At 47.4% G+C, this 448,597-nt stretch overlaps 7 protein-coding genes across 36 annotated transcripts in view; 2 read left to right on the top strand and 5 right to left on the bottom strand.

Annotated features, from left to right (window-relative positions):
* The first annotated feature begins 1,939 nt into the window (after positions 1 to 1,939).
* Positions 1,940 to 281,960, top strand: MRPS5 (mitochondrial ribosomal protein S5). 9 transcript variants are annotated; one of them, XM_005293563.5, is made up of 12 exons: positions 1,940 to 1,995; positions 90,758 to 90,825; positions 212,658 to 212,795; positions 231,778 to 231,903; positions 232,997 to 233,230; positions 242,355 to 242,389; positions 260,574 to 260,664; positions 265,394 to 265,440; positions 266,311 to 266,368; positions 269,454 to 269,516; positions 279,689 to 279,825; positions 281,389 to 281,960. In XM_005293563.5, the coding sequence occupies exons 1-12, from the start codon at positions 1,955 to 1,957 to the stop codon at positions 281,611 to 281,613; spliced, it is 1,263 nt and encodes a 420-aa protein (XP_005293620.2). In that variant the 5' UTR covers positions 1,940 to 1,954; the 3' UTR covers positions 281,614 to 281,960. The 9 variants fall into 9 exon arrangements, 4 of the variants coding, with proteins under 4 accessions (XP_005293620.2, XP_042708653.1, XP_065446980.1 ...); XM_042852719.2 differs by lacking the exons at positions 1,940 to 1,995; positions 90,758 to 90,825 and adding an exon at positions 133,870 to 133,927; XM_065590908.1 differs by lacking the exons at positions 1,940 to 1,995; positions 90,758 to 90,825 and adding an exon at positions 192,909 to 193,230.
* On the bottom strand, positions 198,847 to 201,377 carry LOC135982702 (uncharacterized). Its single transcript, XM_065590909.1, has 2 exons — positions 200,411 to 201,377; positions 198,847 to 199,416 (listed from the first exon to the last, which is right to left on the bottom strand). Exons 1-2 carry the CDS (start codon positions 200,985 to 200,987, stop codon positions 198,941 to 198,943), a joined length of 1,053 nt encoding a protein of 350 aa, XP_065446981.1. The 5' UTR covers positions 200,988 to 201,377; the 3' UTR covers positions 198,847 to 198,940.
* A 41,814-nt stretch (positions 281,961 to 323,774) lies between the features above and the next one.
* Positions 323,775 to 357,071, bottom strand: MAL (mal, T cell differentiation protein). 2 transcript variants are annotated; one of them, XM_042852722.2, is made up of 4 exons: positions 356,878 to 357,071; positions 329,185 to 329,352; positions 326,370 to 326,507; positions 323,775 to 325,549 (listed from the first exon to the last, which is right to left on the bottom strand). In XM_042852722.2, exons 1-4 carry the CDS (start codon positions 356,923 to 356,925, stop codon positions 325,475 to 325,477), a joined length of 429 nt encoding a protein of 142 aa, XP_042708656.2. In that variant the 5' UTR covers positions 356,926 to 357,071; the 3' UTR covers positions 323,775 to 325,474. The 2 variants fall into 2 exon arrangements, with proteins under 2 accessions (XP_042708656.2, XP_005293612.2); XM_005293555.4 differs by lacking the exon at positions 356,878 to 357,071 and adding an exon at positions 351,029 to 351,311.
* A 9,136-nt stretch (positions 357,072 to 366,207) lies between these two features.
* Positions 366,208 to 374,901, bottom strand: LOC101942738 (serine/arginine-rich splicing factor 7-like). Its single transcript, XM_008167068.4, has 9 exons — positions 374,738 to 374,901; positions 374,261 to 374,441; positions 373,992 to 374,168; positions 373,043 to 373,117; positions 372,827 to 372,928; positions 372,112 to 372,159; positions 370,552 to 370,587; positions 369,314 to 369,356; positions 366,208 to 366,501 (listed from the first exon to the last, which is right to left on the bottom strand). The coding sequence occupies exons 1-9, from the start codon at positions 374,763 to 374,765 to the stop codon at positions 366,469 to 366,471; spliced, it is 723 nt and encodes a 240-aa protein (XP_008165290.2). The 5' UTR covers positions 374,766 to 374,901; the 3' UTR covers positions 366,208 to 366,468.
* Positions 374,902 to 378,116: 3,215 nt separating this feature from the next.
* Positions 378,117 to 387,678, bottom strand: GEMIN6 (gem nuclear organelle associated protein 6). The gene is made up of 3 exons (XM_005293554.5): positions 387,540 to 387,678; positions 385,242 to 385,387; positions 378,117 to 378,638 (listed from the first exon to the last, which is right to left on the bottom strand). Exons 2-3 carry the CDS (start codon positions 385,367 to 385,369, stop codon positions 378,263 to 378,265), a joined length of 504 nt encoding a protein of 167 aa, XP_005293611.2. The 5' UTR covers positions 385,370 to 385,387; positions 387,540 to 387,678; the 3' UTR covers positions 378,117 to 378,262.
* A 2,211-nt stretch (positions 387,679 to 389,889) lies between these two features.
* Positions 389,890 to 406,733, top strand: LOC101941843 (serine/arginine-rich splicing factor 7). 4 transcript variants are annotated; one of them, XM_065590881.1, is made up of 10 exons: positions 389,890 to 390,182; positions 395,863 to 396,043; positions 397,379 to 397,555; positions 398,422 to 398,496; positions 398,580 to 398,681; positions 399,553 to 399,606; positions 402,941 to 402,985; positions 403,546 to 403,581; positions 404,413 to 404,447; positions 404,892 to 405,031. In XM_065590881.1, exons 1-9 carry the CDS (start codon positions 390,155 to 390,157, stop codon positions 404,426 to 404,428), a joined length of 714 nt encoding a protein of 237 aa, XP_065446953.1. In that variant the 5' UTR covers positions 389,890 to 390,154; the 3' UTR covers positions 404,429 to 404,447; positions 404,892 to 405,031. The 4 variants fall into 4 exon arrangements, with proteins under 4 accessions (XP_065446953.1, XP_008165291.1, XP_065446954.1 ...); XM_008167069.4 differs by lacking the exon at positions 404,413 to 404,447 and having other exon boundaries at positions 404,892 to 406,733; XM_065590882.1 differs by lacking the exon at positions 402,941 to 402,985.
* Positions 406,734 to 408,993: 2,260 nt separating this feature from the next.
* The window catches only part of GALM (galactose mutarotase), a 69,001-nt gene continuing 29,397 nt past the window's right edge, over positions 408,994 to 448,597 (bottom strand). For 3 of the 18 annotated variants that reach the window (XM_042852726.2, XM_065590876.1, XM_065590879.1), the window contains exons 2-8: positions 438,521 to 438,738; positions 433,899 to 434,053; positions 429,188 to 429,394; positions 426,254 to 426,335; positions 412,742 to 412,883; positions 411,489 to 411,663; positions 408,994 to 410,615 (exon numbers count right to left, since the gene is read on the bottom strand). In XM_042852726.2, the coding sequence (XP_042708660.2) occupies positions 410,538 to 410,615; positions 411,489 to 411,663; positions 412,742 to 412,883; positions 426,254 to 426,335; positions 429,188 to 429,394; positions 433,899 to 434,053; positions 438,521 to 438,716 (1,035 nt within the window). In that variant the 5' untranslated portion in view covers positions 438,717 to 438,738 and the 3' untranslated portion in view covers positions 408,994 to 410,537. Of the gene's footprint in view, positions 410,616 to 411,488; positions 411,664 to 412,741; positions 413,016 to 426,253; positions 426,336 to 429,187; positions 429,395 to 433,898; positions 434,054 to 438,520; positions 438,739 to 438,921; positions 439,124 to 441,271; positions 441,440 to 448,597 lie in introns of those variants that run through there. The other 15 variants (XM_065590871.1, XM_065590872.1, XM_065590867.1 and 12 more) reach the window with 13 other exon arrangements.

Genomic DNA, 448,597 nt, shown 5'->3' with positions numbered 1-448,597 from the left:
TTCTCTGTGTTGCTTTTACCTGAAGGATAAAAGTGCGTGCTTAGGAAGAGTTGTGCGGTAATTATAGCAGCCGGCAATCACACTGTTATCAGTCTCTGGAGAGGGGGGCAAAACAGGCCTGCTTACGCAGTCTGTCTTGGTGGGGAGGAGGAGAGAGACATGGGTCTCTGCCAGGGGAGCCAGAGGCCTGAGAGGTGTGCCCGTGCTGGGCCTTGGAGGGGGAATATGGGGGCAGGTGCCCTGCACTATGACAACTACCTTTAAAATTATATCTGAGGTGCCTGCAGAATTTCCACCAGATGTAGCAGAAGCCAGGGTCCTCGCTATGGCAGGCATTGGCCCATGCTAACTATTTGCATTGCATTAGCACCTAGAGTCCCCAGCTGGGGCCTTGTGCTGGGAATTGCACAGAGAGAGTGAGAGACGCTCCCAGAGCTCATGGTCTCAATGGACAAGACATAAAAAGGGCCTGAGGGGAGTGAGAGGCAAAGTGGCTGGCCCAAGGGCACAGTGTACAGGTAGGAGGAGAATGCAGGTTCCCGGAGTCCCAGTCCTGTGCTCTAGCCACTAGATCCCAGGCCCTGAGCTAGTTGCTACATCATCACTGGCAGACTAGAAGTCAGAAAGGATGGGCTTCTCCGCTTGCTTTCGGTAACACTCTTCCCGGCAGATACAAACCCTTTCCCCGCCCCCGTTAGCTTCATAGTGATTCCACCGTGATGCAGCATTAGTTGTACAGACATTTTCTAAAGAAGATTTGATGGAAGCCTTTGATCTTTCCTTCTCAGTCTCGCACTCGCTCTCTCTTTAGAAACGTTCGTTTAAAGAAACGGAGCATGGAGTCCATTTTTCTTTCTTCTCCTCATTCCTAGGGGCTAACCATAAAAACATTAAACGCCCACCGTACTTACCATTTATCTGTCCTTAGACTAAATGTTCCTTGTAGAAACTCATTTTAAAAGGTCATTCTGGCTCCCAGTTTCTTTTTCTTATGTCCCTGGTATGTTATTGCTTCTCATTTAAAAAAGAAGAACTAACTGCTAGTCTCACTTCTCTGGCTAGGTACAGTAATAACTGTAAAAACCCAGACTATTCAATTCCCTTTGTTTCTTCCATCTCCAGCCAGGTGTTCTAATCCCTGTGTTAAGAGCAGTAAACTCTCCCATTTCTCATAGACAAATGCCACCTTACAGCTCAGTATGGAGAGAAACATTAGCTTGTCTCCGTAAGCCGGGGTCTGAATGAGCTCTCCCCTGCCATCTGTTGATGAACTGGGGGAGAAGACCTCAGGAGCAGACCTCATTTGCATAAACACACCTACTTTCCCTAGGTGATCAGCAGACTGGCCTGCCTCACCAAAATGATCAATTTTGATTGGGGTTAAAATTCACTTTAGGCTTGAACACAGTGGTAGTGAATATCCTTATTGTATGACTAAAGGACAGCAAAACTGTGCTTAACGTGCCCTCACTCAGGAGGTCACCCTAACTGGAACCTCCCTCACGAAGCAGGGCGTAGTGATGCCAAAGCCAAATGAAAGTTGACTATATCTCTGTTTCTATCTATGTGAGGGGGTGGGTTGTGTTTAAAAAATCTTAGATGCTTTTCCCCCTCCCTCACCCCTGCTTCTTCTCATGTTTGAAGATAAAGCTGCTTAAGTTCAACTTAGAGTTGTTGTTCCTGCTCCCTGATTACTAGAAGTGAAATTGCTGATGAGCAGGTCTCTTAGGCTGAGCCTTAAAGCTGGTGTGGGGACAGTATTGTGGTGAACGCCAATGCAGAGACTGCAGTAGTAAGATTCCCTGCTACCTAGTGAAATCCTGAAGACCGGAAATCACTGTGAACTGGGTTAAGTGGTAGAACCTCAGAACAAGCGAGGCAGAGATAGCAGCAGTGGTAGTGACAAAGGCATTGCTTGAAACCCACCATCTTCAGGGGCAGGAGGTGAACTCCCATGAACGCACCCTGGAATTCTGGGACTTTGCACAACAAACAGTGAGTTGGATACAGCAGAGGGAAAGGGGGAGGGGCATGTTAAAGGGATGTTTTTCTGTCGGACTTTCCCACTGCAAGGTGGGAAACTTAGGCAAAGGACTACTGCTCAAGGTATTGTGTGTTATGGTTTGCATATTTTTGAATCACTGTTTTGGTGTCTTACCAAATTAGTGCTGAGTTCCCTCTCCCTCTTTTGTTACACAGAGACTCAGTGCGTGCAAGCAGCAAAGTATTGTCTCTTACAGGCACTCGGGATAGTAGTTCGTTTTTCCAGGCTTCCTGGGGGAGCTCAAGCAGGTTTGGTTTTGTAATGTTAAGAGGAACCCCTGTATATTGAACCCAGCCTTTGTTGCTGGCAGTGACACCACTGGCCAGAAGGGTTGTATCTCTGTAGATGAGCCATAAAACACTTTGAGCTACAATTTTCAGTCTTCCACTTCTCATTGTACAAAGGTTTTTAGATGGGAGAAGTGGAGTAGCCATAGTCTGTGCAACGTGAAGATTATTCTCTAAAAAGAAACTGCAATTCAGGCATGACTCACACAGCAAAATGTCCCACCCACAGTGTTATCTAGAATTGGTTGAAATATTTGTGGGTTGTTGTTTTTTTTGTTTGTTTTGTTTTTCTTGAAATTCAAGTACCACAATATTTTAGTCAAAAAACTCCAAAATATTTAAGCAGCAAACCAACATATTTCAACTTGGAAATGCTGCCGCAGTGCCTCATGGGAGTTGTAGTCCTGGTGACTCATGCTCCCATTCTCCTTTACAGACTGGGCTCCCTCATCAAACTACATCTCCCATAATGCACTACAGTGTCCCCTCTTGAAGATAGGAGATGCATATTATGGGAGTCCACAGCTGAGGTGCATCATAGGAGATGTAATCTGGTTAGGAAGCCCTGCCCAAACAGGAGAATCGGGACATGAAACAACTGAAGTAAAGTCTACTATTTTATTCTTCCTGTGTTCAGGGAAAGAGAATTGTCCGTAAATAAACATAAAAGAGAATTCTCTGTAAATAAACAGGACTGCACCAAAGACACCTTACTCCAACTTCAATTTCTCCTCCCAACAGAACTTACCTGTGCAGCCCTGAATATTGGCTAACTGCTCAGGTCAAAAAGGGGTAACATGATTTTTTTAAATCTGATTTTTAAGCCTGTCTTATCATTTTGGGGGCCTGACTCATGATTTTTGAACCCTTGGGGTCTGCAATCCTGCAGAGAGAGAAAAGCTCATTATAAGGTAACAAAGCAGTCGTTAATAATAAGCAAATAAAGCAACACAATGCAACAAACCTGAGGCCTGAAACACATTTCACAAGATATGCTTCAGCTTTGCCCACACAAGAACCAGTGGAGTATAAGTGAAGTGGGTCACTAGTATTGGAGCTCAGTGCTTCCCTAAGCAGCTCTCTTATTGCCATTGAGGACTGACCTGCTTTTCAGTTCTTTTGATTCTGGTGATACAAAACTTTCCTCATTGTAATAAATAAATAATTAAAAAAAAAATCCTGCAATTCTTTAACAGCTCTAGCTCCAAAATACTGAGTAGGGGCCAAAGCTGAAATCTGGCATTCTTTAAAATGGAGGAAAACTAACTAACTAAACAAGCTAATCTCAGAGAACACTGAAATAAATCAACACCACGCAGAGCCTTCCAGACAGACTCTGTGTGAACTGCACCACACAGGTGTTTCAAGACAACCTTCCACGAGTCAGCAGTTCTGTGTCCTTGTAAAAGCGTCCCCATGTAGCAGTCCCTCACAATCAGAGAGATTGTCCATGGAAAGAAGCAGCAGGCTGAGTCAGAGGCTGTTAGCACAGAAACCAGGGAGGTTCTTTTGTGCTGCTCTACATTACAAATTTGATCTGTTACACAGAAAAATTCCCTGGTAATTTCTTAGCGGTTTAGGCTGAGATTTCAAAGATTTGGATGTGCAATTTCCAGTAAAATTGATGGAACTGGGCATACAAATCTCTTAATCAGCTCAAAAAAACCCTCAGGATGAAATCCTGGCTCCACTGAAGTCAATGGGGCCAGAATTTCACCCTTTGCCTTTATCCCTGTGAGCTCAGCTCAGCAAAGTACTTCAGCGGTTGCGTACCTTTATGTAGGTGGCTCAGTCCCATGGAAGTCAGTGGGCTGGTGCACCTGCTTCAAGTTAGGCACGTGTGTAAGTGCTCTGCAAAACTGGGGCCTTTGTAATCTCTGGTGAACCTGGTATTGGCCGGACGTTCCTGGGACTCTAGACTGACTTCCCTCCCTTTATCGCTTGAAAACGCTGAGGAGGGAATTCTCTCTGGAGTTTTTAATGGCAGCCTCAGATTGCTGCTGCACAGTTTGACATCCCAGCGGCATATCAACACAATCCTGGAGATTCACACATCCCCTTACAGCCTTCACCCTGCTTGGCTGCAGTCTTTTCCATGCCGCTTGTGGCAGTGCACCTGGTAGCATTTGTCTTGCTGACCTTCATTTCTACAGTCTCCCAGGTATTGCTAGTGCATGGGAGCACGGTGAGGTTGGCATGAGCCTATGTGCCAGGAGCTGCTGGGCTGTAGAGGTGAATTCTAGCATACCTGTGCATAAGCTGTGGCATGAAGGGAACATCTATGCTGCAATTAAAAACCTGCGGGACCCAGTGTGAGTCTGGGTCAATGGACTCTGGCTTGTGGGCCTTGGGCTAACAATCTCAGTGTAGCGTAGGCTAACAATCAGAGCGTGGGCTCTGAGACCTGCTCCTCTGACAGGGTTCCAGTCTGAGCCCCCCTGTCTACACTGCAATGTTTAGTCCCACAGCCCGAGACCCAGGAGCCCAAACCAGCTGCCCAGGGCAGCGTGGCTGTGCCGCAGGTCTTTCATTGCAGTGTAAACCTACCCTAAGGGCCAGGCTCCCATCTAGGTGCTAAAACAAGTGACCAGAATGTCCTCCCCTGCTGCTGGTACAAAGAGCTTCCCCCTCGCACCCGAGCAGGAGGTGTGCACCGCAACTTCCGCTCAGTCACCTCCCTCCTTGAGTCCTGCCCACTGCAGAGCCGTGCCCTGAGTCCCACACACAGACCCAGACGGTGCATGAACTCTCGGGCAATCTTCTGGGTGCAAGCAAGTGCAGAGCACAGCGGTCAGTCACAAGTGCGAACGATTGTCTGGAATCGCATAACGTCACACTGAGTGTGAAGCACAGAGCGTGCAGTACCAGGACGTGTCTCTCAGACACCTGGAGCCCTGGCATCTAAGCATTAGCCCAAGCTAAGGAGCAGAGCCCATTCCTAAAGGGCGTTGCTGGTGATGGCAGAGCTGCCAACCCTCCCTAAATTTTAGTAATCCTCTGGATTTTTTATATGGAATTACAAAATTGCTAGCTCAGGTTTAAATCTATTTGCATGCCTACGTGTGTGTGTGCGGTGCTTAGGTCAGTGTAACTCCGTTGCTCAGGGGGTGGATCTGAGACTAAGTTGTGGCTTTTGGAAATCAAGATAAAAACTCCAGCTGATCCCGCTTGCACTTTGTGCTGAGCTGAGGCCTGATTCAGCTGGTGCTGAACCTCCCCTGGCAGCAGCAGCTGCTTTATTGAAATCGTTACCATTGCTTGGTTTTGATTAGAGGAAGGCTTTGAACACGGGGCTGCAGCTGAGGAGTGCGCAGGAAGAAGCAGCACGAGCATAGCTTTGCCCTCCCTTATCCCTGGGCTGGCTGAGTGCTGACCAGTCCCACAGTGTAATTCAGAGCAGCCTTGAGGCTTCTGTAAATTGCGCTGGCTGCCAATGGCTTGTACAATGGGAGTATAGTCTTGTGACGGAGGCATCGAGGCCAGGCTTCAGGAGATCTGGCTTCAATTCCCAGCTGTGCCACAGATGTCCTGGGTGACCTTGGAGAAATCACTTAATCTCTTCCTGTCTCAGTTTCCCCTCTGTCAACTGGGGGCAGTAATTCTTCCTGTCTCTGTCTTGTCTACTCAGACCGTAACCTCCTCAAGGCAAAGACCGTCTCTTATCAGAGAGCCCAGAACCATGAGGCCTTGACCCCCATCAGCACTGCTCTAATACAAATAATTAATGTACTCCCAGCAGATGGGTTTGCTGGGGGGCAGGGAAGACTGCAGGAAGGGCTGGGGACGTGGGAGCTGGGATGCTGGCTCTCTGCCCTTTGGGGCTTGCTCGACACTAGGGAGATCCCGCCGGGAATGGCGACAGCTGCGTCAGCGCCCTTTGCACTGCTGGCCTAGCACACGGCAGTCTGCATGCAGCAGGGATTCGGGGCCATTCTTCCTCCCGCTCCCGGAGCCAGGGAAATGTGACGCAGATGCTGGCTGGGTTCAGCTTCTGCCCTGAGCACAGCGGAGCCAGGGGGAGAATGACACGCAGCCCTGCCCCAGCCGCCAGGCAGCGCCAGGCTCGCACAGCAGGGTCTGTGGCTGGGGACTCTGCAAAGGAGGAGGTGGCTTTCCCCTGCCCCTTCAGGGACCCATGGGATGAGGCCTGTGTTAGGAAATGGTGTCTGTGGTATCTGAGGCGCACAGCACGGCAGGGTGCTGGACGGGGGCTTTTCCCCCGTTCGGTTCCTCTCCACAATGCACCACAGAGGACAGGTGGCCTGAGGGAAGGAGCCTGGCTCCCTCTCACCTCCCCCATCATGGATTCTGACACCGTGCACAGGGTCCCAGGGACGGACTCCTCCATTCCCACGCAAAGCCGAGAGACCCAGGCACTCACGGACAGGGAGGGTAGCCCAGTGCTAAGGGCACTTGGCTAAGGAGAGCTGGGAGTCAAGTTCCTGCCTTGCCAAAACTCGCACAGGAAGGCTGTGGCAAGTCACTTAGCCTCACTGTGCCTCGGTTTCCCCTCTGTACAATCGGGATAGTCACCTTTCCCTGCCTCCCCTGGGTGCTGTGAGGGCAGATAAATGAAAGCCAATCAGGTGCTTGGACATTGTGGCAATGGGGGGGCCAGGCAAGTCCTTTTGTGCTCCCTGTATGTGTCTCCCAGTGCATATCTGGCCCATGGGACATCACTTACTGTGCATCTATCCACTGGCCTGCAGCCTGGTGAACACAATGGATGGAAATATTTCCGCAGGCATTTATTCTGAATGGGCCCTGCAGCCTGCTAGCCCTGTTATGCTGTTTCACTCCTTCTCTCATTACCGTGAGTGTAAAATTGCTCTTTTCCAAGAGCACCGTGGCATGTATCAAAATGTGCTGATTGGAGGCATTCAGGAAAATGTGCCATGCAGAATCTAAATGCTACAGTCAAATGAAAGCACCACATCCTGCTGTTGGATGGCTGCACTTCAGCATTAAAAAAACTCAGCATATCTCAAATCATCTCCTCCAAATCCCACCTCGCTCATAGGCTCTGGCACAACTGTCTGGGCCAGCCTTGGGGTGAGACTGTGACCGGGACTGGTGGAGTGGTAAAAAAGAATGATAATGAGATAGAATGGGCAGCACAGGACAGCGCTTGAGGGTCTGGGGATCCTGGGCCCACAACTGTGCAGGGGAGACTCCCACTCACACTACAAGGAAACTAGGACCAGGTTTCTTTAACAGATTCATAAGGTTTAAGGTCAGAAGGGACCACTGTGATCATCTTGTCTGACCTCCTTCAATTTCCCCCAGCCGACTCCTGTTTGAACTAAAGCAGAGTTTTTAGAAAAACATCCCATCTTGATTTAAAGATTGTCAGTGGTTGAGAATCCACCACAATCCTTGGTAAATTGCTCTCACTGTTAGAAATTTATGCTCTCTTTCCAGTCCGAATTTATCTAGCTTCAATTTCCAGCCACTGGATCGGGTTAGACCTTTCTCTGCTAGATTGAAGGGCCCATTATTAAATATTTGTTCCCCATGTAGCTATTTATAGACTGTCATCAAATCACCCCTTCACCTTCTCTCTGTTAAGCTAAACAGATGGAGCTCCTTCAGTCTGTCACCATAAGGCAGGTTTTCCAATCCTTTAATCATGCTCATGGCTCTTCTCTAAACCTGTTCCAATTTATCAACATCCTTCTTGACTTATGGACACCAGAGCTGGATGCAGCATTCCAGCAGTGGCTGAACCAGTGCCAAACACAGAAGTAAAATAGCCTCTTGACTCCTACTCGAGATTCCGCTGTTTAGGCATCCAAGGAGTGCATTAGCCCTTTTGGCCACAGCATCCACCAGGAGCTCACGTTCAGCAGATGGCCCCCAAGTATTTTTAGTCAGTGCTTTCCAGGAGAGAGTCCCCAGACTCATAAGTATGGCCTACAATCCTTGTTCCTAGATCTGTACATTTACATTTGGCATAGACAATGGGCGCCAGAACTACAACTCCCATGAAGCAAGGCACCAGAGCAAAATTAAGTTTAATGGTTCTTTTCAAATCAGTTTAAAAAAAACCCCAGCATATTCTGATTTGGGGCTAACTGAGCTGAAATGAAATATTTCATTTCAGTTTTCCCAACAGAAAATCGAAAATTTTCAGCAAAATCAGAAATTTCCCAGGGTCAGGGTTATGTATGGCCTACTTAACCGCATTTTCTGTCGGAAAGTCGTGCCTGACCGGCTCTAGGTGACACGTCCGTCAGAGCTGGCCTGCTTCGATTGGTGCACGCCTGCCCCCTTCCGGTTTGCTTTCAGATTGGCTTGGCGCAGGCCCCCTGAGGGAGGATGCTCCAGTGGCTAGCGAGGGAAAGGAGGATCTGAGAGAGATTTCCCCCCCGCCCCCTTTCTTCTCTTCATCCCCAGATCCGCTCCCAGTATTGTATCCTGACCTTCAAAGGGCTTTGATTCCGGCTGAGTAGCTGAATCTGCCCATTGGCTCCAGCGGGAGCTGCATCAGGCCCTGCCGGGCGTCAAGGAAAGAGAGATTTTAACAAACAGGAAATCTGCATTATTCCAGTTTCTTATTCTGCCAACCACAGGGCTGTCTGGGGCTGCAGAAGGATCCGCCATGCCCATGGGCTGGCTAACAGCAGACGGTGCGCAAACGCAGCCTGGGAGCGCTGCTGCCTGTTTGTTCGCAAAGACATTTTCAAATGTCCAGTGCACTTGGTCATCAGTTTGGCATGGCCAGACCAGAAGGCTGCAGACCCTTGGAGCCACAGGAGTCAGGCTGACGGCCTGCCGCGGATCAAGGCTCTGCATTCATGTCAGTTCTTCATAGCAAGCAGGGAGTTTGTGCGCCTCCGATTTTGGATGTTCAGCCTGAGCCACCCAAAACCCTTGGTCGCTTTGGAAACTCTGAGCCTGAGGTAAAGCAGAGCTGCACTCGTGTAGAACAGCCAGTCACGGGATAGAGTTCATGGAACCCTAGTCCCAATGGGCACCTCTGCCTTATTCCATCTCCCTGCCTATCTCGTGTCCAACAATAGCATCGAAGCGCGGCCCAAACATTTAACAGCAGCTATCTCAATTGCTCTCGGCGGGAGCTTGATTAGTGTATAGTCTGTGCGGTGCATCCATGTGTAACAGGGAGAGCAAGCAGGCGGGCTGTGTCTGAGGAACATGGTGAGTTCTGCATTTACTGTGGACTGAGGACAGCTCCCTAGCTGCTGGCATCGCTTGCTGGAGTGAGCGCCAGAGTCTAGGTCCCGCTCCTGGAGGATCTGGAAGGGCGTGTTCACAGAGGGAAAGACGCTCTCGCAGCTAGCTGGCCATGTGCCATGGCGGGCTTTGGAGAGCGAAAGAGAGAGGCCTGTCACTGGCCGGGCAGTGCAGAGAGCAGAGCCATGGCACAGCACGCGTTGCTAAGCAGCCAGGCTACACGAGTTGGTTCTTTTTCAAAGTGCATGACGGAGCTGATCGCGAAAGGGGGGCGAGGGGGTTAGCGGCAAATGTCAATGTTCTGTTGAAACACTGAAAACCGCAGCAAGTGACAACCGCAGTTTTCAATGGAAAGTGGCCAGAACCCAGATGGTTGGTTTGGCTGATTGGTTGGTTTGTATGATGAAAACAATCAAGACTTTTCAAAGCAAGCTGAGGCGCTCTGTGACAGTGTTTGTGTTTCTGAAAGCCCCATTTTCCAACAGACAAGCATTCTCACGGGGAAAAGCTGAGCCCCTCTGACATGTGGCTTGACTCCTCGGCAATGTGCGGTGCTAGGAGCAAGCAGCGACGCCAGGGTTGTGCCGATCATTGAGCCAGACCTAGGTGGGATAAACCGGTGCATAATCTGTGGGTCCGTGGGAGATGGAAGTGGGTGGGTTTTGCCCTCATGGCACAACCAGCCTAGCTCAGGTCCAGAAACACACCACATCTTCCTTTTGAGCATTTCTGCTTCTTTGAACAAGTGTAAATGACCAAACGAGGTGCAAGGCTGCGGAGAATCGGGCCCCTCTTACTACCGCACTGTGTGAGTAATGTTTTGGAAGGTGCCCTCAAGTGGCATTATTACACATGGCCTTCCAAATTCTTCCTCTTCATGCACAAGCAAGTTTTGACTCTGGGAAAGACAAGCCATGTTGTTAGTTGTGGGCCACTCAAGGTTCTGTGTAGGCTAGAGGCAGTGATCCTTGAAGAGGAAGCTGGGTGAGCAACAGGAGAATTGCCTCTCTGCCTTGGTCACTAATTAGAGTCAATTTGGGAGGGCAGAGTTGCTCTCCGGGAATCAGCCAGTGGGGCAGGGCTGAGATCCTGGAATGAAGGGTTTGCCCTGCATGCTGCTTGACCACCTCTGTTCCAGGACTGGGGTATGTGTGTAATTAAAACAAGTTACACTAGACTTTGCTTCACTGACTCGGAAGGCCCTGGGTAGTTGCTATCACTGGGCAGAAGGGGCAACAACACTAACAGTAACTCTCTCTCACATAGCGCTTTTCATCCGGAGATCTCAAAGCACTTGATAAGGGAGGACAGGATCATTATCCTCATTTTGCAGATGAGGAAACTGAGGCATTGGGAGGGGAAATGACTTCCTAAGGTCAGCCAGCAGGTGAGTGTCAGAGTTAGGACTGGAACCCAGGTGTCCTGCATTCCAGGCCCCAGGATATCATGTGACTCCTGGTCAATGTCATTTTAGGATTTCTAGGTTTCATTCTATCTTTTCATTGTTGTCCTGATGGCACGTGGAGCTGTAACTAACTCGGATGCAGAGGCTGGAATTGTCTTGCCATTTCAAGCTATGCAGCTTCCCTGTTCCCTATTCTCCGTTCTCTGTGCTGTTAGCCTAACCAGCTTGGGGTCAGCCTCAGTGCTCTCACCCAGGTTTTCTCAGTCCTTCTAGTCTCATTTCTCTGATCCTTTCCAGTGTAAGATCTGTGGTCAGCCCAGTATTTTTGCCTCTGGGTGACAGATTTCCCGCAACTCTAGCACAGCCACGTCTCCTTTCTTTGTCATTTCCGTCATATCCCTTCCTTCTGGTGTGGTGGTCGTGCTCAGTCAGTTTCTTCGGGCGGCTTTCCTTTCCACTGCTTTCCACAATACCAGCACTCTGCCTGAACAAGGACAGTTACAATTAGGGATATGACAGTCTCTTTTTGCTTCGGAATTGGGCTGGAAGCACAAATGTTGACCTGAATAGCTGCCACGGACCCTGATAAGAAGTTGTCTCATTTGGCTAACACAGTGAAGTGCTTAATGGAAAAAAAAGCTCTTGTAGGAAATATCCATTGGCAGCCTAAATCCAGCTTGGCTGAAAATGCTGGAGAGAACCTTGGGTGAGATAAGCCTCTTTACACAGGAGGATAACATGTTAGTTGATAGGTCCATCAATGGCTATTAGCCAGGAGGGGCAGGGGTGGTGTCCCTAGCCTCTGTTTGCCAGAAGCTGGGAATGGGCAACAGGGGATGGATCACTTGATGATTCCCTGTTCTGTACATTCCCTCTGGGGCACCTGGATTGGCCACTGTTGGAAGACAGGATACTGGGCTAGAGGGACCACTGGTCTGACCCAGTCTGGCTGCTTTTATGTTCAAATTTAGTCTCTAGAAAGCCTGTTATGAATGTTTCCAATATTCTTACTTGATATCAGTTGAATCTCTGTTCTCTGATAATACTTGTTCTTGGTTTTGCCATAAGTACAGCTCAGTACCATGAGTAGGGGAGAGCCATGGTCTCAGGTTTCACTGAGAAGCTGTGGTGTATTATTGCTTTGGGAACAGCAGCCTGGTTATTCTGTGAGCGTCCCAGGGCTGGTGTGTGCAGAGAGGGCGAGGCTGGCAGAGACCTGGGAGGCAGTGCTTGTTGCCAGAACCTGGGGTTTGCAGGCATAGATGAAACTTCCTCCTGCTCAGGGCAGGTGGGATGAGGTGCCTCACAACCCTGGGTGCGACCTGGAGCACCCTGACAAAGCAGGACCTCATGGGAGCCCTCTCCTGCCCTGCCTGGCTCCTGGGGAGGGGCAGAAACACGCAGGGCTTGTGACAAAATCTCAGTCCAGCTCAAAGCCACCTTATCCCTATTCCTGTGACAGGATGGCTTGGCCTTTAAGCTGAGGATGCTACCTGCTGTCGGTCCACGAGGCTGGCCAGGAGCGTGGGATGTCTGCAGACATAAAAATGGCCAAGAAGGGTACTTGGACATGTGGTGATGGGAGCAGCACAAGAACCTAAAGAGAACAGGCCGGCATGTAGCCTTTGGAAAGGAAACTACCACAAGGGTGTCCTCCTCCTTCCTGCTGGAAAAAGCTGTTTACTGCCCACGTATTGTTCGCCCCCTTTAATGTACATAATACTCAGCCCATTTACCAGGCACAAAACCTCCTTATGAAAGGGAGTTACTCTGCATCCACAGCTGCTGCTTTTCATACCTGCAAGTTTCAGGGCCTTTAATTCTCTCTCTCTAATCTCGGACGGCCATGTGGGCTGATCAGTCCATAGGACCTAAGCAGCCACTATTGTTTGTGGGAATTCAGTGTACGTGTGGCAATTTTCTCTACAGGAGCTGTTCTATTGTGTGCTGTAACTGTGTATTACAAACAATACACCACAGGATGGTAAAGGCATTCTGTAGTGTACTGGCAGTGTGCAGGAGGTGATGCTGTAAGAATCCACTCGCTCCAGGCACTATAATTGCTCCGATTTCGTTTTCCTTGTTTTTGGTTTTCTTTTTATTTGAAGGTCACTTAATGCATAATAAGGAAGGCTGAGAAAACAATCTGTACTCTTCCCACTTGCAGTGCTGTGCACAGAACATTGTCCTGCTGAAGTAACTGACTCTGACTGGGCTATAAAACCAGTCTCTGGAGCATTGGTTTTACACCGTCCCTGACTTCAGTGGAGTCCCCCTTGATTTCTGCTGATGTCACTTCACTCGGGATCAGGCTTTACTGCTCGAAGATGATCACGCCTGTTGCTGAATGCTCCAGCTGTGGCGAGAGACATAAATGTCACCTTACATATCACTCCCCCGGGGCCCTAGAATGTCACCATAACAGAAACCACATCCACGCAGTTGTGGACTACACTGAGTTATAGGCACAGACCTGAGCAAGGGACGGTGCATACAGTGCATCACCCCAGGAGTACCCCAGGAAAGCCAGTTCCCTCCCTGCCTTTGCGCCTGGCCTGTAACAGCGACACATGGCGGATATGGTGGGGGCCCAGAACCCAGGCTCCTCACTTGCCGGCATTAGAGCCGGTCGGGAATCTTCCATTGAAACGTCTTTCTGCAAAATTGAAATTTCCACGGCACCCTGGGTTCCTGATCTGCCATGTGAGCCTCTCTGTGACGCCCAATAAGACTTCAATACCGGGCAAAGCGGTTGAAACTGTAGTAAAGAACAAAATTGTCAGACACCTAGATGAACATAATTTGTTGGGGAATAGTCAACATGGTTTTTGTAAAGGGAAATCATGCCTCACCAATCTACTGAGGTGGTCAACAAGCATGAAGACAAGGGGGATCCAGTGGATATAGTGTATTTAGATTTTCAGAAAGCCTTTGACAAGGTCCCTCACCAAAGGCTCTTAAGAAAAGTAAGCTGTCATGGGATAAGAGGGAAGGTTCTCTCATGGATCAGTAACTGGTTAAAAGATAGTAAACAAAGGGTAGGAATAAATGGTCAGTTTTCAGAATGGAGACCGGTAAATAGTGGTGTCCCCCAGCGGTCTGTACCTTTTCAACATATTCATAAATCATCTGGAAAAACGGGTAAACAGTGAGGTGGCAAAATTTGCAGATGATACAAAACCATTCAAGATAGTTAAGTCCCGCAGACTGCAAAGAGCTACAAAAGGATCTCTCAAAACTGGGTGAATTGGGCAACAAAATGGCCGATGAAATTAAATGTTGATAAATGCAAAGTGATGCACATTGGAAAGCATAATCCCAACTATACATATAAAATAATGGGGTCTACATTAGCTGTTACCACTCAAGAAAGATCTTGGAGTCATTGTGGATAGTTCTCTGAAAACATCCACTCAATGTGCAGCAGCAGTCAAAAAAGCAAACAGAATGTTAGGAATCATTAAGAAAGAGAGAGAGAAGAAGACAGAAAATATCATATCACCTCTATATAAATTCATGGTACACCCATATCTTGAATACTGAGTGCAGATGTGGTTGCCCCATCTCAAAAAAGATATATTGGAATTGGAAAAGGTTCAGAAAAGGGCAAAAAAGGTTATATGGGGTACACAACAGCTTCCGTATGAGGACAGATTAATAAGACTGGGACTTTTCAGCTTGGAAAAGAGATGACTAAGGGGGGATATGATAGAGGTCTATAAAATCATGACTGGTGTGGAGAAAGTAAATAAGGAAGTGTTATTTACTCCTTCTCATAACACAAGAACTAGGGGTCACCAAATGAAATTAATAGACAGCAGGTTTAAAACAAACAAAAGGAAGTATTTTTTTCAGTCAACCTGTGGAACTCCTTGCCAGAGGATGTTGCGAAGGCCAAAGACTATAACGGGGTTCACAAAAGAACTAAGTAAATTCATGGAGGATAGGTCCATCAATGGCTGTTAACCAGGATGGGCAGGGATAATGTCCCTAGCCTCTGTTTGCCAGAAGCTGGGAATTGGCAACGGGGGATGGATCACTTGATGATTACCTGTTCTGTTCATTCCCTCTGGGGCACTTGTCATTGGCCACTGTTGGAAGACAAGATACTGGGCTAGATGGACCCAGTGTGGCCATTCTTATGTTCCTAAGTAACACATCTGAATAGTTTTATTTCAGACCTGACCTAATCCTTACGTGATGTGATGCATTTAACTTCAGATGCAGCAAATAAGTAAACTTAGCAAAAGCATTTTCAGTGTCACTTGCAGCAACCTTTGAGACAGGAAGCTCCTATTTATTTATGATCTCCTGATGTCTGGAGGAAGATTTCAGACTCCTACAGCTACAGGCCAGAAGCGATGATTAGATCGTGTAGTCTGACCTCCTGTATATCACAAGCCAGAGCATTTCATCAGTTACTCCTGTACTGAGCCCAACTACTTGTATTTGACTAAAGCAGGTCTTCCGGAAAGGCATCCGCTCTTGATCTGAAGACCTAAAGAGACGGACAATCCACCACTATGCTTGATAGTTTGTCCCGGTGGTTAATCACCCTCGCTGTCAACATTTTGTGTCTGATAATTTTTGATTTGATGATGCTGGCTTCAGCTTTCAGCCACTGGTTCTTGTTCTGCCTTTCTGCACTCGGTTAAAGAGCCCTGTAGTACAGTGACCCTTCTTCCGCGCTGCTTGTTGAACAGGGGAAATGCAAAGTATCTGAAGAATAGAGGACCAGTTTCAGGTATTCATTTTTTCTTCGGCTAGAGAGAATTGCTGACAGTTCAAATTATGTTCTTACCTAGGGCATGGGTGTTGGAACTAGGGGTGCTGGAGCTAGGGATGTTGGGGTTACATTTTAAAAAATCATGACAAGTTCTACTGGGCAACCCCCCTCACCCCCGTGAGCTCTATTCAATTCAGAGTACAATGTTTTTACAAAACTTAAGATTCGCTTCTCACTTATGCCACTTTTGCCCAGGTCCACATCCAGGCCCAGATTCAGCACAGGACTGAGCCATCCAAAGCACGGATGGATTTAAGTTTGTGTCTAAAGTTAGGCATGTGCTTAAGTGCTATGCTGAATGGGGCCCCACTAACATCAGCGGATCTATTGCTGATTTATAGCAGTGCAGCTGAGAAGAGCTAGGCCTCAGTAAAGTGCTGTAAGAGGGTAATTATTAATGAGGTTGATGGAGAGCAAAGGTAACTTAAATGCACGGCAAAATCATGGAGCAGGTCCTCAAGGAATCCATTTTGAAGCTTTTGGAGGAGAGGAGGGTGATCAGGAACAGTCAACATGGATTCACCAAGGGCAAGTCATGTCTGACCAACCTGATTGCCTTCTATGATGAGATAACTGGCTCTGTGGATATGGGGAAAGCAGTGGACGTGATACATCTTGACTTTAGCAAAGCTTTTGATACGGTCTCCCACAGTATTCTTGCCTGCAAGTTAAAGAAGTATGGATTAGATGAATGGACTATAAGCTGGATAGAAAGCTGGATAGATCGTCAGGCTCAATGGGTAGTGATCAACGGCTCGGTGTCTAGTTGGCAGCCAGTATTAAGCGGAGTGCCCCAGGGGTCGGTCCTGGGGCCGGTTTTGTTCAACATCTTTATTAATGATCTGGATGATGGGATGGATGACATTAAGATGGGGGGAGAGGTAAATACACTGGAGGGTAGGGATAGGGTCCAGAGTGACCTAGACAAATTGGAGGATTGGGCCAAAAGAAATCTGATGAGGTTCAACAAGGACAAGTGCAGAGTCCTGCACTTAGGAAGGAAGAATCCCATGCACCGCTCCAGGCTGGGGACCGACTGGCTAAGCAGCAGTTCTGCAGAAAAAGACCTAGGGGGTTACAGTGGACAAGAAGCTGGATATGAGTCAACAGTGTGCCCATGTTGCCAAGAAGGCTAACGGCATATTGGGCTGCATTAGTAGGAGCATTGCCAGCAGATTGAGGGAAGTGATTATTCCCCTCTATACGGCACTGGTGAGTTCACATCTGGAGTATTGTGTCCAGTTTTGGTCCCCCCGCTACAGAAGGGATGTGGCCAAATTGGAGAGAGTCCAGCAGAGGACAACAAAAATGATTAGGGGACTGGGGCACATGACTTACGAGGAGAGGCTGAGGGAACTGGGGTTATTTAATCTGCAGAAGAGAAAAGTGACGGGGGGATTGATAGCAGCCTTCAATTACCTGAAGGGGGGTTCCAAAGAGGATGGAGCTCGGCTGTTCTCAGTGGTGGCAGATGACAGAACCAGAAGCAATGGTCTCAAGTTGCAGGGGGGAGGTCTTAGGTTGGATATTAGGAAACACTATTTCACTAGGAGGGTGGTGAAGCACTGGAATGCGTTACCTAGGGAGGTGGTGGAGTCTCCTTCCTTAGAGGTTTTTAAGACCCAGCTTGACAAAGCCCTGGCTGGGATGATTTAGCTGGGAATTGGTCCTGCTTTGAGCAGGGGGTTGGACTAAATGACCTCCTGAGGTCCCTTCCAACCCTGATATTCTGTGATTCTAGGATCTAATAAAGAATGGGTGATTCGTTAACATACGAACTGGGGCCAGATCCCCGTCTGATGTAAATTGGCCCTAGTCCATTAAGTCAGTGGGGCCAGGATCCTGAGCTGGTGTAAATCAGCATGGCTCCATTGATTTCAGTGGGGGCCAGGTACCCAGCCGGGGTTGATTGGCGAAGCTCCCCCGATGCCCATAGACCTGTGCTGGGTTACAGGGGCTGAGGATCTGGCCTGTGACCTCGATTTTTCCTTAAACAACTTTTAGGTTGAAGAAGGTTCAGTGAACTTTCCTTTTTTCTCAGCCCCCTCCCCCCGGTTTCTGATGCCAGTTGAGGGGTCAAAATGATGCAACAGAGAGTTGTTTTGGTCTTAGCTGGAAAAATGAAACAAGCCAAAACTGGAAATATTGCAAGAGAATGTGTCCGCGTAGAAGGGTAGGGCTGGAAGGGACCTGGAGAGGTCATTTAGTCAAGTCCCCTGCACTCATGGAAGGACTAAGTATTATCTAGACCATCCCTGACAGCTGTTTGTCCAACCTGCTCTTAAAAATCCCCAATGATGGAGATTCCACAACCTCCCTAGGCAATTTATTCCAGTGCTTAACCACCCTAACGGTTAGGAAGTTTTTTCTAATGTCCAACCTAAACCACCCTTGCTGCAATTCGAGGTCTTGGCGTCTCCACTCCATCAAGGTTCAGCTATGTCTGGATAAGATCCGAATGAGTTGTTGAACTTTTGGGTGTTTATCCAATGTGACCTTTTTCAGGGTCAAGTCATCACTGCTTGTAGGCAAAGAAATTGTCAAAAAAGAGAGCTGTGCCACTGAACTCTGAATGAATTCACGTGCTCAGTTCATATGTCTAACAACATTTACTAACGGTCTCTCTCTGCTCATGGAAATCCTGCTTCTCCTGACACTTCTGGAGGACATAAATGGATGATGGCTTCCAAAGGGGTAGATTGTTTTCATGAATGTTCACATTATTATTATTGTTACAGTAGCACTAAGAGGCCCCCAGCTGCGTTTGGGGAGCCCCAGCGTGCAAGGTGTTGTGCAAACACAGAGTAGACAGCTTCTGCTTCAAAGAACTTACAGTCTAACCAGGCCCGACAGACAAAGGCTGGGAGAGGAAACTGAGGCACAGTAAGGCGAAGAGACTAGAGTTGTGTGACTAACTGGTGTGTTGATTCATTCACTGGTAGTTCCAAGAAAACCCCATCAGTTTAGGTTAAACCAAAAGCATATTTTGTAGGAATTTTTGGCAATTAAAAAAACTCATAAACATTTCCCTTTGGAGTCAGCCGCCTGGTTCCATTGGAGACAAAAGGAAACCTTTGTCAGGGTGAGCATGTGTAACAAAAGCAAAGGAAATGAAGGGCTGCGGTCAGATGCGAAAGAAGACGGTGGTGCTTCCCCCCAACACCCAGTGGTGAGAGCACTGAGGACGGGGAACCTCACACTCAGCGGCCAGGCCTGGAACCAGCCATTCCCCTTTCTAAGGCCATGCCCTAACCATCAGGTGACAGAGCACGCTGCAGGTCAGAGGGGATGAGGGCTCGTGGCATCTTAGCCTCCATTAGTTTAATAGGGCAGAATTCTGCATCAAACTCTCCAATGTTCTTAATGTGTCTCAGAGTGCCTGTGTTCTGCTCAGCTGAATTAGGTTAGATTACTCCTGGACTCAGTTCTCTCATGCAAGGGGCGGGCACTATAAATAGTACTAACGAGACTGCCTTTGTTGTCTTGGCTATACATATGATTAGTGAGCATCAAGCTAAATTAATTAAGATAGCCTTAATTTAATTTTAACCTTCCAAATGTTCCGAAATAGAGAAGACAATTTAATTACAACTCCAATGCGGCTGAGACAGGATATCTGAGTTTACCCTTATGGCCCATTCAGATATCAAACAGGCGGTAGATTTACCTTTTTGGATAGCGTCGCTGTAGGGCACTGAGACACAGAATGAAAGGAAATGCCGGCGGGAACCAGCACGGTATGCTGCACATGAATGTGAGATGGAAAAGTGTGCAATCAAATATTGAAACAGTGGGGAATAGCTGGAGCAGAACTACTGCCTGGGTAATGCTACTTACCATAGACTAGGGAGGCATGGCTGGGAAATTAGACACAGAATACAGTGCCCACAAGAATGGAGCCACCTAAGAACAATTCCTGTGAGCTTATCGTGAATGCAGCGATATTTGGTGGTGTTTGTCTTAAAGCCCTGGCTTCTGCAGGCATGTGATTACGTGAGAATTTCAGCTTGCATTAGAAGGAAAAGCAAGTTTCTAGCCTTCAAGGTTGCTGAAAAAAACTTGAAAATGTGGCCTGAGTGCCACTTTATAATGATTTTAAAATCTCATAGTTTATAAACCAATCCCATGATTTGGGGGGGAGGGGCTGACTCTTGGTTTTTGAATGCCTGGGGTTGGCCATACTGCAGTGCCCTACAGGCAGCCGCCCATCTGCTATGTGTGATGTAGCTGCAGCCTCGTTCCAGGTGTCTAATTCAAAACAAATCAATGACTGCGAGTGTGGATATTTCCATTGAACCTTCCTAGACTTATTAAAATGATGTATTCTAATTCCTCACAAACTAAACCGAAATAATCAAACACGCCATTCATTATAGAATGGAAAAATTCTCAGCGCATGTCGGGCTTTGCACACACAGACTTTCATTGCATATGGATTCTCTGTACCTAAGAAATCCAATGTAGATCAGTCAGTTCCTACTGGAAATAAATAGCCATCAGCCAAGAGTAGGGTCTTGGCAGGAAGGTGGTGCTTGATGGAACCGTTACGTATTTGGGAGTCTGTGCCAATGCAGGCTAATCAACTAATAACCCCAGGATGAACATGAAGAGAACTCATTAATAGATTGTTATTGATTGGAGTTATGTTTTCAAAACGCAGCCGAGAGGGGTTTCTTCCTGAACAGAACTCGATCCAAGGCTGCCAATTTACCGCTTGGCAGTTTAGGATAATTTCACAGATGATCACAGACCTCATCAGCCTTTGAGACCATAGGCTGGTTTGTTCACGCCCACTTTGAGAGCCATTTAGGCTGGTCCTGAGTCACAGCTGTCCAGATTCTGTCTATACGACAGCACCTCTACTTGTGTAGATCCAGCATACACCGACAGGAGCCTTGGAGAGACTGAAGCATCTTAACAAGCACCCCCCAACTCCCCGGGGCAGCCTCCCATGCGTGCACACACCCACTCACACACCCCAGGGCACCTCCCGTGCGTGCACACACCCACTCACACACGCCAGGGCAGCCTCCCTCGTCTGCACAAAGGGAGACCAGCCCATGGCCGTGCCCTTCACCCCTGCTTTCTTTGGGATGGCTCCTGCCAGTGCTGGAGCTGGCCTGGAGCAATCTGGTACTTGGAGAGCACCGTGGCTGGCCCCAGGCTGACTGCAGATGGGGGAGGTTCTTTGTGCATCCCCCAATGGGCAGCCTCTGTCTGGGCGCGATTCTTGGCGTGCCACTGCCTAATGATGAGGGGGTGGCCCTACCCAGCATGCGTGGGGCTGGCGGAGGTGGCAGCTGAAGGAATGCGTGTGAGCTGCTACTGGGGCAAGGCAGCGGGGTGCAATGGTTAGAGCACTGCCCTGGGACTCTGTTCTATTCCCTGCCCCTCCCTGTGCATCCGGTTCCCCTCCCGCCTGCTGCTTGTCCCGGCTATGTAGATTGTCAGCACATCAGGGCAGTGTGTGTGTGCAGCACCCAGCCCGGAGTTAGGCGCTACCCTAGACAAATAACAACCATCAGAGTAATAGGGGCAGCAACAACTTAAAAAAATCACGCTTGTGTGTGACCATTCATTGCTACCATTGCTACACCACACAGCTAGGCCTGGCGGAGAGGAGAGGAGAAATCACTTCCCCCTCGTTCCAGAGCCAGATTTCAGTCCATAAGTAACATTGCAGGGGTTTGGGTCACTGTGGAGTGTACCGCGTTTCAATAGGTTAGCAAGGAGCATGGCAGCTTCTGCTGTACTGACCCCTTCTCATCGGTCATGGATCCTAGAGCTTGCTGGAAAGTTTGCACAAACCCTTTAGCCAGGCCCTCTTGTGCCGGGCGCTGTGCTGCGGAGGTGATAGGTCTAATGCCACTGTTCTTCATGAAGTGCTGAAACTCTTCTGAACTAAACCGAGACCCGTTATCACTCTGCTTTTTCTGGCAGGCCAGTGCCTGCAAAAAACATAGATGTTTCTCTGCTGTCTGCGCAACTGTGGTGATCTTCGTGCAGAAAACTTCCAGCCATTGGGAATGGGCCTCCACAACTCCTAGACGCATCGGTCCCAAAAACGGTCCTGCAAGGTCAATATGCAGCCATTGCCAGGGAGTTGATGTCATTCACAGGGGTGAAATGGCACTGGGGTAGGCCTGCACTGCACCCGTTGGTATCCCAAACATTCCTTAGCCACCAGACAAAACTTCCTGTACTCTTTATACCTTCCTTTTCGCTGCTTTCCCTGCGCCACCTTCACCAGCCAGCTGCCTCGCTATGCAATTGACACCAGTTTAGAGACGTGTAACTTGCATGACCATTTAAGCCACCACTGAATTTGGTCTCCAGGCAGGAATAGAGAATGCCTGCTTACCAAATCCAGTGCAAAATGCTGCTAATAGATTTAATACCTTTCTCTCCATCTTTAAACAAGATCTACATGAATTTTGGAGACTTGAATGTGGCCTAGACGTGTTAAATCAACCCTCGCTGGATCAATCGCTGCCTGCCGATCCGGCGGGTAGTGTAGACATACCCAAAGACTCCAAGATCTCTTTCTTGAGTTGTAACCGCTAATTTAGACCCCATCATTTTGTCTGTATAGTTGGAATTATGTTTTGCAATGTGCATTACTTTGCAATTATCAACATTGAATTTCATCTGCCATTTTGTTGCCCAGTCAATCGGTTTTGTGAGATCTCTTTGTAGCTCTTTGCAGTCTGTTTGGGACTTAACTATCTTGAGTGGTTTTGTATCATCTGCAAATTTTGCCACCTTACTGTTCACTCCTTTTTCCAGATCATTTATAAATATGTTGAATAGGACTGGTCCCTGTACAGACCCCTGGGGGACACCACTATTTACCTCTCTCCATTCTGAAAACTGACCATTTATTCCTACCCTTTGTTTCCTATCTTTTAACCAGTTACTGATCCATGGGAGAACCTTCCCATTATCCCATGGCAGCTTACTTTGCTTAAGAGCCTTTGATGAGGGACCTTGTCAAAGGCTTTCTGAAAATCTAAGTACACTATATCCACTGGATCCCCCTTGTCCACATGCTTGTTGACCCCCCTCAAAGAATTCTAGTAGATTAGTGAGGCATGATTTCCCTTTACAAAAACCATGTTGACTCTTCTCCAACAAATTATGTTCATCTGACAAGTTTGCCCAGTACTGAAGTCAGGTTTACCGGCCTGTAATTGCTGGGATCACCTCTGGAGCCCTTTTTAAAAATTGGCGTCACATTAGCTATCCTCCAGTCATTTGGTACAGAAGCTGATTTAAATGATAGATTACAGATAACCATTAGTAGTCCAGCAATTTCACATTAGAGTTTCTTCAGAATTCTTGAGTGAATACCATCTGGTCCTGGTGACGTAAACTAAACAGTAATATCAGTTTGTTCCAAAACCACCTCTAGTGACACCTCAATCTGGGACAGTGCCTCAGATTTGTCACCCAAAAAGAATGGCTCAGGTTTGGGAATCTCCCTCACATCCTCAGCTGTGAAGACCGATGCAAAGAATTCATTTAGTTTCTCCGTAATGGCCTTATTGTCCTTGAGTGCTCCTTTAGCATCTCGACCGTCCAGTGGTCCCACTAGTTGTTTAGCAGCTTCCTGTGTCTGATGTACTTAAAAAAATTTTTGCTATCACTTTTTGAGTCTTTAGCTAGTTGTTCTTCAAATTCTTTTTTGGCCTTCCTAATTATATTTTTACATTTCACTTGCCAGAGTTTATGCTCCTGTCTATTTTCCTCACTTCAACTTTTTAAAAGATGCCTTTTTGTCTCTCACTATTTTTTACTTTGCTGTTTAGCCATGGTGGCTCTTTTTTTTGGTTCTCTGACCATGTTTTTTAATTTGGGGTATACATTTAAGTTATGCCTCTATTGTGGTGTCTTTATGATGTTTCCATGCAGCTTGCAGGGATTTCACTTTTTATGCTGTACCTTTTAATTTCTGTTTAACTTCCTCATTTTTGTGTAATTCCCCTTTCTGAAATTAAATGCTACCATGTTGGGCTGCTTTGGTGTTTTTCCCCACCACAAGGATGTTACATTTAATTATATTAGGGTCACTATTACCAAGCAGTCCAGGTATAATCACTTCTTGGACCAGATCCTGTGCTCCACTTAGGACTAAATCAAGAATTGCCTCTCCTCTTGTGGGTTCCAGGACTAGCTGCTCAAAGAAGCAGTCATTAAATTATCATTGATGGAAATATTTTTGTTGGTTTGTGTGTGCGATGAAATCGATGTTTAGTGATATTTATCGATAAAGATCTTCGCCTTCCAAACCTACTTAATTGTATGCCTTGCAGTTCCGTGCTGAGAGTTACTCTGTGTTAAGAAACTTCTGCAACATCTCACCTGCTCTCTTAGAAAGGCATGAGCTACAGAAGAAGCAGCATCTCTGGACTGTATTCTAAGTGTTGAATCATTCAGAAAGCTGCCCCTTTTGTTTCCCTGATCTGGCTCAGGGTCCTATAAAATTCCAGTCCAAAGGCATAGCAGTGCGAGGGCACAGGAGTGTCGAGAAGAGACCCAAACGCTCTGAGATGCACATTTTGGCACTTCTGTAAGTAGCCAAACCTTAGACTAAGTGGTGGGGAGGGTGAGTACAGAGTCAGGGGAGGAGGAGACCTTGCTCACTGTTATAGAACAAAGGTTTATAGCCAGAAACAAGGGATTGGAAAGTCAGCTCTGGCACAACCTGAAATACAGTGGCCCAAGAGCAGCACTGAACTACCGCAGGATTTGCTTTGCTTTAGCTCTTTTCATATATAGTATAATTTGCAGTAAATCTGAACCCATTCTGCTGTCTAAATTCGCATGCCCTTGACTAGAAACCAGCTGAGAACTGCTGGAGTCTGATCTTCTGATGAGGACAGCGCAATCAAAACATGATTTATTTTAATTTACACACTAGTTGACTTGATCTCACACTCCTGGGAACACTGGCGCTCCCTTGGCAGGGAACGACTGCGTTCACTCTACCTTCTAAACACAGCACTCGCTCCCACCATCCCACCTAGGCTGGGCGGCTCCTCAGGGCACAGGGTTATTCTTCAAACATAAACTCAGGCAAAGCATCAAAACCAAGCCGCTCCTCACGCCCTCCAGTCCCCATGCTTTCAGCTCCCAGGGGCTTCTCCCCTGACACATCCATCCCTGCAGTCCCCATGCTCCAGAGCCTACTACAGGAACCCACCTGCAGCTCCCTCCCCGCCCTGCAGTCTCTCAGCCCTTCATAGGGACGGCCTGACCCCTTCCTAGCTGGGTCTGATGCTGAGACATGTCTGGCTGGTCCCAGACCCCCTGACCCTTTCAAAGGGCAGGTCATCCAGTGACACCCCCATCTCCCATTCATTCTGAGGTGGGGGCGTAAACAAAAGTAAATTCCAACTTGTTCCTGCTTTGGAAACTTGCAAAGTGATTTGAGATTTTTTTGTTTCTGTAACGGATCTGATTTTCTAATGTTCAAAATGTGTTGGTTTTAAAAAGAAATAACGGCCATACCGGGTCAGACCAATGGCCCATCCAGCCCAGCATCTTGTTTTCCGACAGTGGCCAATGCCAGGTGCCCCAGAGGGAGTGAACCTAACAGGGCAATTACTGAGGGATCCATCCCCTGTTGTCCAGTCCCAGCTTCAGGCAGTCAGGGGCTAGGGATGCCCAGAGCACGGGGTTGCAGCCCTGCCTATCTTGGCTAATAGCCATTGATGGACCTGTCCTCCATGAACTTACCTAGTTCTTTATTGAACCATGTTATAGTCTTGGCCTTCACAACATGCCCCGGCAACGCGTTCCCGCTGTGCGCTGTGTGCAGAAGTACTTCCTTTTGTTTGTTTTAAACCTGCTGCCTATTAATTAAAAGTGCTGAGAGTGGGAGCTGAGGCCAGCCTGCCCAGGAGCAGTCGGGTTCTGCTGGCTAATGGCTGGAGGGGCGGGACCATTTCTTGTAGCAGTCACAGGAACAGAAGATGCACCCGCCAGGCTAGCGCCAGGAGCAGCAGGGCTATATCGTGGGCGGAAGGATGGCCTGGGAGCTGGAGCAAGACCGGACTTTTCTACCCACTGCCTCTAGCCTGTGCGTAATGTAGAACTCTGCTGTCAGAACAAACCCACATGGGATGCTCTGGCAGGGCTGCCTGCGAGAGCAGGGACTGGACTTGTTGACCCAGCGGGTCCTTTCCAGCCTAGGCAGGTTCCAATCCAGGCTTGCCAGAGGCTTCCTGGGTGATGATGGGCATGTTCCCCATCTGGCCAATGGGTAACATGGCCCTGCCTCGCAGGGTGCTGTGGATAAACCCATTACAGGAAGTGAAGAGCCCAGAGTCTGTGCTAGGGGTGGGAGATGAGTGCCATTGGCTGTATCGATCTGCTCGGCCTCCGCCGCACAGAGATCCCTGCAGCTCCCCCACCCCGTGACCTCCTCCACCTCGCTGGCTCCAGGGCCTGGCGCTGAGCAGAGCTGAGCACCCCAGCGTCCACGGAGAGGCTCTGGACAGGCAGGAGCCGTGGCACCATCTTTTCCAAGAGGCCGGGGGAGGGCTGGGGCACTGGCTGGGATAGGCCTCTTGCCCCACTCATGTAGCCGCTGGTGGCTCTGATCCAGCCGCCTGCCCTCCTCTATGGGCACCGACTAAGCTCCAGGCCTGCTGATGGGGGCTGCAAAGGAGTAATTGCCCAGGGGCCCCAGTGATTTAAAAGAGTCTGGGGGGCCCTGGCTGCTGCTGCTGGCACCACAGCGGAGCTAAGGCAGGTTTCCTTCCTGCCCTCACTCTGCGCCGCTCCCGGAGAAGCCAGAATAGCCCTGCGGCGGGCGGGCAGTGGATCTCCATGCGCTGCCCCACCCCCAGTGCTGACTCCACAGCTCTCATTGGCCGGGGCGTATGGAGACTGCGGGGGGGTGCCTTGGGCAGTGGTGAACGGAGACCCCCGGTGCCCATCGCCTAGGAGCCGCTGCCACAGGGGTGAGCCGGTCGCTTTGGGGAGCCACCCGAGGTAGCATCATAGAATATCAGGGTTGGAAGGGACCTCAGGAGGTCATCTAGTCCAACCTCCTGCTCAAAGCAGGACCAACCCCAACTAAATCATCCCAGCCAGGGCTTTGTCAAGCCGGGCCTTAAAAACCTCCAAGGATGGAGATTCCACCACCTCCCTAGGGAACCCATTCCAGTGCTTCACCACCCTCCTAGTGAAATAGTGTTTCCTAATATCCAACCTAGACCTCCCCCACTGCAACTTGAGACCATTGCTCCTTGTTCTGTCATCTGCCACCACTGAGAACAGCCGAGCACCATCCTCTTTGGAATCCCCCTTCAGGTAGTTGAAGGCTGCTATCAAATCCCCCCTCACTTTTCTCTTCTGCAGACTAAATAAGCCCAGTTCCCTCAGCCTTGTAAGTCATGTGCCCCAGCCCCCTGACCATTTTCATTGCCCTCCGATGGACTCTTTCCAATTTGTCCACATCCTTTCTCCTGTGGGGGGCCCAGGAGACTGGATGCAGTACTCCAGGTGTGGCTTCGCCAATGCCGAATAGAGGGGAATAATCACTTCCCTCAATCTGCTGGCAATGCTCCTACTAATGCAGCCCAATATGCCGTTAGCCTTCTTGGCAACAAGGGCACACTGCTGACTCAAATCCAGCTTCTCGTCCACTGTAACCCCCAGGTCATTTTCTGCAGAACTGCTGCTTAGCCAATCGGTCCCCAGCCTATAGCAGTGCCTGGGATTCTTCCGTCCTAAGTGCAGGACTCTGGACTTGTCCTTGTTGAACCTCATCAGATTTCTTTTGGCCCAATCCTCTAATTTGTCTAGGTCCCTCTGTATCCTATCCCTACCCTCCAGCGTATCTACCACTCCTCCCAGTTTAGTGTCATCTGAAAACTTGCTGAGAGTGCAGTCCACACTATCCTCCAGATCATTAATGAAGATATTGAACACAACCAGCCCCAGGATCAACCCTTGGGGCACTCTGCTTGATACCGGCTGCCAACTAGATATGGAGCCGTTGATCACTACCCGTTGAGCCCGATGATCTAGCCAGCTTTCTATCCACCTTATAGTCCATTCATCCAGCCCATACTTCTTTAACTTGCTGGCAAGAATACTGTGGGAGACCGTATGAAAAGCTTTGCTAAAGTCAAGGAACAACACGTCCACTTCTTTCCCCAAATCCACAGAGCCAGTTGTGTCATCATAGAAGGCAATCAGGTTGGTCAGGCATGACTTGCCCTTGGTGAATTCATGTTGACTGTTCCTGATCACCCTCCTCTCCTCCAAGTGCTTCAAAATGGATTCCTTGAGGATCTGCTCCATGATATTTCCAGGGACTGAGGTGAGGCTGACCGGTCTATAGTTCCCCGGGGTCGTTGTCTTCCCTTTTTTAAAGATGGGCACTATATTTGCCTTTTGCCAATTGTCTGGGACCTCCCCCGATCACCACGAGTTTTCAAAGATACTGGCCAATGGCTCTGCAATCACATCAGCCAATTCCCTCAGCACCCTTGGATGCATTAGATCTGGTCCCATGGATTTGTGCATGTCCAGCTTTTCTAAATAGTTGTTAACCTTTTCTTTCACCACTGAAGGCTGCTCACCTCCTCCCCATACTATGTTGCCCAGGACAGCAGTGTGGGAGTTGACCTTATCTGTGAAGACGGAGGCAAAAAAAGCATTGACTACTTCAGCTTTTTCCACATCATCTGTCACTAGGATGCCTCCCCCATTCATTAAGGGTCCCACACTTTCACTGACCCTTTCCTTGTTGCTAACGTACCTGTAGAAACCCTTCTTGCTCTCTTCCTTGCTAGCTGCAACTCCAGTTGTGCTTTGGCCTTCCTGATTAAACCCCCGCATGCTCGAGCAATATTTTTATAGTCCTCCCTAGTCATCTGTCCAAGTTTCCACTTCTTGTAAACTTCCTTTTTGTGTTTAAGCTCACTGAAGATTTCACTGTTAAGCCAAGCTGGTCGCCTACCATATTTTCTATTCTTTCTGCACATCGGGATGGTTTGTTCCTGTGCCCTCAATAAGGCTTCTTTAAAATTCAGCCAGTTCTCCTGGACTCCTTTCCCCCTCGTATTAGCCTCCCAGGGGATCCTGCTCATCAGTTCCCTGAGGGAGTCAAAGTCTGCTTTTCTGAAGCGCTGACTCTCTCCTGTACCCCCAACCCTCTGCCCCGGGCTAGAGCCCGCACCCCACATCCAATTTCCCTCCCAGAGCCAGACCCTGCACCCCCTCCTGCACCCCAAACCCTGCCCCAGCCTGGTGAAAGCGAGTGAGGGTGCGGGAGAGCGACTGACAGAGGGAGAGAGGATGGAGTGAGCATGGGACGGGGCTTCAGAGAAGGGGTAGGACAGGGCGTGGCCTCAGGGAAGGGGCAGGGCAGGGGCCAGGCAAGGGTCTTTGGGTTTGTATGATTAGACAGTTGGCAGCCCTTCCGGGCAGGCACACGGAAGCCCTGGCCGTGCCAGGACAGTGCACCCAGCAGCGCAGCCGGCAGCTCGCCAGGCCCCAGCCAGCGCAGGAGCAGCGCCCCCAAATGTCAGGCGGACCGTGTCCGTGCATGGGGGCCCATTGGCTGCTCTGCCCTGGGGCCCGGGATTGCTGTCAGCGGCCTGCTGAGCAGTGCTGGAGTCTCTCGCCTGCTGTAAAGCGTCTGTTATCCCTGGCCGGTTCACACTCAGCCGGGGCAAAGTCACACCCTGGCTTCTGCCACCTGCTGGTGAAACTCCGTATAACACCTCATCCCCAGCAACGGCAGGGCTTGCTAAAGTGAGCGCCCAGCCTTCCTGCTGTGTCCCCCAAACTCCCCCAGCCGTTCCCCAGGGTTTGTAATGTGACACAGCAATCACGCACACACGGCTGCACCCGCACATCCGGCGGCAAAGTTACTCTGCTGACTGTGCAACACTATTCTGTCCAAGAGCAGGGGAGTACCTTGGTTCTCTAATTAACGACCTCTGCTACCTAACGTTTCACCGCGTGCACTTCAGCAAAACCAAACACACACAGTAAAAGTGGAACGGGACCTAAGAGCCCTTATGGTGTAGGGGTTGTACATGCAAAGCGCTTTACATTTTGATCATCCCCATATTAATTACAGAACACTGCAGTCTGCTTTCATTGTTCAGTGCCAGGCTGCCCAATTAACGTACGTATTTCTGCAGCACAGGCTAGTAACTGTACATTCCCTTTTTTGTCATACTAATATTGATTACAAAATAAATACACCTTGCACTTATATAGCGCTTTTCACATGTAGATCTCTACTGACCTCACGTTACCAAGGAGGCCAATATTATTATCTGCATTTTACAGCTGGGGAAACTGAGGCACAGAGCAGGGATGTGACTTACAATCACCTAGCAGGCCAGTGGCAGAGGTGGAAAGGGAACGCAGCCCTGAGGGTAAGCAAATGTATTTGTTGTAATGTATCACAATAATGTATCACACGCTGGGTAATTGCATGAGAGGCCTCCATGCCTGTAAAATGAAACTGACTCGTTATTAAGAGAACTATTTACAGAGGTGCTGCACCTGTAGCCAGTGCTCCACCCCTGTGCACACGGATTAATTTACTGGTGCTGCTGCCTCCAAATTCTTCCCTTCTGCAACTTGTGCTCCTCTCTCCAAGTCCCATGCAGATTGCGACCGTATTCACCATTGTATTTATCAAAGGAAACCATGCTTGTGCGCATTGAATTATGTCACTGAGAGGTCCTAGATTATGCCAAAGATTCCAAAAATTAGATCTAGGGGTCGCTGATTCAGAAGTCCTAGCCCTCTGTAGCTAAAACTTGCACAGCACTTAGCAGCTATAATCTCTGCAGTATACATTGGTCTTCATGGTCCCAGTGAGACTATAAACATCATGGACTTTGACATGCAGCCAGCCCCCCATCATGGCTCCTACTCCGCACCAGTCCCTAAAGCCATCTGCTCCCTCTGCCTGCAGGTTCACCTGGCAAGGGCTGCTATGGCGACAGTTACAAAAGCTGTCTGCCTATATGTACATAACTAATAGCTACAGTGCTGGAAGATGGTGCTCAGGCATGTGTAGCACCGTTCCTGAATGTTGTAGGACCAGGGGTGAAAGTAACTTAAAGGACCTCCTGGTACGCCGGAGTCCTGAGTGGGGGGTGGGGCCTCAACCAGAAGGGGCGGGGCCTCAGCCAGAAGGCCCTTTAAATTGAGATTTAAAGGGCCTGGAGCTGCAGTAGCGGCAGCTGGAAACTCTGGGTCCTTTAAATCACCGCCGGAGCGGGAGCTGTGGTGGCGGCTGGGAGCCCCAGGGCTCTGGCAGCAATTTAAAGGGCTTGGGGTTCCACTGCGGTAGCGGTGGCCAGAGCCCCTGGCCCTTTAAATCACCATCAGAGCCCTGTTGCCGGAGCTCCAGGGTAGCGGCCGCAGCTGGGAGCCCCAGGGCTCCGGCGGCGATTTAATGGGCCCTGGGCTCCCAGCCGCCACAGCTACCCCGGGGCTCCGGCAGCAGGGCTCTGCAGCGATTTAAAGGGCCCAGGGCTCCGTCCGCTGCCAGGAGCCCCAAGCCCTTTAAATCGCTAGCCGGGGGAAGCTGCCCCCTGCCGGTATGGTCGGTGATGTACCGGCTCTTGCCAGTAGGCCGTGCCGTGCCGGACTGGTTTACTTTCACCTCTGTGACAGTAGGACCCATGTAATTCCTTCAGGCTGTGCAGTGCAAATGGCTGCTTTGAGAAGCTCATATCATCAGCTCTTAACAGTTGCTCCTAAGCCCTTCTTCCGAGCAGGCGTGTGGCTTGGGAAAAGGGAGTGTGTCCAGAACAGGTCTACACATTGATATCCTCAGCTGCTGGAGGGGCCCCTTGGGACAATGGGCACACAGCAGCCATGAGCCGGCATCAGGATTGGTGGTCAGAAAGGTGGTTTAAACCATCTTTGCACCACCCTCACCCAAGCTGCTCTAGGTGTAGAAGGCCAGACCCTGGGATCTGGTCCAAAGTGCTTTGTTGGGAAATCTGGGGCTTGTGCTGCTGCAAGCGAGGCTGGTCACATTATTCCCTGGGAATGGTATTTGTTGCAAACGCGGCTCTTGGTTCTGTTTGTGACCCTGATTTCTAGGGAGGTATTCATTAGCTGTGAATATTTGCCACATGGTTTACATGAGCCCATTAGGCTCTGGATTCTTGGTTTGCAGGGTGTGATATTTTACCTACCCAGTGGTAAGAGTGAATGATTTCACTGCTCCTTGGAGAAGTGAACCTTTTTAACCAAGAGAGTGACACAGAGAAAATACTGACTAGTTAATAACATCTAGCAAATAAACAACACGTTTCAGCTGAGAAATAATCTGTGCTAACATTCCTGCAACTTTCAGGGGTCATAAAATATTCCCCGATGCCCTGGTGGTTATCTAAATACTGGTGAACGATGAGCAATCCCCTACATGAAAATCAGTGGAGCAGTGAATTCCATTTAATTATGGAATATTCACTAATCTCATCTGTAGCATTTACCCAGCTCTATCCACACATGTGACTCAGCCTGTGTAAGGGAGTTAAATAAACTCTATGGTCTCAGAAACTGATCTTGGGAGTTCCACTAACTGTGCATGTTGATCATGCAGCAGTTTCCTTCCATGCATTTTTCCAGAATTCAGAGCAGTTATTTCCAAGAATGTTGTTTGCCACTTCCCAGTTATCTGTGGGGAGCCCCGGGCCCTTTAAATCTCAGCGCCTGGCACAACGAAGCTCTGATCTTGACTGGGACTGTGAGGCACTATAATAGAATCAGAATCTCAGGGTTGGAAGAGACCTCAGGAGGTCATCTAATCCAATCCCCTCCTCAAAGCAGGACCAACCCCAACTAAATCATAGTATGGTAATATAAATCTTAAATAATACGCAGTTCTTGAGAAAAATTAACCCTAGATCTTGGGATAAATGTTAGCTATTGAAAGAAGATCAGCTGTTCCTCTTCAGACAGCTACCTAATTAACCTAATGCCCGAACTGTCTTCCATTTCCCAATGTGATTGAAAGCATTCTGCAAATGGAGAAGGTTATGGGTGTGGAAATATGGGGCAGTCAATGCTAATTCTGTAATTAACATAGAAAAATAATGAAGGAGAAGAACACATTAACGCAGTGGGATTTACATATAGGAACTATTCAAGCTTAGACCCTTTCTCCTTTAGTTCATGTCAGTGGCTTATCTGGTTTTCTACAGTTACAATTTTGTACAATGGTATGAGATAGTTAAGGTTTGCAAATGAGGTTAGAAGCCCAAAAGCTCAGAAATGCAAATTAGAATATTAGCCTTATCCCAGCTGCCTCACAATGTGCGATCCACTGGAGCCCCTAGATCTGGCGGCGCCCCGCAGGGGCAGAGCTGGGAGAGGTGTTGGCGATGCGCCATTTTCCTTACATGGCAGGTTCTTCCTTGCAGAGAACCTGCAAGTTAAGGAAATGAAAAACAGCACACGCCCCTACCTGCCTGCCTCTGGCCAATTCCACTGGGTAACTCACTTCGCCAGCCACGGAGAGCCTGCGTGCTTTTTAAAGCCGGAGTCTACCCCCCCCCCCCCCCCCGCACACAGCTGGAATGGGTGACTCAGTCCCTCTCGCTCAGCCGCCTCCAGTCCCTGGCCTCTCCAGCCCCAAACCGCACGGCTCACTGCAGAGGTGCCTGGCTAGCGAGCAGGCTCTGCGACACCTCACTGCATGCCTAGCGCAGGCAGCAGCCACCGAAGCACAGCAGCGGCGCAGAGCCCTACCAAACTCGACAGTAAAGCACACAGAGGGCTTGTCCTTTGCCCCCCAAAGGTAACCAATAGCAGCAAGCCAGCAGTGCCCTGGAGATGCTCCCCAGCTGGGTGACTCCATTGTGTCGCATTGTCCCTGTTTGGCAGGCTGGCCAGACCACTGGCAGGGAGACGTCTCTAGTGGCTCTGCTGGCGAACGCGGAATACGTGGCCGGGGTGCACTAGCATTTAAGAGTGAGAGCGAGGGCCGTTGGCAGATAATTCAGGTACCCTAGGAGAGGGCAGCCCAGGAAAGTTGCGGGAAGCACATTCTGTGTCTTCTCACAGCGGTGCCACATAGATTAAGGGGTGGCTCTTCGGCTACGGGGAACCGACGGGCTCCTTTAGCGTCAATGGGCAAAGTATTTGTAATGAACCACGCCAAGAAAGACAGAAGAGCACTGTTCTGTTCAGATTATGCTACTGCCAGTAGTGTCTGAGTGCCGTCTAGCAGGGCATGATGGGGATGTCTACCCTGCGATAAAAGACCCGTGGCATGGCTGTGGTTGGCCCTGCTCAGCGGACTGGATTCATGCTGCAGGGCTATAAAATTGCAGTGTCGCCATTCGGGATCTGAGACCCCCCAAGAGAGGTGGGTCTCGGAGCCCAGCCGCCTGCATTGCTATATTTATCCCAGGAGCCCGGGGCAGCTGAGACTCAGTGCCCCAGATTGTTTATCGACGTGTAGACGTGACATCAAAACATCTTAGAGAGACACTTCTTGTGTCCTTCTTACAACACTCCTGCTAATACAGCCCAGAACAATGTTCGGTTTTTTGCAACAGCGTTACACTGTTGAATCGTATTTCGCTTGTGGTCCACTATGACCCCCAGATCCCTTTCCGCAGTACTCCTTCCTAGTCAGTCATTTCCCATTTTGTATGTGTGCAACTGATTGTTCCTTCGTAAGTGGAGTACTTTGCATTTTATCATTTTTCTGTGCAAGCTCATTTGAGAGCGTGGTGATTGTCTTGTTTCACCCACATAGCTGTTATTGGGGCACTTAGTGCACCGGAGGAGATACGCCACCTGTTGTGATTTCTGTACTGCGTAAGTGACAATACAAACTTAGTTTGTTCAGTTGTCTAGCAACCTGTGCTTCAACCTTGAGTGGAGCTCACTGCATGTGATTGTAGGAATGACCTTAGTAAAAGGATGTTTCCAATGCAACACAAGAGAAAATTGCAATAGAAAACAGGTTCCATAGAGAATGAATGTGTTCATTAGTTCTATTACATATGTCCCTTAATCAACATTTCACAGCACAGCAGAGTCCTTTGGAATAAATGAATCTGTTAAAGGAACACATCCCGTTAGACTATAATAAGAACCATAACTTACATTTATAGAGCACCCATAAGTGGTCCCCCAGTGCCCTACAAACTCCAGATCAGACTGACTTAGCTCAGGGCTGCAATGCAGACCCTCCTGGGGTGAAACGCAGCAGCTGTTTAAGGGGCGTATCACCCTGACACAAATGATAGGTTCTTCGTTTGCTGCCCTAAACAAATGGAAATGACGCTGTAGGGGACATGATGAGATGTGGAGTATTATTGCTGCTTGGCCTGAATACCGGGGTTAACACGCCAGTGCTGGCAAAGGGCCATATGAACATCAGCCACCGGATGAACTCAGGTCTCAGCTTTCCATTTCATCCAGCAGAGCTCTCGGCTGCGCCGTGCTCTTAACGCCAGGCTGTACGTGTTTCACTCCAGAGTCAGAGGGGCTTCTATTGATTACAAACACCGCCTGGGGGTCGGGGAGCCTGTCTGTAGTTAAAGGGGCTACTAGAACCAGCAGAGACGCTACAGCTATGCTTTCCTTTCGCCAGGAGTGGGGCTGGCGTAGAGAGAACCAGGGTTTGCCCTACACCCGGGGAGCTGGTCTCACTGAGCGCTTGCCCCCTTTGCATGGGTGGGTTTGCTTTGCAAAAAGGGGCCATGTGGACTGAAGAGTTGGGAGCAGAGTTCTGATCTGGCTGTTTCACACTCCGCACGGGTATAAATGACAACACAGGGGCCGGGCAGTGGAGAATGTGGCTCAAGATTTGCAAACAATGGGTGTTTCTGCTGATGCATTGTTCAGCTTTATACACCTAGCCTGTGAGCATTGGCACAGCACAGTGGAGCAGCAGAGCTCACCGTAAACAGAGCGGTACTGCTCCATTTGATAGTGAAACTGAGTGAGAAATAAGTAGGCTTCAGTGAGAAGCTCCAGTCATTTTGATAAATTGGCTCTACCGATAAATGACTTGGGAGGTTGACTCTGGGTTCACTGACCATCTCTGTGCTAATCATTACTTATTTGTATTGCTGATTCTGGAAGGTTGTTGTATTTACCTCCAGGATACCCTTGCGTTGTGAATGAGCTGGCTGTCTGTTAGTGAAAGTGGGACTAGTTGACTCAGCGACGATATTTTTCACTCTGTAGCTGCTGCAGTATCTGCATTAGGAGAGAGTGGCTCTGTCTCCTTCTAGTGGCTGGGCTTTGTAAGAGGTTTGAGAAGTGTGCCAGTGCTTCAACATAAGGAATTTGGGAGCAGAAGTCCCACTAACTTCCATCTGAGGTGCTTTTGAAAATCTCCTCCTTTATTTTAACTAGAGTTGTGTGTCTCAATTTCCTAGCTGGCTTCAAAAACCTCAGTCCTTCCCCTCAAGATGTCTGGAAGCCCATATTTCTAATGCTACAGCTCCTGGGGGGGGTTCAATCGCAAGTAGGGCTGGTGATATATTGTCATGTTTTTGTTATTTATTCTGATGATGAAAAATGTCAAAGAACTTGAATCCGTCTTTCAAACCAAGATATCAACATGACTTGATTAAGATATGTAGGTGCCTTTTATGGAGAGAAAATACCAGGGATTAGAAAACTCTTTAATTTCCGGTGGCTCTAGTTTGGTCTTTATGGAACATAGCTGCTTTCAGGGTGAAAATGTGTGTATGTACGGAACAGCTGCATGATTTGGAAATTGGTTATTGGGACACATCTTTTGTAGCAGGTGACTGGAAAAGCAAAGGGCAAACCACAATTTCCAGAATGAGAGAGAGTGCAAAGCTTATAAGAGATTTACAGTTATCACTACAAAGGCCAGCACTTAGTAGATCTTGAAAACTAATGGCAAATAAATCAGGAATAATTAAAAATAATAAAATCCACCATTTAAAGTGTGACAGGGTGCCACCTGATGTTCCGGGGTACCACTGAGCCCACCTGTTCCACCGGCCTGGGCTCCCACACCCTGTCCTGCTGAGCCAGGCCCTCAACCTCCTCCAGCACACACAGGTAGGGACATACCCAGCTGTGGAAAGACACACACACACACACACTCTCTCTCTCTGAGAGCAGCTCCGCATGGGAAAGTTCAGCTAAGGAACTGCCCAGCACTCAAGTACATTCCCCCTCTAAAGTGTAAACCCAAAATTGTATCGTCTGGTGCTGCAGAGAGAATTGTACAGCGTAAGCTCATTGAAACTCTCTCCCTCCCTCAATGTGGAGGAAGCTATGCACAGCTTCTTGCCCCCCAGTTATGAATTCCACAAACTGGTTTCAGAGAAAACAAGTTTATTAACTACAAAAGCTAGATTTTAAGTGATTATAAGGGTTAGCAAACAGTTCAAAGCAGATTACCCAGCAAATAAAACAAAAACGCAATATAAGCCTATGATACTAAAGAAACTGGTTACAAGTAGCACTTTCTCACTCTAAATGTTGTTTTAGGCAGATTGCAGAGTTTCTTGAAGGCAAACTGCTCTTGCTTGCAGCTTAGAACTCCCGGTATTTCTTTTTCAGGCCAGACACCTTCCCAACCTGGGCTCGGCTCTTCTCCCCACACCCTCTGTCTTTGTTTCTTAGATGTTCAGAGCAGTCATCCTGGACGAGGATTCAGTGAAGAACGAACCTGATTGTCACTCCCCTGCCTCAAATAGTATTTACATATGGCAGGAACCCTTTGTTTTCTAGTGTGGTTCTCCCCTACCCCTGGGAAAAAATACTGGTATTCTAGCATAGAGTCCAGTACCAGATGACTTAATCACATGACCCTGAGTGTCAAAGCAGTCATGAGTCACAGGCTGTTTGTAGCATCCCAGGAAAGCTTCTCAGGAAAGTGGGAGATTAGAATTTTCAAAGTCCCATTGTTTTCCTTAATGGTTCATTGACCGGTCCCCAACTAGTCAGCCAGACTGATTGCATTTTGTCTGGTGGGCGTTCCCCAGGTGCAAACACTTTTGTAGTACAGATGTATAGTAAATATTCCTAACTTTAGATAAAAAAAAGATACATGCATACAAATAGGATAATCGTATTCAGCAAATCATAACCTTTCCAATGATTCCTCACATGACCGATCTTGCATAAAGTACATTATGATTATGACACAATCATATCATAATATTACTATGAAAAATATGGGATGTAGTGTCACAGTGTTTTTTGTTGTTGTTGTTGTTTTATTTAAAAATTACTAAAATGTGAGCAGATGTGTTTTCCAACCTGCTCTAAAACATAGTTCACACATGTACTGTCAACTCACCCCTGAAAGTCATGACCCCAGAGATTAACGACAAGATCATGTCTGAGCTGTATGTTACGTTCTCCCCAGGAGTGGTTACTGCTAGGGCTCCTCCCACAAGACTGCTCAGCCCACACCCTAGATCTTCACAGGTCTTAGAGAGTTTTGACAATTTTACAGCAAGAAAAACTGTCTCTGACTCAGGAATGAACTTGCCCAGCCTGGGTGCCTCTGGCAGGTGTAATTTTGAGGGAAATTTCACATTAGAGGGAAGAAGGAGGCAATGTTTCTCTAGTGACAGGCTGATTTGAAGGTGCTCAGGGGTCTGGAATGTTAGATGAGTCCAGGGAGTAGTGAGTAGGGGATGTAGCACTGACCTGTGCTACATTACAGAGGTGTTTGACTCGTGTACATAACTACAAACCAGCTCTCATTGACTATTCCACAATACATGCACTTTCACTCTGGAGGATAAGTAGAAAGTAGGTAAAAAATATTAAATGTCAGTCATTTCTTCCAATCTGTGGGATACCAGAGTGTACGGGATGGTATTTTAATATCAGCACGTCTCCTGAGATGTGTGCGTGCACCTGCTAATCACTGAGCTAGATTTGCTCTTAAGACGCTAGTCGAGTAAGGCCCACAGCACTCAGAGCCTGGCTCATTTGAACAACACAGCTGGAGTTGACAACTTAGGCCCGAGCTTTTTAAAGTTAGTGCTGTAATTATGGCCAAGTGTGCGGCTGAATGCTGCCATGCTGAACGCCTCCCCCTTGCTCTGAGCGATCCAAGCATTTGTACCAGGGCACTGGGCGCTTGAGTCATAATTTCTGACTTCCCTTCTCCTGCTTGCTTGAGAAAAGGAGGGCATGCTGGGGTTATGTGAGGGTTGGGACAAATCCTTAGTGAGCCTGTTCCAGCCAAAGGCTCTGCCTTCTCATTGTTCTGCTGCAAAGTGGCTCCGGGTAACTCATTTTACTGTCACATATATGGGCAGTAGAATCAAGCCGACTTTACCCCCTTGGCTGGGCCTTTGATCAAGCTGCTTTGCGTGGGGTTCAGTGTGTGACTGTTCTTGAAGCAGGGACATAGAATTAGATTTGAATTCAACAGGGCTGTATTTCAAAGGATTATTGTGCTCTCTCCTGTGGCAAAGAGCTTTCTAACGATGGCAGTGCATGGCTGGGCTGATCCTTCCCTGATTCTGCTCAGAAGGTTGGCTTTAGTATTTGCCTTGCCTCGCCTCGCTTGTTTGTTTTATTCCCCCATTGTTGTTTCATCCTTTGTGAGCTCTTTGAGGCAGGGACTGTCTTCTCCTTGCCCGTGTGTACAGCACCTAGCACAGAGCTGGCCTGATCCTGAGCGGGGCTCTGGGCTCTACCCCTTGGTGGGGTACTGACCTGATGCACATGCTCTTGTGCTTCCTACAGGCAGGCCAGGCCGGGGGGATCTCTCTCTTCCTGTGCCACGGGCACAGACCCAGCTCCCGCCTCTGAACCCTCCTGGGTTGCCGCCTTCTCACCCCTGGCAGCATCTGCCCCAACTGTGCTCCCCTTTACTCCCCCGCCCAGTGCCACCCTTCACCTCACACCCATCCCTGCTCTTCTCCTCTTGTCTCGAACTCCCGCTCCAGCTCCACCCACCCCTCCGGCTCCCGCCTCCCACCCAGGCCTGTATCTCTCCAACGGAGCTGCCCTCTCCAACAGGGGCTCCTCCCTCCGTCATGCTCCCAGCCCTGGATCACGCCGGGGCAGTGGCGGGGGGGTGTTGGGCTTCTCCTGTCCCAATCCTGCCACTCCCAACTCCTTTCCTCCTTCCCAAGCTTTCTCCTCTTTCGGGCAGCACAGCATCCAACTCTCCTCTGCGCTGCCACCTCCCACCCACCCACCCAGCAGGCCGTTCTCATCCTCCCAGACCTGTCAGCTGCCTTCAGCTCCCTCAGCCATACTCTTCCTCTCCATACTTGTCCTCCCTTGGCTGCCATGGCCCTGTCCTCTCCTGGGTCTCTCTCTTCCTCTTTAATCGTGCCTCCACTGTGGGTCCTCCTCATCCCACCTCTAGCTGTCTGTAGGGATGGCACAGGGCTCCATCCTTGGTCCCCTTCTCTTCTCCCTCTGCACAAATCTCATCCGCACACACATCTAGCTCCCATCTCTATGCCAATGACTCGGAGATTTACCGCTCTGTGCCAGACCAGCCTCCTTCAGTCCAAACTAAAATCTCAGCCTGTCTCTGACGTCTCCTTGTGGGTGTCCAGCCACCATCACCATGGCTACAACGGAGCTCTTAATCGCCACACCCCCCCAAGCTCTACCCCCATCCTTTCTCGATGACTGTGGACAACATCTCCATCCTGCCTGTCACTCAGTCCAGACCCTGGGCTGCATCTTCGTGTCTCTCTCTCCCTCAGTGCTCATACCCAGGCTGTGTCCTGCCGATTCTTCCTGCAGAACGTCTTTCATGCGGCCATCCCCGTCCACCCACACATTTCTCACCTGGGCTCTCCTCATCTCAATTACTGCCACAGCTTCTGCCGGGCCTTGACAGAGGCAGTCTTGCCTCACTCACATCCTGCCGGAATGCTGCTGCAAAGACCATTTTCCAGGCTTCTTGCTTCGACCCATAATCCCTCCGCTTGCATCCCTCCACTGGCTCTTCCATCTGCACGCCACCAGATACACACTACTTGTCTTCACTTTCAGGCCTTTTATGACCAAGCCCCACCTGCCTGTCATCTCTGAGGGCCTGAGGCATTGGACTTCATTCCAGAAATGTCGTCAGTCTTGACTGAACAGTTTTAAAAATTTCCAGCAAGCATCTTTGTGCTTTCTCCCATACCGCCCCTCACGCTAATGCTTGGATGGAGATCCCCATAAACATCTATTCGACGTTGGTGAGGCCTCATGTGGAGTACTGTGTCCAGTTTTGGACCCCACACTACAAGAAGGATGTGGAAAAATTGGAAAGAGTCCAGCGGAGGGCAACAAAAATGAATAGGGGGTTGGAGCACATGACTTATGAGGAGAGGCTGAGGGAACTGGGATTGTTTAGTCTGCAGAAGAGAAGAATGAGGGGAGATTTGATAGCTACTTTCAACTACCTGAAAGGGGGTTCCAAAGAGGATGGAGCTCGGCTGTTCTCAGTGGTGGCAGATGACAGAACAAGAAGCAATGGTCTCAAGTTGCAGTGGGGGAGGTCTAGGTTGGATATGAGGAAACACTATTTCACTAGGAGGGTGGTGAAGCACTGGAATGGGTTCCCTAGGGAGGTGGTGGAATCTCCTTCCTTAGAGGTTTTTAAGGTCAGGCTTGACAAAGCCCTGGCTGGGATGATTTAGTTGGGAATTGGTCCTGCTTTGAGCAGGGGGTTGGACTAGATGACCTCCTGAGGTCCCTTCCAACCCTGATATTCTATGATCTGCAAAGCTACCTCATTGGCCTTCTTCAGATCCATCCTTAAAACTCTTCTCTGTTGTGATGCCTACAAAAAACTCAACAAGGATTGGGCTGTGGTGGCTGCTTTTCATGCTGACCAATAGTGTCTCCCTCTTTCCTGTGCTTCATCCATCTATTCGTTATATCCACCTGTTATCTGTAGTCTGACACTCAGATTGTAACTGTACAGGCCAGGGACCGTCTGCAATATCTTGGTACAGAGCTTAGCACAATGGGGCCCTGGCCTCTACATGCTACCGCAATGTAAATAATAATCAAATCGACCTCACCATGGACTGTACCAAAAGAAAAGGCCTTTCTGGGGCCCACCAAAAAGATTTTGGTGCTGGCAAGTGATAACTCTTGGCATTGTCCCAGCAACAGGATAAAGCCATCTAGAAATAAGGAAGGCTGTAGAATGGGGCACTTACTCGGATCTTGACTAGAATCCATCTAACTTTGGGTTGTGGCTTTCATATTAAATAGGACAGTGGGATATGGTGCTTTGCCACCTCTCCGATGCAATTATTCAGTTTACTATGAAAACTAAAAGTTCTTCCCAATGAAATACTGCAGTTCGCCAGCTTTCTGATAAGGAAGATCCTTATATTGCCATTGAAACACAGCTCAGCTTCATTTGGAAGGGAGGCCAAGACAAATGTGTCTCCAAGAAGTCGTGTGGTTGGAATTTTATTTTTGCAGTTTATTCTGCGGTCTCTCTTAACCCAAATAATAAATATGTCAAAGAGGCAAAAGAAGAATGTAAACACAGGTTCCACAGAGACAATTTTGGGGCCTGTTCGTTTATTTAGGAAAAAGACTGAACAATCTTCCTCAATTTCCATATTAGGTATCATCTGATAAGTATTAAAAAGAAAAATAAACGTAAGATGCCCTAAGTCCCGTGGTGCAAGCATACCAGGCCTGGTGAAATGTGTATTTATACATTGGATGTCCTGTGTCCATGTACAAGCAACCCCATCAACCAGAGCTAGAGACGCATACCAACAATACATCCATTTGATCTCATTCACAGTGGAGGGGGCCCAGAAGGGTCAGCACTGAGATCTGGGTACATGTTAAACACCGCCGTGTTCTCTATTGATGATGATGGTATTTCAGCAGGGGAAGCAGAGGTTGGCTATTTCCTATCTAAGAAAACTGAGTGAAAAGGCCCCGATTCAGCAAAGCACTTAAGCACAGACATCACATGCCCTGCGCTCCATCCCTACTTGGTACACGTGACTGGGATGGACCTGCACATGTACATACCACTATGTTTGTGCGCAAGGCCCCAATTCACGAACACATGTCAGCATGTGCTTAAAGGTAAGCATATGCTTAGGCAGCCTTCCTGAATTAGGGACGCATTCCTGAAGCAGTAAATGTAAGTTCTTTGCTGAAGCAGGGCCAGAGAGGGGAGGACTGGTGTGAAGAAAGATCTGACCCAGAGCCTGCCGACATTTTGGTTTGCCATAATATTTATATGGCATGTTGGAGGGTATATTCAGGAGTGCCGCACTAATGCTTGCTGTTCGCTACTTAATCAGACACGCAAATCTAGCAACAATTATCCTACCAAACTTTTGCCATTTGGGGCATTTTTACCTTCCAAATGTTGCTGTACAACAAAATTTGGGAAAAAATCTCTTTCCTCTCCTACAAAGCATCCAGAAATTGAAGTGTCCAGGGTTGGAACGCCTTTCCATTCAGCAGCAGGTTCTGTTTTCAGCTAAGCTATGGGCTCCTTTGTGCTGCGACCTGCTTTGGAGGAGAAACTGAAGAAAAATGGAAAGTTTTTCAGCACGATGGGCCCAATTTCAATTTAAATACAACCTTCCAGAAGCTTCACCTTTCTGAATATATAGCTCGCCCCCTGCTCAGAGTGCAAGTCTCCACCATGTTAGCATTTCCTCTTGCATGCTGGAAGGAAAGATGTTCCATTCAGAACACACCTAAAAGAGTGTAAAAGGCAAGGATTGCAATGGGTTAATATAGTCTGGAATTCTGCATCTAGAATCTCACACCGTAACAGTCGCTTTCTGTTTTCCAGTTGTTCATGTCGCGTAAGCAGGATTGACAATAATACCCTATCCCCTAGGTTAGGTGCTTTCTGGACAGACCAGAAGGGAAGAACCCTGGCCTAAGGAACACACAAGCTAAGGGCAGACAGACAAATAGGCAGAGGTTAGGGGAAGGGGAATAGCAAAGAGGGAGTTTTTATTTTAACCTGTAGCTTGATGCTCTAACCCCTCACCCTGCCCCCTCTTTCCCCAGGCATGGTCAGCCGTTGAACAGTTTAATACCCTGAACACAACCAGAAACAGACAGGAAGCAATGGAGCAGCACAGGCCGCAGGGAGCTCGTTCAGTGTTGGCATAATGATGATTGGGGCAGGCAGGAAATTCCGAAGCGCGGGTACAGAGGGGGGTGTCCCACGAACTCGGTGTACTGCACCTTGTCAAGTGAACGGCCAAGGTGAAATGTTTGACAGCATCCATCTCACATGCTGGAGGCTTCACAAAACGTGACCTGATGGTACCTGGTATAAAACTCCAGCTGGTCACATCCACTGGACCGCCCGCCGCAGAACGACCATCCGCTCACTAACCCTGATGCCTGCATGGAAAAGGGGGCTCTGCAAGTCCCAAAGCCAAGGGGCCTCTATGGAGAGCCCGCCAGCAGCCTTGTCCCGTTCAAAGAGCGGGGACGCAGCTGATGATAGCTGTGGCAGCGTGTCACGGGGACAGAGGCGATGTCTCTCACGTAGGCAGGTCCCAAGTTCATGGAGGTTTCATCCAACCCCTTGAACACACCCAGAAACTCCCTGGCAGAGTAAAGAGCACTGGGGTCTTAGCAGGAGTAGCACCTAATGGCCCCAGCTGGGCTCAGGGCCCAGGGGCTAGCAGCGGCACATACACATAGTAAGAGACAGTCCCTGCCATGCAGCGCTCAGTGTCCCCATTGGACAGCTGTGGAAGCTAGGCCCAGAGCCGCTGGTTCAGGAAAGGAGGCGAAGTGCTTTCCGAACAGGGGCCAGGGAGATTAAGTGCCTTGCCCATGGTCAGCTGGGGAGTCTATGATCGAGCTGGGACCTGAACCTAGACCCTGGGTCCTAGTTCAGTGCCTTCACGGCAAGGTGATCAGTCCTCTGTGTCATGTACGCTCCCCAAGACATACCACTTACTAAGCGGGTGGCCACATCCTGCGTTTTCCAAATGGACTCCATGTGTAGTCCCAGGTAACGCATCTCATTGAATGCTAATCTCAGCAGAACTAAGGCGAGAGTAACGATGGCAAAGTCCACATCCAACAAGAACCCATGAACAAGCCTGTGCTCTTGGCCAAGACAGCTCCCTGGCTTAGAGTTTATAATGCTCATGGCTAGTCCTCCAAACTGCCACGGATTTAGAAAAATATGGAAAAGCACAGTACAGATTAGAGCGGTCGTGTTTCTCCTAAAACATTTCCTGCCAAAACACGCACACTCGTCCACTTTGGATGCTTTTATTTTTTTATCCACAAAAAGCCACTTCTGCATGGCATTTCAAGGGAAGCAGGAATAAAGATGAAGTAAGCCACCAGGAAGGAAACATTTGAAAAAAGCAGTTGCCCATCAAATTGCATCTCGTGAGATGAGAGAGACGTTTTGGGGAAATGCTAACCGTCTGACAGGAAAATTCGCACTCATTTACTAAGTGCATCAGGATTAGGGCCTGATGCAAAACCCACTGAAATACATAGGAAGACTCCCATTGATTTCCCAGCAGTGGGGGCCGTAGGGGCCTCGCCATGTCTGTGAAAACAGGGACTGACCAGCCAATGATATGCCTGAAAGGATGGAAAGCAAAAAGCTGTGAGCAGCCGTGGTGGTGATATGCAGAGGGCCTGCTGTTCCTTCACGCCTAGAATCTATTCTCTGCCGGATGGGATTTAAACCTGGGAGCGCAGCCCAACCAAAACTAACCAATTATCTAAAAGCTTGTTGGGAAGGCAGAACAGTTCCTCTTCTGCTTCCTTGTACGAGCTACACCCTTTCATCAACGGCATGGTGCAGCTGATGGTGGCGTTTGCTCTCCATGCAGACTGTTATTGTTCTGCCCAATACAAAGGCGAACTTGTTACAGAAAATGGGGTGCCTGACCGGGACATGCTGGTGGAAATGGATACATCCGTTGATGAACATGGCGGGCTTGATCAGGTGCAGAGCAGGTATGGAGCGCTTTGGATCTACTGTCATCACAAGGAAATAACAGGTGAATTCAGTTACTCCCATGTAGGGAGAAGCAAATTCCTGATCGCCTCGCGAACAGCTAGTTCTGGATGGGAGACTCTCCTGTCCCCTTAGTCTTCAAACACACTTCCGAGCTGATCCGCCAATAAATACCGGCGTCGGTGTTATGGTTGGGCCCTTTGGGCACTGACCACGCAGCAAGTTTCTGCCGTGAGTGTAATCAGCAAAGGCCACCGATCGCTAAAAATGTGTTTTGTCCAAACAGTGCCTAATTAATCATTAATAGGAGCTCCTCTGGCACACAGCTCCATCCCTGAATCCCCTTTGGCACACGGGCTGTGGTTGCCTAAGAAGTCCGTTGTGAAACTGCTATTTTGGCCTTTCCTGTCCCATCTGCAATGGCAGTGTGAGGGCTGTGGAGCTGCTCTGCAATCCGCTATGAATGCTGTGAGTTGACCTGGGTCGTGGAACGTTTGCTGTACAGGAACTCCTCACTTAAAGTCGTCTTGGTTAACGTTGTTCCATTGTTACGTTGCTGATCAATTAGGAAACATGCTCATTTAAAGTTGCACAATGCTCCCTTATAACATTGTTTGGCAGCCGCCTGCTTTGTCCACTGCTTGCAGAAAGAGCAGCCGGTTGCAGCTAGTTGGGGTGGACCGGCAGCCCCCCATCAGCTCCCCACTCCCTTAAGTTCCCTGTGCAGCAGCCGCCCAGTAAGCTATCAATTGCCAGCAGTTCAGCTGCCGCTTCCCCCACTGCACTGTGTTGCTCCTGCCTCCTGCTTGCTGTGTGGGAGGGGGGGTAATATCAGGGTGTCCCCCCTCCCCCCATTCCTCCCACCCCCTTACTCCTTCTGTATATAGAGCAGGGTGGGGACAGGACAGGGCTCAGCAGGGAGAGAGCCTCAGCTGCTGTCTCAACTTTGTGATCTTTTTAAAGGCAATGTACTTAGAGTGGGGTCAGCCTTAAAGAGGCAATGCACATCTCTCTGTCCCATGATGCGCGCTGCGCCGCCTTCACACGCTGCCAGCTTCAGTTTCAGACACCGTTGTCTTCCGTTTCCTTCCCTCTTTGTCCTCAAGGCCTCTCTCAATCTCAGACTGCCAAGGTTCTCGTCCTAAAGAGAAGAAATGGCACTGATCTAGATCATCATACACTACCCACTGACCCCAGCATCATCCTCAGTGGGACCTTCCCCTCTGTTGTTATCTGGACAGGTGATCTGCTAGGTCACTCCAATCTCTGGGACGCAGCCTTACCCCGCACTCCTGGGGTTATAGCCTCTGGCATGTAAGCTGCTCCCAGCTATTGCAACCGAATGACACTAGCCAGTATCTCCAGTCCCAGACACAACCCTAGGAACTTCTGTCCCGCAGTGTCCAGTTATGCCCGCTGGACGCTGCAAGTTTATATTAGTTCATCAATTTAACAAAGAAATTGATATGTACCAGGCTTGTTTTCCCAAGGGGAGTTTCTGCCACGCTTCAAACCAAACGCACTACTTCAGGTAGAATAAACAAACAGAGTTAACTATGAACGATCAATTTTAAGTGATTATAAGTCAAAGCACAACAAGTCAGAGTTGGTCAAATGAAATAAAAGCAAAACGCATTCTAAGTGGATCTTAACACTTTAAGTGCCCTTACAAACTTAGATGCTTCTCACCAGAGGCTGACTGGTTGCCCTTCAGCCAGGCTCTCCCCTTTGATCAGCGCTTCAGTCGCTTGGTGGTGGTGTCTGTAGATGGAAGTGGAAGAGAGGAAGAGCATGGCCAACGTCTCTCCCTTTTATCATGTTCCTTCTTCCCTCTTGGCTTTGACACCCCCCCTTCAGAGTCAGGTGAGCATTACCTCATTGCAGTCCCACACTGACCAAGGGAAGGGAGGTGACTCACTCAAGAGTCCAACAGGTCCTTTGTTGCTGCCAAAGCCAGTGTCCTTTGTTCCTATGAGGCTGTGCTGGGTTTGTCGCATACCTGCCCTGATGAAGTGTGAACTGCCCCTCTGCTCCTGGAGGGTTTTTGCCTGGGCTTGTTTTAAGCCATGAGGACACATTTTCAGCCTCATAACTATATACATGAAATTACAACCTATAACATTACTATAACATTATTATAACAACCATGCTCAGTGCATCATGAGCCTTCCGAAGATACCCGACATGACAAACTGCACTGGATACCGCACAACCATATTATAAGGATGAACATGGGGGTGCTGGGTGTTCCCCTGAGGTACAGAACGTCACAGTAGGCCACAGGTTTGATCGTGCTGAGAGTGCAGCACCAGTTCCATGCCACAAGAGCCTCATGTCAGGAAGTTACAGCCTTTGCATAACTGGGAGAGCGTGGATGAAGCGGGCAGAGGATGAAGCGGGCAGAGGATGGAAGTTCTGTTTTCTGAAGGATTTTTGAATGACATCAAAAATTTTGAAATTCTCCACAAAAGAAAATTCTGGGGAAAAAATAGTTTCAGGTCAAGCAAAATGTTTTGTTTTGATGTCGACTTTTACAATTTTTTGTATTTTGCAGTAAAATATCAAATACAAAATTCAAAATGAAAACTCGTTTCAAACTGAAAAATCAGTGTTTTGTTCCAAAATTGTCAAAATGAAATTCTAGTGAAATTGACCCAATTTCACGAAGCATTTTGATTTTGACAGAACCACAACTGCGATGGACTACGGTTCTCCAGCCAGCTCCACTATCAAGTTCCTGCCAGGGATTCAAGTATTTCTTTATTCACCGAATCAAAAAATCTCTGCATGCAGCCGCCCTTGAGTGACTGGTAGTAGGAGCCCTGTCTCCTCCTGAAACTCACTTCAGAGCACAAGCTCTCCTCTAGGCCACAGGGCTCAGAACAAATGCAGAAGGTCTGGGATGTGTCCACTATGGAGAATCTTTACCATGGCCAGGAGAGAAACCCTTGCTAAATACTCCACTACTTGCCAACCCACCTTCAGTCATTCAGAAGAACAAGCTGGGGAAAAAGCCATCTCAGAGAACCCTTTGAATGTGATGTATTGACAAAATCATTTCTACATCTGGGATTCCATTGTTTTATTTATCATTTTAATGTAATCCCATTTTATGTGACGCCCACGATGAAATTAACTTTTTTAAAAAAGAGAGAGAACTTCTGGCAGCTGCTCAGAGAAGTGATTAAAATTTAAAAGGCAATTTGCCAGTAGAAGAAAACAAAATAAAGTCATTATTTACAGTGACTACATTTTATAATGAAGTGTGAAATTAATTTTCTTAATGATTTTGATATTTATGAACCTTACCGATGCAATAAAGCTTCCATTTTTAACAGAAAGAAAGACCCACTCTGAGAGTGACGCAGAAATTAACATGGAGTGGGCAAATCTGGACTCAACCCTGGCAACAGCTCTTCTCCAAAAAAATAAGTTTCCCTGCCTCCTGTGGACAAAACGTCTTTGCAGCTCAGTCTGATATTTCCCAAACTCATGGGCCTAGGGGCATCGTCTCTGTTCGTGACTCCTTGGGAAAAACTTCCACTGACTTCAGTGGAGACAGGATTTTGCCCCAATGCGCCCATAAAGGAGGAGACCTTTTCAGTACTTGCCAAGTATCACTTAACACTCCTGGAACAGAGCCCACCAGCTCGTTCCAGGCCAGGTGGTCAGGAGAGTATTGTTCATAGGCCTGCAACTTTGCAAATAGGGGGCCTTGAAAGGAGGAGTTATAAGACAAGGTAATTGCAGGCATGAAAGACACGAAGTTGCCAGAAGACACTGATCTCAGACTCGCGGAAGCTATAACTCAAGGGAGAGTGCCAGACACCCGAGAGAAGCAGCAGCTTGATTGACAGGCTGTCAGATACAGGGTCTCTGAGTCCGATAACAGAGAGAAACAGCTCCACACTGTCGTAAGAAGAGCGTACAGCTCAGGGGTAGAGGACCGACAAACTCTGACAGCCCGCCTCTGCCCCTCCTGGGGCGCCTCAGACCCCTCTCCCCAAGGGGGCTGCAGCAGAGTCCCAACTCAGAGGCTGAGTTTTTCTAGGTCAACGTCCACCACCGGATCATGGGAGACCTTTCTCGGCTAGACTGAAGATCCCATTATCAAATATGTGCTCCCCACATAGGCACTTACAGACTGTCATCAAGCCACGCCTGAACCTTCTCTCTGCTAAGCTAAACAGACGGAGCTCCTTGGGCAGGTTTTCTAATCCTTTAACCATTCCAGCGTATCAGTGTCCTTCTTGAACTGTGGACATCAGCCCCGGACACAGCATTCCGGCAGCAGTCATACCCATACCAAATACAGAGGTAAAACAACCTCTCTCCTTGAGATCCCCTTGTTTGTGCATCCCAAGTGCCTGTCCCTGTTCCAATGATATTTATTTATACACAATGGAATAACTTGAAGAGGAGAGAGCTGCCCTAAAATATCCCACTAGCTAGGACAGTCTTCCACAGTGTGGGAGACCCAAGCTTAAAGCCCTTCTCCACATCAGGCAGAGGTTTAACTGGCCATGCATCTCCAATGCAAAAAGTGAGCATCCAAGCCACTGGTCTGAAGGCTAAAAGGCAGCCCACTGTTGCCACCATCACCTCCTCCCTTGGATAGTTTGTGAATAATGCCTAAATTCTGCCCCATGCCCAAAAAAAGAAAAATTGGCCAAAAGTATTCAGTGACTTTGTGTCAATTTTGCAAATAGTTTCAGTTTGACTGAAATTGCATTTTTCAGTGAATAAAGTATCCACCCAAAGCATTCACCCAGTTACCTACTGGTCCTGTAACAGGACTGATGATTGTGGGGCACTTGGCATGTCTCCACCGTCACGCCATCATCATGGTTCCGATGTTTATGCCAGAGGAGATGATATCCCCTGGCATTCCAATCAATTCATCCAATCCTGCTTTGTGAACATCGGAGGCCTGGGGGTCAGAAAAGGCCTGGCTGTAATCACGGTACAGGCAGGGCCGGTGCAACCCATTAGGCGACCTAGGCGGTCGCCGAGGGCACTAACATTTGGGGGGCGGCGACCATGGCCGCCGGATCTTCGGCCGCCCCGGTCGTCGTCGGTATTTCGGGGGTGGGACCTTCTGCCGCCTCTGTCGGGGGTGGCATTTTGGGGGCAGGACCTTCCGCCGCCCAGGGCAGCAGAAAAGCTGGCGGCGCTCCTGGGTACAGGTCAACTTTTACTCCTTTGGACTTTGGAACATCAGTCCATTCTTCTGTGTGCTCTCTAGGGCAGGGCTGTCTTTGTGTTCTTTGGTTAGGCAGTGGGGTCCTAATCCTTGTTTGGGACCCCTAGGCCCTGCTGCAATAGCAATAACCACACAGACAGACAGCCTGTATTTTCCATTTGAGTAACTAGACTTTAGTGGGCCAGATTCCCTCGGACGTGTACTGTTGCGCTTGCTACACACATGCATCAGTATAACTCACGGGGGACTTTGCCCACTGCCTCTTGAAACGTGAGCCAATGTCAGCACAGCGATCCTTTCCTGCGGTAGCGAAATGGCCCCGTTTCTCCGTTCCTGAGCACCAGAATATTGTGACCATATCTGTCATGACAACTCCCTATGAGGTGGAGCTGTGCTATTATCCCCTGTGGACCAGTCGAGAGCTGAGGCCCGGAGAGGCGAAGTGATGGTCACGCAGAGAACAAGAAATGAAACCCAGGGGTCTGGTTAACATCCTGCCTCATGGTCCATCCTTCTCCTCCCATCGCTCGAGGAGTGACTTGTGTTTGCTACTGTGTCTTTCCAGCGTCAGTCATTAAGGGACAGGCAAACATAGCTTTTTAGCACATCCTTCAAGCAGGAATCTCCTGCTGATGACAATTTAAGGATAAGACCGGCAGACAATGTTACAGAGGGCGTGAGAGACTGTTTTTCCTTGTGCCTAAACAGCCCCTGTCCACACCGAGACAACCTGTCCGAAAATGCCATGATGCAGGAAGCAAAACCCTCTCGGGACAATTGAGTTTATGCCTCTCTTTTCCAAGAAGAGATTATATGGCGGGAGACCAGCTCAGAGCGAATTAACATTACAGAAGTAATAAAGCAAGTTTAAACCTGTTCCTGTTCATCTGGCAAGTGCTTTCAGGCTAATAATGGAAAGGGCAGCAATATTATGGCCTTTTCCATTGTTCTGTAAAACTGCACTTCATTAAATTGCAACCTTTCTACAAGGCCTAAATAATAAACTATAGTCAGTAGCAGTATAAAAGCACTTCAATATTTTATAGTAGCTAGGACTGCCAGCTATCTATAATTACAGCCAGTTCTTGGACTAGAGGGAAATGCCTTAATTTTCTTAATGTTTCATGCATGGAAAAACAATCCAGTTTCTCCTTTCTTGGTAATTGCATCGACTGGCGCTAGCTGGGTGCACTTTTCCAAATTATAACCAAGCCGGGCCAATGGCGGGTCGGAGTAAAACCCTTTCACAGCTAACTGCTTTTCCTTGCCGCGGCTAATGGCACCAAGATAAGAATCTTCCCTGAGCCGCAATTATGGTCTGGACCCCTCATTCCGCATTCATAGACCTTAAATCTTGATTAAGTTTTGGCTGGGTCAGCTGGAAAGTAATAAGGCTTAGAGCTCTGCACTGCGCTGTGAGTGCTTCCCGTGGGTCAGCCTGCCTGCCCTGCATTGCCGGGCACCGTGCCACAGGACGGGGGCTGCCTGCTGGGGGCAGGAGCAGAGGGTCCCCTTCCCTCCCTGCTGCTCAGGAGTCAGATTTCAGCTGAGGGAGGGAGAGAGGGCCGCTCTTCTGGGTCCAAGCAGGGTTCGCAAGAGGGGGAAGAACCACCCTGAGCTGCTGGCCCTCTGCGCTCCCTCCTCCCATCTTGTGGATAGTGTGTGGGGCTGGCAGAGTGACCCACCCCATCTGAAGCCTGCTGGGCCTCCCCCACTCCCTGGAGGGAAGGAGCAGGGCACGAATGGGTGTCCTGGGTGGCAGCCACCGCCTCCATCGTCCTAAGGCAGGGCAGCGTGTGTGGGGAGATCCAGCATGCCTGGGCGGGGGACAGCCAGTGCTAGTTGGGAGGGGACCTGCATTCATGGCATGTTGGGGGACAGGCTGGCATGACTGTTTAGTAGAGGGCAAGGCTGGTATCAGTTGCGGGGGGGGGAGCTGTTTTGGTTGTTGGTTTTTGGAAGGGCTGCATTAATCGGAGGCTGCATTCATTGTGTGGGGGAATTCATGAGTTGAGTTTGGGAGTCCCCTGAGCAAGAACTACTCCCCCTTCCTAAGCTCACTGTCCCTGGGGCCCCACAAGAAGCCTGGGCAAGGACTCACTCTCTGGGCAGGATTTGCCACCCCGAACCTCCACAACTAGACCCCAAATGGCTGCAAGGCGGAACACCAGTGCTTGGCTGGGTACACGCCAGCTTACAGTGGTACAGAGGGCATGTTAGGGGGTGAATCCAAGAAACCCGTTTTTCCACTTGTAACAGGCCACCCTCCTCCCTCTCCTCACCCACCAGTTCACCCGTTACAATTGGCAACACCGGTTTGGTACTAAAAAAAGGGATAATGTGTCACTTACGGCGCAATGCCCATGGAAAGCCAGCGCTCCACTTTTGGCCATGTGTTACTCAGGGTGCTGGCATGTGGCGCGCACAGGAACAGGCTGATGGATGAGCAATGGGAAACTCCAAAGCAATGAAAGGAAACTACAAAGTGTAGTTAAACCCTGGGACTTGTTGACACAGGAGGTCACTGAGGCCAAGAACTTAAAAAGACTCAAAAAGGGATTGGCCAGTTACATGGATGTCCGGAACAGCCAGAGTTGTTAGGCTGTAGGGTAATTCCATGTTCCTAGGTATGCTGAAGAGTGTAACCTATGACCGATGAAGTCTTTGAGTTGAGGCAAAAGAGAGGGAGGTGTTGGCCTGACGTTCTTGTTTGGACAAGCGTCTCTGAATTTGTGTTTTGGATCCCCGCCCTTCAGTCAGCTCCATGTGGAGTGAGTCCTGTGCCCACAGAGAGTCCCACAAATTCCCAGCTTCTGCACTGACTGCGAGGAATATGTCTCCCACCCGCCATCTCCAGCAGAAACGCCTGGCCGCGTCCATATGGTAACTAAAACACACCCTGCCCAAATGCTGCACAGCACGCCTTGCTCTGCTGGGGAGAGACGGAGTGAGACGCATGTGACAGATGTTAGTCTCTCGCCTAATGCCCTGGCTGGGAGGTGCCCAGATGCTGTGGTGATGAGGGTAGCACAAGACCCTAGACAGAAGAGAACAGAACTCTGCACAAAGGCCTTGTCTACTTGGTCACCACCCCATGCTGCTCTCTGGCATGCCTCCCTTTGGGCTATCGTCTGTGTTTGCCCTGTGCAGAGCATGTCTCCCTTCTGAACAACGCACAGGAGACGGTTGTGAGCTGGTAAATGCACGTCCATTTGCTCCTAGTCCAGCTCCAGACTAATACAGTGGTCTCGTGTGAGCAGCCCTGCTGCTCGCTGTGTCCTGGTTGGGCTCAAGCAGGGGTTGCAGGGCCAAGCAGTTGGGAAGTTTTCCTCACAGTGGCTTTTATTCCCAACTATTCTGCCTGGGGCCACCGTTTCAAGCAGGCACAGCTCCCTACTTTCAACACCGAAAACCCCTTTTTCTTCTTGGCAGCCACAACACCCCCGGTTGGATGCAGCTTCTGCTCTCTGGATGTGCTTTTGCAGCTTCCGGGGGAGGCTCACAAAGGCCATGTGGTACCTCGACTCCCGTTAATGGCCCTAGGTGCCCTTTGAGCCTTCGAGAATCTCCCCTTTAAGCCCTCCAATTGTCCCCCCCCAAAATCCAAAGGCAGTCCATGAGCCCCAAAGACCAGCCCTGCTCCTCACTCTGGATTGGATTAGATCATGGCTCAGAATGTATCGTACCCATTCCACAAGCTGCAGCTGAAGTTAGGGCCCGCGCCTACAGACGACAATGAGAGTGGACCCAGCCTAAGTGAGCAGCGTGCTCAATATCTGAGCTCCGTTTGTCTTCTGCGCCAGACCCCAGCTGCTGCTCCTCTCTTTATTCCTCGCCCAGCCCGTGGCAATGACACAACACAAAGGAGAGTCTGGTTTCAAAGCAGGCATCGCACGCTTGACCGTGTACTCCAGCACGCGACACTCCCGTGTGTGATTTGGGGTTTGAACTAGTGGCCTGAGCCCAGCAAAGAAGGGCTTCCAAGAGCGTGAAAGGCCTAGATGCAAAAAAAGGGGGGAGGGGGAAGAGAACATTTACTGAAACAAAATAATATCTGTCAGTCATTGTTTCAGAATGACCATGCCAGATTTGAGCAAGGTGACTGCTAGTAGCTGAATTCATAGCCTCTGGCAATAGTGCATGCTAGGGAAAATGATGACTGGTGGGGTGTTGTAACTCAGCGTCATTAATGCTAGAATAAATCCAAGTGACCTTCAAAAAAGTGATCAAAGCCCTTAATCCAGAATGACTCAACAGAATTCAGTGTGTAACCCAGCATGATGAACTAGCAGGTTGAGTCAGGGCGTGTCTACACGGTGTGTTAGCCTGCACTAGAGGGGTGTAAATTCCAGTGTGCCCTTGTGTGTCACCCACTACCTGTGCACACTAAGAGTTCCCTAATGTGCATGAATGCAGACCTGCTTCTAACAGTACTACATTAACTCACAGCCAGAGAACTTTTAGTGCATGCCAGCAGGGTCCACATGGGCCAGTTAGTGTGCAACACGCTAGTATTTATACCCTTGAATGTGTAGACAAGCCCTTAATAACCATAGCCAGGGAAACCAGAGTCTACGCACTGCCATGTTGTTTTGGGGTTGATTCTAATGCTAGCTTTGTCAGCCTGCTACAGATCAAGTGTTACGTACCTGTCAACTTTTTTCCCTGAACAGCTAGGTTGTAACTGACAATTCCTCCCCTGAAATCATATTTTCCATCGTTATCAAATGAAAGGTGTGCTGTTCCTGCTGCGTTAAATAAACCCATTGTCTCTCTGCCAGCCCTTAGCTCCATCTTGTGCTTTTGTTCATCAGAATTTTGAAAATGTCAAGTGCTAATAAAAACAAGCAAACCTTACTTTGCCTCTGAAAGCTCTGCTGCATTCTGTCCTGCTCCCCTGTGCCTGCAGTAGTAACTGACCGATGGTTTGGCAAATGCTGGCCTCTTGCTGAGACAGTTCTGGTTATCCCCTCTGCCCACTGTCTGATGAACAAGTGTATACAGTGCACAGTAATCGCAACACACATCAAGTTCTCTGGCAGAAGAAATGGATGATACCCCATTGAAATCAATAGAGCTGAGCCATTTTCATCCGCAGGGAATCTCTCTCTCTCTCTCTCTCTCTCTCTCTCAAACTAATGGTAAGAAAATTCAAGAATTCTTCTGAACTAGGAAACCAGAATTTTCTTTATATGAGTAAAAAAAAAACAACGGGGGGGGAGGATAAAAAAAGTTTTGAGACATTTTTTTTTTAACATTTTCACTTGCTACAAAAAGCAGTTTTGTACAAATGTGAAGATTAATTAGGATGCAGAATGCAAGATCTTGTTTATGTGAACATATTTGTTGAAAGTTTATGAAGGCTGAATATTGCAGTAATTGACGCGTGCTCGTATTTTAATTTCTCATGAATGCCATCTGGCCTGGTACAGTTGCTCTGTTACTGCACTGTTATTTCATACCATAAGTGGTTTATTATTTTATGCTTATTCTTTTGCAACCATAAAAAAAGAGGGAAGGTAAGAATGTACTCTGAGGAAGTCTACACCTTCTCAAACCAGTCCATACATACTGTAACTAAAGGACCAAATCTGCATTAATAGATAGATGGACACAGTATGCTAGTTTTGTCTAATACTATTCAATGAGTATTAGATCTGGGCAGAAAATGGGAAAAAATTTGCAATTGAGCCTGGACTCAGTTTCCAAAAAGGTATTTATTTTTTTCCCTCAATCAAAATCTTGATATTTGAAATTTTTTAAACCTGCTCTGTAGCTGTTTGAAAAATAAGTAGGATACTTTTTCGTGAAAATGTTAGAAAGAAAGATTTTCTTTTTCTTTCTTTCAAGCTGAAATATGGAAAATCTCTATGGAATATGATATTCAGTGATGGTCACCATTTTTCATCAGATAATTTATTTACACACTTTTTCCCCCCTGCTTTTTGACCAGCCCTAGAGTGGGTTGAATAGTCTGTGTAAAACATATCTGTGAAATTCATTGAAAATATTCAACCAGCTCCAGTGTTGCTAATCTCTGTTTCTTCTCTCACTTACATAAATCAGGAGAACCCCCATTAGTTGAACTTAACAGATACTCCGGTATTAGAAGAACGCCAGTCAGAGAAGAAGATGCTACCTGCTCCCTCAGGGCCTCAGTCTCTTCTCACTGACAGTGCACTCTCATCAGGTGCTACAGGATGGAAATTACTTAGTCTTAAATGGAGGTGACCATCTCCTCTGTGCTACATTCCTAAGCAGCCATCTTTTTTCTAGTCCTTTTTCTTCTTGTTCACCACCATCATCCTATGGTCTTCTCAGAAGCACACTGAAAAATCGACTGTAATCCTACTGTTAACGTCCTTCCCTCCACCTGTGTCCTTCTTTGTCAGTGTTCATAAACCCCCTTTTTGTACTGTCCTTTCCCTCTGGCAGACATTAGCTCACATTTTTGCTACATCCTCCTTAGGGCTAGTGCTTTTAGAAAACCTGTTGTTTATAATTTCAGAAGCTATTACAAAAATAACAGTATGCAAGACACGAGCCGTATCACTGCAACTCACTTACCTCATAACCATTATGTACAATTAATCTTATCACCAATATTAAAGGCCACTAACCATTTTGGCAAAAGAACTCACAGAGGAAATGAAACCAGTTTATTAATCACTAGTCAAATGTTAAACCTCAGCATTCTAACAGGAGGCTCATCTGCATATATATATATATAATAATCTGTATGCATATTGCTGTAAGGGCCCAGGCCTGGGAGTTTCTGCTACATCCCAGCCTCCGCCCTGTGTCTGCTGAAAGCCAGTTGGCTGATGCTAGTAGGACCCCAGCCTTAGCCAAGGCACCACCCACAGGAGCCCTGACTGGAGGGTCGCCCGGCTCCACTGATTGATCCAACCAGGCTATTTCAGCCAGGAGGTCACCCTGTTCCTGGCTCCTGCCTCACGCCTGCCTTTGCTCCGGTTCCCACCGTGCTCCTGCTCTGTGCTTAATCCTTCCCTCTCCTCCAGTTCCTGCCCTTACACCTCACCTCCAGTCCCGGCTCTGGCTTGTTGGCTCTGGCATTTGGTATCTGACCTCCGCTCTGACCCTCAGTTTCTATTCCTGGTTCTGACTCTGGCTTGACCCCGGCTCTGGTAACTGGCAGTTGATTCTAGTGCTGACCCTTGGCTTTGTTCCCTGACCTGGGTGCCTGCTCAACCCACTAGACCTGACTCCTGCTGTGACTGCTAGGCCAGACTGCCTATGTCTTGGTCCATAACAGCTGCATGTATATCATGATATGTTGTGATGGGGTGTCCCTGGCCTCTGCAGGTGCCTACAGGAGGCCCTGTGGTTCTACTACACCCTGCCCCAGGAAGCACCTAATTGGAGCCCAGCAAGGGGCAGTTGCTGGCTGGGACCAGAGGGGCAAGGAAAAGTGCTTCTCTCTGTCCAAAGGAGCTTGAGGGAGAGCCAGAGTTGGTCTCTGACTGCATTTTGCTTTGTTGGGTTTTCAGGGGAGAGAGGACCTAAGAACCTTAGCCCTGAGATAAGGGTGAAGCTAAAAGAGGCCGGGTAGGAAGAGGCCCAGGGAAGAAGCAGCAAGGAATTGAAATCAAGCAGTGCGTAGCTGCTACTTATAGGGTCCCTGGGGTGAAACCTGGCATAGTGGTAAAGTGACCCTAAGAATGGGACAGGACCAGGGCCGGTGCAAGAAAGTTTCGTGCCCTAGGCAAAACTTCCACCTTGCTCCCCCCCACATCCCTGCGGCAGCTCCCCCCCCCCCCCCCCCCGCGGCAGCTCCCCACCCCAGCTCACCTCTGCTCTGCCTCCTCCCTGAGCATGCCGCCTCTGCTCTAATTCTTCTCTCCTCCCAGGCTTGTGGCACCGATCAGCTGATTGGCGCCGCAAGCCTGGGAGACGGGAGAAGTGGAACAGTGACAACGCGCTCGGGGAGGGGGCGTAGGAACGCTGTAAAAAAAATTGGGGGCACTGCTTTTTGGCGCCCCCAAATCTTGGCGCCCTAGGCAACCGCCTAGTTTGCCTTAATGGTAGCACCGGCCCTGGACGAGACGGGACTGATTTGAAAGTCTGAAAATGTAAAGCCCCTGGTGAGGGCAATGGGGCTGTTCATTTATTGGACTCTCTGCTGCCCAGGTAAGGGTCAGTTTGGACTCTGTGACTTGGCCAGAGGGTTAAGGAGCCCTCTGCCAAGCTCAGCTGGCAGCCTTCATGGAATGCCAAGGTGAGAAAAGAACTGCAGTACAGCACCCAGTTTCTAGGAAGTGCTAAAGAGGTGAGTGCCCCTGTCACGTGTATATAACGTGTGCGTGTGTATACACACACGCACTCATTTGCAGGACATCAAAACTATAAGAGAGTTTAAAATCTCTTATTCATAATCACCTTAATATCTTACAGAAAGAGAGCCTCTTGACTAATTTTGGAGAGATCAGAAACTCCTTACAGCCATCATTGAAGGTCATCTGCCTAATCAAAGAATAAGTGTTTTTAATTTTCTATAGACAAGTGTAGGTTTTGCAGGATACAGAATTGAGGTGGAAAAACCTAAAGCAGTAATCTCCTGACCAGCACTGGTTAGAACAGAATCTTCCACCAAAGTGTTTTTCAACAGAAAAAGCAATTTCTGCAAAACCAAAATTTTCCCTGGGAAAAATTCAATTTTGCCAAGAAATTGAGTCTCGTCTGCATGAGTCTCATTCATTGGACTACATCTTCCATGATGCACTGCAGTCTTCCCTCTGATTCAGCTGATGTGGTGCATCATGGGAGTCGTGACCACAGTGCATTTGGGATGAAAATAAATTTTGAAATATCAGAATTTCCTGTGGCAGAGAAATTCTAATTTTTGACCAGCTCTGGTTGTAATTTCTTTCTTTCTTGCCTGTAAGTCCTTAGAAAGATCAATAAAGATATTGTGATAATAGACACTAGTCACTTTTTCTCCCATAACTGATGAGTAATCATTTCCCTACCTGACACAGAGGCAGAAACTACAATTACAGTAGAAGAAAAACATGTTGTGAGATTTAGACAGAAGTGAAGTTTTATCTGCTATCTTGATTACCTTGAATACTTGGAGAACTGTGTCCGAAGTAGCTGTAGAATTAATAGAAGAGGATCTTAAATCAGAAATGTCTTCCCCTCCAGATACTTCCAGAATCTCAATCTCCTGCTATTCATTCCATTAGGAGAGCTCAATTTTGTAATTGACTAATCTTGGGCTTTTGACAAGTTGCTTAGTTGGGATGAGATTCTTATTTGCCCTCTTGATGTTGGGCTGTTCTGGGGGCCGGACAGGCCCCCAGCATAACTGAGATAGCTCTGCGGGCCTGTCCTACCCATGGCAGCCACCCCAAGCTCTCAGATGGGCTGCAGCCCTGCCCAGCATTTCCACAGCATTGCATGCTGCTGCCACCTGATCCCAGCATGCCCTCTCCCACTGCTGCCCTGCCCCTTGCATGTCCCTTTGGGTGGACATTGCCAGGCAGTTCTCCGAAAGCAGCCTTATGGTTGTCTTCTGCATCGGGGAAATTCTCCCCTGTCCAGATCTGGAGCTTCTAGGGCCCCTCTATACTACTCACAGAATAAAGGGGCTGGAGATGGGTGTGGGGCTCACCTCTGTTCTGGGTACAGTTCTATTTGTCTTTCTTGTCTTTTTAGATAATAAGATCTTTGTGTCAAGGACAATCTTTTATTCTGTCTGTACTGTGCCTAGCACAATGCTGTCCTGATCTTGTTTGGGGATTCCAGCACTATTGCAATATAAATATCAATATATAATCCACCTTGCATTTCTCTCAGGCATTACATCACCCCTTGATTATTCGACTCTCCAATTGCAATGCAAAGAGCACCTTGGTTACTTATCTTCCTGGCTGGGCAACTGACTTCTAAATAGAGTGGAAGTGGTTTTTTGCCAATAATTGTTCAATAAATATTAGAATGAACACTATTAGGAAGTGTCACCATGGCGAGTAAAGAGGTTTAAAGTGTTTGTAGAACCATTTGAGGCAGCACCTGAAGAAACCGAGATCAAAGTTCAGCTAGAATTGTTTGACTTCTAGCATTTTCAGCAACGTTTTATATAAAACTTATTGAACTTCAACAGTGATTTTGTCCACTTTTAGTACGTGCTCAAGGACTTTCTGGAGTGGGGGGGTGTAGCGAGGCGGTGTGGTTCCCCGCCGCCCCGGGGAGGGACGAGCTCTGGCCAAACCCTTCTACAGGGTAGGTTTACAAGTTAGACACTTCAGAGCTTTGCTGAATTGAAGTGCTAATGTTTAACTCCAGTGTTTCATGCAATGATCATTTGCCACAGTCACACACAAGCAGGACACTAGAGTCAATCTAGCTATTTGTCCAGGGTATCGGGTGTATGAGCTAGCCACATTGTCCCATAACTATGTTGCTAAATGCAATCTTTTGGCAAAACACTTGAACAGCTGGTGTGGTGGCCAATGCTTTTTCCTGAATATAGAGTTTGAAAAGGAAGGCAGACTGGTCTGGAAAACATGTCTTATAGTGGAGACTTTGAGACAATCTGTTTAGCTTATCAAAAAGAAAATCAAGACTGCAGTAGGGAGAAAAGGGGCTCGTTAGCCTAATGAAGAAAGTCTGAACAAGAGCCAATGGCTGGAGGTTAAAACCAGATACATTCAAAGTGGAAATAAGGCTCAGAATTATTATAACTGTGACCATCCTACCCAGGAAAGTGGTGGATTCTCCACCTCTTGGTGTCTTCAGGGCTAGGCCAGCTGCCTTTCTGGATGAGTTGCTTTAGCCAGATGTAAATTAGCGGGCTCAGTACTGGGGTAATGGTTGAGGCTCTCTGGCCTGTGATAAGCAGGAGGTCAGACTAGATGATCTAATGGTGCATTTTCGCCTTAAAAATCTGTGAATCTGATGGTTAAAGGCCGTGGCCCGAGACACAGGAGCTCACTGCTCAGCTCCCAGCTCTGCTTCCAACTTCGTCTGGGACCTTGGGCAAGTCGCTTGTCTCCATGACTCAGACAGGGGCCTGAGGCGCAAAGAAGTTAATACTCCCTGGGCTGGGAGTATTTGTCTCTTTAGATAGGAAGCTCTTTGGTGGAAGGGACAGTTTGCGGTGGGGTTGAGCCTGAAGACCAGCCGTCTCCAGGCAGGTCAATGACCCCGCTGGGTTGTGATAGGGAGTTTATGCAGCACTTAGGACAATGGGACCCTGGTTCGAGGGGGTGGGGGGTGTTCTAGGTGCTACAGAACAAAATAACAACACCACCTGAATCTTTCCAAGCCCGAAAGCATTGGCATTGTCACCTCTACAGAGGCTTTATTACTAATGCTTTAACAGGTGTGGCCCCCACACACACACTCCCCCCCACCCCCAGGTGTTAAGGATTAGGAATGCCCGCATTTTAAAAAGATGTTCACTTGATGTAGAAAAATTAATAAAAGCAATTAGGGAAAACCCAGCCAAGCCGCTGCCCCCTGGCCGAAGACAGCGGGGCGTATTGTCCCCCCATTGCTGGCATTTCACCAGGCAGGCTGGGTGTTCTCCTGGGAAAAGAGCTCCCCAGGCAGGGCCCTGTTGCGAGCGGCTGCTGTGGGCACGCAGCAGTGTGTGGGTGGAAATGGCAGGCTGCCTAACGGAAAGCGTCGTCTTGCTCCAAGAACAGATTGCTCTCATTCCGAGAACACCTGCGAGAGCCAAATAACAACCCGCTGGAGTAACGCCGCCAGCGCCGAACCACCTGACCCAGGCGCCTAGTCCTGCTGCCCGGACGCAGGGGCAGAACCGACTGACGGGGTCCTGGGGAAAAAGCTCCCAAAGTGGCCAGTGCCCAGAGCTTAACAGCTTTGGGCCCAAAGGCTGTAATGAAGCAAAAGCCCCTTGCCCAGCACTTGCACAGCTCTGCACAGAAGCTGTAGTACCAACACTCCATCAAAACCCTATATCCTGGCTAAACAGTGGTGAGTTCCAGCTGCTTCAGAGTAAGGTGTGAGGACGCTTGTGGCTGTTTTATAATCCTTGCTTTTGGAATGCTGGATGCTCGCAAGGGTCAGAGAAAATAAATGACCAATTGTTATATAATGATTGGTGGATTGATTGATTGAGGAAGTTTTAGCAGTTTTACAAATCCTTGCCATGTAAATATCCGAACGTCCTGTGTGAATTGGGAATTCACAGCCGTCCCAGCACCAGGGTCCTAGGACTAGTTCCACACCAATTGAGCCCTTTGATTCCCAAGAATTTCAGAGCTGTGGCGTCTATCAGAACTCTCGCTTTAATTTCGGACGTCTCTCCTCTTGTAGTGTCGTCATGTGCTGTCCTCAAGCAGCACTCTGGAGATAGTGCTTAATTATAAAGAATTAGGGATGAACTAGCCTAGGTACGTAACATGCCTGCAGTTCTCTGGGCGTCTTCCTTGATTTGGGATCTTTCCATTGGTACAGACACCTCCAGCTTCCCTGGGTCTCCTTCGTCACATAGCTCATCTTGTTCAACCCCATCTGTTTCTCATCCAGTTAAAGTTTTTCTTGGTCACTCTGCAGAATACTACACGCTATGTCATGGGGCTTTGGAGCATCTTTTTGCTACAGACCAGCTGAAGACTTTGTGACCTTGACTTCCAATCAAATCAATAGATGATTCCCAGTATATGCTCTTACGTTTCATAGAATCATAGAATATCCGGGTTGGAAGGGACCTCAGGAGGTCATCTAGTCCAACCCCCTGCTCAAAGCAGGACCAATTCCCAACTAAATCATCCCAGCCAGGGCTTTGTCAAGCCTGACCTTAAAACCTCTAAGGAAGGAGATTCCACCATCTCCCTAGGTAACCCATTCCAGTGCTTCACCACCCTCCTAGTGAAATAGTGTTTCCTAATATCCAACCTAAACCTCCCCCACTGCAACTTGAGACCTTTACTCCTTGTTCTGTCATCTGGTACCACTGAGAACAGCCGAGCTCCATCCTCTTTGGAACCCCCTTTCAGGTAGTTGAAAGTAGCTATCAAATCCCCCTCATTCTGCAGACTAAACAATCCCAGTTCCCTCAGCTTCTCCTCATAAGTCATGTGCTCCAACCCCCTAATCATTTTTGTTGCCCTCCGCTGGACTCTCTCCAATTTTTCCACATCCCCTCTGTAGTGCAGGGCCCAAAACTGGACACAATACTCCAGATGAGGCCTCACCAATGCCGCATAGAGGGGAATGATCACATCCCTCAATCTGCTGGCGATGCCCCTACTTATACAGCCCGAAATGCCGTTAGCCTTCTTGGCAACAAGGGCACACTGTTGACTCATATCCAGCTTCTCGTTCACTGTGACCCCTAGGTCCTTTTCTGCAGAACTGCTTCCCAGCCACTCGGTCCCTAGTCTGTAGCAGTGCATGTGATTCTTCCGTCTTCTGCACTTTTCTTTGTTGAACCTCATCAGATTTCTTTTGGCCCAATCCTCTATGGCTTGGTCTACACTAAACCCCCAAATCGAAGTAAGGTACGCAACTTCAGCTACGTGAATAACGTAGCTGAAGTCGACGTACCTTAGTTCGAACTTACCGCCGTCCAGACCCGGCAGGCAGGCTCCCCCGTCGACTCCGCGTACTCCTCGCGGCGAGCAGGATTACCGGAGTCGACGGGGAGCACTTCTGAGTTTGATTTATCGCGTCCAGACAAGACGCGATAAATCGAACCCAGAAGTTCGATTGCCTGCCGCCGAACCAGCGCGGTAAGTATAGACAAGCCCTAATTTGTCTAGGTCCCTCTGTATCCGATCCCTACCCTCCAGCATATCTACCACCCCTCCCAGTTTAGTGTCATCTGCAAACTTGCTGAGGGTGAAATCCATCCCATCATCCAGATCATTAATGAGGGCTTCAATCTGCAAACCAATCAATGGGGGCCATAAAAGGGCCAATCTGAGGGTATGTATACACACCGCAGTTTAGACACTTCCTACATCAATGAAAGGGTTTTTTTCCATTGACGAAGTTAATCCACCGCTCTGAGAGGCAGGGGTTGACCTAACTAGAGTGCTCAGGGTGTGAAAGTTTTCACAACCTGCAGTGCCATAGCTAGGCCACACCATGTTTAAGTGTAGACCAGACCTCAGTCAGATTCCCAGGGGATATGATGGAGGAAGTACGGTCACTTCCTGGGAGCCTTTGGTATGATCCTCAGAAAAACGGTGACATGCCTCCTAATGTACGTGAACAGAAGAGTGGATTAGCATCTTGCAATGGGCATTTGAAGGTGCAAACCAGAGTAAACTGATTAAATTGTGTGATCTTTCCCTGCATCTCCTCAGATCGATCTAATAAAAATAGACTTTCAAGGCCTCATCCTGAGTGTTATCAAGTTCTGTGGACTGTAACGGCTCTGAGGAGGCTCAGTCCATGATAGAGTCAGCTGCTAAATAACAGTTCAGCCCAGACATGGGATGTGAGAAATGTTTCTGATATCGACCATTCGCCACTGTATCAAAGTGATAAATGACTGGCTGCTGGCCCGGCTGATCTCCTGGGTATTGAGTGAGGGAGTTTTCCTTTTAGTCGGGTTCAAAGCCTTTTCCTTATTGATCATCCTCCTACTTTTCAAGCTGCATTTACTTAATTATACATCAGCCTTTGATAATTAGACACCTGCTTTGTCAGCAGCAGAAAGAGACAATGGATTAAAATTCTGGTCAAATAGACTCAATAACTAGTGCACGTTGAAATTAGTGTAATCATAAAATTAGCATGAGAATTGATGCTTCGAACAAAATCCCTCCCAATGTACACAGGGACTTTATATTGAAAGGAATTAGTTTGTTCCACCATATATTAGACAGTTCGTAAGCCATCTTCAGACATGCTTCTTCTGTAGCTTAAGGTTGGAAATCAAAGAGAATGAAAAATGTCTTAAAAATTAATATAACTGAGAACGGAGTAGACGTGAATCCAACTTCTGCAGTGCCAAGGTCTGAAATAAAACAGCTTAACTCAAGGATTTGTAGGAAAAATGTAAAGCACTTCAACTGCTTCTATAGTTTCCAGTTAATGCATGAAACAATCTAGATTCTCACCTAACTAATGTCCTAAAGACGTCAGCAGATCATTTTCATAGCACCATGCTGGGAGTTACTTTCCCTATAATACAGTAACAATAAATGACTTGACTAAAAATGGCAGGGTAGCCTAGTGGATAGAGCACTAGACTGGCCTGGCCTGCTAGATGACCTTCATCAAGTCATGTCACTGTTCCGTGCGTCAGTTTCCCCACCTATAAAGTGGGGAGACTGACCTGCTTTATAAAGTGCTTTCAGAGCTACTGATGAAAAGCATCCTATAAGAGCTACTTCTACTACATATTCTAGCTCCCATTAGAGAGGAAAGATAGTCTTCTCATTAAGGTATTGGTCTGGGACTTGAGCTCTGAGTTCAGTCCCCAGCTCTCCAACAGATGGAGGCAAATGACTTAACCTTTGTCTCTCAGTTCCCCCTCTGAGCAATGGGAATACAAATAATTCCTTTACCCATCTGGTCTCTTTAGGCTTTGAGGCAGGGACTGTCTCATATTGTGTGTATGTGCAGCATCTGGCACAGTGGTTCTCAACCAGGGCTACGCGTACCCTTGGGGGGATGCAGAGATCTTCTGGGGGTACATCAACTCATCTAGCTATTTGCCTAGTTTTACCACAGTCTCCATAAAAAGCACTCGTGAAGTCCATACAAACTAACATTTCATACAGAAAATGACTTGTTTGTACAGCTCTAGATACACCACCAGTCTTTCTCCACCTGGGATCCATTTATTTCATAATTATATGGTAAAAATGAGAAAGTCAGCAATTTTTCAGTAATAGTGGCTGTGACACTTTTGTATTTTTTATGTCCGATTTTGTAAGCAAGTAGTTTTTAAGTGAGGTGAAACTTGGGGTACACAAGACAAATCAGCCTCCTGAAAGGGGTACAGAAGCCTGGGAAGGCTAAGAACCAGCACACTGGGGCACTGGTCTCAGTTTGGGCTTCTAGCTGCTGCTGCTCTAATATTATTATTAATAATTTGTACTGTAGTCGTCTCAGAGTTCCTATTGCCTGTAGTTAGTGGCAGCCCAACAGCTGGGCTGGGAGGGTCGATGAGAACTGGTGGCAGAGCTGTTCAGGAGCAGCACTGAATTGCCCTGGGCTGGTTCTGCTCCCTGCTCTCAGCATCTCATTCTGGGGTTACTAACCCCCGCACCTTTCCGCTCTGCTTCGTGGGCAGCCATGGCACTGTGCTCATCTGAAAGGCATCAGCGACCCTGCTGCGTGTGCTCCTGGCTCAGCAGGCATTTGTGGTCCTCTCACCCTCCCAGAGCTTCCTGGAGAGCAGTAACAGCTAGAAACCCCCCCCCACCCCACCCCACGAGGGAGAGTTCCTCTAGCCTTCTTTCCACCGTGTGTGTGCTTAGAGAACACTAGATGTTTTTCTTTCTGCTTTGCCATTAAATCCAGATTTATTTGAGGATCAAAACTCTTCTGTTGCAGGAAGAAAGTAGCTGCTTCTGTGTTAAGTCTTGGTAAGAGCTGATAGGCTCGATCTCCACTTAGTGTAAATTAGCATCTTAATGAAGCTCCACTGATTTATGCCAGTTGAGGACCTGGCCCCATAAGTTTAAAAACTTCATAGACTTTAAGGCCAGAAGTGACAATCGTGATCATCTAGTCTGATTTCCTGCACATTGCAGGCCCCAGAACCTCACCCATCCACTCCTGTAATAGACCCATAACCTCTGGCTGCGTTACTGACACCCTCAAATCATGGTTTAAAGACTTCAAGTTACACAGAATCCACCATTTACTCTAGTTTAAATCTGCAAGTGACCCATGCCCCATGGTGCAAAGGAAGGTAAAAAAAACCCAGGGTCTCTGCCAATCTGACCCGGGGGAAATTCCTTCCCAACCTCAAACATGGTGATCAGTGACACCGAGCATATGAGTGAGACCCACCAGCCAGACACCTGGGAAAGAATTCACTGTCGTAACTCTGAGCCCTCCCCATCTAGTGTCCCATCACCGGCTGTTGGAGATATTTGTTGCTAGCAGTCTCCGATTGGCTCCATGCCATTGTAGGCAGTCTCATCGTACCAGCCCCTCCATAAACTTAGGCTCAGATTTGAGTGGACTAATTTCTATTCTTATTATATATAACAGAATCACATTTTGTAGGCACAGAACTGTGCCCAGTCCTGGCAGGGAGACAATACTAAGTACTGCTTTAATATCTGACATTTATATACAGCAATGACATTCGAAACGATCTCAAAATGCTTCACAAACTTTGTAAGTTAGAGATGCCAGAACCAGAACTCTGGCTCTAACCCCCTTCAAACAGTGGGAGCCTCTGAGCTCAAACCGTTCTTTTGTCTTGTAAGAAAGAAAGTCGTAGTTGAAAATGGAATTCAGTAACTACCAGCTAACACCATAAACAATATGGTCACATTCTCACAGACACTAGCTCCTATCTAGGCACTATGACAAGTGGCCAGATTTTCAAAATTTTTCAGCACACGTGTGTTGGGTGCAGGGCTGTTTTGAAAATCTGTCGACACATGTCCCTGTAGGGGCTATTAGGTGCTGAGCAATTTTGAAAATATGTCCCCTTTCCTATACCTAAACCCCAGAATGTATTTAAAAAATCAAAACATTAGTAGCTAAGGAAACCAGCCAGTTTCCCACTCCTACGTAATCTTTTATCACTCTTAATCATCTCCAGTGATTTATGATCCTATTCTACCACCTGATACGGGGGGGAGGGGGAGTGCCATTTGTCTGTAGCTTTGAATAATACATAACTACACTGTTGATCACACACATTTTCAACAACAAGAGACAATATTTCTATCATCAGTTAGTCAATAATAACAATGACCCATCTTCTGCCCAGCTGTGGGCTGATCATCTAGGCCTGGTTTGTTTCTTCCTAGAAGGGAAATAAATGATGCAGAGACCCCGAGGATCTGATTTCCAACAACAGAGGTCCCTTTACACCACTCTGGCATGTAAAGGGACTTTAGAGTAGTTTACGCCCACTTAGCATAAATTAGATTTAGGCCTTGAATGCTCCTCATTTGTTTTAAGAACATGAGAACGGCCAGACTAGGTCAGACCAAAGGTCCATCTAGCCCAGTACCCTGTCTTCCGACAGTGGCCAATGCCGGGTGCTTTGGAGGGAATGAACAGAACAGAGCAACCAGCAAGCAATCCATCCTCTGTCGTCCACTCCCGGCTTCTGGCAATCAGAGGCTAGTTGCCTCTCTGACCATCTTGGCTAACAGCCATTGATGGACCTATCCTCCAGGAACTTATCTAGTTATTTTTTGAACCCAGTTATACTTTTGACCTTCACTACATCCCCTGGCAATGAGTTCCACAGGCTGACTGTGCTTTGTGTGAAGAGGTTCTTCCTAATCATAGAATCATAGAGCTGGAAGGGACCTCGAGAGGTCATCTAGTCCAGTCCCCTGCACTCAAGGCAGGACTAAGTATTATCTAGACTATTCCTGACAAGTGTTTGTCCAACCTGCTCTTAAAAATCCCCAATGATGGAGATTCTACAACCTCCCTGGGCAATTTATTCTAGTGCTTAACCACACTGACAGTTAGGAAGTTTTCCTAATGTCCAACCTAAACAGCCTTTGCTGCAATTTAAGCCAATTGCTTTAGGTCCTATCCTCAGAGGTTAAAGAGAACAATTTTTCTCCCTCCTCCTTGTAACAACCTTTTACATACTTGAAAACTGTTATTATGTCCCCTCTGTCTTCTTTTCTCCAGACTAAACAAACCCAATTTTTGCAACCTTCCCTCATAGGTCATGTTTTCCAGACCTTTAATATTTTTTGTTGCTCTTCTCTGGACGTTCTCAAATTTGTCCACATCTTTCCTGAAATGTGACGCCCAGAACTGGACACACTATGCCAGTTGAGGCCTAATCAACGTTGAGTAGAGTGGAAGAATTACTTCTCGTGTCTTGCTTACAACACTCCTGCTGATACAGCCCAGAATGACGTTTGCTTTTTTTTTTTTGCAAGTGTTACACTGTCGATTCAGATTTAGCTTGTGATCCACTCTGACCCCCAGATCCTTTTCTGCAGTACTCCTTCCTAGGCAGTCATTTCCCATTTTGTGTATGTGCAACGGATTGTTCCTTGCTAAGAGGAGTACTTTTATTCATCTGCTGGTTTCTGAGCTGCACCCAGATCACGTTTTCAAGCTTTCCTCCACAACCATGAGGGCTAGAAATTTTTTTTAAAGGAAAGCTGAGAGTCTCGCCCAATCTCAGGACTCCAGGGGATGGGGCTTCATGAATCACACCAAATGTCTCGAAACTCTCAATACAATCTGGAGAGAGGGCATCACCGCTGTCTGAAGGTCTCTTTGGCAATAAGCATGTGACTTTCAAGCTATTCATTGGCAACCAGTGGGAGCTCCTGTACGCTTTGTGCATTTCTTTCTATTTCCCTAATCTCACCATCAAGGCCTTGACTTTGACCTCATGGTTTCTTTTAGGCACTCATTTGTGGACAATAGAAATGTATCCAATGGTAAAACGAGAAGGATTCCCATAAAGTACCATTGCTTATAACAGTGCCACCATTAACTCTTGCAGGGTGCCCAGAGAACTGGCCTTGGAACACCTGGCAGCAACATCCCTCGGATTGGTCCTCTCCCTGTTCAGGGTGACTCTCAGTCTGGCCCTTCTTTACACCCTACTCCTCTTCCTCTGTCTCTCTCTTAGCTGTCCTCAATGGGGGAGCTGAGCCATATTATTACTTGGACAGTCATTCAGTCCTTAACCAAAGGTGTCCCTCATTTGCCCCGTGTGGGAACGCTCACCAAGTGTCCAGCCTGGTGACTCAACCTGCAGCTACTCACACGCTGCCACAGGCCCCAGTTTAGCAAAGAATTTAGAGATGTTCTTAACTCCAGCCACAGGATTAAGTCTCATGTAAGTGCTTAAAATTAAGGAAGTGCTGACTCCATGCCATTGTGAGCCAACCCACTAGAGAAATCAGGCCCCTTCAGAAAGACAAGCCAGGATTTTTCAGACCATGGGCCACCGCACAAGTTCTGGGTTTCTTCAGAATTGTGTTTACAAAGCCAGTAGGTTGGGGCTTCATGCAATTTGCAGCCAAATGTATCTTCTCAAGGGCAAGTAAACCAATGAAGCAGACAATCACCTCTTTGCCTGGTCTAATACTGAGAATCCACTCTAGACAATACACTGTACTTCAAATCCAAATCGAGATTCTGCCTTGAATAGACAGGAATCTCCGTCACCCTCATTGGCAATTAATTGGGCATTTAAAACCACAATGGAATGGAAAGAATTCAATGCCTCCTTATCTGTGTGTAGATGTTACAGAAGGGCATGTTCAAATGTCTTATAATGGTCACCATTTGGAACAAGTACTTCCTGAACAGCAAATCAACTGAACTATGCATGCACGCTGAATTTTGAGTAATGCAAATAGCACTTTATTTGTGTTGCCAGGCAAATGATAATATCTGTTGTCTTTTAAGTGGGGTTCTTACAACCCTATTTCCATATATAGCTCCTGCTAAGCCTATTGAAATGGGCTTTGTTGGAACACTCTGTGATATTGCTGACAAGATCACTTTTGTTTCTCCATTGCAAATTGGTTTTCATGCCGATTTTCTGAAACTCTGGTTGGCCTGTGCTGAGTAGCAGCTTGCTGCAGCCAGTGTGCAGTTTGCCAGAAAGATAAAAGCAAGATTTGATTCCTCCCCACCCCCAGAGAGGGCTCTATTATAACCAGCCATAGCGTGGTTGAGGGCTCGTGTGCTGTGGGAATTCCAGTTCTGATTCAGACATCTTTAGACATGTTACTTTTGACAAGAGATTAGTCTAGTCTTTTCTTCATGGACCCAGTTCAGCAAAGCACATGCTTAATGCTCACTCATGGTAGTGGATACTACACTCAGTAGCCAGCTTGGCCCCTAAGGTATAAACTCTTCAGGTCAGTAACCACCCTCATTATGGGCTGGAATATATTTCATCTCACTTATAGTAAATGATGGAAAGCTACTCTCCCCTACTACTCTTCCCTCACACATTTCTTCAGCAGGACCCCTGGGGTGGAGGGGGCCCATATGCAAGGAGGGGGAGATGTTCCACTTTAATGTTTGAGACAATCTAACTTGAATCTCCAAGCAAACCTGCGGTGGCTGTGGGCCTTAAACGCCAAACTGTGGGGGCTTCCATTCGTACAGCTCCTTGGGAACAGAATCCTGCAGGTTCCACAGAGTTCTGCTCTCCTGTCTGTTACAAACCTCGAAAGAACTCCACTTTTATGTAGGAACAATGCAATAGGAATGAAGCAAACGGCTGATATTTTCCAGCAGCATCAGCAATTATTATTTGAAACGATCTACTGCCCATTGGGCTCAAGGCTCATTTTTCAAAGATAAGATGAGTTAAAACACATACGAACAAATAACATCAATGAGAGAATTTTCTGCATCAATCCCGGCATCGTGGAATTGGGTCTCATCTCTCTGTGGGAAAAATTCCTGTACGTTGTTGTCAGCTTTATTTAACTTGAGTCGTGTTTCAGATGAGAATATTGGTGGATTCTTCCGCTATTTTTTAGGGGAGGAAAGGAGGGATAAAGAATGGGTCTATGGTTAGGATCTAGATGAACTTAATAGGAATCCCGTTGATTATTAAAGACATTTAGCATCCTGAAGGAGGCACTGAACACCCAGTGTCATTATGAGGGTCTCACCCTTTGCTATCACAAGCTGGCAGCAAAGGGTCCTGCCTTACCCAATTATATCCATTTCTTTACTTCTTCTTAACGTAGCTGTTTGGTCTTAGCTGTAAACCAACCATGGAGGAAGGGGAGGAGAGGCCTTTGAGGCTACTTAGTGCTGTGACTGGTTTTCCCAGGAGTTCACTTCTTTTTAAGATGTGTTACTGCTCTGAGCTTGACTCCCGCAACACAAGGCACGGCTGAATTTCACAGCGCCGGCTCCCACGGGGGCCTAAATTCAGCTGCCAGCCCCCTTAGAAAGCATAGGAGGAACCAGCTGGAGCCTGGGGGTTGCCCCACGTGGCTATGGAGCAGCAGGCTGGCATTGTTCGGCACTGAGGTGGGTGTGGTACAATGCAGCCTTCTTGGCCCATCTCCCTCCATTTCTAGCTATGTATTTCCAGGGCTCCTCCTGTGTGACCTGAGACTTGCCTATGCCTTGTGCAGGCACAGAGATGAATTTCACTCTGGGTGATTATAAAATAAATCCTAGAGCTGGAGGGGTCCTCGAGAGCTCAGCTAGTCCAGCCCCTCGTGCTGAGGCAGGACCAAGTATCCCTAGACCCGCCCTGACAGGTGTTTGTCCAACCGGTTCTTAAAAACCTCCAGTGACGGAGATTCCACAGCCTCCCTCGGTAACCGATTCCTGAGCTTAACGACCCTGAGAGTTAGGAAGTTTTTCCTGATAGCCAGCCTAAATCTGCCTTGCTGCAAACTTGATTGTCTCTTGTCCTATCCTCAGTGACCATGGAGAACTATTGATCACCACCCTCTTTATAACAACCTTTTATTTATTTGAAGACTGTTATCAGAGCACCCCCCCCCCCCAGTCCACTATAAACACTCCCAGTTCATTTAACCTTTCCTCATAGGTAGGCCTGGAAGAATTATACTTTTATTGGTAAATGTTGGTAAACATTTCACCATCCACACACACATGGATTAAAAAAAATATTTCCATCGATAATAATTGAAATGTACATATTAACAAAGTAAAAAAAAATGCTGCTTGAGAACTTACTAGAGTTTGATTACAGGATATTTACTTTGTATATTTTGGCATGTGATGCTGGCAATTTGTATTTTGACGGTTAAAACTGTAACTTATTGAATCTCAATATCTACAGTCATTAAATCGTTACTGTCTGATGTCCCCCCACCCCCCTAATTTCCCAGGCCTGTGAAAATGTCAATAGATAAAAATAGCAAAAATGCTTAATGCTTAATTTTGCTCAACTGTGCATTTAAATTGATAAAAAATTAAAATATGCTTAAATAATGGTATTATCCATTGAAATCATTTAAAAAAAATCTGCCACGCCTACTCATAGGCCAGGTTTTCTAAACCTCTTTTCATTAAATAATGTATATGATCCAATAATTTCTCTAAATCATCTGAACCATAGCTCCGTTTTCAGGTGATTTGTCAGGGAAGATTGCTCTGCTCTAAGCCATATCTAAGTTCATTCTTAACTTTAGATACTGCTGTGATAGGCTCTGGCAGCAGAATACCTACCACAAAGGATCTCTGGAAAGGCCCTCTTCTGTGCTGCACGGGGCAGTGATATTTCAAGCGATGAATGTTCAAAGCCATGGGACAGCTTCCTGGGAGGGGACAGATCACTTCCTCCCCTGGCCGGGGAAGGATGCAGATTGTTCAGATTTATCATGGAGCAGAGAAATGTCAATTACAATGCACCTAAACGAGGGAAATCAAGAGATCAGACCTTCCTCTGCTGTGAAGATGTAGATTCTCACTGTAATTCATTTTTCCTTTTGGTGGGTGTGGTTTGTTTGGGTTTTTTTTTAATTTTTTTATTTTCCTCTTATTTTAAGAGGATAGAAAGTCCAGTCGGTTGAGGAGAGCTGCAGGGATATGCACAGTCCCGTGGCAAGGACATGCCAAAGCTACTTGTAAGCCCTTGGTTCCTGTGTTCTGCTCTCCCTACGCTGAACATGAACATCTGCTTCTGATGCTTTTCTATTCTTTTAAAAATGCAGTTTCATTTCAAGTGGTTCCAAGCATCCATCCTCTTTTTGCTGAAACACAAAAACCCTCCTGAAAACATCTGGAAATTGGCAAGATGATACAAAAGTAAGGACTGTTTTTAAGAATGACTAATCATTTGTAGTTAAGTGCAGCTGTCACTTTGTTCAAAGCCCCAATATTAGTAAAAAAGAAAATCAGTCATAAGTATGCTCAGAAGGGAGATGACTCTGGCTTTGAGTGATGCACTCCTTTTTATGTGTATTTTACAATTCATTTAAAAGAATCTAGACGCTTCGTTTTGAAACACACAATGCATCATAGTCCATAGAAAAGCCAAGGCTCTGCAGAACACCTAGAATGAGACAAAGCATTCGGTCATGCGGTAGCACCTACCCCCATACCACCATCTGAACACTCACAAGGCACAGCATGCATATGGGACCTGATCCAGCGCCCGTTCAAAGAGCAATTTTGATTGGTTTGAGTCAATGTTCTTTTGAAATGTTGATTTTCAGTCCTCCACCTCCCCCTAAATAAAAGGAGTTCATGAAATATTTTGTGGGTTATATAGAGCCAGATGAAAATTGAAAAAAATCCAACATCTAAAAAAAAAAAAACCCCCTCTCCCCAATTTTTTTTTTTTAATCAGCTCTTCCTATTGAATTCAGTGGGAATCCTATTTACTGTCGTGAGTGCAGGATCTGGTCTATAAATCAGGATTGAAAGCACAGCCCTTTTTAATACTCCCCCCTCCTCTCCTCCCCCGTTTCTTATTTGAGCAGAATGCAGACGAAGCAGCAAACCCTGAACGTATTATATTGTTGTTGGGATGCACGAGAAACCGCCCAAAATATATATCTGCAAAACTCAGTAAATGACACTCGCTGGTGCTACAGAAAAAACAAACCATTCGTAATGCAGGATCCCAGGTTTCAGTGAATTGCTTTTATGTAACAAAAACATCGACATCACAATAGTGAATGAACCTGCCCCAGGACACCTAAACTCTGTGTGACTCCATGTATGTCTCTAGACTTGTTCCCACTATGTACCTGCAGGGTCCCCAAGATGGCTCGATGCCACATTCCTTTGTTAGTTTATTTTTTTTACACAACCCTATTGTTAACTCTAACGGGTTTTTTCACAGCTCTTCCATGTTCAACTCTAGCCCAAATACAAGGATCTTCTGTACCTGGAATGTGCGACCTAGCTTCCCTCTTAGCAGTCGAATGGCTTTCTTCCTGGTTGTGTATTTGCTGGACCTGGGTGACACTTCTGTGAAAAATACAGATTCAGTGACACCAAAATGTTTTGTGAATTTGGGTATTTGAGACTGACGTGGCCAATGCTGACTGGTCCTGCCGGGTCCCACAGCATCCTGGAGAGATGGGACAGTTCGCATCCAGGGATGGTGTAAAAAATAAGGCAATTCCCCAACTGCTCTCTATTCATCCTGACTCTGAAAATGCGTTATTAGAGATTGGGACTGGAGAGCGTCTGTACTAGCCCACACAAGAGGGAGAACAAGGACCCTTTCCCCCTAATGCCCTGTCCAGGAACCAGGAACTACTTCTGTCCTGTGCTGCTGGTCTGGAGGGACTGGGGGATTCAATCACTGGCAAGTTTGAGTAGCAGCCGTGCTAGAAATCCCACCAGGGAAGGTGCAAGGGTGACCTCCTGCTCGGTCCACGCTGGCCATGAAGGTGGGCCAGCATCTGGGTAGTGCGTGCTGCAGCTGTTACAAGGGTAGTAATGTGTAATCGCCCGGCACTCACGCAGACATGGCATCCGCACCAGTGACCAGGGCCCCGAGTCACTGCTGCCTTTGAGCTCTGCTCAGCACCAGACCCTGTGTGAGACTTTGCCATCCCAACCCCGGCTGTGAGTTAGAGCATCTTGGGGGGTTGCACTGACTTGCACCCAGCTGCCCATGAACCTCGGGGCCATGGTGGCAGGCAGGAATAGCCGGAGTGCGACAGAGCTCTCACCATGCTGCTTCCAGGCTGGAGGAGCAGCACCCTGGCATGAGCTCTATGCCTGGCAGAGCCGCCTGCGATGCAGGGAAATTCCCCACTGGCAAAGCACTGCGGTGTACGTCTCCTTTGTGCTGGCGGAGCTGCCGCAATGGATTTGTAGGGCAATGTGAACACTGCAGGGGCAGGACATCACTGCTGCAGGCTGAGGCTTAGAGCCCCAACCAGCCCGGGGGCGATTCTTGCAGGTTCTACGTCTAGAACTGTCTGGATGTGCTCAGTTATGGCTCACCCCGGCTATCTATGGGCATCTGAGCGGGAGGTAGAAATATCACATGTGAGTCAGCACTGCAGCCCCTCCGTACTTAGCTTTTGTTGAGGTGGCACATAACTTATCAGTGCTGGTTTTTAAATAGCTTACGAGTAGATTACAGGGGGTTGACTTTAAAGGGGTATTTACCTTGTTGTGTAAAGTATTCTCCTCCCTTCTGGATAGTGTATTTTCTCGTCCATATATAAGAGATGCGTTGTTGTTGTTTTTTAATAATCATATTGGAGAGTTTTGCAAAACCAGCATTTTAAAAACTAATCAGATGGAAATCCTGCCTGCGTAAGTGAGCTAACGCAGCAGCTCCTGAAAGACTCTTTCAAAGACACAGGAAACCGTTGGGGAGTGTGGGGGGAATCTCATGGAGCAGCATTTTTGAAATAAGCCAGTCCATTGCACATAAACGAATCCGAGCAGTGGGGTGTCAGTGTAGGGCTCTAGAGACCAGGAACCGAGCAACGCCAGGCTCAGAGCGGGAGCGGAACGAGTTACAAGCTGAGGTGAAGTAGCCTGCAGGTCACACGTGAGGCCAAGCCCGGTGGCGGATGTCCACGGACACACCAACCCGCTGTCGGGAGCGTGGAAGTGGGGACTACACTAGGACAATGACAGCTGGGGAATTCGGCTCCTGAGGCTCATCGAGGCGATGGTGAATGTGCGCGCACCTCACTGGAGAGACTGGTCCCGTGCTGTAAGCAGGGGACGAGGGAGGCAGGAGAACACGGTCACCTCAAGTCTAGCTGCTGTACTTTGGCCTGACTCGGACGGTCACTCACAAACTAAAGACGTTTGCACAACAGCACCCTGAGGAGCAAACTGATGAGTGTGCCTGGTACCAGGAGTCTGTACTGGCTGCCGGCCCAGGCTCCAAGGTCACAGTTCTCACCGCTGAACCCTAAACAATCTAGTGTCCCAATTCCTCGCCCCAGGCAGTCCTGGGGACAAAGCTCAGGGCCTGCAGGCCTCTCCCACAGGATCTAAGCAAGTAATAACACTGCTAGCCTGACACTTGCATGCACCAGCCTCTCCCCACAGCCAGGGCGTGTCACTAGAGGGTCTGTCTCACAGACCATCCCTTTCCCTCATCCCAGGAACACTCTGGGCAATGAAACCCAGCCAGGTCTGATCTTGCTGGGGCTGGCTCCAGGGCATTCTCCGAGCAGCTCTGGAGTCCACTGCCATCAGCCATCGCGCCGAGTCTGCCTCTCACAACTTTCAGGACTCCCCTCTCTCCTGGCCATTCGTATCAGATCCACAGCACTGCCTCAGCAATGTCCACTGAGCTCCAACTACCAGTGAGTAAGCCGTCTGCATGCCTGGAGGAGAACAAGCTCCTTCCTGCTCCAGAAGGTTTCTGGAGAGTGGTTCCATATACCTAAGTGATGGCATCTAACGAACAATAATCACTGCATTCCCAGCAGTGCCGCTGACTCCTGGTGTGACCTGTTGCAAATGACTTCCCCTCTCTGTACCTCACTTCTCCCATCCGTGAAATGGGGCATTAAACTCCCCTGGCAGGGGTATTGGTGAAAGTGAATGACTCCTCATCTCTGGTTTGCAGAACCTCAGACAGAAGGTGCAACATGAAGCAAAGTGATTATTTTGTTACATTCTTCCTCCTGTGAACACTACAGGGACACGCATCTTGTGGTGGCTTCGGCCTTATGTTCAGCAGGTTGTGGGGAGGGAGCGGTGTGTTAACACTTGTGACACTTTCTGATTTGCAAGCATTGGTGTAATCTGATGGGACATGGTGCAAGGAGATGCACATGTCATGTTGAATCACAAATGCAGTACCTTGAGAACCATGCCTCTGGAGGGCCCCAGGTCACAGTACTTAGCACTGTCATAGCCTGAGCTCATTATCTGCAGGGAGCCAGCAGTGACAACAGGATTTCAGAACATCTCACACATCCAGGCTACCCAAGCATGAAACCACAGTGCATGAAATGTTGTCAACTGATGCTCTTTCCAAGTAGCTGAAGGAGACCTGTTTGCTTTTCATATACCAGTGCAAATGGGTGGTGGGGACTTTTTCAGATAAATGGTGCCAATTACATGGAAATGGGAATAAACGAAAGTATTTCTAAATGAATACGTGAACGAATGATTATTTCTCCTGACCCAAATAGCAACAGTGGTAATATCCTAAATAAATTCCACCGCATTCGGCTTGGATTGCGGTTGGAATTTTACTTCGGCTCAGGGATTATTGACTCGTATATTTCACTGGCTGAGCACTGGGTATGAAAATGCCTCTTTCATGAATAACTGTGTTAATCATTTATGGTTTTGTTTTACATCTCATTAATTAATTTAATTTCAAAGTACATTAGCATTTCCCCACTGGAGTAAATTATCTGTGGCATCTAGGGCTTGGTTTTGCAAGCATAGTTATGTCAGTGAGACGTATAGGAAAAAATCACATCCCTTAACCCACATAGCGCTGCTGGCAAATTCGGCCGCATCTCCTCCATCCCCATGTGCATGTAACTAGACGAACAACAGAGTTCTTTTGTCAACATAGCGTATGTTCTTTGGGCTGTTTGGCCAGCATGCGCTGTGTCTCCATAGCCATACCAGGCATGGCTTTGTAGTGTACACAAGCCCTAGGTTTTCAGCTGAATCCTGGTCCCCGGAGAATGTAAGAACCAATGGTGACATTCATTGTTGCTTCTGGGGCTAGAAGTAGCACTTGGAAGAATTTCAGACCTGTGTTAACTAGATCGCTTTGAAGTGAAAGTTCATTTTCAATGGCCTCTTACGAATACCCAGGAGCAAAGAGAAACAGTGAAGAAGCAAAGCCAGGGAGAAATGTGGAATAATCAAGACTTTTCAGGTTTAGCGGGAGGCTGGTTGAATAAAGCTATCGAGGGAGGCTTTCTTTGGGGGAGAGTCTTCTGCCTTACCTGAGCAGTGTTTTACTCCTTGAGCCCTTCCATTGGGTTCAGTGGGACAGCTCCTGGATGGATTTGTCAGGTAGGCCCATGTTAGAGCACATTGAATTAGCCCTATCTGGAGTTGGACAACTTGTGAAACTGCTCGGAGTGAGTAAGAGTGGCAGACTCCAGCCACGGAAAATTGAATGTTTCCAATTTCCTGTTGCTGCCCAGGGTGAAGTGACACCTTGTCATCTTACTGTCTTGTTTTTAAGGCCTTCCTTGGTTCATTGGGCACACTGGCAAGAGAGTTCTTTCCAATCACAGCACAATTATCTTGGTGCACTCAGACTCCACGGCTAGTCTCTGCTCCATCCACATCAAGGTTCATCACGTAAACAATACTCAAGAGCTTCTCTCTTAACTCTGGATTTCCAGTTCCCGCACAAAGTGATTCCCATGGGCGGTTTATAGATGCCAACAAGAGACGTTGTGGGCAGTTTTCTGAGACTGTTTTGGGGTTGCCATTGGACAAGCAAAACACAACAGTAAAAACTGCCAAAACTTTAACCAAAATACAGCCTCCGAAGCCTGCCTATGCTCAGCCCAGTGAGAGACTGTTCACGGAGTCCTTCTAAGCCAATGATATTCTATCCCGGCCCGTGGTACCTTCGCTTGCAGGACGGGCAGCAGAACTACTTGACTATCTCACAAACACGCCTCCCACGTGGGAATTGTCCTTTAGTGTGCCCCTGAGAGACTTGCCTGGGAAGGTGAGATTGTAAATCGCCCACTGAAGATGAAGAATTATGCACACTCTGTTGGATGCACTGAAATCAATAGAGGCTGAGGGTGCGTCAGGAGGTGCACAGTACCTTGCCATGGTGGGCCAATCGATGCTAAGTGAATCCATATCCTAATGACATAAATCATTGCCTAATTAAAGCTCCGACACCACAGGGGATTTGTTTACAACACTTTCTTTGTAGCCGGTCGTGATGTATGCCTGTGTAGTATAAATATTTCAGAACAGAGCCTAACAGTGACCTGCAAATCCTTTCTAAAATGCCCTTCATGCCAGCAGCATTATCTGTGGGGTTTCCCAAGGGCTCAGCACTGGCCCTATTGAAGTCGGCAGAAGTTTACCCATTGACCCCCCTCTCCCCCCCGGGGTAGAGTTTAGAGGGGCAGCCGGGTTAGTCTGCATCCACAAAAACAACGAGGTGGCACCTTAAAGACTAACAGAATTATTTGGACATAAGCTTTCGTGCGTAAAAACCCCACTTCTTCAGATGCCTGGAGTCTCCATGTGGGTTTTTTACCCACGAAAGTTTATGCCCAAATAAATCTGTTAGTCTTCAAGGTGCCAGCGGACTCCTTGTTGTTTTCACGGGGCTATAGCTGGCTGTGCTGAAAAGCTCAACCCATTGTGCTGGGTCCCTCAGTGGTTGCCTCAGAAGAGCCTTCAGCTTAGAGTGTAACATTTTCTTGGTTTTCTTCTTAATTTTTAACATTCTCACATTCCGAAGCTGATTTAAACTTGCACCATCTGCAGTGCTCTCTACATCACGTCTCTTCTGCCTCACTCCTGACGTAGCTGTTCTGCCGTTCTTCGCTTTTTCTCTGTCCCTTTGCCGTGGGGACTGAGTCTTCCATGTATCCTGACCCTTCCCGCCCCACTGGACACCACTGCTTCACTTGGTCTTGTTCTCAAATTTGGCATTACCGTTTCCTTTTGTCTTCGCTCAGAACACATCAAATGTTCTGAGAGCCCATGTGAAAAGGGCACTATGCAGCTATACAGGGCCAGATACAGTCTGGTATAAATCAGCATCGCCCCATTAACATCAGTAATGCTACACCAGCTGAGGATCTAGCCCACAGGACTTGATCTTTCTTCACCTTTTACTTCATCTGACTAACATCTGGGATTTTCAAAGGCGCCGAAGGGAGTTAGGCACCCAGATCCTATTAAAATCCAATGGCTTTGGGGCATCCTACTCCCCTCATCTTACTTAGGCTAGGGCGAGGCAGAAAAGCATTCTGTTTGGTTTGGGAACAGACTGGCTTTCCCAAGGGGTGTTTGTTTTGATCTGGAATGAAGCCAGGAACTTCTGAAACTTTCCCTGGAAAGCAGAGCTAGAGCGAGTTCTCCTCTGCCCAGAGTAGCCAACAGCTTGCTGGCAGGGCACTGACCAGGGATGGGGGGACCCAGGGGCAACCCCTGAACTACTTCAGGAGCTTGAGCCTGTAGCATCTCCTGGGCCCTAACGGCTGGGCTGGAGAGACAACCTTGCTTGCTGCCAACGTCTATTTAACGATGGACACAGAGGGGAACAGCGCCAGTGACTGGGGAACTGCCGGACTCAGGGTCACGGCCCTGCTCCAAAGCAGGCAGGTGGGTCTCCCACATACCAGGCAAGGTCCCGAACCGGCAGGCTGTTCTGTGGCGCTGGCTCTTTCCCTGCGGGATCTGAAACCCCTTCCCAGTGGATCATTCGTCCACCCTGCAGGTTTGCATAAGCCCGTCAGTGCTGACAGGACGCCATTGTCTGATGCGGGGCGGGGGGAGAGACTTCTCACCAGCTCTACCCAGGGAGCCTTTGAAAACCCCATCCTAAAAAGTCGGCCCCAGCCCCACCGGTGCCATAATCTCTCAATCAGGCTGCGTTTGTCCAGGTCCAAGTCAGTGAAATCAGAGTGCTAAGGCCAGTTCACAGACACAACAGAGATGCTGCATGCCTTAACTGGGACCCTCTCTGTCCCAATGGCCCGAAGGCCAGTCACTTTGGGATGTCATGGTGGGGAGCGACAGAGAGGGCAAATACCTGGTATTCCAGAACGTGTGGTGGTTTCTCAGTAATTGCAGAGACCGAGGGACGTAATTTCCTCCGTTTGTAGAAGTAGAAGGTCGGTTTAATGGGCTGTTGTTTGTTGGATGGAAAAATTGGAAAGAGTCCAGCGGAGGGCAACAAAAATGATTAGGGGGCTGGAGCACATGATTTATGAGGAGAGGCTAGGGAATTGGGATTGTTTAGTCTGCAAAAGAGAAGAATGAGGGGGGATTTGATAGCTGTTTTCAACTACCTGAAAGGGGGTTCCAAAGAGGATGGAGCTCGGCTGTTCTTAGTGGTGGCAGATGACAGAACAAGGAGTAATGGTCTCAAGTTGCAGTGGGGGAGGTCTAGGTTGGATATTAGGAAACACTATTTCACTAGGAGGGTGGTGAAGCACTGGAATGGGTTACCTAGGGAGGTGGTGGAATCTCCATCCTTAGAGGTTTTAAGGTCAGGCTTGACAAAGCCTTTGTTGGGATGATTTAGTTGGGGATTGGTCCTGCTTTGAACAGGGGGTTGGAGTAGATGATCTCCTGAGGTCCCTTCCATGATTTTTACTGTCCATGTCAATTTCCCTCTGGAAATTGTACTCAGCAATTCACCATACATCATTTCTACACGTTCATATGGAGAGAGAGATCTATATATATAACACCCCAACAAAGTAAATATATAAAGTTAAAGACCAATAACACCCTTTGACAATTCTATTCTTAGGTATATCTCCATATATCTCATAGAACTGGAAGGGACCCTGAAAGGTCATCAAGTCCAGCCCCCTGCCTTCATTAGCAGGACCAAGTACTGATTTTGCCCCAGATCCCTAATTGGCCCCCTCAAGAATTGAACTCACAACCCAGGGTTTAGCAGGCCAATGCTCAAACCAGTGAGCTATCCCTCCCCCGCAAACTAGAAATGAGCCAGATCTCAGGAACGCTACGTTCGTTTCCTGCCCTTCCCTGTTGGGACAGGGGTTTAAATCTTGGTTTTGTCACAAGTACAAACATGCTCTGTCGTCCCCACCTGCTTCAGCCCCTGTCCTGCCCCCACTGGAGTTAATGGCAGAACAGCCACTGGCTCTCAGGACTGATCAGACCATGATTAAATGTCTGTCCACATCTCGAACCCACCACCCAGTGTGGTGCCATTAGCAACCTCTGCTCAGGAAAGGGTCGGTTTGAAAGAGCTGGATGGGTGCCTGGGTAGCGCTGTGTGAGAGCGCTCACTGTGATGACTCTCTGGGTACCCAGGCTGTGAGTTGCCTTGTTACCCCCACCCTGCATCCAGCGAGAGAGAGACTTGCTTGTGCTTAGCTGGGTGTCAGCTCTGACACCTCCAGCCTGTGGGCCACCCAAACGATCTCCTCTGGGCTCTGCCAGCCCTTACCGTGCCTTGCAGGTTCAGAGTAGGTACATCCCCGAGGGCCTTCAAAGTGTTCCCCTGTAGTGCCAGCTCCTTCCCCATTGACACAGAAACACCATGTTCTCCTCTCCAGAGCAGACAGGTATGAGCCACGCCTGGGGAAAGTGGAGGAGGGTTTTGTGGTTTAGTTCTCGCCGAGCTGTCCATGAATGTGACTGAGGTTTCAAAGAGCCAGGTAAGGACTTTGGATGCCCAGGTCTCATCGATTTGAATGGGAATTGGGTTCCAAATCCCTTAGGGGCTTTAAAATCTCAGCCTGTGTGTCCATAAACCTGCCTTGAAGCTCTGGGTTCAGGGCACCGGAAGTTTGTGAGTTAGCACAGCCCCTCTTGGCGGCATTGTATCAACGCCCTGTTCACTTGAGCTCTGCAGGGACTCATCGGCAAGGGGCAGCTTTACTCGGACTTATGGTTGTTAATGGAAGCCACTCTGCTAAAAGCCCATGCTTGGAAAACCTGGGGATTTAAGTCTATTTAAGTTGCTAACAAGCGCTGGGATTCTGGGCATTGGGAATATTCTGGGAGTTTGGGTAGTTCTGTTAATGACCTGGAGAGAACTGAAGAGAACTGTCTCTCAATAACCTTCAAAGAGCCTCGCAGTTGGGAATGAAGGATCCTTTGAGGTCTATCACTGTATTAGTTCATTTTGAGAGCCAAGGTCATGTGGGGTAAAGCTTCTACAGAACAAACCATAGGCAGAAAAGACAATCCAGCTGATTCTATCATGGGCTGTTTTTCATCTTTCCAGAAGCCGGCCTTACAGCATTCCATATTTAGTTATTAGTCAAACCCCTGAGTTAATTGACATGAGTGAAAACTACATCAGACAAGAGAGCCTCCAGGTAAGATTTCTGAAGTCATGAGCATGACGTGTGTGCTTTTTAATAGGCCCACTTAGTCATTCTTTTAAATTGTATCCTTATCTCTGTCAGTCTCCATGCAGACGGATAGTGGTGGTGCAGGGGGATTGACTAGATTCAGAGCCTTTTATCTTCTGAATAGTTTGTAGCTGGCAGCACAACAGGTGTAGCTTTCAAATGTAGTTAAGAAAAAGAGTTTTTTGACTCAACAGCCAGGCTGGCGCTAATTCAACAGCGAGGCTTTCCAGAGGGTTTGCCGATGTGCAAATCAAATAACTGAAATCATTCTGTTTGTTACCCTTGCAATTTGCTGCCAATTAAGGTTTAATAGTTAATTACCAGCTCATTAAGATTGCGACTAAAAATGACACTGAACGTTGGCTCTTAAAGGCAGAATTTCAAGGGGGAAACCCATGCGTGTATCACGAGGTCTGCAAGTTCAGAGCAGCCCGAGTCTAGAAGCTAATGGCGTGTGATTGAGTCTAGCTACTAGTTACCTTGCGTGCTCACCATGAGGTGTTACACCAGATTCCATTTTAAATAAACTGAGGAAAGAGGTCCTGTGACTAGTGCACTACAATGGGAGTCAGAAGACCTGGATACGCATTCCAGTGCTGGCGAGAACGGGGCAAGTCACTCATGCCAGATCCTCACAGGTATTTAGGTGCCTAACTCCCATTGAAATCAATGATTGATTTCCGTGGCAGCTGCCTCAGTACCCTGGAGAATCTGGGTCTTACTCTCCACCAGCGAAAGGGGGATCCTCAAACTTCTTCCACCCTCGCTCTGGCTCAACGAGTCACACGCTAAACTGGTGGTGGCGGGGACTGTCTCTTACTATATCTATGTGCAGCACCTAGCACATGAGGGCCCTGATCTCGGGGGTGGGGATCTTAGCTTGGCTGGAGTCTCGAGCAGTTACAGAAATACCGGTTGCTGCTGCTAATCATCGTCATCATCAGCCACTTTATTTAAGCCATATTGTAAATTATTAAATGTCTAGTTCCTTAATCCCCCAGCCCTTTTTTCTTGGCGGGGGAAGGGAGGGACATTGAGATTTGAGAAATAAATGAAGGCCAGCGAAGAACAATGCTCTCTCCTAGAGTCCAGGAATAGCCAGAGTGGACTAGAGATCGTGGTGCGCATCTGTACATATGGGAGCACTTGCTTGGCAAAACGCAGCAGAACCATGCTTTCGAGAGAGATGTCAACGCGCCTTGAACATCTGAATTTAGAAAAGAACTGGGGACTCCCCCCCTTTCTAATTTGTGGGCCTCAGTTATGTGCTCACATCAAATCCTTGTATGTCGGAGGAGCACTTAGCCACCTACACTGCGTATGTGATGCCTCTTTGGGCCTCAAACTTATTCGGTTAAAAATGGAAGATAAGAGTATGAGGTCTCAACGACTCTTGGTAAAAGGAGAATCCTAACTAACTTACAAGTCCACCTCAGAAACGTTCAGACGGGGATCAACGCTCACGTCACACTCCCCAGCAGTACCCGGCCCGGGACCGGGAAGCTAATGATCTGGCTGTTGTGAAAGGCTACCGGTGTGGTGCTTCTGCTTTCTCCTGTTGATATCACTCGGCTGCGTGCATGTGTTCCCTCTGTTTGCTGCCCCAGCGCTGCGCAGATAGCTGACACAGCAGACCCAACGAGAACCCCCAATGACCACAGAGTCTAGTAAGGTACAAAGGCACCTCGGCCAGGTTTATTGCGATCTCGGACACAATTGCAGTTCCCTGTAGGTTTCTGAGCCTAATTCAGGGCATACTACGAGAAAAGTGCCTCTTGGCAAGGATTCGGCTCAGTGGCGGGACTTTCCACTGCTCCCGTGGCCGGACAAAGACACCACCCCAGGGACACATTCTGGGGAGGGATAGCTCAGTGGTTTGAGCATTGGCCTGCTAAACCCAGGGTTGTGAGTTCAATCCTTGAGGGGGCCACTTAGGGATCTGGGGCAAAAATCAGTACTTGGTCCTGCTATTGAAGGCAGGGGGCTGGACTCTATGACCTTTCAAGGTCCCTTCCAGTTCTAGGAGATGGGATATCTCCATTAATTTATACACAGGTACAAACAAGTTACACATCACTCCTGACGTATTGAGGTGCAACCCCTCTACGTAGTAAGGTACAACCCCTCTATGCAGTAAGGTGCCGCCTCGCACCTTGTACCTGTTGGTTCGATCAAAACAACTCTATCCATCATTTTACCCTATTGCCCCTGTCATTGGGATGGGTCGGTCTGTTCCATGTTATCTGTGGAATGTTCCCGTATGGTATGTCTTGGTACCATGTTTATACTGTAACTATGGTAAATGAATATGTATTTCTGCAACATCAGCCCTTTCCTTGCCAGCTTTTGTGAGCAGGGCCTGCCTCTTGCTCACAGCTTAACTTTGCTTTCTATGCTAGCAAAGCCTTGACCATTACTTTAGTTTGGTTCAGGCCTCATACTGGGCCTTCATTAGGCCTTCCCTATGTTGCCTTCACTTACTACACTGGCCAGCGGACCAAATCCAGTGATGAATCCTGAAGCACGTTGCGCATACACTAAGAAGATTATCAAACAAATGGCCTGACCCTGCTCCCAACTAAATCAGTAGCAAAATGGACTTTCGTGGGATTAAAACTAAATCGGTCGAGAAAGGTTGTTGTTTATTTATCCTGTTATTTCTGTGTCCAATAGAACGCTCTATCCTGTTACATTAGCCGACAAGTAGTTCAGGGCAATAAGATCCTCTATAGGACTATAGGGCCTAACCTGAGCCTAGGTGAACAATGGTTTTAAATTGAGTTTTGATGTTAGAACTCCACCAGAGAGGTCCTTTGGGGCCATCTGCCTGTCCCAAGTCAGGATAAAGGAGGAGGGTTGGGCGTGGGGCTAGCAACTCCACCCCGTAAAAAAAAATTAATTTGCTACAGAAACGCCAACAATAGAGATAACAGAGACTTTTAGCCTGGAAAAAGTCAGTCTAACGAGATAAATCAATTAACAGCAGGATACCAAGGTAGGAGAAATAACTTTTGAAGTGGTAAGAGATTTATCTCGTTAGACTGACTTAACACTTGGTAAAGCTACCCAAATCCTTTCATGTATTTATACCTGCTCTTGTATCTTTTACTTCATACATCTGATGAAGTGGGTTCTAGCCCACGAAAGCTTATGCCCAAATAAATTTGTCAGTCTGTAAGGTGCCACAAGGACTCCTCTTTTTTTTTTTTTTTTTTTTTTTTTTGCTGACTAATACAGCTACCACTGAAACCTGTCACTCATAGTAGGAGGGTCTTGGGGCACCCGCCGCACAGGTGATAAATTAATAACGACAGCAGAGCTAGGTCTTACTTTCTAAAAGAGCTGCAGTAGTTCAACCCCCCCTCCCCGAACTTGAAGCAGGAATTAAATGAGATGGTCTCTGGCCTGTATTCTGCAGGAGGTCAGACTACAGGATCACAAGAATCCCTCATTTAATTCCTGCATCCAATTGAATAGCATGGTTGAGTTCCTGCAGATCTTTTAGAAAAACACCCTCAGTGATGCTCAAAATTAAAATCCCTGAAACCCTGGCTGCCCCCACAAACAGACAAACTGCCCTGCCCCAGGGTCAGGATTGACACTGAAAAGAGAAGAACCAGAGCCTCCATGAAGTCCACTAACCTCTTGGCTCCTGTTTTCAGACGCAAGGCGCTCAGATACCGCAGGGAGGGTTGGGAATATAAACCCTATAGCTAGGCAGATGCACGGACGGCTCTGTGTGTTTGTGCCTGTGTCAGAGAAGCACCAAGCCCACTGGCTCTTCTCCTTGGCTCCCCTCTAGTGCTGGCTGGAGAAACAGGGGGCTGCACATGCTGCCAGCCTATTCTCAGGCCTCCCCCACACTGCAGTGAGGCAGCAGGGATGTTGCTGATCAGACACGTTCATCCGGCTCCCGCTGGACTCCTGTTTGTGAGCAGAGATCAGACAAGCCAGCCCCCGCTGCCGCTCCCTGGGGGCACCCGCCATGCCTAGGAAGGAGATGGCTGCCATCGGCACAGACACCACCGTCCGTCTCCTGTCAATGGCTGCATCCCGTGGAGAGCTGCCTTCGCTCACCGGGGGGAGAGGGGCCCAGGGGTGACCGGAGGCATTAAATAAGGGCTTGACCACACATTCTAAAGGCCCGTTAGCCCAGAAGTCCCGTGCGTCGCCTGTCATCCGCCAGGTCTCCAGCACGGGGCCCAGCCTTGCTGGGGTTAAAGTAAAAATGCAAATCACTTATTTGCTACTGAATCAGTAATTAATTTATTTCTGAATATTTTTTCATGATGCATTTTTGTTCTGGTGCAGCCAGCTCCATTGATAGATCAGTCTATTAGACTTCAGTGAGAGCAGGCTTTGGGCTAAACTAAGGTCTACTGAAAATCTCACCCTAAGTTCTTTATCATTCCTATGGTGTGGCTAACTGAGGCACTCAGCTAGGGCGGGGCTAACCATGCAAACAAACTGCCGTGAACGTTATTCATGTTTTTAAACAAATTTTACTTCACTTGTGTCCATGCTTCTTTCACATTCACTTTCTGCAAGTGCATTGCAGTGACCCCACTTATTCACCCAGGTATCTGGGGAAAGCAAATTTCCGTTGCTATTCTGGAAGTGTGTGTGCACCCATCCAATCAGGGGATGGAAACAATCCTATGAATTTATCCAGCCAATCATAAATAAGCTTGAGTTTGGGATACTAGAGATCAATTTGTAGAGTCAAAAATTCAAAAGGATAATACACTCAATCACGTCAGAAAACAAATATAATTCCAGGAAATTACAAACCACTTAAAGATGTTATGTGAGGAGAAAATGAGACCATGTTCCTGAGATAAGTTGTTCACTAAAAATTATTTGCTCGGCTTTAGTATTAATCTTGAAGCTCTGGTATAGCTGCTGTCTTCCAAAGACTCAGCATCAGACATTTTGCCACATACAAAGGCTGCTGCCCTGAAAATGATTTCCACCTGCAGCTAGAGACAGCAGTAGTCTGGGTCCATTTCTTCTTAAAACGTTAACCAGCAAAAAGTGGTACCAATCCAATTGGCAGATTCCATGGGATACATAGTAACTAATGGATGTCTATTATCCCCTTACATTCTTAAAGGTTAAATTTCTCTTCCCAGTTCCTAAAATGGATGTTATGAAGGCCAAGATTATAACAGGGTTCAAAAAAGAACTAGATAAATTCATGGAGGATAGATCCATCAATGGGTAGTAACCAGGATGGGCAAGGAGGGTGTCCCTAGCCTCTGTTTGCCAGCCGCTGGGAATAAGCGACAGGGGATGGATCACTTGAGGATTCCCTGTTCTGTTCATTCCCTCTGGGGCACCTGGCATTGGCCACTGTCGGAAGACAGGACACTGGGCTGGATGGACCATTGATCTGACCCAGTATGGCCGCTCTTATGGTGTTGTAAAATAAAATGACCTATTGGGGGTTTGCTCAAAATGAGCCATTTATTTAGAAACACAAAGACAATCGGCAACTTAAAATGCAACAGCCGGGGATATTTTATTTGTTTGTTCCTGGCCTCCAAGTGGAGATGTTTTTATTTAATTTTTAAAAGACTCTAGAGTAATTAAACGAGTGACAAGAGATGTGTTACATTGCCATGCCAAATGTGATTCCGACAAACTGTCGCTGGAAAATATCTGTGGTGACAATTCCAAATTCCTCCCAATCTATTATTAAAGCTGGTTGATTTTTCACCCCTCAGCCTGGAGAGCTAGACATTGTTTCCGATCTAGAGAAATACAATTACTGCAGTGGATTTGTTCTGTTCTGTTCTAGCGCATGGAGGTCGCAGAGCATGTGGACAGCTGATGGCATCGACCTTGAGAAAGCAACTCAGTTCTCAGGTAACGTGTTTTCTGCTCTTTTCGGTGGTGGGTGTTAAACTCCTGGGCATGGGCAGGCAAACGGGGAGAGCCATATCTCAGACCATGTCTACCAGACGGGCGGTAGCTGTATTCTGCACGCTGACAGACCTGGGCAGCTGTCATCCCCATTGTATCAACTGCAAATTGGGAGCTTTTGTAAGCCACCCCCACAGCTTATCACCGGCCACTGGGACACCACATCTGGAATCTACAGTCTGTTTCCTCTTGCATCCCTTTCCATTAGTCCAGCCGTGCCTGGGCCCAGAACGAACTGGGGCGAGGGGTTGTCACTGCCTGTCCTGTATCCCTGGGGGCCTCACAGTGCTTTGCTGCTGTAGCTCCCAGCCTAGTGACATGCCGGTCACTCCCTGTGGGTAGCTCTGTGTACCGCTGCAGCCCTGGTCCAGCAGCCAGCCACCAACACATCAGCCACCCTCTGGCTTCTACCAGCATAGTTACGACCAGCAAGGTGGCCTCAGCACACTCCTAGTCCTGAATTTCCCCCAAACCGTGTGCCCTGTAGCATCCAGCCCTCCCCTGGGAAGCTCAGAGAAATAATAAGGTTTGTTGCTCCTGTACAGGGACAAAACTACATCCCATCTTTAACTGGGTGTAAATACACCCTCCCCTTTAGACACGGCACTGTGAGTTGGTTTATGGTCAATGAAAAGGTCTTATTAACAAAACATGCCTAGGATTCAGTGAGTTCAAGTACGAGGAATTAAGATAGAAAGAGTTACAAATAAAACAAAACAAAACCCGCTTCTAAAACTTACTCCAGCAAGATGCAGGCTTTGTTCAGAATGGTTTCTCTCACCAGTCATTCTTCTTCCCAGCCAGGGCTGACTTTCCCGCAGTCAGGACCTTCCACAGAAGTAACAGTTGCCGGCTCCCCTTGGCCTAAGTGAAAGACCTTTGCCTAAGCAAGTTTCTCACCTGTGTTCAGTTCAGAGACTTCCACCACCCCTGGGCTGAAGGGCCCACCTTCATCAACATGCAAGAGCTCTGGCCTCTTGTGTCTGTCTCACGATGGATGCTAAAGGTGGCTTCTGTCTTTGCTTCTATCTCCCAAAGTTCAGTGACTTTGGCCATGCCTACACCAGCAAAACTTTTGTTGCTCGGGGCTGTGAAAAAAGCACCCCCGGAGCAACGCAAGTTTTGCCAGCATAAGTGCTCATGTGCACAACACTAGGTCAACGGGAGATGCTCTCCCACCGACACAGCTACGGCCGCTCGTTGAGATGGTTTTATCATCTCGACGGAGCCTGGTGTGAAGGGAGCTCCACACTCTTTCTTCTCCCGCTTGATAGCTCCATAGCTTTGTTTATCTAATATGTACAAATGGACCTTCGTTGTCTCTGCCTGACGACTGGGCTGGTCAGAGACTCAAAAGTGATTTCCTGCAGCTAGGCAGACCTCTTAGCAGCTCCCCCTGACCTGCCTGGCTTGACCACAGTTTAGTTGTCACGCCAGGGTACGTCCATAGCTCTTAATAAATCACACAAGAGTATTATTGACCAGCGAGTTATTAGCCTACAAATGACACCTCACCAGGCATATTTGGTACAAAGATCATGACCAGGGTGTGTGGGGTGTGAACACAAGGGTGCTTCGCGTCCTAGCTCCCCCAGGTAGGACCTGCTGCGGGTTATGACAGATCTGCCAGGGAAATCACGCCAGTTCCCATCTGGCCTGCTCATCTCCCAGCGCTCCCACGCTGGCCTTTGCACCATATTGCCACTGTCATGATCTTCCTTTCCTGCCATTCGGAGCATGTTGCCCTCATCCCAATTCTTGGGGACTCAATGGACGGGGCGTTTGCTGCTCTAACTCCTCACCCTCTCCTGCAAGGCTCTGCGTGCTGCTACCTCTGCCTGCATTGGGGTTTAGTTTAAATGTGTCCACTCCGGAGAGGGGCGGCAGGTCCAGCTATTCAGCATCAATTCGGCAGACGGTCCCTCACTCCCGCTCGGAGCGAAGGACCTTCCGCCGAATTGTCGCCGCAGATCGCGGATTTTTTTTTTTTTTTTTTTTTTTGGCTGCTTGGGGCAGCCAAAACCCTGGAGCCGGCCCTGCCCAGCAATAGCTAAAAAGGCTTTCAATTTTTTAAAATATAGTTATATTGCAAGATCAAGTAATTGATTCATAGAGTCCAAAGCCAGAAGGGACCATTGTGACCATCTAGTCTGACTTCCTGCATAACACAGACCAGAGAACTTCCCTGAAATAATTCCTCTTTGAACAAGGCCAGATCCTTTAGAAAAACATCCAGTCTTGATTTAAAAATTGCCAGTGATGGAGAACCCACCACAGCCTCTGGTAAATTGTTCCAATGGTTAATTACCCTCACTGTGAAAAATTTCTACCTTATTTCTAGTCTAAATTTGTAGGCTCCATTTTCAAATAAAAATATTTAAAAACATTTGAGCTCATTAGTTTTGAAAACATCTGCTAGTATCTATGCACACATTAACTTGTATCCTGTATTACTGCTCAGTACGCAAATTCAGTACGGCCAGGAGCTGTGACCATTCCATTGACCATGGCAGTAACCATTGCATTGTCATTCAGGGAACACTATAACCCATATTAAGGTTCCCAGTTTAGGGAATTTCACTCCTTGTCCCCTTCAGACTGTCTCTCACTGCACTTTGATATGCTATGATAGAGGGGCAGTGACAGCTTCTCTTCTCTACTGTGATGAGAAAAAAGAATTGTGTTCTCTGGGAGTCAGTGCTCTTGGTTGTTAATTACATCTCGTGGACAATGTCAGCTTAAGGATAATCCGTTTGATGAAATGTTGGGCCAAATGCTTCTTGCACTTACACTAGAGCAAACCTCTTGACTTCAGTGGAGTTGCAAGGTGTCCTAGAAAAAAGAATTTGCTCCACGGTGCACAGAATTAAATGCTACATGGAGCCAGCAATGGACACCACGTGAATTCTTAAGAGTGTGTTTGCAACTATCTCCCATCCAAATAGGCTAAGACACTATCGCTTATTGTCTCATCCAGAATTAAAACAAAAAACAGATTAACCATCTCCCAAGCTCTTCTGTAAACAAAATGCAACCCGGCTGTCTCATGCTATCTTTCCAGCTAATGCCACATTAGATGAGCTTGTGTCCATCGGTTCCCTGCCTTGTGGAAGCAATAGGCCTGCTGGCATATGAAGTGGTCACTTTTACAATTTATTCCCACAATATACTGGGAGCTTTCCCTGTCCCAAGGACCTCACAGTCTAAGGACAGACAGACAAGTAGACTGAGGTTAGGGGAGGGGGAACAACAACAGGAAAGTTATATACAAGCCAACTCCATTTGCTGTCTGCAGCATGGCAGAACTGGATCAGTAGGAGGGGTGTAAATGTCGTGAAGGCGGGGACACAGATGAGCTGGGGCGTTGGTGCCATGCAGAAGGCGCGCTGGGGAAGACAGCAATGAGACGGGTGTGTGAAGCACTGACAAACAAGTAGATAAGGCCAGTAATGTTGGTGGAGCAGAGGGGCAGGGAGGGCCCCACGAGACAAGGGAGCATAAAGAGGGGTAGAGCTGCACAGACCTTTCCAGGTGGTGACAAGACACTTAAATTCAGCTTAGGCTTGGATTGTTTGGCAAATCTTTTCTTGGATTGCAAGGGCTCTATCCCCGCTGCCATGAAGACATTACCAGAGAGGAGGCCCAGTTTTAAAGTACAACACGTGGCTGCTGGTTGTGCTGGGACGGTAATTCTATTCCCTATGCTGTAAATGATTGCTCTTTTAGAGCTCTTCTGCTGCAGAAACTCTGGTGCTACGTAATGAGCACTAATTAGGAGTTTGATCTTTAGGTTTGTCGTTTGGGGGGATTTTTCCAGCTTCTTATGCAGCTGCTAATGAGGAAGCTACTTGCTAACCTCTCTGCTGCTCCAGGCAGGTTTGCAACACAAATGTTCACACAGTCGGAATGCTCACGTGTTCTTGGTGATTTCACTACACAAGTGACTGTGAAGCACCTTCGCATGGCACCCTCGGCTTATTAAACACAAGCAATGGAGAATACTGACCTCTGCAAAGTGCACAGGGACTGAACAGGGAAGGTCTTGTTTTTACCTGCAGTGTGGGGTTATTGAAATGTATTTATCTGGCTTATTTCTAGACTCTCCGCACCACGGTATCTGCATTTTGACAAATACCAGGTAAGGTGAGAGTCAGAAACACCTTCAGTGGCAGAAGGAAATGGAATCTGGGCTCACTGCTTTTTCTTCTCTCTGTTGCCTAGTTCCAGGGTGGCTAGGTGCTGATCACCCTGGGACTCTCCTTAGCCATCCCGTTGTGAGAGGAGAGGGAGCTGTAATAACCCCCCAGTCTAATTCTGGCCAGGATTCCCAGCTCCAGGGCTAGCACATTTTGTCTCAGTCTGACACGCCACAGCTTCTCCTGGGCTCACCTGCCTTGGACACCAGACAAGATATGGCAGAGGGACCTTGGCTTGCCCACCCTGGATGTTAGGCCAAACACTGTGCTGGTTTCCCGGTTTGCCAGCCCTGGAAGCTAGGCCAAACACTGCACGGGGTTTCTGGTTCATCTGCTCCAATTGAATCACCATGGAGTGGGGTCTCTCTTTGTCCATCCAGCACTGCAGGTCAAACATTTTGAAAGCCCCACCCCCGGCAGCAACCACACACCAACCTGCCAGTGACTGGCACTGCCTAGAGATGTGCGCAGCATTCGAGTGGCTCCAGGGAACCGGCTCCCAGGAGCAGGGGATGCAGCAAGGCTCCAGGCTCCCCTGGCTGCCAGCCACACCCTGCAGGCCTCTCTGCACTGGTCCCCAGGTGACGTCAGGCCTGCGGTGGCTAGGAACTCGCCCCACCAGGATGAGGGATCCATCGGCTCCCACGGTGCCACTGTCTCCATTGAGCTGCAGCTCCGCTCCGGGCCCTGGGGAGACTCGGGGAGACTCAGTTTTCAGGCTGCGGAGCGTGGGAGTGTTTAATCATGGTGGTGCGACAGCTCGTCACTGATTCTGTCGGCACCCAGCGCATGCTGCCATCGCAATACGAATCGTCAGGTTTATTGCAGAGTCGTGTGGAGTGCAGGAGAGTCTGAGAGCAACATAGTAACCATCCTCATTAACGGCTCCCCGGCAGCCTTTTCATGTAGGTGCCCAGCGGAGATGCGTTGATTAGAGAGAGGCGATGGATTTAAAAAATAATTGAACTTACTCAAGTGCTGTTCCTCCCTCCTACCCAATTCTGAACCTTCTTTAATGACTGCATCTACAAGTAAATAGGGCTGTCCACAGGGTGGTTGTCCGCTGTCCGAACCTTCCCTTTGCATTAGTGCCGAGGGCTTTCCCAAGGCCAGAAATGGTCCAGATCTCCTTCCTTCCCCTCCAGCAGGGTTCTCTTCTCTTCCTCCCTTTTCCTTCGCCCTCTTTTCACTCCCCTTGGAAGATCATCCCCCAGACTGATGCAGTGGTCTGCAGCTGTTCAATAATGCGTTGAGACAGCAGACAACATGGGGTCCCGTTCTCTGCTACGTGTGAGCTGGGGAAAGCCCTGGTTCTAGACTGACCAGGGTGAGGGTTTGTGGCAGGGACAGCGACGGAAAATCAAAGACGCTGGCGTTAGGCCCAAGGATGTTCTTTGGGGATTGAGCTCTGGATAGGCTCCAGGGAGGGAACAGCAGCGGGTGGGGGAGAAGATTCATGAGTGCAGCTGTGGCCCTGTAAAGCCTTGGAAACCCAGCTCCCTAGCTGAGTGAGAGCAGAGGGGGAAGCGGTGTCAGGTGGACAGCCCTTCCTGGGAAGGGAACCGTGACTACGGAGCAGACCAGTTCAGTTCAGTGCCCTGAGCACGAGGGCTGTTACATTGATTTGGGCATAGCCAGGAGGCGACAAAGGGAATAAAATGCAAAGGGTCCTGAGACCTGCAAAATGAAATGAGAAGAAAAACAAACAGCCAGAGGAAGGGCTGTGCCTCTGGTTCTGGGCTGGGGCTCTGGAGAGCTGGGCTCCAGGGGCACCATTGTTCAGTGTCTCAGGCGGGACCCTGGGCCTGTTCAGAACAGCCATTTTTCAGACCGGAACCTGTCTCTTGCTGTGCATCGGCAGCACCCAGCACAACGGGGCCCTTCAGGCGGTGCCCTCGTGTAAATCACAATAAAACACTCGGAGCAGGTAAGGCATTACCCAGACCTTTGAGAGCCTTTTGAAATGAACGATGGATCACAGGGCCAATCGGCTCTGTGTAGTTTGCTTATTTTAAAACAAAGAAGAGAGCAAACAGCTCTGTCCTTAAGATTTCCCTGCAGGCAACTGTACCTCTCTCTCACCCAAAGTTTGGTTCCAAATAGGTCCTTTTGGCATCCTTACTGCTGGTTTTACAACTTGGTAAAATGAGTAAGAAGTATTTGACTTCTGATACAATCAGGAAAGACTTTCTGCACATTCCAGCTTTTTCTGATAAATTGATCCAGCTTCTTATTTAAGTTTCTGAACCTCCACTTGGAAAATTGCAATTTTAGTACAGCATAAAGTTTCTATCAGTATAACCCTCCTGCCTTACCTTGAGGAGTGGAACACACATGATAGAGAGCAGCCTAGTTTAAAGGATTCTCTTTATGCCCTGAAAACATCCTAAAGGCTATAATTATGGACTCTCAATCTTCATGTAAGGTGTCATCATTCATGCTACTTTCTTCATTTGTAATGTTCTGAAACTGTTCTTGGGGCTTAGTTTGAGAACACTTTGTATGACTATTAATAGCCACACAACACAATAAATTCCTTTTGCCTATCGTTACTGGAAGGCTGGGTAAATTTTTTTCCTGTGGGGAAAAACATACGCTCAGAAATGCACAGTATGTATTTCAAAAGGTTTAAGATGGCATGAGGATTTTGTTGAAGGATTTAGCTTTATCTGGAAACTGAGCTGCGATTAAACCCTCCTGAAATGTGCCATCAGAAATGCATGGCAGGATATTATTAGAACCATTAGACTTGGTGCTTGTCAAGAGAGCTGCAGCAAGAAAAAAGGGAGTTTTGACATCTCACCCTGGCTTGAAGAGATACTAATGCGTGACTATGATAATGAAGGAGAGAGGCTATTAGGTTTCTCAACAGTGGGTTGAGTTCTGCTGTGCACGTTATCCTCTGAAAGGGAAAGAATCTTGTTTCTGTGCTGGAGCTACAAACCCTATACAGTCACCCAGCAATTTCTTCCAGGCAGAGGCTTCAAAGAGTTAAATCCCACCGCAATTGAAAAATCAAAACATTGGTAAGTTTCGTTTGTTTCTTTGTTACTGACTGGCATTAACAGTGAACGGTCCCCAGAAATGTTGTTTGCCAAGATGCTTCTTTCCGACGGGCCAGACACTCAGCTGGCGCAATTGGAGTCACTCCAGTGAAGTCAGTGAGACTTTGCTGAATTCACACCAGCTGGGGATCTTACCTGTGGTTTGTCACTGTGCTGGCAACGCTTGTCACGTCTTTCATGCTTTCTGCAGAAGTGGATGTTGCACCAAAGCTAGCTTAGCAGGGCTGAGTCACGCAACAATGAATCCAACTTCGATCTCTTTCTTCCCAGGAACTGACATATGCCCAAGTGACATTCAGAGCTACATTTGCAAAGGAAGGTGCAACCCATGTGTGACACACACTCATTTTCACATGCAGACTGGGTGACGTGACTGCCTGCACAAATGGGCAGGTACGCTTGCAGCTACCTGATTTCAACATGCAAATACAGACAGGGTTGTAAATACAGCTGTTTGTGGGTGGAACAAGTGCGCGCGCATTTTTGCAGGGGCACGCTTTCCTTTGAAGTTTTGTTCCACAGTTACAGTACTCAATTATCACAGTGCTGGCGGATGCTCTGACGTCAGTGACCAAAGCGAAACCAGGGTTTATAGGTGCATTTTTCCTCCCTTCCTTCTGAGTATCCTCTGCACTCCGCAGACAGATCATTCTCTGCTGATATCCCCACCCACAGCACTAAGGGCCTGCCACATAACCACGTTCTGGACAGCAGCAATGGACTCCCCGTATGTCAGGACCAAGTGGATAAGATCCGTCCTATCGGTGCCATGCATTACCTGCTCAGAGGGGTCCGTCCTGCTCAGAACATGGCCTTTGCAGCATTCCTAGCCCTCAGTGCAAGATACCAGGATCAGGAGATGAACTTAAATCTGAATGAAAAACTCATTTGATCTCTCCAGCCTCAGACCACATCCTTATACAACAAGAGTAGCTGCTCCACACACCCAGTGGCCCAATCCTTAGTCATGGTATGAGTTTTACAATATTGATGTGTGGGTTTGTTTTTGTTTTTTAATATGTGCTTTTGCGGGCTTATGGCATGATATATTTTTATAATGTTGACCATTTGTTCTGGGCCTCTGTGACGGGTTGGATCACACCCTGAGGGCCTCTGCTGGAGGCCTCATGGCCCTGCTACACTCCTCCCCAGAAAAGGGCAGTGGAGAGGGTCCTCCAAACTGCCTAGAGCGGCTGTGTGGGAAGCAGCCAATCAGGGCCCAGCAGGCTACTATAAGAAGAGCTGCAGGGCCAGCTTGAGATCAGTTCCTGGCTAGAACTGGAGGAGTGTGGATGGTGTCCCTGGCTGATCTTGGACAGAGCCGTACTGGCAGACTGGAGTGGGGGAGGGAGTGAATGTGAAGGGGCTCTGGGCTGGCTGCTGGGACTCAACCTGAGATAAGGGTGAAGAATGTGCTGGAGCTACTGGAAAGTGGCCTGTGAATTGTAGCAGTGACACCATTTATTTAAAGGAATGTGGTGGATGGCTGCTCTCTGTAGGGTCCCTGGGCTGGGACCTGGTGCAGAGGATGGGCCGGGTCCCCCCTTCCCCCCCCCCACTCACCAGCCACTGGGATAGTGGCCTGGACTCTGATACACCCCAGAAGGGGAACTGAATTATTCTAGTGGCCCAGCTGAAGAGCTGGGGCCAGAAAGGACCAGAGAAACGAAGAGCTGTGCCCCCACACCAGGGCCAGGACTACTCGAAGAGCAGGGATAGTTCAAGGGGACCCAGAAGGGGCTGAGACCCCATTCACCCCAGGTACTGCGATAGGCCCTGATGGACCAATTGAGTGAGCCCAGGGATAGGGCTGCAGATGTAGGGACCTTACAGAGGGCACTGAGCTAGGTCCCCTGCTAGACATATATCCTGGAAGGGTTTCATTTATCTCACACACAGACTGTGTGTGACTCGGCGGGAGGGTTGAGTGGCTGAAGACTCACCACAAAGCAGAGAGAAAGTGCAGGCCAAGAGGGTGCTCACGAGAGGTGAGTGCACCCCATTACAGCCTCACGCTCATTAGCTCTTTGCTCTCCTAGTGAGGGAGCAATGAAGGTTTGGCATCCTGGTTGTGGACAGGAGGTGGGCGATGGGGGTAGGGGATAATGCGCCTGTTTTCTGCTGGCTTCTTTCTTTACATGCTGACTCTGGATCATAGAATCATAGAATCTCAGGGTTGGAAGGGACCTCAGGAGGTATCTAGTCCAACCCCCTGCTCAAAGCAGGACCAATCCCCAACTAAATCATCCCAGCCAGGGCTTTGTCAAGCCGGGCCTTAAAGACCTCTAAAGATGGAGATTCCACCACCTCCCTAGGTAACCCATTCCAGTGCTTCACCACCCTCCTAGTGAAAAAGTTTTTCCTAATATCCAACCTAAACCTCCCACACTGCAACTTGAGACCATTGCTCCTTGTTGTGTCAATGTTTGAGGCTGGGATTTTCACATGAGTCTATAGGAGTTAGGTGCTCAACACATTGTGATTTGGGCACCCAGCTCCCTTAGCCTCCTTTGAAAATCCCAACCTGAATGCTTCTCTATGTCTGTGTGTACATGATGGGAAGCGGGAGCCAGCCTGTGGAGCTGTGAGACTTTGGTGTGCAGCCTTCGGAGCAGACCTGGCCCCTGGCCGGTTATTCTAGGCCAGGAGTCGAAAGCCATGTCAGGCACAGGGTTCCTTTATTGCACAAAACTTTGGTTTCAAAATGCCTCAAAATCTCCTGAAATGTAGAAAAATTGCAGTGTCATTCCCTCACCACCGCGCCCTACAATCTCCCCACACTTTCCTTCTTGGTTCTGGTCCAGTTCCCTTTGGGCAGCAGAGAGAGACGTGCCTGACTCTACACAGGACAGTGCTGCAGCTGAGTCACTTAAACAGCGATAGCGCCTCCTCCACCCCCACTCCTGCCCCTCTTCTGCCCTCCTCTCCCAGCCCTGGCTGTACCAATGAATGGAGCTGATCATCGGATAAAGTCTAGATCCTAGAGAAAGAAAAGACTCGATCGCAGCCCATGTCCTTTCTCACCCACACCGGCTGCTATGATTCAAGTAACTAAGGGAAGGTGAGCAACGCACTCGTCATCTGGCAGGAGGAAAATCATCTCTGACAATACTCTAGATTATGGAAACATTTAGCGAGGTGACAGCTAAAATGGTCTCTCTCTTTTTGCAATTTCATGAAGCCAACAAACTTTGTTTTCCTAGGCATGTCTAAGGTGCTCATCACTCTACTATCTGCTGGCATAAGACAGAATCACTAGTTTTGCTCAGTTCAACCGTTTTCCAATAGCCCCACCTGGTATTTGAGTTACTCATTGCTCTGACCAAAGGCTCCATTCTCACAGTGCAGTCATTTCTCATTCCCATTACTTAATGCTCCCTTTCTGCTCAGAATACATCACATCAACCCAGCTCCTGCACGAAAGAGAAATGATCTTCCTCACAGATCTCTGAAGCGCTAAAGAGCAGCTGTGAATGCACGTTCCCACCAGACCAGTCCCTCCTAGTCTGTAAAGTCTCGTTCCATTCCATAGCGATAAAACACCTTGTGTGTGAGAAGTAGAAACTTGCCACATCAGACATCCCGTTGCTCCACTCTCTGGCTACACACGTTTAACACGGATATAACTGATTGCAGTAGAAAAGGGAGCCCCACGGGGTCAGGGCTTTTCACGGCTTTGTAATGCGAGTTTCACCAGTCACAGCACAGCAGTGAAACATAAGGGCATTATTCTGCTGTGACTTGGGGGTACAGAGGAACCCCTTTTGGCAGCAACTTATCATTCCTGTTGTTTCTTGTTCATATGCCTAGATTCTTAAGCCAGAAGAGACCATTCTGAGCATTTACTCTGACCTCCTGTACAACAGACCACAGGACAGCCCCAAAATAAGTTGAGAAAGGTTATTTGCTACAGCGGCTAGTGTCATTTCAGTTAGCTCTGCCTTTAACAAAACAGCAAAGGAAAAGTGCGCCCATTTCGCTCTGCGTCACAATGTAAAAGTTCACAGCTTAAGCAGCTCTTGTCACTAGGGACAAACCATGAAATACATCTCTCCCCCTCCCTCGAAGTTAAACACAAGCAGCATTTTGGAATTTATTGTTGGAAACAACCATCTTGTGGACAAGTGACATCTAGAGCTGCCCACGTTTCTTTCAGCTAATAGATCAGTCATCAAGAAATGAATTTTTCAGTGCTTCAGGTCAAATTCGACTAATCATTTTCGTCAAGAAGAAAACTGAAAAAAAAATGTTGAAATGTTTTGACTATTTTGAAATTTTTTGTTTCAACTTTTCATTGTGAAAAAGCATTTTGAATCAAATTTGGCCCATTAAAAACAAACACCAAAAAAAAGGTTAAAAAATGCCCCAAAAGGCTGAATTAACTAGAGATTGGTGAACCTGCTCTGGGTTTGGGGAATCTGGGGATCTGTTAGCTCCGGCAGTAGAGGATCATGTAGTAAGACCCTAAGATCCCAGGTTTGAACCCAACTGGTGACAATCTGCCTAGGGCATCAGGAATTTTTTGTAATCGGCTTCAGTTCAAATCAAACCAGATCTCCCCCCTCCCCCCCCAGATTTGTTGGTTTGGTCCCCGAACCAAAAAAACCATTATTCTCCCAGCATAAGTGATGTCTCCAGTCCTATTAGAACCTGATGGAGAAGTCTGTATGCCAGTTCCCAGCCTGCTCTGATACGGGCTTGATGGTCAGAATAAAACTGTAACATCCAAGCAGAAACCCATAACAACTATTTACACATTGCATTTTACAATGCCAGGACTTTACGTGTAAAGTGGTTGTTTTAAATCTCGGTGACATGTCACTCACATGATTAAAATGAGACGGAGAGAATTTTAATGAAATTGGGCCATTTTGACTGATTGCTGCCATATCTTATTAATTGCCTGCAGCCTCACTACTGCCGCTCTAATTTCACAGCTCCCATCTGTACCATATTTGGTTAACCACTGCCATTTTTAATTCACAGATGTTAATAGGGAATTTATTACAGCCACACTTATCTGACTGGGGCCAGTTTTAGCTCATTGCTGATACCTTTAGCTTACTGCCAAGTTTCTTTCCTTTTGATCCACTGTTTTCAATCCATTTGCTACTAGTTTCCATTTGTCACACAGATTTAGGGTGGGCTTTTCAGAGCTGCCTCTGGGATTTAGAATTTAAATGAAAATCAATGGGAATTAAGTGTCTAAATCTCTAGTCCGCGTTGAAAATCTCAGCCTCGATTATTGTCATGTATTCCCTTTAATTCACTTTCCCATGGTCAGTATTAAATAATCACCACCAGTCATTACCTCATCTCCAGGCCTGGGGACTGCAGTTATTGCCTGTTGTAAGGAAGGAAACCTTTGTGGGACAGAATATTGCCTTTCTAAAAGAGCCCGCTGTGCTTCGTGTGCTAAGATACTGCAGTGAGCAGTGCCTGGATAGATCGCGCAGTCATTCAGGGCATCCCCCAGAGTCCATTCCAGTCAAAGAGGGGTTGTCTACTGAATTCAATGGGCTTTGGCTCAGGCCCTCAGAAGCCCAATTCCTTGTGCCATCACTTCATCCCTTCACCAGCACCCGCTGAGTCCGCTCCTACTCCCACGGTTTTCTGCACAGCCCCAGCCACTTCTTCTCAAAATAACTCCCCCCCCCCCCGCCATTGTCTTCTTTGTGGTGCAGCTATGGTCTGGCCAGGGTACGAGACTGGGAGGAGGAGAGATGGGGTCATAGGCTGGTTGGCCCTTTCAGGGGAGTTGGGTCAGTCTTGCCTGAGAAGTAGCAGTTATCCCCCAGCTGATGGGTGGTGGCTTAATTGCCATTCCTGAGCCCAGCTGTGGAAGGGTCCGGCAGCCCTAGAGAGAGAGGAGAACTCAGCTGGGAAAGACCCAGGAGAGGACCAAGGGGAGTCCCCGCTCTCTGGGAGGGGGCCTGGCGAAGGCAGGCTGCAGAGAAGCACAGGGAGCTGGAGGAAGCAGCAAGGTCCATGGGAGAAGCTACCTGTGCTAAATGAAGGGGTGGGGGGTAGCTCCCTTTATGGACACCCAGCCAGCCAGATAGCTACAAAATCCCTGTTAGTAGATGTTCTCTACTTGCTTTACCTGTAAAGGGTTAAAAAAGCCCATAGGTAAAAGGGAGTGGGCACCTGACCATAAGAGCCAATGGGAGGGCGAGAACTTTTTAAAATGGGGAAAAAACTTCCCCGTTGTCTGTCTGTGGGTGTTCTCCTGGACAACAGGGACAGGGCTGGACTATGCGGTAAGACGCTTTAAGCCAAGTATGAAAAACCATCAAATCATACCTAGAAGCTACTCATTTGAAAGCCCAGATATGTAAGTAGATCAGGGAATGTCTAGGAAGACACGATTAGGTTTATCTCTTTTATTTCTTTATGGCTTGTGGACTCCTCTGTGCTAACCCCCAAATGCTTTTGTTTTGCTTGTAACCATTAAGCTGGACCTCAAGAAAATCATTCTTTATGCTTTATTATATTTGCTCTTTTTAAATCTAGCAATAGCCTAAGTTCCAGATGTATTTTCTTTCTTTTTGTTTTTAATAAAATTTACCTTTTTTAAGAACAGGATGGGGTTTTTGTGTCCTAAGAGGCTTGTGCATATGCTATTTAATTAGCTGATGGCAACAGCTGATTTCCTTTGTTTTCTTTCTCAGCTCTTCCCTGGGAGGGGGGTGAAAGGGCTTGAGGGTACCCCACAGGGAGGAATTCCCAAGTGCTCCTTCCTGGGTTCAAAGGGTTTTTTTGCATTTGGGTGGTGGCAGCATCTACCCATCCAAGTCAGAGAGAAGCTGTAACCTTGGGAGTTTAATACACGCCTGGAGTGGCCAGTATTAATTTTTAGAATCCATGTGGGCCCCCACCTTCTGCACTCGAAGAGCCAGAGTGGGGAATCAGCCTTGGCACTGCCAGAGTCCCCGTGAGGGGCGGCCGGGGGCAGGTGGACCTGCTCAGAGGAGCCTAGAGGGAAAAGCCCCGGGAGGCAGTACTCCTCCTGAGGAGAGATAAAAGAACTCCACAGGCCTCGGGACTGTGGAGCAGGGAACTGCAGGATAGCCTGAGGGGCAGAAGGACCCATCCCTGGACGTTTCTTTGGAGTCTGTAGCTGGATTCTAGTTACACCGGGAGCTTAAACATACCCTGGCTGAAGGGCTGAATGTGAGACAGGCCATTGTGGGGACAAAGACTTGGTCCCCATGAGGCGCTAGAGACAGGGACCCTGCAACGCTACGTTCTGATGGCAGGGAGTGGGACCGCTTACCCAGGGCTATACATGTCTGTGTATAACTCAGGGTGTTTCTATTTACATCATGTTAGCTGGCAGCAGGAGAAGGTTGTTTTCCTGGCGCAGGGAATGGGTGACTGGCACCGTGCGCTGGGTTTGGGGGATGATCAGGGGGAGTCCAGCCAGGTTCTCTTTCCCTTCACCCCACCCCCCCCCACCTCCAAACAAGTGTGTTGTGTAACTGGGCCTACAAATATACCCTAATTGTGAGCCCAGCTGTGAGAAGAAAGTGACAGTTAATCAGACATCACAAAAATCTACAACCACAAAGGTTGATGGAGGGGCGGGGGGAAGGTACAAAAGGGAAACAGGCTGAATTAGTCCAAGCAAAAAGGCCTCCTGATATAACTCCAGGACTGTTACGATCATGCCTGGTAAATAGAAGAAGTGTTGGGCCGGAAACTAATGGACCAAAATTGGTGTGGCGAAAACTAGGCCAAACTGGTGGACGAAATAGGACTGGCTGTTCCACCAGGCATTGCCTTTTGGGGTCCTTCAAAGAACAGACTTTTGGGGGGAAAACTGCCTGGGAGCTGTCTAACAACAAGGGCTGGCTGGGTGACAGGTGGATCAGGAAGGAGTGAGCATCACCGTTCTGTCTTCTGGGACGTGGGCTCCACCGTTACACCACTGGTCCTTTGTCTTCCTGATCCCGAGAGAGATCTTGACCAGACCGGGCCAGAGAGCACGAGCCAATGACATCGCCAACTCCACCAGCACTGGCTAAATTCCAAATATGTCCTGGGGTGTGAGACTTTGTCTCTTGCTCTCACGCCCCCCACTCCCATGAGTCCTTTTCCTTCCCCCACCTTATTTCTTCTCTTTGCTGTCCTTCTCCTTTGGCCCAATCTAATGGTATAGCCAGCCAAAAGTGCATGGTTTGCAAAGCTGCTCTAAGCCCATGACCAGAGAGGCAGCTAAAAGCAATGCCCCTAGGCTGGGACAAGTTTGCCAGGTCTCAGAGTGGCTGATAAGACCATGTACTGGGCCTGATCAGACCCCATGCTGTGCCTCTGTTTCTCCAGCAGTGAGGTTGCAAGTCTGAGTCAACAGTCGACTCAGAAATTGCATCGTCTATCTTTGCTGCTCTTGTCTCTTCTCTTTTGTGTGTTTTTGTCTCGTGTGGTCTTCCAGAATGCAGAATCGGACTTTAACACCAACAGCTCCAGCCCATCTCAGCTGTTCTCCAAAAAGGACAGTTGTTACCTTAATGCCATACAAGAGAGTGTCAAACAAGGGAGGTTTTTTTTCTTATATAAACTTTCTACAGCTAATGGGAAAGGGAGCAAGGAATATGGTTACACTAAAAGCCTTATTTAATGCTTCACACTTCAAAAGATTTAACTGCTTTTCCTTCTCTTTCTGTGGCTTTATTAAAAGGTTGGAATATTTTGAATGGTGTGTTTGCCATGGTATTAAGCCAGCTGAGGTCTCTGTTTAAAATTGTTTAGGTTGTATAGTGACAGGGTCATTTTTAACACCTTTGACGCTCTGGTCCCAGATCGTCCACTGAAATTAATGCAGCAGGTGTCCCCCCAGGAGGGAGTGGGCTGCTGGGGCCAGAGAGTGGTCAAGAGGCGCTCAACCTGCTCTTTCCTTTTCCCCACCTTCAGAGATGGGGGAGCTCCTGCCACATGGTGCCCCCGGAGGATGGTGATGGGCCACTGGGGCCATGCACTGCATCTGCAAGGGGTGGAAAGAACCCCTTCCCATCAGGGGCCAGAGTGCTATGTCAAGAACAGGTAGTCCAGCATCACAAGAAAGATCACGGCAGCGTGGGAAAGGAAAGTCACGTACTCTCCCCAGGCAATCAGAGTCTCTTGGTCAGTGAGCAGCATTTGAAAAACCTAGAATGTGTCCAGAACCAACTCACCACGAAAAAATACTTGAGAAAATCAACTGTCTGGAGTCAGAATAATCTTCTCTGCACAGAACTGAGTACGTGCCAAGAAACTCTGGCAACCCACCCACTCTCAACAGAGATCGTCACAGAGACAAAGTGGGTGAGGGAATATCTTTGATTGGACCAACTTCCTCCCCAGTGGACTCACCATCTATAACCCTCTGCCCACTACATACAACAACAGGCATTACCCCAGCCCCTTGGTGTCTCTAATACCCTGGGAGCAGCATGGCCGCTACAACCACACTGCAACAGAAATCTTAATAGTGACAGATGATGATGATGATGATATTGACTAGAAACGTCACCAGCGCTATTACATTTCAAAGAGGCCTGTACCAGTTATTATTAATTTTGTTTTCCCTTTGGAAGGCTGTTGTGATGCTTTGAGGTCCCAAAGAAATCCCAGTTTAGTGTCCTGAAATAATACAGAGAGTCACTGAAATACTGGCATTCATTTCTGTTAGTTTAAAGTGCTCATTTTAACAGGTGGATGGTCTCAGTGTTTATCCCTGTTTCTATGGTAGCAGCACCACTTGACAGCTCCGCATCAGACCTCATCTTACAATAGACATAATGAGCTTTCCAGTGATGTCTGATGTGCAGATTTGTACCGAGGGTACGTTAAGTTGACCCAGTGGGTGATGTCTGCCGCTCACCTGGGTAGTGTGGCAGCATCTCCCCCTGGTGCAAACGGCTCCACGGGAGTGGAGAGGACCAGTGCGCTGGGGCTGTGGACTTGCACGCAGCGAGGCATGGAGAAGACCGGCTCCCCCAGCCCCATTCAGGGATGCTCAGATTGGATATTTGCAGTCTGGGGAAAATGTGGAACTCTCAGCAACTGTGAGGCTGCATGTTGGAAGCCATGGGTAAATTAGAGCTCATTTGCATTTCTAAGGGCTCTGGAGGCCAATTAATCCCTCACCTAATCTGCCAGCATGTTATGCTGTCATTTTTTTGCACAGCCTTCGGTGCTACAACTGCCAAGGTTTATTTTTGTACTGAATCAAGACCTACGTAATTGAATTAGTTTGCTACAGTGCAATATTTACTAGGCCATCAGGAAATGAGACAAGGGACCTCTCCTTCCTCCCGGAGCCAACATTAACACGAAATGGAGTAGTGGAGCGGCAATAAAACCAGAGCTACTTGCAAATACAAGGATGTGAGTCAGATAAATTTCAGTTTCAGTCCATTTCCATTCCTAAGGAGCCACAGTTTAGTAGCTGGAGAATTAAAATTAGCCCATTCATCCTAGAGCAAGGTTAAATAGCTGTGATAGATGGCAAGCAGTAAGAACACATAGAAAGAAGCCAGTTGGAGGGTGTGACGGGTTGGATCACAGAAACCCTCTTGGGAGCTGCCACCCAATGTGCCAAGACTACTTCTGCTCCTGTTTTCCCTGCCAGCTCAGGACCCCAGCACCCTGTCTTGCTGAGCCAGACACTCCCGTCTGCTCCAACACAGACCCAGGGTCTGAATTACTTGCCCCAAAGCTGCAGGTTTACCTGAAAGCAGCTAACAGAGGTGTGCTTGTTTTTAGCATTCAGATGCCCAAATCCCAATGGGGTCTAAACCCAAATAAATCCATTTTACCCTGTATAAAGCTTATACAGGGTAAACCTATACATTGTTCGCCCTCTATAACACTGATAGAGAGATATGTATAGTTGTTTGCTCCCCCAGGTATTAATACATACTCTGAGTTAATTAATAAGTAAGAAGTGATTTTTATTAAATACAGAAAGTAGGATTTAAGTGGTTCCAAGTAGTAACAGACAGAACAAAGTAAGTCACCAAGCAAAATAAAATAAAACATGTAAATCTATGTCTAATCAAACTGAATACAGATAATCTCACCCTCAGAGATGCTTCAGTAATTTTTTTCCTCAGACTGGACACCTTCCAGGCCTGGGCACAATTCTTTCCCCTGGTACAACTCTTGTTCCAGCTCAGGTGGGAGCTAGGGGATTCTTCATGATGACCCCTCCTCTTTGTTCTGTTGCACCCCTTTATATATCTTTTGCATAAGGCAGGAATCCTTTGATCACATGTCACTGCAAGACTTCATTACCCACTTGCCAGCACACACGTATACAAGAAGATTCAGGTAAAACAGCCATCTACAGACAATGGTCCTGGTTAATGGGAGTCATCAAGATTCCAAACCACCATTAATGGCCCACACTTTGCATAATTACAATAGGCCCTCAGAGTTATATTTCATATTTCTAGTTTCAGATACAAGAGTGGTACATTTCTACAAATAGAATGATCACACTCAGTAGATTATAAGCTGTGTAATGATACCTTACAAGAGACCTTTTGCCTGAAGCATATTCCAGTTACATCATATTCACTCATTAGCATGTTTTTATAAAACCATATAGACTGCGAGGTCACAGAGGGGAAATGAGCAAGGGAAGATGTTATGCAGTGGTTGGGCTGCCTGGATGTATGTGCTGGATACAGAAGCTGGCTAGTTCTTCCATGCTGCATAAATGTGCGATGCTAACAAAGGGCTTGATTCTTCCCCACTGCTACGACTGGCTGCTGTAGTCCAGGAAGGGCTGTTTTAACTAATCAGAGCCAGGAGGCATGACCAGGGGGTGATCAGGTGCATTATCAGCTGGAGAAAAAGTTTCGGTCTTCAATCTTTATTGACCCCCCAAAATGTTTTTTTTTTTTGTCAAAACAGCAGTTTTGGTGAGAAATGTCCATTTTTAATGAAAATGTTCAGGGTTTTTTTTGGCATCAAACAAAAATATGGAAAATGTTTGGCGGGGGGGGGGGAAGTTAACTGAAAATTGGAAAATTTCAGCCACTTGAGCAAAACTGTTGGTAAAAATTTCAAATGTGGGTTTCTAGGATTGCAAACAGAAATACAGCGAAATGCTCTGGATGGAACTGTCCCAGGAGTGTCCCGGGGTGAATGGAGTCCGGCTGGAGCTGGGAATTCTACGAGAGATGCAGTAGTTAAAAGAGAGAGTCTTGTCTTGTCACAAATCACTGGGATTGACAGGGGGGCCCATTACACACTCATCAGACCTAGCTCTTAGCTGGGAGTGCTCATTCCTTCCACTGCAGGGACCCCGGGGGGCAAAGCACTGAGCTGGGTCACACAGGAGCGCAGACCAAAGGCTCATAAAAGCCTCTTCAGGCCTTAAACTCTCTGGGTTTTAAAATGGCGCTGCAGTGACAGTGGCTGAATGGGCCTAACAGCTTAGGGTTGCCAACTTTCTCTTCTGAACATCCTTGCCCCACTCCCTGCCCCGCCCCTTTCCCAAGGCCACACCCCTGCTCACTCCATTCCACTCCCCCCATTGCTCGCTCTCCCCCACTCTGGCTCGCTCACTTTCACCGGGCTGGGGGAGGAGGTTGGGATGTGAGGGTGGGGAGTGGCAGTGAGGGCTCTGGCTGCAGCTTCGGGCTCTGTGGTGGGGCCAGAAATGAGGGGTTCAGGGTGCAGGAGAGGGATCTCGGCTGGGGCAGGGGGTTGGGATGCAGGGGAGTGAGGGCTCTGGCTGGGGGGTGTGGGCTCTGGGGTGGGGCCAGGGTTTGGGGTGCAGGAGGGTGTGCGGGCTTCAGGCAGCGCTTATCTCAGGTGGCTCCCGGGAAGCTGCCGGCATCTCCCTCTGGTTCCTAAGCAGAGGCGTGACCACGTGGCTCTCCATGTTGCCTACGCCTGTAGGCATCACCCACTCAGCTCCTATTAGCCGTGGTTCCTGGCCAATGGGAGCAGCTGAGCTGGCGCTGGGTGTGGGGGCAGCGCGCAGAGCCCCCGTGGCCATCCCTGGCTAGGATCCAGAGGGAGATGCCGGCAGCTTCCCGGGAGTTGCACGGAGCCGGGTAGGGAGCCTGCCTGCGCTGCTGACCGGACTTTTAATGACGATGCTGACCGGAGCCGCCAGGGTCCCTTTTTGACCAGGTGTTCCAGTCAAAAACCAGACACCTGGCAACCCTACAATTGCCGTCAGGGGAACTGTGGCTCCAGAGACAACCTCAAGCCTGGCTGAAGCCAGTGACTCTGCCAAGCAGCCTCCTCTAGGCTCAGCAGATGGAGCAAACAATCCTCTTCTTGTAGTGAAAATTGCGGGCGGGGGGGTCAGGGGTGGGGGGATTGGAACTGCCTAAGGCTCTGGGCGGCCTGACTGGGCAGAGCTAAACCATGCAGACGGAGGCAGGGGCTAGGCTAGCGGTTATTTGCTGTGGGTGTGGGAAACAGAGAGCCTGGAGAAGCAGTTGTGAGCATGACCCTGGCAGAAAGTAAAGCCGGAGGGTTTCTTGGGCACAAAGCATGGCAGACCTGGGGATTGTGAGCAAAGAGCCTGCCTGCAGTTTGTGTCTGCTGCATTCAGGGCAACAGGACTTGGTGTAACCTGTTTATTTACAAAAAAGGTACACCAAGACTGTACCTGGCTTGTATCACTGACTGCTCCTTCCAGTGGAAACAGGGCCCCAAGGCCCCTCAGTGAGCTAACCCTCAGGCCAACAGGGCAACCATTTTGCACTCACAGGAGCTCTGTCTGGGGGAGAGAGCTTTGTACTTTAAAAAAAAACTTTATTTTTATTGCTTTTATATAAAATATAAGCATATCATGAAAGAAAACCTATATCACGATGTAAGCAGAGTCAGGATGAGCTCTACCCTGACATCTGGTGGTGAATTATGGCGAGGGTGGAAAAGAACTCCAGGGGCTGATCTTGTTTGCATAGGCACACCCACTTGCCTGGCATGAAACCACAGCAACTCAAAGTGGTTACTTTGGCTGGTGTGGGATCCCCAGTTTCTCTGTTATTGGGGCAGGAAGAATAAAGTTTTGTTACCCTGATTCTGTGAATCAAGGCCAGTGGAACTGTTGTATGACAGAAGGACTGAGTGAGTCATTCACCATTACCTAAGTAGCATTTGCTTGTCAAGGGGCATGGGTTACAAAACCCAGTGAATTGAGAGAGGATGGGGACAGGTATTTGTACCTGATGGTGTGGCCCCCTCCCCGAGGGGGGTTGAAACACCAATTGCACTACCTCCTCTCTCCACTGTTGAATGTCAGAGCTAACTTTGATTCCCTTAGGAGTCTAGTTACAGACTGCTGAGCTGAGTTCACTTTGGGCCAATAGTGCACCAGCACTGGGGCTCCCCTACTACTAGCTGAAATCACTAAGAGCTGAAATCACAAAAGAGCTAAAGCTATTTAAGAGCTGAGATCACTGAGGCTGTGTTAACTAGTGGGGGAGCCTGAAGCTAACTTGCTAAGCTAACTTAGCTTAGCGGGGGTGAGCGGAGCGGAGCGGCTCACAGGTCGGTGAGCGGAGCAGCTGGAGGAGCAGCTAGCAGAGCAGAGCAGAGCCTTGTGGGAGCGGCCCAAGGGATGGGCGGAGCGGAGCGGCTCACAGGTCGGTGAGCGGAGTGGTGCAGCTCACAGGTCGGTGAGCGGAGCGGCTCACAGGTCAGTGAGCGGAGCGGAGCAGCGCGGCTCACAGGTCGGTGAGCAGAGCGGAGCAGCTGCCAGAGCAGTTCGTGGGACTGCGGGTGGAGTGGAGCAGTTCGTGGTGAAGGCTGCAGTGGAACCCCACGGAGAAGCAGCCGGTTGGCCTCGGATCATGTAAGGTGCCCCTTAACACCCTGCTCACCCCCCCCCCTTTGAACTCTGGGGCTGCACTGATCATGGACAGAGACTTTGGGGGGTTGTCGGACTTTTGTGATTCTTGGGTTGCTGGACCCAAGAGACTTTGGGATTGGTGGACTTTTGGGACTTTGGTGATTCTTGGGTCGCTGGTTTCAAGAACCAACGGGAGAGGACACGGCCCAATTTGCTGGGGTGGGTCTTCGCTCATGGTTTGGTCTAAAAACTCTAGTTGTGGTGTTTTCCCATTTAATGCTGATGTTGTTTACCTCATGTTATTAAACATTTTCTGTTACACTCAGACTCCGTGCTTGCGAGAGGGGAAGTATTGCCTCTTAGAGGTGCCCAGGGGGTGGTATGTAATTGTCCCAGGTCACTGGGTGGGGGCTCGAGCCGGTTTTGCATTGCGTTATTGAAACGGAACCCCTAGATACAGAACCCGGCCCTTGTTGCTGCCAACTTAGATGGGCAGAAGGGTTACATTTTCATACACAAGGTGGAAATAGCATAGACATAATAATGTTCAATGTTCCTTATTTGCAAAACCTGAAAAGAAACCTGTCATTCTCCCCACTTCACCCAAACCCAGAACAGTCATACAGGGCATTAATTATTAAAGTGACTAACTAGATAAATAAGTGAGAACATGGTCTACAAGTAGCAAGGATTAATATACACTAAACTGCAAAGGTATGCAGTAGTTTCATGTGTGACCAGATGTCCTCTTATTTTTTCCCAAGCGTTTCTAGTAGACAGAGTCATTTTTTCCATTAATGCCGTAGCAGAGAGCTCGCTAAGCCAGTCTGTGTATGAGGGAGGAATTGCAGAGTTCCATCTTTTATCTACTAGGATAGTTTCTGCAATCCATTTCTGAATGCTAGCTGGTAACACCCACTCATCCCGCGCCCCAAAAACAGGCAAGCTTGGAGAAGAGCAAAGAGTGAGACTGAACATTTTTGAGCAGTATAGTATGAGTTAGAGTTTGGTAGATTGGTAACGCACAGCAGCACTGGAGATGCAAAGAGCCAAATGCCCATCTCCATACCTGTATGTTTGAGAGACCACTGAATCTAGGAGTCCAGAATTTTACAGGTATTTAAACGCTCTGGAGTTCAGTAGTACAGTACTTGTTTAACATCTTGTTCTGCAAGAATTGCAAGACTAAAGAACATGCTGTATCTTTCACATGAAGCCAGATATCTTCCCAGGTTTCTGTTGAGATAGTAAGGCTAAGTTCTTTTTCCCATTTTTCTTTGAAACTGCGACTGAAAGCATATTGCAAAGCATTAAGTCACCTATAAGTAATTCCTACAAAGTGACTTTTGCTTCCATATTTCTTAATGTTTTCTTCTAGAGAAGATTTGAAACAAACCAGCCGGCCCCTATCTGTGCAGGAAGCCTTGAGCATAGTCACAGAAAGAAAGAACTGTGAGACAGCAACAGCTGGTATTTGTTACACATGTAAGTGAAGAGCCAGTCTATATTTTTGTTAATCCTTTTTCTATCCAAATTGTCTTAAGCATGGAGTTCGCCTTGATCCTGAGGCACGGGTTATCCCACAGTAGTACAAAAGGAGAATTAGTAAGATCAGATGCTGAAACCATCTTAAGGTGTTGTAGGGTGTCCTGTGTAGACGCAAAGATTGGATTTTTCCTTAAGGCTGTGGGGAGCCTCTTGAGGTACAGAAAAGAAGAGAGGGCATAACTAAATTTTTGATCTCAAACTAAGCCAGAATGCATACAGAGCTGCTAGAGGGGAACTGCCTTACAATAGGATGTATTTGGAACGCTACATAATCTAGATCAGCTGTTCTCAAACTGTTGGTTGGGACCCCAAAGTGGGTCATGACCCCATTTTAATGGGGTCACCAGGGCTGACTTAGACTTGCTGGGGCCTGGGGCTGAAGCCTGAACCCCACTGTCCAGGGCCGAAGCCAAAGCCGGAGGGCTTCAGCCCTGGGCGGCGGGGTCAGGTTACAGGCCCTTGCCTGGGGCTGAAGCCCTTGAGCTTCAGCTTTGCCCCCCCACACCCGCCCCCCCGCCCAGAGCGGTGGGGCTCAGGCTTGGGCCCCACACCCGGGGCAGCACGGCTTGGGCAGGCTCAGGCTTCAGTCCCCCCTCCTGGGGTCGTGAAGTAATTTTTATTGTCAGAAGGGGGTCACGGTGCTATGAAGTTTGAGACGAACCCCTGATATAGATACAAATCAGGCAATCCCTGATTGTGTGACTAACAAGGCTGGTTTTTATTCCATATAAATTGCATGATAAGCCGATACATTTGAGCAAAGAAAAAGGGAGAGACTTTGAAAGGCAACAGACTACTGACACACGTCAATCTTGGGCAGATGCTCCTGGGGGCTCCATCTGTTCTCCTCTTTAAGGTCAGCGGGAGGAGACCCCATTGCTCCACATTCTTGGACATTTTATTTTACTATTTAGTCCATATTTGTAGAAACTATTTTGTTTTGTTCATCTTCCACAGTGACTATAGACTTAACAAAAAGAGTAAAATAACAATATGAGAACGGCCAGACTGGGTCAGACCCGTGCTCCATCTAGCCCAGTGTCCTGTCTTCTGACAGTGACCAGGGCAAGATGCTCCAGAGGGAATGAACAGAACAGGGCAATTATCGAATAATCCATCCCTGTCCGCCACTCCCAGCTTCTGCAATCAAAGCTTTAGGGACACCCAGGGCATGGGGCTGCATCCCAGCGAATAGACATCGATGGACTTATACTTTATCAGCTTGTCTAGTTCTTTTTTGAACCCTGTTATAGCCTTGGCCTTCACAAAATCCTCTGGCAAAGAGTTCCACAGGTTGACAGTGTGGTGTTTTGGTTTTGTGGGGGGGAGGGGTGTGGGTGGTTTTTGTTTTAGTCCTATTATTGTTTTTTGGTTTTGGTTGTTTGTTTGTTTGTTTTTAAAGTTGGGGTATACATTTAGTTTTAGCTTCTGTTATGGTGTTTTTAAAGAGTTTCCATGCAGCTTGCAGGCATTTCACCCTTGTGACTGTTCCTTTTAATTTCTGTTTAACTAGCCTCCTCATGTTTGTGTAGTTCCCCTTTTTGGAATTAAATGCTACTGTGGTGGGTTTCTTTGGTATTTTCCTCCCTACCCATATGTTAAATTTAATTACATTGTGGTCACTATTGCAGAGCAGTTTAAGGTTGTTATTACGAGCGGTAATGCCACGCTTGGTTTCAGCCGGTTATGTTTCTCAGCTGACACCTCTTCCAAGAGAGAAACCGGGCCATGAACTTGACCAGTGACTCAGAAAATGAATATCTTCACTTCCATCTATCTGAGGGTTACATCTTAATCCTTTTGCTGCTGGTGGTTTTCCATTTGAACAGCTGCATGAATATGGTATTGGAATGCCCCTAGTAGAAAAGGGGGAGCTTTGGAAAAACCCTCTTGGCTAGAAAGCGCTTTAAAAAATAAATAATCAAACCTTCCTAGCCTAAGGAGAGGTCAGCTAAAGTGAACGGGGAAATGTTTTTAAGTGAAGAAAGAAAAGAGGGGAAATCTTGAAACATGCCAAGGAGAAGCCGGAAAGCTCTGGCTCGTTCTGGTAAGAGATGGGAATGTCAGTACGGAACTAACCACAAGCTCTGACAGGTTACGAGATGCCCCCCAAGCCACATTCATTCCAACGGCAGAACCTGACAACAGCTGATAGGAAGACCTCACTCATGCTTGGTCAACCGAGGCCTGCTCCAAAGCACAGTGAGGTCAATGGGAAAACTCCTCCTCCCGACTGTAATGCCCTTTGGGTCGGGGCGGTGAGTTATATGGGCCCGTGCTGCCCGGGCTCCAGCAATATTCAGGGCCCCGGGTCCTGGCTCCACCAATGTTCAGGGCCAGCCCTGCCCGCTGCCCCCACATATCTCCCCCGGAGTGTCTCCCAACCCCATGCACCTTCCCCCGAGTGTCCCCCGGCTCCGCGTGCCGCCCCCACATGTCCCTGCCTGCCCTGGGCAGCGAGCGGCTGCCCCCTGCCACTCCGTGCTGTGCTCCCTCGACGGCCACTGCCGCCTACAAGGGAGCGGCACCGGGGGCAGGCTGAGGTGGCTGCTGCTCCTGCAGAGGGAGGGGAGGAGGCGCATGGCAGCCCCCACGTTCCCCCTCCCCCCGGCAGGTGACTCCAAGTTGACTCCGGGGATGGGGCTGGACCTCCTGAGCAACAGCCTGGGGGGCTTGGGAGAGTGTCATGCAGGGGGGGCTGGGGAGGGGGCCCTCTCTCCCCCTCCCCCGGAGCTCGTTGCTGCTGGCGGGGGGAGGGCTGGGGGGAGTCCTCCTCTCTGGCCCCCCGCCCCAGCCCCAAGGCAGCCTGTCTGCTGCACCCTAAACTCCTTATCTCTGGCCCAGCCCCATGCCCCACACACCCTCCTGTACCCCAACCCTCTATCCCAGCCCAGAGCTTGCACCCAGCACCCAACCCCCCTCCTGCACCCAGCACCCAACCCCCCTCCTGCACCCAGCACCCTGCACCCAGCACCCCACACCCCCTCCTGTCCCCAACCTTCTGGCCAACAGCTCTGAGCCTGCACCCAGCACCCAAACCTCTTCCCAGAGCTTTCACCCAGCACCCCAAACTCCCTCCCACACCCCAACCCTCTGACCCAGCCCAGAGCCTGCACCCCTCCCACACCGAAACTCCGTCCCAGAGCCCGCACCCCTCCCACACCCAAACCCTCTCCAGGAGCCTGCACCCCACACCCCGTCCTGTACCCCAGTCCTCTATCCCAGCCCAGAGCCCGCACCCAGCACCCAAACCTCCTCCCAGAGCTTGCACCCAGCACCCAACCCCCCTCCTGCACCCAGCACCCCACACCCACTCCTGCACCCAGCACCCCACACCCCCTCCCGTCCCCAACCTTCTGGCCAACAGCTCTGAGCCTGCACCCAGCACCCAAACCTCTTCCCAGAGCTCCCTCCCACACTGAAACTCCGTCCCAGAGCCCGCACCCCTCCCACACCCAAACCCTCTCTAAGAGCCTGCATCCCACACCCCCTCCTGTACCCCAATCCTCTGTCCCAGCCCAGAGCCCGCACCCCTCTGACACCCAAGCTCCGTCCCAGAGCCCGCACCCCTACTGCACCCAAACTTCCTCCCAGAGCCTTAGGCAGGTGTGGGTGGGGGCGGGACTTGGACCCATTCTGGGCACCACCAAAAATTATACAAACCTGCCACCCCTACTTTGGATCTGGCCCCTGCTGAATGAAGGGATAGTAAAAATATCTCCATATCAGGTGCTAGTCAGTCGTGCATCAGGAATATTCCACATACTGAGTTCTAAGGCTTTTTATTGTGGTTGACATTGGGGGTGGGGTTAAAAAGAACCTGAGGGTCCTATGAACACACTTCCCATTGAAAGGCAAGCCAAGATGTGCTCCTAAATCTCTTCAGCGTGTTGGGAAATCTTCCCCCTCTGCTGTGTGTGGACTTACCGGGTTTTTCATGCAACAAAACTGTGTGGATAAAAATCTATTCCAGTACAAGCAGCAGAGAGTCCTGTGGCACCTTATAGACTAACAGACGTATTGGAGCATGAGCTATCGTGGGTGAATACCCACCTCTTCGGATGCATGCATGTATTCTCCCACGAAAGCTCATGCTCCAATACGTCTGTTAGTCTATAAGGTGCCACAGGACTCTTTGCTGCTTTTACAGATCCAGACTAACACCGCTACCCCTCTGATACTATTCCAGTACAGTGCATCAAGCCATGCTGTGAGAGCTGTCCAATGATACAGTCAGGTATCATTATTATTATGACCTTCAGAGATCACTTGAATCCTCAGTATATGGCAAAAACAATTGGAGGCTTCTGCTGGCCCTTAGATTTACCCCTTACGCTGTCCCTCACAATTAACTTCTTTTCCTTGCTTTGGCCAGTGTTGATGTGAGATTCATGTTGTCAGAGGAAAACTGGCCCATCTTTTGATGTAGATTTGAGACTTGCTCTGTGAGCTACACATTAATGAATCATTGCAGCCATGAGTAGAAAAACTAACCGGTGCTGGAGGCTGCGCTTCACTTTGTCTTGGTGACATCTGTCTTCTGCGCTTTGACATTCTTCCCTTTCCTGCTAGTGTGTTCCTGTAGACGGTGTTTGAGGCAAGCTTGACAAGCTGAGGGGCTGCCTCAGGTCACTTTGCCATTGAAACTACAGAAAGGAACCCCCAGGAGGAATTATTCGGTGCCCTTTGCCTTTTGACATTAGAGCCAAGCATCCATTGAGAGAGAGAAGAGGCCTGGCGATTTTGTCTCCATCCCATTCGGAGGCATTCCTATGTTCTCCTTTAGGAGGCAAAGCTTTGGGGATTTATTGTTTGTTTGTTTCTGTGGCACAAGATCAATTTATTTTTATTTACGTACGACTCTTTCCTGTCCTTTCAAGCGTAGCGCGAATTGGCTCAAACACTGAGCCCACAACACAATAACCTGATCCTTTGTGATGCTCTGTGACGGGCTCAGCATTGGCTCTAAAGTTTGGGTCACTTATTTCCTCTGAACAAGGTGACCCCTGATTAAAGTCAGTCAGCTTCTCAGAGGATGGCTGCCTTTTCCTTGGATTAAATAAGAAAATGCTTTATAGCTACCTTGGGGCTCCAAAAACTGTAAAAATCATAAATTCTGCCATATTCAACCCTACTGCGTGATTCATTGGCTCACAGAGCGATCTCGGTGTCTTTCTCATGGCTTGGGACACGCACATGCACGCGCCTCCTCCTCCCCCCATTCACTGTTATACATCCCCACAGCATCCAGAGAGTCTCTTGCGAGTGAGCAGCGTCAGTTTGGTGGCTGCCATGTGTGACAGGGTGCTGGCCATTGAAGGCAATCTCTCCAGCACTGCCTGGCTCCTGGTTGTTGGTCCCAGGACTTAAGGGATCTGTGGCTGTTTATATAATCAGTGGGCCTTGCTGAGCAGGAGAGACTGGGAGGGTGGCAACTGGAGATGAGGTACTGGGTCTCTCCAGTCCAAGCACCTGGAAAAGAGCCTACAGAGACAGCCAATGGGCTGGCTGAGTCCCTTAAGGGGGCTGCATGGGATGGGGTTGGTATTGCTCTGGCTAGAGAGCCAGGCAAGGCCCAGGCCCGAGAGGGAAGCTGAGGCCTTGGCTACACAGCAAAGGTGTGGAAGTAGCCTTGAGGAAAGTGCAGTGGGCAGAATTTGGGGCTGGGGTTGGACCATTTGCATCCAGGAGCACCGCGAGCTTTTTTGCCACCCTAGGCGGCGGAAGGTCCCGCCCCCAAAATACCACCGATGACCGGGGCGGCCGAAGATCCGGCCGCCGCGGTCGCCGCCCCCCAAATGTTAGCACCCTAAGCGACCGCCTAGGTCACCTAATGGGTTGTGCTGGCCCTGTTTGCATCATTTCCTAGAGCCCGAGATGGGAGCTGCCCAGTTGGCCAGGAGGCATCACTGGGGGGTGTTGCTGTTGAGCCCTGGAGAGGGGAGAGGAGTTCCCAGGTTCATAAAGACCCTCGAAGGAGACCTGGTGATCCAGAGCGAGACCCAGGCTGGAGATGGGGTGTCTGTCTTTTCTTCTAGTTGCTGTCACTAGGTGTGGGAACGGGAACCTCCCGGCAGTGCAGCTAACCACTGGGGTGTCAGCGCTGCTGCGTCTGCGTCTCCTGTGCACACCAGCTCAGAGGGAGGGAGATGCCCACCCCAGGCAGGGAGTCACATTATGATTGAAGATGCAGGAGGACTCCAGGGCCAGCACCCGGGGAAACTGTGACTTGGTCTCCTCCCCCAGCTGTAGATACTGAAGAGGACTCACTGCACCCAGACAGCTACTCCAGCTGGGAGTTCCTAACTGTCTGCAAAACAGCCTCTTCTCCACCGGAGCTGCCGGGCTCCCGGCTCTGCTCCCCACACCCACACCCCCGGTCCTGCTGGCCAAGGTGCAGACTGGGGTTACCGGACGGGTACAAGGCCCGTGGCTTCTTGCCTGACATATAGAATAGGCACAGCTATGCTGAGCTGGCTTGCTTGATACGTGCAAACACACGCCTCGTGGGGAGATGCAGGGAGTAGCCATGAATATCCAACCATAGGATCGGGCCCTGAAGGGGGCCAAAGAGAGGTGCTGATACAGAACTACTTTAGGCAGTCAATAGTGAGAATTGTTTAACACATTCTTAGCGTTCCGGACACTCGTCAGAAGGGAAGCTGTCTCACTTGGTTAAAAGCACCATTGTTGTAGCCCTGTTGGTCCCAGGACATTGCTGGAAAGCAGCAGTTTTGGGTCAAGGCTGCAGCCAGAGGGGCTGGGTGATCTGTGGCTGGCTTGTAAATGTTTGTGCACATCACGGGCTAGTCGCATGCATGGAGCTTGACTGTTTGCAATGAGAGGCCAGCTGGGGTAAAACCAGGCAACGTCGCGAATGGATTGGAGCATTTGGACAGGTTTCGAAGGCAGACAGGCTTGTGGAGGTTAATGATCAGATATTTCAAAGCTCACATACCTAGAAGCCAAACATTCTGGTTTAACAGATTGTGCCCTATTAAATCAAAGCAGTGGATCGGCAGTGGCTCAGCCTACCGAAATATCACATTATGAACAGCACTGTCAGCACTGTGCGACAATGTAACCATTTGTCACACTCTCAGATACTTTCACTAAATTCTTAATAAGCTCCTTGTTTCTGCTCCTCCATCACCGGTTTTGAGTATATCCCATAGGAAACAGCATTCGCTTGACAGAAGTACAGACTCATTTACTGAGATTATAATTAACCCTACTTTGTCCATTTTTTATTTTATTTTTTTAAAGATATATAAAGTTCTCCTGCAATCTAATATCAAATGCCAGAGCGTAATAAAAAATTTCCATCTCCCGCAGGAAATTAATAAATCATAACTGTTTACTTATTTTTTCCTCACTGGGTTAAACTGGAGATCAAACTAATCATAAGCAACAATGTAAATTGGCAACTCTAATCAAGAAACAGATACGTGTAGCATAGCAACCAAAGTTTGTCAGAAAGCCCTTTTGAACAAAGGAAGTGCTTGCAGAAACCATGCCATGTGTGAAAGTGTTTCTGTTATTGATGGTGCAACCAAGCTCAAATCGTGATATGTCACTTCACATCTAATGTTTGAATCTTTTTAATGAGGTGGGCAGAGCAGATGTAGCTCTGTCCAAAAACCTGTGGGCCAAAAGCAAATAAAGATTCCTAAGTGACAGCAATATTCATGGATTCATTTCGAGAAGTCAAGTGCTTACTGTAAAACCAGGGAATGTAAATTGAAAGGACAAATCTTAGAATGGCTCATGAGGAATTATAAACACATTTACCTTGAGAGGAAAGAACTGCATGCTTCACCTCAGCGTGCTCCAAACTCCGACACCTGGGGAGTTTGTGTTATCTGGGGATATTCTGTTCTCTGACTGTTTTAGAGAGACACATTCTGCACTCAGCACAGGAGTAAATGTGAGGCAGAGAAGAATCAGGTGCATTATCTGTTTATTCTGAGCGGTATCTGGCTGTTACTGTCTAACTGTGTCCTTGTGCTCCCCCGACTGCGTGTATCCATCTGTTGCCCTAGTTTGTATTTAGCTTGTCAGCGCTTTGGGTAGGGGCTGTCTCTTTGTTCTGTTTGTACAGTGCTGGGAAGGTATAAGGGCTACCCTTCCTCTGGGCTCAGAGGCCTGTGGCTGGCTGATTAACACTGCCCACTGCACCTGGGAAAACACCTGCAGCTTAACTGGCTGATCCTAATTAACGGAGGAGCCGGCAGTGGAGAGGAGGAGCTGTAACACAAGCCCGAGGCTAGAGCTGTGGCTGGGAGGAACAGCTCCCAGAGACAAAACGGGACAGAAGGCAAACTGGGGGAAGTCTTGTTATCACAAAGCTCAGAGGTAAGAGACAGGAACTTTGGGGTGATGAACTTAGGTGGGTGGAGGGACAGATTTGAGAAAGTTTTGATTGCGTTTGTTGAGGAGACTTGAAATAACAGACATTAATCACCACAACTAACCCTGCTGGAAACTCCCTTGCTTGGGCTCTGAGAAGGTGCTAGGCAGCATTACCCAGGGAAGGTGCTGGCCCAGCCAGGAGAGCGTGCTGGAGGACAGTCCTGATCTCTGATGAGCCCCAAGGGGGGCTGGCCCATGACTGGGGTCCTAGACACCAGGGTAACACACACAACTACTATATTACTGGCCCTGCTGTGTGAAAACTGCTCTCTAGCTTAATGTCCTTGTCAAAATCTATGGGCCTGATTCTGATTACATTCAGGCCATTTGACTCTGCTCTGGCAGGGAAAAGGGGCCTTAAAGGTCGAGTAAACTATATTTCTACCCAGCCTGGGTAGATCTTCACAAGCCTTTTTCACCTCAGGTTAGCTGATGGCTGTGATTAAGCCACCAGGCCGCCCTGCCTCCCAGTTGAACTACTGAACATCTCTGTACCTTGGTTATCCTACCAGAAAACAGGGCTAACAACAATAATGGTCTGTCTTTGTATATTGCTTTATCCTCTGACTCTCTCAGCACTTTGCAGAGGTGAGTAAGTGTAACCCACACACCTCTTGGGTGGGGTGTCTGTCCCATCTAGTGGCACTGATGAGAGAGAGAGTGCCGTAGAGGCTCATGCACTAAGCTCTAGAGGTCCCAGGTTCGATCCCGCCTGCCGACGACTGGCGTCTGTTGTTGTTATCTAAGCATTATTAGTGTGGGTTTTTTACAGTTGAACTAAGTAGAAAGCCCTGAAGCCGTGTCTAAAATGCACAATAGTCTGGGGATGAATCTGCCACCTCACCCAGCCAAGTGCTGTCACCAACTGCTGCGGGGATCTTCTGCAGACTGCCTGCGTTACCCCATCTGGAATGGGAGGCAGAGCTGGGAGTAGTGCTGGGAGTTTGCATTCAATGAGGGTTTTGAAGGGCAGTGTGACGGCGGTATAGACCCCTCACTGATGAGGGCGGTGTCAGAGAGCCCCGTGTGTGGCTCTGGCCCTGTCTGCGGGGGCAGCTCTGCGGCTCCGACTCTGTCAGTTATGTAGGGTAAGGAGGAGGTGTTTTAAAAGGAGGGAACTCCAGTCAGCAGCGGGGAAGAGATGGCCCAGAGCAAGAGCAAGTCCTGAGGCTACAGGGGGACTCCCATCCAGGAGATGTCCTCTCTGACCCTGCGGGGAGTGCAGAAACTCCCAGGGGAAGCCTGACAGAGTAAGCCCAATTTAGCAGCCCAGAAAACCACTGTGCAGACACCCTCTGAAGTAAGAAGTTACAACTGGCCTTTTCCCCTTTGAGGGGCTCCAGGAAGAAGTTATTCTGGGGTGTCCTGGATCTCACAAAATGGAAAATGTTGGTAATATTTTTGACCCCATGTGCCTCAGTTTCCCCCATGTTTTGCAAGTGTAGGGGGGTGTTTGCTCCCTGGGCAGGTTGAGAGACAGGTCTGAATGTTGTCTAGGCCTCTGAGCCTAAATGGGTCATTGAAAAAAGACTGGCCGAGGCGGACCCCATATTGGTGCAACTGATCAAGGAGGTCAGACAGAGCCTGAACCATGGGGCCCACTACAGGCTGGCTGGGCACTGGGCTGACCAGAATGATCTGTGCCTTCACTGCCAGTTCTCTGTGTGACCCTAAGGACTTCCTAGGCTGTATGCAAGACAGGGCCGCCCCAAGCAGTGAAGCGGGGGGGTGGAGGGGAGATAAAGCACTTTGGCGGCAGCTCAATTGCGCTGTTTCATTCTTCTGCGGCAATTTGGCGGTGGGTCCTTCGCTCCCTCTCTTCTTCTTCAGCGGCACTTCGGTAGCAGCTCAAAGAGGAAGAGAGGGTCTGAGGGACCTGCCTCTGAAGACCCAGACGTGCCACCCCAAGCACCAGCTTCCTTCGCTGGTTCCTGGAGCCGGCCCTGACTGTTTTGATAATGCTGTTTGAGTGTCACTGCAAATGCCTGGCAAGGTGCATTAATCCCTGTAGAGTGGACAAGTCTCTGCCAGGAGCCTGTCTCCGCTGGACTCACGGAACGGAGCTCGTGATGTGAGCTGCCAAGGTTCAGCCTCAGGAGGCAGTGAGGCAGCCTGACCTACCCTGGAGGAAGGGCGAGACGCTTGGGGGTCTGGTGCACTTTAGAGGTTCCTTCTAGAGATTGTTCCCAAGCTGGGGGCCCAGCACCCATCCTGTGGATCCATGGCACTGAGACATTTAACTTTTTACTTTTGATCCCCTAGCAGAAGAGACTTAAGCCCGCAAAAGACAGGGTCTCCTTGCAAGAAATCAGGAATTGGGAGCTGTGTGTATAACTGGGCATGGCCAGGGTTTCCCACCACCTGCGAGGGAAAAACCCGAGGGGACTCTTTCGGAGGCGGGACTCTAGCACGACTGTTATGATGGGCAGCCTTGGCCCAGTGGGTAGGGACCTGCTCTAGGACTGGGTTTCAGTCTTGGCTGGCCTAGTCCACTCAGTTCACTTCACCTCCCACCCTTTGTTTATGGAGCTGGTAAGCTCTTCAGGGCACAGACTCATGGGGTTTGTGTGTGTGTATACAGCATCTAGCACGCTGGGGCTTCTAGGGGCTTCTGTAATATAAATAATCTTCGGGAGAAGTATTGGCTCTGGACCCGGGCAAGTTGGCCGAGGCCACAGTCTGGTGTGGAGTGCAAGAGGAGGCAACATTTTACTAGACCCTAGAGTTTACTTTCTACTTTGGAAGAGTAGCCCAGGCTGCAGGTTTCCTGACGAATGCTGTTGGGAGTCCCCCATTTCATCTCTTCCCCCCACACCCACGCGTCTGCATTGGTTGATTTAAAAACAAAACACAGATCCATAGAGTAAGACCAGAATGGCCCATTTTGATCCTCTAATGTGACTTCCTGGATAACACAAGCCACAGCATTTCACCCAGCGGTTCTTGCAGTGCAGAGAATTTTTCCTCTCCATGTTTTAGGTTAACATTGCTGAGCGCAGTAACTTACAGTTCAACCAGAGCCTATCTTTTTAGAAAGACCCTCCAATCTAGATTTAAACACTTCAAGTGTTGATGAATTTTCCACTCTCCTTGGTAAACAGTGATGATGGCTAATTACCCCCACTGCATCTTGTTTCCAATGTGTATGTTCCTATCATCTGCTCTCAGCCACTGTTTTGTTTTGCCTTTGTCTGCTCGTTAGAAGAAATTGTGTTTTCATCTGTCACACGGCCCTACCAGAGCCGCCCTGGGTGGGCACTCACCTGCCCGCTGTGGTTGGGGCCCCTCACACTGGGCCCAGGCTCTCGTAAGCTTCCCTCAGCCCATGACACTCTTTCCTGGGCCTTTCTGTCATGCTTCCTAGGCCTAGGGTCTGTCTGTTGTTCCTTCATGGAAATGGGGCCTGGCAGCCCTGCTGTCCTCGGCCCTGTGTGCAAGTGCTGCCCCCCCCCCCCCCCCCGCCTTTGGAGTAGCTTAAACAACACTTTCCCAGAGCTCCAACTTAGGTATATCTCCATATATTAATCTCCTAGAACTGGAAGGGACCTTGAAAGGTCATTGAGTCCAGCCCCCTGCCTTCACTAGCAGGACCAAGTAGTGATTTTGCCCCAGATCCCTAAGTGGCCCCCTCAAGGACAGAACACTGGGGGGGGCTCTGGGTTTACAGTCTGGGGACACGTGATAGGTGAAGCAAACAGACATCCAGGCTTTGCAGAAGTTTCTCGACACAATTCCTCTTTATTTTAGATAATTTTATCTGGATCTAATAAACCGCCTGTATGCATTTCCCTGCTTCCATTTCCTCACCACTCAGGAGTATTCTCGGGCTTGTGTCTGAGTCTTCTAGGGTGTCCTGTGGGGTTGCCACAACATTTTTAGTCAGGCACGCAATTCTACATTTGCAAGCAAAATGGCCTCCCCCATGTGACATGACCTCGTGTGCACTGCAGGTACAAGGTCACACTGTGCCGAGGATGCCACATTTTCTACCAAACGGTGTTGGCCATGCACGTGTTGAGGGCTGGATGGAACCGTGCCATGGGGATCTGTAACCCACATGCCTCCAGAGTGTGGTGTTCTGTCCCCTCTAGTGGGGGGAGGGGGGGGCAAACAAATGAGTCTGTTCTAAGCCTTGGCTAACAGCCCTATGGCTTTTCGCTCATGCAGTAAACTCCAGAGGCCCCAGGTTCGATCCTGCCCGCTGATGACCAGGGTCTGTCGGTGTTACACATAGCCTCTCCTGGGGTGTGCAATGCGTAGGCAGATGGCGCACGCAAGTTCTAAATCCCCCTCCTGCAGCTCACGGTTTCTCCTCCAAATCATGAAGTGCCTCTCCCTTCCCTGTGAGAGATCTATCTTATATCCTCCAGCCCCCTTTGTCAAGTGACCTCCTGGACACCCTTGTCAGGGTATCGAAGTCCCTCACTGCCTTCCCCCTAGAGCTCAGACTTGAAAAACAGGTAAGCCATCTCTTTGTCCAAGGGTGCTCCATTTGACTAGACGATCATCAAAGTTTAATTATCCTCTATTGTTGGCCCTGCACCAGCTGCAAGAATTTCTCCTGTTTATGGTTTTAGCTCAATGGGGAGACAAAAGGCAGCAAAGAAGGTGAACAAGCCCCATGTTCAACATGGAGTTTGCAGTCTGACATAGATACAGGCTCCCCAGTATAAACCAGAATTCAGAAGCTGTACACAGGCAGATTCCCACACTATCATTTTGGGTGTAGCAACGAGCCTGTATGCGATTGCCTGGGGTTCTCCTTTTCCACGTGGAAAGGAAAATTTTTGCACATGCATCATAAAATGCATGAAGTTGATTCCTCCAGGCACATTAACGGTCTGTAGCAGTAAATCCTGTCTGAGGGATGCTTGTCAATCACATGTTAGACAGTGCGGGGGAGGGATAGCTCAGTGGTTTGAGCATTGGCCTGCTAAACGCAGGATTGTGAGTTCAATCCTTGAGATGGCCACTTAGGGATCTGTGGCAAAATCTGTACTTGGTCCTGCTAGTGAAGGCAGGGGGCTGGACTTGTTGACCTTTCAAGGTCCCTTCCAGTTCTAGGAGATAGGATATCTCCATTAATTTATTTTATAATTTGACAGTCAAGAGTCAACGTAATCATTTCTCTCTATCCAGATTGGGGGAGCCGGGGGCTGACACTTACAGCTGGGTGAGCTTGTGAGGTTTGACTTGCTGGCGCTGTAGATCACTTAGTCCCTGCTGCCTGCTCTTATCTGGAAAGCTGCCGCTTTCAGGCAGCGTCTTGTTTCATAGCACCCCAGCTGATCAACACAACACTTGTTCCGAAGCGCCAGCGAGGTGGAGTGCGGCTGAGCACAGATGCGGTGTGAGAGCGCACGGGCTGGCTGACACGTCCTGGTGTTGGTTTAATGACTAGAGTTTGCTCAAGTGACTGTAGAGCTGGGAAAGGATGAGCTGAAGCTGTATTTTTCTAGGGTTCTCGGACTTGTTCCACCTCAAGGCAGCCAAGTTTGCAGACTTCTCTAGGGTCACAAATTCCTTCCCTTCCACCCCCTCTTCCCCAGGACTCCTCCCCAGAGAGCTGTGCCTTCCACTAGCCTCCCCATTACCCAGACTGACACTGGGGCAGGGTGATACTGGTGCGAAACGTGCCCCTGTCCCTCTGAATCCATCTGATGTTGGGTGCACAGAAAGCCTCGCCCACTTTGTCCAAGCCCCACAGTCTCCACACAGCCCCCCACTCTATCCATGGGCTCACCCGGCACCCACACATACACCCCAACCATAGAAGTAAGAAGGGCCATACTGGGTCAGACCAGTAGCCTGTCTCCTGACGCTGGCCGGTGCCAGATGCTTCAGAGGGATTGAATATGGCAATTTCCAGTGATCCATCCCCTGTTATCCAGTCCCTGCTTCTGGCAGTCAGAGGTTTAGGGATACTCGGAGCATGGGGTTGCATTCCTAACCGTATTGGCTAATAGCCATGGAACTTACGAACTTGTCTAATTCTTTTTTGAACCCAGTTATACTTTTGAGCTTCACAACATCCCCTGGCAATGAGTTCCACGGGTTGACTGTAGTACTTCCTTTTGTTTATTTTAAACTTGCTGCCTATTAATTTCATTGGCGACCCCTGGTTCTTGTGTTATGTGAAAGGGTAAATAAAACTCCATTCCATTCCTGATTGTGTAGACTTCTGTCGTAGCCCCACCCTTAGCTATTCCCTCTCTTAATATTCATAGATAGTGAGTCCAAAAGGCACCATTAGATCATCTAGTCTGAGAGCCTGTAGAGCACAGGCCAGAGAATTTCACCCACTCACCCCTGTATTGAGCCCCATAACTTGTCTCTGGCTAATGCAGCTCTTTCAGGAGGCATCCCATCTGGATTTGAGACACTCTGGTTTAAAAAATAAATAAATTGTGCCTTATTTCTAATTTGAATTTGTCTGGCTTTAACATCCAGCCATTGGTTCTTGTTCAGCCTTTTGGTATTGCGTTAAAAAGCCCTAGAGGATCACAATGGTCCTCGGGATCTGTGAATGTGGTCATTAACTCTCCTGTACCTTTCCCTCCTACAAAGCAAGAAGATGGGTTACTGAAGAACTGCACTTACGGCCTTTCATACAAGCATGTTGGCCTTCACCTCTTTTAATTAAAAAGGATTTATACCCCAGGTCCTGAAACAGTCAAGGGATGAGGCAAAAAAGGTCAACACCACTTTAACATGGAGACACTTCTCACATTACGTCAAACTGATGATGCTGAATGGAAATCTGTCATCCTGTAACCTTTTCTGCCAACATTAATTTGAGTTACAAATATAGTTAAAAGAAATTAAATGCAATAGGGCCCTAGCTCAGGAAAATATTTATGCCTGTGCTTTAAATCTCATAGAAAGCGATGGAATTTATCACCCACTTCCAATTAAGCACTGTGCTTAGATGCTATTCCTGAAGAAGTCTTTCCTGAACTGTAAAACACTGGTATCCTCCTGGAGCCCTGTCTACATAGACATTGCTACCACCCGTGTAACTGAACCAGTGGGAGCAGCAGGATCAATTGGCGAAAGAAGCCTAGACTGCTCCAGCGCTCAGGGGAGCATGTTTGCTGCACCCTTCTTTGACGGAGCACAACGCGTTCTCTCTCAGCACAGCTGCTTGTGCCCGTTCGCACACCCCACAGAGCTGAGCAGAGTCTCCTTCGTACAGTGAAGGAACTAATGCTGGGTGGACAGAACTTGATTTAGCAATCCTAGGTGGGCCTGTGGGGAAAAATAAACCGGTGGCAAACTTTCAACCCTAGCCATTGGCAGAGGGGAAATGAGATGAATGATTAGGTACTGGTCTGTTTTAAGGACATGCTAGGAGCCTTCGCCATGGAGCAGGACCAGGCGGTGCTCAGTGCGGTACAAACACACAACAGACGGTCCCTGCCTCCACGAGCTCACAGTCTAAACAAGGCGAGGGGTGGGTGAGTGAGAGGGGGAGGGAGCTGAAATGAAAGCTAAGATGAGCCCGGCCTTCTCTGGCTGCCCAAATGGTGTAGTGAGGAGAGGAGTCCCTTTATGGGGGGCAAAGACAGTGGCATTGGAAATGACCGTGAGCAGTAAAAGTCTGCTCTTCCCCTGCAGAAGCAGGGGAGCTCTGTGCTCCCAGCTCCACAAACAAACAGAAGAAACTGTTTCCTCCCTTATCAGAAATCCTGCTGATTCATCCGCTCCATAAAGTGTCATGCACTTCCATAGCACCATGCATGATGTAACTGCTCAAAGCATTCAGATATGACAGAGGTTATTGGGGCCTTGTCTCTGTTTTTGCTTGTGTTCCTCCTTGCCTCTAGTTTGGATCCTAATTGAAAAAGTAATGCTGGCGCAGTCAGGGAAAAATCCACCCACCGCGCTTCAAAGTTGTGGGTTTTTCCATTTTATGTCTCGCGTCAGACTTTGCCTCTGAACCGCCGCATCGGTTCTGCCCTGAATACTAATGAGTATAATACAGAGCATCCGTCACAGCCGAGTTCTGCTACAGAACCTCTCGCTGCAGAAGGCAACAGTTCTTCAGTCTCTGTGAAGTCATCTTAAAGGGGTGCTGCATCCGTTCTGTTCAGCCAGACGGTCCAGCGACTCGGAGGGGAAGAAGCACTTCTGCTTGTGAACAAATAGCTTAGTCTTGCGTGTCTCAATTTCCTCTCTTGGCTCAGGCAGGCCCACAGATCCTGAGACTGGTTTTCAGCGCTGGTTTTGTAGGAGGGGAGAAACTGGGCTGGTTTGAGATGCAGACTTGGCTCCTCCCACTGAACAGAATAATAATATTACAGCAACACCTAGGAGCCCTCGCCAGGGGCCAGGACCCATTGCGCTGGGTGGTGTGCAAACGCAAGAAAAAGACAGTCCCCGCTTCTAAAGGGACTGCAATAACGTAATGTAATAACCCCCCAGCATACTGAACCTCCTGCAGAGTAGAGGTTGCTTGAAGGAGTAAAACAACCCTCGATGCCCTCAAACAATGTACATCAAATTGTGGTGATCCAAGAAGGAAAGCTTTCAAGTAAAAAAACCAAACGCTCTCTTCTTGGCTCGGGCTGATTCGTGGATTGTGACAGTAGAAATTTTATAGCAGTGCTCACACAGGAGGGAGCTGGGTTATATACTGGGGACTCGTCTATGCGAGATTTGTTTTGCTGACACACTACAGCATGCTGTGCCCTGCAGCAGATGTTTGTATGTCGGACTGGCAGTAGCCACAGAACGTATGTGTAAAGTGAAGGGGGTCACTTTACAGACTTCCTCCTACGGACCAGCAGCCTTTCGGGGTCAGGATGCTGTCACTGTTCTCATTCAATGGGCTTTAGAGACAAAAATCCTGTTTTTAATAATGCCACTGTTGCAAAACTCAGGTGACTAACCTGGATATCAGTGGGGGTGGGACTGGGGTAACCTATACCGTGTACTATCTAGTCAGAGAGCACCTCTCCATCTTTCCCTTCCCCTTGGTGGGAGGGCAATATTCTCCTCTCCAGTCCGCACCAGGTATTTATCATCTGCAGGTTTCTTCTTGTTAAGTCTGGATTTGTCTGTGCTGCGTTTACACTGAAAGGGTGCAGAGAACTTTTTTTCTCCATGCCTGGCTGGTGTGTCCTGCTCAGATGGTGAGGGTCATGCCAACCACCAGATGTGGGGTCAGGAGGGAATTTCCTGCAGGCCAGATTGGCTGACACATTGAAGATTTTTGCACCTTCCTTTGCAGCAAGTGGCATGGATCATCTTCTAGGATAACCTGGGCTTTCTCTAGCCTACTCCATTCCTTGCCGTCACAGGGGGCTGGGGGACCCCGCAGTCTCTCCTGTCCTCTGCCTGTGGCAGTTAGTGTCCCAAGGACTTGAAATGCTCTAGTCTAACTACAGTCTGTGGGCTCAACGTGGGGGTAGCTGGGTGACGTCTAATGGTCTGTGAGAGGCAGGAGGGCAGACGATGATCGATTGGCCCCGTCTGGTCTTACGCTCTGAAATTCAGCCTCGTTCAGAGCCTACGTGGGCGACCCTGCAAACTAGCCGTCCTCGCGCAGTCAGGCTGAGAGTTCCCACAGCCGCTGCAGGGCTTGGATGCTCATCCCAGTGCATGGAGCTTCCGAATGGCTTCAGCCGCTGTGAAATCGCCACCTGGCAAAGCGAAACCCAACCGCTCGGGGTGTGAGGTTGCCTGGACGCTCGCAGCCCCCTGGGATTAGGGAGCTGAGGACCATTCACAGCACTGCAGTCAGTAAATGCGGGAGAACTTTTCTGTGGCCTCAAAACCAGGAGGTGGCTCCCTGGGGTGGGCTCTGGTGCAGGCTCACACAGGCTATAGAGCATCATAACTAGGATAGCTGGTATCCCTGCAGCTAGGACTCTGGTGGAGCACTTGAGTAGTCTAGTGGCCAAGGCCCTGAACCAGGCATCTGGGGACCTGGGTTCTATTCTGGGCTCTGCTGTGTGATATTGTATCTGCAGCTTCCTCCGTGTTGAGACTGCAAACTCCTTGGAGCAGGGAGTGTTTTTCATCCTGCGCTTGTACAGTTCTCACTGCAGCGGGGCCCCGACTGCAGCCCTGGTCGCTTGGTGCCATTGTGGTGATAGTGCCGGGGCAGCCATCTTGCTGAAAAGTGAGGCCAGCTGTGAAAGTCTAATGGTGAAGAGTGAGAACAGGTTTCCAGCCTGCTTTACCAATGGCTTAGCAATTCTGGCAAAGAGCACTGATGCTTAAAAAAGGCTGGATTTTTAAATAATAAACACCAGTGGTTTTATTCTGACCACTAGGCCCCTAATGGGACAGGAACTAGTGTATGGTCTTCTCCATTGGGGTCTCGCACATCACTTGTCCACAGGGTGCCCAGTTCCATCGCTAAATCCCCAAATGCCGATCATATTAACTTTTTTGGGGAAATTGTATTTCATGACTTGATCTTCTGATGTTTGAACTCTTCGATTGTGACGCAGAGCAAAATGAGCACATTTTCCTTTGCTGTTCTATTGAAGGACAGAGCTAACGGAAATGACACTAGCCAATGTAGCAAATAAACTTTAACAGGCATGATAAGCCACTGTGATGCCAAGTGGGAGTTCCCCTGCACCCCAGAGTCACAGCAGAATAATGCCGTTATGTTTCACTGGTGTGTTGTGATTGTGAAACTCGCATTACAAAGCCATGAAAAGCCCTGACCCCGTGGGGCTCCCTTTTCTACTGCAATCAGTTATATCCGTGTTAAACGTGTGTAGCCAGAGAGTGGAGCAACGGGATGTCTGATGTGGCAAGTTGCCAGTTCTCTCTCACAAGGTGTTTCGCTCCATTCCATGGTGATAAGACTTTACAGACCGGGAGGGACCGGTCTGGTGCGAACGCACATTCACAGCTGCTCTTTAGTGCTTCAGAGATCTGTGAGGAAGATCATTTCTCTTTCATGCAGGAGCTGGGTTGATGTGATGTATTATGAGCAAAAAGGGAGCATTAAATAATGGAAATGAGAAATGACTGCAGTGTGAGAAGAGAACAGAACAGTGAGTAGAGCAAATACCATGTGGGGCTGTCGGGAAAACTGTTGAACTGTGCAAAACTAGTGACTTCTCTTCAGTTTTATGCCAGCATATGCGATCCTGATGAGGACCTTAGAAATCCCTGGAGAATCAAAAAATAATTTTCTGGCTTCATAAAATACCTAAATGTGGCTTTTCTTGCAATCTCCCTCAGGGTTTTCATAACTAAAACTCTCCTGATTTTTCCAGAAATGAAACAGTCATAGCTGGTTTTCCACTGCTGGGATAACAACATCCACCTTTTATTAGCATTACTTGTGTGTGTGGTATGAGGTAGAAGGGGTGGGTGGTATGAAGTGAGAAGGAAGAGGAAATCTAGAGACTCTAGATTCCTTTCCTATTGCTATTGTCCTTCTTTCGACATTTGCCTTGAGTGCAGGGGACAGGACTGGATGACCTCTTGAGCCGAGGTCCCTTCTAGTCCTACACTTCAATGATTCTGTGACTTTTCCTACAAAGCCACATGCTGTAGGAGATTTAAATGGTAGGTGCCATCTGCTGTAGGTCACTGTAAAGTGTCTATTAGTCTTGGAAGAATTGAAGGTCTTTTAAAGGAACTCTGTGTTCTTTAGTAGAACTCGCCCTGCAGGGCAGCTGGAATTTCAGGGGCCCAGAATTGTAGTGCACAAGGTACTCCAAAAAGTGAAGCATCGAAGTTCTCTGGCCATCGAACTTCTCCAGCAAGTGAAACCTGAGACAGACAGATCTGCTGGTGTCAAGGGTATGATTAGAACTAAGCCATACTTCAGATAAATATTGTGCACTAAGACTAATTCTAATGCCTTTAGGAAACTGTTTGGAATGTATTGAAACATGACAAGCTGCAGTGTTGAATATTTTAGACAGTCACAATTACTCAGTACAACACCATATAATTGTTAGAACAAGACATAGTGGCAGGTTTCTAGACACGAGGTCACCCTTATTAAGCGATTGCTTCTATTAAGAGGCTGTCCCACTCCTCTTTCTGCTCCAACAGAAGATCACCCCCATTAACCAAGTGATTATTTTTTGTCAGTCACACGGGCGATCAACTAAGACAGGTTTGTGCAAACCCTAGTGGCACGTAGTGTCTGCAGGTTTCTTGCAATTGGGATGGTTGATACTTTGCTGTCTGAAGTGATCTGAAGTGTGTCTACTTGAGCAATGGTTTTCGGTTATATGTAATTGCTGTGTAGATTGATTTCCCCCCCCCCCCCCAAATCTGTATTAATCCAGGAAACAAATAAAATCCCTAGAGTGAGGGACTCATGAGTGTGCTCAGAACAACTGCGCTACAGAATGCCTTAACCATAAGATGCACACTAGAATTCTTCCTTTTTTGTTTTGCGCACCAGTTTAGTGGGATCCAACTTCAAGGGTTTACACCTGGCCCTGGTTCAAAGATTTCTGCTGAGATGGGTGAAAGATCTTTGAAATGCACAGAAATGCAACTTAAAAGAAGGAAATTTAATACATTATTTCTTTTTATCGTGGTAGCACCTGGAGACCACGGTCTCTTTGTGCTAAGCACTGCACAAACATGACAAATCTGAGTAAAATTTAACAATATATCCAGTCGCATTGTTGTCAATATTAGAGCCTCTGTTGCTCTAGGCACTCTGCAAACACATGGTGAGAGACAGTCTGAAGAACTGGCAATCTAAATAGACCGGAAGGAGAGAGGCTGTGAAGGGGGGAAACAGCTTATCCCAAATCCCAAGCAGGTCAATGGCAAAGCCAGGCTGGAACCCAGATCACCTGAGCCCCACACCGGTATCTACCTGCTGCACTGCACCATATCTGCTGTAAGTCTGGAACAGAACCGTAGTCATGTCTCCAAGACAACATCCAATGTGCTAAGGCAGACTTAACAATGAGACTCGTCAGGACGCAGAGGGTATGGGCCTGGTTCTGCAGCACTGAAGTAAATCGTTGCTTTGGCAGCAGGCGCAGGCCCTATAAGAAAAGGGTAGATGCACATTGAGTCACGGAGACTTGATGCACAGAATTCCCAGAGTAACGCTGTAACACTAACAGCCTTGAGGGTCCGAGACGCTGGGTTCAGTGACGTCCCGGGTAATGCTTTCATACTCAGCACTGCAAGCTTGGGGCCTGTCCAGCGGGACTTCTCTCTTAGAACATAGATAGAGGCACTTGTGTGGGGTTTCCACGCTGCCAGGTGGTTTAGGAGCATACTGCCTTTCAATGGGACTTGTGCTCCTAAGTCACTTAGATGCTTTGGAAACCCCACTTTTTTATTTCCAGCTGTCATTTATTCTGTGAATCTTCTCTTTATTTTCGGCCATAGGCCAAGTACCCTTTTGATTTAAGACCACTTAAATTGGTTGGACAGGGCGTTAGCTGTTAACTGACAGAGGTAAGCGCGTCTTAGTAGTCCGGGGCAGGTGGTGTTTGTTTATTCTGGCTATATCTTCGCTGCAGAAAGAGGGGTGTGTTTCACAGTGAGTGAGCTCTCTGAGGGTACGGTCCCAGTGGAGACAAGGCTCATGTAGCTAGTTACAATCAGAGGCTCTGTGTAGCTAGTTATGGTCAGCGCTATACCCCCCCCCCCACCTGGGATTGACCTCGACTGGCTACGCAGAGGTAAGAGCTCCCTGTGCCTGGTCTCCACTAGGAACTTGCATTGCGATGCCTTGAGTTAGCGATCGCCGTGTAAAACACCCCTATGGATCGCAGTGAAGACGCTGGGTCAGCTGACGCAATAGCTCCAGCAGGGCTTACTCACATAACCCAGAGTCTGAATGAGCTCTCCGCCGGGAGGGACCAGACTTCAGGAGCAGACTCGGTTTGCATAGACATGCTTACTTTGCCTAGGTGATCAGCAGACACGCCCAGTCAGCAATGGAGGATCCCCGTACCTACAGGTATCCATGAGACAGCTGTTCTTCATGATACACCTTCCCAATACCGACCAGAATTCACAAGCTGTCCAGACATGTTCCCAGATTGTCACAGTTGGTCAACACCATCCTCAAGATCATATTCTGAATATAACCTAACTTTCTAATGAGGACAAATTGGGAGGATGCAGTTTGAACATAAGAATGGTAATACTGGGTCAGACCAAAGGTCCATCTAGCCCAGTGTCCTGTCTTCCAACAGTGGCCAATGCCAGGTGCCCCAGAGGGAATGAACAGAACAGGGAATCCATCAAGTGATCCATCCCGTCACCCATTCCCAGCTTCTGGCAAACAGAGGCTAGGGACACCATCCCGGCCCATGCTGGCAAATAGCCATTGATGGACCTATCCTCCATGAACTTATCTAGTTCTTTTTTGAACCCTCTTCTAGTCTTGGCCTTCACAACATCCTCTGGCAAAAAGTTCCAAAGGTTGACCGTGTGTTGTGTGAAGAAATACTTCCTTTTGTTTGTTTTAAACCTGCTGCCTATTAATTTCATTTGGTGACCCCTAGTTCTTGTGTTTTGAGAAGGAGTAAATAACACTTCCTTATTTACTTTCTCCACAGTCATGATTTTGTAGACCTCTATCATATCCCCCCCCCCTTAGTCGTCTCTTTTCCAAGCTGAAAAGTCCCAGTCTTTCTTATCTCGCCTCATAAGGAAGCTGTTCCATATCCCTGATCATTTTTGTTGCCATTTTCTGAACTTTTTCCTATTCCACTATATCTTTTTTGCAATGGGGTGACCACACCTGCACTCAGTATTCAAGATGTGGGTGTACCATGGATTTATATAGAGGCAATATGATATTTTCTGTCTTATCTATCCCTTTCTTAATGATTCCCAACATTCTGTTCGCTTTTTTTGACTGCCGCTGCACATTGAGTGGATGTTTTCAGAGAACTATCCAGAATGACACCAAGATCTTTCTTGAGTGGTGGTAACTAATTTAGACTCCATCATTTTATATGTATAGTTAGGATTATGTCTTCCAATGTGCATTTCTTTGCATTTATCAACAATGAATTTCATCTGCCATTTTGTTGCCCAGTCACTCAATTTTGAGAGATCCTTCTGTAGCTCTTCACCGTCAGCTTTGCACTTAACTGTCTTGAGTAGTTTTGTATCATCTGCAAATTTTGCCACCACACTGTTTACCGCTTTCCCCAGATCATTTATGAATATGTGGAATAGGACGGGGCCCAGTACAGACCCTGGGGGACACCACTATTTACTTCCCTCCATTCGGAAAACTGACTCTTCCTACCCTTTTGTTTCCCATCTTTTAACCAGTTAAGAGGGTCGCCAGATCTGCTGCCGCACAAGCGACACCCATTTTGGACAAATGCTGACTGCAGATACAGCCAGAAAGGAAAGGCATTTCTTCAACATTCTCACCTCTTTCTCCCCACACCCATTCCCACTCAGAGAATTCTGCTGTCCCTTCTTTATAGGTTGCTATTGTACTGAAATGAGACAAGACAGTAAATGCTTCCTTCCCCCACAGGGAAACCCGACTACAGGAAAGCACCATTACCACAGACATGTTCTGCCACCACCTAAAATACTATTTCCCTCCTCTGACACAGTAAACATTTCCCGCTGTCCACCTTAGACATGTACTTGATGGACTGGACCACACAGAATGACTTCTTCTTTTTTATTCTTTAATTGCACTGTGTCCAAAGCTAGGACATCAAGTGTAAATAATGGATTCCTTAGACTATTTGTAGTGTGGGCCATAAATCAACTACCTTAAGTTTGGTTTATTAATTAAAGTCTACAGTTAATAGCACAAACGGAATAGTGATCTATACCGATCTGGGGTACCAGGCCTGCCCGCTCACACAGCGTCAGAGCCGACCTCTAACCAAAGTGTTTATATAGACTCCAAAAAAAGAACAGGAGTACTTGTGGCACCTTAGAGACTAACAAATTTATTAGAGCATAAGCTTTCGTGGACTACAGCCCACTTCTTCGGATGCATATATAGACTCCTTCTCCCTTGTTTGTCCTATATTATGCTTTTTGTGGTTAGTCCATTCACCAGTACACATCTACCTTGCAGCCAATTGTCTAGACCAGACGTGGGCAAACTATGGCCCGCGGGCCACATCCGGCCGGTGGGACCGTCCTGCCCAGCCCCTGAGCTCCACCTGGGGAGCCTAGTCCCCGGCCCCACCCTTGCTGTCCCCCGCAATCAGTTGCGCTCTGGCCCGGTGCTCCCGCTGGGCAGCGCAGCTGGCTTTGGCCTGGTGTCACGGCTGCGAGCTCCTGCTGCTGGTAAGGGAGCACGGGGAGTCCTGGGGGGCAGTCAGGGAGGAGGGGGCGGTTGGATGGGGCGGAGTTCTGGGGAGGCAGTCAGGGGATGGGGAACAGGGAGGGTTGGGAGTGGGAGTCCCGGGGGGCCTGTCAAAGGGTGTGGATAGGGGTCGGGGCAGTCAGGGGACAGGGAGCAGGGGGGTTGGATAGGGGGTGGGGGTCCCAGGAGGGGGTGGTCAGGGAACAAGGAACAGGGGGGTTTGGATGGGTTGGGAGTTCTGAGGGGGCAGTCGGGGGGTGGGAAGTGGCAGGGGCCAGGCTGTTTGGGGAGGCACAGCCTTCCCTACCCGGCCCTCCATACAGTTGCACAACCCTAATGTGGCCCTCAGGCCAAAAACTTTGCCCACCCCTGGTCTAGACAGTTACATTTTCATTATGCCCTAATACGGACCAAATTTCCAGTGTACAAAAGGTCACAACTGTTCTGACCTACTTTCACATGGGTTTAAAACAAGTCTTGAACCAATCCTTATTAAATGTCGTATTCCATTATTTTTGCCTTTTTGTTGTTTTTATCCACTTATTCCTTTCCTGTGGCTTCCATTATAACTTAAAGCAGGTTGTAAAAATAGGTCATATAAAGGTCATGCTTTTAAAGATATTTCCATTTAACAGGCAGTTTAGCTTTTATTTGATATCCGTTCTATGTTGTCTCTCTTTGCATAACTTTTTGCACAGCTTTCTGGGAATTCTTTAGCATAGCATAATAGATGCGATGGGTTTAGGCCTTTATATGCCAGCACAAGGAAAGAAACCTCCTCGGTGATTCAAGGAAATCTGTCAAGCAAACATTTTTATATCTAAGGGAGAATGAAACCAACACAGAAGCTTATCACCCCAGTTCTTTACACCACAGTTATCAGCACTTCAAGCTGTTCCCTATGTTCAGAGCACAGCCGCCATCTGAGTTCAGGGCTCTGTCTCTCACATAAGAGATGACAACTGCAGTCACGTGACACTGCATTTTGCCCAGATGCCATGCCTGCTCCTTGCCCTGGGCAAGTCCAGCAAGAGCAGTGAGAAGATATACAGCGAGGCCAAACCATAGGAAAAAGGAATGTCCCCTCCTTGTCATTGTATTGCTGCTGTGTGAACTGGTAAGGGAAACAACATTGGCAGCAGAATTCTTTCGCTGACAAGCCAAGATGAGCTCCTTTACTCTGTGCCTGAATGGCACATGGAGAAGGATAATCTGTACTGTCGCCGGAATATATTGCATCTTGTCTCCTTTGAGTCTCAGTTAGAGCAAAGACAAGACATTGTTTTAAATTCTTCTAAATCCATTCCCATTTATAACCTCCCCCACATCCTTTCCAGTTACAGCATGTGGAAAGGGCAAACATTGCAGAAAATTATAACTTGTTCCAGTTTTCAAGTGTGTTTTGGTCCACATGACCTTGCATTTTTCCTTCCTGCAAATTTTGGATGATGAAATTTTAATCTTGAATGTTTGGTTGAAAAGCAAACTTCTGACATGAAGACTCCCCAGATGCAACGTGGAAGTGCTCACGGTGGCTTTGATCCTTCAAATACTTATGCACAATTGTGTCACCAGGATCAGGGCCTATGGAAATTACACTATGGAAAGGGCCTATGGAAAGCACCACCATGTGAGTTATGTGGCCAATCACAACTAATCAACACCACTTTATTATCAAATCTGGAATATCTGAAAACTGACACTTAGTGTCTGAACTGATTGCAGAGTTAAGGGGAAAAAATCACAAGCTATTTGAATGCCTTTAAGGAAATTGCCATCTGTTCCTGGGCTTTATGTGAGCAGAAAAAGTGGCTGAATTCATTGAACAAATTAATCCATAGGAAATTATTTGCCAAACTCTAATCACTGTAATTGTAATTGTAGCCACGTCAGTCCCAGATATTAGCGAGACAAGTGGCTGAGGGAATATCTTTTACTGGACCATGTTTCATTGGTGAGAGACAAGCTTTTGAGCTCTGTAGGGCCGATGCTTGAAAATTTCACCCTTAATTACAATATCTTTCCTCCATTTAATAAACCTCATTTCTAATACCTGAGCTAGCAAGAAAATACAGCAAAAGAATGTGTTACGTAATGGAACCTCTGAAGTGTGTCCATTGCAATGCCCAGAGGTGGAAGCATGTGCAGTATTTGAAAAACATGGAAGCAATGGGAAGAAAGGAGTATGTGGATCCTATAAGTCAGTAGCAAATTTTGCTGACCTTTTGAAAGTCTAAGTTTGTAAGAAGCATTCAAAAGCAAATACTGTGTGCTTCTAAAGGAAACACATGTTCTGCTGCATTCCAGTGTTTATTTCTGGCATCTATTCAAAAAGGCATTTATAGATCTTTTTTGAAGTAAAGTCTAATCTTGGAATAAATCAGTTTAATGAACCAAACCCAAAACAATTTTTGCATTTTGCATCTAGCAAAACAAAGAATAAAATCACTGTGATTATTTCCTGAAATCTCACACAGACGCAGCTTAATAACATCTGCTGCTTCCTTGGCAAGGAGGAGGAAAAAAAAAGGCAGCTCAAAGCAGAATCTTTTCTGAGAAGTTATGGGCTTAAAAATAAATATCTCCTATTCCTCCAGAACAGTGTTCTGTCTCTACAGTGGTGACCCGTAAAATGACAGCATGTACCCACAATTACCTGACTGAGATACAAATTGTAATCTCCTGTCTGTACAGTATTTTGTATTCAATACTGAAGAGAACACCTGCTGTGAGCTGGTAACAAATAGCTAATAAAACATCACCATCATCAAATTCTGCTAATGATACCAGAGTCATTTGCTGCCTTTCGTACAGGAGTACGGGCCACAATATACTGAAATTCAACGTCCTTATGAGAAGAAAGGTACGGAAAACTACAGGGTGACACTAAATGCTGGAAAGTGGCAGGTCAGTCAAATGAAGATGCATGTCTTAAAAGGCCCTAAACTCGAATGTTGAAATCCTTACATTTTTGGCTTGCAGACTACCTCAGAATGCCATAACTAAGCTTGTCAGAATTTGATTGTTTGTTTGTTTTTTACTTTAATCATTCCAACAGATATCAATTGCTTATTTTTAAATATTTTATTTAAACTTTCAGAGTTGCAGGAAATTATGGGGCAGTCAGACAATTATTCAGTGAGAGAGAAGACTCATTCAAAAAGCTTTACAACCGTTAAAACCCAAATTGTCAACATCACGTCAAAGTATACAAAGTTAATCAAATCCTAATGAGTTCTCAAGCAACATTTTTCTTACTTTGCCTATTTGTAAATTTTTGATTATCCTCTATGGAAATATTTTTCCTCGTTTGTGTGTGAGTATAGTGAAATCAACACTTACCAAGAAAAGCCTAATCCTTCCAAGACTAACCATAAGGGAGAAAAGGCATGCATTCCTCAGAATGCAAAAGGAAGCAGGAAGTCAGGAAATAAGGTAGGGTAAACAGCAAGGTTCAAGATAATAATTGAGCCGAAGAGGTAGCTGGGGAGTGGCTGTGACCACTTCTTATCATGCTGACCAGCACCATCTGATTGTCCTTCATATGCCTGTTGTCTCTTGTCTTCTCTTTAGTCCTGTCCCAAAGAGTTTACAACCTATCTCTGTGTTATGTTTATACAGTGCCTAGCGCACAGCCCTCTGTATGCTACCGCAATATGAATTATAGTGATAAATAACCCTTCAGGAGATGGAAAGCCAGCTACAGTGAAGACCACACAAAGGTGCACCCCGCAGCTGGCAGTGTGTAAGAGGGAAATCAGGAGGACTAACATGGAATTTGAAGAGCAAATAGACAAAAGATACACTTTGACCATTTTTAATTGGTTCATGTATCAGAAGCAGGAAGCCTGTGAGATCCACCAGGAGGTACAGGGGCTGGGGGGAAGGAATTAAAGAAGATGAAGACCTTTCAGAGAAGCTAAATGATTTCTTTTGCATATCGTCAGAGACCGTTGGGGAGATACCAACCTGAGCGTATCCTTTTCCTGGGTAATAGAGATGAGACAGTTAATGATTGAAGTGTCAGAAGAAGAGGTACTGGAAAAAATTGCTACAGTGAGGAACAGCGAGTCACTGGGACTGATGGTACTTCCACGAGCTTTGAAGGAAGTTCAAGATGAATGCACTGAGCTCTCATTAGCTATGGTGCTGCAGTACTGGGCAGTAGCACATGTTGTGCTTATTTTTTTAGAACTGTGATGGTATGATCCTGGGGGTTACAGAGCAGTCCGCCTTCTAGCGAACAAGTTAATTGGGTAAAAGGACAATTTAAATCCGTATTCTAGAACACCCAGATCGCAGACACCATTCAGCACAGCTCTTGTAGACAAACCATGTAAACCAGGTGAGAGTAAAATGCTGTTGTGGATTGGAAACTGTTCAGAAGCAAAAATAAAACACACAAACCAACCCAACCCAGAGTAGGAGGAACTAGTCAAATTTTTCATCCTGGCAACAAGTGAGCAGTCGGTTGCCTCAGGGTTCGGTAGCAGAGCTGCCGTTTAATGTTTGTTTATAATCTTGAAATGGGCGCTGCTGAATTGTTTTGAGGTGGGGGGAAAAACGCTCTTCCATGATCCCTCGGGAGATTGACGCTAGCAAACTCCAGTTTGGCTGGCTTTGGTGATCATATGGAGCCTTTTGGCCCCGTGTAAGGGGCAGCTTAGAACGGCGAGTGATTGCAGTGAGACGCAGGAGGCAGGACAGTGAGGTAGAGTGGCAATTCTGTAAGCAGCTGGCATTTCACGGAGCGAGATGCATTGTGAAGTCAGCCATTGCCTAGTGCCAAGCCAATGCTGAACCAACGAATTGATAAGAATTCAGAGTGGGTGTGAAGGAACCAAGGTGTTTTTTTAAAAAAAGGGCAAAATCACCCTAACCAATCCAACAGTTCTTTTGTAGTAGCGAAGGGAGAGAGATGTCAGACGCTCCTCACTGAAACCAGCAAGACCTTCACTGTCTGTGGAAGTTTTAACTTTTTATTGCTAACTGCTCCGGTTTAATTGACTACACTAATTAGTGCAGAGACCTGCAGGACAAACTGCAATTGAGCTAGCAGGGTAGAGCTAGTGGTGGGAGTGGCTAGCCCTCCGGAGTCCAATCCCACCCAGGCTGGAGTTCATTTTAAATCCAATTGATTTACATCACTAGTCAGGAAGACTTGATTTAATCATAGATTTCTACATCAAAGTGCATTCTTGTTGGTTGTTATAACCTTAATACATATTCTTCACAACTCAGAGATTAGATGTAGGTTTCATTTTTAGAAGGTACATGCTATATACTTTTTTAAGTGATTTATTTTGAAAACGTTTCAGGTGAGTTTTACAGCTATATCAGAAAATGAATGGTTGTTCGGTTATTTCATTTACCAAAGGTAATTGAAGCAGATATTTATGAAGTCCTTGTGAGGTGAACTATCTCCAATTCAACAGGTTAATCATTAATATTTGGAGGATTTTCTTGCCATGCTGTATTAGGAGGAGAACATCACCAGACAGATATTTAAATTGTTCTATTTAACTAAAACAACAACATTATGTATTCTGGATTTTTTTTCTTCAACAGCAAACATATAATTTTTTAACAAAACAAGCATATGAATTTTGAATGTTTAACAAAATTCAAAGTTTTTTTTTTTTTAAATCAGGCTTGCTTTTGTTAAAATTGTTAACTAAATAGTTAATTTTTTAAAAAATATATATTTTATTTGACTGTGTCAAGCAGGTCAACAGGAGAATTAGTCCAAAGGAAGAAAATATTCTTTCTACACCGGCAGAAGCTACTGCTGTTAAAAGTGAGATTATCATTTCAACAGTCTCTGAATCCAAGGGTGTATGGTTCACCCTTAGCTCTGAAGTTTATTCTAGTTGGCATTATGGAGGGATGATTGCTGGATGTCTGTGTCATAGCCAACTCCTCTTCTTCAGCAGTTGAGGTTTGACCCTGGTACCGAATACTTGCAAGAAAATGAGCTGGAGATAGTGCTTGTCCCATTCATTTTTCTAATGCTTGTAATTTAACTCTGTCATTCCAAATTGAGAAATCGTTTGGAACCTGAAAAAGCAGGAAGGCTTGTTTTTCTCTTCCAGATTATGAACAAACAGGAAAATGAAGGTGAAGACGACCGAGTTAGCTGCAGAAGCCAATATTTTAAGTTTCTCATGTTGACCTGGCTGACACAGTCCTCCTGTTGCTCATCCACCGCCCACCTCTCTTCAAAGGGCAGGAGAAGCAAAAGGAGCCTACAGCAAGCCGGAGCTCCTTTCACAGCTCGCTTCTCCCATTAGCAGCTCCAGGATCTGCTGCCCTGACGGCAGGGTCGGGCTGGGCTGGGTTGGTACTGCTGTTGGGCTGGGCCACCTGAATCCATTGAATCGGGGTTACTGGGGGATTGATCGGTCATGCCCCGGGGTGGTTTCACTGCAGAGAGGAAGTAGCATTGAAAAGGATGGATCTCTGACAGGCTGGTGCCTTCTGTGGACTTGCTTGGCCAGCTGCGGATGGTTTGCAATAGACCAGCATCTGCTGGCCACGGTGGGGGCCCTGAGATCCACACGCAGGAATTGCTGCCTGACGCCCCAGGGGCTCACTGGTAACTGTGAAACTCCAGTAGCTTCACACACATGGAAGAAATTTTTTTAAAGGTTTTTAAAATTCATCCTTCACAAGAGGATATAAAACTCGTGCATGAAAGCCATAGCTTCTGTAGAGTAGTACAACATACTCCTGTGAAACAAGTCCTGTCCTTTGGCCTGAGAGAGCTTGTCTTCGGAGCCGTCTTTGAGAAAGGTCCCGTATTTAACACTTTATTCCCACATCTACAATAACGTCTAACTAAAAAGAAAGAAGAATGGCATACCCTAGGGATTAGGCTTTCAGCTAGATTGCAATTAAATGCACCATGCAGAGATCACAGTAAGAGTTTCTGTTAAAGGCCTGATCCTGATCTCCTGACTCATGCAAAGCTCCCTTGGGTGTCAAGGGGAGATTTGCTGGAGTGCCGAACAAAGAATTGGGCCCTCACTCCCTTTTCTCTTGTGCTTGTTTAAGCCTGTCCTCAGGATCAAAGAGCAGGCTCTTGGTTTGTGCAAATGTGCATCTCCCCAGCCTCATTACTTTTTAACTTGCTGCTTCCCCAGTTGACTTGTTTACTAGAATTTCCTTTTTTTAAATTCCTTTCATCCCGAACTCCCAGAGCACTTTTCTCAGATTAATTCATTACAAGGCATGAGAACCCATGCCAAGCCTGCTACCAGGCCCTGTTTGAGGGCAAAGGCTGCCCCCAGCAGCCCATGAGGAGGGGCCCAGGGAGAATACCCATCCCTGGCTGCAGTCAGAGGAGGCGGCGGACCTGGCCGCACCGCCAGCCTGGGCCGTTGTGTGGCGGGCCGGAGGGCGATGCAGACTAACCAGGAGCTCTCACTAGGTTTATTCTCTGCTGCACTTTGTTTCATTTACACACCACCTCATCTGGGGGCTGGGCCGTGCTGTGGTACGGGGCAGGGGTAGCTACGGGAGGCTGGGCACAGAGAGACCTTGTGTCTTCCTCAACATCCTCATCGCTCTGCCAGGGCGTAACTGCTCCTGCCTTCAGTGGGGCATGGAACTAGCCTCCCTTATCTTCCATAAACTCGCCTCCCTTCCCCGGGTCCCAGCTGTGTGGGAGCCAGGAGGGGAGAGCCAGGCCTCCTGCTACTGTGTGTGCCTTGCTCCCAGGGAGGAGGTGTCGGGGCCATGGCCCCTTCTCCCTGCCCTGGGGCTGCGATGGTGGCTAGACGTCCTCAGGGCCGTTATTTCCTCCCACCCCACCGGGGTGATTACATAAGGTGAGTCACCAGCTAGCCCTATAGGAAGGATTGGAAAAGGAACCTCTTAGTTACTATGTGCTCATAACCTAGCTGCATGTTAAATTCATGGGAAATTTCCCAAACCTGATTATTGAATTCATCCAAAATGCTACTTGAATTCATCCAAATTCACCTGGAAAGGAGACTCCTTTAAAGAATGCACCAAACCTTGCATTTTTCGCAACCTGTCAGCCAGCCACTAAAAGGTGTGCATTAGTTTTGCTCTCTCTGTCTGCTGCTGTCTCCATGGAATGGTCTAAAGCAGAATTGGAATGAGTATCAGTGCACTTCCAATGCATCTATTAATTTGTGTCATTATTTACTGGCCAATTTATATCCAACATGAGTGCTTCTCATAAGAGCCAAGAAATGTAAACTTGCCTGCAGCCTGGAGAAAACAGCTGGAAATGACTGCAGCAATTCTCAGCATCAGGATTCCCCTGCTCAGGCCCTGAACTAACTATACACTGGGTTTTGTACCTAGTTTGAAAGGACTGAAGCACTGGGCACATCTGCAATAGGTTTAACTGAATCTCTTGCCCATTTTTAGACTAGCGAGTGACTTCATTGTTTGTTACTTCATGACTGTTTTCAACAATACACATCTGGATCCTGGAGTAGATTGGAATCTGGTTGGGAATGTAAACAAAGTGCTTTCTAAAGAGATTTTAGTGGTAAAAAACATTGGAATGAAGACTCCATATTCCTGATGGTCTACAGGAGGCACGAGTGCTTTCTATTGCTAGAATTTCACAAAATGATCTGCCAGCATTTAAAGGCATGGCACATCTGAGATATGCTAAGGTTATGACACTGCGTAGGCTCAATTAAAGCTAGAAATTGCAGGCCTCATTTTCAGTGGTTTTCCTCAATTGCACTTGCAAATTTTGCAGGTGCTATTAAGAAAATTTCCTGATCATTTGGACCTTCACATACTATGTGAATAGCTACACAAGGCAGTGTAGCTGCCACATGGGGCCACAACAGGGGTACCCCTAACTCACCCAGCAATATCGTCAATTTATCCAGCTACACACTCAACCCAGCAGAAGAGTCTGTCCTATCTCGGGGACTCTCCTTTTGCCCCAGCACCCCCACGAACATGATACAGTTCTGTGGTGATCTGGAAGCCTACTTTCGCCGCCTCCGACTCAAAGAATACTTTCATGATAACACTGAACAGCGCACTGATACACAGATACCCTCCCACCAACAACACAGGAAGAAGAACTCCACATGGACTCCTCCTGAGGGTCGAAATGACAGTCTGGACCTATACATAGAATGCTTCCGCCGACGTGCACAGGCAGAAATTGTGGAAAAACAACATCGCTTGCCTCATAACCTAAGTCGTGCAGAACGCAATGCCATCCACAGCCTCAGAAACCACCCTGACATTATCATCAAAGAGGCTGATAAAGGAGGTGCTGTTGTCATCATGAACAGGTCTGACTACCAGAAGGAGGCTGCCAGACAACTCTCCAATACCCAATTCTACAGGCCGCTTTCCTCAGATCCCACTGAGGAATACACTAAGAAACTACACCATCTACTCAGGACACTCCCTACACTAACACAGGAACAAATCAACATACCCTTAGAGCCCCGACCGGGGTTATTCTATCTACTACCTAAGATCCACAAACCTGGAAATCCTGGACGCCCCATCATCTCGGGCATTGGCACTCTCACTGAAGGACTGTCTGGATATGTGGACTCCCTACTCAGACCCTACGCCACCAGCACTCCCAGCTATCTCCGTGACACCACAGATTTCCTGAGGAAACTACAATGCATTGGTGACCTCCCAGAAAACACCATCCTAGCCACCATGGATGTAGAGGCTCTCTACACAAACATCCCACATACAGATGGAATACAAGCTGTCAGGAACAGTATCCCTGATGATGACACAGCACAACTTATTGCTGAGCTCTGTGACTTTATCCTCACGCACAATTATTTCAAATTTGGTGACAATATATACCTCCAGACCAGTGGCACCGCTATGGGCACCCGCATGGCCCCACAATATGCCAACATTTTTATGGCTGACCTGGAACAACGCTTCCTCAGCTCCCGTCCACTCATGCCCCTTCTCTACCTACGCTATATTGATGACATCTTCATCATCTGGACCCATGGGAAGGAGGCCCTGGAAGAATTCCACCATGCTTTCAACAGCTTCCACCCCACCATCAACCTCAGCCTGGACCAATCTACACGGGAGGTCCACTTCCTGGACACCACCGTACAAATAAGCGATGGCCACATTAACACCACCCTATACCGAAAGCCCACCGACCGCTACGCCTACCTTCATGCCTCCAGCTTCCACCCCGGTCACACCACACGATCCATCGTCTACAGCCAAGCACTGAGGTACAATCGCATCTGCTCCAACCCCTCAGACAGAGACCAACACCTACAAGATCTTCACCAAGCATTCTCAAAACTACGATACCCACACAAGGAAATAAAGAAACAAATCAACAGAGCCAGACGTGTACCCAGAAGCCTCCTGCTACAAGACAGGCCCAGAAGAGAAACCAACAGAACTCCACTGGCCATCACCTACAGTCCTCAGCTTAAACCTCTCCAACGCATCATCAGTGATCTACAACCCATCCTGGACAATGATCCCTCACTTTCACAGACCTTGGGAGGCAGGCCAGTCCTCGCCCACAGACAACCTGCCAACCTTAAGCATATTCTCACCAGCAACCACGCACCGCGCCATAACAACTCTAACTCAGGAACCAACCCATGCAACAAACCTCGATGCCAACTCTGCCCACATATCTACACCAGCAACACCATCACTGGACCTAACCAGATCAGCTACAACATCACCGGCTCATTCACCTGCACGTCCACCAATGTTATATATGCCATCATATGCCAGCAATGCCCCTCTGCTATGTACATTGGCCAAACTGGACAGTCACTACGCAAGAGGATAAATGGACACAAGTCAGATATCAGGAATGGCAATATACAAAAACCTGTAGGAGAACACTTCAACCTCCCTGGCCACACAATAGCAGATGTTAAGGTAGCCATCTTACAGCAAAAAAACTTCAGGACCAGACTCCAAAGAGAAACTGCTGAGCTCCAGTTCATTTGCAAATTTGACACCATCAGATCAGGATTAAACAAAGACTGTGAATGGCTATCCAACTACAGAAACAGTTTCTCCTCCCTTGGTATTCACACCTCAACTGCTAGCAGAGCACCTCACCCTCCCTGATTGAACTAACCTCGTTATCTCCACACTGATATATACCTGCCTCTGGAGATTTCCATTACTTGCATCTGAAGAAGTGAGGTTCTTACCCACGAAAGCTTATGCTCCCAGTACTTCTGTTAGTCTCAAAGGTGCCACAGGACCCTCTGTTGCTTTTTACAGATTCAGACTAACACGGCTACCCCTCTGATAGCTACACAATGGTAATTTAATCGCTTCTAGGTTCTGCAGCAGTAGAATTAAGCACTCTGGTCTTGATTTAGCCATTGACCTGCACCATGTGTTTCATGTGCACCTGTGCAAAGGGCGTGTAAATTATGACCATTCTGAATGACCTATATTCAGAGAGTGGCAGTGGTTTAACTAAACAGATTCAAAATTGATCTGCTGAAACCCCAGTGCAAATCCCTCCCAGAGCCACAATTAAACCAGTTTAACCTTGAGACCGAATTATGCAAACCCAATGTTAAGGGAGCTAGTTTTAGTGCATCTGTGTTAGGGGTTAGCACAAGTTTACATTGATTGAATCAATGTAGTTCAACCAGTGCGACTTTATTATTGGAGACCAACCCTTAGCAGCATTTTATGCTCCCTTTGCTCTGCAGTAAATGATGGCACAGTGCAACAGCGATTCTGGCACAGCGTAAATCTTGGCTCTATATAGTAAATACACACTGAGAACTACGTTAAAAGAAGGTTATTTAGGTTGCAAAGTCAAGCACTCAAAAGTGAGGCAACGACAGAAGTAGGGAAGCCTGAGCAACCTTCATTCTTCCCCTTGTGCAGATGCGTTCTGATGCAGGTTTTGATTGCAATAACATATATTACTTGTTCCCACAGAAAAAAACAATATTTCTTATGGAGGAAATTTCTTTTTTTCCCTGCTAACAGCGTATTACATTTGAATATTGTGCGATGTGAACTCCCGCCGAGGTGTTGAAATGAGAAATGCTGACAACCACAAAGTGGCTGCATAGTACTCTGCATGACACTTCACTAGAGGTTGGTGCTCTTGGTAATTTTCTTAGGGAAGCAAGAAATGTTCGGTAAGGATTTGCCATGTGTAAACATACACAATACCTGCTATTATGATGATGACAGAGAATGGCCTAATTATAAAGTAGGGATTTTGCTATTAGTGTTCTCTAGAAGAGATTCTGCAGAAGGATCAAGACAAGACCCTGTATTTGCAACATTTCGACAGAGTATCAAAGGACTAAAACTTTAAAATGTTCAATGAGTAAGTGGTATATAATTAGCCAATGTTCTTAATTACCAAATATCTAAATACAAGACATATTAGTATCTAGAGCTGTGAATGTGTGGCCAATTGTCAAATTTCCTCTTGCATCAGGAGACTAGAAAAGGGAAATATGCTTCAGGTCTCAATACACAACACAAAAATCTGTGTTTATGCCTGTGATGGGTATTCATTCCACACAAGGCAGAGCAGGTTAAATTAGGTTAATTGACCTGACAGGCTGCATCTGGGGAGAACCAGGGATTGAAAGGCTGATGGAGGATGGAGCCAGGAAGTTGGTAGCAGAAAGGAACCGCAGGGGCAGGAGTCTGCGATCACTCCCTGGGAGGAGGGAGTTTGGGCTGGTAAACCCAGAGAAGGGGGAGTCAGAAGATGTAGGAAGGAATTCCAGGAAAACAGCAACAGGGTCTAGGAGACCAAGTCCCTAGACTGGGACCCGGAGTAGTGGGCAGGCCGGGGTTCCCCTACCAGCCACTGGGGAAGTGGCACATACTGGGCAGCAAAGTGGAAGCCTGCCCGGGCCAATCGTCTGATAGGACTTCGCTGCCCTGGCAGAGGAGGACTCTAGTGACCTGGCTGGCGGGCCAAGCCACAGAGAGAGCACCCTGAGTCGGGGGGGGGGGGGTAGGGCTCTTGAGTGAACAGGAGAAGGGGGTGTCAGACCTGGAGGGAGCTAATCCCCAGAGCTGCCAGAAGGAGATGCCCTTGCGGTGAGTGGACCCCCTGATAATGCCAAAGCCAAATAAATATCTAAAGTAATTCAAAAAGCAGTGGATCAGGGATACTAAAGCAAAAAGCATTTGTGTTTTCTCCTGGTGGTGTTATTGCCTGACACGTAAGTTACAGTGGTAGTGTCCATACACCTGATCTGGTAGTGAGGGGAGAACCCAATGGCTTGTGTCCTGGTTCGTTAATGTTACTTCTCAGATAGTTTGCGCTGTTGTAGCTGTGTTGGTCCCAGAATAGGAGAGAGACAAGGTGGGTGAGATCTATTTTTTTTTTTTTTTTTTTTTTTTTTTTGGATTTATTTATATTTTTTTTTTATTGGACCAACTTCTGCAGAAGAGCTCAATGGAGCTGGAAAGCTGGTCCAATAAAAGATATTCCTTCACCCACGTTTTCTCTCTCTCATTACTTCCTAGACTCCTTTAGAAGACTTACCTTTTCTGGAAGGGGATGTTTAACTCCTCTTAGCATTGTCTGCAAGTGTGGGGACGTGAGTGAGAACATGAGATCTGACATTTCCTTTCCCTTTGTCTCTGGGGCGGAATGCAGAGGTGACGTGCAGCCGTTCAGAGTGGAGGGGCACAATTTAAAGGTTCTGGGATGGCACGTGACTGCCCCACGGAGGTTTTCAAACCGTGGGGCATGCCCCCCTAGGGGGATGTGGAGGAACATTGTGGAGGGAGGGGGTGAGCAGCAATGCCAGGCGGCTCAGGCCAGCGACGCCAGGCGCAGGGCTCTGGAAAGGAGCGGCACCTCCAGCCCCTGACTCACCACAGTGGGCCCCCTAGCCTGGCTGGGTTGATGGGGCATGTGACCTCCCCCACTTGACCCCTCCCTCATGCGTTGCTTCACAGAATGTGACCTATTGGGTAGAGCAGTGGCTCTCAGCCAGACGTCTTCCGGGGGTACATCAGCCCATCTAGACATTTGCCTAGTTTTACAACAGGCCACATAAAAAGCACTAACCAAGTCAGTACAAACTAACATTTCATACTGACAATGACTTGTTCATACTGCTCTATACATTGAAATGTAAGTACAATATTTATATTCCACTTGATTTATTTTATAATTCTATGGTAAAAATTAAAGTAAACCACTTTTCACTAATAATGTGTTGACAGTTTTTTTTTATTTTTTTTATTTCTATGTCTGATTTTATAAGCGAGTAGTTTTTAGGTGAGGTGAAACTTGGGGGTACGCAGGACCCGTCAGACTCCTGGAAGGGTACAGTACTTGGAAAGGCTGAGAGCCACTGGGGTAGAGCAGTGTGTTGGTAGCGAGATCGACACCCAACTCTGGGACAGTGTGCGCTCTGGGAGTCTAGGAGACAGACTCTCGCATTCTGTTTGCAGCTCATCTACTGATTTGGGTGACCTTGGCTAGATCATCTGTTTGCCCAACTGTTCATAACACTAGAAAATTAACATGCCGTGGTATGGGGCAGGGCTAGATCCATTGTTCACAAAGGCCTGGATGCACAAACGGAATTAAGCACCTAAGTCCCAGTTTCAGGATCACGACACAAAACTCCCCCACTGGCCCCTGTAGGTGCCTAAACTCGCTCAGCAACACCTACGTTTTCAGGTAAAAGTTCCTTAGGCATCCACCTTTCACCCTCTGAGCATGTGCACTGCTGCCGCCTTCTTGGCATCTGTACAGTGACGCGATCTCCCACCTAAGCCCCAGACCAATTCACAAACTGGGGGAAGATGCGGCCTAAGTCAGTCGGCATACTCAGCAATCACCTAAGGGATGCAGCTCATTCAGAATCTGGCCAGTGGAGGAGGAGGTGGTGCCCACTTATAACTTATAGCCCAATGGTCAGAGTATGTGCGAGACCCAGGTTCAGTTCTCCCTTCCCCCATTGCTAGATGGTGGAAAGGATTTCAAGAGGGGGCTCCCACCTCTCAGCAGAGCACTGAACTATGGGATAGTCTGATGTGGGGCTCCCTCCGTCTCTCCTGTGGAAGCAGTTCCTCTCTGGATAACTAATGACAGTGATTGGAGCAGGGGGACTTGACCCTGGATCTCCCACCTCCCAAGTGGGTGCCCTGGGCTACGGAGTCAGTGTGACTCTCTCGCCGGCCCCGGGAGCTGTTCACATATTTACCCACCATGGAACAGTCATTGGGGCAAGGAGAGAGAGAGGATGACTCTGAGTGCTGTAACCACTGGGTGAAAGTTATAAGGCGGGTGGCTGCAGCCCCGATTCCTCCTCGGCGTCTTGCTAAAAGGGGATGGGTGCCTGACCCCAAAGAGGGCTCCCAGCTGAAAGCAAATTAATCAAAAGCCTGGAAATCCTGGCTGGTTCACACCATTTTGGTTCCACCTGCTTTGCCACAGTCCTAAAGCAGTGGATGCTGCCTGGGGGCTGGTCTACGCTACAAAGTGAGGTCGGCTTAACTACAGTGCTCAGGGCTGTGAAAATGTCCCACCCCGAGCAATGTAGTTAAGCCGACCTAAGCCTCAGTGTAGACACTGCTAGGTCACTGGAAGAATTCTTCCATCAACCTAGCTACTGCCTAGAGGTGGCATGGGGGTCACATCCCCACCCCAGATTTGCTGCTTGGCTTGTACTGAGCATGCTCCTGCCCCACTATCGGCCGGCACAGGTCGTGTCTCCTACTGGATTGACTACAGGGATGGAAGAGCCCCTCTGAGGCTGTAGTAAGTGTCTGCCCGACAGTGCTGCCCCAGTGTAGCTGCAGCTGTGCCTCTGTAGTGTCTCTAGTGTAGACACAGCCTAAGCTCCCCCACGACTGCTGGAGCTAAAATGGGATGCACACCAATGCTGTAAATGGCTTATGAGAATAGTGCTTTAAATTTCAGCTTTGAATGATCCCTACATGTAACTCAGAGGCCCTCAACTTCTGCTTGGTTTCCTACCCAAACGAGGTGAACCCAATGCCTTTCCAGTGGTTCTCCCCCCCCCAAATAACAAACTCTCCCTGTTAACTCCACCATCGCCCAGGTTCACTCGGTGACTGTTCCAGGGAAGCTCTGGATTTCGTTTATGCGAGGTTCAGTTACAAACATTTCCAGTGGCGCACACTCCGTGGTTTGTTCCGGCAAGATATAGAGGGTTATTTCTTTGCATGAGAATTCGCTTTGCTCCTTTCTCCAAGTGTCTGAGTGCATCAACTTTAGTTTTGCTGTACTCGGCAAGAAAAGTTATTCCCAGCTGAGCAGTTTCATTTGTTAAACTACCGTGTCTGCCTGGGCCGGTGCCCAGCGAGATGGGAATGCATGTACAGAAGCCTGTTCTTTTCATGGCCTTGGAGATGCAAGCCCCAGAGCTAGGTGCCTTGGCTCCCCCTCTAGGAGAAAGGGGGAGAAGGAAGAGGAAGAGGTTCTTTGCTCCAGACTGGTTTCAGCTGCCTAAATGTTAGTGCAGTCGCATGAATGGTTTTTTAGCCGTATTTGGATTTGTTCTAGGTGTCATGTGTGGGGATGCATGTTAAACTGGACTGGTAGGGAAATACATGAAAGGGGGGAATACAGAGAGACACCGTGGGGCAAGCTGGACCCTGATCTAAATACACAGTGAGCTCAGCCGTGGTATTCAAGCCCAAAGTGGTCGTGGGGGTCAGGAGCTTGCAGTGTCTTGTTCTAGGCACCGAATGCAGAGAGCAGAGGGTCCTGGACGGAGTCTTGCACTGCACCGGAGAAAGAGTTCGGAGCATCCCGTCGAGCTGACAAGTAGCCCTGAGCGGGAGGGAGCAGAGACAGCAGCCGCCTGCCTGAGCATTGTGCAGCCAACACCACCCGATATTTCACAGCAAGTCCAGGGGGTCTGCTAGCTTCCTTGCTGCTACTGAGCCCAACTAGGGTGCAGGAGTGGTGGCTTGGCTCCGTTCTGATTGTTTGTTGGGGTCTGGAAGGGAGGGTTGATCTAACCGGAGTTTCTGTGCTTCAAGGACCCCCTCAATCGAATGCTGACCGTGATTGCAGATGGGACTGGTGTTCTGCATCTGCAGTGACTGGCCAGGACTCCTGCATCTTCCGCTTCATTTCCTGAGCTAGCCTGTGGCTTTCCTCTTTTCCCTGTGCAGGGACCGGTGCGTTACCAGCTCCTGGGTGCTGTGTGAGTGGGGCAGGGACACCACGAAGCTGCCAGTGTGTGACTCAAACAATTAATGCTGTGTGACAAAGGACCTGGAGATCCTCTTCACAAACAAGTTGATACATTTTGGACAATACACTGAAGATCTTTATTGTTAAAAGTCAAAATATCCACACACTCACCAACGAACGAACAAACCGACTCGTCGCCCTGTTATTGTACCAGCACCGGCAGAGGGCAACATACAAACAAAAGTCCTTGCCGTTCTCCAGAGCTGGATACTGAGCTGGATCCTGGTCCTGAACGGGGAGGTGCATGGGTGGGTCTCCACGGATGTTCATGGCTCTCTGCACAGGCCCACCTCCCATTGCAGAATCGGGGGCTTGGGAGCTGGGGCTCACACCCGCCTGAGGCAGCTAGGGCAGCATTGCCAGGCAGCTGTTACATGAATTTCCTTGGATTCTGCAAACTGACTTATTGCACAGGAAAGGTTTAGACCAGGGGTAGGCAACCTATGGCACGCGGGCCAAAGGCGGCACGTGAGCTGATTTTCAGTGGCACTCACACTGCCCTGGTCCTGGACACCGGTCCGGGGGCTCTGCATTTTAATCTAATTTTAAATGAAGCTTCTTGAACATTTTAAAAGCCTTATTTACTTTACATATAACAATAGTTTAGTTATATATTAAAGACTTATAGAAAGAGACCTTATAAAAACATTAAAATGTATTACTGGCACCGGGGCCGGCTCTAGCATTTTTGTTGCCCCAAGCAGTGCAAAAAAAAAAAAAAAAGCCGCGATCGCGGCGGCAGCTCTACCACCGCTTCATTCTACGGCGGCGATTCGGCAGCAGGTCCTTTGCTCCCAAAGGGAGTGACGGCCCCGCCGCCGAAAGGGCTGCACGGGCCGCCCCCCTCTTCATTGGCCGCCCCAGGCACCTGCTTGCTAGGCTGGTGCCTGGAGCCGGCCCTGACTGGCACGCGAAACCTTAAATTAGAGTGAATAAATGAAGACTCGGCACACCACTTCTGAAAGGTTGCCGACCCCTGGTTTAGACACATCCTTGTGGAGCCGTTGGCTCTTCTCATAGCCACCCAGAAAGAGGGGCTACAGGACAGTGTACTGGTTTCCTGATCCGTGGCACCCTGCAGTACACACCCACAAGGACTTTGCTTGGGGGTGCCTGGCTCACCCCAAGAATGCTTTTGAGTTCTGCATCTTCCACTGCTGATCGTGGTTCGGCCTGTACAAGGACAGGAGGAGAGCAATTAGGTAGTTAAGTAGTGGAAAAGAAAATCCATTATACTTCATTTGGAGCACAGCGGGTCAGCGTTAATCATCAGGGCTGCATGCGAAATCAGACCCTGCTGTGTTAGAACCAAAGAGTGTAAAAGCCAGACTGAGAATATAAAACCCCAGTGAGTGTGAATGAGGTGCATCTTGTACTAGTCCGACTCAGGCAGGAAAGCGTGGGGCGAAGGAACCTCCCCCACACTAAATGAGATTTTGGTGGGTAGCGAAGGGATGAACCCTATAACAGAAACTAAGATGAGCCCCCTGAGGGCAAGATGGGGCCTAGGAGAGCTCAGGGGAAGAAACGCCTTTCCCCTGAGAGAGGAGGGGACATGCATAACAGTGCTGAGGGCTAGCAGTGGAGCCAGCACTTGGGTTGCTAGGACCTGTTTGGTTCCCTGGAGAAGGCCTAATTGGACAGAGATGTACCTGATTACCGGGCCAGGGAGCCCATGCGCCCTGGAATAAGGAAGGTGTACAGAAGGGCACAGGAAGGAGTGTTGGGTGGGATGAGAAGGAGAGACACAGAGGGCTAGGAGGCCTGGCAAAGGGGCCTGACTAGATACTTTACGCCTCTGACTCTAGTCTTTACTAGAGTCTACTTTACTTTACTCCCCCGACTGCCATTTGGAGAAGGGGCTAAAAAGTTGAGATCCAGTGTAAAGGGCTGGTGACACTGCCATGCATTGGTGGAGGGGTTCAAACACTGTCCATGAACTACACAGCAGTGTTTGAGCAGTCTGTCTTTGGGGAGGGGCTGTCAGAACGCCACCCTCTCACGCACATGTTTACACAAACCAGGAGCCCAATCTTTGATCCTGATTACAGACTTAAACAGGCATAAAAGAAAAGGGAGTGAGGACCGAGTCCTGCATGTGGCATTCAGGCAAATCTTCCACTGAGGTCCGAGGGACGTCTGCATGACTCAGGAGAGCAGGATCAGCCCTTTAACAGAAACTCCTAATGTGATCGCTGCATGGCGCATTTAATTGTGATCTAGTGGAAGGCTTAATCCCTATGGTGTGCTGTTCTTCTTGTAGTTTAATTCTACTCAAGGATGGGTCCAAAGAAAAGCTCTGCTGGGCCAGAGGACAGGACTTGTAGTACATGATGAATTCCTACTGTGCTATGTAAAAGTCTTGTATCCTAACACGAAGGATGAATTTTAAGTTTTGCAAAACTTCTTCCGTCAGTGTTGAGTTACAGGAGCACCATTTCCTCTCACTGGTGCTAGTGCAAGTCCCTGTTCTCCCCCTTGACAATCACTCAGACTCCTCGGGCAGTGCGTCACTTCCTTTGCTCCAGACAGCTCTCATCACCTGCACATTATTTCACTGCACGACAACTTTCACCAGAATATTCTCAGTACTGAGTGTGCCAGCGGGGTTGTGGAAAGTTGATTGTGGACGAGTTGTTGAACTTATTCCTGAACAGGGCCAGGCAGTAATACAATTACAGGCATGATCTGCTGCAGTATGCCGGGAGAAAAGCATGCAGTGGTGATCATTTTACATTTTTATCAACATTTGGCTGTAGGTCACATTGCACACCATTGCGTGATGCTTAGATGACGATGTAGTTAATCCCCAGCAGAAGTGAACAGGAAAATCTCACAAACTGATTCATATACTGTATTGTTCTTGAATTATCTGTTCACACATTAGAGGTGGTTGGGAATTTGCCATCAAAATCTGTGGGTTTTTGGGGGTGGAAAATGTAGTTTCCTTAAATTTGAAATTTTTCTGCAGAAAACTTCATTTTTGCACAAAAATTTCAAAATGGAAATGATCTTTTAGTTTGGGATGTGTCAGCATTAATCTTTCTGTCCTGGCACAGTGCTTCAGGGGAGTTGTAGTTTGGTCTTCCATCGGATTGAACCAGCACAGTGCACCATTGGAGTCCCATGTTTGTGGTGCAGTGTGGGAGATCCAGTCCAGCCTGTCCTGTGGGGAAAATAGCATGTGGTCAGGTAATTAAAGACCGTCTCATAATGCATACGCACAAGGGGTAGGAGTGGAGGGCGAATGAAAGTTGCACAATCAACCTTAATTCTGGCATTTCCTAATTTTTGAGCGCTTGACTTTGCAACCTGACTATTATTTTAATGTACCTCTTCCCTTTGGGTGATGGGGTGTGTAAAACCCGCCCTCTAGCGGCCACATAGGGCTTAATGAAAAGTTACTTCCCCAGCGATGACTGAGCGGCTGACGAGCACCAGCCAGGCTGCGGAGTGGGGCAGCTGCCAGAGGGGCCAGGGACTAGCCCGCACAGGTTGCTCAGCAGTAGCCTGGCCAGAAGCCACTGCAGGACAGAGCCAGAGGCCGGCCCTTGGGAACGGGGGCAAGACTGCTGGTTAATAGACAGAGGGACATTTCTTTCCCTACTACTCTATGAGGGCGCGAGAAGGAGGCCAGGCTCCTGGAGGCCCATGTGGTCAGGCCTTGGAGGGACTATTATAGGGTGAAGGAGTAGCTGGCGGAGACCAGGAAACTGAGCAATTAAAGGGCCAAGGTATCCTAACCCCTGCGTTAAAGGGCGAAGGAACAAAGCCCCTTCCCAGCTGTGTTTAGTGGGCAGGTGTTGGGCGGTAGAGGTGGCTTGTGACATACAGGAGGTCAGAGTAGGTGATATGGTTGTCCCTTCTGGCCTTGAGAGAGAGAGAGAGAGAGAGAGAGAGAGAGAGAGAGAGTGTGTGTGTGCGCGCGCAAGTTCTGTGGTGCACCTGTGACCACATGACCCTTCTACCAGGTGTTGTCAGGAGCAAGAAGGGCTGGGTTTGGATATCCAGGGGTCCCACCAGCTAGAGTCCCACACAGCATTTTTGGACTCACTAAATCCCTTCCCTGGCAGCCCGTGATAGGCAGTACTTCCCCGCGTGCACGCACCGGTCTGTGGATGAAACAAAGAAAACTGTATGGGCGGCGGGGAGGACCATACACTGCATCCATGTGGGAAAACACTGCCACAGTCTATCTAAACCAATGATAAATACACCCATTGACAGCAGTCTATTATCTCTGTTCCCCAAGGTCCACGTCCAATAGACAAACGTCCTTTGCCCTTCCCCAGTCACTGCACCCTGCTGAGTGTGGAGCGGTGGGTGGTGCAGCCCAGCAGTGCTGCAGTGCCCTCTGCCGGGCAGCTCTCCAGTCCCAAGGCTGAACCACCTCACCCAGCCCTAGAGTTGTCAGCTTTAGTTAAAGGCTGGATAGAAGAGGCCTCACCAGAGTTCACTCTTGTACCCTGCCAAGAGGCTGCCTCTGCATCGCCTCCCATTTCAGAGGCTTCCCAGCAGCATAGGACCCTCACTGGAGAGAAACCCATAGCGTATAAGCCAGTGGTTCGCAATACGCGGCCCAATCAGCACACAGCTGCTGCAGTCCATGTGACATCCTCGGGGCCATTCAGATAGTGTGTCTATGGTGAGTGGATGTGACCCATAGAGAGCTGCATATGTGGCCCACAATGGTAAATTGGTTGAGAACCACTGATCTAAGGACACTTAAGCAGAGTCCTTGATGCGTTTTCTCTTCCCTCCGTTCAGCTCCTCAAGCCAGCCACCTCTGCGCTGTGTACAGTGAGGGTGACTCCCAAGTGTCCCTGGAGGAATTCTGAGTAGAAAACTTATGCAAACCAAGGTCTCTCTGCAGCTGTACTTCCCCCGGTTCACCAACAGATGGGAGAAGAAATCTCCTTACCTAGAGCGCAGTGACAGGGGCTACAGTTAGAAGGAATGACAGAGCCTCCAGCCACGGGCTGGCCTGCCTCTCTGGGGAAAGAGAGAGGAATGCAGACAATCTGAACTGGGGTCTGGGTGAAGAATTCTGTGTCCGTGGATTTGTGACCGGTACTTACAATCCCCTCGTTCTGGGATATAAGTGGATGCCTTTGTCATGCAGAAACCCTGCATTCTTCACAGCTGCTTCCATCTGACTGCAGCATTTCCCACGTAAAGTCAGTTTCCTGGGCCCCGTATCTCAGTACGCAGCACTCCGCTATTTAAACTTTGTCACTCTCAATTGTGTGTGTGTCTGTTTCTCCTCAAAAGCAGACACAGTTTCCATTACATTTAATCTGCCCTAAACCTGCCAGGCAGACGTACCGTCGCTCTGCATTAACCTAGTGCCTTGCACAGGTATAAGGGACTGAATTCTAAGGGCAAGTTGAAAGAGATGGCTTGCAGTAATGAGGATGTCTGGATTACTGACTGATGACAGGGGTGGGCTTGCTGGTAGATTAGACAATCATGCATGTGATCCCAAAGCAGCAGTCACTAAACTCTTGCATGGAAGTTTTAAAACAAAAAGAGTGGATCAGCTATCCATGTGCAGTAAAGAAGAACTGTGTCTAGGCACGATATGGATAATAACGCTCAGTGCCACCGTATGATCTCTGTTCTGTGGCACAAACCAGCTTCGTCGCCTGTGGGCTGCAATACTTTGTGTTGTTGGGTTGAGTGTGGGGATGCTGGGTGGTGTGGGTGGCTTGTGATATACAGGAGGTCAAACAAGATGATCTGATGGTTCCTTCTGACCTTAAACTCTATGACTCTAGGCTGTAAAAGCACAGTAATAAAAATCCACCCGTCCCAATTACAAGTTACTGCAAAGGTGTAATCTGGATGGAGCTCCAGTAGCATAAATGCTAATTCATTCGTGTCTGTAAAGTTCTCTAGAGATTCTCTCATGGCAGGTGCTGTCAGAAGTTGTAGCTGCTGCTGATTATTATTGCTATCATACAGCTGTGATGGGGCATTCCCCCCCCCCCACTCTAGCCCTGGAGGGGTTAATACAGGCAAGAGAGGCCAGTTAGCCATAGGCTGCACCTGCAGGGGAGCTAGGACGCAGTGAGGCTGAATTGGGGATGAAGCAGAGGGGGTGTCTATAAAGCAGGGAGCCGGCAGCAGGGAAGGGGCCCGTAGTGAGGAAGCTGCAGACACATTCCCTGGTACGAGGCGGGAGAGCAGGAGCCTGTCCCAGGAGTGTGGGGAGCAGTCCAGGGAAGGAGCAGTAAGGGCTGGGAGAGGAAAGAGCTGAGCTGCTGGGGGAAGGTCCCTGGATTGGAGTCTGGTGTAGATGGCAGGCCCAGGTGGTTCCCCTACAAGCCACTGCAGGAGCTGGGCAGCCTGTCTGGGGGGTGCCAGGGACGGTTTGGAAGGAGACTTTGATAATACCTGGGAAGGGGGGACTTGAGTGTGACTCGGCTGGGGGGCTGAGCCCTGAAGGGGAAAGCGCTGCAGCTCTGGGAGCACGAGAGAGGGCACAGAGTGAGCGAGTTGGACAAGGGGCTGAGTAACTGCAGGAGGGGGCGTCAGACTGTGTGGGGAGCTAACCCCCAGATGGGACACTAGGAGGCGCCAGAGCAGTACGAGAGTGCGCCCTGTTACAACACCTTTATCGGGTTGTATATTTATGGGGGCTCCTCGGGGGCGGTGTCTATCTGAACAAAAAGGGAGAGGGTATGGACTAGAGGACAGATGATTACACCCAAGAGATGACTTCACACTGCAAATATTGTTTGGATTCAGTAGAACCTGGTGCAATGGATGATTTATAAAACAGCCATAGAGCATTAAAGGACAGGCCTTGTGTTACAAGGTTGACTTGGATCCAGTCTCTCTGCCCTGAGCATTCAACTTCAGAAATGTACTTCCCTCTCCCCCATGGGGCCAACGTTTCATTGAGCTCCAGGGCACGTAACAAGCAAAGATCCAGCAAGACCGTCTCCCTGCAGCAATTTCCAGAGCCGGGCCAATGAGGGATGGAGTAACACGCTGTAGTACAGCCAGCTGAACACACTGTCCTCTGTCAGCCGACTCTCACAGTGACTGAAACAGGAACCCCCCAGAACAGGCACCACAACTCAGCGTACACAGCTATTGGCCAGGGCCATGTGACTGTCTAAGTAAAAATGTCATTCGCTGAGCAGCAAAAGACAAGAGCTGATCTGTGAGTTCCTCAGGGGATGGGCCATTCCTTCCTGTCTGTCTGGAAGTGCCCAGCACGCAGGGCGGGGGCCTGCCATAAATACACAAATAACAATCATTGGAACATGGCCACTAATGACCCGTCCCATGGGCTGCCTGCAGTGATTTCAATGGCAGCATCCTGATTTATGCCAATGAAGGATCTTGTCCAGGGTGTCCTCCTAAAGCCAAGCAATCCCTGGACAATCAGCGGGCTCCATTTCCAAGGTTTAAAAAACAGCTTGTAATCTCAAAGGCTGGTGCTTTGCCCCGTCGGGTGATAAAGGCAGGACGACCGCCCCATTCGAACCAGGAGGTGAAGCAGCGAGTGATGGTCCCCATCAGCGTAGCAATAACTCATTTCACAGCATAGCCCCAAGATAAGGTGGGTTCCCGTGGATGCACGGATAGGTGAGCTGTATGTTAGAGGAGCTTCCATCCCACCCGTGGATTTTCCCAAGAGCTGGCGATGGCCCCAAGCCTGGAAATGCCTGTCCCAGACCTTCAGCCAAGTACAAGAGAGTCAGCAGAAAAGAGACAGGCCAAAAGGAGGAGTGAGGCCAAGCCACACCACAGGGAGCAGAACAAACAGCCAGAGAGATCCTTGCAGAAATAACAGCAGTCCCTGCTGGGGTTCTGGGCTCACGGCCTAAACCATTTGAGTCTGGGATTATAGTCCAGGATGCAGAACAGGTGGGAGGATCCAGCGTAGATCCCAGTATATCTCAATGCAGTAAAGTATTTTCTGTCAGCTCTGCAAATACCTGCCTTTAGGAGACATTGCTGCTGGTCTAACTCCCTCCTCTCTCACTTCTGTTCCTCCTGTCCACTCTGGTATCTTCGTGCCACTCAAGCACTGCAAAGGGACTGAATTCTGGCTTTAAGAGGGCAACTCTGTGGTAAGAGTATTCCCTATTATATATAGGCCCTGATTCTCACGTATACTGTCACTTTATGCCACTGTAGTAAATATCCTGTAGAATCATAGAAGCGTAGAACTGGAAGGGACCTCGCTAGGTCATCTAGTCCAGGCCCCTGTACTCATGGCAGGACCAAGTAATAACTACACTGTTCTTACGGGTGTTTGTCTAACCTGCTTTTAACAACATCCAGTGATGGAGATTCCACAACCTCCCAGGGCAGTTTAAACACTGGAACAACCACGTCCCTGACAGTTAGGAACATTTTCCTAATGTCCAAACTAAACCGCCCTTGCTGCAATTTAAGCCTATTGCTTCTTGTCCTAGCCTCAGAGGTTAAAGAGAACAATTTTTCACCCTCTTCCTTGTAACAACATTTTATGTACTTGAAAACGGTGATCCTGTCCATACAAGGTTGTTACTTCCACTTCACCTTGCCAGGGAGGTGCAAAGGGGCCTTAGTGTGAATGAGAATCAGCCCATCGTTTCCAAGAGAGTCGGTAAATCTTTGGAGGACTGTGTATTGTGGGGTATAATCACCAACTTGAGGAAGGGCTGGCTCTCAATGGAAATTGACAGTGCCCTCTGACTCATGCCTTGGACGCCTGTGTGCATTCCCACGTTCTCTCCAGTGGTGGATGGAATAAGTTCAGATGGAGACGGGTCACCTGAATGTAAACACTGATTTGAGAGCACAAAGGGAAAATATTTGACAACCGTAGAGAGGGGGCGGGTCTGTGGATGCACACTCTGTGCCTTCCTCAAGCAGCTCAGAGAGTGTGTTCTGAGTTCCAGGCTAGGGCACAGCAGGGCATATTTCATTAACTGCAGCACTAATGGGGAGATTTACTTAACTGCTGTTGTGGCAAAGAGAGATGGATGTATCCTAGAGAACAGTTAAGGGTTGATTTAAAGATTTCCTTTTCCAAGTAATCACGCACCGAGATGGATAACTTTGGATGCTGAAATCTTTCACAGACAAAAGAGAAGAGCTTCAGGTGAGCTCGCTGGGATCAGACGTGCTCTCCCTCACTCCCCTGAGCGGGTGTGTAAAGAGCACCGCACAGTGTGTGCCTTTTGTGTGACAATACAGTCAACTTGCAGAAATGGTCGTAGGAACATAGCAGAACACAGGGCTGCAAGGGAGCTCTGGGGTCAGGGAGGCCTCTCCCTGCTTGTCAGGCTGCCTGACTGTGAGTGCCAATCTCAGGGCAGACTGTCAGAAACAGGGCTGACACCCCAAACTGGTAGTGTGTTCTATAATTAGATTTCACCAAGCCAGTAACAAATGTGAACTCCTGGATCACTATAACAGTCTTACCATGGAGTCAGTCTCCTTAGACTCTCCAGTCTATCTTGCCACCCAGGCAAACTGGACTTAGTGATAAATGGTCACACCAAAAGTCACACCATATTCAGATTGCTTTCAGTTCCAAGAGACCAGTCAGTCACTTACCCCAGATCAATTGGTACTCTAGATCTTACACCAAAAACAGCGCCTATAGCCAATCCTGTAATAAACTAGCTAAAGGTTTATTAACTAGGAAGAAGGAAGAAGAGTTAGGCCTTGTCTACACTGGCACTTTACAGCACTGACACTTTCTCGCTCAGGGATGTGAAAAAACACCCTCCTGAGCACTGCAGTGTAGACAATGCACCGGCGCTGGGAGCTACTCCCCTCGTGGAGGTGGGTTTTTTACAGCGCTGGGAGACTACACAACCGCGGCAGCACTTTAACGTTGCTAGTGAAGACGCACTCTTATTTACAGGTTAAAGCCAGAAAACATATACGCTCCAATGAGTTACCAACTCAGTCCTGAGTGACAGAGCTGTAGTGATCTGTCCACTCAAAGTGTCTTCCAGGACAGCCCCAGGAGGCAGCCCTGGGGATCTCTGGCTTCAGTTTAGAGTCTCTGGCCCTTCAGAGTTCAAACAGCCAAAAAGATAAAAAATCTTCACATCAATTATTTTTATTTTCCTCTTCCAGCATTCAAAGTGATGGGAGGAGGCCTTCTGCACGTACTCCCATGGGTGCCACAGGGCCATTAACCAACCCTTTGTGCTGGGATGATCCTTGATAGCCCATCTGATGTTGATGATCCTTCTGGAGAGGCAGGGGGAGGATTCCTGTGCCTGGGTTCAGAGCAAATATTTTCAAAGTTATAAAGCCAAACGTGCATATTTCCTGATAGCCGGGAGCAGCGACATTATCCGTGAGATTAGTGCAGGCACCAACTTACCGGCATTTCCGAGTCTGAACACTAAATACAGTCTTCTAAGAGTAACATCCAGATGATGCGGTCTGGGCTGCAGCTACGAGGTTGTCAGTTCTTAGCTAACGCCTGCAGCCTGGGCTAGAGCTGGCATCTAGCCTGCCAGCGTCACACTATCACAAGCAGCCCCGGCCTATGAGTCAATTCATAAACTTAGCAAGCTCCATCTTCAGGCTAGTTATGCTGTTCACCCCCCTCCACACTCCTCCTGTTGGGGGCTGTTCCAGACCCTCACTCCTCTGACAGCTGGAACCCTCCTTTTAATTTCCTGCCTCAGTTTACCCAGGCCAGTTTGTACCCTTTTGTTCTTGTGCCAGCAGTCTTTTCACTTCAATAGCCTTTCACCCTCCCTGGTGCTTCTCCCTTCCTCCCCCAATGTATTTACAGAGAGCATCCGATCCCCTCTCGGCCTTCCAGTGCCTGTGCGAAGGCATTAATGCTTCCCTCTCTCTGCTGGAAACCCCTCGCCTGACACATCCCCGGCTTGCACTAGCCTTTCTCACACCCACAGCGCACTGGTGGCTCATAGCCCTCCTGGGACTGACTCATACACCCAGTCCCCTTGGTTGCGGTCAGGCCAATGTGTAACTGTACTTTAAGGTCACCTGTATATGTTTAGGTGCAGCAGTGGGCGGACAGCGGCTGGCACTCCGGTAACAGCACATCTTCGCTGTGTACGGCCCTCAGTCTGGGCTGCGGCTGCAGGGATGGCACAGCTGTGAGCCAGCCACATGGCGCTCTCCCTGCACTAGTGTCCGGCGCAGCCGAATCCCCCAAGGTGCAAGGTCCCTGCCTTGCACTGCTCAGCCTCTCCCTCCTTGCAGTGAGTTAGGGATCTGCTCCCCGCTTGAATCTTCTCCACGGTCCTGCTCTGCAGAGATGAGCTGCCCTCATTTTAACTCTGTCCTGCCCTAGGCCGCAAAGAGACGTCAAATCAGGGACAGGTTCAGCTTGCTCTGGGGGCAGATAAAAACCCAGCTGGCATTCTGGGGGCGGAGAGCTACGAGCCTTGTGTGCCTTGTGCTGATCCCAGGAATGACCTGCCCCTGCTGTGCCAGCAGCACGAGGCTGTTCTCAGGCGGGAGCCCAGCTGATGCTCTCGGGACGCGGTGGGGCTGGCAGATGCAGTGACTGCAGGTGCTTTGGTGGGCCGGTTTCTGTTCTGAGTGTGAGAATTAGCACCTCACCCCGGCTCAGCACACGCAGGGCCAGGGCTGGGCCGGGAGGAGGGCTGTCCTGGACGATCAGAAGGGTTTGGAGAAGGAGTTCCTGAGTCACAGCCCTCTGAGAGCAGAGACGGTTCTCGCCGGTCCAAACAGCTGCTAGTGTTTTGTCTGTCAGAGCCAGGGGCTTGGATCTCAGCTTAGCGGGGACCTTCCTGCCAGCTCCCTCCTCTCCCTGCCCCCTTCGGCCCTACATCCCAGCCCCTAGCAGCATGGAGCCGAGAGAGACAAAAAAGTCCCTCTGACTCCCCTTCCCTTGAGAGGCAGGACTGCCCAATAGGGAGGCTGTTATCTGGGACTAAGGAGAGGCAGGTTCAATCCCCTGCTCTGCACTGGACTTCCCATGTGGCCTGAGCAGGGATGCAGCCTTGCTGCGCCTTCGTTCCCCACCTGTCTGATGGTGCTGGGGGGGCTAATGAGCGAAGGGCTGTGCGGGGCTGAGGTACCGGGTAATGGCGGCCATCTGGCAGCGAACTAGATAGGAACTGGGAAGGGAGGGAGAGACAATGAGGATGTAGGGGGAGGAGTGGGGCTGGGGACTCACCTGTCTGTAGGGGTTGGGGGTAAGGAAGATGATGATGGGGGTGGGGACAAACAGGCTGCAAGGCACCTTGTCCCTCTCCTCGTTGTGCAGCTCTGGGAACCAGCACAGCAGCACCAGCGGCCCAGGGGAAAGCCGTTGTGATTGCTGGGCAGGGAAGGAGGACTTGGTGCCTAGTGATCATTATTTCCGGTTTACTAAAGAGTAAACTCAGCAGACTGAGATCACAAGAGGGAATCTACCGGAATAGCTAGTTTTAATGTTTTGACAAATAGAGGGAAAAGTTTTTCCAGACTTGTTTTCACTTTATCCCAGTAATATTCCTATTTCAAGTTTCCAGAATCTCGCTTTTCCTCCTCGGGAAACGCACATGCAAGGATTTCTGTGGCTTCAGGGTGACTGCAAAGTTGTTTGTGGCTCAGAGCATCGCTAACACCTAAAGCAGGGCAGGCACCACTTTCCTAGCATTGCGTTACAAGGAGCCAGGTTCACCAGCCCACATCTGCTCCAATGGCACTTAGCTTACTCCATTAAAGACCAAATCATTTGGCCTCTTGTTAGCAGGTGAAACCACACACAAATCTGAGCTTGGGTCTTGGCAGGTAAGTAAAGAGGGAAATGACTTTGAAGTAGCTTGGGTTTAGTATATATTAATTGTGTACATTTCAGTGCCATGAATATCAGATCTTAACAACTTGGTTTCCTAAACAGTATCTTAAATGTTGATAAAGGATTTTAATATTAAAGTCCGGATAGTTTACATTGCCACGAATAGAGTCTGTCCTGTTATTAATGGTGCAACTTAACGTTACCTGATTAGTGTGGAGTGGGCATTTCCAATAACAGGAATACTTTTCCATTACTGCTAGCTGGTCCTACGGAGCAGGTACCCCATGTTTTGTGAGCAGTGATGTTCTACAGCTCACTGCCATTAAGACTGATTGATTGCACTGACAGATTATCTCAAGCACTTAGATCTCACCCTGAACATTTAACAAAACGCATTTCTTGTCCTTTCCCTCTCTGGTTATGTGTGCAGATTGGCTAACTGTTTACAGAAAGAATAATTACCCCAGCATGGTCCTGAGCTAATGTTATTCTAGCCTTGACAAGTTTTCCACTACCCTACATCACGCCTTTTCCCTTGAAAAATTATCAGATATCACTAAAACCACCAGTAAAGAAAAAAAACCATAAATAGTGTAGGTGCGTTCAGCATGAATGAATTACAGACATAACACCATCATTGCTGCCTTCCTCATCATTTTCCCGGTGCTCATCTGCTCTGCACCGTTGGCTTGCCGGCAGTGAGCTCTGCTGTAGTTCAGGGACCAGCCAACTTTCACCTCAGCCTTATGTTGCTGTTTTTTATCTCTGTTCCTTCTGAAGCAGTTTCTCCTGGTCTTTGGCAAGATCCCAAGTCCTCCTGCAATTGTATCAGTGGCATGTTCGAAACAGCCTGGGTACAATGCAATGCAACGCAAAGGTACGTCTCCGAAACAAGTCCATTGAGCAAATATTCCCAAGCGCTGCCTCGGGTTTCCGCTGTGCCTTTCTAACCGTAATTATGAACAGGGACCACGGGGGATAATTTCAAAGACACGTGGGGGAGGTGGGCGCCCAATGCCCATGGGAGCTGGCTGCCTAACTGCCCTTTCTGTCTCTGATACTCTTCCCCATTAGAGCCCTTCAGAGACCACTCAGTGAAACAAAGCAAATCTGTCAGGCTGCGTCTGCGCTCCCAGCTAGGGGTGTGATTTCCCCTGCTTGTGCCCACGCCTGTGGAGAGCTAGCGTGAGTCACAAAGTCGATGCAGTGGCAGGGCTAGTGGCTGAGGCGGGCCAAGTATTTACTTGCCTGAAACCGGCGGGTAAGTACTTGGCACGACTCAGCCGTGTCTCCGCTGCCACCACCCGGGCTGCTGCGGCTAGCCTGCTCTTCGTCCTCAGGTTATCTCGCTGACAGCTAGCACCAGTGTGTGTGCGTGAGCAGGGGAATCACTCCCTTTGCTGGGCCTGTCGACGGTGCCCCCATGCTCAGGGTCCAGTGCTGATCTCATGCTGGTTCCTCCATCTGCCTTCTCTCACTTGCTCCCTCCAGATGCTCAGTTGGGGCGAGAGCCTTCTGCACTTGGGAAGAGGCTGTACAGGGTCAAGTTACCTTAGCAAAAAAAACAAGGAGTCCTTGTGGCACCTTAGAGACTAACAAATTTATTTGGGCATAACCCACTTCATCAGATGTAGGAAGTAAAAGATACAGGAGCAGGTATAAATACATGAAAGGATGTGGGTAGCTTTACCAAGTGTTAGGTACACGGCTGCCACTGAAAGTTACATCAGGTAGATTTACTGGTGACCTTCATTCTTCTGGTTCTCTAACAGGAGCTATAGGGCAGATGGCCACATGGCTGCACTGAGCCAAAGGATATGATTATATAGAGAGCATGTCAGCTCTTTGGAGCAGGGAGCACGTGTTTGTACAGCGCCTAGCACAGTGGAGTCCGGGCTGTGATGGGGACTCCTAGGCACTACCACAGTAAACATAAAACACACTGAATACCCAACACAGTACGTGCCAGATGTTATTTATATAATTATAACCATTTCATAGGGAAAACACAGTTTTAAATGATCGTAACTGTAAAGAGATTTTCTAAATGCGAATTTTAACATATCTATTTTTAAGTTCTTATATTTTTTTCCACTTTTTAAAGACTAAGGAAAGTCCCACAGATTCTGAGGATCATTGCCTGTGTTTGAGTCTTGTCCTTTGAGGGTCTGGGCCTGCAGCCCTGGCATGTGTAAGTTCTCTTTATTCGTGCAAGTAATCCCGTTGGGGTGAATTAACCTACTGCTCATTTAAGTAAGGGGTTGCCATGTCAGGCGTATCCTCAGCTACTGACTGCCGGCTCCTGTTTCAAACAATGAGAACAAATTAAGTGAAAGTTTTAAACCATCAGCACTTTAACATTTGTTATAGTTTTATTGACCCTGTATCCATTTGCCTTCCCCAGCCATCAGCTGAGAGTCAGAATCTGTTTATTAATTTAAGATGCTGCGTGCTTGTAGACATTAAAGTATCATTTTCCAAACGGTTCCTAAGGCCTGGACTATAGAAAAGAAGAAGAAAATGTAGCTAGGAAAGTCTTGTTAAATCCTTTTGGTTGTTCCCTTTTCAAAGAGCTTAAAGGACAACATCTTTTATTAAAGGTTCTAAAACATGCCCCTTATGACTAAACCCACTACCTCTCCTGGAGCCTTTCCCATCCTGTTGGTTGAATGAATTTAAAAACGATTTTCAGGCATGCATAATTTACTTTAAAAAATTAACATTTCATGTCACTACATTAGACAGGATGGGCCGGCCTACCCAGGATACAGACGGGCATGGCTGAAAACTATACACAAGTTTCAAGAATTCATATATTATTCATTTTAAAAGATAGAAAATGAGCAGTATCCAGCATTGGGACTTTACTGTTCGTGAGTGGTTGTGTATAAAACTAAGGGCTAGAACTGGTCAAAATGTTTCCAATGGAAAGGTTGATGTCAAAATCGAAATGTTCCATGGGAATGTGCTGACTTTGATAAAATTTTGTTTTAAAAAATAACAGAATGAAGCCCTTTGATAAGGCTGATTAAAACCTTAAAACCAGAATGTTTCGATTTTTCATTTCAATCAGATATTTTTATTTTTGTATTTTATATTAGTATTTTGTAAAATGATCCAAAATACAATTTAAAAATATCTAATACCGTAATATTACGGGCTTAAACTGCAACAAGGGAGGTCTAGGTTGGACAATAGGAAAAAGTTCCTAACTGTCAGGGTGGTTAAACACTGGAACAAATTGCCTAGGGAGGTTGTGGAATCTCCATCTCTGGAGATATTTAAGAGTAGATTAGATAAATGTCTATCAGGGATGGTCTAGACAGTATTTGGTCCTGCCATGCGGGCAGGGGACTGGACTCTATGACCTCTCAAGGTCCCTTCCAGTCCTAGAATCTATGAATCTATGAATATACAAATAAAACAATGTCAAAATCAAACCAAAACCAAAAGACTGGTCCTGATTTCCTAACAATCAGATTAGCTGCCACTTTCCTTTCCATGTGTCTGTACTGTCCCCCTACATTCTCTAGGGAGGAGAGGACTGACCCAAGAGAACTCAAACCCCTTTGACAGTATGGAGCACAGTCTGATGGACACTTCATTTGTCTCATGGGTTACGTGTCACTCAGAGACTGGGAAAAGTTCACTCCATTCTTTTTCAGGCCCTTCCTGTTTCCAGAGGGATCATGCTGGCCACAGCTAAGGGAAGGGAGAAGCAGCACGTATTGTTTTTCCAGGGCAGGGCTAGCTCTGGCTTTTTTGCCGCCCCAGGCAAAAAAGCCTCCTGCCGCCCCCCCCGCCTCCCAGCGGGGAGCGGGGCAGGGGAGGGCGCCGAGCCCGGCCGCGGCCCCGCTCTCCCCGACCGGCCGGAGCACTGGGAGGAGGGCGACGAGCCCGGCTGCGGCCCCGCTCTCCCCGGCTGAGCGCCGCCCCCCTCCAAGTGCCGCCCCAAGCACATGCTTGGAGGACTCGTGCCTGGAGCCGGCCCTGTTCCAGGGAGTCTGAGATTTGTCAACAGTGGACCTGCCTCATCAGCCTGAGAGGTTTCATACCAGATTAAAATCAAATGATTGTTTATTGGGTTTGAAGATGAATGTTAAAGTCATTTGCTGTAATATGTACTAAAGCCCCAGGGTATAACGGCTGGCATGCTCCTCGATACATGACAATATGCTTTTGAGTGAGATGGATAACTAGGCTACAGTATTTATTACCCTCAGTGGCAGGATCACCAAAGTACGTTAATTAAATGAGCTTCCAGCTAAAACGTGTCTGCTTCAAAACCTGCCTCATTATCCACTGAGAGATTTTTCAAATTCCTCCTCTTTCCAAATAACCTATCGAAAATGAATCTGCCAAAAATTCCTCTGTGCAGGGATCAATATATTTGTAATGGAAACGACCTTGATATCCCTGCAGGATAATAACAATCGCGGGCACACATTCACACACTTCCTTGCAGTGAAAAAAATCACTTTTCAGTAGTCTCTGCAGCACACAACTAATGTATTTAATTCAAACTACCTGCAGGGCATGGCTGTAGGCGCTCTTACATAATTCAAAGCATACTAAATTAGGCCCCAATCCTGCCGACAGCTATGTGCCTCTTCATGTGTGAGTAGCCCCAGTGAAGTCAGTGCAAGAACGATTCAAGGTCAGGGAAACATGCCTTACAATGAGAGACTAAAACAGCTCAGCGTATTTAGATTCGTGAAGAGAAGGTTAAAACAAGAGGCAGCTTGATCACAGTCTATAATTACCTGCACTGGAAGAAAATTGCTGATAGTGGAGAGCTATTTATCAAGCACGCAAAGACATAACAGGATCCAGGACTTCCGTCATCCCTTGGCATGTTCATCGGCCTTCCCCGCTGCAGCAGCTTGGATCAAAGACATGTACGCTCTGACCACCTTCTGCATGCAGTGATATACCTCCACCCCCATCCTCGCCTTCACCTCCGCCTCTCTCAGGCCAACACTCCCAACCCCCAGTTCACTTAGGGGGTACCCGTCCCATGTGCTCAATGCCTTCCCCGCCGCCAGACCCATCTTTGACAGGTAGATTAGCAAAGGAATTCACCCGCACGTGGCCAGTGAGCAGGGCGCTCCCAGGTGAGAGGAAGCCAGGAGCTGAGCATCTATGGGAGACAAAAGGTGGGACCTGCCTGCCTCTGGAGCCAGGGCGATGGAGTAGGCCGCACAGCACCCATGGTCTTGTGCCCAAATGTCCTGCGCCAGCAGCCGAACACTAGCACTTGGCAATGCTGCCTTGTGGCAGGGGTGTAGGAGGTGGATGAATGTGGCTGTTTAAAATGCTGAGCCGAGTCATTTCCAGCGAACAAGGCGGTTGTTCCATTACTGGTACGTACGCTGAGTTTTTTAAGTTAGGTTGCCCCGTCCGTCCCAGTCTCACTGCATTGTCTGGCAGAGGGGATTTCTTCAAAGCAGACAAGACACAAATCACTGTGGCAGATCAATCAGGCAGCATCATCTGTAATGGCTGGGAACAGCAGGGCAGACAGAGAATAACACAGTATGCTTTCTTCACCGAAGAACAAGCAACGGGGATAGATAAACATGCAAGATCTATATGCACAGCTGTCTCTAGCCCTCTGGTTAGAGGCCCATGGATGTCTCATGGAAAATGTTGAAAGACTCTTCACTTATATTGCATATTGACTGCAATTTGCTAACCCCTCCTTTTGTTGCGAGTGATATTTGCACGAAAATAGCTTCTTTATTCTGGAGAGCCCATCTGCTCCTGTTGCTTATAGGCCTCTGGTGATGCCGACATCTCACATGGCGGAGCTCAGGGTAAGCAGAAGGAGCAGGGGAACTCAAACAAGCACTAAGACTTCATGTTTCCGGCTTGAGCTGGTTGCAGAGTGGAATTTGGAGGGGACCAATTTCTCTGGGGAAGATTAGGCCAGTAGCATTTCCTGCGGTACTGGGTGTGCTGGGGGGGGGGGGGGGGGGGGGGGGGGGCTTTGTCCCACAACCTCCCGTAGGATCCAGGCCCCTCTGGGATGGCGAAGGCAGCAGGGAAGTGCTGGAATCACTGCTGATGGAGATTGTCCGTGCTTCCCTTAGATAGGAGCAGGCATCAGCTTCACCCAAGGGAGCAGTTGTGTGGTTGTTCCTCAAGGAAGCAGCACTTGTGGCTGGCGGCCTGGCTAACTGTCACCCAGAATCCGTCCTCGGTTCCTGGCTCAGCCTGTACAGAGAGCTCTCACGGCACAGTACCCAGAGGCCCAGGCTGGCTCCAGAGCTGGGCATGGCATAGAGGTGCTGGTGGAGGCTCTCCTGCTGACGGCTGGAGGCCAGATCTCCCTGCTGACGCTGTCAGGCCCCTCGGCAGCGCTGAGCATGAGGCACTGGTGACTGGAGTGGGACGGGCTGCTCTGTGCTGGTGCTGCTCTTTCCCTGGGGGAGGGGAGAGGTGGCGGGCAAGTCGCTCCTCCTCCCTCGGGCGCTGGCTTGTGGGGTTCCGCGGGACCCGGCCTGTCTCCCCTTCTGGACACCGGGTACCTAGGCAGCTCGGAGGCACAGGCTGCCGGGCTGCCAGGGAGCTGATGTCACTCAGCTCTGCATCCCGGTCGCCCGTGCCCCAGCCAGCGGCGATGAAGGACGCCTGGCCGCGTCTGCAGTGTGCCTGGGCGTGGATGCGGGCACATGGGCTGATGCTCAGGCCAGGCGAGGCAGAGGTGATGCTGGCCAGAAGGGATGGGCAGGCCGAGGTTTCTCTTTCCTGCCGTTTGTCACTCACCTTCGCACGCTGGGGTTGTGCTGCATCTCCGCGCTGCTGTTCAGCAATCACAGGGCAGCAGCGTCCAGCGCGGGCAGTGTTGCCCATCTGCGCCAGACTAGGCAACGCTGCCCATTTCCTTCGGCTCTTGGCCATGCAAGATTTCTAGCAGCAAGACAGAGCTGGCCCTTGGCACTGCCCCGGGGCCACTCAGAAGGACGCTGTAACACCCTGAGGCCCTTCAATGCTGCCACTCAGCCTGGGGGTGCCGTTGATGGTGGCAGAATAACACCCACCTATTTGGTTTGGGGGCAGGGGACTATCATCTCTCTGGCCCATGGGACAAGCAGGAAGCCACTGGCCTGGGCATGCTCCGTGGTAACCGGCACGTTGCAAAAATACAGGATGAAGTACAGTGCAATGCGAGAAATGAGGTCCTGGCAATGTACGTGGACACCTCACTCTGAAACACCAGGGCTTCTTTCCGGCCTGAGGCCAGGAGACAGGACCCACTGGACACCAAACCACATCCATATGTTGGCTGAGAGCACACAGGGTGCCCAGGGACCCTCGCCATGCCAATGGCAGCTGTGCGAAAGCAGCAGTCCAGCTGTGGGCAGGGGCCTCGCGGGAGCCTGGAGGCCTTTGCCGTGGAAGCATTGTCCCCAGGTTCCAGGATTCAGCTGGGCGAGGGCTCCACAGACAGACCCACCACCAGTAACCAGCAGAACAGCCCTGGCTGTCCTGGCAGCATAAGTGACGTGGCTGGTCCTGCTTCAGTCATCTCCTTAGAGCATGCAGAGAAGATTGTCGCCACTACAATCCTGCTGTGGCAGGGCAGTGGGTTGGGCCCTACTTTAAAGGTGCCTCAATCAGTGTTTCCATGTTTTCCCCTGTGTTTTGGGTGTTCCATCGTCTACTTTCCCATCTGGAGGCTGTTTGCCAAAATTCCCAGCTGCCCTCTTGCAACCTCTTGCATAGCTCTAGTCATGATGACATCGAATACTAATAAAGGCCTCCAGCCAGCTTAAAATCCTTGGGGCTCCCAGGGCACCGAGATCAACTATCATTATAGTTATCCTTGGACTCCGAAGAAACCCAGTTTTTGGGCAGCTTGGGTCCAGGAGAGGTTTTTAATCATTTTATAAAAGGATCAGAATATTTTCTGACTGTGGAGATTCAACAACTGCCATGTGTTACCAATATAATCAGAAGCCTATTCCACCTTGCTTACTGACCATCTGATCCGTCTGACTGATACTCAGTCTGTCTGATATCTTGTGACTCATTCAGAATAGCATGCAAATGCTCTGCATATAAAGTCTGAATGTATCATTCTATTTTATGCTCAATAAATGCACTTGATTTTTTCAAAGTTCTTTGTCTGGGGCTCTCGTTTTCTTTTTCATTTCTTGAGTGAACTTTACCAACACCAACAAACATAAAATCATAGGAATGCAGGGCTAGAAGGGACCTCAAGAGGTCATCTGCACCATCCCCCTGTGCTGAGTGCGTTCTATGTGCATAGTGATATCTGTGGCACACCATCTTCCTCTGTTGTACATGGGGAAAACAGTTCCTCCAGCAGAATTATTTTGGAAAAGAACTAACATGTCCCATGTCTTCAGACACCGCTTTCTTACCCGCATCATGAAGGGGGCTCGAGTTGAATTGTGCAGCAGTGATGGACAAGCCGCCAAGACCTAGTACATTTGTATATTGATAAAACAGTTCTGTAGAAAGCAAATTCTGTTTTATGGTCCTCTGGCCAAGCTGCCATAGCTCACATGTGGCTAAAAGCAATGAATGCTGATGTTGCAACACATCTGACTTTACTATCGGAATCATTCCTCTTCCCCCAGTAGTGTTGGCATCAGAATTATCACCTGCGCAACCCCAGCCGTATCAGCTCCAAATCGTGAGGAGAAAGCTTGTTTAGCAATTCTCATCCAGGACAGGGGTGTTAGTGGCGCTCCTTGCTCAGCCCCTCCTCACCCTCCATACCTTTCCTATCACCCATTCGCTGCATTCAAGTTCCATGACTGGCCTCAAAGCAGAGCATAAACCTCTTTTCAGAATCCGCCCACTGCCAAACTATCCCAGCTCTCCTTGTGTCACTTCACTCATTCCAGAGAGACAAGGTGCGGGAGGTGATATCCCTCATTGGACCAACTTCTGTTGGTGAGAGAGACCAGCTTTTGCGCTTACGCAGAGCTCTTCTGGGGAAGGAACTCCCAGCGTCACAGCAAAATGTAAGGTGGAACGGATTGTTTAGCACATGTTCTAAGGGACTCTTCAAGGTGGAGTGGCCTGTTAACACCTCTGCAGTTATGGGACAAAAAGGGGGGTTAGTGGGTTACAGATTGTTGTAATAAGCCATACATCCAGTGTCTCTGTTCAGTCCATGATTTTTAGCATCTACCAGAGTAATAAATTTAAGCTCCCAGGCTTGTCTTTTGAAAGTGCTGTGCGGAGGAGCCTGTCATCTCTGGTGAGGCTCTGCAGGGGTCTGTCCTGGGTCTGGTACTAATCAATATTTTCATTAATTACGTGGATGATTGAATGGAGAGTATGCTTATAAAATTTTGTGATGACACCAAGCTGGGAGGGGTTGCAAGCACTTTGGAGGACAGGATTAGAAGGTTGGAGAATTTTAGTCTGATGTCAACAAGACGTAATTCAATAAAGACAAGTACAAAGTACCACTCTTAGGAAGGAAACATCACATGCATAAATACAAAATGGGGACTAAATGGCTTGGCAGTCGTACTCCTTACAGGGTCTGGGTTATTGGAGCAGGCTGACTGGCTCCTGGGTCTTCCACCTCCCAAAACGAGAGCCCTGGACACCAGCATGCAGAGTCATTCACGTTCGGTCTCTGCCCCAGTGACTCCTGAACCTGCTCTGCTATGGATAAATACTCAGCAGGCAGGCCAGAGGAAGTCCCACATCAGACTAGCCCCTGGACCTCAGGCAGAGGCAGGTATTGAGCGTGGGTTTCCTACATCCCAGGCATGTGCCCGAACCATTGGCTGGAAGTTATAAGGTGGTCCCTCCCTCTCCCACCTCCTCCTCTGGCTGTTTTCTATGGAGTGAGGCAGGCACCAAAGGCTCCTGGCCCCAGGAGAGAGCTCCCCGTCTCTTGGATCACGGGCAGAGATGAGCACCTCCTTGCAGCCTGGATTTGGAGCCCTGCTCCGTCTGAGTCCCTGCCCTCTCATCGGCATCTCCCATTGACCAGCATGGGCCGCTTCCCTCGAGCACGCGACTTTTGTGGATCACACTGGTAGGCACCTATTTCCCCCAATCGTTGTACGGGAGCCCAGGCCCCGAGCCCAGGCTCTGTGGGTCACAGCAGTGTTCCTGTGACTTCTAGGCAGCTAACAGGTGTTGAACCGCTACGTTCCTCCAGTAAGATCAGTGGGAGCTGTGGAGCTAAATCTCCTGACAGGGTTGGACACCTCCGCCTCCAAGTCGACATGTAGGGATGTGGACCCAGCGTCTCAAAGGTATTTAGGTGCCTTACTCCGAGGAGCTGGGCCCTGCTGGAGTATTTAGTCCCAGTGCACAGGCGTGGCAGGGAGGGAGCATGGCCCAGCAAACACTACCTAGGCCTGGCCGTCGGGACACCTGGGTTCTATCCCCCGCTCTGTCCCAGGGTTGGGCTGTAGGTTGGGCTAAGCTGGGTCTCGGTTGCCTCGCTTGGAGGTGTGGCAGTGGGAGCTAGTTTGGCGTCTCTCAGTCGGGCGCAGGCAGCACAGCTGGTGTACAGGGATGCAATGCCATGGGTCGGTGGCAGCATCCTGCTGGGGCTCCGCGGAGAGCATGAGAAACTGGAGCTTTGTCAGAGCCTATGTTTGTGCTGAGCCCTCTCCAGAAGGCTGCCTGACCTGTTCACAGGGTGCCCACACCAGCCTCTGCAGGTCTGTATCCCTCTGAGCCCCCAGGTCTCTCAGCACCTGCCAGGAGCCCATCCACACGCTCCCCCGGGCCCGTGTGTGGGGGAGGCAGGCTGAGGTATTACCCCTCGTTCCCACGGGGGCGTGAGGACAGGGGCTCTGTTCTCCGTGGGGCTCCCTGCGTGGAGTTCCAGGCATCCCTGGGATCTGAGGCTGCAGATGGGGATATAGACTTTGCCCATCCATCTTCCTGGGAGCAGCTTTCTCTGCAGCTAGCAAAGCTGGGTTCACAGTGCGCCCTGGAGGCTGCACACCAATGATCAGAGTAAATATTTTAACAATTCACATTAATGAAACTGACTCTGGGAGCCTTAAAGAAAATGGCCACCGCGGTGTCCGTCAGAACGTTTTAGGAGCGAAGAGACCCATTTCCCCAGCAGCAATTGCCCTGAACTAGACCAGTGATATGATTAAAGTTTGCCCGGAGACTATTTTAGCAGTTCATTAAACATAGCTGTATATTGTGTGCAGCATTAAAGCAATTCACTTAGTAATTAACCAAATGTGTGATAAGCCTTTTCGACTAACGTTGCTTATAGTGTGTCTGCCATTAATCATGCATCTCAATCTCACATAGTTATACAGTCAGCATAGAGATGGAGGGATTTCCCCAACACCTGTTAGCCCACGGGGTAAATCTACTCGCCCCAATGAAAAATAGCTGGTGGAGGAGCTGACCTCTTTAACTACAGCACCCGCAAGCAGCTGTAACGCATGCAGCTAACCGGACGCTGGGCTGGATCCCCCTTCCCTACTTCTCCCCTCTTCTCCTCTCCCTCAAACACAAATCATGGGTCTTTCCGGCTTGTTCCTTCACTCCCCCACTGTCCGCTTAGAACCTCCACACTTTCCTTCCCAGCTCTGAGTTCCGTTCCCCGCCTTCTCCTCCCACTTCCCCCTAAGGATCTGGCTCTCTCTGTCCCCTCGCTCATTTTTAGTGCATCCTCCCTCTTGGGTACCCACCAATGCTGGGCACCTGCCAATTGCCCCACGCACCCTTTAGCTCTCACATTTTGACAAAATTCCTAGCCAGCTCTGTGGGCTGCACTACTGTGAATACAGGGTAGCCCCACTGGATTTAATGCAGTTTTCGGACCCCCTTTCACTCTTTCCCAGCACCTTGTACAATCATTTATACCACGGTGAAGTGTGTGGAAACAGTCCCAGAGCAGAATGGTAGCATTGTACACTTACTTTACATTGATGCAAATGCCTGCACAAGGTGTAGGGAAAGAGTGACTCAAAGACCCGCAGAACTATGGATTGACACCACTGTATCAGAGGTCAAAATCTGAGCTGGTACGTCACAGTTTTGTCACGCCTCAGTTCCCATAAGAAACGCAGTTTGGCAATGATTGTTTTAGCCTGGCTGGCTTGTGTTTTTCCTGTAATGAAGACATTCTACAAAGTTCAGAATTTAGTAAATAACAGAGCAAGACTGGGAGCTTTTAATGACAAAAGTCTTAAGTGTTTAATACCATTTGGTAGCTAGCCTTTAGCTTTCTTCTCTTTGATTCACGGAAAGGCATTTTGCATGGTAATGATAAGTGGTAATACTGTATCTGCTAAGAAGCACTTAGATGGGGATAAGTCATTACTTATATGGGTTAATGTTCTGTTGGGTATTAAACTTTGAAAATGGCTCCCTATTAACTTCCCAGGCATTGACAGCACCATATTACCAGTGAAGTGTTGTAGAGCCATCGTTTAAATACTCTGAGTCAAAATCCAACATCCAAACATGAAGATTCTAGGAATTGTCATTCTAAGAATCGTCATTAGCAGCCCTCATTTACTAAACAGTTGATGAAATGTCACTATATTTGATTGTGAGTGGGCAAACCGGATTGTATGAATATTAATAACTATCATTTATTTCAGCTCATCCAAAGGTTTGATTTGTCTCCCTTGTTAAATGTAGGAAATGTAATGTGTAACTATGGAAACCTTCAAACCACTGATTGCAAGTTCCTGGGGGAGAGAAAGGGCTGGAATTACACCAGCCAGCAGATTCAGCTCAGCTCGCCAATGCTGGGAAGACTCGTTTACTGGTGACTTTTGTTTATTTTTAAATTAACATAAAATGTCTGCACATGTCTGAACCCTGCTTCAGTCCAAAGCTTAGGTTGGGGACTACAAATGAATCATGACCGGTCATATCCTGCCTCCTCTCCTGCATAAGAACCTCCCTCCATTGGAGCCTCCATATGCTCTTTTATGGAGATACTTTCTTTTACTCTGTGCACTTCACGAGCACTTGGTATATAGTCATTTCACTATCTTCTTCTTATGAATTATTTGTATTATGGTAATGCCTAGAGGTCCTAACTGAGATCAAGGCCCCTTTGTGCTAGGCGCTGTACATATAGACAGGCCCTGTCCTATAGAGCTTAGGCCCAGATCCACAAAGGGACTTGGGATGCTGAGCATTGTGTCGCCTGATTTTAGGCACCTAGAAAATCCCAGGAACAACACTGGGATCCACAAAGCCTGAGCTGTGCACCTGGGCTTCCTATACGATGAATGGACAGAGAGAAATGCCCGAGACTGCAGTTCACAAGGGTGGGGAGCCACTGGGAGCTGCTGATGAGAGGAGTATGATGGAGATAGAAGGTTCCCTGCAACCTGGCCTCAGATGCCTATCTCTGCTAGCGATCCACAAACCGGGGGAAGATAGGTGCTCCCCCGGCCAGGGCCCAATCTGCTAGGTGGACTCAGAGGCTGCCTAGCTCCATATGAAACAGCCAGGGGAGGGGGAAAAAGGGCGGGCTCTCCCTTATAGCCCAATGGTGATGGTAATCACCTGGGAGATCCCCAGTACCACTCCCCCCTCTGCCTCAGGGGGAGAAGGGATTTGAACAGGGATCTGCCACCTCCAGGTGTGTGCTCCAATGACTCTCGTGCTCGCTGGCCCAATTCATGTTCCATCCGTCAATTCAAATGAAAGCAGTTCAGCAGGAGAGACTGAGGCAGCCCCACACCAGCCTGTTCCCATAGCCAGGGAGCGTCTCCCCTAGCCAAGGGGATACCATAACCCCTGGGCTATAAGGGAGCATGCCCGCCCCTCCCTTCAGCTGTTTTCTGTAGAGCTAGACGGCCTTGGCCATACCAACTGCATCAGGGCCACGCAGCGTCTGTCATCCCCAGGTTCTTGGATCGCTCTGGGCCTGAGGCAGAAGATAGGACTCCGGGCTCCTAGAGGGAGGCAGCAGTGTGCATGCTCAGAGAGAGAAACGCAGACAGCAAGGGGACTTTTCCTGCAAACCCTGAGGTGCCGAGTGAGGTTAGGTGCCCACAGGGTGAGGTGGCAGCCGAACGGGAGTTTTGTGGATTGCAGCGGTGCCTAAAAATGGGACATAGGCCCCTAAAGTTAAGTACCATTGTGGAGCCAGTCCCTACAGGCTAATGAGACAGCCAGAAAAAGGTGGTGGTGGGGAGTGAATAGAAGTGCTGTCACAGGGTGGCTGGCCCTTTAAAGGAAGCAGGCCCAGTGACCTGGGCCAGGACAGGTGCTCCCAGTTTGGCCAATTAAGAGGGCAGGGCTGGGGCAGCACCTGGGGCTACACAGGACCAGGGAAGGCAGAAGGTAACTGAGGGGTTTGTGGGGTGACCTCCCTAAGCTGGAGGGTCAGGGGAGGGTTGAGTTGATGGCAGCAGAGAGTTGCCTGCTGGCTTCCAAGCTAGAGGGGGCTAAATGCAGGAGTGACCCACGGCTGGCCTCTCCACACTGGGGTGGGCTCAGGGCCCCCTGCTGGGCTGGGCTGAGCTGAGAGGAACAGCAGGAGCGATGGGTGCTCCCCGGAGGGGGAGAACTGCCAGCAGAGCAGCTGGGGGGTTCCTGTTGGGAAAGGCAGGGATGCGCTGCAGGTGGAGGGGCTGGGCTGGGTGTCCTGATAAAAGGCCAGGAGAGTATTGGAGAAGAGCTGGGGGGTTGAAGGTGCTGGAGTGTCTATGGTAGAGGTTCTCAGACTGTGGTCTGTGGACAGTTTCCTCTAAGGTATGTGCCTGGGTGGCCGTACATGAGAGAATAAAGGGCCCCCCACCTAATTAGGCGTGGTGCCACTAATTAGGTGCCTGGACCGTGGAGAAGATGCACATGTAAGGTGAGGTGGTGGCCTTGGGAGGGGACAGTGGGGTGAGAAGAGGGAGTGGGGGGAATTTGGGACATGCAGGGCTGCGGTGGCCAGAGAAAGAGGCAACTTTCCCCAGCTCCAGGGCTGTGGTGGGGGAGAGTGGGCTTGGGGACTGCTGTGGTGGGGGAGAGAGGGCACATCCATCCATTAGAAAGATAAGACTACCAATATTAAAATATGAGTTGTGTGCTTTTATTTGTAGAACAAAAAAAATTAGTATCAAGTTTTTTTTAATATATCTAGTGCCTTTATCTAACAGTACAAACATTTGGAAAGATCATTAAGTGGTCCGCCGAGACCCTCAGCAGTTTTCAAGGGGTCCGTGGGGAAGAAAGTTTGAGAACCGCTATGCTATGGGGACCAACTGAAAGCTAAAGTTTGCTTTATTTGCACTGGGTGTGATAGATGGACAATGTGCTTCGAGGCTCTTGCTGTGGACTCTTTGCACGAGGTTTTGTTACAAACTAGCCCCAAGCCAGGGTTTTACTGTGTCAACAGGGCTTGTCATGGAGTCCTTAGGAGCCTGAAGGGAAGTGGGGTGATAAACCCTGGTGTTAGGGTACCCAGCTGCAAGGGGTGCTTGGGAGGAATTGTTGACAAGCACAGAGATGGGTGATGTGCCCACGGTCACCCAAGCAAGTCAGTCGCAGAAGCTGAACCCAGGTCTCCTGACTCCCAGCTCAGTGCGCTATCTATGGGATCATGCCGTGTCTCTGCTGACAGTACATCAGACAGGAAATGCAATTGGCGGACGTGGTCACCTTGCTCTCCCATGTCCTCGGTGGGGTGCTCTCATGCATGTTCTTTCCAGACCTAGAAGCAGGTGCTTCTCAGAGACTGCAACATAAGCTGAAACTGAGCAAGCCACCAGAAGGCTGTGGGACACTCATGATGGAAAACGCAGCCGGTACTACGATGCTCAGCGTGGGGATTACCTGGACAGAGAGATTGAAAATAGGACCCAGTGACTTTGGTTTTTATAGTTTGGCTCCCTTTCTTTGAATCAGAACAAACAGCTATTACATAATCCTCTAAAAGAGCAGAGGAGTCCCAGAGTTTTATTAATTGTTAACTACAATCCTCAATAGCTACACAAAGGAGGGTGGGCCTATGAGGAGAAGGACCTAGGGGTCCTTGTAGACCGCAGGATGACTATGAGTCGACAATGTGACGTGGCGGTGAAAAAAGCCAATGCTGTCTTGGGATGCATTAGGCGAGGTATATCTAGTAGGGATAAGGAGGTCCTGCTTCCGTTGTACAAGGCGCTGGTGAGACCTCATTTGGAGTACTGTGTGCAGTTCTGGTCTCCCATGTTTAAAAAAGATGAACTCAAACTAGAACGGGTGCAGAGAAGGGCCACTAGGATGATCAGAGGAATGGAAAACCTGTCGTATGAAAGGAGACTAGAGGAGCTTGGGTTGTTTAGTCTGACAAAGCGAAGGCTGAGAGGGGATATGATTGCTATCTTTAAATATATTAGAGGGATTAATACAAGGGAGGGAGAAGAATTATTCCAGCTTAGTACTAACGTGGATACAAGAACGAATGGATATAAACTGGCCGTGGGGAAGTTCAGGCTTGAAATTAGACGAAGGTTTCTGACCGTCAGAGGGGTGAAATATTGGAACGGCCTTCCGAGGGAAACGGTGGGGGCGACGGACCTGTCTGGTTTTAAGATTAAGTTAGATAAATTTATGGAGGGAATGGTTTAATGGTAAAACATAGTAGTCAAGGAATACCAAGCAATGGTAGGTAAATAGTATAATGGCTAACAGGGGTCGGGCTGGAGACTCTTGCCTATATGCTCGGGGTCTTACTGATCGCCATATTTGGGGTCGGGAAGGAATTTTCCTCCAGGGCAGATTGGCTGAGCCTCTGGAGGTTTTTCGCCTTCCTCCGCAGCATGGGGCAGGGATCTCTAGCAGGAGGGTCTCTGCCGATTGAAGTCACTAAAAACAGGATTGGGGACTTCAACAGCAGAGTCCAGGGAAGGGGTAGGGACGGTTTTATGGCCTGCAGCATGCAGGGGGTCAGACTAGATGATCATAATGGTCCCTTCTGACCTTAAAGTCTATGAGTCTATGAGTCTATGCTGCTTGCTCCTTAGATAGTCTTCTTCCAATGGCATTGTACTGCCTCTTTAAGGAGGTCTGGCTGATATTTGCTTTTTGGTGGTGTCTGGGTTTCCATGGAGATCATATTTTGCTTTCTCATGCGAAGCTCTTGCTGGGTGACAGTGGGAAGCCTGGCTAGTGTATCTGCAAAACCGCTTTGCATCCTTTTTCCTTCTTTAATGGGGTTAAGTCTGGCTTGGATCCCTGCAGGGATGGAGGTAATGCAGCTCTGCTAATGCACACCAGAAAGGGAAAGAGCCCGTGTGGTTCACGGCTGCTTCTGGAGTTGAGAGAAATTCTCTTTCCTGTCTATGCTGCTTCCCGAGTGGCCAGGGAACTGCTTGGAATTGTTGGTTTTATTTCCTTCACTCTGAAGAGTTTGTGTTTTCACTGTACCCTGAGTAACAGGAGATCCTGTCTCTGCTATGCTGAAGAGCTGGCGTTAGTCTGACTTTCTGAGGGAGGGATCTCTGTATCTTAGACGCTTACACCCAAATCCTCTTCCTAGAAGGCAGGCTCGTACCCAGGCAGTTCTCAGGACTTCCTCCAGGCCTGGAATCTCTCTCTCCTCCTTGAGCTGCAGGCCATACCTCCTGACTGAGGATCTGGAAGCACCCACACCCCTCCTTCCCCCAATGGCTGCATAGTGCGAGAGTTAAAAGAACAGATGGCGCAGAAAGCAACTCTGCAAGAAACTGCTCCAGGCTTAGAACCCTGCTGTAGGCTGGGGGAATGTGAAACCTGGAATGCTGCAGCTCCCTTGTTCTGCAAGCTGCTCAGAGTAGCCTCAAAGCCCATCCCACGTGGTACTGAGGCCAACTCTGGCGGCCCTGGACCAGGAACTCAAGTAGTTCCTCTAGATCTGAAAAAGGACCTCCGCTGGGTTCCTCCACGAGAAAGGGGCACTGGCACCAAGGGTCCAGCACTGTCAAATGGCTTTCCTTCACATGCTAAGTCCTAGGGATCCGCATTACTGGAGGGCCTAGAGCCACCCTTAGAACCCAGAAAGCTGTAACAAAGACCTCCCTGCTAATGTTTCCTCCTCCTCTTCTGCCACAGTGCTGAGTGCCTCAGCGTGGAGAGAGACTCACAGTGCCCTGTCCTCTTACCGCTGTGCTTGAGGGAAGGGCAGAGAGGAACCAAGGATTCTGCAAAGACTGGGCTCGGCTGAGACCCAGCAAGTGCCCTGATATGAACGCACAAGGTATTACACCTTCCCCCCAAACACCTGTGGAGAAACAGAATTTACAGACAGGGCTTCTTCCTTTTCTGGGGGAAGCCCAGGAAAGCAAATACAAACCCTTCCAGGATACAAATCTCAAGTTCCCCCATGTTTATGGCATGCAGTGCTGATTTTGCACAGCAGTCCGAATGGCACAACGCCGACTTCTCCAGCTACCCAAACGCTTCCCCATCTGTAACAATCAAACCCTGAAACCAACCCAAAACCCAAACAACCCCACCCAACAAGAGGTTATACACCGAACACACACAAGCGCCAGAGCCTCCATGAAGTCCATTAGGGACTTCCCGATTGCTTTTGAGTTTATATGGAAGTGTAATGGGGTTGGGACTCACCACCATGGCGCCTCCTACTGGTTGTTCCAGGAATTAGCTCAGTCCAGTAGAGCTACCACCTGAATTTATCAGCAGTGCTGCTGGGGAGGGGTAGCTGAGTTTCAGTCATTGGAGGGTTATCAGCTCAGATTCACAGATGGACCTTCTTCCAAACCTGCAACAATGCTCTACCTGGGATGCTCAGCGTAGGTAAGCATGGAATCTGCCTCTGCCTCCTTCCCTTGCCTTTGCCTTGATGTTGAGAGCAATGCTTAGATGTTCCAAGACCTTAAATTTCTTTTCTAGGTGGTAATCCTAATGTTTGTCTATTGAGTCATTCTATAAGCCTTTATGGCAATGAAAGAGATTCAAGAAAAACTGGTGTGGAAACAAAAACCAACAAACTTTCAAAGCATTCCTGCTCCATCCAGCAACTTCCCCTAGGAAGAAAGAAACAGAACCTTCCCTCATCCCCATCTAAAGTCCTAAGGGCCTGATCCAAAACCTGTTGGAGTCAATGGGAGTGGACGTTAGCCCAAGCCCTAGTTTAGAGATACCATATTTCTTCTTGCACATCTTAAATTGCTATTAAGGAAAAACAAAGGCAGCATAATGCATCTAGTTTGCAATACAATTATTATAACAGAAAAGTGTTCTTCAGGAAATAGCTTTAAAACAATATACAGATTTACAGACAATATACAATACAAATGAGCATTAATGTTAGCAGCTGTCAAAAATTTACCATATTGCCAGAACAAAGAGCAGAGAGAGAAACATTTGAGTTAAGAAATACAAAAACCTAATCCAAATTACACTGAATATTTTGTGTGCTGGCATTACAAATTCCACTCTTCATCCTTTAATGGAAAAGGCAGTCTGTCTTTGAATGTTTTTCTAGACTCCATTATCATACTCCGTTGTCTTACTCTCTGGGGTAATACAATTCAACACATCAATCATTAATACTGTTTTAAATTTGTACAGCAATTCAATTTTCACTTTTAAAAAAATAGATTAAACTAAACTGCAAAAGTTATATGCCCAGACAACAACCCTACTGTAACTGATTTAGTTTTTCATACTGTCAGGTCATCAACTGTAATTGAATTTCCATCTATCAGGCTACTGAAAATAAATAGCTGATAACATAATTGTGCTAACACTGTTTCAATATTCACCAGACAAAAGGCTGGGGAGAGGGTCGGTGCCAAACATCCCCACCTTCTCTCCTTGTGCCTTACAGGTGTCTCTGCATATCAGAGAGCTCGGACTGTAAATCTGCCCTCTCCTTCCACAGCCCACCTTTTGATGTTTTGGAGGTGGCTCTCTCATCCAGTCAATGTCCTGCAGTTGGCTGGTCTGACAAACAACAGAGAGTCCATCAGCCCAGTGAGAGGCTGACACTCCTGAAGCCAAGAGACGTGAATGGAGGTGGACAGATATCTATCGGGGAAGGGGAGGGAGACAATAATTGGGTGGTCATGGATGAGAGAGTGCGGGCGTATTGAGCCTCTCTGACTGCCCCATAATAATCACAAGTTCCCCGCCCTCCCCATATCGGAGATTCTGTTCTTATAATGGGGATTGAATGCTTCTCAGGGTCCCCCACACACCCTGCCCTGACAGCATCAGAGTGCTCAGCAGGCCTCCCCAGGGATAGAAGCTATACTCCTATTCTTTGCCATTTAGATGGACGTGAAATGGAACGAATTATACTGCTCCCCATCCCCCAGGTGTGCTTCTGCAGGGTTAGCCAGATGAACCTAACCTTTCCCCTGGGCTAAAGCATGGCTTCGTACGTTAGCCTGATGTCCCGAGGGAGCTTTTCAAGCATGCTAAGCTAACTCGACTGAGCTACTGCAATTGAAAACCATTCTGCCCTTCCGTGCAGGGCCCTCGAGTCATGTTAAACCAGTCCAGCAGTGGGTGAGTGTGCCTGTCTGCTATGAGTTTTGTGAGAGTTTAAGAATCCACAAATGTGCTGCTACACTTTGCCTTGTCTCAGGCAAGGACCCAAACACGTGGATAGCAATGTGTTCCTGTGGTGATCCCACAAGATACTGCTGCACTGGGATTCTCTTTGTCCCAGGGGACCCTTTTTTGCCATGCAAATATTTCATCTCCACACGCATGGAGAAAGGACTAGCCTTTCACTACGTAGCTGTCCTCCCTCCATGTCTAAGCTGTAGCCTTTTGGTAGGATGAGGGAGTTTACCTAGTTGTTGCCTGTGCTGTACTTGTTCTGTTGATAAGGAAAGTGCTGTCGCACTACAGAAGCAGAAATATTCACTTTACTAATAAATCTCATACAAGAGACAGAGTCTGCTCCTTTTAAAATTACATCTTGGAGTTGAATGTACAGAGGACCGTTCCAGGAAGTGGATTTCCGGGCTGAACAATGCTCTTCCTCCATTTTTTCACATACGATCTATAGTATGACAACAAGAGACCAGCTAGCAAAGCAATATACAGTAATTCTCCTTGACAAAGGACAAAATATAGTCACCTCTACTTTCCTGACATCAGTTGTTGCAATATAACAAGATGCAGAGTAGTTGAGCAGTGGTTGTGCAAGTGGCAAAATTTTGTTATGTAACTACTTAGTAACAGGCAATTTATCTTTCTCCTGTAACTAAATTATGTATAACAAGTCCATTTCCCAGTTGGCTATCCTGTGCACCATTAATCAGAGAGGGAAATTAATTTTATATATCAAAATGAAGAACGGAAGTACAGAGGTGAGAATATTTGATACAAATTTGCTCATCAGAAATTATTTTATATTCACCTGCATTGTAAGTATTTAAGGACTGAAGTATTGTCATCTAGATACTATAAGACTGGGCATATTAAAAGTACCTAAGATGGATAGAAATCCTGTTTATATTAATAAAATGTCTTCCATCAGTTTTCTGCCAGCCTATATGATGTCACTGCTCTGCAAGAAATTTTTCTTATACTTTTTCAATATTTTCCCCAACATATAAAGCAATCATCATGCTACTCTCTGAATAGAGCATTGATAAGTAATGGAATGAGTGATTGTTTGGTACATTCCAGATAATCTTCAAGGCATCTGCTTCTATTCACTAAAACAAATTATTTATTACTATTTAACACATCTCTCGTAATTAATAAGTACAGTAGCTCTGTATAAGAAAATGCCTTTTATTAATGGGATCTTGACTGATAAATCCATTGATTATCAGCTAGGAAAAGCAGTATGGAAAGTGTCTGATCTGAATAATTTCAGCTCAACTTTCCTAGCAGAAAAATGTATCTGAAAAAGCAGGAACTAATTCCTCTTTTAAAAATGTCTTTAATGTATAAAATACACATATCGGTAGCTATCCTAACAAAAGTCACAACGGTATCCCAATGGACTCAGGGACAGTTGAAATGAGTGCAGGATGAACAATCACTGTGGGTAAAATGGTGCTCCCCTGAAGTCAATGAGAATAGTGTCACTGACTTCAGTAGGAACAGGACAGGACATAGTGGGCATTAGTATTCACACAAAATGTTACGTACCCAGAATAATCTCTTTATTTAATTTGATTAGATAAAACCCAAGAAAAACTGCTGCAATTGACTATTGCTGAGCTCACACTGCATTTCTCATGCTGGGTTTCTGTTCTGGATTTTTTTTTGGTGTCCTTTGTCTGATTTCTCTCCTGGATGTCTAGATTTCCTTGTGTGATTTCTAGAGTACTGAATTTCTGTATTTTCATATTTATGTGGGTATGTCTATATTTGTTAGCATCTGTTTTTTGTTACGTTTTCTCTTCTGCATTTCATAATATCTTCTCTGAAGGTGCAAACCTCAAACTGGTCAGTTCAGCCCCGTAGTTTCCTTTGCTCACCCTGCCTTCGCTAGCAGGCCCAAGAAATTTTGCCCCAGATCCCTAAGTGGCCCCTCTCAAGGACTGAGCTCACAACCCTGGGTTTAGCAGGCCAGTGCTCAAACCACTGAGCTATCCCTCCCCCATTCTTTCTACTATCTCCATGTGGCTAGGAGATTCTGTACAGTTATGCACAGGACTTTGCCACCTCCTCTCTGAACTACAGCAATGCCATACACCTGGGCATCCAGCCAGCGGGAAGGTCCCACTAGGAAGGAATGCAGCCTCTCTCCAGGACTTCAGCAACAAGGCCCCTGCGCCTGCTTCAAATCTGTCCCCTATGCGCTGTGCTCCCTTCCCATCGACTATTGAGTCAAATTCAAGGTTTGGGATCCAGAGCCTCCAAGTAATTTCGGTTCCTAACGTAGGGTTACCATACGTCCTCTTTTTCCCGGACATGTCCAGCTTTTCGGCACTCAAACCCCCGTCCGGGGGGAATTGCCAAAAAGCCGAACATGTCCGGGAAAATGGCGGCTCTGCTCCTCCCCTGACTCTTCGGCTCTGTTTAAGAGCCGAGCTGCCCGCGCGCTACCGGCTTCGGGCAGCCCCCTTGCCTCCGGACCCTGCGCCGCCGGAGCCCGGGAGGGGAAGTGCCCAGCTGGGGGCGCAGGGTCCGGAGGCATAGGGGCTGCCTGAAGCCCGAGCGCTACCGGCTTCACGGTTTGCCGGGCAGTCTCCAGACCCTGCGCCCCCGGCTGGGCGCTTCCCCTCCCGGGCTCCAGCTGCGCTGGGGAAGCACCGGCCGGGGGCGCAGGGTCTGGGGGCTGCCTGGAAAACCGTGAAGCCGGTAGCGCTGGGGCAGCCCTTTCCGCGTGGCTGGGAGTGGGAGGGAGGAGGGGGCGGAGTTAGGGCGGGGAAGGGGCGGAGTTGGGGTGGGGCTAGGGGTGGGGGAAATGGGCGGGGCCAGGGCCCGTGGAGGGTCCTTCTTTTTTTATTTATTAGCTATGGTAACCCTAGCTAACGTGGGCTGACTTCGAGGGAATCCCGGACCCCGGCCCGTCGGCGACCCCGGCCTGGCTGTGTCGGCCCCGTGGCCGGACCCAGCAGCGCTAGAAGAGCGGGTCCAGGCCTGGCACGAGGCCTGGGCTTCACAGCTGGGCGCCCTTGACCCATGGAACTTTCCAGCACAAGGGGGGGCGGGAAACAGGGGGAGGGGGCGGGCCAGCCCCTGCCAGGAGTCCCAGGCCCAGGGCACCAGAGAGCCCATCCCCCTCCTTCCACAGAGCGCAGCCCCGCCCCACAATCCCCGCACCCAATGAGAGTGGGGGGAGGGACTAAGCCGGACTCCGCCCTACACCTGCTGCCCGCGGAGTCACGTGATTGTGCCGGTCGCTGCGAGAGTCACGTGGAAGCGGGTTAACCGTCCTCTATGCGCGGCTAGTGAGGTCCTGATGCAAGGCCCCCAAGTAGGGCTGTCCGTCCCGTTGCCTGTAGCCCCCATGCGGGCACTGTCAGGGGAGGGCGCGGGCCGTTGTTTAACCCCTTTGTCTTTCCCCGGTCGGGGGAACGGTTCGCTGTGACACACAGCTCCCCCCCTCCCGCCGAGGTATCTTTCCTGTCAGGCACTGGGTAGGGCCACTACCTACGGTGGCCGAGAGGGGCAGGAGCCGGCAGGGAGATGGCGGCGAGCTGGCTGTGTGGCTCTGGTGCCCTGAGAGCTGTGTGGCGAGGTGAGGCTCCTCGTGCCGCGCACTGGCGGGAGGGCAGCGGCTCCCTGCCCGGCGTTACCCGCCCGAGCGCGGAGCCGGCTCGGGGATCGGGCCCCGATAGCTCAGTGGGTTGAGCCTTGGCCTGTTCAAACCCAGGGCTGTGAGTCGCTCCCGACGCGCGCCGCTGCCCTTGGCGGGCCGGTGTCCCGGGCTGAGCGCGCGGGTACGGCCCCGCTGCTGCTGCTCGCGCGGGGTGTAACGGGCTCCGCCGTGTAAGTTACCGCTGCTGGGCGCGCTGCGCTTCGCCGCCTGTGCCCGGGCCCTGCCCGCCTGCGCCCTGTGCCCCAGCCCTGCCCGCCTGCACCCCGGCCCTGCGCCCCAGCAATGCCTGCAGTGTGCCCGCCTGCACCCCGGCCCTGCCCGCCTGCGCCCCGGCCCCGTGCCCCAGCAGTGTGCCCGCCTGCGCCCCGGCCCTGTGCCCCAGCAGTGCCTGTAGTGTGCCCGCCTGTGCCCCGGCCCTGCCCGCCTGCACCCCGGCCCTGCCCGCCTGCACCCCGGCCCTGTGCCCCAGCAGTGCCTGCAGTGTGCCCGCCTGCACCCCGGCCCTGTGCCCCAGCAGTGCCTGCAGTGTGCCCGCCTGCGCCCCGGCCCTGTGCCCCAGCAGTGCCTGCAGTGTGCCCGCCTGCACCCTGGCCCTGCCCGCCTGCGCCCCGGCCCTGTGCCCCAGCAGTGCCTGCAGTGTGCCCGCCTGCGCCCCGGCCCTGTGCCCCAGCAGTGCCTGCAGTGTGCCCGCCTGCACCCTGGCCCTGCCCGCCTGCGCCCCGGCCCTGTGCCCCAGCAATGCCTGCAGTGTGCCCGCCTGCACCCCGGCCCTGCCCGCCTGCACCCCGGCCCTGTGCCCCAGCAATGCCTGCAGTGTGCCCGCCTGCACCCCGGCCCTGCCCGCCTGCACCCCGGCCCTGCCCGCCTGCGCCCCGGCCCTGTGCCCCAGCAATGCCTGCAGTGTGCCCGCCTGCACCCCGGCCCTGCCCGCCTGCGCCCCGGCCCTGCCCGCCTGCGCCCCGGCCCTGTGCCCCAGCAATGCCTGCAGTGTGCCCGCCTGCACCCCGGCCCTGCCCGCCTGCACCCCGGCCCTGCCCGCCTGCACCCCGGCCCTGTGCCCCAGCAGTGCCTGCAGTGTGCCCGCCTTCGGCCCTGCCCGCCTGCACCCCGGCCCTGTGCCCCAGCAATGCCTGCAGTGTGCCCGCCTGCGCCTCGGCCCTGCCCGCCTGTGCCCCAGCAGTGCCTGCAGTGTGCCCGCCTGCGCCCAGGCCCTGTGCCCCAGCAGTGCCTGCAGTGTGTGTGCCCGCCTGTGCCTCGGCCCTGCCCGCCTGCACCCCGGCCCTGTGCCCCTGCAGTGTGCCCGCCTTCGGCCCTGCCCGCCTGCACCCCGGCCCTGTGCCCCAGCAATGCCTGCAGTGTGCCCGCCTGCGCCTCGGCCCTGTGCCCCAGCAGTGCCTGCAGTGTGCCCGCGTGCGCCCCGGCCCATCCCCCCTTCGCTTCCCCATCCCATCCCCCTTTGCTTCCCCACTATCCCCTGCTGCATCCCCCACCCCCTACTCCCCCATCCCTTTCTTTTCCCCCTGCCCTATCCCACCCTTCCCCACTGTCTCTACCCCCCAGCTCCACCCTGCCCCCCTTGGGCACTCATCATTGTATAGGAAACAGGTGAGCACCAGGATCCAGGAGGTGGCATCCAGCTACCCAGGTAGCAACCCAGGAGCCCACCCTGCTTCCCGCCCTTGCTGCCAGCTCTGCGCTTGTAGAAATCGGGTTGGGGTGGGGGAATGGCACATGACCTTGTGTGCCCCACATGCCTTGCCTCTGTTTGGGGGGGGCAATGCCCCCTCTGCACCTCCCCAAACTACACCCATGGGCAAGAAGGTATAACAAACAAAAAAGATGTAGTAAGGTGCATTTTATTTTCAAAAGTATATTAAATGGAAAGTTGTCACAATTAAATACAGTACAGAACTCTTCCTTTATATTGTAGGGGTAAGGCTTTAGAGGTGTGATACCACAGATATTTAAGTTAGCTAGAAGACTTAGTCCTGGGGGGAGTAAATATTGGGTAAACTTTTCAAACCTTTCTGCAAAGATCTTATTCCTTCCCTTAGCTGTCTCCTAGAGTGGGGCTCACAGTAACTTAGATAGATGCCTTTAAATTATTCCTCAGCTGACAGTAAACTAGACAGTGTACTTGCTAAGCATCTCAGGGTAATAACTTAAAGGGATTGGTCAAGTTTGATTGAGGACAAAGCTGAAATGGAGCGATGAGAAACTCTCCAAGGATTTTGAGAGTACACGTCACAGGTTAAGAAGGCAGAGTTCCTCCTCAGTGTTTTCCCCCAAAGAGGCCCCAACCTTTATTATCATTTTTTACTCTCGTGCATGCTCTTCCATGCAGGGCTTCCCTGTCTTTAACTTAGTTTCAGGAAGTACCAGAGTTACATGATTTATGTTGTATATTTTGAACATCTCTAAATTTCTCAGTCATGAGCCTCACAAATTATCAGCGTGTTCCACCATTTCGTGACATCATCTGTTAATTCTCTCCCCTTATGCATTTTTAAAAAACTATTGTACTAGTTCAAAGGCCATGGGATGAGCCTATCAATCTCTACACCAATCCTAAAGCTGTTGTAAGTCTCTCTAGCTTTTTGGAGGCCTGAGAAGTCAGAGTAAAAGAGTGGGAATTAGCTCATTTTTAAGAGCTATCTTTCTCTCCCCTCCCACCCTTTTCCCCCGATATCCCTGAGCATTTTAGTTGGATCTTGGTTTCTTTCTCTGATTTCTCCAATACATCTGACTTTTCTCTGTCAGCCTGTTGCAGATTCATCATTATTGATCTTCCAGACTTTAAATGGCTGGAAGAGTGGCTATTTTGTGCTGCTCAGGGTTGGTCTCTAAGGGAGTAGGCAATATTATCTGCTTCCAGAACAAAAGATTTATTGTTTGAGAGGAGACTTGTCCCTATAAAGATTAAAAAAATCTGAGGAGGAGGAATGAAAATAGTGTTCAGAGGAAATGAAGGATCACGTTCACTCAGTACCTTAAAGAATGTTGCTGGGGAATTGGGCAGATTCTGGTTTGTCACAGGAAGGGTATCACTGCATCTTACAACAGCTGGTGCACAGAGTTTGTTAGATGTGTAATTACTTGAGTTATGCATCTCATGCTACAATCTGGTCTCAGCTAGTTACAGTTTTTACAGGAAAAAGTCTTTAATTTTCTCTTAGGTGCTGTTATTAGCCAATGCACATTCCTAGGGCGTCTACTTAGGCCTTGTCTACACTACGAGAGTAGTTCGATTTTACTTGCATCGAATTTTTGTAATCGATATTGCAAAGTCGAACGTGTGTGTCCACACTAAGGACAGTAATTCGACTTTGTGCGTCCACACTAACGGTGATAGCGTCGACATTCGAAGCGGTGCACTGTGGTCAGCTATCCCACAGTTCCCGCAGTCCCCTCTGCCCATTGGAATTCTGGGTGTAGCCGGCAATGCCTTCTGGGTAACAAAATGAGTCGAGGGTGCTTTTGGGAAACTGTCGTCATCCGTCCATCACTCCCGCCCTCCCTCCCTGAAAGCGCCGGCGGGAAAACAGTTCGCGCGCTTTTCCAGTCATTGACAGCGCGGACGCCACTGTACTCCGAGCATGGAGCCCGCTGCGACCATCGCTGCAGTTGTGGCCGCTCTCAACGTCTCGCAGCTTATCATAAAGGTTTCCCTGAGGCAGATGCAGAAAAGTCAGGCAAGGAGGCTACGGCACCGCGGTGATGTCCTGAAGTCTGAGAGTAGCACAGACCTGTCAGAAAGCAGGCGACCCAGCGCCGAGGACATCACAGTGGCAATGGGTCATGTTGATGCCGTGGAACGGCGATTCTGGGCACGGGAGACAAGCACTGAGTGGTGGGACCGCATAGTGCTGCAGGTCTGGGATGAATCCCAGTGGCTGCGAAACTTTCGCATGCGGAAGGGAACTTTCCTGGAACTTTGTGAGTTGCTGTCCCCTGCCCTGAAGCGCAGTGACACCCGGTTGCGAGCTGCACTGAGTGTACAGAAGCGAGTGGCCATAGCCCTGTGGAAGCTTGCAACGCCAGACAGCTACCGGTCAGTCGCGAACCAGTTTGGGGTGGGCAAATCTACCGTGGGGGTTGTTGTGATGCAAGTAGCGAAGGCAATCGTTGATGTACTGCTGCCAAAGGTAGTGACCCTGGGAAACGTGGAGGCGATCATAGATGGCTTCGCAGCGATGGGATTCCCAAACTGCGGTGGGGCCATAGATGGAACTCACATCCCTATCCTGGCACCGGACCACCAGGCCACCCAGTACATTAACCGAAAGGGATACTTTTCCATGGTGCTGCAAGCACTGGTGGACCACAGGGGACGTTTTACCAACATCTACGTGGGATGGCCGGGCAAGGTTCATGACGCTCGTGTTTTCAGGAACTCTGGTCTGTTTAGACGGCTGCAACAAGGTATTTACTTCCCGGACCACAAAATAACTGTTGGGGATGTGGAGATGCCTATAGTCATCCTCGGGGACCCAGCCTACCCGCTAATGCCCTGGCTCATGAAGCCCTATACTGGCGCCCTGGACACTGAAAAAGAACTCTTCAACTACCGGCTGAGCAAGTGCAGAATGGTGGTGGAGTGTGCTTTTGGCCGTCTCAAGGGGAGATGGAGAAGCTTACTGACTCGCTGTGATCTCAGCGAAACCAATATCCCCATTGTTATAGCAGCTTGCTGTGTGCTCCACAATCTCTGTGAGAGCAAGGGGGAGACCTTTATGGCGGGGTGGGAGGTTGAGGAAAATAGCCTGGCTGGTGATTACTCACAGCCAGACAGCCGGGCGATTAGAAGAGACCAGCGGGAAGCGCTGTGCATCCGGGAGGCTTTGAAAGCAAAGTTCCTGAGTGAGCAGGGTAACCTGTGATTTTATAGTTTGTGTACTGAGAAGCTAAACCTGCCCCCGTTTCTTTACCCAGGTAATGTTGACTATCCTATCCAGTTACATACCCCCTTCACCCCCCCTCCAACACACGTGTCGAAATAAAAATAGTTCTACTTTGTTAAAGCACACCGTTTTCTTTAATACTGTTTTAGCGGGAATTTTTTAAAACTGGGACGCAGACTGTGGTGCGGGGCGGGTCTAGTGTTGTGATGCGAATGCAGCTTCTAAACTCAAGGATTGACAGGCTCCGCTGCGGTGGGATGCTTGTTTCAACGGAGCCTGTCACCCCTCCTGATCGGGACTGTGTGTATGGGAGGTCTATTTGACTTTGTGGCAGGGGGAGGACGGTTACAGATCCCATGCTGTGTGGCTCTGTGATCCTGTCTAAGGACCGGCGCTTAAGATCTGTAACTGCCCTCCCCCGCCACAAAGTCACAGAGCAACCCACCCCCCCCAACATTACATCAAAACAACCTCCCAGACTAACCGGGGCAACTAGTCACTGCATCACTGCACTGTGTATGTGCCCTGCTGCTGTGCCTGCCCCCGACTATGTACCCTGCCAAAGGAGACTGTCCTGTCCAATTTCCAACCCCCTTTCCCCTCCTCCTCCAAAAGAACATGATTGAAACAGTAGTTAACAGAAACGATTTTTTTATTATCAACTACACATGGCATTGGGAGGTGAAACTTGGACGTGGGCTTGTGTCAGGCGGGAAGGAAAGAACTTTTCAAATTTTGGGAAATGAGAGCCTTCTGCTACTAGAGCTCTCTGCAGGGGTGGAGTGAGAGTTAGCAGGGACTCTGCCGCCTCTCCTTCTTTGCACTTTGGGTGAGGTGGGTATGGGACTTGGTGGCGGGGGAGGGCGGTTAGAGATGGACTGCAGCGGGGCTCTGTCCTCCTGCCTCCGTTCCTGCAGAACATCCACAAGGCGCCGGAGCGTGTCCGTTTGCTCCCTCAGTAGTCCAAGCAGCGTTTGAGTCGCCTGCTGGTCTTCCTGCCGCCACCTCTCCTCCCGATCCATGTTGGCTTGGTGCATTCGGGTCAAGTTCTCCCGCCACTGGGTCTGCTGTGCTGCCTGGGCTTGGGAAGAGGCCATAAGCTCAGAGAACATGTCCTCCCGTGTCCTCTTCTTCCTACGCCTAATCCGCGCTAGCCTCTGGGAGTGTGATTCCAGGCTAGGTTGTGAGACAGTCGCAGACGGGGCTGTGGAAATGGGAAAAAGGGAGTGAATTCCTCTGAAAGATAAATGTAGTTGTGAACAAAGAACATAGTCTTTCTCTGTGAACAAGACCATGCACAGCACCTTTCACATGCGCACTCAGCACAAGGTCGAATTCTCGGCCTTCGCATTCTGTGCCTGGGGTCTTGAACAGCACATTTGAGAAGCGAGGCAGCACAACGGAATTTCTGTTGCAGGCAGACATGGTAAGCCGTACACTTGTGGCAGTTTAAAACTTTTATATTACCACTGGCCTCATTTCACATTTAAATCAATGTCAGTCCCTGCTGCCAGCAATCCGGCAAGCGGGAACTCTGCCCCTGTCCCACCCCCTCGCGGCTGTCCCCGGGAATGATCCCTTTCGGCTGCCCCTCTCCCGCCTCCACCGCGTGGCTGCAAACCAGCGGTGACAGTTCTGTAAAGGAACGGGAAAGCAGTCCCAACACTAACATTCCCCTACCTAATTAAAAGCAGGTCACCATGGCCGACATCACCCTGATGAGGATCTCCGAGAGCGACAAAGAGAGAATGCTCCGGGAAAGCCTCCAAAGACCAGGGCCGTATGCCGCCCTGCTGTGCAGAGCAATGATCCCCGAGTACCTGATAATCTCGTGGCGCGGCAACGTGTCGTACTTCGGAGGACCCAATAAGGCCGCTCTCCCCAAGAACCTCATGCAACGGCTTTCAAGTTACCTCCAGGAGAGCTTCATCGAGATGTCCCAGGAGGATTACTGCTCTATCCCCGCACATATAGACCGCATTTTACTGTAGCTGCAGTAGCAGGGAATACACAGTAGAGCGGCTTGTGCAGGACAATCACTGAAAACCGGACATTGCTAGATTTCTTTTCAAAACTTGCACTGCCCCTTACTAAACCGTTAAGCGCCTAGGGCACACTAATCATGAACAACCCATTCTTTTAATTGTTAATATTCCTGTTTTGTTAAAAATAAATGTTTAGATGTTTACAACACTTACTGGCTGATCCTTCACCAGATTCTGTGTCCGGGGTAATGGCTGGGGACGCTTCGTAGGGGATCTCTGTAAGGGTGATGAAGAGATCCTGGCTGTCGGGGAAATCAGCGTTGTGAGAGCTGCCAACTGCCTCGCCCTCCTCATCTCCTTCCTCATCTTCCCCGTCCCCTAACATGTCTGAGGAACCGGCCGTGGACAGTATCCCATCCTCAGAGTCCACGGTCACTGGTGGGGTAGTGGTGGCGGCAGCACCGAGGATGGAATGCAGTGCCTCGTAGAAACGGGATGTCTGGGGATGGGATCCGGAGCGTCCGTTTGCCTCTTTGGTCTTCTGGTAGCCTTGTCTCAGCTCCTTGATTTTCACGCGGCACTGCGTTGCATCCCGGCTGTATCCTCTCTCTGCCATGTCTTTAGAGATCTTCTCGTAGATCTTTGCATTCCTTCTTTTGGATCGCAGCTCGGAAAGCACGGACTCATCGCCCCACACAGCGATGAGATCCAAGACTTCACGATCAGTCCATGCTGGGGCTCTCTTTCTATTCCCAGACTGCACGGCCATCACTGCTGGAGAGCTCTGCATCGTTGCCAGTGCTGCTGTGCTCGCCACGATGTCCAGACAGGAAATGAGATTCAAACTGGCCAGACAGGAAAAGGAATTCAAATTCAAATTTTCCCGGGGCTTTTCCTGTGTGGCTGGTCAGAGCATCCGAGCTCGCACTGCTGTCCAGAGCGTCAACAGAGTGGTGCACTGTGGGATAGCTCCCGGAGCTATTAGCGTCGATTTCCATCCACACCTAGCCTAATTCGACATGGCCATGTCGAATTTAGCGCTACTCCCCTCGTCGGGGAGGAGTACAGAAGTCGAATTAAAGAGACCTCTATGTCGAACTAAATAGCATCGCAGTGTGGACGGGTGCAGGGTTAATTCGATTTAACGGCGCTAACTTCGGCATAAACGCCTAGTGTAGACCAGGCCTTAGTATTGTAAAGGAATGCCTGTTAACATTTTTTACTTCGATTTTCACGTAGGGTTCCACTACATGAAAGTTAATACACGTACATTTGGGGGGGGAAAGGTTGCACCATTTGCATAGTGATAAGTACTGCCAGAGACTGAGACTAAGGCTATGCCTAGACTACCGCTTATGTCAGTATAATTTACATCGCTCGGGGGTGGGAATAAGCCACCTCCCTCAGCAACATAAGTTACACCAACCTAAGCACCGGTATGGACAGCGCTTTGTTGGCAGGAGAGCTTCTCCCACTGACATAGCTGCTGGTGGATTAATTAAATTGACTGGCGAGCTCTCTCCCGTCAGCTTAGAGCGGCTCCACTAGAGATCTTACAGCGGCACAGCTGTGTGGCTGAAAGCTCTCTGGAGTAGCCATAGCCCCAGCTGAATCCTAAAAGCCAGATAAAGAGGGGAAACACCCAGGAAAGCATTATCAAAGTTATTTTTAAACAGTGTTTAGATTTGTTGTTGCTCTTTGAAAGGGAGGGCCTTGAGGGGAGGCTCCAGCACACCTTTCTCTCTGGCGTCCCGGTTTGGACTCAGAAAGCTGGACAGCCAGTGGGTACTTTCCTGCCTTTCTGAGAGTGCTTCCTCCCCCTCGTCAAAGGCAAAGTAAAGTTTTCAACTAGCCTGGCTACAGCCATAGTCCTTTGGAAGCTTCCAACAGAATGAAACAAGGCTGTTAGTATCAGAGGGGTAGCCGTGTTAGTCTGAATCTGTAAAAAGCAACAGAGGGTCCTGTGGCACTTTTAAGACTAACGGAAGTATTGGGAGCATAAGCTTTCGTGGGTAAGAACCTCACTTCTTCAGATGCAAGTAATGGAAATTTCCAGAGGCAGGTATAAATCAGTCTGGAGATAACGAGGTTAGTTCAATCAGGGAGGGTGAGGTGCTCTGCTAGCAGTTGAGGCTATTAGTGAATTTCTGCTCCTTCCTCCTCAGAATGGTGTAAAATAAAGTAATGCCCATCCTGTAGCAAAGCTGGAAATAACCTCAAATCCACCAGGAGACGTGCAATCAGGCCAATTGTGTTTCCTTCGTTGGGGCAAACCTTTCCCCTCATCTGGTCACACTGGGTTGCTCATCCATTTGTAGGAACAGACCTCTTCCCTAGAGGTGATCTGGGAAGGCTGAAAGGCTGCAGCTGCTTCCTAGATCTGCTGATTAATGCTCGTCTCCTCATTGTGGAGCTCCAGGGCTTTCTGACCTGACCATCCTCCTGTCCCCCTGAGGGCCTATACAGGTGGTGTACCCTGTCACAGGCTTGTGTTTTAAACTTGCATTTCCTAAGGAGAAGGCAAATTGCTCAAGTTTCATCATAAAAGTTCACATTCTTAATAAAAAGGAAGAGTTTGTACCAGTGGGCTTCAAAGCTTTACATTGATTGAGCACTTGTGACTTTCTGGAGTGTATGAGATGATGTAAAAAACTACAAGTGACTGTGAAATAACTGCACAGTTGTGGATAACTGCACTGGGTGTTACTTTGGGACTTCCGTGCTTAGTGTATTCTTTCTGTTCAAAACACAACAGTTTGCATATTGGTTTCTGCGCAGAAGAAATATGGAATAGAAATAGAAGGTAAACGAGTTTGTTGACCAACAAAAGTTAAGTACGATTAAATATTTTCAAAATAGCTGTCTTGGAATTTTATCAATACATCTGAGATTTCCACGTACATTAACTTCTTGAACATTAGAGTTATTTCAGATTGGAGCTTTCCATTCAGGACCCTGGAATAACACCTAGCCAATTTTAACTAAGCAATAAAAATCTTGATAGGTCTTTGAAAAATAAATCTTACCAGTGCAGATCATGCTGCTTAAACCAGCTTCATGCAGTCTTTCTTCTTACAAGGACAGACTTTGTTAAGAATGGTTTTCTGTATTTAATTTGTGTAGAAAATAATTACAGCAGTAGAGGGGATTATTAAACTGCTGCTGACTGTAAAAATTAATTAGTGCTCAGATTCTGCAGATCACCACATTCCATAGTGAAATAAATTTCCTGAATGTTGAGTACATTTGCTCTCAAAAATATATTGAGATGGTAGTTAGAATGGAAAGCGATTTACAATCTGCAGACATTACATAGTCCTTATGACCAAATTCCTAGATCCTGAGTGTTAAACAGATTTATTGTTAAAGTAAAGGCAGATATTACATAGCTCAAGGGTTCTCAACCTTTTTCTTTCTGAGGGTCCCGCAACATGCTATACAAATTCCACAGCCCGCCTATGCCACAACAACTGTTCTTCTGCATATCCGGTAGGTTAAAAGCCAGGGCCAGCATTAAGAGGTAGCAAGCAGGGCAGTTGCCCAGGGCCCCACGCCATGGGCTGGGGCCCACAAAACTAAGTTGCTTGGGCTTTGGTTTTAGCCCTGGGTGGTAGGGCTCGGGCTTTGGCTTTCTGCCCTGGGCCATAGCAAGTCTAACGCTGGCCCTGCTCTCTGGTTTATTTGGCGGGCCCCCTGAAATCTGCTCATGGCCCCTCTGGGGGCCCTGGACCCCTGGTTGAGAACTGCTGCCGTAGTTTACAGTAAATGGGTGTGGAGGTACAAAAGCCTTTCATCAGAAAGACAGCTGTGTTACAAAGCAGATTCTTGTAGCTGTCACTTTGCATAAACAATAGTTATTTTCTGTATGTTTTCCCTTATCCAGATCAGAATATTTTTATTCATCTTTAATTTTACTCATGTTTGTACGTATCTTGAGACTAGATTTCCAGCCATTGCTGTTACTTTGGGGGGAGAAAAATTGAGTAGCCATGTTTTTATTATGTAAATTTTTAGCCTGGAATGCGTTTGTTACTGAGGAATCAGGGTGCATAAGGGCTTGTCTTCACTGCATTGTTAGTCTGACCTATAAAGATTTCCTCATAACCTGATTCCCATCCACACATAAGTCTGTAGCTCAAGTTAAGAGATGCTTTAAGCTAGAGATAGCTGGTTCATAAGGGGGTATGGGTTGAAGCCGAAGTGCTGCTGACACTGAAGTTTATAGTGCACAGCGGATGCAGCAACTTGAGTTACAATTCATCAGCTGCTAATACAAACACCGTGGGTATATCTACACAGCATAAGAATATAAGAACGGCCATACTGTGTCAGACTAGTGGTCCATCTAGTCCAATATCTTGTCTTCCAACAGTGGCCAGTGTCAGATGCTCCAGGGGGAATGAACAGAACAGAGCAACTACCTAGTGATCCATCCTCTCTCGTCTAGTCCCAGCATCTGGCAGTCAGAGGCTTAGGGATACCCAAAGCATGGGGTTGCGTCCCTGACTATCTTGGCTAATAGCTGCTGATGCACCTGTCCTCCAGGAATGTATCTAATTCTTGTTTTTAATCCAGTCATAGTTTTGGCCCTCACAATATCCCCTGATGAGTTACACTGGTAGACTCTGCATTGTTTGAAGAAGTACTTCCTTTCGTTTGTTTTAAACCTGCTGCCTATTAATTTCATTGGATGACTCCTTGTTCTTGTGTTATGTGAAGGGGTAAATAACACTTCCTTATTCATTTTCTCCATCCTTTTCATGATTTTATAGACCTCCGTCATATTTCCCCTTAGTCATCTCTTGTCCAGGCTGAACAGTCCCAGTCCTTTTAATTTCTCCTCATATGGAAGCTGTTCCATGCTCCTAATCAGTCAGTTTTGTTACCCTTCTCTGTACCTTTTCCAATTCCAATATATCTTTTTTGTGATGGGGTGACCAGAACTGCACACAATATTTAAGATATGGGAATAGCAAGGGTTTTTATAGTGGCATTTTGATATCTACTGTTTTATCTATCCCTTCCTAATGGTTCCTAACATTCCATTTGCTTTTTTGACTGCCGCTGCACATTGGATGTTTTCAGAGAACTATCCACAATGACTCCAAGATCTTTCTTGAGTGGTAACGGCTAATGTAGACCACATCATTTTATATGTAAAGTTGGGATTATGTTTTCCAATGTACATCACTTTGCATTTATCAACATTTAATTTCATCTGCCATTTTATTGCCCAGTCACCCAATTTTGTGAGATCCCTTTGTAACTTTTTGCAGTCAGCTTTGGATTTAACTGTCTTGAGTAAATGTGTATGGCTGCAAACATTGCCATCTCACTGTTTACCCCCTTTTCCAGAACATTTATGAATATGTTGAATAGGACAGGTCCCAGTACAGATCCTTGGGGGACCTCCCTATTTACCTCTCTCCACTGTGAAAACTTACCATTTAATTCCTACCCTTTGTTTCCCAACTTTTAACCAGTTACTGATCCAGGAGAGGACCTTTCCTCTTATCCCATGACTGCTTACTTTGCTTATGAGCCTTTGGTGTGAGAGACCTTGTCAAAGGCTTTCTGAAGGTCCAAGTACATTGTATCCCCTGGTTCATCCTTGTCCACATTTTGTTGATCCCCCTTCAAAGAATTTTAATAGATTGATGAGGCATGATTTCCCTTTACAAAAGTCATGTTGACTCTTCCCCAACATATTGAGTTCATCTGTGTCTGATAATTCTGTTCTTTACTATAATTTCAGCCAGTTAGCATGGTACTGAAATTAGGTATACTGGCCTGTAATTGCCAGGATCACCTCTGGAGCCTGTTTTAAAAATTGGTGTTACATTAGCTGTCCTCCAGTCATCTGGTACAGAGGCTGATTTAAGTGATAGCTTATGTACTGCAGTTAGTAGTTCAGCAATTTCACATTTGATTCCCTTCATAGCTCTTGGGCGAATACGATCTGGTTCTGGTGATTTATTACTTTTAATGTATCAATTTGTTCCTCCACTGTTGACAACTCATTCTGGGACAGCGCCTCAGATTTGTCACCTAAAAAGAATGGCTCAGGTGTGGGAATTTCCTTCACATCCTCTATATCAGTGAAGATCAATGCAAATAATTCATTTAGCTTCTCTGCAATGGCCTTGTCTTCTCTGAACGCTCCTTTAGCATCTCTATTGTTCAGAGGCTCCACTGATTGATTGGCAAGCTTCCTGCTTTGGATGTACGTAAAAAAACTTTTTTTGTGAGTTTTTGTGTCTTTTGCTAGTTGCTCTTCAAATTCTTCTTTGGCCTGCCTATTTATACTGTTACACTTGTCTTGTCAGAGTTTATGCTCCTTTCTGTTTATCTCACTAGGATGTTACTTACAATTTTTAAAGGATATCTTTTGGAATCTAACTGCCTCTTTTACTCTATTGTTCAGCCCTAGTGGCATTTTTTGGGGGGGGATCCTCTCACTACCTTTTTTTATTTGGGGTACACATTTAATTTGAGCCTCTGTTACGGTGTTTTTAAAAAGTTTCCATGCAGCTAGCAGGCATTTCGCTTTTGTAACTGTTCCTTTCCGTTTCAGTAGCTTCCTCATTTTTGTGTAGTTCCTCTTTTTTGAAGTTGAATGCTACTGTGGTGAACTTCTTTGATATCCCACACACCCAGGAATGTTAAATTTAATTACATTATGGTTTCTGTTACTGAGCAGTTCAGCTATATTCACCTCTTGTACCAGATCTTGCTAAATCAAGAGTTACCTCTCCCCTTGTGGGTTCCAGGACTAACTGCTCCAAAAAGCCGTTATTAATGGTGTCTAGAAATTTTATCTCTTATCCTGTCCTGAGGTGACATGTTTCCAGTCAACATGGGGATATTGAAATCCTGTATTATTATTATTGTTTTTTTTATTTTTGTAGCCTCTCTAATCTCTGTGAGCATTTCACAGTCACCATCAGGTGGTCGATAGTACATTCCTACTGCTATACTCTTACTATTCAAGCATGGAACTTCTATCCATAGAGATTCTATGGTACAGTTTGAGTCATTTAAGATATTTAGTATATTTGACTTTATGCTTTCTTTCACATAGTGCCACTCCCTCACCAGCACAACTACTCTGTCATTCCTATATATTTTATACCTTGGCATTACTATGTCCCATTAATTATCATTGTTCCACCAAGGTTCTGTGATGCCTTTTATACCAATATCTTCATTTAATACGAGGCACTCAAATTCACCCATCTTAGTATTTAGACTTCTAGTATTTGTATACAAGCACTTATAAAATGTGTCAATATTTAGTAAGCGCTTGTATACTAGAAATCTAAATACTAACATGGGTGAATTTAAGTGCCTGGTAGGATGCTTCCCAACGCCAGTAGACTTACATGCACTTGTTCTGCTTGAGGTAGTGGGCTAAAAACAGCAGAGTGGTCATTGGGAGCTTGGGCTAGCCACACGAGAACATACGCGGGGGCCAGGGGGGATCATGCACAGGCAGCTAGCCTGAGCCACTGCAGCCATATTTGCTGCTTTTAGCACACTAGCACGAGCAGAGCTAGCATGTGTCTGCCTGCCCACACTGGGAACATGTACCCAAGAGGAGTTTTGTAGTGTGGTCCCTTTCACTCACTAGGCTAGTTCCAGTGGACTAAGTAGAGCAGGGTTTTATTTTTTTGTCAAGGTCCACATTTCCTAGTCAAGGTCCAGACTCCAGAGACACATTTTTCACACTGAAATAATAGTAATGATGATAATAAGTAAATAAAAAGATTTCACAGTCTGTTCAAAAGCGTCTGGCAGTCTGGATTTGGCCCATGGTCCGCCTACTCACCACCCCTGATCTAGAGAATACTAACTTGAGCTAACTGTTGCTGTGAAGACAGGCCTTAAGATTAGTGCACAACCTTAGCTGCTGTATAGTATGTTTACAATCTAGAAGTATGCAGTGACAGCATGTTTTTTGGTTTTTTTATTATAGAGCAGAAAACCCATTAAGTATGCATTCCTTTCTGCTCTGACTTGTCCTCTGCTGTTGTTGCTTTCTTGAAATGTCTCCTTGGTCTCAAGAGAGCCAGGGTCCCAATTAAATTCTGAATAGCTTATGACCATGTGTAGGAAATGCTTTAGTCTGAAATAATTAAAAAATAAATAAATCCAGACATAGGTGCTGCCCTTTTGAAAAGTTACAGGAAGTAGTGTGTACGACATGGCAACTAATGTATATATCTCCATTTCAAAATGTTGTTTTACATAGAGATGTGACTTTCCAGACTATTTCCCCTCCACAAATATTTTCCCTGTTTGTCTCTGCTTTTTAAAATGTCTATTCCCTCGGTGGGAGTATGTGCACAGCAGTGTGTGGGTATATTAAATACCAGCATTCAGAGATTCAGGACGTGGGAATGATGCTTTTCTGCTGTATCTTCCTCTGTTCCACTGCAATTCAGAGACCAAAATATTCAGAATATTGTCATCAAAGCCACTTTGGGTCCCTCGATACCTAATTTTGATTTTCAACTCAAGGCTGGAATTCTCTAGATGTAAGGGCTTGTCTACACTTACAGCGCAGCATCGGCGCAGCTGTGCCACTGTCGCACTTGGTGCAGCTGCCTATGCTGACAGGAGAAGGCCATCCGTCAACATAGCACTGTCTGCACCGGGGTTAGGTCGGTATAACTACGCTGCTCTGGGGGGTGGATTTTCTACACCCTGGAGCGTCTTAGTTATACCAACATAAGTTCCTAGTGTAGACCAGGCTTAATTATCATAAATTGCACCCTGGTAGCTAGCTGCCTCTGTACGAAGCATTCAGGGGAGCCAGAATTTCACCCAGGATGCTTAGAAAGTGCTGCTAGGAGTAGGGAGGGCCAGGAATAGTATTACCTTTTCTCCCCTGGCAGCTGGCTCCCGATCACCAGGCCTCCTGAGACCCATCAGACTTCTCCCATGTCCAGCTTCCTTTTATTGCTACGATGCCAGTGTTCATCTGGTTTCTTTTCTTCCCTCTTTTGATGCTTTACTGACTTTCTACTCGTCTACAATCTCCTGCTCTCATCCTAGCTGAATTCAGTTTCCATATTGATAACCCAGCTGGTTCCACTGCCTGCTGCTTTCCCTTGCTAATCTAGTTTTTGAGATTCATTTTTGGGCTAATTCCCTTGTTCACTTTTAATCCCTCTTGAACAGTTTTTTTTTTTTTTTTTTTTTGAATAACCAAACACTGTTATTCCCTGATCTCATTGTCTTTGCATTCACTTTCTTTGACTACCATGAGCCCTTTGGAGTTAGAATGAAGCAGACTTATTTAGCGTGTGGAATTTTTTTTAATCGACTTAAAATCTACAATAGCAAAGGAACGTAGCAGGGACATTTTTGCTAATGAATATGCTTCCTTTGCTCTTCTATGATTTGTTTCCAAATGAATGCTTTTCATTTTTCTTATTGTGCTCTACAGTACAGTGCCATATTGTGTGATCATGATCATTTTGATCCATGAAGGACATTTACAACCAAATTAGTTAAGATGCAAATGACCAGTACCACACAGCAGCTTATTCACTCTGATACACAATCTAAGAACAAAATCTAGCCCTGAATGTCTGTGCTGTCCGAGGTCCCAAAAACTGTTTTTTAATCTACTGATTGGACGTCCCTCTTAATGTGACTAAACATAAAATACTCCTGATTATGCACAAACTGTCCAAATAAGGCAGCTTTTTTTACAGAATGAAAAATCGGAGTTTACTTAAATGCTGATCATCATTTCTACTGAGGATTTTTTTTTATCAGTAGAGAATGTACTCAGGTATATGGAAAGCTCATTATTACTGAATTGGAAGAATTGTAAAGTTTGGAGAAGAATTAATTGTTCTATTGGTGAAGTAGCATTTGTGGTGTGACAAGATTAATAAACGAGGTAAGAGGGCAGAATGGTATTGCAAATAGTTTTGAAATGATTTTATTGATAGGTTACAGCTGTGGAAGATTTAGGAGTGTAACAAGGGAAATTAGAAATATTACAACATAATATGAAACGAAATTAGTTTGTAGATTAAATGACTAACTTTTTAAAAGTAATCTCTCTAATTTGCATGAGACTCAAAGATAAAATAAATCATTCATATAATTGCCATGAACAGTTGTCCTAAGATTAATTGTTCATCTAATGTAGATTTACTGCTTGTCATTTTCAAAAAAAAAAAAGGGGGGGAGGCGGGGGGAGAAGCAGCAGCTTGAAAATACAAAACTTTAGCCCAGAAGTATGGGCTTTTGTTTAGTTCAGGTTCTAATAAACAGATTATTTAACTGAATATTCTCTTTGCACACCCAACACACCTATTAATTCAGTAGGACTTTGGGATGTATAAGGAATGCAGGATTTGAATGGTAGCCAATATATCTTGTATGCATTTCAAATTATGCTTTAATGGGTTGTTTTAATATGTTTGATTTGTACTGGATTCCCTAATGACTTAACTAGGATTTTAAGAATAAACAGGTCACTTTTCTATTGCTATTATTTTTTTAGTATCTATTTATGGACAACTTTTTATTTTGCAGAAATTTACAGGAGCTCAGAATATTTTCATAATGGACTTTTTAGCAGTCAAACGAACTTTCCTCAGAAATAACTTATTTTCATTTAAATAAGACTTAAAGTAACATATTAATTTAAATAAAATATTAAGATAATTTTTTTAAAATCTGCTGATACAGGGCCCAGTTAAATTAATAAATTGTCATTTGTCTAGGTGAATTAATTACCCTACCTTTTGAGAAATGGACCACTAGATCAATAGTATTGGAAGATAACAGTATATGGCAACGATCAATGCTTATTTTGTACTTTTAAAATCTAGTAGGAAAGGCTGAATTTAAGAATCCAATTTCTTTATGAGGAAGTAGTTTGTTTTGGATTTAGCTGGTTAATGAATAGCTATATTTGGATGGTCTCTTTCAAGGTCAGCACACTGTGAACCCATTTTTATTTCATTTTCTTCAACATGCATACTGTTTTAGTGTATGTGGTTTATTTTAGTAATAAACAATAGCAAATTCAAATGACCTATGTCAGCTCAAATTTAAAGACATGCAACCCCACACTAGGATGTAAATAAAAATAGGCTCGACTTCCATTACTTTGGGCAAAAGCCTGAGAGAACAAAATTTATCCTGTACCCTGAAGGTCAGCAGACTTAGGAAGTGAATTCAAGTCATATACCTTCCTTTTGACAACACTCTGCCCCCTACACCAGCCATTCACATCTAGGGGCTCTGGGAGAAGGCAAGTCTGTTCAGCAAATACTATATAGGTGTAGCCCTGTAGTGTCAATGCAGCATACAGCAACAGAAAGGGTTTTTTCTGTCCTGTAGGAGCATCACCTCCCCAGACAACATTAGTTACAGCAACGGAAGCACTTTTCCATTGGTATGGCTGCATCTATACTGGGGGTTATGTCAGTCAGAAACTTGGGGGGTTTTACTCCCCTGGCTGATGTAGCTATATCGATGTAATTGTAGACCAAGCCAGAGAGGTAGAGTAGATCAGGTCCTGTCAGTCGCTATATGGCACCTTCTCTTGTACAATGTAGGGCTTTAAAAGTCAGTACTAGCACCTTGAATTGCAGCTAAAACCAAATAAGGAGGCCGGAGCACTCCCTGGATACTGATTTAATATGCTCTCTGTAGCTAGCACAATTAATAAAACAGCTGCTGTTTTCTGCATCAGCTGCACTTTCTGAGCGATCTTCAAGATATGACCCCTTGTGTAGTGCATTGCATTAATCCAGTCTGTGGGTGACAAGGACATGAATAATTGGCTAGGTCTGCATGAGAAAGAAATGGTCACCTTTGTACCAAATGTAGTGGGGGGAGGCATTTTTGGCCACTTCAGCTATGGGTGGATCTGGAAGCACAACCAAAATTGACAAAAGGTGGGAAGGTCCTTTCAGTTATGGGGAGACATTCTCCTGCCACACTTTCTAAATGTTCCTTCTCAACCTGTCTTATTATATGTAACCTATAGGATTCCTTACTAAATTAAGATATGATCCTCATTAACATTTTAGGCAGGCATTAGAATAGCACTCTTCAATGGGCTGACTTTGTCCTCAGATTTTCTTTAGAGGGTGCATATATCTTGGAATGTGTTTATTATTTACTATTGTCACGTACCTGATGGATGGAGAATATCCCTCCTTTTCTAGAGGCTGTTTGTAATCTCTGCTAGTGATATGGAAGAAGTCTTCTGCCGATTATTTTTAAACATATCAATGTATGTTGTGTGGTACCTATCATTACTTCTCCCCAAGTACCTCACCTTGTGCAGTCCAGGGACAGAAGGTGGAAGTCTGCTGAGATAATTGTGGGTTTCTTAAAGAAATCAACCTTTTTAAGTCTTTATGACTGATTCATTCAACCTGAAAATAAAAATATCTTCACAATTTTGCATCTTCCTCCACAGGCTGTCTCTCGTTACCAGCGAATAGGAGTGGCTGTCGCTATACGAACCTGGCATGGGCTCTACAGACTCATTGTTACATTTCTGCTCCATGTAGCGTGACAATACAACAATGCAGGCAAGGCAGCTTTTTCAACAAATGTAAGTCTTGAAAAAAGACCACTTTTTATATAACACGAGCAGTTTGTCTAACTCTCTTTTGTTTTTTATATTGACTCTGTCAACATGAAAATCCCATTTTGTATTAACGTTTTGCATCTACAATAGTTACAAACATCAACTAAGATTACTACAGCTGAAAAGCTAGTGGGGGACAGGAAACTTTTTATTTTCTTTTCTTCTTTTTTCCTCCCTCCATTTACTTTGTACATTTGACAGTGCCTTGTTGATAGGGTCAGTTGAATAGTTTTCCCTATATAGTCAGGGTCCAGTCCAACTCCCAGTGAAGTCTTTGGATTTTTTTTAGTCAATTAAAAAAACAAAAGATGACAATATCCATCTAATCATCTGCCCAGCTACAACATTAGATCCCAACCCTGCAAAGACTTACACATGTGCTTAACTGTACACACTGAATACTTCCACTGGAGCCAACACAACTGCTCGCAGGGCATTAAGTTAATCTTGCACAAGTGTTTGCAGGATCGGGTTTTAAGTAACTGATTGGCTTATCTCCATTCTTCTAATTTATACACACTTCCGCTGGTAAAAGGATGTATTTATTTTAAACTGTTTTAAGTGAATTAATATGACAAAGATGTAGCATAACAAGCTATTACAGTGTGCTTATTTTGTGAATTAGATATTTTCTTAGTTGCCTACATATTGATTCCATACAAATCCATGAATAGATGTTTTCTAGGGTAGAAAGTTTTTCACCAGCAGCTATTTCAGTCTTTAGGTGACTGGATTAAAAAAACCCACTGTTTTTATGACAGCTTATTGTTTGACTCTGTACGTTCTTAAACAAACTGAACTTTGACCATTTTTTAAAAATAATTAAACTAATTAGTATCGAGTAAGGGATAATCTCTTCTTGACTCACAAGAATTTAAGCATACAACTTCTTCAGGCATCAGATGAAACAGAAGCTGTTGGGTGCCTCTGATAGCCAGCATCCAAAGTTGCAGTCATTCCTACAGCCCGGCTGGCTGCATAAAATGTGAGGGGTAGCTACATGTGTGGGTGTCGCATGAGATGCCGGAAGTCTGGTGATTCTGTAAAAAGTGGTGAATTGAGTTTTTAAGTTGGCCCTGTCAGTTTGTAAGACCCTTAATGCTGTAGGCCCTGGGTACATTGCAGAGTGCCTCCCTTTGCCTCTTCCAGAGAGTTTCCTGCATGTTAGGGATGCTTTTGCTGCTATTTATATCATTGGGCTTTCAGTAGCATGTCTTGCTGTGGTGAACTTTAGGGCTTGACACTTCCTCTCCTTTCATATTCATCCTAACCCATCTCTCCTCTCTTTTAAAATGTCCCTAAAATGTTCTTTCTGGAAAAGAAAGTAGACGGCTGCTGATCCTGTAGTTCTCTCCCTCTAAACCTTTTTGCCTCTTTCTCTTTAGAAGACTTCCTTGATTAGCTTAATCAAAACACCTTCAACATTCAAACTGATGTGCTTTGTATATTTAACATTGTACAGTGCCCAAGTCCTTTGGCAGTTCAGGTGTATTAAAAATAATATTAAAAATGCAAATATGAACACTTTATATAAAACACACTTTTCAAGTGAAATGTCAACCAAAATGACTGTCAGTGCTGTTCTGTCTCATCATTAAAGGGTTACTTCTCTCACCACATATTTTTAAAAACATTAACTACCTAGTAGCAAGATCATTTGTACCTCCAGATTGACCTTTAAAAATAGTAATTCCAGTTAAGAGGAATTGCAATTATCTTAGACAGCTTGAAGTCCAAATCCAGACAGCTGGATATCCCTTTCTGATCATACAGCATTTAGGGTTTTTCTTCCTGTCCACTGGCACATCTCAGTGCGGTTTATAATAAGGTAATTTTAAAAGCTGTGGTGTGTTGTCCCAAGTTTTGCCTTTTCCTCTTGGAAAGCGGTTAGGTCTGATTTTCAAATGTGCCTAGTGATTGTGCTTGTCCAGCTTGAGACATTCTGGAAGCGTCTGATTTTCAGAAAGTGCTGAACCCCTTCCCTCCGGAAAGCAGGGCCCTTTTCAGTATCTTGTGTTGGGCACCCAAAATTTGAGCCACTCTAGATCAGCAGTCTCTGAATATAGTTCTTTACCTAGCCATCATGGCTACTGGGACGTAGGTCAGTGCAAGGCACTCAATAGTCTCTGGTTCCTCCTGTACTGTGGGTTGGCTGTGTGGATTCTGAGCTTAGGTTACCACCATCCTGTCTGTCAATGGATAGAATCTCTTTAGGAGGATGTTTGTAATCCTTTGAAACAATTTGTTTTCATACCCTTAGACATCAGTAAAAATCAGAGTCAGAGGTTGCCTGTAGCTATCACGCTCATTACTAAAATGTAAACTTGTAGTTACAAAACTGAGTCTGTTTATTCAAAATAGAAAGAGAATTGTCTCAACAAAGTTTTAAAAAATATTCCTTATGGGCCAAAATCTGTGTGCTTTATACGTTGGAGTTCATAGATAGTAACCCTTCTTGTTGGTGCCATCTGGATACCAAATGGAAATCATTACTTGAACACAGTTTGCTTTTATAATAATTACAAGGCATAGTCTAGCCTGGGGTCGCAACCTGCGGCATGCGTGCCAAAGGCGGCACACAAACTGATTTTTAGTGGCACTCTGCTGGCAGCCGGGATCCTGGCCGCCGCCGCCGCCCCCGCTCAGCCCGCTGCCGGCCTGGATGGACGGAACCCCAGGCCGGCAGCGGGCTGAGTGGGGCCGGTGGCTGGGACCCCGCCTGGCAGGGGCCAGCAGACAGAACCCCAGACCGGCAGCGGGCTGAACAGCTCAGCCTGCTGCCGATCTGGGGTTCCGTCCGCTGGCCCCAGTAAATGTAAAATGTATTACTGGCACGCGAAACCTTAAAATTACAGTAAATAAATGAAGACTTGGCACACCACTTCTTAAAGGTTGCTGGCCCTGGTCTAGCCATTCTTGGAGCACAGTTCTGGCAACAATGAGGAGAAAGCCTGGCCCAGTGATTAGAAACCGAGACAAGGGATCAGGAGTACCAACGGCTGTTTGACCTTAAACAAGCCACTTACCCTCTCTCTGCCTTAGTTTTCCCATCTGTAAAAGGAAGGGAAATAATTTTCACCTACTTCACAGGGGTATTCTGTGATGCTCAGTTAATTGTAAAGTGCTTTCAGATCTTTAGGTGAGAAGAGCTATAGAAATTCAAAATATGATAGTAATTTAAGTATTAAAGCTGAAGTTGATTATATGTGAGGAAAAAGTTCAAAATTTTGTCAGGCTGCATCGAAAGCAGATTGTTCAGAAACAAGGTTGCTTGGTATGGTCCCAATTCTGTACGTTATTACAATGCGTGGGCAGACCCTCTTGCACCCACATGGAGCTCCGCTGATCTCAACCCAGCTTCTGCTATAGAGAATGTGATCTAGTTGGTCACCACACATACACATTCTGGAACGGCCCAGAGACCCAAACACTCTGGATGCACACAAGCGTACAGAAAAATCTTTGACATACATCAATAAAAGCTCAGCCTGTTACATTCTGGGGGTCACTTCCCCCGGCAGCTCTTCAGAACAGAAAAGAGTGATCTTTAACAGCTGCAAGCAAATGCATTCCTTCATCATAGTCCATGAAGAAAATTCTACAACTGAATCGTGATCTCAGACCTTGTATTTTCTTTAACAAGTCACAATTCTAATATGATTGAGAATTGGTTCAAAGACCAGAGGGCTTGAGCTGATGGAGCCTCAGGCAGCAGAGACAAGTAACTGCAGCCTAAACACTAAAACTACTTGGCAATACACCCAGAGAGAATATCAACCTGTTATCCAGAATTATACCTGTGCAGAGTGACTTCAGCTCCAATCAGCCATACCCCTTCAGTTGCTTCAGCAAACACATCTTCCACATCTGCTTATGTATCAAAGTATAATACTGCAGTGAACACTCGCGTATAACTGTGCTACATAAAAATGCTCTGTCATCCTTATGGGATATGGGAAAGGGGAAAACTTAAAGCTTTTCCTTACTAGAGTATACCACCCTCCTAGGCTATGTAATACATGAGAAAGGTGGCCACTTCCATTGTTTCTAAATCAAGTGGGAATAAATCAGTCCAGGAACATAAAATTATATTGAATATACCAATCGCTGATTCAGGAGGCTGTGCTAACTAAAAATAATTTTATTTGGTATAAAACTTGGCATTTGGCTTCTTTCTAGAAACATCAGTTCACATATCTACTTTTTTATTAGATTATACTCTAAATATCTCCTTTTCATCCAGATGAGTTTTCTTTGTCCTAGTTCTTTCATTTGTGTCTGACCCAACTTAAAAGGAACAGAATCTGGGAAAATAGTAATCATTCCTTTCCATATTAAAAGTGGAAAGTTCTTTTGAGAACAGAGCATGTCTACTCCAGATGCTCTTAAATTGCTCCAGTTAGGAGAGAGACAGTTACTGACTACTTTTATCAGTAATAATATAAACAACTACATTTGTTCAACACTGAAGATCTCTAAAATCAGGAAAAGCCAGAGTTAAATTTCAACAGTGATGTTTCACAACCTGCCTGCTTTGTTATGTATATTGATTTAAATGCTATATGTTTAGTCAGAAAAACAGGAATGGGGGGAAAAACCCATGTTTATAGCTGAGTTAATTATGCTGTTGGAACCTTGAACTTCCTGACTGATTTTTAACTATACAAGCTAACTTTGTGTTAACAGTTCAGTGCATTTCAGATTTTTTTAAAGAGGAAAAGGACCCGATTGGCAGACCTAACTAATGCTACAGTGCCCAAATCCCCTTATTGGTGTCAGGGAGGTCACTTCCTTGTCCCCCTTTATTTAAAAAAAACAAAAACAAAAAAAACACCTTAACACTGGAAAGTTTTAACCATCTTTTTTTGTAATGAGGTCAACCAGAGTGACCTTCAAAGTATTGTACCATGAGTACAGCATCCATTAGTGAAGTTCAGGATCCGATTTTCTATTTTAAGCTGCTATTCAGAAATAATATGTTTCCACTGTTTGACAAAGTAAAGTATTCATTGCAGTTTTCATTTGTTATTAAAGTGACAAGAGTTAGTATATAGCTAGATAGGCTTGTAGTTGGATTTGATCAGGGTTTGGATCATGGATTCGGTCTTTAAATGTTTAGGTTAAGAATTCAATCTCTAAATAGCATTCCCTTTGGGCAAATCACTGAACCTTTAATGTTTATAACGAGCTTTGATATCCTCAGATGGAACATGCTATTGAAGTGCAAAGTATTGTTCATCTACAGTGGGGCAAGATTATTCACTGTGCTGCATGCAGGAGCAGGAAAGCATCTTTCAGGATAGCTTTTTCCAACTCTAAAATCTTCTCATGATACTGTAAAACAGCACAATTACATTGGTCTACAATTTTTGAGAAGTCGTCTGCTTCAGAGATAAAATGTGCTATTTATTATGTATTTTGATATGCTGAATTCAAATATGACAATTAAAACAACTGATTGGCTACTGTTTCTAAGATATTTAAGTTTTTACATTTTATGTCTATGTATATTGTGTAGATAGTAGAGTTTTAATCATAAATTGTAAACCTAGGTCTTTTCATGTGTTTATGGTTGCTTTACATGATAATATTTCACCTGTCCTGTTTATGTAACACTTTAAAAATCAGCAACAGGGTTATATAAATAAAATTTATTATGAAACAAAAGGCAAAAAACTATGTACATAGTTAAGTCCTATTCAGTGTCTGCTCGGTGCTTCTTGGCTTGTCTCTTGTATTCATTGAATGGAGCATCTCTTGTCACTGTCCAGCAATAGTCTGCAAGCATTGATGGGCTCCATTTGCCCTGATAGCGTTTCTCCATTGTTGCAATGTCCTGGTGAAATCGCTCACCATGCTCGTCGCTCACTGCTCCGCAGTTTGGTGGAAAAAAATCGAGATGAGAGTGCAAAAAATGTATCTTTAGTGACATGTTGCAACCAAGGCTTTTGTATGCCTTGAGGAGGTTTTCCACCAACAACCTGTAGTGGTCTGCCTTGTTGTTTCTGAGAAAATTGATTGCCACTAACTGGAAGGCTTTCCATGCCGGCTTTTCCTTGCCACGCAGTGCATGGTCAAATGCATCATCTCGAAGAAGTTCATGAATCTGAGGACCAACAAAGACACCTTCCTTTATCTTAGCTTCGCTTAACCTTGGAAATTTTCCACGGAGGTACTTGAAAGCTGCTTGTGTTTTGTCAATGGCCTTGACAAAGTTCTTCATCAGACCCAGCTTGATGTGTAAGGGCAGTAACAAAATCTTCCTTGATTCAACAAGTGGTGGATGCTGCACACTTTTCCCCAGGCTCCAATGACTGTCGGAGTGGCCAATCTTTCTTGATGTAGTGGGAATCTCTTGCACGACTATCCCATTCGCAGAGAAAACAGCAGTACTTTGTGTATCCAGTCTGCAGACCAAGCAAGAGAGCAACAACCTTCAAATCGCCACAAAGCTGCCACTGATGTTGGTCATAGTTTATGCACCTCAAAAGTTGTTTCATATTGTCATAGGTTTCCTTCATATGGACTGCATGACCAACTGGAATTGATGGCAAAACATTGCCGTTATGCAGTAAAACAGCCTTAAGACTCGTCTTCGATGAATCAATGAACAGTCTCCACTCATCTGGATCGTGAACGATGTTGAGGGCTGCCATCACACCATCGATGTTGTTGCAGGCTACAAGATCACCTTCCATGAAGAAGAATGGGACAAGATCCTTTTGACGGTCACGGAACATGGAAACCCTAACATCACCTGCCAGGAGATTCCACTGCTGTAGTCTGGAGCCCAACAGCTCTGCCTTACTCTTGGGTAGTTCCAAATCCCTGACAAGGTCATTCAGTTCACCTTGTGTTATGAAGTGTGGTTCAGAGGAGGAGGATGGGAGAAAATGTGGGTCCTGTGACATTGATGGTTCAGGACCAGAAGTTTCATCCTCTTCCTCGTCTGACTCAAGTGAGAAGGATTCTGGTGCATCAGGAACCGGCAGTCCTTCTCCGTGGGGTACTGGGCGTATAGCTGATGGAATGTTTGGATAATGCACAGTCCACTTTTTCTTCTTTGACACACCTTTCCCAACTGGAGGCACCATGCAGAAGTAACAATTGCTGGTATGATCTGTTGGCTCTCTCCAAAACTTTGGCACTGCAAAAGGCATAGATTTCCTTTTCCTGTTCAACCACTGGCGAAGATTTGTTGCACAAGTGTTGCAGCATATGTGTGGGGCCCACCTCTTGTCCTGATCTCCAATTTTGCAGCCAAAATAAAGGTGATAGGCTTTCTTAACCATAGTGCTTATACTGCGCTTTTGTGATGCAAAAGTCACTTCACCACAAACATAGCAGAAGTTATCTGCACTGTTCACACAAGTACGAGGCATCTCTGCTCACTTTGGCTAAACAGAAATGTGTCCCTTTGCAAAATCAAACACTGACAAATCAGAGAGCACAACACTGTGTGATTTCTAGAGCTGATCTAGGGCAATTTGTTCAGCAGAGTGATGTAAGCTTCATTATGATTGCATCATCCATGACTTCTAGGAATAACATGATGCAATTCATAGCATGTATGACGCAATACCAGCCTCAGATTGCATCATTCATTGTTTTGCCTAAAAAGCAAGTACTGTCCAAACCCAGTCATAGATTTATTCATAGATCCAGTCAAAGATGTATTTTAGTCATTTCTGGTTTAAATTGAGATCCCTTCCCTTTATAACTCACTTATCCTCCGCCATTCCCAAGTCAAGGGTCGTATATACTGACCCAATAGCATATCTTGAAAACTAGAGCCAATCAACAATTTTAAGCATCATTTTCGTTCTCAGTGACTCAGAACTAGTAAAGTTTGACTACATTTATTTCAGAAGCGTTTTGGCTGTAGAGCAGTGTTATAAGTAGGAAGTAGCTCCTGGGCATCAGGAAATTGCCCATAACTCCGTGAGAATAGTTTCCCGTAGGTAATGTAAGAACAATAATCAGCTAGATTTGTATAGAATGCATCTGTTTTAAACACCATATCTAAACTATAGTTATTCAGTAAATCAATAATGAAATCCAGTTTGTTTGGGGGGTTTTAAGTGACATCACTAAAGTTTTATAAACAGGCAGGTTTATAAATTGTCTCCATGACACATCATCAGGATGCAGAGAAGGCAACTCAGGTTTGTTTGTCTGTGAGAAGCCATTGGTAATCAGGGTAGATGTTATTACCAAAGTATCTTCTGAGTCTGCAAGGTGGAGAGTGCAGGCATTCTCACACACCCCCCAGAACCTCTTGCCTGGCAATGAGTATAGCAGTGAATGAAAACAGACAAACAGAAGCAGTTGCTCAGCATGTGACACTGAGGAATAGAAGCTAGTGTCCTGATCCTGCAAAGAGTTGTGTGCATGCAGACCTTGCACCTGAGCAGTGTCCCATTGACTTCAGTGTGGGGGAGAGGGTCCTCCTAGGTGTTTGGACTGAAGTGAAGTTAAAGTATGCTGTTTAAATATAGTTCGAGCACTTTCATAGCTCTTTTGGTGTCTGGGATTTGATGTGGGCCTCCACTCTCCACCCTGCCCGCAAACAAAGCATATATACAGGGCAACCTCCATCTTTTCATGGTGTGTGTGTGTGTGTGTATATCTTCCTACTGTATTTTCCTCTCCATGCATCTGATGAAGTGGGTTTTAGCCCACAAAAGCTTATGCCCAAATACATTTGTTAGTCTCTCAGGTGCCACAAGGACTCCTTGTTGTTTTTGCTGATACAGACTAACACAGCTACCACTCTGAAACCAGCTTCCTCAAACTTTCTGAATGTTCAGAAGCTCTGCCAGCCCCTTGGGTATACCCGAGCTGTCCCTAAGTGCAATTTTTGAGTGATTTGGTAGCATGCTGTCTAGAATGTAATATACATTCCAAAGTTTCTAGGATAGACAGTAGGGGAGATGGCCAAAGATGAGCTCTTCAGAGATCTCCAAAGCTATGCAATGAAATCTTCAGAGGTTGAGAGTGGAGTTACCAGGGAAAAAAATAGAACATTTATGAGTGTGTTTTGTGTGTCTTTTTTTTTTTTTTAACTTTTCATTTTATAGCAATTTCCATCTGAGGAACTCTCTAAGTCAGTGTTCCCAAACTTTTTGAGGCACCCAATCAGCTGCGTTTTGTCTCTTTGTGACTCACAATTACACATATTTACCCTGTGCCCTGCCATCTGCCATTTTGTTGCCCAGTCACCCAGTTTTGAGAGATCCTTTTGTAGCTCTTCGCAGTTGGCCTGGAACTTAACTATTTTGAGTAGTTTGTAACTAGGAACTAGTGCTGCAGGTGAGTGCACTATGTGCTTGCTCTCCAACTCACATGCCTCCAGGGTCTCTTCTCAACCTGCTAAAGTATTTTAAAGATTTCCACAAGCATCTTTAAACAGCCTTTGAGAGAGCTTCACAATTAGCTTGCTACTTTTTAAGAATCTAGTTGTAAAGATTTCTATTTAATGCTGCTTTTGGGACTAAAACAATCAAGAAGAGTTAATGTTATGAATCCAGCTGGCTAAGTTTTTGAAAATCCTCTAAAGGGTAAATCTGTGCTTATCCTTCCTCAAACCTCCACGGGGAATTCTGCAAACAATTTTTGGTTATTACCCCAGGATTATGGAGGGAAATAGAATCAATCCACATCTTTGTCTGTTTTCAGTGGTAGGCTTCCATTCTGGGATCAGACAGTTAGTGTAATGATAAAGCTAAGTATTGTGCTTGCAAATAAGCATTTCATGTGCAATTTAAAAATGACACTTAAATCATTTGCTTCAGAATTTTTCTTGTCTATTCAGTTGAGAGATGTAGGATTTGGTTCTGTGCCAGCTGATCTGTATAATGCTTTGAGTTTACTTAGCACCTTTTATCCAAAGATCTCAGAGTGCTTTATAGATGTGAATATAAAGGGCGTCTCATGAGTGGGAATGGGCACAGAAGAAAAGGCCCAGATTATAAAGGCATTATACATTTCCTCAACATTGCAAACCTTAAGTGACTTAGGTGCTCAACTTCCATTTTCAGAAGTGACTTCAGTGATTTAGGCTTAGCTTCTTGAGTGCTTGTCAGTCTTGAAAATGGTACTTAGCCATCTAACTCGCTTCAGCTTTGCAGTGCTGAGTGGAACAGTGCTTCAGATTTTAGAAATTTGGATTTGAGTGATTAGCTGACAGCCACACATGAAGCTAATGTCAGATTAAAGAATAGAAAACAGAATTTTCTAATCATGCAGCTCTCTCATATGCTATATTAGTATTGAGAAGCAAACACTATTCTCTCCTGTCCTGATTCTTCACTGTTGTAGGACTTAAATAGAAGCAAAAGTTAATTAGTTTTTTTTTCTAGCCAGCTTTGTTACTAGTGTGTGATGAATGTACCCCAGAATTCAGGTGATCTAAACAACTTCAGTGGCTTTGAGGTCACCTTACTTGGACTGCCAGCAATTTCAGGCCCCATCAGCACTAATTTCCACCATCTTAGAAAACCATAATTAAAAATAGCTGCAGCTAACATAGATGTGTTGGTTTATGTGGACTGGCATAATGTGGTGTAAACTGGGCTCCCAAGTGTCATGCATTTGATAGCCCTGTCACACCAGAGCTTCAGTTATGTCTTCTGGTTGCTGGAAGCCACAGTAGCGCCTACCAAGCGGGCAGGTATGCGCTCTCTCTCGTGCTGCTCCCCCTGCTGGATCCCAGCGCTGGAGGAAGTGAAGGAGTGAGCTGTCTGTCCAGAATTGGCACCCAACTCCCTTGCCTTGCCTGCTGCCTCCTGAGCCAGCTGCATCTGGCTCTCCCCAAGAAACGTCCCCCATCCCAGTCTCTAACAGCAATCCCAGCAGCTACCCATGCCCTAACAGCCAGACACTCCACTCTACCCTAGCATCCCACCCACACAGCTGCCTCACCCTCCCCTAGCAACCCTACTCACCGCTCCAGGCTGAAGTCACTGCTTGGAGCAGGGTGTTGACCATAACCTCAGTTCTTGTATAGGCAAACTTTAAAATATGCAAATTAGCTCATTACGTAATTTTATAAAATGTTACACATGGAGCTGTGCAAAACTTGGCAGCTATGTAATGATCATCTAGAATGAAAATCAGTCTAGAGATGTAGTCTCTTGTGTGGTGTTTACGGCTGGCAAATCCATGTTAGCTGAAATAGTTTTTAAAAGCTGTTCCAATAAGGTGTAGGAAAGTGTCAACTGGACTTTAAGATGATCATGTCTTTCACGGAAATTTCCTTTTAATCCTTTTTTTTTTTTTTTTTAAGTATGCTTGTTAATGGAACATTTCCACAATTTACATTTGTTTAATGCTGTTAAATCCAAACTAAACACTCTAAAGGCAAGTATTTTTCATCTGTGCCTTTCCTGGAGGTTTATAGTATGGTGTTCTCTACATTAATTTGATAAAAAGCTTTATTGCTGCTTGTTGGAATACAGCCTCTAACTACAGCCTTAGCTTTTGCCAAGAATGGAAAATGCTGAATTTCTTGTTCTGATTTTTCCTGTGGTAGGGCAGGCTCTGGCTTACTGAAAAATCAAACTAGAAATCTGATATATTACTGGGGTGGCCCTAGTTAGCTCTGTTTTGATTTCCATTTCAAGCTTTGCTTTTGCTTTTTATTGCCTTTTCTTGCAAGCACAGTAATCTTTTCAGTACTGTTGTTGGTTTGTTTGGTAGTGATATTTTACTGTATTTGCTGCCACCTGCAGGCTGCCCTGACAGAGAGCTTTAATTTCTGATTTAAATATTAGAAATTTTGCTCTGATTGCCGTATCTATTGTAACTTCTCTTCTATATGTTTATCTTTCTAGATCTAGGTTTAGAATTCTATTGGCGCACTGTCAGCAACATTCTGTGAGGAAAGGGAAGAGGCATTTCACTAACTTTGCTTTTCTAACCAGTAGCAGTCAGGAGATCTTTGTTCTTTCCAGCTCTCTTCAGGAATTTCAGTAGGCAAGACTCCAGAGTTCCTCTCTTGTGAAGGGAGGATAAACTTTGAACATTCTGTACTAAACTAATTGTTGGTAAAAATCAACTGGCTTTCCCAGCTTCACACCTGAGATTGATTTGGCTCACTAGCATCTTAGTATGTCTGTTATGAGACATTTCAGAATTTGTTTTCTGACTTGTTTGCAGTGTGGAGGGCTGCCAGGTTGTCTCCTGGTTTTGAATGTTATGTGAAGGATAATACAGAGGCGGAAATAAGATTGACTTTTAACTGTTCATTTCCATACTTGCAAGTGTTGTATCCTAATTTCAACCTTAACTCCAATTTTAGTTTTACAAGAAGTTTGGAAATTGCCTCTAATTTGGGTTTTTGACTTATCTCTGGGCATCAAGACTATATAAGCTATAAATGTTGACACTCTTTAAATTATGGTGATTTTTTTTTTTCCTTTTGCTTGGGTAGATTCCATTTTTCTCTAATAGGATTATATTGTACACTCAATCAATTCCTTATCTTAGCTTCTGCTTTTTGGGTTATGCTTCTCTTATGATGTTGCTTTGTTTCCTAACTGCAAAATTTCATATACCAAATCTTTTGGGGTGGTTGGCTATTTATATTGCAAATCTGATACTTCAGTCCATTGTATGTCGGTTGTATAACAATAAGAAACTAATTACAAGTGGAAAAATAAATCACAGCACATATACACTTATGTCTCCATGGAAAAATTCAGGACCTTCTGCAAGCTTTGTAGCTAGCTAGGAGATCTAATTCTCAGATATTAGATAAGAGAATCAATATTCTTTAAAGCACTCTATACTGTCACAGTAGGAAGTGCTTTGTCAGACCTGGAGCAGCAGTTCCTATTGTGACAGTGTACTGTTAGAGGGAATTGATTCTCTTATAGGCTTGTTACTGTAGAATAAAGAGGAAATCAACTGTTTCTAGTGATGATTCATGTATGAGAAGGCAGGTGGTGTGACAAGTGGATCTGTGGATACAGCATGCAGGGGTGTTGAGAGGAAGTAGTGTGTTGATAAGGGAAGGAAATAAGTTCACAACTGCTGAAAGGAAAAATGAGGCAGAGCTTCATAGAAGTCCTGGGGAGTTGAGAACGTGTTTGAGAAACTGGGGAAGCCCACCGAGAACTGCTGGGGGCAGTAGAAAGGGAGAAGAGCAGACACTTGAGAGATGCACATAAAGAGAATTATTGTTCACAGCATTAAGGAGCATTAGGAGGGGCTATATGGAATACTTGTGCACAAAAGATGTTTACTCCTTTAGAAAAGACTAGGACAATTTAAATAATAAGTACCCCTCTTCCCTGTTGTTGCCCCAAGGTTTATTCTCTCTGTCAAACATGTTTTCATTGCAATGCATGGGACTTTGTGTTGGGTATTCTCAAGTATTCTTAAATGGTGCATGTTAGAAGCATTTCTTATGTACAGTGCTGCTTGGACCATTGAAATACTGTGCTGTACAATAAAAACCTACTGCACTGCTGCAGAAAGCTTACCAGAGATACGTAAATTCAAAATGGCCACAACTTTAGACTCTTGAAAATAGAGCCTTGCAGAACAGCATAGATGCGGTGTGCTTACAATAGTCTTAAATAGAATGGTGATGGATACAGAAAAATCAGTTGTTAGAGTGGAGGATATTGCAATATATCCTGTAGTTCATCCTGTCAATACATTTTCTCCTTGAAGTAGACTATACACCCCTGTACTTTAGAATCATTGGTTTTGAACAACTCTTGATTATGGAGAGGCCATTTTGAATTTTTGAGCATTTACAGTAATTATTGGGAGAACTTATTTATTGAGGCAATATACCAAGAGCGTTATGACAGAATATTTTTAGGTATCAGATTTGGTGCATATGTAAACCTTTAACACTGAGACACAGTCATTAATTTTCAGAGTCAGGCCATAAACATTAGGCCATTTCTGTGAAATATAGCACTTTACATTTTCCAACACTGTGATACCCCACTATGGCTCTGAATATTAGCTTGCTAACGTAAAGTATCCGAACCAGGATTATGTGCTTACAGAAAAAGGGCTCATTGTTGATCACCTCTTAGCAGAAGCTGGAAATGTGTGGTAAGATTTATGTGCAATCTTTCTGTTATTGTCATTTCTACTGTATCTGTTTTGCAACTCTTGGGGTATGTCTTCACTAGCGCTATAGGGTGTAAAGTCCAGCTCAAGGAGGCATATCCAGAAGAGGCTATTTATCCTAAAGTCCTTTCTTTATCTCCTGGTCTCTGGAGAATCCAGTTTGAAGCAGTATAGGCAATGTTTTCAGTAGGTGGTACCTCTTGGGAAGTGTTACAGCCTGAGTGGATTAGTTTAATCACCTTCCACTGATCTTAGTTCCTGGAGGAACTGTGGTCCTCCTCCCCCATGGAATTACACACAGTCCCTGGCCCACAACGGTACATACACTTAATACAGTAACATCTCCCAAAGCTATTGCAGGAAATTGCCATTTATGTTATGGGAAATACTGTAAGTGCAAATTGAAGAAGTGATCATGCAAATTGGGTGTGTTTTGCATTAAGAACAAATGAGTAGGGGTTTTCAAGGCTCCTGGTGAAAAGAATTGCTAATATTTAGAACAACCACAAATTATTTTGACTGGTTAGTTTTGGTGGAACAAAGTTACCATCTTCTGAAGATAATTTTTTCTGACATTGAGATTGTAACAGTTCTCTTTGATTGAAATAGTCTCTCGCTATCTGTGCATCAGTGATGAGACTATTCAACACCTTCCTTCAATGCAGATTATTGATTTGAGGGCAGTTAAATTGTGTCAGAAAGAATGTGTATATTAAAAATTAAATGCAGTATAATGGTCTCATTAATTGCACACATGCATAGTAAGTAGCAGGTATGTAATGTAATTGGTAGAAAGGTTAAGTATACTAGCTAACATTTCAATCTCAGCAGATTGTTTTAGAAAGATTTGTGAATTTAAGTGTTCCTGTTAGGTGCCATGACCACTTTGGAGGCTGAAATCCTCTTCTCATTACAGCATAAATACAGTCCTCTTTCCCCACTCTTTCCAATTTGTAACCTCAGCTCTGATCTAGAAGGCCACCTCTGTAGATGGGTAAGTTACTCATTCCGTACTCTGGCAATACATGACCTTTTTCTGAATCTGTCAGCAAGGCTGCCAGTTGTGGTGATGGACTGTGAAAACCAATTCTACTAGGAAGCAGAATTTTGTTTCACTGTGGTCCCTGAACAATCTCTGGTAATTCTGTTCTGTATATGCTCTTATACCATGCTTAGCACTGTAGTATCCAAGCCCCTTTCACTAGTGCATTAAGCAATGTGACTAACATCTATCCTAGTGTTCTCTCCTCCTCTACCTAGGCGGAAGAAGTTACACAGTGGAGTGCGTGTGTGTGTGTACACATGATACTATGTGTTTTTTAAAGAATGCAAGGGCAAACAAATGCACCTTGCACTTAGAGGGGAAGGTCTTTCATTCCTATGGGAGTTCATTCCACAGTCTTGGGCCAGCCCTTGAAAAAGCTCTGTCTTGTCTTTGTTATTATACATCTGGACCCAGAGTAAACCAGTATCAGTTACCTAAAGATTCTATATCCCATTACAAACCAAGCAACCCATTGTCTCTAAAGACGCGATGTCATATTTCAGCTAACGACTTGTACGTTTTAATTTTTTTGAATCCCCTTTTATTTGCTTGGGGGGGGATGGGGGAAAGTATTTGAAATGCAAAACTGTCGGGGGGTTTTGTGTGTGTGATGACTTACAAATAGCTAAAATATTTGTACACTTAGAGTAAATGTGTCCATAAAAATGTATTCTCAGCTGAAACTGATACGGTTGGCCTAGAAATAAACATTTGTTATAGAACCCCTATAAAGATGAGTTTATAAAGAGAATATAGATTTCCAACTATAATGGCGCTAGCAAGCATTACTACTCTGGAATAAAACACATTTACCATGGCATGTTCACTAACCTTTTTAAAAATGTATCAACAATATTAGTTTCTTTGAGTCCCTGCTGTTAAAATCTGCTACATGACTGATTTGGCATCAGACAGTATTCAGCAAAAGTTGTTTTCAAGTGGAAAAAATTCCACCTATTAAACAATATTTAATCTTTCTATGAAATTAACTACTTCTCTCACAAATACTAATATTGATACATGTGTGGTTCCCTCCACATCCCCAACTAATCTTTCTTCTTTGTTTATGCTTTGGGGGAGCTGGGATTCTTCCTTTTCAAATGAGCTAAGAAATATGTCTTTAATCTTGGTAGATTGTGAGAGATTGGACTTAAAAATTGCGATGATGTTAGTTTTTCTGCAATCTTAGATAATGTTTGGGTGTTACCAATTTGTGTTCTAATTTTCATCTCCCTCCAAAGTAAGTACAGCTGGGCTTGTGGTCCAAGGACAGTCTGGTGTCACAAGATGGGGTATTAAAAAATTTGACCTGCACAAAACCACAAACAAATAATGCACCTTTTGCAGCCCGTGGCAATATAACCTTTATAGCATACCATATCTATGTATTGCATCCTATTAACATTTCTGTGAAAACATGAGGCTTTGCAACTGGAGCTATTTTAGCAGTAGGAGAATGAAGCCGGCACATACCAGCCTTATCTTACTGAATTTAAATAAATACAAAATAAAGATAAGCCACAAATCGTTAGGAAGATGCATGTGTATCCTCAGGAATTACAAATACATTGTATGAGTAAAGGCAATGGCAGGTTATGGGCGTTCTATGCTGGCTGCACCCTTGCTTTCTGCATTGCAGAACTTCACTGGTGCCATTGTCTGGGGATCTGTGAGCCCGTATTGAGAATAAGGCAGGATATCTCTTTCCAGGATTGGGGATCTTCAGCAGCTATTTTGTGTTGCTTTTTAGACAAGTCGCTTCTGTCCAACTGAACTATTTTTCTTCCTCTGATTGCTGGTATTCAGACTGCTACTTTAGAGAGAGAAACCCAGAATGTGGTCCAGCCTGAGACAGGAGATTTAATTTACAGTAGTGATGTCTCTTGCGGGCTGAGGCATTTGAGAGTTGTTTCCAGGTCACTGTTGATGGTCAGGCTCATTCATTCTCAGGAGTTGAAGCAATTGTCTGACTGTATTCCTGATTATCTTCTTTACTGGATTCTGGCCTAGTTGGGAGAAAAACTGGCTTTATAACATGTTGTGAATATCTTCGTCACATCATTTGAGTTTTAATTTAAAAAACAAAAAAACAAATCCTGACTTTTAGAAAAGACCTGTGTTTCAGCTTTATGTAATGGTAACCTCAGTTAGTAAAAATGCATGCCAGCCATGTTTTCAGGTCTTGGTCTGAACGTGAAGATGGTTACTTCCCATGCCTTATGGCACAGCAGATGTGCCCAGACAGGATATACAGCAGGCTGTGAAATTAATTTGTTTTTCTGAATGTGTCTTGTTCAGTTCTATGATGATGCTCTGTAAAGCATCACACCTTAATGAGAGGTGGAAGGAAGGATGTAAAGGATGGGAGAACCCTGTATTTCATCAGTGTATGAAAGCATTAACTGATATAATGAAAGGAGCATAAACTCTGGAAGGCAAGTATAAAAGTGTAATTAGGCAGGCCAAAAAAATTGAAGACTAGCTAGTAAAGACACACAATCTAACAGCAAAAATATGTGTAAGTACATCAGAAGCAGGAAGCCTGCCAAACAGTCATTGGGGCCACTAGATAATCACAGTGCTAAAGAAATACTCAAGGAAGACAAGACCGTTGCAGAGAAGCTAAATTAATTCTTTGCATCAGTTTTCACTGCAGAGCATGTGAGGGAGATTCCCATACCTGAGCCATTCTATTTAGGTGACAAATTTTAGGAATGTCTCAGATTTTAGGGGTCAATAGAGGAGATTTAGGAACAAATTGATAAACTAAACAGTGTTACGTCACCTTGACCAGGTGGTGTTCACCCAAGAGTTGTGAAGGAATTCAAATATAAAATTGCAGAACTAACTGTGATGTGTAACCTATCACTTAAATCACCTTCAGTACCAGATGACTGGAGGATAACTAAGGTGACACCAATTTTTCAAAAAGGCTGCAGAGATGATCCTGGTAATTACTGTAAGCCTCACTTCAGTAACAGGCAAATTGGTTGAAACTATAGTAAAGAATAGAATGATCAGACATCTAGATGAACATGATATGTTGGGGAAGAGTCAACATGGTTTTGTAAAGGGAAATCATGCCTCATCATTCACAGATTCTTAAATATCATCCGTATGTATATCTCACAATGATTGAGAGGATCAGTATGCCACAAGCTTTCTTGAGAGCTGTCAGATGACATCGTTTATGAATAAATACCATGGAAGTGGTGTGCTAGATGTAGTGATTTGGTAAGGCCTGCTAGGAGTTGCTGTTACAAAACAGTGAACTCTTTGCCAGCTGGCACCAATGGGTCGCTGTGTCACAGAGAGCAGTTACTGCTATTGCCAATGTCAGTTACTAGCGAATGATCTTGTTTTGTTCCTGTCTTGTGCTACCAAGGCCATTAAAACATTACACTGTCTAGGAACGGTGTTGATTTAAAAACAAAATTCAAAATAGATTTTAAACCCAGTGCTCAACTGGGTACCTTCCTTACCACAGTACTTATGTGGTTTCACCTCCTCTGCAGTGGCAATGCAAACCATGTTAGAAACCATTGTTGTTTTGAACAGTGTTTAAACAGAGTTCCATTAATTTGTTTTGCGACCCAATGCACACAGGGCCAAAAAGAGAGTAGTGGTGAGAGAGAAGGATACAGGCAGAAGATACAAGCTTGCTTAAATGGGCGTTAATGGGGGGGAGGGGTGTTATGCATTCCCAGAATGGATCACCTAAGGGTTATCATCTTGAATATTTTGTTCAGTAATGTTACCAATATTAATTATTCTGATACCATACTTACAAAAGCCATTTCATTACAGTGACAGCTGATGAGCTGTGGAAAGGGGTTTTGGCAGAGACCGGTGCTGGAGCAAGGAAGGGAAGAGGAAAGCGAACCAAGAAAAAGATTAGGAGGGATCTCAATAGAGGCCAGGTCATTGGTGAAGGTAAATACATAAATAACTATAGGACTGATAAATGTGTTGCTCTTACTATTCATAGTGTTTTTGGTTTGTAATTAGGGTTGCCAACTTTCTAATTGCACAAAACCGAACACCCTTTCCCCGCCCCTTCTCCGAGGCCACACCCCCGCTCACTCCATCTCCCACTCCCTCCATCGCTCGTTCTCCTGCACCCTCACTCACTTTCACCAGGCTGGGGCAGGGGGTTGGGGTGCAGGAGGGGGGTAAGGACTCTGGCTGGGGGTGTGGGCTCTAGGATGGGTCTGGGGATAAGGGGTTTGGGGTACAGTAGGGGGCGTGGGCTCCGGGAGGGAGTTTGGGTGCGGGAGAGGGCTCAGGGCTGGGGCAGGGGGTTGAGTTGCGGGAAGGGGTGAGGGGTGTGGGCTCTGGGTGGGAGTTTGGGTGCAGGAGGAGGCTCACGGATGGGATAGGGTGTTGGCGTGCAGGAGGGGGTTCAGCATACGGGCTCTGGCCCAGCAGCACTTACCTCAGGCAGCTCCTGGAAGTGGCCTGCATGTCTGGCTCCTAGGCGAAGGGGACAGTGGGCTCTGTGTACTGCCCGCCCCCCGCAGGCACCGCCCCTGCAGCACCCATTGTCCACTGTTCCCAGCCAATAGGAGCTGCAGAGCCAGCGCTTGGGGTAGGGGCAGCACGCAGGGCCCCCATTGCTGCCCCTAAGCCTAAGAGCTGGACATGCTGGCTGCTTCCAAGAGCTGTGTGGAGCCAGGGCAGGGCATTCTAGTCAAAAACCAGATGCCTGACAACCCTATTTGTAATACTTTTTATAAACAGTGCAGTTAGCACATTGGCATTAATTTCTTTGGAGTTACGACAGTGTGAGATGAGCGCTCTCTCTCTCTCTTTCCTTTTTTCTTAGGTGATTTTGATAATGATGCTCCATTTCACATAGCTGAATTTCCAGCTTTTAATACAAATTCTGTCTTGTGAAAAGCAGTTGAAATATAAGTGAATATTAAAACATCCATTTTATTAGATTCACCTTATGTACTGTTGCGTTTTAATCTTTAATTTTGCATTAAATGCGAGGGAACTCTTTTCATGTTTTGCTTTTCTTAAGGACGTTCTGGTTTCCTTTGGCCTGGTCTCAATACTCCTATAATGAAAAGTGGGGTAGTCCAGACAATTGGTCAACGAGACAAAGAGGAGCAGGAGAAGGTGCAGTCTGAAATTATCCGGAAGAGGGATGAGTGGGAGAAGAGAAGAAAAACAAAGGTGAAGAGAGAGAGAGGCTGGACTGGAAATTCCTGGGGAGGCATCAGTCTGGGACCCCCTGAGCCAGGTCCTAATGGAGGTAAGAAGAGTGAATGTAATTACCTTCTTAGAGAGAGGCAGGGGAAGAAGAATCCATACTTTCTCAGCATTTTACATTTCTTTATAATTATTCTCCTCTATATTAGGAACTATAAGAATTTCTATACACAAACCCAGGCAGTTAAACTGAAGAGTTAGTAATCGTAACTGGACTGACAGTTGTTACATTAATGCTCAGCACTAGTTGACTGCTTCTCAGTTAAACTTTTGTGAGTCTTAAAATGTGAAAACACTTTTTGTCTGTCTTACCTCAGCAGCCCTGAGTACAAGATGTAGCCATATTTGTAGTGTTCCCATTAGCTTAGTAACAGAAATAAAGATTTCATGTTAGCATAAGCAAGGAAAGAATAGCTAATAAAATGTCATATTAGAAATACAAATTATAGGAGATAAGTATAAGGCTATCACCTTGCATATTTAAACTTCTTACCCAAACTCAAGGCCCCGTGCAGTTTGTGGCAAGGTAAGGCTAAATTCTGTTTCATGTCCTAGATCAGTGGTGAGCAACCCGCAGGCCACATGCAGCCCATCAGGATAAGCTAATTGCAGGCGTGAAACGTTTTGTGGACATTGAGCGTCCGCAGGCACGGCGCCCCACGGCTCCCAGTGGCCAGGGCTTGTCGTTCACGGCCAATAGGAGCTGTGGAAGGTGGCGGAACCCAGGAACGTGCTGGCTGCCATTTTGCGCAGATCCCATTGGCTGGGAACAGCGAACTGCGGCCACTGGGAGCTGTGGGGGTCCGTGCCTGCGGACGGTCAACGTCCGCAAAATGTCTCGCGGCCCGCCAGCAGATTACCCTGATGGGCCGCATGCAGGCTGCAGGTTGCCCACCACTGTCCTAGAGTCTCTCCAACAGTCTTTTGTGGTAACTAGAAATTCTACAACAGCTTCATTTAGAACAAAAAAGTTTTTAACAAATTAAATATGAAAACAAGTAACACTCAGCAGAATAATGTCTGTGAAACAGTTAACGTTGACATTTATATTGTCATGTTTAGGTTTTTCTGGTAATATTCCATTGAGATTTACCAGACAGTTCACATTTCTCTGCAGGATTGTTTCAGGCTCTCTGCAGGTTCAGATGTAATTGCACCTATTAAACTTGATTGATGTTTTCAAAGTTTTCTTCACACCCATAAGAGCTAGTAGCATCATTTCTTTTCCTAAACTAAAGTCTAGCTTCTGGAGCATATTTCTGCAGCAAGGGATGGATTCTGTGGCAAATTTAATGGCTGCAGAATACACGGAACCCTTCCCAAATTATGCATATTGAGGTTTTCTAATCTTCTCTCAAGTCACTTCTTTCAGCCCCCCCAATCAGTTTGTGGGTTTTTGTTTTGTATAAACTCCTTCCAGTTTGCCAATACTTTCCAGTAATATGCTGCATGGGACGCCATATAATGTTCCAAGGGTGCATTTGCACCAAAACCATGGAAACTGGAACCATTACCTCACTGTTCTGTGAGGTTATGCCTCTCTGTCTGTTCAGATTTATCTACAGGTTGCCCACCACTGCCTTAGAGGTAATGGTGGATCTTCCATTACTCAAAGACTTTAAGACAAGATTAGACATCTTTCTAAAATACGCACTCTAGCTCAATCACAAGGCTTGATGGAGGGCTCCTTGGGTGACATTTTCAGACCTGTGATGTGCGGATCATCCTAGATTATCCGAATGGTCACTTCAAGCCTAATCCAAACGTCACAGCTAATCGCTGGGACAGCATCTGTTTTGGCAATGTATACGTTCTCATACCGCCATGTAAGGTGGTGAAATGACTCAACTGGGAAAATAAATCGATCAGCAAGGCCTTTTCCTGAGGGAAGGTTAGGAGGAGTGGGTTATTTATACCTTTCTATAGAAGGCAGGGATGGAGGGCCGTGTGTTCGCCCGCACTGCCAAGTTCTGCTCAGACAGGTTCTGCAGCCAGGTATGTGCAGTGTGGCTCTGTGGAGGCAATGCATTAAGGACAAGAATTGCTGTTGGTAACCATGTCTCTTGTTCACTGTGCTGTCTGATTCAGCCATCTATAGAAGCTTAGCTCCACAAATGCTTGTTTAAGAGTGGTTTGGTATTTGAAAATTCTCTCACCTGCCATATGAGAGGCCTACTGACTCCTTTTCCTTTAGAATGTAAGCTCTTCATGGCAGGAACCGTGCGTCTTTCATGGCTAGGAAGAGTACAGCTTATTGTGGGCATAACCAGAAACAAATTATTATTAATGTTTAAAATAGTCAGATAAGAGAGTTAATTTAGTGTTCAGTAAGTTCTGAAACAGGAACCTTGGTAAAGATGTGACCAGTCCTATTGGCAAGGTCCATCACCAAGAGAATTTGTTAGAGTTTATAAAGTGAATCTTGGCATTTGCCAAAGGCTGTGCCAAAGAGACTTGCTTACTGTTCCTTTCCCCGAAGTGGGTGTTAGAGCACAGGCCAGTCATAGAATCATAGAATATCAGAGTTGGAAGGGACCTCAAGAGGTCATCTAGTCCAACCCCCTGCTCAAAGCAGGACCAATTCCCAGCTAAATCATCCCAGCCAGGGCTTTGTTAAGCCGGGCCTTAAAAACCTCCAAGGAAGGAGACTCCACCACCTCCCTAGGTAACGCATTCCAGTGTTTCACCACCCTCCTAGTGAAATAGTTTTTCCTGATATCCAACCTGGACCTCCCCCACTGCAACTTGAGACCATTGCTCCTTGTTCTGTCATCTACCACCACTGAGAACAGCCGAGCTCCATCCTCTTTGGAACCCCCTTTCAGGTAGTTGAAGGCTGCTATCAAATCCCCCCTCATTCTTCTCTTCTGGAGACTAAACAATCCCAGTTCTCTCAGCCTCTCCTCATAAGTCATGTGCTCCAGACCCCTAATCATTTTTGTTGCCCTCTGCTGGACTCTTTCCAATTTTTCCACATCCTTCTTGTAGTGTGGGGCCCAAAACTGGACACAGTATTCCAGATGAGGCCTCACCAATGTCGAATAAAGGGGAACGATCACGTCCCTCGATCTGCTGGCAATGCCCCTACTTATACAGCCCAAAATGCCGTTAGCCTTCTTGGCAACAAGAGCACACTGTTGACTCATATCCAGCTTCTCGTCCACTGTGACCCCTAGGTCCTTTTCAGCAGAACTGCTACCTAGCCATTCGGTCCCTAGTCTGTAGCAGTGCATGGGATTCTTCCGTCCTAAGTGCAGGACTCTGCACTTGTCCTTGTTGAACCTCATCAGGTTTTTTTCTGCCCAATCCTCTAATTTGTCTAGGTCCCTCTGTATCCGATCCCTACCCTCTAGTGTATCTACCACGCCTCCTAGTTTAGTGTCATCTGCAAACTTGCTGAGAGTGCAGTCCACACCATCCTCCAGATCATTAATAAAGATATTAAACAAAACCGGCCCCAGGACCGACCCTTGGGGCACTCCACTTGAAAGTCAAAAGGATCTGACTGCATTTCTGCTTCGTTTGTATCCTTTCTGCCCTAGCTTTCATGAGCCAAGTGAACAGTAGCCGAGGGTAATGGTACAGAATACTCAAAATTCTGCCATGCTCTTGGATTTGCTTTTGTCCCTTATGAGACATTTCTGAAATGGAATTCTGTTTTCAAAAGTAACTTGCAGAGGGGAAGCTTACATTTATTCATATAATTTATATGGGGAAAAGAAGGGTCATGCCCTTTGGTGCCCCAGGTGTAGCACACACCTGGCCAGTGTTTTCTTATCACCATTCTGAAAAGACTAAATCATGAATGTTATGTGAAATGTTTAGTTTTGTAAAGATTGCTTCCTGACTCCTACAGGGCAGAAAAATGATGCTATAGTTGCATTTGACTGATTTACAGAGAAATGTTTCAGGCAGCCCTTTAAATTGAATACCCTTTAAAGTATTGCACTAACATATTATGGTTGATTTGAAGTGACAAGACTTTTTTCCCTGTAGTTGTATAGAAATCTGGATCAAATAAGTCTCATGGTTGCTTGCTTGTTTGCTTGAATCATCGTAGATTGTCTAATATTATATCATTCAAAATATTCTAAAATAATACTAGAGAATAGTGTAGACATGATGGAAGGGAGCCATTTATAGAATTGTTACATCCTCTAGCAATATGACCGTTTCCAATCAATGCATATATGTTCAGTTCACTTAGGGTAGTCATCTGAGTAACAGTTATGCAAGTGGGCAGTTCATGCATGCAAATGATGAAATACACAAATGGATCGTCACTGGAACATACTGTGCACAATTGTTTATTCCCCCAGCATTTCTTCAACAGTGAAGAGCTCGGAAGAATAGAGTGTGCAACTTTGGTCCTGGAATGAGTACAGAGTTTGGATCTCTCAAGAATTGAGTAATGGTGCCCCAAGAGTTTCAGTTTGAATTGAGAGAGGAAGGCTGGTCTTGTCGTCAAGGCACTGTACTGAATTTCAGGATACCTGGGTTCTGTCTCCAGCTCTGCCCCAGACTGAGTGCCTTTGAGCAAGTCACTTAACCTCTCTGTGCCTCACTACTTCTTCCAGAGATTGCACATGTCAGGCCACGGCAGGCGTGCGCACACCCTGGGCACAGACATCAGAGACTTGTTTTTCTCAGCAGTATCTGTTGAGGTGGCTTGAGCACCCTCTGTTACCATACGCCACTGCGGGCTGGTGTCAGAGCAGAGCCACCCACCTCATTTCCTCCTTAATGCCAGTGATGGCTGTCAGAGTGAATCCAGGCTTGAGTGATTCACGTACTTCCCTCACTCCGCTTTCTACATATCTGTACTTTAGTAGCTTGTTGGCTATAGTTAGTTTTAGTCAATTTTTGATAGTTTTAGGGCTAGGTGTCTGATTTTGGTCTCTCTTGACCCTTTTTTCTTGGTACTGGGACCAGTACTGGAAATATGCCTTGCTCATCAGGGTTTAAGTTCTGCAGGATCTGCACAAAGCCTGTGCCAGTCAGTGACCAGCATCCCTCCTGCCTGAAATGTTTGGGAGAATCCCACATTAGTGACAAATGTCACATCTGGAAAAGCTTCAAGCCCTGCCCAAAAAGCGAGAGAGTGGTGAGGCTTAAGGGCTTGCTCGTGGAAGCAGCACTTCGACCCCCATCAGAGTCGTCACACAGGGAAAACGCCTCAACTACATCAGCTTTGGTACAGAGCACCCCACCCGACATGTTTGCAGTTCCTTGGTCCCATTCTTCGGTACTGAAGAAAAGACTCGGACCTTCCTCAGGTTCTGCCTCTTGTTCTTCTGTGTCAGTACCAAAGCAAGACAGAGGCAGACACTCCACAAAGCATTTGTGAGAAAGGCCATCTCTGGAACGCTCATCACCTCCCAAGGGGGATCTCCACCTTCGAGGCCTGTGTCAGGTCTGTTGAGGTTTCCCGTAAAGGTCATTAACAAAGCCAGCAGGCAGTGCCGCACCCAGCCACCTCAGGCACATATGCAGCTGCAAGAAACATGTTTAGTCACTCTACTGGTATTGTTGGCAGCAGAAGGTCTGCAACCCATGCCAATGCCTGGGGCTCATAGCTCACTGCACTGAGATCCTGCAGCACGGTTACCCAAGCCTCCCCTGAAGCTTGTCTTGTCAAGAGGAAAGCCTCCTCTATTTCCCTGCTACCGCCATCCCTGGGCTCAGGCTGTCTTTCAGCCCCTCTTCTGTCAGAGGCATCTGACTCCTCAGGCTCAGAGGTGAGGTCATTTCTGTCCCATCCAGGACACAGCACTCTCCTCCCCCTGCCCCCCTATCAGAGTCATTGGCACCACGGTGCCATATGGCAAACCTGACGTTGGGCCCCAGCTAAAGGTCAATGCCCTGGGTAAGGAGGGGTCCCAGACCCATACCAGTGGCCATTCTGGTAACCATGGGGCATTCCTCCTCCAGCCAGGTCCTGCCCTCAATGCTCCTGGCGCACTGGAGACACGGGCACCAAACGCACTACCCTCCAGACCCCGGTGCAGAGACTGGTTCCGGGCACCAAGAGTACTGTTCTCCCATATCTGCTACTGAGACAGGTTCCGAGCAGCTGGAACTCATGCTAGCAACCACGTCAAATGCCTGCTGCCTCCTCGTCTTTATCATCAGCTGAGGCTGTTGGGCCCTCAAATTACTCACCATGTCAGAGGACCACAGAGCCCATCAACAGCTTTTAAAAAGTGGCCTTTGTACTTGGCATTCAGGCAAAAGAAGTGTCCGAAAGGTCTCACCAGTTGATGGACATCCTGATATCGATGACCCTGGCTAGGGTGACTCTACGAGTTAATTAAACCATCCTGGAGCCAGTCATGGCTCTTTGGGAGGCACCCTCCTCCCTGTCCCCTGCAGCCAAATGAGCCCAGAGGAGGTGCTTTGTCCCCTCTAAGGGGTATGAACATTTTTACTCTCACCAGGCTCTCCTGTGGTGGCAGCTGCCAATGAGAAGGAAAGGCAGGGACATCGAGCTTCCACGCCAAAAAGCAAAGGCTCAAAGAGGCTGGATCTGTTTGGTTGCAAGCTTTATTCTTCAGGAAGCTGCAACTCAGGATTGCAAACCAGCAGGCACCCCTGAGTCGCCATGACTTCACTTTCTGGGAGAACATTAAGAAGTTCAAAGACAAGTTACCCGAGGAGTGTAGACAAGAGTTTGCAGCGATGAGTGAGGAGGGTAAACTGATCGCCAGAACTGCCCTCCAAAACAGTTTTGGATGATAGTTTGGATATGAGAAGGCATTTATGGTTGCAGTCAACTGGGTTTTCCCTAGAGGTCCAACTCACGATCCAAGACCTCCCTTTTGAAGGCCCCTGTCTGTTTTCAGAGAAAATGGATGACAGAATTCATAGCCTCAGAGATTCCAGGGTGACCGACAATCAAATCCCTTGGAATCTATACTCCAGTGATTGGGCGGGGGGGAAAGCAATTTCTTCCACAGTAGCCATTCAGACACCAGAGTTCTGCTCCCTGATCCCAAAATCCACCAAGAAAAATGGAAAGGGATTATAGGAGGTGCCCACCATGGCCCTCTTCAGCATCAGTGGGCTCATACCATCCACCCACCCCCTTCCAAACAGGCATTTTGATGGGATACTCAAGGACAGTGAGTGTACCAGCCACCTTAGTTCCATCTGCTCCCCATCTTTTATTTACCAATCGCTTATCTCATTTCCTAAGTGGTGGGGCCACATAACATCAGATTGGTAGGTCTCAATCACGGTGGAATGGGGGCATGCCATCCAGTTCATTTCTATCCCGCCCCCTTTCCCCATCCGTCTTCAGGGACCACTGTCACGAGATTGCCCTTCAACGGGGGTCCACTCTTTTCTTCAGGCAGGGACCATAGAGGAAGTTCCAATTTCCCTCAGGGGAAAAGGCTTCTATTCCCACTACTTCCTGATCACCAAAGCAAAAGGGGGTCTCAGGCCTAGTTTAGATCTGAACAAATTCCTGAAGAAAATAAAATTCAAGCGCTGGTCCCTATGTGAATTCCACACGTAGGATACGCGTGCACCCAGATCCAGAGATTTTAACAAGCAGCGTCCATTAGCCCAACACCCGTGCATGGGGTGCACGCACACCTACAGTGGAATGGACATGTATCCAGCACATCTTGAAGAACAACAGTTACGGGAAGGTAGGTAACCGCTTTTCCCCATCTCTACAAAGGAGATAATTCTACTTCCTCCTTCCACTCTGTCTTGGCTATTTTGATTTATAAGATCTTTGTGGCAGGGACCATCTCTTAGTTACACAATGGATCCTGGTTTTGGTTGGAGCCTCAAGGCATTAGTGTAAAACAAATTATTGTTTTGGAGAGAGATCTGGTGTTAATTATAGAAGTTAAAGTTATAATAACTTACAAGTTTGCCATTTGATCTGGCATTTTCCAAGCTTAGTCTGAGCCCAGATGTTTCTGGGGCAGGGGTGAAGGAAAAGGTAAGTGGTTTGAACCAGGTCTGTTTAACTATTGAGTTGTTACAAGTATGGTGGGGTGGGGAACATGTTTGTTCCATTTAAGTAAATGTCACAATTTATTTTTTTTTCACAACTCTCTAATTTTAAATTTTCAAACTAATTTAAGACTAGAACTTAACATGTTTTTTACAAAAAATGGAATGCTGACATTTGAAGTTGAAATACATCGCAGTATTGTAGTTAGTTATCACCATAGTTCCAATGCACCAGCGACTTCAGTCAAAACTCATTCTGTACTGATGTCTTGTGCATCTGTAGAGCTTCCATGCGCAGCAGGAGGAAACTGCTCTCCTCAGTGTAGAAATATGTGCTGAGTGCCCCAAATAATTAGAATGAGATAAGTGGTTAGTACGTTTATAACACCTCTGTTCCGTTTATATTGTAACTCCATGAAGTCTAGACTCACTATGCGTCCCCCCCTTCTGCTCCGTAAGATGTGTGCTTTGCTTCTGACATCGTACTACACAACCTTGCTGACAAGGCAAGTTCCATGTTATTTTTAACAATAGTGCATGGTTCCAAAACTTGATATTTTATCCTACCCAATGGGAAATAAAATAAGAATATTAAGAAACTTACAGAATTATGTTGTATTGTAAGCAAACAGCAAAACCTCCCAGGATTGATCTTGTCTTGATAGGCTTGTTTCAGTGAGGTGGCATGGCAAATGTGTTATCAGCATGATGCATGCTGGTCTTCTCAAAGGGCAGAGGCCAGTAATCCACAACAAACCCGAACTTTGTGTACCCTGAAATGGAAAACTAAAGGTACATCTGATGAAGTGGGTTCTAGCTCATGAAAGCTTATGCCCAAATACATTTGTTAGTCTCTAAGGTGCCACAAGGACTCCTCGTTGTTATTACTCTATAAATGTACTGAATGCCTGTCTTATTTTGAATTTAGGGAGCATACATTTCTAAATGAATTTGATCATTTAAAAATATCTTTGCAGATCACTCTAAAGAAAACAAGCAGTGGACTTTAGTTTAGTGTATATAAATTGCAAGCCATGCCCAGAGTCTGCATGCTGCAGGGATTATAAATTAATTTGTATAAGAAGCTTTGTCCCTTTGTAATATTATATCACCTGTCATCACAGGTCGCCCTAGTGCTGTATTGATAATTAGGAGCAAATAAATGAAGTACATATTTGTTTCTTTTCTCCCAACAGAAACTTATGAAGACTTTGACTCCAGGGTAATTGAGGTAAGTGCTGCAAAAATCTTCAAGGATTTATATTTTTAAATATAAAATAATTACATTTAAATCCTACACTTTAATTATTGGCCTCTGATCAATCCGCTTTATTGTGATGGAAGGTAGACTGACTGAGGGAAATATGAAACAATGTTCTATTTCAGATGCATAATAAAATCTGCCTTTCTTTTAACTGATGTTTGATCTTCTGTGCTATACAGATAGTATCTAATTCAGAGGCAGCTTTGTATGACATTGAAAAGACAAATGTTTGAAGATAAAGCTTGTGCCTAGTTCTTCCTTAAGCTAAAGCAGGTTGGTTGAAGAGACTTTCTCATGTCCCCTGTTCTCTCCTACTACAAAACAAAGTTCCATATAGCAAATACCAGCAGTTCTCAAATTGTGGCTCAGGATCCCAAAGTATTTTAATGGGGTCGCCGGGGCCTGCATTAGACTTACTGGGACCCAGGGCTGAAGCTGAAGCCCGATCTCCACCCCTACCTGGGGTGGCAGGGCTCGGGCTCCCTCCCTCATCCCCCACCCTCCCAGGTCATGTAGTAACTTTGTCGTCAGAAGTGGGTTGTGATGCAGTGAAGTTTGAGAACCCCTGGCAAATACTATAGCTCCATTTGTGAAGGCGCAGAAGCAAAAAGACAAGTCCGTTATAAGAGGTGTGCATGGTCGGTCCCCTCCCTTTTTTTAAAACCAGACAAGCCAGGAAGTTTTGTTGTTGTTTTTTAATCTCCCAAATGCCTTACCTGATGTGCCTCAGACCTTCTAGGGGAAACTCTGACCTGGCATAAACTCAAGCATGTGAAATTTCAGGTTGATTTAAGGTGGTGTTGGTAACCACAATCCTAAGGCTGATAACACTGCTCTACAGCCAAAATGCTTCTGAAATAAATGTAGTCAAATTTTACTAATTCTGGGTCACTGAGAACGAAAATGATGCTTAAAATTGTTGATTGGCTCTAGTTTTCAAGATATGCTATTGGGTCAGTATATACGACCCTTGACTTGGGAATGGCGGAGGATAAGTGAGTTATAAAGGGAAGGGATCTCAATTTAAACCAGAAATGACTAAAATACATCTTTGACTGGATCTATGAATAAATCTATGACTGGGTTTGGACAGTACTTGCTTTTTAGGCAAAACAATGAATGATGCAATCTGAAGCTGGTAGTGCGTCATACATGCTATGAATTGCATCATGTTATTCCTAGAAGTCATGGATGATGCAAGCATAACGAAGCTTACATCACTCTGCTGAACAAATTGCCCTAGATCAGCTCTAGAAATCATACAGTGTCGTGCTCTCTTATTTGTCAGTGTTTGATTTTGCAAAGGGACACATTTCTGTTTAGCCAAAGTGAGCAGAGATGCCTCGTACTTGTGTGAACAGTGCAGATAACTTCTGTGAAGTGACTTTTGCATCACAAAAGCGCAGTATAACCACTATGGTTAAGAAAGCCTATCACCTTTATTTTGGCTGCAAAATTGGAGATCAGGACAAGAGGTGGGCCCCACACATATGCTGCAACACTTGTGCAACAAATCTTCGCCAGTGGTTGAACAGGAAAAGGAAATCTATGCCTTTTGCAGTGCCAATGATTTGGAGAGAGCCAACAGATCATACCAGCAATTGTTACTTCTGCATGGTGCCTCCAGTTGGGAAAGGTGTGTCAAAGAAGAAAAAGTGGACTGTGCATTATCCAAGCATTCCATCAGCTATACGCCCAGTTTGTTTCATAGTAAATTTTATGTATATAACCCTTTTGCTGATTTTTAAAGTGTTACATAAACAGGACAGGTGAAATATTATCATGTAAAGCAACCATAAACACATGAAAAGATTTAGGTTTACAATTTATGATTAAAACTCTACTATCTACAAACTATACATAGACATAAAATGTAAAACCTTAAATATCTTAGAAACAGTAGCCAATCAGTTGTTTTAATTGTCATATTTGAATTCAGCACATCAAAATACATAATAAATAGCACATTTTATCTCTGAAGCAGACGACTTCTCAAAAATTGTAGACCAGTGTAATGGAAGGTTAGCCTTCAACCTTAATAATAGAGATGCTCTTGTGTCAGCATATATTTTCTAATTGGATATAATTTTAGTACCTTTTAAATTGTTGAGGAAAAGATGTTAACGCCTACCTATATTTACTTCCACTGGTCTTTTTATGTCGTCTTGATAAGCAAGCTACAACACTGTCTGTAGTTCCCACTATCTAGTTTAGTCTTGACACCGTAGATTCCCTTAGACCTACCTCTCAGTCTTTAGTCACGGTGAAATATTTTGGAATTATTCTGAATCTTCTTCAACTTCATGATTGGTTGCTTTTTTCTACATCTTTGGAATTTTTTTAAGAGCAGTTACATTAAAATATATGGAGAGATATCTATCTCCTAGAACTGGAAGGGACCTTGAAAGGTCATAGAATCCAGCCCCCTGCCAGGACCAAGTACTGATTTTGCCACAGATCCCTAAGTGGCCCCCGCAAGGATTGAACTCACAACCCTGGGTTTAGCAGGCCAGTGCTCAAACCACTGAGCTAACCCTCCCCCTATCATGGTGAATGTTAGCCTGGCACCCAACTTCAGATTACTTTGTAAAAATAAAGTGATCCAAAAGCCTGTGAGAGCAAAAACTCATGTATAATCCTTATTGAGTTCATGCCACAGCATTTTAACACTGGTGAGGAAGATAGATTGTATTACTGTTCTTTTTTCTAATGTTGGGGATCAGGGACCTACAGAAAGTGTAAAACACTTATTGGGCTTTCGGCACTACATCATATTCTATAGAGCAATGATTCTCGCGTCTGAAATGTTGTGTGTGGATGGAGAATGTTATAGACGAGGAAAATTACATGTGCTATCTGCAATTATGACCTATATCCAAGAATTCAGCTTGAAGGGCCTTACAAGCTATTTTCAAGATGGTTCTCAAAAATAAGTTGCATGAAATATGTATATTTGTTAGATTGTTTCTTTTATTTTATTTTATTTGTGTGTGTATTTCTACACACAATATTGTTGGTTGTTGTAAGGCTTAATTAGTTCACATTTGTGTACAAAGTGAGGAGGTAGTGAGAAGTGGTATTGGTTACTAAACCCAGATTGCTATCGAAATATTCTCTAACTGATGGCAAAACTTTAGGCTAAGCGTTATGCATCCAAGTTCCTCACCAGCCATGTTTTTAGGGAACTGGTAGGAGAAAATGATTTTAAACGATTTAAAACTTAATTTCAATTTGAAAACAAAATATTACAAAAATGGAGACTTTGTGGTGGGGAGGTATAAAGTTTTTATTGCACAGGTCTGGAATGACCTCATTATTTATCAATGGTGAAGTTATTAATGAATTATGCAATTCATCCAAAAGTAGTGGACGTTAACACTTAACACCACACAACACCATGCCATCACATATCATGTTTATGCCCCCCATTTGTCTTATATTAGTCTCTCTCTGTTCCATTTGAAATGCTTTAGTTGCTATGGAAACAATGACATTGCATTGGCAGTATTTAGTGATATCCTTAGATACGGAACAAAGTCGATGTCTGTGACTCATTTGCCACCAGTTCACATGCAATATTGTGTCCTTCAGAATGGATAGCAACTGTTTGAATGCCAAAAATGTTTTGCCCTCTATTAGCATGCTCCCCCTTTCTCCCCTGACTGCAATGAGGTTGAGGCTGGGGCAGTGGCTTGGATCTCCATCAGAGGTCAGTAGTTCTTGGACAGCTGTGCCCTTAGTGTCTCAGACCCCTTGAGAGGGCCTGAGCCACCTGCCTCTGAAATTCGTCCTCTTTTTAAGGTGTCTCAAGTTGGGCTCCCAAAAACTCGGCTCACAGAATCACTAGTCACTAGTTGTGACAATCACGGCCCATTTTTATTCCTTTAAAAATAGTCCTGCTTCTCCTTGTAGGGTTACCATATGTCCGGATTTTCCCGGACATGTCCGGCTTTTTGGGCCTCAAATTCCCGTCCGGGAGGAAATCCCAAAAAGCCGGACATGTCCGGGAAAATAGGGAGGGAGGGCCCGGCGGTGCTCGGCCGGGAGCCAGGGGCCAGCGCCCCAGAGCCCAAGCTGAGCCGGATGGGAGACACCAGGTCAGAGCCTCTTGGCCTGGGCCGCCCGGCTGCTGGAGGGAGCCGCTTGGCCAGGGGGGCCTGGACTGGGCCGCGCCGCACGCAGCCCCAGCTTACCTGCTGCCTCCCTGTTTCAGGCTTCCCGCGAAAATTTGATTCGCGGGAAGCAGGAGAGGGGGAGGAGCAGGGGGCGGAGCGTTCAGGGGAAGGAGCGGAGTTGGGGCGGGGCCGGGGCCCCGTGGAGTGTCCTCCTTTTTTAAAATTAAAATGTGGCAACCTGTTCATGGGTAAGTAAGGAGGGAAGGTCAATTATGTGCTGATTGTGGCAGCTTACTGTAGACCAGTGAACCAGCCACTGGGGCCACATGAAATGGCAGGTTCTAGCAGCTTTTCAAAGCAGTAAACCAGGCCAATGACCCTTTTATGAGGCTGCACAGTGGGACCAGACAGCTCTGAAGAGAATTCTTCAGAGGGAGTTTCCAGCAGGAAATTGGGAGAGGAAAAGGTACTCCAAAGTCATAAACCATCATAATGGCCTCTGAAATCTTGTATTTTAAAATGCTGCATAATTTCAAGAGCATAATCTTTTCACTGCCACTTTAAAACAAACTTTCATATGTTATTTTAAAAACAGGTAAAAGTGCTTCTTAACAAAGTTGCTTCAATTCCAAGTTAACTGATGTTTACAGAACAGAGGTGAATAATGAAAATTGGCAGACTCTGAAGTACAGTGGAGCTGACTGGCCTGTAACAGGATTTGTGCACATGCATAAATCTTTGATTTTTAATTGCAAATAAAGTTCTCTTCACCTCATTAGAATTCGATATGTGATTACAAATTTCACACCGTGTGTTTTTTCAGAAGAATTTAATGTAATGACCTGATCCAAAATATAAATATACTATGCAGCTTTTTAAGACGCACCCACCATTGGGCAGCTGCAGACTCTGGCACCGTGGAACGCCCTATAGAAAGCCTTCTTTCTGTCCTGCAGCTGGGACTGGCACACATACTTAGAGGAAAACAAATCCATAGAACAATTCCTTGCCTGCCAGAAGGCCTGTACTCCAGTTCCCCAATGCACCCAGCTCCTGGAGCACCTACAGTAGGTATAGTGCAGATCTCCAATGTGGACCCCAATGGGAAGACAGATCAGATCAATGTAATTGACAAATTTACCTGGGAAGGAAGAGCAGAGTCTTTGGTACCGTACCATCCCCTCTCCATAAAATAGTAATCCACTGCTGCTGACGGGTTCCCTATAACTGAGTGCTTCCTTCCCCACGTGACTAGCTTTCCCCCGTTTGGACCAGGGCTGGAGGGACACTCGTTCCCAGGACTGAGTGTGATTTCCGTGAAGGGGTCTCAGCAGAATCTCTGCTGCTGCTATTCACAAGCAGGTGGCCTCAGGTGGCTGCAGAAGGCTGTGCAGAGCGAGCAGCCAGGGAGGTTCTTGGCGCTGGATGGGCCCTGCAGAATGTGACTAGCATAGCTTTGGCATATGAATAATATGAATAATATAATGATAAGTACCAAGCATGTATCTAATATTTTATGATAGCATGTCATTCTGGAAAGCTGGCTACAGGCTGCAGCTAAGGGTTCTCTTGATGCATCTTCCAGCGATAGTCCTGAACACACTGCGGCAGGATGGTGCTTGTCAGTGACTTCTGGCCAGTTAACTACATATGAATTTCTGCAGCTGAGATATTTTCTAACTATAGAGTTGTGCATCGGCCTCTTAGACTATAGGCCCAATGAAAAGCTTGTGTCTCTCCCAGAGCTATCATAGTTTTCGTTACAAGAACATTCCCACTTGATAAGTATCCAGCAGTTTCATTATTAAATTCAGTAGATTTCTAACTCCATTTCTAATCGTGATCTGAGTGGTGGGGGATAAGCAAGGACATTACACACCCCTTAATCCACAGCAGTTCTCTTTGAAGACTTTGGGAGATTTGCACAAAGATCAAGTGTGGAATATGGCTCTTATACCTGGGTTCTAGTTCAGGCTGTGCCACTGGCTTGCTTCGGCAAGTCACGTACCTGCTCTGTGCATCTGTTTTCCCATCTGTAAATGATGATGATTCTGATCTTCTTTGTATAGCACTTTGAGATCTATAAAACCTGGGAAGTAGTAGTATTCTGATTATATAGTAACTAAACTTTCACTTATTTAAGTGTCTTGTCACATTCGGGGGTAAACAAGGCTTGCTTTTAGGACCATCACTGTGTTTCTGCCCTTTTTCTCTTCCCTTCCTCCTCCCTGTCTGTCTTCTTCTCTCAACACTTTCCCCCAAGCAGCAGCTCCCACTTCCCTCCTGCACTCTTCCCTTATTCTATATGCTAATGTGATCAGCAGTGAAATAGTTAAATGTCCACAGTAGGCTTTACAATTAATATCCCAGAGAGATGAACAGGATAACGGAGTGCCTCACACAGTTTGTTGCTTCAGGGTGTTTGCTGAGTCTGATGACAACACCGCATTGGTGTAAACGCCATTCACACTGAGAAGTCATCTTCGCAACCATTAGGACCGAAACACTATTCATATTTTTTAAATAAAAGCTGAGATTCAGCAGATTCTGTACCTGTCATGGGACCACCCCAGTAAATCAAATGTGTGTTTACACTGGTGCGTAAGTTATTTCTTATGAGCACCATTGTTTTAATAGAATCGTAGAAACAGAGGGCTAGAAGGGCCCTCAAGAGGTCATCGTCCGGTCCAGCCCCCACGCTCAGGCAGTATACGATCTCTGACCGGTGTCTAACCCGTTCCTAAAAATGATAGTACAATAAACAGTTTTTGCAGTATCAGAAGCTGATTGCCCACTGTAATGCCTTTTTTGTTTTTCTCTTCACACTGTCTTTAAAGAAAAAGGCAGGTGACCAATGCCAGGTTAAACTTCCTAGGGCTTGGTCTACACTAAACCCCCAAATCGAACTAAGGTACGCAACTTCAGCTACGTGAATAACGTAGCTGAAGTCGACGTACCTTAGTTCGAACTTACCGCCGTCCAGACCCGGCAGGCAGGCTCCCCCGTCGACTCCGCGTACTCCTCGCGGCGAGCAGGATTACCGGAGTCGACGGGGAGCACTTCTGAGTTCGATTTATCGCGTCCAGACTAGACGCGATAAATCGAACCCAGAAGTTCGATTGCCTGCCGCCGAACCAGCGCGTAAGTATAGACAAGCCCTAGGAAGTGCATGCATTTCACAACATACAGCTATTCAGGATAACCTATTGATTCAGCTGCATCCACTATCAAGAAAAAAGTCTGTATGGGTAGTAAATGTGCAAGCCTGTACATGTTAACCCATGTAACGCAGAAAAGAAGCATAAATGGTTAGTGTGGAGTTTGAACATATAAGTCACCCCCACACTCATGTAGATAGTAGACCTCCGTGCAGAATGCTCTCTTTGGGAGCTTCCACCATATGTCCTGAAATGCTATACACTGGCAGATAGGACGCTGTTCTCAAAGCTCTGTTCTTTTCTTTTCATGTCTCTTCTGTGCACTTTTCAATGCTGTCCTTTATGCCTGGAGCCATATTCGCTTCCCGATTCTCGGGCCACCTCTCTTCGTTCACGCAAGTCTCTCTAAAAACAAACAGCAGCTTCAGCAGGCTGACAAGCGAGTTTATAAATAAACCCAATAAGTTGGATGATGCAGCCTTCAGACTGTTCATCTATTGGAAAAGCTCTGAGGGGAATTTACCTATAGAAGTCAGCTGGGAGAGAAGGCAAATATTGGCTACCAAACACCTGTCAGTTAAGAAGGGAAGGAGGACACCCTCCCCCAATCCTGACACACCCTCAGAAGGTACGTAGTGTGTTGGGTGGAGGACCCAAGTGAGACTTGCTCCTGACCCTGTCCCTTTTGCCAGCTCTTCAGGGCTTAACGCAGCACCAGTCCTGCAATAATCTTCATGCTTCCTGCACAGTTTGGGGTAAGAGACAGGATGCATGAATTATATGGCCCCATTACGGTCTAATTTAAATGAGGAATAGCTACTGTAAGATAGGTCAGTGGCTCTCAATGTTTCCAGACTTCTGTACCCCTTTCAGGAGGCTGATTTGTCTTGTGTACCCCCAAGTTTCACCTCATTTAAAAATTACTTGCTTACAAAATCAGACCTAAAAATACAAAAGTGTCACACCACACTGTTACTGAAAAATGGCTTGCTTTCTCATTTTTACAATATAATTATAAAATAAATCAATTGGAATATAAATATTGTACTTACCTTTCAGTGTATAGTATATAGAGCAGTATAAACAAGTCATTGTTTGTATGAAATTTCAGTTTGTACTGACTTTGCTAGTTCTTCTTATGTAGCCTGTTGTAAAACAAGACAAATGTCTAGATGAGTTGATGTACCACATGGAAGACCTGTGCGTATCCCATGGGGTACGCATATCCGTGGTTGAGAACCACTGAGAATAGGGAATACAAAAAGTCTTTTAACAACAATACTTTCACATAGACTTCTAAAAGTTACTTGTATTTTATCTAGTGGTTTAAAAAACAATGTGGAAGCAGAAGTTCAGATACTTGTTGTTGTACCAGGGATATCATCTGTGGATGCAAGAGGCAATTTTCTGTCTGATTATTTTTAGCTGTCTCTTGCCTCCCTGTCTTGTCCATTTGTGTCACCTCTTCTAAATCTGTAGCCAGTTGCCTCTTGGTTGAAATGGTACTGGCACATCTTGTGATATATTTTTCCATACAGAAATGTTGAATTCAGAACCCATATTCATCAGCATTTGAAAACTAAAGAGAGGAAGATTTGAGGTGAAAATAGGAAGCTCTCTTTTTGACTCCATTGAAATACATTGGGTGGACAGAGTGGGAGAAACTGAGATTTTTTGCTAATATTGGAATAGCATTTTAGAACCACCTTAGCAACTAACAAAAATGTCTTGTGTGATTGAAAGGGGGAGGGGATGGCACACTGGAAATTACATCTGAGTTAACACACTGACAGAACATTGTTCATTAATCTGAAAATGATATACAATTATAACAGTCCCATTTAAAATGTTATTTCAAGCAACTTTACAGCCTGCTTTAGCTCTCTACAAAGAAAGGGACAAAAGCACTTCCCCAGACTGTGTACACTGGTTCACCAACCCCTTCTTCACCCAAATGTGCAGTTAGCTAAAGCTGTTATGACAGCTGTATTCCTGAGCAGCCATCCGATGGTCCCTGTCCTCCTCTGATAAATTGGTCACTGCTCTTTGGACTTAATTTTCTCCTCATGCCCTTGCTGAGAGGATCATCCAATGGGAAAGTGACTGGCTGTCTGTATTATTGCCATCAGCTACCCCGGCTATTAGATTGTTCGTCTGTTCTTGTGTGAGGTCTCCTGGGGGACCTGGGCGCTGCATTTTCAGACATGCTTAGAATCCACAGTTCTCTTTGACTTCAGTTGGAGTTATAAATGTTCTGCACATCTGAAAAGCCAGCCCAAGTTGTCTCAAGTTGGACATCCAAAATCAGAGCCCACTTTTGAAAATGTGGGTGACTGTTCTGTAGTCACACAGGAAGTATGTGGCAGAGTATGGGAATAGAACCTAAGAATCCTGATTTGATATTGTCTCCTTGTTTACTTGTATTCTCTACTCTGTCCATCTGTCTTTTTTCTAGTTAAATTGTAAGCTCTTTGGGGGCAGGGACTATTGTTTTGTTCTGTTTGTTCAGCACCTAGTGTGGTGTGGTCCTGGTCCATGACCAGGGCTTGTAGGCACTATAGTAATAAGCCACTAGACCACGCTTCTTCCTTCTCGGTTTCAAAGGAGGAAATTTAAAAATCAATAACTCCAAAGTTGGAAACATTTTAGAATTGATTTTCACCCAAAGTGAGCTTCAGTAGCTGTGTTCCCAACTCTAGACAGGGAGCTCTATCATGGATGCATTGACAAACTCTTTACTGCTGGGTGCTGAAATAACACTAGAATTGTTCCATTCCTCTTTCTTCACTAAGAAAAAAATAAGCCTATCTATGTATAAAAGTTCGAAAATGTTTAGTCTCCACAGATTGCCAGATCGCCTATATGACTTACATGAAATATCTTGATTGATTAAAGTGTTGTGATGTTTTGTCGGGTTACACAAAATAGTTTTTTGCTTTATTTAGATAGATGATGTGTGTCCAAAGAGTGTTGCTTCACTGAGTTTTAATTCACATAGCCCTTGTGAAGTTTTGCTGAATTGCTGTTTTCTGAAGATATTTCATCTTTGCTGTTGTGAGTAAACTAACTGAGGATTCATCGTAGAGTGTGGTATAATCAATAAATCATATGCCAGATGTAGTCATTCTGCACGTTAAGTCATATTTTACACCACTCGGTGCAGATTTTAGACTTGTTTTTCTGGGTTATAATTGCTAGAAGTTAAGTTCCATCTGTTTTCCCTCAAAGGAAGGGGGATGAGCAGAAGTTCCCTTTGACTTAACACTTCCATGTCATCTATTCCTTTGTGAAGGCAATTCTTTCTCCTACATAGTTGCCTGAAATAAACGGACTTCATTCCTGAGAATAAATTTACATGACACGTTGGTCATGGCAGTTGATTAGGATTGCCTCCGAGAGCACTAATGCTTTGAGAAAATAATATGAATGTGTGGTCTAAAAGGCTTTAGCTAGTAAATGAAGATCAGTCTCAATGCTAGCAGTATCTCACTTTCTGTGACTCTGTTCACCTGTGTGTGATTGCACAACCCTTACGTAAGAGGAGCTCAGGAACTAGGGCGCTTCACGGTGGTGACATGCTGTCTCACTCCTCAGCTTTCCATGCCCATAGCCCCACTCTTTTATACTTTAGCAGAAAGTAATGAAACAGTGAACAACATATCCTCACTCTGCTGAGCCCTAATTTCCCTGCAGGTAAACCAGGATCCCTTAGACAGGTCGAAACCCCACTAAGAGGAGCCACCCTGACAGGCTGGTTTAAAAAAAACCCAAAACAATACCTGGTAGGAAATGTCCTTTCTGTCCCCAGAGTTGAGCAGTTACCCAAGCAGCCAAAATGAAGAGTGCACAAGGAAGCATCCTCCCCTTTGTGCTCGCACAGCTGAACCCTTTACTGACTTCTGTATGGCATGGAGGCACCTGCTACCAAGTTAGGAACACTTTTCCCAGCATTGCCGGGGAGGGGAAGAGGCATCATCTCACTTTCCTCGCTGGTCCGTCACCGCCCAGGTGGAGCTCCCCTGTAGCAGTGAAATAGACCACGCCTTCTCATATGGCTCTTCAGTTCATGAATATCCTGGGGATCGGCAAAGCACAAAATTCTTAAAAACCATGAGATACATTTTTCTTAAAACTGTGGGTGGAAGTTTGTGGATTTCTAAATTTATTTTCTAACAAGTGTGTCAAAATAGAATTTATTTTAATTTAGTCACACCTCCGTTGCAGTATGTAGTTAAAACTAAAATATTCTAACAGCACCCGAGAGTTCTTTGCTTTTGTTTAGCTTCATGGTGTACTGTTGCAAGTGGCTTTTGCTCTTACAGTTCCATGTTTCAGTTGATTGCCAGTTTGGATACTACAGAGAAGGTTTTAGGTAATGTTGGGGCCTTCCGTGTATGTTATGTTAGATGGGTTTTTTTGTTTGTTTGTTTTGTTTTTTACAGTCAAGGTATAGCTATTAGATTAAATTATAAAACTAGCCATTGCACCATACAGTACTATCGCAGTTAAAGTCTGTTTATATCTGCTTCATTTGAACAGGAAAAAATGTTTTTAGGAGCAGCAGGAGGCTGTGTGGTTTTAATAGAGTATTATGAATTTCAGCTGATAACAGTAAGAATGGTGGGTCGTTTAAGAGATCTGTCATCAGCAGCAAAGGTTGTTGGTATCCAAGGCCAGCTATAAACTGAAGTAGATAATTGAGTCCCATCATTTATATGGTAAGGAGCCTGGGTTTTGAAATAAACAAGTCTTGTTAGTATTCATACTTTAAATAGATGGCATACCTAGTGCTTCATTTGTATGCATTTTCTGTTTTTGTCATTCGTATTATCCTGTGCTGCTGCTGTCAGGGTGAAAGGACGGGGTGAAAGCTAACCCGCAAGGCTGTTTAATTTTATCCTTCATTTGCCATGCTTTTGTCAGCAGTTCTCTGGAAGTTAAATATACTGCTTTGCAAGAACCTTTTTATGAACAAAGTTGCAGCCTTACCAATGTTTTGTGAACAACAACAACAACAAAATGTTACCCTACTGTGAACACTGGCTGTGTTTAGCTACTGAAAGAGAGTAGTAATATTTGGAGGTAGTGCCATTTAGCAAAAGAAAAAGCTGGCTTAACTTTTCCCTAAATATGAATTAAGATACAAACGTGCTGAGGTTTCCAGTGAGCCGGCTCAGAGATCGTCACAAAGAAATACTGGCCTACTCTGAGTATTAAAGGGTAGGACTGGGTGTTGTTTCAAGATGTGATTTCTAGTCCTGGCCCTCCTGTGTGATTTTGAGCTAGTGACTTAAACTCCCTCCCTGTACCTCACTTTCCCCATCTGCCAATAATACTTCCAGTTTCACAGAGATGTTGTCAGGCTCACTTCGTTGTTTGCTGAATGCTTTGAGATCCTAGACTGGCAGGTTCAAAAAAAGCCAAAAGTGACAGTGGTGCTTATTACTTAAATTTTGAGCTAATGAGGATTAATAGCTACAGTTATGTTTGACAGAGATTACATGTGCTATTGTTACACCTGTAAATACAAGAGCTCTTTTCTTTTGTCATCTGTAATAAAATTAACTCATTTTCTTTCCTCACAACACGGGGCCTTCAGTGAACCGTGTGGCCACTTAGTAAATGCAATGCATAACAGTGTTCTGCAGTACTGCAGTGCCTTGCAGTTTAGCAGGGTCAAAATTAGAAAGCGAGACTTAGTATGCATGAAATAAATCAGGGTGGCGTCAAAGCTTGTAAGGTGAAGTCAGAGTTCCTTTGACTCTTACACACAGGCAAAGGGAAGCTTTAGAAGGAACCAGAGTGTAGTAATAAACAAATGCCCTTTATCAAGGGCAGACTGGTTGTTTTGCTTGACACTGAAGCTGCCTCTGCCATTTGTAGAAACTCTCTGCCTTCTGATCATTTACTCTTGTTTTCAGATTTTTGAGTTTTCGTTGCTTCTCTTTGATCATTGTCAGTTCAGTTGAGGAATTTTGTATAGGTCTGGCAACCTTTTAGCTGGGTCCTAGATCAATAATGCAACCCCTCCGAAATGTTGGATTCTTTCTACACATGTAATATCCTTTTCAGTGAGACACAAATCTGAAAGTTTCAGCAAAGCACAGTGCTGTTTCTTTTCTAACCATTGGCGTATGTTTCAGTGGGTTAGTTACAGGGAAGTGTGCATTTGAATAAGCAGTTTGGTACACAGAATATACCTAATATTATACAGGAAAATAAAGTACACAGGAAGCAACACAAGGATATTAACAATAACACACTCGAAGCAAGAAGCCAACCCTGTATATGGTAGAAAGCAAACATGTAAATGTTACAGTCTGTATATAGAGTTTGGTGTGACATAAGTTAGGGCTTGTCTACATTAGTTTGCACTAGCAAGGGTGTAAATTCTAGTGCATGCTAGCGTGTTGCACACAAACTGGCCAGTGTGGACCCTGTTGGCGCACACTAAAAGTTCCCAATTTCCCACACTTTCACTATCAACGGTTCAGTTCAACTTGTGGAAGCAACAGTGGCCAAACACCAGTATTTTAACCAGCATGTCCCCTGCTCAGCATCACTGGCAGCATGTCAACACCAGTGGAGCTGCACTGATGGTAGTACAGCAGTGGGAAATTTGAAGAAAACTGCTACATGAGACCCTTACGCATAATTCCTGTAGTTTTTTGGACTAGCTTGAAACACAAAGCTGAGTAGTCTGTGGATGCAACATGAAAATACAGTCAATGTCAGCATGCTTTAATCCAGTATTTCTCAACCTTTTTGATACTAGGGACTGGCTTGCTGCCTTCCTAAACTGTGTCAGAGAGACCTCCGGGACCGGTGCCAGTCCACAGACTGCTCGTTGAGCAACACTGCTCTAATCTGCATAACATTGCTAACAAAACCTGCATCCTGCATTGTTCTAATCATTCATGTCTGCATCTTCTAAGTAGAAATATATTTTCGTTATGCTATTAAAGATTGTTACTGTGATGTAAGTTGGTGTTTAAAGGTCATTGTTTCAATTAACCTTGAGCCACCTAGCAATAATTAGCATGTGTTTAAAGTGAATGTTTTCGGTTTTTAAATAATCTCTCTGATAGAGTAGGTGGGGTTTTTAACTAATTTTATTACTGCTCCTCCCACAACAGGATTTTTTTCTGGCAAAAATGAAACTTCTTATTAACTATTACATTATTAATGCATAGAATCACAGATTACAACTTTTTCGTAAGTCACTGAATGTTAAGGTTTTCTAGACAATGCTTTTACAAATGGCACAATGAAAGAAAAATATTGCAAAAGTGAAATGTGGCATGAAATTGCAGTGTCTGCGATGTTTGACATTTTTGACTGAAAAATTATAAGGTACACGTGAAATTTCTTGAGTAATAATTCACTTCAAATGAGATGTTGGCTCACACTTGCTTTTCAAATATCATAGCTTTGGCATTGTCTTCAGAATAAATGGAAAGTCGTCTTTTCTCTGGATAATGTTGACAATGTCCGTCAGATACAATGAAAAGCATTTCCTATGTTTTTTTTTTTTAAACCACCTTTGAGAACAGCACCCGAAATGTTACCAATAAGAGAATGAGAGGTCACAGCCATAAACTAAGCTTTTTCAGATAGTTTGGGGGTTAGAATTTGGTCTGTCTGTAAAATAGGGTTTTTCTGATGCCAATTGCAATTTGTATTTTTATAAACAAATCTTCCTACCTTCATCATTCAGCCTCCCAGCCTATAAATCGTTGGCTTGGGATGTTTGAGAGATTGCGAGTGGAACATTAAACTATGAAGTAATTTACAGTTTGGTAGCCTGGAATGTGGTTCTGACTTACAGATCCTCCTATGAAAATAAACAAAAACAATTTCTGATATGACTTCTATGGATATGCCTTCATTGCAGCGGTAACGCAGATGATCAACACTTGGGTTATCCCAGCTCAGGTGTGAAGCGAGGCACACTTGAGTTACTGGGTCCACTCTGGTGCTGCACTTACTCATGTGGGTCTCTAGGACTTATGTGGGCACATCATATAGTTCTTAGTGCTGCAGTGAGCTGAGACCCTCTGATTCTTTCCGAGCAAATTGTGGGAGAGTTTGTCTGTCCTGGGCACACACGGGGAATTGTAGGAAGGCATTGGAGTAGCTTAGCCTGCGTCCTCACTGCAAAGTGCATGGGTTACCTGAGTGAAAGCAGCACTTGGGCTTTAGCCTATATTACCAGTCAGGCCAACTAGCCTGAGTTGAAAACACCACCACGCTTGGGTCAGAAGTTTATTCTATGGATGGGTCTAGGGGCAAATAAGAGCATGAGTTACTTCTGCAGCTTCTCTTTAGGCTATAGCATCCCGATTTGTACTGCCATTATTCCTCCGTTGAAACTGTAGCTATTCCTTCCTTTTTATAAATAAATATTTTATGTGGTTTGGTTTGGTTTTTCAAAGAGGTGCTCTGTTATTTTCATTTCTCCAGAGAAAGCTGAATTTAAATGTGTTAGCACTGAATAATGAATGAAGTGAGGAGAATCAATTCAAGATACATACACTGTGACTAAGGTTGACAATATATCAGTGTACAGATTTTAAAGGTTAGCATTAAAACTGGGTTGAATCAAGGTCTAATAAATGGGTAATTGTGACTTGATTTCAGTCGCTTTTTTGAGCTGTGCTGTTTATAAAAGTGACAAGCTGTTAATTCTGTATTAATTAATTCCATTGTCTCATAATGATGTGCTTTCAGCTGCATAGTCTAATTCCTAAGTAGGGAGGGGAATACTGTGGACTGTGTTCCAGAAAAGGGATGTGTTCTTTGATTTAATAAGGCAAAGGGAGAAAGATAGGTAGAATCTAAGGACACTGATGTTCTAACAGTCATGGCTGTCTGTTCACATTACCAAGCTTGAAAGGCCTTTACAGAGTTTGAAGAGAGATGTGATCGCTCTGATTCTGATGGGTGACTGAACACATTTTCCTTCAGAGCTGCTCAGAAACAGCTGACAAGTACAGTTTTCGAAATTGTTCTTCTTAAGGAGCCCATTCCATGTGTTGTGATTGCCACCTCCTGGAGAAGGGAGAAAAACAAGGTCTTCGTAGATACTTGTAATCCCAGCTTTTTGAGCCTAGGCATATCCACCTTTGTATGTGCACGCACATGTTAGGAATGTGGTTTAAGCACACACACCATTGCATGCAGAGCAAACGTATATTTTAGATACAGCATGAAGAGCAGCTTTCGTTGTCAGAATCATAGCATTTAAGGCAAGAAGGAACACCAAATCACCTCCTGTATGTCACAAGTCTCCAGCACCATCCAGCACTCACTCACTAAACCCAACAACCAAAATTAGACAGAAGTATTACAGCCCACAGGAGAATAGGCTATTATGTGACACACAAAGAGAGAGAGATAGAGAGAGAGTAGGAGAGGCTGAGGTGCACCTTTCATTCTACTTCAGCTTGTTTTCTGTTGTTCCATATTATTACAGGGTTTCTTTCCTATATCAAATTACCTGCATGGGTCTGTATTTCTGTCTTTCTGTCTTTCTTTCAAGGATCTTTGCTGATCAGGCCATTCCTGCCAAATATAAGTCAAAGGAAAAACTACTAACTTGTAACAAGCTGTTAGTAAAGCTTAGAGTATGTAAAGATGATGCATCTCTAGAATGTGTGCATCTTGAATTTAACATAATTACTGTAATGAAAACCAAGGGGTTTTCAGAGGGTCTCACTCTTGGGCTGTTCCCTTTGAAGCCAATGGGAGTTTTCCTTTGTATGTCAGGGGGAACAGAATGAGGCCAACGCAGGGTGCTTTTTGGAAATCCTCCCCCAAATGTTGCTGCTACGAGACTGACTTCTTGAGACACTAATACAATTATTAAAAGGATTGTGCTTCTTGAAATATGCTTGTATTAATTGTAATTCAGCTGTTGGTGCTATACTGTAAAGGAATCATATTGGTGTTTCCAGAAAGTGTACCTTCGTACAGGGTATCTCTTCTTCCCCCCCCCCCTTTTCCAAAAGGACAAGGAAAGCCTATCCTGGGAAATGAATGGCAAAAAAAACTCTCTCTCCATGCAATATGGTAATATTGAGGTACTAAATCAGGAAATACCAGTAGGTGATATAAAAAAACCTCAAGTAGCAAAGGGTGGGAGAAAGGAACCATTACCCCATTTTACAGATGGGAACTTGGGCGCAGACGTGAAGTAATTGCAAGAGGGAGTCTGGCAGAGCCAGGAAGTGGGTTCCATTGCAGTACTGCGGATTTTTGTGTCCAATTCTTCTGAAATCAGTGATATTTTCACTGTACTTGGAAGTATGTGTAGAGTTTGTATTAGTATCTTTACCCCTGGAAATCAGATTAGCTGCCACTGCCTCAGTAAGTAATTTGGGATCCCAGTCTTCAAATGGTATAAAGCAATAACCTGCCTTGAGCAGTTTCTATGAGAGAGCTTCTAACATGTGTCAGTTTGAGGTGGGAAGCAAGACGTTAATGTCTTTTTACATTTTCATTAATTTTCTTTCTTTGCTGTGATATTTCTTAAGCAGGATGCTTGAAATTAAGTGTGAAGTTGATCATAATACAGGATGTTCATTTATTATGTAACTAAACAGTACAGAGGAGATCACAGAAAATGTTCCTTTTGCTTTAGTGAAGCCACACTGTAATGCTTATTTTATGTTGTTGTGCACTAGTTAATACAGTAACAGAATTTTTAGCAGACTTAAATCTTTAAAGTCAGTTCCCATTCTATATAATATTCATTCACAAAAATGTAGCATGTGTCTAAGCTCTTCTCTTACAAATCTGTCTTTTTAGTAAAGTGATTAATTTTTTTTTAAGAAGACAAAGTGCCTCATAGCAAACTGCTTTGTTTTTTTCCATCAGGTGAAACATGTATTTAATATGACAGCAAAGGAAGGCAGAAGAAGATCAGTTAGTGCCCTAGTGGTTGTTGGAAATGGAAATGGGGCTGCAGGTAGGTGTAATTATAATGTATTTGAAAGGTGCCAAGTGAATGATGCTGGGATAGGGCTGTGGGAAGCATGTTGTTCAAAGGGATGTTTATTAATCTGATTGGTTTTTAAACAACAAATTCATTTTGGGGGTGGAATATTAACGTCCATATCAATATACCAAGAGAAAGAACAGTAGAATCAAGGTTTACAATGGAAATGTACAATCAGTGATGATTATGAAAAAAATGCCCATCAAGGACACTTCTATTTTCTTTTACACAAAATAAAGTAATATACTAATAAGATTAGAGTATAATTGTCAGTTATAACAGCCACTCTTATTTAATTCCTGAGTGACAAAGGCAGTATCACTGGCAGATCAAAATGGAGTATGTGATTTCCTTTTCATGCTGTTCCTTTTTGCTTTGGGGCATCACATTATTTATGATTAAAAAGAACCTCCAAAGCTTTATGACGTTGAGTGGTTTGGAGTGTTCATTAGAACAATTAAAGTCATTAAGAAAGGGGGACCAAACTTATGGCAATTTCCATGTTCTGAAAATAGGTTTTACCTTCTCTAGTACATGCCACACTTGCTGTAACCAGTGTATGACAGGATGGTAGGACTGATTCCTGTACCCTTACGAGTTTTTTCCCAGTTAGGCAACTGGATAGAAGGTTATTTCTTTTTGTTTTTCTCATCCTGTACCTCAGTATAATCTGTCCAAAGTATTATTTCTTCCATCTGAAATTTAATGCCTGATTTACTTTATTATAGGATAAGTCTACATTTACTTTATTATAGGATAAGTCTGTAACATTTTCTATGCTACCTTCTTGCTCACACTAAACTTTGTTACTTTATAGAAATTTACTCTTTTAAAAAAAAAAAATCCAGTTTCTGATGGAGTTCTCTTTAAATAGTACATCCAGGAATGTTAATGAAAAATAAAATACTTTGATGAAACCCTGGAAGTGTAGTCAATGGCAAGACTTCCGTTGACATCAGCAGCTCAGGGTTTTACCAGTTTTGTTTTACTTCTCCCCTGCAGATATTTATATCGGTTTCTTCAACATGGAAGAAAATTACTATGTATTAGGGCATCAACGAAACTAACTGTAGATAAAGTGCTGTCAGTTGCACAAAGCAAACTGAAAAAAATAGAAACCTCAGATTGTGATGGGTCTAATAATTATTGGCTGTGGACAGGTGCATTTGAAGACAAGTATTTACAAGCTTCTCAATACAAGAAGAAGGGAAGACTAGAGGCTGGCTAGAGGGGAGTGGTTGGCTTAATTTTCCTCAGAGTGGATCTCAGCTTTCAAACGTTTGGGAAATGCTGCATTAAAGTCAGGGCGAGGATTCCTTCTTCAAAGGAGACATTAGCAATCTAAGTCAGACAAGGCCCCAATCACACGTACCTTTTCTTTGCAAACAAAAGGGGAAGTGTATTAAGTCTCCCTGTGTGCCCATATGCAAATGAGGGAATTTGGGGGAAAATATACAACCAGTTCAGCTGAACCAGTGTTAGCACTGATGGGAGCCCTAATGTAGACAAAGCTCCAATGGTTTCTGATGTCTTCAACACTTCATTGAACTTACTGAGGAGACGGGCTAATTAATAAAGGTAAAAAATGCTGAAATCCACCAGAGACTTGTCTACACTTGAGCTCCTGCTACTTCAGCTGGACTAGAGAGCAAATCTCTTCCTAAAATTATATAGGGTAGGCAAAGGCAATGTGCCCAGTACTTCACGTAGTGTGAATGGGTGTCTCAGGAATCCAGCACCATGCATCATGAAAAACCTTCTCCTAACCTTTTTTTGATCATTAAAAATGGCTAAAGAAATATTCTCATTTAAACCCCCTTTGTGCTGATGATGTCATTGCCTAGTGAATAGAATTGACCTCTGACACCTGGTCAACACACAGTTTTTATACTGCTATAATTGTCATGTAGGAGGGTGATTTTTACTGATAGAGTTAAACCAATCCAACCCATAGTGTGGATTCAGTTATACCCGTATAGAAGTGCCTTATGCGGGTTTATTCTTATTCCCCTTCCCATACGGGAACAGCTATACTGATATAAAGCACCTTTGTGCACCTTTTATATGCGCAGTAAGGTGCTATACTACTTTAACTATACCACTATTCAGCTTCTTATGTAGACAAGCCCTCTTAGCTGGTTTTCTTTGCCCCCGCGAAGAGAAAAATAAATCAGAGTACTCTTCACAGCACATTTTTAATGTAAAACAAAGGGAAAACATTCCATAAGGCTGCTAGGCCTATAAACACTTGTATTTTTCACTTTGTATTTTAAAACTTAGATGCCAACAGACAGTAAGTGTGCACTGGAAATATAAAGTTGAGCCAGAAAACTACACATGCTTTCTAAATAAATGCAAGTTTCATCTCTAAAGGTTCTGTTTCATCTGGTCAGTTACAAAAATTTAACAGTGCCTGCTCACTTCAGTAGCCAGGGTTTGCGTGAGACATTTGTTGAAGCATTGGACTAAACTGTGAGGACAAAGTAATACTAGACAGACTTAGCGTTTTGTCATAATGAGATCTCCAAACAAACTGCACGGCTGCCCTTTGTTACGCTGCGATTATTTATTCTTTGCCAGTTCTGCTTCATGGGAATCAGCTTGACTCTCTTTAAATTATATAATAAAAGAGTTAACCTTTTGCATGCAGGACAAGCTTTATTTAACAAGCATTCTTGAAAATATAATGCTATCAGTTGTTTTCTTAAAAAAAAAAAAAAAAAAAAAAAGGTTTCCTCCCCATTTTGTGGGTGGTTCCCACGTACATTGGGCTGTAACTGGAGTGCCAAAGGGACTTGGAGAGAATAGAAACGGGAGGAATTAAACTGAGATTCAGCCTGGAAAATGCAAGGTAATGGTGTTGGTAAAACCTAGCAAGAAGTAGGAGCCAGGGGTGTATTGTAAGGGTGACAGCGGACAGGACGTTACATACGAGTGTATTGTTATATGGCTGCAATAAAAGCAGTTCAGTTTTGGAGACATACGCAAAGAGTTCACGTCACAGAAGTAAATGGTCTCGTTTTATTATGGGCAGAGCAAGTAGCACCACCTATTATTAAGGTTGCCTGATATGTCCCAGTATATGTCCCTATTTTCAATTGCTTAAAACTTGGCTAGACTCTAACCATGTAGGATGAGATTTTCCATGCGGGGTGTCTATCTCAGGCTGAATATTTTTTTTGAAAATTACAGCCAAAGTACTTCAGCCATTTCTGAGATCAAGGCTAAAGGAAAATACTTAGTTTTGCCCATGTTGAAATAGTCTACCAGCCTTCCATGCTCTTGCCCTTCCATTCCATGATAAACATAGTATGTGATCATTCAATTAAAGATGGTTCCATGATGCATACGTATCATAGCGCCATTGGTTCGGGCATTTCCTAGCTTTTGAATCCTTGACTTCGCAACCTTCATGTTTGTATGTCTCATGTACATACACAAAACTACATTACATGAACATTAAGGTACCAAAGTCCAGCACTCAGAAGTTAGGAAATGCCAGAATTAAGGTGCATCCATGGCATCTGCACAGAATTAAGGCCATCTGGAATCAGATAGTGATAGTAAGATTTTCTGTGTTAATGAGGCCAACTTTGACCATCTGATTATTCATTTCTCCCATACCTATCTCCACACTTTCTTCCATGCTACCCCCTCCCAACTGAGTCCACAATGCTACCGCCTGCTTCAGATCCTCTCTCAAGACCTGCCTTTGCTGTGATTCATGCAAGAAGTGAGTGGTGGGCCTGCTCACACTGACTTCAGTGGGCTTTGGTCCAGGTCCTAGAGCAGGGTTACAACCCCCATCACCTGCCAAAACAACAACAACAAAAACTAAAATATCCCAAATCCATGATTTGGAACCACCCCTTGTGCATGTTGTCAGCCTACGTAATTGTAATATAGCCTATAACCCTCATCCTCTCTCCTGTTGTCTGTCACTCTCAGTTGTCTTCTCTTAAGCTGACTCTTTGCTTTTCGGCACAAGCATTGTCTATTGACAGTACCACAGTACTAATAAAAATAGGACTAGATCCCGGAATTCAGTGAAGTTCTTGTACTATCTTTTTTCTGTTAGCTATAGTAACAGCATGTACTAGAATGTACGAGGAAGGTTCAGGGTTTCTTATCTTAACTTGTTTATGTGCTTTGCTGCTGTTTCTCTCTGTTGGTAAAACTTGATTTTCATATTCCCCATGTTTGGCTCTGTACAGTCACCCTATTTAGCCACTCTTACCTCTTGTTTTTGGTTCCACTGTTTTTTTTTTTTTTACTATTGCAGCTATTATGCCTGTTTTGTTTTCTGTTCCCCCACTTCCAAAAAGTTGGCAGGTGTCTTGAAGCTCTTTAAACAGAGGGGTCCCTCTTGGACACAACAGTAAGGTATGAGGGATTGGTTGGAACAAATGGATGTGGGAAATCTCTTTCCTTGGCCAACCTGATTTGACTTTGATTGTTACAACAATACTGCATCCAGTTGTTAGATAGTTGTAAATGTTACATTTTTATGGGTCTTTTTCTTGTCCATTTCTTTCATATGTCTAATTCAGTGGAGTGGAAATAACAGGTGCTGAGGTTAGGGTAGTAGAAATGACATGTTTAATCACATAGCTCTCGCTGAACCCCTGTAAGAGGAGTAAGTATGTACTGTTTACATTGTGTATATGTTTTTAATAATGCATCTACTTGTCTCTCTCAGGTTTTGCAGTGGGGAAAGCAAGTGACAGGATGACAGCTTTAAGAAAAGTATGTAATTTAAAAAGTAAATGTAAATATTTCATACCTGTTGTAGTTATCAAATATAGAAATGTTTGTAAGTATCAGTGTTTAGTAAACACTATTAATAGAGTTTTGCCTGGATACAAAATAAATAGTTTGTTCGTTTTAGTAATAGGTTCACTTATTCATGGGTGTCCCAAATTGGATACTACTATCTCTTGCAGTTGACATGTTGTATTTCGAAAAAATACATGAACAGGGATGGCTCTGGTAACTTTATATGCATTGTTCCCAGTTACTTTCATTTCAGAGTTGCAGTATCTTTGAAAGAAGGAAAAATCTTTATTAAAAAATCTAATTTAAATTTTTTTTTCTGACTGCTTTTTTGTGTGTGTTTTTATTTTGGTTAGGGGTTGCTTTTGTTGTTGTTCTTTTTTTAGGACAAATACCCTTGTCTGTAGAGTTTCAGGTTACAATTTAAGACTTCTAATGCTCAGGCACCCCAGTCAGCATAGGTTTTTTGTTTTTCTCTGAAGCATAGTGGCTTTCTCAAGTCTTCCCTAGATTTTAGAATGACACATGGTTTCCAGGAATCCTGCTCATATGTTGTAACGCCCAGCGCAGTTGTCATCAACAGTAATGATAAAATAACCAAACTTGGATACCACTGTTACTGAGTGAAGATAAATCTATGTGAGACTGCATCCACTTAGTCGAAAACATTTTATTTGATTAGAATTGTTGAAATTCAGTATGGCATCGAGGTGGGCGAAAAGTGACTCTCGTTTTCCTGAGTGTAGTTTTGTTTGGATGAACAGCTGCAGATTTGAGGTACTCCAGTCAAAGTAACTTTAACAATTATTGTAAGAAGAAATATTTTGCTTGTTTGTTTTCTAGGCAAAGAACAGAGCAATTCACTATTTACACTATGTAGAGCGATATCAAAACTACACAAGTAAGTACGAAGGGTTTTTTGTTTTTTTTAGACTCCTCCTTTAAAAGTTTCAAACTGGTGTTAAAAACACCAACCTGCAGCCAGCTGTTACAAAAGGAAACATAATAACTAAACTTTTTCTTGCCTGAACGTATTACATTGTAATTCTGCTTGTGTTGTTCCATTCCTTCAGTGTGCTCTCTTAAATCTCAGCCCCAGACTGTTCTGGCTAGACATATTGATCGTGTCAGATAGTTCCGTGCCGACCGCTGTGCAAAAATAGTCACCATTATCTGGGATGAATATCCAGTTTACCCTTTATTTTCATTCAGTCTCAAATCAACAGTTATAGGAAGATCAACAAAGCGAAGTTGTGGCTTGGTCTCATAATATGGGTTGCTCTTCCCCATGCACTAAACTGGGAGATTTTTTTTTTCCCCCCCAAGTTTAAAATTTGAATCTCGAAAACCTAAGAGATGGCAAGACTTTCAGACTCGTTAAAACTCTTATAGCGTTTACAGCTCGTGTAGATCTATGCGAGCACAATTTGACCTCTGCTGGGCCTGCACCTTGTATAAGTCACCTGCTTCCTATAGCTGACTTGCTGGCCCCGTGCCCTTCTCAAACCACTTCACTTTTCCTAAGCACCCCAGCAAGTCACGGTCTCTTCCTGCAGGCCTCTGGAAAAGGGAATGTTGGCATCTGGTGCATTAGGGCGGGAGGAGTTCAGCGTTTGATGCTCTTTGGTAACTCCAGAGTAACTCAAGTTCTCAGGAGATTAGCCCCACAGCAGGCAGAGTGTCCTCCCATATGTGTGTCGCATGCTAGCACAGTGGGCCTGATCCTGATTGGGACTCTGGGCATTACCATGAAGAAAAATAATCTTCCTGCACACCTCCTGCCACCTTAGGAGAGATCCTGTGTCCAGCAGAGCTCCTGAGTGTGCAGGAAGGAGTCCTGGTGCTGTCCAGGCAAACCGTGGTAGATTACAGCATTGAACTATGGCCATCACTTTGCACTAAGCAGGTTTCAGAGTCTTCTAGTGTGAAGCGATGTATGATTTTTCCTCATGTTCTGTTTAAAAGACCCAAGGAATTCTAGACAGAAAACAACATTAAGAGAATGTGAACATTGCGTGGTCGAACATTCAAATAAAAACACAAAGCCAAAGCTCAGGTTGCCCACAAAACAGGCTTCACTGTTGTTGCTTCTCAAATAATGCAATTTAATGACGTATAAAATGTTTTCTAACCTTAAATACGTGTGTAGTATCTTCTAGTACTGTGTACTGCTCTCTTTATACCAGACAGTCAGTGAAAAACATTAGTATACAGCTCTATAGAATAAATCATTATTACACAAAGCATTATACATAATGCTACGATTTTGTCACGTAGGTCGCAGAAGTCATGGAATCCGTGACTTCCACCCCGGGGGCTGGGAGCTACAGGGTCCTGATGCCTCCCGCAGCGGCAGGGAGCTGCAAGGTACCCCTGCTACCTGAGGCAGTGGGCCCCCAAGTTCCCAGCCACCATGGGCAGTGGGGGTACCCCACAACTCCTAGCCTCTGCGAGGGACGGGGATCCCTACAGCTCCCCGCCAGCCGCTCTTCTGCAGACCACACAAAGGGTCTTGCTATATAATGGAAAAAGATCAGCAGTGGTGTCACACCCAGAGTTTTAGGACATGGGAGCTACTTACTAGTCTGGCACCCGACATCAGTGTTAGTTCCTTAAACCTAGTTGTGCCCATCCTGTCACAAATGGAGATGAGTAGTAGGGTTTTGGAGGGTGAATTAGATGCTCCAGTTAATAAGAATGGGAGGAGTGTCGGGCACATAAGCATCCAGCTGAAACTCCTTTCCCCCCTCATCCTGCCACTCTTTATGGTTTACTTGTAAGAAATATTTTTCTCTGAATGATGTCGTGTGAAAGGCCCTTGGGAGCAGGAGTAAGGACTATACATCAAGCACTGCAGAATGTCCAAAGGAAACAACGTGAAAACATGGAGTAATCTCTTTCAGTTGTAGTAATCTTGGGTGGTGTTTGTATCCGGTATCATTAAAAAAATTTCAGACAGAAGTGATTTTGTTAAATTTACCATCTCCTTTTAAGTCGATAAAATAAAGCTCTGGGGTCCCCTTGGGGCTTATTCTGAGGCCAGTGATAATTCCACAGCTGTAGTCTGGGGCCATGTTACCAGCTGGCAGTTCTAGCGCCCTGCAGAGCAGCACAGGACTCTTCCGCTGAGCCATCTTCAGCCCAAGTGCTAGAACCCCCGCCCTAGAGGTGCTGAGTTGCTCTGGGTACGCTGACACTGCATTTTAAGACCATGGTGGTGAGTCTCGGAGCCCGTGTCTGCCGGGTAGACGGTGCAGCTCAGGCTCTGAAACTCACCCTTCATCGCCGGGCTTCAGCACCCGAGCTCCAGCCCAAGCCAACTGTCTTCACAGCTGTGTTCAGTGCCATAGCATGAGCCCAGCGAGCCTGAGTCTGTCGACCCAGGCTCTGAGACTCGCTGCCACAGGTTTTAAAATGCAGTGCAGATGTATCCTCTGAGGTTAGGTCCTATGTGTCCAGCTAGCTCCAGCCAAGCACTAAGGGGATTTGGATTGTGTCTCAGGAATAAAGCAACCTAAGGTCTTGGGACAGTGGATAACTTGCAGGGAAACCCTAGGAACAGCCAAGCTTGGGGAGAAATCTTAGGCTGAGGGTTTTTCAGGGGGTTTTGTTTTGTTTTTTTTGGGTGGGGTGGGAGGTTGTTTGTTACCACTAAACCTAAATCCCAGGAAGGAGGTAAGTTTGCGCCATATATAAACACTGTGCAAAGCAGGGTGGGATCATAACCTGCTTATTAACACTCTGTATTTTGCAAGTGACTGTTGATTCTGTCTATATAATATTGCAGTAATATTTGCTGTTGTAAAAAGGTCATTTTGTTTTAGAATTTTATCTAGATGTGTCCTTCTGTTAAAATTCTTAAAAGAGAGTAAGCTATAATTTTCTTATCAGAGTTCTGGACTCTGTATATGTTGATATTCTGTAATTTCGTTGAATTGCATAATTCTTAGAGAATTATACTGTAACAATATTATTTTTATTTTCAGTTTACCATGATATTACAACAACTTTTAAAAGAACAACCATCCGGATGAAAAAGCAAAACAAAGGTAATTAAAAACTGGCTTGGCACTTCTAAGCATTATTTACCAGCTCATTCGTGTTCCTTTGACAAAGGAAAAACATACATACTGAAGTTAATTATTCTTTGATGTAATGCCGTCATAAAAATACAGCCATTATATTTTAACTGCTGTTGGTTGCCAATTCCGTACGTTAAAACTACCGGCCGTTGTCATGTCACTATCATATATTTAAATCCTTGGTCTCCTCTCTTCCTGGTCCAATTTCCCTCCCATCATCCCTGCCTCTTCCTCCTCTCGGCACCCAATTTGTCTCCCCCAGCTACCTCAATTTTCTCTCCCTCCACCTTCCTCGGGGTCTCCTCCATGCTACCTGGGTGTGGGAACTGCTCTGGTGCTGGCTGGAGTTCAGGACCATTTTCCACCAGGAAATGATTAGCAACAAAGACCATTCGAGCCAGTGTAGGTGATATACTCTCCCCGGCTTACCCACTTGGTTTGTGCTCTGGTAACATGTCATCCCAGTTGTTTGCTCCCCTGTCTCCTCCCTTAGGGGGTGCTCTCCTGAGCCACCTCCTGAACTGTGTTAAGCTGGCATATTGATGCTGTTCTTTGAGATTTGGATGTGCCTCATGCATGAGAGATTGGAGTCTTTTGAATAGGAGTGTCCATCAGGGCCACACGTGCACCTTGCTCCTCGTGTTTCCATGCAAGGACATAAAGGGCAGGGTGGCTGCGACCCTTCCTCAGGTCCCTCTTACTGCCTGTGGCTGTGAGAGAGAACCTGGTGAATGTGCAACCTGCTACTCTCTTCTGAGCTTCAAAACTTGTTCCTTTTTGTCACTAATTTGGTCAAGAAACTTTGTCTTCACCCCTTTTCTTCCGCACATTGGATGTTTCCAAAACAAAGAAGCAGAAACGCTCCAGTACCCCCTTACAACAGGCTTGGGGCCTCGTGCTGCCCGCCACATCTCATGGATGTCTAAGCGATCGGGGTTCCTGCCCATCTTGAGATGAACTCATCCCCCTCGCTGACAGGCACAGCCAGTGCTTCTCCTGCCTAGGAAGGACCATATACCTGTCCTTGTCCTCAGGGACCCACACGTCCCGGGACACTCAGCTCAAGTTACACCTGCTAGAACAATCCGTGTGAGTCACTTTGGACCCAGAGGAAACAGCAAGCGCAAAAGCAGAGCTTAGAATGAGCCTCCACCTGCATTCCCTGGAACACACACCATATCCTGGGATCAGGGAGGAAAAAGCAGCAAAAGGGTCATCAACAAAGCCCCAGCAGTAGGTGCAGCACCTATGCTCAGGATGGAAAGGCTGATGCCGAGAGGCCAAGCCAGACCATGCAGAGACCATGCAGAATCATCTAGTAAGAAGGGTACAAAACACTACTTCGCCAAAGACAAAACATCTGAGACCCTCCATCAACACTGGGATTGTTCCAAAAAAAGAGAGCCAAATCCAACCCAGTGCCAAGGAGCTGTCTGTGGAGGAATTGGTCTCTGGAGGGGACATTCTCTGCACCAAAGTGGGGACGAGCACTGAGTCTGTGTCACTCCCTGACACCAGCATTTCAGAGACATGCTCCTCTTCACCCTGCCGACCTACTCCTCCTCACTGGCATCAAGTGGGAGTCCCTCTCCCCTACCCTCAGAGGGTGACCCCCAGGAGAGTACTGCGGGGCTCTAAACAAGGGCCCTTCAGTAGATAAGGTGAGATTTGCACTGGGCCAGCCACAACATCGGCCAGGCCAGTACCCCACAGTATGCTTCTTTGGCCATATTGGTCTTATCGGGGACCATCGCTGCATGTATCCTGGAGCAGATTGCCTTTTGCACATCCCGGACAAGGAGGAGACCCTGTTCTCCAGGGGCATCGTTAGCCAGGCCACCCACACAGGAGCTGGCTATTGCTCCACACAAGCAGGAGATAGTGGAGAGACAGCCGCAACCCCCCGTCTCCACCTGAGGACCCAGCCTCATTGCCTGACAAGGCAGTTACACCAGCCCCTATGCTGAGCACCGATGAACTCAAGGCATTCCAAAATCTCCTGTCCCATATTTCAGAGATCCTGGACTCTAAATGAGTGGAAGAGAGATACCAGGTGTCGTGAAGGGCTTTGAACATTTCTAGGCCCACTCAAAACCAGGATCCCCAGTGGTGGTATTAGTGCAGGAGAAGGCAAAGTCTGCAGAGGGCACGGCTAAGGGTAAAGACCTCTTTGGGCACAAAGCATTCTCCTCTGCCTCACTGCCACGCCGGGTTGCAAACTACCAGGCCTTGTTTGCAAAACATAACTTCCTCACTTAGGTAAGGGTCGCTCCCTTCCTGTCTCAGATCCCACAGGAGAACGGAGAGAAGCTAAAAGAAATCATGGGTGGGCCAAATGGTCACTAAAATCATGGCCATCGTCCGACACAGCTGCGAGGTCAGTGCCCATGTCTGTCATGATGAGGCAAGATCATGGGTTCTAACGTCCAGTATATCAACGGCAGTTCAAGCCCCCAGAGAGGATCTGCCCTTTGAAGGGATGGGAAGGTCTTTAGCAGCAGAACAGACAACGCTCTCCATTCACTGAAAGACTCAAGGGCTGTGCCGGTCTTGGGTGTTTCGGAATACTGACTTCCTCATCAGAAAACACATAAACCAAGCAGAGCCAGAGGACATCCCCTTACTGTTGGGGCTGACCGTCCAAATAGTGACCCAGGAGAAGCCCCCGATATGCCAGAGGCCACCTGTAGTCACTGTCCTCCACCGTACACCCTGGGCCCTCACAGGGGCAGTGGGGTTGATGGCAGTACTGGCTAAGGCTGCCACCGCCTTTGGGAGCTGCCTGACCCCTTTCTTTTAACTGATTGGTTCAGGTGGAACTCTGAGACCCTTTGGAGAGCCATGCTCACACATGCTGGAAGAAAAAAACATCGCCTACCCTACAAGTTCTGCGAGAGGTGGTTGTCAGTGTAGATCCCACAACCTGCCCTCTATTCCCACTTCTGAGTCCTCAGCTAACCAGGGCTGCAGTCTGCGCGAGCGCTGAAGGAGAGTCCTGCCCTCCCACCAGGAGGCACAGGCCATGTGCAGCCACGACACACGCTGCTGTTCAAAAGACTCTGATATCGCGTGCACGAGGCGTGTGCACACCTGCTGCAGGATCCGCGCTGCCTGCAGCACTTGGAAGAACCACAGTTTTATTGTAGGGTGGGTAACCGTTCTTTCTCATGACTTACCTAATTCCCAGACCTCATGTATTTATACCAACCCCTGACCATGTCTGGATGCACTCCAGCCGTATGTTCTGATGTCTCACTAACGTAGACTGTAAGGCCTTGGCTACACTTACCGGCAAGTTCGACGGCTGGAAATCGAACTTCTGGGTTCGACTTATCGCGTCTAGTCTGGACGCGATAAGTCGAACCCGGAAGTGCTCGCCGTCGACTGCGGTACTCCAGCTCGCCGAGAGGAGTACCGCGGAGTCGACGGGGGAGCCTGCCTGCCGAGTGTGGACCAAGGTAAGTTTCAACTAATTCGAAATAAGGTACTTCGAACTTCAGCTACGTTATTCACGTAGCTGAAGTTGCGTACCTTAGTTCGAATTAGGGGGGGTAGTGTAGACCAAGCCTAACACAGATATCTTTAGGAGGGGCTTGTTTAAACTCTTAGCATTTTAACATGCAGCCATTCAGCTTATTGTTGTTTATTTTCAACATATTTAGTTTTATATTCTAAGTACCTTCTATTTTAAAACAAACAAACATTCATTATGTCATAAGTTGGCAGTAAAGGCCAAATTTATAGTTTCTGGCATAGACCTGACTTAATCTGGAAGGACATAATTTGAGTTGTTTATGATTGCTTTCAGAGGTGAACAAATACAGTCAGTAAAGGAAATCACATTCATAGAGGACAGGTTTAGACTACTGCTGAGTGACTAATCAGTGCTCTAACTGCAATAGACAGTAGGGATACAAATACAGCTATATGGTCCCTTCTTTGTTTATAACCCCCATTTCATGATAGCAATAAGTTTCCAACTACCAATGTGTTCTCAAGGGTTGTTATGTTTCCTGAGTAGTAGAAATCACTTGGGGATTGGTTCACAGTAAGCCAGAGGCCTGCAGTAGTCCAGAAATACTGCCCATTGTGTTCAGTTGCTTAATTATTTCAATATTCACAGATTAACCATATTTTTAGTAGGCTGGTACATTGAAGCTTTGCAAGTACCGTTTGATTTTGTTGCTTACATGTTTGTTCTGTACTGTCATATTACAACAGTTGCTAATATACAAAGTTATTAGCATAACATGCATTCTGTTAGCATCTAAAAATTAGTGTGAATCCTATACTACTTTTGTAGGGTGAAAAACTTATTTTTTCAGTAAGACTTCTGTTAATGTGAAAGTGAAATCTTAATATGGGTTAGAATATTATTTATAAAGCAGCAGATACAGAGTCAAATTGTCCCCCGCATTTAGATTCCTACGGCTCCATTGAATTTAATCAGGTTATACGTTTATAAATAAATAAAATTTTCCCTGTAGTGTTCCAGGCTAGGCAGTACAAAGAAATCTCAATATCCCTTGCAATATTTTAAAGCAAAAATGTCCAAACACCAGCAGGAATGCTACTGAACTAAACACTTGAGCAAACTGTTATGAACAAATGCTGTTATTAATGTAAAATATCAATGTAAAGCTCTCATTTGGAACAATTAGATTCTCCCTATGAGAAACAAAACAAGACATTCCTTCCTTATCTCTGTCATGCTGTCTGGAGTGGCTCACAACCATGAGTGCCTATCTCAGGGCAGACTGTCAGAAACAGGACTGACACCCCAAACTGGTAGTGTGTTCTATAATTAGATTTCACCAAGCCAGTGACAAATGGGAACTCCTAGATCACTATAACAGTTTTACCCTGGAGTCAGACAGTCTCCTTAGACTCTCCAGTCTGTCTTGCCACCCAGGCAAGCTGGACTTAGTGATAAATTGTCACTTACATCAAAAATCACACCACATTCAGGTTGCTCCCAGTCCCAAGAGACCAGTCACTTATCCCAGGTCAGTTGGTGCCCCAGATCTTACGCCAAAGACAGCGTCTGTAGCAATCCTGTAATAAACTAGCTAAAGGTTTATTAACTAGGAAAAAGAAGTGTTATTTACAGAGAGCAAACACATACACACAAATGAGTTGTGATCCAAATCCCAAGAGTGACGGATTTGTAATGATCTGTCAATTTGAAATGTCTTTCAGGGCAAATCCAGGGATAAACCTGGGTGAGCTCTCGGTTCAATTCAGAGTCTCTGGGCCTGTAAAAATTCTCTTGTGACCCTGTTTTATCTTTTACAGTCAGGCTTGGTCTGTACTACAGAGTTAGGTCAACATAAGGCAGCTTACAGCGACCTAATTATGCGAGTGTCTGCATACAATGCTGCTTCCGCCGAAGTAAGTGGCCCTCTACACCGACATTATAACTCCACTTCCACGAGCGGCGTAGCACTTTCTGTCAATGTAGCTTGGGCGACACCGTGTCTGTGTAGACACTGCTTTGCTTGCATTGGCTGTTGGCTGTCGGCCCCAAGCTGTCTCAGATATCCTCCTGTATTATGATGGGTCGATCGCAAAACAAACCCTAGCCTTTTCCCCATCTAACGTTTCTTCCAGAAATGGTCCTCTAGTAGTTTAACGTCCGACTGACACCCTGCCCATTCTTCGTATATGTGATAACCCCTGACGGATCATGCTTATAGCAGGAAATGTAGATGTATGTTTTTTGTTCTGTGTACGTATGTGTGTAAGGGGAGATGGGTGCCATACTCCCATTTGTGTCCTTAAAAACCTCCCCCTAAATGTATACATCTGCCTGTGTCCCACATTAAACAGTATGGCCTATTCTTTCCCAATAGGATGAGATCATGAATCCATAATAATGCTTTGTGCCTTTGGATCATTTGGCCTTCCTCCTGACCCCAGAATGGTACCTACCAGTCCTTCCATAACACTTCTCTAGAAGAATTCTAGATCCGGTTATAAAAATCAAAGCCGTATTCTGTTTATAGTAAGCAAAAATAGCATTTATTGGCAATTTACAGAGTAGAAAATATACCAGAAATAAAAACTTGATTAAGAAATATGTTTTAGCACCCATCTTATGAAAACAAGCTCTGATTTTATGTCTCTAGGGCAGTAGAAGAAACACAAAGTTTACAGAATGTTTCTCTTCTATTTGGCCTGTCCGTGTGACATTTCATCCTGGAAGGAATGTGAATATGCACAGCCAGACAACTTTTATAGTATTCCCTCAGCTGTCAGACAGTGTCGCTTGTTGCAATATACAAATGTTTGATTTCATTATTGCTCTAGCAATACAGTATCCATTCTTTGCTCTGAAGTGTTACCCAAGAGGACATTTACTGTTCTTTGATTATTTTTAGACTACACAAGATTTCATTTTCTTTCTCATCCAGTTATAGCATTTGTTGATTTTTTTCTATACAATATGCTTTGTGTTATATCTTCTCTTTGTATTGTGTCTGCAGTTCTAATTGCACAAAACATTTATACATATTCAAGTATCCTTTGCTAGAGAAAACAATCTCCTCATCCTGTTTTTTAACCGATTGGTCTAGGGCACACATTTCTTGAAGCATTTTCAACGCTGCATGAAATATTCATACTAGTGACTACTATGTTCTGGACAAACCCTATTTGGGATGAAATTAGAAGTATAATTCTAATTTAACATTTAAAATATTAGATCGTGTGTGTGTGTGTGTGTGTGTGTGTATATATATATATATATATATATATATAAAATTGTCAGAATGTTGTTGTAAATCAGTGTTACAAATCTCGTGTCTATGCTGGTTCCTTGGCCATATTAGCTAATGGTATCTGTGGGGTTCTATAGATGTTTAAAGTCCTACTATGCATATGCTACCTCAACCCATGCTTAGCATTACAGAAGCTAAATCCAAAGCTTTAACAGAGTAAGCTTTCTTCCCCATTAAAACAGTCATGATTGTAACCTACAAGAATAGTCACAGTGAAATAGGTGCATGACTTGTAAGCTAATTTCTAAGATTAACTGAACAGGCAAAATGCCAAATCATTTGTAAAATGCAGCAATATGGCCATGAAGCACTATAGCAATGTCCTATGGCTATCTTTAATATAGAGGAAAAGTTACAACACTTCAAAACCTCCACTGTAGTAATAATGCCATGAGGCAAGGCATATGCAGATTCATCTTCCATAAGGTATCTTTTCTCCCTACTTGGTAACAGCACTCTAGCTCCTATTTCTGTGTCCTGAAGCCTCTTGTTTTGCAGTATTAAAGTTGGTGAGGTACTTTATAAACTCCTTCCCCATTAATTTACAGCATTTCTCTCAATAAATGGTCACAAAAGACAAAAATTTTGAGATTTTTAGTACAAAATGTGTAAACTAAGCTCAATATTGTTTTGAGTATATTTAGTTTTTTTCTCTTCTTAATTTCTTACTTTCCTTAGCTAAGCTACCTTCATAACTGTAATTTGTTAGAACGTGTATGTAACATCTAATTCTCATAGTCTAATAGTAAATATTAGACAATCAAAAGTCTGTGGTTAAAGAGAACTTTTTATTATGGAGACAGTTAAAACCTAAATGCAATCTTTGCTTTAAAAAATTCATTTAAGTTATATTTGAGGGTGGCAGTATTTTCTTACCTTCTGATCTGTATTTGCTTAGTTACCCAGAGAATGTAACAGTTAATTTCATTAACATGTTGTACTTGAGTTTTATTAATTAGAGCCCTGAACGTTTATTTTATTACCAGGAATTAACTTCAAATGGCTTCCTTTTATGACTAGCTTATATCTTTGTTTGGCATGTGACAAATGTTGAGTAGTTTTTAGGCTCCTTTAAAAGCTATGCTTTTAAGTGGCTCCACTGATTAACCTACGATAACATAATGTGGCGCTCTCCAGAGCCCATCCCCACCCTCACATTTACAGAGTTGCTGCTTTGCAGATGGAATACTTGTGCTCAATTTATGTTGGGAAAAAATCTTGGCCCGTGGTGGATTGTCTAAATTGCAAGACTGATTTTCATCCATTAAAAACCTACAGAAAGCTATATGTTGACTAAGGTGGGAGAAAGACAAGAAACAAAGCCAGGGAAATGGAATATTGTGGACCATTAATAAAAGAAAAGGATTTATAACCTTTCAAAGACCATTCAGATGTAATTGATTCTGTCTTTGAGCATAAAATCAGCGCTTTCTCAAACGGCGGAAGAATAGCGTCAGATGAGTATAATTTGTTTTCCAATTATAGGTTAAAAGAAGAAGAAAATGTTAATGTAGTAAAACCTGCAGTATTGTAATAAATTTTTTCCCCCCATTTACTCAGCAACAAGACTGTCCCGCAGAGTGGAGTAATCTATAAGAGCTGTCTTGGCAGGTTTTAAATAAAATATTTAAATCTATTGCACACAGGTTTTAAAGATTTATAGACCTAGGTCACATGAAACAGATCTTACTGGAGAACTAAATAAAAAAAAAACAAAACCTTTCAGTAAAATACAGCAAGTTTTAGTAAAACCTTTGCAATTAGTACTAATGCATTATAATTATGCAGTAGAATCAATACAGAGTTTACATCCATCCACCCAACTACTCAGCTTGTTTTTCTTTGAATGCCTCGCCAATCTACTAGAATTCTTTGAAGGGGTCAAGAAGCGTGACCCAGTGGATATTGTGTACTTGGACTTTCAAAAATCCTCTGACAAGGTCCCTCACCAAAAGCTCTCAAGCAAAATAAGCAGTCATGGTATATGGGGGAAGATCCTCTCCTGGATCAGTAACTGATTAAAAGATAGGAAGAAAAGAGTAGGAATAAGTGGTCAGTTTTCATAGTGGAGCGAGGTAAATAGCGGTGTCCCCCAGCGTCTGTACTGGGACCAGTGCCATTCTACATATTCATAAATGATCTGGAAAAGAGGTAAACAGGTGGCAAAATTTGCAGATGATACAAAACTACTCAAGATAGTTAAGTCCCAGGCCAACTGTGAAGAGTTACAAAAGGATCTCACAACACTGGGTGACTGGGCAACAAAATGGTAGATGAAATTCTATGTTGATAAATGCAAAGAAATGCACATTGTAAAACGTAATCCCAACTATACATATAAAATGATGGGGTCTAAATTAGCCGTTCCCACTCAAGAAAGAGATCTTGGAGTCATTGTGGATAGTTCTCTGAAGACATCCACTCAATGTGCAGTGGCAGTCAAAAAAGCGAACAGAATGTTGGCAATCATTAAAAAAGGGATAGATAATAACACAGAAAATATCGTATTGCCTCTATAAATCCTTGGTATGCCCACATCTTGAATACTGTGTGCAGATGTGGTCGTCCCATCTCAAAAAAGATGTATTGGAATTGGAAAAGGTTCTGAAAAGGGCAACAGAAATTATTAGGGATATGGAACAGCTTCCATATGAGGAGCGATTAATAAGACTGGGACTTTTCAGCTTGGAAAAGCGAGGACTAAAGGGGGATATGATAGATGTCTATAAAATCATGACTGGTATGGAGAAAGTAAATAAGTGTTATTTATGCCTTCTCATTACACAAGAACTAGGGGTCACCAAATGAAATTAATAGGCAGCAGGTTTAAAACAAACAAAAAGAAGTATTTCTTCACACAACGCACAGTCAACCTGTGGAACTCCTTGCCAGAGGATGTTGTGAAGGCCAAGACTATAACAGGGTTCAAAGAAGAACTAGATAAATTCATGGAGGATAGGTCCATCAATGGTTATTAGCCAGGATGGGGTGAGATGGCGTCACTAGCCTCTGTTTGCCAGAAGCTGGGAATGAGCGACAGGGGATGGATCACATGATGATTACCTGTTCTGTTCACACACACAGAGATGGGACACTGGGCTAGATGGACCTTTGGTCTGACCCATTATGGCCGTTCTTATGTTCTTATTTCCATCAACATGACTATGAAGAATGTGGAGGATAATAAATCTGCAATATTTTATCCTCAAAAGAAGATTCTGAATGCTTTCGCTCTTCACAATCTAATTGCATGCCATTTTTAGGCTACCACTGGCTGGTCTGTGGTATCCTAGTTTTTTTTATTCAAGTTGTAATGATTTTACTAGCTTTCACGTGTCATTTACATCTGATTTTTTCCAGGGCATGGTCTTCATTGCCATCGAGCCATCATTACCATCTGCAAGCTGATTGGGATTACAGACCTATATGCCAAACTTTCTGGATCCAACAATCTACTTAACCTCACCAGAGCTCTCTTTAAGGGTTTAGCAAAGCAGGTAAATTTTACAGTCTGTACTTGCAGTCGTATTTGCGATGGTCAAAAGGTGAAATATAATCTATACTTTGATATAGAACAGAATAAATTCTAGGTTCCAAAAGTAACAAAGTTCAATTGAATTCTACAATTCCAGGAGAAAACAGAGTTTGAATTTCAATCTCCTCTTTCCACTCCCTCAGCAGTCATTAGTCACTTACAGCTGTCCATCAGCAACTCTTATGCATTCAAGCATAAAGTGCCTCAAGGGGAAATCTGAATTTGGGGGATTAATTTGCTTTTGTCAGTGACATTTAAAAAAGTGCAAACAGATAAAGCCTTAATCCTACTTTTATTGCTGTTATTTCATCAGTCACATTTTGGGTTGTCTCTGTTGGTGTACTGAACACAATCATTGCCTCTCCTGAGAGTGTAGCTACGGTGCCTGAGAACTAGTGGGCAGGAGGCTGTAGTCCTGACTGCTGTGGTCCAGTCCATAGTCAGCTGACATTTTAAATATAGTCTGCAAAAAAAAAAAAAAATACAATTCTCACATTTTCTACTTTAATCTGTTGCTAGTCTAGTTAAAAAATTGCAGGTGCTTCTTACAGCTTTTTTTAAACAATACTATTGTAGATTATCCATGGGTTGTAAGAAGCTCAAGTGATTTAGGAGCGTTGGCCCTATTGACTGAAGCACTTTTGGAAATATGTTCCTTAGCTAGCAGGACTGAAAAGTAGCAAAATGTTTGAATGAAAGGAAAGAAAGGCCCATTTGGGGTATCGATGCTTTAAGAGATGTTTATTAAATTAGTTCTTTTTGGTACACTGAACGGGCAGCAGAGGTGTTTGCTGCTATAAGTGAATACCTATTCTGAAGAATGAGGCTTTAATGAATAATTTTTCTTGGTGGTGGGGGAAAGATTGAAAATCAAATGAACAGAATTTCTTTGAATAACAAAAGTTACTACCTTGAAAATTGTGTGCCGTGGACAGCACAGCTACTTTGTTGTTGTTGAAGCAACAAGATTTCTATTAAACTGCCTTGTGTCTTCAGGCTAATGGCATGTGTACTTTGGCCATGGGACGCTTACCATACGACATCTAACATCCAGTTACCTGCCCATCCGTGAGAGCTACTTCCTGGGGGACATTCATTTAATGTAACTAATCTTCAGTCAGTTCTTGGCAGGGTAGGACTATTCGGCCCTGTCACACGTATAATAAACAGTGCTTTTGGTATGTTGCCACATTTTGTTACTGTCCCACTGCACGCCTTCATCATAGGCCAGTAGCCTTTCCAGAAAGCGGTACTGCTGGGAATGACCCTACAGTGCCAGCAGATCAGCAGTCCAAGGACTACAGCATCGCATTCCCTGGATGTTCTACACACGCTTACGTGTTCCAGGAATCATTTCTTTAGTTTACATACAACATCTGAAAAACTGACACTTTCTGGTATGGAGGTAAATACAGAATGGAAATTATTCTATAGATAGATCAAATAGGCTGAACTTGTCTTGGTTCAGTTCTTTCTTGTGAAATTTATAGAATCTTTCTCTTTTTTTTTTAAACCCCTCAAACAGGAAACCCATCAAGAGCTAGCAGATAAGAAAAGCCTCTACGTGGTAGAATTCCGTGAGGAGTGTGGCCCCCTGCCGACCGTAGTTGCTTCACCTAATGGAGATGTCAGAAAGGAACCAGAGCCTATAGATGAGGTTCCCAATACCAAGCTGGAATGGAGCGAAGTGAGAGTAGCTCAAGGAATGAAACGTTCTTCCTGGGCACATGTCAAAAGGACAGTGTGGTGAAGAGCTGGGATCTGCCCATGCCAATATTCAAAGAGGTACCGCAGCACAAACCCAGAGAAAGTCCAGCTCAGACCGATGATATGGCTAGACGTGCACTTCAGCACCATTTTGTGTTACTGCTGCTCTGCCTTGGATGCTCACAGTCTCGTTGGCTTTTCTGCAAACTTCTCTTGCCATCCACATTCAGCTAATGAACAATCTGAATGTAAATGGCTGATGTGCAGCCATGCTGATCTCATATGCACCAGGTCTCTGCTGCTATCCTCAGACCTGGTCTGTCATCAGGAAACCCTAGTTTTTTCTTTACAGCTATTTAGGAAACTATTAAAAACATTACTAAAATAAAACCCAATCATTCTCCTAATTTAATGTGCTGCGTTTTTCCCCAAAGCTGTTTAAATTTCTGTATGTGCTTTTAGAGTTCAGCATGTTGTGCAAGGATAGATGTTAGTACATGGACTCTCTGCACCTCTGTACCATGGAATCTTGTCCTGAGTGGGAGGGTAGGGATCGTTGTGAAATTAGAGGGGCAGAAGTGTTGACAGGGAGGCGTGTAGGATGAAGGGAAGCCGAGGGCTGGGGCAGAGTTGCTAGAGGTGAGACGGAAGATGTACTTGGGGGAGGGGGATGAGGACGGACAACAGGAGGAAGGAGAAATGGTTTGAGCAGTGCCAGAGGATGGCAGGGGGGTTGGGGAGATGGTGATAGGAGGAGGGCCGCAGAGTGAGGTGTGATGAATCAGTAGCAGGAGCTATCCGTGTCTAGGCCGGTGTTTCTTGAGCTTGTTGACCCCTCAGTCAAAGTAAATAATAATCATTCACAACCCCCTGACATTTACCATAAAAGAGTGATAGAGATATCGGTGCTAAGCCAGTATATTTGATTTATGTGCGTGGTGTGGGAGGTTGACAAAGAATAGTTGGACCTTGAACGGGAAGGTTGCATGGGGAGTGGGGAATTCAGATTTTTTTGCTTTAGATTGTAATACATTTTTTTAATGATTCCTGACACTTGCCTTTCATGGCCCACTAGTGAGAGAGACATCTCTAGACCAGAGCAATGGAGCAGGCTAGCTGTGGCACAAAGATGAGCTGCGGGAGAAGTCATTTGGCAGCCAGCGAGGCAACCAGGGAGCAAGTCAGTCCTGGAACCAGCTGGGGTAACTGTTAACACAGATGAGGACGTTTCACCACATGGTAAAGGGTACAAATGTCTGAGGGGTGAGCCTTCCTCCCAAACCACCTTGCATTCCCCTCTGCTGCTTGGGAGAGCATCCTGCTTGGCTGGCGTTAGCAATGCAGCTTGAACTGGTACAGCCCACCCCACTGTCCACTCTCAGCCTGGCCCTAGCCTTCCCGGTTGCAGTGAGGATGGCCGCAGAGGAGCTCTGAGGTCACCAGCAGGGGCTAACAGTCTGTAGGCCTTCAAGTGCTGGTCCCGATCTGTATTCCACACATGGCTATGCACATGCGCCCGAGTACGGAAATTCCTGCAAGCAGTGTCTATTGGGCCCCCCCCATGCACAGCTGGTCTCCTGCTCCCAACCGAGAGCATAAGAGGTAGTGCAGGCCGACGCATCTCCAGTCCCTCGTTACCACCATGTGGCCTGAGTCAGAATTCTGTGTCCTCCCTTCCTTCAGCTCCTTTGTAGACCCTGTAAATACAATTGCCAATAGATTTATCCTTCTGAGCCTGCTAGCTAGTAGTTTATAGTATAGTTAGTATAGTGCATTTTCCCCCCTTCCTGGAGATTCCCTGCCCGGGTCTGGGACTATGCTCAGAGTCCCAGGCTTCAAGCATTGTCTCTTTTGCCCTCACTCCTTTCCTATCAGCAGCGAACATCAGCGCTGCCTCTGTCTGGATCAGACTCGTACCTCTGCAACGTGCAGTATTTGTCGCTTGCTCCTACCCAGAACTCGAGAATCTCCTGAGCTTCACCTGAGTCACTACCTGATGGAGAAGGCTGTGAGACCCTTCTTCAGTCCGAGCCGGGGAGACACACTCGCCCGCCCACCCCACCCCCCCCCAGTACATCAGCCTGAACTGGCAGTCAGTACCCCTCTAAGTCCATGCTTATGAGTGGAGCCTCCAGTACCCAAGTCCAAAGACTCTTCATCTAGGGCTTCCCATGAGAATACAGGGCACTCTCAGCACAGATCCTCATTGAGGACTGTCCAGAAGAGACATACTCCTTCCCGTTGGGGTCAGGTGAGCCTTTGTGCACAGACCCTAAGGAACTGGCTCTGCTGAAAACACCTGGACTGGAGGGTGAAGTACGTAGAAAGAAAGATCCTCCGATTCTATCAGTCATGCTGGCACCAGAGCGGAAGGACAGACATCTGCTGGTTCTGTCTACAAGTGCAGGTCCAGACTCCTCATTGGTGCCACCTGGTTTGTTCAAGGACCACTCTGCCTCCAAGGGCGCAGCAGTTCCATCAGACTTGACTGCCAGAATCTCCCGGACACGAGGACGTACGGAGACTTCCACAACACCAGAAGATATGTTCCTCCCTTATCAGCGGTCTCCCCTCCAGCACAGCCCTAGTGAGGGATGTTACTACACCAGAGAAGGATACTACTGCAGTGTCCCAGGAGCCGTCTTACCCCCAGCTCTCTGACAGGAGTGCTCCAGTACTGACAGCCCCTCCACTACCGGAGGAGCAGTTCACAGACTCGGACGAGTCTGGTCACTCCTGTCTCTCCATGGAGAGAGTTGAGCCCTGATGGACATTTGAGGAGTGACACTCCCTATCCCTCCAGGTCAGACTTCCTCAGGGACCACTGATACTGAATCCTTTAGGGTTCTCCTCAACCAGCTGCCCCTCTTTCTGGCCATGTTGCTCTAAAGGGGCCATGGGCTGCAGCTCCTGGGGCAGTGCTTTCCTGTTGTCCTTGGCAAATGACCTTAGATACGCCTTTCCTCCTAGTCCGCTGCTTCCACATGTCATAAGAAAGGTACATTACGACGGGGCCAGCATCATTCTCCTAGCACCAAACTGGCCCAGGCAGTTTTGGTTCATGGAGTCCCTGACAATGTCTGCCCCGCTCCCCTCCCAAATCAGATCAACACCTTCCTGAACCTCCTAACTCAGGACAGGGGCAGAATCAAGCACCCCAATCCAGACTCACTCCACCTCACGGCCTGGTTTGTGATGCGTGTCCGGAATAGAATGTTCCTGCTTGACTCCTGTTCAGGCTATCCTTACCCGAAATAGGAAAGATTCAACTAGGATCTGCTGCCGGCCAAATGGAGGTGTTTCTCTGCCTGGGCGCAGATTAGTCAACACTCTCCAGCCACTGCAAGGATTCTGATTGTTTTAGATTATCCCAAGAGACCTCAGGTCTCTCCATTAGTTTGATGCGAGTCCCCCTCTCAGCAATGAGTGCCTTCCTCCCTCCGATAGAAGGACACTGTTTTCACTCAGCCAGTTACAGTACGTTTTATGAAGGGCCTAACTAGGACCTTCCCACCACTGATCAAACCTACACCTCAGTGGGACCTGAATCTCTCCTGTCAACACTCACCAGACCTCCGTTTGAACCCTTAATGACATTCTCCATGTCCCACCCGTCCAGGAAGGTTGCATTTCTGGTGACTACTGCTTCGGCCAGAAGAGTCAGCGAGCCGGGAGCCATCCTGGCAGACCCTTTCTACACTGAAGGACAAAGTTTCCCTTATCTTGCATCCTAAATTTCTCCCCCAGGTTGTTTCTGAATTCCACATTTCCCACAGTCTCCGCTTACCTGTCTTCTTTCCAAAGCGCCATGCTTCTACCTAGGAGAAAAGACTTCACTCCCTCAGCGTCCGGCATGCCCTGGCGCTCTACCTGCAAAGGACCAAACCAGTCAGAAAGTCACCAAGACTTTTTATCACTATAGCAGAAAGATCGCGTGGGCAAGCTATATCCTCTGAAAGAATTTCTAAGTGGGTTTCGGGATGCATCCGAGCGTGCTGCGGGTTAGCACACATCCTTCTCCTAACATTGTCCGCTCACTCCACAAGAGCACAGGCTGCCTTTACAGCATCCCAACAGCAGGTCGCGGTACAAGACATTTGCAGGACGGCCACCAGGAGCTCCAGACACACATTCGTGACACACTGTGCCTTAGATCACGCCTCAGCTGCGGACGCAGCCGTGGGATCTGCAGTGCTGCAAGCATCTGCCGTTGGCTTCCTCACACCCGCCTCCAGTCTGAGCACTGCTTGTCAATCACCTGCAAGTGGAACACACACAGGGAGCGGTCCTCCAAGAAGAAATAGAGGTTATTTACTGTAACTGGAAGTTCTTCCTGATGTGTGGTCCTTATCTGTATTCCACTACCCGCCCCCCATCTCCTCTGCTTCAGGTCCTCTTGGATTTGCAGTACAATGAGGAGCTGGAGAGGTGATGGCCCACACTGGCTGTAATACGCTCAGTCAGGAGCACGAGGTGACCTGTTGTCCTGTCTCAAGGCAGCATCCTGGGTTCCTTTCTACTTCTAGGTGCTTCAGCCATTCCTGACGAGACAGGATCCCCCACGGACACTATGCACCATGGAATTAAATGTGCTGCATTGTGACGTAGCCTATGTGTTATGCTTATAAGACGCACACGGTATCTTTTTCAGGGAAAAAGGCAATACGCTGCATTTATTGAGAATGCGTCTGTTAGCATATGCTTTTCAGTCTCTCTCTCTCTCTCTCTCTCTATCTCACACAGACACACACACACGCGCGCGCGCACCAGTCGATGTTACCAGTCCAAAGTCTGGATCAATCTAGTGGCCAGCCAGAGTGGTCACAGAGGGGAGCCGGGTTCTGTCGGTCGCGATCAGATGCGCCTTGGAGTTGTGGCAAAACAAACCCAAAGTCCCATGGCAAAGAACCCTGTTCTTATAGTCCTTTTTCTCAGTTGAATTCTGTGGATTTTGCTGTGTCATTTATGACCGGTTACATCCTTAATTGGTGTTACCTTTTGATGTTAATATTCCAAAGCACCTCCAGGGTCATCCTTTCCTGGTTTCGATTTAATCAATTGTCTTGTCTTTAGGGGTGCCAGCCTCCACCTCAGGGTCGTCAATCTGACCTTCCTCAATTATGGATGCACATTGATGGTTCTCTGGTGTCCTTAAGTCTCTTCACTCCTCCCTTGACCATCTGACTTTAACAATGGCCTTATCTTTTTCTGATGCATACACTCCTTATTCACACAAACAGACTTTTAAAGAGACCTTCAAAGGTATACAAACAGCCGTGTTCCATGTTGAGCAAAAAAGACATTGTAAATTAAACCTTACTATATCTTGTGACCAAAACAGTTCACATTGGGGGCCCGGGCCTTCAACATGCCTCTAATCTCATTAACATAGACACAATACAAGATCCCGTCTCTTGCTTACTAGACCTTAAAACAAAGAAATGTATATTTAACTAAAGGGCCTAATTTGTAATGCATATAGGAAACAAGACCCCATAGTAAACATTGTAACTTATCCTAAAACAGAGGGTGACCATAATCAGCCATAAGGATTGTTCTGGTCTGTCCCTGACCAATTGCGGACCAATAAAGACTGGAGGGCTTAACATCAGTACAGACGCTGGCAGTCTGTCAGATGCGTTTCTACCAGTGTCCCAGACCGTCATTCCTCTCTGCTATTCAAAAAGGTGGCTGGCAGGATAATCAAATCATATATAAATGCATTTAATACATACTACATTATTATAACCGGCAATCATTATAACCTCTGATACAAATATAAAATCCTACGCCTACATATGGGGCTCAGATTCATCACTGTATCCTCAGGGGAACATTTGTAGGACCTCCTTTGGGGCCCTAGGGACCCCATCTCGGGAAACGTTCTCCTATGTGGCCATCCAAGCTGGTTGCCGGGGCTCAGACCCTGAAATACTCAGAGCTCCATGGCTCCATAGTGCTCTCCCAGACAGCCCATGCTGGCCTCCCTGTTTCCAATCCTCCTGCTCTTTGAGGCTGGGGCCTTCTTTCTGTTCTGTGTTCGTACAGCACCTCACACGGCACAGGCCTGGTTCATGGCTAAGGCTCCTAGGTGTTACTTCAGTAAAAATAACGGGTGTGCCTGAGGCCTGTTGGAGAAAGTACAATACTCACACCAGCCTTTGAATGAATGCATACTGGCACCCTTACCACCGCAGCTCACAACCAGAGGGGCACGAGGAGCAGTTTCTGGGGGCGGTTGGTTGTTGTCCACGGTGAGCCGGCTGCTTGTCTAGTACTGTCTCCTCGTTTTCCAACTGCCCAATCACAGGAGAAACTAAAAATACATGAAACACATTTGTACTGTGGCCTTTCCATGTAAGCCGTTGCTGCTGCTGCCGTCAGGCCCTTACGGGCTCGCGAACGGAAGGGGAGCGTCCATGACCTGCTGTAAGCCATTCTGTGAAAAAAGGTGAGAACTGACTTACTCGCCGTCCGTTCTGTTCAGAACGATCGCCGTGGCTGAAACACAGCAGCCATTGTATACGATTTGTGTGTCTAGTGACAGCCTCACTAAACCCCCCGAGTGTTTTTAGTGCACCTTGTCTTTACTGCCACAACCCAGTGTTGTATGACACACCTTTCAAGAGTATCCTGCAAACTTGTATTTGTGGCATTGACGTGGGTATGATGTAAATGCTGTGGTCTCCTAAAGACTGCAGTGAGATGGATGCATTTGGACTTGGTTTTCTTAGTCTAGGCTTCTCCAGCTCTGGTTAGCTGAACAGTGAACACTCCTCAGAATTCTAATCTATGGGATGAGCACCGGGCCTGAGAGACTCCGAGCTTTGCTAGCTAAAGGAAGATATCGCACTCATATCCCGCCCCATCAAACATTGCTTAGCTATATAGATAAAAATTGCACCAATTGTATTTACTACGGATTTTCCCTGTGGTTTTAAGTACAACTGCTGGGGAAAGGCAATAAGAAGCAAGGGCGATACCTATTAGTTTCACCACTGAGAACATTTGTCTGTGTTTCACCTTAGATTAGACCAAGCAATGTAGCTAAAATTGCTTGGATGCACTTTAATTTGCCTCTGTCTTCAGCAATAACTGCTCACTCAGTCACTGCACAAATAATATTATTTGAACTAGCTGACTTCAGCTGTTTCCACTGCACCAAACCAACCGCATCATCCTCCCACTGTGTCTGATCCCCTTCAGGTAACGGAGACTGTGTAAAACACTCAGATATAACAAGTGCCGTGGATTCTTGTGACTTCATTTCCTCTTCAGCAGCAAATGGGAAGTCAAAAGCAAACTCAGGATCCAGACGTCTTCGCTGGGTGATTGCCCATGTCCATTCCACGTCAGGGGTTGAACACCCAGTGAGGGGTGGAGATTTTTCCCTCAGCAGTACTTGCTGAGGCAGCATATGCACCCTTGCCTCTGTGCCAGATTATAAAGGGCACAGCCACCTCGACCCATCTCAGGTCCTTCTCACAGCCCAGGATCGTTGGTGGAGCCTGTTCTCTTGCTTTTGTAAGTTTTCCTCCCATTTGTCCATTTTTGCACATCTTTGGTGCCCATTTAATCATAGTTTGAGTGTTTCCGTGTTAAGTTTCCTTTTAGAGAGTTCATAGGCTTCAGTTTCATAGAATCACAGAATATCAGGGTAGGAAGGGACCTGAGGAGGTCATCTGGTCCAACCCCCAGCTCAAAGCAGGACCAATCCCCAGCCAGATTTTTGCCCCGATCCCTAAATGGCCCCCTCCAGGATCGAACTCACAACCCTGCGTTTAGCAGGCCAATGCTCAAACCACTGAGCTATGCCTCCCTGCTGTAGGTTCTGGTTCTGGGACATGCTTCGGTCACGGGGCTTCAAACCTGTCTTGTCTGTAAAAAGCTGTTGCCAGCCCCGGACCGGCACACCAGTTGCCTGAAGCGTCGGGGGGGAATCGTGTCATAGATTTGTAGAGACTTCAAGTTGCGGACCAAGAAAGAGGGAGACCAGACTGAAGTTCTGCTGATGGAGGCAGATGTGAACCTCCCTGCTCAGAACATGCACCAAGCACTTCAACTTCAGTGAGGCGCACTCTTGCTCTCCTGGCTGTCCCAGCACCAGTTGCCTGCCCCACTACCAGGGAAGACACATTGGGCCTCCAAGGAAACCTCCAGGAGACCCAGGGGTGGGGTTGGGGATTGGGGTTTTTTGTTTTCAGTTTTGGGTGGTTTTTACCCTTTGGGAGTTTTGTACTGCTTTTGTTTTCAATGAATCTCGCTACATTTCGAAACAAAAAGTTGCAACGTTTCGCTTTGAGAATGTCAGAGCAAATGTTTTGGCTTTTTCCAAAACAATCTTTTGGGCTGAAACTATTCATGGAATTGGCTAATAGTTTTGGTCGACCCCAAACTGTATTTGTCCAAAAATGTTTGCCCTGCTCTCTTCACCTGTCTGCTCAAGTGGCTGTGCGCCGTGCCATGTACCTGCTGTGCATCACTGGAACGCCCCAACGCAGCCAGGCCAGACCGGGGAATCCACCCGATGTATGTGAAAGAACCAGGCAATTGTAAGAAGGACTTTGAGCCCCGTCCTAGAGCTGATCTCTTGCTCTGTCGGGACTCCCATTGCACCAAGCTTGTATTGCTGATTTATGAACGTCATGCACAAAACATGAGCCAATTGCTATTCCTAGAGAAAGCTGACTGTAAAATGAGATTCAGCAATAACCCCGAAATATGCTGGGGAGCTGGATCTAATTTTCTGAGCAATCGTTCGCTTTCAAACCTGCGGCTCAGGAGAAGATTGGAGGGCTTAATTCAAACCCTTCCCTGAAGGCTTTTCAGTAAAGTGATTGTGGGTACAAAATATGCATACCTGTCTGGAGCAGTGAGTATAATATTACAATAAAAAAGCTATTTTCTAATTTTCTGGGAATGATCAGCACAAACTTAATGGTTTCTGTAGCTGCAGCCTGTCAGCTGGCATGTTAAGGCGGCGAGATCTGATATCAAAACAATTTGTTGCTTTTAAGTGTAATGGAACCACCTTTTGCATTACAGAAAACAATTTAATTCAGCCAAATAAAAGAGAAAAGGAAAGCGGAGCATACGAGAAACTCAGGTTACAATCCCAGTCACATAGTAACAAATCACAATGGCTTTCCAATATGCTGACATCACATTTCCCGTCCAAGAAAATTGCAACGCAGTCTCTACTGACAGGCCGAGCCCTGAAATTGAAATACAGTGACCATTTAACATTCCATTCAGACAAGACACTGCAGTAATGGAGCCGTTGGCCTGAAATGTTGGTTGTTACTGGCTTTGCACTATTTTAAAATGTTCTGTACATTGTTTCCTGGTTTCAAAAAATAAAATAGCTCAAAAAACCTGATCACACTGTAAAAGAATAGAGGTGTTCACAGCGCTGATCCGAGTCCGTCCGTCCCCCGACCGGGACACGACTCCAAACGCATGTGTTCCAAGTGGTGAATTCATGCAAAAGGCCCTTCGAGTTTCCCTAACTAGCTGTTATTGCTGCTCTCACTGTTCCTGTGCGTCAGCACACGTCTATGACCTTCCCTAGGACTGTCCGTGTTGTAACCGTGCTGGTCCCAAGACGCTCGGGAGACAAGGTGGGTGAGGTATTGTCATTTATTGAACCGTTACATGAGCATGAGGCTCATTGAAGCTATCTACCTAGCTAGCTATTTATCCCCATGCACACCCCTCTGTCTGTCTGTCTGTCTCCAAGCATTCAGTGACGGTGGAGCAGGGTGCCTAATTGAAACAATAAAGAGCCTACAGAATGATTTAATAATAATCAGCTGAACCTGACTTCCCACTGCGACATTGGCGAAAAGGGTGAGTGTGAGCCTTAGGTGTACAGAACAGTGGAATCTTGACTAGAGATAGCGAGGTTCTGTTATCTCTGTATTTGGCACTTGTGCAGCCACTGTTGAAATACTGCGTCCAGGTCTAGTGCCCGCAGTTCTCAAGGAGGATGTTGTTAAACTGGAGACAGTTCAGAGAAGAGCCATGAGAACGATTAAAGGCCTTCTAGTGATAGACTCGAGGAGCTCAAATCTATTTAGTTTAACACAGAAAAGGTTGAGGGGGGCTTGTTCACAATCTGTAAGTACCTACATGGGAACAGATACTTGATAATGGGCTCTTCTGTCTAGCAGAGACAGGTCTGACACCATCCAGTGGCTGGAAGTTGAAGCTAGACATATTTTTACTAGAAATAAAGATGGGATGTTTCTCTAGAAGTTCTGCTCTAGGAATTATTTTGGGGCAGTTCTCTGGCCTGTGCTGTACAGGAGTTTAGACTAAATGATCGCCATTGTCCCGTCTCACCATAGGATCTCTGGATCTATAATCCATTTTTAGCAAATATTCAAATTGACACACCAGAAAGAAGGGGGAGCTACAAGAGAAGGTTTCGCCTCCAGTCTTTTTCCAACCTAAAGAGCCATTCAGATTTTGTAAACGAGTCCAGTAAACTTTAAATCATGGCTTGAATGTCCCCAATAAATAAGCTCTGCCAGGTATTCACTGCCAGGGGCAGTATGCGAGGCGCTCGCTGCCAGGGGCGGTATGCGAGGCGCTCGCTGCCAGGGGCGGTATGCGAGGCGCTCGCTGCCAGGGGCGGTATGCGAGGCGCTCGCTGCCAGGGGCGGTATGGGAGGCGCTCGCTGCTAGGGGCGGTATGGGAGGCGCTCGCTGCCAGGGGCGGTATGCGAGGTGCCAGGGGCAGTATGGGAGGCGCTCGCTGCCAGGGGCAGTATGGGAGGCGCTCGCTGCCAGGGGCAGTATGGGAGGCGCTCGCTGCCAGGGGCACTTTGCGAGGCGCTCGCTGCCAGGGGCAGTATGCGAGGCGCTCGCTGCCAGGGGCAGTATGCGAGGCGCTCGCTGCCAGGGGCAGTATGCGAGGCGCTCGCTGCCAGGGGCAGTATGCGAGGCGCTCGCTGCCAGGGGCAGTATGCGAGGCGCTCGCTGCCAGGGGCACTTTGCGAGGCGCTCGCTGCCAGGGGCAGTATGGGAGGCGCTCGCTGCTAGGGGCAGTATGGGAGGCGCTCGCTGCCAGGGGCAGTATGGGAGGCGCTCGCTGCCAGGGGCACTTTGCGAGGCGCTCGCTGCCAGGGGCAGTATGCGAGGCGCTCGCTGCCAGGGGCAGTATGCGAGGCGCTCGCTGCCAGGGGCACTTTGCGAGGCGCTCGCTGCCAGGGGCAGTATGCGAGGCGCTCGCTGCCAGGGGCAGTATGCGAGGCGCTCGCTGCCAGGGGCACTTTGCGAGGCGCTCGCTGCCAGGGGCGGTATGCGAGGCGCTCGCTGCTAGGGGCGGTATGGGAGGCGCTCGCTGCCAGGGGCGGTATGGGAGGCGCTCGCTGCCAGGGGCAGTATGGGAGGCGCTCGCTGCCAGGGGCAGTATGCGAGGCGCTCGCTGCCAGGGGCAGTATGTGAGGTGCTCGCTGCCAGGGGCACTTTGCGAGGCGCTCGCTGCCAGGGGCGGTATGCGAGGCGCTCGCTGCTAGGGGCGGTATGCGAGGCGCTCGCTGCCAGGGGCGGTATGCGAGGCGCTCGCTGCCAGGGGCGGTATGCGAGGCGCTCGCTGCCAGGGGCGGTATGCGAGGCGCTCGCTGCCAGGGGCGGTATGCGAGGCGCTCGCTGCCAGGGGCGGTATGCGAGGCGCTCGCTGCCAGGGGCGGTATGGGAGGCGCTCGCTGCCAGGGGCGGTATGGGAGGCGCTCGCTGCCAGGGGCGGTATGCGAGATGCTCGCTGCTAGGGGCGGTATGCGAGGTGCTCGCTGCTAGGGGCGGTATGCGAGATGCTCGCTGCTAGGGGCGGTATGTGAGGTGCTCGCTGCTAGGGGCGGTATGCGAGATGCTCGCTGCTAGAGGCAGTATGTGAGGCGCTCGCTGCTAGGGGCGGTATGCGAGATGCTCGCTGCTAGGGGCAGTATGTGAGGCGCTCACTGCTAGGTGTATCCTGTTTGGAACTTCATCCATTGACAGTTGGGAGCCCAGGAAAAATAGAGGCCAATGCAGCTGAACCTGAACTGGGCAAAATGGCAGCAATCTTCTGACTACACCCAGAGGTAGGATTCATTGTCATTGCCGTGTTGTGGTCCAGGCAAGGGCTCATTTGGTACAGATGATGTTCATTATTTAGGAGGTTCTTTACAACATGGTTATGGGTCTGCAAAGTTGAAAGCAAGTCAGCCCCATAGGCAGAGGATTTAGAAAATACAGGCTCTGGAAATCCAGGATGATGGTGACTTTTGAAAACAGCCTCTGAGCGTTGGACAGTCGAGATCAGCAGCTTTACAATGACTGCATTGCGTCCCAGGGGAACCAGTTGTAACTGTGATGGATGCCAAGAGCATCAACCCAACTGCCTAGGAGATGGCTGTACTGCGGCTGGGTCAGTTTGAAGTTGCTGGGCCTTCACGCTCCATCTCCAGAGCTCATGAAGCATGACGTGCGAGTCCCATAGAAGCAGCTGCGTTGTCAGCTACGTCAGGAACACTGTGAAAGGAGAAGTACTTGATGCCTTCCACAGACAAGCCTCCTGACCCAGGCTGGCAGGCTCGCTGCTGAGCCCAGACCTGGCTCCGCCAGCGGGTGCATCTGTTCTCCCCAGCCCAAGGAGCCAGTGAGTTGTACCTGGACTGTTACCTCCAGCACCAGTCTAAGGAGAGAGAGGAGCCAAAGGGAGGATGGGCCAGGAGAAAGATGCAGGAGAGGCAGTCAGCTCACAGCGGATCCCTCTGCCAAGGGGCGTTGGGACCTGAGTCCTGGAAAACTCCACAGTTCTAAATAACACCACCAGGGAAACAGAGTCGTGCTGAACAGCAGAGGGCTCAGGCAGGTGTCCCTTCCACCTGCAGAGACAGGCAGGGTTGGAGTGGAGGGAGGATGAGCTTGTGGCTAACGCACTGGACTGGGATATGGGAGAGCTGGGGTCATTCCTTGCCTCTACCACTGACTCCCTGCATGGCCCTGGCCAAGTCACTGCCCTGTGCCTCAGTTCCCCCCACACAAACTGTGAGTGCAATATCCTTCCTTTCTCCCCCTCTGTCTCGGCTGTGTGGATTGTAAACTCCTCATGGCAACGACCGTGCCCTGCTCTCGCCGCACAGAGCACAGCCCCGCGGGGCCTTGCGCTCAGCTGGGCTTGTGGCCACTGCTGACATGGCAACGGCCCGTCTCAAAAGACCGTGGTATCCGTGCCAGGGCACTTCACTTGCTGCGTGTCGTGCTGCAGCGTCGCAAGCGGCTAAAACCCCAATTCTCGAGGGACGGTGCTTGCCCCGATACCGCAGGTGGAAAGCACAGGCCAGAGGATGAAGCTGGTGCATTATTAGTGCTTGAGGCCTGCTGTACTTTCCTCCCTTTCTCAACCACCTCTCTCCACCCTCTAATGCCGTGGTGCAGCATGGCCTGTTGCTGGCTGCATCTTCCCGCTCTGTGGTGTCGAAGCTGAAAGTTTTTGAGTCCCTCTTACAAACGTCCTTGAGCCTCGGTTGGCCCAGTGGCCTGCGAGAACCCGCAAGTTTTCCAGAGCACTCCAACTCCAGGTGCCTCCTCTTGTGGGGCCATGGTGAGACCCCTGGGCCTGCTTTTCGAAGGGCAAAGCTCCCGTCGATGCCAGCAGGAGCCAGGGGATGAGCTCCCCTCCCTGCTATGACCCCCGCAGCCCATCACTCTCAGAGCGCCGCGGGCACTGCAGTGGGGCAGCTACAATACGCAGCCCAGGCTTGTGATGCAACAAGCCTGCGTTCAAGCAGTGGGAGGGGGGGCGCATCAGCGCCAGGCCCCATCCAGAGCAGACCTGAGCCCCCAGAACCCACTAACATGGCAGCTCACACTTCAGCTTGGCCACCGTGCTCCTAGATGCGCTTTCGGACACCATAACCTCAGGAGCGCATGTGGCCACGGCACCGCACGCCCTCGTGCCTGCGCTGACCTCTCCCTGGAGTGGCGCTTGGATGCTCACACGACAATGGCCAGCCAGGGGAGACTGCGGCTGTCAAGTTCTGAGGCCGGTGATGGTCCGGCACAGCCCCTTGTTCTGCAATGACATGCCGCTCCTGGGCCCGGGGAGCCTGTCTGATGCGACAGCTCCTAGGTTCTCGCTCAGGCCAGCCCTGAGCGCTGCCGGGCTGTCTAGGGCGAGCTGGTCGGGAAGTGGGTAGGGCAGAGATCACTGCTGCAGCACTCGGCTTTTATTTGTAGCCCAGAAGTCGGTGTGGTGAGCCCGGCAAGGCACAGAGAGGCAGTCCTGAGGGGTTGCGTTCCAGCAGAGAAAGGAGGCGCTGGGAGGACCTAGGGAGAAGCCAGAGGCTTGGGGACCAGAAACGAGGCCGTGTTAAGCACAGGCTGCAGGAAAGCAGCAGAAGGGGCTCGGAGGGAGGCAGTGGCCCAGAGAAACAGCAGCGCATCTGAAGGAGCAGAACTCGCTGCTTAACACCAGGTCCCTGGCCTGGAACCCAGAGCACTTCTCACAGTGCCCAGGAATCCTGTCGTGCTGCCCCTGGCTGCACAAAGCTGGCTTGTTTTGCTGACTTGCTTTGTGACATATGCAGAGCCGGGGAGTGAGTCATTTTCACATGAGATGGCTGAAATCTGACAGCTGCAGGGATGGTACATTTATTCCAATCTGCAGAGGAGACCATTCCGTAGCTATCAAAACCAATCCATCAAATATTCTAGCAGTGCAGCTCCAGTGAGACCTAGTGCTGAGTAAGGACTTCTGTCAAACCCTGAAAGCAAGGAAACTCCAGGAGCATCCCAGGCAATCCAGAATTCTTGGAGCCCAAAGTCATGATACGTACAAACATGATAGCATGTCAAACACAGGTCAGGCTGGCAAAGTGTCGGCAAAACCACCCAGCTGACCTACCTCTCCGTGTCAGCGTGAAGGCAGCAACGATCGGAGTGGTCATTATTATCTCCAGGACAGCATCAGACCGCAGACATTGCCCAGGCAGAACGAATTCTGTCATGTCCTGGCAACCCAGGGGAAGGGATAGCTCAGTGGTTTGAGCATTGGTCTGCTAAACCCAGGGTTAAGAGTTCAATCCTTGAGGGGGCCACTTAGGGATCTAGGGCAAACATCTGTCTAGGGATTGGTCCTGCTTTGAGCAGGGGGTTGGACTAGATACCTCCTGAGGTCCCTTCCAACCCTGAAATGGTTTAAAAAAAAAAAAACAGTAGTATCCAATGAAATGAAAATAATTAACATCAAAGGCAGATGGGCTTTGTGTTAAATTTCACAAGATCGCACCAATTAAAGAGGTCCCCTGGGACTGGAATCCACACTCCGTAGTCGCACTAAAGAACACACTGGGACAGCAAGAGAAGAGAGCAGATGAGCCTATCGTTCTGGCCCTGAACTCAGCCCCAGGAGATCTAGGTTCACATTGTGGCTCTGCCACAGAGTCCTGGAGAGACACTGGGCATGTCACATCATCTCTCTGGGCCTCAGTTTCCCCATCTGTAAAACAAGGATAACAATACACCATTGTGCAGCACTCTGAGTCCTCCTGCTGCAGAGCACTGGATGGTGTTTGTTTTCCCTGTGCCTCAGCCCCACATTTTCACCATGGGGCTAACAAATATTGCAGGTGTCTGCCTGTCCATTGAGCCGGTAAGGTCTGCAGGGCAGTGATTGTCTCTTCCTATGAGCACCCACCACAATGAAGCCCTAGGCTCCAGCTTGGTCCATCCAGCCCAGTCTCGCCCATGGCCAGCACCAGCTGCTTCAGAGGAAGGTGTGTCAAACCCCGCAGTAGCAGATGTGGGACATGTTCTGTCTCTGTTTAAGCCCTAAAGCAGGAGGTTTAATATCCCTTCTAGGAGGGGTGGGCATGAGCAGCTCTAGCACTTGTTGTAGGTGGATCTAGTATAACTCTGGGTGTAGTGGGTTGGGGTTTGAGGGAACAGTAAATCTCCCTCTGCTGGATAGCGCCCCACCCCCACCTTTCACAGCAACCCCGGCCTCTGCACCCATTCTGACACTGCATTTATTCGGGGGGTGTCAGCACCAAGGCGCAGACTGCACAGCATGCAACTGGAAATCCAGGGGATAGTTTAGGTTTCCTTGAGGGGACACTCCGACTAATGCGCCCAGAAAATCAGAGCACCTGCCAAGTAACCAAATCAAAAGCGCAGTCCCCTAGAAAAGCAAACGCTAGGAGCCTGAGCCGGCTGAGTGCCTCCTGATGGAATTGGGCCTCCTCTCTCCCAGTGAGGTCAGCAGGAGTTGAGAGCGCTCCGCACCTCGCAGCCCAGTGCTCGGATCACACCCTGTACCTGCGCAGCTGAACTTCCCATTTCCTGCTTGCAACTTAATCATCTGATCCACGACGCACCTGTGTGCACAAACATACCACACACGCTCTCTCCCTACTCATCTAGGAAGTATAAAGAACCTCTGATTTCCCAGACAGGCTGAAACTTCTCTCCCACTAGTCACAAGAGAGAAACGCTTGCAAGCAGCATGGAAACTATGTTACGGGTAGTTACTCTCTGGAGCAGGTTTCCAAGGGAAGTTGTGCAATCCCCATCATTGAAGGTTTTTTTAGAACAAGTAACACCTGTCAGGGCTGGTCTAGGTTTACTGGGTCCCGCCTCAGTACAGGGGGCTGGACTGGATGACTTCTTGAGGTAGAGGGTTCTGTATCCAGCGATTTAATCCCCTGATAAAAAGCACCTAAAAATCATGCGTCTCACACTGAGGATGTTCCTGTCCTGCAAAATAGGACTTTTTATAATATTCAGAAATACTTTGTCCTTCCTGTTTAACATTATAAGCAATTCGTTGGGCCGTTAAAGATACAGTACTCTCCACAAAGCAAGCGGTGTCAGTGTAAAACTCTGCTGACACTGATAGAGATGTCATCCACTCTATAACTTCCTCAGCAGATGTTTGCTTTAATAATTGTGTTTTATCCAAGCATATGAGAGCTAATCCTCTCTGACTTAAATCGCTCAGGTGGTTTTCCACAACAGTTAAGTACGAGTAAACATTAACATCTGCATTAGCTGGATTAAACATTCTCATCAGTTGGTTCAAACACTGCAGCAGCTCCTTATGAATCACCACAGAGCACTTTTATTCACTGCCTGTGTTGTCATGGCTGGGGTGCTTGTGCTCTCTGCTATTTAATTCAGGGCTCCTTTCTCACACGGTTTCAGCAGGCTGCAAAGATGACACAGAATCAAATTGTTGATGGTCTTCGACAAAGTTCCCTTGTTCCTGTAACGCCAGTCTTTTTAAACTGTCTAATTCCCCTCCAATTTCTCAGGTCTCCTTTCAACATTACGTAAGCATTTAAAGAATCCTGCAGGTTCTTCCTCATACCAATCAATTCTTCTCTGGCCTCCACTCTTTTCATTATTGCATCCTTCTCTTTACTGATTAAATCACTCTGAGCAACTCTCATTTGCACTTCTAATTGCAGTCACACTGAGGGTCTGTCTCTACGTACAGCAGTGCAGCGGCTGTACTAATACATCTGTGCCGCTGCAGTGCGTCTGGGGAAGACGCTCTGCGCCAATGGGAGAAAGCATAAAAAACCCACCTCTGCGAGCGGCAGAAGCTGTGTCAGCGGGAGAAGCAGTCCTGCCGACATAGCGCTGTGCACACGAGCGTTTATGCCAGAGATCACTGATCGTTACCTGTTCTGTTCACTCCCTCTGGGGCACCTGGCATTGGCCGCTGTCGGAAGACAGGACACAGGGCTAGATGGACCTTTGGTCTGACCCAGTCTGGCCGGTCTCATGTTCTTATAACATGTCGCTCAGGGGGTGGTTTATTCACACCCCGAGTGACATAAATTGCAGCAGCGTAACCTGTAGAGTAGACAGAGCCTGATAGTTGTTTGTCTGTCTCTCTTTCCTTTCTCAAGTTTAAATAGGCTAACGCCAGTGCCTCCTTTTCTTTCCTAAGTCTGCTAGGTCTTGTAACAGCTCTTCATATTCCTGACTTGCAGTCTGATACGCTATCCTTTGGCTACTCCAGTCCCTCCTGGGTCTCGCTCAGAATGTTTCTCATCCAAGTCATGTCCCTGGCGCTTTCTCACCATCTCCTGTCCAAGTCCGTCTGCAAGACACCTACATTTCCTCTGAATCGACCATTCTCTGCCAGTACACTCTCTGGTTCTTGTGACACAGGCGCTCTCTGTGCTTCAGAGCTTTGTTTCTCTTTTTTTCAGAACCGGGAACTTTTCCACATATGCATATAAACCCAATAAACTCTCTTACTCCAAGCTACCTTTTATGCTCTTTAATGAAGTGGCAAAATAAAACGGGTGTGCTACAACCTGGCTTTAAAGGTTTATTTTTGTGTATTAAGCAACCCTAGAGGTAAAAAAAAAAGTCTTACTCAAAACAGACTTTGCTTTCAGAAATATGACAAATGAATTTGGTATGATAAAAATGTTAAACTCTACCATCCTGCGCATGAAAGCCCATAGTACCTACCTTCGGCTGAAATTATTCAATACATCAATGCTCAATTTATTCTGATTTTACTAACATTCAAATAGTTGTACTGATACGATTTTTCATATTTGACAAGAAATAATGCCAAGCCAATTTAAATCCAAGCGATAATAAGTTTTAAGTTTGTTTTGTTTATAACTGTGATTTTATGAACAAATGTCCAACTTTAGGTGTAATTGGCTCATAAAAGAGAGGGATTATGTTGTGACTATTGGCCCTACAAAATGTACCCCTATTGTAAGCTTAAATGTAAACAGGGAGCAAAAGTTCATAAAATGTTACAATAACCTGTAATTTTTGCCTACTTGGCAAAAAAATAAAAATAGGATATTTGATGTTGAATGTTATAAAAAGATACAAGAAAACCAGACAAATAAACTGGATTAGTCTAAACCAAAAAGACCTAATATAATTCAAGGACTGCTGAAATGATGTTTGTTAAAAACAGCCAGAAGTTAATGAAACAAAATTGGGGTGACAGAATTGGTGGACAAAATAATGAAGATGATGAACTATGCAACACACTTTTCCCCTTTCTGGGTTTCTTAAAAAGAGACTTTGAAAAAACATCAGCTCTCTCTCTCTCTCTCATCTCCCGTCCCACCTTGCATCCCAGCTCATCTCAGTTCATCTCGTCTTCTCTGACCCCCGCCAGAAGGAGCAGATCAGACGGAAAGACTTTCTTCCTTTGAGGAATTTTTCACCGGCGAGTGCTGAAAGTCATCACATTGTCCAGGCATCCAGCCCCCAGACCACCTGTGGGGATCCCTAATTACCAGCACCACAAAGGCACGTGAGTTCCTGTCTCATTCGCTCCCATTGTGGTGGTGGTTTCTGCCCCACCGTTTAATCCTCCCAGCCTATTTCGTTCTCAGCTTTTCATCAAATCCTGAAATCAACTACATTGCATTCATCCAAACCTGCCTTGTCTAAGGAGAAAGGCTCCACCCAGATGACGGCCCTGACCAGACCGTAACTAGCCAGGGTCCAAGCAGCATGTGTCATGGTCAACTTGCCAGCCAAGGCATCCACTCGTAGCTAACCAGTGATCCCATGCCCCAAAAACATCAACAAAAACCGTATTTCCCCCCTCTTCTCTGTCCTGTCTCCTCCACCTTGGGTCTGTTTGTTCTTTAAGAACAGGATAAGTGAATGCCCTTCAGATAAAGATGGGGAGTAAAATTAACTTTTTCCTTTTCATCAAAGGAAAGTTGCTGTGAAGATAAGAGAGACTGATGTATTGACTCCAAAAGAAACAAGACTGTGATCAGGTGTGACTGGGTTTTGCATGATCACTCAGCCCCAGTTTCGCTGTAAATGCTTGTTTTAATCTCTCATGTTCAATCAAACTTTCAATTTGCGTGAATGATTTTGGGTGTTTGCCAAGTAACCGAGTAAAATCAGAGGCTGTTTAAAAATAACCCCGAATGCGCCTATTGCTGTGTAATGTCAGGCAGTGAACCTGTAACTCTAGGGGCCTTTAACATCATTAGCCCTATACCAGCCCTCATGGCTGCTTGCCATGGGCCATCTCTGGCCACGTCAGGAATGAGTTGCCAAGCTGCACCCTGTGACTCTCTGCAGGCCCCCAGAGAGGGGAGAGCTGCTGCTTTAGACTGGCCTCTGGGCCTGTCAATTTGACTTCACAGACTGGGCTGTTCTTGCCTAAGCCATGTGAACCCTGTTGGTATTGCTCCTGGGGCTTCGGATACCGTCATCTGTTGGACAGCAAGAGCCAGCCTCGCTTCCTCGTGACTGCGCTACAGACGGGGTAATTTTCTTCCTAGTAAAATAAACCCTCGTCCAATATTTCAAAAGAAAGGCACGGGGGCATAAACCCTGCCTGCCTCTGCGTGGCTTCTAGACAGGTCCCAATCTGTCTGAAAGCTGATCAGAAATCCCAGAGCCTGCCTCTCGCATGCAAAGGCCTGGCTGAACTGCCGAGGCTGGGAAGAAATCAGAGCGGCTATATCAGAAGCAGCGCAGGGAGACGGCTGTTCCCACGTTCCCTCCCGGCCTCAGGCCCTTGGAAAATAATGTTCGTTTCTTTCCCGAGGGCTTTTTACTTTCTATCAGGGTGGTTTTAATTCTCAGACATGGAGTTAGGAATTAAGGAACTACCAGATTCAATCAGAACAAGGTGCCTTTGGCCCAGGCTCCAGTCTCCAACAGTGGTCAGCGACCACTGCTCCAGAGGAAGGTGAAGAAATCCCATGGCAGGCAGTGGTGAGAGGATCCGTTTGGCACCGGCTCCGCTCCTGTAGGATGAAGAGCGCAAGAGCTGCTAGGGGTGGTCCCAGGAGGCTTCCGGAGGCAATGAAGAAAAGGGGGACCGGCTGCATGGGAACTGAGGCCAAGCTGGCTGCAGTCCGTGCTGCAAGGGTCGGAAGAGCAGTTATGGTCAGGGTGAGCAGAGGCTGCCCCTGCCAGAGGCTTGGGTGGCTCAGCCAGTTAGCAGGCGTGGGAAAAGACAGAGATTAAAGGACTGGCCCAAGGCTGTACAATGAGTCTGTGTCGGAGGAGGGAGCAGAATTCCCACCGGCTGGCTCTCATGGTTGATCTGAGCTCACCAGATCGCTCTGCCACTGTGGGCCAGCTGAGAGGGATGTTCTCCTCTCAACACTGGACGATTTACACTGATGATGGCACTGGGAGTTGTCTCTACAAAATTGTCCATGTCACTAGTTGACTCTAGGGAGTGTTTCATGTTCTGCATATTGGGAATAACATGAGAGGGTTCTGTTGTTCTAAAACTAAATTGGCTCTCCAGCCATGTGCACGCAGACTGACTTCCAGTGCCGCCGCCAATCATCTCCATCCTGCCACCTGTGCTCCCTCCAAGTTCCATGCAGGTTTCTACATGTACCATGAATACGCTTCCCCTGTGAGTGGGCCAACAGGACCAGTGGTAATATTTCATAGCATACCTTTTATCACGCACACTGTTGTTTGTTTTCACTCAGTCCCATGTCAGTGTTGGCTTGTTGGTATGGGTTTTATGATCCATTTCCTCATAGCATGGGGTGGGGTGTCTCCGGCCAGGGAAGGGCTGAGGTAAATATGGTGCAATACAAAGTTATGTGGCTACCACAGATATGCAAAACCCAGCGATAGCATTTCTGTGTCAGAGGTAAGGGGTGTTGCCCCAAATTGTCTCTGTCCTTCTGGGCAGCACTGTTGCTTTCTAGTCATTGCAGTGTGGTGCTGCCGTCACCTTGGTGAGGAGGAGCAAGAACCAGCCAGTCTCTCAGCAGCTGGTGCTCTGGGCAGACACGCAGCGTATTAGCCATTAGCGTATTACATTTCTATGCTCTTGTGATCGTGAAACTCCTCTTGCTGAACATGAAGGCATCCTCTTTTGTGTCCTATCGCTGGAAAGAAACAACCCTGGCTCTTAGCCGCTGTGACCTGCCATTGCCTTGCCCAGAATGATTGTGATTTGAATACTAGAAATTCTTGGCTCTTCCGCAGTGTCAATCCGTTTGGACTCCATTCACGGTCAGTCTGCTCTGAGGAGAGAGTGGCTGCTGTACTCTGCATCCAGGGACGGTGCTTAGGCATGGAAAGGTGCAGTACACAGATAACAGGCACAATAGAAAACCTCTTAGCTACCCACAGCCCAGCCTGGGCTTATCTCTGTAGGCCAGGAGTGAAATGAGCAGGTTGGCATAGTCCCCAGTCTGGGCCATTGCAGCCTGTGGGCCAGATCCCCAGCTGGGGTCGTGGGCAGAGCCGCATGGAAATCACCTGCCTGCATTCGAGTCCCAGGAGCTGTGCATGACACCAGCTGAGCAGCAGGCCCTGCGTATTTGTCTGGTGTATCCCTGTGTCATTGTCTCCTGGGATGGCGTTATCCTTTCACGTCACGCGTCGGTTTATTTTTCCAAGCATAAGCAGCCAACATTGTCAGAGCACTATAGCCATTGTTACACTGAGAAATTGTATGGCGGTGATAGTGTTTTGATTTGCACAGCTGGGGCTTCGCTCTAACGTGAATTGTCAGCACTCTGGAGTGGGACAGAGTTGACCTGCGGTCTGTTCCCAGCTCTGCCGCTGGCAAGTCACTTCCCCACACAATGCCTCAGTTTCCCCATCTGGAAAAACGTAACATCCTTTGTAAAATGCTTGGAGAGCTACCAATAGAAAGTGCTATCTGAGAGCCAGGTATTGTGAGTGGCCTGGTGCCATGCATTGGGATAGGTATTGTGAGTGGCCTGGTGCCATGCATTGGGATAGGTAGTGTGAGGGGCCTGGTGCCAGGCATTGGGATAGGTAGTGTGAGGGGCCTGGTGCCAGGCATTGGGATAGGTAGTGTGAGGGGCCTGGTGCCAGGCATTGGGATAGGTAGTGTGAGGGGCCTGGTGCCAGGCATTGGGATAGGTAGTGTGAGGGGCCTGGTGCCAGGCATTGGGATAGGTAGTGTGAGGGGCCTGGTGCCAGGCGTTGGGATAGGTAGTGTGAGCGGCCTGGTGCCAGGCGTTGGGATAGGTATTGTGAGCGGCCTGGTGCCAGGCGTTGGGATAGGTATTGTGAGCGGCCTGGTGCCAGGCGTTGGGATAGGTATTGTGAGCGGCCTGGTGCCAGGCGTTGGGATAGGTAGTGTGAGCGGCCTGGTGCCAGGCGTTGGGATAGGTAGTGTGAGGGGCCTGGTGCCAGGCGTTGGGATAGGTAGTGTGAGCGGCCTGGTGCCAGGCGTTGGGATAGGTAGTGTGAGCGGCCTGGTGCCAGGCGTTGGGATAGGTAGTGTGAGCGGCCTGGTGCCAGGCGTTGGGATAGGTAGTGTGAGCGGCCTGGTGCCAGGCGTTGGGATAGGTAGTGTGAGGGGCCTGGTGCCAGGCGTTGGGATAGGTAGTGTGAGGGGCCTGGTGCCAGGCGTTGGGATAGGTAGTGTGAGGGGCCTGGTGCCAGGCGTTGGGATAGGTAGTGTGAGGGGCCTGGTGCCAGGCGTTGGGATAGGTAGTGTGAGGGGCCTGGTGCCAGGCGTTGGGATAGGTAGTGTGAGCGGCCTGGTGCCAGGCGTTGGGATAGGTAGTGTGAGCGGCCTGGTGCCAGGCGTTGGGATAGGTAGTGTGAGCGGCCTGGTGCCAGGCGTTGGGATAGGTAGTGTGAGCGGCCTGGTGCCAGGCGTTGGGATAGGTAGTGTGAGCGGCCTGGTGCCAGGCATTGGGATAGGTCGGGCTTTCATTTTACTTCAGTGTAAATGGCATTTCTCTACGCTGAAGTTCACTAGCAGCAGATCTCACTGTCCTACAATCAGATTATTATTATTTATATTGCAATAGCACCTAGAGCCCCCAGGCAAGGTCAGGGCCCCTTTATCTGTAAAAATACAGAACGAGAGACAATCCCTGCCTGGAACAATTTAAACAGAAAAGCGTGGGAGGGAAAGTGACAGAGCAGATAGAGCTGGGACGAGACTCCTGGTCTTCATGGTCTCAAGCCAGTGTCTAGCTCCCGATTCCCAGGATCTCATTGTGCGCTCACTCTCCATGGGGCTGAGACAGATACGGCTGGCTGGAGGGTTTTGGTTTGTTTTTCCCCAAGAGGTCGGGGTGGGTGGGGAAGGACGTGTACAGCAATACAATTTTAGAATTCAGTCATCTAAAAATTCAGGAACTGACCTCAGTTGCCAAGACTTATTAATGATGAACCGGGAACCCTCTGAGGTGGAACTGAGGGGCAAAGTGATTATTATAAATGTGTTAGCGTGAGGCAGCCGGAAAGGGGTCATAGGAATGCTGCTGATAGGCCAGAAGGTGGCAGACATGCTATACAGGAGGTTAAACTATCCACAAATGAAGTGGCTTTGGGAGTGCAACTTCTCTCCCACCAAGGGACAAGGCACTGCAGCACTCCAAGGAAATAGGACCTCTTTAGTGCACTCGCTGGTAGCACTACCTAGATGGTAACTCTCCAATGCCGTCACCTCTGAGGTTGACCCTTGGGCTCTGATCCAAATCTGGTGAAATCACTGGGTGTCGCCCCAGCAAGCTCAGTGGGCTTTGAATGCAGCTTTTGGTCTCTGGCCAAAGGTGACTTTTTCCGGCATGTTTGAGCACAATCCCTGCGGCAGGTTTAGTCTGAGAAGAAGGTGACAAAACACATTTTTCACATGGCAAAAAAACTCAAGGTACTTTTCAGAGTATCTAAAAACAGATTTTACACTTAAAATGTTCCAGGTCTGTAATGTGTATAGAATAGAGGCCTTGGGCCACGAGAAGGAAATTAGTTGTGGGAAAGGGAAGTTTTGAGCATTTGGGGCCATGACCTGGTGCATTTGGAGTAGAAAACTGTTAACGTTTATGACAAAAAAAAAAATCTCAGATCTGGATGCAGAAAGGGTTAATTTTCATCCACTTTACTGGACTGTGAAATAGGAGTGTTCGAATCCGAGTTATATTTTTAACCTATTGGATTTAAGAACATGACAAAAGAGAGGCAGAGTTTTCTAGTTTTAACCTCAGCTTTATGGTTTTTAACATCCACCACTCTGCATGTCACCTCTGTTTTTATCCTTGCCTTCAAGCTGCTAACGGAGCAGTATTGTTAATCCCGTTGGACTAACGCTATGCAAATAAGTTATCATCCCACAAATGGTTTGCAAAAGAAAGCAAGCAAGGACACAGCTGTCTTGCAAAGTCATGATGTCCCTATAATTAGTGGTTTTCTCTGAAACTATCCCAAAGCTGAGACTGTATTCAGATTTTTGTAACATATTTTACCTGCGGTGACAGGTGAAGTGACCAAAAAGAGTATTTATTTAAAAAGCACTTTTTCTTCCAAAAATGAAATGGTAACACTTCAACTCCTTTGAAGGTATCATTAAATAATTAATAGTTAGACCTAATCCTTGAGGTTTCACACACTCCTTTTGCTAAATCCATATTTCGCATGACTCTGCTATGACCTAGGCACGCTCTCCATCGCTTCCATGTATTTCTATGAGGTGCCCACAAGAGGGGGCTTCCGAGACGGTTATAAACATAACCAGACAATGAATTAAAAAGCCACATTGGTCTCTGCAGCGCCCCAAAGGGTCCTGCTGGTGTCGGGGAAGTGGGACGACTATGCTGAGATCACAGCTGGATGGCCAAGGGCAGGCTCTTGTGCATTTTGGGAAACCAAAAGGTTTCCTCTTTCTGGTCCAACGAGGCCAGCTTAAAAATATTACCCATGCGTCGCCTGATCAAAGCTCTGAAATGCCTCTGGCCATAAGTTCACCAAACAGCACTGCAGGCCTTGGACACTCCTCCCCAGGCAGGCTGCTGAGGGCCGGGGCAGAAGAAACACCTAGCAGGGCCCTGACACACAACGAATGGACCCTCGCATCCCCATGCCTTCCAGTGGGCAATAGCATGGTTTTAACCCAGTGCGTGAAAAATAGCATAGGCCCAAATACATCCCTGTGCATGTTAATGAATGTCTGTGGGCATTCCGAGTAATACTTCCCCCTGCAATGCAGTGTGTGCCCCATTGTGCCTAGCAGCCCTACGTACTCCAGTGAATACCTCCCCCTTGTGACGCTGCACTCCATGTGTTATACAAAAATATGTTTATAAGTGTGGATATGATGTAACAGGAATATGCTTTATGCAAAAGGTCTCTTGTAAGGTATCATTACAAAGCTTATGATCTGAGTGTGATCATCCTATTTGTATGTATGTATGTATGTATCATTCTTGTAGCTAAAACTAGAAATATGAAGTACAACTCTGAGGGCCTATTGTAATTATGCAAAGTGTGGGCAATTAATAGTGGTTTAGAATCTTGATGGCTCACATTGTCTAGGACAAGTGACTGTAGATGGCTCTGTTTACCTGCAAGTTTCCACTGCATACGTGGTGCGGGCCAGTCCTGGAGGAATGGAAGGAGGCTCATAGGATGTGATCATGTCACCTGACCTGGAATCCATTTTTAACCTGGTACTTTTCCATTTAGAAGGCGGGATGGGAACCCAGAGAGAGACTAAAGGATTCCCGCCTTGTGCCAAAGCTATAAAAGGAGGTGGAACAGAACAAAGGGGTCCCAGTCATGTGGAATCCCCTGCTTTTCACCTAAGATGCCTGCTGGAACTAACAAGGTCTGTACCTGGGGAAAGGATTGGGCCTAGACTAGGAAGGAGTCTAGTCTGTGAAAGAAGCTTACTGGGATATTTCTGAGGGTGAGATTTACTTGTATTCCGTTTCTTAATGTATTAGGCTTAGGCTTGCGTGTTTTGTTTTATTTTGCTTGGTGACTTACTTTGTTCTGTCTGTTATTACTTGAAACCACTTAAATCCTACTTTTTATACTTAATAAACTCACTTTTGTTTATTAATTAACCCATAGTAAGTGATTAATACCTGGGGGAGCAAACAGCTGTGCATATCTATCAGTGTTATAGAGGGCAGACAATTTGAGTTTACCCTGTATATGCTTTATACAGAGTAAAATGGATTTATTTAGGGTTTGGATCCCATTGGGAACTGGGTGTCTGGGTGCTGGAGATAGGAGCACTTGCTAAGCCATTTTCAGTTAAGTCTGCAGCTTTGGGGGGCGTGGTTCAGACCCTGGGTCTGTGTTGCAGCAGGCTTGTGTGTCTGGCTCAACATGGTAGGGTTCTGGAGTCCCAAACTGGCAGAGAAAACAGGCTCAGAGGTAGTCTCAGCACATCAGGTGACAGTCCCAAGGGGGTCTCTGTGACCGAACCTGTCACAACCCTGCAATGCAATGTGTGCCCCGTTGTACCAAGCGGCCCTACGCACTCCAATGAATACTTCCTACTAAATAGCAATGAATGCCCCATTAGGCAGCCCCATGCATCCTAATGTGAACAATGTCATGCTTTTAACTCAGTGGGGGCTGAGTTAGCAGCAGGGTTATGGTGAAAAGTTCGCATTAGCGCTAGGGTTGGGGTTGGTGCTAGGGTCAGGGTTAGGGCTGGGATAGAGTGACAGGATTAACACTTGTAGGATTAACACTCACTCCTCAAGGCAGTCACTTCCACCACCACCCAGCGATGCGTGTCCCAACACAGTCAGGTTCTGACTCAACACAGTCACAGCAAGGTGAAAGCTGAATAGTTTCCCAGAGGGCGGAGCTCTGGGACTGCCGGGTGTGTCGATCTGTGGGTGCAAGGGGGTAGGAGGTTGGAGTTGCATGAAGTCGGGGTGCTTTTTGGTGTCTGAAGGTGAAAGCCTAATGGAGTGTTGGTGTGTTATCAACAGCATGGCAGGCGATGTGACAGTGGCGGAGGATGCTGAAGATGTTTAACTGGTTATTTCCATGTGTTTAAGGTCTGGGATTGGGGGTGTGGCCTGAAGGATCCTGGACCGGTTTGGGGTTAGGGTTAGATTCAGCATTAGCTGCAGTGTTGGGGTTTGTTTGTAGCTGGAGTTAGCGGTAGGGTTTGGTTGCTAGTTCAAGCTGAGATTAGAATTCGAGTGCTGGTTAGGGTAAGGACGAGTGTTAGGGGTTCAGAACCATCAGCCAGCTACGAACCACCTCCACCACTGTGCTGAGTGACCCGGGGAAGATGCAGTGCAGACAACACAACTTTCAGAAGGATCAGAAATCTCGCTCCACAATAACTACTAGGACGAGAGCCAGGCCAGCAGAGGACAGAGCTACCTCAGCAGGGAGCCCAAGGCTTAGGACTCTCTCCCACTAGAGTTGAGAATGACCATGAATGCCACCACCTCTTGGAGAAGCTAAGCTCTCTGCTCTAGCGCTCTCGTACTGGCATCGTTCATTGTTACTGACGTACATACGCAGCCTTCCCGCCCCGGGGACGGGGGGACAACAGCTTGTAGTGGAGCCAGATAGCGTTGGAAGGTGCTGAGACACCGCAGGGATGAGAGTGGTAGAAATGGCCCCTTAGAGAGACAGACTGGAGTGACAGGAACGTTCCTGGTGAGGAGTAAGGTGCACTGGAGAATAGTGTGGAAAAGCCTCCATATCATCAGGCTGCCGTAACTTTGATCTGGAGCACAGTGTGCAGGGCATGGGACTTTATTTCATCAACCAAGTTAGGCATTAAAGGCCAGTCCAGCAAGGCACTCCCATTGCCTGAGCAGGGTTAGCATCTTGCAGGATTGCCCCATGGCATCTTCTCTGAGAGCACAGAAATGTTGATGCTTGTAACCTTCCCACCGCCGGGTAGTTAAAAGCCCATTTAAGGTGCAAATGTCTCCCCGGAAGATGGAATAACCTTTTTTCTGCAGTCTGATTACTTTGTGTTGAACGTACACAGTCTATTTCATGGCTGGTTTGTGTGATTCACTGTGTTACTCTAGTTATGGTCTGAAATGCCGACCTGCTCCTTTGGGTTTAAGAAACAGCTACATTATGAAAGAAAATAAACCAGCACCCTGGTGAGATGCTGACATGAACACACAGCTCAATGTTTGCTCTCTGATGTAACATGGACACATCAAACACAGCTGAAAAGAGAGTGTCAGGGGGAAAAAATCCCCTCCAGTAAAGTCCCTTTATGCTTGCCAAAGACGCCCCTCTGCGGTGTACTTGCAGTCGCTGTACAAACAAAGTGACAAGCTGAACCAATGCTAGCAAATTGACACTCAACATTCCATCTGTGTTTTGGCTTTTACTTGTGACAACACACTGTGTGTGTCCATCCATGCGTTTAATACGGCACAAAAAACTTGGTTAACTTCAAAATCGTAGGGCTAATTAATAATAGTCCATAGCTCATCTGTCTTGTGCGGCTCCTCAGCAGTAGAGCTCAAAGTGCTCCACAGAGGAGGTCAGTATCGGTCTGTTCCTTAGCAACGCAGGCAGACATGTGCCAACGTGACTAGTGATTTCGGTGCCTGATTTAAGCCACCTGAAAAAGGCCTGTCAGGAAGATCAGGCCCCTTTTTAAGGCATCACACGTTGTGCACCCAGGTTGGTACTGAACTCCCAGGCTCAAACAGCAGAACTCAAAGGAATCACTAGTTAAGGCCACATCACGATCAGTTCCCAGCCGCTCAGGACACACCTGCCACTGCTCACAATCCCAGCTCCTGCCCACCAGCCACAGCTCCTTTCTCCTGCTGAATTCACAGAGACGCTTTTCCTGGGAAGTTCTACACTGGGTTACCTTTGCCTTTGACATGCTGACGGCACAGAGTTAGTCTACAGGCAGGGACTGGACTCCGTGAGGTGCTCAGCCCCGGAGGGGAGACGATTTCATTGGGAACTCAGGGCTTGCAGTGCCTCTCAGGACTGGGCCCGGAGGGAGTGACCCTTACACACTCACACTCACTCACACTCACAATCACTCACTCCAGTATGGTACATGCAGCGAGGAGGGTGAGGAAGGGCTGCAGCAGCTGCTTGGGAAAGGTGCTCAGGGCATGGCGCTGTAAGGAATTCCAGCACACGCTTTGCACCATACTGCGTGCAGGGAGAAGGGGCTTTTGATAGCACCAGGTCTCTCGGCCAAAGCTCTGTCACGAAACAGGCAGGCTGCTCATTCTGTCCTAGTCCGTCGCACTGCCCCCGACAAACCCCTGAGAGGCCGTGTTTCCAGAGGCCCCATTGCAGAGTCACCGCAGTTGACTTCGAGCCAAGGCCTGATAAAACACGTTAATGTTTTTAACAGTCCCCGGCCGGCACGTCTCAGGTGTGCCGGCCCGAGACCGCGTCGAGGCTTTTCCAACGGTCTGCCCGAACGTTCCCAAAGGCGGGAGGGAGACGTGCCAGCGGCGGGTGAGCACAGGACTTAGCTGCAACAAAGAGCAGTGCCCATGGTTATGTTCGTGCTCAGCCGTGCTGTGCAGATGTCATTGCTAGGGCCATCCCTTTGGCCCAGTCGCATCAACCCAATGCTCAGCTGCACCCGGCCAGGGTGAGGAAAAGCCCCCCTCCCCTCCTGATACTGGGGCCCAGATGGCCCCTGGCATAACCCAGAGCACCCCTTCCAGTTAAAACTCCTGTGCTACCCATGGGGACAGCTCCTGCGGCCTTGGTCCCCCCAGGGCAGTCCCAGCAGGCCGCTCTCGGGACACGTGCAGTCACCAGCCAAGCGATTCTGAGCCCCACACGATTCCCTCTCCCAGCATTCCTGCCGTGGGGCGCACATGCTTTCTGAGCGCCCTGGGTTGCATCAGCAAATGGCAGAACCCCCCAGGGCTGGGCTGGTGCAGCATGATACACAAATTACAGCCTGCTGGGTAGAAGGAAAAGGTGAACTGAGGCCTAAGGGGAAGGATGGTGTGTACTAATGCACTTGGATTTCGAGCTTACCCAGAACTCTTCTTAGGCTCACGAGCTTGTCTCTCCCCACAGAAACTGGGCCTATAAAAACTACCATCGCCCTGCCTTGTCTCTCTAATATCCTGGGACTAGCAGGGCTACAACGCTGCCTAAAGCACAGAATGGCTGGGAGTTGGAACTATATTCCGCTGGAAAATGCAGCTCCCCAAACTCAAAATGCTTCCTGACATTGGGTTGATTTCCCCAGAATTTTGTTTTGGAAGAAAACCAGGGGGAAAATTCTGACAAAGTGAAAACATCCCATTTCAACATGTTTGAACAAAACGTTTCCGTGTTTCAATTTGAAATGGTATTTTCATTGTGTTTTAGTTTGTCACATCACATGATACAAAGTTTAAAATAAACTCCAAATCAAAACAAAATGTTTCGATCAACCTGAAATGAAATTTTTTCAGCATTTTCCTTTGTGGAGAATTTTCAAATGTTTGTTTTTGTTCCAATTTGGAATGAAGCCAAATCTCAAAATCCTTTCTGAACTACAATTTCTATCCTCTGTTGCTCTAGAGACACCAGAAGATCACAGTTCGGTTTGCAGGGCCACCACCAACTTCCTGTGTGTCTCCAGCCTTGGTTCCCCCGCTGTAAAATGTGGATAATACTTCACACTTTGCATCCAAAGTGCACAAAGTGGCAAAGGAGTTTTACCAGCAGTAACAATTCCTTATCTCCGAGGGCTGTTGTGACACTTAATGTTTGCAAAGTTTTTTCGGAGCCTCGGCCGGAAGGTGCCACAGAACAAAGTATGCCCTATTGACTTACCTTACCTGCTATCCTTAGATTTCCTTATGTACTAATAGGAGAAAGATACCAAGAAGCCTCAGTTTCCTGAGGCCACTTCACAGCTGTTTGAGAGCAACAAGGTGCGGGAGGGAATCTTTTATTGGACCAACTTCTCTTGGTGAGAGAGACAAGCTTGCAAGCCCACAGAGCTCTTCTTCAAGGCTGGGACGGTTCCCGCTATTTTAGTATGTCAGGACAAGAGGGGCACAGTCACCTTGTCGAACTCCTTGCCAGATGATGTTGTGAAGGCCAAGGCTATATCAGGGTTCAAAAAGGAACTAGATAAATTCATGGAGGACAGGTCCATCAATGGTTATTAGCCAGGAGGAGCAGGGATGGTTTCTGTTTCCCAGAAGCTGGGAATGGGAGACAGGGGATGGATCACTTGATGATTCCCTGTTCTGTTCACTCCCTCTGGGGCACCTGGCATTGGCCACTGTCGGCAGACAGGACACTGGGCTAGACTGGCCTTTGGCCTGACCCAGTATGGCCGTTCTTATGTTCCTAAGCCCATCGCAGGATTTCTAGCGGATTTTTGTCACACATACCTGGCTTTTGTCAAGTAGACAGGCATGAGCTTCAGCTCCAATTGCCAAACGTGGCTGCCTAAAGGTAGGCCCCCAAATCTCTCGTTAGGCCCTTCGGTAAAAGAGGGATAATGTTGAGTGCTGCTGAGCAGCCTGCAGTGGCCACTGGAGTCGAGGTGAGGAGTCGGGCTCAGAACCCCCGGACACTTCTAGGCAAGAGCCTAAATATGGGTGTTGTAAACCCTAAATTTCAACAACATTTTGAAAATTCAAAATCTGGGGAGGGACGTGAGGGGAAAACCAGGAACATTTTCATTGCCTTTTTTTTTTTTTTTACTAGTAATATCACTGATAACATTATTTGAAATTTGACCCAAAAAAGGGCAAGAATTTTTTTTAAAAATCCATTGTTTCCACACTGACCTTTTTTTGTCTGAGGGGGTGGGGAGGAACCAGGTCTGGGGCAAGGTTCCGGAGAAAGAAGCGAAGACTTGTCCCAAAGATTTGATGATACAAAAGCCAAGGTGAGTGTGGGGTTCCTGGTCATGCTCGAATCAAAGCACTGTGGTGGGGTAGCCATGTCTATCCCAGGATATTAGAGAGACGGGGGGTGGGGGGGAGATGCTATCTTTTAGTGGACCAACTTCTGGTGGTGAGTGAGAACCCAGCTTTCGAGCTTACATGGAGCTCTTCTTCAGGTCTCCTTGTCTCTCTCTAAGAAACAGTGAGTCGTTAATGTGTAAGTGCCGAATCACAGGGTACTAATCTAGCAGGGAAAGGCCAAAAAAGAATGAGTGGCTGGAAGCTGAAGACAGCCAAATTCCGATTGGAAATCAGGTGCAATTTTTAAACTATTTATTGATTTAGAAGGTTTTAACAAGTTTACAAATCTTTGCCATTTAATATCAAAACCAAAACAATCATTACAACAGAGAGTTTTGTTCATAGAGAGATTATACAGGGAGATAGTCAACAAGTCTTTCTGTTTAACCGCGTGTTACCATGGGACCATCATTACAACACCTGCGTTGTTTCTAGTGATTGTATTCAGTAACATCTCCATGTACACATCTACCAGACCAGGCATGTCTAGAAAATATTAATATTCAAAAACATGAGTTGTGCTGCGGATTTTGCAGGTGACTATTGTGTCTGACTATTGAATAAAAGGTAACCAAATATCTAAGTATCCATCGGTCCTCTGTCAACGTTGCTGGGTCTGTAATTGGCGTGGTAATTTTTCCATAGCCACAGGCTCCCATATTTTTTGGAACCATTCCTCTATCGTTAGACTATTTTTCTTTTTCCAGTGAGAGGCTAAGGCACAAATGTTTAACACGGAGGGTGATGAACCATTGGAACAAAGTACCAAAGGAAGTGACGGATTTTCCATCTCTTGATGTCTTCGAATCAAGTCCGTGTCTCTCTGGAAGATCCGCTTTAGCCAAACACAAGTTACTGGGCTCAAAACAGGGGTGAATGGGTGAAATTCTCTGGCCTGTGCGACACGGGAGGTCACACCAGCTGAGCTAATGGTCCCGTCTGGCCTTAACCTCTAGGGATCTAGAGGTTTGCTCAGCATTACATTATATTTAACAAAACAAGACTCGGCTGCTATGATCGAAATACGCACTCTGAGAACAAGCTAACTTGCAATTGCCTTGTTTGTGTGTGTATATCCCACATTTGAAACAAACTACGACCATACGTGTTTAGTGAGGAGGGTGGCGTATATTTGTGCTGAATCCCATGCAAAGGTTAGGCACAAGCCTAAGGAGAAGATCCTCTCCTACCTTTCCCCACGCTGTGCTAGAAGTAGAATATGTACCGTGTCTTTTGGTCTTCTGAAAATTGGTGGCTGCCATCAAGTGTTTCTTGATCCAATTACAATTACAGATCTAGTTAACGTCAATGGGTGAGCTAAGGCCCCTTTCTGACATAATAGGAGGAGCAATTAGGCCCCTTTGAGTCAGTGAGCTACAAACAAAGGAGGAACTGCCCAAGGCCCATGGCAGGTCACAGCTCAGCTGTGTGACCTGAGTTATATAAGAACGGCCAGACTGGGTCAGACCAAAGGTCCATCTAGCCCAGTATCCTGTCTTCAGACAGTGGCCAATGCCAGGTGCTCCAGAGGGAATGAACAGAACTGGTAATCAGCAAGTGATCCATCCCCTGTCGCCCATTCCCAGCTTTGGCCAAACAGAGGCTAGGGACACCAACCCTGCCCATCCTGGCTAATAGGTCCATCAATGGCTATCCTCCATGAACTTATCTAGTTCTTTTTAACCCTGTTATAGTCTTGGCCTTCACAACATCCTCTGGCAAAGAGTTCCACAGGTTGACTGTGCACTATGTGAAGAAATATTTCCTTTTGTTTGTTTTAAACCTGCTGCCTCTTGATTTCATTGGGTGACCCCCTAGTTCTTGTGTTGTGAGGAGGAGTAAATAACACTTCCTTATTTACTTTCTCCGCACCAGTCATGAGTGTATAGATCTCAATCATATCCCCCCCTTAGTCGTCTCTTTTCCAAGCTGAAAATTCCAGATTTTATTAATCTCTCCTCATATGGAAGCCGTTCCATACCCAGTGCCAATTCAGGAGCTAGGAGATTGGTTTTGCAGCTGGGTGTGTTGGCACAGAAAACCTGGAGAAGCAGGGGTGAGTGTAACACCAAGAGGAAGCAGTGTGACAGGGCTTCCTGGGCGCAGAGCTTGCCGATGTGGCAGACTTGGGGATTTCTGAGCAGGGAAACTACCGACTGCTGCTTGTTTCTACCATGTTCAGGGGAACAGGACTTGGGCCACATTGTCCGTAAATTGCACCAGGAATGTATCTGACGCCTAGCATTGATGTCCCGCCTAATGGAAGCAACCCTGCAAGGGCCCGAACACCGGCTAACGGTCTGGGCCAAAGGGACAACAGTATTTCAGGGCAGTAGGCACCTGCTTAACTCAGCAGCAGTGAGCTCTGCCATCTTGTTCGTGGTGCTGTCAGGGAGGTGAAGCGAGCAGCCTCTGCTCAGGGTGACTAGAAGAGGATGCTTGTTGCTAGGGAGAGTGAAATTCTTCTTTTCCTTTCCCTGCTCCATGTCAGCCCCGCTGCTCCAGCAAGGGCAGTGGCAGGAGCAGACTGCGGAGGGAGAGGTTACCAGCCCAGCGGAACGGGGCTGGTTCAGACTAGGCAGGACTTTCCGTTAGCTGGTCTCCCTGAGTGATGCAGGGCTTGTGATCCTCACGCGTGTGGCTCAGACAGGTCCAGTTTGTGAACCTGCCTGACGCGGAAACGCTTTGGGGAGGGAGCTGACGCGTGCGGCTCTAACCAGCCCCACAGTGTTTGACCCCACGAGTACAGACCTCAAACCACCTCCTACTACTGCCTGAGCTAAAGCATTAAGTGTCCAGACCAGCAGCAGTAGCAGACTCCTTCACTTTCTCCGAGGCTCAGCCAGCAGGAGGAGCCAGAGCGCCCATCCCCTAGCTTGGGTGATGTGGTCAAGGGAGAGCTCATTTTCCAAAGGATACAGTAGCCCTGCAAAGGAACCTGGCCGTCGGCAGGTGGATCAGGGAGATGCTGAGCCCTGCAGGCCCCCGTTAGCTCTGTCTCCAAAGCAAACCTGTTCTGTGTTCTCCCGTTCTCTCCCTCCCGCCTGCTTTTTTAGGGCCCGGATGAAGCCAATACAGCAACTTCTTTCTTTACAGCTTTGTTTTTTCTCCGTTCCTTCGTCCCTGCAGCGATAATGTCCCTGTGACTCAGAACTCCCTCCCCAAGAGGGACTGGGGCACATTGGCGTATTAATCAAATACGAAACCTGAGGGCGAGGCTCCGGCACGCCTCTCCAGGTAACCATTCTTGGGATTGTAGTGCAGGGCTCCCAGCAGGTGAACATACATCCCTGGCCTCGGGGCAGGGCACCAAACAAAGGAATGCTTTATACGGCAGCTGGTTCTGCCACATACTTGTCATTACTGGTCACAGGTGGGGCTAAGTAGCACTGGCTATAAAAGCCCAGGGCTCCACTTTTAGCCACAGTGAGCTGAAGAATGCAGTCCCTGCTGGTCCAGCAAGCTTGTCCTACCTGCTGGGCTCAGGGCCAGGCCCAGGGCCGGGGGAGGAGGGAGGGAGAGGACGACGTGGCAGCAGCCAGCTGCCATTTGGTCATTCCCAGCTCACTGACCCCTGACTCAATAACCTCGCTTAGGCCTCACATTGGCTGTTTGGCTGGAAGGGGGAGTTGGTGCTTTACAAGTTGACATGCAGCAGCCCTGGACTCAGGGGCTGCGCCCATCTCGGCCATGGCTGCCCAGGCCTGCTGCTTGTGCAAACATCCAGGCTAGGGTTACCATACGTCCTCTTTTTCCCGGACATGTCCGGCTTTTCGGCACTCAAACCCCCGTCCGGGGGGAATTGCCAAAAAGCCGAACATGTCCGGGAAAATGGCAGCTCTGTTTAAGAGCCGGGCTGCCTGAACGCTACCGGCTTCGGGCAGCCCCGTGCCTCCGGACCCTGCGCCGCCGGAGCCCGGGAGGGGAAGTGCCCGGCTGGGGGCGCAGGGTCTGGAGGCAGGGGGGCTGCCCGAAGCCGGTAGCGCTCGGGCAGCCCAGCTCTTAAACAGAGCCGCAGCGGCTGGAGCCTCCAGCCCCCGGGGCTCTGTGTAACTGACCCAGTGTCAGTTACACAGAGCCAAAGAGGAGAAAAGCCTCCAGCCGCTGGGGCTGTGTGTAACTGACACAGTGTCAGTTACACAGAGCCCCAGCCGCTGGAGGCTCTGTTTAAGAACCGGGCTGCCCGAGCGCTACCGGCTTCGGGCAGCCCCCTTGCCTCCAGACCCTGCGCCCCCAGCCGGGCACTTCCCCTCCCGGGCTCCGGCGGCGCAGGGTCCGGAGGCACGGGGACTGCCTGAAGCCGGTAGCGCTGGGACAGCCCGGCTCTTAAACAGAGCCTAAGAGGAGCAGAGCCTCCAGCTGCGGGGGCTCTGCTCCTCTTCGGCTCTGTGTAACTTATACAGTGTAAGTTACGCAGAGCCGCCGGAGCCCCGGAGGGGAAGTGCCCGGCTGGGGGCACAGGGTCCGGAGGCATAGGGGCTGCCCAAAGCCCGAGCGCTACCGGCTTCACGGTTTGCTGGGCAGCCTCCAGACCCTGCGCCCCCGGCTGGGCGCTTCCCCTCCCGGGCACCAGCTGCGCTGGGGAAGCGCCGGCTGGGAGCGCAGGGTCTGGGGGCTGCCCGGGAAACCATGGAGCTGGTAGCACTGGGGCAGCCCTTTCCCCCTGGCTGGGAGTGGAAGGGAGGAGGGGGCGGAGTTAGGGTGGGGAAGGGGCGGAGTTGGGGCGGGGCTGGGGGTGGGGAAATGGGCGTGGCCATGGCCCGTGGAGGGTCCTCTTTTTTTATTTATGAGATATGGTAACCCTAATCCAGGCTAGAGCTGAAAGTGCCACACGGCTCGTGTTCCTGCGGCCGGGGGGCTGCTCCGAGGAGCAGGGGCTGAGCCACTGGCCCCACACAGGCACAGGCCTTGGGTCTGTACTAAAACAGCCAGATGGGAAGGCGCGGGCTGGCTCCCTCAGCCCCATTGCTAGTGGGGCCTGAGCGGCCACTCTATGGGGGGTGGCTCCGTGTGGCTGAGACACCGACGACATGAGTCAGGCCCATTCCTGTGTATATACAGAACTGGCCGCCAAGGCCTGTTCCCCTGAACATGGAAGAGCAAAGCCAGGGCCAGCAGGGGCCTTGCGCAGCAGTCCCAGGTCTGCCGCTCGGGCCAGCACCATGCCCAGGATACCCTGGCGCTCTCTGCTTGCGCACAGGGTCACACCCACCATGCCTGCCTAGCCGCTGCTTGCAACCAGAGACACCCCTGTTACTCGACCGGGGTTAGCCCTGGCCTGACACAGCTCATTGCCTTGGACGGTGGCCACCTGCTTTTATAACGGAGCTTGGTTGCGCCTGCGCTGGAGCAAGCGGGTGGCGGGGGGGGGGGGGGGTGTTGATGCAGCCACTGGTTTCAACGAGGGCTGTGAGCCAGTAACGGCGTTCAGCACAACATGCCCTAAGCGCCGAGGGAGCCTTGCACAGATGCAGGTGACGACTCTCTCTCTGCCCCGAGGTGCTCACCAGCCGAGCGTCTGACCCTACAGGCTGTGCTGGATACAGGATCTCTGTAGCTGAGCCACACCCCATTGCCGGCAGCCAGGTGGGTCCAGGTGTCTGCCCATGTCCCACCGCCTGCAGGATGGCGCTTACGCCCAGACCCGGCCCTGTACCTAAAGCCAGGCCCCAGTGGGGGCAAGGGACAATGCTAAGACCCCGTTGGGGGCCTGCATGAGATATGGGCACAGCACGAAGGTGCCTTTACCGAGGGGGGGGGAGGAGCAGCTGGATCAGCGGGTATTTTTCATGAGGGATGGGAGAGGGGCAGCAGGTGCTGCATGGTGGGGGGCACAGCGATGCAATCGGTGGAGGACAAGGTGCAGGGTGTTGAAACTGATGACCAGTGGGGGGAGGAAGGGAGGATACAGAAGGATCCGACGCCTGGAGTCCTGGGTGCCGGGGCTTGGAAAGATGGCAGAGGGGTCTGTGAGTGTAATGCTGGGGGATAAAGATTGGGGGGAGCGGGACACCCAGAAACCTGTTGTTGGGGGGCGGGGGGCTGGAAGGGACTTGCCCTTTGACTGAATGCATTTCAATAGCAGGCGTGTCACTGCTCTCACTGCATTTTGTGGGCCGCGTCCCCGCCCAGCTGTACGCACAGACCCGCCCTGGGGCCAGCCCAGCACCGGCGTGCCAGGTACAGTAACATGCACCAAGTGTTTAAAAAAATAAAATAAAAAGGCGGCACATTAAAGCATCTTCATGAACCGTATCACCCAGCGTCAGCGCGCTGCAGGTTCTCAGCAAGTCTGCCTCTGCCCGGGGCCAGCCTTCGAGCCCCTCTAGACTCGATGTGCGCGTTTAGTTTAAGTTCAAGGCGCACAGCGTGTGCATTTATTCACCATTAACACACGTTGTCTATACATGGCTCTTGTGATGGCACGTGAGGCCTGGTGGCACCATTGCCCAGTGCCAACTGCCGTGTCTGGGTGTGCCAGCAAGTTCTGCCTCTCGGGCTGACCTGGCGTGTGGGTGCCAGACGTACTGTGCAGAGGCCGTGAGCGGCCGTTGGCGCGGGTGTTGTGAGTGTTCGTGCTCCACCTGGGGCTCTGAGTAGCGTCAATTCCTGGGGTCAGGATACAGGCCCTCCCCTGGGCAGCTGCACTGCACGCTCTGGAGCGGTGCTAGCGCTTGGCAGCGATGGGGCACTGATGTCAGACTGGCACAGCTCAGCTCCCCTCTCGGAAAGCCCCATCTGGCACCATTGCACCGTACGGCAGGAAGTGGTGCAGCACGTCCTGCTCCACCCACCAGCGATCCATGGTGCTGGGGCCTGCCAGACAGGCCCTGTTAGCAGAGCCTGAGGGCCTCCAGCAGTGCCCAGCGCGTGCCCGTGCTTTGCTAGCGACCCACAGGGCCTCCACCCCTCAACACACACGGCTGCATACCCAGGCGCGCCAGCCAAACTCTGCCCCGGGGCGGGAACCCACTGGCTGCCTTCCCCACGGCTTTGGGGGAGGGTAGCTGCCAATCTGAGCTCTTACAGGAGACGGGCAAAGCACACACACACCCCAGCCCACTCCCCAAGTGCCAACACCATTCATTGGCATTGTCTAGCTGAGAAAGAGCCCAGCTGCTCAGGGTACCCCCCCAATGAGGCTGGACTGGAAATGCAGTGCCCCACCCCCTCTTGCCCTGCAGCACCGGCCTGGGAAGAGCCCCAGCGCTGCGGCTCACACACACCCCAATCTGGAAGAACGGGGGGGAGGGGGGAGAAATGAGCCCCAGAAGCGGCAGTGCTGGAACCGGGCACACGTGTGGTCAGACGTGAGGGGGGGGGACAGAACTGGCAGGCAGGGGACGGGACGATGGAGGGGGTGATCTTCTGCAGCAGGGGGCCAGTCTCAGCTCACCCAAGAACTGCCGGAGCGTTGGCAACATTAAATGGCTCCACACACCCTGTCCAAAAATGGCCCTACTGCACCACGCAACCCCCCCGCCTTGTCGCCTCGCTGTGTCACACCTGTCACCCTGCGTGTTAGAATTGGGCAACCCCAGCTTTGTGTGTGCCCAGCTCACGCTGTGTGTGGACCCGCTGGCCTGCAGGGCACCGCCCAACCCAACACACAGCCTCTGTACCCAAGCGAGGGCTTCGGCTGGGACCGGAGCAGGGCAGGGGCTGTGGTCTCCGCCTAGCTCACATGATGGAGCTGGGCGTCAGCTGACCAAGCACCATGTGCTGGAGCCCATAGAAAGGCACATTGAGGGCTGGGTGTAAGACCCTGTGGTGACTGTCCTGCGTGGGGCCCTCGCCGAGCCCTAGGGACTGCCTAGGAAGGGTGCCTTGGGGGGTGGGGGGGGGGGTGCTGCCTGCCCAGCTTGCAGAGGCTGGGCCACTATCACCCAGGGATTTGTGTTATTTTTCAGCTGATCGTGAGCTGTTTATTAAGAAGACGGGTCCTGAGGACAGGGCATTTTTGCGCTGCATGGTGCTGGGGCCACCCAGCTGTGTTGCTTTGGGACTTGCCTTGGTGGGGGTGCTACTGAGGAAAGGGTTGGGGACACGAACTGGCAAGATTGGGCATTATTGTTGGCTGCACGGGCTGGCAATTCTGCCCCCGGCCACCCCGAACAGCTGCAATCTGTTTTTGAAGGGGGGGGGGGGGGGGATGCTTTGAGTGCTATGGCTGATAGGGTGTCGGACTGAGCTGGGCACGTGGCTGAGGCGCACCCCAGCTAACAAAGAGTTTGGGGGACGCGTGATGAGCTGGTGGTGCCGCAGGACTCAGACTGCGCCCGCTGCCCGTTATGCCAGTTGCTAACGTAGGGGTTCTGCTGGCTCCGTGACTGCAAGCAAGTCTGGAAGGAGCCATCTTTTCCCCCATATATCTTGGGCGGTGCCTAGACCTTCTGCTGGGCTTACCCCTTCCCTTGTCCCCGCCGGATTAGATTAGCGCCGTCTGTCATGGCACAATGCACATATGTCATAGGAAATAGAGCAGCTCCACCAGGAGAGATTGGGGGGCCCACCCCAGAATAACCTATAGACACATAGGGCTCAGACCCAGACTCTACTCCAAATCAGGCAGAGTGGAGATTTGAACCTGGGTTTCCCCACTTCTTAGGTGGGTGCCAGCCAGGAAGTGCTATCGCAGGGAGGGGCAGCTCTTGCTTGCAAGACGGGTTGGCCTGGCTTAGACACCTAACTCGAGGGGAGGGTTCATGATCGAGAACCCCAAATGCATGATGGGAGAGGTGTCTCTCCCACCTGGAGTTAGGGCCTAACATTCTTTGATGCCCCACCCCTCTCCTCCACATTTTTTGGAGATATCCCATCTCCTAGAACTGGAAGGGACCTTGAAAGGTCATCGAGTCCAGCCCCCTGCCTTCACTAGCAGGACCAAGTACTGATTTTGCCCCAGATCCCTAAGTGGCCCCCTCAAGGATTGAACTCACAACCCTGGGTTTAGCAGACCAATGCTCAAACCACTGAGCTATCCCTACCCCCAAATCCTAGTGGCTAGCTCGGCTGGCTTCTGTGAACCCCTTTCCAGGCACCTGACTCTCCCTCCTGCATTGTGCAGGGAGCCCTGGTGCCCAACTCAGGGTTGGGAGCTCCCCTAGGCAGCAGAGTATCTAAAAGGCACCTAAATCCCCCTTGTGACACACATCCTTAGGAGCCTAAATCCCATTGACTTTGTTAGATTTACTCAGAGCTCTGGTGGACAGACTTGAGTTCACGCCGCTTGCGCTACCCCACTCAAAATAGCTGCGTAGCCGTTCAGGGAGGGAGGCAAGTTCAGAGCCCGAGCTCCAGCCCAGGCCCCGGTGCCCAAACAGCTATTTTTAGCGTGTTCGTGCGAGCCCAGGTGTGACGAGTTGGACTCGGAGCCTCACTGCCACGGGCTGTGCAGACGCACCCTGCCTGGCGAAGTCGCTTTCCAGAGTCTACCTATGTATCTTTGAGCAACGTTAAGAGTTAATCATAACAGCCCTAGTGTAATGGTGTTAAATTCTCTGCAGCGGTTATGAAAAGACGACACAGACAAAGATTTTTGGAAAATCCATGTCAAACTTTTTTTTTTTATTAGCTATGCAGTATTTGTAAATTTCAAAAGATTTTCTTTGTGAATTCTTCCTAATGAACAAACCAAACAATTTGTTTGAGAATAGTTTATTATCCCTATTGCGGTGATCATTATTTTAAAAAGTTAGCCTACAGACTACACAGCACACCATCTAAATAATCTTCCCTCATCTGATTAAGACAACAGTAATTCCTTGGATGTATAATTTGCTCTCTTAACTCAAGAATATCCCTAAAGTTTGCAAAAATTCACATTGCCCCCCAGGGAAGCAGAATAGTTGTTCCTGTTTCTCATTGCAAAGTGAAGAGAATGTTTACAGTGACTGCCTGAAATACTGTTCTTTTACAACAGACGTTAAGGAAAACCCTTACGATGAATAAGTCCCAGAGCTGTGTTTCTATGTACCACGAGATTTTGTACTAGGTCTGTTGCTGTCTGGATCAAGAAGAGAAAATATTTTGGTTCAAATATTCAAATTCAGGTGCTTAAAATTAAGCGCCCAAATACAGCTTCAGGTGTCTAACATTAGGCAGCTAAGTTTGAAAATGTGGCATGTATCTTTCAGAGCGTCAGGATTTTGAGTTGTTAGACCCTGTTCCTGCTTCCATTGAAGTCAGTGGCAATTGGCCTATTGGCATCAGGGTGTCAGAGCAGCACGTATACGTATTTGTGACCTTAAAAATGCTGACGCAGCTTGAATTATTCTGTTCAACGTGGTGAATTTTACCAATTCGTGTATCTGCTTCTTCTCCATTCTCACTCCCAGTGTTGAGAAAATGACAGAACATGTCACTCGTTTTTCTGTCTGTCTTGCCCAAAGAGCCAACAGACACACTATCGCCTTTCTTTGACAGTTGCTGCAGAATATGGCCCTGATCCTGCAAGCAGATTCCTGCAGCTTTGCAGAGCCCCCATGAAGTCAGTAGAGGTCTGCATGGAGCTGAATGCCGGATCGGGGCCCCTTTGAGCTACTCTGCATGTGGTTTATGTAAAATTAAACAATCCCCAAGGAAGTAATCTGAAAGAGAGAGGAAGGCAAAGAGATGGGCCAGTGGTGAATGATGTCGTTATTTGTAGACCCCAGGAATGAATCAAGGTACTCAGTTGGGAGGCTTTCCTTTGAAAGTTTCATAGAGTTTAAGGCTAAAAGAGACCATTAGATCATCTAGTCTGACCTCCCTGAATTTCACAGGCCAGTTAATTTTCACCCAGATACCCCGATATTAAGCCCACAGACTTGATTTAGACTAAAGCATTTCAGTCCTCAGGAGGCTAAACTGTTGAGACCAAAGTTCCACCAAAGCCCGAGGCTCCCTTCACTGGCAGGGGATTGAGAGATGCCCTTGATTCATTCCAACAGCTGGCCCAGTCCCAGGGAGATCAGACAAAACAGAGAGAAGTAAAGCAGGTTCCCAGTTCCCTACAACAAAACTGTGTCTGACTTAGAAGACACCAAAAAGAAACCATTTTGCTGAAAAATAGATATCTCCAGGCTGATTTTTTCTTCATTGTCATGGTACCAAGTCCAAAGCAATGTATAGTAGTCTGTACATCACAGTATACCAGTGTAAGACGAGCAATCATGTAACGACGTATGCTTGGATCGTAACTGGGAAGGATGCTCAAGATGGATTCCTTAAGGCTTAGGGGAAGCTTTGGAGGTTTTATGATGATTTCCATCTCAGCAGAGAGAACCCTTTATGGATCACGTACGTCAAGGTGGCTAAAAATGCAAATACCTACAATGGAAACAGCTGGAGTCAGCTACAGTTAATTGCTAAAGGATATTGTTTGCTTACACTGGATTTGCACTTTTATTTATGTTTGCCCATTCAGCAGTATTCGTATTAATCAGTACAGTACTTGGAGCCCAAAAGCAGTGACTCCATTCCAGAGTTGCTCAGGGTAAGATTTTCAAAGTCACCTAAGTGATTTAGAATCCAAGTGCCACTGAAAGTCACTTAGGCTCTGAAGTGCAGATGTCACTTTTGAAAATGGGGGTCAAGTTCTTGAGTCACTTAGGTGCTTTTGAATTGGTTTCCCTCATCCTCACAATACTAATTGTGAGTATCTCACAATAGGCGGGGTCTCAATCTCTGATGGCGTCTCACACACTTTCCCCCTTTCTCAAATGGCTGCCATCTGCCATTTCTTTCAATGGGGCTGAACCAGGGGTGAAAGTAACTTACAGGACTTACTGGTACTGCCGGAGTCCTGAGGGAGGCATGGCCTCATCCGGAAGAGGTGGGGCCTCTCAAGATTTAAAGGTCCTGGGGCTGTGGCTGGGAGCCCCAGGGCCTTTAAAACAACCCGGGGCTCCCAGCTGCAGAGGTGGCTGGGAGCCCCAGGGCCTTTAAAACAACCCGGGGCTCCCAGCTGCAGAGGTGGCTGGGAGCCCCAGGGCTCACGTGCAAATTAAAGGGCCCAGGGTTCCGGCCGCCGCGGAGCTCCGGGCCCTTTAAATCCCCACTGCAGTTCCAGCTGGGATTTAAAGGGCTCGGGGCTCCCCGCCAATACATTTTGTTCACCCCTCCACTGTGAAAGCTATTTGACACTTACCACTGCTGCAATGTCTTCCTGGTAAATTTTAAATTGAGAGGCATTGTCGCTGTTGGATTGGGCCCCAATGGTGGCAGTGGCTTGTAAAACAGCAGCACTCAGGTAAAACAGAGCAGCCACTGAATGATAGAAAGCATCCTAGAAAACAATAATAATTAACAATCATTTCCAGGAATGCCATTCAGGTCAGAGAGAGAAAAAGGTACTCGAATCAAACACACACACTCTTCCGGCAGCGTGATGAAAGCACACACAGCCCCCACACAACTAGTTCATTTAACTTAAGACTCAGGCCAGAGTGGTTTGTGCAAATGTGATCCTGTCCAAGTCTGGCAGGTTGGCAAATAGATTTTGGCAGGAGCTGCACTGTAGCCCAGATCCTCAAAGATATTTAGGTGCCTAATTCCCAACGGGCCACTCCGAAAGGGAGTTAGGTGCCTGTATACTTTTGAGGATCTGGGTCTTTGCATCTCCACCTGTGATTCCATCTCCACTGATATCAGTGCCTCTTGTACGTGCTATAAGAAGTGTTGCAGGGGCCAACTGGCAGTGGGCAAATGGAAACCCATTCTGCCACCATATGCTGGAAATTCTGATCTCACTAAGATGGTACTCTTTGTTCAGTGTTTGTACAACACCTAGCACAGCAGGGCCTGGCCTGTGACTGGAACTCCTAGGTGCTACAGTAATACAAACAATAAGTAAGAGAGCAGACAGGGGGACTCAAGGCAAAATCCCCAATTTTCCACAGGGTTGTGGTATATGGAGGCTGTTCTCCCCCATGTTACGCCTGTGTGGAAGGCCACTCGGAGCAGGCCTCATTGCAAGGGAGCTGAGCTCCCAGTTACCGCAGGCCATGCCCTTCCGCTGAGACAACAAACAACAAAACCACCAATCCCAGTTGTACCACATCTCTGCCACTGTAGCCACGCTGCCTGCCCTGGTCACTGTGGTGGGGGCAGCGTGCGGAGCCTCCATGGCCGCCCCAGCACCTAAGGGTTGCAGAGACCTGGCGGCCGCTTCCGGGAGCCACGCGGCACTAGGGCAGGTAGGGAGCCTGCCTTAGCCCCGGGCCCCCACTGCGCCACTGACCGGACTTTTAATGACCAGAGCCATCAGGGTCCCTTTTCGACCGGGTGTTCCAGTCAAAAGCCAGATGCCTGGCAACCCTAAGTGAGGGCCCAGTGATCCCAGGGAGGAGCAGAGCAGTTACATCCCCACCTGGCACTGTCTTGAATGGTACAAGGGCCTGGCTAACATGCTGCTCCGTGTGCCAGGGCCCCCGGAGGGCATGGCCAGTCAGTACGGGGCTATGGCAGGAGGGGCAGGGCCCCAGAGCCCAGGAGCCATCTTGTCCTCTTCCACCAATGACTCCTGAGGAGACTGGCTCCACCCTGCTCAGCTCGCCATCATGGAGGACCTCTTCGTCCCACCTCCCAAGACACTGGAGGAATGTTCCAGTGGAGAGGGAGGGAGGGAGGGAAACTTGGGATTATTAGATTTTCTAGGGCACTCCTGAACCGTCATGTCTGAGCCCCTCACAACACCCCTGAGAGGGAGGGAAGTAGCTTTCCTGTTTAAACAGATGGGGAGACTGAGGCAAAGAGATTTGCCTGAGGTCATTCAGGGAGTCTGTAGCAGACCGAGAAACAGACCTCGGGTCAGGACAGAGCAATAATCGGAATTGCCATCCCATGGGAAGTTCTGATATTTCAACTCCCCCTCTCCCCGCTGAATTGGGACAAAGATGAAATATTGAAATTTTCCCCAGAACAAGTTTTCAAAACATTTCATTTTGGAAACAGTGAAAAGTTGCATTTCAGTTTGTTGAATTGACCCCTAAACATTTCACTTCAAGTCAGTTCAACATTAAACTGCATTGCCTCATGGGAGTTGTAGTTTGGGCATCTCAGGCCTCCATTCTCCCCAATGGGCTGAGCTCCCCAGCCATACTTCATCCTCCATGATACACCTGAACTCATGTGTCTCACATGGTGTGCGCCATGGGGCTCCGTCAGAGTAGAACCGGTGTTGCACCATGGGAGGTGTGGTCCAGCCAGGGAGATCCGCCCATAAGCGAATGGGGACATGAGCAGTTTGAATTACAGTTCCCATAGGGCAATGGCATCCCCATTGGGAATGCAGTTTAGTGGTGAATTGACCCAAAGCAAAAATATTTTGTTTTGATTTTCCTGAAAGAAAATTGAAAAGTTTCAGCAAATTCAAAATCATCTTGTGGAAAATTTTAATTTTGCAAAAACTATTTCCTGTGAAAATAATTGACAGAACATTCCCAACCAGCTGTAACTCTGATCTTCCAAGTCCTGTGCCAACATCTAGTGCATAAGAACATCCTTTCCCTGCATGTGGCGCTATAGCTTATCAATGGCTGACATCTCAGAGGGGGCAGAAGGCTCCCCGGAAAGAAAGGGCTTTGGAGGAGAAGAGGGAAGGGAGGTACATCAGGAGGGGTGTGGACTACAGTCCCTTCCTGGGGCTATAGTGAAATGCAAAACACAGCTTTGCTAATTGCTCATCAGAACAGATGCAATATGCACAACTGCTGGGCTTCCTGCGCCAGCAGCAACGGAGGCTGCTTATTCTGGATTCAGGGCCTGATAGCAGCTTTTGATAATCCTGCAATGGCACAGTGAGAGGCATATAAACCCAGTCTGCCAACACACATGCTTAACTTCACTTGACACCAATGAATAGTCCCATTGATTCAAGTACATGCCTAAGTGTTGGCTGGATCAGGGCCACAGTGCTCAGACTGTATGTGTCAGTGAGCTATACAAAGACAGGATCAGCTTACCACTGCGATCCAAGGAGATTTTCCACCATGAGCGCCACAGAAATAGAGGCACATGAGAAGAGTTGAAAATGTGAAGCAGAACACGGAGACAAACATAACCCAGCCTTGCAGTATTGGAGAAGCTACCCTGGTTGAGGCCACCAGGATCCAGACAAGGCCTCCAAAGACCTACAAGAAATAAGCAAAAGGGAGAGAGAACAGAATAATTCAGATTTCGTATCTTCCATCATTATGTGTCATGTTATGATCTCAAAAGACATAAGTCCATTGGTCTCAACCTGAAAGCTGTACATCAAGATTGCCTTCTTTCCCCAAGAAACTAATAGGGATATTAATTTAACAAACCCCGTCTTAATAAAATACAGCAGTTCCACACCTAGATTTCCCTTCTTCTCAGTCAATTCACAAGGCAGCAATCATCTAGTTCTGCAATTTATTGTCGTATGGGGGGCAAATCGCCATCTCATACGTGAATACAGGCAGTCCTCAGACTTATAACACAATTGGTTCCTTACAATTGCGTCGTAAGTCGGAACGTTGTAACTCGGAACCGCAACTACTCCATTGTGGGATGAGCGTCGTAAACTCAAAACCTATAGTCGTAAGTTGATTCAGGGTGTCAATCTAGAAGCATTGTAAGTGCCATTTGACTTAAATCGAACGTCATAAGTCTGAGGACTGCCTGTATTTAATAGCCCCAAAACAAAACACTTATGAGGGGAAGTGTTTCCTCCATGGAGTCCAACCTTCAGACATAATAGTAGAGAAATTTTGCACAACCCAACTGCTACCTCTGGCCAAAGTTTGCTTAATTTTCCATTTTTAATGACATTTGTTGTTGAAAATTAGATTTTCTGTTAACAAAATAAATTCCAATGAAAAATTGTGTCTGCATCTTGGGGGGTTGTTGACCAGCAACTGGGCTCAACACTGCATTTGTTGAAATGTAAATAAGTAAATAAATAAGTAAACAAACAAAACATTTTTAACCCTTCCTGTGATATTGGTACTGGTTTTCTAGCTAGCTGTGCAGCTGCCATTGGTGTGCACATAGGCACTGTAAGTGCACTTGCAACAATAGACACACAGTTTTACATTGGCTCCTGGCTCTCCTGCTTTAACAATGTGGCTCTTAGAGTCAAAGGGCTGGAAGGGACCTTGAGAGGTCAGCTAGTCCAGTCCCCTGCACTCAAGGCAGGACTAATTATTAACTAGACCATCCCTGACAGGTGTTTGTCCAGCCTGCTCTTAAAAATCCCCAATGATGGAGATTCCACAACCTCCCTAGGCAATTTATTCCAGTGCTAAACCACCCTGACAGGAAGTTTTTCCTAATGTCCAACCTAAATCACCCTTGCTGCAATTTAAGCCCATTGCTTCTTGTCCTATCCTCAGAGGTTAAAGAGAACAATTTTTCTCCCTCCTCCTTTTATGTACTTGAAAATTGTTATCACATCCCCTCTCGGTCTTCTCTTCTCCAGACTAAACAAACCCAATTTTTTCAATCTTCCCTCATAGGTCATGTTTTCTAGAACTTTAATCATTTTTGTTGCTCTTCTCTGGACTCTCTCCAGTTTGTCCACATCTTTCCTGAAATGTGGCGCCCAGAACTGGATACAATACTCCAGTTGAGGCCTAATCAGCGCGGAATAGAGCGGAAGAATTACTTCTCGTGTCTTGCTTACATCACTCCTGCTAATACAGCTCAGAAGGGTTTGGCTACACAAGGATTTACTGTACACTAACTTTAGGCTGTGTGCACTGACGGATGTCTCTACATTGCACTTAGACACTCGTGGCTGGCCCATGCCAGCTGACTCGGGGGCACAGGACTTGGGCCAAGGGGCTGTTTAATTGCGGTGTAGACATTCAGGCAGAAGCCTGAGCTCTGGGACCCCATGATGGGGGTGGGTCCCAGGCAGGGCCAGTGCTACCATTAAGACAAACTAGGCGGTTGCCTAGGGCACCAAGATTTGGGGGCGCCAAAAAGCGGTGCACCCAATTTTTTTTTTACAGCGTTCCTGGGCTGGGCTGTCGGCGGCGCACTGACACGTGCGGCTCAGACTCCCTCTCCCAGTGCAGCGGCCGCTCCATGCAATTATTGTCATTGCCGGCGGGGGTGGCGTGCTTGTGGAGGGGGCATAGCAGAGGTGCGCTGGGGTGGGGAGGCGCCTCAGGACGGGGGGGGGGGGAGCTACCGCAGGGCTGGGGGGCGTGAAACTTCCTTGCACTGGCCCTGGTCCCAGACTCCAAACTGAGCCTGGCTGTCTCTACAGCAATTAGAGAAACAAGGTGGGGAGATCAGACCTTTTATTGGACCAACTTCTGTTGGTGAGCGAGCTTGTCTGGGACCAGTATGGCTACAACAACACTGCATGCTGCACTGCAGCTAAACCGCCCCATAGCCTGAGCCCAAGTCAGTAGGCATGGGCCCGCTGCCGCATAGACACATCCAACTTGGCCTTCATACACACCGTACAATTCTTAATGCGTTCCAATGGGCCAGTGAATACTCTTCAATCCACTTTGAAAGTGAAGTGAGTGTGACACACCGTACCTCAGAATGACACCCTGTAGCCCCCACAGATGTCATACAAAGCATGCCATGTAAGGTATCAGATGAAAGGTCATGATCTGCTGAAACCTGCTTGTCTGTCCAAATATGTATATCGTTAGTGTGTATACAGTTATGAGATTGTGCTGTATGGTTGTTAGTGAAATATGCTGCAAGTTTGCTAGTGACACATGAAGGATCCCTGCCCAACGGGGTGTTGACCACCCATTAATCAACCTTGTGACTCAGCCATGCAAGCATCACACAACGGGAATTGCTCAGTCCTTGTGACATGGGGACTGATTGTTCACTGTGACTCAGCAAAGCCCACCTGGACGTGCCTCACTAATGTCTGCCAGGCCCATGGGCCAAGGGTGTAAAACAAGGGACAATAGCATCATGTCTTCACCTTTCTCCTTCCCCACCTACACTGGACACAACCAGGATCCTGAGAAGACAAAGGTCATCTGAGGAGACTGGTCCAGGCTCAGGGGGAAGCCTGTGCAGTAAGGACTGTAACATCCAGTGGGGTGAGAACATTGATCTAAATACTGCCTCGTGTAATAATATTTAAGATTAACTGTGTGCTTATTTTTATGTTCTTTGGTCCATCTCTGTCCTTTTATGTCAACCATTTATAATCACTTAAAACCTGTCTGCCTGTAGTTAATAAACCTGCTTTATATTTTACCTAAAACAGTGTGTTTTGCTTGAAGTGCTTGGGAATTCTCAGATCAGATTACAAAGGCTAAATGTCCTCTCCACATTGAGGGAGGGGTGGACTGGGTAATAAATTTATACTGGTCAGGCTTCTGAGCAGGGCAGAATAGTAAAGCTCTGGGGTCCTAGTCTGGGGAGCTGCGGGGAACTGGCTGGAAACTCTCCATTGTTGGTTCATGAGTGGCTGGGAGAAGCATTTATGTAACTCAGCTGGGTGTGTCCCTGTGGATGGCTGTGTAAGTGCAGGACCTGGAGAGGTTTGTAGCTTGTCACAGCATCACAGTGGGAAAGGGAGCCCAGGTCGGAGGAACAGAGGGCTCAGTGGTACCCCAGTTCCAGGTTGCACCCCAGGGATCCCATCACAGTAAGTTCATTGCATATTGAGTTAGTACAGGCTGACGTTCGTGCGCGCACACTGCTTATCCACACAAGCTTGGCAGGCCTCTGATGGCTATCCCACAATGCTTTGCATGCTGCCAGGAACAACCTGTCGGTTTACCTGTGTGTCCTCCAGTGCTCTGGGGTTACGCTGCGCTGACGTCCCCTCCCTGTTTAAATGTACACACAAAGAACCCTGGGTCTGAGCCACTCCCATCCTTTGGGTGGGTCTTTACTCCTCACTTCTAATCCTCACCCATGTTAAGGGTCGCTCCAACCTCATCTGACAATCAGTCAGGGGCTCGTTCACCTGCACATCTACCAATGTGATATATGCCATCATGTGCCAGCAATGCCCCTCTGCCATGTACATTGGCCAAACCGGACAGTCTCTACGCAAAAGAATTAATGGACACAAATCTGACATCAGGAATCATAATACTCAAAAACCAGTGGGAGAACACTTTAACCTGTCTGGTCATTCAGTGGCTATATTACAACAGAAAAACTTCAAAAACAGACTCCAACGAGAGACTGCTGAGCTGGAATTGATATGCAAACTAGACACAATCAACAAAGGATTGAATAAGGACTGGGAATGGCTGAGCCATTACAAACATTGAATCTATCTCCCCTTGTAAGTATTCTCACACTTCTTATCAACCTGTCTGTACTGGGCTAGCTTGATTATCACTTCAAAAGTTTTTTTTTTTTCCTCTTACTTAATTGGCCTCTCAGAGTTGATAAACAGGTGGGAGTTGTCTTATGCTCTCTGTATGTGTGTATATATATCTCCTCAATATATGTTCCATTCTATATGCATCCGAAGAAGTGGGCTGTAGTCCACGAAAGCTTATGCTCTAATAAATTTGTTAGTCTCTAAGGTGCCACAAGTACTCCTGTTCTTTTTGCGGATACAGACTAACACGGCTGCTATTCTGAAAACTGACGTTCTGAGATGCTTTTATTTATTCCCAGCTTTGTCCTGGGAAGGGAACACATTTCTTTGGCTAGTCTCAAAAGGCCCAATAGTTTGACACATTGAGAGAACCCACTGGATGGAAGCATTGTGCAAGTCCAGAATCAATCCAGCATGTATGTTCACATGAATGAGGTCTTCTGCAAACCCCGGAGGAAACATTTTCTGGTTCTCACCCAACTTAGTGACCAACTTCGAAGCCTATTGATGCAAGAGACACACTAAGCACTATGTAGAAGTATTTTTACTCTTCCCTATCACTCCTGGAGATTAACAGCTGCATGCCTCTTTCATGAACTTAGAATATACACGTTTATTAGTAGGTCTAACAACAAACCAGGCAGCAATCACAACACAGTTGCACAAATAGGGTCTGAATTTGCTTGGTCAGTTGCTGGACTCTGCAGACGATCCATGACTCGCTGGCAGCGAGGGGCTGTGGAGATCCCCAAGAATCGGTAGGTGCTTGGTTGAAACCCAGCGCAGTGTGGAATGGGAGGTTAAAAAAAAAAAAAAAAACCTGTTCCAGGTATCGTTTTCTGAAATTCTTCACCATAAGTAGGTAACATGAGCCAACACACCGGGAGAGAGGGACCTAGTTTACTCTGTTAAAGCAAAGAGCAGGACAGCCTGATGAATAGCCCCTCCAATTATCTGTCAAGTATGGGAAAGGATAATGAGCCCAGAGCCCTGCTATTTCCCCCAAAGCCTCAGGTACTGTTGTCAAACACTTCAGACAGCTGTTCCAACATCTCTTAGCACCATTCACAGCCATTAGCAATGGAAGAGTGACTGCTGGCTGCCTAATGTCACTTCTCCTCTCTCAGGCAGGCAGAATTCTGCCCCACAAATCAAGCCTCACCCACTTCACCTGTTGTAAAAGTGTCTGATTTGAGAGGTCATGAAAGCCGCTGCTAAGTGCCTTGTTCACCTCCCTCACATTTCTGTTCCCGAGTTCCCATACCATTTTTTAGCTTGACATTGAAATAAGCAAACAAAAAAGAAAAGAATGCAGCCCCTCCGGCACAATGCTGAGCTCTCATGGCCTGGCAAGCTGCAGCAGAGGGCCTCTCGGGAGGAGGGGGGAGTTTGGGGGGTTGATTTTTACCCCTGAAGTTTTGAGAACGTTCTGTTCTGGACAAGCGGGGAACACGACGCGGCCAGGCTCTCTCGCATCCAGACCTCTGGGGGGTCTAACCAGCCTGCCCCTTTCCAGGCCTGCCATCAATAACACTCTTAGCACGACGCATTTGAGAGGAAGTGGGACACTTCTCTCACACTTATTTGAGGAGCGCTCTTAAAGGACTGAGCCCTGACTGCCCACATGCTGCTCTCTAGAAGGCCTGGCCACAGTCCCCTCTAGTGACTGGCCTGTACCGAATACAGGAACCTCCACCTCAGGTCCTACGGATTTTGCTTTTAGTGCTCAGGGTCTTAAATTAACCCCTTCCCACTCTTCTCATACAGAGATCTCACAGCACTGTACAAAGGCCAGTATCACTACCCCCATTTTATAGATGATGAAACTGAGGCACAGGGCAGTGAAGTGACTTGCAAGTTACCCAGCAGCAGAGCTGGGAATGGAGCCAGTCCAGTGCTCTCTCCACTGGTCGATACGGCCTCCCCTGCTGAGGGCGATGTCTGTCTCCCCACCGCTGACTGCGGGGATATAGCTGTACGCTGCTGTGTGACCTGGGCAAGTCACTTCTGTTTCCCCTCCTGCCCGCTCCCTCCCTGTCTGTCGGGTCTGTGAGCTCGTTGGGGCACAACCTGCCCCTCAACCTTGTGCCTGTGCAGCACCTAGTGTGATGAGGCCCCAGTGCCAACCAAGGCCTCCGGGCACTAACGTACTGGAATCATTGCAATCTGCAGAGACCGCCTGCCACACACAGCAGCTCAGCAACGGAACTTGGCAAACAATTAAATTACCATCCTGAAAAAGGGTTTGAACAGAACAGGTGCAGGGATGTGGTGATTTTATTTCACCTTGCATGGTGAATATTGACCAGAACATGGCCTGGTCCAGCAAGCTGATCCACAAGGCAAGATCCTTGTACCCCGGTGGAGCTGAGAGCAGGATCAGGCCTATGAAAAGACAATGTGGTAAGTGAGGTCGTCCCCTTTGAGCAGTCTGAGGTTCTGCGTTTGTACAGCCTCTAGCACAATGGGTCCTGGGGCACGCTTGTGTTCCTAGGCACTACAAATCGTCAGCATCCATGGCAGTTTAATGGTTCCCTTCCTAGATGACACCGCTTAGAGTCTGAAACAGAGGTGTGAGATCTCGGCAGAACCTCCCCACCTTTACTTACGAATTGTGAGGGTAACGCAGAGAGCAGCGCACTGGGAACACCTGAGTGTGTCTGTCATGTTGCAGCATTTTGTAACTAACAAAACCCCACGCTGCCCATGTGCCCCAAGCACACAGCGCTTCATGCACTTGGAATCCAGAGCTCCACAGATGTGGCCTCCAGTGAAATATGAGAACGACCACATTGGGTCAGACCAAACATCCATCTAGCCCAGTATCCTGTCTTCCGACAGTGGCCAATGCCAGGTGCCCCAGAGGGAATGAACAGAACAGGACAATTATGGAGTGATTCATCCCCTGTCACCCATTCCCAGCTTTGGGCAAACAGAGGCTAGGGACACCATCCCTGCCCATCCTGGCTAATAGCCACTGATGGACCTGTCCTCCATGAATTTATCTAGTTCTTTTTTGAACTCTGTTATAGCCTTGACCTTCGCAACATCCTCTGGCAAGGAGTTCCACAGGTTGACTGTGCACTGTGTGAAGAAATACTTCCTTTTGTTTGTTTTAAACCCGCTGCCTATTAATCTCCTTTGGTGGCCCCTAGTTCTTGTGTTATGAGAAGGAGTAAACAACACTTCCTTATTTACTTTCTTCACCCCAGTCATGATTTTATAGACCTGTATCATATCTCCCCTTAGTCATCTCTTTTCCAAGCCGAAAAGTCCCAGTTTTACTAAGCAACAGAGGGTCCTGTGGCACCTTTGAGACTAACAGAACCACAGGACCCTCTGTTGCTTTTTACAGATTCAGACTAACACGGCCACCCCTCTGATACTTGACACCAGTCTTACTAATCTCTCCTCATACGGAAGCTGTTCCATGCCCCTAATCATTTTTGTTGCCCTTCTCTGTACTTTTTCCAATTCTATTATATCTTTTTTGAGATGAGGAGACCACATCTATATGCAGTATTCAAGATGTGGGTGTACCATGGATTTATATAGAGGCAATAGGACTTCCACCTGGCTCCCCAGGCAGGCAGCTAGCTGGAGTGATCAGTAAAAGAAAGGCTGTGTTCGGAGAGTAAACAGACAGCGGGCAGAGGAATGTGGCCTCCCCTGGAGGCAGCCCCATTATGCTGATGTGGTATCACATTCCCTTCCCTGAGAGGCTCCCTTCACCTTCCCCCATCTGAGTCAATGCAACAGCAAACAGCTGAAGCTGCCTTTGCCTGGGTTTTCCACATAGTTTAAAGCTGTCAGGGGCTCATCAGTGCTGATGGACCACAGCTAAAGGTGCAGCCTTTTGGGTCAGCCAAGCCCCCAGAGCCGGCTGTATGAACCGGACCCGCTGCAGCCTTAGGCGGGAAGTCCCAGGAGGAAAGGCTAGAGAGGGTGGCCTGTCTGCTCTCAGCTAGAAGTGCCACCAGAGCCACCTTTCTTGGGGCATCTCAGTCCTCCCAGGCACGCCTAGGACCTGGAAGAGACTCTCCCCCGGACCCCAGGGAGGATGGAAATCAGAACAGCTCCCCTGAAGGCCGTGACATCAATGCAGCCGCTGTGGAGCCGGCTCCCCAGAGCTGACCTAGGAATGCTGTTTGGTTCAGTTCCAGCAGTGCGTGACGGTGAGGCGTGTTCCCTGCCAGCCTTGCCCTCCCAGCTCAGCACCATAACAACCTCAGGCAGCCACCCGCTCCGGAGTGCGGCAGCCGGTCTGTTAACTCCCCCAGCCCTAAGGTAGCCAGATTTCTGAAACCGCCAGAGAACAACAACAACAGTCTCCATTGCCCCAGCCAGCGACAAAGCCACTAGCACGTCAGGGGAGCTCCAGCAATTAGTCTCAGTGCTAGAGACGCTTGGAGCCAGAGATACCAGTCTGGAGACACAGCTAGATGTGGTGACTGCACAGACACCCTCCAGCCAAACACACACAATCAGGGGCTAGTGCGGGAACATCTCCCCTCCCCTCGTTATGGGAGTGCCATGACTTTCGCTGCTGGGAAGTCAGATCGGCCCCTCAGGCCTTGTCTACACACAAGTTGTACCACTTGAACTATCCCAGTGTAGTTGGAGCAGTTCGACCCCCTGGCGTGGGCACAGTTGTCCCAGTATAAAGGTTCTTATCCCAGTATGGGAAGGGGAGTCGCGGAGCTGCAGCCACACTATGGTTTAGAAGTAGCTCGATAAAAAGCCCACACCTGAACGGTGTGTCGAGTAGTGTACAAGGGAACAGGCCATATGTGATTATTGCTGGCGGGTTCCCCAAGCCCCGTAGGGAATTAGGAGCACAAATCCCACAGACTCGTTTCCCATCAGCACTTTTGAAAATATGGCCCTGGACAATGGCTGTAAATGCTACAGAGAGAATCCAGCTTCTGCTCATTACAGCGCCGGATTCCAGAAAGCTGTGTGCTTCTTCTGAGGACTGGTCAGCGAATTCTAGCCCCATCCTCTGGATCCGATTTCCCGTCTCTGCTTTCTCAGGGAAGAGAGTTCTAGTGTGCTTCTGCTGAGGCATCAGACTTTGCCAGTGTCCCACTAGCTGTCTGGCCAGCAAAATGTAGCAAGGAACACAAGATGGGACTGTTGCTTAGGATTGCAGGCTAAGTCCTGGAAATACAGGTTTTCTTTTTCAGCCAGTCAGTTCACATTGCTGCATCCAATAACTAGCTCGTCAGTGGGGAAAGTCCCTTCTATGTTGTGGGTTAACAATTCTGTTGCAAACTTCTTTTGTTGCTCTTTTGTTACTAGTAGGGCACTTTGGGATTTGTAGCCATTCCTTGACGACTGTTTTTACAGTTCTGCAAATACACTTGTAAAAACCAACACTTCCTTTGCAAACAGAGACAAGGAGTTGGAAGCACGGCACGGCACGTTGTTCTCCAGAACCCGCGTGAGGGCAGGTGTCCCAGGGTGCCTTGTTTGCGTCTTTTCCCTCCTCTCTCAAAGGCGCTGGCACCATGTCACCAGCTGCTGTGAGTTACACAGCGGTGGGTGTTCCCGAGGCTGCGGTACAAAAGCAAGCCAGGAGCCTAGGCAGTGGCGGAGAGCAGTGCCTGGACTCCAGCCAGATAGAATCACAGAGTCCAAGGCCAGCAGGGTCCACCAGACCGCCCGTGTCACACAGCCAGGGAGCCTCCCCCAGCCCAGACCTTGCTTGCGGGGGTCTTTCAGAAAGAGATGCAAAGTTGGGTGGTTCAGACTGCGACAGAGCCCGGCTGAGAAATCCCCTCCACTCCCCATTGGGCCCAGAGCACTGACTTCATTAGCGGAAACAGGGTTTGCTCTTACCTAAGGGACCGCGGTTACTCTGCGCACACAGCCCCTCGCAGGCTCCTTTCTCTCCTGCCGCCTCCCATTCATGCTTCACCGGCACTGAGCCATGAACCAACAGTGGGCGATGCCCAGGTTAAATGGTTTCATTCCAAACTGCCTCCTACACAGTTGAGTTCCCCTGACATCCTGCTCCCCTGCATCCAGTTCCCACTTCTCCCTGTCCATCGGGCCATGCCCTGAGCCCAGACCCTCCTCCCCTCCCTCCATAGCCAGACCCCCGCAGCCCAGTCAGTGCCCCAGCACACATCCCCTTCGTCCCGTCCCTCCATCCAGGGTGCAGAGGCCAAGGGCAGGGTACAGTGAAGGGGGAACTGACCCTGCCTTGGTGCTAGGGCTGGCACAGGGGCCAAGGGGAGCCAGACTCACCCCCTTATTAAATGGATCCCAGTATGGCTCTGGCCTAGGGTACGGCTGCCCAGCCTTGCGCCACCAGCTGCTCTTGCCTGGTGGGATTTCGTGGGAGTGGTTGATAGCTGGTCACGCTGGCCACATCTTGTCTCACCCAGGAGCGGTGCCAGGGTTTTTGGCGCCCTAGGCGGGGGTCCTTCCGCGCTCCCGGTCTTCAGGGCACTTCAGCTTCTTCAGGAGTGAAGGACCCGCCGCCGAAGACCCGGAGCGCGGAAGGACCCTCCCCGCCCCGCCGCCGAATTGCCGCCCCCCCCAAATCCTGGTGCCCTAGCAACCGCCTAGATTGCCTAAATGGAAGCGCCGGCCCTGATCTCACCTCCAGTCTTCCCTGAATACCTCCTGTTCTCACTCCTCTCCACCGCTCTCCCGGCTCCTCTCCTCCCCCAAACCTTCCCCCGCTCATGGCCTAACTACAGCCGCTCAATAGGCGACAGGTTTCACCAACAGGCTGGAGTGAGAAACTTTCCCCAGGCTGGTTTGTTGTGCCTACTCCCTGCCTAGATAACAGGGATCCTCCCCTTCCTCGTGCTCCCTACACTCACTTGTCGTCTCGTCTGAAGCGCCACGGCAGACGCCTCAGGGAAAGATCCTGGCCCTTCCCGTATGTGCAGCACCCGGCACAGTGACCGGGACCTCTGGGGGCCCGTTCCAAGGGAGGAGTCAGGAAAATGTATCGCTGCGAGAGCTGGCTGAACAATGGTTTTTCTGCTCACCAGCAACTCTGAAAAATCGGGGGTGGGGGTGGGGGTGGGGTTGAACTGAAAACAAAACGTTCATGACTTGAAAAGTTTAAAAAAAAAAAAAAAAAAAGTTGCTCAACCCAAATTGTTTTGGTTCCATTTCAAGCATTTTAATGTTTTTGATTAAAAGCGTTTTTGAAACAAAGACATTTTAAATCAAAAAACAAAACATTTTGTTTAAAAAAAACCATCATTGACATGTGGTGATTTGGGGGGAATTTTATTAGTTTTTTGCCCCCCCCAAACCAAATTTGGCAAATTCAGCACAAATCTGTGAAATATTTCAGGGCCACTGAAGCTGCCTGTTTCACGGTAAATAAGTTTCATATGGAGAGTTTCACCCAGCTGGGGTGACCAGATGGAAAGTGTGAAAAATTGTGATGGAGGGTGGGGGTAATAGGAGCCTAGATAAGAAAAAGCCCCAAATATCAGGACTGTCCCTATAAAATCGGGACACTTGGTCACCCTACACCCAGCACTGATTGCTATTCTTATGCTCAACAGCTCTGCCCCCGCACTTTCACTACCCCCATCAGGAACTCCTCCTTCCCCCGCCGAAGGCTAGAGAGCCGAGTTCAAAACGCGCGTTGCTGCTCCTCGGGGTCACTGCTCTCCCAGCCACAGGGCCAGGCGGGGCCCAGCTTTGGACCCCCTTGATGCTACTGTAAAGGCTGGTCTACACTGGGGGGGGGCGGGGGAAATCGATCTAAGATACAGAATTTCAGCAGTATCTTGGATCGAATTACCTGGGGTCCACACTGCGCGGGATCGACGGCCGCGGCTCCCCCGTCGACTGCGCTACCGCCGCTCGCTCTGGTGGAGTTCCGGAGTCGATGGGGAGCGCATTTGGAGATCTATATAGCGCATCTTAACGAGACGCGGTATATCGATCCCGGATAAATCGATTGCTACCTGCCGATATGGCGGGTAGTGAAGACGTACCCTAAGCAGCAAAAGCAAACCAGCTTTTCTCTCTGCCATTGTCTGCAGCTGAAAGTGTTTCCAGCCCATCTGAGCTGCGCCAGGTACACCCCCCATCAGTGTCACCTGGGTTTGTTTTCAGCACGGCTCAGCCATGCATCCATGGCTGCTGCCCAGGCTACATGCTATGTACACGTGTGCTAGCTGGAGCAGGTGTGCAGGAACAGGGGCCTCACACCCCCACCCCCCAGGGTAGCCCTCGCCTAAGTGACTCGCTTAAGTCACACAGCGAGTCAGTAGCAGAACAGGGCACTGAACCCAGGTCTGAGCCTAGGGTGACCAGATGTCCCGATTTTATAGGGACAATCCCTATATTCAGGGCTTTGTCTTATATAGGCACCTGTTACCCCTCATCCTGATTGTTCACACTTGCTATCGGGTCACCCTATCTGAGCCCCAGGCCAGCACCCTAACCCTGGACTGTCCTTCCTCCCCTGCCTGAAACCCAAGCTCCTGGAGCGAGCCAGGCCTCACGGGGCTCAGGCTAGACTTTTACTGTTTAGCCTCAGCCACTGTACCCTCCAGCCCTTCTTTTCTGGTTGCATTTGCTCCTCCTGCCCCACCCAACTCTCCTCTGGGCACTGGCAGCAAAGTGAAACTTACTCGATCTACATCTCTGATCCTTCCTGGGGTAACATCGCGGGAATGTAGGTTGCAAATTCCAAAGGAGCCTAAAGGGAGTTAGGCCCCAAACTCCTGGCACCTAACTCCCTTAGGAAATCCCAACCTTCTCACATTTCACTTTGCTACCTCAGCAGCGAGGAGGTGCAAGGAGAACGTGAGAACAGCTCAGGAGGTTTTTGCTGCTCTTCTCTGCCTTTGGAGTCTGCTACTTCGTGCTACTTCTCCACTCTGGCTGCACCTTCTTTTCCTGCATAGCTGACGGGCCACACAGATCGGCGCTTGGTGGGCTGGGAAGGTGGCACCCAGGTGGGGAAACATCCAAGCTCTCTCTGTGGCACTCAGCCTGGGGGGTAGTTAAACAGAACGCCCAAAGCCAGGCTCGGGGGCGTGGGGCCGTGCAGATGAAAGTGACAATATTTACGCAAACCCTGAGGAAGCTGGCCCTCGGAGTGTCACGGGGCCGGATGATACTCTTTCAAATCAAGCAGTCATGCAGCTAAATTTCCCCACACCTTTCTTTGGAAGTGTTTCCTCTAACAGCGCTCTCATCATTTGTGATGAGTGTCCTGACAGCTTTGTTGTGTTTCTGTAGCTACAAAAAAAGGGGGGGGGGGAGAAGGAGGGGGGGAAGTGTTCCCTTAGTAATCCAAAATAATGATAATAAAACCCAGCGATCACATGGGATGTAACAACTCAGGGCAGCCGACTTCGTGCCAGCACCAGAATCAAATCAAACTGTCCTCAGCCAGATTCACAAAGCTCATTGGAAGGACCAGTTTGGCAGAGGCCAACAGCCTGTCGCAATGAGAGCACAAGGGTCTGCCAAGATGGATCCACTTGCAGGAGGGGGGCCACCGTCTGAGCAAAACCTCCTCTGGCAGGTTGCATCAGAGTGATGTTAAAAAGCAGAGAAAACACCCAACCTGCAGCACATTCCGGTCTGGTTTGAGCTGGAGGGGCCCGAGGGGCCCCTGATAACTTTGATCAAGCTAGCGCACTGCAAGCAGAGGGCAGCCAGCACGGCGCGAGCAGCAGGAAATCAAAATGGCAGGTTCATGCTCAGGACGGCCTGCCCCTGCTGCCGCTCACAGCACTGCAGCTTGCGTTCGATGTGTAGCGCTATCAGAGCTGGCTCAGGTACGTCTCCTCGAGCTGGAAATTACTCCAGCTTGAAGCGCAGACATACTCTACGTGGCCTTGCTATCACAGCTTGTCTGGAAAGCTCTGAACATCGAATATCTGACTAGAATTAGGGTTCAGAGTAGCAGCAATGTTAGTCTATATCCACAAAAAGAATAGGAGTACTTGTGGCACCTTGGAGATATTTTTGCTGGTGCATAAGAGGAAACTGATATTTACTGGCATTTAACGATAAAAATCTAACCCTTCCAAGACTAATTCCAGTCAAAAGAACAGGAGTACTTGTGGCACCTTGGAGACTAACAAATTTATTGTAGCATAAGCTTTTTAAATAAATTTGTTAGTCTCCAAGGTGCCACAAGTACTCCTATTCTTTTGACTGGAATTAGTCTTGGAAGGGTTAGATTTTTATCATTAAATGCCAGTAAACATCAGTTTCCTCTTACGCACCAGCAAAAATATCTCCATCGATAATCATCAAAATTTACAGACAGGCAAAGTAAGCAAAATGCTGCTTGAGAACGTAGTGTTTGATTTAGGGATATTTACTTTGTATACTTAGACATGGGATGTTGCCAATTTGTATTTTAATGGTTATAAAGCTTTAACTTTTATAAGGTCAACATCTATCGGCATTAAATAAATATCTGACCTCCCCGTTGTCCGACCCCCAGAGCTTCCCGCAACCGTGAAAATTTTAATTGATAAAAATGGGGGGGGGGGAAATGATTCAAAAATAGATATCTGTGGAAATGATAAAAAATAAAAATTGAATTCTGCCAAGTCTAACCATCATTAAAATAGTTGTCAACACAACACATTCTGAATTTCCCAAATGGTAAAACCAGATGTCCTGATCATGTTAGCTCATCTCAGGACCTTTTGCCATAATAATGGATGCATAAATGCTTCAAATGTCGATGTTTTCCCCTGATAAAAGCAGTTGCTATATCAACCCAAGAAAGACAATTTCAGTTTTAACATTGTATTGGGTAACTCTTATCTTTTAATCAAAATTTTGTTACCAATGCATGACTCCCCCTAAGTACACAGCTGGGAGCGATAATATGTCCATAGGAATTTTCAGCACAATTGATATCTACAATTATCTGATTGTTGGCATGAGAACACCTTCCGGCTAATAGGGCCTAGGAATAGCTAACAACTCGCAAGCCAGTGCTATCGCCTGAGTGTTACCCAAGCTTTGGGGGCCTGTGTCTCCATTGCCTTTCCACTTGCGTGGTCGTTACCCATGCAAAAGGAGATGGAGTCAGGCCCTTGCAAATCAGGAAACTGACTTAATCATTTTCCTTTCTGCTGCGCCAAACCCTGGTGCATTCTGTTCACAAGGGATTCAGCAACTTTCTGCAGCTGTTTGTGTTCACCAGAGTTTGCACTTTGTGCTCACTGAGTTCTAGCAAACAGGGAAACAAACTCAGGGCAGCACCTAACCGAAAGTATCAAGTTTGGGCTGGTTTCGGGGCAGGATTAGGCTGCACAATCTGCAGTGGCAATAATAAGGGAAGGGAAGTGGTAATACCACGGAGGCCAGGTGGGTGAAACTGTGAATCCGCCTGCCCAGCGTGCGGCAGTTGAGCAGGTTGGAGGCGTGGGTTGTATCCAAAGAAGCGCTGTCCAGGATCAGCCCAACAGGGAAGGGGCTGCGTGTCTGGTGTGCGGAGGATGTGGAAAGTCAGGGGCGGTGTTTGGGTTCCCAGCTGCAGCGGTGACAGAATCAGTTACTAATTCTGGCACAGGCAGGGGACAGACAACAGTTAATCGCCAGGGCTGAGGAGCAAAGGGCTTGACCTGCCCCTGGCGACTGTTTCAATCTACTGGAATCCCTGGCCTCTAGCTCCGAGAGGCCCAGCTCCCCAGCGGGCGTGAGACACCTCTCCTGTGGGGCAGGGGGTGTAGGGACAGAATAACCCTAGGGACGCAGAGGGCTGTCCCCACCCTCCCAGGGAAGAGCAGTCCTTCCCTCTGGCTCTAGGGAGAAAGGCAGACGGGGCCGGATACATGAGGGGGGAGGAGACCCAGTGCCCAGCAGAATTTGGGGCCTGGATTCTGACACTGGCTTTCCCCGAGGATAGCAGCAGCCTCCCAGGTCTGCCTGTTGCGAGAGGACAGGGCCTGACAAGTGCTGGGCACCATGTGGGGCTGCAATCCCCCCCCACCCCCCGGTTCTCCCCTGGAATCGGGGCAATGGGTGACATCCTGGCTTTACTGAGGCCAATGAGAAATCTGTCATGGGTGTCAGTGGGGTCCAGATTTTATGCAGAGCTGGCAGGATGGGGGAGGGACACTGACCCACCCCTCAAACAGCAGTGGGGGGCACCATGGAGACCGCATGGGACAGGAGCCCCTACAGCCAGCTTCCACCCCCACAGCCTCTCTGGCCTCAGGGCTTGTGACTTGATTGCATTTCTCACCTGCCGACAGAAGGGAACTTGTGCTGGGGAGGGACGGTGCGGGGAAGGGGAACAAGGCGCATGAAGTGTGGTCCGAGGAGCTGGGGCAAGGATTACAGATGGGGAAAGATATCAGTGTAACCTGGGGTTTGACGACCTGCTGCAAGCAACGAGGAGGAGTGAAGAGAGTCTGGGCCAGAGGGACGAGCTGGGGTACAGATGTACGCGGTGCTGGTCACTTTGTCTGTCTGTTGGATCCCTCCCTGTCTGCCTCTTGCACGCCTGCTTCTGCTCCAGTTTGCACCACTGTAATCCCACTGACTCAGGGGAGCGGCTCCTGCTTTGCACCCACGTTAGCAGGGCACAGACAGCCCCAGGCTCGCTACACCAAATACAGCCACAGGGCCCGTGACGGTAGTTAGCCTCCCTCTGAATAGGTCCGTAATATTTTTGTTCAAGGTTGTTTGTTTGTTTGTTTTTTTAATAGTTCCATTGCAAGCTGTTTCATTCTCACACTCCTCTCATGTTTCACGTCAACAATCACAGCCAGCTACATACCTTTGCATCACCCCCCTATGGCCAGGTTTCATTGGCTTCTTTTCATTCTCTGTCTAAACATTAGAATTAGGGTTGCTCAAAATAACAAGGACATTTCGTGAACACTTTCTGAAATGTTTCCCATTTATTTTTAGAATTTCGAAATTCTAAACATTTTGGCCAGCTCTAGTTCCAACAGCGAGCGAGCGCTCACCAAACAGATCACTTTCAAGCTAAAGCTTTGAACAAACAGTATGTATGAATAATTTCAATAACACAGAACATTTACCCTGCTTCTTGTCCAGTGACATTTTTGAAAGCAGATTTTCAGTGCGCTGCACACAGTGTATTTCCCCTGCCAGTTTTCTCTTCCTTTATCCCATGCTCGGAGTCGCACGTGGACCAGAGATCCCCAATGGGTGTAAATCACTGCCAGTCCAATGAAATCTTTAGAATTACACTGATTTACAGCAGCTAAGGATTTGGCCCGGTGTCCTGCCCAACACCGGGAGTAGCACTCTGCACGCCTGCCCACATCAACTGGGTGTTCCCCAACTGAACAGACCTGCCTGGCTAAATCCTTCCTACTCGGCGGGACCCCTCTGAAGAAGTGACCCTCTTGCTTAAGAATTCTATTGAGAAAAACTAACTGTTCTCAAATCCATGCTGGAGCAAGGAACGGAACTGGTTCGATCTGTTTAAATTGCAATGCATTGATCCAACATGCCATCTAGAATATCGATTGGCCCTCAGGGGGTTGTGAGGTTATTACGTGGGGGGTCATGAGCTGTCAGCCTCCACCCCAAACCCCGCTTTGCCCCCAGCATTTATAATAGCGTTACATATAAAAAATGTGTTTTTACTTTATAAGGGGGGGGGGGGTGTCGCACTCATACGCTTGCTGTGTGAAAGGGATCACCAGTACAAAAGTTTAAGAACCACTGGGATAGTTCTTCAAGTAGCGTCCCTGTGGGTACTCCACCAAATGAAGTGACGGTCCGTATCCGTCTCCTCCCCATATCTGCTTGCTAAACGATCATCTTCCAAAGGGACGAATGCCAGGAGAACTCCTCCTCCCAGCTAGTGGGGTGCGTGTGCTGCACAAAAGCAGCGGCAGCACGTACGTCGCTGGCAAAGGGGAGCTGGATTTCTGATCTCCCCTCAGAGAGATTTTTGGGTGGATCCTAAGAGCCACTGTGGAAGAAGAGAACGGCCCCTCCTCATCCTGTCCAGCTCTCCATCCACTTGTCCCCTCCTCTCCAGCCCTTGTTCACTATCACACTCCCCAGCCTTCTGTCAACTGGGTGGAAATTATTCTGCTTCCCAGGAGCTGCAGGCCCCGTCCTGTTATCTCAGGGGCGCTGGGCACCACCTGCAGTTCCTTTAGTCTCACTATCTCCAGGGCTGTTCTCAGGTGGCTTATCAGTTTGTTCAATGGCGGAGGGAAGTGGGCATTATAAACCCTCTGAGCTGTTCAGTGGTCTGACTGTTTGGCCTCCCACGGGCAGTGGGCCGCGGTACCTGGGTGGCCAGGCCTAGTCAGGGGGCAGATTTCAAGCCCTGGGGGGGGAGCGGTGTTTTTCCCTGCAGCTTATCCTTTCTGGGAAGGGAGGTTGCACTCCGTTCCCAGAGCCAGGCTTTGGGCTACACAGAAGGGACGCATTCCTGCCACTCCCCCAGGCCCTACTCTAGTGAGGCCCCATCAGAAGGCCGCCCCCGCTGAGCGAGACCCAGGTGCAGAGCCCGCACACCTGACCTGGCCGATGGACGCGGTCGGACATGTCTGTCACTGGGGTGGCTCCTCGCTGTCCCGCTGCTACAGCTCCTGACTTACACTAGCAGAGTGCCGAAGGGGGAAGGGTGTAACGCCAACAGACCCCAGTCGTCGTCGGGCAGGATCGAACCTGGGACCGCTGGAGCTTAGTGCATGAGCCTCTGCCACATGAGCTAAAAGCCAACTGGCAGTTAGCTAAGGCTGTAGCAGACTCATTTTCTCTAAGTGGTCTCGGTGCCACTAGATGGGCCAGACACCACACCCAGGAGGTGTGTGGGTTACACTCTCTCTCTTTTCCGGGTGGCTGCTGCCAAGGTGGGGGGACCCGGTTCCCACAGGACTGCGCTAGGGTCATTGCGGGAGCGAAAGGGAGTCTATTGGGTGGCCTCCGAGAGGCTACTGCATGGGAGGGGGGGGCTGTAGAAAGGCCCCCACAAACCTGTTGTGTCCCTCTCTGGGAAGGAGAGACGCCATTGCTTCGGGGGGGGAGGGGTACACAAGGCCAGTGGAGATCTCCATCTGCTGCCTCCTCACTGGGGGGCGGGGGGGGAAGAACATCTTCCCCCCCATCCGGGTACCCCTGCTTACTGACCCCATGACGGGACTGGACTCCACCATGGGGCACAGAGGCACCACCACAGGCCCACTCCTGGACCTTGGAGCCGGAGGCTGGTCAGACACCCTCCTTCTCCTCCTAGCGTGACATCCACCCAGGTGCAGGGGGGTAGCCAACGCCTTGGCACCATCTGATGGCTACAGAACCACCGAAGGCCACAGCCCCCTACAAATTCCTCTCTGCTTCTCACTGTGAGTGAGTGTCATGGTGCAGACCACCCCTAGGATGGGCCCTACAGCCAGCAAGCTGGTGAATTCGGAGTCCTTGCCCGTAGCTAGGCTTTCTTGCTAGTTACACAGGGACGCCACATGCTGGCTCAGAATTTGCCCCAAGGGGTCAGAGTCGCGGGATCCATGGGGATGAAGGGGCTGCATGCGAGGGGACGGTGATGTCCCAGAGACGCAGACCAGGCTCAGGGAAGTGGGTGGAAGCACAGGATGGACATGGCAGAGGGGGGGACTGGGTCAGAGCAGCATTGCTGTGAGCTCATTGTCTCCTGCTACAACTCCTGTAGGGCTGCTCAGAGCCGCAGGCGGAGATGTGGGTCTGAGCGTGAATATTCTACGGCAGTCACAGATCTCGGTGATACTAGGGCCCCGATTCTGCAGACGGCTCCAAGCTGCTTGGAGGGAGCCAGCTGCAGCATCAGTGCTTAGACATTTGTCCTGTAGAGCCAGGCCTGAAAAGCACCGAGCCCTCCCACTCCTGAAGGCCTTACTGGGAGCAAAGGGTGCTGCGTAACTCACAGGGGGCTGTAAGAGCTCAAAGGTATTGAGACCCCGGATGTCCATTAATCTCAGTGGGAATTAGGAACCTAAATTGATCTGAGCCTGAGCATTGGGCAGGATCAGGCCCTATGTGACCTAACGATCCTGAGCTATCATTGTTTAGACAGCACAATGTAAATGCTAGTTTCACTTGTTCAGTTACATTTTTCAAACAAATGTGTTACCAGCAACATAACATTAGCTCCTGGTTTCCTGTTGTTTTAAAACTGCACAGAGCAGGGGGCAGGGCAGGGGAGATTGGGAGAGGAAGGAGCCTCTGCCCTGGGAGACCTTGAACAAATCCCTTAAACCATTCAGGCGATGTCTTGGACCCACTGAAGCCAATGGGACCAGCAGTCTTTCACCCTGGGAACCAGTTTGCCCACCGGTCACATCGAGAGCTGGTCAGAATTCCCCCCCCCCCCTTGTGGGAAAACTTCAGCTTTTCACTGGAAAACTGAAAAGTTTTGGCCCAAAAACTGCCACAAAAAAAAACAAACAAACAAAACAAGCCAACAAAGGTAATTTTGCAATTTTTATCTGAATTATTGGTTATTGGCTAGAAAAAAAAATCTGAGATTTTTTTGTTTGTTTTATAAATTTTTAGAGGAAAACAAATATTCTCTGCAAAAATTTTAATTTTGTCAAAGCTCCACTTTTCTGTCGAAAAACAGGTTAGATGGAAAAATTTTCAGGCGGCCTTAGTTATATCTTTAATGTTTGTTAAATACCTGGAGAGTCACTATCATTTTCTGAATATTAGAGTGGGAGGTTACATAATAGGCCTAATTCTTTGTCCTTGTGCCTATTCATCTGATACCGTCTTTAATCCCATGATCTCATACTACTACTCAAACATCATAAAATGCCATACAGTTGTTTTTACCACCTTCGATGTGTTGTATCTTGTAGTGCTGTGTCTGCCAGGGTTCATGCCAACCCTTCATTGGAAAGTCTAAACTTAGCCAGACTTTTACAACATTCCACATATTATGTATACAGTCAAAATTCACTCGTTTAAAAAGGCCTCCAAATTTGCAGCCGAGTTAGATTTTGGCTGCCCCTCGGAAAGCTTGTACTGTGCATGTATCAATAGCTGAATTGCCGTCACAGACAACAGGCTTCATTTAGCCTATTTAACATTTTATCTTCTGCAGTGCTGCCAACACTTATCCAAATGCATTGATCAGGAAATTGGGCACAGGTAGAGGCTAAGATTATGAAATTTGCCTAGGAGATTTGGCTGTCCAATTGCCATTAATGCTGTGGAAATCTCAGCCGTGAAGTCCCCACTCTTTTCTCCACTGTCCCAGTTATGATGGTCTCACTTAGAAAGTTTGAAAAACTCTGTCCACAACCGCACCCCTGAATTCATGCCCCCAGCTGTATCCTGCAAGGAACACAGTGAGCATGGGGGGGGGGGGGGGGGGGAAAAGGAGGGAAATTGTATACTGCCACAGTGCAGAGGTGTGAGCCAGAGGTGCACAGCGCCATACCAGCACATGGCTTAAACACTGTACTTTACTCAGAAACCTGCAACACAAAGCCGCTGGGCACCTTCACAACCATTGCTCTGGTTCTAAAAATTCAATTAAAAAAAAAAAAAAAAAAAAAAAAGCCCAAACTTACAAATTCGGGGATAAAGAGGAGATCAGGAAATGTCGACAGGACCGAGAAGCCGGTAGGCAAGGAGACTGCAGCAGCTGCTGACGACATCTTTGTCCTTTCAACTGCACCACCTGAGAGACACTGGTTCTTGCAACTGGAAGGGGCTTTCAAATGCAGCCTCCTCTCCTCCCTCCCTGAGGCAGGTGAACTCTTGACTGATCAGATGGTTGAATGCGACCTGCCTAGAGGCAAGGAGCTAACATAGGTGCGGCCAGCTAATTTAACAGACTTGCCTGTTGTGTTTATAAGCCCTGGGAGGAGACTGCAGAGCGTTAGATTTTAACTTTCCCCTAGCGTCATTAGATACACGTCATTAGAGCTCCTGGGCCAGGCAGAGTGAATAGTAGAGACCCGCTGGCCCAGACGCTGCTGCCTGAGCTAGCACTCAAAGGATGGGGCCCAGATCCTCAGCTGGGGTAGAGCAGTGTCATTCCATTGACATCAGTAGAGCTATGCTGATTTACACCCACGATGGACCTGGCCTGGCTTTTGGCCAGTGCTCCAGAACTGCCTCCACAGCCGCTCCTGTGAGATTTCTGAGGTTTCCAGGGTCCCCCCAGAGTCCAGTCAGGAGCAGTGTCAGGGTTTTTGCCGCCCTAGGCAGCAGCGCTCCTCCTCTGAGCATTCAGGGGGTCTGGGGTCTTTGGCGGGGGGGTCCTTCCGCTCCACGTCTTCAGGGCACTTGGGCAGCTCCCGGAGCGAGTGAAGGACCCACTGCCGAATTTCTGCCAAAGACCCGGAGCGGAAGGACCCCCTGCCTCCGAATTTCTGCCGAAGGTGGCAAAGTGCCGCCCCCCAAATCCTGCCGCCCTAGGTGACCGCCGAGGGTCACTTAGTGGAAGCGCTGGCCCTGAGTCCAGTCCCCCACTGCAATTGCAAACTCCTCAGGTGTTTCCCTAGCAAACGGACATGGCTTGGCAGAGCTGGGAACAATCCTACACTGGGAGAGGAGAGGATCCAGGACTCCTGGTTTTAACAGTGAGAGCGGCTGACTGGTGCGACAAGTCACCAAGGAAGGTGATGGGTTCTCCACCGATGGGCGTATTTAAATCAGGACTGTTGGTCTTTCTAATAGACACATCCTAGGCTACCCGTGGGGCAGAGACTTGGTGCGGGACTCACTGGGGGGGCTTCTCTGGCCCATGCAATACAGGGGGTCAGGCCAGGTGATCTAATGGTCCCTGCTGGTCTTAAGATCTGGGAATCTAGAGATGGGTGCTGCACCAGTTCCGGCTCCACTGGGCAGCTGTAGACCCCCTTTTACTCCAGCACTGGGGGCTGCCTGGTGCTGATAGTGGCCAAGGTGCAGCTGGGGAGCAGTTCTAGCGTGCATGGTGCGAGCTGCCCAGGAAGGTGTTGCTTTGCAGCATGCCAGCAGCCCCTAACTTTGGGGAGGGGGGATTAAAGGCAGGACTGAGTTTGAGGACAAGTGCCTTTGTGGGAACAGCTGGGATAAGCCACGTTCCCTGGAGCATGGGAGGAGCGGCCCAGCCTGTAGCGATTCCTCGCTGGGCTGATCTCGGACAGGTCTTTGGGCAAGCTGCCAGCTAATAGGCCAGGCCCCTGGCCAAGGCAGCCCTGTGATTGCGTTAGGATAGTGACTCAGCAAAACTCTGGGTGGAGGCCCGGGGCAGGGCTCATTCCTCCTTGGGGAGTGCAGCTCAGCTGCCTCTGTGAGGCGGAGCCCCTGGAGGGCTAGTGCAAGTGCCCTGAAAATGGGCATGTCAAGGGGAAGGGATAATTGAATGAAGTCCTTACCTAGTTTATGGGAGCAAGGAAAGGGTTAACAGCTGCCACAGTGATGGGGCACAGATCCCACTCCTCTCCAGCCACAGAGCAGGGTATACTCACCAGCCCAGAGTGGCCAGTCCCTGGTCCTGAGGAGAGCCAGGGCTGGGGTGAGGTGAAAGGCAACCAGGCCTGGAGACCAGAGGCCTAGGTACCAGGTGAAGACAGGACGTAAAGGGACCAGATCGGCACGGATTCATGGGGTCTGCAGCCTAACTCTGGTATCAGCAGGCCCCAGCATCCAGAAAGGAATCAGGTCCCCAGACAGAGACCGGCTTGAACGTTTCCAAACTGACAAGTGTTGGGTTGTTTATTGGCCTTTCCGTTTTGGAGCCTTGGTGGGGAGGGGTCACGTTTTCAAGCCCTGCTCCACAGCCACAAGGGCTAGACCCAGGTGTGTTCAAACAAAAGTTGAGATTCTCACGTCGTCACAGGACTGCACAAGCTGGGACTCCCAGAAACACACCAACTCTCACGAGACAGGAGGGGGCAAGGCTGGTGCAGACCCAGCTTCTTGACCTTGGCACCTTTCAGGTCCATTAGTGAAGTTGTGTGGAGGGGTCTGTCTGGGGAGGGCCTCCACAGGGGCATGCGATGAGCGTCCGTTTAGTTCTTGGCAGGCAGATGCCTAAGAGTCCTTTGCAAAGACTCAGAGCAGAGTCAGAAAGCAGAGCTGGTCTGTGCCCGTATTGCCCTGGTTGACACTGCTCAGACGACATGCAGGGTCACTAAACTGATGTCGCTTTTGTATGTTACATGATGACCGTGAGGATGGGAGACTGTTTCTTTCAATCTGTCGTAGGAAGCCAGGCCGGGGGTGCGAGGGAAATGTGGAGGAAGTAGTTCTTCCAGGGCAGTGGTTTTCAAACTTTTCTGGGGACCTAGTTGAAGAAAATTGTTGATGCCTGCGACCTAACGGAGCTGGGGATGAGGAGGTTGGATTATGGGAGGGGCTCTGGGCTGGGGTAGAGGGTTGGGGGTGAGGGCTGTGGGGTGGGACCAGAGTTGAGGGGTTCAGGGTGTGGGAGGGGGCTCTGAGCTGGGGTGCAGGAGTGGATCAGGGCTCTGGGATGGGGGTGCAGGGTCTGAGGGTGGGGCCAGGGTGTTTGGGGTGCAGGAGGGGGCTCTGGGTTTGGGGGGCTCAGTGCTGGGGCAAGGGTGGGGTACAGGAGGGGGGTCAGGGCTCTGGGCTGGGACTGAGGTTTGGGGTGCAGGAAGGGGTTCCAGGTTTGGGGGGACTCAGAGGTACGGACTGGGACATGGGCTTATCTCAGGCAGCTTCTGGTCAGCGGCACAGCAGGTGTGCCAAGGCAGGCTTCCCGCCTGTCCTGGCACCGCAGACCATGCTGCACCCAGGAAGCGGCCAGCAGCAGGTCCGGCTCCTAGGCAGAGGCATGCAAGCGGCTTCACGTGACTCTCGCCCGCACGCGCACACACCCCACTTCCTATTGGCCAGGAGCAGGGCCGGCCGCCCCAAGCAGAAAAAAAAAAAAAAAAAGCAGCCGTGATCGCGATCGGCGGCACTTCGGTGGCAGCTCTACCGCTGACACTTCAGCGGCGGGTCCTTCCCTCCGAGAGGGAGTGAGGGACCCGCCACTGAATTACTACCAAAGACCTGGACGTGCTGCCCCCCTCCGTTGGCAGCCCCAAGCACCTGCTTGCTGAGCTGGTGCCTGGAGCCGGTGCTCAGGGTGGGGGCAGCGCGCGGAGCCCCATGACCGCCCTGCCTAGAAGCCAGACCCACTGCTGGCACTTCCAGGGCGCAGCACGGTGTCGGAACAGGTAGGCACTAGCCTGCCTTAGCCGGGTAGCACCACTGCCAGGACTTTTAACGTCCCAGTCGGTGGTGCTGACCAGAGCAAACCAGTGCCTGACATGCTGCCACCCAGTACTGGGTCACAACCCGAACTTTGAAAACTGCTGTTCTAGGGTTAATCTTGATTTTCTCCTTCTAGTTCATTCCTGAGCAGGACAAAGAAAAGGACACTGATTCTTTAGCACATGACAAATACCACAGGATGTGAAAAATTGACAATAAGTAAATGTATTTTTAAGAGTCAGTTTTGAATGCAACTTTGAAGTACTGCAATGGGGTGTCCATGTCCAGACCTAGCAAGACAAATGTTTATTAGCTACCAGTCAGGAAACCTAGCAACTGATTATTAAGAGGATTTGTATGACGCTGTAGCTAGTGGGTGATGAAATGGGCTTTTGTTTAAAGGTGTCACACTGCAGCCAAGATGCATTAGTTAACGAATTTAGGTCTATTTAACCTAGCATAATTAAATATACATGAAGCCAACCTGTAATTATGCTAGCGTGGGGCATTATGGATTTGCTAGACTATCTGGCCCAGAACCCCAGCCTGGTTGCACGGGGTTAGTGCTAACAGGAGAGCGTGCTGTACCATGAGTCTCTCTGCTCATTGCAGAGAAGGTCTGCAGCATTCCAGCACTGAAGCGCCCGGGTCGGTGCTGACAAGATGAGAAATCTCACTCAGGGTTCCTCTGCACAGGTCTGATTATTCATTACACAAAGCCAAACCCTGACCCCTGCTCCAAGCCTGGCTCATTGGGATCAAGCACCTATTGCCCAGGTGGTGCTGAGGATAGAATCAAGTCAGTCTACCCTTTCCAGACTGCATAGCACCCGGAGAACTGCTATGACTGCGACTACAGGCTCAGCCAGGCTGCTGGCAGACTCTCCTTACATGGAGCGATGCCTCAGACCTGGACCAGGGAGGCACGCCATCACCCCCACCCTGCCCTCACCACACACAAAGCCGTGACGATTCATCTCAATGATTAGCATCCCCGCAGAGTGACTCCTGTCTGAGACCTTCCACGTCTCAGCTGCAGGATCAGGCCATTAGCAGTAATTCCACTGACCAGCAGAATTCTCTTTCATTAACACCCCTTAAAAATCACCAAACCACTGCATACTGCAAGGAATCAATGAGACCTAATGGCTATTAGCCAGTGCCCTAATGTTACACCATCTGCATCGCCTCATTCACCTAGAGGCCTGGGGGTGAGTGAAAGACCCACAATATTTTGATGGAATGGATCACAATCATTGAAGTGACTCCAGGAAAGTGGAAAAAGCCAATTTTCTGCTCACCTTTGAGTGGAGCAACACAGCCCCCTGGCGGCCTGTTCAGTTACTCACAGGCACGTCTTGGGAGAACAATTCTACAGGCCACCTGCCAGGGCCCAGGGGTCGGCAGCTGTGCCCTGCCCCGGCTGGTCTCTCGCGCAGGGACGAGAACACTGCTGTCGCACCCTCCCGCGCTCGGCCTGCTGTGGGAGCTTCGTTCTGTAGGCCCGAGTCAGCAGCAGATCTTGGCATCCAAGAGTCACTCCTCTGCAGGGTATGGGCTGACTTTCCCCAGTGACCCAGCCAAGAGAGAGTGTCAGCATATTAGTAGCTTAAAGCTTATTCCTCCCTCCCCCTCCACACACACACACACACACCCCGCTGCTGCCTCTTCAGCACAAAGACACCCTGCCCTGGTCACAGCTCCTGCCACCAAGGCCCTTTGTGCATTACACTGTCACAGCCACTGCAGTGCTGGGCTGGGCCGGGCCGGGCCAGGCTCCCAAGCTTCTGTCTACATGTGCCCCATCTGCCCCTTGGCAACCCTCCAGCCTGCCTGGTTCTCCACCTGCCCGCTGCGGCATTTCCCCCCTCATGTTTCCGCACCAGGGAGACAGAGACAGAATTATCCCAAACGAGATGGCCTATGGTATTAGCCACGTAACTTCACGCACCCTGGGATCTCTAACAAACAAGGAGTCTGACTGTCAATAGGAGAAAGTGTTTCTCTCACTCAGACTGTGTTGTCCTTTTGAGACCAGACCATCTGTCATAGGGCAGAGCCCCTTCCCTACCAGCAGGCTACAGCAGAACAGGTGCACCTGCCTCAGTTTCCCTCCTTCAGAGTCCCCAGTAATTCGATGACAGCTCTCATGCCAGGATCCTAACAAGGGCAGTCAGGCCCAACAGTCAGAGCAGGGTCAAACCTGAGATAGTTGTAGCCAGGAGTTCGCAGTCAGGTTCCAGGGCAGCATCAATACCCAGGGTCAGCGGCTGAGTCAGGTTTCAGGGTCTGGGTCTGGGTCAGGAGGCAAAGTCCAAATCAAGCCAAGGTCAAAGCCAGGACTTCAGGAGCAGAGATGATCATGGCAGCTACAAAAGACCCACACTATTACCTGGATATTTTCCCAGAACACCCCTTGGGGTTATATAGGGCAGGGAGCCAATAAGGGCCATGCGGCTGCTGCCCGTCAGCCCCTTGAGGCGGGACTTCCCATGATCGGTGTCCACAGGGGGTCATCAGCAGTGGAGTGACACTAGTTACAGCTGCTGTGGGTAGCAGCATGGTGCTGCTTGCTACCTAACACCCTTACAGGCCTGGGTTCTAGCCCTGCTGGGCCTTGGGTTTTGTAGCTAACAATAGCCCTCCTTGGGGCCAGTTTATTACTCACCCCTGGTGTAAAGCCTCCATCCCAAGGAGTCCCAAAGCATCTGCCATTTGTCCCCCCCATGACTGCAGTCCTTACAATCCAATGGCTGGACTCTTTGTTGGCCCCTCAGCCCTTCCACTATTTCAATAGGCAGTGGAGGTGGGAGGAAAAGGGTTAAAAGTGTAGGAACGTAGCGCAGTGGAGTCTCCTATAAATAGAGCAGGGGATGCCACTGCAGAGAAGTGCTGCATTATTGTGACCATCTCAGAATAGCTGCCAGATCTGTTACTGTGACCATCTCTGCAGGGGCCTCTCAGTGGCACTTAAGGAAGAGGAGAAAGACTGCACCTCAGCTGACTGACTAGTCCCGGGCACGAGGCCACATGGGGCTGGCATCAAGTGAGTCTCAATCTTGGCTTCGGGAGCCTTTTAAAAAATAGTTATTGATCGGGGAGGCGGGAGTGTTGAGGACTATCCTGCAATGTCCCCTTGGAGATCTGAGGATCTCCTCACTTCTCCCCCCAAATCACATCCCCCAACCTGAAGGGGGACAGAGGAACAGGAGTCCAAATCTGAGCTCACCAACCTCCCCTCTGAGCAGGCTCAGGCTGGATGTTCTGCCTCCACAACATGCCTGGACATCCCAGCAGGGCCATAGCAAACCGCCACTGGATTCACACCTGGTTCAAGACCCTTTTCTCTCTCCAGGCCTCCACCTGCTCATCGAACTGCAGAGAAAGCAAGTGCCGATTGAGCTGAGGTGAGAGGTGTTCCCAGTGGAGAATCTGACTCACTGTTACAATGGGGCTTCTCCAGCACACCATGGTTCTGTTAAAGGCGCGTGTGCCAGAGCTCTCGTCAGAGCATCTAGAGACAATGCCCACATGGTTATGGCTGAGGGCCCCCTGCCGTGGGGAACTAGAGCACAGAGTGATGAGGTTCTTTGTGGATTTCCCCAGAGAGGCTTTTCCTGCAGGTTTGAATTTAGAAATAAAGATGAAGAACCTTCCCTTGGTTCTCTCTGTCTTCTCATTCCTCTCTGCCAGGCCTTTGGCTGTTTGTCTCCCTGCTCCTGGACAAGGCACAGCACAAGGTGCAAATAGGAATGAGGTGAGCAGGATTTTCTGCAGAGAATGGGAAGCAGACAAAAAGGTCACAGAGATCAGAGATGCAGAGGATGTGAAGATCATCCAGTCTCTCTCCATGATTATGCGGGACTGCTACCTTTGGTGCATTTCAAGTCTAATTGTAAAGTCCCAAGAGATGGATAGGGTTAGGCCCTCCTTCACACACAGCCTGAGAGCTCAACCTCCGGATACGTCTCCTGAGATTCCATTTCCTCATCACATCCTGTTATTCCTTGTTGTTATCGTCGTCCAGCCTTGCCCTGGGAAATCTCTCTCCAGCCATGGGGAGAACATCGTCCTCCACAAAAGCACCTAGCGAGTGCACCATGCCAACAGCTCCAGTACAGCACACACAGGCCAGTCCTCCCAGAGACAATGGGGCAGTCACATTCATCCCACTGAGCCTCACAAAGGCGGGGGGGGGGGCAATTCTGTGCAAACAGGGAAGCGAGATCCTTAGAACTAAGTTCCTCATGAAAGCTTGTGTTGTTTCACAAAATCCCCAGCCACCGCAGCTGCTCCTTTCCCATGCAGACGACGGCAGGAGTCAGAGGATCCGAGGGACTCTCCCTGGGGGGAGATGCTGCAGCAGTGGGAAAGGGAGCCCTCAAAAGCCATTACAAACAGGTAATTTCTACTTTCTTCCCCACTGACGACAATGGGCCTAATTCTGGAAGAGCTCTATGCCTACAGGTGAGAAGAAAGCATGGGGCATATACAGAGGATGTGCTGTATTTGAAGTAGCATGTATCATATGTAATAAATGACTGGGAATTTCAGGTACACAAGGAATACAGGGCAAAGCCCTAAATCAGAAAGCCAGATTCAAAGTGAAGCACCTTGGGCCAGTAAAGGACCTTGTTACTGGGGACAGAAGCCCTCCCCATGCCCTCATCAAACCCAGTGGATCAGTGTTCGAGACCCTAAAGCTGCAGGGAGGGGAGAGGAGAGCCAGAGGGTCGTGGAGCAGCTGGGTCAGGTCTGTTGTTGTTAGATGGCACTGGGAGCTCCCTCCACCCCACATGGGAACCCAGAGGCAGCACCACACAGTTAGGAGAGGGACCAGAGAAGGGTTTAATACTGCGTATGTCCCAATGCAGCAGGCAGGGTTCCAACCATCAGCAGGGACTAGTTCTTTGTATCCTTAGTACTCCTTGTGCACTGAGGTTAGTGGTGTCTATTTCTTGTTTGCTGTTGTTGCCTTATGAATGACAAAGTCATTAATACCTCCTGATGGCTATGTGCTCGCTCTCGTTATGCTGGCTGGGGGGTCCCCACAAACCAGGAGCCTTGTTCTCCTCAGGACTGCAGAACTCTTGCTGTCTTGTTTCTAACCTGTAGCTGGAATGATTCACCCTCCTCTCTGGGCTTGGGGGGTGGGGGTTACAGGGTGAGGAGCCAACAGGCACTGGTGTTTCATGGTCTCCTTCAGGACCCTGAACCTCCCAGCTGGTGAGTCGCCGAGTCCAGCACCAGCTCCCACAGGACAAAGGAGCTGCCCCGCCAGGAGGTCGCTGCCAATACGGACCGTCTGTCTGCGTGAGAGGCGAGCGCGTGCACTGGGCTGGCTGGGGAGTGAATGCTCAATGACCCAGTACCCTTGGCGTGGGATTGCTGCTCACATACGGGGCTCTCCTATGTGCTAACTCACTGGGAGTTTGGTGCATGGAATGACTGACTCGTGGGGGGCTTGCTGGCCCCTTGTGCTGCCTCATCTGGGTGTAGCGCCCACCTGTTGGGTCCTGTCTGCGACCCAGACTGACAGGTCTTCGGGGCAGGGCCTGTCTCTGAGCTTTGGGTTTGTGGAGCACCCTGGTGCTCAAGCACCCACCACACTGGAATAACAAGCAATAAATACAGACCCCATCACACTTGTTCTTATGCTAGTGGTTCTGGTTGAGTTGGGACCAGGGCTTTAGGCCAGGTCTCAAACTGGGGGTCATGAGCCCACGAGGGTCACGAGGTTATTACATGGAGGCTTGTGAGCTGTCAGTCGCCATCGCCAATGTTTATAATAGGTTTAAATATAATTTATAAGGGGGGGGTCGTCACGCACGGAGGCTGGCTGTGTGAAAGGAATCACCAATACAAGTTTGAGAACCACTACTCTAGGGGATGGTGGGTGCTGAGTCCTTCGGGCCACGCTGGCCTGAGTGGGGCAGGTAGAGTGGCTAGGTGCCAGGTTTTCAACCAGAAAGTCCAGTTGAAAAGGGGACCCGACAGTGTCCGGTCAGATCTACTGACCAGACACCCAAAGTTCAGTTACTGCGGGCAGGGGAGGCGGGTAGGTGCTGGGTCATCGCCCATGCCAGCCCCTACTCAGCTGGGGCCACCTCCTACCTGCATCAGGCAGCTGCAGCTCCCAGCCCAGGCTCTGCAGGAGAGTCCCTGCTGACCCGGGCAGGGGGTGGAAGGGGAAAAACAGCGAGCAACTAGGGGGAGGGGAGAAGAGGGGTGGATGGGGACAGGGCCTTGGGGGGGGGGGGAGAGGCAGGGCAGGGGAAGTTCCAGCACTCGTGTCCAGCTTTTAATGATCACCACAGTGGCAACCAGGGCTGGGCAGGGAGGAGCTGGAGCCCTGTGGGGTCAGCGCTGGCTGTAGGGACAGGAGCTGGGGCTCTGGGGGGGGGACGGACGACACTCAAGGGTGAGAGACAATCATGGGGCAAGCTCAGGGCAAGCCCTATTGCCAGGTAGGCTGGTGCAGCTGCTTTGGAGCTCTGCCCCTCGCCCGATGCCATGGAGGTGCCATCTCAGCCTTCTCAGCACCAGGCAAGAAGCTCCACACTTGGGTGCCGCCCAACCAAGAGCCTGAGGGCAGCCAGGCCGGCAAGGAGGCACCTTCCGGCTGAGTCTAGCTTCCCGGGGCCTCCCACTGCACCAAGCAGAGCGCAGCCAAGAGGCAATGAGCCCCAACTCTGATTCGCAGCCCTGGCCTGCCCCTAACAGCAACCTCCTTGGGTGGCTCCCCCCATCCCCCACTAACAACCCCCCTTCAGTGGCCTCCTTTCCTGACCACTCCTCACCCCTCACCCAAAGCTGGCTCATTCCCCACCCCTGCATGCTAACATCCCTATTGGAGCCTAGCTCCATCCCCCAGGCTGGGATATGGCCCTGCCAGGAGGGTAGCTTCCTTGTCACTGTGGCTGGAGAGACACAGAGCGCTGGCTGCTTCCCCACATGAAACCAGTTAGCAGAAGAGGACTGAGGTACTTCCATGAGAGCAGAGAACTCTGAAGTCCACATGTAACTTCAGAGACAAGCCATTCTCTAAAACAGGGGTTCTCAAACTGGGGGTTAGGACCCCTCAGGGGGTTGCAAGGTTATTACATGGGGGGGGGGGGGTCAGGAGCTGTCAGCCTCCACCCTAAACCCTGCTTTGCCTCCAGCATTTATAATGGTGTTAAATATATAAACAAGTGTTTTTAATTTATAAGGGGGGTTGCACTCAGAGGCTTGCTATGTGAAAGGGGTCACCAGTGCAATAGTTTGAGAACCGCTGCGCTAAAAGAACTAAAAAAGAGCCACCATGGCTTAACATCCTTGTAAAAGAAGCAGTGAGAGATAAAAAGGCATCTTTTTAAAAGTGGAAGTCAAATCCTAGTGAGGTAAATAGAAAGGAGTGTAAATTAAGTGTAAAAATGTAATAAGAAAAGCCAAAAAGGAGTTTGAATAACAGCTAGCCAAAAACTCAAAAGGTAATAACAAAATGTTTTTTAAGTACATCAGAAGCAGGAAGCCTGCTAAACAACCAGTGGAGCCCCTGGAGATCGAGATACCAAAGGAGCACTTAAAGACGATAAAGTCATTGCGGAGAAACTAAATGGATTCTTTGCTTCAGTCTTCACGGCTGAGGATGTTAGGGAGATTCCCAAACCTGAGCCGGCTTTTGTAGGTGACAAATCTGAGGAACTGTCACAGATTGAAGTGGCACTAGAGGAGGTTTTGGAATTAATTGATAAACTTAACAGTAACAAGTCACCGGGCTCAGATGGCATTCACCCAAGAGTTCTGAAAACTCAAATGTGAAATTGTGGAACTATTAACTATGGTTTATAACCGGTCCTTTAAATCAGCTTCTGTACCCAATGACTGGAAGATAGCTAATGTAATGCCAATATTTAAAAAGGACTCTAGAGGTGATCCCGGCAATTACAGACTGGTAAATCTAACATCAGTACCGGGCAAATTAGTTGAAACAACAGTAAAGAATAAAATTGTCAGACACAAGGAACATAAATTGTTGGGCAAAAGTCAACATGGTTTCTGTAAAGGGAAATCATGTCTTACTAATCTATTAGAGTTCTTTGAAGGAGTCAAACAAACACGTGGACAAAAGGGATCCAGTGGACATAGTGTACTTAGATTTCCAGAAAGCCTTTGACAAGGTCCCTCACCAAAGGCTCTTATGTATTAAGTTGTCATGGAATAAGAGAGAAGATCCTTTCATGGATTGAGAACTGGTTAAAAGACAGGGAACAAAGGGTAGGAATAAATGGTAAATTCTCAGAACAGAGAGGGGTAACTAGTGGTGTTCCCCAAGGGTCAGTCCTAGGACCAATCCTATTCAACTTATTCATAAATTATCTGGAGAAAGGGGTAAACAGTGAGGTGGCAAAGTTTGCAGACAATACTAAACTGCTCAAGATAGTTAAGACCAAAGCAGACTGCGAAGAACTTCAAAAAGATCTCACAAAACTAAGGGATTGGGCAACAAATAGCAAATTAAATTTAATGTGGATAAATGTAAAATAATGCACATTGGAAAAAATAACCCCAACTATACATATAATATGATGGGGGCTAATTTAGCTACAACTAATCAGGAAAGATCTTGGAGTCATTGTGGACCATTCTCTGAAGACGTCCTCCCAGTGTGCAGCGGCAGTCAAAAAAGCAAACAGGATGTTAGGAATAATTTAAAAAGAGATAGAGAATAAAATGGAAAATATCTTATTGCCCTTATATAAATCCATGGTATGCCCACATCTTGAATACTGCATACAGATGTGGTCTCATCTCAAAAAAGATATACTGGCATTAGTAAAGGTTCAGAGAAGGGCAACTAAAATGATTAGGGGTTTGGAACGGGTCCCATATGAGGAGAGATTAAAGAGGCTAGGACTTTTCAGCTTGGAAAAGAGGAAACTAAGGGGGGATATGACAGAGGTATATAAAATCATGAGTGGTGTGGAGAAAGTGAATAAGGAAAAGTTATTTACTTGTTCCCATAATATAAGAAGTAGGGGGCACCAAATTAAATTAATGGGCAGCAGGTTTAAAACAAATAAAAGGAAGTAGTTCTTCACACAGCGCACAGTCAACTTGTGGAACTCCTTGCCTGAGGAGGTTGTGAAGGCTAGGACTATAACAGTATTTAAAAAAGAGAACTGGATAAATTCATGCAGGTTAAGTCCGTTAATGGATATTTGCAGGGATGGATAAGAAGCGCATCCCTAGCCTCTGTTTGTCAGAGGGTAGAGATGGATGGCAGGAGAGAGATCACTGATCATTACCTGTTAGGTTCACTCCCTCTGGGGCACCTGGCATTGGCCACTGTCGGCTGGATGGACCTTTGGTCTGACCCAGTATGGCTGTTCTTATGTTCTTAGAGACAGGATCATTTGTGAGAAATGTCCAGATTTCAGGAGACATTGCGGGGAGAAAATGACTCGAAAGAGTAAGTAGACAAGACCCAGGTCATCCCTTTTACTGGATCAACTTCTGGGGGACAGACAAGCATTTGAGCGACACAGAGCTCTTCCTCAGCATTGGGAAAGGCACTCAGTGTCACAGCTAAATACAAGGTCAAACATAGTTTAGCGTAAGTACTTAGCACCTATCTGTTCCCATTGATCTGATCCTTCCCTAGGCAGTTCAGCTGCCCTTGCTATTTGGATGTATGCAGTGGTGCAGGTATTAGGAGACAAGGTGGAAGAGGTAATATCTTTTATTGGACCAACTTCCCCTCAACACTACTGATTTTTAGTGTAACAAATTTGGGTGAGGAACATACTTCAGCAGGCTGGGGAAGCTGGTACTTTGTACATGTTCTGTGATTAAACAGGACTGCAGTTGTCAGACTAGTCTTTACATATGCTGAAATTACATTTTAAAAGTGTTCAAAAAAATCACCCATTCAGGAATGGGAGAAAACAGAACTTAGGAAGACAGTTATTGCCAGGGTGGTGTAACACTGCTAGAAATGTTGACTGCTTAAAAACTAAAATTAATGCTAAGTGTGGCTGTAAGCAGAAGCTGAGGAATCATAGACAATCCGATTTTACTTGTCGTGGACTGGACTTGCAACAAAGAATCAGTGTTCCTGCGATGTAAATGACAACTGTGAAACAGAATCCTCAATGACTGCGTGTTACAACATTTCTATATGATGGAATGGTCCCATGTGTGACTACTTCACAACTGAAAGTGTATTAGCCTTAACCTGCTGCTTGAGGAGCATTTTGCATAAAAGCACCACAATTTGATAGTGATAGCTGCTTCCCAGGAGGGATGCAAGTCACAGCTGCAGTGTTGGCCAAGTCAACCATGGAAGCTTGCACATACCCAAGCGGTCTCTGGGGAACTGTGCAAACTGCCTCTGTGTAAATAAGTGAGTCAATCAGCCCTAGAGGTAGGAGGGTGACAAAGTCTGCTTCCTGAAGCAGACATCCCACCACAAAGGGATCTGTCAGAACAGAAAGCAAAACCATACTGTGCAAAAAGGAGGAAGTACTGAGGCAAAGGGTGAGCGCCTGAAAAAGTCAGAGTGGCCACAAGAGAGGCTAGGGGGCTGTCCTCTCTCCTTCCAGTAGTATGAGTTTCCTAAGGGCCATCCCCATTACTTGTTTCCTTGCAGCCCACAGCTTTCCTCTTCTGCAACAAAGGAGGAACCTGTTCCAGGGGTCCTGATGACAGCTCCTTCATTTCCCTGTGCATCCCACTCAGTACCAACATTCCTCTTAGCATGTTTCACCCATTACGAGACAGTGTATCACCAATTAACAGCTGTGTTAAAACATCACTGAAGTGCGTGACAGTAAATGTATACATCAGGATTACACCACACAGGTGAGCATGGTCCCTGCAGTAGCAAGCACCAGCAGGAAATTTTCCTTGCCCTCAAACTTAACTCAATTCTTTAAAACAGATGCCTTCACAATCAAATATCAATTTAAGAACTCTGAGGGCACAAATGAGGTAAACACTGCCCTCTTACAAAGACTAGCTTGCAAGGGGGCTGTGCACTGCCTTTCCCTTTGTGATGTTTTTTAGATAATTCAGAGTAAGATGAATTCTGAGCAAAGCCATTTGCTCAAGGGAATACAGAAAGACAGCACAGATCATAGAGTGAAGCTAAAGTTTTTGTTGTTGTTGTTGTTGTCTATTTAACTTAAACCTGACAAAACCGTGGGAAGAGATCTGTGACTGATCCAAGCCCCTGGATAGGAGCAGAGACTCATTCTCATCTGAAAATTTCGAAGAAAAATGCTGTTAACTCATCTACAACTTTTCAGATTCAGTGGCCACAGCACATCAACCAAGGGAAGAAGCTGGAGTAAGACTAAAAAACAGCTACATAATGGTACCCCTTACCCTCTCCCCTATTGCCCAGTCTAGTTGCAGAACTTCAACGCTGGACCCCTACCATGAAGCCAATCTGTGTGGGTCCACAGACACACCTCTGTCCAGATCCACACCTGCAAAGTTGTACTGCAAGGGAGGTGGGACTAAAAGCAAGATTCAGTCAAGGAGCCTCCACAGCAAATGCCCTTACATTTATTTTTAGTGCATTTAATACGAACTACAGTGCTTCTGTTGCCCTTTTCAGGGGAAAGGCAGAATTCCTCCCCCCATTTCAATTCCTTCACATTTGGTATATTCCTCTCAGCCCTTGCTACATTTGTTGTCTGGTTCTTTTCCACTGCAAGTACTTTCCTGGCCCAATCTCTTCCTCCATTTCTGTACATCTACTTTTCTCCCCAGGTCATCCTCTTCCCAGTTCCAGGCCTGTGGGTCTTCACAGGCATCTAGTTTCCTCTTGGGGCTTGGTCTACATGGGAAAACAGCAGTAGCTTAACCTAAAGCAGTGGTTCTCAGCCACGGGTAGGTGTACCCCTGGGGTACACAGAAGTCTTGCGGGGGGTACATCAACTCATCTAGCTATTTGCCTAGTTTTACAACAGGATACGTAAAAAACACTAGCGAAGTCAGTACAAACTAAAATTTCATATGACTTGTTTATACTGCTCTATATACTATACACTCAAACGTAAGTACAATATTTATATTCCAATTTTTCAGTTTAGTGTGCTGACACACTTGTATTTATGTCTGATTTTGTAAGCAAGTAGTTTAAGTGAGGTGTAAACTTGGCAGGACACAAGACAGACTCCTGAAAGGGGTATAGTAGTCTGGAAAGGTTGAGAGCCACTGACCTAAAGCATGAATTTAAACTAATGCAGCAAAGCTCTGTACTGACACTTGTTTCAGTTTAAGGGTTTGTTATTGCAGTTTAGTTCACACCTGTTCCCAACTAATTTACACTAAAGCAAAATCAAGAGCATTCACACAGTAAATTCACACCTCATGTTAAGCCAGTGCAACTCATGTACACAAACCATTACACTGCTATGCTTCAACTTCTCTAGACTGACCTCACTTTCAGCTTCTCTTTGGTGCCTAGACTCCTCTGTACAATGAATAAGGATACCTGTAAGCAATGACTTCTAGGTATATTTGCTGAATCATTTCCTTATAATTATACAAGGTTATCTCCCATTCCCCATTTTTCAGTTTTGGGGGTCTTGTATTTAAGGATTAGCAAAATGTTAATCACAGAATACTTAGCAATGGAAGCTCATGCTCCTATTGCTAAACCACAATGCACTGTACCTATGGAAAACTAGACCCCGCAAAAATCAAGTCAAGGCATAAACCTAGAAAACTGGCTAACAGATTTAAGAAATAAGCCTGGCACGTGACCATGAAAACTGTCAAAATAAGAGAACTTTACCAAAATAGGCCATTCCAACAGCTAGTACTCCAGAACCTTCATGTGTGAACAAGTCTAGGGACCGACCTGTTCAGAGTGTTGGGACTACTTAGTTGCAAGAGTCTTACAGGCACGAGTGAAGCCTAACATTAGATGAGATGTCTATTATCGGAAACTTGTGGATTACTCAAAATTTGTCTTTTGGGCCAAGTAATTTTCTATTTAAGGTACTATGTTAAGGTTTATACTTTTACAAGCATAATCCACCATTAGACATTTCATTAGCAGCACAAACAAGTCTGTTCTTTCAAACTCAGTGCCTGTGAAGGTGCTCTAAAGCGCTCTCCCTGAATGATGAAACTGGTATTCAACTACAGCATAAGAACGGCCAGACTGCGTCAGACCAAAAGTCCATCTAGACCAGTATTTTGTCTTCTGACAGTGGCCAATGCCAGGTGCCCCAGAGGGAATGAACAGAACAGGTAATGACCAAGAGATCCATCCCCTGTCGCCCATTCCCAGTTTCTGGCAAACAGAGGCTAGGGATACCATCCCGGTTAATAGCCATTGATGGACCTGTCCTCCATGAATTTATCTAGTTCTTTTTTTAAAGAGACCAGAATATTTAAGATCTGCAGGGTTTTTGTTTATTTATCAAAAAGGTTCCTGGCAGTCTAACATCTTTACCAAAAGACAGTCATGCGCAGTTTCAACATGAAGTGTCAAAGCCCCTTGCAACTTAGAGATCACAAAATAGGCTTCAGTTTGAAATACTTCCTCATATACAATTTATTTTATGCTCTTCAATCATGTATTTGGTGCGTACTACAGGAATTAACTTACCAGTACCATGAAAGGTTTTGCCTATCAGCATACAGGCTGCTTTAGGATTGCAACATATGTTGCAGAACAGATCGTGACTGCATAAAGTCACTCGTTTAGTTCATTTCCCCCCCAATTTGTCTAATTGGACAAAGTTCGTTGCAGAAGAGAAGTCATGACAGAGCTGTATTTTTTTCTCCCTCAACATGCACTATTTAAAGGTAACTCGCAAAAAACAAACAAAAAACCAAACAAACAAAAAAAACCACTGTGCTTGTGCCCTTTTCTGCTTCTTTATATGTAAAAAGTAGGGGTAATTGAGCTGTTTACAAAATTTTAAACACTCTGGTTAAAAGTTAACAGCCATTTTTCACTGTGAGTAAAAACTCCTTTCAACACCTTCATTTAAGAATTCAAAACATCTGATACCTCACTGGTTCTCCAGTACAGCCAGGGAAGACTAGACTTTACATTCCCGATCATTTTAAGTTAAAAACCAGTAGAACAAAAGTTACACTTCCTTCCTTTCAGGATACTTTCAGAATCAAAAACCTATAAAAAAGGCACAAGCATCTTCTGTAATAACGCTTTGCAGATCACCTTTAACTTGCGTCACCTCATCCATATCTCAGAACAAAATAAGAAATTAAAGATACATCTTTGTCAAGTTTGACAACCTGTATAATGTCAACTTCAATGACATACATGACTTGCTTTAAAGTTACTGAAGCATTAACAGAAGCAGTAGGGCTACCACAAAGGTTTTTAGTTAGAAATACACATTTTATTTCTATGTGTCAATAAAAAAAGTCCCACATTTTCAGATCACAGGATGCAAATGCATACAACAAAAAAAGTTGCGCACTAATCTACGAATGTGATGTCACAATTTAGAAGATCCCGATCCAGGCCAATTGTTATTTGATTGAAATACCCTTCTAGGACTAAGCCCTTACCATTTACATCAGACACAAAATCCCTTATAACAACGTAAACAAAATAACTTTCTTCCTAAAAGGTTAACTTTGAAATTTCAGTCCATTCTTACAGGACTTGCACTCCTCCTTCGAGGGCTTCCTGATGGTGAACGACTGAAAGTGAAAGAAAAACAGAAGTTAGTTGGAGTAACTCTAGTGTTGACTTGGAACTTCCGATATAGCCATATCACCAGAGGGGAGGGAAAAAAGAAACCAAGTATTTTCTGTAATAACCCAATAATCAGCACCAATGAAAGTAGATAATTAGTTTTCCTTTTAAAATAGATCTTACACACATTTCCTCATTAACAGGAAAGGATAAAAAGAGGCTACAAACAAAGATCTTGAGATCAGGCACACAGTGTGGCAAGGCACAAGCTACTCCAGTTCCCATGCATTCCTTTCCTCAAGAGACTTCAATCAAGCTTGGAAAAGTGGTCCCCTAGGGTTAAGATCATACTTATTCTGAATTAACGGAAAATGGTTAAAAATGGCTCAAACTAAAATGGAAAAACTAAGGCTAATGATTAATTACATAAACTATGCAATGTTCTAACAAGTACTCATCTGGGTTACAAAAGGGAAATGCAGAAAATTCTATCCTGCATTACCATGTAGCAACAGACTGTACAGCTGTTAGTCAAAACAGAGCCACCAGCAAGGTGGACCGCAGTCTGACTTCAATTCGAACAGATGGGTGTTTGTTACAAGAAGTCTTTAGTTTATGTTTTGCTTCACACATTTAATCCATTTACAGTTTTACTCTGAGCCATTTACATTGTCCATTCAAATTTTTGACTCTGGTTCTATCCCCCACCCCTTGAGAAAGTAGTTTCAGTCCTTCTGAAAAGGATTTAATTGTAAGCCAGAAGTAGCCCACTGCACCTCCTAGAACACAAGTTAATCTCATTATGACCTTGGAGGTTTTTAAATAGACTGCTTAAAATTGATTCCCCTGTGCTTAAAATTTATTTCATGCTTTAGCTCACCCACTTTATAGAGGCTTCATTAACTTGCGATTATACGAGGATGGAAATACAGCAATAGCCAAAGGCAAGATCCTCATAATACAACATGCACCCAGTTTCTTGGAAACAGCTTTACCATGATGGGCTTCATCTTAGTAATCAGTGTCCTATGTATTAATTAACACAGCCCTGTCCATCCGAAATGCACCTTACAGTTAAATCAGAGACAAAGTATAGGGGAAAGTTCTGTAATCTCAGTCAAACAAGTTTTCAGTAGAGACCACTGAAGACACAACATTTATTCTACACCCAGCAGTCTTTAGTCGCAAGATTCAACTTACCTTCTCTTTGGAGATGGTGATCTGGACTTTGATCGGCTGCAAAATATGGACACAAGTGAGAAAAAAAGTTACATGAAAACAATTCCTTCCATATTTTAAAATGGTGAAAAATCTACAAAAAAGCTGTAGTCAGCATTTTAAATAGGCATCACTGAATGTGTGCAAAAATCCTTTAAAAGGATTTGTATGGGCACCAAGCTAATCCCCACCATCCCTACTTCTAAGGCAGATACACTGCATGGTTGCATATCTCCACAGGCACTTGGCAAGAGTTCTTTCATCCTCACTGTTCAATGTCAGCACTGATTGGCTGATGGATAAACACGAGGAAGCAGCTGTCAGTGTTGAGCTGAATACCATTCTACTTCAAGATTTATAGAGATACTGTACGACACCTGCTACAGTTAGCAATAACTGAGTGTCATCAGTTTCTGAAAATATTGCACTGAAGTTTTTATCTGTCCTCATCTCGAGATGCAGTCACCATCCATCACTACTCATGTAATGAAAACATGCTGGTACATTTCAAGTCAGGTGCTCAGATTTGTGTTTCATCCCACCTATTTCTACTTCTTGGCAACTCTTCTGTGTAGTTTTGTTTGTTCAGAAAATCCATCAACAAAAACCATTAGCACAAGGAAGCAGTGCCGCCTTAATATAACCACCATCAGAAACGAAGTTCTCCTGCTGTGACTGTGACATTTTAAAACTACCAACAAGATGTGAACATCTAACTGATTCTAGAACTTCTGTAGCTCTGCAGCCACGAGTTCCCTTTGTTCTTCTGTAAATAAGCCATTAGAATCTTCTGCTTGCTTGAAGGTGAAGTTCAATGGAGAGTATCTTTAAAACCATTCAGTGTATAATGCCAATGCTTTGACACTTTTCAGTAACTCCCATCCTGAAAAAAAAACTCTTCCACTACTAGACCACTAAACTGCATACATATGGTATGTCACAAAGAAGCTTTATATTAGTATTTGAATTCTAGGAGTACCTCATTCATAGAAAAACAGTCCCAGTCCTACATTTCAGTAACATGCCCTACTATTTGAGTCTCCCTAGCTGACACAAATTGCTCATAGTTAGTTGTTCACTGCACACCACTGGCATATGCAGGTGAATCAGGGCACACTGGGGAATGCCTACATGGACCTTTGAATGTAGGGGGAACTAATGTTAAGTTTCAATATGACATCCATGAGGTAACAGGCAGAAACAGCACATTTTAGCATCAAGAGGGAGCTTCCCCCAAACACACCCCAAGGATTCCCTTGAGTTCTCCATTACTGTGCATTTGTATTTTGCTAGGTGCTGTTTAAGCTTTTTTCAAGCAAGTTTGGGGTTTAAAACTACGAAGTCTCCCTTGTAATATACTTTCCTGGCACCAACTTCATTTTTACAGGACACATTAGGGTCTTAGTGCATGATGGTGAACCACAGGCAAACTTCTGGTACGTGAACAAGTTTCGCCTAAGATGCATCTATCTATGGCCAAAACAACTACTGCATTTGACTAAGTAAACCTGTAGCTTTAATTAATTATGGCAAACATCTTACCTGCTTCGTGGCCATAAAGCAGACCTGGATCTGGATCTGGATCTAGACCTAAAGTTTGAAGAAGGAAACTAATGAAAGCCAACTCAACTCCACAAGAAGAATTAATTTCTTTATTAATACACAGCAATGCAGTAAGAAAAATACAAATGCACAGCATTTGCTGTCTAGGTAAAAAACTCCATCAAGCAGTCAATATTGCAGCAGCAATTTTGTTATCTGAGTAGGCTCCTGTTTGCCAGCTTTAGATAGAGGCACTGTTTTCCAAAAAATCAGAAAGCAAACACTCAAATGTGGGCAGTTGATGTCACTGATAAGCTTATATTATGTTATGCTATGTAAAGCTATTTTTATTTACATAATTATTGTGGCCAAAGCCCTGGAGCACTTACATTGTTTGGGGTGTGATTTTATTCACACTCAAGGACATAACTAGGCTGGCAAAACGTTTAAGTATACGCCAGACCCTAAGACCAGCTAAACATGCAATACCAAAAATTCAAGAGAACTGTTTCTAGAATATTCACTTTAGTTGAGGGGAAATTCACCCATGTTAATATGTTTGGTCTTGAAGTGAGCGCTCAAACCCTTTTCATAGAACCTACTCCCCAAATAACACAAAGAATGAATTTCACACTACCTCCCATCATACCCTTCAAATATTCTGAATCCATCTTAAAAGAAACATTGCTGATAATCATAATACAAAACCAATTACCTTGATCTTTTTAAAGAACGTGATCGGGATCTGCGGGGTGAGGCCGATCTAGATCTACGAGGCGACACCGACCTCGATCTGCGAAGGGAAGCTGACCTGGATCTGCAGTGAAAAAATTGAAAATATTATACAATGCTTTGCTTGTCTTTAAAAAAAGGTGAATAGGATGTTTGACTTCTCTTAAAAAAGGAAAGCACAAGAAAGTCTGAAACTCACCTCCTACCACGGCTTCGGCTGCGTGACCGAGAATACCTTCTTCCTCTGGACCTTGAATGAGATCTAGACCGTGACCTAATGTTAGGTTAGAAAAAGTAAGTATTAGAAAACAACTTTAGCAATTAGCGCACGTGAGCCTCTGCTGAAGTTAAAATTTCAGACAACTAAAAATTAGTGTCTGTCAGTTGGAAAAAAATCAGGGCCTATTTGTTTTGAGTATTTTTACTACCTAGAAAAGATGTTAAGCTGAATTACATTTAGAATTACATTATAATATAAAACACTGTAATGTGTATTAAAATAAACCTTGCAAGTTTGCAGGTCGACCCTCTTTGGCCCAAGGTCTAGCAGATCTAGACGATCTAGAAGTATCTATAGCCGATCGCTGCATCTAGGTGTTCTCTTCAATCTAACGACGATCAAACTGACAGCCAAATGAGCCAGGGTGAGGCTTGATTGACGCAAGAAGATTTTTCTAGGTGGGAATGTGGTCAATCTGGTGTTCCTCTTTCTAAACCGGAGGGGGGGGGCCCCAATTGAAAGCCAAATTTACTGTTACGGCGATCACCGTCTCAAATTTTCTGCCCTTTAAAGAATATGGTGAAGCTAGGTGTAGATGGCTCGAGGGGATCTGGCCTCTTATGCTGATCACCTCAAGGTCTAGGAGGATCTTAATTGTCGGATTTTGCAAGGCGCCTCAGCATGAAACCTTAAGGCTTGTGACATTCTGAATCAAGGCGACTGACTCAAACGAAGAAACCTGAAAGGTTTTGACCAGGTTGATTGTTAATATATTAACATTTAATATGAAATATCAACACAATGTAAAATACACCTGCATGAACACAGCATTACAGTTAAATTAAACTGGCATAACATGCTCTGCTTGGCTAACAAGACTACAGCTGCAGCTAGCACAGAGACCCAATCGCGCCTGTCACCCACGTACCTGCTCCTCCGCCGGCGACTATAGCGATGGCAGTCATAGGCGTAGTGCCCCTTATCTCCGCACTCGTAGCACCGGTCGTTGGGATCAAAGGGGCGCCGCGCGGGAGGCCGGTCGTAGCGGGAGCGGCGGGGCATGCCCGTGGACAGCTCCACCCTCACCCGGGAGCCGCACAGCACCCTGCAAGGCCAGAGAGGCGCCGGTCAGCGCCGCGGGCCGGGCCCAGCGGGCCCCGCGCCCCCGCCCCCGCCCCAGCTTCCCGCGCCACCTACTTTCCGTCCAGTCCGAGCACCGCGTCTTCCGCGTCTCGCGGGTCCTCGAACTCCACGAAGGCGAAGCCCGGCGGGTTCCGCGCGATCCACACGGTGCGCAGGGGGCCGTAGTAGCTGAAGGCTCGCTCCAGCTCGCCCTTGCCGGCGCCGGTGCCCAGGTTCCCCACGTACACCTTGGTCTCTGCAAGAGCAAAGCACGCGGGCGCTGAAGGCCGCGCCTGGCCGCGCCGGTCCCCCGCCGCCCCGAGCCCGTCTGCCGCGGAGGCGCCGCAGCCATCTTGGCCGCCCCACCCGCGGGGAGCCCGGGCCCAGCCGCGCGGCGAGCGCCCAACGTGCGCAAAATGGCGGCGGCCTCCTCCCCCGCGGCGAGCCCCCCGCGCCGCGCCCCCGCCCCCCGGCATCTCCGAGGAGACCCCCCCATCATCCCCGCTGCCGGCCCCCCCGCGCGGCATGGCCCGAGCCCGGCCCAGCTCCTACCGCCTCCATAGCGGCCGTAGCGAGACATGGTTCCCGCGCCAACCGCCACCCAGCCTAGCCTAGCCTGCTGCCTGCCTCTCTGCGCGCAGGCGCCGCGAGCCCCTTATATAGAGTGAGCGGCGCACGCGCACAGCACCGCCGGCCGGCCGCCCGCGCGCTCGGAGAAGGCGGGAAGGAGAACCCCACCCCTTTCTCCCCGTTTCCATAGTAACGTGCTGCGGTCGAAGAACTTGTCCCCGCGGGCGGGGGAACGTGAGCGACCGGGGTCGGCGGGGGCCCTGTCAGCTATGGGGGGGCTGGGCCCCAAGAGAGCCACGGGGGGAGGGGAGGGGCGGGGCCCCCTTAGAGCTCCCTCAGAGCTCCCTCAGAGGTATGGGGGCGGGACTGGACCCCAGTAGAGCCATGGGGGGAGGGCTAGGGCCTGGGCCCCCTTGGAGCTCCCCCAGGGGTGGGCCCCAATAGAGCTCCCCCAGGGGTGGGAGGGGGATGGGCCCCAATAGAGCCACGGGGGGAGGGGAGGGGTTGGGCCCCCTTAGAGCTCCCTCAGAGATATGAGCTATGGGGGGAGGTCTAGGGGGCTGTGCCCCATTAGAGCTCCCTCAGAGGTATGGAGGGGCTGGGCCCCAATAGAGCCATGGGGGGCGCTAGGGGCCTGGGCCCTCTTGGAGCTCCCCCAGGGGTGGGGAGGAGCATAGCCTCAGTAGAGCCATGGGGGGAGCTAGGGAGTTGGGCCCCATTAGAGCTCCCCCAAGGGTGGGAGGGGGCTGGGCCCCATTAGCGCTCCCCTAGGATCAGGGGCTGGGCCCCAGTAGAGCAAGGGATCAACTCCAGTAGACCAGGGAAGGGGCTTCAGCAGGACCCATTTAAAGTTATGCAAGTGTCTAAATATTTCCCAGATTGGGAGCGGAGACATTTTTTCAGCCATGTTCTGTACTCAGTTAACATGTACTGGGGTAACAGCTTCTTTCAGCTAGCTCAGGTTTGTCCGGACAGAGACTCTGCTCATGTAGTTGAGTCGGGGGCCGGGGCTAATACAGATCCAACAGCAGACCAGGGGCTTTAGTCCTAAATGAGAACTACTGTCTTTGACATGTTTGAAGAAATTATGTGCATCTTGCTGCATGGCTTCAGAGTCCTTAGAATCTCCTGCAGTCAGCTGTACTGAGGTAAGTGTGTAAATGTCTACTGGACCAGGGTCTTCCATAGTGAAAAGCATCCTGTTATTTCGCGTGCCATTAGCTCTAAACAAGCCAACAGAATTTCATCTAACTTAAAAAAATCATTTTAGGACTGACAATAAGTAAAAGATATTTCTGGACATAACACCCATAAAAAAGGCTTGTAACAGATGTACCTTCTCAGCTGTGATTGTATTGAAGAAGAGTAATTAGGAACTGATCTAAAATTATGTAGATTACATATTTTAAAAAGGTACAAAAAAGGATAATGAAAGCCTAATTAATACTGCTTTCTGTTTTTTTTCATTTAATATAGAATTTAAGTGATTATTTTAAATTAAGCTTCTGTCGCTGGTTGTGAAGATAATCTTCAAAATGAATCAGTACACTGATGTCTAAGAATCAGATACACAAACAATTGGAGTGAAAAGAATGTGAAATGCCCTATTTATTTTAATGGGAGTCTAATTCAAAGCCAACTGAAATCAACAGATTACAATGATTTAAAATGATTTTGGCTTAAACCCTCAATATGGGATTGAAATAGCTCTGAAGCCTATGAAAGTTTAAATGTCAGTATCCTGGATGAGAGAGACCAGGTAGATGAGGTCATTTTTTTTACTGGACCAACTTCTGTTGGTGAGAGAGACAAGCTTTTGCTCTGACCCTGTCAAGAACAAATCATACCGAACTAACCTAATTTTTGACAGGATTGGTGGCTTAGTGTTACTAGGCCCCCCCCCCCCCATCCACGATCAGATAAGGAAATTAAGTTAGGAAATTTGTGTAGCTTCAGCTTCCAGCCATTTGTTCTCGTTATGCCTTTCTCTATATGCATCCGAAGAAGTGGGCTGTAGTCCACGAAAGCTTATGCTCTAATAAATTTGTTAGTCTCTAAGGTGCCACAAGTACTCCTGTTCTTCTTTCTGCTAGATTAAATACCTTTAGTATCTGATATTTTCTTCCTGTGAAGATACTTTTACACTGTAATCAAGTCACCTCTCACACTATGCAGTTCACTCAGATTGGCCCCTGGGTCAGACTACACCGGGTATATACAGTCTCACAGCTCAGCCATACCCAAGTTACCGTGTCCTCACTGGTGCTGCACTCATGCACCAGCATCAGTAGGACTTCCCAAGGCTCTTTATTCTGCAGTAAGCTGTGGCACTGATTCTTTACGAGTGAATTGTGGGAGAATTTATCTGTCCTGGGCACACAGGTGGAACTGTGGTAAAGCACTGGAGGACTGTCAGCACTCAAATGACTTAGCCTGTGTCCTCACTGCAAAGTGGGCAGATTTCCAGCCCAAATGAAAGTTGAGCTCCAGCCTAAACTGCCAACCAGGCCAGCTAGCCGAGATGGAAAGAACCACTTAGCTCAGCTGAGAGGGGGGTGTGTGTGTGTGTGTGTGAGAGAATGGGAGGTAGGTCAGGGCAATACCTGGATCAGAGCCTGGGCTAACTCTGCAATGAAGACATAACTTCAGTCTTCTTTTGATAAACTAAACAGATTGAGCTCTTTAAGTCTCTTACTGTACAGCACTTTCTCCAGCCCCGAGTAATGTTTTGTGGCCCTTTTCAGCATGCTCCAATTTTTCAACTGTTTTTTAAAATGTGGACACCAGAACTGGATGTAGCAATCCAATATTGGTCTCATCCATGCCACATACAGAGGTACAATCATCTCCCTCCTTCTACTCCCCCATTTATACATCCAAGGATCACATTAGCCCTCTTTGCCACAGAATTGCCCTCAGAGCTCACCTTGGGTTGCTTTTGCACTATGACCCCTAAATCTTTTTCAGAGGCTCTGCTTTCTGTAGGGAGAGCCTGCATTCCATGTCCCTAAATGTATAATTTTGCATGTGGCTGCATCTAGATTGTGCCGTATGACTGTCCTGTCCTCCTCAGTATTTACCACTCCACCAGTCTTTGTCACCCACAGGTAGGAGGAGAGGCAATTAAAGGCGGACACAGAGGGGAGGGACACAGCCAGGAAGACAAGATTCATCAACTCAATCTTTCATATGAGACAGTGTTAGATAAAGAATTAGGATTCCATAGACTAAAATGTCATTCATACCAAATAACTTTTTTTTATACAAAATATTAGGTAGTACAAATGCTTCCTGCTTTCAGCTGTACGACTGATACACCATCTGTTCCCTCACACACAGAATCAGCCAGAGTGGCTAACGCACAACAGTACCGCTCACCCTCACACATGTGAGTGGAAAATCAAGTCAACCAATAGTATAGAACAATTCTTAATTTAAGGGAAAAAGAACACCTCCCCTGTTTGAAATAGAAGCGTTTTAGATGAGAAGCGTTTGTCAACTTGTCCATTACAACTGCGTTGCAAGATGGCCTTGTATTAAGCTCTGGACTCGAGATAGAATAATTTCATTGGAGCTGCTGCAGTCTTCTGGCCCATATGGTGGGTCGATAGTTAATACACCTGCCACACACAGTGTTCTTTGTGACTCGCCTTGTTCTGTTACAGGGATGTGATTGGTCTCCAGCCAAGTCTTCAGGCTGCTCTTCCTCTTCTCCAGTTCTTCGTGGCAATAAGCTTTGCTCTCTTCTGGCATGAATAAGTGAGCAAGCTGCTCCTTCATTTCATCATCTCCTTCATTCACTATTTCAACTTTCTGTACAGCGTGACCCAGGATGACTGAGACACATACTTTTCCATCCTCCATGAGCTTCACTAGGACAACACTGCCGGGAAAGAGGACGTATATTGAATGATAAATCATTAACTAGAAAAAAACAGTGAGAAATCTAGGCTGTGTTGCTCAAAAATGGGTGCTTAGAATTACATTAGTAAATACATAGCCAGATTTCCAAAATTTGAGAGCTCAGGAGTTCTCATTAGAAGTTACTTTAAAAATCATGCCACATAATCAGGCAAATTTCAGACACCTGTTTTGGAAAATCGCACACACACACTGGAAGTGCAAACTTGACACAGGGTTCCTGAGTGCCCAGGAATATTATACCCTAGTCTATTTAACATCTTGCACGTTGAAGGCCAGAACATAGAATTCCACACTTTAAATTACCATGTAAATACATGAGATAAATTCATCACCATTAAGGTGCTTGCAGAGGAGAGATTCTGCCTTTTTTGCTTGTTTATTATATAACAGTGCCAGAATGCTTTTTGGTGGGGAAAAAAAAAGAATGGGAGAGGAGGGCTGTTTGTTTGTACATTGGAAAATCAGGTTTCATTTCCTCTGGAAGTCTCCCTTGGTGACTGGCAGTGCAAGGAGAGGACATCACTGTGGACAGCAGAAATAAAAGCCTGAAGCTATGTCTACGCTGCACACTTTACAATGGCATGCTGTTGTAAGGAGTGCAGTGTAGCTACTCTTTGTCACCAGGAGAGAGCTCTCCTGGTGACAAAATAAAACCATCCCAAACGAGAGGCGGTAGCTTCGTCGATAGGAGAGCAGCTCCCGCCAAGAAAACGCTGTCCATACAGGCACATTTCGTCGTTAAAACTTTTGTCGTCCAGGGGGAATGTTTTTTTTTTTACACCCCTGAGCAACAAAAGTTTTAATGACAAAGTGCAGTGTAGACATGGCCTGAGTGATTGCATTGGGAAGGAATTTAGGGTGGGGACCACAAAGTGATTGAGGGCACAGCTATACTAGAGAGTTTACAGCGGCACAGATGCAGACGCACCGCTGTAAACTCTCTAATGTAGCTGTTCTAAGCCGACGGGACAGAGCTCTCCCATTGGCTTAACTACTACAGCCCCCGCAAGTGGCAGTAGCTGTGTCGGCAGGAGAAGCTCTCTCACTGACATAGCGCAGTCCACACTGGCTCTTCTGGCGCGGTAACTTATGTCACTCAGGAGGTGATTTATTCACTCCCTTGAGCAACATACGTTATGCTGACATAAGATGTAGTGTAGATGTAGCCTGAGGCATTGCAATGCTGAGCATTACAGATATATCTTTTAGGCACCTAGAAAAAAAAAATCATGGAAACAATGCTGCAATCCACAAAGCCTGAGTCAGACACGTAGGGTCCCTATACAATCAATGGGGAGACAGAGACGACTCAGAATGGGAGCCACAAAAGCCAGCATGCTAGACAGCTCCCCACCTAAGCTAGCCAATGGGAGATGCTGACCAGAGAGGTGTGTGCTAAGCCCTGTTCCTCTCTCAAGAAGAGGTGCCTAAGGCTTGTTCTACACTTGTCGAGCTAGCTACTGCCTCTTGGAGAGGGGGATTAACTACACTGACATAAAAAAACCCTGTGGATGTGAGAAGCATCTATGCTATGGTGACAACAAGGAGTCTGGTGGCACCTTAAAGACTAACAGATTTATTTGGGCATAAGCTTTTGTGGGTAAAAACCTCACTTTTTTCACACCGCTGAGCAACAATTATACTACTATCAGTCTGCAGTGTAGACTAGACCCATGTCTCTCCTGTTGAAGCAGGTCCACTCTGGATAACTAATGACAGAGTGATTGGAGCAGGTGGGTTGGATCCTGCATCTCCCACCTCCCAAGTGGGTGCCCTACGCACTGGACTACAGAATCATTTTCTCTCTCTGGCCCAGCAACTTTCCACGGTGGAGATATACATAAATAGTCACTGAGTGAGAGTCTATAGTTCAGTGCTTAGGGTACTCAGCTGAGAGGTGGGAGTCCTGGATCCAGTCCCCCTGCTCCATTATTTACCCAGAGTGGAGCTTCAATGGGAGAAACTGAGGGGACCCCATCAGACTATCCTGTAGTTCAGTGGGGAGCACTCAAAGGATTTCTACCTTTCTCCCCCTCTGGTAGTGAGGGGAATTGAACCTGGGTCTCCCACATCCCAGGTGAGTGTTCTAACCACTGGACTAAAAGTTACAGGTGGGGCACTACCACCATATCCTCCTCCAGCCAGATTGAGAGTTAGACCTGACCTGGTAGGCAGGCCCTGAGCACACCTACCAGAGTGGCCCCTGTAAGTGTTTTTCTGCTTAACTTTTCCCAGTTTGTGAATAGCTCTGGGTTTTAGGTCAGAGGCACTAGGCATCTGGGCACCTAGAGGGAGGCAACTGTGCACATTCCCAGCGGCAGAAACATAGATGCCTAGCCAACTTCTACCCTGAAAACGTAGGCACTGAGTTTAGGTGCCTATGGGGTTTGGTGGGAGTTTTGAGAAATGCATTGGAGCCAAAACTGGGATTTAGGCACCTAAACCCCAGACATAGGCACCTAAACCCCAGATGCAGGCACTTAAGTACCTTTGTGCATCTAGGTCTTGCTTGTTAAAAAACAAGTTTTAAACATCTATTCAACTCAAATCTGGCCAACAGCTGGGGGGGAAATCTTTGTAACTGACTCAGGCCCCGGGCCAGTTGGTTAGTGGCTCCGAGTGCTGCCTTTCCAGCTCTGATCTTCTAAAGCAGTGGTCCCCAACCTTTTTTATCTGGTGGGCGCCAGATGACGAGCCACGGAGGACCGTGGCGGCGGACGAGCATGCGCCGAAATGCCGCCAACAAGCGGCAACGTCAATAGGCGTCGCCGCCAAAATGCTGCTGAGAAGCAGCGTCATCCAGAGGTGTCGCCGCCGAAATGCCGCCAACGCTGCTTCTCGGCGGCATTTTGGCGGATGCTCGTCCGCCAGCCAGTACGCGGGACCACTTAGATGTCATGGTGCCCGCAGGCACCGCGGCACCTGCAGGCAGCGCATTGGGGACCCCTGTTCTAAAGAGTCCCACAACAAATGCAGTGAAGAAAATATTTAGTCTTAGAAATATCAAGTAAGTTTATGTGGAGAAGGGAGACAATAATGGAGTTTTTTCCTACCTCAGGGGAAAAGGGCAGAAGCTATTTTTCCTCTTTGCCAGCCACCTGTCAGGAGAACTCTGTGCTAGCACTGTCACACCATTCACTATTATTTGACTATGTGAGTTTCCTAGAAGATGCCCAATTTAGCCTGGCCCAATTAACCAACTAGCCTAAATTTCCACAGCCCCTTTCATACCAAACTGCTTTACAAATGATACAGATGTAAGACCACAGCATTGCAGCCACCTTGAGGGGGAGGACAGTCACCAGTGGACACAGGAAACACAGCATTGGTGAGTGGAGGGCAGGGCTAAGCAACAGCCGTGAAGCAGCAGCTCTCTACTCTCAACGCATTGTGGGTTCCAATGTCTCATACAGAGTAGACAGCCTCCATCATTCATTGTCTGAACAAATTCAAAGCTAAATGCACGGAACTCTACTTATCTATCCTGAGAAGCAAGGGCTATGCCAGCCCAGCCTCGAGTTCAGCCTGTAGCACCAGTGTTTGAAACTGGACGTTCAGACCCAATCTTACAAGTCTGCAAGAGCTAAAGCGCTACTCACTGTACTTTCCCAAAATGTTCCTGCCAGATATCCCCCCCCCACACACAGCCCCGATTCCTTCTCAATGCATACTCAGAGCCTTGCACCCCATGCTCTAGTTCAGCATAAAGCAGAGCTAAGATATGGGGAAGAATGTTTGTTCTCATGTGCAAAGCTGCACCAAGATGCAAAGATCCTAATCACTTGTAGTACTTTATATTTTCAGAGGACCAGAACTCGATTTAGCAGCCTTACAAATCTCTATAAGGGACAGTTCTCAGGCACACTGCGGTGGCTGCTTTAGATATGATGGAACAAGCTCTTAAAACTTCTGAATACTAAGGTACCAAAGAAGATCATAATGGGACTAAATGAAGAGTCTGCTCTCATTAGTCTCCAAGCACAGACTACCTCATTCTTAACTTATCTCCAAAAACACAACCTAGGAGATGTACATAAGCATCTATTATTAGGGCTGTCGATTAATCACAGTTAACTCACGTGATTCACTCAAAAAAAAAATTAATCACAGTTTTAATTGCACTGTTAAACAATAGAATTCCGTTTGAAATTTATTACATATTTTGGATTTTTTCTACATTTTCATATATTCTATTCTGTGTTGTAATTGAAATCAAAGTGTATATTATTTTTTATTACAAATATTTGCACTGTAAAAATGATAAACAAAAGAAATAGTACTTTTCAATTCACCTCATACATGTATTGTAGTGCGATCTCTTTATCGTGAAAGTGCAACTTAAAAATGTAGATTTTTTTTGTTACATTACTGCACTCAAAAACAAAACGATCTAAAATTTTAGAGCCTGCAAGTCCACTCAGTCCTACTTCTTGTTCAGCCAATCACAAAGACAAACAAGTTTGTTTACACTTACAGGAGATAATGCTGCCCTCTTCTTATTTACAATGTCACCAGAAAGTGAAAACAGGCATTTGCATGGCACTTTTGTAGCTGGCATTGCAAGGTATTTACGTGCCAGATATGCTAAATATTCGTATGCCCCTTCATGCTTCAGCCACCATTCCAGAGAACATGCTTCCATGCTGATGATGCTCATTAAAAATATAATGCGTTAATTAAATTTGTGACTGAACTCCTTGAGGGAGAACTGTATGTCCCCTGCCCTGTTTTACCTGCATTCTGCCATATATTTCATGTTATAGCAGTCACGGATGATGACCCAGCACATGTTCATTTTAAGAACTCTTTCACTGCAGATTTCACCAAATGCAAAGAAGGTACCAATGTGAGATTTCTAAAGATAGCTACAGCACTCGACCCAAGATTTAAGAATCTGAAGTGGCTTCCAAAATCTGAGGGGGCCGAGGTGTGGAGCATGCTTTCAGAAGTCTTAAAAGAGCAACACTCCGATGCAGAAACTACAGAACCTGAACCACCAAAAGAGAAAATGAACCTTCTACTGGTGGCATCTGACTCAGATCATGAAAATGAACATGTTTCAGTCCGCACTGCTTTGGATTGTTATCAAGCAGAACCCGTCATCAGCATGGACGCATGTCCCCTGGAATGGTGGTTGAAGCATGAAGGGACATATGAATCTTTAGCACATCTGGCATGTAAATATCTTGCGACACCAGCTACAACAGTGCCATGAGAATGCCTGTTCTCACTTTCAGGTGACATTGTAAACAAGAAGCAGGTAGCATTATCTCCTGCAAATGTAAACAAACTTGTTTGTCTGAGCGATTGGCTGAACAAGAAGTAGGACTGAGTGGACTTGCAGGCTCTAAAATTTTAGATCGTTTTGTTTTTGAATGCTGTTTTTTTGTACATACTTCTACATTTGTAAGTTCAACTTTCATGATAAAAAGATTACACTACAGTACTTGTATTGGGTGAATTGAAAAATGCAATTTCTTTTGTTTTTGTTTTTTTATAGTCCAAATACTTGTAATCAAAAATATAAAGTGAGCACTGTACACTTTGTATTCTGTGTTGTAATTGAAAGCAGTATATTTGAAAATGTAGAATGTATCCAAACTATTTAATAAATGGTATTCTATTATTGTTTAATCGCACAATTAATCAAAATTAAAAAAAATCGTGACTTTTTTTAATCCCTTGACAGCCCTAATTATTATTAATCACATTTATTACACTAATGCCCAAGGGCCAACAAGGAATGGGGCCCCATTTTGCTAGGAACCGTAAAGACACAGAGTAGTAGACTTTCAATTCCCAACTAAATAATAATGCAGAGCCCTTATGTTGAATTTATGCATCCTGTACCCTCTGGTACATTCTTTCTTTAGCTAAAACACTTTGCTTGGATATAAACATCCCCTTGCAGTGTTTTCAGCCTAAAATCACTTGTGCTAGCCCATGAGAACAGAAAATAAACTGATCTATCTACTTCCATTGTCCAAGATGAGTGAAATACAAAAAACAAAGCATAGTGCAAAGTTTGATTTTTTTAAATTATCTACAGCCCCAATTGTGATCTGCACTGGTGCAAATCAGATCACCCTATGGATTACAATATAGCACTGGGGCTTTAGGGGATACTTAACAGGAAAATAGATTGGTATTTTTAAGATGTTAAGCTCCCTTGAATATTTCCCTTTGGCTTTCTCTTGGATGTGATGAAGGCCAAATGCATTCTATATTTAAAACACAGCACTACACAGAAGCAGTGATGATGTTTTAAGAGTGCTTAAAATGCACAGCAAAATTGGCATGAATGAAGAGCAACCAAGCTCCTGGGTTCCATCTGTTCCCCAAAACTATTAGTCTCTCAAATTAGATGACCATTTGAAATCATATGAACAACCCTTATGACTCCTAGCATCCTCTTCCTCTTGGCCCTGCTAATTAGCACAGATATAGAATTATGGACCAAATTCCAGTGTGTCATTTCCGCTCCAAGCAAGTTTGCTTCAGATTCTTTCCATATCAGATCACCGTTCTCTTTGTTATAAGCAAATAACAGCTCTGTACTTACTTTGCAGAAACGGGGTCAATTGTTAAGACCCATCCTTTGTATTCATGTTTCTCAGCAGCTGTGACTTTTACTTCTTTGTTCACATAAGTCTGCCACTCTAAAGGACTTTTCCTCTGCCATTCACTCATATTTCCCACTCACTGAACCTAAAGAGCAATCAGTGTAGTTATTAGCAACAGCAGATGCCTCTACTCCAACCCTTTGCACCAGCATTGAGTTTGCCTCCTTTTTCTGTTTAATCATCTTAGTCACTTCTTACATCATATGTTAATGAAAAAGTCAATTAAAAACACTTCCATTTCCTCCCTCATTTGTTGTTTTTAAAGGCGCACACAGCTTAAAAAAAAATCATATTCCTAACATACAAAAATGTGTACCTTCTATTGTCACATGTAACCACTGAGATGACTATGTACCTTCTACTATTGGCCCAAGTAACTCTTACCATCACTGTCACTGAGACAAGCAGAAAGATTTGTTCACTTTACAGCAGGCTTTTGAGCACCCTTTGTGCACGGTCACTCTCACTACTGTGGGCAGTGCCTTTGCTTTCCAGCCTCATGTGCTAGCTGATGACGTGGATGGATGACTTGAGGATTCCCTGTTCTGTTCACTCCCTCTGAAGCACCTGGCATTGGCCACTGTTGGAAGACAGGATACTACTGGGCTAGATGGACCATTGGTCTGACCCAGTATGGCCACTCTTATGACATCATTCTTGTGCCCTGCTGTGGGGGGAGCTCAGATATATACATACTCTTCCTCAAGCCTTGCCAAAGGACATTGATCAGTAACAGCAGCACAGCGGCTTCTGTTTCTCAGTTTGGGCCAGGAAGGCATCTCGTTTTCCCAGGACCCCTCCACAGAGCTTAGTGGAGGGTGGAAGAGGGAGATGAGTGTACAGGACTGAGTCCAAAGAGCCTGGGGAAGCCCATTTCTTCATTGCGCAGAGGCAGGGAGCACTGGGAGTCTCTTCCACTTCCTGTCCACTGTATTTGGGGGGAGGAAAGCACCTGCAGGCAAGGAGAGTCCTTCACTTCCTAGACCCCTCTGCATGGATCATGGAACCTGCAGTTCACCCTCTGCTTTTCTGAACCTGTGCTCTGTTAGAATATAAGAACGGCTATGTTGGGTCAGACCAAATATCCATCTAGCCCAGTGTCCTGTCTTCCAACAGTGGCCAATGCCAGATGCCCCAGCGGGAATGAACAGAACAGGACAATTATCGAGTGATCCATCCCCTGTCGCCCATTCCCAGCTTCTGGCAAAGGGAGGCTAGGGACCCCATCCCTGCCCATCCTGGCTAACAGACATTGATGGACCTATTCTCCATGAGTTTATCTAGTTCTTTTTTTAACCCTGTTATAGTCTTGGCCTTCATAACATCCCCTGGCAAAGAGTTCTACAGGTTGATTGCATTGTGTGAAGAAATACTTCCTTTTGTTTGTTTTAAACCTGCTACTTATTAATTTCATTTGATGACCCCTAGTTCTTGTGTTGAGGAGTACATAACACTTCCTTATTTACTTTCTCCACACCAGTCATGATTTTGTAGACTTTAATCATAACCCCCCGTTAGTTGTCTCTTTTCCAAGCTGAAAAGTCTTATTAAGCTCTCCTCCTATGGCAGCCCTTCCATACCCAATCATTTTTGTTGCCCTTTTCTGAATTTTTTCCAATATATCTTTTTTAAGATGGGCGACCACCTCTGCACGTAGTAGTCAAGATGTGGGCGTACCATGGATTTATTTAGAGGCAATATGATATTTTCTGTCTTATTCTCTATTCCTTTGTTAATGATGCCCATTATCCAGCATGTAGAGCGCAGAGCCCCACTCAGAGTTTGTGCTCGACGCTGTACAGAGGAAGATTGTCCCTGCCCTACAATCTACGTTTACAATCTACAGCTCTCAGTCTCGCAAAGACACTTGTTTTTAACTTTAGGCAGACGCTATACACAATAGGAGTATTCAGGTGTGCAAAACTAAGCCAGTGTGGAACTGTTCACAGGATCCCGGCCTATTAGTGTCTCTGCACCGTACATTCTGCTGGTTGCAAAGTGTCCTTGCTATTCTGCTCTGTTCATGCACTCATTCTCACTTAAACCAAGCTTGCTTCCCGGAGCCTGCTCTCCCCCACAGGCCAACAGGAAAAGCAGACTGAGACCCCTGCTCAAATCGTTATTGCCACTGAATTGCACTTCCTGCAGCAGGCAGCCAACCTAATCTAGGCCAGTGTACTCTGCAGCACCAGGACCCCTTGAAACCAGCCAGACAGCCACGCTTGTGTTTCACTTACATGCAACAGTGCTGAAGCGAAGAGCTGGCTCACACTCACAAGCAGCACCACCATCCCCGAGCCCGGAATCGCATGGCCCAACGTGCAACCCAGCGAGCTTTGCTCAGAGACCTCATTTCCTGGCCCCAGAAGCCCCTGTTCTGTAGTTTCCAGTGACTCTGTGAGAGTACGGTCGCTTTCCTCATTGCTACCGGTGTTGCGTTGTTGGAGTAGCTCACGTGCTTCCGTTAGCTCATATGCAATTGAAAATTTAATAAATTACAGGGATTTGTACTAAAATAGTAACGTGCTCAGCATCTGTCTTCCTAGAAAACTCCACGCGTTCCAGCCCCCTGGGGTTTTTCAACTGCAAATTTCGGTTTCAATAGCTTGGAAGCAACGTTTGACTACAAAATCTTATCTCACAAAAACATGCGTGTATTTGGGATGTTTTACAAAATGGATTGGATGTATATTACCAATAAACGGGGGGACTGCATGAAATATATTTAAATCATTATGCTTTTTATTTCCAATTTCCATGAGATTTAAAGAAAACGCAGTATTTTTAGGTGTAGACCAGTGGTAGGCAACCAATGGCACGTGTGCCGAAGGCGGCATGCAAGCTGATTTTCAGTGGCACTCACACTGCCCTGGTCCTGGCCACCGGTCCGGGGGCTCTGCATTTTAATTTAATTTTAAATGAAGTTTCTTAAACATTTAAAAAACCTTTTTACTTTACATACAACAAGAGTTTAGTTCTATATTATAGACTTATAGAAAGAGACCTTCTAAAAACGTTAAAATGTATTACTGGCACGCAAAACCTTAAATCAGAGCGAATAAATGAAGACTCGGCACACCACTTCTGAAAGGTTGCCAACCCCTGGTGTAGACAGTGTTGCCAACCCAGAACATTAACAAATCACAAGTCAAGGCCAGAAAAAGCATTAGTTTGGATTAATAATCATGAGGGGTTTTTTTGTTTTGTTTGTTTTTTTTTAAGTTAGGCTATTTTTAGTGAGATAAAAATATTGAGATTTTATTGAGATCTACTCATGAAAAGGCCTATATAAGAGCTAGGTGGTTTTACTGTTTGCCTTCTGCATATGGGTCACATTTACAAACTGTTCTCTGTAACTATGAGAGCTAGAGGAACACTTTAAAAAAAATTAAGAAGCAGAGATTCTTCCCTAATCACTTGCTTCCAGGAGCTGGGTATTTAAGGAAAACCTCAAATATTATGAGAGTAGCAATACTGAATATAGTACTTAACTTTTGATGGGAAGTCAATCATTATTCTCTCAATTTCTATGTGTTTGAAGAAGATATGAGTTTCCAGCAGTGTACACAGGAATAAAAAATTTGGCTGCTTTTAGAGGGGTACTTTCTGTACTCCCCGTGGCTGGAGGAGCTGTGTCTCCCCCCCCTCCCCCGCCACCACCACCTGCAGCCAGAGGAGCTAGCTCTCCCTCCCTCTTCTCACAGCTGTCATCTTCCACCCCTGTCCGCAGTCCCATCTCCTGCCCCAGAGTTCAATCTGTTCCCTTGCTGACTGGTGGGGAGGAGGGCTGTGCCCCTGCTTCCCCAGCCCCCATCCACACTCGACACTCCCGTTTTGGTATTGTTAGGACTGTCACTTCCCAGACCAGGTCCTGCAAACATGCACATGCTTAACTTTACTGCCATGAGTAATCCCATAGGGCTACTCACAGTAGCAAAATTAGGCACGTGCATAAGTGTCTGCATGATCTGGGCCGAAACGTGGTCCTGTGTTACAGTGGGGCAGAATAGTTTGGGATGAGACTAGCTCACTGTTTAACAGCTACTTTTTCCTGAATGCTCTAAAATCCACATGCGGAGTCACATTGCCTTGGTAAGTACCTCAAGTATGAGTGGCCCAAATCTGAAGTCATTTGAGCAAGGGTTCCCAAGATACTGCCCCCTCCCCCCATTGCGAAAAATCACATCATCAACATGTTATAGAGATGAGGTGGGCGAGGTAATATCTTTTATTGGACCAACTTCTGTTGGTGAGAGAGACAAGCTCAAACTAGGGCATTGATCTCCCATAAACCGGTATCATCAGTTTGGGATCGATCTCAGCACCAGTGTCCAGCATCAACAGCCCATTGGGGAATCAATATTTTAAAAGCATGAAGCAGAACAGAGATCAGTTGCCCCACAACTCCCCCCTCCCCACTGCACTAGGGGCTATAGGCCCCGCCCCACAACACCACCACCCCCCGCTGCACTAGAGCCCCGCCCCTGTGGTGCTATAGGCCCCGCCCCCCCGCTGCATTAGGGCCGCGCCCCTCTGGAGTGGTAGGCCCTGTGCCCGGCGGGTCTCTCCAGGGGCCCGCCCCCCCCTGCTGAGCGGCGCGTGACACCCCAGGCCGGAAGTTCCGGGCGCTCGCGCGCCGCCGCCCTGGAGCACAGGCCCGACTGCACTACGGCGCGTTACTATAGAAACCAAGAACAACAAGCAGCGCGGTTCCACTTCCCGCTTTGCCTCAGCCGGCGCGCACACACGGGGGAAGAGGAGAGTGCCGTGCGCACGCGCAGTCGCTCTCTCAGGGGCTCCCGGCGCATGCGCGCGAACGGCCTGGTGCGGAGCTGCAGCCGGAGCCGGGACGATGTCTCGCTACGGGCGCTATGGAGGCGGTAGGTGCCGGGCCGCCGCCGCTTTACCGTTGCTCGGGGCCCAGGGGAGTGGCCTGCGCGGGGGTCGCTGGGGCGGCGCCATTTCGTGCAGGCGGGGCGCGCGCCGGGGCTGGGCCGCGGCTCCCGTCGGGTCGGGGCCGGGCCGCGGCGGGAGCGCCGGGCTGCGGCAGGGGTGGGGGGAGCGCTGAGGAGCGAAATGGAGGCGGCGTGAACAAAGATGGCGGCACCTCAGTGGGGGGCGGGGCCCGGGGACTACCTGCTGAGCGCCGGCGCGCGCAGCGCCTCGCGCTGTTTGCCCCGCCCCAGCGCTGCGAGCCGGCACGCGCCGCCCGGCTGCTACTGAGCATGCGCCTGCGAGCCGGCCCTGGCCAGGCCCAGCCGGGAGGGGGCAGTAGCGCGCGGGGCCTGGGCGGCCGCAGGGGTCCCCACGGCCCGGCGCTGGGTCCTTGCCCGGGCTCCCTGCAGCCCGGCCCCGGGAAGTGGGGGGGCAGTGTCCTGCCGCTCCCGTTCCCGCTCTGACAGGGGCCCGGCGCCTCTCGGCGCTTCTCAGAGCAACTCCTCGTGGGTGAAACGGCGCCCAGTGTTTCTCCTCCCCGCTCGGTGTCCTCGGGAGCACGTTGTATTCGGACAGCAGCAGGGAGCTCGGACTCCCCCCCCCCCCCCCTTTTGGTTTTTAAAAGCACAAAGTTTATTCTTGGGGATCATAAGACATCAAGGCGGACAGATTTCGTGCGTTGGTATCACAACTTCTTCCGTTTCCTTTACTCCACCCCTGGGGGTTGCATTTGCAAGGTGCTGTTTTGTCACTTTCTCCTGGACCCTAATGCTTTTTCATATCAACACTTGTGTGGAAGTTGGTTCCACAATATTCACGACAGGCCAGATTTGCAAAGGTTGAAAGCCCCTAGATGCTTTTGAGAATCCCACTAGTTGCCTAAATACCTTTCAAAAACCTGGCCCTCAGGGTACTCTACTATCTTGTATGAAGGCAAATCTCTACCTTTTTTTTTTTTAAGTTACGTATAGGTATACAACCCCCTGATAGACGACAAGTATTCAACATCATGAGTTATACACCCACAAAAGTGATGAAATTAAAAATAGGGGTTATTTTAATTTGCCTTTTTATTTGAGTTATTAGGGTACACTAGCTTCTTTTGTTGCCTCATCCAAAGAATTCATATACACCTCTACCCCGATATAACGCTGTTCTTGGAAGCAAAAAAAAAAAAAACAACAACAACAACCCATCAATCTTACCACATTATAGGTTAAACCGTGTTATATCGAACTTGCTCTGATCCACTGGAGTGCGCAGCCCTGCCCACCCTGGAGCACTGCTTTACCACGTTATAGCCAAATTTGTGTTATATCGGGGTAGAGGTGTATCTAGAACAGTTGTACATACCTGTAACACTAAATACTGTTTTGGACATCCAGTAGTGAGATTCCCTCCCTCCCCTTATTGAAAACACTTAAAAAAAAATCCTTATTTCTGTAAGTAATTCCCCATCCTACAAATGCTGAAATGCACGGTCCTCTTGTTACTTCATTTGTTGCATGCATAAGTGTTGCTTTTTCTGCTGTATCGTTTATACTTCAAATTGCATATTTTAATTTCATAGCCTTATGTATGTTACATTTCAGTGATGTTTTTCATTCTGACAGGTTTATTGTTCTGCAAGAAATGAAGGCTTTTAAAAAATGAATTACCCTGTTACTCTTTTTTGTATTGGTTGCCTTTTGGTTAAGTTAGAACACAGTCTCCCAATAGGTTTTTACAGATGGATAGCTAATCCATGTTAGTTGTTTGTTTTTAAACAAAAAACAAACTTAAAACCCCACATTTTCTTAACAATGAGGACACAGGCTTTGATTCTGGCTAGCCTGTTACATGAAACATTATTCATAGCTTGACAGATACTGTACTGATTGTGTGGCTAGCTCTGCTCCTTTGCCATCAAAGGTACTTGCGTCTCTATGTCTGCAGCTCTCCATTTTTGGGGGTGTCATGGAAAAGCGGATAAAGCATTTTGAACTAAAGGAACTAATAGGCTTTGTCCCCCTCAATTTGCCTTATCTGCTTTTATTAAGGAATGTCTAGAGGGTGTGAAATTAATGTGCATATATTACAGCACCATAAAACCCTCTGTGGACATTTTCATTCAAAAGTAAAGTAGCCGGTGTTGACAGTAGCAGTCAGGGCAACCAAAGAAGATTGCAGGCGTCCTTCCCCAATACGCTATTAATAATCAGACCTTTGGCTTGTTTTGAACAGGTTTAAAATTTGATCTAGTCTAGGTTATTCCACTTTTTGTATCCAAAGAGTAGGCGTGTAGTACCTGTCTTAACTTACAGAAAAGCCTTTGCACTATTTCACAGGTATCAATTTTGGACTGATAAGCCACTTACTGAAATGTTAAGGTTAAAATTTAAGGTGACCTTGCTCTTCCTTTCTGTCCTGTGCAGGACATCTTTCATGAGCTGGAGAATGAAGGCCTGATAGCATCATGCGAGATCCTGCTGTGCATGTAGCAAGTGGTGGCATATGTGTACAGTGATCTCATTGCTGAGCAATGTATCTAAAGTGGTGGGACTCTTATCCCATTAGAATTAGCCAATTGGTTCACATGTTTGGTGTTTTAACTGTGAAGATTCCTCTTTAGTATCTGCCTTTACCTGCTCACTACCCCACTATAAACCATATCTTATCCCAGGAAAGTTTGCAACAATACTGCATACATATACAAACAACATCTTTCTTATATTATGATGGTAATACTAATGAGTCTATTATTGGGATACCCACAAAGGTATGAGGACACAGTATGATATTTTTGTTGCATCCTTTCAGCTAATTTAAAAAATTTGTGATGTTTTTCTTAGCACATGTACAGAGTGCAGAGCTGATCACCTAGCCAGAAACATCCATGACTAGAATGTGGCAGTGTGAAGGATTGGGGACTGTCTTATAGCACCCTCTTCCACTTGGGCATAGACTTGTTCGGCTAACCCCTTCCCTGGGGGAATTCTGCCTGGAACCTTCTCAGAGCCCAGGGAGGTAGTTTCTAGCAGGGTTAGTTGTAGTTTCTTTCTGTTATTTCAGATCTCCTCAACAAAACAAGATCTAAAGTTCAAGTCTATCCCTCACACCCATAAGTTCATCAGCCCAAAAGTTCCTGATTCTTACCCCAGAGCCTTTGTGATAAAAGGATTTCCCACAGTGTGCCTTCTGTCTACTTGTTTCTTGAAGTAGTTGTTCTAGCCTCTGGCTGGTATTACAATGCCTCTGCGCTAGTGCCTGCTCTTCCTTTTATGAGGATCAACCAGTTAAGCTGCAGGTGTTTTTCCCAGGTGCAGTGGGTGGGGCTAATCAGCAGTTGCTGGCCTCCAATTTGTCAAGGTCATTTTGAATTCTACTCCTGTCCTCCAAAGTGCTTGCAACCCCTCCCAGCTTGGTGTCACCAGCACATTTTATGAGCATAATCTCCAATTCATTATCCAAGTAATTAAGGAAAATATTGAATAGCAGTGGACCCCGGATCGACCTTTGCAGGTCCACACTTGATATGCACTCCCAATTTGACAGCGAACCATTGATTATTCTTTGAGTATCATCTTTAACCAGTTATGTCCTTACCTTATAGTAGTTTCATTTAGAACACAGTTCCCTAGTTTGCTTATGAGAATGTCATGTGGGACTGTGTCAGAAGCCTTACTAAAATAAGGATATATCACATCTACTGCTTCCCCCCATCCAGTTAGACAGTAATCCTGCCAGAGAAGGAAATCAGGTTGGTTTGGCATGATTTGTTCTTGCTAGGTCCATGCTGGCTATTCCTTATAACCCTATTATCCTCTAGGTTTTAACCAATTGACTGTTTAATAATTTGTTCCAATCTCTTTCTAGGTATCAAAGTTAGGCTGACTGGCCTGTAATTCCTGGGTCCTCTTTGTTCCTCTATAAAGAGACTTAGGGCTAGATTCACAAAGATTTAGATGCCTCTGCCCCAATTTTAAGTTCCACTGCAATTCCCAAAATCTCGCCAAACCCTTTCAGCAGTCGGTTTCTATAGTCTCAGGGTAAAGTTCCTTAGGTGCCTACGTGTCTAAGCATGTGCACTGCTGCCTTACTCTAGGCATCTGGATACCTATATCCCACCTAAGCCCCAGAGCAATTCACAAACCAGGGAAGATGGTGGGAGGCAATGCTTATTTTGCATGTGGGCCTTATCCTGTAGTTGTGCTCTGAGGCTGCCTACTGGATTAGGTTACAAGCTACCTTATTGCTTCTAGCCTAGTGGTTAGTGCCCTTGCCTTGGATGTGGTATACCCAAGTTCAATTCCTCCCTCAGGCAGAATGGGAAAAATTATTTGAATAGTGTTTCCCACATCTGAGCTGAGTGCTCTAACCCGTAGTTCTCAACCAGGGGTATGCGTACCTCTGGGGGTACACAGAGGTATTACGGGGGAGATACATCAACTCATCTAGGTATTTGCCTAGTTTTACAACAGGCCACATAAAAAGCACTAACTAAAATTTCATACAGACAATGACTTGTTATTACTGCTCTGTACACTGAAATGTAAGTACAATATTTATATTCCAGTTGATTTATTTTATAATTATCTGGTAACAATGAGAAGTAAGCACTATTTCAGTAATACTGGCTGTGATACTTTGTATGTTTTGTCTGATTTTGTAGGCAAATAGTTTTTAAGTGAGGTGAAACTTGGGGACACACGAGACAAATCAGACTCCTGAAAGGGATACAGTTGTCTGGAAAGGTTGAAAGCCACTGCTCTAACCCCTGATCATGCCCCCTTCTTTGTGTCTGTAGTAATTTACCCCCCCACCCCACACACAAGTACATACATATACCAATCTAAAAAAAAAAAAATCAACATGTAACTCTCACTAAAGAATAAAAACAGTAAGGCATTGATTCAAACAGAGCCATTTAAGTGTACAGTACAGGAATGTAAATTTGAAGTGAGATACTGTTTGCTTGCATCACACTTTTGTTACTAGTGTGATAGGTGCACCTGTTTTTTGGAGTAGAGCAATTCCATTCTGGATTGGACACTCGAGACAACTATCTGGAGATCCCTTCTACCTTCAATTAAATGTGCACATCGCATCGTAGCAAACGCATTAATGTACGGATGGCAACGACTTTGGATAATGCTATGCAAGCTAAACAGAAATCCGTCAAAATGCACAGCACCATCTAGAGTCAAATGCACAGCGCCATCTGAGGACCTGATATGTCTGGAGGAATCAGCTTTGCTAGTTGTTCACTGCTGTGGGTAAAATGTGTGCAGTCATTTTTTTCCCCCTAAAGCTTCTCAATCCCCCCTGTCCCCGAATACATTCTGCGCCCCCCAGTTTGACGGGGACGGGGAAGATGAGAGGTAGAAAGTTGTGACAGGTCTACCCCCATCTGTTACAATTTGCTACCTGGGATGGGAGTATGGGAAAGGCAGAGACAACAAATTGTGACAGGGCAGCAAAAAAGAACACCTAGGTGTCAGTAACTTCTGCCAATAGCGAATTGTGATGATAGCAGTTTGTAATGTTACACTGGCCGCGTTGCTGAACTGGGGAGACGCTGCAGGGCCAGGCGGGGGGGGAGGGAGGAGGCTACTCACTCAACGATTGTGTGATTTGCTCTTGCAGAGACCAAGGTGTACGTGGGGAACCTGGGCACCGGCGCCGGCAAGGGCGAGCTGGAGCGAGCCTTCAGCTACTACGGCCCCCTGCGTACCGTGTGGATCGCGCGGAACCCGCCGGGCTTCGCCTTCGTGGAGTTTGAAGATCCGCGAGATGCGGAAGATGCAGTTCGAGGTTTGGATGGAAAGTACGAATGTATTGTATTTCTGGTGGCCTTAACTTCTCACTAAGGATATGTCTGCACTACAAGTGCTACAGCAGCATTGCCACCACCACACGGGAGTGTAGACACTTGCTACAGCAGTGATGGAAAGAGTATCTCCATCGCTGTAGTAAATCCAACCCTCAAGAGACACGGACGGTAGAATTCTTCCATAAACCTCATGGTGTCTACTAGGGATGTAAATATCATTTAAAAAAAATACCCATTTAAGCTATTAAAATTATATCGGTTAATGGTTTAATATTTTACATCCCCAGTTGGCACCCCGTCACCACTCCCTCCTGCGCATTGTCAGGCAATGGGAGGTGCAGGGAGGGAGAGACCATCACGTGATCTGGGAGTATTATGGTGGTGGGGAGAACCTGTCAAGTGACTGGGACGTGTCATGGCGATACCAGTCTACCCTGTCACGTGGCCTGGACGCTCTCGGTGCATTGCGGCACTTTGGCTAGTTCCGGTCACGTGCCCCTTGCTGCCCAGCTCCCTGGTGGCCCCATGGGCCAGGAGGCGGAGAGACCTCCCTAATAGCGGCAGCGGCCGGACTTAGTGCCCAGCGCCACCTGGCCCCTCAGCCCGCCGCGCCCGCATCATGTGGCAGTAGCGAGCGGCGCCCTGAGTAGCCGCCCACACGGTAGGGGTCTGGATGGTGTCCAGGGGTCAGCATAGTCTCCCGAGGTGGTGAGGGGTCTCGCGAGGGGCTGGGCCAGCGGGGGGTGGCGGCTGCTCCCCAGGCAGGGGGCCCATGTCTGTGCTGTGCTGAGCCGGCGTTGATAGCCCAAGAGCACAACGCATTCCAACTGCCCCCTGCCCCCGCTGTGCCGGGCTCTCAAGCCATTGCCGTGCAAGGGCAGCTCGGCTTGTCCGGCCCTGGGTGCCCCCGCTGAGGGGGGAGCAGGATGAGGCTAGGGAAGAGCCGGATTTGTTAATGCACACGGTGTGCTCAGACCTGGGAGCAGAGCAATCTGTTTTAAACGTTAACTGCAATATAGTATCGGTAAGACTAATATTTATCGGTTACCCATTTGACCGTTCAATATTTTACATCCCTAGCGTCTACAACAGGGCTTGTGTAGGCTTAACTACATCTCTCAGGTGAGAATTTTTCACACCCCTGAGTGACATAACTAGGTTGACCTAAGTGTTAGGTGTAGACCAGGGTTTAAAAGATGTAGCTCTTTTACAGCAATGGGATTCTCAAATTTTAGGGGTTCTTTAGAGATTGGCTTTCTTATTTTATAGGCGTTAGATAAGGAAAAATACCAGATTATTAATTGATATTTTGCATATATCAAATTACAGGGTGATTTGTGGCTCCCGAGTGAGAGTTGAGCTGTCAACAGGCATGCCCCGCCGCTCCCGCTATGATAGACCTCCCGCACGGCGACCATTTGATCCCAATGACCGGTGTTATGAATGTGGCGAGAAAGGTCATTATGCTTATGACTGTCATCGCTATAGTCGGAGGAGGAGGAGCAGGTATGTGTGTGAAAGGAGTGATTGGTTCTTATCACCAGTTACTGTTGTAGTTGTTAGCCAAGAAGAGAATGTTATGCCAGTTTAATTTAACTTTAATGCTGTAATTATACAGGCATATATTACAATTTGTTATTTCATATAAATGTTAATATATTAATAATCAACCTGGTCAAAACCTTTCAGGTTTCTTCGTTTGAGTCAGTCGCCTTGATTCAGAATGTCACGAGCCTTAAGATATCATGCTGAGGCGCCTTGCAAAATCCGACAATTAAGATCCTCCTAGACCTTGAGGTGATCAGCATAAGAGGCCAGATCCCCTCGAGCCATCTACACCTAGCTTCACCTTATTCTTTAAAGGGCAGAAAATTTGAGACGGTGATCGCCGTAACAGTAAATTTGGTTCAATTGGGGCCCCCCCCCCTCCGGTTTAGAAAGAGGAACACCAGATTGACCACATTCCCACCTAGAAAAATCTTCTTGCGTCAATCAAGCCTCACCCTGGCTCATTTGGCTGTCAGTTTGATCGTCGTTAGATTGAAGAGAACACCTAGATGCAGCGATCGGCTATAGATACTTCTAGATCGTCTAGATCTGCTAGACCTTGGGCCAAAGAGGGTCGACCTGCAAACTTGCAAGGTTTATTTTAATACACATTACAGTGTTTTATATTATAATGTAATTCTAAATGTAATTCAGCTTAACATCTTTTCTAGGTAGTAAAAATATTCAAAGCAAATAGGCCCTGAGTTTTTCCAACTGACAGACACTAATTTTTAGTTGTCTGAAATTTTGACTTCAGCAGAGGCTCACGTGCGCTAATTGCTAAAGTTGTTTTCTAATACTTATTTTTTCTAACCTAACATTAGGTCACGGTCTAGATCTCATTCAAGGTCCAGAGGAAGAAGGTATTCTCGGTCACGCAGCCGAAGCCGTGGTAGGAGGTGAGTTTCAGGCTGTCTTGTGCTTCCCTTTTTTAAGAGATGTCAAACATTGCATAATTATATTTTTAAATTTTTCCCTGTAGGTCCAGGTCAGCTTCCCTTCGCAGATCCAGATCTGTCTCTCCTCGTAGATCTAGATCAGCCTCACCCCGCAGGTCCCGATCGGGTTCTTTAAAAAGATCAAGGTAATTGTTGTTATGCACAATAATTACCAGATAATGTTTTTATTAAGGTGGTAGATTCAGAACATATTTCTGGGAAGTGTAACTTTCTGTGTTTGCAGAGCAGACTCTTTGAAAAGGGCCTGACAACCCTCAAGACCGAACTATAATTCCTTTAAAAGGGCTATGTGGGAAAGGACAGTTACCTACTTCGAGATGTGTTGCTCCTGTCTATTCCACAGTAGGTGTGCGTGCTCGCCACGTGCATCAGTGCCAGAAGTTTTTCCCTTAGCAGTATCCGTAGTGGGGGGAGCACCGCTGCAACCCCTGGAGTGGTGCCAATATATCGCGCCATAAAGGGGGCTGCGTGCTCCCCCCACTCTCGGTTCCTTCTTGCCAGACAACTCCGACAGAGGGGAAGGAGGGTGGGAGGTGGAATAGATAGTAGATAGTGTAAAAAGAGTTTTCTGAGGGCCTGTTTACACAGAGCAGAAATGTGCACTACTGCAGTGTGACTTCTAAAGAGCATTAATATGTTTGTGCGTTAATTGGTCTGGGTAGACCCTGCTGGTGTGCACTAAAGGTTCTCTGGTGTGCTTTAACATAGTGCTGTTTCAAACAAAACCAGGGGCTACATGGACAAATTAATGTGCAGTACATTACCCCACCATGTAGGCAAGCACTGAGCTTTTGGGACTACCTGGTTAAAGCTATAGCCTTATTCTGTGTATCTAGGTGTCTGTTCGGATTGTCCTGTGCACCCTGTAGGTCCTGTGATCTTGAAAGTTATCTTAGCACCAATCGGCAACAAGGCTACTTTGATAGGCTACTTTAATCATCTTAATACTTTCTCCTGGAGCTGGATTGGTTTTTATTAGTTTCTTTTCAAACTTAGATCTAGATCCAGATCACGATCAAGATCCAGGTCCGTTACATGGCCAAGAAGCAGGTAAGATCTTTGACAGAATTGATTAAAGCAACTAACTCATAGCTGCAGGCTGAATTAACTTGTGCAAATGCATTAATTTTTTTCAATTCTAAGTAAATGCTAGGTGCTGTCTAAACTCCTTTTCCAGCACGTTTGGGGTATGAAATGTTCTAAAATTGTACATCATAGTCTTATTTGTAATAGATTTTATTACTTTACCTGCAGTTTTACAGGACACCTTAGGTCTAGATCTGCGATGGTGAACAATAGGCAAACCTTCGGTACATAAACCAATTGTGACTAGTATGCATGTATGCCAGTTAATATGTATGAGAAACACATAAGTCACCTAAAACTGAAGTAAGTCCTAGTACTTAAATGCACCTTGCCCATTTGAGATCAAAATTCCTTCCTGCTTCTAACCTGCAGGAAGTCAAAGCGTACTTTTGTGCTGCTACTTAAAGCATCCCCCCCCGAAGGATTCTCCATGCCAGATTCTTGGTATTCTGTAGTGTCCTGGGTACGTGACCAGGACAAGTGCATGAAAGACTCACCAGTGCCCAAATTCTTGGTTACTGCTGACTCAGACTGTCTGAACTCTGATCTCTGAATGGTACTGGGCAGCAACTGTTAGTTGTGGTACCTGAATTAAATTAAAAGGTGGCATAATAGTGTGGAGGACTGTTTTGTACAGAATGGAATTAAATTTCTCAAACCAGATTTAAAGAATTGTGTGTAAAATGTTTCATGCCTGAGTTCTCGTTAATACTTCTGTAATGAGTAGGTCTAAGCTGTAGTCCATGCATGGGTGTGCCATGGACAACAAAGCTGGCTTTCGTGGAGCAGGTCTCCTGCTGTCTGTTATGTAAAGATAGAACTAAAATTTGGAATTGCGGATGATGCTGTTCCAGTCTCTGCTCTCGACTACATCTGTTGGTTTTGCTCCCTGTCTTGAAAGGCTGCAGAATTAAAGAAGAGCTCTCTCCTCGCTGCATCTCTTCCATTTCTTCTAGCAGCAGCTGTGTGGGGTGTGGGTGTGGGGCGTGTCTAGAGGAAAGTGAAGGGAAGCAGCACCTAGAGGGAGTAGGTGGGAAAGCCCCCTGCCTAGAGGGGAGGAAGAGCCCAGTACTGGTGATGGCAAGAGACAGGATCCCTGTTAGAAGTGGGAGAGAGGGTGAGAACTTTCTTGGGGAAGGGGAGGATGAAAAGTAGGGTGAGCCCTGCTTGGTAGTGGGGCAGGAGAGGTGAATCCTAACTAGAAGGCCCAAAGGAGGAGGTGACAGATAAGAGAGGAGAAATACTGACATGAGTGCAGTAAGATTTGGGAGGAAGTGAGGTGAGAAGCTCTGCCTAGTGTGGGGGAAGCTGGAGAGAGGAGAAGTGTGGTGTGCTTTCTCTTGCTGCTAAGGTGGGCTCTTTCTGCCTGTTACCTCATAAGTGCCACAGTGAGCCTTAACATTTATTCCTCTAAGTTCACTTGGCCATTCTTTTCATCTTCATTGAATCTGCCCAGACTTTAATTGGCATATGCCAGTGATGTGCAGAGAACAACTAATCAAACTCAACTTGCATGTCAGCGAGGGAGACTCTTGGATAATCCTGCATACCATTGGCTACTGAGTTTTAGCAGGGGGTTGTTTTCTCAGAGTCAGCAATTTGTTCTCAGATGAAGGGATTACACCTAGAATTCCCATTTTAACATTAAACTTATTTCATGGCCTACCTGTGTCACTGTAAGTGTGCAGTTAAGTGGTGAAGCATTGATACTGTTCATTGTGCATGGTAAGCAGACGTTTCTCATGGCTTCCTTACAGAAGAACAAAGGGAAGGCTTGGCATTAGAGCTGTAAACATTCTCATCCTGCTGCTAGTTTTAAAATGTCACAAAATCACACACATTAGGAGAATTTGTTTCGGATGCTGGTTATATTAAGGAGGCACTGCTCTCATACTAGTTCTTTTTGTTGAAAGATTTTCTGAGCCAAGAAAATGGCACATACCGCAGAAATAGTTAGTGGGACTCAAACACAAATGAATATGAGGGAGCAACTTATATCTGCCTTGAAAACATGCTGGTATATTTCATTACATGAGTATTGATGCATGCTCCTGGGAGTGTCCGCAGTCACTGCAAGATGTGCATCACATGAGATGGAATGCAGAAACTAATGCTGACACTACTGGGGATTGCTTAAGTAAAGAATAAATATCGGTGCCGTTTCAAGGTTTCTGCTTCTGAAAATACCTGAAAGTGACAACCGCAGTGAAGTTCAGCGTATGGTTTATTGGAGCAGGCTTCGTGCATTATCTTCATAAACTAATTGGCCACATGAGTGAAATTTCATTGTCTTGTGTGCCAAGAAATTCTATGCAAAAGCAAATGAGCAACACTTGGTGTGATGAAGCCGGTAAGGAAGGAAGGTTGTGAATTTCTCCAGCATAGTGACTTTTGATGATTGAGAGCTCTAGATTCTACAAGAATTAATATTAGGACTGAGGTACAGCAGTGTCACTTAGCTAAAGCAGTATTTGTTTCAAAGAAACCAAGTTCTTGGTTCAGAAAGGACATTAAGGGATGCAGTGGTTGAATGACTTGATGTGTTCTGCTGACTGAACTCAATGTAATAGTTCAAGCAAACTAAACATAGCAATCACAACCCTGACAACATCAAAGCTTATGAAATGCTGAAATAGTTGAGGAAAGTCTTGAATACTGGAAAACTAAAATATTATTTGTTGATGAAACTATCTAGAAAATTCATCTACTTTCATGGACAACATTGGTAACATTGAAGTGCACTTCAAACTTGTTCCAATGTAGCTGGCATCTTTGGAAGTCTTTTCAGAACAGTTAACTTTCCATAGCTAGAAAACATGTCACACTTTCAGCAGACACTCTTAATCAAGGTTGAAGATTTCAGGTGGTGAAGGTGTTAACATTGAAATGATGATGGTTAAGTTGCAGGAGAGTACTGTCTGGAAAACAACTTGGCTTTTAGATGGAAGACATCCATCCCAATGGAATCTTGCCAGTTTGGAATACAGTACTCAATTGTTTTTGTGAAAATACTAGTCATAGCTTCGATTGGACAATGTACTCGTATGAACTGTCTCAAGTAATATCTAGAATAGGTTGATGAATGACGACTGTAGCATGTGTGGTACTGAATTAAAAAAAGCTGTCTTCTGAAACTTAACTGCAAAAGCCCCACACACGGGTGGATTTCTGCCTGTCAGTTACTAGCCCTCCACAGTTTTCTTGGCATGTATGAATTTCATTATCACTGGTTTAGGTAACTTCACTGTACATGCATCCCACTGGTGCCTTGCTGAGCCTTATTTCTCTCCCATTGTAGGTCTGGGTCCCATGGTAGATCTAAATCTGGCTCACCTGCTAAAAGGTGAGCATGTAATGCTGAAACCTGCACTAGACCTTTTAGAAGTCAGTATTGCTTTGTCATGATTCACAAAGCCCTTTGCTTGGACCAATATTTCACTTGTATTTGAAGGATGTTATTGTTAAGTTTTAATAGTTGGGATTTTTACTTCAAAGGTCATGAATATTTAGTGAGATGGGGAGGGGGGATTTCCCTATCCCATCTTTTTGTTTTAACTGTTTAGTTTCCACCACAGTACTGATTCCTCTTACTTAAACTTGTTCCTCTCCTCCACCCCATATCACAGAATTGTTGTGACAGTTAAATATTGTTCTTAAAACACCTAAAATGGTTTGCTGCAAAGGCATATCTAGCTCCAGCTGTAGTAGGGATGGTGGGGATTAATTTGATGCCTTACAAATCCTTGTAAAAGATTTTGGACCTGTTGTCAGTGATACCTGTATAAAATGCTGACTAAGGTTCTGGAGATTTTCTCACTATTTTTAAGTATGGGAGAAATTGTTTTGTTATAATGTAATGTGACTTTATTAAGTTGTCACTTAGTATTTCTTTCTGTTTTGCAGCCGATCAAAGTCCAGATCCCCCTCTCCAAAGAGAAGGTAAGTTGAATCTTGCTACTAAAGACTGCTGGGTGTAGCACATGTTACCGTGTCCTGTCATCACTACTGAAAAGTCAGCATTTGCCAGCACTGAAGTTACTGGAACTTTTTCCTTTACTTAACTGTAAGCAGTAAAAGGAATATTTTGGAGAGACTGGGCTTCCTTAATGCATAGGACACTGATTACTAAAGTGAGGCACCCAGAGGTAAACTGCTGCGAAGAAAGTGGGAGCATGGTGCGCCGTGAAGAGCTTGTCTTGGGCTATTTCTGTTGGACTTCCATCCTCTGTAAAGGTTTCATTGAACTGAGATCCATGCAAGAGGATAAGCAAAAGCACATTAAACTTCTGGGCAAATAATCACAGGGAGAATCCATTTTAAACAGTCTATTTAAAAACTCCAGTGACTGTAATGAGACTAACTTCTTTTGTAGAAAGTGCAATGGGCTACTTTTGGCTTACAGTTAAAACGTTTTTCAGAAGGACTGAACCCAGTTTCTCAAGGGATGTTTGTAGCCAGAGGAAAAATCTGAATAATACTAAGGATAGTGGGCAATGGAAATGGCTCAGAGTAAAGCTGGAAACAGATTAAATGTGTGAAACAAAACAAACTAAAGACTTCTTGTAACAAACACCATCTGGCTGAATGGACTCAAACTGCTGTCTGATTGCTGCTGGCTCTACCTTACCAAATAGCTGCACAGTCTGCTGTTCCTACAGGTAATAGCAAGATGAAATTCTCTAGTTTCCTTTTGTAGCCCAGATCAGTTCTTATTAGAACTTCTGTATGTTTTTATGTAATTAATCGCTAGCCTTGTTTTTTCAATTTTAGTCTGAGCCATTTATAACCATTCTCCATTAACTTGGGTAAGTATGCTCTTCTGAACACTTGGAGACAACTCTTCCAAGCTTGGTAAAAATCTCCTGAGGGAAGGAGTGCATGGGAACTGGAGTAGCTTGTAACATGCCACACTGAGACCTTGTTTGTAGTCTTCCTTTTCCGCCTTACTCTGTTCTCTTCCTCTTATTCTTTTGGACACTTTAGAAAAGACTGTCAAATCTTAAAGATGCATTGTTTATTAATTAAAAAGACTAATGACTCTATAGCAAACTTGAGATTTCTTACATCCTTGAGGAGATCATCTAACAGTGTATGTTTGCAAGGTCTGTTTTAAAAGAAAAACTAACTCACTAACCTCATCAGTACTGGGAAGAAAGGGCTTTCTGGGTGTGGTGAGTGGTGTTGAATCTGCAGTTCCAGATGAATATTGAAGTTATTCCAACCGACTTCTGTTTTCTTTTCACTTTCAGTCGTTCACCATCAGGAAGCCCTCGAAGGAGGAGTGCAAGTCCTGTAAGAATGGACTGAAATTTCAAAGTTAACCTTCTGGGAAGAACGTTATTTTGTTTACATTATTATAAGGGATTTGTGGTGTCTTTGATGTAAATGGTAAGGGCGTAGTTCTAGAAGAGTATTTCAATCTGATAACAATTGACATGGATCTGGATCATTTAAATTCTGCAAAGTCACATCAGTAGACTAGTGCACAACTTGTTTTGTTGTATGTATTAACATCCTGTGATCTGAAAATGTGGGACTCTTTTATTGACACGTTTTTTATTGCCTCATCGAAATAAAATGTGTATTTCTAACTAAAAAGTCTTGTGATGCCCTACTGCTTAACAAAAAAAAAAGGTGGCTACCATTAGCCTACCCTAAACCAATCATAGTCTTCCCAGTTTATTTTAAATAGTCTCTAGTTATGTGAACTTGTTATTGACGTTAAATGGATGACAAAATTTTAAACAGTGACTAAAAATCCTTGATATCTGTTGCCATAACTTCCTGTAATACCATTTACATGAGCTCTCTATTCATTGTAATCTTCCAATGTAGAGAGAGTATGAATTTCTAATGTCTAAAGTTTGTTTACAAAAGGTAAAGTCTTTCTTATCACAAAGCAGAAGGGCACAAGCACAATATTTTCACTGCAGGTTACCTTCAAATAACGGTTCATGTTCCGAGAGAAAAGGCAGCTATGTCGCTCTTTCTCTACCACAACCCATTTATGGTCAGTTAGTCTAACCTGAGTGAAACTGAGAACTGTTCTGCAACACAGGTCGCAATCATAAAGCAGCCTGTACGCTTGTAGACAAAACCTGTTTAGATATTGGTAAAATAAACTCTATAGTGCACACAGCAGATATGTGGTTGAAGAGCTTAAAATGAATCTTATGTGAAACTCCCTAAAGCCATGTTGTTCTGTATCCAGGAGTTGCATGGGGATCTGGCATTTCGTGTTGAAACTGAGCCTGGCTGTCCATAAGTCTTATCTGATTGGCAAAAATAGTGTTAGACTGCCAGCTTCCTTAATAGATATTACAAATCTCCAGGTTTTTTTTTATTCTGGACTACTTTATTTAATGTAGCTAGATGTCAGTTTCAACATTTAAGGAGAACTGTTAGGGTTTTCTAAACATCCACTGAATTTGAAAGAGCAGACTTGTTTGGGCTCCTAATGAAATGGCTAATGGCAGATTAAAAGTTTACAACTTGTAAAAGCATCAAGTTATTAATGTAGTACCTTAAATAGCAAAATGACCTTTTGGACCAAAAGACAAATTTTGGGTAACCCATAATTTTCAGATAACAGACTTCTCATTAGACTCCACGTATGTGTCTGGTAGATGTTAGAATCCCTAAGTAGTCCCCACACTCTGAAAACGTTACACTTGGCAGCTTTATTTCTGAAGTGTACTAGCCACTTTCCTAGCTTTGACGTCTAGTCTTGATTTTTCTGGTGTTTGATTTCCATACGTTCAGTGCATTGTTGCCTAGCAACAGAAGCATCCACTCCCAGTATTAATTATGCTGTGATTAATATTCTGCTAATATCCATAAAACAAGACTGCAAAATGGGGAGCAGGAAATGACAACATTGTATGATTCTCCTGGAATAATTCAGCAAATATGCCCAGAAGCCATTGCTTAGGATGACATTCATCAGTATAGACTGTCCATTGTCTGGCAGTTTTACAGTGTAACTAGTAAAAGTGCCACATGGAATGATGCTATTGCATTTAATGAGTTCTTTCTCTTCTGTACTGTTAAGACAAACCTACTCCACAATAAACATGCAGACTCTACAATTACTGGACTGGTACATCTCTTCTGTCTCTCCGCTCCTCCAGAGCAGCATAGAAACAGCAGCGGGGACTGCATTTCCTTAGGATTTAAGAGTTGTAACTGTCTGTCATGGGAGTACTTAAGGAACAGGGTAGATGCGGGCAGGACTGTTCCAAAGGGAAGGGTTCCCCCTTCTCTGGTAGGGGGCAGTAGTGCCCAAAGAGCGGGCAGCGCAGGCTGTAAAGGAGCTGTGGCCAGTGATGTGCTGAAATACAGTGCATCCCTTCTGGAAACAGAAACTGGCAAGTAGTAGAAAACCTTCGGAGCATCTGGTGGTGTGAGCAGCTGGAAATGCCAGTCTAGTTATTGCTATTAACCACCATAGCAGTTTAAGGGCTTGTGTACATGAAAAGTTGCATGAACTTAAGATGTATGAATTTAAAGCTAGTTAAACCTGTGCAAACTCCTGTGTGGATGTTCCTTGATTCTGGTTTGGTGTTAACTGGTTGGGAACCGGTTTGACCTAAACTGGAATGACAAACCGTTAAACTGAAACACGTGTCAGCACAGAGCTTTGCTGCATTAGTTTAACACTTTTTTTTTTTTTTTTTGTAGTGCAACTTGTGCATGTAGACCAAGTTCAAGAGGAAACTATCTGCCCAGGAAAACCTGCAGGCTTAGAGCTGGGAGGAGAATGTTCAGTGGGAGAGAACCAGGCAACAATTCTAGCTAGAAGTAGGGACTGAGTGGGAATTTACCATGTGTGAGAGAGTTGGGTAAGATAGTTTACATTACTGTCATGCTAACATCTGATTGAAAAAGGTAATAGCGTTGATATAATATACTTAGACTTTGTAGGACAGTTGACTCGGTACTGTACAACACTGTGGTTAAGTTAGAATGATACAAAATCAAAATGGCACACATTAAATGGATTGAAAACTCTCTTGCTAATAAGTAGGGTCCTGTGGGGATTGGTTCTTGGTGCTTTGCTGTTTATTTTTATCACTGACCTGGAAGAAAAAGCATCACTGATAATTTGACAGATGACACAAAAGCAGGGGAGTGGTTTGGTAGTGATAATGAAGAGGACATTGATAGAGTGCGTTCTGGATTGCTTTGTAAACTGGACACAAGCAAACTATGCATTTCAGCATAGCCAAATCTAAAGGCATACATCTAGGAACAAAGCGCCAAGGCCATGCTTACAAGGTGGGGGAGTCTCCTAGGAAGCAAAGATTTGGGGTCACAGTGGATAATCAGCTGAACATGAGGTCCCAGCATGATACTGTTGCCAAAAGGGCTGTGACCCTTCGATGTATAAAGGGGACTATGGACTTAGGGAGGTTATATTATCACTGTGTTTGGCACTGATGTAACTACTACAGGAAGACTGAGTCCAGGTCCAGTCTCCACAATTCAAGAATATTCAAAAATTGGAGAGCTGTGAGAATGATTAAAAAACATGCCTTATAGTGAAAGTCTCAAGATGCTTAATCTGTTTAGCTTACTGAAGAGAAGATTAATGGGCAATTTGATCACAATCTGTAAGGACCTGTGTAGGGAACAGAAACTTAATAAAGGGCTCTTCAGTTTAGCAAAGGTCTAACGAGCCAAGGGCTAGAAGCTGAAGCCAGACAAATTCAGACTAGAAATAAGACCCACATTTTTAAGAATGAAGGTAATTAACCATTGGAACAGCCTACCAAGGATCTGGTGGCTTCTCCATCACTGGAAATTTTTAAATCAAGATTTGATCTTTTCCTAGTTCAACCATAGCTAGTGGATTTGAAGTAGGAATTAATTAAGGAAAGTCCTGTGTTATGCAGGAGGTCAGACGATATGATCACAATGAGCCCTTCTGGCCTTAATGTGTGAATCTAAGGGGGGGGGAAATGAATACAGTGCCAGTAGAATTATCAGTGATCAGATTGCATGGATCATGTAGTCTCTGGGTCAGATCCTGGGCTGCATTGGGGTGGTTTTGCTCTGCTCCCTCCAGCACCAAACTGGTAGATCTGGCGTGGGAGGATCTCCACAATATCAGCAGATGCTTGTGTGTCACCTCTGCATTCCAGGGCTGGTGCTAGACGCATAGCTGGGGCATCTTTGTACCTCAGTGAGTCCCAGCTGCTCTGACAGTTCCTTGATGGCCATTGGTAGCCAGAGGCGCTCTGTGGGTAGGGGACTGGCCAGCACAATCAGCTCCAGAAAGGTTATGTACACGCATACCCCCGCCCCACTCCTTGGCTTCAGCTTGGGAACTGGGCCTTCTTGGTCTACAAGTCATCTTGAAAATTCATTTTTATTGAGGAAGTAAAAGCAATACAGTGAAAGTGAGTAATAAGCAAGATCTTTATACAGTTAGGTAGGCATAAGTCCTGCATCAGCTACTAGCACCAGATGGAAGATTAACTATTCAAATGATGAAGTTGAGCAGATTTAAATCTCAGAGAAGTTTTCTGCCAGCGGCGCCCAGGACGTGGGTTGAGAGGACGTCCATTTTTATTATTTAAGCAACACAAGGTCAAGCTGATCTTGCCAATCACTGCTTAGTTTTGTGAATGGTGCTTAGGCTGTATCTGCACACGGAACACGTAGCCAGGGTACGTTACCTGCCCAGTGCAGTGCATCTTATGCTGGCAATGCTGCACTGCTGCTGGTATAACTTACTCCATCCCCCTCGTGCAAAATGAGCTATACCAGCGAAAGCGCAGCTCAGCTGGTATAACTAGGGGGGTTCTGCCAGCACAGCTGAGTCAATCGCAGCACACCCCATCCAACCTAGCGACACTGGCTACTGCTTGTTGTGGAGCCCTGGCCTTAGTCCTGCACATAGGCCCAGAGCCTCAAAGGTAACGCCCCATGGGCGTGAGGTAGCTGAATGCCTTTGAGGATGGAGGCCACAGATCCCCTGGCTTTAGTCCCTACTTGTACGAGTAAGCGCTACCCGTGCAAAGGTGTTTCTTTCTTTGGGGGCTTCTCTACACTAGTAAGTTGGACTGTTTTATACCTAGATGAGAGGGCAATAAGTATATCTGTGTTATGTCGGTTTACCTGCATCCACACTAGTGTCTTTCCTGGTATAACTGTAGTGGTAAAACATCACACCCCTAACCGAGACACAGGTAACACTTTCTAGTGTAGACCAGGCCTAAAAGACAGATACAGAGAAGCGGGGCTGCATGGGGCAGCCCAGAGGAAGGAATAGTGGGTAGATTTATTTTTGGTTCACTTCTGGGGTCACAGAAGTGAGGTTTTAGTTAGCACTTGAATGGCAGAAGGTTTGGTGCAGAAAAAAGCTCTGATGGGGGAGTGGGAAGAGACAAACGTGACAGGGCAAGTGGGAATGACTCAAAGACAAGCTCATCCCGAATGGAAATTGCATGGCCCTGGGGATTCCATGGGGAAGGAGACGGGGAGAGGAGTTTAAAAGAGGCCTTGACATGGTCCAATTGATGGATGAGGAAGACAAGTTTTGTAGCCACTAAGGACCAGGTTTTAAAGGTATTTAGGTGCCTAGTTCCTATTGAACTCAACGGCAGTTTGGTGCATAAGTCCCTTTGGGGATCAGGGCCTCAGCGCTGGCCTAACTCCCTCTGTTGACATCAAGGGGAGCTTTACCAGTGATTCCAATGGGAGCCGTCAAGCCAGTGTCGAGAGCTTTGACAAACGCCGTCCTTAGGAGACGTCCTGGCACCTGTCCCCTCTGCCTGTGCTGGAGAAGTTTGGAAGCTCCTGGTGCTATTTTAAGTGATTTCCCCTGCTCCCCTCCCACTACGCAGAGCACTTTGTGATGAATTTCTCCTTGTGGCTGCAGAGGTGACTCCTCAAGCTGCAGTAAACTTGAGCCAAGTTGTGTGGTTATACTCCTCTCCTGGCCGCAGCAGTGCACTGGGGAAATGGGGCTGTGGAAAGAAAAACAGAGTATCTTGCATCGGACAGTCTCACAGCTGGGGCCGTGTGCTATCACTGCTCAGCAAGAGCCATTTTTAGCTTTGGTAAAAAGATCTAAAATCCTCATGCTCCTTTTAATTGTCACAGTAGCCTTCTAAGGGGAGGTGGTTTAACCTGATACTGCTTATTGTTAACTAACTAAGGACACATGTACTGCTGCTCCTGCAATGGAAATGCTAGGACCAAATAGGCTACTTCAAACAGCTTAGTTTAACATTTGTTTTAAGCCTCAGCATTGGCGTCGTTTTGTGCATTTAAAACAGCTGTTCTGTTCCAGGCACAGCTCTCCCACGGGAGGGGGAGTTTGGCTGCAGGATGCCACATGTGTTTTCACAGGCTCTCACACCTGCGAACGGGAGCAGGGCATGGGCGAAGCGATGTCAGGCCTGAGTACTGTAGGAACCGTTCATTGCTAAGACACAGTTCAGGACACCTGGCACAAGAGAAGGGACCGCAGGCAGTCCCTGAAATGGAAGGGGATGGGAGGTGGTTCACAGAGAGCTTGTGGGGGGAAAGGGAGGGCTGCGGGGGGGGGGCTGGTGGTGCATTTGGTTAATACATTCCTGGAAACCGGAATCCAAACTGAGATCCAGGAAGCGGAGGTTATTTGTGGTGCTCCTAGTGGTGTTTTGTCATGACCCTGGAGTTACTGCATCTACATTAGGAGGCACACACCCTAACCAACATCGATCTTCTGGTACAAAGCTGTGTAGACCAGGCCTAAGGAGCCATTGCGTCTCCATGAGCGTGTGTGTAACTTCCATCAGCTCAGAGGAGCCCTTCCCCCCAGCGCTGGTACGGATTTCCAGGACAGCAATAGTTACCTTATTAACTGCATCCGGCCAGTTCTGTGTTTCAAGGCAGAAGGCTGAATGCTTGGGATACACAGAGCCCCCTTTCCCCTCCAGCGAGCCGTCCAGGAAATTTCCAGTGTAGAACTGGATCCCAGGCTGAGTGGTGTAAACCTCCATCGTCCTGCCACTAGGGGGATGGTGTGCTCTGTATAAAGAGACAAGTAACTAGCCCTGTTAGTCTGGATCTGTACAAAGCAACAGAGGGTCCTGTGGCACCTTTAAGACTAACAGAAGTATTGGGAGCAAAAGCTTTGTGAGGTTCTTACCCACGAAAGCTTAGAAGTATTGAGAGCATAAGCTTTCGTGGGTAAGAACCTCACAAAGCTTTTGCTCCCAATACTTCTGTTAGTCTTAAAGGTGCCACAGGACCCTCTGTTGCTGTATAAAGAGAGGCAGGTTTGTACCCAGGGAGCAAAGACAGAAAGCAAGAGGGGGAAGGAACGAAACCTGGAAAGCAAGGAAAGAGGACAGTCTGAGAAGAACTGACCAGCACTTCAGGACACAGTGCAAGACTCCCCTCTTTGTCCCAGCTTCCCCACAGGAAGAGTGACATTAATGAGAAGCCCGCTAGAGGAACCAGAAGATCAGCCTGCAGCTCATGCAATTTTGTAGGGCACTTAGCCTCCCTGGCAATTAGTGCAGTCTAAATGCCCAGGCAATGAGGAGGCCAAGACGACAAAGCGCTGACAGGAGGCTGATGGCAGTGGATGGCCTATGGGACGGGAGTGGAGGGGATGGGGCAGCAAGACAGGGCGTGGGGGAGGGAAAGGGCCATGCATTGCATTGACCAGGGAAGTGAGAGCCAGACAGGGTGAGTGGCAGGGAGCCAGGAAGAACAGGGCAAGGAGAGGGGAGAAGGATGGGTCAGTGGTCAGGGTGCCAGCCTGGTACTCAGGAGAGACGTTCAACTCCCTGCCCAAGGCTCCCATTGTGACCTTAACCACTCAATCTCTCTGTGCTTCAGTTCCCCATCTGCAGCACGGGGACAGCAGAACGGCCCTGCCTCACAGGCCTCTTGTGAGGGGAAATACATTAAAGACTGGGAGGCTCAAATACTCTGGTAATGGGGGGGCCTGTAGATGGAAGGGACAGAAAATTGGGACCTTCCTTCAGAGTCCCCAGTCGATGCCCTCTGTGCTGCAAGCACAACTGGTGCAAACCAGAAAGACCTGAAGCCAAGGAGCCACCACTGCTTTACACAGCTGATGCAATCGAGTTCCCACCTTGCACAGTAGTGTCGAGCCGCCGACTGTTCCAAGCAGAAGTTATGGTCAAAGCCAGGGAGCTGAAACTTCTGCATGTGTTTTCCAAGCTCTACCGGCTTCCGCAGATCAAAAGCTGTGTCCTGCACCGCAGCCACCTCTCCTGGGGGGAAACAGCACAGGGAGGCTCTCGATGAGCAGACAGCCTGTTCTAGTAGCTCACAAAGAGGCTCCAGGAACCATAGAAAAAAGGACACTGCAGCTCTGAAACACTGAACGATGTCAGTGAATAACCCTGCGGTAGAAATAATAGAACTAAACGTGGGACTAGACGGGATCTCAACAGGTCATCTAGTCCAGTCCCCTGCACTGAGGCAGGACTAAGTCTTAGAGACCATCCCTGACAGGTGTTTGTCTAACTAACCCGTTCTTAAAATCCTCCAATAACAGAGTCCACAACCTCCCTCGGTAATTTGTTCCAGTGCTTAACCACCCAGACAGATAGGAAGTTTTTCCTAATGTCCAACCTAAATCTCCCTTGCTGCAATTTAAGCCCATTGCTTTTTGTCCTATCCTCAGTGGTTAAGGAGAAAAATTTATCACCCTCCTCCTTGTAACAACCTTTTACTTACTTGAAGACTGTATGCCCCATATTGTATTACCAACCCAGCAAAGCAATTAAGCACATTCATATCTTTACGTTCCTGGGACTACTTCTGTGCTTAACGTTAAGCATGTGCTTGAGTGTTTTATTAATTATTATTATTATTATTATTAACAATACCGCAGCACCTAGGAGCCCCATCGTGGGCCAGGTCCCCCTGCATCAGGTGCTGTGCAAACATAGAACACAATGACAGTTCCTGTCCCAAAGAACTGATGTTCTAAGTAGTGAATCTGCTGAATCAGGGCCTTACAATCTAGGTGTTTTTAGAACTCCTTAGACAACTTTTTAAAGTGAGCATTTCATGCTGCAGAGAAGTGGATAGCCTGAGAGATGGAAGCCCTTTGCTTCGTGACAGAACGAGTTCCTGTACAGTCCCTGGCTGTGCAGACTTCCCCACAGGACAGAGCCAATACGGCTCAACCTGGCGCCAAAGGGACCACTTGTAGGGATGACAGACTAGTCTCCCATTGACTCCTTGGTGCTTTCACTAGCGACACCAACAAAGACACTGTGCAGGAGGGTTCTGTGCTGCCCACAGTGAACTGGACCGAGCTCACAGGCTAATTTCATGCAGACCAGCAATCAGGCATCAGAATGGCACAATCAGCCCCTAATGCATTAATACAGTCAATGTTTCACATCCTGCTGTGCAAAACACCACCCAGCTATGGATAACAGCTGGCCAAACGTGCAAGGCTTTACACACAGTGCAACAGCATTTCCCGGCATTTTCTGCACATCTGTGAACACCTCATCTGATCACTTCCAAAGCCACAGGGGATGTTCTAGGCATCGCTAAGCAGAACCCTTTTAATCTGGGGAGAAATTGGAAAATGAGAAGGCGGGAAGGAAACGCACAGGGAGCCCTTGCCACTGATTAGCAAAGCCACAGCTTTAAGCACTCTGTAGTTGTCTATAACCCTAAGAGCTGGCTGATGGCCCTGCCAGCATAACACAGCACTGCCCCATGGTGACACCCTGAATCACTGACCTCCCAGACAGACTGAAGACAAGTAGTACTGGTGAGGGGAATGAGGGTGCGCACACAGCTCCTGTCCTGGGGGTGGGAAGAATGGAGAGCACACCGAACCCCTGGCAGGGTGGCTCTGGTATGGGGGAGAAGAAAATAAATGGGGGCACACAGAGCTGCAGGGAACCCCTGAAGCAGAGGCACTTGGTGGTGGCCCACAGGGAGCTTGCGGGGGGAATGGAGGGCTGCACCAAGCTCAGCCCACAGAAGCTATGGAGTGTGTGACCCTCTAGTTACAAGGCCAGATTCACAGGGGTTGTTCCCTCTCATTGATGTTTGGACGTTTGCTTGCGTAAGAACCTCAGGATTTGGGCCAGGGCTGTTAGACGTTTCCCGACGTCAGATCCACTCCAATGTGATCTGCAAAGTGACAAAGCTTGTGAGGGCAGGGGCCTCTGTTCAAGAAACACCAGCAGTGCAGAGCCGGAGGGGGAGAGGCAAGCAGTGTCCCCCTCGGCATTGCTGTATTGTGACATCACACAATGAATAGGCACTGTCCCCTCCGCACCCGTCTGCTTGAGACACCGTTAATCTGGTGACAGAGTTCAGCTGAGCAGCAGATTCAGGCATCACCAGCTCTTTCAAAACGCACCCTTCACCCCGGCTCTGCAGGGGGCACTGTTGGCTGCGGTGAGCAGCTCACGCTGCCGAGCTATGGCCATCTGAGACATGCAGGGCAGGGGACGCATGCCCTGCTTTTAAGCTTTATAGTAAGAAATGGGGCAGGTGAGGATCCAGAGCCAGCTGCAAGGAAGGCAAAAGATCGCTTAGCTCGCAGCGCACTGTGTGTGCAAATGCAAGGGACGAGGCATAGTCTGAACACTGTGCTCACGTTACTGCGTGGTGCGTCACTGCAGCGGCCTCTCGGAGTCTAAAAAGTGGGAGAGAGTCAGAGAGGAGAGAAAAATGGAAGCGACAAAGAGACTTAGTAAAAGAAGAAGGCAATTAAGGCCGTGTCCACACTACAGAGCCGATGGCAGTAGAGTGATGCCAGCAGAGCCCCCAGTACAGACAGCTAGGCTGACAGGAGTTTTTCTGATGGCATAGGAACACCACCTTCCTGACCAACGTTACCAGAGGGCTTTTGGCTGCACAGCTGTCAGCATAGCTGCTCTATCCGGCGGGTTCTTTCACACTTCTAACCGACCTCGCTGTGCCACAGTATGTTTTGGCCTAAGTAGCAGTGTGCATGGCTGAGGAAGGAGCTGCTGGACCTACAGCTCACCAGGGGAGATCAATGGGCTGTTCTCTAGGGTATCTTGCAGAAACTCCCAGCAAGAAAAGAACTGATACAGGTTTATTCTTGAGAGGGAGATCTTCTCCTGGGCGCGCTCTGACTTCACCCATTTTCACTCACTTAAAGAGAGAAAAGGGAATCTTGGTCTTTTTATGTACATGCTCTCAAACCCTGGGATGAACACACCACCGCTCTGGATGGAGAGACACACCTATACCCATTTCACACCCTGGATAAATGGAGGTACTCTCACCCATCCTCACACCCCCCACTCTAGGCAGACATACACAATGCAACCCCCTGGCCAGAGAGATGCTCACAACCCCGATCAATACAACACTGGTTACACTCACAACCATAAAGGCTAGAAACCTACTCTTCCTTTTATGTGAAAACTGAGATTCTGCAGAAGCTCAGAACAACCAGGATAACTCCCTGCTCCCCTGGGGCTAGGGTACTGAACATGGTATTGAAATTACAAGCCATTACTTTAGGTTCCAAGAGGCTTTCTGGTCTTGCTGGCAGGTTAGGGGCAGCTCAGAGGAAAGTGTGCCATCTGGGTCTTCAGCAGTCAGTATGCAGTGACCCAGCCTAAAGTAGGATGAATTGTGCTTCTCTGCCTTAGGGAGCAGCCTGCTTTGTCTCTCGGTCCATTTAGTGTGTGTGTGTGTTAGACTTCTGGATTCTAAGAGATAAAGTCGTGTTATGTTGCAGCCTTTCAGACAGAGTGTAAATTGTTTCTCCACCCCCACCCCCCAACTCTCTGTGTATATTCCCTGATGATAACAGACGGGATTTAAAATGTTAAGACATGAGGTAGCAAGTCAGCATGAAGTGCACACAACATTCTCCAGCTCCCCGCACTTCCAGAGTAAACCCACCAAGGCACGGTCAGATGTTCTGCAATTCTCTTCTGTTATCACAGAAGGCCCATAGAGCAACACCCCTAGAAGAAGTAGAAAGATGCTAACATGCAAGCACACCTGCTTCAACGAGGCAACTGCTGTATGTGGTTTCTCTAGATAGCAGCTCTAAGAAACAGCAATCTTAGAACTGGTTACTGAAAACAGCAGTCGGCTCTCTCAACAAGCAAAGCGCTGCTCACGCTAAGGAAGGGCACGTAGGATTTTTCAAAACTCAGTCAACAGTAAAATAATTAAGCAGATGGAACATCTACTTCCTCCCTCCTCCCCCTGGTACCGCAAACACACATTGACACTCAGAATCAAGTCATTTTGCTTCAAAACAAGGTGAATTTGATATCAAAACTTCCAGGGCTGACTCAGAGACATGCCTTTTTGGAATGAGCCGTGTTCAATAGCAAAGCTGTTCTCATGGCCCTGTTGCACTGGTTTCACACGGCGCAGATCCAGTGTGCATGTGTCACTACCTAACTAAGGGGATGATCCAGTGCTCAGTGAAGCATCTCCATTGCCATTGGATAGAGTCCTACATTTGTATCAATAGCGCCTCTAAGAGTGAATTGGGTCCCAAGCCCTACTACAAAGGATCTGAACAGCAAAGCCAACAAGGGCTTCTGGTAACTGTTTAGTCCGACACTTTCAAACGAGTACACTAATTTCAGGATGCCTCAGACTTTGGGAACCCAGCTTGTGATACCTAGGGCTGGTTTTTCCAAGGCGCCAAGTACCCACAGGCTTCCATTAACTTTGACAGGAGTTGTGGGGGGACAGCCCCTCTGAAAGTTTGGCCCCCAGGATCTCAGATTGGGTACCCAAAAACTGAGACATGCAAAATCAGTAGCCACTTTTCAAATGCTCTAGCCTTAGGGAGCTAAACTTCTGAAACTGGGGACCTGATTCTCCACCCACTCCCACAGGTATAATGCCATTGACCTCACTGTTGTTATTTCACATTCGGAGCACTGCGAGTCCGGTCTGTCTTTACCCCAGTGTTGTTTTACGCTCTGCACTGCAATGGGAAATTCTGCTGTGGGGATCCCAGTAGAAAATGCTGCATCCCCTACAGACCCAGAGCGGCTTCGATGTCACAGGTCTATGGGAACCATCAAAAAGCTATGCTGAATCTTGCATTTTGTCCCTTTGCTCAGACTGCTTCCCTCTAAGGTGGCTGTGATCCCAGTAACCACAGTGCGCTTTCTCTTCTCAGATGAGCAAACTCTTGACAACTTTGCAACACAAGAACTTCCTTATAGCGCTAGAAGGTGACAAACTGCTCCCTTTCTCTGGGCCTTTCTATTTCACATCCTGCTGCTCAGTGTCAGGGCCGCACCCAAAGCCTATTGAATTCAATGGGAGTCTTCCCCCACACTTCAGTGGGGTTTGGATCAAGCTCTCGGTCAGAGGGGAGAAGGCCTATGCACTAAGTGAGCAGTTCCCTCCTTCCACTTCTCTGGAGGCTAAGCCTGCCATGCCATAAGGTCTGGGATCTCCAGTGATCCAGTGACTGATACATTGTGAGTCTCCGTGTTTTCCCACAAAGTGCAAACATGCATTCAGTCTGGGCCCCTTAGCTCAGATTAAAGAGATAACAAAACAAGGAGAGGTGTGAGGTGCACAGCCTTAACAGTTTGCTAGACCTAGGTGATAGCCACTTCCCAACACAAAGGGCTATTGGTGTTATTTGTGGTGTCTCTTTCCCTTCTCCTACTGTCACAAGAGGCATGGTGACCTGGGGCAAGCCACTTCCCCTCTGTGTCTCTCCCAGGCTGTAAATTAGGGATAATCTCCAGGCCAATCCTCATAAACCTCAAGTGCCACATCCTCTAACCACCCTGCTCAATTCCACCACTGTCAGCTGCTGCCTCTTTCCAGCAGGAGTAGCTGCTGCAAGCCGCCTGAGACTGCACCTCCTGACTTGTGCCTGTGTGAACCATGCTCAGTTCTCAGGCACCGAAGCTGATACAAGCCCACTCACTGCAAGTTTTCTTAGTCATATCCCACAACCACTTCCTCCACATCCCTTCTCTCCACTGCTTCAGAGAGCTCCTGTGGCTGGGCGTCCTGCATCATGGCAGCATAACATGCCTCCACCACGCGGCAAACCGGACGGCAAATGGTTTGGAACAAGAGACAATGATCTCCTAAAGTAGGCTGGAAAGATAACTGAGACCAAGCCATGATTTAAACTTCTACTGAAAGGAAAGAGAAGAGGAAGAACATTCAGATCAGAGGACCTCAGCTTTTTAGCATAGACACAGCAGATCTTCAGGCCCCCGTCCAACTGATTGGTGCTTCTCAGACAGGACAATTAGAAAGCTCCCCTTATGGGTAGATTACCCTACTGTAGGAGAGTCCCTGTATGGTATATAAAGTAGATGTAGCCAGCTCTGACTACCTGTTCCAGCATCCCCTTAGGCACGGGGGTGGGCCAGAAGCATCTTGGACTCTGGTGATCCTTGGTAGAACAGTCCCTATGGGAACATTATTGCTGGCATAATTTAGAGCAGCCCTGAGATTGCTGCAAATTCCACCAGAGAAACTACTGCCTAGCCAGTCTGTCAGTCATGACTGGGGCTTGGGCAGTCATACCTAGTGGTCAGAGCAGTGGCAGTCAGAGGCTAGGAACAGCTCCGAAAGTCAGTACTGGAGTCAGGCGTCCCAGATCAATCCAAGAGGCATGTCCACCATTACAGCCAACAGGGGAGTCCATCTTGTTGTACAGACACTTCCTAGTCTCCTCCTCCTGAGGCAGTACTTCCTGTGGTATTTATTTCCACACGGTCTATACGGTAATGCATGCAGCCCTACCATGGCTGCGGGTTTGTGTCTGCCCTCCTGCAGACCCAGGTTCCTGTCCCGTCCTGCAGAACCTCACAGCCCCAGGATTAGGGGAACAGAGATGTTGCCTAGAGCCAGCTTTCCCCACTCCCTCTGTGTCCGGCACAGCTTAGCTGGCCCTCAGGATCTGGCCCATGGTTCCCAAAGAGTGGCTAGATATTTGTCACTCCAATGGTGAACACAAACTGACCTTGGCTGCCATTGATTTCCTCCATCTCCTTATTGCTATGCAGAACACACACAGTGATTAGTTGATTGGGGAAATGGATGAGGGGTAAGGCTAGATGAGGCCACCTCCGACTGCAGCTAGTTATTCTAGAAACATAAAATGATCTAGACTGACTCAGGATCTAACTTCATATTTTCTCTGTGGTTGAGGATCCCAGCACCCAGCACTTTCATGAACATGCTGGTATTGTGCAGTACTCTTGGTCACATGATCACCAGCATTTCCCCATCTCCTGATGACAGCTCATGGTTTACCTTCAAGCACCCTCGATGTACAAATCACAAGCTGGCTATGAATAGAGCCGGATCTGCGCACGTGGCTGTGTGGTGTCACCGACTGCTGCAATGAGGCAATGGCTATTGCAGATCACTTGGCTTTGCTATAAATCACTATCAGCTGCTAGACTGTGGCCTTATGTGATCACACAGTGAGTGTGTTGGAGTGCAGGGGCTGCTGAGATGGGGCTCCCACCAGAGAGGCAGGGAGTGGGCAGAGCCATGACTCCATCCCCAACTACCAATCAGCAGAGATGGCTAGCCATGTGGGGAGCAGTATATGCACTCCTTAAAGAGATACAGCAGTTTATGCGCCCCTCACACTGTGGACCATGGAACTCTGGGACACAAGACTGGCCCTTACAGGCATCATCAAACCCTCTGAAATTAACAAGAAACTTCTGGGTTTGTTCTGCACATCAAGAGTTATACCCATATGGCAACAAATACTGCCAAGGACTATGTAACCAAGGAAAGGTGTAGGGAGAATAATGGACCAAACTCCACCAGGACTGTGGGTAGAATTAAACATGTTTCACATGCTGCATTCAGAGTACACAGCAGGCTACTCATGGCAGATCAAACCAGGGGGCTCCAGCGTGCACTCCGTACCCCACCAGGCCTGCCATACTCTGACATTATTAGTATTTAAGTGCCATAACAAGTGACAATTGGTAAATAAAGTGTAAAAGAACATATCCACATAATCACTCTTTAGAAGCCCTAACACACACACTTCAGCACATGAATAGGTGATCACCAGAAACATATTGATAAATAAATGCAAATGGAAGAAGTAGAGAGAAGCTAGAGAAGAATGTAATAGTCACCTGATATGCTAATAATAAAGCCAGTAGAGAGGACAAGGTCACAGAGTGTGATCTCTCCACTTCTAGTGGACCTTAAGAATTGTTTGAGCCCAAAGCACTCAAACCCATTACCAAAAAGTTATAAGTTATGGGGAGATTTTCAGAGGCACAGATGGGAGTTCGGTGCCTACCTGCCCTTTGAATATCATCCCCTTCTTCAGAGTCACACAGGGCCGTCATTCCCCACTCCCTGCACAGACCTTTACAATAGGAAACAATACCACAGAGCAGGTGTCAAACGCTGCCAAAAATACTAGTTGGATATTCTGTGTTTGGTGGGTGAGGTGGAGGTTGTGCATACTTTTAAGACCATTTTGTGTGGGGCTGTGTTTTTTTTTTAGCACAAGTAGACACCTGAGTAAAACAGTTTCTCTCTTTAAAGTGACTCTTCCTCCACTCAGCACAGGCCTTGACAATAGGAAATTATGCCACACAGCAGGTGCCACACGCTGCCAGCCAGATTTGGAAGCACAGGTGTAAGTGACAGGCAGTGGGAGATGAGGGCCACGGATCACAGCCATCGGTTCTCTGGTGCAGTGCTGCCGTCTGTGATCAAGTTTTGTATGAACTATTTTCCTGGCAATTGCCAGGTTTTTATTTGCTCGGATTTATCGCCAATGAGGGTAACTTTGAATGGAACAACAAACTTCCCATCAAACAGTTAATCTTTTTGTTGCTCTGAAGTCCCTGTTTGGGGACATTTCTCTTCTCACATCAGCAGTCACAGCCTCACCTCGCTGCTGACTGCCCTGACTTTTCAGATCTACTCACTTTGAACTCATCAGTTGCTCTGCACCAGTTCTTCTTTGCAAATGCTCAGAATCACTCTTTATCTTACAAGTCATGCATTTTTGTGGCTTTCGAACTGATCTAAATGTAGAATTCTACTGACTACATTAGAGTGGAGGAAGAGTCACTTTAAAAAGAGAAGCTGTTTTATTCAGGTGTCTACTTATGCTAAAAAAAAAAAAAGAGAAAGTCCCACACAAAATGGTTTTTAAAATATACACAACCTCCGCCTAACTAAGAACAGAATATCCATCTATTTTTTTGCCTTAATGGATTCATTTATCCAAAATGTTAAAAGGCAAATAGATACAGAAAACAGGAATATCAAGCCAAGGTGCAATTAAAAACTTAAATAACCAGCCAGGTAATTGCTAACTTTCAAGAAAGAGATATCACTTAAAATGCAAGAGCATCCATTGAAACATTACACTAAGGTCCCAATTCAGCAAGGTAAGTGCCTTGTACTTAGCATGGGCTTAACTCTAAGCATGGCATCAGTCCCACTGAAGTCAATGCCCTTTTGCATTCTGAAGCCCAGGGGAATACTGATGTGCCTACATTCAGTCTCTTGCTGATTTGGGTCCTGGATCCAGAGGAGACGCATGAGGAGTAATGACGCAGATTCATCTAGATCTACTCACCCCCGCCCCCAGGTGCAAATCAATGTGACTTGCCCACAGCGGAGCCGGAAGGCATATGGTAATGCAGACTTGCAAAAACGTCAAGGAAATAAAACCTACCAGCTCCAGCAAAATTTTGCTATCCGAGGCTTACCAGAAACGCCAACGCACACAGCACTCCCACCCCGCACACTGATACAGATGTAGACACGCCCCCCCGGACAGACACACAGACACACCCTTCAGACCACTGGATGGACATAGGGACACACACACCCATCAAATCCTTGGGTGGACAAAGGGGGTCACACACCCCAGTCAGATCCCTGGGTGGACAGAAGGGCACACGCCCATCAGACTCCTGGGTGGACAGAGGGATGGACACACACACACACACAAATGCACGCACACTTGTCAGACCCCTGGGCGGACAGAGGGGAGACAGACACACTTCACTCCAAACTTTATCTCATTCTCTCACATATCGTTCATGCCAGACACTCACTCTCTCCCACATGAGACAACCACGCCACCCTGCCATTCCATCACTGCTCACCCCTCCCCGCATGTCAGACACCCCAACTTTCCCTCATTCGTCCCCCACGTACCCATAATGCCATGCCCCCTCCATTTCCTCACACCCCCAGCTCATCAGTTCTCTGGTCTCTTCCACCTTAGCTGCACAAATTAATCAGTTTTCTGCTTCCTCTCACCCAAAACTGTTAGCTCTTCAGTGCGAGAGCAGCCATCTCTGCCCTAGCTGGGCAGGGGCCTCCCTTCTGCTCCTCAGAGCTCACAAACAGTGCCAGCTCCCCAGTCCCTAGGGAGGCACTGGTGTTCTACTAGGACTGCTGGGATCTTTGGCTCCTGCCCATCCTAGGTCTTGGGAAGGGGCCTCTGCTGCTGGGTGGGAGACGGGTATAAGGCCAGTTTTAGGAGCAGCTGGTACAGCAGGAGTGCTCTAGGTCTGGCCTCAGCTGGTGTCAAGTGAAGACGACACAGGCACAGAGAACCCAGTAAATTTAATTCCTGCTCTCCCTCAACCAAGAGGAGCAAGGCGCCTGGACAACTCAGTCAGGGCCTTTACAACTCCCTCTCCCTTCTCCATGCTGCTGCCCCTAGCCAGGTAGAGTGGTGCACCCCCTGCAGGCCTAACTGTGCACCGCACCCTCATGGAGAAAGCTGCAGCATGGCTTACACTCGAGTGGGATGTTTATGCAACGAAAACCTGAAGGCCTAGAAACATGGGGCCTGGCTCAACTCCAATTCACTTCAGCAGAACTCCACTGAAATCAACAGACTGACGGAGAAACCCTGGAACAGGGAGACTTCCACACGGGGAAAGACCTCGCCAAAAACTTTAAAGGATTCGCCTTTCCTCTGTTGTACACAGTTATCCAGACAGTGTGTGACCATCACCCACCAGCGCTCATTGTATTTAAGTGTCTCTGAGGTTAGACAGGGAGGGCTCTGGTGGTTTCCATTGAGGTTTAGCTGCCAGTGCTTTGCTGGCAGCAGGCCCGCCGACAGCAATTCCAGGCCCCAGGGCAGAACAGTCAATGGGCACGGCCAGGGCTTCCACATAACCGCCCGGCTGCCTTCACCACTGCCGGTACCATCCTGCACATGACTAGGAGCCCTGTGGCCGGCCGGATGATTTAAAAGGGCCCGGGGCTCCCACCGCCACTGCCATGGGCCCTTTTAAATCACCCGGGCCCCTGGGCAATTGCTCTTCCCTCCCCCCGAAACAGGCCTGGCTGGCAGCAACAATTCGAGGAGAAAAACGCCACATTCTTCTCTCCCTGCTGTGGCACCTGACACTTCAGAGGCACCTGGGCTGCTCTGACATTTTACTTTTAATTTTAAAATTGATTTGGGACCGATTCAAACTTTTCAGCATTTAATTCATTCCTTTTTGAAAAAATTAATTTGCTCAGCACCAAGACAGTCCTTCATAATACAAGCTACCAGGCCTGCTCCTCGGCTGGTGTCAATTGGTGTAGCCCCAGTGACACAGCAATCGAGTTGTGCTGATTTATGCTAGTTGAGGATCTGACCCATCCCATGTGAAACAAAGCAATCAGACTGTACCTGGGATTCCCATCATGTAATATGGCCAGGCTTTGAGGGACAGATTATCCAGGCACAGCTTATGGGAATAGTAGGACCTCAAGATCATGTGGAAAACTTTGCTAGACAAGCATGAGTAAGCCAGGCATTGCAAGAGGAAGGAAAGGGGAAAAGGAACCAGGTGCTAGCACTAGGAGCTGCTCAGCTGGCAACAGCACAAGCAGCCGGGCTGGAGGAAGCAGGTGGGGAGAACGGCGGGAGAGAAGGACATGAGAGGCAGCTGGAAGCAAGTCTCACAGGCTAGAGAGACAGACTTGTGCTGGCGTGGCTTGGGCTAGTGCGCTCAAAACAGCTGTGGGACTTTGGCACTGCAGCTTAGGTGGAGACTTGGACTGGCCACCCAAGCTCAAGCCTAGGGGGGCAGTGAGCCTGAGCCTCTGCCTCTGTCCGCACAACTGTTTTTAGCCTGCTAGTGCAAGTCTGTCTACCCAGGCTGGGGGCTTGCTCCCAGCTGCAACACAGACATACCCACAGGTACCCACAAGCAGAAAGGGCTTCACTGGCTTCCCCTCCCCACTCATTACACAATGGAAGTATGGAGACCCATGATGCCCCGAGATGATCGGATGAAGTTACTCATACCTATGTGTAGCAGAGTGAAGTCCCTCACCCTGGATTCCTCTCTGCAAACAGTCCTCTCACACTCCCATGGCAAGTTCAACCCTGTGTGCTTCATTTACAAGGTGCTATATGAGGGCTTGTTCCCCACAACATGAGGCTTTTCCCTTCTCCCCAGACACATGATGGGGGGAAGAGATCTCACCTCCTGAAGATCCTGGGTTTCTCTGGCCCTGCCTTCCAGCCTCCCCATTCCTGTCTCTCCAGTAACTGTCCTCTGATGAGAAGCTGAATCACCCACCCTCTTTATTGGTTAATTACCTCATTTATTTGCCCCATGCGGGAATGCTCACCACATGCCCAGAGTGGTGAGTCAGCCTGTGGCTACTCACACTGAGCTTTATCCACTGAGGAAAGTTGCAGGAACCTATCAGTGGTATGAATGTAAATTACCTTTCAAGGGTGCTAGATTTAAAAGACAATTGAGAACTTCCTGGGTTTCTGAGCTCCCAAAATAGTCAAACCTCTGAAAGGAGAGAAATTCACAGTTAAGGCAGCCAAATCCCCTTAACTCTGCCCCTGTGGTGAAAGCAACCTCGCAACTTTCTTCCTTGCACGTGGCATATGGAAAATGTCCATCTCAGAACACATGGCTGTGTAGTTTGTTTCACACCCACATCTCTGGAACAAAGCAGGATGATGTGTTACCTAACCAAGTGCTCTTTGCATGGCCTAGGCACATGAGCTCTTTAGACACGGAGCTAGTGTGTCGCTGTACAGAGGACATGTGACTCACTAGCTGGCATACACATGAGGTCACAGAGCCCTCTCCTGTGCAGTACATGGAAAAAAGTGTTAGATTTTTAGAATGCCACTGATCCCCTCAGAACTTTGTCTGATCTCTTCAAATTTGATGGAAGGATCCCAGATGGGACGCAAATACAACCTCTCAATTTGGAGACACATGCAGCTTTTGGGGGGATTTTAAATGGAGGCCAAACATCAGGCTCATCCGTTGAAACCTCAGTTAACCATGGAGCAGGTACCAGCACCATAATGGGGGCTACAAGGCCAACGCAATCAGTCACACCAGGGCTTAGGGAATCGTTCTCCAACTAGGTTTGGGTGAGACAAGGGTCAGTTCTGTGCAAACTGCAGAGCTGCCTCATGCAAGGAGAGCTATTGTCATGTGGCTTTGGACCCCCTTTCATGCCACTCCTGTTTGCTAACAGAAGGATCAAACCATTACTCTACTGGAACAAGGTTTAAGGTTTAAGAATGACTTTCCTCGCCTTAGAGCCAGTCCTGCTCCCGCTGAGCTATGAAATCCCCTCCCCTCAAACAAATGCAATTCTCAAAGTCACCAACCAGTAGGGATCAGGGTGTCATCCACAGGCAAGTAAGAGTCTGCTTCTATGGAGACCATATGGTTGTAGATATCATGTGATCCCTAGGAGACAATGAAAGAAATGTTTACACTTAGACTGTACCCCTTACATGTGTCCAGGTACCTGTGCAGGGTGTTTTCCACTGGCAGTTCTCATACCACATGGACACTGACCACAAACTCCAGCAGAGCCCATGTCGCTGGATTGCAGCGTTCAAACGTTAGTGACTCTGAGCTTCCCTATAACTTGCACAGTCTCCACGTTACCCAGTAAGCAGAGAGAGGCAAAAGCAACCCTCATAATCCCAAGGCTTTAATCCCACTCCACTGCTCGATACACTCACAGCCTAATCAATGTTCTATACACAGTCAAGAACAGACTACTTGTCAGAATGACAGCTTGTATGTACTGGTACAGTGGGCATGCTGAAAAGCTTGCCAACTGTACTGAGCTGGAAGTTTCCGCACTCACCTCTGTCTGCCTGTCCTGCACTTCCTTATTGCTTTTCCCCCAGTGCACACAGGAAAGTTACTAGGGAAGGTCCCATATAAAACCTAAGGTAGACACTTTCTTGGGGCCAGATCCTCAGAGGTATTTAGGTACCTAACTCCCACTGGGTTTTTTTTTGAGGATCTGGGTCTTTGACTGAAAGCTTTCTGGTACAAGGACTGTCTTTTTGTTCTGTGTTTGTACGTTAAAAAAATTGCGCAAAAAAAAAAAAAAAGCTAAGACGCAGGCAATTGTGGCTAAATAAGTTAATGCTTTTGCTAAACAAAAGCATAAGTGTAAAAAAATAAAAGTAACTGTTAAAATTGAAAAAAAAAAAACCAATCCCCCAAATCCTTTCCCGTATCAGGCCAATCCTCATATTGCTGAAACCATTACATCTTTGCTCCAACAAAAAATCATCCATAAGTATTCTTCAGTATGCAATTCTCTAATTTGGCTAGTACAAAAACCAAATGGGTCATGGCATTTTACTATTAATTATCAAAAATTAAATCAAGTAATTCTAGCTTGTGCAGCTGTTGTATCCAAAATGCCTAACCCAATTAAATCTGTAAATCCCAAAGCAAAATGGTTTTTTACCATTGATATTGCCAATGGCTATTGGTCTATACCTGTTTCTAAGAAAAGTCAACGTTATCTAGCTTTCACAGTGAAGGGGGTTCAGTACACTTTCCAAGTCTTACCCCCAAAATTCCATAACAGCCCAGCTATCTTTCAGAAACAAATAAAGCACATTCTGTCTAGGTTTTACAAACCATCTGTTTTATTTCAGTATGTAAATAACATTTGTTTAGCAACAAAAACTCAAAAAACAAACAAACCGAAAGTCCCTAAATAAGCTTTTACAAATCATCAAAAAAGCAAAACTAAAGTGTAACCCCGCAAAGGCACTAAAGTAGATCAGAAGGTGTCAGGGTCACGAATGTTGTGCTGTGGTTGGCAGTCTTTGTTCTAGAGGGCAAAAGTCCTTCTGGGCTGGAGAAGGAAGGTTTTCTTTTCTTGTGGTGGGGATTCTGTGTAAGCATGGGTCTGATCCTGCTTCCACTGAAGCGAATGGCAACCTGCAAACTGCGCCCCCCCCCCGGAAATAGGAGCAAGATCAAGCCCTTAAATATGTGTGTCACTTTCTAATCAGCGTAACAACTTCTCACACAGAGACACACACACTCCAGGTGTTATGTCTGCTCCATAAAATGTGATTATGCTGCAAATTATATTTGTTTACTTTGCCTTATCATTAACCAATTAACTATACACTGATGATTACACTGCAGTTGTTAAAACAATGGCATTGATATAGTTAAATTACGCAGACATTCTAAAATATCTCTTTCTATCTAGCATGTTTCAAAGAGCCTTGTTATCTAAGTGTAAGAATGTAACAATGCTATCAGATGCTATCCTCACTGCACAGCAGTACTTGGGAGAATTATTTTCTATACCTTTGGCTTCATGCCTGATTATAAATGTAATGAGAGCAAAATGTAATTGAGAAGCAGTGTGGTCCACATGGCAGGGCACGGTGACTCAAGAGACATGGGCTCTACTCCCATCTCTGCTGTGACTTGTTGGGTGACTTTAGACAATTCACTTTCCCTTTCTATGCCTTTGTTTTTCTCGCCTTCCAGCTGTTTTGTGTCTTGTCTAGTTAGACTGTGAGCCAGGACTCTCTCACTACATTTGTCTACAGCTCCTAGTGTGGGGGCCCTGATCTTATCTGGGGCTCAAGGCACTAGTAGAATGAGGTCAGACCAAGGGATGTGTCAGCACAAAGTGAAGTACCCATAACACTGGGATACACTTGCATCACTGAAACAGAGGTTATTTAACGCTTTGTTAGCTGGTTGGGTTGTTCTGGGTCTCCTGGCCCAGAAACAATGGGGAATAGAAAAGAGCCATTTTCCCAAAAGCCATGAGTGGTGGTGACCCCAACAAGCTTCATTTTCTCTCAGAGTCAGGGAGTTTAAGGCCAGAAAAGACCAGGTGCTCATCCAGTCTGCTCTGTACATCACAGGCCACTGTCCTGTACGCAGTCCCTTCTGCACTTGCTTGGGAATCCAAACAGACTGTAAGAGTCACCGTAGCTTCTCCTGGTGCTAAATTAACTTCCCTGAGCAGGGCATGTCCCTAATTGCCCTGAACCCCCTTGGACTGGGCTTTTCTGACCACCCACACCACAAATAGCCCCAGCATCTCCCTCCTTCATTCTATCCCAACTTGCACATGGCTCTTGGTTCCCCTCCCCTCACGATGTATTAAAGTATTAGTTGTTCCGATGTTATAGCAAGCAGAGTAAGATCACTGGACAACGTAGCTCATGAGAGAGTTACAAGGCATTTAGGTTAGTGAGATTAATTCAGTCATGCTTCCAAAGCATGAGAGGTACCAAGGATGATTATCTTACCTGGCCTGCTAGATTGAAGTAGGCATGGTTTGTCAGGCTAATAGGAGTAGTGCTGCTGCTTTGAGCTCGGTAGTTTATTGCTAGTTCCCCACCATCGAGCGTGTAGGTCACCCAGACTTTTAGTTCCCCAGGATACCCTTCCTCACCATCTGGACTCGTTCTGGAGAAGCGTATGCCATTTAGCAGCACCTCTGGGGTCCAGAGAACCTGCAACAACAATTTTGTTGACATTCATTTCATTTCTCTACCCCCGTGGAACACCACATGCAAGATACTTGACATGGCTCCATTTCCGGAGACAAACACATTTCTCAGAATTCTTGTTTACAGCCGCAGCGACATAGAAACCATTGTTAGACAGTAAGCTTCTTGGGGCAGGGGCCTTTTTTGTTCTGTGCTTGTACAGTGCCTACCACAATAAGGTCCTGATCCATGACTGAGGCTCCTAAGTGACAATCATAATATTTTACTGAGTAACACTCTTCTCTCGTGCTACATGTTGGATTTAACACAGGAAGAAGAAGCTGCCAACCAGTATTATTTCCCACTTCCTCAAGGTCCTGTATATTTCAGATACATAATCTAAAAACAAATGTATAGACTGCATTTTATCTAGAGGTCCTACAGTCTACATTCAGGGATCACTTAGCCCAATCCTGGGGTGGGAGCTCCTCAGCTGCACAGTTTAAAATAGGAAGTGAAAACAAACACTGTATCCAACTGAAATGACTAGGAGAAGTTGGAGGAACAGAACAACTAAAGCTGGAGTCCAATCAGAGCACTAGGGATAACTCTCAAAACCTCTAATAAGTGTCACAGGATCTTTAGGGTACATCTACACTGGAGAAAAAAACACACAGCAGCAAGTCTCAGAGCCCAGGTAAACTGACTCGGGCTCACGGGGCTAAGGCAAGGAGGCTAAAAACAGACATGTAGATATTTCTGCTCGGGCTGGAGCTCAGGCTCTGAGACTCACACACACCCCTGCTAGGTTTCAGAGCCCAGGTTCCAGCCCAAGATGCAACGTCCACCTTGCTATTTCAGCGATGCAGCATGAGCCCCACAAGCTAAGTCAGTTGACCTGCACTCAGACTTTCTGCCATGTGTCTTTTTTTGCAGTGTAGACATACCCAGAATGACCACAAACAGTTAGGATCACATCAGAAAGGTGCCATGCTCCCACGGCACCATGCGAAAGCACGTGTACGTGACCAACACAGAGCAAGGAATATCATCTGTGCTGAAGCACGTCCCTTGGAGTCACAGTTAGGCCCAATCCTGCTTAGCTTGTGAGATGCAATGTACTCACAGCAAGAGCTCTCTGGACACACAGACAGGATCAATAACTAGTTGAATCGCAGTATTCTCATACCACCTAGAGTGTCATCCTCCAAGTTCCCTAGTCAGCTTCCTTCTAATTGGAATGAAGTTACATCAACCTGCTCTCTATTTGCCATGGCTGAAAGGCCCTTCACATGCTCTTCTCTTTGCAGATGTGCGTGGTCTTGACCTGATTATTTGATTTCCATGTCTGGGTCAACTGTAATGTGCCTTTCTGCAGGTGGGACTGCTACAACTGCTGACCCTGGGTTCTAAGCAGCTATACCACAGCAAGCATACAGAGAAGGAAGGAGATAGACAAATCTAGCTAGTGGGGAAATGAGAGTCCAATGTCACAGAGTGTAAAAACAGCTGCTGCAGTCAGTGGCTACTAACGCCTTCTCAGATGGCAAGGATGTAATTTTATGTAATCCTGACCTATTTCATATAACTCAGACCAGGAAAGCAACATTAGTTTCTTACCAGCTTTCTGGAGTGCCAAACATTATTTATCATGCGGTCTGGGTGGTAGGAGATGTAGTCACAAAAATTACTGTTACTCTCTCCCTTCTCCCAGCTGTCAGTTTAACAACAGCACAGGACATTGTGTCCTGCCTGCAAGGCTGAATTTCTGTCCTGAAATCTCTTCTTTACTCTTTAAAATAATCTTCAGAGAACGTTTAAAAAAAAAATACCCTACATGTTTAGAATAAGTACTACTGCATAATTACTATTGCCGCTAAGACTTCAGTGATGACATTTTCATTGTGCAGTAGGAGAAACCGTAGGAAAAAATGTTATGCATTTTTGGCCCACATCCTTCACTGATGTAAATGTGTAGTTCAGTGGAATTATGCTGATTTACCCCAGCTGAGGATCTGGCCTTTGGTTATACTGCGACTGCTTTGATAACATGACTATTTGGTAACATGACATCTATTGCACTGTGGTAACAGCACTTCTTGGGTGATTAAAGGCCTTCCTATTAGAGCCTGTACATACACACTAACTAGCTGAAGGGGAGATCTCATTGAAGTGACTATTCAAAAAAACATCATTAAGGTTTTCTGGCCCCCCAAATCAGCATACTATTCCCGCAAAAACTGACAATTTTTGTTGAACATTGCCCCCCAGGATTAAAAGAAAAGCACAAGCACACAAAACCCCACCAGCCATTAACAGCCATCCAAGCCCAGAATAGCAGCTTCATGGACAAAAACAACTGTCTGAGAGGATTTGCTATTAAATGTACATATATTTCTACTTCATTTTTTAAATTAAATATTTGTTTTTTTTTCCCATCCATGAAGGCTCTAAGGCAGCCGGAGCCCCACAGGTGCAGGAACTACGGGTGCAGGGGGTGCTGCAGCACCCCCAGGTTTTGCACAGGGTCTCAGCTGCCGGCCCCACACCCAGGGGCTCTGCTGCTGGCCCCAGTCCCGGCCGCTGGTCCCATACCTGGAGTCTCGGCCGCCAACCAGGGGTCCCAGCCGCCAGGCCCCACGCCTGGCCCGGCACCCAGGATCCAGGCGGCCAGCCCCATGGCTGGGGCTCTGCTCCTGACCCTGGCCCGGGATTCCGCACCCATCCCCAGCTGTGACCCCAGCCTCTGCCCCCTTACCCTGTCTGCATCCCTCGCTCCTGAAGCCATATCCCTACTCCTGGCCCCAGCTTGAGGGAGTGGTGAGGGGCGCAGACATGGGTAAGGGGGGGGGCGCAGCTCAGCGCCCCCACTCTAAAAACTGTTCCAGCACCACTGTGACGCCCTAGGGAAATTGGGCTTGATCCTAAGAGGTGCTGAGTACTCTATTCCTGATTTAGCCAGGCACTTCAGCACATACTTAACTTCAAGCATATAAGTCGTCCTGCTGAATTCAATGGGACAGCTCCTGTGCTTGAAGTTAAGCTGGTGCTTATGGACTTTGCAGGATCAGGACCAGAGTGCTGGGCACCCTGCAGGATCGAGCCTCTAATGACATCCCAAAAGACAAGAGGCTGGACCTGAGTGATTGAGGTCATGTGTATATCGGAAAATGATACTATTTGTATTGCCGCTGCACCTAGGAGCCCTAGTGATAGACCAGGACTCCACTGTGCCAGGCACTGCACAAACACAGAACAAAAAGACAGTCTCTGCCGCAAGGGAGCTTACAGTCCAAGTTTTGTATACTTATCATTTTTAGAAACGGAACAAAATACATATACAGATAACAAAACAAGGTTGTGATCAAACACAAATGGGTCTTTTAAAAGGCAGCCAATACAGGTTACAAAACAGCTGTGTTGATACTTGTATGGGAAGTATAGTAATAATGGCAAAGAGTGTTTTACAAAATGGGGATACCTGGCATTAAACTTTATCTTGGTCTTTAAACGTGGGTGCTCAATGCAAAGCTGCTAATTCCTGCACTTTGGAGGACATGAGCCCGCTCTGAGAGCAGACGTTGTTAATGCTATACACAGTTATTTCTGTAACTGATTGAAAAGAACAGAGCCAACAACATTTGTAAGTGTGAAAAAAATGGGTTTCATAGAAAATATTTGGAAGATATTTCAGGAAAATATCTCAAACTTGTAATAAAGACTGTTCATCTCTCCAAACAGAAAGAACATAATGCTATACAGTAACCTGCCTGGGAACCTGGGAATCAGATGACTTCATGCTGACCACAGCACTGCGGCCAGCTAGATGACAAGTGGTTCTGCTCAACACCACTCAGCTAGTCATGGCTAACAGCTATTACACTGCTGACACATCCAGTCCTTGTCTACTCTAGCCACAGAGGTCAGCACTGTTAACTTGAGCACACCCAATTGAGTTTAAACCCTGGACAGTTTTCAAATGTAGACAAGTACTGGGAAAGAGACTTACACTGTTTAAAACTCCTTATTTAGTTTTTTTTAGAATCCATTTGACTCCAGTGTATAATTAGTATTTGGGATAAAAGATGTCTTTGCTAAAATTAAAACTGAAGAGGTCCCTGCTGTGGCAAGGGGAGCAAGGGGAAACAGAGCCACAGGGAGGAGAAATGGCTTGCCACAGCAACCCAGCAGGTAAAGTCCAGCCCCAGACCAGCTGTAGTGGCCAAGTCTGCAGCAGACAATATTTCTAATTAGGGGCAGCTTACCAGCTGTAAAAGCTGCTTGGTGCAAATTGCATGGACTGGGTGTTTTAACTGTATAGAGCTGAAGGATCATTATAAAAGAAGGAGATATTAGCGTGATAAGGAAGCCATTTGGAAAGAGTGTCAACTTTCAAGGTACAGAAAGCTTGTCCTCAAACATCAATAACACAGGGATAAAGCTACTAAAATCAACCTCTTGCTTTAACAGGATGCTCCTGATTGAAAACAAGGGAGATTAGAATCAGTTTGACCATGATCAGATTTACCTTGTCAAACCCTTTGTTCCCTCCATGCAGGCTGTTGGGTGGGTTGTTGAGGGCCAACTGATACTCTTTTCCTTCCACCGTGAATTTCCCATTAGCAATTCTGTTAGCAACTCGCCCAATTGTGGCTCCAAAGTAGGGGTGTTTGTTGACATAACCTAACAAAAATAAATGAGTCATCATTCAAAACGAAGTTCTAGTTTGACTGTGATCCCTAGAGCCAGGCGGATGGAGCTCAGAAAGTTGGATTGGGGGTGGGGTGGGGTGGGAAAAACAGTCCTGGCAAAAAGACAAGGGTAGAAGGTGTCTGCAAGTCTCCATTTGTTTACTAATTTGAGTTCTAGAAGGCATCCCCAATGGCGCATCTTGGAGGTGCATGCCCATTTCCATCACACCAAACAACTGCCCTGCACTCCTCGTGCCCTTCCAGAATGGGAGAGTTTCAGTCCTCAAAACTCATGGCTGCCGAACAAGGAACTGTGGAGTTTAAGGTTCCTTTACAAGAACAGCCACCTAAACAAGATGTACATGTTAAAAAGCCAGGAAATGGAGAGCTAAGGTGACACTTCCCACCCAATGTAGCCACTTGGAGCATGAGGCTGATGCATTAGCCACAAGGCAATCCTTCCTGCTAAATACCATGGAGGTGAGGCGTTCTCTACGCAGATCTCAGCCAGGTGGTCACCTCCAAAACACACTGCTGTAAGTGGCTTGCTCAGCATCCCAGAGGCAGGCTGTGGGAGAGCCCAGGACAGACACTAGATCTCCTGAGCCCCCGTACCCTGCACAGCCACAAGACCATCTTTTTGCTGCTTGCAGCCCCTGCCCTATTCACCATCAATATACGGACACTATGTTGTTGCCGCCTAGGGCAAGCCAACTTGGCAGATTCACTTAAAAGGGCGGCATGGCTGAGGGGAGGAGCCTTGGGCCAGTCTTTAGAGACTGGGTCTATTCCTGGCTTTGGCTGAAAGGCCCTTGAGCAGCCGCTTATTTGCTAAATAGGGGAAGGATGGTCATCTCCTCTCAGGACAGGGATACAGGCAGCCTGGGTTACTATTAAGAGCTATGAAATGCATAGAAATATTTCCCAGAGTCAGGGGAAGAAATTTTAATTCACAGTTTCTAGCTCCCAACTCAGTTCCCCTTCCCCTGTGGTATATTGTGTGAGAAGGTCTCCCTAACAATCACTCTCTGCTGCAAGAGATGAACCTGGCTCACAGCAGGTGAGCTCACAAAGCAAACTCCAATACTTGCAGGTATTCAAGCTAAAAAGTTCTTGGTGCTGATGCTAGGTCTCAACAAGGGCAGTGCAGTGAGGGGGCTTTGGGGGGATAGCGCCCCCTGTCGGGTCCATATCTGTGCATTATGAGAAGGCTGCCATTTAAAAAACAGGTGTTTTTCCTTTTGGGGCGGGGAGGGGAAGGGATGAGGGGGTCTGTACTCTAGAGAACACGGTCATCCACTGTCACCAAATTCTCACCCCAGACTTTACCCAGACTCTGAACTGACAGGCCAATTTTTGAGCCACCCTAATGACGCATGTGGATTTTAGAGCGGTTTGAAAATTAGAATCTACACAGAAACCAATTAGTGCTCTACCATAGTAACAAACGCACCCTATTAACCAGAGAAACCAAACCCATTCATCCAAATCTACTCCATTCCTCGGGCAAAAATCCAGATTAATACATGGTCTCTGCTCTGCTCTCAGATTCTCCATCGAGAATGGAAAGCAGTATTTGGCCTCCTACTTTCACGCAAATTTGTGAGATAACAAAATGGAGGGAATGCATGAAATAAAAGCAGTCTGATGTGTGTCTGCCAGGGAGCTGCCAGCAAGCCTGGAGTGTGTGTTCCCTTCTGGAGCTAAGCGAGCATTCGGAGTGCTTCTTCAGTATTCGGAAGAGGCGAGAACATGGTCCCAATGTGACAGCTGGGGCATTCTGCTCTCAGTGGTCACTCCATGGTGCTCCAAGAGGCTCATATAATTTGCCTTAAAAACAGGAAGAAAGCGCCTATTTGCAGTCAGGTGGTGACTGATCAGCTGCTTATTGCAGGACTGAGTGCACTCATGTGTGCTTTGTGCCTGGCTCAGATCTGTTTAGGGATACAATGACCTCAAGGCAGCCATTTCTCCGTCAAGCCTTATTTCATGGGCTTTCCAAAGACCGAGCTCAACGTAATGCAGAGTAACCCCTAGTCTGAGGAATCCCATTCATTTCAGTGGCACTGCTCCATTGTAGTTCATGAGCAAGATGGGCAGAATCAGGAGCTAAATGTTTTTCAGAACTAGATTCAGTGGAGTAACAGACAGGCCTGTTAGCTCCACTCTAGTAAGGCACTAGTCAGAAATGTCCACTCACATCCCTCGCTCCCAGAGCCCTGAACATACAGGCTTGTCCTCTCAGGCCTCTACCATCCACATCGCTGTCCCTCCTCTCCATACAAAGCACAACTGCTTGGATCACTTACCCTGCCTGCCCCCTCTTGAAGCCTCTTCACCTGTTCCCCTCTTTCTCCACATTGGGGTCAAACTACTTGTCTTCACTTCACGGGTCTTCGTGACTCTGCACTCACTGCATGCCCACTCCCGCCTCTTGTCCACCAACCCCGCCTGCTCTGCTGAGCCAAGGTTGCCAGCCTCCTCCGCCCCCTTGTCAGTTCTCACACAGACCTTCGTGCCAGCATCCATACTGCCACCTGCACATGGAACACCCACCCTGAACTGATCGATAAGTCCCCAACCTCTCCATCCCCAGCATCCAGTTCTGCTGCTGCAGCCAGGGGCAGCCGGGGATTGACAACATTCATAGCGTTATTAATTATCTGTATGACCCTAGTGCAGGGGTTGGCAACCTTTCAAAAGTGGTGTGCCGAGTCTTCATTTTCACTCTGAGTTAAGGTTTCACGTGCCAGTAATACATTTTAACGTTTTTAGAATGTCTCTTTCTATAAGTCTATAATTAAACTATTGTTGTATGTAAAGTAAATAAAGTTTTTAAAATGTTTAAGAAGCTTCATTTAAAATTAAATTAAAATGCAGAGCCCCCCAGACTGGTGGCCAAGACCCGGGCAGTGTGAGTGCCACTGAAAATCAGCTCGTGTGCCGCCTTTGGCACGCCTGCCATAGGTTGCCTACCCCTGCCCTAGTGCCTAGGAGCCCTCGCCATGGACCAGAACCATGCTAAGTGCTGTACAAACAAAACAAAAACATGGTCCCTGCCCCATTTTCAAGTTTCGCAAGCCTGACTCTGATCTCACTTGCATAGGTGTGTAAATCAGGGGCAACTCCAGTGCAACCGACAGAGAGACACTTGGTGCTAAGAGGTAAAGATTACATACTGGGCAAGGACTATGCCATTTTGTTGTTGTACACACCTAGCACAATTTATCTAAGGTTCTCCTATGGCTCCCATCACCATATCTGAGCACTTCACATGCTGTTGCATTTATTCTCACAACTCGGCCATCAGGCAGGGCAGGGCGATTATCCCCTTCTACAGTTGGAGAACTGAGGCACAGAGAGGCTAAGTGACTTCCCCATGGTCACAAAAGGAGTTTGTGGCAGAGCAGGTAACTGAACCCAGGATCTCTTAAGTCCCAGCTTGGTGCCCTAACCATTTGACCATCCTCCTTCTCAAGGCTTCATTCTTGATTGGGGCCTCTAGCTGCTACAGTAATCAAAATTATTATAATGTATCTCATTGCCATAAGAATGACTCTACAGGATCAGGCCAACGGTCCATGTAGCCCAGTATCCTGTCCCTGACATTGGCCAGTGTCAGACGCGTCAGAGGGAATGCACAGAGCAGGGCAATTTTGAATGCTCCACCTCCATTGTCCAATCCCAGCTTCCGGCAGTTGGAGATTTAGGTACACCCAGAGTATGGGGTTACAACCTTGACCATCTGGACCTATTCTCCAGGAATTTATCTAATTCTTTTTTGAACCCAGTTATACTTCTGGCCTTCACATCATCCCCTGGCAACAAGTTCCATGGGATGACTGCGTGTTGTTTGAAAAAATACTTCCTTATGTTTACTTTAAACCTGCTGCCTATTAATTTCATTGGCAACTCCTGGTTCTTGTGTTATGTGAAGGGGTAAATAACTCTTCCTTATTCACTTTCTCCACACCAGTATGATTTTATAGACCTCCGTCCTATCCCTCCTTAGTCATCTCTTTCCTAATTGTACAGTCCCAGATGCTGTGCTGTGATTGTCTTTGTTCTAAACATAAAAAGTCCTTCTGGACTGGGGAAGGAAATTTTTCTTCTCTTGTGGTGGAGATTCTGCGTAATATGGGTCTGATCCTGCTTCCACTGAAGCAAATGGCAACCTGCAAGTCCCCCTCTCCCCCCCTACACACACTGACTGAAATAGAAACCTCTCCTTTGCCTTGCCCATAGTCACTCACACCAGTGTGGGTGGATGGAACACAACACCACTGGGATATGGCAGTGTTTTGCACCCCCTGTGCACTACAGTAGAGGACTAAGCTGGGAGCAGGGCCATGGAGAACCAGGGGCCAGTGAGAGGTGCCTTAGAAAAGGATCAGAAAGAAAATAATCAAGAAGCTAGGTCAATGCATATTGTCTTTGAAAAAAATGGATTTAAACCCACCTTCCAAGCGATCAAAGCCCAGGACAATGTCAGAGAGGTTCCCATCCCTGCCTTTGGTTTCCAGTGCAGTGATTATACAGCCTAAGGAGATAATCTCCACTTGAACTCTGTCTGATTTCAGCAGGAACTTTTCAACAGCCCCTCCTCCTCCCTTCTGGGGCAAGTGTCCAAACACCTCTCTGGTCACCTCTGTCATTTCTCCCCACAGCTGGATGTCTCTGGAAAACAAGAGAGAAACCACAACACCAAGGTAAGCAGACGGCTGAGGACGGGAAATCCGGAAAGCAGAGGCAGGAGCAAGAAAACACACTGCAAACAGGACAGAGCTTGGAGCCAGGAAATCACATGATCCTCCCCCAAGCGGGCCAAGCCAGAACAGACAGGGATAGACTGTCCCGTACGTTTTCCTGGCCCCTCTCTGAAACAGGGAGGCCAGCCAATATTCTGCTAAACGAAAACTAAGCTGCAACCTCATCTACAGCGCGACTATCAGCTGCTCTATCCCATTTCAGCAAGCAGGTAAACACTACGGGGTCCAGCATGCAATGCTGGTTTTGATATAACATGAGCAGCCAGCCATTCAACTCCAGATGGAGGATTGCATGCTGGGATATGTAGTTCACACTGCTGGCACCAAGAGGGGGAGCGCTGTAGGCTGTGGCCTGTAGTTTTGAGAAATCTGAGCTGGAATAAAAGAGAAGAGAGACTTTCAAAATGCAGGATTGCCAACCCCCAGGGTTCAAAAAGCTGGAGTCAGACCCTCAAAATCACCAGACTGGCTTAAAAATCATGAGATCTTACAAAATAATACATTGTGGGCTCATTTTATTTGCCTTCTGGCATTTGAGTTTTTAGGATACACTCAGATCACATTTCCAAGTTTTTTTCTACAATCAGGAGGACTAGAAATAGGATTACCATACGTCTGTTTTTTCCCGGACATGTCCGGCTTTTCGGCAATCAAACCCCCGTCCGGGGGGAATTGCCAAAAAGCCGAACATGTCCGGGAAAAATACCGGCCGGGCACTTCCTCTCCCGCAGCTGCTCTGCTCCTCCCCTGACTCAGACTTCGGCTCTGTTTAAGAGCCAAGCTGCCCGAGCCAGCGCTACTGGCTTCGGGCAGCCCCCTTGCCTCCGGACCCCAGCCACCGGCTGGGCACTTCCCTTCCCAGGCTCCAGCTGCTCTGCTCCGGCGGCGCAGGGTCCGGAGGCAAGGGGGCTGCCCGAAGATGGTAGCACTCGGGCAACTCGGCTCTTAAACAGAGCCGAAGAGTCAGGGGAGGAGCAGAGCAGCTGGAGCCTGGGACGGGAAGTGCCCGGCCGGGGGCGCAGGGTCCGGAGGCATAGGGGCTGCCCGAAGCCCGAGCGCTACCGGCTTCGTGGTTTGCCGGGCAGCCTCCAGACCCTGCGCCCCCGGCTGGGCGCTTCCCCTCCCGGGCTCCAGCTGCGCTGGGGAAGCGCCGGCCAGGGGCGCAGGGTCTGGAGGCTGTCTGGCAAACCGTGAAGCCGGTAGAGCTCGGGCAGCCCTTTTCGCATGGCTGGGAGGGAGGAGGGGGAGTTAGGGCGGGGACTTTGGGGAAGGGGCGGAGTTGGGGCGGGGGTGGGAAAGGGGCGGGGCCAGGGCCCGTGGATTGTCCTCTTTTTTTATTTTTTAAATATGGTAACCCTACTAGAAACTTACTGTTGTTTTAAAAGGAAGCTGAGATTCTCCCATAAGCACCTGACTCTGGCAGCTGGGGATTTAAGACAATCACCAAATATGGCAAGCCTCACAATAGAATTGTGAGCATTGGCAACAATAACTTGTCTGTGCTGGAGAAGAAAGGCGATCTGCTATGACTTGGAAGTGATATGTACTAGAAATCACATTGCGGACACTCTCCTTCAGCACTGCCAACCCCCATGTATTCTCAATCACAAGTCAGGGCCTCAGAATCATGAGATTTATTAAAATAATACATGTTCAGGATTTTTTTGTTTGCCTTCTGGGTTTGTGCCTTTAAAGGGTCACATTCTCAAGGTATTCTCCACAATTGAAGGCTGGAAACTTAATTTTTAAATGAAAGCTGAGATTCCCATTTAATCACAGAACTCCAGGAGCTGGAAATTAAGAAACATACTACATATCATGAGTCTCACAATAAAACCGTGAGAATTGGCAACCGTGATTTTAACTCCTTTGAAGTTGAGATTTTTGGAGAGACAAGGTATACTCTTCTCCCATATCATGGCAGTATTTGCCATGCATTATTTAAGCACCATGCAGGTAAACAGCTTGATATTTCTAGGAAGTATGACATTAAGGGAGTAAAATAAGTGTTGAAATATCCCTAGGCCCCAATCGTGTAACACCTGCATCACTTTACTCACATGAGTAGCTCTTCTGAGATCAATGGGGCTACGCATGGGAGTAAAGCAAAGGGGCCATTCACATGGGTTGCAGGATCAGGACCTTAGCTAGTAGATTCCATTGTTTTCAGCATTTGTGGTCTTTAAAATATCACTTGGGCAGTCCCAACTTAAAATCAAGCAGGTGTGACTGGGTTGCAGCATAGAGTAAATCAAAATAAAATCATTATGAAAAACAGAGGCTTTTGTCAATTAATGTCTTGTTATTGATTTTATTAAATTTATAAACTTGATTATCTGTGAAGCATGGACACTGACAGTCTTTATAACAAGCAACAACATCTGGCACATATACACCTCTACCCCTATATAACGCTGTCTTCAGGAGCCAAAAAATCTTACCGCGTTATAGGTGAAACTGCGTTATATCGAACTTGCTTTGATCCGCCGGAGTGCGCAGCACCGCCTCCCCGGAGCACTGCTTTACCGCGTTATATCCAAATTCGTGTTATATCAGGTCGCGTTATATCGCAGTAGAGGTGTACTTCTATAGATGTAGTTGCATAATGGCTACACATTTGGAAATGGATGGGAGACGTGGATTTTTGTAAGTCACCGTGTTGATATTTTTTGCATTTACATTATCATGATGATTTATCCTTTCTAATAGGAGGTGCCTTGTGGTCCCAATCAGGATAGAGGTCTCATTGTGCTAGGAGCTGTATCAGTGCACAGGTAGACAGTTCCTGCCCCAAACAACTGACTTGCCTGTCACATTCATTTGTGTCTTTGTCAAGAGGAGGGAAGGACAAGGAGGATAACAAAACTAAGATCATGTGGTTACATAGTTCACTACTGTGCAGCCTGATGGCCCCATATACTAGAGGAGCATTAGAAGAATATGAAATAAATATAGCTTTCCCCACTTGCCTTATTACTAGAGCTGGACAGAAGATGGGGGAAAGGGTGTTCATGGAAAAATTTTGACAGAAGTTAAAAAAAAAACTAGTTTTTGTTGAAATTCTCCACAGAAATCTTCAACTTCTCATTGAAACTGAAAAATGTGGGGCTTTGGTTTCTTGATGAAAGGTCAAAATTTTCCATGGAAAAGACAATTTTTGCAGGGGAAAAAAGGTTGCCCCATTTTCTGTCAAAAACCAGTTTTGATGGAAAATATCCTACTAGCCCTACCTATTGCCTGTAAACGTAACAGCCAGTCTGGGGTTTGAAGAAAGAGGGCAGTAGCCTCATGGGTTAATTCCGGGAGGACATCCCATGCATAGTACACAGCATGGATGGAAGTATGGAGCAGCTTGCCACACATACTGACATCTGGGCCTTCAAGGCTGGCCCCATTGCACTGACTCCCTCACTTCACCAATCAGAGACTTGCAGATCCCTGATGAGTCTAAGGTGATGGTGAGGTGGTAACTGGTGCTGAGTAGCACAGACAAGCAATGATCCAGGGAAACAACCCTAGCAGCAGTATCTTGAATGGACTGGAAGGTGAAGGGGGTTGGGGTACACATCTGGGTGTGAAAGAGATGGATTTAGCTCTATGAATAGAAAGAAAAGGACAGGCCCTGCTTCCAGGACTCTGAGGTATTATGGATGGGGCTGTGCCTTGTCAGGAGAGGAAGCTGGCCTGCTGGTTGGAACTAGGGCAGCCAGGCCTAGTGACCAGAGCCCAATTCAAGAGTCAAGTTACCAAGTCCAGGGAATGAGTCAGAGCATCAGCTGGACCAGGACCAAGGCCATAGCCACAGGGATGAAATGCTACTGAGCAACCAGGCCTGCTGCAGGGTTTGAGAATGTGCCTGCAGGAGCCTTCAGCCAGTCAGGAGGCCAGGTTCATTAGCTGAATCAGCTGAGGGCAATGAGCTGGGTCTGTTCAGCCCTGGGTCCCTGACAGTAAGAGAAAGGGTTGGGGCTGTGGACTTGTTTGGGCAAGAGAGAAGGAGAGGGGGAAAAGGGATGGAGGGAGGAGGAGAAAGTGGCACAGAGAAGAGCCGTGTACTGAGATGAGGACAGATACTGGCTAAACACAGGTAGGGGAGAGGAACCAGTGGATTGGGCAGGAGCAGATAGTGAGCTGATCTAGACAAGAACAATCAAGCATGTTGGCTGGAGCAACTAGGTAACCAGGCAAAAGCAAAACTGCAGAAGCAAGGGATCCTATTGCAGGCAGGAGAGCCTCTGGGGAGCTGGCCTGGTGACCAGCTGGCCAATGTAACTGATGACAGACAGTACCATGATCAGGAGTGGGCTGCAGATGTTGCTGCTGCAGTCACTATGGTAACACAAACAGATATTCATTGAGTGGTGATGCTGGAGGAAGAGCAATGTGTGCGAGGTATTATGGCAGCCAACGGATCATCCCCTAATTTCATTAACATCACAACCTGAGGCTGCAGACTTCCTGCCACTTCTCTCCAACAAGCAGGTGGGAAGAGAACCCTTTCAAATCCACATGCCCCTGTCTGGGGCAGTCCATCCCAGCCTCTGTAGTGCTCATCAGGCCCCACCACTCAGCCTGGATGGGGAACTGCGGTGTTCCAGTTAGTGGGGTACCTTGCCTGGTGGGTTTGAGGCCAGCACTGAATTGGGATTAGTCAAGGCTGTGGCTGGGTGTCCCCAGGGCGGGGAGTGATGTGGACTGGGAGCAGGAGACCAACAGAGCTCAGCCAGTGTTTGCTCAGCTCTCCACTCCACCTCCACACACCGTGGCCCAAGTGACTAAAAAGACTGGTCACAAGAGGCACCGGATCAAACATAAACATCCCTCTCTGGGTATTAAGAAGTTCTGCTTTACTCCACAAAACTCAAACTCACCCACAGTCCTTGGCCATGCAGCGTCCGGTCAGTGAACTCCACACCAATAACCAGGGCCGCTCCTGTTTCCCCAGAGCTCCCTGTCCTGGCAAAGCCCCTGCCTCTCACTCCCTTGTGACTGACAGCCCCTCGCAACTGACTGTCCCCCTGATCTGATTCTGAACAGACTGCCTGGCTCAGGGGGGGCCTCTGAGTGGGGCAGCAGAAGGAAGGGCTGTGGGATTCCCTTGGGGGCACACTGAAAGGGTATACGCCCTACCACAGAGAGCTGCTCGGGTGGGTTGTTTGTGCAGAAGGGGGGGTTGTGGGGGCTATTTGTTTGGATACCCTGGAATGAGAAGGCTGTTGGCTTTGATGCGGTAGGCATTTGGGGAGTATGTGGGTGGAGTTAGCTCAGCTCTGGGGAGTGGGTTGTTTCCCAGAGGATGGTTTTTAGCGGTATGGCTGAGGTAACCTGGGATTTGTTCTTGTTACCCCATTCTGAGACCCGGCCCATCCTCATTAAGGACCTGAACCAGAGCCCATTAAATCAATGGGAGTCTTTCCACTGTTCTTCAGTGAGCCCCGAGTCAGGCATTAAGAAGGGGGATGAAGCTTGAGTGGGCTCCATTGGACTTTAGGAGGAAAGTTAACAGAAAGAGATGAACAGCTGGGGGTTTGGGAACCCTGGTTACTAGTGAAGAACAAAGGACTGGTCTAATAGGTCTAGAGGTGCTGAGAGATGCCTGGGCATCCTTCATTTAGGGACACATGCTGCCAGAACAAGGTTTGTTCTTATGAAAGGAGGGTCTCAGCCATCCTGACTGATAAATGCTGTGAGAAGGGCTATGGGGAAGCAGGACCTTACTACAGACAGAGGGCATCTTGTTAGTTAAGCTTAGGTTCTAGAATGCATGTTATGATTTTATTTTATATGTAACCCTTTCTTTCTATTAATCAGACTTGCTTCTTCTCCCATCTCCATACTTTGTTAAATAAACTTATTCTTGTTTTCACTACAAAAGATGATAAGTGCTGTGTGTGAAGTGGAGCGACAATACTGAGGGGACACGGTGCCGTTCCTGGAGGAACAGCGGGTCTGGCAATGCTGTGAGTGTCCCGTGGCACAGGGACTGGGCACTGTAGGAGGATGCTTGGAGGGCTCAGGGGTTGGACTGTGCCTATCGCTGACCTGCAGGAGGGACAGTAGTGCCTACGTGGGCTGAGAAGGGAGTGCTTGAGTTGCTAAGGGCAGGTGATAGTGAGGTGCCTCACATCCTGGGCACCCCCCGCCTCCCGGAACCATCATAGAATATCAGGGTTGGAAGGGACCTCAGGAGGTCATCTAGTCCAACCCCCTGCTCAAAGCAAATCACAGTAATTCCATCCCTATTCAGCAAAGCCCCTGTGCACATGACTAAATGCCATAGACTCCAATGGAGTTTAAGCGCTTTGCTAAATCCCGTATTCGGGACAACCCTTGTGGAAAAGTCCTATATAACTGCATAGGGATTAAATCAGTAAGGTTCTATAGAAAATGTAACACCATTCTATAGAAATTACTCTCAACACTTTTCCAATTTAATAGAAAATAATAACCTTTCTCTAGATTTTTGGATCCATCCTATAGAATGTAATAGAGAATTCTAATGTTCTGTTCTATACTGCTGACACTAGGAGAACTGTTTGTGATTAGCAAACGTGCTCTGTGATCTGTAGCTTGGCGAGGAAGTGGTGATGGAGACTGTGGCTTTTGTAACATTAAAGGAGTTGATATTCTGATTTAGTTCTATGATTCATTTCAAGGAGGGTCTGGGTTCATCTGCTTATCTAACATTATCATCAGTAATTCATTCATGCTCTCTGTGTTCCCCACCCATACATACAAGGGCCCACAGTGATGCTCAAAGGAGTGAGTGGGTGGCAATACCATTGTACTATATTTGATCAAATACCATAAATTAGCGATTTACAATTTTCAAGTGTCTTCTGGTTACAGGTTAACCAGAATGGGAAATAATCTGCCAGCTCACTCCTACCACTGAGTCACATGGAGACTGAGGGAGGAACTGCTCCCTTTGTTCCTGGTTCCTTCAGAGTTCAGAGAAACAGGACTTTTGTATGTTCTTTGTAAATAAGTCAGGTATTTCATTGATGCAGTTTTATCACCAATTTCTATTTCCAACTGGACCATCCCCAGGGCCCTGAACTTTGACTAGCTGCTTGGGAGCAGGGTAGGGTGACCAGGTGTCCGGTTTTGGACCAGAACACCTGGTCAAAAAGGGATCCTGAAGGCTCCGGTCAGCACCACTGACTGGGCCCTTGACTGTCCAGTTCGCGGTGCCGTGCAGCAGGGCTGGCAGGCTCCCTGCTAGCCACCATGCCACGTGGCTCCCAGGTCGGGAAGCAGCCAGCATGTTCGGCTCCTAGCCTTAGGGGTGGCCAGGGGGGTCTGCATGCTGCCCCATTCCCCGCCCTCAGCTGCAGCTCCTATTGGCTGGATCAGAGCAGGAGAGGAAGTAGTGTGAGCACGACTCCCGAGCGCTCAGCAGGTGGCTGTTGAGGGGTGGCGTGGTGTGCACCTCTCCCGCTGCTGCTCAGCCCCTTCTCCTTGCATGGCTGGGCTTGAGATGCGGCGCATGCCCTGCGGCGATCCGCGGTCTATCTGTCACCCCATTGCCAGCACCCAGGAGTTCAATCTATGTGTATCCCCATCTCTGAATGCTGTGAATGGGGCTGCATCTCAATCCCCTCACTGCATCCCTCCCCGTCCCAACCCCCCCACACCTCCATCTCCCCTCACTGCATCCCTCCCCGTCCCAACCCCTCCCGAACCCCATCCCCATCACTGCATCCCAACCCCTCCCGAACCCCATCCCCCATCACTGCATCCCTCCCCGTCCCAACCCCTCCCGAACCCCATCCCCATCACTGCATCCCAACCCCTCCCGAACCCCATCCCCCATCACTGCATCCCTCCCCGTCCCAACCCCTCCCGAACCCCATCCCCATCACTGCATCCCTCCCCGTCCCAACCCCTCCCGAACCCCATCCCCCATCACTGCATCCCTCCCCATCCCCCCCATCACTGTCCCAACCCCCCCGCACCTCCATCCCTCGTCACTGCATCCGCCCCCGTCCCACCCCCCATCCCCCTCACTGCATCCCTCCCCATCCTATCCTGCCCCCCACACCTACCCATCCCAGCCCTGTACCTCTTACAGCGCTCTCCCACCCATCCTCTCCACCTCCCAGAGCTGCCACCCCTGTATTCCTCACCCTCCACACCCCTGCCACCTCCATACACTGCTACACTCCCATTATGTCCCTATACACCCGTGTGCCCCCCATATCCTCATGCACCTGTAGCCTTCTGCCTCCCCATGCATCCCCATCCACCCCACATACCCCTCACCCCTCCTCTCTCCTTCACTGCCCCCTCTCACCCGCACCCTGCTCTCATCCTTGGCTTCTTTCCCTCCCCATCCTTTCTCCTCCACCCCACCTTTTCCCCTCCAGCCAACTCTCCTCCCTTCCCAGTTGGGTGATTTAGGCAGCCCCCAGAAAAGTGTATGAAAAAGTGTCTCTGTGTAGGTAAGTGTAATAAATGATGGGGGGGGGGTACCTTTTATGGACTCCCAGCCAGCCAGTAGCTATAAAATCCCTCTTAGTAACTGTTCTCTAATTGCTCTACCTGTAAAGGGTTAAAAAGTCTCATTGCTATGCATAGGTAAAAGGAAGTAAGTGGACTCTTGACCAAAAGAGCCAATGGGAAGGCTAGAACTTTTTAAAATTAAAATTAAAAAAAGACTTCCCCTTTGTCTGTCTGTCTGTTCTCTGGGGAGAGTCAGACAGGGCAGTTATGCTGTAAACAGCTTGGGGCCAGTTATGACAAATCCTCAGTATCATACCTAAAAACTACTCATTTAAAACCCCAAATATGTAAGTAGATCAGAAAATGTCTAAAAAGATGTGATTCGGTTTATCTCTTTTTATTTCTTTATGGCTTGTGAACTCTGTGCTAACCCCAGGTGCTTTTGTTTTGTTTGTAACCTTTAAGCGGGACCCCAAGCCAAGAAAGCTATTCTTGGTGCTTAATCCTTGTAGTTATTCTTTTAAAATCTAGCAATAGCCTAAGTTTCCAGATGTATTTTCTTTCTTTTTTTTTTTTAAATAAAATTTATCTTTTTTTAAAAACAGAATTGGATTTTTGTTTCTTAAAAGGTTTGTGCACATGTTGTTTAATTAGCTGGTGGCAACAGCTAATTTCCCCCCCCTTTTTTTTTTTCTTTCTCAGCTCTTCCCTGGAGGGGTGTGTGTGAAAGGCCTTGAGGGTACCCCACAGAAAGAAATTCCCAAGTGCGCCTTCCTGGGCTCTCAAAGGGGTTCTGCACTTGGGTGGTGGCAGCATCTACCAATCCAAGGTCAAAAAAAAGCTGTAACCTTGGAAGTTTAATACAAGCCTAAAGTGGCCAGTATTAATTTTTAAAATCCTTGTGGGCCCCCACCTTCTGCACTCGAAGTGCCAGAGTGGGGAATCAGCCTTAACAGCAAGTGTGTACATACATGCATTGTATGTGTGTAAGAGACGGTGTCTCTTTGTGTAGGGTGGTACATGTATTGCCACATGTGTGCATATCTGTGTGAATAAAATTTGCAGCCTAACTCTTGACTTTTATTCCTTTTGCTGGTTTGCGCACAAAAAAAATTATGACATAAAATATGTCTGTATTAACTTCACAACAAGTTTTTAAAAGAGAAGGGAACTCTAAAAGAAAAGTATTATTTCTTAAAAAGTGAATGTTGTTGACTAGTAATTGCAGAAGAGCCGACGGATCAGACATGTCTCCCCACCTTTGTCTAGCGACATTATAAACTCTGTGTTGCAGACTCTCTCTGTTTATGTCTATGTCCAGC

This window comes from Chrysemys picta, chromosome 3 (genome assembly GCF_011386835.1).
Source record: "Chrysemys picta bellii isolate R12L10 chromosome 3, ASM1138683v2, whole genome shotgun sequence".
Classification (NCBI taxonomy): Eukaryota; Metazoa; Chordata; order Testudines; family Emydidae; genus Chrysemys; species Chrysemys picta.
This window is presented reverse-complemented; position numbering and strand designations above follow the sequence as displayed.

Bases quoted from the DNA above. Each gene is read 5' to 3' on its own strand.
- MRPS5 (XM_005293563.5), top strand. From the start codon at position 1,955: ATGAACGCACCCTGGAATTCTGGGACTTTGCACAACAAACA. The intron at 266,369-269,453 runs GTAAGTACGAAG...TTTTATTTTCAG, and splicing joins GCGATATCAAAACTACACAA to TTTACCATGATATTACAACA. The intron at 279,826-281,388 runs GTAAATTTTACA...CCCCTCAAACAG, and splicing joins TTAAGGGTTTAGCAAAGCAG to GAAACCCATCAAGAGCTAGC.
- LOC135982702 (XM_065590909.1), bottom strand. From the start codon at position 200,987: ATGCAGAGCTCTCCAGCAGTGATGGCCGTGCAGTCTGGGAATAGAAAG. The intron at 199,417-200,410 runs GTAAGTGTTGTA...CCATTTCCACAG, and splicing joins ATCTGGTGAAGGATCAGCCA to CCCCGTCTGCGACTGTCTCA.
- MAL (XM_005293555.4), bottom strand. From the start codon at position 351,115: ATGTCGTCAGCAGCTGCTGCAGTCTCCTTGCCTACCGGCTTCTCGGTC. The intron at 329,353-351,028 runs GTAAGTTTGGGC...TATTTCTTGTAG, and splicing joins TCCTCTTTATCCCCGAATTT to GTCTTTGGAGGCCTTGTCTG. The intron at 326,508-329,184 runs GTAAGCTGATCC...ATTGTTTTCTAG, and splicing joins AATCTCCTTGGATCGCAGTG to GATGCTTTCTATCATTCAGT.
- LOC101942738 (XM_008167068.4), bottom strand. From the start codon at position 374,765: ATGTCTCGCTACGGCCGCTATGGAGGCG. The intron at 370,588-372,111 runs GTAAGATGTTTG...CATATTTTGCAG, and splicing joins GCTTTATGGCCACGAAGCAG to CCGATCAAAGTCCAGATCAC. The intron at 366,502-369,313 runs GTAAGAATGGAC...TTTCCCATGTAG, and splicing joins GAAGGAGGAGTGCAAGTCCT to ACCAAGCCCCAAGAGGAAAC.
- GEMIN6 (XM_005293554.5), bottom strand. From the start codon at position 385,369: ATGAGTGAATGGCAGAGGAAAAGTCCTTTAGAGTGGCAGACTTATGTG. The intron at 378,639-385,241 runs GTAAGTACAGAG...CTTTCCCGGCAG, and splicing joins ATTGACCCCGTTTCTGCAAA to TGTTGTCCTAGTGAAGCTCA.
- LOC101941843 (XM_008167069.4), top strand. From the start codon at position 390,155: ATGTCTCGCTACGGGCGCTATGGAGGCG. The intron at 396,044-397,378 runs GTACGAATGTAT...ATCAAATTACAG, and splicing joins GTTCGAGGTTTGGATGGAAA to GGTGATTTGTGGCTCCCGAG. The intron at 398,497-398,579 runs GTGAGTTTCAGG...TTTTCCCTGTAG, and splicing joins AGCCGAAGCCGTGGTAGGAG to GTCCAGGTCAGCTTCCCTTC.